Source organism: Dromiciops gliroides, chromosome 2 (genome assembly GCF_019393635.1).
Source record: "Dromiciops gliroides isolate mDroGli1 chromosome 2, mDroGli1.pri, whole genome shotgun sequence".
Taxonomy (NCBI): Eukaryota; Metazoa; Chordata; class Mammalia; order Microbiotheria; family Microbiotheriidae; genus Dromiciops; species Dromiciops gliroides.
The window spans coordinates 639,102,541-639,544,553 of NC_057862.1; the positions used below are offsets into that span (position 1 = coordinate 639,102,541).

The 442,013-nt window shown below is 42.3% G+C and overlaps 4 protein-coding genes and 1 non-coding gene across 9 annotated transcripts; 3 read left to right on the forward strand and 2 right to left on the reverse strand.

The window, feature by feature from the left end:
* Positions 1-27,037: 27,037 nt before the first annotated feature.
* SLC7A6 (solute carrier family 7 member 6) lies at positions 27,038-53,020 on the forward strand. 2 transcript variants are annotated; one of them, XM_043989825.1, is made up of 10 exons: positions 27,038-27,376; positions 35,161-35,717; positions 45,982-46,107; positions 48,097-48,241; positions 49,093-49,216; positions 49,447-49,550; positions 49,999-50,095; positions 51,094-51,243; positions 51,586-51,769; positions 52,540-53,020. In XM_043989825.1, the coding sequence occupies exons 2-10, from the start codon at positions 35,198-35,200 to the stop codon at positions 52,632-52,634; spliced, it is 1,545 nt and encodes a 514-aa protein (XP_043845760.1). In that variant the 5' UTR covers positions 27,038-27,376; positions 35,161-35,197; the 3' UTR covers positions 52,635-53,020. The 2 variants fall into 2 exon arrangements, with proteins under 2 accessions (XP_043845760.1, XP_043845759.1); XM_043989824.1 differs by lacking the exon at positions 27,038-27,376 and adding an exon at positions 27,766-27,881.
* A 7,966-nt stretch (positions 53,021-60,986) lies between these two features.
* SLC7A6OS (solute carrier family 7 member 6 opposite strand) lies at positions 60,987-69,344 on the reverse strand. Its single transcript, XM_043983895.1, has 5 exons — positions 69,065-69,344; positions 66,574-66,960; positions 63,856-64,050; positions 62,521-62,647; positions 60,987-61,970 (listed from the first exon to the last, which is right to left on the reverse strand). The coding sequence occupies exons 1-5, from the start codon at positions 69,251-69,253 to the stop codon at positions 61,837-61,839; spliced, it is 1,032 nt and encodes a 343-aa protein (XP_043839830.1). The 5' UTR covers positions 69,254-69,344; the 3' UTR covers positions 60,987-61,836.
* PRMT7 (protein arginine methyltransferase 7) lies at positions 69,338-141,991 on the forward strand. 3 transcript variants are annotated; one of them, XM_043983892.1, is made up of 18 exons: positions 69,338-69,493; positions 78,720-78,831; positions 81,905-81,941; positions 98,949-99,098; positions 101,296-101,404; positions 108,161-108,273; positions 110,643-110,884; positions 112,897-113,077; positions 121,711-121,838; positions 125,964-126,102; positions 130,513-130,596; positions 131,423-131,470; positions 132,127-132,216; positions 132,786-132,947; positions 134,482-134,556; positions 135,536-135,696; positions 138,938-139,034; positions 141,778-141,991. In XM_043983892.1, the coding sequence occupies exons 1-18, from the start codon at positions 69,454-69,456 to the stop codon at positions 141,934-141,936; spliced, it is 2,127 nt and encodes a 708-aa protein (XP_043839827.1). In that variant the 5' UTR covers positions 69,338-69,453; the 3' UTR covers positions 141,937-141,991. The 3 variants fall into 3 exon arrangements, with proteins under 3 accessions (XP_043839827.1, XP_043839829.1, XP_043839828.1); XM_043983893.1 differs by having other exon boundaries at positions 69,436-69,493; positions 78,639-78,831; XM_043983894.1 differs by lacking the exon at positions 78,720-78,831 and having other exon boundaries at positions 69,418-69,493.
* On the forward strand, positions 133,005-133,111 carry LOC122744880. The gene has a single exon (XR_006355217.1). It is a non-coding gene; the product is annotated as a U6 spliceosomal RNA (small nuclear RNA).
* Positions 141,992-147,411: 5,420 nt separating the features above from the next.
* On the reverse strand, positions 147,412-425,320 carry SMPD3 (sphingomyelin phosphodiesterase 3). Of its 2 annotated transcripts, none has more exons than XM_043983989.1 (10): positions 425,125-425,320; positions 310,924-311,002; positions 232,059-232,127; positions 179,344-181,012; positions 166,821-166,896; positions 159,220-159,375; positions 158,420-158,509; positions 157,775-157,838; positions 153,017-153,170; positions 147,412-152,006 (listed from the first exon to the last, which is right to left on the reverse strand). In XM_043983989.1, exons 4-10 carry the CDS (start codon positions 180,733-180,735, stop codon positions 151,905-151,907), a joined length of 2,034 nt encoding a protein of 677 aa, XP_043839924.1. In that variant the 5' UTR covers positions 180,736-181,012; positions 232,059-232,127; positions 310,924-311,002; positions 425,125-425,320; the 3' UTR covers positions 147,412-151,904. The 2 variants fall into 2 exon arrangements, with proteins under 2 accessions (XP_043839924.1, XP_043839922.1); XM_043983987.1 differs by having other exon boundaries at positions 159,220-159,414.
* Positions 425,321-442,013: the final 16,693 nt, after the last annotated feature.

Sequence of the window (442,013 nt, forward strand, 5' to 3'; positions counted from 1 at the left end):
TATATATATAGGAAAGCTCTCCTTTTTTTGGTGTTTTAAGTTCAGAATTAAAAAAAATAAATTAAGAAAAAAGCCAGGACAGCTAGGTGGTGCAGTGGATAAAGCACCAGCCCTGGATTCAGGAGGACCTGAGTTCAAATCCGGCCTCAAACACTTGACACTTACTAGCTGTGTGACCCTGGGCAAGTCACTTAACCCTCATTGCCCCACAAAAAAAAAGAAAGAAAGAAAAAGGAAAAAGCCAGTTAATATGGTCCTCACCCCCTAGGGTTCTGTAATGACAGCATAGGTTCACCATGAAGCAATCAGAGTTAGTCAATAACAAGGCAGCTAGGAATGCAGATGGTGGATGGAGGAGGAAGGGAATTCTTTTGGGGCACTTGGATCTGTAAATAACTGGTGCTATTTAGCTTCCCAGTAAAAGGAAATCAAATGGGAGCAGCTAGGTGGTGCAGTGGATAGAGCACCAGCTCTGGATTCAGGAGGATCTGAGTTCAAATCTGGCCTCAGACATTTAACACTTACTAGCTGTGTGACCCTGGGCAAGTCACTTAACCCCAACTGCCTCACCAAAAAAAAAAAAAGTCAAATGGTTATCTTCAAGCTGTCAATCAAAAGAAAGAACAATCCTAGCCTGAAGACATTTGTTATTTTTTCTCTGGCTGTCTTAGTTCCTGGGGCTATTATTCCTTCCTAGCAAGGGAGGAGTTTACCAGCAGCTGCACCCCAGATGATGGTAATGGAGAACAGCCAATGTCATAATAAATCTGAATAGCTGAAGACCATCCCTCATACAGCTGCCAAAGACCAGTGGAGGGCCACCAGAGCCCAGAACTGCCCACAGAAGAGAGGAGATCATGGTGCCCAGCAGATGGCAACAGAGAGCAACACAACACCATCAGAGGCTATTGGCACTTCTGAGGCCAGAATTGAGTTATTCCAGCTGTGGTGTTCCTTGCTATGTATAAATCCCTATGTATGGAAGGTATTCTATCTATATATGCTCAGGCCACACAGGTTTCCTACATGTGCCCCTATCAGTGTTTCCCAGACCTGTGTGCTCTTTTTTTTTTTTTTTTAGTGAGGCAATTGGGGTTAAGTGACTTGCCCAGGGTCACACAGCTAGTAAGTGTTAAGTGTCTGAGGTCGGATTTGAACTCAGGTCCTCCTGAATCCAGGGCCGGTGCTCTATCCACTGTGCCACCTAGCTGCCCCTGTGTGCTCTTTTTGTTTGAGCTACCCCCACTGGTGGTTCAGTAACCTGAGAGAGTATGCTCCAGTGAATATGGGAAATCTTATCTCATCACTTAAATTTCCGGGACTGTTTCATTAGATTTTTTTTTTGTTTTTGCTTTGAACTCATGTGTCCTTGCTGATGAGTTTAGTAAAAGTAATCTTATCAACATGTGGGCTTCTTCAGTTGTACTTTTGAATGGGTTCTGACTCACAGAGTACCTCTGACCTGAGGCATTTTTTCTGGTATAGCACAATATTAGACAAAGAATTTGATGTTTGAAGCCTTTGGACCTAGTTGTCTGAGGTCAGAAAGGAAGAGGCATTACTAAGGCCAATCAGGGCACAGGGAGATAGATAGATAGACAGACAGACAGACAGACAGATAGATAGACAGACAGACAGACAGACAGATAGATAGATAGATAATAGATGATAGATAGATGTGGATTGCTTATTGATGAAAGTTATCAGAGCTCTTATATCTTCCTTGCAAACATAGGGAAGGCATGTTAAGAACATGGGCGTGGGGGCAGCTAGGTGGTGCAGTGGATAAAGCAGCGGCCCTGGATTCAGGAGTACCTGAGTTCAAATTTGACCTCAGACACTTAACACTTACTAGCTGTGTGACCCTGGGCAAGTCACTTAACCCCAATTGCCTCACTAAAAAAAAAAAAAAAGGAACATGGGTGATATAAATGACCAGAAGAAGTGTCTGGAGGGAGTAAGGGGAAGGGAACAGAATTTCACAAGGACTACATTTGAACTAAGAAATAGAATTGCAACTTCTAGAGGGACAGGGATGTCACTGAGCCTGGAGTTCTTAGGATTAGGGTGAGTCTTTCTCTCACTTCCAACTCCCTGCCTCAGGACCTAGTCTTCTGGGACTATGCTGTGCTTCGTTTGAGGACTCTGGATGTTCTCTGACTCTTTGTTCTTCAGCTCAGAGAGACTGTTGGATGAATCAGTTAGGCAATTTGAGAGCAGAGTGGGCAGGAACAAGTTCTGGACACAGACACTGAGAGGAAAGTCCAGGCTATGTCATTCCAGAGGACCTCTTAGTCTGGACTGGCCAGACTTTCTAATTCCTTCCCCTCAATGAAAAGGATAGGGGTGAGAGCGGGCTGGACTGAATCAGATCCTGACCTTATATCTGGTGCTGGCTCTGCCGTTCAGTTGTGTGGCTTTGGATCTTTCTTGGCTTCAGCTGAACCTTTCAGCTTTGATGTTCTTTGTTCTAAGTTTATTCTGGTTTTTAACATTCTATCCTTCTGTCCTGTGTTCTAAAGTCCTTCCAGATCTAACATTTTCTATTCTAAGATCCCTTCCAGCTATAACATTCTGTGGTCCATTCAAGTTCTGACATTTGATATCTGTTTTAAGGTTTTCCAGCTTTTAACAGTTTATGAAGGATTTGAAGAAGAGCATCATATTCATAGGTGAAAAAGGGATATGGTATGCAGCAGATGGCAGCAGAGAACAGTGCAATGACATCACCAGAGCATCAAGGGAGAGCTTCCACACCACCATTTCCTTCCTCCCAGCTCCCCCATCTAGCCCAAACTTTGTCCTCAAATCCTGGAAGACAAATCAATCCACATTATAGAATATGTTCCCAGCCTGGGGCTGAAGGCAGGATGGGGTGAGGATTAATGGATCTTACTGGTCTTGAAGGCTTTGGACAAGTCAGAAAAACACCCAGTTTGGGGGGGGGGGGCGCACAGTGGAACAAAACTTGAAGAACAATAATGATCCGTCAAGGGGACAAAATATGAGCTCAATGGAAAAAACGATTGACCTATGAATCCAGGGAGACATGGATTCCAGGATCATAAATTTAGAGGTAGAAGGAACTACAGAGATTGTCTAGTTCAATGCCCCCATTTTCTTATCGTACATGCTAATGACCTACTTTTTCTACCCCCATTTATACTGGCTGATCAAGTCCCCAGAGCAGAGCTGGTTACATATCCCCTCAGGTTTTTAGGAGTAATACCTCAGAGGGTGAAAGATGTCTTCTCTACTTGAACAGCTCACAAGCCCCTACCAGTGTGCTTCATTTCATGATTATCAGTCTGCTGTCAATTAGCCAACCAGACTTAATTAGTTTTTTTGTTTGGTTGGGTTTTTTGCTTTTTTTTTTTTTTTAGTGAGGCAATTGGGGTTAAGTGACTTGCCCAGGGTCACACAGCTAGTAAGTGTTAAGTGTCTGAGGCCGGATTTGAACTCAGGTACTCCTGAGTCCAGGGCTAGTGCTCTATCCACTGCACCACCTAGCTGCCCCTTCATTAGTTTTTAAAAACATGTATTTATCAAGGAGGCATAATAGTTGATACAAAACAAGCCCTACCCCCAAGTCTATTACACCATCTTCCATCAATACAAAGTTCAAGAAAGAGGGCTCAATCTGGAAGTCTTCTACTTGGAGTCCTCAATGTGTCCCCCTTTCCCTGCTTAAGTATACAATAGGTTTTCTGCTGGCCTCCTCATAAAGGCTTGAAACTGCCTCTCCTCATCTTGTCCACTTCATCCTCAGCAACCAATGCAAAGACTGCTGCTTGCTGCTGCTGTCTCAGGGATGGTATTATGATGTCTCTGAAGTTCACAAGGTCTTCCTTTGGTTAGTTTGTTTGTCTCCCCCCGGGCAATGAGGGTTAAGTGACTTGCCCAAGGCCACACAGCTAGTAAGTGTCAAGTGTCTGAGGCTGGATTTGAACTCAGGTCCTCCTGAATCCAGTGCCAGTGCTTTATCCACAGCGCCACCTAGCTGCCTCCCCCCTCTCTGGTTAAAGTAAGGGTATCAAGGCAAAGGTTGAGGCATTCTCATCTCCCTCCTCCTTCTTATTTACACCTCTGATTGATTGATTGAATTGAGATGTCTTTTCACCTGGTAAAGATATCAGAAAATAGCTTCTTGTCAGTTACTTCAAGGGTGGTGGCTGATTTATCTGATTTACTTCATTGACCCCCATCTTTTCATACTGATGGGGAAACTGAGGCCCAGAGAGGTTTAGAGATTTTACTGAAGTCACACAGTTGTTAAGTGGCAAAACCAGGATTTTTTACTCCAAATTCAGCAGGTTTGGGTTTTTTTTACTCTCCACTAACTGTGAGTTTCCTTATCTGTTCAATAAGCACAAGAGTACTACCCTTCATATCTCACAGGGTCATCGTGAGGATCAAATGAGTTAATGAACATACAATCCTTCCTCCAATCCTACACAAATATAAGGTTTTAATACAAAGGGTCCTCTGATGTGGGTAGCACAAGGATTATTGTGTCCTTTTTATAAACGAGGAGATAAGCCTCAGGTTGAGTGACTGACTTGCCCAGATTTCACACAGCTAGTCAATATAAGAACTAGACCTCAATTCCTCAGGATGAGTCCTCTTTCTACCTTACCACTTTTTTTTTCAGGGCCATGAGGGTTAAGTGACTTGCCCAGGGTCACACAGCTAGTAAGTATCAAGTGTCTGAGGTCAGATTTGAACTCCTGAATCCACTGCACTACCTAGCTGCCCCCCTTACCACATTTTTTACTTTCCCTGCTGGAGACACATACTAACCAAGAGCCTACTGCTTAAATTTTCAATTTGAGCATTTACACCTTGGAAACTGTCAAATGCCACAAATCATTGATTTATTGTTTTGTTGACTGTTGGACTTAAGAAAGTGATGGAGGAAATGTGAATAATAAAGATTAAACTTTAAAGTGTGTCACAAATGCATTTCCCACCCCACCCCCCAAGTAGGTTGTTAAAAATATTTGTCGGTATACCCCTCCACCTGTGTAATAGACCAGCTCTTGGGCCTAATGTTTCTAGATCACCTATTGGGTCCTAAGGGTGGCAGAGTCACAAGTAGTCTTTTAGATGAGAAAGCTGTGAGTGAGACTTTTAAAGACTGCTTTGGGGGTAAGAACCATGGAAGAGAGCCATGTAGCATCACAAATTCTACCATTGATCTCCTGTCTTATTTCTCCTATGTTAGTCACTGTGGGAAGGTAGAACTAACAGAAACCTACCTCTCCTTGATATGATTTAATCATTAATTAAATAAATGTATATCAGCTGCTTACTGTATACCCAGCTTAATTCTAGGCATTGTTAGAGAATATAAGAATCTTCCTCTTAGCCTCATAAGACAGAACTTGGGACAATTGGTAATACCCCATGGGCTTCCTGACAACTCCCCTCCCCACAAAAAACTGCAAAGAAAATCAGGTTCTCTCTTTGGTACTACTCCCATTAAGGGGTAAAACTACAGGGAAATCTTTTAAATAAAACTTAGCTGTAGGCTTCCTAAATATGGGCACCAGCGTCCCCCCCACTCCTGCAGAGGGGCTATTCCATCAGGTACGGTTTTTTATTTCATCATAGAAAATGCATTAGATACAAACGATTCAGCTGTTCATGGACGAATGCAGGGACCACGAAATGCTGAAATAACCCATTGTACTTATCAGACTTCCCTGAAAGATAAAGAAGCTTTACACTGAACAAATATTCCCTACTCACCATGTACCACTGGAACAACCCACAGCAATATCATGAAGGATTAGCAAGGTCCAGATCTTGTGGCCCCTCAAGGACACAAGGCTTTACTTTGCCTACTTTGTCTGTAGGAAACCCCTGTTGGCTTTCCCCTTCTTCACTGAGAAGTGAACTATTAAGGAAATTGTCCTTAATAATAATGTTGTTACTACTACTACTACTACTACTACTACTACTACTACTACTACTACTACTACTACTACTACTATTACCACCACCACCACCATTACCACTACTATTACTGCTGCTGCTGCTACAGCTACTGCTACTACTACTACTGCTACCATGACTAGTATCTGACTCAGGAACTCTGAAATTTAGGATTATCCATGAGTTAATCCTCATGGTTGAAAATGTTCATTCTCAGGATTGTTTTTTTTTTCTTTTAGAGTTGGATTTTCTTTTTTTCTTTTTAAATAATAAACATTTTTCATGTATAAGTTTTGACTTCCAAATTTTATCCCTCCTTTCTTCCCCCCTCCCTGAGGCAGTAAGCACTCAGATGTGGGTTATGGATGTGCAATTAAGTAAAACATTACCATATTAGTCATTTTGTATAAGAAAACTTGAATAAAAGACAAAATGAAAGTAAAAAATAGCATTCTCCAGTCTGTGTTCAATCAATACCATTTCTTTCTCTGGAGGTGGATAATGTGCTTCATCATTAGTCCTTTGGGATTGTCTTGGATCATTGTATTTATTGCTGAGAATAGTTAAATTATTCACAGTTCTTCATCAAACAATATTGCTATCACTCTGCACAACATTCTCTTGGTTCTTCTCACTTCACTGTACATCAGTTCATACAAGTCTTTCCGGGCCTTTCTGAAATCACATTCTCAGGACTGTTGAGGTCAGACCCCTGTCCAGAAAACATACAGAAAGGCAAAAGACAGCCAGGATTGGGGAAGTCCAGGAATTAGGAAATCCTGGAATTGTTCCTTTCAGGCCATGTGTTTCTTCTTCTTCTTCTTCTTTTTTGAAATAGTTTTTTTTTTTAGTTTTTTCCAATTACATGTAAAGATAGTTTTCAACATTCATTATTGTAAGATTTTGAGTTCCAAATTTTTCTCCCTCCCTCCCTTACCTCTCTCTCCCTTCCCAAAGGTAGCAAGCAATCTGATATAGTTTATACATTACAGTCATGTTAAACATATTTCTACGTTAGTCATGTTGTGAGAGAAGAATAAGAACAAAAGGAAAAAAAACACAAGAAAGAAGAAACAACAACAAAAAAAACAAAAGTGAAAATAGCATGCTTCAACCTGCATTCAGACTCCATAGTTATTGTCTGGATGTGGGGAGTATTTTCTATCATGAGTCCTTTGGTATTATCTTGGATCATTGTATTGCTGAGAAGAGCTAAGTCTATCACAGTTGATCATCACATGTTGTTGATACTGTATACAATGTTCTCCTGGTTCTGCTCACTTCATTTAACATCAGTCCACTTAAGTGTTTCCAGGTTTTTCTGAAATCTTCCCACTCATCATTTCTTACAGCACAGTAGTATTCCATTACATTCATATACCACAACTTGTTCAGCCATTCCCTAATTGATGGGCATCCCCTCAATTTCCAATTCTTTGCCACCACAAAAAGAACAGCTATAAATATTTTTGTACATGTGGGTCCTTTTCCCTTTTTTATGATCTCTTTGGAATATAGACCTAGTAGTTGTATTACTGGGTCAAAGAGTATGCACAGTTTTACAGCATTTTGTGCATGGTTCCAAATTGCTCTCCAGAATGGTTGGATCAATTCACAACTCCACCAACAATGTATTAGTGTGCCAGTTTTCCCACATCTAATCCACCATATATCATTTTCCTTTTTTCATGTGCTTCAATAAAATGCCATTGCTCCTTCTGGTGTGTGTGTGTGGGGCATATACATATATGGAGAAATCTGGTTTAGAACAAAGTGGGTCATGACCCAATTTGGGGTCTCGTAACTGAATGTGGGGGGTCTAAATATTTTTGACAGTAAATATTTGATTTGTATACCTATTTTATGTGCCTATATACCCAGGGTTGCATAAAAATTTCTCAGGTGAAGAGGGGTGGTGAGTGGAAAAAATTTAAGGAACCCTGGAAAGAAAGGAAAAGAAAGTTCTAAAACAAGGGAGGTATTTCACAGCTCACTCAAGAAGCCCACAGGTGTCTGATAAAAGTCCCTCCTCTTTAATGACAGTTTATGCTGAATCATTAGGAAGCAGCTTGAGTTGACTGTAAAGAATTAATTGTTATTTGAGGTTTTTATGCCTTGGTGCGCACTGGCCTGGGGCTCCGCAAACCACATGGTGCTCCATCCACTGGTTGTAGCCATTGCCATGGCACTGGCATCTTACATCATCACCACTCGCCGATGCCTACATGGGCCTGGCAAAATTATAATGATTGGAAGCCTAGTGAGGGCAGTCATGTGACTGTCAGAGTGGCCAGACAATTGCTTGGGGGCTGTGTGGGGTTTCAGGGATGGGGAGAAGTTGCCATTCTAGCTGGAAGCTGGAAGGCAACAGGAGAGGGGCTGTGTATTCTCAGCTGATTCCTGGTCGGTGGTATTTTTTCAGGTTGTATAATTTCCCTTTCCCCATTTTATTTCCTTTCCCTTGATCCTACTGATCCTGTTTGTGTTTTGTTTTTTTTTAAGTTCGTTCTTGTTAAAATAAATCCTGTTCTGTTTTGAGAGAGGTTGCTGGTCTCTTTCTTTGCCCCAATATTGCGGTGAGCCATTTAGCTAACACTCCCCAATTAAAAATTGGTCCCCACATGACCAAATAGAGAAATAGGTGTATACATAGGGTACATGTGTAGTGTAAGGGACAAATTTTAGTTGGGCAGCTTGCCATAATATTGGGGTTCAGAAAATAATGAGAGACCTCTAGGTCCAAAATTTCCTCCCTTCCAAACTGCCTTTTTCAGTTATTTCTCCCAGACTAATAAAAAAGGAGATTAATAGCCTCTTTTCTACAAACAAACCAGGTTTTATTAAAGGGAACAAAATTTACAACACAGGTGAAGTTAATAAAGCCAGGGACAATGAGGAAGGGAATAGGGGAAGAGAAAATGAATAAGCTCCCTGGCTCTAGCAAAGACTGACTCAAACCCCAAACTTGCTTCCAGCTCAGCTAGCTCAAAGAGCTGGCCTCACTTTCACTCACCACCTGGGGTCCGTAGTTTTTTCAATGAGAGTCAACTGTGCAGTCCCTCTCTGGTTCCCTCCAAAGCTCTCTCACACAGCTCTTCTCTCCCCCCTTTTTGCCTCTTCCACAGGAAGGGGAGGTTATTAGCCATGCTGAGTCTCCAACTGGTTCAACATAACCCCTGGGCTGCCCCCATTATAATTTGGCCAGGCCCATGTGGATGTAGGGGAACTGCTAGAGGAGGCTTAGAGACTTAGTTATTCTTTTCTATAATCCCTTCAAGTACACACTCATCTTCTCTTAGGCTTTTTCAAGGTGACATCTTTTCAGTCTGACCACAATGAAGCAAAGATGGAGTGATGGAAACCCCAAATCACAACTAATTTCTTTCTTTCTTTTTTTTTAAAATCACAATTAATTTCTTACAGTAGCCTCATGGGAGATGCCTCCTATGAAAAAAGTTCATGCCCCATAATTTTATTCAGGTAATTGGGGGGACTCATCAAATTGATCAAATGTGCTACTGATCAACCTTCCCTATTCCCCAGTTACAATAGAAATTACAAATAGACAAATAGCTTTAATATTAAAAAAGCAAAACAACAGAAAAACCTGAAAAGTCTTATACAAATGGATGCAGATGAGAAGAGCTGAACCAGAAGAACATTGTACACAGTATGGGCAGCATTGTGTGATGATCAGCTCAGCTCTTCTCAGCAACACATTGAACCAAGACAAGGTCAAAGGACTCAAGAAGGAAAGTGCTATCTGCATCTGGTTAAAGAATGGATGCATTCTGAATGCAGATTGAAGCATATTTTTCCCACTTTATTCTTTTTCATGATTTTTTCTCTTTTGATCTCTTTCTTCTTTCACAATTGTGACTAATATGGAAATGTTTTATATGATAGCACATGTATAACATATCAAATTACCTACCGTTTTCAGAAGAGGGAAGCAAATTTGGAACTCAAAATCTTGTAAACATGAATGCTAAAATATGTCTTGACACATAATTGGGAAAAATACTATTTTTTTAAAAAGCAAAACAAAACACCTTATTAATAAGAATTTTCCAAAACCAGAATTAGATGTCTTTGGTAGCAATGGGTGAAAGTTCTATGACCACTCATATCTCACCTGCCTGTACTACTCTGAGACTTCTCTAACTTCTCTGCCATGCTTCAGGAAGCTCATTATTGGGAAAATCTCATCATTCTGCAAGATAAGAATAATAGCTAACATTTATGTAATGCCTAATATGTTCCTTTTGTTTTGAATTCCATTTTATTTCAATTAGCTCCCTTACCCCATTTAAAAAGAAAGAAAAAAAATCCTTTTTAAAAATTTACATAGTCAGGGGGTAGCTAGATGGCGCAGTGGTTGAAGCATTGGCCCTGGATTCAGGAGGACCTGAGTTCAAATCCGGCCTCAGACACTTAACACTTACTAGCTGTGTGACCCTGGGCAAGTCACTTAACCCCCATTGACTAAAAAAATAAAATAAAATAAAATCAATTTACATAGTCAAGAAAAACAAATTCCAGAATTGGACCTGTTCAAAAAAAATATATCTCACTCCAGCACTGAGTCTATCGTCTCTGTCAGAAGGTTGGTAGCATGTTTCATCATAAGTTTTCTAGAATCCTAGTTAGTTGTTGCATACTTCAGAGCTCTTAAGCTATTCAAAGTTGTTTGCCTTTACAGTATTGTTAGTGTGAAGTTGAAAATTAATAATCCCCTCTATTTTTTTTTTTTTAGTGAGGCAATCGGGGTTAAGTGACTTGCCCAGGGTCACACAGCTAGTAAGTGTTAAGTGTCTGAGGCGGGATTTGAACTCGGGTACTCCTGACTCCAGGGCTGGTGCTCTATCCACTGCACCACCTAGCTGCCCCCCCTCTATTTTTTTTAAAGGCTTAATTAAGTTATTATATATCTGTTATTCACCCTCACCCTTGGACCCCATTTATTGACAACCACTATCTTTGCTAATAAAGTGATCATGCTAAGAACTCTGTTGCTTCAGTTTACCATTATTTCAATCATGACAATTGGCAAGCCAGTCAGGAGTTGAGATGGGATCCCAACTCTTGTGGGACTGCCTCTGGGGATGACTCCCTAGAGTGCTCTGGTGGAGAATTTTTACTGAGGTATTCTTCCGTAGAGGGATGTTTTGAGGAGCAAACTCCCAAATTATCCAAGTCCCTATTGGTGAGGCAATTGGGGTTAAGCGACTTGCCCAGGGTCACACAACTAGTAATCTTTAAGTGTCTGAGGCTGGTTTTGAACTCAGGTCCTCCTGAACCCAGAGTTAGTGCTCTATCCACTGTGCCACCTAGCTGCCCCAAGTCCCTTTTCTTTTGATCTTAGTGAGACCAGGATGGCAAGAAAATAAAATATTCCCCACAGTGTTGGGGATCTGTTAAAATCTCTTCCCAAACTACTGTCCAGTTTAGAAGATCAGTCAATTCCCTTTATAGGATAAAGAGAGTAGTGTCTGATTGTAAAAGGATCAGAGCTCTTTGGGGGTCTGACAATAGTGCACACTATAAAAAAATCAGGGGGGCAGCTAGGTGGCGCAGTGGATAAAGCACTGGCCCTGGATTCAGGAGTTCCTGAGTTCAAATCTGGCCTCAGACACTTGACACTTACTGGCTGTGTGACCCTGGGCAAATCACTTAACCCCCATTGCCCTGCAAAAAAAAAAAATCAGGGAGTTCTTAAAAATCCAGACAAGTCCTAAATTTGTCCAGGGAAAGGGACCATGTCATTCTAAAATCCACCCCCTCTCCAAAAAAAAAAAAAAAGACATATAAGGGTAGACTTTTAAAACAGCTCTCAGGGACTTAACACTTATGAGTGGGAATTAGGGAGGAAAAACTTCTAGTACTTTTATTTGTTTGTTTTGCGTGCTGTCTGTCCAATTTGTTACCAGTGAGCATTTGTTTTTCTGCTTACTGTCTCTAAGCCTGCTTTTATGCCAATATCCTTAGGCATAAATTGGCCCCTCATCCTGAACTATGAGTGATAGCAGCCACCCCCAAGACTGTCTTGGACATGGTGCTGTTAGTAGTCTGGAAAGCAAGGGTTACCAAGCCTTGGAATGCTGTGGACCACCAGGAGGGACTCTCTGTTAGGTCCCCCCCTCCCCCTCCCCGGGCTTCTTTTAGACTCATAAACTGAGGGAGGACCAGGTTTGTGACTAAACTCCCAAGGCAGCTGCACCTACTTGGCTGGTTTAAACAGAGCTATAATAAGAAAGGGAGAGAAGAGGAACTTAGCCAAACCATGTGACCCCTTGGACAGGGACCTCTGAGAAAGGATAGAACAACGGAAGGAAAATTACTCCTCTCACATATAAAAGAAACCCCATGCCAGCAGACCAATTTCCTTGCAGGTGGAAAAGAATCAAGGTGGCATCTTAAATAGAAAAGGAAATTATCAGCAAAGCCTTGAAATTGGCTCTTTAACAATTGGGTACATGAACTTTTGACTAAATTTTTAAAAAGAAAATATAAATTCTCAAAGGAGTGAATAAGGTTTGAAGCAAAATTTGTACTATCAGTAAATTCCTTTTTTTCTTTTTCTCTTTTTTTGGGGTTACAAACATTTATTTTATTTTTTCCAGTTACACATAAAGGTAGTTTTCAACATTCATTTTCATAAGATTTAGAGTTCCAAATTTTTCTCCCTCCCTCCCTTTCCTCCCCCCTCCACAAGAGAGCAACCAATTTGATATAGGTTATATATGTACAATCCAGGGGGCAGCTAGGTGGTGCAGTGGATAAAGCACCGGCCCTGGATTCAGGAAGACCTGAGTTCAAATCCAGCCTCAGACACTTGACACTTACTAGCTGTGTGACCCTGGGCAAGTCACTTAACCCTCATTGCCTCACCAAAACCACCACCAACAAAAAACATAAAAAAAAAAAAAATACAATCCACAAGTACTCTTTTTTTTTTAGTCTGTGTTCAATCAATATCAGTTCTTTCTCTTTAAGTGGATAGTATGCTTCATCATTAGCCTTTTGGGATTCTTTTGGAACTTCCCTTTTTTCTAAAGGATTCTAAAGACTTTATAGTTAGTACTAAATCTTAATTAAATTCTAAAGTATTGTAGCTTATGATCAATTTTACACATTGTAAAGTTATGAAGAATTTGGTCTAAAACTGGAAAAGATGCATCTGACAAATTATTTTGGCCTAAATTTGGCACTTTTAAAATGAAAATTAGCCATCGAATAAACTCACCCATATCAAATGAATTATTGGTTCAACCATTAAGTAAATTCTGAAGGGGATGACTAAAAATAGAGCTCTTAAATTGTGTAAAGAATGGTCTAAAATATATAAAACTCTTGATATGGTCCAAAAAAAGGACATTAAATTATCTGAAATTGCTGAAAATATAAAAGTTAACATTACCTCTAGATTCTACTGTATGAGTTCAACTCAATTTATGCTGTATTAATTTTATAATTGAGCCAGTTTTTCCTCTGAGTGAATTTAAAGTTACACATTGATTTCTTATTATCCCCAAAATGTATATTGTCTATCCTTGCCTGTCTTTGTACAATTATGGAGTGTCTTATCTCCCTAACAAACCCCTCTCAGTGCCAGGGGGTCTGTTAACTCAGGTCTACTAACAAAACCTGCAAGATGCTGATGGGTCCCCTAAAACTATTAACATTTCTTAATTGTCAGAGAGGGGCAGTCACTAGCCCCCACATGGATATGCTAGCTCAATTTCTTTAAAATAAACAATCATGGTGTCCCCACCACTATTTTTTTTTTTGGTGAGGCAATTGGGGCTAAGTGACTTGCCTAGGGTCACACAGCTAGTAAGTGTCAAGTGTCTGAGACTGGATTTGAACTCAGGTCCTCCTGACTCCAGAGCCAGTGCTCTATCCACTGCACCACCTAGCTGCCCCATCCCCACCACTATTAAGGAGGATTCTGGCAAGAATATTGTCAGCAATGACTAAGAGAGAGATATCACTCTCTCCCCCCCACCCCAACTCCTGATTGTCACAAGACAATCTATTTCCTTTACCATTATAGGGATGGAGTTATTCTTGAACTCCTAAGGGATAACTTCCTCTTGCCATATAACCCAGAAAATTTCAGTTAGTTTTGTTTGAACAGTGGACTTCCTTCCTTGTAAATCACAGCTGGAATAGAATTAGCACTAGGCACTTTGCCACAGGAGAGGAGGTTAATGGCATTCAAAATCTCTTCTTCAGTTGGAAATTTGTCTAGAGAGGGATTGACTTCAACCTGAGGTAAATGGTCAATAGTTTCATCATTGACTGATGATGGTCTGTTGAGAACACTTATGAAAGTGTTTAGCCCATCTCTCCAGAATCATGTCCATATCACTAATCAACATGGCTTCATCAGCTCTGAGTAATTGAGATGCACCATATGTCTTTGACACATAAATAGCCTTTAGGGCATCATAAAAGCACTTTGGATTGGTACTATCAGCATAAAACTGAATTTCATCTGCCTTCTTTACTGAGCCAAGTATCCTGTATCTCTCTAAGCTTCATTTGTAATTTCCCTTTTTTAGAAAAAACAAAACAAAACCTAGAATTTATTTTCATTTATGGGGCAATGAGGGTTAAGTGAGTTGCCCAGGGTCACACAGCTAGTAAGTGTCAAGTGTCTGAGGTCGGATTTAAACTCAGGTTCTCTTGAACCTTGAGTTGGTGCTTTATCCACTGTGCCACCTAGCTTCCCCCGTACTTACTTTTGATGGAGTTAAATGCTACCTTCTTAGAAATGGATGAACTATCCTCCTGGTAAACCTTGTGGAGTTCTTGTTTTTCATTTAGCAGCTTCTGAATTTCCCCATCATTTTCATCAAACCAGTCTTGAGCAAATGAGCAAATGCAGTGCTATACACCAAATCTCTGAAAGCTGCCCATTCCTTTTCTGCTCCACAGTTCCCAGCTGTGTGTTAGCTCAATTGTTTCTCCAAGTTAGCAACAAACTGTTCTCTCTCAGAGAAGTGCTCTAATCTGTTGATATTAAGTTTTCTGGTAGTCATTTTGCCTTGGGGCTACCACTTTTGTGAAATGCAAATATTTATCTTGGAGAGGATAAGTCTATGATCAGTCCAGTACTCTGCATATTGCCCTCTTCACTCTTATAAACTGTCTGTCTCTTCTCCTTACAATCACATATCTATTAAATGCCTGTGTTTGCTGTATGGGTGCATCCAGAAAGTTTTATTGCATTTAGGTAAACAGAAGGCAGTATTGGTGCACAAGTGTTCAGTAGTAAGTGACCATTGCTGTTGCTGTTTCCAACTCTGTTCCCCCCAAGGACTCCCTGCCATGTCTGATATAGTCTGAGCCTACTCTAGCATTGAAGTTACCCAGAATTATAAGCTTACCTTCATTTGGCACTTTGATAAAGGTCTCCAGGTCTTCCTAAATTTTTTCTTTGATCTCTTCAGGGTTTGTCATGGTGGGAACATAGGCACTGATGATGGTGGCATGGTGTTTTCCTGCAAGTGGCAATTATATTGTCATGAGTCTGTCATTCACTCCTTTTGGTAGGCATATACATTTGTTGACTAGATTAGTTCTTTTTTTTTTTTTTTTAGTGAGGCAATTGGGGTTAAGTGATTTGCCCAGAGTCACACAGCTAGTAAGTGTTAAGTGTCTGAGGGTGGATTTGAACCCAGGTACTCCTGACTCCAGGGCCAGTGCTCTATCCACTGCACCACCTAGCTGCCCCTAGATTAGTTCTGATTGCAAAACCCACACCAGATTCACAGTATTTTCCAAAGAGACATTTTATCCAGCCTTTCCACTTCTGTGATTATTGCTTTGGGCTACAGAATGCAAAATGATTCTTTATGTATTAGAGATTTAAGTTTATGCCTGATAGTTTTGAGCCATGTTGTCATCCTCCCCTTAAGGAAGGCTATATAAGCTAATGCTATGGTAATGACAAAATTTATTGGTGATCCACTGAAGCACCACAGTTCCTCAAAATATCCAAGGAGGGAATCTTAAAATTGAAAACTGATCATCCTTTCCATTTTGTTCAGGATTAATCAAATTAGTACATAGCTGTTATTTACCCTCAGTGTGAGTTCAAATTCCTTACTCATGTAGTTTTCATTGCCCTTCAGTTGTCCTGTTCTGTTCTTGTAATTTCACTCACCATCCATTTTTTGGACAAACATGCTTGAGAGAAAGGTAAAGCCTATTTTATGAAATGCTGATGACATGTCATTCCATGAAAATCAAGTTGGTGTTTTCCAAAGTTGTGCAAACAGCACAATTCTTCCCATTATAACTGGATAACTCCCACAGACCTTGTGGCTACGGATCTTGAACATCAATCATACCCTTTGTGACCTGACTGGACCCAGGTTGCTACAGATCTGACCTTTCGACTTATGATTCTGAGGGACCTTTTTGACTCTCTTTGCCCTTCTGATGTTCCTATTTTATGACTATAAATGAATGTCTGTCAGGGGTGTCTTTGGTTACTGAGGAGGCTCGGACTCCATTTATTGACAACTGCTAGCCTTGCTGATAGATCCATCATGCTCAGAACTTTGTTGCCTCAGTTAACCATTATTTAAATTGTGACACATCATATAATGTGTTCTCTTGGTTCTTCTTGCATCACTCTGATCAGTTCATATAAATCTTCCCAGATTTCTCTGAAATCATCCCTTTCATCATTTCTTACAATACAGTAGTATTTCATACATTTATATACCATAATTTGTTAAGCCATTTCTTAAGTGATGGGTGCCCCCTAATTTTCTCTCTTTGCCACTACAGAAAAGAATTGTTATACATATTTGGGTACATATGGGCCCTTTATTAGGGTTATTGTTGGGTCAAGGGTATGCCCAGCTGAGTATAGTCCAAATCCAAATTTCTTTTCAAAATGGGTTCCACTTTCAAATCTCTGGGCTTTCTATACCATGTCACCCAGGTCACGCCTCAGACTGGGATTTCTCTCTAACCCTGGACTTCTCGCACTGTAAGCATACTTTGCCCCTTCTGTTTTTTCCTTGGATTGGCTGGTTCCTCCCTGAACCTCCATTTTAAGGAAAGCACACAGACAGACCAAATCTTCATTCCTCTGGGAGTACAGATCTTGACTCTCTGGATTTTCTCTACCATGCTCTTGCATGAGTACCTTCTCTGTCCCCCAACTTCTCAGGATCCTTTTGTGTGTTCTCTTTTCCCCATTAGAATGTAAGCTCCAGGGGGCAGCTAGGTGGCACAGTGGATAAAGCACTGGCCCTGGAATCTGGACTACCTGAGTTCAAATCCAGCCTCAGACACTTGACACTTACTAGCTCTGTGACCCTGGGCAAGTCACTTAACCCCCATTGCCCCGCCAAAAAAAAAAAAAGAGAGAATGTAAGCTCCTTGAGGGCAGAGGCTGTCTTTTTTTTTCTGGTTGTACTTGTATTGCCAGCACTTAGCACAGTGCTTGACCAATAGTAAGTGCTTAATTAATACTTGTTTACTTGCCTAGAATAGCTGAATGAAAGCTTCCTTTTGAAAGCAGCCATGAGGAAGGAGAAACCAGCTGGAGAGAGTCACTATTTTGAAAGCCCCAGGGCCAAGTCAGGAGCTGAAGGAGTTGCAACATGAGAACAGAGATGGAGAGAGGTTGTTGGGTTTCATTCTCTCCTCTTTTGTTCCCAACTGGATGATGCAAAGAGTGACCTAAGAACTCTGTTTCAATTCAATTTAGCCAATATTTACTAAGCATCTACTATATGCAAGACACTGTGCTAGACAAAGCATTTATTAGGCACCTACTATGCGCAAGACACAGAGACAAAAATGAAACAGTCCTTCAGACAGCTCCCCCCTCCTGGGGTGGGGGGAATACAACTTTTACACAGATAACTATAATTTCAAGATAGAGATAGCACTAACAAATGGGAAGATCAGGAAAAGTTTTTCTTTGAAGAAAGCTAGGAATTCTAAGAGGTGGAAGTGAGAAGGAGTTGAACCCCGTGGCACTTGATCTGAACACCCTCTCTAGCTATTGTCCTACTCAAGTTCTCTTCTTCTTGGCTAAAATCCTTGAGAAAACAGTCTAGAATCCATACTTCCCATTCTTTTCCTCCTCCTTGCTTCTAAACCCTCTGCCATCTGGATTCCAGCTTCATTGTTCAATGGAACTTCTCTCTCCAAAGTTACCAAAGATCTCTTAATTGCCAAATCTAGAGTTACCTTGTTTCAGTCCTCATCTTTCTGCACCAATTTGCAATCTTTGACACAGATGATCACCCTTGTCTTCTGTATTCTCTTTTCTCTGACTTTTTGTAAGACTGCTCTCTCTTGGTTCGCCTCCTTCTTGTGCAAATCACACTTCAATCTTTGATTTTTGTTTGTTTGGTTTTTTTGCGGGGCCATGGGGGTTAAGTAATTTACCCAGGGTCACACAGCTAGTGTCAAGTGTCGGAGGTCATATTTGAACTTAGGCCCTCCTGAATCCAGGGCTGGTGCTTTATCTACTGCACCACCTAGTTGCCCCCTCAATCTCTGATGGATCTTCATCCAGGTCCACTAGTTGTGAAGTGCCCAAGGCTCTGACTTGGGCCTTCTTTTCTTCTTCCTCTATACTGTCCTGCTTGGTGATTTCACCAGTTCCCATGAGTTTAATGTTAATTATCCATCTATCCATCCATCCATCCATCTCTCTCTCTCTCTCTCTTTCTTTCTTTCAGCCTGAATCTCCTTCCCGACCCCAGTAATGCATCTCAAACTGCCTTTTGGACATCTCAAACTGGATTATTCATAGGTGTCTCAAATGTAGCATACTCAAAATAGAACTCATTACCCTTCCCCTCAAATCCCCCCTTTTCCAACTTCCCTATTACTGTTTGGGATGCTGCCATCCTCCCTGTCACCCAGGCTTGAAATGTAGGACTCATATCTTACTTCTCATTCTTACCTCTCACATCCTCTAGCAAACACCTGCCACTTCCTGTTGATTTTTATCTCAGTATCATCTTCAACTTCTTACTTGCACTCACCCTACTTATTCACTGTTGTCACAGCCTGTTTCTACTTCACAATAGCTCTCATATGCCTCCTCTCCAGTAACACTAATATCAACCAGTAACACTGTGATGTTCATCACACCTAAACTGTTGCAATAGCCTTTGGTTGTTCTCCCTTCCTCAAGTCCCTCCCCGCTCTAGTCCATCCTCAACTTGGTTGCCAAAGTTCTTTTCCCAAAGTGCAGGTCTAACTGTCACCACACCCCTCTTCCCTCCCTCTCCAGCAATTAAAAAAACTCCACCCCCCCTTTTTTTATCCTAGAGACATTAGGGAGCCAGTGAGGATTTTTGAATAGAGGAGTGATATAGCTGGACCTGTGTTTTAGGGACATTAATTTGGCAACTGTTTGGAAGATGGATTGTAGAAAGGAGGAACTGGAATTAAGTTCATCTAGGGAGCTATTGCAATGGTGATGAGGGCCAGAATGGGGATGGTGGCCTTGTGAGTAGAGAGGAAAGGACAGAGAGGAGAGATATTGTGGGGGTATTACCAGCTGATGGGATGTGGAGGGAGGGGAGAATTAAAGATGACTTCAGAATTCTAATTTTGGGGCAGTTAGGTGGCGTAGTGGATAGAGCACTGGCCCTGGAGTCAGGAGGACGTGAGTTCAAATCTGGCCTCAGACACTTAACACTTACTAGCTGTGTGACCCTGGGCAAGTCACTTAACCCCAATTGCCTCACTAAAAAAAAAAAAAGAATTCTAATCTTAGTCTGGTGGAAAGATGGCGGTGCCTTCAATAATCAATTAATCAATCAACAAACATTAAGCACCTTCTATGTGCTGGGCAGTGTTAGGCTTTGGGATATAAATATAAAGAATGGAACAGTCCCTATTTGCAGTGAACTTATGTCCTGATGGGGGAGACAATATGTGTGTGTGTGTGTGTATACACACATACATATACACATAATATATATGTATATATATACTATATACATACACATATGTGAGAAATCAATATTTCTCTCATACTTTATAACTAGTTATTGTACTAGGACCAAAGTTTTTCCCGTTTTCTATTTCCTATCCAGAAACCAACCAACGTGGGAAATCTCTCTTAGAGATTGCCCCCGACAAGATCTAACCAGATAGTTAAAAAATTCTAAGTATGGGCTAATGGGTGTATTCCTGCTCACTGTGTTTGCTCAGATAGGCCTGGGGAAAGGTTGATTCTCCCCATTATCAAGATGGGAGATATGAAAATTGATTTCTTTTTGACCAAGATTTGAGTGACCTAAGTCAAATACCCCAAGACCTTCATTTTAATTTAGCCCACACCAATCCTAGCTGATTGCCACTCCTCTGGAATACCTCATCTTCAAAGGGTATATAAACAGTGACCCTACCATTAGGGCTTTTCTGAGAGAGATGCCAAATAACCACTCTTTTATTACATAACTTGCTGGTGTTATTAGTAAAATTATTAAATAACCCAGAAACTATGTCTTTCAACTTTTTAATCATCACACATATATGGGGAGAGAGAGAGAGACATAGAGACAGAGAGAGAGTGAGTTTTGTTTTTATGATCCTATTTGTGGTTTTCTTGACAAAGATACTAGAGTGGTTTTCCATGTCTTTCTCCAGCTCATTTTACAGATGAGGAAACTGAGGCAAACAGGGTGATGTGACTTGCCCCAGGTCACAGAGCTAGTAAAGTGTCTGAGGCCAGATTTGAACTCAGGTCTTCCTGACTTCAGGCCCAGTGCCACCTAGCTGTACACACACATAAATGCATATATAAGCACACACGTAGCATAAATATAAAGATAACAACCACAAATTATACAAGGTAGCTAAATATAAGGTAGATTGTGGGGCACTCCCAGTTGGGCAGAATCAGGAAAGGCTTCCTGCAGAAGATGGTGCTTGATGGTGTCTTTATGAAGGAGAGGGACTCTGTGAGGCAGAGGTAAGTGGAGAGAGCATTGTAGGTAGTGAGGCCAGTGCAGACGCACAGGAATGGGAGGTAAGTATTATGTGGGAGGAACAGAGAAGGTTAGTTTGGCCAAAACCCAGAGTACAAGGAGGAGAAAGTAATGTCCAATGAGGCTGGAAGGAGAGATTGGGGCTGAGTTGTACAGGGCTTTACCTCTAAACCGAGGAGTTTGTCCTTGATCCCAGAGCCAATAGGAGACCACCAGAATTAATTGACTGTAGGAGTGACATCATATCTGTGTTTCATAAACATTCCTTTGGCAGCAGAATATAGGATAGTCCTGGGTAGTGAGAGACCAAAGAGGAGGCTGTGGTAATAATCTAGGCCAGAGGTGATTAGAGTCTGAAGTAAGGTGGTGGCTATTCAAGTGGAGAGAAGGGGTTGGATGGTAGAGATGTGAGGGCAGAAATGGCAAGATTTGACAACTTGAGGGAAGACTAGAAAGATGAAGGTATCTTGGACAGAAATATGGAAGTTTGGAAGAGGGGAGGGTTGAGAAGGAAAGACAACAAGTTCATCTTTGGATGAGTTGAGTTTAAGATATCTCTGGGACATCCATCTTGAAGAGGAGAAATTCAACTCACCAAACATTTTTCTTTCTTTCTTTCTTTCTTTCTTTCTTTCTTTCTTTCTTTCTTTCTTTCTTTCTTTCTTTCTTTCTTTCTTTCTTTCTTTCTTTCTTTCTTTCTTTCTTCCTTCCTTCCTTCCTTCCTTCCTTCCTTCCTTCCTTCCTTCCTTCCTTCCTTCCTTTCTTTCTTTTTTGGTGAGGCAAGTGGGGTTAAGTGACTTGCCCAGGGTCACACAGCTAGTGAGTGTCAAGGGTCTGATGTTGGATTTGAGCTCAGGTCCTCCTGACTCCAGGGCCAGTGCTCTATCCACTGCGCCACCTAGCTGCCCCTCAAACATTTATCAATGTGCTGGGTGTGGGGAAAATAAAGGCAAAAATGAAATAATCCTTGTTTTTCATGAGTTTGTGTTCTCCTTGGGAATTTGACACGTGTGCATAAAAGTAAATAAAAAGGAAATGACAAATAATTTCCACTGTGTCAGGAGCGCTAACACCCAGGGGAGTAGGGGTATGGGTCAGGAAACATGCATGAAGGATATGGCTGTTTTCTGAGGTTTTAAGCTAATTAGGGATTTCCTAATTCTGGGCACGAGGCATTACCTATTCAAAATCATGGAGGCTGGAGATTCAATGACATGTTTGGGAATGACAAGCAGGACAGTTTAGCTTCAACAGAAAATACATTGGAGGGGGGAGGAGGGGAAATGTGAACTCATTTATTTCTTACCTGGCTGTACTACTTTGAGATTTTTTTTTTTTACTTCATCGTGACCCAGGAAGCTCATTATTTGAAATATCTCAGTATCCTTCAAGATCCAATCAGCCTTGGGACTCCATCTGATCCCAGCCCTCTCATTAGAGGATGTAGCCATGAACTCCCAAACCTCCGTTTAAGGACGGTGCTCAGCTCAGAACATCTTTCTTAGGGAGCTGAAACTACACTGAAATGTCTCTAACTTCACCATGCTCTTGCCTCAGGCTTTTCACTTTCCTTTTGTGTGTTGTCTCCCCCAATTAGGACTATCTTTTGTGCTTACCACACCACCTGGTGCAAAGTAGGCCCTTCATAAAAATTTATTGACTAGGTCGAAGCCAGATTGTGAAAGTCATTAAATGTGTTTTGGTAAATGTTTAACAACCTGTTCTCCTTTTAAAACAACATACACAGAACATGCTCTTAAGGATATTCGGCATTATTTACATTTTCATCATTTTCTCCAATTTAGGAAAATCAACACTATAATAGAGTCCTGATTTGTAGTATTTGCTGATTTCTGAGGTGTGAATGCTCTTGAAAATTTAACAATCTGCTCCTGAAAGCTGATAGGAGCTGGCTCAAGCACAGGTGAATGTTTACTCAATCAATCAATCAACATTTATTATACACCTATTAGTCCAAGCAAGAGGTAATGGAAGCTTGAGCTAAGGTACTGACTATATAAATGGAAAGAATGAGATAGGTGTCATGCAGGTAGGACAAGACTTGGCAATGGATTGGCTATGGGCCATGAGGGGGACTGAAGAGTGGAGGATGACTTTCGGGTTGAATACCTGGGTGGATTGAAGGAAGGTGGTATAATAGGCAGAAATAGGGACACTAGGAAGAGGTTTCATTTTGTTTTAAGCTAATGAATTCTATTTTGGACATGTTGAGTTTGATACACATCCGGGTGGAACTGCCCATCAGGTAAAGTTGATGAGGGACTGGTGATCAAAAGACAGATGAGAGCTAGCTAGGCAGGTTTGGGAGTCTTAAGCCTAAGTGTATAAAGAGGTAGCCTCAGAGTCAGGAAGACCTGGGCTAAAGTCTTGTTTCTGATACATGCTAGTTGTGTGACCCTGGGCAAGTCACTTAACACATTACTACCCTAGGCAATGGTCCAGGAAGTTTTTTTTTTTAATAGAATTTTATTTTCCAAAATATATGTAAAAACAAAATTTTAACATCAATTTTTAAAAAACTTTGTGTTCCAACTTCTCTTCCCCCCCTCCACTTGCACCCCCCACCCACAAGAACTCAAGCAATTCAAAATAAGTTATACATGAATAGTCATGGAAAAATTCCCATATTAGCTAGTTGTGAGAGAAAACAGTTAAAAAAAAAACAAAACTGGGGCAGCTAGGTGGCGCAGTGGATAGAGCACTGGCCCTGGAGTCAGGAGTACCTGAGTTCAAATCCGGCCTCAGACACTTAACACTTACTAGCTGCGTGACCCTGGGCAAGTCACTTAACCCCAATTGCCTCTAAAAAACAAAACAAAACTTCAGATTAAGGAATTGTCAAAGAGGAAATGAAAAAAAAAATTTTTAATGTGTTTCCATCTGTTTTCAGATACTATCAGTTCTTTCTCTGCAGATGGGCTGCAATCTTCATAAGTCTTTCAGGGTTATATTGGATCATTGCTTTGCTGAAAATAACCACATTCTTCCCAGCAGATCATCCCCCACTATTGCTGTTATTTTGTATACAGTACATTTCACTCTGCTTCAGTTCATGTAGGTCTTTCCAGGTTTTTCTGATAGTATCCTGTTCATCATAACCTTTATATAGTACCTCCAAGAAGTTTTCTTGCTGGGAGTTCCTTATATTGATGGAATCAGAAGTCAGCTTCCCCCTGTATCCTATGTCATCCTCTAGAGATGATTATTAACTCTATCTATGTGTGCTGATGAGATCCACTTAGAAAATAGAGAAATAGAATAGAATAGAATAGGGGCCAGGATGGAGCTCTGGGAGTAATATACATACTGGAGCAGGTTATGGATGATGGTTCCCCAAAGGAGACTCAGAAATAGTCAGACAGGTAGAAAAACAAGTAGGAGAGAGCAGTGTTCTGAAAACCCAGGTGGGAGGGAATAGCCTGGAGGGCAGGGCAGGTTTGTAGTGTCTAATGCTGCAGAGAGGTCAAGAAAGAAGGGCTTGGATTCCAGATGTTGTGAAGGTAGAAATGACAAGATCTGACAGCTGGATATTGGAGGATGAGGAGGGGTTGGAAGGATGGTAGTGCTTTCAGGATTAGGGATCTAAATTCCTAATTTAGAAATGAGACTGTTGGTAACCTTGGAAAGGGCAGTTTCGTGGGGGGAGGGTATGTGTGTGAAAACCTAATTCCAAAAGGAATGACTGGGAGGTGAGGCAGTGGAGATGTGTGGGATTTTTCCTAAGAATTTGGTTGTCAAAAGGAGAAATAGAGGAAAATGGCTTAAGGGAATAGCAGTCAAGTGAATTTTTTTGTTTGTTTGTTTAAGAAGGGGTATGTTTGTTGGCAGTAGGGAAGGAGGGGATGAGATCAAGGGCACAAGTAGAGGTCCTGCACTGACAAGGGGGAGCCCCTGCGGCTTTCTCTGAGTTTGGAGAGGAGAATGGAGAATAATGTTGAGGGGATTTGAAGTACAGAATTGGGGAGAAGGTAAGGTAAGGCTAAGGGAGCCTTCTGAGTGTTACTAAGACTTGTCCTTAGCAATAGTACATTCTCTACAAAGGCTCCCTGCCCTAAAGGCTGCTTTTCCTAATGTATCAAGATTTAGGACTTTAGCAACCCAAAGGACAGCTAGGTGGCACACTGGATAGATTGTCAGCCCTGGAGTCAGGAAGACTCATCTTCTGGAGTTCAAATCTGACCTCAGATACTTAGTAGCTGTGTGACCCATGGCAAATCACTGAACCCTGTTTGCCTCAGTTTCCCCATCTGTAAAACGAACTGGAGGAGGAAATGGCAAACCACTCCAGTATCTCTGCCAAGAAAACCTTAAATGGGGTCACGAAGGGTTGGACATAACTGAACAACTACCAGCCCACATGTGCACTAAGAGGTCGGGTCCCCAGAGCATGGCTGGCTAAATCTCTACATCAGAGTTGTAGGTGTATCCCTGGGGCTGGGGGAGTGGGATTCTTCTGATGTTCCAGGTTTTAACCCTCATCTGGTGTGACTAGTGATTAGTACATCAATATCATTTGACCCACTGATATTTCCTCAATACAATAAATTTGCATCAATTAGTTTTTACAAAGGGGTGTGTACTGGAAGGATATACTGAGAATTAAAGTATGGACACCTTTGAAACCTCTAAAATACATCCAACAGTGTTTTAGATCAAAGCTTCTTAAAATGGTGGGTCATGATAAGGCAGCTAGGTGGAGCAGTGGATAGAGCACCGGTCCTGGATTCAGGAGGACCTGAGTTCAAATCCAACATCGGACCCTTGACACTCACTAGCTGTGTGACCCTGGGCAAGTCACTGAACCCCAGTTGCCTCACACACACAAAAAATATGGTTCATGACCCCCTATGGGGTCTCAGGAAAAATTTGGCAACAGTAAAAGTTTATGTATACTTATTTTATATACCTATATACCCAGGGCTGTGCTAAAAAATTTCTCTGCTGAAAAAGGGTTGGGGTGGAAAAAGTTTTAAGAAGCCCTGTTCTAGATCCAGTTTGAAGGCATCTCTTGAGAACATGTTAAATGTTCAATGCAAGCATGTATTCAGAAAACATCAAACAACATAAATCAGGGCTTGATTCATTATTTTGTTGGTTGTCTATACTTAATAATGTGATGGATAAAGTGTTGATGACTCAAATTAAACTTAAAATCAGGTCCTGTATATTCCTCCATATTCCTACTCCCCAGAGAGCTGGTTATTAAACTTTTTTAAAAGTGAGGCAATTGGGGTTAAGTGACTCGCCCAGGGTCACACAGCTAGTAAGTGTTAAAGTATCTGAGGCCGGATTTGAACTCAGGTACTCCTGACTCCAGGGTGGGTGCTTTATCCACTGCGACACCTAGCTGTCTCCTGGTTATTAAACATTGACCAGCAGTACGGTGCAGCCCTCCCCTCTTTATACAATCCTCAGTTCCCGGGAACTTAAAGTGGTGCCCACACCATGGAGTTCACTTCCAGAGTGGCCAGGTTGAAGCCTCTGGACTTCTGGGTTCAGCCACTACTGGGCTGGGTCAAACAGGCTGGCTTCTTCAGGGACTGGACTGCTGTCCCTCTGACGGTTTTTCTGCTCTTTAAAACCTCTTCTAATGCTCATTCACCTGAGAGCAAAAAAAAAAAAAAAAAGGAAAGAAAGAAAGAAACCGCACGGACAGGCAAAACAAGAGTAGTGTATCCAAGGCCAAGCGCTTCAGGTACTACCTCTTTTCCCACTTGGAAGCTTGCTTAAGGTTTTGCCTCATCTCCAACTAGGGAAGAGATAAATTTAAGCATGCGGGCTCAGTTCCTTTTCAGGAACCAGTTAAAAGGTTTTCCTTCACTACACTGGACGGGTAACAATCATAGAATACATCCTTCAGATCATCTATCTGAAGGGTGTCGGGTGGGGTATCAGACAGGGACCCTCCCCTGCACACCCTCGAGAACTTCCAGAAGCAGACCGCCCCCCCCCCCCCCCCCCGCAGCTTCGGGGTGGGGATTGGCTGCAAGACTGAACCTCCCATGGCCACTCCGGCTCTCAACCCTATCCCCTGCACTCAGATGAATCGCTCTTTCAGTCCCAGCATCCTGTGATCCCCCAGACTCTGGTTGGGGGGCGGGGTCTGGGGGCTGAAGCGGCGTCCCTGGGTAGCCCAGTGGCCCACGTCAGAGAACACAAAGTCGCAGAAAGGAGCCCTAGTATTTGTATTTGAATCCGGGCGTGGCCAACCAGACCTGGGCGACCTTGGTCCAGGGACTTCTCTCCGGGGTCTGTTTCAGCAAGGACGAGGTGTGGGGGCTGGAGCCCACGCTGAGCCCTACGATCTCGGGGCCAGGCTGTTGTCGGACTGGGTTACCTGGTGCCCCTCGCCCCGGCGCGCACACACTTCCCCCCACCCCTCCTTCCCGGGGGCGGCCTAAGTCGATGGGGAATCGCGGCACGTGGAGGTTGGCACCCTCGAGGGGCTTTGGAGGGAGGCTGCGAGCGGGGGGCACCACTCCGCGGGGGCAGGCGATTGGGGCCGGGGCCGGGCGGGCGGAGATCAGCCGCGGGGGAAGGTTTCTGGTTCCTCTGGCAGGACAGGAGGCATTTTCAGCCCACCCGAGATGCGCGTGGGGATTTCTTGAATTCGGTTTGAGGCGGTCAGCGGGGCTGGGGAGGTTGGAGGGAGGCGTCCGCGGAGGAGCGCAGATCGGGGCTCCGAGAGCGGCGGCGCAGTGCGCCCGGCTCCAGGGGAGGGGGGAGCGCTGACGACGTGCTCCCCGGCGCTCCGCCCCGCCCCCTCCCCGGGCCTCTGGCGGTCACGTGACCGCGCCGCCTTGGGGGGGGGGGCGAGCGGGGGTGTTGGTTGGTGCGAGAGGAAAAGGAGGGGCTAGAGGGGGGTGGGTGCTGGTGGCGCCCGCTGAGTCGGCGGCGGCTTGAGCATCCTGCGGCCGGCGGGGCCATGCGGAGGTAACGGGCCGGGGCCGGGCCGGGGTCGTGGAGGCAGCGGGAAGGGCGGGGGTTCCCGCAGGAGGGAAGGAGCCGGGCCCCGGGTCGGGGCTGAGAAGGAGCCGGGAAGTGTGGGGGGGGCTGAGGGGAACCGGACGGGCCGGGGCCCGGGAGGAGCCGGGGGCTGAGCAGAAGCGGGGCAGGTGAGAATCTGAGGGTCCGGAGGGGGGGGGGGACGAGGAGGAGCCGGAGGAGGGGCAGAGGAGAATCTGAGGGCTCGGGAGGGGGGGGGCGCTGAGGAGAATTGGAGGGACGGGGGTGGGCTACTGAGGAGAGTTGGAGGGACCGAGGAGCTGAGGAGAAGGGGGTGTAAGGAGAATTGGAGAGGCCCGGGGGGCTGAAGAGAAATGGGGGGGGGCCGAGGAGACCCTGAGGGCACGGCGGGGGTGGGCTGAGGAGAAGTCGGAGGTCTGGGAGGGCCTCTGAGGAGGCTCCTGAATCAATCAGCAAGCTTTTATGAACACCTACCATGTGTCAGATACGACTGAGTTCTGGGGATACAAAGGCAGAAGCAGGGGCCTGTCTTCAGGGGGCTGCCAGTCGCGTGGGGGGAGAGCGTGTCCAGACTAGACTTGGGAGGGATCGCAGAGAACCCTCGGAGCGAAGCTTTAGTTTTAGGGGGATCAGGTCGGAGGGGGACCTGAGAGCCAGGGCTCAGAGGGGTGATCGAGGGGAACCAGAACCGAGCCTGGGCACGGGGTGGGGGCGGGCAGCGAGGGAGGCCGCCGGGGCTGGGGGTCACACCGAAGCAGGACCCCTGGGATGTTTCTCTGGGACAAAGGGATACTGTGTTATACAGTTGCAACCAGGCAGCGTGACTGGGGCTTGGTCCGGAGAACGAAATTTAGAGGCTGCGGATAGGACTGGGAGTTCTCCCTTCAACTTTGTTGGAGAAAACAACAGAACTTATTAGCCCCAGACTGCTAGTTGGGCAGAGCTTGTGTGCGCCCTCTTCCCCCCCCCCCTTCGGTATTTGGAGGTCTTTTCCCCCGTAGACTAACGTCTGCTCCCCACCTTTTTTTTTTCCTTTTCTTTTTTCGCTAAGTGCAAGACTGCCTAGTTAAGGCTCCACTGTGTGTCCCAAGCACCTTGTAAGAGATCTCTTTGCTGTTTTTCCAGGGAATGGGTACAGTGTGTTTTAAAAGGGGGAGGAAGAAAGAAAGACTGTGATAGGGTAGAAGGATCATTAGAGATTATCTAAGTCTCACCCTCCCACCCCCCACAATTTTAGGGTTGAGGAAACTGAGGCCCAGAGAAAAGTAGCTTGCTTTAGATGACACAGTGGTAGTACCGCTCTGCTACTAGGGTCTTTTCACTACATAATGTTGGCTGTTGAATTCCTTCTTCTTACCCCCTCTGTAGTGACATGCTATTGGATTTGAGGTGGTAGCTGGAGAAATGTACCCACAGCTTAGGGAAGCCTTGGTCGGAGCAGCAGTCCACTAGGGTACAAAATCTATCATTTGGAAATCTGTTAACTGCTGTGCCTTTGGGAAGGAAAAAAGCGAGTTTTTAAAAACTGAAGTCTAGACTTCTGGAGCCATAAATATTGTAATAATAATGATACCTAACAGTCACAAAACAATTTTCAGGGTTCTTTTATAACTAGCATTTCATCTGATTTTTACAGGTTTTTTAATTCTAGAGAGGTATTTGTATACCCATATTTATGATTCTTTTCCAAAATAATTTCAAACACTTCATTTTCCCATAAATGTAATAGACTAATATTAATTCTATTTTGTTTCCTCAGTTCTTTTTCTCCTAGAGTCTCGTGGGACAGATCACTAGCTTTTTTTATTATGGTGTTCCCATTACACATTCTTAATTTTTATGCTTTATAACATATCTATTTGTGTAGATTTAATTAGTTATGAACTGATCAAGAGACATCTGTGAAGAAAGGGCTGCTTGGAGTATGGAAGACCTGAATTTAAGTCCTGTCTCTGAAACAAACTGAATGTTGGACTCTGGGCAGATCACTTAACCTCTCAGTACTCTCTCCAAGCAACCTTTTAAGGGTGTAAGTTATAGAATACTTGCATCTCTGTATTTGTAAAGGGAGTTTCCTCATTAGGAATTCCCAGTACCAATGTAATCACAGGTCTGGTTAAAACAAAATTAAACTCCTTTAACATACTATGTATCTCTTTTTCCTGTCATTGGGAGAACATTCTATTTTATACTTAAATTAAATGCTGCAAATAATCACTTAGGTACAATTTAGCACCTGCCTTAGATGTCTTGACCCTAGTTAATTTCGATTGAACTCAAAGTATTTTTTGGTTATCTTTATTTTTAATTTTTACTTCTATCTTTTGTTTTTATATCACCTTCATATCCAAATATCTCTTTCCCCTCTTTTCCCACCAAGAGGTTCATTTCATATAGCAAAGAATGAAAAAAAAATAAGAGGAGAAAAAAAGCAGTTCAGGAGAATTAACAAGTAGAACTCAAGTCTGATGAAAATATGCAATTCAACATACATTTAAAAAACACAGTTTATTGCTATTTTTGTTAATGGTCCCTGAATTATCCTCTGTATTTTCTCCCCTTCCCAGAGTGCCATCACTTTTTGGTATAAATTTATTTTTTAAATTAAAAATTTGGGGCAGCTAGGTGGCAGAGTGGATAGAGTACCAGCCCTGGAGTCAGGAGGACCTGAGTTCAAATATGGCCTCAGACACTTGACACTTATTAGCTGTGTGATCCTGGGCAAGTCACTTAAACCTAATTGCCTCACCCAAAAAACAAACAAAAAAAAGAAAAAAATTAAAATTTTGCTTTTTCTCCCTTATATCTCCTTCTCTCTGATAGAGATAAAGAGAAAACTTGTAACAAGTGTTCATGTAATGGCCATGCCAAAAAAATATGTCTCATTGGGTAGACCAAGTCAATCACCTCTCTGTCGCAAAGTAAGCTTTATTATCAGCCTTCTGGGATCATGGTTGAGCATTACCTTGACCAGAGGGCTTAACTTGTTCATAGTTGTTTATCTTTACGGGGTTGTTATTGTATAAGTTCTGGTTCTGCTCACAGAGAGAGATACTCATTTTCCATCAGTTCATATAAGTCTTCTCAGGTTTTCTGAAACTATCCCTTTCATCTTTTCTTACAGCACAATTATTCCATTATATGCATATACTATATTGTTTAGTCATTTCCCAGTTGATGGGCACCCCCTTAGTTTCCAGTTATTTGCTACCACAGAAAGAGCTAGAACCATACCTTACCTTAAAAACTAAAAAGAAGAGGAAACCCCCCTCCAGTTTAGTAAAATCAACTAATAAATTGTCAAGTCTGACACTGCACTGTTGAAAATAAGGTACCTATTTTGTATTTGGCCTTTGGCCAGTGCTTTTTCTGTTATAACTAGCTGACTGTTAGTTTTGGAACTATTTGGCCCAGGGGTTTCAATCAGGAATACTTGAGTGATGAAAAATGGGGCTAAATTATACTTCAGAAGGATGATGGAATGCCTTCAGATGGGGAAGTGGTTGAATAGGGAATAATCGATTCATAGTTTAGTTTTACTTTATATTTTTACTCAGATTTTTCTCTTCCTTAGTCCTAAACACCAAGCAGTACTTACTTCCTCTTTCTCATCTATCTCCGTTTGACTTCCTTACCTTCGGGCTGCAGTCCTGGTCTAGGTTGGCTTTCCTGCTTTATTGTCAGACCATTACTGTTTTCTTCACTTAAAATGGTGTGAAGCCATACAACTGACTTGACATGCTGGTTCTCCCCCCCTCCCCCATGCCACCCCCCTTTCCAGTAGGTGTGGCAGAGAAGCTCTGAAAGTACCTATCAATCATGTCACCATGACTGTCCCTAGAGGATACATCCTTAGGCTGAACTAATTGTGTTTCCTTCTCTATAGGGCCGGGGGTATCTCTGAAAAAAATCATGTAAATAAATGTTTGTGCCTAATGGTTAGAGTAAATGTGCTACAGTTTCTGAATAAACAGTCAAGCAGATTAGGTTGGACTGCGGTAGAACCACTTAGACTCGTTTTTCCCCTTGTACGTCTTAGGCAAGAAATTCAAGTTAGATTATAAGTGGTGGAACTTAGCAGTGACAACCTTCTCTACTCCAGCCCTTACACCCACACTCATAGCTTTCACCACTGTGAATGCTAGTAGTCACTTCTTGTATTCTCATTTCCTTCTGTGGCTTCTTTCAGACAGCAGTCTTCTCACCCTCCATTTCAGAGACTTAATAGAATCTGGAATAAATTGACTCTTGTCAATTTACATCAAGATGATTATTTTTGTTTCGTACCTGTAATTTCATTGGCATAAGGAAGTGTCCGGTTGAAATTCCTTCCACGAATGCAGATCTGCAACTTATCTGTAATTTGTAGAGTTGTCTGGTTCATTGAAAAGTCAAGTGACTTTTGCTCATGGACACACAGCTAGTGTGTATTGTCACGCTAGACCTGAATCTGGATCTTGCTGACTCCAAACCCACACTCTGCACACTATACCATGCTCCCTCTATTACTGCTAATGAGGATTTTATCTCACTTGATATTTACAACAGCTTGGTAAGGTAGGTAATGTTAGATTTATCTATTTAATTAATTAAATTAATTAATTTTTGGTGGGGCAGTGAGGGCTAAGTGACTTGCCCAGGGTCCCACTGCTATTAAGTGTCACGTGTCTGAGACAGGATTTGAACTTAGGTCCTCCTGAATCCAGGGCCAGTGCTTTATCCACTGTGCCACTTAGCTGCCTCCTTAGATTTATTTTGAAGAAGAAAGACACAATAATGATTAGACACTTTTTTAGTTTTTGTTCACTTATTTCTCCCTATTAGGTGGATGTTACCACTTTATTATCTTAATCTTTGTTGCCTGGAGAAGGTATGTGATTTGTGTGAAGTCTTGTATTGTTAGTTTGTATTATTAAGAAAGTGCTGAATTTGCTTTTTGCCCAGTGTTTGGGAGAAGGAAAGTTGATAATTAAAAGTGCCTCTTGTAACTGGCTTATGTTATTGACCCTTTTAAGCTATGCTTCTCTTTAAGATCTTATGTTGAGGTGAAATATCCTTCACTTCACTGCACTTCCTTATCTCAGCTCTGTCTTCTTTCACCTTTGTCAGAGTTAATCCCCAGGTAGAAGGATGTGTGTGTGTGTGTGTGTGTGTGTGTGTGTGTGTGTGTGTGTGTGTGTGTGTGTGTAGTGCTGGCACTTGGTCTGATTTGGAGAACTCTATTGTGGTAACCACATTAGGCTCAGTGGAATGGGGTGGGGTACGGAGTAGGGATGGCACTGTAGTAGAAAAATCACAGTTTGGAGTCAGAAGACTTTGATTAAAATCTCACTGCTCCTTTTTTTTTTTTAAACCTTTGTGACCATGAGCAAGCAAGTCACAATCTCTGTGTTTTAGTTTCCTCATCTTTAAAATTAGCTGTTATTCCAGATCCTATGGACCTATTCCCTATGACTTGGTTGGCTTTGACTCCTACATTGGTCTGATTGAGCCATCTGCGTCTGAGAAAGGTTGGCTAAGACAACTTTCACAGAGTATTTCTGCAAGTAAGAAGTGCAGATGTTAATTATTTTGGACAATGAAAGGGCATTGGTGCCTGAATATATTTTCTTTTCATTTGTTCTTTCTACTAATATTCTGTGTATGCCATTGTGTGTGACTTTTTTTGCTTGCCACCTGGGTAAGAAGGAAATGCTCATGAGGATCTTTTCTCATATTTCTTCTTTTTTAAGACTGTATAATTATTTTTTTATTCAGCACTGGAATTAGGATACAGGGTAAGGTTTTATATATGGTTGTGACTGTTCTACACTCCAGGGATCCTGGTGTTAAGAAGGTCAAGGGAACAGTTAGACCAGTGCTGGCCTTGCTGTCAGCTTTTTTGGCTGCTTTGGTGAGTTGGGGGTGAGGGAAGCAGTGATGACAATTTTGACACAACCGTGTATTGTTTCCCTCATTTGGATCATTACCTTCCTAAGGGCAGGGGTCCCGTCATTTCTTTCCTTTGCATCCATAATAGGATATATTTGGGCACATTGGTTGGCATATAGGTTGGGCACATTGGCAACATTTATAGATGTTTTTGACAGACAACAATGCATGTTCTTTGTACAAAGAACACAGGCATACACACACGGGCATCACCATAGGCACATGCATACATTTGCCATCATGTGTGCACACACAGCTTGGCTTGAGAAGCAAAGGATGAAATGGTGCTGTCCCAAAGCTGAGCAAGTAAGTTCCATTCCCCTGGAGTGAGGTGGGGAATTCTTCGCACCCAGGTAGAATTGTTGCCTTTTTTTTGAGAACACATTCCTGGTTAGCTGAGGTCTTGGGTTATTGCAGGTGAGGTCTGTTGACTTGTCAGCTTGCTTAGAACCTGTTTTCCCTTTTTTCTCTTAAATTATTCTTGTTTTTCATCGTAATTTCTGCTGAATGTCATCAGGTCTGGTTTACTTGTAGCTCTAAGGACTGGCAGTCAGCTGTGGTGGCTCTTAGACCTTTGCTCATCAGTCCCCATGATGCAGGGGCTGATCAGAGCCTTATGTTTTGTAGGAAGGGATCTCATTTATTCATGTATTCCTTACTTTCTGCGGGGTCTCTTTTCAGCCTCTCCCCCACCCCAGTTTATTTTATTCTCTACCCTTGATGAGCGTTTTGGTACCTTTGGGGTTGTCCTGTGCCCTAAGTCTAGAGCAGGGGTTCTTAACCTGGGATCTGTGAACTTGGTATTGTTTTTATAAAAACATATTTTGATAATAGAATTCCAATGTAATTGTTTTCATTTGTAATCCTGCACTTTTTATGAATTTAAAAACAATGTTCTGAGGAAGGGTCCATAGCACCAGATTCCCAGAGGGTTCAGTGACACAAAAAAGGTTAAGATATCTTACTCTAGGAGTGTCCTTCTCACCAGCCCCACTCTTGGGCTCAAACCCAGGGTTCTCAGTGTCATAACACCTTGAGTTTACGTGGGACTTCTGTGACGGTTGTTCATCTCCCAGTGTCCTTGGCAGGAATCAGGGAAAGCTTGTTGCAAAGATAGAGGGCTTAAAACTCCCATGGACTTTGTGTCTTGCTTATGTTCCCTTAAGTTAATGCTGAGCATGAGTATGGTTAGAATCTGTGGGGGAAGAGGTAGGCTGGGGAAAGTGCCTGTGTAGCCTCCCTGTATCCCTCTTCAGTCAGACCTAGACTAGCACCATTTACAGCAGCAAACTCATTTACATTGGTTTGGTTTCAGGTCCCAATAGCTGAAGCTGTAAAGAATCCAACACACCATGGAAGAAAGGGAAAATGTGAGTCGCATACCTGAATACCGCCCCATCCACCAAGAAGGTCATCTTGGTGCTGGCGACAGCAACGTGTCACCTGAGGGGCCGAACGAAACTCTTCAACTGAAGAAAGAAATCTCTTTGTTAAATGGGGTTAGCCTTGTAATAGGCAATATGATTGGATCAGGGATCTTTGTGTCTCCAAAGGGGGTCCTGATCCACAGTGCCTCCTATGGGTTGTCACTTGTGGTGTGGGCCATTGGGGGTGTCTTCTCTGTGATTGGTGCCCTCTGTTATGCAGAGCTGGGAACCACCATCACCAAATCTGGAGCCAGCTATGCTTACATTCTGGAAGCCTTTGGGGGCTTCATCGCCTTTATCCGCCTGTGGACCTCACTATTAATCATTGAGCCCACCAGCCAGGCCATCATTGCCATCACTTTTGCTAACTACATTGTCCAGCCCGTGTTTCCCTCTTGCGAGCCACCATACGTAGCTTCTCGTCTTCTCGCTGCTGCTTGTGTATGTAAGTATGAGGGCACAATTTGAGTATGATGTATGTGTAATAAGAGTTCCTTATAATGGTGTCATGTTTTATACTTGAAATACTTTCCTGCTTTCTCATTTGATCCATATACCTAATCCAGGTAAATGCGTAGGCTGTCGTGAGTTCCTCTGTATAATGGGATGGGCGTTTTAGGAAGGGCAAAGAAAGGTGCAGGTATGTCTAAGAGGTATATTGTTGTCCAAGACCATTCACGCTCCCCACTTCTTACACACTCGACTCTGTACAGTTGTGTTTTGTGGTAGGATTTAGTTTTGGAGGAGAACCTTGGTCTTATGTTCAGCCTGATTGGGACTTTTTTAGATGGATTGGGGCAAGGGGAGCTCCGCATATCCATGATGAGATGATAGGATGATTGGGGCCTAACAAAAATAATGGGAACTTAAGTCCTTGTCTCAAAACGAGGTTTGTTTTGTTTTTCGAAGGCTTGCTTGGAGATAGTTTATAGAACGGCACCTTCCTGTTTTGATGGCCAAGGGCCTTCCCCCTTCCTTCCCAATCCCTCACAGGTAAATTTTCCCCTTTAGTATTTCAGTCTTTCTGGATGTGTGAATAAATCTTGAATGAAATCTCTCTTGGGGAGGTTGCATTGTTCCCCTTCCCCAGGGCCCTCTTGGGTTATTATTGTTTGTGCTGTGAGGCTGAAGGAGGTCAGAGATCTCTGGGGTAAAATTACCAAGGGCCAGGCCAGAAGATTGTTGAAAGTCCACTGAGCCCTGAGTAATCAACCATTCTAATGGAGAAATGGTGCTGATGTTCCTTTTGGGTACTACTGGAAGCATTTAATTATCATTAGTTCTTTCCTTAACTCATTTCAAAAGGTACAGTGATATTTCTGGTTTATTCATTATTAAAAATAAGCTCGAAGTATTTTAGCCAAGAGGCAGTGTAGTGTAGTGGATAGAGAGCTGTGTTCAAAGCCAAGTCCCACCTCTGATGGTTAACTGGCTCTATGTCACTACCCCCTTCAGCCTCTGGGTAACGTGCTAAGATTGTAAGGTGCCGAGAAGGTGCTGCTGATCTGCATTGGTTGAGGTAGATTCCTCACCTAAGATTTATTCCTGTGGAATCACAGGTCTATTCCCTATCCTTAAATGGGATAGAATTTTTTTTTTTTTTTTTAGTGAGGCAATTGGGGTTAAGTGACTTGCCCAGGGTCACACAGCTAGTAAGTGTTAAGTGTCCGAGGCTGGATTTGAACTCAGGTACCCCTGACTCCAGGGCCAGTGCTCTATCCACTTCGCCATCTAGCTGTCCCAGAATTAATTTTTTTTAAAAAAGTTGTACTATTTTTTTTAATCTTAAAGATAGTTTTTTAGTCTTTTTTTGGGGGGTGGGGTGGGGCAATGAGGGTTAAGTGACTTGCCCAGGGTCACACAGTAAGTGTCAAGTGTCTGAGTCTGGGTTTGAACTCAGGTCCTCCTGAATCCAGGGCTGGGGCTTTATCTACTGAACCACCTAGCTGCCCCCTAGTTTTTAAATCTTAAAGATAGTTTTCAAAATTTCTTTTTAATAAGATTTTGAGTTCCAAATTTTTTCTCCCTCCTTCCATTCCCTCCTCTTTCCCCAAAACAGAAAACAATCTGATATGTGTTATATATGTACAATCACATTAAACGTTTCTATGTTAATCATCTTGTGAAAGAAGAATCAGAACAAAAGGGAAAAAACAACAAAAAAAAACTAAACCCCAAATTCCTCCAAAAGTACAAACAGTATGGGTTCAATCTGCATTCAGATTCCACAGTTATTTTTTCTGCATGTGGAGAACATTTTCCATCATGAATCCTTTGGCATTGTCTTGGATCATTATATTACTGAGAAAAACTAAGTCTGTCACAGTTGATTGTCATACAGTGTTGCTGATACTGTGTACAGTATTCTCCTGGTTCTGCTCACTTCACTCAGCATCAGTCCACTTAAGTCTTTCCAGGTTTTTCTGAAATCTGACTGCTCATAATTTCTTTCTTTCTTTTCTTTTTTTTTTTTGATGATGCACTTCGGGTTAAGTGACTTGCCCAGGGTCACACAGCTAGTGTCAAGTTTTTGATACTGGATTTGAACTCAGGTCCTCCTGAATCCAGGGCCGGTGCTCTATCCACTGTGCCACCTAGCTGCCCCTCTCATCATTTCTTATAGCACAATAGTATTCCATTACATTCATATACTACAACTTGTTCAACCATTCCTCAATTTATGGACATTCCCTTGATTTCCAATTCTTTGCCATCACAAAGAGAGCTGCTATAAATATTTTTGTACATGTGGGTCCTTTCCCCTTTTTTATGATCTTTTTGGGATATAGACCTAGTATCTTGGTATTACTATGTATTTACTGGGTCAAAGGGTATGTACAGTGCCATAGCCCTTTGATCATAGTTCCAAATTGCTCTCCAGAATGGTTGGATCAGTTCACAACTCTACCAATAATGCATCGGTGTTCACATTTTTCCACAGCTTCACCAACATTTTATTATTTTCCTTTTTTGCATAGAATTAATTTTAAGAAAGTACACAATCCCTTTACGGTTTTAGGCAGCTTGTAAATGACAGATAGCAAAGCTCCTTTGAATCCCATGAAATACTAACAGGGGTCTGCCCTTGGCTCTGTGAGGGAGTTGATTTGGGGCGGGGGGCGGGGCAATGCAGGTTAAGTGACTTGCCCAGGGTCACACAGCTAGTAAGTGTCAAGTGTCTTAAGGCTGGATTTGAACTCAGGTCCTCCTGAATCCAGGGCCAGTGCTCTATCCACTGTGCCACCTAGCTGCCCCATTGATTTTTTAATTTGCCTTTGAGTTGAGGAGAAGCTAGGCCTATTAGAAGTGTGACTAGGTCACTGGGACACTTGGTATTTATTGCTCAGCTGATGTGTCCTTTTTCCCAGATCACTTAGCCAAATATGGGATCGCCTTTTGCCCCAGAAATCCTCTCTCAAGTCTGTGATTGGATTAAAGGATAGAAGTGTCTGCTAGGGCTGAGACCAGGCAGTAAGACCATATTCAGCATAGTTCATAGTCAGCATTAAGGGTTCAGCTCATTTCTTTGTTTTAAGAAACAAAATTTTTTTTAATTCAAATTTTTGCAATCAGTAAGAATTTTTCATTATCTTTCTTCCATCCCTCCCTCCCCCCAATTGAGATAGAAAGAACCCACCATCTCTAGTCTGATAAATTTACACATTGGCTGTGTTCAGAAAAAGAATTTCTTATCTGCACTCTTGAGTCCTTCCCCTCTCTATCAGGAGGTAGCATGTTTCATCTAATGAATCCTCTGGAATTGTGGTCAGGAGCAGAGTTCCCAAGTTTTTCAACTTGTTTGTCTTTTGCAAGGGAACTGTCATTGTATAAATCGTTCTCCTGATTCTGCTTACTTTACTCTGCATCAGTCCATACAAGTCTTCTCAGGTTTCTATGAAACCATTCCTTGTATCGTTTCTTGTAGCTCACTAGTATTCTATTGAATTTATATGCCAAAACATGTTCAGACATTTCCCATTTGATGGGTACCTGCCCAATTTCTAAATCTTTGCCACTTCCCAAAGAATTGTAAATATTTCTGTTCTACTTAGAATTAAACTGTCCCTTAATCTCCTTTTTTCCCCCATTCTCCCTCCTTACCTTCCCCACCTATTTCCCTGTTGAATGAAATGTATTTCTGTACGTGTATGTATTCTTCAATTCCTTGACCAGTCCAGGTGAGAGTGAAGTTCAAGTGTTGGCTACATCCTCACTTCTTCCTACTTGTTTCTATCAACTTCTATTTGTGCACCCTGATTATGTAAGATAATTTTCTCAAACTTCCTTTTCCTTGCCCTCACCTGTCCCTCTTTGTCTGCCTTCCCATTTTTCTTTTAGAATCATCAAGATATAAAAGGCTTCTCAGGCTTTCTGTCTAATTAGGGTCCCTCTGTGACCCCTGATGATGACAGATTTCAGAGGGGACACAGGCAGGAGTGTGCTGGTAAGTGTTTAACTGTCACTTCTCTGAAAGCATGACACGCTTTTAAGTCTTATCTGCATTATTATCATTTTAGCCTTTATTTCCTTAAGTTCAGACGATCAGTTTCTGAGGTGGAAATACTCACACTGAAAATTTAACTGATTCTTCAGAGCCATTTTTAAAGCCGGCTCTAGCACACACCCGGACACAGATATCATCTCCTCATATGAGAATATAAACAATTTAGACTTGTTTAGTCTTTTATGATCTTTTGTGTTTATCTTTTTATGTTTTTCTTAACTCCTATGTTTGCACTTCAAAGTTTCTATGTATCTCTGGTCTTGTCTTTCTTTTTTTTTGTGGGGCAATGAGGGTTAAGTGACTTGCCCAGGGTCACACAGCTAGTAAGTGTCAAGTGTCTGAGGCCGGATTTGAATTCAGGTCCTCCTGAATCCAGGGCCAGTGCTTTATCCACTGTGCCACCTAGCTGCTCTCTAGTTCAGTGATTCTTAAATGATTTCTCCTCAGTCTGTGTTCCAGGTCAGTTGTTTTTGTTTATGAGATACCTTACCTTTTCTTTGATGTTTTCAGTCTTGATAATTTCTTCTTGTCTCATGGAATTGCTATCTTCCATTTGCCCCATTCTAATCTTCAGGGAGTTTTTTTTTTCCTTGGGCATGGTTTTGTACCTTTTGTGCCAAGCTACTAACTCTCATCAAATTCTTCTTGCATAGCTCTCATTTCTTTTCCAGCTCATTGGTCACTCTCATTTCATTTATAAAAGCATTTTAAAGTCTTGTATAAAAGTCTTACTTTATTTTTTCTAGTAACTGTAGTTGAATACATGTATTCACATTTGAGGGATTTGATTATAGATAGTTTGGAATATTCTTCTGGGTTTGTGTTTTATGTGTGCCTAATAGTATAACAGCTTTTTTTGGTGAAATTCCCCCCTCCCCTCCCCCGCCCCCAATTCTTCTAGCCCTTTTCCTAACTTTATTCTTTATGTCAGGGCTGGCTTAGGGTTTTGGGTTTTTTATTTGTTTTTTTGTTTTTTGGTAATAAACATTTTTATTTAGAGTTTTGACTTCCAGTTTTTATTCCTCCTCTCCCTCCCCTCCCCCTCCCTGAGGTGGCAAACAATCAGATATAGGTTATACAGGTACAATTATGTAAAACATTATCATATTAGTAATTTTGTGTAAGAAAACTTAAATAAAAGAAAAAAATCAAAGAAAGTGAAAAATAGCTTGCTTCAGTCTGTGTCCAATCAATATCAGTTCTTTCTTTGGAGGTGGATAGTTTGATTCATCATTAGCCCTTTGGGATTGTCTTGGATCATTGTCTTGATGAGAATAGTTAAGTCATTCACAGTTCTTCATCAAGCCATATTGCTGTCGCTGCACAATGTTCTCTTGGTTCTGCTCACTTCACTATCCATCAGTTCTTACAAGTCTTTTCAGGCCTTTCTGAAATCATCTTGCTTGTCATTTCTTACAGCACAATAATATTCCATCACCATCACGTATATCACAGCTTGTTTAGCCATTCCCCAATTGATGGGAATTCCCCTTGATTTTCAATTTTTAGTCCCCATAAAAAGGGCTGCTATTAATATTTTTGTACAAATAGATGTTTTTATCTTTTTTGGAATGTCTTTGGGATATAAACCTAGCAGTGGTATTGCTGGATCAAAGGGTATGCAAAATTATTTAGCCCAGGGCTGTGCTTTGCACAATTTTGGAGGGAAGGTCCTATTACTTGCTGTTTTTTGGGGGGTTTGAGTGTTTTGTTATCATCCCAGGCTGTCAGGGACAGACAGCTCAGTCTGGGGACCTGCAAGCTTTCAGTGTTTCCAAAGTGGTCTGATCCAGGGCAAAGTCTGAGTGTTGCCCTCCTGGTCTGAGTTCCTCAAGTTTCTTGCCTGGGTATGTTTCTGAGCAACATAGTTGTGGACTTGCCCCATTTGTAATTCCAACAAATTGCTGCTGGATTTAGCCAGTATCAGCCAGCTGGAAATCTTGCTGTTTCAGTGTGACAGAGCTCTATAGGCTTCCATTTGATCTGAGATTCCCAATCTGGTTAGTGCTCTGCAAACTGCAGACAAGGCTGGTAGCTGGAACTGACATCCGGCTTTGGGGTGTGCTGAAATCAGTTTGAACTGGTTTCAGAGATCTGGTTTTAAAATTTTCAGTGTGAGCATTTACACCTCAGAAATAGGCAAATACTACAAATCAGGACTTGATTTATTTTTTTTTATAGATTGCCTAGACTTAAAGTGATAAGAGAAAATAATAATGCAGATTACATACATTTCTTTAGAAAAGTTGGTTGTTAAACATTTACCAGCACACCCAGCTGAGGATCCCAACTCATACCTTACAGAGAAAATGGAATCTATTCAGTTTGAGCTTCCTCTTCTCTTCATCACAAAATCCCTTGCCATCATCCTCTACTATCTCTTTTTTTCTCTAGCCTTTGATATTGAGGTGGCCCCTTCATCAATGCCAACCCTTCTGCATGTGTATTCATTCAATTCCCTCCTGTCTTTTCTAGGAGAATTCTCACTCAATTATCTTCCCTCCCATCCCCTAGGTAATCTCTTCCTGTTTGCTGGTTACTTAATTGTGGCCTATAAACCTGTACAAGTCTTCTTATCCTTAAAAAATTTTGACTAGACCTTACCATCCCCTTAAACTATCGTCATGCTTTTTTCACCCGCCTTCCTCAGCAATTCTCATAGAACAAACTCTCCAAAAAAAAAATGCTTATTTCATTAACTCATTAGCATTTTCTAGTCTGGCTTCTGTTCTTACCACTAATCTGCTCTTTCCAATTATCAAATGATCTCTTAATTGCCAAATCTAATAGTCTTTTTTCCCCTCTCATTCTTATTGACTTTCCCCCTTTATTTGAAACTATTGACCATTCTTTCTCTTCTGTGGGCTTTCATGACAGTACTCTCCCATGGTTCTACCATTTGTAGCATGTACCCTAATTATGAGTGTACCCTAAAACTCTGTCCTGGGCTCTTTTCTCTCTCTCTACTCCTTCTCTTGCCAATCTTATCAACTCCCATCGGTTTAATTATTATCTCTGCACGTGACTCCCAGATCTGTATATCCAGCCCTGATCTCACTCCTGAACTTCAGTCCCACAGTACTGTGCCTGGAGCACATTTCAGACTAGATTTTCTGCAAACGTGTGAGACTCATCGTGTCCAAAATAAACTTATTTTCTTGTCCCCCCCAAACTCATTCCCTTCTTAACTTTACTTCACCTACACTCTTTGCACTAAGTCCACCTTCTCTAATCCATTGCCAAATCTTCCCTTTCAACCTCCACAATATCACTATTCAAACAGCCACCACTTAGTCAAGGTCCTCATCACTTTTCTTAAAATGGCTTCTTTGAGTTTCTTGTCTCAGATCTCTCTCTCCTCTAATAGTTGGAAAAACAGATTTCCTTAAGTGAATATCTGAACATGTCACTCCCCTCAGTAAGCACTAGTGGCTCCTTTTTTTTTTGTTGTTAGTGAGGCAATTGGGGTTAAGTGACTTGCCCAGGGTCACACAGCTAGTAAGTGTTAAGTGTCTGAGGCCAGATTTGAACTCAGGTACTCCTGACTCCAGGGCCGGTGCTCTATCCACTGCGCCACCTAGCTGCCCCTCACTAGTGGCTCCTTGATGTCTACGGGATGAAATAAACTCCTGTGCTTGACTTTTCAAGCCCTTTAGCACCGGGCCCAAACCTACTTTTCCAGATTAATTATGCATTCCATTCCATTCCATCCCATGTGCCAGTTTAGCCAAACTGGCCTTCTTGGTGTTCTTCCCACATAACACCCCATCTCTTGTGTCTGGGTCTTTGTAGTGACCAGGGCCCATGTGTGGCATGCACCCCCTTTTTATGTTTAAGCTCAGCTCAAACACTGCTTTCTACTTGAGGCCTTTCCTGATCCTTCTCTCCCCTCTTCCTGTTCCTCTGCCCCCAGCCATTATCACCCTTTCTCTCTTAACTACCTTGTGTTTACTGTTTTTAGTCTGTATTTACATACACACATATGCAGACACAGACATATATACATACATGTTGTGTCCTCCAGTAAGAATGAAAGCCTTTGGAAAGCCAGGATTGTTTCATTTTTTGTTTTTGTATCCTTAGCCTAGCACAGTGCCTAAGAAATGCCCATTAATGGATTCAGGGTCTTACTGGGGGGCGAGGGGGAAAGCCGTGAATTGTAGGGCCAGAGATGTGGCAATCAGGAGCAGGGGATAGACACGGAGATGGAGTTAGGTAACAGTGTCAGAGCTGGGAGCAGCTTTTGCTTACTTGGAGTATATCAGTGTTTTTTGGTCTTCATCTGTCCTTGGGTTAGTTAATCCTTATACTTAGCAGTCTTAGTCCAGTAGTTTCTTGACCTGATAGGTAACATACATTCTTTTGGATCCTTTCTCTACTGCCTTATCCTTGCCCCACTTCATTGTCTAATCATCTGTGAAAACCTTGTTTTTGTCTTGCTTTTAATGAAGTGAAACCTTTGATGTATGACCAGAGGCTGCCTACCTCCTGATCTGTTAATGTCCATGAGCTGGTCCGGAGATCTCTCTTGCCATATGACCCAGAGGAAGAATTGGCTTTTTGACAGTTGCTCTAGCCTTTTTATCCCCTGCTACTTGGCAAATTGGAGACTAAAGTTCCAACTGTAGTTACTTAGAAGGAAGAAAGGAATACTTCAGTTTGGTTCAGTTCAGAAGGGATTTATTGAGTCTTCTGGGTGTCTAGTACTGTGTAAAACTCTGTAACAGACAGAAAAGATGACACCTTTTCTGAGCTGCCCGAGGAGCAATATGAAACAGAGCGTAGAGGAAGGCTTAGGTAAAGAATTGGTATTAGTTGGCATGGTGCTGATGATAAATGCAGTAAATAAATGCAGTAAAAGGAGATGTTAATGTTCTGCCACAGGTGAAAACGATTTCTGGGGTGGAGGTTGGGCTTGGATGTATGGAGAAGATGGCAGGATGGCCTTTCTGATGGAGTAATTAGCATGGCCTGTATGCACACTGAGGATGCTGGCCTTGGGACCACAGAACCAAGCTCTTTGGTAGTAGCTTTTCGGGTTTGTTGGGAGTCACGGATATAAAGATCACTATATTTCTGTCTGAACCAGCTTTGTAGTAAATGGCATGTCTTCTGATGCCCTTGTCCTTTCCTCCTTGCCCTTGGCACAACTTCTTGTTGTTTAGAAAAGGAAGACATTCTTGGACCCTGAGGATAATACCTACTTCTGATTCACGTTCAGTGCAAATAGACTGTGGTTGTAGTGAATGAGAGTTGTTTGGAGAGTCAGAGGTCTTGAAATTCAGTTAAGGAAAAATCAGAGCTTTTCCCCATGGGTCTCAGTGATACTGGAAAGTTAGAGAGTTCATAGATTTAGGACTGGAAGGGACTTGAGAGGTCTTTTAGTCCACCTCTCTCTCCATCTTACAGATGAGTAAACTGAGGCCCAAAGAAATAGGTGGTGGTGAAGGGGGACTTGTGTAGGATTGCGGGGAGAGGAGGAAGGGTTGTATTTGTCTAAGTGTTGTTGAGGTTGTATAAGACAATAGGCTAGGTGCCTGTCTCCCTAATATTGGGATCACAGACTTCCCCAGGTTCAGCTAGTTTGCTTCCTTCCTGCCCCCTCCTCATTGAACTCTCTTTACTTGCTTCATTGAGGGATTTCTCAAGCTAGTCGGAAGTAAGAATGGATGGCATAAAGGTTGGGCTGGGTACTTGTGGAAGGGGAGGGAGGTGGGCAGGTGTCCCAGGAATCTGCCAGGCCCAGCATCTCACATTCATCATTCCTTAATTTGGTCATTAACCTTGTTCCTGTCTGAGACCTTTCCTTGTAGAGAGAGGAGGGTATGGTTGTATTAGCATTATTTGGAGCAGGAAGTGCGTAGGTAACGGGAGTTATTTAAAGGAGGGAATTCTCTAGTTGAGAAGGGGTAGTGATGTGGTGCATGCCTGTATTTCTTAGGTGAGGGGCAAGTGTTGGTGTGGTCCTCACAAGTATAGTCAGACCTGGGTGGGGGTGGCTTCATTTCATTGACCCAATTATGTAGTGTTTTATGTTTGATCTATCATAATTCTAAGTCCTGAATCTGAGCTGTATGACTATGTCAGTAAGTAGCAGTTAGGGACAGAAATGGAACATTACTGATGGCTTTTGGTACAGGGGGGCAGGAATTCTTTGCCCAAGCCTGCTTGTGACCTGCTACCCCACGTGGATTTTCTCTCCTAGGTCTGCTGACATTTGTGAACTGTGCATATGTGAAGTGGGGGACGCGTGTTCAGGATGTGTTCACCTATGCCAAGGTTCTTGCCCTTGTTGCTATCATCATCACAGGCCTTGTAAAACTGTGCCAGGGTAAGTTGGTTCTGGGAGGGAGAGAGGATATTAAGTCTAGCTGTCCTGTTGGCTTCTCTGGCATGTGTGAGAGGACCTGGGTCCACCTGTTTCATCTCACTAATGAAATAGTGACTGTTTCATGTTATCTCACTTTGAGACTCCTTCTTTCCTTGGAGCGTGGTCTTAAGGATTGCTAAGATACCGGGTCCCTTGATAGGCTGGCCAGAGTCAGCTGGCCATGAGGCTATACCCTTTTCTTCTCCAGGACTATTCTCCCATCGAGGATGAGCATTGGACACTGTCTGGTCTCTGGGATCTCTTAAAATACAGGATCCCAAAGCTGTGTTGGGAGTTATCGAGTCATAGTGCAGTTGGTCTCAGTAGAGAAGGCTTTGCTAGAGATGGTTATGGAGCAGTGGGGTAGGGAACCAGTTTCACAACCTTTATCTGATTGTGTCTTTCTCTAGTCAGGCCTCTCTTAGTAAGTAGGTCAGTTTGTAAACTTGTGAAGCCTTGCTACATCTCAACATTCTTCTCCCCTTATCTCGGATCAGTCCTGCTCTGTTCCTTGATCTTTTCTAAATTTCATGGATACCCACTAAGTTGTTAGCTAATGAGAGTTTAAAGGTGTTCTCCCCTCTCAGAGGTTTTTGGGTTCTTAGAGACCAAATGTCTTTAGAACTTAAAAAGAGTGAATTTCCATACATGGAATCTCCAATTCTATAATATGTAATAAGGAAGATTACTTAGGGGCAGAGAAGCCTGCTTATTTCTCTTCAAATCCTACCAAATAGGTGTCTGCTGACATCAAAGGGAGAGTGGAGTTTGGAGTTTCTCATTGCAATATTCTGTTTACAAGCAGAACACTGGGCTCTGAGGAAGCAGAACCAAAGCCATGAGAACTGGGGGGCTGTGCTTGCTGTGGGGGGCTAACCATGACTTCCTAGGGCTTTTTATTTGCAGGTCCAGGGGGAAGTGTGGTGTATCGGAAGGAGCAATGGCTTTGGTACAGTGGAAGGATCTGTTTTTGATTCCAAGTTCTGTTACTACCCATGTAAGCTTGCCCAAGAAATTTGACCTCTCTGGGCCTTGGTTTCCTCGTATGTAAAATGAAGGGTTTGGATCCCTTTAAAGGTTCCTTTTCATTTATGTCTGAGTGTGTTGACCCACTGCGTAGGATTGCTGTGTATACCCAGGAATCAGTGTCATTTCCCAATACGTTCATACTTAGCCCTGCTCTAAGGACTCTGGGCTATTTGGACCATCACCTACTGAATGCAGGGTTAACTGGGCCCACTGTTTCCCTAATTCTGGGAGAAAACTGTGTGTCACAGCCTGTGCTACTCCTAGGAATAACGTCCACGGAGGGCGAGTGGTGATTGGGCAACAGGTTTTTGAGCTGAAGGTTCTAATGATTATCTCAGTGCTGGTCTGGGCTGTGGGTAAAGATAGGGAGGCTTTGTGGTTGGTGCAGCCTGTGATTTCTTAACATAGGACAGTTTTAATTGAACAGAGCAGAATGGTGGGATTCTTAGTCACGGACCTGATAAACTTAAGGCAAGTTGCTCTGTTTCCAAGGTAAGGTTGATGATGTCAAGCGTTAGTGCTGGGTTACGTATGGCCAACATTCTCAGTATATATAGAGGGAAACTCTGCTCTTATTGTTTAAAAAAAAAAAAAAGCGGTCAGATATCACTGCCTTGGGCTTTTGGCAGGAAATGGTAATTGCTGCTTTAAAAGGATGTCATGATAAAAGGTAACTTTATTTTTGCTTTCCTGGGCTTCTTTCTTTTAGTTTCAAGAACAGTGAATGTTCTGGGGGATCGGTAGTTTTGGTTTTGTTTGCATTTAAAACTTTGGTTATTCTTTTTTCTCTTCCTCTCTTCTCTGCCCTTACCCCCCCCATCTGTTTGTCCTTCTTTCTGCTTCTCTTTTATTCTCTATGTTTCTGTTTTGTTGTCTCTCTCTGCTGCTTTTCTTTTCTCCCCACCCCTCCCCCCTTTGCAGGACATTCTGAGCACTTTCAGGATGCGTTTGAAGGCACTTCCTGGGATATGGGACACCTCTCTCTCGCCCTGTATTCTGCCCTCTTCTCATACTCAGGTTGGGACACCCTTAATTTTGTAACAGAGGAAATCAAAAACCCAGAAAGGTAAAGTTGAAATCATATTGCACTACCAGACTCATTTATGTGTGGGGAATCCCATTGGTGGTGGGTACCTTTAAATGAGTGATTATTTTTCCTCACCCCCCCCAACATCTGCACCCTCTACCTCTGATTTTTCTCTTCCTGCTTCATTTCTCCATCCTCTTCCTCCTACCTTCTACTGTTCTGAGCAGGAGAAAGGAGGGAAAGGAGGGGAGAGTGATTTGGGAGGGAAGGTCATGACTTCACCTTATCAAATACATACCACTGGAGTACCAGTGTCCTACCTAGAGGAAGTATGACCTTGATAGTCAGATCTAAACCCTGGGCTGACCAATAGCAATAGCCTGTATCCTGAAGAGAAGTCTAAGCCAGTCTGGTCAAATATTCCTATTCTTGCCCTGGGCTGGGAATCCTAGAAAGGCTAGAGACCTTGGCTCCCAAGTATGCCGGCTAGGTTTCCTGTATGACCTTCCAGCAAGCCTCCTGTGGTCACTGAATTCTTCAGTCATTTTTCACTGATTGAAACATTTGTGTCATGCCTTTAAAGAAAAAAACCAACCCCACGTCCAAGTGGATGGTTTGAGGAGACAGCATGGTGTAGCGGGCTCCGGGGTCAGAGGTCAGGTGTGACCTAGATTCTGTCCGTTAGTACCTCTAGGGGCTTTGGCCAGACACTTAATCCTCAGTTTCCTCATCCGTAGAGTGGAGCCAGACTAAATAATTAAAAGGTGTTGGGGGTAACACCTTGCTGAGGAGATTCAGGAGGCCCTTCCCAAAGGGACTCAGTGAATGTTGTTGGCCTGAAGGAAGGAGGTACAGGGCCCTAGTGGATGTTGGGATATTCTTTTCCACAGGAACTTGCCTCTGGCTATTGCGATTTCTATGCCTGTTGTGACACTCATCTATATCCTGACCAACGTGGCCTACTACACAGTGTTGGATATGCAGGCTGTGCTGGGGAGCGACGCTGTGGCTGTGGTGAGGCCTCTGGCGCTGTAGCCATTTCTGTTCTGAGGCTGTCTGGGGAATAGTGTCACAAAATGCCTTCCTTACAAACAGTAAGGTTGTGCTGTGTGACCTACCTGTGTCTCTTCTGTTCTGGGGACAGTGAATTGCTCACCTGGTCTGGGAGCAGAGATCAGTCTTTGTGAGATGCTTGCCATCTCTGGTCTTTGTGTTTAACTTCTCTTCTTTTCTTCATTTACCAGACATTTGCTGACAAGGTCTTTGGCATATTTAGCTGGACGATTCCTATTGCTGTTGCCTTTTCCTGCTTTGGGGGCCTCAATGCATCGATCTTTGCTTCATCAAGGTAATATGACTCTCATGCTGCCTAATTTGTGTCTCATTTGTGTTAATGGCAGATAATACAAACTGGCTAACTTTGTTAACCTGTGAAGTGACCTTTAAAGTCCTTTTCCCTCTGTACTCCCCCCAATCCTAGGGGTATATATCGTCTTATAGCTTGCCTTCCTACTGACTGAAGGCAAGGCTATAGATATGAATAAGCACCATCTTAATAGTTATCATTGGGGCTAAAGGGAACAGGTTGAACTGGAACTCTGACCAGCCCTTTGGCTAGAGTAATCCATGTCAGGAGCCTGGTTGCCATTCATTCGGCCCTTTATAGTATAGGGCTTAGAATTTAGATAATGTTGTGTATATGTATGTATGGGTGTGTGTATGTATATACGTGTGAGGGCCAAATGAGTGTTGGATGTGGGTGAGCCCTATTTAACCTTAACTTTTATCCGTTCTAGGTTGTTCTTTGTGGGTTCCCGGGAAGGTCATCTCCCCCATCTCCTATCCATGATTCACATTGAGCGCTTCACACCTGTTCCTGCTTTGCTTTTCAATGTGAGCTCTCTTGCACTAGAAGGGAAAGGGGCTTAAGGGGAGGAAAGGTTTGGAACCTGGTCACTGCACTATTTGCTTTCTGGAGGTAATGGGGGCGTGGTCCCGAAGGAGAACAGGGTGGTGATGTTGAAGGAGTTGGTGTTGGGGGCATTAGAACAGCTGAGAACTTGTTGTTGGAGCAGTGGCCCTGATTCTGTTCTGGAAAGGGAAAAGTGGGCTATATGTTATTAAAGTGGTTGCAGTGATGAAAAGAGCAGGAACCTTAGGTGCAAAGGGCTTGTGGAGCTGATGGGACTGTACAGGAATGTGGGGGCAGTGTCAGAGAGTGTAGAGGATGGGCCACCTCGGGCAGTGTGGCACAGTGGAGGAAGAACATCATTAGGAGGCAGAAGAACTGGGTTCCAGTCCTGACACTGTCACTTACTACCCATCTTACCATTTGCAACCTAACCCCCATGAGCCCCGATTTCCTCATCTGTAAAATGGGTGTGATAATGAGACTATACACTTTGAAAAGTGATTGTGAGACAAGGGCTGTAAGCCTTAAAGTGATACATAAATGGGAGTTGCTATTAGAGTATTGTTGCTCATTCGTTTCATTCGTGTCTGACTCTTCGTGATTCTATTTGGGATTTTCTTGGAAAAGATATGGAAGTGTTTGTCATTTCCTTCTCCAGTTTATTTCACAGATGAGGAAACTGAGGCAAACAGGGAGAAGTGACTTGCCCAGGGTCACACAGCCAGTAAGGGTCTGAGGCCAGATTTGAACTTCCCGACTCTGGGCCTGGCGCTCTAGGTACTGTGGCGCCACCTGGCTGCCCTGCCTGTTAAGATTATAAGAATAAGTAATAACTGGCCTATTTGCTCTCAGAGGGTTTTTGGGGAGGTTCAGATTGGAGAATTGATGTGAAAGTGTTTTGTACCCATCAAGCACCATGCAAATGTAAGGTGTGGATATGAAGCAGTGAATGTCATACATGCTGCCCTTTCCTTCCCAGTGCACCATGACGATCGTCTACCTCGTTGTGAAGGATGTCTTCCTACTTATCAACTACTTTAGCTTCAGTTACTGGTTCTTTGTGGGCTTGTCCGTCGTAGGGCAGCTCTACCTGCGGTTTAAGGAGCCAGAGAGGCCTAGGCCCCTGAAGGTGAGGTCACTGCTCTTGGCTGAAGGGAGAGGCTAGGGGCGCAGGAGAGGGAACAGGGCTTAGTTCTTCAAAAGGCCCCTATAACGAAAGGACTTGGGTCCCATTAACGGTCCTTTGGTCACGGCACGTCTGCTCTGTCCTCGTGTGAGAATCTGGCCATGCCTCCTTTCATATCTGATGGCTTAGAGGCAAAGACTCTCCCATCTTGCCTGAAACTATGGTTGGAAAGCTGGAGGCAGGGTGGTGGCGCCGGAAGGAATGATGGGCCCCACATAGAGGATCTTCTGAGCCTTAGGTCTAAGCATTGAATATTCACATGCTTCATTCTCCTTTCTCTTCCAGCTGAGCCTGTTTTTCCCTATTGTTTTCTGCGCGTGTTCTGTTTTCCTGTTGGTTGTACCGCTTTACAGTGACACTATCAACTCCCTCATTGGCATTGCGATTGCTTTTTCTGGGATCCCAGTCTACTTTGTGGGTATCTACTTGCCTGCATCCAAGAAACCACTCTTCATTGGGAAGATTCTGGGTGAGTATCTTTCCTACTTGGGGTGGGGTGCAGTAAGGTAAGGGATAGAGAGATGAATTCCATAGCTGGCCCAACATGGTAGGTACCAGAGTGGGTAGTCACTTGTTATGTGGGACATGCAAAAGCTTTGTCCAGCAAGGCTTCTGAAGTTCCCACTCTTAGTCATTGCTTTAGGTTAAGACCTTCTACAAGAGCCCACACTTTTTTCTTCTTCTTTTTTTTGGTGGGGCAATGGGGGTTAAGTGACTTGCCCAGGGTCACACAGCTAGTAAGTGTCAAGTGTCTGAGGTCAGATTTGAACTCAGGTACTCCTAAATCCAGGGCTGGTGCTTTATCCACTGCGCCACCTAGCTGCCCCAAAGAACCCACTCTTAAAGTTGCAGATTCTCTGGGAGGAAGAACACAGCACAGGGTTAATTTTTCAGATTAGCTTCTTGTTATTTGGAAAGGCACTGACTATTAGCAAGGACCTTCTGGGGAAAGGGGATGGAGACTTTTTTTTTAATGGTGGTTTGGAGATAGGTGGGGGAGGAAAGGTCTAGAGTAGTAGAGGCTGATGAAGAGCAAGGAGGCACTGGGCACTAAACCAGCCAAAGAACCCCCCAAAACCAAAGAGGCGGGTGGAGAGAGAACATCTCCCAGGCTGCCTCAGGCTGGCTCTGCTGCTCAGGGGCTCTGGGTACAATTGTTCTTAAGAGGACTGATTCATCAGTGTTAATGTAGGAGCTAGTTTGTGAGGATGTTTTTTGTCTTTATCTTGTTCTGTTTAGCTGCTGTCACTAAGGCCACACAGTTACTCTGCCACTGTGTCCTGACTGAGCTGGACTTAAGTGAAGACAGAAGAACTGACAGAAAATCCAACTAGGGGTCAGAGGCTTCAGGAAGACCAGCTGGGTGTGGGTCGCCAAGGCCCAGGTGACTGTGTATCTAGGAAATAGGACGGCAGAACCTCTCCCACCTGGCAGTCCTCTTGTGGAGTGAACGCTCCAAACCCCTGTGTTGCTATCTGACAGACTTAGGGGGGAGTCTGTGGAATGACGGTAGAGGAAAAGAGTCAATGTTGGGGACACCATACTGGTTAAGAAACAAGTTTGACAGGAGGGGAGGGCATGCTTTCGAGGAGAGAGAGACCATTGAGTCTCAAGAGAGCATATGACCTTCTCCCCTTGGAGCAAGACAGTAATAAGCTGGAGTCCTGCAGAAGAAATGGGTCACATCTTCCGTCTCCTAAGTCAGAAGTGTGGATTTGGTCAGAGGAAAACCATTTTAAAACCCAGAATCCTTCCCCACTCCGCCTTCCCTCCCTCCCTGAAAACTCCTGCCCTCAGCTCTCCACCAAACCTGGAGACCATTAATAGTAAATCGAAGCCAGAACTCCCTATTGATGCTCTCTACGTTTTGGGGGCTGAGGGCAGGAGTTCTCAGGGAGGGAGGGAGAGGAGGGAAGGCGGAGTGGGGAAGGATTCTGGGTTTTAAAATGGTTTTCCTCTGACCAAATCCACACTTCTGACTTAGGAGACGGAAGATGTGACCCATTTCTTCTGCAGGACTCTCTTTTATTACTTACTGCCTTTGGAGGTGGAGGGGAGGGGAAGGGGAAAGGGTTATGTGCCTTTTAAAAATTGAGATTATTTATCCAGAGTAATTGGACTGAAATTGAAATGTCAGGTGTTCACATGTTCAGAAGCTGTGTTAGGCTGGGGGCATTTATAATTTCCCAGATAGCACAGCTGATTCCCTTTGGCCTGGTTAGTTTCTGCTCCTGATGTTTCAGAATCTAACAGTTGGGATTGTGGCTAGTCTAGCTCTGTACATTGGTGGTGTTTTGAGTTGCTGTTGAGTAAAAGTCAACTAAAGTTTCTCACACTCCTCGACTTAGAACATGTAGGTGTGCAGTACACAAGGGTATATGTTACAAGTTCTGGCTAATGTCTCTTCAGGGAAAAAAGATGAGCAAATTCTCGAGTGAGGGCTGTCATGGTCCTCTTGTGAAGAGGAGTCACTTCAGTGAGGCCCTGTGTCTATTTGAGACGTTAGCTCATGGTTGGTTGACCCTGGGCTCAGGTATGGAGATTCAAAAACATTGCCTGCTGATTGCTTTGACAGCTTATTGAAAACCAATGTGTTTAACCCTGACAGTGAAAAGTCTAAATCAGCCCCGAGTCATGAATTATCTCACTCTTTTCTGATGAAGACAGTGGACAGGTCCTTTTTCACACACATGCACACATCCTGTTGATGTGTTATGTGATAGTGATTGTGGTTTGCTGAAAGACGGCACTGGCCTTCTCCCGTTTTGGTCTTGTGGCTGGATTGCCAGGGTCTATATACCTCACAAGCCCTATTGCCTCAATGTGCGTCCCTTAAGGGGGAAGCACACTCCCTTCTCTCCTCACTTACCTGACTTCCAGGAGTTGGGCTACAGGAGGGGACTTGGCCCAAGTCTGGGTGGGCCTAGATCTCTTACTAGTGGTTTGGTTGCTTGTGGAAGGTTTTAGATAGGGGTCTTTTTTGGGGGGGGGAGTTGGAGCTTCTATGGGAAGAGCTGAATCACCTTTGAGGACAGTAAGGACCTTTACTAAAGTCCTTCAGAACTCCTTCCAAAGCTTAGAGCCTGAGACCTTCCTTTGGTAGAAGTTTCCTTCTCCTGTGCACCTGTTTCTTGGCACCTGCCATCCAAGCTTCTTGTGGAGAGCCTTGAAGCAGACAACAATGGGGTACAGGGGAGAAGGGAGAAAAACTAGTCCTAGTGCACATATGGGTAGCAAAGACTAGAGAGGTCTTTGCCTGGCATGTGTTCCTCTGTGTGCAACTTGGTTGTATGTAATAATAATACTGTCTAATGCTGGACAGAGTGTTCTGGCCTGCAGGCCAGGCAGTGCTCATCCCAGGGCCAGAGGTGATCAGGGATAATAATACCTCACCGTTTTCTGTTGGTCCTTGTCCTTTGGCCTCAGAATGAATAAAGATTGAAGATGAGAATGGATTCAGCCTGTTTCTGTCCACACTTCATTTGCATTGGCAGCAGTGATTTGGGTGGGAATATTTTGCATAAACAATCTTTGCAAAACAACACTGTTGGGAAGTTCCCAATAAGCAGAGCCAGAAGCTTACTTCCATCTCATCCTTGGTTCCAGTAGGCACATCATTCAGAGGAATACACAAACATTACCCCAGGCTATTCAGTCTCTTCCTGCCTTGATGGCATGGAGGCTGATCAGCATGGCCACTGCCACCACTTTATCTCAGACTTAGATCCCATGTTAGGAGGCTTCTTGAACTAATGATTTGTTTTGAGTATAGTTTCAGGGGATAGCAAGAATATGCCCTTCCTAATGACCTCTCACAGTCAGGTGTTTGGAATGAGAAGTGTGGGATAGGGACAGCACCTAAGACTTCATTGGTCATAGAAAACTCCCTTTATCAATGCAGTTAGGTAACTTCTTTGCTACTTATGGTCTTAGTGCACTGACAAGGTAAGTGACTTGCCTAGGGTCACACACCTGGTGTGTGTGTGTGTGTGTGTGTGTGTGTGTGTGTGTGTGTGTGTGTGTGTGTGTGTGTGTGTAAAAGTAAGAGGTGGGTCTTGAACCTAGGCCTTATAGTTTCCAGGTCAGATCTCTGTGTCATGCTGCACCATACAAATAACTTGACAGGTAGGTAATGCTTCAGTTTATATTCTTTGAGCCGCACAACAACTTTCTGAGGTAGTACTGGTATTATCCCCATCTTACAGATGAGGAAATTGAGTTTGAGGTTCAGTGGCTTCACCAGGGTCACACATTATATATCAGAGTGGGATTCAAACCCAGGAAGCTTATATTTATATTTGTAGACTCATAAGTCTACTTAAAGCATCAAATGAATCATTCCAAAGTTGAAATCAGCACAGCTAGCTGGGGCATGGTTGTGGCATATTACCCTGAGGGAGGGCAGCAGCTACATCCCTTTGTCTTTCAGTACCTCTGCAAGCAATTGTGAGCTTTGCGACTGGTGAAGGGCCTCTAAGACATGACTGTTTTTAGTGGCTTAAGATTAAATTAAAAAAAAAATTAAATTCTTTTGCAGTAATTTCCTTCTCACTTCCTGCCTGACCTCCTGGAAGGCTTGCCACTTTAATGCACAAATTAGTTCAAATCTGTGCCAGTCTGGTGCCTTGCACTTTCCCTCATGTGAGGTAATTCCTTAAATCTCAAATCTCATTGAGCTCTTTCTTGTCTGCAGGGAATTGAAAGTCCCTGATCCTCTGCTACTCTGCACACAGGATATTCTTCTGGGCTGACAGTTTTTTTCCAGTGGTTTTAGGATGTAGTAAATTGGTGATTAATTCACAAGTTTCATTACAAAACACATCTTTGTTATTTGAGCCGTTTTGATGAAGATAAACATTTTTTTCCCATTGCCTATCTGGGAGAGTTTAGCCATTTGCATGCTTTGTGAATGACATCACTTTATATGACATCTGGTTCTCAATGGTATTACACCAGAGCTGGTAGCTCCTTGGATGTATTGACACAGCAACAGATCTCATCTAGGGGGCATATTCTGTTGGTAATCCCAGTAGGGTACCCTACCCTTATTAGCTCCCCTGGTTCAAACCTTACCCACACTGTTAATATAGGGAAGGCAAACTGCTACCAGAAGACTGGATATTAATATCTTGAAGGACTGTGAATTGACCTTACTTTTGAACTCTGGGGGAACAAGATCCCAGGAGGTTCATAGTAATGTCTGAAATTATTGACTTGTGGTTTTAATTCCTACTTGAGTAGAAACTTATGAAGTTATGAAGTAAGCCCTTTACAAGATAGGAAAAAACAATCTAATGAATGCCTAAGCACAGCAGGCTGTGTCCATGGGACTAACCCACTGAGTGCTTTGTCTAATCCTTTTAGTTTCTATACCAACTGAAGGGTACTAAGCTACAGTTTGAAGGGGGCTGACTCCAGCATTAAGTACTTAACCTATGTTGTCTGACAACAGATTATAATTATAAACACGCTTGTAGATTCTGCCTTTAACTTGCTTGGAAAGGCTTTTTGACCTTGCTGTTTTCCTTTGTTCTTTCAGTAACTGCTAATCTTCAAGAAAGAGTAGCTTTACTTGATACCCGTGGTTCCATATCACCCATTTCACCCTGAAACACTATATGGTGATTCAAGTCTCCAATATAGTAGGGACATTTTTTGCTCCAGGGTCACCCTTGGCCATCCAATAACCAAGTAAGATGGTTATTTCACAGTCTTTGCTGTCCTTCACCTTTCTTTGTCATGTAAGCATGATTCATTCCCGTCTGGATTTCTCTGCTTCCTTGGTTTTAATAGTTCTTCTATCTATCTGACTATTCCTTGACCCATTTGCTGTTTAATTGTTCTCCCACATCCTAAGGCTGGGTGTTCCCTAAAACTCTAATTTTAGTTATATCTATACCTGAAGATCACTCCCAAATCTATGTTTCTAACTGCTCCACTCCATCCCTGTAACTGCATCTTAGAAATCTCCCCTGGTAGGTATCACCACTCTGCCACTGCCACCAACCATCACCTTTCCTAACTTCCCGATCAACACTACGATTCTGTGTTACCCATTTTTGATATCTGGGAGTCATTCTTGATATCCAGTCAGTTGCTAAATACTGTTTTCACCTCTACAATGTTTCTCGTCCTACATTCTCCATTTACCACTTCTATTACTGTAAATTAGGCCCACATCACCCATTTCCTGAACTACTGTAATAACTTCCTCTAACCCATTCTTTGCAGATTAGCCATGTCATTCCCCTGCTTGATTTGGACTTGGCTGCCTTTGGCTTCTTTCTTTTTTTCCCCCTTTTTTTTCTCCAGGGCAATGAGGGTCAAGTGACTTGCCTAGGGTCACACAGCTAGTAAGTGTCAAGTGTCAGGCTGGATTTGAACTCAGGTCCTCCTGAATCCAAAGCCGGTGCTTTATCCACTGTGCCACTTAGCTGCCCCTGCTACCTTTGACTTCTATCTCAGCTTTATGTTTATGATCCAGCCATTCTGTGGTCTGGTGGTGCAGCAGCCACGTCTGAGGCAATATCTAGTTCTCTGCACATCTCTGAAGTGAGAAGCAGTGCACTGCAGTGGTTGGAAAGCTGACCCTGGAGCTAGGAGGACTTGGGTTCCAGTCCAGCCTGACCCTATGGATCAATCACTCAACCTCTTAGTGTTCTTAGGCAACTGCATTGGTAGAAGGAATTTTCCTTAACCAGAAGTTAGTTCCTGTGCCCATGAAATCACAAATCCGTCCCTTTCCTTTCTTGGACCCAAGATAGGTCATTACGGCTATGCAGAGCCTAACTTCATGTTAATGTTCATTTAATCTTTGTGCTCATGCAAATCATCTTCCTGCTTCTAGTCATTCTAATTTCATTGACATCTTCCCGGTTCTTTTGAATTCTTCCTGTTTGTCCTTTCTCTCCAGGCATGCTGTAATATTCCATTATACTCATTAACCGCAGCCTGTTTAGCCATTCTTCAGCCTCTGGCATCTGCACGCATGACTGCAAGGGGCTCCTTTCTCATCTCAGCTTTCACCTCTGCTGTGAAGCCTTCCCTGATCTCCCGGCTGACAGTGACATCTGCCCCAAATTCTGGACCTCTGCTTGGTCCCTATCTAACACCAGACTGTGTTCTCTGTATTGATGTAGCTGTCGTCTGTTCTCCTTTGCAGTAAAATCTAAATTCCAGCCTGGCAAGGACTTGTTTTTCTTTTCTGTATTCTCAGAGCCTTCCTTGCATGTCGTCTGTTCTCCTTTGCAGTAAAATCTAAATTCCAGCCTGGCAAGGACTTGTTTTTCTTTTCTGTATTCTCAGAGCCTTCCTTGCATGTCGTCTGTTCTCCTTTGCAGTAAAATCTAAATTCCAGCCTGGCAAGGACTTGTTTTTCTTTTCTGTATTCTCAGAGCCTTCCTTGCATGATAGGCACTCAGTAGATGTTGCATTGGTCCAGCGTAAGTGAGAGAAAAGGTCCCTGGAAGAAGGCTTGCAAAATGCTTTCTTTGTGACAGCCCAGTGAGGAGGTTAGAGAGCATCACCAGCACTTTGCAAATGAGGGAACAGGCTCCAAGATTTGCTCAGTCACAACAGTGTGAGAGGCTAATTAGAAGCCAAATCTTTTGACTCTCCAGTTTGATGTTCTATGTAACTGGGAGAAGAATAGTTAGGGAAGGTAATAGCACTTTATAGCTCCAAGAATTTAAAAGGAAAACATACTCTCCTTACCACAGTGCCATATGTATATCCACAAACTCTGGTTACCACTTGTCAAAGACTGTAGGATAAGCACTAGGTTGTATAAATACAATTTTAACTCCTCTAGGGAAACAGAAGGGAACATCAGAAGCCCGAAAGGCCAAAATTCCTTCAATGCAGGGCTTAGAATTAGGGTTAGGTTTTCCAGAAAACCTATCAAAACCAGAGTCTAATTACCTTTTGTTCTTGCTGACACAGCTGTTCTAATTCAGCCTTAAACTGATGGCTGAGGGGCAGCTAGGTGGCGCAGTGGATAGAGTACTGGCTTTGGAGTCAGGAAGACCTGAGTTCAAATCTGGCCTCAGACACTTGACACTTACTAGCTGTGTGACCCTGGGCAAGTCACTTAACCCCAATTGCCTCACCAGAAAAAAAAAAATAAATAAATGGATGGCCGAAGTGGGGTGAGGGGCAGCAACTATCACAATATAGTAAAAACTCACCTTGATATAGCATTGCCTTTTCCCATTACTCAATTATTGCTTTAAGGGACTCGTTCTCAACTGTGTGGCCTCTTCCTTTACCAGTACCACTAGAGACCCATCCATGCCCTTTCATACTGTGCAGTCTGTGTATAACACTACACATCCTTCAACAAGGACCTATCCAATATGCTGGAGTCCTGCCTCTTTGTCTTTCAATCTTTTTGGGGTAATGGTTCAGCACTTGGCTTCTTTCTCTTAGTCTTTTTAAGTTTAATAGCTTTATCCCGTATTTATAACAATATAATAAACTATCGGTACAGAAAATTTCTTATACAATCAGGAAATACTCACTTAAAAGTTCCTCTCTAGAAAAATAGCCCTCTACCTCTGTATTATCCTTCAGCTTTATCTTGACCTTAAATTTTTTAATACAGGAGCAGTTTGACCCCACCCAAAAAACCCCAAAACAAAAATCCCAAGCTTACGATAAAGGCATTAGTCATAAGCAAGGATTCACAATGGTGTTCTAATTGATATTTGCTTTTTAAAATCAGTAAAATGGGTAAATATAAAGTGTGTTTTAGAACCCTCTCAGGTTCTTACAATGTCTTTTTTTTTTAGGGCAAAACTATACTATAACTATATTATAACTAATTACAGAAGTGTTATGACACAAAACTTTAACCAGGGAATGCAGTTCATCTTTATAAAAGGTTTATTTTCTGCTCTTAATATTTGTGAGGAATTGAGATATTGTCACTATCTAAATCCTCTAATAAAAAGTAGCAGTAATTGCCATCAATCAATTTCAGCTCCTTTTTAGGGCTTTTTACAGTAGATTCTTAGGTATGATTCTTTTTTTTTGTTTGTGGGTTTTTTTTTTGTGGGGCAATAAGGGTTAGGTGACTTGCCCAGGGTCACACAGCTAGTGTCAAGTGTCTGAGGCTGGATTTGAACTCAGATCCTCCTGAATTCAGGGCCAGTGCTCTATCCACTGTGCCACCTAGCTGCCCCCACGAGTATTTCTTTAGCTACACGATTTGTATGTCATGTCTAGGGGGCAATGGATTAGAATCCAGGCTCTGATAGGACATTACCCTGTGTGATCTGGTTGTCGTGTGCATCATTATTGTAGGGTCTGCTTGTTGAAACTCTTCTTTGCAGAATGAAGTTGGATTAGAGAAGTCCCTATGGCTCCTTCCAATTCTAACATTTGATGGTGCTTTGACTCAAACTGGAGTAAAGGCAGCTGTTGTTTTTAAGTGGGGATTTGAGTAAGTTTACTTGTAATATACACTTGTAGTTACACAACTTCTGGTTATAAAACCATTGTTTCTGTTAAGATTCTCCCTTTGGTGAGAGTTCCCCAGTAATCTTTCTCAAGGGAAAGCAATACAGACCATAGCATCATCATTGCCATTCCACTCAAAAGTAAATAAAGTTAATTTTGCTAACTTTAGGAAAGGAGAGCTTGTGGCATGAGCCACACTGAAGAGCCTAAAAAACATCAAGAAAGCATTTTTTTCATGTTTGAAAATAATTTTTAATACAATCAGTGCATCAAATTCACATATATATAAACATCTATACAACTTCCTCGGTATTTCTGCCAAAGGACTCCCAACTCAACAAGGATCAAAGTAAGGCCACAGATGGGAAGTGGGGAGAAAGGACGAACATGGATTCTTTTTTTTTTAAATACTTGCAGATTTTTACAACTAGAAACCACCTTAGTGAACATGCATTGTCTTTGTGTTGATAAAGTGCAGCCTTTCGTAGTGTTTGTGCCTCTAACACCAGAGGCTCACAAAGAAATGCCTCACTCAGCAGCATGGATCAGGAGCCACCTCCAGTGGGGAGGACAGAGGTTGGGGAAGATCATCCCTGTCATGAGAAACTTGGTAGTGACATCTCTTTATTCACTGGCTTTAAAAGTTAACTTTTCTCACCAAGATTCGATCTTAGGAATGCTGTAGATCTGAACAAGTCAAGTCAATTCTTTACATGGAAGGGGAACATCTTTCAGATTAAGGGTCAAAGTAAAGGGCAGGGAAGGGAGAATATTTTCTGGCAGTGTCAGGTCAAAGAAGATTTTCTTCCCATATCAGTGTGTGATACTGCAGTTAGAGGCAAAGGAGCTCTGATTTATCTTAGGGGTTTCCGGTCCCTAGTAACACAAAATTGCCAGGAGGCCACGATTTGACCTGAGCCAAATATCCCCAGAGGCTTATTTTTTCCTCCCCTTTCCCAGTTCCAAGTAAGTTACAGCACTCTGAGGCAGAGTCAGCAGCAAAGAGGATGAGGCCTAGGGCCAAAGCCACCAAAGGGCTTCTTGTCCTTAGGCAACTGGCGAATACTTGAGCAGTTCTCAGTCTGAATCTAGGTCCTGGGAGCTGTCATACTCAAACTCCTTTAGCACATCATAGGGATATTTACTGTATCTTCTTGGTCTGATGACACTGCTTTCCCCGTCACTGAAGCTGCCATATTCTTCATCAGACCCTAGAAGAAGAAGAACAGGTGAACCAGGACCTTGTGACGCCCTCTCTGGGTGTCCATTCATGACCAGGCTGTGAGGGTGCCCATGATACACACATCTCTTCCTCTTTACTATAGGAATCGAAGCCGGGACTTTTCCTCACAAAGTTCAAGGATTTATAATTCAATACAATTCAAAAACATGGTTTTACAGCTTCAGAAACACGTTACACATCTCACTGAAAGCAGGAACGCATTTTCAAGAGGGTCTAAGTGAGGCTCGACTGACTCCTCATTTCTGATCTGGCTGCACTATGGGCCTGACTTCTCCACTGTGCCCCCAGGAATCTTTATTAGGAGAACCTAACCATCCTGTAAAATCCCACCAGCCCTTGTCTTCTGCCTCATTACCATCCTCTGCCTCTCAGCTGGGGCCATGAACATAGTCGGCGTTTAATAAATATTGCCTGTGGTCAGTCAGTAGTACTCTAACAACCATACCCCACTGTCTAGTCCCAGTGCCGGGCACACAGGAGGCAATGAATACAGAAACAAGAACTCCTATTATGATTACCTCTGGTGCTCTCTCCATCACTGCTTCCTTCTTCCTCATCAGGGTATTCATTACGCCAGTGGTTCTCACTGTTCTCATCTTCATCTTCATCATCATCAATTTCCTCTGCTTGATGTTCATCAGCTACCTGCACGTCTCAATACAAATAGTAATCAAAGTCAAAGGATCCCAAGAAATCACAAACCACCATCGATTTTGGAAAAGCAGTTCGTACAATTCAAACACAGTGGCCCAGCAGAACCAGCACTATTGCACGGAGGACTTGGATTTTAATCCTACTACTTCTTAGTTATTAGCTATGTTACCTTGGGCAAGCCATTTCCCCCAGGGCCTGTTCCCTTATCTGTGGGACCAGAAGGTTGGGCCAGACCAGGGGGTCCTTAGCCTTTTTCATGTCATGGACCCATCTGGCAATAAAGTCTATGGATCCCTTCTCAGAATAATGTGCTTAAATCTATAGAATTGCGGTGGAATTCAATTATACTGAAAGATTGTTGTCAAAACATTTAAAAACAGGAAAACAAAAATGCCCCCATTCCAGGTTAAGAATCCTTGTACTAGACACTATTTAGGGTACTCTCCACGACAGAATCTTATGATACATATTTCTACTGTCCCAAGTGCAAGAAAGACAAAAACATTAAAGGTCTGAACTGCAAAAAGGCTTCTCTTCTCAAGTCTTTTCCAAACGATCCAACAAAATAAAGACTTATTACAAAGCTAGGGAAAGGTCTTGAGTAAAATGAAAATATTTAAGGGTGCAAATCGTCACTGGAGGAACCAAATATAATAGCTAGCAATTACACATTGATTTAGTGTGTGCAAAGGACTTGGCAAATATCTCTTTTTATCCTTACGACAAGCCTGGGAGCTAGGTGCCACTACTACATCCATTTTGTGGATGGGGTAACTGAGGCAGAATGACTTGCCTGGAGTGTTTGGGGATGCATCTAAACTTGGGTCTGACTCCAGGCCCAGCGCTCCATTCACTATGTCACCTAGCTGCCTCAACATATACCGACTACAAAACAGAACCCATCTTCTACAGGTTCCTTTTCTATGGAGATAGGGTGAAGGAACCAGGCACATTAAACCTGAAGAAAAAGATTCAGGGCAAACATCACAATGTCTTCGAGCATTTTGGAAGAAGGTGGTCACCGGGGGAAGGATTAGATTTGTTTTGAGATGGCAAAGTGGCAAATTTAGGATGAAGGGCCCAGCAAGTCAAGCTGCCCCAGGAGGATGCAGAGACGCCCCTCAACCCTCCCATTCTGTGATTCTGGCAACCCTGCTCTGAGGGCCTACCTAAGCCTACACCCACTGCGCCCTCCTTACCAGATCCCACTCCGGATTGTAGGGCTGCACAGACAGGATGTTTTCAATCCATTTTGGCGTCTCCATGTAGTAAATATCATAGACATAATCATCTTCCTTCTCTCGGTGCTCCGTTCCTTTTCCATCCTTGGAGATGGCTAGCCGCTCACGGATCATCTTCACTGAATTACAAAGTATCACATCTGGATCAGATTTCTGTTAGGAAAACACAAAGGAAAGACTATGGGGAACATGTGACTTGCTGAGAATCTCAACAGACAAAAGACAACCAGCTAGAATTTACTATCTCACCCCAGAAATATAAAGGATTCAGACAGCATTATAACTTTTGGTTCTATTATCTTCCCCATGGTTCTAATTTCCACAGACGACTATACATTCCTATTTTTTTTTTAAATCAAGTTTTATTGCTACCTCATGCCATCTACATTTCCTCACTGTATCCCTTACTCCACCCCCTCCAAGAGATCATCCCTTATAACAATGGATTTTTTTTAAAAAGGAAGAAAGCCTTTATGACCCAATGGAAAGCAAAGTAAGCAGAATTAGAACAATTTTATATACCAATAACATGATAGAGACTTTAGAACTCTGATCAATGAAATGATAAAACGAGTCCAAAAGAATTAAAATGAAACATGCCACTTGCCCCCTGCAAACATGAGCTTAAGATAAAGGGACGCACATTTTCAGATACGGCCAATATAAGAATTTATTTTATCAGACTGTATTGAGGGATAAATGTGGATAAATGGTGCCTGCTATACCTTGGAAGCAGCTAATCGGCTCACTGGATAGAATGCAGGGCCTGAAGTCAGGAAAACCCGAGTTCAAATCCTGCCTCAAAGAAAATTTTGCTTAATTGGGGGAGGGGTTAGGAGGGGACAGAGCAATAACAAATAGTTGTTACTTAAAGGAAAAAAAGAAATTCTGTAAAACTAACGACTTAACAACATGTTCTGACATATAGGCAGCATTCCACACTCGTGCTCCTGCCATTTCTGTCCCTAGTTCTGAGGTGTCTTCTCCCATCTCCTTTTTTGGGGCCAAGCCGGGTTAGTGATGACTACTCATTTCACAATGAAGGGAGGACCCCGAAGTTTCAGATCAAGTTGGAAAAGTCACCGCACAGATTTCTATGTTGATGCATTTGGTTCTTTCTGCTCATGACAATGACGACTGCAGTCACACACTGGGTTTATCAGAATGCTGTTCCACACACCTTGAAATGGCCACAGCCCAAGACAAGGTCAAAATGCACAGGAGGAGTAACTCCAGACCCACAAAGTGGCTTTCTCTTCAGAACTCTGTGCTGAACCTCCCCCCCATCCCAATTGTTAAGGAGGGCTTGTTCTGCCTATCAGCAAGAGCCAACCATGCCAATATCCCCAGAATATTGTCTCCCTTTCTTCAACCCCAGCCTTCAGTGGCTTCTGCACCACTGGGGCAGGAGGGCAGTGCAGACAATGAAAAGCCAGCCTGGCCCTGTTGCAGCCTCTGAGCAGTAGGAACATCAATCCCGGCCGTCATCTAGCTTAACCTCTAGCTGAGAGGATTCCAGCTTTTAACTCTGTGGATAAATGGTGCCTGCTATACCTTGGAAGCAGCTAATCGGCTCACTGGATAGAATGCAGGGCCTGAAGTCAGGAAAACCCGAGTTCAAATCCTGCCTCAAACACTCACTAGTGGTATGACCATGGCAAGTTGACAACCTATTTGCCTTGAAAGCACCTAGGTGGCTCGGTGGAGAGAATGCTGGGATTGGGGTCAGGAAGACCTGAGTTCAAATCTTTTCTCAAATACTCATTAGCTGTGTGACCCTGAGCAAGTCACTTAGCCTTTGTTTAACCTTAATCTACTGAAGAAGGAAATGGCAAACCACTCCAATATCTTTGCCAAGAAAACCCCATATAGGGTCATAAAGAGTTGACAGGACTGAACAACATCATCTTTTGGAGCATAATCAAACAGCAAGAAGATAGAATGAGGAGGAAGGGCAAGAAATAAGACCAATATGCATAAGAACAAAGCTTCATTCATTCATTGAATCAGAATTTTGGAGCTAGACCTCTTAAGTCTGTCTCTGAGTTGTAAAACGGCAGGTCAGTGCTCAGAGCACCTAATTCTCAAGGTGTTTTGAAGTACAAAATGTAAAAGGCGACATAAGTGTTACTACTAGAACTGTAGTTACTCAAACTCTGTGCACAGTGGTAACTTCTCTCCAGGCAGGGATCTGGCCACTGAGCCCTCAACACAGTATCAGTTCTCACACCAATGCTACCTCTAATGTGCTCTGGAAGCCTTGTCCTGCCCCCCCCCCCCATTCCAGTTCTAACACTGATGGCCTGTATGACTAGTGCAATTCATTTGTTGTTACCTTATCTGTGGGGTGGGGGGGAGGAAGGTCCTTTGTAAACTTTCAAACACCCCCTACAAAATGGGCAGCTGGGCAGTGCTGTAGTGCATAGAGTTCAGGGCCTAGAATCAGGAGGTTCTGAGCTTCAATCTGCCCTCAGACACTTACTAGCTGGGGGACCCTGGGCAAGCCACTTCCCTGTTTGCCTCAGTTTCCTCATTGGTACAATGGGCTGGAGAAGTCAGGGACAAACCACTCCAGTATGAATCTTTGCCAAGAAACCCCCCAAACGGGCTCACAAAGAGTGGGACAGGAGTAAAAGGCTCCCAACAAACGCAACAGTGTAGTCTCAAAGCACCTACCTCAGAGCAGGTGGCAGGAATGGAGAGGGTCTCTTTCTCAGCAGCTTTCTCATGAATGATGTCAAACAGCTGGAATTCTCCTGCAGAGGACGAACTGACATCTGTTGTGTTGCCTTCTCTTTGTGAGCTTGGTTTGGTACCATCAGGGTCTAGCTCACCTTGCTCAGTCCTGCTGGTATCCTGCACAGCAGGCAGGGCTGCTTCTCCCTCCATACAAGGGGCTCGGTGTTTGGATACCAGGTGGTAGCGGTCATTCTGCCGGGTCACCTGCTTTGTCGCAAGGAGATCCTGACGGATTCTCTGCTGGCTTTCCAGTGAAGGAATCAGGGCTCTGGTGGCTCTCTCTCTGGTGATGGCTTCTCTGACATACTTCTGAACAGGTTCATCCTAAGAGGAAAGAAATGGAGACAGAAGCAGGAGCCAGGACAGAAAGCATCATAGAGCTGGGAGGACCCCCAACATGCTCTCTAGTTCAACCTTCTTTGTAGAGATGACATAAGGGAGGGAGGCAGGCAAGGAACAGGGGTAGCGAGAATCCTGGCCTGGGGAACTGGGAGCTTGGCATTCTAGCCTTAGCTTTGCTTCTTAGTGGCCATGTAACAACTGGACAGGTCATTGCCCTTTCCTGCTTACTACTATTACCCAGAATAGTTCTGAAGTGCTTTCTTTAAAGAAAAATAAAATAAAATAGAAATGCCACATTAATGTATACCACTGACGTTGTCTAGGGTCCTACAGCTAGTTGTGGTTACTCATGGTTCTGGGATCTCTATTTTCCACAGACATAAGGCACTTCAGGATTTCAGTACACTTTCAACATACAGTGTTTCATTTGATTCCTTATAAGAACCCAACATAGGTAGGTTGCATAAGTCCATTTTACAGGTGAAGACTGAGGCTTACTTGATTAAGTGATAGTCATGACTTCAATTGGGGCTTTTAGACTCCCAAATTCATTGTTCCTTTTTCCTTGAAAGTGCTGTTATTTTTCATGTTTGCTTCAGTTGTTTCTGGATATGCCCTTCCTCACATAGCAGGCTTAGCCCTCTTTTTTTTCCCCCTGGGGCAATGAAGATTAAGTAACTTGCCCAGGGTCACACAGCTAGTAAGTGTTAAGTGCCCGAGATTAAATTTGAACTCGGGTCCTCCTGAATCCTGGGCCAGTGCTTTATCCACTGCACCACCTAGCTGTGCCTCCCATGCCCTCCTTCTAACAAAAATCTGCTGATCCATCATCTGAGTCTGACAGTACAGACTCCCTCACTATCCACTGAAAGGAAAGAGTCTCTTTCTTTCCTTCTTGGACATCCGGATCAGCTCTCCTAATTGTACCGTGTTCAGTTCAGTTTGCAGCTTTCTCATTTCAGCTCACTTCACTTTGCATCCAGTTTTCCTATGTTTTCCTGAATCCCTTATGGTGCAATAACATTCCTAATGGAATCCTTTTTTCTTGATGGGTTCCAATTCTGTTTCCAGTTTTCCAGGCTGTGCCTGACACACATTAGGTGATTAATAAATGACTGTTAATTGAATGATTTTCCAAGCCACTTGTTTACTGCCCTAAAAAAGTACTACTACAAATATTTGTTACATAAGCCTTTTCTTATCCTCCTTGGAGTATATGCCCAGCACTGGGATATTTACCTGGGTCAAAGGGTGGGCCCACTCTGGTTACTTTTAAAACGTAATCCATTCCTAACTGCTCACAATAGTGGCCGGCGGATCTGCGGGTGCATCCAATTGTGTTCCTTTCCTCCCGCAGATCCTCCAACACCTGGCTTCTGACTTTGGTCATCTTTGGGTGGTCTTTTAATTTGGGTTTCTCTTACCGGGATGCCTGCCATCTTTCCTACAGCTGTTAATAGTCTGCAACCAGCCCTCCTGAGAGCTGTCCATACCCCGGACCACTTACCTAATGAGGAGTGGTCCTAGGTCTGCTTATCTTTGTGTAAGTTTCCCCACCTGCCAAGGATGACACCTTTATTTCAGATACCTGACTTCCGGCCTGTCTCTCCCTCCTTCTCCTGGCGGTGTTGATTCTGTCCGTGCAAAATCACCTCCATTTCACGGCCTTAAGTCGCCCCTTCCCTGCGGCTCTGCCCCCTCACCCCCGCCCCCAATGCACTACGGGCTGGGGCAGGGCCTGTTATTAAGGGGGCTAGACTCGCGCCCTGCTTATCCACTGATATGATTCCTTTTCCTCTCCGGTCCCTAGTTTTCTCATGTGTAAAACGAGGGGCTTTGCCTGAAAACCCGCAGCTTCCATTTCTGGAAGGCTTTTCTCGGAGCTCCCCAGTGGGGTAGGCATGATCGCCCCCATTTTCCAGACGAGGTTAACCGAGGCTCAGACCTAAGAAGGCGGTGGTGGCAGGAGCTGAACCCAGGCCTCCGGACTTTGGCGGCTACCTGCTACTCGGCTTCCGGGGCCGGAGACTGGAGGATGGCCGCCCTGACCCGCCCGGGGCTCCGCTCCCTGGCCCAGAGCCGCTACCTGGGAACTCACGGTCGCCGCCAGCTTGAAGACATTCTCCTCCACGGGCCCCGGCCTCGCGGCCACCGCCGCCTCCTCCTCGGGGGCCCCGCTCCGTGGTCGTTTACAAGCTAGGACGAGCGCCTCCGCGGGATCCGCGCCGCGCTTCCGCCTCACCCGCAGCACGGCGGGCGCCGCACCAGCCTCCATCGTCGTTGGCCTACTCGCCTTCCCCGGGGCATGCCGGGACTTCCCTTTAGCTCCGTCTTCGCCGACGCAACGTACGTGCTTCCTCCCCGCCCCCGGGACCCTGGTGGGCGTGGCCTCACGGGGCAGGGGGCGGAACCTCTAGGAAGCCTTGCCCCGCCCCCCAGACACGTGCTTCTCTGCTGGCCGGTTGCTGGGAGAAGATGGCGCTGGCGGCGGTGGCGGCGGCGGGCCGCGAGGACGGTGAGACGCTTAGCCGGCCAACCGACAGTTACGGTTCTAAAGCGGGGGCGGGGTGGGGGTGATGGGGGGAGCGCGAAATGGAAGCAGTGCGCGTGCGCGACGGCAGGCGCGGGCCATGCGTGCATGACGGGTCTCCGGAGCGGCCCGGGGATTGAGGGAGCAGGGCTTATGTGGCGGAGGGCCGAGGGGTCCCCAAAAGATGGAGAAGCTTGAAATGCGCCCTATCAGCTTCCCCCCTACCCCCGCCCCGCAGCCTCCCCTCTCCGGGGGGGGGGGCGGAGCCCTGGTCTTGTCCATCTCGCTCCCCAGAGGGTCGGCGGGGAGTCGAGGGGAGTCCTTGCCCGTGGGGCCGGAGGCGCGTCACGTGTTCTGGCCGTCCGCGGGAAAGAGGCGCCCCTGGCGGGCCGGCTGCTCCCCCGACCCCCCCCCCCGCGGAGGGGGCGTGTCCGCCCCTCCTACCAAGACCCCTGGGCCTTGCTCTGGGGCCCTGTTCTAGGTTTGAGGGGTGGTTCTAGGCCTGTGGAGAAAAAATCCCGGAGTCTGAAGACAGACCTAGCCTGCTTTTCCCCCAGCCCGACCGTCCCAAAGTGGCGTCCCTTCTCCGAACCCCATTTCCTAATCTAGAAAATGGGCCCATTACCCTCTCGGGCCCTGCCGCCTCCAGCTCCATGGTTCTCAGCGCCACTTGAGACTTGACTTGCTCTAAAAATGAGGGTCGCCCGTTGTTGCCCCCGAGCAATTTAGAACACACTTTGTAGCCTTGGTTAGTGATGCAGTGTAGGTGCCCCCAAAACGCTTCAGGAGTCGGGGGGAGCAGAAAAGACTGGCCCCCCCCATTTGAATATGCACAATGCTTTTCCTTTGCTTTGAATCCCGGCCCCTAGCCTGGTGCCGGGTACTTAAATCTATGCTGGTTGACCGAGGTCAGAGAGCCATTAGAGGGAAATAGAGCGAGGTCGGGGCTGCTTTAGTAGAGATTTCAACCAAGTGATGCCCTGTTAGCACGTTCCTGTGCCTCCTGAGCCGAAGAAGAGAAAGCCTCATTTATAGACACTATTGGAACTCTGAAATCTGTGCTGAGTGGACCCATGACAGACTTGAGGCATGGATCTGGGTGGTTATTCATTGATTCACCCAACCTTTGTAGCTGTGGACGGAAGGTGGAATTTGCATCAAGTCTAGGCTCAGCTCCTACCTGATGCACAGGATCAGAATAAGAGTTAGACATTAGCTGCCAGAAGGTCCAGTCTCCCCCATTTACAGATGAGGAAAATGAGGCCCACAGGTGTTAAATCACTTGCCCAAAGTCCCCTAGGTAATAAATATTACAGCCAGGATCACGTAGGTGGAATGCTTTTGCAAAGTTTAAATCACTTTTAGTCTGCCAATAAAGCTTACTGTGTGTGTAGTACTGTGCTAAATGCCGTGGATACAAAGCCAAAAGGGAAACTTAGTTGCTAACTCCAGGAGCTTTCTTATAAGTATCATTTATTTTTATATTGCAAGCTGATGGGAGGAGGGGGAGGCACACAATGGAGAATAAAAGCATGGTTCTCAAGAAGAACATCCCTATTGTTCCCATGTATCCTCAGCTGGTATTTATGGACTCATATGTACTCAAGCCTTTGGCTCCATGCTATTTTTGTTTTGTTTTGTTTTGTTTTGCTCCATGTTATTTGGCAACAGCACTTTATTCTTACCAAAGCTTCTATCCCTGAGAAATCCTCAATGATTATCCATTGCCTACAGTCCTTTTAAGCTTTTAGGCTTTCTACAATCTGAATCCTGCCTGTTTTTTCCTGTCTTTCTACTCTTCTACATAAATCAAACTTTTACTCATTGTGCCCCAAACATGTCATATTCTTCTCCTTCCTTCTATCTTCTATCTGGGTTCTGCCCACCCTTTAGTATTCAGCTCAGATCCCATTTCCTTTCTCAAACCTTTCTTTAGAAGCTTAGAAACTCTCAATGTTCTATTGCTGTCTTCAATTTACTGGCTGTCTTGAACTTTTATTTAAAAATTTTTTTATTACTCTTTAACTTTTCACCATCTAAAGTTTAGTCTCCCTAACAAAAGTGTTGTTTTTCCAATTAGATTGTGAATTCCTTGAGGGCAGAGATTTTTTTTTTTTATTTGTAGTTTCTCTTGGTGCCTTGTACACAGGAGCCTCTAAGTAAAAATTGATTTGATCTGTGCAGTAAAACCTTTAGAGCTTGGAGTGCTTGAAAAAGTGTAGCCACCCCATCTTTTGAAGATCTCATTCCTGTTGTAAAGGCCACAAGGAATGACAGTACTCCAAGATAACTGACATTTCCAGTGAAATCTTTCCTCATGGTGGGAAGGTGCTGCTTAGAATTTCTGCATCCACTGATTGTTTCTTAACATAATTCTCAGGATTCCTACAAGTTCTTCAAGAAGAAAGGTGAGAGAGCTGGCTGTGACAAATACAGAGCGATATCTCTGATTTCTATCTGTGGCAAGAGCCTAAAGAGAGCTCTTATTGGCAGGGAGACTTAGATGTTCCCTAAACAACCAGATGCTTGACCATGTTTGTTAGTATCACCTATGAGCCATCTTGAACACAGAATCACAGCAAGGGCCTGGATCATATGGTCAGTCTATCAACAATAAATCAATGCTTATTGCCCCATACCATAAGTAATAATAATTCACTAGTCGTAACTGTGTCTTAAGATTTGTGAGAATGCTTTACACCTCCTAACAGCAACTCTCTGAGGTGAGCCCTGCTTACATATCAAAGAGGAATGGACCTCTGATGTCAATGGGATAGAGTACTTTTGGTGAAGAATTCCTCTACCATTGTAGGTTGGCACCATCTCAGCAATGTAGAGTCTTAGTGGCCTCCAACACTGCCCTCCTGTAATTGCCATAGATAGTGGCCTTTTCTTAAACCTCATTCTCCTTGGCATCTCTGCAGCTTTTGACAGTGTTGGATCACCCTCCTCTTCTCCATACTCTCTCCACTCTAGGTTTTCAGGACATCATTTTCTGGTTCTGCTCCTTCTCTGTCTCCTTTGCAGGATCCTCATCTAGATCACATCTACTAACTGTGGATGTCCCACAGGCCTCTGCCCTGGGCCATCTTCTGTTTCACTTGGTGATCTTATCAGCTTCCATGGTTTTAATTACCATCTCTTCACTGATGACCCTCAAATCTACCTTTCCTGCTCCAACCTCTCTGCTGACCTCCAATCTTGCATCTTTAGCTGCCTTTCAGACATTGTCCAGTACACATCTTTTTTTTTTTCGGGGGTGGGGGGGGCAGTGAGGGTTAAGTGACTTGCCCAGGGTCACTCAGCTAGTAAATGTCAAGTGTCTGAGGCTGTGTTTGAACTCAGATCTTCCTGAATCCAGGGCCGGTACTTTATAACTAGTAGATGTCTTAAATTCAATATTTCCAAAACAACTCAGTAGCTTTCCCCCTAACTTTCCCCTCTTCCAAACTTCCCTTTTACTGAGGCTACCATGTATCATTGATTCCTCACTATCTCTTGCCTCCCACCCCCATCTCTGGATTGTTGGCAAGCTTGTCGATCTCACCTCTGCAACATCCCTCCAACACTCCCCCTTTTCTCCTCTAACATTTTGATCACTCTAGTATAGGCCTCATGCCTAGATTATTGCAGAAGCCTGCTGGTGGTGGATCTGTCTGCCTCAAGTCTTTCCTTCAGTCCATCATTCCGCTGACAAAGTGCTTTTCCTAAAGTGGAGGTCCAATCATGTCACTTTCCTACTCACTAAACTACAGTGGCTCCCTGTCACCTCTTGGTTGAAATACAAAATTCTCTGCTTAGCATTCAAGGCCTTTGGTAACCTAGGCTCCGTCTTCTCCCTCTTTATATCCTGATATTTACTCTTTGAATTGGTAACACTGGGCTTTGTTACACCTTACTGCTCTCGACATACTCTGATTCACTGACCCCAACCTCCTTGCTATTTCACAAACAAGACCTTCCATCTCTCAGCTCCAGCTGTTTTCTCTTTCTGTCCCTTATGCCTAGATTGCTCTCTCTCCCCATCACTACCTATTGGCTTCCTTTAAGTCTCAACTAAAATCCCACCTTCTACAGGAATCCTCTCCCAAGCCCTTTTAATTCCAATGCCTCCCCTCTCATTTCCTATTTATCCTATCTAAAGCTTGTTTGTACATGTTGGTTTGCTTGCTGTCTCTTATTAAATTGGAAGCTCCTCCAGGAGCTCCCCAGAGACTGATTTTTTCCCTTCTTTTACTGTCCAGTGCTTAGCACACAATGCCTAGCACATAGTTAGCTCATAGCAAATGTTGACTCTCTGACCGAGAGTTTGCGATCGTGAGAGGTTAAGTGACTTGCCCAGGATCATGTAGCCAGGAGGTGTCAGAATCAGGATTGGAACCCAGCCTTTCTGCTTGTCGGGCCAACAGTCTTAGCAGCTCTGCCATTTGACTTCTCACTCCAAGTAATACATATTAATTTTACAGATGAGAAAGCTGAAGCTTATGTTAAATGACTTGTCAGGGGTTGGTCAGTTAGTGTGGGTTAGAGGTAGGCTTTGAACCCAGGTCTTTCCTGACCCTGACTTCAGCAGAGATCTTATGACCGTGCTGGCTGATTAAATAAGAAAAAAGCATGATAGCAAATATAAAGCCCAAACAGTTAATGTGTTGAACCAAAGAGAAGACAAAGCTATATGGCACAGTGGAGAGAGCATCGGACATGGAGTCAGGAAGACCTGAGTTCAAATTTGGCCTTAGATATTTAGTAGTTATGTGATGCTGGGCGAGTCAGTTAACTTCTGCATCACTTTACTCATCTGTAAAATGGGGATAAAAATAGCATTTGTCCCCAAGGGTTGTTGTGAGGATCAAGAGAGATAATATTTGTAAAGTGCTTTGCCAACCTTAAAGCATCATATAAATGCTAGCTATTACAAGAAATACTTTAAGGATTCAGGTAACAAAAAGTAAATGTTCATTGCTAGTGGTGGAACAAACTAAAAATGAGAGACTTTTTTTATAGGCATCTCATCTGGTTGTTCCTCTCATGATAGTCAAAAACACAGTACTATCCAGGGCTAGAAGACTTCCTTGGATGAAGGATAGGCAGGCTTTCTTCTGTTCATTCATCTTTCCCTATGGCAATTTTAAGCTTGAGAAGACCTCTGGTTTTCCACTTTTTGAAACAGTGGGATATAAGGAAGAAGGGGCAAGTATGGGAGAAGGCTTTGAGCTGATGAAGAAGAGAAGCAGTCATGAAGATTATTTGGAGGACTTTGGAACTGTGGAGGGCAGATTGAATTGGAGGAAAGGAAAAATGGGAGGACTTGAGAATCTGGAGGAAGAGAAGAGTTGGAGCTTTAAGGATGTAAGGAAGACACGAGGAAGGAACAGAAGAAGATGAAAGAAGAAACAGCGGGAGGAGAAGGGGAGGAGGACTCTAGTCAAAGGAAAAGGTAGTTGGTGAGATAAGGTAAAGAAGAGGTTAGTGACATGAGGGATGTGAGTTTGGCCTTCAGGGTGTTTAGAGGGAGTGCAAAAAAAGACCCACATGAAGAGACATCTCTGGAGCTGCAATTACTAACAAGTGGTTTGTCACAGCAGTTCCTGGGAGCACCATGAGCAAGCAAAGGCTGAGAATTCCATTTCCAGTTTGTCTGACAAGCAGGCAGAATTCTGTTACCTGCCCGGAGGATGTGCTGCCTTCTACAGAATCCTAGGGAGATTTGCCACAGCACCTGTTCCAGACTCTCCATTTCCTTACATTTACAGCGTATGACCCAGACCTCTACTTCCTGAGTATTATTTAGCCCATCTGGCCTGAACTCCCTCAGCTGCCTTTCCCCACTCTGTAAAAACCTTTCAACTTTATCACAAGATCTTTTTTTTCCTCCTTCTCTGGTCACAGAAGGAAGATCCTTGGTCATCCCCAAGATTTGAACCCTTTAGCCTATTCTCTTCTTTTTTTCTCTAGGATCTAGCTTTGACTCTCATTGCATCTTCAGCTTCTCCTTTTCTCTGGTTTTGCTGCTTGCACACTGCACATGGATAGGTTTTCTCAATCCTAAAAAAAAGAGCTTCTTTTGATTCTTCTAATTTCTCTAGGTACTGTGCTATTTCTACCCCTTCACTGCTAATGTCCTTTCAGATGATTTCCAATACTTCCATTTCCTCACGCATGTTGCCTTCCACACTGATCATTGCACTGAGATTGCTTCTCCAAAGGTCACCAATAAGTTCCTGTTTGCCAAAACTAGTGGACTCTTTTAAGTCCTCCTCCTCCTCCTCAAACTGATTTTGACTTATCCATTTTTTTAACTATTGCACATTTCTGTTGGCTTCATAGTGTGTAATTTAAGATTCTAAATGTGGATTCTAATCTGTTCCCCCAGTTTTGGGGGAAACTGACTAAAATCACTGATAAAACGAGTTTAGGTTTTTAAGGGTTTATTGGAAAATAGAAAGAAAAAGATTGGGAACAGAATTCATACAGCCTGGCATTCCTATCTTTCCTCAAATTTCCTGTGAAGTCCTCTGCCGCCGCCACCACCATCCAGTCAGGAACCCAAAAAGCGCAAGAGCTCTCTGCGCAGGCTCCCTCTCCTCCTTCCTGTCTCCTCCCAGAAAATAGGAGGCTCCTCAAGTTGATTGGCTGGTAGCCTTGATAGACAGCACCCATGAGCAAACATCATTTCCTGACGCCAAGGAAAAGCCACAATGTCTCTGAGGCATTTTCCTCATGGTGGAGCTTTCCCACAGCAAGTCTCCAGTAGGTGGCATCATTCCAATCATTACAATAGATTCCACACTCCCTCTGTCAGTAAGTCAATGAGTTAACATAGCTCTTAACAAGTACCTATTATGTGCCAGGAATTATGCTAAGTTCTGGAATAGAAGAGAGGCAAAAGAAACTTCCTTCAAGGAGCTTACAATCTAATGGGGGAGACAACATGCAAACAAATATGTACAAACAAGCTATATAAGGGACAAATAAGAAATAAGCACTAGAATTAAGAGGGCTCGGGAAAGGCTTCCTGTAGAAGATGGGATTTTAGTTGGCACTTAGCAGCCAGCAGGTATAGAGGAGGGAGAATGTTCCAGGCATGGGGCTAGCCAGGGAAAATGCCAAGAGGAAGAGATGGAGTATCTTGTATGTGGAACAGCCAGAGGCCAGTGCCACTGAATTGAAGAGTGTGTGTCAGGGTCATAAGGTATAAGAAGAGTGGAAAGGGAGGAGGGGGCTAGGTTTTGAAGGGCTTTGAATGCCAAGCACAGCATTTGTATGTACTCCTGGAAGCAATAGGGAGCCCCTGGAGTTTATTGAGGAGCAAGGTGGCATGATCATACCTGTGCTTTGGGAAAATCACTTTTGTGGCTGAAAGGAGGGTGGCGTGGATGGGGGAGAGACTTGAGGCAGCAGACCCACCAGCAGGCTATTGGCAGTAATCCAGGCATGAGATGATGAAGACCTGCTCTAGAATGGTCAGAAGGGGGTGTGTTTGAGGAGTGTTGCAGAGGTGAAATAGACAGGCTTTGGCAACAGATTGGATATGGGGGTGAGAGATAGTGAAGATGACACCTGGGTTGTGAACCTGAGGGGCTGGCTCCCCATCCTACCTTTATAATCCTTTCTCATGCTCTAATGACCCCTTAGCCTGGGTGATCCTCAGAGTTTGGCTTTTGTCTCCTCTTTTCCATGTTTTTCCCCTCTGTGATCTCATTTGCTTCTTGGCTTCAACTATTAACTCTGGCACATGACTTCTGAATCCCTATCTCTAGCCTGCATTTCATCTTTAAACTCTGGATCTATCTATTTAACTCTCCATGGTATTTCTCAAATGGTGTGTTCCATTAGCACCTCAAATCAGTACAGCTAAAACTTAGATTGTAAGCTCCTTGAAGGAAGGGGCCATCTTTTGCCTCTTTTATCCCAGAACATAGCACAATTCCTGGCACATAGTAGGCACTTAGTATTTTCCCTTATCATGGCTGTGGTAGCACATCCTTCTCAATTTAAATTAGAGGAAGAGGATAATAATCAGATGGTTGTGAAAAGCCATTGTAAACAACAAAAATTTGTCCAAAGGCAAAGCGGACCTTGTGGTGAATCATCAAAAAGATGTTTTTAAGATCCCAGGAATGCTACACAAAACTGCCAGTGAGACAAATGCTCATAGAGAGAGGAAGAAGTCCATATAGAAATTCAGGTAAACTGGGGAGTCATTGAAGATTGTGGACCAAGGGTGTGACCAGCTGTGATTTAGCCAAAGAATTGCAGCACAACTATGAAATGCTGTGTATCCTGTGGACTGGAGGTGGGGAGACCAGGTAGGAAGCTATTGTGACAAAAGGACTTGAATTCACATAGTACTAGTGGGCATAGAAAGGAGGTGGTGGATTATGGGAGGCATTATAGAGGCAGAACGTACAAACCTTGACAACTGATTGTGACTTCACATGGACTAAGTGTGGAGAAGATTGCCGACCTTGTTTTGTTTGCTTTAGGTCCAGCTGCATGGACAGGCTCATTGTCAAGTGAGTTTACTTCTGACAATGAGAGAAAATAATGGATGTGACTGTTCATGTAATAGAGCTGTCCATCTTTGGATTTCATATGTGTAAACAAGTCTTCCTTGGTAGACAATTAGCCAGCCTGTTTGAACGATTTGGATCTTTGTATTTCTGAGGGCAAAGGGAGGCCATTATTGGTGGCATTTCTTTCCTTCTACCATGTATATTTTCCTCTTTTCCTTTCCTTCACTCTTTTTTTTTTTTGTTTTCTCATTTCTTCCTCCATTCTTTTTTTCTCTTGTCCTTTTCCCCTTTTTATGCCCACCCTGGTTGTACTATATGTTGAGCTTTGCTTCTTTCTTTTTGGGTCTACTAAAGTGGTTGACCCTTGGGCTAAGCCTTTATTCCTGTAGACCTTTCTATACAGTGTTTTTTTTAATTGTATTTAAGCTACAGTGAACATATGTTTAACAATCTTGCAAATAATCAGACTTCTTTAAAGCTCAAGAGACAGCTAACTGAATCATGTTGATTAGCCATTCTTGGTTGGGATTCTTTGAAGAAAGGATGGCTTGTGCTCTGTTGGCATATTGATATATTTCTCTTTGCTTTATTTTGGGGGTGTTATATGTGAATAGGTTTCTGATAAGTGGTCCAAAGCACAAGTCCATCTGCTAAAATCAACTCAAGGGAGCTTTCTTTTCTGCACTAAAAACCAGATGGCCTAATTGGCACCATGAAGGTCTTCTGTGGGCGGGCGAACCCAACGACAGGCTCAGTGGAGTGGCTGGAGGAGGACGAGCACTATGATTATCACCAAGAGATTGCCAGGTAGGATAACTCTGAACTTTGGTTGAAGTTGAATAGTTATAGTGCCATCCACTTACCTGCCATGGAATTGATGTGATGAGGCTGAAGAGAGCGCACACCAACCATGGAACAGAGGCTGGCTGTTCTGTTGTCTGCATTGTGTCCATGCTAAATGTTAATCTAGGGTTAACTAGATAGTGCTAAATCTCATCCCATGAATATTTGCCTTTGAGCAGCAGGTGACTGAGCTGGGTGATGTAGGTGCTTCTTTGGATTGTCAGTTCTCCTTACTTTTTAGGCTGACCCACAGAATTTTCAACCCCTTTTGAGCCAGCCTTTGCTTCATGGCGTCGTAGTAATAATCACATTATAGGTGTTCAGAGAGGAAACCAATGTACAGCTCTGGGGCATGTATTAATGGAAAAATGTGGAGTCTAGTGTATTGGCAAAGGTCCTGGCTTTGGAGTCAGGTCTCATTCTGGTCCTACTCTTAACCAATGATGTAATGCTAGGCAAGCCTTCGGACCCCTTGGACCTTAGTTTTTCCATCCATACAATGAGATTAAATTAGATAATATCTTAAGATCTCTACCAGCTCTAAAGCCTATGAATCCATGTAAATAGATATACATTTTGTATTAGTTCTAACATTCATCGTCTTGTAGACTACAGCAAAAAGGAAACGAGAGTTTATGGTGGTGATGTTTATGAACGTTAAAGATCTACATGGTTCAGCTGAAATTAGAACCCATTTATCACCTGGGTTAGAATGACTGGAATGGAACTTTGCCTTGCTTTCTCCCTGCTTCCAATCCCTGAGCTATTTCAAAATGAACATAATATAATATTTGAAATTGCCATACTGTAGACCAAAGAAATATGCAGGAATAGTGCATATAAATACCTTAAATATTGGGAAAAGAAGAGGAGAATTTCTAGCTGGAGCCTATGCATCCCCCAAAACGCTAGTAGGTGTGGTCTAGGGTTAAACATTTAACAGCCGACAAGGTGGAAGTATTCAAGTAAGAAATATTTCTTTCGAAAACCTTGGTGTGTCTGGGATTAAAACACAGCCCTGTTCTTTTTTGGGAAAGAGTATGGAGATGAAGGCTTCCTAGAGTTTGGTGTAAGAAATCCAGCCTTTTTCCAAGCTCTGAAAAACAGTGTGACTTCATATAAGTAACACTTGCCTGGGAATGAGGTTATAGGAATGCTGTCCAATTTTGGGCCTCAGTTTACTTTTTTGTCAAGTGGGAGAATGAGAATGGAAGGTGTTTTAACTTCCCTTCAGCTTAAAATTCTGTGATTCTGGGGCGGCTAGGTGGCGCAGTGGATAGAGCACCGGCCCTGGAGTCAGGAGTACCTGAGTTCAAATCCGGCCTCAGACACTTAACACTTACTAGCTGTGTGACCCTGGGCAAGTCACTTAACCCCAATTGCCTCACTAAAAAAAAAAAAAATTCTGTGATTCTATAAATCCTTCATGTGCCCTTATTTGTGTTCCCTAGAGTGAGTTATTCTAGAGTTCAAAGCCCTTGCTGGAAGCTAAGCTTTTAGATTATATGAGTCATGATAATTTAGGCTGATTTTTCCCTGGGGAAAATACACTTAAATCATTCTACAGTGATGCCAAATAGGATCAGTGTGTCACTCTTCATGGGAAGAGCTTTTTATTAGCCTGCGGTTTCATCACCGAGAACGAACATCCTTATGGAACCTTAATGTTTATCCTCAGTGTCCTCTGACAGTAAAACATGGAAAGAGCAGGTCAAATGAGATCAGAAAATCTGAGTCCGACACATATGAGCCTTGTGACTGTTGGCAAGTCACTGGATGTCTTAGGACCTTGATTTCCTCATCTTTGAAATGGGGATTGTAGTACACTACTTACCTTATAGAGTTGGGAGCAAAGCACTTTGTACGTGGTAGATTGCTGTGTAAATGTAAACTCATATCATTATGTTTTCCTCTAGTTATGTGGAGTCCCAGCTTCTAAATAAATGTAATTTAATAGGTATGTATCATGGTCTCCACTAAAGTCCACCTCCATTGCCTTACTGTGGTATGGACATGATTCTGACTTCTCACGTGGTATGCCCCTGGTACAGAAGTTCTGGCGGGCCTGCCTATACCGAGAGGGCTTTGAACATAGGTTTTGCAACATTAGTCAATCAGTCAACATTCATGTACTGCGCTAAGCAACACAGATCTATAGGTGAGCCTCGCTCAGTGTTTGGAGACTTCTCAGCAGTGTGATGACATTTATAGCCACAGTAACTCTCAGAGACTGTCAAGTGTTAAAAGGGATGGGTCTGCTTCAGTAGAAGAAATGCCCACCTCGGCAACATCATTAACTCTTGGAATGTTGTAGGAGATGGTGGCATAATTATGGAATGGACCCACAGACACATGAGAACACACACCGATGTATGTGTCACTGCTGCGGCTTCACTGCCGAGGGTTCATCTTTCATTGGGGACTATCACAGCCTTCTTGTATGTGGCTTCATTAATTACTGTGTCACAAGTGGAGTAAGCAGAACAAGGAGAACAATTTATGTAGACAAACAGTTTTGAAAGACTTAGGAACTCTGATCAATATAATGGCCACCTGGGATTTGAGAGGACTCCCGATGAAACATACTGCTCATTTTGTGATGGAGAGGTGAAGGACTCAGTGCAGATTGAGACATATTTTTGGACATGGTTGTGTGGAAATTTATTTTGCTTGACTATATGTGTTTTTAGTGGATTTTATTTTGTTTTCTTACCCCATTGAGAAATTGAAGGGTGTGGGAGGCAGAGAAGGTACATTTTTGCTGATTAAAAAAAAGGGGAAATTTAATAAAAAGAAATAAATTTGTCATCTGTTTGCAAAATCTCTGGCTCTTAATGAGGCTTGTCCTGCAATAAGAAGCAAGGCTTGACTTTTATTGGATCCATCCATACTCCAAGCATGACTGCTGACATAGCTTTTGAGAAGTGTTCATTGTTCTTCTCTGAGTCATAATTGGGTGTCAGAGCAGGGTATAAGTGTATTTTTTTTTAAACCAGAGGTTTCTAATATCTTTTTTTCTTTTTTCTTTTTTTTTTAGATCATCATATGCAGACATGCTGCATGATAAAGACAGAGTGAGTATTAGAAAACTGTATCTTACTAGTATGTTCAAATTATGCCGACTAGAGAGAAATAAGCAAAACTATGCTGTGTAATATGATATAATTTTACCATGTACAGTGTATATATATATTTCAAAATAAGTTTGTAGTTTTCACTCAGACCTTTGGAATCACTTTAGACTGAAGTAGCCAGTTTGGCTTTTAATTATATTTTAAGTTTTTATGCATATTTTTGTTTTCACCTTAGTGTTTCTTTTGTTCTTAGTAGAGTTACAGAGGAATACAGAATGGAGGATTATACTGACCAGATATGCATCAATAAATATCCAGACTTGATTAGCCCATAAAACTATTTTGGGAGTTGGTCCATCCTAGGTGTTGTCTGGGTCATATTGGGATACGTTTTTGGATCTGTGATCCCGTCGATATGGGTACTTCCACCAGAGCCCTCTCACACATATCCCTCCCGCAAATCCCCCACAGAGGGGCTGTCAGCTGCTCTGCTGACCCCTTATAGCTCTCTCTACCTTATATGAATTCTAAGATTCACATGTTTTCAACAATCATAATATACTAATAAAGCCACATAATGATAAGGACTTTCCTTTCCTTTTTTTTTTTTTTTAATTTTTTTAGTGAGGCAATTGGGGTTAAGTGACTTGGCCAGGGTCACACAGCTAGTAAGTGTTAAGTGTCTGAGGCTGGATTTGAACTCAGGTACTCCTGACTCCAGGGCCGGTGCTCTATCCACTGCGTCACCTAGCTGCCCCTTTCCTTTCCTTTTGCTACATGACTGCCTTCCCTTCTCTCTGGTAACGTCCTTTAATTCTCCTGCATTGTTCTTGGTCAGTTTGTTAAGTACTATGACAAACCCATCATACTTCTCTCCATTGAGTTTTGGGTGACCAACAATTTTAATTTTTTGAGATGGTGTCTTTCTATGACTCATATCCTACAGCATCAACAGAAAAATATTGATGTTAAAAAAACAGAGATGCTCTGGGTCATTAAATGTACTACTGCATAGTTTCCAAAAGGCAATCCAGCCTACTCCTCTAATATTCGATTCTGAGACCATATCCATCCATGCTCTGTGTAGTGATGGGCCTACTTTATGACTTGTCCATCCAACTGCAAGACAATAGGCATTCTTCATCCACTGCTATTTTCTTGGACACCTTTTTTGGGGACTAATAAGGTCTCTGATTTTTACCAAGTGTTCTCTCCTCTCTTCTTAAATTATGTTAAAAACGGATCTGTCATTGCCCTTGAAATTGTGTGCCTGCCCCCGCCCCATGGACGGCCTGTGTGTTACTTGGGTGTGGTCTGATGGTTTTTCCCATACCCTGAGAGCTTGGCTACCATTTGTTATGTGGTTACTTCACCGTCACTAATGGAGAAAAGGGTTTGCTATAGAAATACTGAGGGGCCTTTTCCAGTTTTCCTTTCTTCATTGTCATCCTTCCAGGTCCATCCTTAAACACTCGTGTGGTAATCTTGCTTGAAAGGGGTCTCTTGCCAAACCTCTGATGAACTTGTTTCAAAAGGACCAGAGATCCTAATGGAAGGCCCTTGGGGGCAGTATACTCCAACACCCTCCTTTTATAGATGAGGAAATTGAGGTCTGGGGAGGTTAAAAGTGACCTGCTCAGCTTCTTTCATGGTGTTTCATTGTTTTATGAGGTGGTACTTTTGAGAACCTTCCACCATCTTCCTCTTTAATATTTTACAGCCTGCTCTGTCTAGTTGTACTTGATGATATTGTCTCTGCTTTACTGGGCTTGGCCTTGTAGACTCAGTCTCCTTCTCTGCAGCGTCACTACAGAAGACTGACAATGCTGTTAGTTGTGAAGGCCGTCCTAAAAGGCCTTGGTCCTCAGTGTTATCAGATACTTGAGTACTGACTGTCTGAACGGTACTGGAGATGGCAGGGTTTAAAGACTATGGCAGCCAGTCAGGCTGCTCTGTGCTTGTGGTCCCTTCTGCAGGGCAGCTTGGGGTGTCTGCATTAACTGGCACTAATATGGTGAGCCCCTGGGGCTGAGGGGATGGGGTGGGCCCCAGGCTGCCCAAGTAGAGGAGAACTGCCCAGGGGAGAGACAGAGCAGGTCAAAGCTTCCTTGCCAGTCGTCAGCAGCGTTGGGCCCATGAGAGGCCACTATACTTGCAACCTGGGTGAGAGACGGAAACGCATCCTCCTCTCCAAGACTGTAGAGAAGACACACCTCTCCATTTGTCGGTAAGTTCGTAGAGGTCAGGGACTGTTACATTTGTTTTTGTGTTGCCAGTGCCGAGCATAGTGTTGTGTACAGAGTAGACACCTACTAAATGTTGAATTTAATCGACTTATGAGGAGTAGAAGAATGTCAGAGTGCTTGGGGTGATAAAGAAACCCAAACTTGAGGATGCACATGCAGGCCCCTGAGCATCTTAGTAGACACACCTCATAGGAGCTGAGAAGAGTTGTGCAAAGAGGAGATGAGGCCAGGCCTGGCCCACAGACCCATCTGCACATCCCTGGCCTGAAGTCGAGCATGTGCTTTCAACATCCCAAGTTATTCTTCGCTATAGAACAGCATCCTTTTAATAGAAGTTGTCAGAAGAGGAATCGCAGGTGATCTAGGAGAGTGTCAACTTCTCTAGTAGAAGAATATCAGTTCCTTGAGGGCAGAAGTTGTTTTTCAGTTTGTCTTCACATCCTGCACAACTGGCACCGTACTTTGTACACTGGAAGTTCTTGCTAAACGAAGGAATGAACCCCAATAGCATTGGAGAGAAATGATGGCAGATGACGTGAATGCCAGAAATTGCAGGGATATGTGCTTTGGGGAAAGGAGGTGGTCAGAGAGTTGAAGAACCCAGACGCTGCACGGGCTGTATCCACAGAATGTTAAAGGACGAAGAGCAAGGACTACGAGCAGGTGTGGAAGAGGTGGGCTGTGATGCGTGGCGTGCAGCAAATGAATGCACACGTGAATTGATAGATTTATTGAAGTAAAAGAGTGCAAGTAGGGGGGCAGCTAGGTGGCACAGGAGATAAAGCACCGGCCCTGGATTCAGGAGGACCTGAGCTCAAATCCGGCCTCAGACACTTGACACTTACAAGCTGTGTGACCCTGGGCAAGTCACTTAACCCTCATTGCCCCACAAAAAAGAAAAGAAGGAGAAAAAAAAAGAGCTCAAGTAATGAGCACTGTGGTGGAGACCTGTCCTGAGTGGTGGAGCTTGGACGAGAATGTGGGTCCTAACTCCCATCCCAGTGAGCTTTCCACCTGATGACCCTGACTTTGGTGGGTATCAACTCTCTGAAGTTTACTGTGCCTCAAAAACACCACATTTTCTAGTATATCCGTCTTTATTCTAACTGTTTTTGGTTCTTGTAACTAAAGGAGGCACCAGTCCTGGGAGGAATCAGGCTTGTGGAGAAGGCCAGGCTTGAGCTCTGCCACCAAGGAGCAGCTTTGCTGCTTACTCCCGGAGAGGGTCACTGAATCTTGCCGGGCCTCAGTTTCCTCAGCTTTAAGGGGTGTTGGATATAATCTTTAGGGTACTTCCTCTGGCGCTGGTGGTGCTTCTGCTTCTTGTTCATGCAGTCCTTCCAAGTGGCCAGGAGATGTCCTTTCATACTTTACTAAATTGCCAGGACAGAGTGAGCCTTAGAATGAATACTCTTGAAGCCACATGGTCAGTGATGTGGAGCACATAGCAGAGAGCTGTACTTCTTTTTAACTCCATTCAGAATATAGGTAGGTCACTTGCTCCCCTATATCAGGGTATTTGTGTGTATTTTTATGGTAGGAAATTTATAAATGTTTTTGGACTTAATGGTTCAAAATTAAATATAAAGTTATTTCATGTAATTCTCTGGAAAAATGAGACTGCCCCTTCTTTCTAGAAAGCCACATCCTAGTTGTGTGTGTTTAGGGAGACAGAAAAGGACCAGTAGTCCTTGGTCTGCTGTGGCAGGGCAGTGTCATTTGTAGTGACAGAATTATACCCATCCCTCATTTTGGACATTGCCAAGGACTTTGGCCCAAGACCCTCCTTTGCTGGATTGTCAGAAGCTGTGGCTGCTGAGGATGTGATAGGTCCCAGCAGGGGCTGGGCTGGAAACAGGTCCCAGAGGTTGCTGCTGCTCAGGATCTGGGAGGGACTGGAAGTTGATGTGGGGGCTCATCCAGCATGTGGTTTGGCTCAGTCAGCACATGTGACCCCCTTTTCTCCCTCATTACACATTCATATTTTTTTTAAATCATAAAAGTATTTTAGTATTTTCTAGTTACATGTAGAGATAGTTTTCAACATTTGTTTTTATAAGATTCCTAGTTTCAAATTTTTCTCCCTCCCTCTCCTCCCTCCCCAAGACTGCAATCAATCTAATTTAGGTTATATATGTACAATCACATTAAACATATTGCTGCATTAGTCATGCAGTGAAAGAAGAATCAGAGCAAAACGGGAAAACCTCAAAAAGGAAAAACAAAAAAAAGTAGAGTATGGTTCAATCTGTATCTAGATTCCATAGTTGTGTGTTTTTTTTTTTTCTGGATTTGGAGAGTATTTTCCATCCTGAGTCCTTTGGATATATCTTGGACCATTATATTGCTGAGAAGAGTCAAGTCTATCACAGCTGATCAACACACAATGTTGTTGATACTGATCACACATTCATCTAAAGCAATTACTATTGGCCAGTGTGAGATTCAGGTTATAATGCTTATTATGAAACCATGGACCTGTAGCATTCAATAATGATAATACTAATGACAACTAGCTCTTATTCAGCACTTTAAGGTTTGCATAGCATTATATGTTAGCTCATTTAATCCTCACTCTATAAGGTAGGTGCTATATGATCCCCATTTTACAGGTGAGAAACTGAGGCCAACTGAGGTTGTGACTAGCCCAGGGTCACACAGCTAGGAAGTGTCTGAGGTCAGATTTGAACTCAGGTTTTCCTGACTGCGTCCAGAGGCTTTGTTCACTGCATCATCAGCTGCTTTGGATTCCATAGATAGTTCTCATAATAATGATAATAACAGTTAGAACAAGGATATTTTAAAGAATACCTATAGTATTATTAGGGGTGGGCATTACCCCTTGTATTATCAACACATTCATGACACCTAAGATCTCTCAGAATCTTTGGCATTGGCGTGTATGGACATTTGCGTCCAGTTCAGCAGTTATAGAATTCTTTAAACTCCCTCCTCATTCATTGGCTTTCTCATTTTCTATTCTTCTCTCTACTTGCCTTCACCAGTATTCTGATGTTATGGATAACTCTGGGGGAAAGGACAAACCCTCTTAACTCAGGGTTATCTTCTGAATCATGTGAGGAACAGGATTCTGGACAAGGTAGGGACAACTTTTTCTCCAGTTCAGGGGCCTCCACCCTCAGCTTCTCTGTTTTCAGATTTCTTGTGTCATTTAAAAACTTTTTTTTTTTGACTCTGAAAAGTTGATTTTATTTTTTGGCATGCCTCCTTCCTTGTACAGTCACTAATAAACAACACCAAATAGATGACTTTTTCTAGAACTTTTAGAAAATATCAAGTGAATTTTCAAGTGAAGTTTGTTGTTAAAAACTTCTTTTTCTTAAAATGATCACAGCAGGATTTAGTCACTTCTAGATGAAGTCATGTTATAGACAGTTTCACTTTTGTGTTTGATTTTCTTTGGTGTCCCAGTTCTGGGGGGCATTTAGGCCAGGGGTGGTTCTTAACCCTTTGTGTGTGTCCTGGACACCTGAGGTGGCAGCATGATAAAGCCTATGGTTAGAACCCTTCTCTGAATTATGTTTCTAAGAGCTTAAAATAAAGTACAGAAGATTGCAAAGGAAAGCAATTATATTGATAAATAGTTATCAAAATATTTTAAGAATCAAGCTCACAGGTTAAGCACAGGCTAGGAACCCCTGATTTTGAAGAACTGCCATACTGATTTTATGGTGAAATTTTCCTTGTATACATTGTATTTGTGATAATGCCATGAGTGAGCCTGTGAAAGCAAATAAATAGACACAGAGCTATTATGCACTACCAGATTTTTTTGTTTTTTGCAACTATTCCTTGTCATTTGAGTAGTTTCGGTAAGTGCTTGTTCACCAGCAGGCCCTCTGCTCTGTTATACAGTGAAACTCACATTATGATTCACCCAAGTCCTGGTTTCACCATAATTTGGGGAAATTATATTGATTTCTTCAAGTTGTGTTGGTTTTGCTGTACTGGAAACTATAGTTTGTTTCCTTGGAAACTTGAGAACTAGAAATAACTGTCATATGTTTGTGTAAAAGCCATCCTTGGGTTCTTGACATCATTTGAAGAAATGGGGCAGCACTGTAGCATGCCCTGGCAAATCCTTGCATGCTTAAAGCCTCTGGGACAGTGTACTGACTTCAGCACTTTATCAGTGCTTGCTTTTAAGCTGTAACCTGGTTTTTACAGCACCAGTCATAGTTTTTCTGCTGCTTCTAAAAGAAATCATGGCTTTTGTGGATTCTGTAACAGTAGTGCCTGGAGAATTTCAGTTCTTATGCTCAGAATGTGGAATTGTCTTGCATCATTGTATGAATTAGAGTAACCAAGTCTTTCACAGTTGATCATCATTGCAATATTACTATTACTGCACACAATGATCTCCTGATTTTTCTCACTTCACTTTGCATCAGTTCATACAACATTGCCATAGCTTTCCTGAAACCACCTGCCTCATCATTTCTTAATTAGTATTCCAGCACAATCATATGCCACAGCTTGTTCAGCCATTCCCCAATTGATGAGTATCCCCATAATTTCCAATTCTTTGCCACCACAAAAAGAGCTGTTATAAATATTTTTGTACATATAGGTCCTTTACCTTTTTAAAAAAAATTTATTTACAAATTTTTATTATTATTATTATTATTATTATTTTTTTGTGGGGCAATGAGGGTTAACTCAGGTCCTCCTGAATCCAGGGCTGGTGCTTTATCCACTATGCCACCTAGCTGCCCCTCTTATTTTTATAAATTTGACTCAGTTCCTATATATTTGATTTATGAGATCTTTTTTTTTTAAATTTTTTTTTTTAGTGAGGCAATTGGGGTTAAGTGACTTGCTCAGGGTCACACAGCTGGTAAGTGCTAAGTGTCTGAGGCCAGATTTGAACTCAGGTACTCCTGGGCCGGTGCTCTATCCACTGCACCACCTAGCTGCCCCAGATTTATGAGATCTTTATCAGAGAAATGTGCTATAAAATTTTTTTGATATTCATTATCTCTGGCTTTTTTTAGCAAAATGTAGTTTCCCTGATTATTCCTTTTAATTAGGTCTTTTTTGCTTTTCCTTGTCTGACATCATGATTGCTACTCTTGCCTTTTTTACTTCCAGTAAAGCCTAATAGATTTTGCTCCACCTCTTTAACTCTGTGTGTGTTTTTCTGTTTCAAGTCTATGTCTTGTAAACAACATATTGTTGGATTCTGGTTTAATCCATTCTGCTGTCTGCTTCTTTTTTTTTTTCCAGGGCAGTTGGGGTTAAGTGACTTGCCCAGGGTCACACAGCTAGTAAGTGTCAAGTGTCTGAGGCCAGATTTGAATTCAGGTCCTCCTGAATCCAGGGCTGGTGCTCTATCCACTGCACCATCTAGCTGCCCCCTGTCTGCTTCTGTTTTATGGGTGAAATCATCCCATTCACATTCACAGTTATGGTTACTAACTGTGTATTTCCTTTCATCCTATTTTCTTCTGTTTATCCTTCTCTCTCTTTTTATCCTGTTCCTCCTCAAAAGTCTATTTTGCTTCTAACCAATGCCTCCCTTAATCCACCCTTCTTTTTCTCTCTGCCAAATATATCTTATCCCCATCCCCTCCTATTTCCCTACTAGTCAAGATAGATTTCTATACCCAATTGAGAGTATATGTATATTCTCTTTGAACCAATTTCAATGAGAGTGAGGTTCAAACATTGCATTCCTTCTGCTCCTCCCTTCATTTTCCCTTCACTATGAAAGCTCTTCCTTGCATTCCTCTTTTGTGTGAGGACGTTTTCCCTATTCTACTTTCCCCTTCCCCCCTTCCCATTGCATTCCTTTTTCATCCCTTCATTTTTTTGGGAGATCATCCCAACATAATTGACACACTCATGCCCTCTGTCTTTGTAGATGCCTTCTACCTGTCCTAATAATAATGATTTTAGGTGTTGCATGTATCTTCTTCCCATACAGGAATGTAAACAGTTTAACTTTATTGAGCCTCTCATGATTACTCTTTCATGTTTAGCATATTATGCTTTTCTTGAGTTTTGTGTTTGAATATCAGATTTTCTGTTCAGCTCAGGTTTTTTCATAAGGAATGCTTGAAAGTTCTCTGTTTCATTAAATATTCTTTTTTTTCCCCCCTGAAGTATTATACTCAGTTTTGCTGGGTAGGTGATTCTTAGTTTTAATCTTAACTCCTTTGCTTTCTGGACTATAATATTCCATGCCCTCCACTCCTTTTACATGAAAGCTGCTAAAATATGTGTCATCCTGACTGACAATGATATTCGAGTCATTTCTTTCTAGCTGTTTGTAATATTTTCTCCTTGACATGGGATCTCTGGAATTATCTATAATATTCCCAGGAGTTTTCATTTTGGGATCTCTTTTAGGAGGTGATCAGCTGTTTCTTTTCATTCCTATTTTACTCTCTTGGTAATTTCTTGAAATACAATGTCTAGCCTCTTTTTTGATCTTGACTTTCTGGTAGTTCAGTAATTCTTAAATTATTTCTCTTCCATCTCTTTTCCAGATCACTTGTTTTTCCAGTGAGATATTTCACATTTTTCCCTATTTTTTCACTTGTTTGATTTTGTTTTATTGTTTATTGCTGTTTCATGGATTTTTTAACTTCCAGTTGTCCAATACTAATTTTTAAGGAATTATTTTCTTCAGTGAGCTTTTCCCTTTTTTTTCCTATTTGGCCAATTGTACTTTTTTTTTTCATATAAGGTATTTTATTTTTCCGTTACATGTAAAGATAGTTCTCAACTTTCGTTTATACAAGCTTTACAATTTCAGATTTTTCTCCCTCCCTCCCCTCCCTCCCCCCTCCCCTAGACAGCAGGCAATCTGATATAGGTTATATCTATATATATATATATATATACATACATACATATATATATATATATATATATATATATATACACACACACACACATATATATCCAATTGTACTTTTGAAGGAGTTCTTTTCTTCAGTGAATTTTTGTACCTCTGTTTCCATTTGGCCTACTCTACCAATCTTTTTTTTTTTTTTTAGTGAGGTAATTGGAGTTAAGTGACTTGCCCAGGGTCATACAGCTAATAAGTGTTAAGTGTCTGAGGCCAGATTTGAATTCAGATACTCCTGAATCCAAGGCCGGTGCTCTATCCACTGCACCACCTAGCTGTACCTACTCTATCAATCTTATCTCTTCCTTTAACTTCTAGGAATTCATGTTGAGTTTGGGTCCAATTAGCATTCCTCTTTAAAGCTTTGGTTGTAGGGATTTTCACACTGTTATCTTTTGAGTTTATGTCTTGGTCTTCACTGCCACCATAGTATCTTTTTATGGGCAAGTTATTTTTTCATTGTTTGCTTATTTTTGTAGCCTATTTCTTGAATTTGAATTCTCTCCACTGGAACTGTGACCCACAGCTGTATATTGGTAATAGAGTTTCCAATCAGTGCCTGCATGGGGTTCTCTGTAATCTCTTTCTTTCTTTCTTTTTATTATTATTATTTTTTATTTGTCATTTATTTTACTTTTTCCAGTTACATGTAAGGGTAGTTTTCAACATTCATTTTCATAAAATTTAGAGTTCCAAATTTTTCTCCTTCCCTCCCTCCCTTTCCTCCCCCCTCCACAAGATTGCAACCAGGTTATATGTGTACAACCACAAGTGTTCTTTTTATCAGTTCTTTCTATGGGGGTGTATAGTAAGCTTCCTCATTAGTTCCTTGGGATTGTCTTGGATCATTGCATTGCTGAGAGTAGTTAAGTCATTCACAATTGCTCATTGAACAATACTGCTATCACTATGCACAATGTCCTCCCATCTCTGCTCACTTCACTATACATCGATGTTCATTAGTCTTTCCAGGTTTTTCTGGGATCATCCTGTTTGTCATTTCCTATAGCACAAGACCATTCCACCATAACTATGTAGCACAGCTTCTTCCATCATTCCCCAATTGATGGACATTTCCTTGATTCTCAATTCTTAGCCTCCAGAAAGAGTTGCTTTAAATAATTTTTGTACAATTTTTTCCCCTTTTCTCTTTTTCATGATTACTCTCGGCTGGCAGCTCACCTCAGCAAAGCTCGGCTTAGTGGGGAGCTCCTCAGCATAGGTCGGCTCATTGGGCAGCTCAACACTGTTGCAACTCGACACAGCTGAGAGTGGGGCAGCTGAGAGCAGTAAGAAGCTTGCAATCGTGAACCCTGTGCCCCAGGAGCAGACTTCAACTTGATAAGTTTAAAAATAGCCTACAACATGAGCAAGAAACAAAAAAGGACCCTTACCATTGACAACTTCTATGGTGAAAGGGAAGACCAAAACTCAAACGCAGATGAGTTGGTCAATATGCCCACAAGTCAAGACTTAAGAGGGAAGATGATCTTGTCTCAAGACCAAAAAGCCTTCTTTGAAGAGCTCAAAAAGGCTTTTAAAAACCAAATAAGAGAGGTAGAAGAAAAAATGGAAAAAGAAATGAGAAATGAGATTTATACTGCAAAAAGAAGCACAAAAAATGACTGAGGAAAACAATTCCTTAAAAAATACAATTGGCCAAATGAGAGAAAAAATTAGCCAACCAGAAAAAGAAGTGCAAAAGCTTACTGTGGAAAATAAGGCCTTAAAAATTAAAATTGAGGGGTGGCTAGGTGGCACAGTGGATAGAGCACCGGCCCTGGAGTCAGGAGTACCTGAGTTCAAATCCGGCCTCAGACACTTAACACTTACTAGCTGTGTGACTCCGGGCAAGTCACTTAACCCCAATTGCCTCACTAAAAAAAAAAAAAATTAAAATTGAGCAGATGGAAGCAGATAACTCCATGAGACAACAAGAATCTGATGAGCAGAATCAAAAGACTGAAAAAAAAAGAAGAAAATGTGAAATACCTCATTGGAAAAACAACTGACCTGGAAAATAGGTCCAGGAGAGATAATCTGAGAATTAGTGGACTACCTAAAAGCCATGATCAAGAAAAGAGTCTAGACACCATATTCCAGGAAATTATTAAGGAGAACTGCCCTGAAATTGCAGAATCAGGATAAAATCATCATTGAAAGAATCCCCGAACACCTCCTGAAAGAGACCCCAAAAGGAATACTTCAAGGAATATTGCTGCCACATTCCAGAATTATCAGGTGAAGGAGAAAATACTCCAAGCAGCCAGAAAGAAACCATTTAAATACCACGGAGCCACAGTCAGGATTGCACAGGACCTGGCAGCTTCAGCATTAAAGGATCACAGGGCTTGGAATATGATATACAGGAATGCAAAAGAGCTTGGATTACAACCCAGGATCAACTACCCAGCAAAATTGATCATTCTCTTTCAGAGGAAAAGATGCACATTTAATGAACTAGGGTACTTCCAAGGCTTCCTGAGAAAAAGACCAGAAATGAACAGAAAATTTGATTTCCAAATACAAGACTCTAGAGAAATATAAAGAGGCAAACAAGGGGGAGAAAAGGATTGTTCAGTGATGTTAAATAGATTGAGTCTATATGAGGGAGGATAATACTTTTAACTCTTGAGATCTGTATCTCTGTAAAGGTATTGTTATTAAATCAACTTTGACGTGATGATGTAAAGAAACTTAAGGGGCAGAATAAAAGAAGACTAGGGGGAGGAGAGGAAGGGAGAGGTGGAATGGGGTTAATTATATCATAGGAAGAGGCACAAAAAGAACCCATTACAACAGAGGGAAAAAAGGGAGGGGTGGGCATTTTTGCAACCTTACTCTCATCAGACTTGGTTCAGGGAGGGAATAGAATACACACCCATTTATATAAAGAAACTTATCTTACTCTGTAAGGAAACAAAAGGGGAAGGGGGAAAAGGGTGGTATTGATAGAAGGGAGGGCACAAGTCAGGGGAAAAGGGGCAAGAAAAAGAAGGGCAGCTGATTAAAGGGAGGGCAGATTGAGGGAGGCAGTGGTCAGAAGCAAAACAGTGGTCAAGTGGAATAGGGGGAAAGAAGGGGGAAAAGAGTATAAGGGGGGGGGCAGCTAGGTGGCACAGTGGATAAAGCACTGGCCCTGAATTCAGGAGTACCCGAGTTCAAATCCAGCCTCAGACACTTGACACTTAACTAGCTGTGTGACCCTGGGCAAGTCACTTAAGCCCCATTGCCTGCAAAAAACCAAAATAAACCAAAACAAAAAACCAATAATGAGACAACATACCAAAATATATGGGATATAGCCAAAGCAGTGCTTAGGGGAAATTTTATAGCTCTAAGAGCTTACATGAATAAAAAAGAGTAAGAGGAGATCAATGAATTGGGCATGCAACTTAAAAAGCTAGAAAAAGAACAAATCAGAAATCCCCAATTAAATACTAAATTAGAAATCCTGAAAATTAAAGGAGAAATTAATAAAATTGAAAGCAAAGAAAACTATAGAATTAATCAATAAAACTAAGAGCTGGTTTTATTAAAAAAAACCAATAAAATAGATAAACCACTGGTTAATTTGATTAACAAAAAGAAAGAAGAAAACCAAATTACCAGTATCAAAAATGAAAAGGGTGATGTTACCACCAATGAAGTGGAAATTAAAGCAATAATTAGGAATTATTTTGCCCAACTGTATGCCAATAAATTTGACAATCTAAATGAAATGGATAAATATTTACAAAAATACAAACTGCCTAGGTTAACTGAAGAGGAAATAAAATCCTTAAATAAGCCCATATTAGAAATTGAACAAGCCATTAATGAACTCCCTAAGAAAAAATCCCCAGGGCCAGATGGGTTTACAGGTGAATTCTACCAAACATTTAAAGAACAACTAATTCCAATATTATACAGATTATTTGGAAAAATAGGTGAAGGAGTTCTACCAAATTTGTTTTATGACACAAATGTGGTGATACCAAAACCAAGCAGAGCAAAAACAGAGAAAGACAATTATAGACCAATTTCCCTAATGAATATTGATGCTAAAATCTTAAATAAGATATTATTAGCAAGGAGATTACAGCAAGTGATCACCAGGATAATATACTATGACCAGGTGGGATTTATACCAGGAATGCAGGGCTGGTTCAACATTAGGAAAACTATTAACATAGTCGACCACACCAATAAGAAAACCTAACCAAAATCATATGATTATCTCAATAGATGCAGAGAAAGCTTTTGACAAAATACAGCACCCATTCCTAATAACACTAGAGAGCTTAGGAATAGGTGGAGCTTTCCTTAAAATAATAAGCAGTATCTACCTAAAACCATAAGCAAGAATTATATGTAATGGAGATAAGTTAGAGGCCTTTCCAGTAAGATCAGGGGTGAAACAGGGATGTCCATTATCACATCTGTTATTTAATATTGTACTAGAAATGTTAGCTTTAGCAATCAGAGAAGAAAAAGGAATTAAAGGAATTAGAATAGGCAAGGAGGAAACAAAACTATCACTCTATGCAGATGATATGATGGTATACTTAAAGAATCCTAGAGAATCAACTCAAAAATTACTTGAAACAATTAACAACTTTAGCAGAGTAGCAGGATATAAATCCACATAAATCATCAGCATTTCTATACATGACCAACAAAGTCCAGCAGCAAGAAATAGAAAGAAATTCAATTTAAAATAATGGTAGATAATATAAAATACTTAGGAGTCTACTTGCCAAGACAAACCCAGGAACTTTATGAACACAATTACAAAACACTTTTCACACAAATCAAATCAGATCTAAAAAACTGGAAAGAGATCAATTTCTCATGGATAGGCTGAGCTAATATAATAAAAATGACAATTCTACTTAAATTAACGTACTTATTCAGTGCCATACCAATCAGACTACCTAAAAATTATTTTATAGAGCTAGAAAAAATAATAACAAAATTCATCTGGAAAAACAAAAAGTCAAGAATAGCAAGGGAAATAATGAAAAAAAATGCACAGAAAGGTGGGTTAGCTGTACCAAATCTGGAGCTCTACTATAAAGCGGCAGTCATCAAAACTATCTGGTACTGGCTAAGAAATAGAGTGGAGGACCAATGGAATAGGCTAGGCACAGGAGACAGTAGTAAATGACATTAGTAATGTACTGTTTCATAAACCCAAAGACCCCAGCTCCTGGGATAGGAATTCAGTATTTGACAAAAACTGCTGGGAAAACCAGAAGATAGTATGTCAGAAATTAGGCATAGACCAACATCTGACACCTTATACTAAAATAAGGTCAAAATGGGTACATGATTTAGACATAAGAGGTGATACCATAGGTAAATTAGGAGAAAAGGGAATAGTCTCCCTTTCAGATCTTTGGAAAGGAGAGCAGTTTATGACCAAACAAGAGATAGAGAATATTATGAAATGCAAAATGGATGATTTTGATTACATTAAATTAAAAAGGTTTTGTACAAACAGAAGCAATGCATCCAAAATTAGAAGGGATGCAGAAAACTAGGAAACAATTTTTATGGCCAGTACTTCTGATAAAGGCCTCATTTCTAAAATATATAGGGAACTAAATCAAATTTATATGAATCCAAGTCATTCCCCAATTGAGAAATGGTCAAAGGATAGCAATAGGCAGTTTTCTGATGAAGAAATCAAAGCTATCTATTGGCATATGAAAAAAATGCTTTAAATCACTATTGATTAGAGAAATGCAAATTAAAACAACTCTGAGGTACCACCTGAAACCTATCAGATTGGCTAATATGACAAAAAAGGAAATAAATATTGGAGAAACTGTGGAAAAATTGGAACACTAATGCATTGTTGGTGGAGTTGTGAACTGGTCCAGCCATTCTGGAGAGCAATTTGGAATTATGCCCAAAGGGCTATAAAGCTGTGCATACCCTTTGACCCAGCAATACCACTTTTGGGTCTTTTTCTGAAAGAGATCATAAAAAAGGGAAAAGGACCCACATGTACAGAAATATTTATAGCTGCTCTTTTTGTGGTGGCAAGGAATTGGAAATTGAGGGGATGTCCATCAATTGGGGAATAGCTGAACAAGTTGTGGTATATGAATGTAGTGGAACTCTATTGTGGTGTAAGGAACGATGAGCAGGTGGAGTTCAGAGAAACTTGGAAGGACTTGCATGAACTGATGATGAGTGAGATAAGCAGAACCAGAAGAACATTATACACAGTATCATCAACATTATGTGTTGATCAACTGTGATAGACTAGATTCTTTTCACCAATCCAATGGAACAAGAAAGGTCCAAAGGACTCATGATGGAAAAGACTCTCCAAATCCAGGGGAAAAAAAGGAACTGTGGAATATGGATGCTGAATGGACCATACTATTTCTTTTGTTTTTGGTGCCATTGGTTTTCTGATTTGAGGTTTTTCCTTTGTGTTCTGATTCTTCTTGTATAACATGACTAATGGAGAAATATGTTTAATGTTATTATGTATATATAACCTATATCAGATTGCCTGCTGTCTAGGGGAGGGGGGGACATAGGGAGGGAGGGAAAAAATTTGAAATTGGAAATCTTATATAAACAAATGTTGAAAACTATTTCTATGTGTAACTGGAAAATAATAAAATACTTTTATTTAAAAACAAAAAAAACAAATAAAAAAAAGAAAGTTAGGAATTTTGTTACACTCAGTTTCTGACACAAGCTAAGTGTTTAACAAATGCTATTGACTGACTAAACTAGAGATTATAATTTCTGTAAAACAAAGTTTAATAGTATTTTTACCTTAATGAAATTTTGTGAAATGGAGCAATAATACAATTTAATAAAAATTAAACTTTCTGGGGCAGCTCGGTGGCGCAGTGGATAAAGCACTGGCCCTGGATTCAGGAGTACCTGAGTTCAAATCCGGCCTCAGACACTTGACACTTATTAGCTGTGTGACCCTGGTCAAGTCACTTAACCCCCATTGCCCCGCAAAAACCAAAAAAAAATTAAACTTTCTTTAATAAAAAAACCCAACCAAACAAAAACAAGTTGCTGCTTGGGGCGGGGGGGGGGGGGCTAGGTGGCGCAGTGAATAAAGCACTGGCCTTGGATTCAGGAGTACCTGAGATCAAATCTGGCCTCAGACACTTGACACTTATTAGCTGTGTGACCCTGGGCAAGTTACTTAACCCCCATTGCCCCGCAAAAAACCCCCAACCAAACAAAGAAACAAGAAGTTGCTGCTCAAGGCATGATAGTTTGGGTTAAATGACTGTGGAGGTCTTGTCTTCTGTCACTATGAGGTTCTTGGATTCTGCCTTCTCAGTTAGGGGCTGGGCTGTAGGGAAGCTTCAGAGAAGGCTGTCTCTAACCCTGGCTGTGGGCTCTTTGGAGTACAGAGGGCTGAGGCCCTGGCTGCCCTTGACTGAGGGAGATGAAAGTCAGTCTGTGGTCTCCCAGGCTTTGGCTGCTTGGGGCCTGTGAGGCTTGGGCTCAGGCCTGGAGGCCGGAGAGCCAGGAGATTGGCTCAGCCTTTTCTTGTCCCTCTCCCGCCTCCCCCCTTCATTCTTTGTTAAAAGCATGTTTGCCTTTTAATAAGGATTTCTCTAAGATGCAATACAAGAGATCTCTGATGGAGGGGCTTCAGAAATTGAAGATGGGGGGTGTGCTTTGGATGAGGTTGTAGAGAGACTCCTTTGGGACTTGGAGTTTACCTGTTACCTCCTCAAAGCACTTGTTCCCCTCCTTACCCTGATTTGGACATCAGGAATGTTGGCTTGCCGACGTCCTTCAGGGTGAAGGACTTCATTAGGTGAAGGTCTTAACAAAATTGAGACTGGATTCTAGTTATTTGAAGACAGTACTTGAAATAACGAATCTCTCTTTCTTTTTTCTCAGAATGTAAAGTATTATCAGGGCATTCGGGCCGCCGTGAGGAGGGTGAAAGAAAGAGGACAGCCGGCAATAGTTCTGGATATCGGCACTGGCACAGGACTTCTGTCAATGATGGCAGTCAGCGCCGGGGCTGATTTCTGCTACGCTATTGAGGTGAGCCTCATTTAGCCACATGCGTCTGCTCCCCTGTAGGCAGCGGTGGTGGAGCCATTGCTCGGGAAAGACGTAGGTGAGTCACTTGTCCAGGGCCGTTGGGCTCTGGGTCTCTTTTCCACTGCATGGTGGTCTTGCTGTTCCTCACACAAGACCCTCCATCCCCTGACTCTGGGCCTTTTCTCTGGCTGGCCACAGTGCCTGGAGTCCTCTCCCTCCTGGCTTCCCTGGCAATCCCCCTTCATGCTGGGGTCTTTCCTGTAAGACCACCTCCACTTTGTATCCCCACTCTTAGCACAGTGCCTGGCCCTGCTGGTGCTTAAGGAATGCATGTGGACTTGGCAACAACAAGGAAGATCATCACCATTTGTGACCAGCACAAATGCTTTTAGACTTGAAAAAATAAGCTGGAGAGATGAGGGCCATAGTTTAAAATTTAATTTCTCCAATGATTGAGTTACTGATTAAACACATTTGGTTCTAGAAAAAAAGCACATTCTTTTTCAGCCCTTTCCTGTCCTATTTGACAACATCCTTTTTTAGGTTTGTGTAGCATTTTATTGTTTATAAAATGCATTCCCACAGACCAGGAGCTCCTTTAGAGCTGGATCTGTTTGGTTTTTGCCTTTCTTTGTCTCCTCAGTGCTTAGCACAGTGCCTGGAGCACACAATGGGTGCTTAATAAATGTTTATTGACTGATATCGTTTGTTCCTTACAAGTGTCATGTGATATAAAAAGATTTAGGACCTGAGAGTCAGCAGAGACCTGGGTTCAAATTCCACCTCTTATATATACTGTGTGCCTATAGTCAAGTTACTTTAACTGTCTGAGTTCATTTAGCATCTTCCTCCATAAAGTGGAGATAATTGTACCTGGGTAACCTGCCCCAAAGGGCACTTCAAGGAGCTTACAAAATATTGTATGATAAGGCATCTTTATGGGCCTTTATCAAGAACTGTTTTGCTTTGTTAGTTTTTACTATCTCCTTTCTGTTATAATATACATCATCTGTAACATGTACCCTCTGCAGAGGCCCTCCCTTTGCAAGACTAATGTCAAAAGCGTCGGTTCATGAGGACAAAAAAAAAAAATCGCCCCTCTGGACAAAACTTTTCTCTCTTCCTTTTCTATATTATTGTTCACATATTAATAAGTTAGCAATAGTTATTATATTCTTTTTACTGTTCCGTCAAGGAAACATTTTGTTTCTTGAGGAACAACAGGGGGGACTGTAATGATTGGAATGACGCCACCTACTGGAGACTTGCTGTGGAGAGCTCCACCATGAGGAAAATGCCTCAGAGGCATTGTGGCTTTTCCTTGGCGTCAGGAAATGACGCTTGCTCATGGGTGCTGTCTATCAAGTCTACCAGCCAATCAACTGGAGGAGCCTCCTATGGTCTGGGAGGAGACAGGAAGGAGGAAAGGGAGCCTGCGCAGAGAGCGCGGGGCCTTTTTGGCTTCCGGACTTGATGGTGGTGGCGGCAGAGGACTTCACAGGAGATTTGAGGAAAGATAGGAATGCCAGACTGTTAGAATTCTGTTCTCAATCTTTTTCTTTCTATTTTCCAATAAACCCTTAAAAACCTAAACTCGTTTTATCAGTGATTTTTAGTCAGTTTCCCCCAAACTGGGGGAACACATTAGAATCCACATTTAGAATCTTAAATTACACACATCAGTGGCTTTATTCTCAGGTAGATCTTGAGCGGTTGGGACATTTGCCTCATCTGTAACATTGAAGTTAATTTCAAGAATCATCCTGTGAAGATTAACTCACCTTTCTCTTTGAATCTGGAGTTTACTTGGCTTGTTACTATTGCTTTACTATTATTTTTATTACAATCACAAATGATAATGATGAATACAGTAACACTTTAGATTCCATCTTTTCTCTGAGTTTCTTTTTTTCCTACAACTCTGAATTTCTACAAAAGAAATTCTTTTTTATACTTTAAATGAGATAGTTGGATTCTTACTTATTTGGTTAAGATAAGCCTAAAATACATTTTTATATAATAAAAAATGGAAACATGGGCACACTACTGAATCAGAGGAATAAATTAATTCTGTTACAGCCTTGTCTTCAGCTCCCTAAATTCAAGCCCAGGGATCATTATCTGGAGGCAATTTCAGTTGTTTCAAGAGTATGTAGTAATCTCTGATTTCAGCTTTGATTTTGGCTTCTTATTTCAGGTTTTCAAACCTATGGCTGATGCTGCTGTGAAGATTGTGGAAAAAAATGGCTTCAGTGATAAAATTAAGATCATTAATAAACATTCTACTGAAGTCACTGTGGGGCCAGGTAAGGGTTATGGATTCCTTTCTCAAACGTCTCACTGGCTTATTTCTGCATGAGGGGGCATGTAATATCAAAACTTAGAAATCATGGAATCTTAGAGATAATTTAGAAGTTATCCACTAACTTAACCACATCATGAATCCCTGACAAGTGATCATTCTAACCTTTGCATGAAGACTTTATTTCTTTATTAGGCAGTTCTAATTGACAGGAAATTTTGCTCTATATTGAGTCAAAATCTTATCTTTTTATAACTTTCCCCTTTGCTTCTCGATCTGCTCTGGGGCCAAAAGAAACAAATATGATCCCTGGTCTCTCATGATATGCATTCAAGTACTTGAAAGACAGCTGCCATAGTTCACCTGTGCCTTCCTTTCTCTGTGGAAATGCATATGTGAAATTGAAAGGAAGGGTAGATTTCAGAGGGGTGGTAATTATTAAAGGAAGTCTATGGCTAATTCTGATATTTTTTCATTAGCTAGAATTGAATAAAATAATACTAATGGAATACCAAAGGCAAAAGAGAGTGGAGATCACTGATGGAAGTTGGAGATCATGTCAGTGGGTAGAGAGGTTATCCTCGATAAGGAGAAGGCTCACCCCCACATTTGAGGCAGGCAGAGAAGCATCACTTATATTAAAACCATATTGCTTATTCATTTTAATTTCTCTTTAAGATAACACATAAGTTATAATTCATGAATGGAGAGAGGCTGCGAGATGTGTACCTGTAAAGAGCTAGGCCCGAAAGGCTTGAGCTAAAAGAATATCATCTCCACGTGCCTTTTTGCTTCCCGGTTTTAGGCAAAAGTACACCCAACAAATGATCAGAACGGAACATTGACATAGTCTGGGTAGCCTCGCCGATTACAAGCAATAGCAAACATCCCACAGCAAAGTGTGATGTCGTGAACTTTCCAGAATGGTTTCCAAATAGAGATGTTTAAGATCAGCTTTTACAAATTCTACTCCGAGCTTGTAATTCTTTTAAAGTAACCGCCTCAGGACCTCTGCTCTCTAGAGGGCACAGTAGGAAGAAAGGTTTATGTTAGAAAATAGTACAGTGAATTCTCTTAAGATCATTTATGTGAGCACAAAGTACAGTGTATTAGGAAGTAGAATCAACAAGACTGAGCAGCTGGTTAAATAGGGGAGATGAGGGAAAGGAAAGAGTAATAGATGACTCTTGAGATCATAAAGCTGGGGGTCTGGAGGGGTGATGGTATTCTCAGCAGAGACAGGGAATTTTGGAGAGAAGGGATGGCTTTGGTGGGTGGAGGGAAAGAAATAAGTCTCATTTTTCACATGTTGAGTTTGAGGTGCCTTAGAGCAGTGGAATCAAATTCAGATAGAAATGAGGGCCATTGAACTATATGTAAGGAATTCCCACAGGCTCCTATTGACTTAGAAAACTCCATATTAATATTATCTATGTTCTGTTGTATTTTTATTTATTTTGTAAAATATTTCCCAATTACATGTTATTGTAGTTCGGGTTGCATTTGGTGAGAGTGGCTCTTATACACACTCACGTTTCTGTTTATCTCTATCTTGCAACGAGCTGCATAAAATGATAATGAGCCATGGGAGTTGATATTACTAAGAGAGAGGATATAACGAGAAAAGAAGGTCTAAATCAAAACTTTGGGTTAGGAGGAGAACGAAGAAGTCAGATGGTTGGAAGGTAAACCTGGTGAGAGCAGTGTCACAACAACTGAGGGAAGAGAGCGTGTCCAGGAGCCAGGAGAGTGGTCAGTCCTGTAAAAGGTCACAGAGAGGGTGAGAAGGGTGAGGACCGAGCACAGGCCATTAATTAGATTTAGCAATTAGTGGATTATTTGTAACCTCAGAGAGAGCAATTTAAGTCATTTAGATTCAGGATCCAGGTTGTAAGAGGCTGAGAGGACAGGGAGACAATTCGTGGAGACTTTTTTCCTAGGAGTTTGGCAGTGAAAGGGAGGGGACAGGTCAAAGGAAGGTTTTTAAATGAACAGAGGAATCCTGGGAATGCTTGTTGGCAGCGGGAAGGAGCCAGTAGACAGGAAGAGATTGGAGAAGGGAGAAGCAGGGCGGTGGCAAAGGGCTGAAGTGTTGGTGGCTGCTGTTCAGTAGCTTCCTGGGGAACTGGAAGTGTTTGTCACGCCACTGCCAGGGTGGTGTCTTGGCTCTAATGCTGCAGATAATAAAGCTGGTTAGCAAAAACTCTTTATTTTTAAAATTTATTATTTGGTTGTTTTTATTTTTGGTGAGGCAATTGGGGTTAAGTTAAGTGACTTGCCCAGGGTTACACAGCTAATAAGTGTCAAGTGTCTGAGGCCAGATTTAAACTCAGGTACTCCTGACTCCAGGGCCGGTGCTTTATCCTTAAATTGATTGTTAATAGTAGAGAATGGGAAAATGGAGTTTTACTTCCTTTCATGAGATTTTGCTTTTCTTACGGAAATTGTCAGTCTTTAGACAGTTTTTCAGTACTTTAAATCCATCATGTTGATCAGCAATTGAATTTGTCATTTGAGTTTTTACCCTCTAAATACTGTCCTCAGGAGTGTTCATAGCTTGAGACATATTACACGTAGGCCAATGATGGCTATAAGCGTAACAAAAATGATAGATACTAATCTAACCTTATAAACATTTATTAAGCATCTACTATGTATGCCAGGCACTGAGCTAAGTGCTGGGGATACAGTTAATAAAAAGAAAGACAGTCCCTGCCCTCAAGAAGCTTATAATCTAATGGTAGATGACACCCAAAAGGAGGCATGAAGACGGTGGGGAATGGAACAGTAGGGGGAATCTTGTCCTGTAGAGTGGAAACTAGGCAGGGTAACAGGTGCAGAGTGAACGGAGGGTCCAGTCTCTGCCCTCTCTAGAGGAAGGCGTCAGGAGGAGTTGGGTCCTCTGCTCTCCAGCACTCCAGTCAGAGGGGAGAAGAGGCTGAGGAAGATAGGCTGGTGATGAATTAGCAGCAGGATGATGAGCTTAACCTGGGAGAGTCTTCTTGTTCCTTGAGTGGAAACCAGGCAGGGCAGCAGGTGGAGAGCGGTGGCTAAAGACAGGGCTCAGGTAGAGATAGGGCAGAGCTTGTCATTTCTTGGGGGCCAGAGCCATTGTGGTCTGGCCAGGGGAAGGGCTCGTTTCAGGCCCTGTCGCTTTGTCGTGCTTGGTGTTACTGGTGCAGCGTGGCTCGGTGGAGTGACTGCTGGACCTGGATCTTGATCCCAGATGTGCCACTTTCTTCCCTTTCTCATCTTGTGGGCATCCCTTCCCCTCTGGTGCTCCTGATGCTCTCCATGCCCCTTCCATTTGTACTGTTAGATGGTCTTCCCTCTCCACTCCCTCAAGGCTTCCCCATTGGATCCCTGCCCTTCTTCGGTCTTGTCCTTCCTCTCTAGGCTCTTATTATCATGGGCATGAACTGTTATAAGAGCTTCCTGACTAGTCTTGCTTTTGGTCTTCATGCACCCTGGGCCATTTTGCATGTTGTATTTATTAAACTCCTTTTATACAAGCATTTATAAAGTCCTGCTCAGTGCCAGGCATCAGAATGATCTTCCTGAGACACTCTCCTTGGCATAGCAATTGAAACCTCATTGCCATAGGATATAGTGCAAACTGTTCCCCTTTTGTTCTTAGTACCTACCTTAACCTGTGAGGTAGGCACTATTATCCCCATTTCACAGATGAATAAACTATGGCTAAGAGTTTCAGTCCCCTTGCCCAGAGTTTGTGTTGTTTTCTTCTCATACATCCTCCTTACACGTCGCCCTCCTCTCTACCATTTTAAAATCCTATCAATCCCGAAATCCTGGCCCTTTTCCTGCTTCTTCCACAAAGCCTTCCTCTCTGTGCCTTAGCCCAAAGGGATCTCTTCCTCTTCAGCCACTTTGGCAGTATAACGTATTGCTTTGTACGCATGTTCAATAAAGACTAGATTGTGTGAGTCTTTCCTTTGCACACAGCATAGACACTCCTTGTAGTGTGGGCATGTTCTATGGCCCCTAGTAGAGTGCTTTGTATGTTACTCATCAGGACCAGTTTTTCTCCCAACTTTGGCTGTGTGAAAATGGATGAGCCCAGCAGGCTTTTTATGCTTGTTTGCACTCAAAATGCACCAAAGCCACAGGAGGAACAAGCTATTGATAGGAAAGCTGCTAAAGACCTGGCCTCCATGCAGCTCTGCCTTTCTCTTGATCACTGCTCCCTACATTTCATCCAAGTCTGTAAAGCTCTAAGGATCTTCCTGGGCTACAAGTGGGGTCATTTCTCAAATATGGCTGCCAGGAAGGCTAAGGGCCCATGGGAGAGGCTTACTTTCAGGAAAAACAGGGAGGGTAGTCCTGGTGTTCTTAGCCCTGCTCACTCTTCCTGCAGTGTTGCATTTGTTTGGGTGCGGAGTGGAGTGGTACATCTTATTCATTTATCTATCTATCTATCTATTTATTTTTGCGGGGCAGTGAGGGTTAAGTGACTTGTCCAGGGTCATACAGCTAGTAAGTGTCAAGTGTCTGACACCGGATTTGAACTCAGGTCCTCCTGAATCCAGGGCCAGTGCTTTATCTACTGTGCTACCTACCTGCCTCCTGGGGTGGTACATTTTAGAAAGGATGTGGATAAGCTGGCTTGAACCTTCAGTGTCAGAGTAGGTTATCCAAGATGGTAAAGAGCTCTCAGTTTATTTGACAGGAAGAGCCATTGAAGGAATAGGCACATCTGGCTTGGAGAAGAGAGACTTGGGGGAGGTCTTCAAGTACGTGAAAGGCTGTATTGTGTGAGAAGGCTTTTGGAGAGATGTTCAACTTGTTTTTCTTGGTTCCAGGGGCCAGAGTTAGATGTCTAGGGTCAAAGTGGGGCTTGATATAAAAAACAACCATCACGGAATGGAGGTAGTGAATTTCCCCCTCACTGGACATCTTCAGGCAAAAGCTAGATCACTACTTTTCCAGTAATGTTAATAACAATAATAACAATGATAATAATAACTAAAATTTCTATTACACTTGAAGATTTGCAACATGCTTTATGTCTGTTAACTCATCAACCTTCACCATTTTACAGTGGTTTCTCCAGGGTCACACAGACAGTTAAGTGTCTTAGGTAGGATTTGAATTCGTGTCTTCCTGACTCCCATTTCTCTCCACTTCTTGAGCCATCTCCCTTTGTATGCTTGGGGGGAATCCTTGTCCAGATATATGTTGTACTGAGTAGCTACTGAGGTCCATTTCACTAAAACAGAAATACTGTGACCCTAATATTTGGACCAGAAGTTGGGAAGACATGACATTGAATCTGGCCTGAGACACTTCCTAGCTTTGTGACCATGCACAGGTAACTGAACCAATGCCTCAGTTTGCTCATCTGTAAAATGGGCATATTAATATCTATAGTACTTATCTTTATAGGGGATGAGATAGCATATGGAAAGTACTTTGGAAGCCTTAAAGCCCTGTATAAGTTTAGTTTAGATGATGATGAGTCTATAACGTCATTAGGGTGGTTACTTGCTCCCCTGGTACAGATTGAAATTATTTTCTATCTTTTCATCTTTTATGGTTTTAATCCATGCCCTCCTGTAAATCCTTCTCGGGGTATTCATTCAACATGCAGAGTCTTCCTCCATTCTTTTGATGTCTGGAGGCTATCGTTGTAGCACTTGGGCTGCTCATGTACTGTCTTCCATTGTCCCAACATGACTGGCCCTCTTCCATTTTGGGGCAGCTGTGTCCTCATGGATGTATCTTATAGTTCTTCTCATTAGAATGCCATGGCTGGTGATATGCTGCCTTTTACCCAACCATGCATTTTCCCAGTGCCCTTTGGGTCACTTCCAATTTTACTTCTTCTTTTGCTCTGGTCTTTCATGACTCATGACCATGCAGCATTAGCAGAAGATTCTTGGTGCTGACAAGTAGGACTTTGGTAGACATCACTGTGGAGTTTTGCCCATGCACATACATGCCCAATACTCCTGGTTCATCCTTGTCATCATCGCCAAGCTTGCTTGTTGCCCATCCGTAGCACTTGTCTGAGACAGATGGACTTGTTCAGTGAGCCATCCATCAAGTTGCATGTTATCATCTGGTCAATGTGTGTTTCTCATCATTTTTTTTCCATGTGCACACACATTTTTACTAATTGTGGATTTCCCTAAGGAGGCTACAGAAATTTGTTTTTAAAACTGAAGCTTCCCAAACAACTAAATTTTCATGTATAGGTAACTGATGGTTTTTAGTATAACCATGCAGGGCTTAAACCCATTTTTCATTTAGAATGCTTTTTAGCCGATCTCGTGTTGATTATATTTGGGAGATCCAGCTCCTTTGTGCTGTGCTGCCTTGGAAATTATAGTAGTGCATGGCTAAACAGTGGAGTCTAGAGAAGTCTCTTGTCCCCTTTGTCTGGCCTCGGAAAGCTGCCTAATAGGGAAAGTGATTTCTATTCCTCTGCATTCCTTTCATTTGTGACATTATTGAACGTAAGACTGATATTAGGAAAAATACCATAATAAGTGGAAAGTTAAGTCTTTACATGAATCCAAGGAGAACCATTATCATTTTTTGCTGTCTTTGTGTTTTATAGTTTGATGGGCATTAAGAATGAGGTCAGAGTCATATAAACAAGCTTTCTTTAGCTCTAACTTTCTTTTTGCTCAGTGACTTCAAAGACAGGATGGAATCTAATGAGCTGTTGGGAATGGGATCTTACAGTCCTGTGATCAGTAAATAACCTATTTCTTACATCTTCCCTTGTGATTTTTAGATGGTGACATGCAGTGCTATGCAAATATCCTGGTCACTGAGCTGTTCGATACAGAGCTGATAGGGGAAGGTGCCTTGCCCTCGTATGAGCACGCCCATAAAAATCTTGTAGAGGTAGGAAGAAGTTTGAAGTTTGCAATTTAAAGCTTGTCTGTACAGATGGAAACATTGAGTCATGGTTTTTAGTATAACCATGCAGGGCTTAAACCCATTTTCATTTAGAATGCTTTTTAGCCGATCTCGTGTTGGTTATATTTGGGAGATCCAACTCCTTTGTGCCGTGCTGCCTTGGAAATTATAGTAGTGCATGGCCAAACAGTGGAGTCTAGGGAAGTCTCTTGTCCCCTTTGATTGATGCATCACTTCTTTCTTGGGAATCAAGAAAGACTTAGTGTAGAACTTGAACTGCATCTTGAAGAGGTGAGAGATTGAAGTGGCGTCGAGGAGGTAATTCATTCCAGGCATGGGGGACAACCTGTGCGAAGGCATGGAAATGGACAGAGAGATGTCCCGTTTGATACAACTGTGGAGGGTCTGAAGAAGAGTCTTATGGAGTGAGACTCAGAGCTGAGGTTGGGGCCAAGTTGTAAAGGGCTTTAAGAATCCAATAGAGAAATTTATATTTAATCCTGGGCTACGTTTCCGAAGTTAGTGAAGTGACATCCTCGGGCCTATTCTTTAGGAAAATCACTTTGGCCATGCTGAGGATGAACTGGAGAGGGGGCTTGTAGGAAAGTCAATTAGGGGCCGTTATAATAGCCCACAGAAGAGTTGATGAAAACCAGGACTAAGGTTGTGACTATGTGAATAAAGAGAACAGGTGGATATAAGGGAGGTAATGGAGATGGGAGATGGAGAAATCTAGCAACTGATTAGACATATGAGCTGAGGAAAGGTGAGTTTAAAATAATACTAGTCTACAGACCTGGGAAACAGAAGGCATGGTGCTATCCTCAACAGAAATAGGGAAATTTGGTAGAAGGGGAAGACAACAAGTTCAGTTTTTAGACATGTTGAATTTGAGATTTCTGTAGGACATCCAGTTCAACATATCCATGTCATTTAGTGATGTGGGACTAGAATTCAGGGGTGGAGCCATAGATCTTGGAGTTGTCTGCATAGAGATGATAATTGAAATTGAGGTCTGATGAGATCATAGAGAGACAGACAGACACACACACACACATAGTAAAAGCAAGTGCACGTATAGAGGAGACAAGAAGTCCCAGGACAGAGCTTTGGGACAGATCATGGATGATCAGGCAGCCAAGGAGACTGAGAAGGAGTCATCAGACAGAGAGCAGGAGAACCAGGAGAGAGTATTAGTGGGAAAACTAGAGAGTGGAGAGTTTCCAAGAGAAGAGCATGGTTGGCCGTGTCACGCAGCAGAGAGGTCAAGAAGGATGGATAAGAAGAGATCATTAAGGGGCAGCTAGGTGGCACAGTGGATAGAGCACTGGACCTGGAGTCAGGAGGACCTGAGTTCAAATCCGGCCTCAGACACTTAACACTTACTAGCTGTGTGATCCTAGGCAAGTCACTTAACCCCAATTGCCTCACCCCCCCCCCCAAAAAAAAATAAATAAAGAAGAAGAGATCATCAGATTTGGCCATTAAGTGATCATCCGTAACTTTGGGGAGAGCAGTTTCAGAGAAATGATGAGGTCAGAGGCTGGACTGGACGGGATTGATGAATGAGTGAGAGGAAATGGAGCAGAGGCTTTTATAAGATGATGACTTGGGGAGGGGGGTAGTGGGTCCAGTGAAAGTTTTTTCCTGATGAGTTAGACTTGTACATGTCTGAAGGTGTTTGGAAAGCAATATGGAGATAAGGAGAGACTGAAGCACACCGAAAGAGGAAATGATTGAGGTTTCATCTGCTGGGGAAGATAAGATAAGATTGTAGAGTGGAGGGAGGGAAGTGGGGGGATCCCATCCTGGGGTTTTGCAATGAAGAGAAGAGGCAGCTTAATGGCCTCACTTTTCTTGGTGAAGTAATAGGTAAGGTCCTTAATGGAGAGGCAAATTAATGTACAAGGGCTGAGGATTTCACAAACTTGAAAAGCACCGCTTTAAATATTTTCCTTTCAAAATGCCAAGTCAGTTTTGCTACATGCTGTGTTTTGCCAGAGGTAGAGCTTAGAAGCTATGGTTTAGGTGTATGTCTTTAGTATTCAGGGTGAATGAGGGAATGAATCTGCATGACCACAGTTAAGAGCCTCTTTTTAAAAGTATTTAAGAAGGGAGCAGAACTTTAAAGTGAGGATCTCTCAAGTCTGTGACTCTACCAATACCTTGTCTTGTGATATAGGGCAGATTATATGGGCCTTTTCTTTAATTCAGGTTACTTAAATCACATTACATGGTATTAGAAGTTACCACAAATGTTTACTATTAAAAAATAATTGACTTTTCCTTGCATGGAAATAATGAGCATAAGAGTAACTGAATTCATTGCTTTTTTCTTTTTTATGAACCTTTAGGAAAACTGTGAGGCAGTGCCTCACAAGGCAACTGTATATGCTCAGCTGGTGGAGTCCAGAAGAATGTGGTCCTGGAATAAGTTGTTTCCTCTTCATATCCAGACAGACAATGCTGAGAAAATTATTGTTGCCCCCTCAGAAATGGAGAATTGCCCAGGGGCTCCATCAGTCTATGATATTCAGCTGAACCAGATGCCGTGGGGTGACTTCACTGTCCTGAGTAATGTACTGACAATGTTTAGGTAAGAAAGGAAAAAACCCCAAACCAATCCTTTTGTTACAATGTGCTGTCCAAAAAGTAAAGTACACAGGCAAAGATACATAATAGAATTGGGTGCTTGAAAGGGAAAGCAGCACACGGCCTTTGGGGTGAAGAGACTTGTTGATTGATCATGGAGTCCAGTTTAATTGTTGATAGGCACATCATGTATTCTTTTTTTGGCCACGCAGTAAGGGTTAAGTGACTTGCCCAGGGTCACACAGCTAGTAGGTGTCAAGTATCTGAGACCAGATTTGAACTCAGGTCCTCCTGAATCCAGGATCAGTGCTTTATCTACTGTGCCACCTAGCTGACCCCGCATGTATTCTTTTTTTTTTTTTTTTTGCGGGGCAATGGGGGTTAAGTGACTTGCCCAGGGTCACACAGCTAGTAAGTGTTAAGTGTCTGAGGCCAGATTTGAACTCAGGTACTCCTGACTCCAGGGCTGGCGCTCTATCCACTGCACCACCTAACTGCCCCTTAAAAAAATTTTTTTTAATAAATATTTTTATTTAAGGTTTTGAGTTCCAAATTCTATCCCTCCTTGTCTTCCTCTCCTTACTCCTCCCTGAGGCAGTAAGCATTCAGATTAGGTTATACATGTGCAACCACGTAAAACATTACCATATTAGTCATTTTGTATAAGAAAACTTGAATAAAAGAAAAAAAATGAAAGAGTGAAAAATAGCACTCTTCAGTCTGTGTTCCATCAATATCAGTTCTTTCTTTGGAGGTGGATAGTAGGCTTCATCATTAGCTCTTTGGCATTGTCTAGGATCATTGTTTGGTTGAGAATAGTTAAGTCATTCACAGTTCTTCATCAAACAGTACTTCAGCCACTGTGTACAGTGTTCTCCTAGTTTTGTTCACTTCACTATATATCGGTTCATGCAAGTCTTTCCAGGCCTTTCTGAAATCATCCTGCTTGTCATTTCTTTCTTTTTTTTTAAGTGAGGCAATTGGGGTTAAGTGACTTGCCCAGGGTCACACAGTTAGTAAGTGTTAAGTGTCTGAGGCCAAATTTGAACTCAGGTCCTCCTGAATCCAGGGCTGGTGCTCTATCCATTGTGCCACTTAGCTGCCCCTTGTCATTTCTTTATAGCATGACAATATTCCATTACAATCATATACCATAGCTTGTTTGGTCATTCCCCAATTGATGGACATCCCTTTGATTTTTTTTTTTTTTTGCAGGGCAGTGAGGGTTAAGTGACTTGCCCAGGGTCACACAGCTAGTAAGTGTCAAGTGTCTGAGGCCGTATTTGAACTCAGGTTCTCCTGAATCCAGGGCCGGTGCTTTATCCACTGCACCACCTAGCTGTCCCTCCATCCCTTTGATTTCTAATTCTTAGCCACTACAAAAATTATTGCAAGAAATATTTTTGTACAAATAGGTCTTTTTATCTACTGGGGGGATGTCTTTGGGATCATGTATTTTAAAAAATGTTGTGTTGTTGTTCTTCTATTTAAAATATCACGGGGCAGCTAGGTGGCTCAGTGGATAGAGCACTGGCCCTGGAGTCAGGAGTACCTGAGTTCAAATCTGGCCTCAGACACTTGACACTTACTAGCTGTGTCACCCTGGGCAAGTCACTTAACCCCAATTGCCTCACTTCAAAAAAAAAATATATCACTATCTCTTTCTCTTGGCCATTAGAACCCTCCCTAGCAAACAAAACAATTGAACATGTTGGCCATATCTGAAACTGTATATCTCCTTCTATACCTTTTGTTTACATTGTCTAGATTTCCCCCTATATCATGTCATATATTCTTTTGTTTTTGTTTTTGCAGGGCAATGAGGGTTAAGTGACTTGCCCAGGGTCACACAGCTAGTAAGTGTCAAGTGTCTAAGACTGAATTTGCACTCAGGTCTTCCTGAATCCAGGGTTGGTGCTTTATCTATTGTGCCACCTAGCTGCCCCTGTATGTTCTTAAAATGTGAAGATCCCTGACATTAAAAAGTTCTCAAGTTTCTTGAATATTTTTTTACAGTGTGGACTTCAGCAAGCAAGTGAATAGCTCACCAACCTATCACACGATGCAGTTTGAGCCTCTAGTGTCTGGCAGAGCACAGGTGGTCCTGTCATGGTGGGATATTGATATGGATCCTGATGGGAAAATAAAGTGCAGTATGGCACCTTACTGGGTGCATTCTGACCCTAAAAATATTCAGGTAAGAGACCTGTGTAGCATATTGAATCTTGGAATCAGATTGGTGTTGGAAGAAACCTTAGGAATTTTCTTGGCCAAATCTCTTATTTTACACAGGGAAATAGAACCATAGAGTTATGGTCACACTTCAAGTAAGTGACTGAGCAAGGAAGGAAACCATCCATTTTGTTCCAGGCACTGTGCTAAATGTCCTACAGTAATATTTGTTTTACATTGACATATCACAGTTTGTTTAGCTATTCCCTAGTCAGTGGGGTCCATTTGTTTCTAGTTCTTTGCTACCACAAAAATGCTGTAATAAATATTCTGGTGTATATGAAGCCTTTCTTTTTATCAGTGACCCATTAGTTCAATGACCTTTAGACTCAATGACCTTTTTATCAATGACTGGGTGAGCGCCCTGCGATGGAGGACTCTTGTTGTTTTTTTGGCCTTTCTGTGTGTCCCTAGTGCTTCATATGCCTGTGTTCAAATGCTTGTTGACTTGACCTCTTTGAGTCAAGAGGTATGGACATTTTAATCAGTTTTTTGGATAATTTCAAATTGTTTTCCAGCGTGGTTATACTAATTCTCAGCTGTGCTCACAGTGCATTAGGATGCCTATGTTTACACAGTCCCTTTAGCATTGACTATTACTATCTTTGTCAACTTTGCCAATTTGCTGGTAGTAGGGTGAGACTTCAGGGCTCTGTTTTCTTTTGTGCAAAGTGAGGGCATTAGAGTAGAGGACCTCAAAGCCTTGCTAGTTCTAACATTGTTGAGCTTTGTTGGATAGTGGTTTCATGAGCTTCAAAATCTCAGGCCAAATTGATGTGTCTCATTCAACACACACACACACACACACACACACACACACACACACACACACGGAATAAAAGCCTTCTGACACTTTTAGATAAACTTAGGAAGCTAAACAAAACTTGTTCTAGGATAAATTGTGCTTCCTTTCAGTTTTCAGCTGGTCCCAGTGAAGGTACCCCACAAATCAATTCTGTGTCATGGTTTTATTAATGATGGACACCCCCAGGAGCTAATCTGCATACTTTTTTGTTTGTTTGTTTGTTTTTTGGGCGGGGCAATGAGGGTTAAGTGACTTGCCCAAGGTCACACAGTTAGTGCCAAGTGTCTGAAGCTGGATTTGAACTCAGGACCTCCTGAAATCAGGGCCGGTGCTTTATCCACTGCGCCACTTAGCTGCTCCAATCTGTACACTTTTTAATGGGTTAATTTCTTCCACTGATAATGTCACAAGCATCAGTAATACCAGTGAACTTTGAACTTTTGAATTCATCTCATGTAATGGGACATTTAGTGTATTCTGGTCTCATTGATCCTCAGAATTTGTACATTTTTGAGTGTTTCTTAGGTCACAAAATAAAATTTGAACAGAAAAAATGGAGATTTTCTAAATGATATGGACTGGAGAACATGCAGTAAGGTTAGATTGAATACTGTTGCTTGAGAAGCAGCCTCCTATTGCCCAAAAGAACCAGCTTAGTCTGTAAGACATTTTGGCATAGATTGTCAGCTGTAGAAGGAAATGTATTGCTGTTTCCATCGTCACAGGAATCATATGAGGAAAACTTCCTCTTTGCTTCATGCATTATAATTGTAGCTTTACATCACTGAATTCACTCAAGGTGATTAGGTGGCACACTGGAAAAATCTGGGCTTTGAGTCAGGAAGATCAGAGTTCAAATATAGCCATAGATACTTACTGTGTGGCCTTGGGCAAGTCACTTAACCTCTAAGTGCTCAGTTTCTTCAACTGTAAAATGGGGATATCAGCAGCACCTATCTTCTACTATAGTTTTAAAGCTCACATGAAGATTTCTAAAGCCCTTATCATCATGCCCATCATATCGTTAGGTGCCCAGTCAACATTTGTTTCCCTCCTACTGCCTGAAAGTTCAACATCACATGAGTTGGTTGGGGTATTTCTTATTAGTTCTAAAATGTGTTCAAGAGAGTCTGTTGGACATTTTATCAGTAAGGATGTAAGTAATGCTATATTTTTGCTACAACCAAAATACAAAGTCTACAAATCTGAAAGAACAGAATTAAAAAAAAATTAGCAAAATAGTTGAAACTAGATGCAAATTTTTATGTATTATTCCCAAAGTTTTATAAATGTTTGATGAAAACTAATACAAGTAAAGAAATGACCCAGCAGAAATAAATGTAGGAACATTTCCTTTTATTTATAGCATAAGTATCATGTTTAAATATAGGCATTATTTGATGCATCTGGGCCATATAGGCAGAACTACCTGCTTTTTTCCTTGTTATTTGAAAAGTCTTTAGAATCCTAAGGAATGCTGATAACGATAAAGTCACAAATTATGTAACCTAAGCCTTTTTTAATTTCAGGTGACTAAATTTTTTTTTTTTTGCATTGCTTGGAATGCCTGGTCCTTTTAGTGTTAAAAACAGTTGGAGATCTCCTAGGGTTTTGAGGACCAGTGCTGCAGTTAATGGTATAAACTCAGAATCTCAGGGGTGGAAGAAATCTCAAGGACCTCTAATCTACCTGGTCTGTTATGATGTGTTTAGTTCCTGACTGTTTTTTAAAAAATTTATTTTATTGTTTTTTGTAAATAGTCTATTATTTTTTCTAATGACATGTAAAGATAGTTTTCAACATTCGTTATAAGATTTTGAGTTGCACATTTTTCTCCCTCCCTCTTCTTTCCCCTCCCCAAGATGTCAAGCAATCTGATATAGGTTATACATGTGCAATCATGTTAAACATATTTCCACATTAGTCATGTTGTGAAAGAAGAAACAGAACAAAAGGGAAAATCCATGGAAAAAAAGTGAAAATAGTATGCTTCGATCTGCATTCAGAGTCTTATCAGTTCTTTCTCTGAATGTGAATAATAGCCTTTTCCATCATGAGTCTTTTGGAATTGTCTTGGATGATTGCATTGCTGAAAAGAGCTAAGTCTGTCTAAGTTGATCATCATGCAGTGTTGCTATTACTGTGTACAATGTTCTCTTGGTTCTGCTTACTTCACTCAGCATCAGTTCATGTAAGTCTTTCCAGGCCTTTTTGAAATCTGCCTGCTCATCATTTTTTACCACACAGTAGTATTCCATTACATTCATGTACCACAACTTGTTCAGCCATTCCCCAGTTGATGGCATCCCCTCAATGTCGAATTCCTTGTCCCCACAAAAAGCTGACTCCCTGTTCCAATGAGTTAGCTATCCCTCTTGGCTTTGTGTAATACACAAGTATAATAAGCATACTATCAATACGTTTATGCAAGGTATGGATAAAAATATTTAAAAACATAGGACCGAGCAGAAATCTCTGGGGAACTCTACTAGAGTTTTCCTTCTAAGTTGAAAGGATATATACAAACCAATTATCTAATCAACAAATATGTATTATGTGCTTTCTGTGTGCTAAGAATACATGTACAAAGGTGAAAAAACACCTGCTCTCAGAGCTTAAAGTCTAATGAGGCCCCAAACAAGTACATATATATTTACATGCAGGGTAGTTTGGACAGGAGAACACAAGCAACTGTGGGGTTCAGGAAGGGCTTCAAAAGGCAAAAGAGAGCGCTTGAGCTATGTCTTAAAGGAAGAGAGGGACTGAATGTGGTGGATGTCAGGAAGGGAATGTATTTTAGGCATGGGGAGCTAGCCAGAGTCAAAGCACAGAGGAGATGGAGGGTCAGTCAGGAACAGACCGGTTTGGTTTGATCATAAAGGGCTAGAGGAGGAATAATGGCCTTTGAGGCTGGAAGGAGATTGGGATCCGGTTGTGTTGATAGCTCAACAGAAGAGTTTATATTTGATCCTAGAGGCAATAGGTATGGAATTTATTGAAGAAGGGAGTCAGTGTATAGGATAGACGGAGGGAGGAGAGGCTTAAGGACCTGACACAACTTAGGAGACTGTTGTAATCACCTAGATGAGAGGTGATTAGGGCCTGACTGTGGTGATAGCTTGTGAGCGTGGAGAGAAACAGGGTCAGATGTGACAGATGGGAAGATAGAAATGGTGAGATCTGGCAACCAATGGTATGTGTGGGGTGAGGGAGAGTAAGTATTCCAGGATCATATCGAGGCTACAAACCTAAGAGATTGGGAAGATGGTGGAGCCCTTGAGAGAAACAGGGTAGGGTTTGTGGGGAAAAACAAGGAGTTCAAATTTGGGCTTGATGAGTTTAAGATGTCTTCCGGACATCTTCTATCATTAATGAATGATTATTCTGTTTGGCCATTCAGCCAATTCTGAACACACCTAATTATATGGTGTTCAGCCCAGTTCTCTCTATTTTTGTCCACGAATGAGATATTTTGTCATATGCTTTGATAAAATCTTGGTAAACTATCTACAGAACTCCCCCTTTCAATGACGCTAGTAACTCTATAAGAAAATTAAATGAGGTTAGTCTGACATTTCCTCTTTTTGTTGAGGCCATGCTGGCCTCTCTCTTTCCCCTTCTAAATGTTCACTAGCCATATCTCATAATATGGTGTTTTTTTTTTTAACTTCATAATATGTTACAAAATTTTGTTAGGAATTTGAAGTCAAATCTCACTGCTCTATATTGTGAAGAATTTGTTCTTTTTGCTCTTTTCCGTTCCTGTAGTACTTCTATTCTCTGTGGTCTTTCAGAGACGTCAGTGTCTGTCAGTGGCTCAGTGATAACATCTGCCAGGTTTTTAGTATCTGAAAACATCATTCACCCGGACCCGATTGAACTCTCTGTGGTCATTTACGTTCTGTCTGTGTCCCTAGTCCTCCGGGGCATGATTCCCTGTTGGTCACATTTGTTCTGCGTTTTTAGTCCAAGACACTGTTCTACCCGGATGAGGAAACAAAGTAAGAGTTGGCTAAATCCTCCCTCTTGTCAGGCGTTGTCCCACCCACCCTGAGGGGTGCTCTTGTCCCTTTCTAAACCCTCATCTTTCTCCTACTGTACCTAAGTATATGTATATACTTTACTGACCTTACCTCTCCACGGCTTCCTCAGCTTGTTCTGTGCGTTAGCTGTCCTGAGACTAGTACTGGGCTTTTGTACTCATCTTCTTTTACCTGCCCATGCTTCATTGTAAACATGCTTTTAAAAAATATTTAACTTTTTTTTTCAGGGTGGGGGACAATGAGGGTTAAGTGACTTGCTCAGGGTCACACAGCTAGTAAGTGTCAAGTGTCTGAGGCTGGACTTGAACTCAAGTCCTCCTGAATCCAGGGCCGGTGTTTTATTCACTGTGCCACCTAGCTGCCCCCCAAAATATTTAACTTTTTTTTTTTTCGGTGAGGCAATTGGGGTTAAGTGACTTGCCCAGAGTCACACAGCTAGTAAAGTGTCAAGTGTTTGAGGCCGAATTTGAACTCAGATCCTCCTGAATCCAGGGCTGATGCTCTATCCACTACGTCACCTAGCTGCCCTCCAAATATTTAACTTTTAAAATTAATTAAAACATGTTTCTCCACCTCACTCCACCCCCTAATTGGGGAAAAAAGAAAGAACCATTATAATAAATATGTATAATTAGACAAAACAAATTCCTTCATCAAGGATGTCCCCAAAAATGAGTTTCAATCTGTATCCTTGTGTAGCATGTTTTCTCATTGGTCTTCTGGAATCATAGTTGGTCATTTTGTTGTTGATCATTTTGTTGTTCGTGTTTACTATATTGTTGTTACTGTATTCTATAAGTTGCTTTCCTGGTTCTGCTCATTTTGCCTTCCATCAATTTTCTGTACATGTATTTTAATCTTATCCATTCATCTATCTATCTATCATCTATCTGTGTGTGTACATGCATTTTAGTCTTATCCATTCATTTATCTATCTATCTATCTATCTATCTATCTATCTATCTATCTATCTATCTATCTATCTATCTATCAACTATCTATGTGTGTGTGTGTACATGTATTTTAATCTTATCCATTCATTTATCTATCTATCATCTATCTGTGTGTGTGTTTGTACATGTATTTTAAAAAGCTTAGTTGATTCATGAATTCTAGGTCTATCCACATTGGTTTCTTTAGACAACTTACTTTCCTCCTGTCCTCTTCTTTGTCTCTTCAGAATTTCATTTTTGTCGCCTCCCCATCAGTTTGGGGCTGATTTCCACTGTAGAATCCACGGCATCCCATTTACCTGTTTTCCTCAAATCTAGGGTATTTGCTTAGTTTTCATTCCCTTCTTTATCTGTTTTAAGAGGGATTGGCCATTGCAAGGTTCCCACCATTTCTAGCCTCAGCTTTTCTTATTCATGAGAATCACTTCTGGAATAGATTTTACCTTTGTTGGTTTATCTACCATTTGAAGCATGAAAGCATCATTAAGGCAAACCAAGATAATAATAATGACTCAGTTTTTGTTAGAGAGAGAGCTTCGGCACATTGCCAGGTTTTCCCTTCACTATTACATCATCCTCTGTGTCTCTGTTTCCAAATTCTCATGTATTTCATCTTTCTGGCCAGATGGTCAATAGTATACTTTAAAGACTATATTTTTCTGTTTCTTTCTATATAGATATTAACCCAAATGCTTTCCTTTCTTCAAGAATGCTTGAGTTCAAATATGACCTGCAACACTCACTAGTTTTGTGACTCTGGACAAGTCATTTACCTTCTATAGGTCTCAGTTTCCTCAACTGTAAAATGAAGATAAAACAGCACCCACCTTGTAGGGTTGTTGTGAAGATCAAATGTGATAATATATGTAAAAGCACTTAGCATGGTGCCGGCACATAGTAGGCAGTATAAATACATATTTACTTTTTCTCTCACTTCTCTCCCTTCCCCTCTGCCATGCTTCTCCTCTCTGATTCTTAGATTTCCTCACATTAATTTTATCTTCATTGTATAGTGCCTTTAAAATTTTACCTAATCAAAATCGTCCATTTTAGCTTGTGTGATCCTCTCTATCCCTTGTCTGGTCAAGAACTCTTCTCATTTCCATAGATCTGAAAAGCATCTTCTTCTTTGAGCTTCTCTAATTGGCTTATGATGTTAACCTTTATGTTTAAATCATTTACTCATATGAAGCTTATTTTAGTCTATAAAGTGAGATGTTGATACGTAACTAGTTTTGGTCAGACTATTTTCTATTTTTCCCAGAAGCTTTTATTGAATTGTGAGTTTTTATTAGTAGCTTGGGGCAGCTAGGTGATACAGTGGATGGAGTGCTAGTCCTGGAGTTAGGAAGATTCATTTTCCTGTTTTCAGATCTAGCCTCAGACACTTACTAGCTGTGTGACTTCCTGGGCAGGTCACTTGACTCTGTTTGCCTCAGTTTCTTCATCTGTCAAAAGAACTGGAGAAGCAATGGCAAACCACTCTAGTCTCTTTGCCAAGAAAACCTCAAAAGGGGTCTTAAAGAGTTGGACATGACTGAAAAATGACTAAACAACAATAATTGAACTGAACCCCAATAGCTGGTTTCTTTGAATTTACCAAACACAAGACTGCTGTGTATATTATGTAACTAATTTATTATACTGATTGACTTCTCTATTTCTTTCTTTCTTTCTTTTTTTTTTTTTAGTGAGGCAATTGGGGTTAAGTGACTTGCCCAGGGTCACACAGCTAGTTAAGTATTAAGTGTGGGAGGCCGCATTTGAACTCAGGTACTCCTGACTCCAGGGCTGGTGCTCTATCCACTGTGCCATCTAGCTGCCCCGACTTCTCTATTTCTTAACCAGAAATGGTTTTAGGGTTGGGATATGATTTACCAAGGTCAAACATGGGAAGTAGCAGAATCAGAATTTGAAAACAGGTCCTTTAATTCCAAATCCAGAGCATTTCCTACAACACTGCTGCCTCTGATTTTATATATAAGGAAACTGAGGCCCAGAAAGGTGAGGTCACCCAAATCACAAAGAATTTAATAGCAAAACCAAGTTTCGAATCTAGGTTTCCTAACTCCTTGTCCAGTTCTCTTTTCACAATCCAGTTCATTTTGAAGACAAAATCTTGATCTCTGTAAACTTAATTTAATATAATAGTAGTTGAAAAATAGCATTTAATGGGAAAAAACCCTGCTCTGTCCTTTTGAAATTACTGGGCTGACAAATATAATTTGAATATATTAAAACCTTATAAAATTGTGCTTGGGATCCATGCTATGGACCTCTTAATTAAGTCCTTCATGTTGAATCTTTCCGGTAAAGAATCATGTTATAGCAGAGGTTCAATGCTTATATCTTTAAATTTAGCAGACCAAGTTTTAGAATTTTCTTTTTCTTTGGTTCAACCAAAAATAAAGAGATCTTAGGCCATTGTAATATTTTGGGAGGGAGGAGGGCTATGCTGTCCTTTTTAGTACAGTTACTGTCAAAGAAACACCCTGTGCTCCTCCAAGACAATGTGGGTTGATTAGTATTTACAGCCTCCAATAACTAACTTCCATGACCTCCATTTTGAAAACTTCATTGTGATCCTGAAATAGAATATTGCTATTATGGCTCATTGTGGGGAAGTGTTGGGGGTCAGGTGAGTAGAGAAAAGTGTTCTACAAATCTGGGCAGTTTCTGATCATTTTGAATAATTTCTATTCATTACTGATCACTTTTATTGTTTCTTACTCCCTATTTTGATTTTCTCAAAACATTTTTTCCCTATTTGTTCTATTCTTATGTAAAATCCTTTTAGTGGCGGGATCATTGGATGCAGTGTGTTTATTTTCTGCCAAATGAAGAGCCAGTGGTCCAGGGTGAATCCCTCTATCTGACTGCTCACCGTGATGATTATTGTGTGTGGTACAGCCTTCATAAAACCAGGTAATAAGCCCGAAGAAATAGATGGGCAAAATGCATAGTCATTGAAAATGTGGGAATCTTGTCCCCAGTAACATTTCTGCATTTATTTAGATTTAGTATTTATGAGGTCCTCCAAAATCCTGTTTGATGCCTCATCATGTGGAGGAGACCCTGCAATTCTCTAAGACTATGTGCAAACAGAGAGGTGTAAGTGGTTTGAAAGATACCAAAGATGGGAAAAACAACTTACCAAGTATCTGTGACCACAGTTTGACCAGGTGTATATGAAAAGAGATTTGATGGAAATGTTGGTGTGGAGGGATTTAGTCATCAGGTATCTGAAAGAGGGTGAGATGCTGAAAGTGTCCCAAAAAATCTTGGGCTTTATAAATACCAAGAAAAGATGACAGCTGACACCATTAGCTCTTGACCTATATGCCTATTTTCCCATTTATATAAAAATTTTTTTGGGAAGCCTTCACAGATACATTGAAGGTATTCTTTTTTTTTTTTTTTAGTGAGGCAGTTGGGGTTAAGTGACTTGCCCAGGGTCACACAGCTAGTAAGTGTTAAGTGTCTGAGGCCGGATTTGAACTCAGGTCCTCCTGACTCCAGGGCCGGTGCTCTATCCACTGCACCACCTAGCTGCCCCTCATTGAGGGCATTCTTGATGAGGGTTTTAGTAGGAAACTGACTGACCTTTGCAAAGGATATTCCACAGTGGATTATTTGCCATCACATAACTGACTGAAAGATGTAAACAATATGAGATACTACTGTGTTTTTTATTTGTTGGCTACAAAAAACCATTTGATTTAGTAGAGCCGAGTGCCTCCATTGAGGCGTCTTCCGTGCATGCATCAAAATTATTTAAGTTTTAAGCAAAGGGAACAACAGAGACAACATTCCTCAAAGATCTCTCTGATCATTAACGTCACCACTGTCATGGAGGAGGCCCAGTGTACAGTTCTGGTTGAAGAGGGGCTCCCTATAGATGTTCAGGCTCCCCTGATGCCCCTCTTTGTGGATGACCTTGTGCTTGTTGCTTTAAGTTCTGGAGCATTCGGAGTCTTCTAGATGAGTTCCGTACTCAAAAGAGGTTGGCCTAATTATCTACCCAGGAAAAGCCCAGGAGATGTTTAATAAATATTTGTTGAATTTAAAGTGGGTAGAAAGAAAGAATATAATTTCTTTTGTAGAATCACAGAATTTCACAGAAGGGAGCTTGGTAGTCACCAATTCCAAATCATTCTTGAAAAAAGCCAATCATTTCTGTAAGATGTCAGATCAATGGTCACCTAGCCTTTGCTTGAGACCCTTCAGTGACAGGAGCAGCTGATTTTACTTTGGAAAGCTTTGTCTTTCCCCCCTTCCCAATTTATTTATTTATTTTTTGTGCTTAATAGTATTTGATTTTTTTCCCAATTACAGGTAAATGTAGTTTTCAACTTTCATTTTTATAAGATTTTGAGTTTCAAATTTGTCTCCCCTTCCCTCTCTCCTCCCCAAGACAGCAAGCAATCTAATATAGGTTATATAGTACAGTCATGTTAAACATATTTCCACATTTGCCATGTTGTGAAAGAAAAATCAGAACAAAAGGGAAAAATCATGAGAAAGAAAAGCAAAAAACAAAAGTGAAAATAGTATGGTTCAGTCCACATTCAGACTCCATAGTTGTTTTTCTGGCTGTGGAGAGCATTTTCCATCATGAGTCTTTTATCATTATATTGCTGAGAAGAGCTAAGTCTATCACAACTGATCATCGCACAGTGCTATTGTAATTGTGTGCAATGTTTTCCTGGTTCTGCTCACTTCACTCAGCATCAGTTCATCTAAGTGAAAGCTCTTGTTCTTAGGAAGCGTTTTCTTAGACTGAGCTTTGTCTCTTAGTAGCTTTCAGTCATTGCTTGTTTTGCATTTGAGAACAAGCAAAACAAGTCTACTCCCTCTTTCTTGTTACCCTCCTTCAAATTCCTGAAGATAATAACTACTGTCATTTCCCACTTAGTTCTTCTCTTCTCCAGAATAAATGCCCTAGTTCCTTAATGTGACTGGAGGCAAGACTGTGCTGGTTTCTCTATTTTGGACTCATTTCCAGCCTTCCCTAATGCCAGGCCTCTACATAGGCTCGGGTGATGAAGACAGAGTAGGAGGGGCCTCTCACCGGGATGCTTTGTTTCTCTTATGGAGAGAAGTTGATCGGTCTGTTTTCTCTGTATCCACTTTGGTCTCTAAAGGCAACTTCCCCTTTTCCTCACTGAAATGACTCCTCTTTATGTCTCTTCAGGTAAGTATTTGAGTCTTGATAACTTTCTGGCCTTCTGCATTAGGAGAGAGAGAAGAAAGGATAGAACCCTAATTAAAATAATTTCATATAGAAGTGTAGCCAATGTAAATCAATTGCTGTCTTTCTTTTGAAGATTTTGAAATCAGCCTTTCCTGAATATGCTTTTCTGTATCAGTTTACTTCCACTTTCTTCTGCTTTTCTGTTACAAATTCCTAGATAGAACGGTCATTTGGTCCCAAGGTGCTCATCATAAGATCATTGATTTAGATTTGGAATGGACCTTGGAGGCCACTGAGTTCATCCCCCTCATTTTACAGACGAGAAAGCTGAGGCCCAAGGAAGTTAAATGACTTGCCAGGAGTCACACAGGTAGCCAATGTCTGAGGCAGAATCTGAACCCAGCCAGGTCTTACTGACTTCAAGTCCAGCACACCCTCTGCTACATCATATTTCCTCTCCCTTACAGCTAGTTCTTTCATATTGGTGAGAATTGGATCCAAAACAGAATTTTCCCTTTTGAAGAATGAAATGGTCCTTCCTTTTCATTCATCATGATTTTGACTAGACTTGTGAACTCTTCCATGTCTTCTCTTTTTAACTTGGTGATCTTTACTCTGTGACAATGGCCATATGGATTTTGTTTTTGCTTTGATTGATCTTTGCACAAATGCTCTCCATGATTTCACATTTACTTGTTTCCTCATGAGTGAATCTTCTTCATATGCAGTGCTTATCTTTCCCCTCTTTTCTAACATCTTCCGTCTGAACAAAGTCTGTCTTTCTTGCCAGAGATACCTTCTAGCCATAGCTCTCATCTCACCAAGGTCAAACTTGTTTACTCTTAGGAGAATCTCTACTCCATTTTCCTTGCTAGCCCTACTTTGTACTTTTGTCTGGAGAATTTGAGGCCACAGGTTTTATTTCTGGCTTCTCTTGTGAACTCTTGGGTCACTTTCCTGCTGTTCTTTTCCCCACCTTGTATTACAGCCATTTTCTCTGGCAACCTTTCTCAAAGTGTGATCTGGGGGAAGCCTAAGAGTTTCTGAGACCCTTTTAAAGAGTCTTCAAGGTAAAAATTATTTTCATAATATTATTAATGTTTTAATTCCTAATACAGTAAATATAAGTTCTTGGCGGTTCTCAATAACTTTAAAAGTGTAAAAGAGGCTTGAGACAAGAGTCTGCAAACCACTGTTGTGTTGTTTTCAGCTTGTTGTATGTAGAGAGTTTTCTCTCTTCCCCTTCCTTTTCAGTTTAGAAGCACTTTCAATTTGCCTGAGCTCTTAGGAAAACATTCCTGGTAGGTCTTGTTAGGTGCCCAGAAGCATATCATTTCTATTTAAGCTGTGGCCTGCAGTCTAAATACCCTACTGAGACACCATCTTCTTAACCAGTTGTTCATTTCCCTCTTCTGATTTTCTTTTTGAATCCCTTGTTTTCAATAAACACCATTTGTGATTTTTTTCATGGTGAAGCCCTTCTAGCTTTTTAAAGAACACCGCATTGTTGTTGATGATCTGGAAATTGGAGAGTTGTTCTTCAGACTTTCTTTCCCTTCACCTTGTGGAGGGAAAACATCCTGCACTTAGAGTACATAGAGACCCAGGACTTGCAGAAATCCAAAGCTAGGCATGCAGTTCAGTAAATGGAAGACTTTCCCATGCTCTCCTTACTTAGTGTGAGTGAGATTCTCAGGCCTTATCCTTTTCTTGCCAGGCTGCATTTTGTGAATGATTTCAATCCCAGAAGAGTGAACTTTTCACTCTTTATTGCCCCATCAGCCCCATGACAGCCTCTTTGGCATCTCCTGATATCTTGTCAGTCACCTTACGTTCTAGTTTATGGTGTTCCCTAGGAATGAAAAAAGCAAGAGTAACTTCCATGGAGAACGTCCAGTTTGTGAATGCCAAGCTCATTTACTCTGGAACCGACCACGATTTGGAGAACTAAATGACCAGACCAGAACAGAACAGTACATCCAAGCACTGAAGAAGGTAGGTCTCTGGTCTTTCTGAACTATTATAACCAGAGTTCTTTTCTTTCCCTTAAGGTTTTTCTATCTAGAATTCACTGGCTTCGTTTTCCTTGCTTGATGCTTGAATGTTAGACTAGATTGCCTTGAGGGCCCCTTCTAGCTGTAAGGGGCTAAAATTCTAGCTATGCTGTCTAAAATTATCTAATGAATGGTCGCCAATAAATGAGAAACTTTAGCAAGAGTTTAGACTTTTAAATATTTATTAAAGAGCATTAGGATCTAATGATCAGAGAGAAAGGTAAAAATCTAACTATTTCTAAGAGACCCCATCATCTGACCTGCCATGACGAGGTCAGGAACACATACTTCCATTGTCCTCCCAGAAGCCTCCTGTGAAACTGGGAACATCCCATCCACATGCACACACAGCTTCAAGCTAATTGATTGGTAGCTTTGATAGACAGTACCCACGAGCAACCGTCACTTCCTGACGCCAAGGAACTGACCACATGGCTTGCCCTCAGATGCCTTCTCCTCATGGCAGAGCTTTCCTACAGTAACTCTCCAGCAGGTGGCTTCACTCCAGTCGTTACATAGCTCTTAAGTTGGTGATCTAGGAACCTGTGAATTAGAGATCTCAAGCACAGAATTAGTAGATATTGGCTCTTCCTTTCAAGGAGGCTTGCCAATGAGGTGCACATTCTCCTGAATTATTGCCCTTGCCAGATAGCTGTAATGATTTGCTGATACGTTTCCTTACAATAAACCTATGAAGTTGATTATTACCACAACAATAATATCCAAAATCTATATAGTACCTTATACCCGACAAAGAATTTTCTTCACAATAGTCCAGCAAAGAAAGTATCATCATCATCCTCATCCTCATCTTATATTGTTCTTGCCTCTGCTTCAAATTCTTTTCCCAGTTACTATTGCTAACTGTGTTTCCCTTCATCCTATTCGCTCCCCATAATATTCATTCTGTTTTCTATCTTTTACCCTATCCCTCCTCAAAAGTGTTTTGCTTTCAATGCCCCTCCCCCAATCTGCCCTCTCTTCCTTCACCCCTCCCCCTTCCTTCCATTCCCCTTCCACTTTCCCAAAGGGCAAGTGCTATACCCACTTGAGTGTGTATATTGTTCCCTCTTTGAGCCAGTTCTGATGTTTAAGGCTCATTCACTTCCCTGCTCCTCCCCCAAATTTCCCTCCACTCCATACGCTTTTTCTTGCTTCTTTTATGTGAGATATTTTACCCCATTTCACCTTTCCCTATACCTTTCTCCTCATGCAATCCTTTCACCCCTTAATTTTATTTTAAAGATGTCATCATGGGCAGCTAGGTGACACAGTGGACAAAGCATCCACCCTGGACCCAGGAGAACCAGAGTCCAAATTTGGCCTCAGACACAAGACATTTACCAGCTGCATGACCCTGGTCATGCTGCCACCCACCTCTGCCCCAGAAAAAAAACCAAAACAATAAACAAAAGATAGATACTTTACAGATATTATCCCTTCATGATCAATTTCTACCTCTGTCTAAATTTATTCTTATCATAACCCTAATACTGGGAAAGTTCTTCTGAGTTAGATGTATTATCTTCCCATGTAGGAATGTAAACAGTTTGACCTTTTAACATCTCTCATGATTTCTTTTTCCTGTTTACCTTTTTATGCTTCTCTAGGATCTTGTATTTGAAAGTCAAATTTTCTATTCAGTTCAGGTCTTTTCATTACGAATGCCTGAAAGTCCTCTTTTTCATTGAAGTCTCATTTTTCCCTTTGAAAGATTATACACAGTTTTGCTGGGTAGGTGATTCTTGGTTGTAATCCCAATTCCTTTGCCCTCCAGAATATCATATTCCATGCCCTCTGATCTTTTAATGTAGAAGTTGATAGATCTTGTGCTATCCTGACTGTGGCTCCACAGTACTTGAATTGTTTCTTCCTGGCTGCTTGCAATATTTTCTCCTTGACCTGGGAACTCTGGAATTTGGCTATGATATTCCTGGAAGTTTTCATTTTGGGATCTCTTTCAGGAGGTGATTGGTGGATTCTTTCAATTTCTATTTTACCTTCTGCTTCTAGAATATCAGGGCAATTTTCCCTGACAATCTCTTGGAAGATGATGTCTAAGCTCTTTTTTTTTTTTTTAATCATGGTTTTCAGGTAGTCCAATAATTTTCAAATGATCTCTCCTGCATCTATTTTCCAGGTCAGCTGTTTTTCCAAAGAGATATTTCACATTGCCCTCTATTTTAAAAATTCATTTGGATTTGCTTTATTGTCTTGATTTCTCATAAAGTCATTAGCTTCCATTTGTTCAATCCTGATTCTTAAGCGATTATTTTCTTCAGAGAGCTTTTGTATCTCCTTTTCCATTTGGCTTTTCAAGCTGTTGACTTTTTTTCATGACTTTCCTGCATCACTCTCATTTCTCTTTCCTTTTTTTCCTCTACCTTTCTTACCTTATCTTCAAAGTTCTTTTTGAGTCTTTCTATGGCATGAGACCAATTTATATTTTTCCTGGAAGCTTTGGATGTAGGAACCCTGATGTTGCTATCTTCTTCTGAGGGTACACCTTGATCTTCCTTGTCACCAAAGAAACTTTCTATGGTTTGCATCTTTTTCTGCCTGTTCCTCTTGCCACCAGCCTATTTCTTGACTTTTAACTCCTTCTTAAAGTGGGGCACTGCTTCCAGGATGTGCTGTCCCAAGCTTCAAGGGGTCTAAGGTGTTAAGATTTAAGGAGAGGTAGGTTCTTCACTCGCCTGGCCTGTTCTCTGGTCTGTAAATAATCCCAGGTCTACTTGTTCTTCCAAAATTTGGTTTGGCTAAGGGTGAGAGTTCAGGTGAGCCTGTGCCCCTCCCCCACCTGGGCTTCCACCACCACTCAAGACTGCTTCCTGTTTTCCTGCATGGGTCAGTGCCAGCAGACACACCTGCAATGTCCCCCTGGCCAACTGCTTAGCCCTCTCACTAGATTGTGAGCTTAGTTCCAGAAGATGCCTGCGCTGCAGCCTATTCAGAGGCTCCGGGGTGGGGGTGGGGTGGGGCTGGGAGCGGGGGAGGGTCTTTTTCTCTGGTGTGGTCTGCATGGAGCTGGATCTGTGTCAGTGTGGCTGGGTCTGGGTGGCCAGCCTGGGTCTGGATCTGTGTCGGTTCAACTGCGGGGTTTGGCTCCACTCCCACCCCTGCACAGCAGACCCCTTCTGTCGACCTTCTAAGTTGTCTTTGGCTGGAAAATAATCTCACCCTGTCCTTTTATGGGTTCTGCTCCTCCAGGAATTGTCCTATGGAATTATTTGGAGGTTTTTGCCTTGATCATGTTGGGAGGTCTGAGAGGTTACTGCCTTTCCTCTGCCATCTTGGCTCTGCCCCCCCAAAATTAATCTTATACTAGAATTAGAAGCTAATTTCCCTTTGAAACATCTCTGCAAGCTAGAACTTCTCTCTACACACATGCATTATGTATAGGAATCATTTTTAAGCATAGCATGAATGATTTAGGTTAGATGTTCTGATGATAAGGTTTGAGACAGTTAGATTATGAGATTTTAAAGACTGACTTCATTCCTTTCCAGGATACTTTAAGGGAAGGCTTGCAGTATATTTCATATAAGTGGGTGACAGTTTTTTCCCCCCCCCCACTCAGAAGTCAATAAGAACATGCTTTCTGTGTACTCAATGTGCTGGGTATTGTGGGGATAGGAGAAGCAGGTAAGAAGGAAGAGAAGACTCTTCCTGTGGTTAGGGAGCTCAGAGTTTAGCTGGGGAAACAAGAAGTAAACATATGAAAACAACTAGGGAAAAATAGAAGGTAGAATACAGTTATCCAGGATTGGCTGGTATAGATGTTCTGTGCTATGAGAATTCTTAGAAGGGAGAAAGATCATTAGGAAATTAAGGAAGGCTTCATGGAGAAGGTAGTGCTTGAGAGAAGTGAAGGGGTTGAATTGACCAAGAGAAATGAGAAGGGCCCCCAGCCTGTGGGTACAAAGGGAGCACCAAGGTTGGTTGGAATGAGTATGATGTGTGTAGGGGACAGTTTGTACTGGGGAGTCATGAGACTCAGGGTTGCTTGGGTGGTGAGCTGTGCAGTTCCCCAGGGACACCTGTGCAGAGTCATGAGTAGTAGTGTGCATTTTGTTAAAGTGCTGAATTCTTTACAGACCCCTCTCCTGAAGAGGTTAAGCCCACCCTGTCAGTCCTGTTTACAGACTTTGTTTGCTTAATAGTCTGTTTGTCCTAATTTCTGTAGTTGTTAAGGTTAGTTTAGACTGTATTTAATTATTGCTGATTCTGAAATGTCAGATTAATGATTTTTTTCTGTATTTAAACTGGCAAGGATTTTTTGACAAATAATATCTGAAAATCTTTTCATCTGGAACAAAAGCAGATACTGACAGTTGTTTCCTTCTTTTAGGTGTTGAAAACAGACAGTGTTTGTCTCTGCATCAGTGATGGCAGCCTGCTTCCAATACTGGCTCACTGTATAGGGGCAGAACAGGTAATGGCCCATTTCTGCTTTCTTCTTTGATCAGTTTTTGAGGTTAACCACTTCTAGCACTTGTATCTCATTTTTGTTTATAGTTTTTAGTTTTTGCTTTATCCATATGCTGAACAGTTTTGGTGCGTTGTTCATGTGGTGGCTGTGGATGCCTTCATCTGTGAAATGGGGATGGTGGGACTTGCCCTCCCTGCATTCCAGTGTGGTGTGAGGGAAGTGCTTCAGGAAGGTGAGGAGGTGTCCTGGGAGGCAGTGCTGAGGGAGTGTAGTCTCCCCTGGCTGGGAGGGCTCTGAAGGACAGCAGCCCAGGAGCCCCCTAAATTCAGTGCCAAGAAGTCGGTCACCAGGGGCCTGCAGCCAGGTGATGAATAGGTTTGGGTCATGGCAACCTAGGGAAATGTCTACTAAGGTGTGGAAGGGTTGCAATTTGTGGGGCACAGGAGGTGCTCACACCAATTAAATTATCTTTTAAAAGATCTTTAGAGTATTATTATTTGTTTGGCCAGATATGCTGCTCATGCCATTTACATACACGTGTTAGAAGCTAGGGGCCTATGGCTGGCTCATGGGGATAGCCCAGTCGAGTCATCATTAGAACTCAGAGCTTGAGGCTTTGAGACTTTCAGGGCCTATTGTCCTGACCCACATTAATGATTGATGTTCCTGGATAACATGGACAGTTATTGGGATGGATAAGTATCTGTCACCTAGATGGCACTTCGTAATCTCTCATTTTATTATGTTCTTATAAAGTTTTAGCATTTACAGCTTTCTAATGATATTAAGAATCCAAACCAGTTGTGACTAATGGCACGATTTCCTTTAGGTATTCACAGTAGAGAACTCAGCAGTGTCACATCGACTGATGAAAAAAGTGAGTGGATAAATCTTCAGGGGACATGACAGATTTGGCTAGAATGGTGATATGGGGGGATTAAGCATTTGGCATGGAGCTTCGGTTTTTGATTCTGTTTCTTTGAAATGTAGAACAAAGTGGAGAAACAGGTGACCTGTAGATTATCCTGTTTTCTGCTTGAGTATAAAGCTCACACATGGTGCTATATTTTAATTTGTTCTTGGTGAAAAACCCGAGGCTACCCTTTCCCCTCATTTCACAGACAAGGAAAAAGACTTCAAGGAGGACTTTGCAGTAATAATTCTGTATTGTTTGTCTTAGGAACAATCCCGCTTGAGGCATAAAGTTAATCACATCCATGTCCTGATGAGTTGATGTCTTTGTCCTTATCCTGTGGATGTGGGGGAAGGTGGTAAAATGTTTCAGGAAATGAAATGGGCAAATCTGAAATTCTTCTCAGAAAGTTGTGCTGTCCTAAAGAAATTGGATTTGCTTATGTGCTTACAAGAGCCTTTGGCTTGTGAATCATGCTAGTTATTTGGCATCATGGTGTTTTTGTGCTGAAGACACATAAAAGAGAAGTTAGTGCCTGGGACGCAAAGACTGCATCAGGCAGACCAGTAGATGGAAGTCGTTTACAAAATAATAACGCAATTTATTTTTTTCTTTTAAAGATTTTTAAGGCTAATGGCCTAGAGGATAAAATTAGCATAATAGAGAAACGTCCTGAATTACTCACCTCTGCAGATTTGGGTGATAGAAAGGTGAGTGACAGGTGCCATGTGTTTGCATTAGTAACACATGCCTGCTGAAGGCAACACTCCAAACCAATTTTTGTTTGTTTTTACATTTCACTTACGTAAGATTAGTTTATTTCAGTTCCTAATCCAATTTGTTATATTTCTTCACAAAAGAATAAAGACTGGAACCTGGATGGCATGTGCTTATGCAAGACTGTTTTAATGAAAAAGTTCCCATATTGACTAGTCTCATTGCAACCTTCCAGGTGTAATTTTTGTTTCCTTGCCTCTTGTCTTCTGGTGACAGAGCCTGCTGTGTTACTTATCCTACTAATAAATACTCTAGAGATTTTTAGATGAACGTATTAACATTTGCAAAGGTACTAAAGTGATAAATAGTAGAAACTGTTATAATTTCAGTTTTTTGCCTTTGGATTGCAGAGATGGCAGGATTGATCCTATCAGTCAGTCATGTCTATTCCCTTAAAATCAGAAAGTCCTCTTTCCTTCCCATGTGCTTAGGATTTGTGGCTTACACTTGACTCCAGGTCAGATCGGGCTGATGGTTTCATCTTCCTTTTCTGGTTGTTCAGATCTCTGTTCTTCTTGGGGAGCCTTTTTTCACAACAAGTCTGTTGCCATGGCACAACCTGTACTTCTGGTATGCAAGGACATCCGTGACTGAACACCTTGCTAACAACATCACTGTATTGCCACAGGCCGCCTCCTTGCACATGGTGGTTGTGGAGTTCAGGGTAAGCTGCATGTGACAATTTTATTTAAAATAATTTGGGTCAAGATGAGGTGTTTGGGTGCTCGCTTTGGCAGCACATATACTAAAATTGGAACGATACAGAGAAGATTAGCATGGCCTCTGTGCAAGGAGGACACGCAAATTCATGAAGCGTTCCAAGGTGAAGGGTTTGGAATTATGAGTATTGCATAGTTCAGTATAATAGAATCTTGTTTTTAAAGAGTCATTTTCCTTATTTGTCAGTATGGTGGTTATGAGGTAGAGCCTGAGTTGTCTTACTTTGCATTTCTTTAATCATTAGGGATTTAGAGTTGGTTTTTCTTCTTATATGACTACTGATAGTTTTGATTTCTTCTTCTAAAAACTGCCTCTTCATAGCCTTTGACCATTTATCAACCGGGGAATGCTACTTATTTTTTAACATTTGGTTCAATTTCCTATATATTTGAGAAGTGAGATCTTTATTAGAGAAACTTCCTATAACATTTCCCCCCCAGTTTCCTGCTTTCCTTCTAATTTTGACTACATTGGTTTTGTTTGTCAACCCTTTTTTAATTTAATAAAAATTATCCATTTTACCTCTTGTGATCCTCTCTGTCACCTGTCCAGTCATGAACTCTTCCTTTGTCCAGATGTATCATGTAATTTTTTTCCACATTTCCCTAATTTGCTTATGATGTTACTTTTTATGACCAAATCATATACTCACTTTGAGGTTATCTTAGTATATATACATATATACACACACTCATACATACATATCTATTTATATGTATGTATATATGGTATGTGCATGCATGCACATGTGGTGTATATATGTGAGATATATGTGTGTTGTGTATATCTATGGATGTATACATGCATGCATGCATGTATGCATGCGGCATGGTGTCTGTATGGTAAGATGTTGGTCTGTGCCTAGTTTCTGCCAGATTGCTTTCCATTTCCTCAGTTGTTTCTGTAAGCTAGTGAATTCTTGCCCCAGTGGTTTGAATCTTTGGGTTTTTATCCTTAGGTTATAATGCTCATTTGCTTCTGTATATTGTGTGCGTAATCTGTGCCATTGATCTACCACTGTTTCTTATCTTGTGCCACATTGTTTTGATGTTTACAACTTTGTGGCATCATTTGAGATCTGGTACTGCTAATCCCTCTAACTTCCCATTTTTTTCATTGATTCCCTTGATATCTTGATTTTTCTCTCCCTTCAGATGAATTTTGTTATTATTTTTTTCAAGCCTATAAAATCATTCTTTGGTACTTTGGTTGGTGTGGCACTAAATAAGTAAATTAATGTAGGTAGTGTTGTCATTTTTATTATATTGATGAGGGGAGTAATTTATATTTCTCCAGTTGTCTAGATTTATCTTAATGAACTTTTTAGGGATGTACATTTTAGGAGATTCAGTTGTGGGTCTACTTATGGATATATGCTTTTTTTCCTTGCAGTTAGTTCTCTTTTGGTTTCCTAGTGAAATTTACAGATGTGTTTCTGATCAGCTCAGTTGAAGATGTGAATGTTTTGTTGTTCACAGGACCTGTGGCGGATCCGAAGCCCATGTGGTAACTGTGAAGGCTTTGATGTTCACATTATGGACGAGATGATTAAGGTGGGCACAGTCTCTTGTCTTTAAGTAGTCCACACTGAGAGCGTTAGTGGGGATATCCTGCACCCTCAGGTATTGAGATGATGGTATGGCCCTGTGCACACGGCATTTCTCCTTTGCTCTCCCAACCCTTCAGGGTGGGCTGGGGAGATAAGCAGGGTATGGAGTTCATATCCCTCAGCCCCACTTGGTTGAGCAGCCCTGGCTCATCTGGGCATCTCTCATCCCCCAGCACATTTCTTACCACTGGAGGAAGGGGATAGGAGGTGCAGCCTCTACAGTGCCAGGTGGCAGGAAGCAACTCCTTAGTCAAACAGAAATAACTGTTTGAGAAAGCACCCACTCCCGGGCTATCCTGGAACAACACTGCGATGGTGGGGAGTTGGGGCAGAATTTTCACTGCATTAAAAATAATCATTGACTGAAGGACAGAAGATGTGGGTTTCAGGCCTTAGCCTCCCTGTCAAATAAGCAGAGCCTTGAGGCAGCTGTAATGCAGCTAAATGACCATCAGATGTCAAGAAGCCCATGGAGAGACTGACGGGGTAGCAAGGAATACTAATCAAGTCTTGGGTTCTGGGAGACCCAAGATTGTACAGAGGTAACCCTCAAAGGACTCTAAAGCACTGTATAAATGGGAACTGTGTCATCCAGGCATCCCGGGTGAGGCTCCTGCACAGCAAAGTCTGCATGCTGTTGTCTGTGTTGTCTGCTAGGGCTGAGTCCTCCTTTGTGTCTCTGCTGGGGCTTGTCCTGCTGAGCCTGTCATTTGTGAATCACTGTAGTGCCAAGTAAGGAGGGTCAGGGTGCATGTCTAAATGCCCACCCTTACCATGTGGAAGATGGGGGTAAGGAAGGCACTTTACCTGTGAAAGAGAGAAGACAACCAGTGCTCCCTTATCTCCTACTTATGGTTGGCACGAGACTGTCGGCAAACCTTTGGGTGCTGCAGATGTCATCGTTGCTGTTCTTTTCTCCCCAGCACTCTCTGGACTTCAGGGAAGCCCGGGAGGCAGAACCTCACCCTCTCTGGGAGTACTCCAGCAGATGCTTGTCGGAGCCCCAGCAGGTGCTGACCTTTGACTTCTGCAAGCCGGTCCCTCAGCAGCCACTTAGTGCCAAAGGCACCATCACCCCGAGAAGGTGAGCCACTGCTTGGTACCCAGCCTGGCCAGGGCATCACAAGAGATGGTTCCACTCCCTCCCCACCCCCCCACCCTCACCCTGGGCTTAGCTTCAGCTTTCAGTGCAGAGAGTCTAGTGTGGGGATAGACCCTAACAACTTAGACAAGGCCAGCGTCATTGCCCCACCTTCGTGGTCTTTATTAGGGATGCTGGCTCCTCAGTCACAGAGGAATCCCACTCCGAGGGCTTTTCTTTTCGCTTTTTCCACTTATACCTATTCTGTCCCTGACAGGAGGCCACAAGTTTGTGTGAATTGAGTGCAGGATGATCTTAGTTTGTGTCTGACCCATAATTTCTATGACTTTCTTTTTTTTTTTTTTTAGTTTTTTCTTTTATTTATTTATTATCATTATTATAATTTTTTTGCAAGGCAATGAGGGTTAAGTGACTTGCCCAGGGTCACACAGTTAGTAAGTGTCAAGTGTCTGAGGTTGGATTTGAACTCAGGTCCTCCTGACTCCAGGGCCAGTGCTTTATCCACTGCACCACCTAGCTGCCCCCTGACCCATAATTTCTATTAGAGATTTGGGAACTCTCCTCCCCAGTCACTTGGCCCATGTTTTTTACAGCTGCAGAGACATTTTGTTTTTGTTTATGTGGTTATGCTTTTCAACTTAACCATTTCTTCCACTCTCTAGAGATACCACAGAGCACTGCTGTTTTGGTTAGCAAGTCGTCCTCGTGAGATAGTCAAGTGCTTTCAATCCCTCTCTATAGAAGAATGACAAGTCTGGCTTTTCCCTGATGGATGTTGCCACCCTAGCAATGGTTTGATCAGCTGTTGGCAGATGGCCAGGTTCTGAGGTGTCATTAGGTGGGCTCTCCTGCAGGCAGAGTCCTTGGTATAGCAGAGTCTTCCTACCCTAAGGGCTCCTATCACTATTATAGAGTATTTAGGGACTTCTTATCAAAGGCCTCTTTACAGTATAAGTCCAGTAATGGAGTCTCTGCTTCAAAGGCTATGGGCATTTTAGTCACTTCATTTGTATAATCTGCAATATTGTTAGTATGAATACATGTCTTAAAGCTCTGAAAATTACCTTGAAGATCAGAGAGTCTGGACGATGGAAAACACTGAGTATTTGAGGAAATAACATTGGGTATTTTATCTTCTCAGATACTTTCCTTGTGGATGTTGAATCAAAGGGGAAGCCAAAGAAAAGGGAAGCTGTTGCAGGAAGAGGCCGAGGTGGGGTAGAGGAGGATGGGTTCTACAGGATGACTTCTTCCATGGGCACCACCAAAGTCAGAATACTTTTTTGTACAGGTTTTGTTTAGTGTCAGTTTTTAGGAAACATGAATGTGGGGGGAGGTTGCCTTCCCTAATGGATCGATGGCTTTCTGTTACTAAGCATCATCTCTTTTCATTTATGGTTAGGCTCAGATTTGTGGGGTAGGTCACCTTGGTCTCCTACCTCCATTGCTCTTTGGAGCTGCTGAATAGTTCTGTATTATTCAAATTTTCTATATTTTTAAATTTGAAGATCTTTCTCCTAGTTGCTTATAGAATTTGTTGTTTCCCAGTGGAATTGTTAAATTTAATCACCATGTGTTTTAGAATTTTTAGTCTTGTTTTTTTTTCCTGGAGATGATCTATGGATTTTGGAAAAATTAGTACATTGTTTTCTGTGTTTAGAAATTCTGGGCAGTTTCTTATATTAATTTGTGCATTATGGTGTTCAAGTTTTTTTATTTGTTGTATTCTTCTGGGAGATCTATAGTATAAGTTGGCTTTACTCATCTTGTCTTTAAAATCAATTTGTTTTGCCTTTATGGAAAGTATGCTTTTAAGAAAGAGACCAATAGGGGCAGCTAGATAGCACACTGGATAAAGCATTAGCCCTGAATTCAGGAGGACTTGAGTTCAAATTCAGCCTCAGACACTTGACACTTACTAGCTGTGTGACCCTGGGCAAGTCACTTAACCCTCTTTGCCCTGCAAAAACAAACAAAGAGACCAATAGAAGGCTATTCTGATTGAGAAGTGATGAACAATGGTGTTAGTGACATGGGGAGAGAGATGGAAGCTGACAAGAGAGTTTTTGGGGAGGTAGAATTAGCCAGACGTGGCCACCCACTCACCGGCCATGGGAGTTGAGGGAACCTGAAAAGTTGAGGATGATTCCTAGAATATAGACCTGGGTAACTATAATGATGGTGATGTCTTCAACAGAAATAAGGACGTTTGGAGGAGGGGCAGGTTATGGGGAAAGATAATTCATTTATTTTTTGACTCCAGTTTGAAGTGGTAATGGAACACCCAGAAGACAACTGTTGATGTGGACTAGGTAAAAAGTCCATAGTAAGTATTTGAAAAGAAATGCAGTTATAGGGCAGAATCAGAGCATCTCAAGAGTGAGAAGGGATTGGAGATCATCCGGTACAGCCTTGTACCAATAATAGCAACACCTGGAATCTGTACAGCTTTTTGAAGTCAACAAAGCACAAGGCCCCTAGGACTTCCTGTAATGGTGTCCAGACCCCTCTGCCTTCCCCTGGAAAGGTCACTGAGTGCATAGAAAAGCAGGTCTTTCCCAAGGATAATGACATTCCCCTGCCTGTTTTTCTGGTGTGAAGGATGTCCAGTGCACCATCATCCCCAGGCAGCCTCCTCAGTCAAGGGAACCCTCTTACTAAGCTCCAGCTGTCAGTTCGCATTGGCAGGGAGGCAGCCTCTCTTTTCAGAGCAAGGTGAAGGAGTCTTAAGTCATGACTTCCAGAAAGACTGGCAGTAAAGCCTCAAGGACTGTCACAGTTTAGTTGGATGAAATGAGTTTCAGTCCGGCTTTCTCTGTAGTGGTTTCTGCTTCAGGATGTCCCAAGTACTCATCACAGCTGGGGACAGCAAGTGGAAAGGACCCAGAAGGCCTGTCGGATGCCCTTCTAATTCTTCTTTTGGGGAATGACTTTACCAGGAGAACCTGCCCGTCTCAGCTTTTCAGGTTGTGGGCATGGCTATCACGGGCCCCCTATGGCTGCCCCTGCCCTCCCCTTCCCAGTCCGAGCCTCTATGACAGCTTCTTTGCCGCTCTGGAAGAGCTGGAGCCCGAGCTCTCTGAAGAAGAACTTTCCCCCTGGCAGGTCCAGAAGTGACAGGACAAACCAACCTTGGGAAATGGGTGGGGGAACTGCCATTTTGGTTTTCTGAGGATCTTCTCAGGCAGTGACTCATGCCACTCTTCACTGCCTTTTCTTCCAGGCCTGGAAGGAGCCATGGCGTGGTCCTTTGGATGGAGTACCACCTGACTGCCGAGAGCTCGGTCAGCACGGGACTCATTCAGATCCCTGAAGCCCAGGTACCTCTAGGGGGTGTAGAGCGTGGCTGGGACAGGGCAGGCCTGTGCTCATCTCTATAAAGCCATCACATCTAAAGCGAAGGCTGCTGTGTACGTGTTCTGCCGAGGGTTTTTCCCAGGACAGGTGCGCTACACCTGCCCAGTCAAGAACTGGCCTGGGAGGAGGAAAGAAATGAGGTCTCTTCCAAAACTCTTCTCAGTGCCACTTTGTACATGCAGTTTCTCCTGATCCGATCACCCGGATTCTTCCATCCCTGCCCCCGAGTCTACTTTGTCTTCATTTTGTAAATGTTTAGAACATGTACATGTACTTGATGTTTCCTCTGGTGGGACTCGTGCTCCTCGTCTGCATCTCTAGCCCCTGCTGTGGAAGAGGCTCTTAATTAATAGCTGTGGGTTCAGGGATTGAGTTACATACCAGAATACACTTAGCAGAAGTAGGCTGGGGGGATGTTTGTTTTGTTTGTTTGTTTACCTGGTGGTCATGCCTATAACTTCATCAGTCACTTTGGCTATTTACGTGTCTCTCGTCACCCCCTCGCCAGATTACCTTCTTGAGGGTTATTTATTGTCTTATTTTTCTGTGGCCGTGGAACTCAGATGACTGGCCAGGAGAGGTGGCACAGGATTTGTCCTAGAGGGATAACTAGTGTGACATTCCAGGTGAATGTAATTTTGGACAGAATACTTTGATGAGCCTCTGAGTTTGATGATGACGATGACAACAATAGAATTTGTATCGCACCAAAAAGCTTCACAAATATTGTCTCATTTGATCCCCATGACAGCCCTGGGAGGGAGGTACTATTATTATCCCTATTTTCCAGATGAGGAAATGGGGCAGACAAGTGAAATGACTTATCCAGGGTCACAACCTGTGAGTGTTTGAGGCAGGATCTGAACTCAGTTCTTCCTGACTCCCAAGCTGAGCGCTCTGTTGCTTCTTTCATTTATTTGATGTGGGTGCTGCCTTCACTGACAGGTCCCAGCCCATGTATGGCTCTTCTCCTGGGCGGCTCCTTCATGGAGGATCTGCCCAGTGTGCCAGTCTCCTCGGGTTCTTCTCATGTCTTCTGATAGCTTGTAGGACTGTCCATCTCCTACCCCGCATGCTCCCTGTCCTAGGCACATGTGCCCTTGGTCTCTTCCAGCCCAAGTCATTACTGGCTCGTGCTCTGTGGAGCCTGCACTGTGCCCTCTTGTCCTTTGGACCACCTGCAGTTTGATTGTTATTATAATGAATAGTGACAACAGCTAGCAGTTACTTGGTGCTTTAAAGTTTGCGAAGCCTTTTATAAATGTTATGTTGTCTGACTTATAAAACAATGCTGGGAAGGAGCATGTGCTGTTATTATCTCTTTTGTACAGTCAAGGAAACTGAGGTGGACAGAGTTGAAGGGACTTGCCCAGGGTCACACAGCTAGTAAGTGCCTTAGAGTGAATTTGAACTCAGGCCTTCCTGATGGTGGGTTCAGCACTCTCTCCTCTGCCCCTGCTGCCAGTTCTTCTGAACTTCTGGTGTTTCATGATTGCAGATGTTCAGCATTGCCAGGGGAATATTCTTATTTACATGCTTAAGGGGAGCATGACATTGTTGGCATGTTCCCCTGGTATGGATGGTGGAGCTTTTATGACTAAGCAGATGGTGTTCAAAGAGAGGCTCTGGCCAAGAGCTCTGGTGGTAGTTGGACAGCAGATGCACCTTCCAGCTAGGAAGGGCCTGGTCAGAATTGGTGCTGTTGTTAACCCGCGCTCATCTGCACCTCTCCACCGTGGGGCTTGATGGACTTGGGATCTCAGTGTTAAAAAGAAAATGGACTTGTGGGTCAGGTAGCAGCCTGCATTCACTAAAGGGCTGCCCGGCTTCTCTGGGCTCTCTGGTGTTCAGTTCTGTGCTCGGGTCATTGGTTTATCTGCAGCGACTGGGAGAGCCCATCATTCCTCATTCCTCATGCTGGCCAAACTCTAGGGCCTAGCACAAGGAGTGGAAGCACTGACCCTTCAGCCCCACTGGTCTTCCTTGTGAGGAAAAGGAAGTAGCCAGGTCCTCAGAGAGCTTACATTTTGGGAGTACACACACATGTAGACAAGTGCACGCTAAGTAATGCAGACCCAGGAGGGAGGCACGATGGGGAGATCAGGAAGGCAGAGGGAAGGAGGGAAAATGGTCCAGACGTGCCGGGGGATGTTGGCAAAGGCCCCAAGGGAGGAGAAAGAGTGTTCTGTCTGGGAAACAGCCAGTAGCTCATTGTTTAGGAATGGAGAACCTGGGATTGTGGGAGCAATGAGCAAGAACATGGGGAGGGGAAGGGAGGGGAGCCAGACTGGAGGCTGAGCAGCCTGCATTTTAACCCACCGAGTCTTCGGGAGCCCTCCAAGAATCCAGAGCAGGGCATGCCCATGTCTCACGGGGGCCGGGGTGGGGGGGGGGCGGTGCAGGGCGCAGCAGGAATGATTGGCATGGGGAGAGCAAGGACACGGGATCAGGTTCCACCAGGAGCTTGACAGGGTGCTGCTGTTGGCTGAATCTAATGGGGGAACTTAGTAGGGGTCAGTCAGGAGGGGTAATAATTAACCTCCATTAAGTGTAAAAGGGATTAATGGAAAGTCTTTCTCTTTAATTGAAAAAACAATCTGCATCTTAGGGTATACTCCCCTCCTGGCCTTGCTGTCTGGGTTGGGGAAAGGGCCCCGGTCACTGAAAAGCTTCAGGACTCATCAAGTTTCTCTGTTTTCTCCACAGGGTGAGTGTTCTTGGAATCCCCACTGTAAGCAGGCTGTCTATTTCCTTAATTCTGCTTTGGAAGCAAAAGCTCAAGACAGTCCCCAGACTGTCACCTATGCCCTTGAGTTTGACCCAAAGGTGGGTGATATTGCCATGGAGTTCAGGCTCGGAAGCTGAATTCCTCTGCCCTCCTGGGCTTTTCCAGTTCTACAGAAATAAAGCTGCATGAGAGCTGCTGTCATGTGATCTGTGGGCTTTCCTGGAGGGGGAGTTAAAAGCCTCCCCTGTCTGTTCTTGGGGCACCCTGATTAACAAGGAGAGGCCATCACAGGGCGGAGGGGCTGATGCCAGGAATCAATAAGGTGGCGCGGTGTCCTCCCGGCAAGCTCAGGGTCTGAAGGAGGGCCGGGGGCTGAGTCTCCAAAGGCTCTGGCCCAGCCTCCCTTCTTTGTGGTGTAGGAAATGAAGTTCATTATAAGCATGCAGAAGTCAATTGCTCTTTAAGACCAGGGCAGCCCAACAAACTGGGACCCTTTCAAGTAGGAACTGGCTGTTTGACCCCTGGCAAATCACTGTCCTCCGGGATCTGGGGTGGGGTTAGATTTGAATGATCTTTCTCCCGTGTTCTGTGTCCCTGTTCAGTGGTCCTTTCCAGCTCTGGTGTTCTAGATCAAGCATTCAGTAAACACAATTAAATGTCTTTTAGGGGCCATAGCTGGAGTCACAAAGAAAGGCCAAAGGCAGGCCCTGTTTTCCCGGAGCTCACAGTCTAGGGAGGGAGACTGTGTGCCAACAGCCATGGACAAACAGGATACAGACGGGATAAATTAGAAATAATCAACAGAGAGAGAACACGAGAATTAAGCAGAGTTGGGAAAGGTTTCCTGTAGAAGGTGGGATTTTAATTTGGCCTTAAAGAAACCCAGGAGGTAGGTTTGAGGAGGGTGCGTTCCGGGCCCAAGGGGAATGCCCAGAGCCAAGAGACAGCATATCCTGTGTGAGAAGCAGCCAGGAGGCCAGTGTCCCTGGATCCCAGAGTATGTGTGTGTGAGGTGGGGTGTAAGGCGTGGGGAGACTGAAAAAGGGGGTGGGGGTGAGACAGGGCCAGGCAGAGGGCTTTCTTTTGTGTCATGGACCCTGTGGAAGGACTCGTTTTCAGAATGATGTCTTTAAATTCATAAAGTAGAATATAAAAGATAACAAAGAAAACCATTTATACTGAAATACAGTCCTAAAAGTATTTAAAAACAAGCTCACAGACCCCAGCTTAAGAATCCCAGTTCTAGATGCTCACTGTTCTTAGCAAAATCAGCACAGTGACCAGTTGTTGCCTCTAGAGCAGCATTTCTTTTTGTTTGGTTGGTTGTTTTTGTTTGTTTTGTTTTGGCGGGGGATCAGGGTTAAGTGACTTTTTCAGGGTCACACAGCTAGTAAGTGTCAAGTGTCTGAAGTCGGATTTGAACTCAGGTTCTCCTGAATCCAGGGCCTGTGCTGCTTTATCCACTGTGCCACCTAGAAGAGCAGCATTTCTTTTTTTTTTTTTTTAACATATAAGGTATTTTATTTTTTCCGTTACATGTAAAGATAGTTCTCAACTTTTGTTTATACAAGCTTTACAATTTCAGATTTTTCTCCCTCCCCCCTCCCCCCCTCCCCTAGACAGCAGGTTATCTGATATAGGTTTTATCTATATATCTATATACATACATATATATATACACATACACACATATATATACACACACATATATATACACACATAATAACATTAATCCTATTTCTGCATTAATCCTGTTACAAGAGAAAAAATCAGAGCAGTGATGCAAAACCTCAAAATAGAAAAAAAAAACAGCACCCAAAACAAAAGAAACAGTATGGTTCAATCAGCATCTATACTCCACAGTTCTTTCTTTCTTTTTTTTTCTTGGATTTGGAGATCCTCTTCCATCATGAGTTCCCTGGAACTCTTCTGTACCATTGCATTGGTGAGAAGAATATAGTCCATCACAGTAGGTCAACACTCAATGTTGATGATACTGTGTACAATGTTCTTCTGGTTCTGCTCATCTCACTCATCATCAGCTCACGTAAGACCTTCCAGGTTTCTCTGAACTCCAGAGCAGCATTTCTTAATGAGCAATCTCCAGTGGGTCCATGGACATTTTTAAGGATCTATGAACTTGGATGGGGAAAAAATTTAGTCTTTATTTTTACTAATTTATGACTGGAATTTAGTATTTCCTTCCATTTAAAGCAGTGTCCTGTGAAGGGCTGCACAGTGTTCACCAGACTCTCAGAGTGTTCTGTGACCCACAGAGGTTTTGGACCTCTGGTTTGAAGCTTTTCTGGAGGCTTTTCTGGAGGTAACCTGCAACAGGTGGGGGATTGAAACCATTTGGGCCAGTAACAGACTGCAGCCTGGGTCAGGAGAATGAGTCTAATCCCCCCTAGGATTGGAGGAGGGAGAAACACCCTCTCACAGGCATGATGAGAGGTTAGGGAAAGTATTAAAAGGAATGTGAAAATTGCTTCTAGTAGTTTCTTGTAGGACAAGAGCATTAACCAGAACCTTCCCTGTTCTTTTGGAACCTTATCAAATCCAACCGATCTCTATCTAATTTGAGAGGGTTGAAATTCCATTTGAGGTGAAACATCACGGCGGCTGAAGACTCGGGTGTGCCGAAAGGCCGAGGACAGGTGCCTCCCAAGAGCGGGTGACGGCTGCCTTTTAGCCGCCGGGTGCAGGTGACCTCATTCCAAAGATGGAGCTTTGCTGGGCTCCCTGCTCTCAGTTAACAGGGCTCCTCTAACAAGGCAGCATAGACTCTGTCACTGGGAGGGACTTCGAGAGTTATTCCCCACCCCTGCCCCTCCCCCAGAGGAAGCAGGATCCCACTGAAGGACTTGCTCAGGATCATATGCGTGTATTGGCAGACGTGGCTAGGAGGCTGGAGCTTCTGCTCCACAGGCTGCCCCCATGGGCAGTTCATCAGTGTGCTGGAAGGTAGTCGCCCTGTCCCCAGCACGCTGGGGGTGCCCTGTCCTGGTCCTCTAGCCATGATTGCAACATCACGATTTCATAGATTTCGAGCTGGAGGGACCGGGAGGTCAGGAGGTCCAGCCTCATTTTTAGATGAGGAAAGGGGTGCCCAGGAAAGTTAGATGACTTGCCAAGGATCACACAGCTCATGTGTGTCTGAGGTCAGATTTGAATCCAGCACCCTATCCTTTACAGCACGTGGCCTCTTTTTCCTGTTTCGTCTCTTGCACAGATTTTATCATCCACGTCACAAGAGCCAAACCAGGAGGCTTTTATCAAGTGACCAAGTGCCCCGAGGTGGTCACAGCTGGCTCAGGAAAGAGCTTTGGAAGGAGATCCTAACCTTGATGGAAAAGCGCCTTACTCAGCCATGCTAATGGTAGCATAGCTTGGGTTTCCTCCAACTCTGCCTCCCGGTACCACTTCGTTTTTAGTGGCTGATAGTGTACAGTTGCCTGAACTGGCTCAGCTCGGGATTCCATGAAGGTATCCTCAGTGGCTCCATAGACGGGGAGAATCTTTGGCCAGGGGAGAGACCGTATTAGCGCTGGTCTCTTCTTGCTGGAGATGCATTAATCGCAATACTTTGTAGCTGGTGGGGCTGTTGCTGCTTGTTGCCCATGGTCAGTTTCCAGGGGGCGGGGGGGGGGGGTAGTTATTGGTTATAGATGGAGATGATCCGGGAACTTCTCATTTCAGATGGTGAAGGAAATGCCTTTGGCAGGTTTCCAATAACACTGAAAACAGTCTAATGGCAGATGTTTTAATCATGTGGTTTACCCCAGTGGTGTCAAACTCAAATAGAAATCGGGGGGAAGGGCTACTAAACTTTACAGAATGATCCCTATGAGCCTCATATTGACTTAGAAAATCATGTTAATAATGTCATTTCTGTTTTGTTGCATTTTTACTTATTTTGTTAAGTGTTTCCCTATTTCCCAATTACTTTTTGTTGTTGTTGTTGTTTTTGTTTGTTTGCTTTTTTAGTGAGGCAATTGGGGTTAAGTGACTTGCCCAGGGTCATACAGCTAGTAAGTGTTAAGTGTCTGAGGCCGGATTTGAACTCAGGTACTCCTGACTCCAGGGCTGGTGCTCTATCCACTGCACCACCTAGCTGCCCCTCCCAATTACATTTTAATCTGGTTCAGGCACATTTGGGAGGACTGTGGGCTGCATGTCTGATAGCTCTGATTTAAGCCATTATCATTAAGTTCCCTGAGAGGACCTCCCAACTTTGCATTCAGAGGAGGAGAGACTTATCCACATCAAGGGGCAAAAGCTGGGCCCCAGCTGGGCCTTGCAGGGGCCTGAAGCTATACAGGGGATTGGGATGAGGCCCTTCTGAGTAGACCAAGGGGCTGGCCACCTCCCCTTTTGAATTGAATGTTGATGGCTTTTCTCTGGAGGGTTGGGATGGGCCATCATCTAAGAGACTTGGTTTTCCTTTGTACACTATAAAGGGAGTTGAGTCAAAAGAGGGAAAACTGGTGAAAGCTCATGTATTCCACACTGGGGAGAAGAAGAGTTGTACTGGATGGATAATGAGCTGATCCCATGGAGCTAAGGGAATGTCATTTGAGGTTGGAGATGAGGAGATGGGGTCACTGAAATCAAGAGCCAATGCCCTGCTTCACATTCCAGTTCCTCACCATCAGCATCTTTTACCTCTTAATTTCTCACTGTCACTCATCTAAGCCAAGACGAAAGCCACAAGACAAGAAAATCAAAACCACCCGAGCTCCAAAAACTGGTGCCCAGGAGATATGGGGAGCCAGTAATTCAGTTAGCAGCGATGGCACCGGAGCTCCCCGGCCTTCATGCTATCCACCACGTCTGCAGGGGCAGGAAAGTATGATGGAGGCAGTATTGGAGGCCAGCTGGGGAACAGCCTGTCTTCTTAAGTGGAAGTAAGGTTCACCTGATTAAGGACAGTTGTGTTTGTTTGGGACAACTCTCCATTCGTGCCCTCCTTTGATAACTCATCAGAGGGGAGTGGGCCTCAGGGGACTGGCTTTGCCATGCAGCCAGTAATGGCAGATCCTAACCAAACTGGAAAGGCCTCAAGTATGGGTCTGCACTGGACTCTGTGTCTGTTGTCCGGCCCAGTTAGCTACAGAGAGGCTCCTTAGTGTAGCTTAGAGATTTCTTTCAAGCACAGCTAAGTGTGAAACGGTTTACTGTGGCACAGAGCAAGGGCTTTTGGGCTGCCTCGTTGGTGGGATTTCCTATAAGAGGAAATGACAGGTATTTTGAAGAGTTGAAGCCCTTTGTTAACGGCAGCTCCATGAACCAGGTAGGGCAAAGCAGCATATCCCCACTTTGGAGGGAAGCTTAGGGCACTTGGTCGTGGTTTCACGTAGTGGCAGAGCAAGGCCTAGAATGGGGGCCTTGCAGTGGGTCCTCTTTCCATAATCATAAACAGCATCTTTAGGAGGTACGTGAGGAATATGATAGAAATTTGTTAGTTACCACAGTGGGTTCTCTCAAAGATCAGGAATGGATGGATCTTCTTTGGTTTTTAAAGCCCTGAAAAGTGGCTTGCTTATACTCTGGAGTCAGAGCAAAATGAATTCCCCCAATAAATCATTCAAATAAATAGGAAACAGAAGCTTTGACTTTTAATGTTTTATTTTCTCCTTCACATCAACTATTCATTCCTTTCAGCACCAATAAATGAAAAAAAAAACCCTTCAAAATATTTTATTAGGTGTAAGACTTGTTTTCTTACAGGGAAGAAACAGATGGATATATATCAGATACAGTTTTACCAAAACTTTAGGTGTGCTTACCGTATAAAACCCCTTCAGTTCCCAGAAGGATACAATACAGAAAAATTATTGAAATTAAAAAAGTTTGTTTAAAACAGTAATTTCTAAACCTTAGCAGTAATACAATATTTAAAAAGCATCAAGATTAATATTCATACTTAAAACTCAAGATGGTTTTGGACACATGAAAAAGCTTCCTTCGTAAGCCGTCTGACTGAACTGGGTCCCAGTGCATGGCTTATCTTGGGGCTGGTCAGAGGCATCTTTCCCTTCCCCAGCCCTGGAGCAGGAGCAGAAGCAGGGTATCATTTATAAGCTGGGAGCAAGACCACGACTAGCCCATGCTCTCCCTCCCAGCTTGGACATTACTTGATTTGATTGAATCTAAGTCACAGGGAAATTTTTTTTAAAAAATCACAATTGTAAAAATTTAGTTCATGGACAAGCCCCCTTAGAATAATCTACAGCCTTCATAAAACCAATGACCAAGCAAATACTCTGGGCAGGTTGCCAAGGATTTAGGGGTGGGAAGTTGTGATCTCTGAGCACTACTTTACATCTCTATCAGACAGGATATGATAGGGCTAGGTGCTCAAGGGAAAGAGGTGGTGAACAAGCTGCTCCAATCAGCCAAAGGCTGCCAGAGGTTTGCCGAACTTTATCCTCATTTCACAGAGGACAAAATGGAGGCACAGGGAGATTGAAAGACTTGCCTAAGGCCGTGTAGTCAGTAAGGAGGGGAGTGTGTGACCCAGCCATCACGTTGTTCCAGGTGGAACAGTCCCTTCAAGTGAGTGAATACAGTTCCCAGCAGACGGTCCCGCTTGGCAGAACAATGCTAACTTTCCCATGTTCTAGCTCCAGCCTTTGAGAGAGGCAGCAGTCCCTCCCTGGTTTACAGAGACTGGCCCTCAATCTGCCCAGGTTCCCTGGCTGCATCCAGCCAGGGAAAACTGATCTCTGGCCCTGGCCCTGGACTCGGGCCGTCTGCAAGGCTCTGTGTGGGTGGGAATGTGAGTACACGATTGGCTGTGGACGTCGATTGTGTTTGTGGGCAGGGGTGTGTTGCTTCATAGCCAGAACCATCATAACCTGATGAGTCCTGTTGCATGTGTTCAATCATACAATCACATGATTCATGCGCACTGACAAACCAGAATAAGTGAATATTAAAAAATCCCAGAGTCTAAAGGCTTCTCTCCTACAAGAGATCAGGATTCTCTAGCTCTGTGAAAACCCTTTCTAAAGGGAGGATGATTCCAAAGAGATGTCAGTCTTGTTCTGAGAATCAGCGAGTGAACAGGCAGGCAGGCAGGCAGAGCCTGGAGTTTAACATTCCTCAAAGTACTTGCCTTGGGAATGTAGAGATGCTGCAACCCCGATTTCTGGATGAAAGAAACTCCTTGGGAAAGACGGCAGGACGCAGGGAAGGCCCCTTTGGAGTAGGGCCAGCTCTCTCCCTAGAACGGCTAGGAGCCTCTGCTTTCTGTGGTGGTAATCACTCCCATGGTGACCCTGGGCCATGGGATCAGGAATAGGTAGGATTCACTAAGCAAGGGGAATGATTTGATCAGACACTGTCAGCTACAGCCTGTACTCTCATCCTTTCACAGCTTGAAACTGGTTCACTTTAGAAAATAGCATTTCTTGATTGAGTGGCCCCAGGGAGCACTGCTCCCCATCAGACTTGCAGTGGGTTGGTGGCCCTGGGTCCTATTCTTTGCCCTTGGTCTCTGTGAATTTGAGCCTAACCTTGGGTTAGACCTATGGCCGAATCCTACCTAGAGCTGCCTGACTCGGGCGGGAGAGTCGTTCCCACAAGCAGAAGCAGTATCTCATGGCTGTGAAGGGCTAAGGCCTTTGGATGGGTCACACACAGGTCACCTGTCCATAGCCAGTCTTGCCTCCTGGCTGCGTTGGGCTGAGGGCTGGTGATTGGCTGGATCGGGGTGAGGGAGAATCGTTTCTCCCCACCCTTGCTCCTGCCCATCAGCTTCACTCTGCCTGTCCTGCAGATGAAGGCATCAGAAGGCACAGGGTCAATGTACTAAGACAAGGAGAATTTGTACCGTGGGGTTCTAGTGCTGTCATCACCCTGTTCTTACTGTGGCCTATGCTAGGCTATACGACAGGTGTGAGTAAGAGCTCAGGGTATGGTTGGGTGAACAATCCGTAACAACATTCTGTTTAAAATGAGAGATCACCAAAAAACCAAGCTCAGAATCTAAGAAATAGTTTAGCATAAAGTTAAAAAAATTCCATGGATTAGAGGGAGAGGAAAATGCCTGATTGCTCTTATTTAAAGAGGCTGCAAAGAATTAAAGCTGAAGGTGCTTAAGACAGGATGCTCCTACAGGGAATCAGCAGAGCATGTCGGAGGAGGTCTGGCTGGGCCTCGGGCTCCCGGACAGGTGGTTCTCAAATCTGGGCTCCAACTGGGTCCCATGGTAGTGAGAGGGGAGAGGATGTAACTTTTCCCATGGAGCGGTGATGCCCGGGACCAGATCGGCTGAAGACGGGCCAAAGAGGGGACCCGAAGAAAGCACAACTGAGGAAAAGCAGGCGGTGCTCGAGGGCGTCGGAGGACACGAGATGCTCATTGTCTCTTGTGTGGACGTGGCAGGAGGCAATAATGATCAGTCTCACCAAATGGAGGAGGTTGCTCTGGCCATTTTCTTTCTTGACATCCCCTTCCTCATATTCATGTTTGGTTAACTAGGAATCTCTCTTTGGGAGAGCCCAGTGGGAAGGCTCAGCCTTCAGAGGACCCTTAATTGTGCCCCTCCCCTTCCCACTGCTATGGCTTGCTGTCCAGGGGCCCTCAGCCATGGGCCAAAAAGAAAAGATAGCTGTGCTGAGCAACTGGGAATGAGATCCCAGGAGATCTGGGGTGGCTACTGGAGGAGGAGATAGAAATAGACAGGCCAAGGCAGACTTCATCCTGGAGATACCCATGACTCAGAAGCTGACCATGGACAGCCAGTCATCTGTCAGCAACAATGCAGCCAACTCCCTTGGGGCTCAGCTGGGCCAGTGAGGTAGGGACCAGTAGTCCACTGGACCAGTGGGTAAACTGAGGCACAAAGGGAATTTTTTTTTTTTACTTCCCCAAATCACAAAATGATGCCACACAATGGAGAAGAACCCTGAAGTCCTTACTTTGTCATCTGGTCAAAGTCACTGGGGTCTGAAGCTAAGAAAGGTCATGCAATAGAAACAGAACTGTGAGTTTGGAGACAGGAAAGAACAGCACTACAAAAATAGTCTTTTAAAATGCAGACTGCTCCTTCCCACTTGTGTGGCGACATTTTCCCTCCCTCCAACAAGACCACAGGTCCCATCTTTTGAGTTTTCCCTTTCACAGACACATTCCTGTCCTAATTTTTCACCCTTGACAAGCCTCTCCTAGGAACACTGGGTGCCTTTAGCCTAGAGTTGGGTGGGGACTGACACCCATCTGTTCCCCATGAGCTTTCCCTTCCCGGGAACCACAAAGTCAATTTTTTTTTCCTTGCTAAAGCATAATCCCCCTCAAATGTAGGCCTTTGGAAAGAAACCCAGCATTTTCCCTGCCCCTGGGGACAGATCATTATTGTTGGTTTGGGAAAGCCCCACTTGTGCTGGTTAAAAAGGAAATAAAAGGCCACCCAGCACTCTGTAATGGGCTTCTTGGACTATTTCCTGATTGCTTTTGGAATTCTTTCCCCCTGTTTTTACCCTATGGCTATCATAATGGCTGTTTCATCTCGAGTGTGTAGCATGCAGTTAGAGGGCATGCTAGGGCACAGGCATGCTATGACGACATTGGCAGGCTTTAAAAAAAAAAAAAAGAAAATCCAAAACCAAGCCTTCAGCTTTATAAGAGCTATACAAAGAAATTCTGCAAAACCCATTAAGAGCACTACCCCACAGATTACAAACTAAGTTGTGCTGTATAATTGATAGAAAACCATGTTTTGTAAGAATGGCACTGATTAAAAGGAATTCGGGCTCGGCTCTCCCCGCCCTCCCCACCCGCCTGGCCACTGGCGTTCCTTGGTCCACAGTGAACATGTAGAAATTCAGGCTGACCCTGCTGCCCGAAGGGCTCCAGACAGTGGGCTCAGCCCTCGTCCCTCACCTCCCACCTTCCTTGTCCCCTCCCCTCCCCGGCTCCAGCGAGGAACGGGGCAGGGACCTGGCCCACCTGGGGAGGTGTTGGGAGAGGCGACCGGAGGCCAGGTGTTTGCATCTGGCTCACGTGGCACTGGAAAAAAAAAAGTCCTTTGTATCCCAGGAACAGAGACCAGGTGGTCTTAGGCTGGCCTGGGGCCTGACCGACCTTGTGGCTGGCGCAGCTACACCTCTTCTTCGCCGGTGTTGACCATCAGGCGCATGGCCACAGGGAGGTGGTCAGTCAGACCTGCTAACTGGGTGATGAAACTGAATTCCTCCACCTCCTACAGGAAAAGAATGGGGTAAAGAGCAAGGAGGAGTGAGGACAAGATGCAACAGGAGGCATTGCGCTTAAGCACAGCAAAGAGCGTTCTGGCGATGAGGTGAGGGGCCGGGGGAGGTGGGCGAACAAGGAGGCTGGCACAGCAGCGGAGCACAGACGGGGTGGCGGCCGCCATGCTCCTTTTAGGAAATCGGGGTCTCCGGCTGCAGGCTCCTCTCGTTGAGGCCATCCTTCCCCCTCTCCCCCACCCCCTCCCGCCGTCCCCCACCGCCAGCCTTAGGCTGGGCCCTCTGAGACATGGGATGATTGTCACCGTCCTGGCTGCCGCCCATGAAGCCATTATTGGGTTTGTAAAGCGCGTTACATACACCCACACATCCGATCCTCACAACCATGGGAGGTGGGTGCTCTCCTCACACCTGCTTTTACAGATGAGGTCACAGGGTCTAGAGCTGAAAGAGCCCTCAGACATCATTTGGTAAGTCCTTAACCTGGGCTCTGGGAGCTTGTTTAAAAAAAAAAACAACAAACCAAACCACACCACTTTGATAATTGTGTTTCGAGCCAGTTGGTTTCCTTTGCAGCTATGTCTTTGCCAATAGGATTCTGAGGAGGGGTCCCTAGGCGCCATCACACTACCACGGGGGCCCATGACACAAATGGGATGAAGAGCCCCTGATCTGGCTCAGTCAGGTCCTTTTACACTTAAGGAAATGGGTCAAGAGGCAGGACTTGCCCAGCTTCACATGGGTCTTTTCTTGGTAGCAGAGCTATTGTTGGACAGACCCTCAGATCCCAAATACAGAACTCTTTGACTTGTACCATGCTGTCTCCACTGAGATATTTCACCCCAACTCAAAACTTCGTGCCCACACCCAGTCTACCAAGTTGGTGCTCTGTGCTCAGCTCCACAGAAGTCCTGCTGAGCCTGGCAAGTGGGCTGCAGGGCTGCCTGTTGCCCAGAGTGTCCTTCCCCGCTGCCCCACACACATTTTTTCCTGGAAAACTCACCACTTTCCACTCCAGGTAGAGCCCCTCCTCAGAATAGAGCATGTAGTCAATCCTTCTGCCATTGCCCTTCACCAAGACCTTCTGGTTGTTCGGATGGCTCTTGCTGGTAGGATGGGCAATGTATTCTCTTCTCCCTTCTTCACTTTCCAAGGCCCTAGTCCACACAAACAGACAAGTTGTGAGTAGAAAGTCTCACCATTTCAGGGGTGGGATGCTTCTGAAGGATGACTCTGACTATCCCACCCCACCCCCTTCCCCAAACCCCAACACAGGATTCAGGCATGTTCATCTACACTCCCGGCCAGTGGAGCTGCCATTAGGTTGGAAAAAGGAAAATAATCTTGAATGTGCTAATTTCATTAACCATGCAAAAACTCAGCTCTCTCCTGTTGTGACTCAAGTAAACTCTGCTCTTTGGAAACAAAAGATTTGTGGGAGAAGAAACCAGTATCTCCAAACTGGAGAGCCTAGATGCTCAGATAAGCACTCCCGGAGCTCAGCACCTACAGGCTCAGCTCCACCAGCCCCTTTACAAAAGGTGGAAGTGTCATTCTTGGCCTCCCGTTGGTTAATCTACTAAGGGCCAATCTGGGCTCTCCCAGTGCTCTTCTGATGCTTTAGAAATGTGGGCTTTTATTCTTTTTGTGTGTGTGTGTGAGGCAATTGGGGTTAAGTGACTTGCCCAGGGTCACACAGCTAGTAAGTGTCAAGGGTCTGAGGCTGGATTTGAACTCAGGTCCTCCTGAATCCAGGGCCAGTGCTCTATCCACTGTGCCACCTAGCTGCCCCTGGGCTTTTATTCTTAATTTTGTTTTTAGTGGCTCGAAGATGGTGATTTCCAGAGGCCATTTGAGTGCAATGTGAGAGTCAGAAGTAGTAGTCTATTTCTCTCTTCCTCCCTCTTGCTGGGGTAGCCTGAGAAAAATGAATGCTTGAAACAGCCTGTGGCACTGTGATGGGTGTGGGCCCTCTAGGGCCCTTCTCTAGAAGCTGGTTTCTTGCTCCATAACAGAGGTATGTTATTGTTGGCACGCTCGTCTCCATGGGGCAGAGAGCCAGTTTTCTTCTTCCCAAAGAGTTCATAGGTTTATTTTCACATGTTCGCATGTATTATCTCACTGCATCTCACAGTAGAAGGCAATGGATCCAGGAAAGAGCATTGAGCTTTGTAGTTAGAGGACTTGGATTCCAATCCCATTGGTGTTACTGCTTGTGTGACCTTGGACCTGTCACAGCCTTTCTGGATCTCAGTTTCCTCAACTGTAACATGAGGGGGTTGGGGGGCAGCCAGGTGGTGCAATGGATAGAGCACCGGCCCTGGATTCAGGAGGACCTCAGACACTTGACACTTACTAGCTACTCACTCTTGGCAAGTCACTTAACCTCCATTGCCCCACAAAACAAACAAACAAACAAAAAACATGAGGGGGTTGGGTTAGAGGACTCCTAAGGTCCCTTCTGGTTCCAAGCATATAATACTACAACTAGGCAACAGTTATTCATTCCATGTATAAAGTTGGGCAGATTGAGGTACAAAGTAGTTAGGTGATCTTTCAGAGCCAGAGTGAATTAGTGTTGAACACTAAGGAACCCCAGTTCTCATGACTCCATGACTAGAACTATTTCCGTGAAACTAATTCTCAACCTGAGTCTATGAGTTTTGCTATGACTCAACTAAGAGCACTTGGAGCAGCCTGATGTCCTTCCTGGAAAGACCAACGGCCTGTAAGTCAGGAGATCTGGATTCTAGACCTTGCGGGTTAGCAATGTGACATTCACTTCTTAGGGAAGTTAGTTTTCTTCTTCTTTTTTTTTTTTGGTAGGGGCAATGAGGATTAAGTGACTTGCCCAGGGTCACACAGCTAGTAAATGTCAAGTGTCTGAGGTCAGATTTGAACTCAGGTCTTCCTGAATCCAGGGCTGGTGCTCTATCCACTGCTCCACCTGGCTGCCCCGTATAGCATCATTCTTTTCTTCTTTTTTTTTTTTTAAGTGAGGCAATTGGGGTTAAGTGACTTGCCCAGGGTCACACAGCTAGTAAATGTCAAGTGTCTGAGGCCAGATTTGAACTCAGGTCCTCCTGAATCCAGGGCTGGTGCTCTATCCACTGCTCCACCTAGTTGCCCCGATACTGCTTAGTTTTAAAATGATGTCCTGGATGGGAGTCAGTTAAACTGTAGACAAATTGGAAATAAGAGCATGAAAATGGTTCAGTGAGTGAACACGGGTTCCTACAAGAAGTAATTTATCAGCATTAACGATAAATACTCGAATAGCATCCAGAACATCATTAAATCTCAGAAATGGAATCCATTACCATCCATTTGCCTTCCCTAATTAATTCCAGCATCAGTGATCTAAGAGTTACTGATAAGCAAAGGATAGGAGTCATTTTTTAATCATCACCTCATAAAAGATAATTTTCTTGGCATAGGATGGTGTTTTGGCTTTAGACTGTAATCTAATTAATTGATCCAAATTAGCCATAAGAAGAGACAGCCCTGAGTTCATGTAATTTTGGACTATGAATTAGAAATTGCTTCGACTGTTGGTCTTGCAAATGTATGTCCTCTCTGAAAGTCTCATTTAGAGTCCAGAATGCGATCTGCCCATGATGGAATTCTCTTTGCTTTGAAGGTTATCAGCTTGTATTAGATTTGCTCAGTGCCGTTATCTAATTGGTGACTACCAGCAAGTGGCTCTGCTTTACTGGAAGTCAGTTTAATGCAAAGTCGCTATGTCATGGGGGAGAGGGAGGTTCCACACATAGTCTGATGGAGCCTCTTTATCTAGGTGGGCAAATCATTATCTCTCACTTTCCTCTGCAAAATGGGGACAATAATTCTAACAGCACTTAACTCAGCATTACTCTGAGGAAAACTATGCAAATCTCAGAGCACTGTATATAAACCCAATTTGTTTTTATTCCATTTCCAAATCAGGACCAAGGAGTTAGGCATCCGAAGGAGGCACGTCCAGAGCACTGGGCAGCCTTAGGCTCGGTGGAACTCTTAAGAAAGTAACTAGGTTTTACTAATTTTTTTTTTTTTGGTGGGACAATGAGGGTTAAGTGACTTGCCCAAGGTCACACAGCTAGTATGTGTCAAGTGTCTGAGGCTGGATTTGAACTCAGGTCCTCCTGAATCCAGGGCCGGTGCTTTATCTATTGTGTCATGTAGCTGCCCCACTAATGGTTTTTTGAATGAGAGACCAAACTCTGGGGGATCTATCTGAATCACATAACCCAATAGCCCCATTTTATTAATAGGCCCAAGGAAATTGATGCCTGGGCTGCATCTAGCACAGTTCTTGCCAATACAAAGGCTAGGATATCTTGGCTTCTCTGCCAAGTCTTATGATTGAAGATTTCCCTTCCATTAGGAGGCATTTGAGCCCTAGGCTTGTTTTCTGCTGTAGGTAGCAGTGTTCTCTTTCAGCTGATGGGGTGTTTTTCCCGCTTTGTTCCATGCACATGCCATAGCTAGAGAGAGAATGAAGCACTTTAGCTTGCTCAGTTTCCCTGAGGGCCCTGCATTTGCTCACATTGTGAATTCCAGCAACTAGCACAAGGCCTTCCACACTGTTGGGACCATGATCTCAGCTGTTGGTCCAATGGCTAATCCCTTTGTTGTGCCCTGGGGAGGGGAATATTGGGAACCACACCTTTCTGTGTCTCCACTTCTGTTGGACTGTGGGCTCCATCAGAGTAGAAGCCATGTTTTATCTTAGCTTTATATTTCTCCCAGCATGGAGCCCAGGGCTGTAGAAACAGCAGGTCTTTAATAAATGTTGGCCCCTGTCTCTTCCTGAATCTCTCTCTTCTGAGTTTTGTGACTCTGCCCTTCCCTGGTTCTCCTAGCTGCCCAACTGTTCCTTTCCAGTCTCTCTGGCTGACTCTTCACACACTGAGTGTCCCCCAAGGCTCTATCCTGGTCCCCTCTTCTCCCTTCCTCCTCCTCTCTTTCCCCCGCCCCTCCTCTCCTCTTCCCATTCTCTCCTTTCCACTCTCTTTGTCTCTCTGTCTCTTTCATTGGCTTCTATGGGTTCAAGGATCATCTCTACACAGATGATTACTAGATTTGCATATCCAGTCCTAGTCTCCTCCTCGGTCTTCAGTTCTGTGTTACCACTTCTCTATCGGACATTTTTAGACGTCTCAAACTTAACAAATCCACATCTCTCTCCCCTACCCTCACCCCTCCTTTCTTCTGAGCTGCTTTTTTTCCTGTACAGGGCAACACAATCCTCTTCGTTCAGGTTCCCAGGTGGCTCAGGTAACCCTTCACTCCTCTTTTGCTCACTCCACATACCTAATCAGTTACCAAATCTTGTCATTTCTTTCTCCCCAACATCTCTTGAATGCATCCCCTTTTCTTCACTCACCCTAGCCACCGACCTCATCACCACACACCTGGATTACTGTACTAGCTAGTTGGGCTCCCTACCTTTAGTCTCATATAGCTCCCATTCACCTTCCCTTTAGCTGTCAGGGAGATTTTCTTACAGCATCGGTATGACCACATAATCCCTTTACTCAACAAACTGAAGAAACTGAGGCCCAGAACTGGGAAGTGACTTTCCCAAGGTCACACAGGTCACAGTGACAGACAGGACTTGACTCCAGGTCCTCTGGCCCCAAAGCTGGCTCTCTCCATCTTGCCGTGATGCCTCCCTCTCTGACTGATACTTCCTTAGGGTCATGACCCAGATCAGGTTTTCTATCCGCTGAAGGGAAAATGGCAGGGTGAGGCAGCTTACTTTTGCAGATTGTCTGGGGTGCACACCTCCTCGTCATGCAGGTGATCTTGTTTTAGAAAAGTACCTGAGAACCAAGAGGACACAAGGATGAGAACCGGAGAGAAGCAGTGGCCGTAGATCACACAGCACTGCCTGGGCTAAACTGCCTCCCTGAGAGGACACCCCCCTTCCTAGCAGCCCAGCAGGGGAGGCTCCTGCTGCAGCTGCCCCCTACTCCTGAGAGAAAGGAAGGCAGGGCACTGTGGGAGGAGGGCAGTGTGGGACAGCCTCTCCCTCTGCCTTCTCCCCTAACACTTCTGCTCTCCCCTCTGCCGTCCTTACCTAGGCTCGTCTGCTTCTTTCCCAGGGGAAGTGGGTGAAGGGAGCGGCAAGGGAGGGGCCCTTCGGCTAGTAGTGGAAGGTGGGCATTCTGTATTCCACGTCTCCTAATTCTATGGGTCTGGCCTCTCCTGGAAAACTCCCAGCAGCCTGTACATGCACTGGCCTCCAAGCCAGGGACGCTTGTGGTTCACTTGGTAAGAAGCCACACCAACGGGCACCTGCCTGGCTACACCTCCCGTGGCCAGAGCCCCTGGCTCTGCAGGGGCCACCTCGATCATGCAGCAGAGACAGTGGGGTCCCCTGTGAGGCTGGGGGGATGCTTACCGATTGCCCACGGCTTATCCTCTCCTGGACCAACGCGGCAGGGGTCCTTGTAGTGTGTAAACAGGGAGTGCTGTTGTGCCAGCTTGTCATCTGAACAGAGAAGAAGAAATCAGGCAGGCCTGTCCCCAGGCCACATGGAAGCCCAGCCGTGCTAAGTAAGGGCCCTCGGCTCCCCCTGCCTTGGCCCTGCCCAACAGAGACTCTGAAAGGCTCTCCAGAGAAGTGTCCCTTGTACAAGGGCAGAGACAGGAATGCAGGGGGAAGGGCTTTCTGGGGGAGGGGCGGGGAGGTGGGGAAACCCCCACTGTCTGGGCTGCTCAAGCAGGCTGCAGCATCGTTCCTGAGAGATGCCTTTTAACCCTGGATGAGCCAGACTGAAGCATTGGCAGCTCTCTAACAGTGCCCGGTATAAGAGGTTTTGGACCCTATGAATATACACAGAAGACTCATCTCACGCAAATGTTGTTAAGTCTGTGCCTGGCAGTCTGTCACTGAGGGAGAGAACAAGGTCACAGATGAGACCCTGGCCCTGAGAGAGAGAGATCGGAACACCCAATAAACGGTGTTTGTAATGTTCAGAGAGGGCAGGTTCCTTTCCCCCTTGGCCTCTAGTTCTCCCGGCCCACGGTCAAGGCATCCTCACAGACCTGAGACCATATTGTCCAACCTCTTCATGTTTCGGCCCGGGGGGCAAGAATATGATGTACCCAGAGTCCCCTGAGAAGTCCCCTGCCAAGAGACAGGACCCAGGTTCAGCCTCACAGCATTAGAGGAGGGAGAGGGAGCAAAAGCCGCCTCACCAGAAGAGCAGTTGTCAAAGTTGAAGTCTCCGCAAAGCACGTCGAACGCCACCAGCTCCTCGGGATTGGCTGTGCTGGAGGAGGAGGTAGATTTTCGGAAATCAGCCAGCCAATCCTGCAGCTGATTCAGTTGTTCACATCGAATGGTGCTGTCGTCTATATGGGGAAAACAGATGCAAGGAGAACATGGGATGCCTGTGAAAGATTCATATATGGGTTAGTGTAAGATTATCCAGGCATAGGCCTAGCTGAAAGGACCGCCAGTTCACCCTTACGTGACTGAAATTTCATGACCTCCAAATTATCTCTAGTGTGACTCGACTCTCATCTAAAGTATGTTTATGTCAGGAGGAGCCTGAGAAAGTGAAGGATAACAACCCTGATAGACCCTGGCCAGGCCCTCAAGGCCACACTTAATTAAACTGCCCTTGAATTCCCAGAACTAGCCATTGCTGGGAATCAACATCAGTTCTTCTGGGGTCCTTGCAGGGTTGGCCCCCTCCTGGGACTTTATGTAAGGATTGACATTATTCCAATATCCTTGGCAGTAAGCCTTCTTTGTTCTCAGACTCTTGCAGGGATGCATTGCCCGGGACCTTCCCAGTCAGGACTCTGGAAGCTGTGAACCTGGAGTCCCCAGCTAGAAATCCAGATGTTGGTGCTCTCCTGACTTGGTGATGTTTTCTTTGTTTATATATATATATATATATATAAAATAGATGTATTATATATATATTTGCAGGATTTACTTTATGTGTGATCATATTAGGCTGTATTGGCTATTTTCTTTGTAAAACTGATCTGCTTTTGCCTTTAATTATTATATTCTATTAAAAATAATTTTAATCTCTATTTGAGAGAGTGTCATTTTGTAGGAGCGAATCGAAACCAAATCTCCTTAACTAAACAGCCTGTCTCACCGTCAGGTAGCTGGTACCTGCCCCAGAGCACACAGAGCCCAGCCCCTGTGCCCAGAACTTCCCTTGGGGTTTCCATCTTTGGTGTGACTTGGGGCTCTTCCATGCCCCCCCAGCCCCCCACTTACAGATCCCGGATCTTTCCTTCAGAGATTACTCCAGAAAAGATTGATACACCTGTGAGGCTTTTTAAAAAGGGAAACCAGAGGAACAGAGATACTAGCCCTAAGAGATGCAGATCAAAGAGGGTCAGTGGGGACCCAAATTTTGTTCCCTGGAAGGGACTCTGCATATCTGCAAGGCTCCTCTAGAGAAAGAGCCCCATTGCCCAAGGAGAGGAGATAAGGACACAGAGGAGGAGTTCTTGGACCAAACATCTCGGAGAGAGGCCTTGTGGGGAACACTGAGTTCGGAGGCCAAGCACGATCAGAAGTAACAAGGGACAGAACCACAGTATGGAGGTCCAGGTATGGACTTTGGCCTCATTTATTTCTGTGAGCTCTGTGGATTGTGAAGGTCCTGTAGAAAGGGGTTGATTCTCTAGTAATTCCCTAGTGATTTCCCATAGAGGTTCTTGGCCTCCAGTTAGTTTTATGAGTAGGGAGGACTGTTTGTGTCCTCAGGGGAAGATGAGATTGGCCAGAAGAACAGCTAGTTATTCCTAGTTCATCTCCCCTTTTTTGGCGTCTGCTCCTAGAACTATGAATATAAAGGAGGTCCTGAGGAAAGGCCGGAGTCCACCTGAGAGAGAAAGATGCTGTTCTTGACAAATTATAGGATGAGGTATGAGACCTTTGTGTTTGTTGTGAGGTTTTAATTAGGTTCGATAGAGTCTGCCCCACAGTTGATACATTGTTAGCCTGAGAGTAAGCATGGGAACTGAGGGTCCTTTCGTCTTTTCTGTAGGGACCTAGACATGACGTGCGTTCTGATATTTTCAGGAAACTCTGGGTTTGGGTCTGCGAATAATTGGTGAGATGCTGCCAAGATCAAACCCGGCCTGTATAAACCGAGGGCTTCAGTTCTGGTCCCTAGATAAGCTTCCTCGTTTATGAAACGAAGCCAAAATTGGATGCTTTTGTGAGTATTAACAACCAGGCTGGGGAGGAGGATTACTACAGTTAAAATGGACGGGGAATGATACCATTGAGATACTGGGAGCAATTTCTGATTTTGTCCTGCATGTCACCTTTTCTTTACTGGGCCTCATGCATCAACAGCAACACTTGAGGTTATCTTTCTAAGTGTAAAAAGCAGGTCTAAAAACAGACCTTCGCTGCCTCAGACAAAATGAATGTAAGTATGTTCCGTGAAATGGTTTGTAGCTTTATAAGATGACAAAAATCTTGCCTCTAGGAGGGCAGCTGTGATGCCGAGACCAGTGGTACCAGTGCTGGGCGATCTCTTTGTGCTCCTGGGAGGGTTCAGGGGCTGCCATCACTCCCACAAGATCCCACCAGATGGCTACAGATGATTTTTTTTTTTTTTTTAGTGAGGCAATTGGGGTTAAGTGACTTGCCCAGGGTCACACAGCTAGTGAGTGTTGTGTCTGAGGCTGGATTTGAAATCAGGTACTCCTGACTCCAGGGCCGGTGCTCTATCCACTGCACCATCTAGATGCCCCTTACAGATGAATTTTGAAAGTGAGTCTGTGTCTTGCTCCAAATGGGCAAGGCCCATGTTTGCCAAACTAGTGATGTTTTGTATAATTTATATTGAATTGCTTGTGTTCTTAAGGGGGGGTGGTAGGTGGGTAGGAAGGGAGGAAGAGAATTTGGAGCACAAAGTTTTAAAAATAGATGTCAAACTTGTTATTACATGTAATTGGGGGAAAATAAAATTCTAAATAAATCTTTAAAAAAGATTAAAAAAACCAGCCTAATGATGTTTTAGAAGCTGCTCAAAATCTAGTTTTTGCCAATAAATTAATGACTTCACTGCCCAAGTGCTCTGGTAGTCATAAGTACATCAGAGTGAGTGATGATTTGAGAACTAAATCCACTGGAAAAAAACAAAAAACGACAACCTTGCATCTTCACAGGCAGCACAAGTCAACCTCATATCAGTCTAACTCTTGGTCCTTGTGCCTCACACTGTAGGAACTTTTACCATAGTTTATTTAACTTACCTACACATTAAACTGAAAGTTGTCTCTGGGAGTGTATAATTTCCCCAAACAAAGCCCAGCACATTATCTGGCTTTGCATTGACTAGTAGCTGAAGTAGTGGAAATATTTTTAAACAGAGCAAACAATATTTTTAAACAGAGCAGAAGCTTGCTAACAATTTATGCTACAATTGGCAGCCAGAAACCAGGCCAAGAATTTGGACTGGCTCCAGGGGCTGGTTCTTCTCGCAGGCTCACTCTGAGCAAGGGCTTTTTCACCAAGCTCCAGAGAGCAAGGCCACTCTGAGCTATTCCCCATCATAGTGGCATTTGTTACAGATCCTCATTAGGCTCAGAGGACTTAGAATAGAAGGGCCTATGGAGACCAGCTACTCCAACACCCTTCATTTTAGAGGGGGAGGGAATAGAGATAGAAAGTGCCTGTTAGTAAGGTAAGCCAGGTAGTAAGTAGCAGAGGACGGATTCTATCTTAGGTCCTCTGATGTTCTCTATAAAGGGGATTTTTCTTTTCAGGGTGAAATTCCGTGAAATCTGTATTTATAACTGCTTGTATACAGGGTCTTCAAGTTATTACATAGGCATAACTGATTTTTTGGAACACATCTAAAGTGTTTTAAGGATTTAAATTTTAAATGGAAAAAATTTGGAACTCAGAATCTTATAAAAACATGTTGAAAACTATCTTTCCATGTAACTGGAAAAAATACTATTAAGATTGAAAATTAAAATTAAATTAATTTTAAATGACAAAATTTAAGGGAAGAATGTGGGTGACACTTTCATTTGTTTATTTATTTTTACAGGGCAATGAGGTTTAAGTGACTTGCCCAGGGTCACACAGCTAGTAAGTGTCAAGTGTTTGAGGCTGGATTTGAATTCAGGTCCTCCTGACTCCAGGGCTGGTGCTCTATCCACTGTGCCACCTAGCTGCCCCCAGGTGATACTTTTTATGACTGCAGCATGGCACAATGGACTGAAGGCCAGATTTAGAATCAGAAGCCCTGGCTCTTTTAAGGGATGCTGGTTCCATCTTCCAATATATTCAACATCCTCCCAACTTCTTACACAAATATTCAGTTAGGTAGCTTCGTGGTCTTGGGCAAGTCATTTAACTCCTCTGGAGTCAGTTTCCTCATCTTTGTAAAGCGGCGGTAACAATTCTTATATTACTTAGCAGGGTTGTTGTGAGAAAAGTGCTTTGTGAATTGCAGAGTACCACAGAAAATGGACTTTTAAACTTTGAGCCTAGGTTTCCTGATTTGTAAAATGAGGACATTGGATTAAACCAATTGTCCCCAACCAAGGATCCAGAGATTTCCAAGGCACCCATAGATAGATTTCAGGAGGTCTGTAAACATGGATGGGAAACTTACATCTCTGTTACTGCTAATGTAGAACTGAATTTTATAATTTCTTTCAATTACAAATGTAGAGAACCAAGCACTATTCTGAGAAGGGCCCCGTAGGGTCCAGCAGGCTGCCAAAGGAGTCTGTGACAAATCGTTAAGAATCTCTCCCTGAATGACAAGATCTTTAAGATTTCTTCCAGCTGTAACAATATGAATTGAGGGAGGAAAGGAAATACATAGAGATGTTACTGAGATTTGGGGTAACTGAGGTTCAAACATATATAAATTCCACCTTCTCAAATCTTGTATCTCTGTCACTAGGGGCTTTTCTCCATGCTCAAAAAGCCCTGTCATTTCCCTGTTAGTTGTTTTCTCTCCAGATCCAGGGGCTGTTGAATTGCTCTGGGGGCACTAAGGGGTTCTTCCATTCAGGAGGCCCACCTGTGGCCGCAGGGCTTAGACTCAGGAAGGGAAAGGTGGGGATGAGACGTGCTAATCTGGGGCCTTATTCTGTACAACACCTTGATCAATGACAGATGAAGCTATGTTACGGCTATCAACTTTGGGGCTGACATGGATCTAGAGACACCATGGTGTTAAGGGCTAAAATTCTAGCTAGTCTGTCTAAAATATCCAATGAGTGGTCGCCAATAAATTATAAGCTTTAGCAAGAGTTAGACTTTTAAGCATTTATTAGGGAGAATAAGAACTTGATAAAGAGAGAAAGAAAGACCTAGATTCCTATCTATTAAAGGGAGAGCGCATTTCTAGCTCCCTTCTCTGCCGGAGTCCTCAGGAAAGAGCGCGAGACCGAGCGCCAGTCCCTTCCTCCTCCCACTAGCCAACGTCACTTCCTGACGCCAAAGAAAAGACTCCTGGTCTTGCCCTCAAAGACCTTCGCTTCATGGGCAGAACTCTTCTACAGTAAGTCTCCAGCAGGTGGTGTCATTCCAATTGTTACAATAGTACAATAGACAGAGGGCAGCCATGGAGTCAGGAAGACCCGAGTTCAAATACTGGGTCTGATACTGTGTGACCCTGGGCAAATCACTTAACCTCTCTACATTTCAGGCAACTCCCTAGGATTTCTCTTTTAAGACATGGATGGTTTGTAATCTGTGTTGGTGGGAGGAATTACCGTACTGGAATGATGAAATCAGAGTTTCTTTGTGTAGGCAGCTAGGGAGGATTTTGAATATGTTGGAAGACAGAATCTGTATTCCAAAAGATCTTTACAGGCTAGAATGTTGGGCTAAAATAAATAGGATGAAATTTAATATTTATAAATGTGCAGTCTTTTACTTGGGTTCAGCGAGTCAACGACATAACCGTAAGAACAGTTCATATGAAGAAGACCTGGGAGATTGATTAGACTGAAACTGGACAACAAGAGGGTTGCCAGAAAAGCTCCTGTGATCTTGGGTTACTTTACTAGAAATAGGGTGTCTGGAATGAGGGTGGTAATAGTATTCTTTTTTTTTTTTAGTGAGGCAATTGGGGTTAAGTGACTTGCCCAGGGTCACACAGTTAGTAAGTGTTAAGTGTCTGAGGCCGAATTTGAACCCAGGTACTCCTGACTCCAGGGCTGGTGCTCTATCCACTGCTCCACCTACCCGGTAATAGCATTCTTGTACTTAGCCTTGGTCAGATCCTATCTGGAGAAAGGCTAAACTGGATGGTTCCTGCAGTCCCTTCCATCTTTTTTTTTTTTTTTTTGTGGGGCAATGGGGATTAAGTGACTTGCCCAGGGTCACACAGCTAGTAAGTGTCAAGTGTCTGAGGCCGGATTTGAACTCAGGTCCTCCTGAATCCAAGGCCGGTGCTTTATCTACTGCGCCACCTAGCTGCCCCTAGTCCCTTCCATCTTAAAGACTCTCTGATTTTGTGAAGGGACTGATTAGTGCCAAGGGCTAGGCCCTGAAAGAAATGAGAGCTTCTTCTATTCTCTCTTGGGCTTGGGAAAGAAGAGAGAAATCTTCTGAGAAGTAGGAATCAGAGATCCTGGGTTCAAATCCTGATTCTGCTGTTGACTACATGTGTGACCTTAATTGAATTATCTAATTCTTCTTGGACTTCATCTGCAAAATGAAGGGTTTAGACCAGATGACCTCTGAAGTCCCTTCTGGATCTAAATCTGTGAACCAAGAGAAAGGAGCCTCTAAAATGAAGTTTATTAGATGCCATCTTCCATCTCAGTAAATTCTGGAGTAAAGAGAGACACGTCACTTTGCCCCCAAGTAGCTGCTCTCTTTCCCCGTTACTGGTATGTTCAGTGCCACTTAAGAATATTCTTGAGGGGGCAGCTAGATGGCGCAGTGGATAAAGCACTGGCCTTGGATTCAGGAGGACCTGAGTTCAAATCCAGACTCAGACACTTGACACTTAACTAGCTGTGTGACCCTGGGCAAGTCACTTAACCCTCATTGCCCTGCAAAAAAAAAAAACAACCCAAAAAACCCCAATATTCTTGAAGCCAGGATCAATCCATGGCTTTTTGTCGGGGGAATGAAAGCCAAGGAGAAAGTGGAGCTGTCTTGACTGAGAATGGAGACAGAGCTTTGTGTATAAGGTGGGTAATGCTTCCTGCATTAGCACTGGAAATGCGAATTCTCTGGTTGACCCTTTCAGCTCTATCCCTCTGCCCCAGAGACTTTTGACCGGAGAATCATATACCATATACCAAGTGCCGCCATGCCTGTATCATGGAATCCCTGCAAATTCTGCCTTCTCCAAGGAAGAGCAACATTTGCAGGGTAACCTCTGAATCGTGACAGCTGTCTCTCCTGGAACAATGGGCAGACGTGCGTGGGAAGTGAAAGCTTCCTTGTCTGCCTTGTTCCTTGGGGTGGAGAGCTTTTAGGGAGCTACTTTGATAATGTACGTAGGCACTACCATGTTCTTTGCAGTTTGAGACACTGTGCAACCTCTTGCTTTGCCCATGTTCTGATTAGCTGGGGAGCTGGGAGGAGGGAGGGCAGTGTATGTAAGTGCTTGATTACATGACAAGGTACGATTGTCTTGCTTCCAACAAGCTGGGAGGGTATTTTTCAAAGCTATTTTTGTGTGTGTGAGTGCATGAGTTATTTTGCTCTTGTTCCCTGATCCCTGATGCAAGCAGGTGGGGTAGTCTTTTCTCTCTCTCTCTCTATTCAGTAAAGTGTTGCCTGCATTACAAACCTGAGAATTAAGGGATAAGTAATTCCATACCTCCTTCAGCTTGCAAGTGGGTGCAGGAAATATATCCCACGATTCTTTGGTCCTGAGGTGTACTTCCCACTTGTACCTGAGAAGAAAGGAAGGGGAAGGGGACACAATTAATTAGGTGGTAGGAACAGTGAGTTGCCACATATTTCCTGGGTCATAGATGTTCAGCATAGAATTGTTAAAATGCCAAATCAGCGGAAACCCTGAGACATTCCTCTAACCAGATTTGCTTGTGTGTTGGGGGAGGAGGAAAGAATCAATAGCAATAATTATTGCTCTCTGGCTCCCAATACCCACTTCACAAAATGGGAAATATCTCATCAATAGGGCCCAAAGGACAGGGTAGGCTAGAAATATCTGAAAAGATGCATCTTAGAAATGGAAGGGGTCTTGGACGTCCACTAATACGATGTCTGTGTGATTGATGAATTACCTCTATATTTCTGACAAGTGGTCATCTAACCTATAATAAAAACCTCAAGTGACAAGGAACTCAAGACTTCCCGAGACTGTCTGTTCCACATCTGAACCACTGTTAGAAAGTTTTCCCTTATACCTGAACTGAAATCTGCCTTCTTGCATTTTCTATTCATTAATCCTGATTCTTTTTTCTGGGACCAAACAACATAAACCTTTCTCCCATATTAGTCCTTCAGATATCTGAAGGTCCCTAACAAGTTTTCTCTTTCTTAGAGCAGATTCCCTCCCACCTCCTCAGTTTCTCCCATGAACACGGCATAATGTCAACTCTCCTCACCATCTTGGTTGCTTTGGATGCTTTCCATGAATTGATTTCCTTCCTAAAATGTGGTGCCCAGAACACGATACTCCAGCTATGGTCTGACCGGAGGAGAGGGTGGGCAGACTCTTGGGTCTGGGCATTGCGCTCTTTCTAAGGAAGCCAAAGGTAGCCTTTGTTTTGTTGGTTACCATTTATACCCAGTGACTGATATTGACCTTGTACTATGCTAAAACTCCTGGGTGCTTTCCACCCACACTGTCGTCTTTGCTCCATCTCCTCATAAATGGTGTTCTGAAGCACAGCAGAGTGCTCACAGCTCTGGTACCAGGCATCTAGGACACCACCTGTGTAATGAGTTTTCCAGCTGTAGTGTGAAGGCACCACACATCTTTATGTACAAGGTGAAGTATGATGTCACCTCAGTATGAGAAGCTGTGGAATGGTGAGATGCTTTCTAATGGAATTCCATAGGAATAAGCAACCAACATTATATACTTTGCTTATTGTATTGTCTTGAGAAATGATGACATCGAGAAATGGGGCCACACATGGATAGTATAAGTGGTCATTTACTTGTCATGGTGTGCCAGTAGAAACTCTTCACCTTTTGGGAGGCAAATCAGAATCATGGAATCTCAGAGCTGGAATGCATCAGTCAACAAGCATTTATTAAATGCCTACTATGTGCTGGCACTGTGCTAGCACCAGAGGGAGACATAACTGACTGTAAGTACTTAAAAGTCTGTCATGTGGAAGGAAGGACAAGACTCGTTCCACTTGGCCATCGAGGGTGAAACTGAGAAATGTAGGTGGGTGTCACATGTCAGGAAAACCTTCCTAACAATTAGTGCTGTTAACAAAATGGGAAGAGGCTACTTTGGGAGGTAGAGGGCCACCTTTAGAGAGAGCTATTGTGTACCTCCTAAGTACTTTTCTCTAGGCTACGCATCCCTACTTTCTTTCTTTCTTTTTTTGCAGGGCAATGAGGGTTAAGTGACTTGCCCAGGGTCACACAGCTAGTAAGTGTCAAGTGTCTGAGGCTGGATTTGAACACAGGTCCTCCTGAATCCAGGGCCGGTGCTTTATCTACTGCACCACCTACTTTCTTTAATTGATCCTCATTTATAGCATGATCCGAGGTCCTCACTAGCCTGGCTACCTTCCCTCTGAATATCTTCTCCATAATGTGAGGCCCAGATGGTCAGGAGGCAGAAGACAGTAGAACAAACTCCCAAGTCCTGGATGCTCTGCCTCTCCTAATGTGATTCAGGAGCACATGGCCAGCAAGTTTGGTCATCTCCAGGCCCTACTTCCTACCCTCTACTCCTCCTGATTCTTGGCACCTTCTCCCTCAGACTCTCACTGATTTCTCCTTGGAGTTTTCCTTCTGAAAAAATTCTCCCTGATGACATTTTGAGTGAATGAGAAAATGATCCCCACCCATGCATAAGAAAAGATCCAGGGGCAGCTAGGTGGCACAGTGGATAAAGCACTGGCCCTGGATTCAGGAGGACCTGAGTTCAAATCTAGCCTTACTAGCTGTGTGACCCTGGGCAAGTCACTTAACCCTCATTGCCCCGCAAAAAAGGAAAAGAAAAAAGAAAAGATCCAGGCAGGTTGGTGACAGTACTAGAAGTCATTTGAATGAGCCTGGCCTTCAGAGCCCATCACACCTTTCCCATGTGCTTAGGCTTTTGCTCCCTCCATAGATGCCACATTTCAGAGATGCTGGCCTGCTAGTGACTCTTTGCACAAGACCATCCATCTTCTGACTCAGGGTATTTTCACTGCTTGTCTCATGCCTGGAGCGCTCTCTCTCTCCTCATCTCACCTCCTGGCTTGCCTGGTTTCCTTCACCTCTCACATAAAACCCCACCTTCATTTCTTGGTCACCCTTGATGCTAGTGCCTTCCCTCTGAGATGCTACCCCCAATTTATGCTGATTCTACCCCCAATTATGCCTCGTTTGTACAGATGTTTGCAGGTTGTCTCCTCCATGACGTGGTGAGCTACTTTAGGGGTGGGGACTGGTTTTTGCCTTTCTTTGTATCCTTGGTGGTTAGCAGCACGCTTGGCATGTAGTAGGTAGAAACTTAATAAATGCTTGTTGACTCGACAGCCAGATGTCATCATGGTTAGAGAGAGTGAATTTGAGTTACTACAGAAATTGGATCAGTTTATTTGGGATTCAGTTTGCAAATATTCCAGGAAATTTTCCATCCACAGTATAGCTGATAATTGGGCATCCTGCACAGTAGCCAAATTGTAAGTGATTTGCTTAAGATTGTTTTGCTAATCTTCCTAATTCTCTTCCAGCTGCAAAAGAACGCTGCTGAAACTATGCTGAATGTCATCTTTTTCCCCCAACAGGATTTTGCTTTCATTTACCCTCATCCTTTATCGGTCCTTGCTCCTCATCTGTCTTTTTTTTTTTTTTTGGTGACGCAATTGGGGTTAAGTGACTTGCCCAGGGTCACACAGCTCATAAGTGTTAAGTGTCTGAGGCCGGATTTGAACTCAGGTCCTCCTGATTCCAGGACCATTGCTCTATCCACTGCGCCACCTAGCTGCCCCTCCTCATCTGTCTTTAATGCAGACACACATGAGTGATGGGCACTAAGGAATTGACATGGGGAACATGCATGGATTAGCATGAACAATTTACTCTCCATATCAGGATTGTAGAAACTCTGGTTTGAAGGTTAGATCTGACCTTCAGCTTAATTCCATGGACCCGTGGAACTATCATATGCTTTTGTCTATAGTTGTAAGAACAACACAGTTAAAAAAAAAAAATCCTCTGCAGTAGTACCAGAAAGACCACAAGATGGAGATATTGCTTCACCAAAGTTTCTCTATTATTTCTTGCTGTTGCTTTTCCTCTCTCTGTGGAGACCTTTGCCTTCCTTCTGGCTTTTTCTACCTTCCATCTCCATCTCTTTATACTAACTGGCTATCATTATATTATGTTATGTTATGTTATATTATATATTATATAGGTGTCCATTGTTTTGCATTGAAAAAGTAAACGAGCTGGATGTTAGTATATTTCTGTCTCAAACTGTCTCTCCCCTCAAAAAACACCAAAATACAAAATGGAATGATTTTTTTTAACTTAATGTGGCTATTTATGGATTTTCTTCCATGGCTCAGGGACCCTCCCTCAGTGGAAAAATAGTTCTCTGTGCTTGCATCAAGTATAATAGTAAAAGTCCTGGGTTATGAAAATGAATTTCAGTATCTTCATATGACAAAGGAGAATATATTTTCCATTATGGACTTAAAACATGATTAAATAAAAGCCAATTATCATACTTATGAGTTTCACTGGAAATGATCAGACTGAGTCAGTTTAAAGCTAACTTTTAACCAAAATACAGCTATAAAATCTTTCTTTCTTTGTCATTTTTTAACCCATGATATGCAGAGACCTGTGCTGGGCATGGCGGGGGGTGGTGATTGAAATCTTAAACAAGGCACCATTTTTCCTCTTGAATCTTATAGACTGGTAGGGGATAAACGCAGATAAATGTAACACACATCATGGGATAAGCTTAGAATGTTATAAAACCAATGCCTTGCTCCCTCTTCTTTCCCAGTTCAATCCCTCAAATCCCTCTCTCCATCATCTTCTCCTCCTTCCTCTTTTTTTTTTGCAGGGCAATGAGGGTTAAGTGACTTGTCCAGGGTCACACAGCTAGCAAATGTCAAGTGTCTGAGGCTGGATTTGAACTCAGGTCCTCCTGAATCTGGGGCCTGTGCTTTATCCACTGTACCACCTAGCTGCCCCTCCTCTTTCCTCTTTTGACTCAACTTCAGAGTTTCCTTGCCAACAGCAATCCTGTGTGCTCCTTCCCATCTGCTCTAGGAGCCTGGGCCTTTAATCATCCCTCTCTCCCACTAATTTTAAAATTCTCTTTCCACTGGCGCCTTCCCTGCTGCCTACAAACATCCTCAGATGGTTTCCATCCTTAATCACCCATCAGCAGACACTACCATGTCTCCCTCTTAAAGCTGTTTTCCTGTCTCTTTCCTCTTTACAGCCAACCCCCTAGAAGAACTGTCTACTCTAGTGGCCTCCCCTTCCTACCTCCCATTCACTTTTCTTTCTGTTAGTAATCTAATTTAAATACTTTAATGGAAAAACCTCTGATTCTCAGAATTCTTGTGGACATTCCTAGTTATTCTTGTCCTTACGGTCACAAAACCTCAGGATTTTAGTGGATTCAGGGATGAACCTTGAGTTGTTTAATGGCCCTCATTCCTGACCAGCCCTCATTTATCCTGGTGCCTTTGCTCGGGTGGTCCCCTGTGTCTGGTGTGGATATTTTGCCCTTGGCTTCATATTCTTGGCATTTCTCCCATCCTGCTGTCCATCAAATCTCCCCAGTCACATTGTAAGTCCCTAAAGGGCAGAGCCCACCTTATTTCACCTTTGTCCCCATAGCTGCCAGCACAGTGCCTTGCATAGAATTGGTGCCAGCCAATGCTTGTTATATTGAATTGAAGCCCTAAATCACTGCTTTTAAACTGGGGACATTGGCAATTAGAGTATCTGCTCTATGTAATGATGGTTGTTATGAGCTGGACTTTTACTGGCAGATTAATTTGGACCAAACCACAATTTCAGGTGTCCTCCATGTGCCTGCCTCACATACCCAGGCCTTCTCACCAACAGTTCAACCAGTGCTTTGCCTCTAAATGCTAGAGCTTCAGGGTCCCCAGATGACCTTAAATCTGGAATGTTCTAGTCAAGGGAAGGGGAGCTGATCCCAAGCACCCCGCAATGAAGCAGCTCTCTTGTTTTTGTTTTGTTTTGTTTTTTTAAATTTTTGCAGGGCAGTGAGGGTTAAGTGACTTACCCAGGGTCACGCAGCTAGTAAGTGTCAAGTGTCTGAGGCCGGATTTGATCTCAGGTCCTCCTGAATCCAGAGCCGATGCTTCATCCACTGCACCACCTAGCTGCCCCCTGAAGCATCTCTTAAAACACGTCTGAGGGGGCAGCTAGGTGGTGCAGTGGATGAAGCATCGGCTCTGGATTCAGGAGGACCTGAGATCAAATCCGGCCTCAGACACTTGACACTTACTAGCTGCGTGACCCTGGGCAAGTCACTTAACCCTCACTGCCTTCCAAATAAAACAACACCCCCCCCCCCAAAACCCACCCACATATGGGTCCCACAGTCTAGTCTTTTATAGTGACTGAACTTACCATAGTTAATTAGACACAACCACAAATTTCAATGGAAATCCAGTATGAAAGAGAGGGCAGTGAATGGGATTACCATCAGACAGCCTCACACTCTGAGTGTTACCACTGAAATAGATTTTTTTTAAACCAAAGGAGAAAGCCTTTAGCATGCAAGGCAGATGGATGATTTGTGGAAGGCCGTGGACAATACTCACATAGAAGGGAATGGGGAGGGTGTGATAGACATGAGCTGAGAACAGTGCCCACATTGATGAGATCACAGACCCACTGATGGGTACAAGTATGTATGCCTACAGGTAAATCAGCTCATGGAAGGTGACTAATGTTTCCTGTCAAGAGGAATTCCTGGAAGAGAACAGTGTTTCAGAGGTGCTCTGAGATAGCACAGATGGGGGGTGGGGAGAGGCTAACAATGACACAACACAGGTTTTCCTACTAGGGGTCCAATGTGTTAGATGAGGGCCAGTCCCACAGCTTATGCACTCCAGCATCAAGGCTACCAGACCATTCAACACACATGGTACCTACAAGTGACTCTATGTCTCCCAGGTGGCCTAAAAGAAATGCAATAAACACCTGTCCCTTTCCCCTACAGGATTACTTTTCTACTAGATTTTCCACAGAAAGGCCAATTCTAATGAAAACTCAGATTGAATAGCACCTCATTTATGTGGCCTTGTGGTACACCATTCACCTGCAGAGATGATCACAGTCCTGAGGACCAAAGTAGAATGGATCTAAAGACCATCCAGGGCACTAATGAGGAGAGGTGCTGGTGACTCTTCACGCACATTCACTTCTGAGCATGTGGTAAGTCCAATTTCACAGCAAGTGTGAGGGCATTTTGAATGGAATTTAAGATTAGGGTGGTGTGAGAAAATCCCCTTTTGGGAACTGTCTCACTCCTACTGTACGTTTAGAGCATATTTGATATTTAGAACTTTAGTTGGATTTAAGTCAGCAAAAATTCATTCATTCATTCATTTATTTATTTAGCCTTTCTTTTGGGCAGGGCAATGAGGGTTAAGTGACTTGCCCAGGGTCACACAGAGCAAACATTTATTAAGTGCCTCCTGTGTGCAGAATATTCTACAAGCAGTCGGAAGAGGTGCTAAGATTGTATAAGACATCATCTCTGCCTTTGCCATTCTTTTGAAGCAACTAGGTGGCATAGGGGATAGAGTGGTGGACCTGGAGTCAGGAAGACCTGAGTTCAAATCCATCCTCAGACACTTACTACCTGTGTGACCTTGTGCAAGTCACTTAACCTCTGTCTGCCTCAATTTCCTTAACTGTAAAAATGGGGATCATAATAGGGAGGTTGTGAAGATCAAATTAGATAATATCTGTAAAGCACTTAGCAAAATGCCTAGCACATATTAGGCACTTAATTAATATTGTTCCCTTCCCCTTTCCATTTATTTCCCTTCCTTTTCCTTGGAAAGACCAGGATTGTGGAAGATGAAGACCAGCCATATTCGTCTACTTAGTGGTCCTACCCATGATATTCCGTCAGTTAACTCTGTGCCTTTGTCTTGGTTGTTCCCCCTGCCTGACATGCTTTCTCTCCTCATGTTCATCTCTTAGAATAAATGGCTTCCTTCAAGACTCAGCTCAAATGCTGACTTCTGCAAGAGACCTTTTCCAGCCCCACCCCACCCTGCCCCCAGGCTAGTGCCTTCCACTCTCACATTCTCTTCCTTCTACTCTGCATATGTCTTATATGCACCTATTTATGTACATGTTGTCTCTTCCATTAGAATGGATGCTTCATGAGGATGGGGGCTTTTGTACTTTTTCTTTGAATCCCCAAGTCTTGGCATGTAATAAGCACTTATTGAATGCTTGCTGATTGATGGATTGATTCTCTTTCCTTCTCCCTTGGCAATTTCATTCACTTTCATGGCTTCAAATACCACACCTAGGGGCAGCTCGGTGGTGAAGTGGATAGAGCACTGGCCCTGGAGTCAGGAAGACCTGAGTTCAAATCTGGCCTCAGACACTTAACACTTACTAGTTGTGTGACCCTGGGCAAGTCACTTAACTCCAATTGCCCCCCCCCCACATACACATACACACAACCCAAAACAAATACCACACCTATATAAATGACTCCCAAATCATTATCTCTTAACCTGTTCTTTCTTCTGAGTTCTAGACTCACCTCTCCAACTGCCTTGAGGACATTTCTGCCTGGTCAACTCTTTAAATGTATCACATCTATAAATGAACTTAGCATTTTTTTTTCATGAAGGCAGGTGCTTCTCCTCATGAGTATTTCGTTTCTAAACAACGATCAAATCCTGTCAATTTTGCCTTTCAAACATATCTTCAGTTTCCTCCATTCTGTTCCCATTGCCTCTGTCCTAGTGCGGGCCCTTGTTAAATATGCAGGTGACCACACAGTTGGGATTGATGCCCAAGATGTTAGAAAGCAGGACTGATTCCAACAGTCTAGAATACTGGGCTGATCTAGAGTGATGAAATGCAATCGACATGAATGGAAAGTCCTACTTCTGGGTTATAACACAACTGCATGAATACCAGATGGTGGAAGCATGGGTAGAATTGCACTGGACCTGCAAGGTCAAGATGAACCAATCATGTATCATAGCAGCCAGAAGAGCCATCATGAACTTAGGCTGCATTTATGGAGGAAAATTAACCAGAAATGAGGGAGGAATAGTCCTGTATCCTGCCCTGGCCAGGCCACATCTGGGACATTGTGCTCAGCTGAAGAAACTGGGGCTGCTTATGCAGTAAAGATGTGGCAAGTATCTGAAGGGTTGTCTTGGGGAAGAAGGATGGAGTGTTTTCTACTTGGCCCCAGAGGGCAGAACCAATGATGATGAAGGGAATAATTAAAGAGGGAAGGGGATTGCTGAGAGGCAGATTCTAACTGCAAATAAGGACCATGAGATTCCCATCACTGGAGGTCTTCCAGTAGAGGCTGAATGAACCCTCATCTCCTAGAAAAGAGTTTCCTGTTCAGATAGAAGTTGGCCAAGATGACTTCAGAAATCCTTTCCAACTCTGGGATTCTGTGAAAATGGTGAAAGTTTAATGTTTCTGAATAATTATATTTCACATTTTCTAGGGGAGTTGGCTGTGAAAAGGAATTCTGGGGATGTGGAACTATTGTTTTTCTTTAATTAAACTGTAAACTCTCTGAGGGCAGGGACAGTTTTGCTCTTGTCTTTGTATCTCTGGCACCTAGCACAGTGCTTGGCACATAGTAGGAATTTAATTAATGTCTGTTGAATAAATATAGCAGGTCAGGTTTGGGGTGAGGCAGTAGGAACCACAGACAATTTCTCGGTAAGAGTTACCAAAATAAATACCAGAGAGTTGAGGAATTAGTCCCAGGTGGGTAGAGGATAAAATGCTTTTCAAATTATTACTGACATTGACTGTGCTCTGACCTGGTGATATTGAAGTGAAGTGACAAACTCTTGGATCTCTGGGCCTTCCAGTCCCTGAAAGCTCCCTTTTTAATGGAATGCAAGTTAATGGGGCACTATCCATTCTAAGCCTTACATAAGAAATGCTGCTTTTATGGGAAAGTAATTCTGGCAGCCACGACCAAAATATAATCTGTTAAATGCTGACAAATGGTGGGCAGAAATAGATGGAGTAGATCTTGTTATAACAGGAATTAATTTCGTTTCACCACATTACACTGGGTGTGAAAAGCTCAGGACCTCATAATAGAGAATACACAAATTCAGAGGGATCATCAGCTCTCCCAAAGAAGAGCTCCCATTTCCCCGCTATTGCCGGTCCCCGGCTGTCATGTGTCCAGGGCTTCCGCACAGTTATTGGGCTAATGAAGAGGAGCCCTGAGACACCCAGTCCCTCTGTGAATCAGTAGGGGCCACACACGTAGTGCTGAACCCTAGGCTTTAATGGGAAGAGTGAGGAAATGTTTCGGCTGGCTGGTGAGTGTCCTGAAGGGAAGGGGGAAGGCCATTGTTGTGAGTTAGGTATTTGAGGAGTATGTGTGCGTGTGTGTACACATGCGCATACATCATGTTCTCCTCTCCCTCTAGTGACAATTTTTTTCGGGAGCGGGGCAATGGGGGTTAAGTGACTTACCCAGGGTCACACAACTATTAAGTGTTAAAGTGTCTGAGGCCGGATTTGAACTCAGGTCCTCCTGAATCTAGGGCTGGTGCTTTATCCACTGCACCACCTAACTGCCCCCTCTAGTGACAATTTTTTTTCGTGGGGCAGGGCAATGAGGGTTAAGTGACTTGCCCAAGGTCACACAGCTAGTAGGTGTCAAGTGTCTGAATCCGGATTTGAACTCAGGTCTTCCTGAATCCAGGGCTGGTGCTTTATCCACTGTACCACCTAGCTGCCCCCTCTAGTGACAATTTGTAACCCTGACCTCAAGCACAGCTAAAAGACTGATTTGCAATGAGAAAACAAAAGCCTTGTTAGCATTATCTCTGTCATTATGTGACATCAAACATAGCTTCGCAGAGCTAGACGTGACATTCTCTTCATTTATTCAACAAACGTTTACTTAGTGCAGCCCTGTGCTGGGCTCTGAGGTAAATTGTTTGGTCTGTATCTGTGATGAGGGAACTCCTGGTGTGGAGATGTCCTCCACCAACACAGATGGGCCATTCATCTATAAATCACAGTCTTAAAGAGTTGCCTGGGACACTAAGAGCCTAACTGACTAGCTGAAAGTCATGCAGCCAAGATTCGAACCCAAGTCTTCCTGATTCCAAGGCCAGTCTTCTAGCCATCTGCCATGCTGCTTTTCCCTGCTATCCACAGATGGCAATGGAGCAATCCTTGCCTTCAGGCAGGTAAGCTAGCCTATGCTAATTTTACAGATGAAGAAACAAAGATATAGAGAAGCCAATGACCCATCCAAGGTCACACATCCAGTTCTCTGAAGAGCTGGCCTACAGCCCCAATCCTTTGATTGCTACTCCAGTGCTCTGGCCAGGGTCCTTCTCTCTCTATGGTCCATAGATTGGTATCTGTCCCTTTCCTGCTTTACATCAATGTGTAAGGAGTTGAAACTAGCAGAGTCCTCGTGGAGAATACATGTGATGGAAAGCGGGAACATCTGGAGTCAGGAGATGCCTAGGCTCAAATCCCACCTCAAATGTGTGTCAGCTGCAGGGTCCTGATCAATGGCTGAGTGTCAGGTTTCTCGTTGTAAATGGAGAAGAATGAATTCCCCAGGACCTGACTGTAAAGGTTGTTGTGAAGATCAAATGAGATAATGTGCACAAAGGGCTACCTTACGTAAAGCACTATATGAATGACAACCCTCACTGTTGTTGTTGTTATTGTTGGTATTGTTATGATAGCAAGGATCAGCAACAGAGGGGAAGCCTGTGGATTGGCATCAGAGGACCTGGGTTACAGTCCGGACTCTGCTATTTACTAATCAGTGTGACAGTGGGCAGGCCATCTTACCTGTCAGCCTCGGTTTCCTCACCTGTAAAATGGCAGTAACACTCCTTGCTCTATTAGCAGTGCTATTTTGAGGACTGAATGAGAAAATGTGGGCAAACTGCTTTATAACCATAAATAGACCTTTTTAATAATGAAAATTTAAATGATAAATAATAATAATAATAATAAAGCCACCCCTTCTAGCCTCTGACAAAAAAAATCTGACTACTCAATAGAAAGCAAAAATATTTCTTTGAGAAATAGGAAAACTTGAATTTAACTTTGAGAAAGTATTGGGGGAGTGTGTGTGTGTGTGTGTGTGTGTGTGTGTGTGTGTGTGTAAACAAACTTCTCGTTCAGTGAGAAGACAATATGTAATGGCCAAATTATCGTGATCTAAAAACTTCCCCAACTGCATTTAAATGAAAAGAAACAATTATTAATTTCAATTAATTACTGCTGAAATGAAGCCACACTGTAGTAGGCAGAACCTCCCCCAAAGCAGCCACATAATGATGTGTGTGCCTGTTTTAGAAAGCAGTTGGGGAAGTACAAGCCTAATGAAACACATCAATTAAGGACCAAATTAATGGGGAAATTTTAATGGACTTTAAGGCCTTTGAAATTCCAATCTGTCAAATTTACCACCTTTAATCTGCATTAGCTCTCCATATCAATCTTCATTTAAACTAAGTCTCGAGCTGTGGGAGAGTGTTTTCCATGCACACGAGCTAGCTTGCTTGTCCCCTTTTGGCTAAAGCTTCCCCCGTCATAGTATCTTCTGCATTACATCCTCAGCATCACGTAGAACACAGACATAGACTCTTTTTTTTGTTTTGTTTTTGCGGGGCAATGGGGGTTAAGTGACTTGCCCGGGGTCACACAGCTAGTAAGCGTCAAGTGTCTGAGGCCGGATTTGAACTCAGGTCCTCCTGAATCCAGGGCCAGTGCTTTATCCACTGCGCCACCTAGCCGCCCCGCTAGCCATAGACTCTTCTACTGTTGGACACTGTTGGTCCTTTATAGAGCCAGCGGGTTAGTGCGGTGCTATACCATGCCGATCCCCTAGGAAGGAGGGAAGAACAGGGCAACATCCTCCCCAAAGGGATACACTAGAAGAGGACAAAGCCGCAGAGAGGAGAGATTCTTACCTTAACAAACAAGGCTCCCTTTGAAGAAAAGGCATCCGTCCCTCCTCCGTTGGGGTAACAGTGATAGACAGCATCTATAACTGGGTAGCGGCTGGCAAAAAGGAGGCCGCTATTCAGGATCTTACAGGGGCAGCAGCTGCTCAGGCTCTGGCAGGAGCAGCAGCTGCTCAGGCTCTGGCAGTGGCGGCAACTATACTCGATCTTACAGGGGCAGCAGCAGCCGTAGATCCCAACATCATACAGGATGTATTCAAAATATTGGTGGAGCTGGTCTTTCAATTTCCCCGCGGCTCTTTTGTCAAACACTTCCTGCAAGCACAGGAAGTCCAAGTTGGCAGGGAAGAAGGCAGAGATCTCATGGTCAAAGATCTCGTCCGTATGCTTCTTTTTTCTCAGAGAGGTCTTCTTGAGCATGGACGTCTTGTGGAGAAGCTTGTTGTTAACAGCACTTTGGTCCGTGGGGCTCTCCCCAATGCGGACCTTCACCAGGGACTCTCTAGAAGCCGTGTAGCTGTCTAAGCTTCCGGCGTCCCCTTCCTTCGCCTTATGGTTGGGTGTTTGGCCTTTCTGACCCTCTGCTTTATTCTCGGGAGGTGTCTCCATCTGGCAGTCACCAGTACCATCCGCTTCTGGGTCGGACAGCTGGCCGCCATCCTCTCCACCAATCCGGATGATGCAGGCGTTGTCTTCAACTTCCTGAAAGTCACCACCAGTTTTGGGGTTCCGGTTCTCTTCGCTGCTGTTTGGACTCCCGTTATCGCCCTTGTATTCCATGGATGTTGTTCTCTTGATGCCCACGTTGACGGCTTTGTTGGGACCATCGCTGCCCTGGGGCGAAGCCAGACTGCTGAAGCTTGCGGCACTGATGGATGTGTTTGTTGGGGAGTCTATGTATATTTTGATCTGGGGCCTACTTGCCCCATTTCGGATTCTCTGCCCAATTTCTTTGGCCCGGTCTTGCGTGTTGGAAAGATTGTTCACCCTTGCCATGCATTCAGGGAGGAGACAGACATTGGCGGTGCCAAAACAGAAACTTTTCCCAGGGCCCGTGGCCTTCCATTCGTTGAGAAGCAGAGCAGCACTGGCCTGGCTCTTGTCTTCTAGTCTAGAATAGATGTATGGTTGCCTACATAGCTGGAGAGGGTTCCACAAGAGAAAACCGAATATGGCGCTGGGGATGGACAGAGTACAGAGAGCCAAGTAAATGGGCGTGGTGAAGATGAAGCGGAGGACCCAGCACAGAGAGCCTCTTTGGCACTTTTCATTGGTCGTCGGTATCCAGGAGGCTACTAGTCTGTCCACAAGCCAATAAAATGGGCAGATCAGGGCCCAGGAAAAGCGATGCAGAATGGACAGACAGCAGCAGGGAAATGGGGAAGTGTGTAAAACCATTGCAACTCAGTTGTCACGACCCGTCGAAGCCCCTACTACATGGTGTCCAGGACGATGAGTGGTCAGAGCTAGTGTCGAGGGGGAGAGGGGAGGCAGGGAAGGGTTGACAGTACTGCGTTTGCTAAGGAAAGGCGTCACCTCCGAAAGAGAAGATGGGCAACCAGACCACAGAAAAGGGGTCTATTGCTCTGTTCTTTGGGCCTCCACAATCCTCCAAGGTCACTCATTGTTCATTGCAGGGGGCCATACTGTGCTGCAGAGATGGCCTGGGGGAAAGCTGTGGAGATAAAAAATAATTTTTGTCCTTAATGTTTATTAAGTAGCTGTATGAAAAGCCACATAGAAAAGCAGCGTGCTTTTAAAAATGTAGTTTTAAAAGTCTGCATTTAATCAATTCCCCGAGCATTTCTTAATGGACTTGGGCTTATCAAGGCCCCTCTTTAATTTCTGTTCATTCATTGGACCACTCAAAAGAGGGGGAAAAAATCCCCACCAAGTCCCATGTGCTAAAAATATCCTGACTGATGAGATGAGGGCTCTCGGGATGACATTTGTGAGTTCTGTGGTTTCTGTGGGCCTAAAAACCTGATTGAAATGTCACAGTTAAATCATTTATTTTCCATTCTCTCCATTCGCAGCATAAACAGCTTAACAATGTGACATCTGCTAGGTTTCTGGTTTGCTTTAAAGCAACATTACACATATCCTATCACTTAAATGAGGATCATTGGATTGAGAAGGAACCTTAGAGGTTCACCTAGTATAATTCCCTTGCTTCATAGAGGAAGAATCTGAGGTCTGGAGGCAGGAAATAACTTGCTGAAAGTCACACAGGGAATAAGAAGCAAAATCAGGATTTGAACTCAGATCTTCGCTTCAAAGCCATCAATATCTTTCTACTCTATTGTACCACCTCCCTAAGTTGTTGTTGTTGTTTTTTGGTGAGGCAATTGGGGTTAAGTGACTTGCCCAGGGTCACACAGCTAGTAAGTGTTAAGTGTCTGAGGTCGGATTTGAACTCACATCCTCCTGAATCCAGGGCCGGTGCTCTACCCACTGGGCCACCTAGCTGCTTCCAATGGCTTTTTCTAAAGGAATCATGAGCAGAACGAGTGAAGATATTGGACAGCCCGTGAGTTTCCTTTCCCTTCACTCCCCACCTCACCAAAGAGCACAGCTTTGCTTCAGAAAGCCAAAGCTTGAATCCTGCCTATTTTACGTGCCTTTGGGTGAGTCACACCTCCATTCTGGGCCTCAGTTTCCTCCTCTGTAAAATGAAGGCTCAGACCAGATTATCTCCACCATCCCTTCCAATTTTTAATTCTAGGACAGAGGTTGTAGATAGCCTTTGTGCTCCCTTCCAACTCAGCCACTCGTACTGGGTGTCTCAAAAGTCTTAGTGCAGGCAGTGCCTTATACATTTGTGCAAATGCATAATCCGGAGTCACTACTTTATCCACTGCACCACCTAGCTGCCCCCAGAAGGGGAATTTGAACCCAAGTCCTCTGACTCTGGAGCCAGTGCTCTTTTTACCACTTCCTGGGTGGCTATTCTACACCACAGCCCTTCAAAGACTTGTTCCCCCTCCCTGAGCCTCTCTCTACTAGGCTAAACATCTTCCATTTTTCCAACTTATCCACATGACATGGATTCAAAGCCCTTTTCCATTCTGGCTTTTCACCCTTGCCTGCTCTCCTGTATGCCCTTCTCAGACTGGGGGCTCAGAGCTAAATAGAATATGCCAGAAGTGGTCTGATCCAAGAACCATCTCCTCCTTCTTCCTAGAAGCTAAGCCTCTCTTGATGTAGCCCGAGACCATGTTAGCTTTCTTGGTTGTCTGTCACATCAGACTCCTGATTTGTATGCAGCCTGCTGTCCACTAAACCCCCAAGATCATTTTCAGACAAACTTCTGCCCAGTCATGCCTCCCCCATTCTGGATCTATGGTTTCTGAGTCATCAGTGATTCTTAGAAAGATCTTATAGAATGAGAGGTGCTGCAGAATTGGAGAAAGGCCAATTTTTTTCTGATTTTCCAAAAAAGGAAGAGGGTGATACAATCTATAGGCCAAATTTTCCTGGCAGAATTCAAAGATATGCTATTCAAGGGCTGGTTTGTAAGCACTTGGAAAGGGAAGTAGTTGTCACTGAATACTAGATGGCTTCATGCAGAGTAGTCTATGACAGAACAATTTCATTTCATTCTTTGACAGGGCAACTGGGGAATGTTGTAGAGTCAGCACAGCACGGTGGCAAGAGGGTTGGACTTGGAATTAGGAGAGACCTGCGGGGCAGCTAGGTGGGGCAGTGGCTAAAGCACTGGCTCTGGATTCAGGAGGACCTGAGTTCAAGTCCGGCCTTAGACACTTGACACTTACTAGCTGTGTGACCCTGGGAAAGTCACTTAAGCCTTCAGAGCCTCAGTTTTCTCTTCTGTAAAACAGGTGTAACACCATCTGTAGACTGTCCCTCATGGGGTTTAAAGGAGATAAAAATGTAAAGTTCTTTGCAAAACTTAAAGCAAGAAATGTGTCTGGCTGTTATGACATGATACAATATACCTGGATTTTAGCATCTGGTAGAGTGTCTCACACGACTTTTTTCTTTGGGGGGGGGGTGGTTCTGGATTCCATTGAGGCAGCTGGATAGAGCACTGGGCTTGGAATCAGGAAGACTCATATTTATGAATACAAATCCTGCCTCAGATACTTAGTAACTGTGTGACCCAGTTCTACTTGATGCCAAGCCCAGCATTCTAACCATTGTACAACACTGCCTCTCTCTGATAATCAGATCTGTCCAATGGGTAGCCTAAGGAGGTAGTGGCTTCTCCCCCTCTCTAATCAGAGACCAGACACGCTGGACTTGATGGCCTCTGAGATCTCTTCCAACTCACAAATTTCTTTATTTTGTGACCCTCATTTTCATTTCATCCCTTAACACTCATGTGAGCTCCCTAATATTTATATGCAAAAGCAAAAAAAAAAAAAAAGAATTACATTTACCACTCAGTCTGTGGGTAATATTTGTAATGTTTTGTTAGACATTCAGATGAAAGAAGACTATTCTAAGTGCTAGGATCACAAAGGTGTAAGGGAAGAATCACATTTTTAGGTTTCATATTCATATTGGACCCTGAAATTGCATATTCTGGGTGGATTTACATGATGCGAGAAGTTGCTTAGAATATCTTAAAACTCTCAGGTATTTGGGGGTCAAAGAACAAAGAGGAAAGAAGACCCTTTGTCCCAAGCACCATTCACATGGAATAGGAGATTAGGCTGACCCAGTGACCACACACCACCTTTTTAAGGAATGCCGCCTCTCAGGGGAAGACATGATGCTATAAATGGATCATGGGATCTGCATCCTGGATCCAGAGCTGAGAGAGAACTCAGGGGCCATCTCGCTGGCTCATAGCTAGAGTGCTGAACTTGGATTTAGGAAGACCTCAGGCCCTTCCTAGCTATATTAACTATTATTGTTGTTTTCTAGCCCAACCCCCACATTTTACAAATGAGGATGGCTTGCTATGGAAAAGAATGTTCATTTCCTCCTCCCTGTCCCACAAAGAGGCAGTCTACCACAACTCAATCATATCAGCTCGGTAGGGAATTCCAGATAACTTAATTACCTATTTTCTTATCCCTCTAAACATATGGAAGCATCTGACACAGTGGTCCTTGGCTAATCTAGAAAACCCGGCATGACTAGGCTTTCTTCCAACTGCAATCTCAGGTTTAGACTTGCTGAGACCTGGAGGGAAGCTCTCCTGAGCCAAGGCTGGGTAATTATCTTCTTTTAGGACCACGTGTGTCCTTAACGTTGTCATTTGGAAGAGAGACTTGGAGAGCAGGGGCTGTGTTATTCATTTTTGTATAACGGTGCCTCGTTTGGTGTTTTGCACCTAGTAGGTGCTCAGTAAATATTTGAGTGGCTTTAATCTTTGAAAAATCTTGAGATTTATATGGGCTGCTGGAAGGACTATCACTAGGGATTGTATCTTAGCTATGCTATCATGAGAACAAGGTGTCTGCAGATGGATAAAAGGTTTTACGCCAATATCCAGATAGATTCTGCTTTAAAAATTAGGGGTTTTTTTTGGGTTGTTTTTAGTTCTGGCATTTTCCAATGGGAGTTGATTATATTCTAATGGGTGTTACAAGTCATTTTAGTAAGTGAATGACCAACCTAACCAGCTCAGAGAGTTGTTTCTTTTCTTAATCATCTCCATGCAGTTTTTATCCATTTTGCTGGAAAAAACCCAAAGAATTTACACAGAAATAAATATGGAGTGGGAGTTAGAGTTGTTCTTCTTGGTTCCAGAGGACTGAATGAGGATAAATGGGTAGACGTTTTTGGGACAAAGATTTTGGATCAAGGGCAGCTAGGCGGCACAGTGGATAAAGCAATGGCCCTGGATTCAGGAGGACCTGAGTTCAAATTTGACCTCAGACGCTTGACACTTACTAGCTGTGTGACCCTGGGCAAGTCACTTAACCCTCATTGCCCCGCCCCCCCCCCCAAAGATTTTGGATCAAAATAGGAAGAATTAGGAATAGGAAATAATAGGAAAAGAGGAAGCCCTCAAGAATGAGAGCTCTCCAACAATGGAATGGACTGCCTCAAGACAGAGTGTCTTCCCTATCATTGAAGGTCTTCAATCCGAGGCTGGGAGCACCTGGCAGGTACTCATGTCACAGAACATCATGATTTAGATGGAGCTGGGACCATATACTGCTAAGGAGCCTTCCAACAAAGGGTACGTGAAAAAGAAATAAGGGGAGTAAGTGTTATTTCTTTGTTGACATTCTTTCTGGAGAAATTGTTTTTTTCAGTAAAAGGGCTAAAAACTACATGGAGATGATTAAGAAAAGAAATGACCCTCTGAGCTGGATAGGTTGGTCATTTACCTGAGGAAGGGGAAGGTTGAATCAGGGGACATCTTATGAATCTTTCCAGCTCTAGGATTCTGTCCTTCTACCACAGAACCTGAAGGCCGCATCATTGAGTTTGGTGTTTATTTAGCTCAGGGTGCAATAGATTAAGCGAGTGGCCATGATGATGAGAGGTGAGGTCCACTGTCCTGTGAGGACTAGTAGGAGGGATGTCACTAGAGATGACATATATCAATATCTGTCATAGGGAGGGAGTGTTAGGACTGCAGCACATGACTCCAAGAGGATCCAAGTAGGACTGACTATACAAAGTACAGTGACATAGATTTTATCTCAATATAAAGAAGAACTTCATAACAATTGTTGCTCTTCAGTCACTTTTAGTTGTGTCTTACTCTGTGTCCCCATCTGGGGTTTTGTTGGCAAAGATCATGGAGTAGTTTTTCCATTTCCTTCTCTAGCTGATTTGACAGATGAGGAAACTGAAGCAAACAGGGTGAAGTGACTTGTTCAGGGTCACATGGCTTACAAGTGTCTGAACCGGGATTTGAACTCAGGAGGACGAGTCTTCCTGACTCCAGGCCAGGCGCTCTATCCACTGTGCTGCCTGGCTGTCCTGCGTAACAATTAGAGCTATGGAAATATGAGGAATACCTTTTGTGGTCTGCTCGTGGTGAGTTAAGGCCTGGTGTCTGGTCCCAGCCCTGATGCCTTTAGCTGAGTGTCTTTTGTGACTTGAGCCCATTTTACTGTGTCCTCAAAAATCTTACCCCAGATTTTGTTTAGCTGAGTATACAAGAAAGTCACAAAAGCCTTCAGGTTCCCCCTGCCCCAAATCCCTATAACAACTATAGGTTGCATTATTGCACCATTGCTTCCTTTGGAAACTCTCCTATGTCCTCTCCTCATCTGTGTCAGATCCTCCCATCTCCATGCCCTGAGCCCTTCCTGGCCAACGTTATCTGCATTTTATCAGTGTGAAGAAGCTTCAGTGTCCTGACTCGGCTTCTTCTTCTGTTTGCGGCTTGCCTGAAGCCTCTATGTTTTTCAGTGACTAGTCTTTGTCGTCTCCACCGGGCCTGGATCCCACTTACCTACTTGGATTCAGGCCGGGGGGCAGGGGTGAGCTGTCCTGCAACTAGGATGTTCTAGGTAACAATGATGACGAAGCCCACTTTTAGAAAGGGCTTTATTACTCCAGAGGCTTCTGCCTCCGTTGTCTCATAGCCATGCTATGCTGTAGCTAGAGCAAATCTCCACTAAATGATATGCCCATTCATTTGAGGCGATTGCTGCCCATCAGGATGAGAACAAAGCTCTATGGAATACCAGAATGAAGTGTATTTCCTCTCACTGTTTGCACCTGCACAACCAAGCCACTGTCCCATCCCACTGAGTTTTTGCCCTCGCAGTGGACAGTTTGTAGTTCCTGGGATGATGATGATGATGAAAAGAATTAATTGTTATTTGAGGTTTTTATGACCCCATCTTTTGACTAGAATTGAAAAAAAACCTTGGCGCTCGCACTGGCCTCTGGGGCTCCACAAACTGCACGGTGCTCCACCCACTGGTTGTAGCTGTCGCCATGGCACTGGCACCTCACATCATCACCACTCAACAACGCCTACATGAGCCTGGCAAAATTATAATGATTGGAAGTCTAGTGAAGGCAGTCATATGATTGTCAGAGTGGCCAGTCAATGGGCTGGGGGCTGCCTGGCATTTGCTGGGAAGAGGGAGGAGATTTTCGCCATTCTAGCTGGAAGCTGGAAAGCGAGAGGACGCTGCTGTGTATTCTCAGATGATTCCTGGGCGGTGGTGTTATTCAGGTTGTATAATTTCCCTTTCCCCATTTTATTTCCTATCCCTTGATCCTACTGATCCTATTTGTGTTTTTTTAAAGTTCGTTCTTGTTAAATAAATCCTGCTCTGTTTTGAGGGAGGCTGCCGGTCTCCTTCCTTGCTCCAATATTGCAGCGATCCACTTAGCTAACACTCCCCAATTAAAAATTGGTCCCCACAATGATGATAACTGGCATTTAAATTGTTCCTTACATATACTAACTCATTTAATCCTCACAACAAACCTGGGAGGTAGGTGCTGTTATTATCCTCATTTTACAGGTGAGGAAACTGAGGCTGGGAGAGTTTAAGTGATATGCCCAGGGTCACACAGTATCTGAGGCAGGATCTGAACTCACACCTTCCTGATTGCAGTTCCTGCCCTCTATCCACTGGGCCATGTTATCCTTGTAGCTTCACTTTGAGAAATAAGATATATTCTTTTTTTTTTTTTTGGCGGGCTGATGAGGATTAAGTGACTTGCCCAAGGTCACACAGCTAGTACGTGTCAAGTGGCTGAGGCCGGATTTGAACTCAGGTCCTCCTGAATCCAGGGCCTGGTGCTTTATCCACTGCGCCACCTAGCTGCCCCCAAATAAGATGGTCCATCTTTGGTACTTTTGATATGCATGTTGTTGGGCAGGTTATTGAACCTCCCTGGGGCTCAGTTTCCTCACTGGTAAAATGAAGTAGCTTAGATGATCATTCCCTTTCTAGCCCTAAAGCCTGTGATCTGCTATCCCGTTTTATTCAGAGTACTTAGTTAATCAGGTGATCACTCGCCATCCATATTATTCGCCCCTTTCACAGAGGACACAACCGAGGCTGAGAGGGTAAGGCACCCAGCCCATCAGTGGCAGACCCCTGAGTGCTCTGACTGGCTTCCCCACACACCAGGAGCTAGTGCTTGCATTTGGCTGGAGGGGAGAGACCCGGAGCCTGGGAGAGCAGACCCTAGCAGGGGCAGGACCCAAGAGAGTTGAGATGATAGTGAGAGCCTAGCACCCCATCTCTCTTTACTCTCCTGAGTGCCTTCTTGGCTCCTGAAATGATGATGAAAAGAAAAACTCCTGCCTCATCCCTCGTTCTGTCAAGGGTCAGGCCCAGGCTGTCCATTTTTATCCTTCGGGTCTGCTCCTGCCTTCTCTTAGCCATCTTGCTTGCAGTGAGTGCCCACAGAGCCTGCCTTCTCCCTCTGACCTCCCCCGTCCTCTCCTGGGCTTGGGCGATTTTGGCTACGGGCTCTAATCCCAGCAATTTCATCACAAGCCACTGCTGCCTTCACTGTAAATATTTACAAAAAATGCCAAGTGTTTCTGTGCCACCTGTCTTTTATTCTGACCTTTGCCAGCCCCGAAATTAAAATAGCATCTTTGTCCGTTAGCATATAACTTGTTGTTCAGTCATTTTTCTTTTTTTTTTCAGGGAAATGGGGGTTAAGTGACTTGCCCAGCATCACACAGCTAGTATGTGTCAAGTGTCTGAGGTCGGATTTGAACTCAGGTCCTCCTGAATCCAGGACCAGTGCTTTATCCACTGCACCACCTAGCTGCCCCTGTTCAGTAATTTTTCAATTGTGTCCCACTCCCTGTGACCCCATTTGGGTCTGACATTGTACCCCTTGTGGGAGGAATAACGCTCTCTCCCCTCCTCTCCTAGATGTCTGCATGTGGGCAGAGGCCTAGCTGCCCCACGCTGGTGCCTGCTATGACCGCCACCTTCCTGGCATTTCCACGGTACACCTCCTTCCTTCTCCTTCACTCTTCGATGTTCAGAACTAAGATATAAAAGGCAAGCTCTGACTGCAAGACCCCAGCAATGCTCTATGACCTGCATATGCTAGGGATTCCCCAAGCAGGCTTGGGAACACAGCAGACTGCACCCATTCTAGTGATTACATAACCCTACTGTGATGGAAGGACACCTGCATACAAATTAATCTGAAATGGTTTTATTTTTAGCAAAGAGAGAACTGTGAACAAAAGGAAAATTATGTCAATTATGAAAAAAATCCAACCATCCCCCCAAACACTTCATATTTCAGCGAGATTAAAAACTGACGTACTGCCAAAAGGAGGACATTTGGAGTTTTGAAAACCATTTCTGGAAAGTCACAACTTTATTTCTGCTCCAGTACAAGTTTAACCCTCACACGTGAATGACATTGCAGAGCAGTTATCTAGCTTTGAGGGTAGGGTCAACCTAGCCAGTGATTTTCAAACTCAGGGTTCAGTATAAGACCATAGAGGATGATAGGAATGAGAGCCAGAAGGGGCCTAAGGGATCATCTCCTCTGACCCTCATTTTATTTTATTTTTCTTTCTGCCATATATTAATAAACTATTTTCATCAAGCCACAGTCTGCCCCTTGTTGTTCAACCTCTGAACATAATTTTTGTTTGTTTGTTTATTTATTTGGTGGGGCAATGAGGGTTAAGTGATTGCCCAGGGTCACGCAGCTAGTAAGTGTCAAGTGTCTGAGTCTGGATTTGAACTCAGGTCCTCCTGAATCCAGGGCCGGTGCTTTATGCACTGCACCACCTAGCTGCCTCCTATCATTATTATTTCTTTTTTTAAAAAAAAAAATTTATTTATTTAGAATTTTCCCCCACCTTATGTATAAAAACAAATTGTAACATTGATTTTTAAAATTGTGTTTCAAATTCTCTTCCTCTCTCCCTATCCCCCCTTAAGAACTCAAGCAATTCAATACAAGTTATACATGTGCGGTTGTGCAAAACCTAGTAGACAAAAAACTTTAGAAAAAGGAACTAACAACAACAACAAAATATACTTCTATCTGTATTCAGATACCATCAGCCCTCATTTGATTTTGCTCAGAGAGAAAATAACTTGTCCAAGGGGAGTGGCAACATTGGGTTTCAAACTCACACCTCTTGTCCCTTCAGATTTACTGCTTGTTTCACTTGCCCCTCCAGAAGTGAACAGACACTTACCCTTTGATGAGCAAGGGTTGGAAAGAGTCTGTTTTCCTCGCCTGCACTAAATGGGTTTATGGAGAGCAGAGGCTTAAGGCACAGTGTGCATCTCCCAGTTCTGACTGTGTACATATGTATCAGCACTGTTGGGGTTCATATGTTTATTACGGCTCTGAGGAATCCTATAGGGGAGAGAAGCATTAACAGTGAGGAGTCAGGGCTTGCAAAAGGCACAGTTCTCTGCATAACTGTGATCTGGTGTGGACGGAGCCCAGGGATAAATTCTGGGTGGGAAAATGGAATGTTTCGGTGAGGGAGACTTTGACTATGTCACCAGACAGGGTTATTCCCCCCCCCTCCCCCCATCAAGTCTATTTTTTAGGGGAGGCTTTTTGATTCAAAACCATCGTCTTGGAAAATTATAACGATGGACCATATGTTCGTTTTTCTCCTTAATGAACAATGCTGCCGATGCTTTGGAAACTCTGACATTGTTTGTGGTATTTTGAGGACGTTTGTGAGACAGGAATCCTGCTTTTGCAGATTTCACGTGCAGCAAGGCAGTGTCTCCTTTCTGGAGAGGATATTTGTGGATGCAGCAGGAGTTATTGCAAAGTCCCACTGTTAGAAATTCTCCTCTGCAACAGCCTCTGGAGCAGAGTGGTTCATTCTGGGTACCACGTTTTAGGAAGGACATTGACCAATTTGAGGGTTTCCAGAGGGAAGCAATCAGGAGGGGGACCATGTTCTGTAAGGGGCTGGGGGGTGTTGAGCCTAAGAAAAGACTTAGTGGGGACATGATCACAGTCTTCAAGTATTTGAAGGGCTACTTTCTAGAAGGATTTTATTTATTCCGCTTGACCCTGGAGGGCAGAAGTAGGGGCAATGGGGAGATTGAAGAGAGGCAGGTTCCTTAGAAGACCTGTTCAGAAATGGAGTAGGCTGGGGCAGCTAGGTGGCATGGTGGATAGAGCACTGGCCCTGGCCCTGGAGTCAGGAGGACCTGAGTTCAAATTCGGCCTCAGACACTTGACACTTAACTAGCTGTGTGACCTTGGGCAAGTCACTTAACCCCAGTTGCCTCACTAAAAAAAACCCTACAAACAAACAAAAAAAGAAATGGAGTGGGCTGCCCTGGGAGGTTCTCAGAGCATAACTTTAGCGCTGAAGGGTGACTTAGAGGTTAAATATTCCAACAAAGATAAGGAAAAGAGGGACTAGCAAGGTTAAGGCACTTGGCCAAGTCAATAGCAGAGCTAGGATTTTGAACCCAGGCCCTTGGAGTCCAAATCCAGGGTCCTTTCCTCTGAACCATGTTGCCTCCCTATGCTTAGCTAAGACTTACCTGGAGGTTGAGTTCTATGTCACTGGGGGTTTTCAAGTGGTGACTGAATGGCCCTCCTGTTGGGGGTGTTACAGAGGGGTTGACGTTTGTGGGTTAGACTGGATGATTCTGAGGGCCCTTCCCAGTCTGGGAGGCTCTGATTTGGAAAGCTGACGGAGAGAGAGATGCCCATCTTTTAAACCAAGATCGGTGGTTCAGGACCCCAGTCCATCATCCTCACTGCATAAAGAACCCCACATTTACACACCCTTAACCTAAGAAGGCACACAGATATACTTCACCACTGACACTTTCATCTACCGAATAAATGCCTCCTGTTTTTTCTTCCATGAGAAGGACTGCTCTAAATCACACCTTGTCTCAGGAAGGCTCATCTAAGGGTTTGGCAGTCAGACCAAGCAAAAGAAATGCAACTAGCCATCCCATTAAAGGAAGACTGCTAGCTTTCCTTTCCTTTCCTTCGCTCTCAAAGTCAGGTTCATTCACTCATCAATCCGACAAGCATTTATTAAGCACCAAGTCCAGGCCTCAGTCTCTTCATCTTTAAAATTCAGGCGTGTGTGTGATCTCTAGCGTCCCACCCAGCTCTGAATCTACGAGCCTGCGATCCACGTATATAGGCCATCATTCCAGATGCTGAGGAATGTGCAGAATTTGTGCTTTGGTTAACCCAGAAGAACGCATTTCTAATTTCCATATGAGAAAGAGAAGTTTATTTGTCTGATGTGATCGGGAGATTCCAGCATTCTCTGACAACACCTGCTGTGTTATTTTGTCTGCTTTGTGTGATCAGCCATTCAAAGAACCAAGTAAGTATTGCTTGTGTCGGAGAAGCAGGTCGTGGTGGGAATATCCTCTAGATACTAAAGGGAACAGGAGCAGGGAAGGGAGCGGTAGCTGGAGATAAAGGACACAGGCCCACACTCATGGAGGGGAGGACAGCAGTAATAACATGATGGGTTTTCCTATGGACTTCCCAGGACTCTCTTTTTTCTTTTTTCCTTTTTTTTGGCGGGGCAATGAGGGTTAAGTGACTTGCCCAGGGTCACACAGCTAGTAAGTGTCATGTGTCTGAGACTGAATTTGAACTCGGGTCCTCCTGAATCCAGGGTTCGTGCTTTATCTAATGCACCACCTAGCTGCCCCCTAACTTCCCAGGAGTCTCGTCTTATTGGGTAGGTTGGGTGAGTATTCTCACTTTCCACATGGACAAAGGGACTCAGAGGTGAAATCACTTAACACAAGAATCCTGGCAAAGCAACATATTGATAAATGCCAGATAGCCTAGTGATCAGCAAAGAGAAGCAGAGAGGCAGCAGCAGGAGCCTCCTAGAAGGCCTTTTCCTCCATAGTGGGTCTACTCAAGAGGGGTAAACTGAGATGACCAAATAACTTAAGGTCAGAACAGATTTCTCTTACAGCCAATGTTTGCAAATGCTGGTGAGAAATGAATTGCTTGGAGCCGAAGGCTAGTTCTGGGTCTGTCATCGTCTTGCTTGTGTGATCTTGGGTAAGTCATCTCATTTCTATGGGCTACAGTTTTTCTGTCTGTAAAATGAAGGACTTGGGCCAGATGATTCCTGTGGCTCCTCCTACCTCAGCTTCCCCAGTGCTGTGGCCTATGCGCTCATCAGCCTCCAGATTTCCCACGTTTGCTTCCTGTGTAGTAGTGGTGGGGATGGGGTGCTCCCTTGCACTGGCAAGGACAGGTCGGCATAAGTGTGTGTCAGCTTCAGGCAAGCTCTGCTCAGGGACACAATCCTGAGAAATGCTATGTCTTTGAGGCACCACAATTCCTTCCCAATTCCCTTTTCTCATTACTTGGATTTTCATATTCAAATATCAATTGAAACATCCAGTAGCTCACCTATTCCAGTTGTCAGACTGTTTTTAGAGGGGTTTGGAAGAATGGAGTTTCCTGATAAGTACTGGGGTCTGAAAATGTCAGTGGAAAGAAAGCAAACTCAGGAGCTCCAGAACAACAACAACAACAGCTACTACTACTACTACTACTACTACTACTACTACTACTACTACTACTATTGGCATTACTACTATACTGCTACTACTATGGCAATGACTATGATTACCAAGACAACTATGACCACTCTAATGACTACTACTACTACTACCAGCACCACCACCACTACTACTACTACTACAACCACTTATATGGTGCCTAATATATGCCAGGTACTGTGCTAAGCACTTTATAATTATTATCTAATTTTATTCTCACAATAACTCTGAGAAGTAGGTGGTGTTATCATTCTCATTTTACAGATGAAGAAACTGAGACAAGCAGATTAAGTGACTTGCCCAGGGTCACACAGCTAGTAAGTGTCTGAGACTGGATTTGAACTCAGGTCTTCCTGACTAGAGGCCTAGTGCTTCACTTCCTGTGCAACCTCTAGTAAGTACTTTCTTTCTTTCTTTTTTTTGGGTGGGGCAATGGGGGTTAAGTGACTTGCCCAGGGTCACACAGCTAGTAAGTGTTAAGTGTCTGAGGTTGGATTTGAACTCAGGTCCTCTTGAATCCTGGTGCTTTATCTACTGTGCCACCTAGCTGCCCCCTAGCACGTACTTTCTAAAAAAAAAAATAACAACCCCAAATTTTGTTGCTATCTTTAATTCCCAATGTATCCTTCCCTTTCCCATATATAGAGAGCCATCTATTATAACAAAGAATAAAAAAAGAAAGGCAGAAAAAACAATTTGGCAAAACTAACAAGCATGTCACACCCCTGGGCCCGCACCTCTGCAGAGGAGGAAGATAGGAGTGAGCACCTTCTTACACTAAGAATATCAGGTGATGAAAAATTCAGCAGCATTAGTTCCTATCGTTCCCCACTTTCCTCTATGACCCTGCCTGGAAATATTTTAACACATGTTGAAGCCTAGGTAGACCAATGCAGAGGGCAATAGGGACATTTGCTTGTTGGCTTATTGAAGAGTCAGAAAACCCTCCAAATTTTTGTGTCATGAGGGTTTCTGACACAAGGGTTATGGATGTATATTCATATACATACCGGCCCCTTCGTGTCTACTGGTCCTATCTCTCTGTGCCTAGATTTTAAGCTTTCTGAGGTCAGGAACTCTGTCTTTTCTTCTGTATCTCTTCAGCGACTCTGTAATATATTGCTTAGATAGTAAATGAAATAGTTCCTATATTATAGAAAGAGCCAGAAAAGGTAGATTTCTGATCCTCTGGTGATCTGTTAATTTTACAATGTTAAAAAATGGTCAGGGAGCTCCTTCTGACATGTTTGCTTAGTAGTTGAGACCTTACATTTACACACATGGGTTAATCACTTTAAATACTGGAAACATTACTGTAAGATGTAGGGCACAACCGGTGTGAGATTTGACAACAACATTAAGTCTGCACAAATTCAGAACCAGCCCCTTGATTAGGCTTCTTTCTTGGTGCCTTTGACCCTAGAAATGAAATCCCAGATTGAATTTGGGTTGATTTCTAGCAGTGGGTATATGACCTCTCATCTGAGAGTATCTGAGAAAACTTAGTTCTGCTTCTATAGTCAAACAGAATGAGCTATGTTTACAAATCAACTCTCTGCTGATTTAGGATCTTGCTTTGTGGGAGCTCATGTAACTAAATAATCATCAAATAAATCTTACCCTGGTAGACAGGTTGTTTAATGAAACTCAATGAGGCAGGAGCCAAAATCGGCTTTAGGACTAGAATTTAGATGGAAAACTTTCTATTAGGTTAACATCATTTGAGTGGGTAATTAGCCAAGGGCCATCGGGGTTTTGCTTCAGGGCAAAAGAGGACTAACATTTAACATATATAATACTTGAATAGTATAGAAGGGTTGAGGGGAAAGCCTGTTGGTCCTCCATTTCATCAGAAAGAATAGAATTGTTGCCATCTATGTCATTCAAAACCCCTGTGAGCAGTCAAGTAGCCCAGGTGAGAGGGAAGACAAGGTGGGGAGGGAACCCCTAGTGGCAGTGTTCTTCTTGCCTGGAGATCCTGGGTGGATTCTGGGACAGTCAAGGCCAGGGGATGGGGGAACAAAAAGGGGTTGTCCACCCCCAACACTCAGCCAGAGACCAAGAGAGGGATATAGTGGAGAAAAGAACTCTGGGCTTCAGTTCAGAAGATCTGAATTTGAGTTGCAGACCACTTTTAATATTGTGTAACCCCAGGCAAATAACTCATCTGAGCCTCAGTTTCTTCAACTGTAAAGGAGAGCACAATATACTCCCTACCACACAGGGTTGTTATAAAAGATGCAAACCTTCAAGTTCTATATAAACCTGAATGATGGTTATTGTAGTTCTCCCATTCTACGGCCAATTTCCTGCTATGTCAGTTTCTCTCCCTATAAAATAATATGCAATCTTTCTAATAGGAAGATTTATGACCTGTCAGAAATAAAAATGTTTAATACTCACCAAGGGCTTATAGATTTGTTGGCCACGATCTTTGAACCCCTCTAGGCGAGGGACCAGGGAGTACCAAATGACCCTGTTACTACTTGCTCAGTTTTCCCTAAACCAGGATATTTTCTGAAGTAGATAAGATTAGGAAGTGTGCCCATGGCTTTTAGCCCGCTTACACATTATAGGTGACTATTTGTGGGTGCCTTGTGGATGGCTGTTTGGGTCCACTAATTGACTAGAATGAAGGGGTAGCAGAGAAGCCGGGTGCTTCCTCTGGCTAGGCTGGCCCAGGCTCAGTTAAACAAAAGATGAGAGACACTTAGGGAACTTGGAGGGGGTGCATTTGTGTGCATGCACATGTGTACCAGCACACATTTGTGTCATGCCCATGTGTATGTACATGTGTGTGCATCACATGTGCATCTATGCACATGTGTGATGTGTGAGTTTATTTTGTGCGTGAGTACGTGCATGTGTGTGTGTAAAAAGAACAGGGCAGGAATTAGTGAATGTGACCATGGGTATCAAGAGAAAGAAATCAGAAGTGAGGAGGAAAAGAGCAATACCTTCTGAGGCTTGGAGGCTCCAAAGGGCTGGACCCAGGATGCCATTCTGCCTGAAGGGAGGGGCAGGGCATGATGGAAGCCAGACACCCAGACAGAAGGGACCTGCTTTCTCGTGACTGGGAGAGTTTAGAGAAGGAATTCTATTTTAGGCTGGATAGGAAAGCCAGGTGAGCTAAGAAGAGACACAGACTTCCCTGATAGCCAGGCCCTAGGCCAGGATGGTGCTGGACCTGGGGAGGGGGCCCCCCAAAGGCTCATTTCTGAAGTCTGACACAGTTGGACTGTAATGGCTTGTCGCTGTGATGCTCCATCTGCATTTGGCTTGTAATAACAATAGCATACACTTGGCCTACAAAGCACGTCCTATCCATTAGTTCAGGGTCAGGCATTTCCCCTGCTTTACAGATGAGAAAACCTGGCCTTGGAAAGGTTACACGCCCAGCCTGTGGACCTGTAACTTTGCACCCTACTCTCCACTAAGGCCAGAGCACTCTCTAGCCACTCTATTCTGTGTGCGTGCAAGTACACACAATATACACATGTAACACGCAAGTAAAGACAGGTATATATGGTGTTTTGCCACATACATGTGTGCGTGTAGTTTATCATCAAGCATTTATTAAATTAAAGGGTAACTTCTTTCCTTAAGGAGCTTACATTCAGATGGGAACAACATGTGTGTGTGTGTACACACACATATATGTAGATAGGCACACATACATGTACATATATGCTTGGTAATGAACTGATGGATGCACACCTGAAGAATTCTAAGCAACCATATTGTGCTCACGACTGCTGTTGAACCCTTCCCCAGTGAGGAGCAATATGAGGGAGATAAAAGGAACAGAGACGTGTCCCTCAGGGCCTCAGGAAGAGATCTTCTGGTCCCAAAGTGGTGGTAGCAGAAGGGATCGTCAGGAGGCCGCAGCCTGAAGCACATAGAGAGTCACTCGCTATGACCCAGAAATCACTTTCCACCAAACAGGCTTCCTCTTAACTCATCACGCCACAAGCTCTTACTGGCTGGTCTTCAGAGGGACCAAATGATTGTGTGAGAAAATTATTCATAATAGGGTGTTTTGGGGACTCAGAGACCCCCCCACCCCGTCACCCCCGCCCCCAACAGGAGCTCTGGCTGGTTTTGCAGGAGAATTTCTAAGGAAATGTAGATCAACCTTCCAAACTAACTAAAGGAAGTTAACTAACTTAAGACCACCTTCAAGTCGAGTCAATCAATGGACTTGAATGTTACCGGCCAATTAGCTCGGATCTAGGTGGAATGACTCACCTCTAACTGAGGCAGGTTAAAAACCTGGAGAGGGGGTCTCTCGCCCTCTTGGCACGCTCTTCCCTCTCTTTCTCTCTCTCTCTCTCTCTCTCTCTCTCTCTCTCTCTCTCTCTCTCTCTCTTCTCTATCCTAGGTATGTAGGACTTCTTAACTTTCTGAGCCATGTGCTCTCTTTATTAATATTTAATATGCTTTAATAAATGCTTAATGACCCCAAACTTTTGCAGGAGCCTCTAATTTCGAAGTAACAAATATATTAGAACCCCAGCTAATTTCCCCTAAACTTGGGACAGTGATAGGGAGACCACATAAATTTTTATTTGCCACAATTGGATCACAGGATCTAGAGCTGAAAGAAGGGCAGCTAGGTGATGCTAGATGCCTAGAGCGCCAGGCCTCGGGGAAGACCTGAGTTCAAATTTCAGACACTTACTAGCTATGTGATCCTGGGCAAGCCACTTCACCCTGTTTGCCTCAGTTTCCTCATCTGTAAAATGTGAATCATAACACCTACCTCACCTGCCTCATGGTGGGGTATGGGCCATGTCACCAGGCCCATAGGGGACAGCCTATGTAAAGTGCTTTGTAAATAAGGTGCCGTGTAAATAGCGACTCTCTTTATGGTTAGGTGCTGTAACGTTGTCACCTCAGGAAAACTACATGGCTCTTTTCAGGTTGTGGGCCCACAAAGATCATCTAATCATTGAATGAAGAATGATATCAGGGGTTTGGAGTTTCAACTATTCAGGCAGTTGTACAAATGGGAGACAGAGGGGAGAGGAGAGCTTCAGGTACCCGTTTGGGAGGTGGGATATCATTTAGGAGCTGGCCAGAAGGGAGCCTACCTACAAAAGCCCCTTTCCCATAGGAGATCTCTGCGTTTGACATTTCCCAAGGGGCCGAGAAAAGGGGATGACCGACATCAGCCTCCTGCTGCCAACATTCAGTCCTGTCTGTTGGGGAGGTAAACATAGGAGCAACCCAGCCCCTCTGTCACCAGGCCCAGACTGACCCCCACCACACCGAGCCTGCCCAGGGCATCCACAAGGCACCATGCCCCCTATATACAAGTATTGGCTCTGGAATGCCTTCCCATTCTAAAACACTAAGCTTTCAAGTCTGAGCCAAACCCCTGTGGGCAAACACACCAGAGAGAATGTTGAAGAACCATTCCAGGAACTCTAAGAATCCATAAAAGGAAGAAAGCAAAAATGAAAGAAGAAAGCCAAAAACAAACAAACAAACAAACAAACAAACAAACAAACAAAAAAGAAACCCAACTATTATAGACTTTCTCCTTTTTTATACAAAGGGATGTTTCTTAGTTCTCTATATCATTCATCTGAGATACATTGGCTCGCCAGAGAAAGGAGGTGATTGATTGGTACAAACACATCTGAATTATATCTCCACTCCCCCCAACTATAATGATAGAATAAAGACCATTAAAATAGAAAAAAAAAATCACCTCCTCCAGATCCCTATCAATGGCCATTTAAAGTTATTTAAAATTACATAGTTCTGATTTTAGGAAAGTCTTTTTTTTTTTTTTTTTTGCAGGGCAATGAGGGTTAAGTGACTTGCCCAGGGTCACACAGCTAAGGATAATCTTCTAAAGATGTTGAACACAACCTCGATTGCATATTTAAACCTCTTTCTGTACCTAATGGGGGAAGAAATTAAAATTTTACTTTGAATACAGCTATCTCTCAGAAATGTCTGGTCAAAACCCAAGGAAGCTCATAAACTCATTAGATTCCTGTTGACAAACATCAGTTTATTTGGCATCAGCTGTTGGCTCTCTAACTGCCTGTTCCAACTCAACCCCGTCCAATCCAATCTAATAGCAAGCATTTGTTAAAGCACCCACTATGTGCTAGGCACTGTGCAGGGTGCTACGGATACAAAAATAATCCTTAATTATCAATAGGCAGCTGTTTCTTCCCAATGGGGCCCCCACATGAGCTGATGTTGGCTCCAGGTATTTTCTAATTTTCAGCTTCTCGGAGCATGTATAGCCATGTGTGTAGGGTCCCTGTGAATCTTTTTTCCAATTTGAAATCTTCACAGAGAAAAATACTGAGGCCTGGAGGAGCCATTCACTGGTATCCCCATTATATGTTACTGAATGAACCCTTGGGGTCCATTTAAATCCTTCTTTAATGAAAATAGGCTCCATATTTCTTCATTCAGAGTAAAATAGTCTCATGGCACCCCTAGTTCTGTGGGTGAGTACTTTCTGGTTGCTAGGGCTTTTCATCCAGGCCTAATTCTAATCCTGGTAGCCAAAGTCTGGGGAAGATTTGGTAGCACATGAGGAATGGAAATAGTCTTGGAGCAAAGGCTTTGACTGAGCACCTTTGGGCTGTTAGCATCACTAATCAAAGGAGTCTGCCCAGACTCCAGTGTAGACAGGGCTGATGGTTCCGGCATGACCCTTTCCCCAGTCAGTCACACCAGCAACCGCAGAGAAGAACCCACTGCCAAGCAGGGGTGCCCAGAGAACACAAGGGCAGCACGTGTTCACCGGTTCACTGCCGACAACCGTCTGGGCTTCCCATAAGTGCTCCTCACAGCCCCAGAACAGCGTGTCTCTTGTAGCTTTGTCTCAGCCACAACAGTGTTAGCCACGCCAATGGAAAGACAAGGGAAAGGCATCACCACACACTCTGCAATGCTCTGCTTGGCTGTTTGCTTTATGGTCTCACAGCTCGACACAGTCGCAATCTGTTTCTTGCAACTGAAAGCAAAATGTTTAATTGAAAGGGTAATTGTTACCATAAATCACCAGCCCCAGCTGTGTGCATAAATGGACTTCTTTTTAAAATATTTATATGAACAGCATTGTAGAGTTCTTGGCATATACAAGATAACTTTTCAGCTTTGGAATTTTTTTTTTCTGCTCAAGGCTGGACTGTATTGCATCCGTGTATGTATAACATACACATGTAGGTATATTCATGTGAGAAGAGAATCTCGAAGATTAAGAAGGGTAAAAAAAAAATGGGTGAAAATAGCACTTTACAAAAAAAAACAATAAAAAAGAGAAAATAGCACTTTACTTTGGGAAAATTATTAGGTTCAGAGTAGGAAGGAGACCTCAAGGTCATTTAGTTCAACTCCCTCATTCTGTGAAGAAACCGAGGGCTGGGAAGATGAAATCATTTGTTAAGGTCATACATGTAGTAAGGAAAATGGCTGAATTTTGATCTCAGGTTTTCTGACTCCAAATCCATTGCTCTTTCCACAATACCACACTACTTCCTCTTCTGAGACATTTTAGAAATGTCTCTCATTGCTATTGTGGGGCAGATATTAAATAATTTTCCCAGCATCTGAGTCAGGCTGAATGGAGAACATGGTATCTCTTACTCTTTATGGAATAGATGTTATTTCCTTAGTTTGTAGTGGGCTTAAATTACTTATTTGCTGCCTTTTATTTTATTTATTCATTTATTTATTTATCAATCTATCTGTCATCTATACATCTATCATCTATCTATCTATCTATCTATCTATCTATCTATCTATCTATCTATCTATCTATCTACCTATCTATCTATCATCTGTTTATTTATTGTGGGGCAATGAGGGCTAAGTGACTTGCCCAGGGTCACACAAGTGTCTGAGGTCAAATTTGAACTCAGGTCCTCCTGAATCCAGGGCCGGTGCTTTATCCACTGCACCACCTAGCTGCCCTCTATTTGCTGTCTTTTAAATAATATTCATCACAACTTTTTCAAGTAGAGCCCTACATCTTTTAGCTTCATAAATTTGGGTAAGTAACCTCCTTGGGGCCTAGTTTTCTTACTTGAAAAACAGAAGAACTGGACCAGGCTTAGAGGATCATGATATTTAGAATGGGAAAAGATTTTAAATCTTAAAGATTTTTTAGTCTATTGTCCTAATTTTTTTTTTGTTTAAAGAGTTTTTTGCATCTTTTGCTTTTATTCTACTATTGTTTCCGGATTATGCTTCAATCTCCATGGAACTCTCTCATAACCAAAACCCACAAGCCCCAAATCCAAAATTCAAAACTCCATTTAATCAAAACCAAGCAACACAGTATCTGACAGATTTGCAACATTCCACACCTGTAGTGTTCCCTCCTTCCCTAGGGGAGGTGAAGTGCATTTTATGAAATGTTCTCTGGAACCCAGACTGGTCATTATGATGATAAACTGGCTGACTTTTGTTTAACATTAGCATGATCTTGGTGTATATTCTTCCCCTGATTCTGCCTCTTCACTCTGTGTCAGTTCATGAGTCTTCCTATGTTTCTCTGAACGTCTTATTCTTGACTTATAATAATAAGAGCTTTATGTATATTATCTCATTTGATCCTCACAATAACTGTGTGAGGTAGGTGCTGTTATAATTTCATTTTTTAAAAACTTTTTTTAATGAGGCAATTGGGGTTAAGTGACTTGCCCAGGGTCACACAGCTAGTAAGTGTTAAGTGTCTGAGGCCGGATTTGAACTCAAGTCCTCCTGACTCCAGGACCAGTGCTCTATCCACTGCGCCACCTAGCTGCCCCTATCATTTCCACTTTACAGATGAGGAAACTGAGTCTGAGAAAAGTTTGGTGAGTTTCCTAGGATCACACAAATGGCAAAATTGCATTCCATTCCATTCATATATTATAATTTGTTCAGCCATTCAACTAATTGATGTGATCTTACTTGATTTCCAATTTTTTGCTTCCATAAGAATGCTACTAGAAATATATGAGACTTTTTTTTCTTTCACTTTCTTGCTGTATATATGCCCAGTATTGGGACTGATGGAGTCAAAGAGTAGACTTGATTTTATATTTTTTCCCCAGAATGGTTGGACCAATTCAGAGCTCGACCAACAGTGTATTAGGGTGTCTTTTTTCCTTACAATTCATTCAACATGGATTATTTCCATCTTTTGTCATCTTTGCCATTTCAAATTTCTGCACCTTCATTTTACAGATGAGGAAGTAGTCAGTCAGCTAGCATTTGTGCCAGCCACTATGATAAGTGCTGGAGAAACAAAAAAGAGGCAAAATACAGTCCTCGCTCTGAAGATGTTCACAGTCTAACGAGGGAGACACCATACAGACAATGATATATAAATAATATGTACAGACACAACATGCACATGTAGTAAATTGGGTTTAGGAGAAAAGGTACTAAGATCAGAGGATGGGAAAGGGTTTTGGTAGAAGGTGGGACTTTAGCTGAGACTTAAAGAAATCTGGTCAAATCCAATAAACATTTATTAAATGTCTCTTATTCGGCAGGCACTGTGCTAAGAGCTAAGGATACAATTAATTAAAAAACAAAACAAAACAAAACAGTACTTGCCCTCAAGGAGTTTACAATCTAATGTGGGTGGGGCTTGTGTATGTGGAGACCACACACAAAACAAGGAAGTAAGGGGGGGGAGGAGATGCAGAGAAGCCGGTGCAGAGTGGTGTGAACCCCAAAATCCGGTTTCTGCCCTCTATGAAGTATTGGGAGGAATTTGGACCTCTAGCCTTCGGCTCTCTGATCAGAGGGGAGAAGAAGCTGAAGGAGGTTCTGTGGGTCTAGGTTTGGGTGAGCTGTGTGGTGATGAGCTTAACGTGAGAGGGGCAGCTTGTTCTGGGACAGAAGGTGGAGATGAGGAGGGAGAAATTTCCAGAGGTGGAGAGTTATTGAGAACACCCAGTCAGGAGATGGAGGGTCTTGTGTAAAGGAGATGGCCAGGAGGCCAGTGTCTGCCACCATATGGCAGAATACTTGGTGGGAAGTAAGGCATGAGAAGACTGGAAAGATAGAGGAGGTTATGAAGGGTTTTTAAGAGCCAAACTGAGGATTTTATATTGGATCCTAGGGGCAATAGAGAGCCACTGGTGTCGAGTGACTAAGGAGGTGACAACGTCAAAACTGGGATTTGGGAAGATCAGCTTCCCAGATGAATGGAGGATAGGCCAGAGTGGGAGAAGCCTTGAGGCAGAGACCAACCAATAGTCCAGGATGATGAGAGTCTGCACCACGGTGGTAGCAGGGTCAGAGAAGAAAAGGGACATATAAAAAAGATGTGGTAAAAGTTGAATTGACAGGACTTATCAACAGACTGGCTATGGGGCAGGAGATTGAGGATTTAGGGATGACAGCTTGTGAGCCTGGGTGATTGAGAGGACATTCATCCCCTCAACAGAAATAGGGAAATTAGAAAGAGGTGAGAGGTATTTTTGGGGGGAAGGATGAGTTCCATTTTGGACATGTTGAGTTGAAGATTTGTGCAACACATCCAGTTAGAGATATACAATAGGCATTTGGAGATGTGAGACTGAAGGTGGGCAGAGAGGGTAGAGCTAGAGAAATAGATCAGAGGATCATCAGTACAGAGACGATCATGGAATCCGTGGTGGCTGATGAGATCACTAAGTGAAATAGTATAGAGGGCCCAGGACAGAGCCTTTGTGGCATAACCCATCCTTGGCCAATGTGACCTGGATGAAGATCCAGCAAAGGAGACAGAGAAGGAGCGGTCAGTTAGCTAGGAGGAGAACCAGGAAAGCGATGTTGTGAACACCTGGAGAGAAGAGAATGATTGACATTGTCAGAGGATGCAGAGAAGTCAAGAAGGACTGGGACTGAGAAAAGACCATTGAGTGGTTTGGCAATCGAGATCATTGGTAACGTTGGAGAGAATGGTTTTGATTAAAAGATGAGGTTGGAAGCAGGTGTGTCTGAAATACTGTGATACTGAGGGAAAAAGGGAAAAAAGAAGGGAAGGTATTAAGGAAGTAGATGGATTTATTTTCTCTGCTTGGCTTTGTACTTTGCCCAAAGCAAGTATTCTAAGCTCCAAGTGATAATTCTAAGCTTCTTTATCTGAGGTCAGGATTCAACTAAAGCCATTGGAAATATTTTAACTTTGCCTTTCTATCTGGCCTTCCCTAATCTGATTGCTTTACCAAGTACATTATCCCTACTTCCCGCAGGCCCTTCTGTTCTATTTCAGGATCACAGAGCTGGAAGGGACCTTTAGCCATCACCTTAGTCCAAAGCCCCTCATTTTATTGATTAGGAAATTAAGGCCCATAGAGCGGAAGTCACCTGCCAGGGGCCATATAGATGACAAACTAGAGTTTGAATTTGGATCTTCTGCCTTCAGTGCTAGGTGGCGCCATTTTGTAGGGTATTGTACGGTAGAGATATTTGTATTTGTGTTGGATATTATTTACTGTCACCATAATGAGACCCCATAAAGCTAGGAAGTCATCCCTTATTTGCCTTTGATCTTCTAATGCTTGGGCAGCTAGATGGTACAGTAGATAAAGTGCCAGGCTTGGAGTCAAGAAGACTCAGCTTCCTGAGACCAAATTTGGTCTCAGACACTTCCTAGATGTGTGACCCTGGACAAGTCACTTCACCCTGTTTTCCTCAGTTTCCTCATCTGTAAAATGAGTGGAGAAGGAAATGGCAAACCACCCTGATATCTTTGGCAAGAAAATCCCAAATGGGACCACGAAGAGTTGGACACAATTGAAATGACTTGATAACCACAAAATTCCAATGGCCGTATAGTATGTACATTGCTCATTGTACAAACTTAAATATTTTTTGAATTGAATAAATACTTTTCAGCTATATCATTGCGTTTTTCTTATTCCATAACCACCTTTTGCTGCTAATATTTCAGTGTGTATTGATCCTTTTTTTTTTGTAGGGCAATGAGGGTTAAGTGACTTGCCCAGGGTCATACAGCTAGTAAGTGTCAAGTGTCTGAGGCTGGATTTGAACTCAGGTCGTCCTGAATCTAGAGCTGGTGCTTTATCCACTGAGCCACCTAGCTGCCCCCTTGCTGCTGCTGCTGCTTCTTCTTCTTCTTCGAAGGGCAATGAAAGTTAAGTGACTTGCCCAGGGTCACACAGCTAGTAAGTATCAAGTGTCTGAGGCTGGATTTGAACTCAGGTCCTCCTGAATCCAGGGCTGGTGCTTTATCCACTGTGCCACCTAGCTGCCCCCTATAACCTTATACTTGGGAAGGGCTACTGCACACAAAAGTTCCATTGTACTTATTTGTGACTTTCTAATCATTTTTACTGGGCCAGTGACCTTTGGAAGAAATTAGGTTTCCCACTCCTATACCCCTCAATTGTCATATGTTTCTAAGTTTCTTATAGTAATTGATAGTGCCAGGCATGCCATTCCCTCCCCTCCACCCCCTTATCTCTTCCTCCTTCCCTCCTTCTCTTTTGCTTTTTAAAAGCTATTTGTCAGGCCATGTATTAGGCATTAGGGATACAAATTGAACTTAACACAGATGATGGTAATAATGATAGCTAGCACTATTTATATAGTTATATATTTATATATTATATAATATGCATATTATAGAATATAGTTATAAATGCTAGCACATTTATGTAGCACTTGAAAGTACTTTGCATATGTTAACTCCTGCGAACCTCACAACAACCTCCCGAGGTAGGTGTTATTATTAATCGTACTCATTTAAATCGTACTCAAATGAAGAAACTGAGACAGAGATTGAGTGACTTGCCCAAGGTCACACAGCTAGTAAGTGAGGCAGGATTTAAACTCAAGTCTCTAACTCTGGAGGCAGCTAGGTGGTTCAGTGGATAAAGTGCTAGGCCTGCAGTCCAGAAGACTTAAGTTCAAATCTAGCCTCAAACACTTAATGGCTGTGTGACCCTGGGCAAGTCACTTAACGTCTCTTTGCCTTAAGAAAATGTCAAACCACTTCAGTATGTTTGCCAAGGAGACCCTTTGGACAGTATTGGTGTGCTATGTTCCATGGGATCTCGCAGAGTTGGACATGGCTGAACAATAAATTTCCAATTCCAAGCTCCATACTCTATCCACTGCCACCACTTAGCTGCCTTTCTAATAAGGGTATATCAATAAATAAGCCTCTTATACAAGGAAGCATGCTAGACACTGACAAAAACAAAACAAAACAAAAAACAACCCAACAATAATTCTTGCCCTCAGGAAGCTTTATATCTAATGAGATACCAGAGGTAATTTGTTTTATCAGTCCTGACAGTCTCTCTGTGACCCCATTGGAGGTTTTCTTGGCAAAGATACTGCAGTGGTTTGCCATTTCCTGCTCTCGCTCCTTTTACAGATGAGGAAACTGAGGCAAACAGGGTGAAGTGACTTGATTAGGATCACACAACTAGCTAGTAAGTGTCTTAGGTCAGATTTGAACTCAGGAAGATGTTCTGGCCCTGAGCTCTATCCACTGCACCCCCTAGCTGCCCTGTAAGTAAACACACTATTAAATACGAGGTAATTTGAGAAGGGGCAGAGCTCTAGCAATTGTTGTTCCTTCATTCTCAAAAGAGGGCCAGTGATGGGTGATGTCTTGACTTGAATTGGATTGAAGCAAGGCAGAACTGCACGAAATCATTTAGAGTGGGCGGGTGGGAGACAGGAAAGCCTTTGTCTAGGAGGTGACAGCTGAGCTGATCCTGGAGAGAAGCCAAGAATGCTAAGAGGGGCCCTATCCCAGCCCTAAAGGAGTTTATCATCTTCTGGGGGAATTGGACGAGTTCACATATGATGTGATTGGGACGATGGAAATGCGTGCTCCAGCCCCACCCAACTCTGTCAGTCCACCCCGCCATTGCCTCATGGGAACAGAAGTGAGAGAGGTGGGACCTAGGAAATGTGGGAGAGGTGGGGAGACGAGTTTTGTAACCTGTGCTGCTCCTATTTATCCTCTTTACCATATCTGACATAGCACAAGAGTATTTCATCCCATACACAGACCATAACTCATCCAGCCATTCCCCAGGCGATGGACACCAGTTCATTGCCAGCACCAAAAGAGCAGCTATCAATGTTTTTGTAGATTTGTACATTTTGTATCTTTTTCTCTTTTGTGGATCTTTTTGGGATATAGGCCTAGTAGTGGTAACACTAGGTCAAAAGGTCTGCACAGTTTAGTAATTTGGGGCGTCATACTTCCAATGCTTTCCAGGATGGCTGCACCAATTTGCATTTTCATCAATAGTGCACCAATGTGCCCATTTTCTCAAAGTCCGCTCCAATATTTGTCATTTTCCTTTTTTTTGGCCAACTTTTAAATTCTTCTTCATAATTCTCCATTTTAAAAAAGAGGAAATCAATGCCCAGATTGGTCAAGATTTAGGGTTATACAGAAATAGGTGTATAGTGTCTGTAGCTAGTCTTCTCAGTTTTTATTTGGGGAGGGGTGAGGATGTTATTATTACTGTTATTTTTCCCATTTTTAAAATGATCTTCCCTGGAGAAATCTTGAAAATTTATCCCCAACTACCCTTAAAATTATGATGTTGCTTTCAACACAGCTTTCCTCTGTATTTATCTGCTCAGTTCCATCTGCTTTTCTCAACTTTATTTTCTAGAGTGCCATTTCCTCTTCCTCATAGAGTACATTGGGTATTGAGGTGTTAAAGAGTCCAAATGTAGTACTTATGATAAGAAGAGCTTGCTCGAGACACACTGAAAGATCTATTCCATTTAATTTCTTTTTGTTGTCATTACAGTTCCATTTATACATACTCTTGGGATGCTCTGTCTTGTTGGTTCTCCTGCCAAGCTTTCTGCAATCTCTCCTCCACAGATTTTTTTTGGTGGTGTTAATGAGGCAATATTGGTCATAAAGTCTTCCATTTTCCTACTCCATGATGATTTGCAAAGGAGTTTTTTTTCCTAACCTGGTGCTGCCCTTGGCTAGCATGTCCCTTCTTGACAAGGAAATCAAGTGTTAGAAAAGTGGTCTCTGGGCTCTCTTAGCCTCCCTGTCATGGCAGTTGTTTACAGTGGTTACACTTCTCTAAGAAATGGCAGTAATTAAAGTCAATGTTCTATTCTCATTTTTTGGGAAAGTCAACAGTATGTTTAAATAGTCTAGGCTGGAGCTGTTGTAATTGTACACAGTATTTCCCCCCATCTCTATCTTTTAATTTATTGCTTTGACCTTTGTTTTAACAATTTGATGGTTTGAATGCATACAGCAGATTCTGAAATGCCTCCCACATCAGTAACTAGCCATTTTTGCTTTTAAAACATAGTTAATTTCTTTTTCCTTCCTTCCTTCCTTCCTTCCTTCCTTCCTTCCTTCCTTCCTTCCTTCCTTCCTTCCTTCCTTCCTTCCTTCCTTCCTTCCTTCCTTCCTTCCTTCCTTCCTTCCTTCCTTCCTTCCTTCCTTCCTTCCTTCCTTCCTTCCTTCCTTCCTTCCTCCTTCCATTTGTGATGTTGTTTGGAGCTTATCAGTTTTATATCTTCTGACTTTCTCTTTGAGGAAAGTGTTCATGATACAAAGGTACAAGATTTTGGAATAACCTACAAATAATTGACTTCTTTTATTTCTCAATCCTGAGCCATATTTTCTTTTTTCTTTTCTTTTTTTTTTTGCAGGGCAATGAGGGTTAAGTGACTTGCCCAGGGTCACACAGCTAGTAAATGTCAAGTGTCTAAGACCAGATTTGAACTCAGGTCCTCCTGAATCCAGGGCCAGTGCTTTATCCACTGTGCCACCTAGCTGCCCCCCTGAGCCATATTTTCAAATATTTCCCCCCATCTTTCTCTGTGCCTCTTTTTTTTTTCATTTTAGTCACCTAATATCATATTGACTTGCTTTTCAGGACCCTGCCCAGTTGTAAGAATCTCTCTCTCTACTCTTTTTAATACTACCCAGCTTTTTTTTTTCTTTTCTCTCTCTCTCTCTCTCTCTCTCTCTCTCTCTCTCTCTCTCTCTCTCTCTCTCTCTCTTTCTCTCTCTCTCTCTCTCTCTCTCTTTCTCTCTCTCTTCCTTCCTTCCTTCCTTTTCTTTCTTTGTTTCTTTTTTTTTCTTTTGCTGTGCAATGAGGGTTAAGTGACTTGCCCAGAGTCACACAGCTAGTAAGTGTCAAGTGTCTGAGGCTGTATTTGAACTCAGGTCCTCCTGAATCCAGGACCAGTTCTCTATCTACCATGCCACCTAGCTGCCCCTACCTAGCTTTTTAAAAGCACTTTTATTACCTACTATCTTTTTTGAGCATCACAACAACTTTATTGTCATTTTACAGATGATAAAACTGAGACATAGCGGGGTTAAGTGACTTACCTAATACTGGGAAGCATTAAGGTGGGATCTGAATTCAGATTTTCCTGCTACCAAGCCTCTGTCATTCCATGATGCTTCCCTACATTCACTGATCTTCGTGGTCATCCTTTTCCCTTTACTCACTATGAGCAACATAAGGAAAGATGACCAGGGGTCCCATGGAATGAAGTTTCTTGTTGCTTTGGGGCACACAATGAAACCAACATCACTAATTCCATCATTAGCCTCTCCAAACAGAACCTCTAAGCTCCTTCATTTAGCTGCAAATTCTTTGTGTCTTCTGGTTTCATTTATATAAAAAGTGTCTATATGCAGTTTTTCTAGTACATATCAGCTGTGGACAAAGATCCTAGAATCTCAACAGCTAAATTAATATTTAGGAGCAGCTAGGTGGCTAAATGAATAGAGTCTGGGCCTAGAGTCAGGAAGACCTGAGTTCAAATCCATCCCCAGACACTTATTAGCTGTGTGACCTTGGACACACCTTTTTGCCTTAGTTTCCTCCTCTGTCAAATGATTTGGAGAAGGAAATGACAAGTCACTGGCACCTTTGCCAAGAAAACTCCAAATGGGGTCACAAAGAGTCAGACACAACTGAAAATGACTGAACAAAAAAATTAATCTTTGTAAATATTCTAAAAATGATGTGATTCTTAGAACCTACCCTTTGCTTCCCCCTGCTTTTTGCCACCATGCTATTATCAGTTGGAAATGGACTATTTAGCACTTTTAAAAATGTTTCAGGAGTTACCATGGCCAAAGACTTAATTAATTACCTAATGACCAACTTGCTGGTGATCAAGGCATGATAAACTATATTGATCATTTCTATTTCTCCTATTTAAAATCAATTTCATATTGCTCACATCAACAAAGAGGTTTGAATTTTCCAGGGGAAAGAAAAAAAACATAGTTTGATATAAATCAATCTTCTAGTCTTTCTACCCACACACATACTTAAACATTTTTCTCATGGGTTCTTTCAGGCAACTCATCTTTGTAATTGAGATAACTTATTATATAATAAGATTTTTAAGCTCCAGTTTTAATGTGCACTACTGTTAGAGATAGCTTCCAAATAAATATCTGGCCATAGGTTTTAGGAATGCTAGATTTGAAGTATAGTCACATCCCCATTAGTGCGGAATAATGAATCCCCACCCCCAACTGGTCTCATTATTTGGATTCTCTCTGCATATTGCATGTTTCTGTTGGACTGAAGTCAGTCACCATATTTTATAATAATATTATAACCTTCGCACTAACCAGGAATTCTAGCTGTACACAAGGCAATTCCATGGTAAGGTGCTGAAATGTTGGAATGGAGAGAATGCCAGTGTTTATTGCAAAAAACTCAAAGGATTTTTTTTTTTTAGTGAGGCAATTGGGGTTAAGTGACTTGCCCAGGGTCACACAGCTAGTGTTAAGTGTCTGAGGCCGGATTTGAACTCAGGTACTCCTGATTCCAGGGCTGGTGCTCTATCCACTGCCACCTAGCTGCCCCAGGATTTTTTTTTTTAACCATAGCTTTGTAAAGATTTGGAAATAGTACATAATCCTGGCATTTTAGGAAATGAATTAAGATATTTACAAGTACATAGCTGGAGGGAATGACAAAACTACTACCAATACCACCACCACCACCAAACAATAACAAAATCAGATGTAGGGATTAAAGGTGACCATATAATCAGAAGTGATCAGCTTGCTTCTGGGCTTCCTGGTTTAAGAGAGACATGGAAAGCAGGCCAAGGATACCTTTGCTGGCCATACCCTTGTAATCTTCCTATACCAGCGTATAGAGCACTAGATTTGGAGTCAAGAAGACATGAGTTCAAATCCAGTCTCAGATCCTTAATAGCTGTGTAACCCTGGGGAAGTCACTTAACTTCTATATACCTCAGTTTCCTCATATGTAAAATGGGGATGATATACCTCCTAGGGTTGTTATGAAGATCAAATGAGATCATATTTGTAAAGCACTTTTCAAACCTCAAAGTGCTTTGTACATGTTGGCTATTATAATAATCACATTATTATTATTGTCACCCCTTTTATTTTTAAAGGGAAAAATCACACAAAGAAGTTTCACATATTACATCCGTGGCACATGGGGTGGTTTGTTTCACAGCATTTGTTTGTCTTTGTGGTCCTCCTATTTTCCTCTCTGAACCCCTCTCCATATCCTGCTGCTGCCCCTGGCCCTTGAAACTTTATCCAGGCTTCTTTTCCCAGGAAGTGCTCTATTCTTTAGAATTACCTTTCCTTTAATCTATGTACTCCTCCCTATCAAAACTGATTTTCCTGCTTCCAAAGATCAGAGCTTTGCAGAAAGAAATCTGGTTATCTGAAGATAGGAATTCAGGGACAAGGATGAATGAAGATGGGTTTATGCTTCCAGAGATCTATATTTCGAAAGGAAGGCTTTGTAACCTCAATAGATCTCTAATTGAAGTTCCGAATAGGATCCTGAAGAACTCAGGGCACAGATGCTGTTTTTATTATAGAATGACACCTTCCTGGTGGGATGGAATAGTAACAGAAGCATTTATCTCATTCAGAAAAAACAGAAATAAAAAGGGAAGGGAGTAGTATTGTATGTTATGAAGCTCTACATACTTCTGGACCAAGAGCCATGAACACTGATGTAGAAACACTGGCGAGAGCATTTGGGGGGGTCGAAAGAGAGAAACGAGTATACTACAGATGGCCTGGCCAGATGGAAGATTGGGATGATGCTTTCCTAACACAGATTACAAAACTGGAAAAGAGGCAAAATCTAGTGGTGATGGCAGGTTTTGACTATCTGGGCATCTGGTGGAGGTCTCACATCGTTTAAAGCAGAGGATCTGATAAATTCCTGCCTTGCTGACAATTTCATTGCTCATAAGGTGGAGGAAGCAAGAATGGGGAACTATTGCTCTGGGCTTTATTCCGACCATCAGAGAAGAAGTGGCTGGTGATGTGGAAGTGACAGGAAATGTGGGGAAGTGACCGACCGTGTCATCTGGTTAATTGAAAGAATGAAGGGAATGGTGGCCCTAATCTGACATGCCTCTGAGCCGCTAAGTGGAGACAGTCATTGCTTACCAAGAACAGTAGCAGTGAGAGCTGTTCCCCAGGGGAAAACTGAGAGGAAGCTCTAGGGCAAAGAGAAACTGGGTATGAACACACACACACACACACACACACACACACACACACACTCACACACTCACACACTCACACACAGCCAAAGGTAGCTGAGAGCAGCAAATTGAGGAAGTGCAGCAAACTTCAATGAGGTTGTAGTCCGGTCTAGTGGGAAAGAATGCTGGGTGTGGACTCAGGATATCTGGGTTTGACTCTTATTGACTGTGTGACAATGGATAAATTACTGAACCTCTCAAAACCTCAGTTTTCTCATCTATAAGATGGAGGAAATGATACTTGCATTCCCCACCTTTTAATGTTGTTGTGAGGAAAGAACCTTAAAGTACCTTAGTACTTAAAAGAATACCTTAAAGAGGTAGGTACTAGATTGAAAGGATCCCAAAGTACATTTAGGGGCTGCTAGGTGGTACAATGGATAGAGCACTGGGCCTCGAGTCAGGAAGATCTGAGTTCAGATCCAGCCTTAAAAACTTACTAGCTGTGTTACTCTGGGCAAGTCACAACCCCTATTTGCCTCAGTTCCACATCTGTGAAATGGAGACATACTGGGGAAGGAAATGGCAAACCTCCCCACTATCTTTGCCAAGAACAACCTATAGACAATTTCATGGGGTCATAAAGAGTTGGACACGACTGAACAGCTGAACGACAATAAAGTACCCTTACTACCTTAAAGAGATAGATGCTATATCTGTGATTTCATTGGCATAGAGAACTCGCAGGTGAGGAAACTTTCTCTACAATGCAGATACCTCCTCTGCAATGTGCAGTCTTAGCTGAGAAGTTAAGTGACTTGCCCAAGGTCACACAGTCTATACCTAGTAATGTGTGTGTGCTTTGGAACTTGAACCCAAATCTTCCTGGATTTGAGTCTAGTTCCATCCACCAGGCCATGTTGCCCCCTTGATATACACATTAAACCACTATATAAATGTGAATTGTTGCTACTGAACTCCTATCTCTATTTATTTCAGGATTGAGCCCCTGGACCAGGTGTCTTTGCAGACTCCTCAGGATGCTGTTCTTCGTCTTAGTGTTGTTGTTGAGTCATGTCCAACTCTTCATGAGACTATTTGGGGTTTTCTTGGTGGAGATACTGTAATGGTTTGCCATTTCCTTCTCCAGCTCCTTTTACAGATGAGGAAACTGAGGCAAACAGCCATCACACTGATCAGAGTTCTAATGTATTTCAATGTTGCTTTGCTTTATGTCATTGTGTCCTGAACACTCATCCAGAATGGCTATATGTCTTTTCCCCCTATATTTGCAAACATTTAAAAATGTACACATTCAGGCAGCCCTGTAAGCATGTTATAATTTATTACAAGCAGTTAGGTGGCAAATGGATAGTGTCTTGGGCCTGGAATCAGGAAGACCTGGGTTTGTATCTGGCCTCAGACTTACTAGATGTGTGACCCTGAGCAAGTCACTTAGATGCTGCCTGCCTCAGTTTCCTCAACTGTCCAATGGGGACAATAATCTACCCATTTCATAGGGTTGTTGTAAAGATAAAATGAGATAATAGTTGTAAAGCATATTGCAAATCATTTTTTTGGGGGGGTGGCGGGGCAATGAGGGTTAAGTGACTTGCCCAGGGTCACATAGCTAGTAAGTGTCAAGTGTCTGAGGCTGGATTTGAACTCAGGTCCTCCTGAATCCAGGACCGGTGCTTTATCCACTGCACCACCTAGCTGCCCCCGCACATTGCAAATCTTAATCACCACCACCACCATTATTTTTACTATTATCATTTTACTTCAATAGTAAAAGAGCCAGATGTGGCTTAAGCTGCTGTTTGACCATTCCTGATCCGTACGGGTCTAAAATCTCTTCCAACAAAGACATTATGACTGAAATCTCTATAGAAAGAATTTCCAGGTCTAGCCTTTGGTTAATTTATTTCGAGGTAACACAATTTGAGTATAATCAAGTTACTTGAGCAGTCCCAAGGAGTGAGTGAGTTGTAACGGCATTTGAGCTGTACATATGTGTGTTGTAACTCATCTGGGCTGCATCTGTCTTTGGTATCCTGCCATGTGGAGCAGTGGCCAAGACATGACCTTGGGCCCCACTGTCCTTGGGAAGTGATGCAGAAGCTGGGGAGGACTTTCCCTCCATAAACCTGCCTAGCTCCACTCCCCAAATGAGCTGATAACTGGAGGGGCTGCTCTGGGGGCCAGGCTGGATTCCACAAACAAGTGCAAGTGTGGCAGTGGGTGGGTTGGGCTCCCCAGATGCCTTTCTTATCCGATGTTTGAGAACAATAGAAAAGATTGCTTGAATTATTAACCCAATCTCCAGAGAGCTGCACAGAGTAATTCTTCAGTAGGCATAATCCAGATCTTTTATTACTAAATTCAATATATTTCTCATTTAATTAAATCCTCAGCTGGAATATTAATTTATCCATTCACATGTCATTGATCCAATATAAATTTATTATCTTTGATGTAACTACAGATTTTGTAGCAACATTGATTTTCAAAGGGGTTATTACTCAACTCTAGTTTTTTATAAAGGTCTAGATATGACGAACTCATAGGCAAAGAATCTCTACCAAAACTGATTGGCAACTTGTCTGTAACTGATCTTGGAGAGTTGCTTGGGGGCACTTAGAGTATCATAAGATCATAGACTTACCCAAGATCACACAGTGAGTATGTGGAAAAGGCAGCAGCTTCCTCAGTCCAAGACTGATACTGTCTCCTCTCTGATGGGCTGCCTTTCACCATGATAAGGTCCAAATCTTCTCCCAGAGATCTCGATCTCTTAAAATGTTGTTTTGAAGTAATATTTGGCATTTTTGTGTGTTGCGTATTATATACTGCAAAATAGCACGGTGGATAGAGCACTGGACTTGGTGTCAGGAAGACCTGAGTTCAAATCTGGTCTCAGATGCATACTACCTTGTGTGACCCTGGGAAAGTCACTTGACTTGTTTGCCTCAGTTTCTCATCTGTAAAATGGGTGTAATAATAGCACCAACTTCCTAGGGTTTTTGTGAGCATCAAGTGCTTAACACAGTGCCTGATACATAGTAAGTGCTATAGAGATGTTAGCTATTATAGTTATTATTATTTCCCTGTTTATATGGGGTTTTTTGGTGCATAAATTCTCTGCAATAATTTTTGGCCACAGAGCAGACATAATTGTTGTCTTCAATTATTTGAAGAGCTGTCCTGTGGAAGATGGATGGAATTCATTTTGTGTAGCTCCAAGGAGTAGAATTCAGACCAATGGGCAGAAATTACAGGGGAGTAGGGTTTGGCTCAATATAAGAAATACTTTTTGAGAAATTAGAGCTATTTGAAATTAAAAAGGTCTATACCTGAAAGCAATGACTTCCCATTATTGAAGTGTTCACGTAGAAAGTGGAGAATGAAACATATAGTTGTAGACATAACCAATGCAGGAGTTTGCTTTGCTTGACAGTGCCTATTTGTTATGAGGATTTTCCCTTCCCTCCTTCTTTCTTTCCCTCCCTCTTTCCTCCCTCCCTGCCTCTCTTCAAATCCATTCCTCTTTTCCCCATTTTTGCTTACATTTGTAGTCTCAGAGCTTAGCACAGTAACCAGCATGTAGTAAGTTCTTAACAAAAGCCTATTTCTTTCCTTCCTTCCTTCCGGGGGAGATAGAGAAGAGAGAGAAATCAATGCTTATTAATGAAAAAATAAATAAAATTTCAAAATGGAAGATGGAAGACCACTTTTCAAGGATCTTGTAAAAGTTATTCTGGGGGTAGCTAGATGGTGCAGTAGATAAAGCACCAGCCCTGGATTCAGGAGAACCTGAGTTCAAATTCAGCCTCACATACTTGACACTTACTAGCTGTGTGACCTTGGGCAAGTCACTTAACCTTTTTTGCCCCACAGATACAAAACAAAACAAAATTAAAAAAAAAGGTTATTCTATGCTGGAAGCAAAGTATTGGATTAGATAACCTTCAAAATCTCTTCTACTTTGAGAGTCTATTTCTTTTGAAACTAGGAGACAGATTTCGAAGAGCAATCTAGCCTGTCAAATTCTAGCTGATGGTGGGGACTTAAATCTAAATGGAATTCACTTTTTTTTAATGGGTCCAGATGGAAGATTAAGATTTCAAGAATTAGGTAGCAGTTGCCCATGCTCTGGCAATCATTCAGTGAGAATAATCAATGCATAATGGAACAATGATTATCTCCCAGAAATGAATTATGCACAGATAGCCTTGATCCATATTTTAATGAAATATAATTAAATATCAGAACATTCCATGTACGTGGATCCTGAGATTATTAGGAATAAACATTAGCCTCTGTTCTAATCATTTACATGACTCACACTGGTCCATAAATGGCTTCTTTGAATTGGATTCTGAAGCTCAAAGGGAAAAGGCAAAGAGGTGAATCAGATGGAACAGTTGGGGTTCCCACTGTTCTCTCATTCCCTCCCCAAGCAAAAGTCAGAGTGCTGTAGGACCTTAGGTTATACCTACAGAGAAAAGACCCCTCCCCCTTTTTTTTTGGTCATCACTGGTACCTGGTGTATTGCCTGCCAAGGAAGGTGTGTGTGTTTTAAGAAAGTCCTCTCTTGGGCACATCTGTACTGAATTTCAATAGTGTAATATTTTCAATAAACTATTACAACCTTACCAATTAGGAAGGGAATACAAATGAGAGCCCTTAGGCAGCCTGCTGGCACAGGGCCAGTGAAAACTGGACTTGCAGGGAGTCCCTAGACATTCTGGAGTTCAAAGATACCTAGTTACCATAAGAGCATGGCTGACCACCAGTCCAGCACGCACAGGCCTTCTTGTCACCTAGCCCACATTCTTGGAGTTTGGGTTAGTCCTGTTGTCCAGGGATGTGTCCTCGGAAGCCTAGTTTGCAGCTCTGAGCCCCATCCAAATCCTCTGAATAAGAGACGAAGGGAGAGGACCAACCTAAGTCTTGTGGGAACTGGTGGAACCAGTAATCCTAGACAAGACCCCTACCTCTGGGCTGGCTCTGGAACATAGAGTCTTGTCACTTGGCTGACTAGGCTATATGTGACTTGTGTTAAAAATAACTGCCTGACTATAATATGCTGTGCCTGAAATGCAGAAAAAGTACAGTATTGTCATTGTGGGGAGGAAATGAAGGAGAGCGTGCATCAGTGAAGAGATGAACCACAAACCACACAAACCAGGGAAGAAGACGGATGTTGTAGGAGGAAGAGCATTGGATAAGAGTCAGAAGAGGGCCAAGGTCTGTCTTGGCTATTGCATAACTGTGGGACCTTAGACAAGTCACTTCTCTCTGGGCCTCAGTTTCTTCCTTTTGTAAAATGAAAGAGTTGGGCTAGATCACCTAGAATCCGTGAACTTGCCTTTAAAAATCTTTTTATAACTTTTTTGGTATACTGATTAATTATGTTTATTTTTTCTCTTTTTCTTTTATATATATATATGGTTTTTTTTTTTTCAGGGCAATGAGGGTTAAGGGACTTGCCCAGGGTCACACAGCTAGTTAAGTGTCAAGTGTCTGAGGCTGGATTTGAACTCAGGTCCTCCTGAATCCAAGGCCAGTGCTTTATCCACGGCGCCATCTAGCTGCCCCTTTTTAAATATATTTTTTTGGGGGGGACTGGGTAATGCCCAGGGTCACACAGCTAATAACTGTCAAGTGTCTGAGTCTGGATTTGAACTCAGGTCCTCCTGAATCCAGGGCCAGTGCTTTATCCACTGCACCACCTAGCTGCCCCTGGATAACTTTTTCAATCCAATTAGTTTCCTTTATCACCCCCTGTATTTTATTTTATGAATTTAACCACATGATTCTGAGGAGGCTTTCCATGACAGAGGCATCCATGACACAAAAAATGTTAAGAATCCCTAGCAGATGAGCTCTATGAACCCAGGAGAGAATTTCCTTCTGCCTTTCGCTGGCTGGAGATTTACCAAATTTTCCCTGTTCTTCCCAGAGGGAAAGTGCAGTGCTGTGCCACATGCCCGATGCCATCCCCATGGGTGGGCTAAGGTACTTTCTCGGGTGTTCGTTCATGCCACAAAAACATGTACAGGACCCAAAGTGTTCCCTGGAAGGGTTTATTGCTGGAGCTAGTGAGGTGTGAGTGGCGGAAGGCTGTTTAGTCTGTGCTATCGTATATCATTGGCTATGTCAGGCACTAGCACGAGCCTGGGAGGGCCTGACAGGCTCTGTGTGGGCTGTGGCAATGCCAAAGCGGGTTAGGTCGATCAAGCCTATCTTCAGACATGGGTTTTAGGTACATAGTTCCTATCCTCCAATAGAAAGCAGGAACAGCACCCACAGATATCTTCTCTGCCAACCACCGCTGCCTCTAATCTCTCCCTGTACATGGTGTTGCCCGTGAATGCCAATGCTCTTGGGGAATCCAGTGGACAGAGCCCAACAAGAGACATTTTCTAATCCTCCTTCCCACATGAGAATGTTGACCCCACCAAAAGGTTTTGTTTTCAGAGGAATTCCAAGGCTCCTCATCAGCGAGATTAGAAATGGCCATGCATGGAGATTGACGCCTTCCTTCGGTTCATTAGGGATCTGATGTTTTAATGGTGTTGCTCAGGTGCTGAATGAACAAGTGCAACCTCCCCTCCCCCCAAACCAACAACCCAGGATCTCATATTCCCAAGCAGCTGTACAGCTCGGAGCCTTTTCATTTATAGCTCAATTTGGATGTTCCACTCGCACCTCTGGAATTGATGTTATATTATCGGATCATAGATCTAGAGTTAGAATGGATCTTGGGGGCCATGTAGTCCAATCCCCTCACAGGGTAAGAGACTTGTTAAAGATCACACAGATAATTAAGTATCAGAGCGAAAATTTGAACCCATGTCCTCAAACTCCAAATACGGTGCTCTTTTCACTGTATGATGCTGCCACGTTTTACCCTTGAACAAGCTCTTCTGTGGCTGCTATATCTGTCACTGGCACTACAGTTCACCCAGTTTCCCACATTTATAGAATGATGGTGTTATTTATGACTCTTGTCCCATTTTTCTAATTAGTTACCTGATCCTGTCAATTCTATCTTTGTAATGTCTCTGGTGCTTATCCCTTCCTCTTTATTCCCACAACCAGCCAACTAGGGGTCCTCATTACCACCATTTTCCTGGACTACTACAACAGTCTCCTAACAGGTCTTCCTGCCTCCATTGTCTCTTTCTTCCAGTTCATTCTATACATGGCTGTTAGATGAAATCTTCTTTATGCTTCCATCTTATTACATCGCTCCTTTGCTCAAAATCCTTCAATGGCTCCCTGTAGCCCAGCATTTAAGGTCTTCTACAGTCTTGGTGCCATCTTACATATCCACCTTATCCCATACTGTTTTCCTCCATATATTATATGTCCCAGCTAACTTGGACACTTTTTTAAACATCTCTATGTCTTGGCTCACATAGACCCTTGTGCCTGGAATAGCATGACTATTATTTTTACTTCTCCATCAACCCTCTTCACATATTGAATTCTTATTATCTTCCAAAGCCCAATTCAAAGACCATTTCTACTAGGAAGTCTTCCCTGAACCCTCTCCTTCCTTATAGCTGACAGTAAACTTTCCATTCTCAGAGCCTCACAAGGCACTTGGTTTTTCACCTCTGCTATATGTAATTTTGTATTATAATTATGTCAGTGTGTGACATCAACTAGGTTGCAAATTCCACAAAACAGGACCATATCTTATATTATGTAGGTCTTGTATTCTTTCCCCTCTTCCCCATCCCATACATAGTGAGACCACTGGCACAGTGTTCTGCATTTAATGCTATGCATTGAATACATTTTGGTGAATTGAATTTTCACTGAAAATTGTGCATTTCCTTATTTATGAAGCAATGCCATAAATTTAACTAATTGTTAAATAGATAGCATATACTCACAAATAATTAGTGGGTCAATTTTATAGTAATACAAATAGGGATTTAAATAGAGTCTAACCTGACCTTTGAACATGTCAGTTTACCTGACACGGAACTGCTTGGATCCTTTACCTTGTGGGTGGGGTGGCTTCCTTTACTTGGCTACCTACATCTTTAAAACTGGTGAGACTAAGCTGGCCTCTTTCTTTCCATCATCTTTTTGTATACTGCTAGCTGCTGCACCCAGCTGAACCCCTGACAGGGGAAGGATTTCCTTTTACCCTGCCGGGAGAAATGGCCCTGGGGTGTTTGTGTTCTTTGTGGTTTGTTCTCAGTTCTAGGGGCCAGAAACTGTGATGACTTTGGATCCTGGAATGCAGGTGGCACTGGGGGAAGGGGATTGTGCGTCCCACTAGTTGGGGGGAGGCAACTTTAGATATTTGCAGTCAAATTTTTCTGAAGTAAATGTTATAAAAGGACATTTTATAAAAATGTTTCCCCCCCCTTTTTTTGCAGGGCAACAAGGGTTAAATGACTTGCCCAGGGTCACACAGCTAGTAAGTGTCAAGTGTTTGAGGCCAGATTTGAACTCAGGTCCTCCTGAATCCAGGGCCGGTGCTTTATCCACTAAGCCACATAGTTGGCCTGGTAATGCACCATTTCACACACACACACACACACACACACACACACACACACACACACACACACACACATCCATATTTATGGTAAAAGTCTCAAGGCCCTCACATGGGAACTAGCCCATTTTTATGTATACTTTGGCAGGTCCATCTGCCTAAGAATCCTGAAAGGTTTAAATCTGATTAAAACCAAAGTAAATTAAAACAAAACAAGACCAAAAAACTCCCTCCAACACACAGAGATAAAACACTTGAAGTACATTTTTAGACAGTGAGCTAAAAAAAACCTCATGACCTTTAAAAATTTCATTGAGCTAAAAGCAGGGAGACTTATATGAACTAACTAGTAAGTAAAGGTGTTTAACAAACAGCCAAATTCAAATTTGGTTTTTGAAATCTCCTTTTAGAGTCTCTCTGCTCTTGGTCAGGCCTATGGCCTAGAAGCAGAGACTCATCTGGAGGAAAAAATGACTGGGAAGCAATTTCCAGGCTTTGCATAGCAATTTGCATCTGTTCAGAGGCAGCGAGACCAAATCAAAGAGAGCGCTGACTGAGAGAGCCCAGGCTGCTGTCTTCTTTCTTCCTTCTCACCCTCTCAAGATCAGACACTGGAGGACACTCATTAGAAAACCTTCTTCCCAATGTGCTCCAACACCTGCTTCTCTGGATCACAATGCACAAATCCTTCCTTTTCTCAGTCCCACAGCTGTCTCAATAACCTGCTCTTGCCTCCTATTTCATATGAGGTGCTGTGAAGCAAAATAATTGGCTTTTGTATTGAAGGGATTTTCTCTAGAGAAATCTATCACTTCTTTTCTTCCTCTTTGGGGGTGTGGGCTTGATTTGATTTGCTTTTTAAAGTTGAAAGACATTTCCTCTCCAGTTAAAAAAATAAAGGCTGCCTGGGCTATAAGAAATGACAAGGGGCAGCTAGGTGGCACAGTGGATAGAGCACTGACCCTGGAGTCAGGAGTACCTGAGTTCAAATCTGGCCTCAGACACTTAACACTTACTAGCTGTGTGACCCTGGACAAGTCACTTAACCCCAATTGCCTCACTTAAAAAAAAGAAATGACAAGGGTGGTGGTTTCAGAAAAATATGGCAAGACCTCTATGAACTGATGCAAAGTGAAGGGATAAGAATCAGGAGATCATTGTGCACAGTAACAGCAATGTTATAATGATGATCAGCTGTGAAAGACTTGGTTACTCTGATCAATACAACGAAACAAGATAATTCCAAAAGACTCATGAGGAAAAATGCTATCCACCTCCAGAGAGAGAAATGATGAACTCTGAGTGCAAATTGAAGCATACTTTTCCATTTTCTTGATTTTTCTTGCTTTTTTTGCAACATAGTTAACGTGGAGATATGTTTTGCATGACTTTACATATATAGCTGATATCATATTGCTTGCCTTCTCAGTGGATGGGGTGGGGGTGGGTGAGAGGGAGGGAGAGGATCTGGAACTCAAAATTTAAAAAGAAAAGAATGCTCCCTAAAAATAATAAATTAAAATGTAAAATAAAGGCTCACTCAGTGATTTCTCCCCAGATTTGTTGACTTTAAAGAATTTAATGATACGATGCACTTGCAACAGAGGGACTTAAGATGGTCTGGTTTTAAGATTTCTCCTGCCCTTGTAGCAGATCTCAGCCATCTCCAATGTGAAAGACCCACTTCCTTGGTCTCTCAAAAGCCCAAGGATCTGTCCTTGATCTCCTTCTCCTCTTCTCATTAATATAGGCTAATTTAGACCCTTTTGTGGATTGTGGGTCTAGCTTCAAGAATCAGAGAACACTCACAGTGATTGGTTCCATAGGGCCTCCTCATCAAACACTTCTGTTCACAAAGTCTCATAAAGGATATTTGGCCAATAATACAATCTAAACCTTTTCTATACTCTTTCTGTACTCAGTTTTTTCTATTCTAGTAGACAACATTATCTTATCACTGGTCTCCCAGTGGAAGAAAAATACTTGTATTATCTTGCCCTTTAGTCTATACTTTCAATCTCTTGGCACAGCACGAGATCATGGGAAGAGTGATGGGATTAGAGTTGAGAGACATAGGTTCAAAACTTGGTCCTAATTCTATCTCTGACTGTGGGCAGGTCCCTTAACTTCTGAGCCTTAGTTTTGTCATCTGCAAAATGGGGAATAATATTACTTGTGCTCCTGATCTCCCAGAGTTGTGAGGTGAAGGTTTAACCATAAGAATGAGCTTGGGAGCTCTCTTGGTATCTGCCCTTTCCTTTCTGCTCATGTATCATTTTAGTTTCTTCTCCACCTCCAGCATTGCCAGTGCTGACATGTTGTTGGGGCTAGTTTTCCCCTCTATTGATTGATTTGAACATGATTTTCATGGATGGTTGTATATGTCAGGCCTTGCCTGCCAGGAGTTGTTGCTTCTTCCCTTACACATGCTTTTGGCCTCACCTAAATTTTCTCAGTGATCTGATCACACTTGCAAACCTCAGTCTGGCTGTATTGAGATTGGTTCTTGCCCCAGTAGAAACCAGCCAAAAGACCTGAGGAAGAGAATTCCTCAGGTATTAGGTTCTTTTGGTTCTGGTATCTTCTTTTCCTCCTTGGTTTATCTTTTCCCTTCAGTTTCTTAGGATTTCCTGGCTCCTGACTATTATCTTGAACTTGATTTACTCTGTATACCCTCCAGTGTTTGTGCCCTCTCCAGGTCCTAGCTGTCTACCTAATCTGACTGATTGCTTGTTCCAACCATCAATATTTGTTGATAGTTCTACAAACTACTTGGGTTAATTTTCAGCTCAATCTTGTCCTTCAATCTATACTTCCAATCCTGGGTTGTTGACATTGTTGACAATGTTGTTATACCCAGCAGCATGACATCATGGGAAGAATGATGGGATTAGAGTTGGGAGATATGGTTTCAAAAACTGGTTCTGATACTACTTGTCAGTATGGGCAAGTCACTGGGCTTCTGACCCATAGCTTCACTCTGACCTTTTTGAAAACTGAACTCATCTACCTTTATCTTCAGAACTGTCTCCTGCTCCTAGACTCAAGTCTACTGCCTGATCTGCACTCTGAGATCTACTGTTATCCATAATCCTGGTGCTGACATACTGTTTGTGGGAAACTTTCATTATTTGGTTTAGGCAGGTACTTGCATTCTGGTAGTCAAGTCATGGTGGGGACAGTGGGGAGAGGTGCTGGGATTAGATATGTAAAGGGATAGGCAGGAGGTAAAGAGATGACATTAGGAAATGTAGGTAGAGCCAGTATTAATTCTGAGTTTTGAAAATAATTTTCAAGGCTGCTCTTGCACATGGCTGACATCTCTATGACTCCCACACAGTACTTTGCTGGGATTAAAACTACTGGCTGACACTTCGAACACATGCCCACATGACTGCTTTGATGCTTCTCTACCATTTTGAGAAGAGATGCTCCTTCTACTCCTGCAGTTCCTGTAGCCAAAGATCAGCTGCTCACAGATTCCCCTTAGCTGCCCCCCTATGTCCAGGACAATAATCCTTTTGGGGGTTTGTACTAATTTACAATGCTGTGAAAGTTGTTTGTTTTCTGAATGAATATTTAGATGTCAGGAAGACTTGGTTTTGTGCCACAGGAACTTAAGAGCTTATCTCTCCAAAAGTCACGTAAGCTCTTGGATCTTTGGTTTCCTCATTTGCAAAATGGAGATACTAAAAACACCCACCTCACAGGGCCATTGTGGGGATCAAAGGAGAAAATATGTACAAAGTGTTTTTTAAACCTTCAAGCAATATATAAAAGGGTAGTTATTATTATTATTACTTCTCCCATCATCTAGACCAAGGATTCTTAGCTTTTTTTTTGTATCATAGATATTTTAGGTAATGGAAAGCCTATGGACCCTTTCTTAGAATTATGTTACTAAATGCAGAGATTAAAAGACATAGGATTATAAAGGAAATCAATTACATTGAAATAAATATGTAAATTTTTTCCTATCCAAATTCACAGATCCCCTAAATTCTATTTTGTGGACCCTAAGTTAACACCCCCTGGTCTAGAGAGTTTGGGAAGTTTTAATACCACCATTTGTAACACTAGCCCAGTGGAGAAAGCATACAATTTATTGGCAAAATGTGACCTTCCAAAGGTCTGTTTCTAGAGCATCAGCATGGGAGCTAGAGAAAGAAGGCAGCTGTTCTAATTTTAATTTCAAGGCTTTTTTCCTCTTGGCATGTGGCACTCTGGATCAGCACCAGGGACAGCACCATTGTCTTCTAACACAAGCTTGTCTGAAGACTGAGTCTATTCCCCACAGCCTTACTCCAGAAGGGCAGTATCTAAATGGGTTCCCTTCAAGGACTGACCTTTTGCCTTGGGTGGTAGTTAGGGAATGAGCACAGGTTTTTCCAGTAGACCCAAAGACAGAATCCTCAGGGTCAACACAGAAAGGTAACCCACTACTCCAGAGTCAAAGCCAAGGCTTTTTGAAAAGAGACCTACTGTTTCCAAACATCATGTGCTGGAATCATCAGCATGGGACTTCACGGATTCTCTGACAAAAGAAATAGGACCTTAACGATGGTATGGTTCAGCTGCCTCATTTTTACAAATGATGAAACCGAGGCCCAAACAGAGTAAATGATTTGCCCAAGGTCCCATGGCTAGCAAAGAGTAGGCACTTAATAAATGTTTACTGACTGAATAAATGGTAGAGTTGGACCTAGACAGCCTGACTCACAATGTAATGTGTGCTCTATTTATCTTGAGCAGTCATTCTGTAGGCTGCACAGGTGTGAACCAATGATCATGGAAGAGTGCTATTACCAGAACTCCTATTAGCTTCATCCCTGGATGAGAGAGCAGGACATCCCAATCATCATAAACCTGGCATAGATTATGTGAAGTAAACCGGGTTCCATATCTATGTCCTGCATACTAAGGAAGTTAGGATTTGTCTTATTAGGCTTGGCCACTTTCCATCTCTTTTTTTCCATTAAAAAATTTTTTTGGTGAGGCTATTGGGGTTAAGTGACTTGCCCAGGGTCACACAAGTGTCGGAGGCCGAATTTGAACTCAGGTCCTCCTGACTCCAGGGCCGGTGCTCTATTCACTGTGCCACCTAGCTGCCCCCACTTTCCATCTCTATCCCACTTTCCACCTGCTTTCCTTTTTCTCATCTCCTAGTTGTCAATTTATCCATTTTCTTTGCTTTACTGATCCCTATTTCCATCTCTGGCAGCTCTGTATCTCTATTCTTCCTTATTAGGAGAGGAATCAGCTTCTCTAGGAAACTTCTCAGCCTTTGAATCCATCATTATCTGCTACTGTCCTCAATTTCCTTATGTTTCCCCTCCTTGTCACTACTATGACTCCCCTGGGAGGTGGCAGGAAGTTAAATTATGCTAATAATTTATCCCAATCCTAAATCTTCTGTTCTGATATTGCAGAAATGTGCAAGAAGTTGAGCTTGAGTACCACCCACTCTAAATCTCTTCAGCAGAAATAGTTTGGTGAGGCTCAGAACAATTAGGAGAAAGTCTTAGGGTAGAAGGAACAGAGAGGTTAGGGAGGCACAACTTGCTCTTTCAAAATTGACTCCAGTTAGTCTTTCTTCCTTCAATGGATATCGACATTGTAGGCTTGGACAAGTCATTCTCAACTTCCAATCTGGAGAGACAGATGTGTCTAAGACAGGGTTGTTACCTGTCTTTTCCTTCTTCCCCTCAAGCATTCTACAGGAAGGCTGGAATATATTCTACAAATAGGAGGAGCCTGTATTCACCACCTCTTTTTATAACTGAAAGCCCTACAAATGAGGCAAAAACAGGGAAGTGACTTGCCCAGGGCCAAGGGTAGAAAATCCTCTGAGAGTTAGGATTCATTAGCTCTCTGGTTCTTCCATGGCTTGCAAAAGGGAAATTGTTTTAAGAGGAAAACAATTCCTACAGGCAATGTAGCAGCAGACTTAGAATCTAGGGATGACCTAGATTCTAGTATTACGTCTGTCACTTACAAGATGTTTGGCCTTTGGTAATTCACTTAACCTCTTGGGCCATGGTTTCCCCCTTTGTAAAATGAGAAAATAGACCTAGATTATCTTGAAGACCTCTAGACTTTGAGCTTTGGTGTCTACTTAGTAACATGGGATTTAGAGCTGGAAGGGACCTTGAAGGTCGTCTGGTTTAAGTCATTCCCTTAACTGATGAAGAAACCATGGACAGTCAGTGACCTGGCCAAGGTCAAATGTTTCCCTTCTGGAAGTGCTTCTGATTCTTCCAGATGTTACCAACATACTCCCAAGTGCATATAACTTCTTCCCTTTTCCCACCTATTCCAACTCCTTTTATGTGTTGTCTTCCCCATTCATAATGGAAGTTCCTTGAAGGCAGGAACTAACTTTCTTTTTGCTTTCATTTGTTTTATTTTGTTTGTTTGTTTTTTGGTGGGGCAATGAAGGTTAAGTGACTTGCCCAGGGTGTCAAGTGTCTGAGGCCACATTTAAACTCAGGTCCTCCTGAATTCAGGGTTGGTGCTTTATCCACTGCTCCACCTAGCTGCCCCCTTGCTTTCATTTGTATCTCCAGTGCTTAGGGGACATAGTAAGCACTCAATACATGCTTGTTGCCTGCCTGCCATATAGTAAGTAGCAGAGCCAGGATTTGAACTCTGGCCTTTTGGCTCCAAATCCAGTGCTCTTTCATTAAATTATGCTGCTTCTCTGTATCTTATAAGAGGCAGTATGGTGTAGTGGATAGAGCCAGACTTGAAGTCAGAAGGACCTAAGTTCAAATTCCATCTTTGACATATACTGGCTGTGTGACCCTGGACAAGTCACTTAACCTTTGTCTGCCTCAGTTTTCTCATTGTAAATGGGGATACAGCTAGCATCTACCTGCCTGGGCTATTTATTTATTTATTTATTTATTTTTGCGGGGCAATGGGGGTTAAGTGACTTGCCCAGGGTCACACAGCTAGTAAGTGTCAAGTGTCTGAGGCCGGATTTTAACTCAGGTACTCCTGAATCCAGGGCCAGTGCTTTATCCACTGCACCACCTAGCCGCCCCCTGGGGTATTTTTAAGGATAAAAATAAGACAACATTTGTAAAATATTTTGCAAACCTCAAACACTAGCTATTATCAGTACCACCACTATTATCATTCCAATCAGAAATGGATTTATGGCTCAGCAAGAGAACAACACACTGTCACATTGTGCATTTTAGAATGTCTGTTCCATGAAGACACAGGCTAAGTTTGTTTTCCAAATGATCCAAAGCTACTGGATATGGAAATTAGTATGATGCTACATAGCAGGAGAATGTTGATAAGAAGATCCCTTTAGGAGATATTAAAGTCTGACAGTTGATGGGGGAATTCAGGATGATAATGAGAGCTGTTCTGGATTCATCACTTGTCACTTTAAGATTCACAAAGCACTTCCTCCCAACCACCTTGTTCATCCTTTTGATGGAGAAGGCAAAAAGGGGTTAACAGAGAAACTGAGGTTTGAGTCTTTATCAATAGTAGCTAAAAGGGTTAACAGAGAAACTGAGGTTTGAGTCTTTATCAATAGTAGCTAAAAGGGTTAACAGAGAAACTGAGGTTTGTGTTCTTACAGTAACCAAGAGGATTTGCCCCTATCAACCAATACTATCAAAAGAAGCTTAGACATTAACTAGGGACCATTAACCATTAATAGCCATTGATATTCCTAGAGGACAGGACCCCTAGAAACTAGATCTTAAGTAAAGAGATATCAAAAACACAGAGACCCTCTGGGTCTGATAAGTTTAAGCATGTTTTTAGGAACATGCGCAGAAAGGGCCAAATATGTCCTTAGGTTCACCTTATGATGTGTAAACCCCAAAAACACATCAAGGAAAAAGGTACCCGCCTCGTGGGTTATCTTAGGACCCCAGGAAGTCCAAATTAGGCTAAGACCTCCCATGAACCTCCCACAAGGAGGAGATTAGGGTAATGAGGAGATAACTTAGTTTTTCTCTCTATAAATATAACCTGTTTCCTTTGGCTGATTCTCCCTGTGGTCATCACAGTATTTCAATAAAACTTGAGAAACTGAGTCACTGAGTCTTGTAATTTTTTGGGATGCCTCACGATCCATCTGATCAATCAAATCTACCCACCCCCCACTACACTTTGTTAATGACCAAGAAAATGAGGTTGGGGGTGGTGGTGGTCACTAGAATTTCCTGGAGAACAAAGCAGTTCAGAATAACAGTGGCTGACATTTCTATAGCACCAGATATTCAGTAACTCATTTCATTTGCACCCTCTCTCACCTAAGGCAAATAGTGCAGCATTATGACTCCATTTCACAAGTAAAAAAACTGAGGCAAAGAGAAGTGATTTGCTTAAGGTGATGTTTTTTTCTAAGTCAACAAGCATTGGGGGCAGGTAGGTGGTGCAGTGGATAAAGCACCGGCCCTGGATTCAGAAGGACCTGAGTTCAAATCTGACCTCAGACACTTGACACTTACTAGCTGTGTGACCCTGGGCAAGTCACTTAACCCTCATTGCCCTGCAAAACAAACAAACAAAAAAAACAAACACAAAAAACCCCCCAATGACAACAACAACAAAAAAACCACCTCAAGTTAGCAAGCATTTATTAAGTGCCTACTATTTGCCAGGCACTATGCTAAGATCTGGGGCATGAAGAAAGGCAAAGATAGTCCTTTGCTTTGAAGGAACTTGTGGTCTAATGGGGAAGAAGACAAAGTGCAAATAGTTAACTACAGACTTAGAAGAATAGTTGAATATTCAAAGAGACACAAAAGGAACAACAGAGGCCCCAGAGACAGGCAGAGACTTTCCTATGGTCACAGAAAGTTTGTGCTGGAATCAGGAACTTTTGACTCCTGGAATCACACTCGTTTCACTGTGGGAAGGTGACAGCTAAGAAGCAGAGGTAAGAGCCCAGGCTTTCTAGACCCAAGGATCAGATTCTTTCCATGACACCATTCTGTCTCCAATCTGCTTTGAGGATTCATTCATTTAGTCATCAAGCATTTATCAAGCACCTACTCTGTTCTAAGCACTCTCTTGGTTGCTGAGGATACAAAACCAAAGAAGGAGTGCAGCTGTCCTCAAGGATCTTACATTTTGTTTGAGGGCAGGGGACACAACACACACTCAGAATAGTAACCATAAATAGAGACGGTGGGCCTGAACTAAACTCCTTATGTGAGTGGAGAGAAGGGAATAGATGAAAAGATGCAAGAGGTGATAAGATTCGGTAATTGCATTTGAGGGGTGAGGGAGACAAAAAAGTCTGGGTTGACTTTGAGCTAGCAAACCTAGGTGACTTCTTGAAAGAAATAGCAAAGAGTAGGAAGATAATGGGGTCTGTTCTGGACATGTTGAGTTTCAAATGCCAATGGAATGTCCATTCAAAAATGTCCAATAAGCTTGTTTATTGGTTGAGCTCAGGAGAGAGACTAGAGCTAGATATATCTGTCTGGGAGTCAGTCACCTGCATCGAGGTGATAATTAAATTCATCTGAGCTGATATGGTCCCCAAGAGAAAGATTACCTTTATTTAAGGATAGGGACAATCACTAAAGTTGGAATCATTTCACTGATGAGAGATTATCCTCCTCAATTTGCAGCTACGATAGTCCCCTTGAAGAGCAGTAACAGGTAGATTCTGAGAACATCCTACCCTGAGGAAAAATGAGTAAATTCTATTCCTGACATCCATTCTCCCTTAGGCTAGATCCACACTAGGTGACAATAGTCCAAATATAATAGAATTAAATTCCCTCCCATTACCTGGCCCCAAAAGTAAGCTATGTGGAGCATTGAACTTGAGAGTCAGGAAGTACTGAGTTCAAATTCTACTTCAGACATTTATTATCTGGGCATATCACTTAATCTCTCTGTACCTCAGTTTCCTTATCTGGGGATAATAATAGCACTGACCTCACAGGGTTGATGTGAGAATAAAAAAAAGATAATATTTATAAAGTGCTTAGCAAACCTTAAAGTGTCAGTATTCAACTGCTAGCTATTATTATTTGAAGCATGTGGGTATTATTGTGACATTTCCTACAAAGAATGCCTTTTTGGGGCCAAAGACAAAGACCAGACAGATTGTTCCTTCTATTGAAGTGATGGGCACACTGAGAGGAAATTCTTTTCTACCTGCTTCCTGTAGTGAACTCAGATTCCACCCCCCCCCCCCCCCCCCCCCCCGCCATTTACTCGTCCTCATACTCTGCTGCATTCTCTTTCACTAATTGTCAAGCATTACAATATCTCAACAAGGAGAAAGCAAACCTTTTGTAACATACCGAAAATTGTCATGTAGCAATCTTCTTTGAAAGGAGTGAGGCTCCACTCAGTGCTGCTCCACACGAATCCTGCAAGATACAAAACACAGGTGGAATGTGCTTATTCACGTAGGAAAGTAGTTCTTGCATTTATATAGGACCTGACAGTTTGCAAAACATTTTCCTTGCAAACTCCCCTGGTTATAAAGGTAATGTGATTTGGTAGAAAAAATACTGGCTTTGATGTCAGAGGCCCAGTCACTTCAGTCGTGTCCAACTCTTTATGACTTCATCTGGGGCTTTCTTGGTTAAGATTACTGGAATGGTTTGCCATTTCCTTCTCCAGCTCATTTTATAAATGAGGAAACTAAGGCAAATAGAGTTAAGCGACTTACTCAGATGCTAGTAAGCACCTGAGGCCAGATTTGAACTCAGGAAGATGCATTTTTCTGAATTTAGGCACCACCTAAATGCCTTTGATGTTACCTGTGTGACCTTGGGTAAGTCACAACTTCTCTGGGCCTCAGTTTCCTTATCTTTACAATGAAGGAATTGGACTAGATCATTTTAGCTAAATTATTAAAAAGCACACTCTCTAAGGACCCTTTTTGCTTAATATGATCTTTCAGGGAACCTGCAGTTGAGGTAGTTTGTGTGTAATATTATCTCCAATTGGGGCAGCGAGGTGGCGCAGTGCGTAAAGCACTGGCCCTGGATTCAGGAAGACCTGAGTTCAAATCCGACCTCAGACACTTGACACTAGCTGTGTGACCCTCGGCAAGTCACTTAACCCTCATTGCACCTCAAAAAAATATTACCTCCAATCTACAGATGAAGAAACTGAGGACCAAAGAAGTTAAATAAGGCCATAGTGACACAGCTTAATAATTAGGAGAGCCAGTGCCAACTCAAAGCCAGGTCTTCTGACTCTAAGCCTGTTGCTCTATTGTATCACACTGCTTCCTTTTTGGCTAGTGAATGTGTGTTTTCCCTGGGATTTGATATAGAGTATCCCTTCACCTTTTCTTTTATAAATCTGATTGCTGATATTTCCTTGAGCTCGATTTTAAATATCAGAAAAAGGGAAACATCAATGTCTCATTGTTCATTTGCTTTATAATCTCTCTCTCTTTTTTTTTTTTTTAGTGAGGCAATTGGGGTTAAGTGACTTGCCCAGGGTCTCACAGCTAGTAAGTGTTAAGTGTCTGAGGCTGGATTTGAACTCAGGTACTCCTGACTCCAGGGCTGGTACACTATCCACTGCGCCATCTAGCTGCCCTCTAATCTCTTCTTTAGGTGAAATGATACTAAGTTCTTTACCTTTCTGCCTAGGGCTAACTTTCTGACTTTTTCATCAATAGTGAAACACAGAATAGAGGCTTATGTGTTTGTTGAATTCATCTATGACTCTTCTGAAAGCTCCAAACTCAGTCAATAAACATTTTACACAATGCATTAGGCACTGTGCTAAGCTCTGGGAATACAAGAAAGGTAAAAGACAGCCAGCCCCTGCTCTCAAGGACTTCGCAGTCTAATGAGGAAGACAACATGTAAATGACTATATACAAACCAAGCTATATATAGGGTAAACTGGAGCCACTCAACAGAGGGAAGGCATTAGAATTAAAATGAATTGGGAAAAGCTTCCTGTGGGAGGTGGAATTTTACCTGGGACCTGAAGGAAGCCAGAGAAACCACCTGGGGAAGCCCCAAGTGGAGTACACTAGTAAGGATTTGACTGAGGTTGAATGTAAAGGCAACAATGGTCTAATGAAGGAGACAATATATAAACAACCACATACAAAACAAAGTATATATGGCATAAATAGGGAATGATTAAAAGAAAGAAAGTGCTAGATTTAAGAGGGGGTAACATAGTATAGTGACCAAACATCTGGATTTGGACTCAGATGATCTGGGTTTGAATTCTGACTCTGATTCTTATTATCTCTGTAATTTTGGGAACATCATTTCCCATCTCAAAGACTATTTCCTCAATAACAAAATGAGGATATTGAAGTAGTTTATCTTTAAAGTCCCCTTCTAACTCCAAATTATATGATTAGGAGATCCCTTCTGTGATCAGGAGTTTATGACTGGTACTTTCTATACTGCAGAATAAATTAGTAGAGGCTTGACAAGGAAATCTGTCACTCAGAGCAAATTTAGTTGAACAGGAGAGGAGAGGGGTAGACAGAGATTGAGGCCAGGAAATGTAGCCATTGCTATGATCTTCAGAGTCCCATGTGGAATGGATTCCTGGGAGATGAGCAAGAAGTTTGCCCCAGTTCTGTGGCATCTTGTTGGTTTAGTGGTGGGGACAGACAGCACTTGGACAGGGGCATGACAAGCCATTGGTTGGTAGTTCTCACCTCAGAGTGCTTTTTTCTCATGGCGGTCCCCTGTGCATTTCAAAGAGGAGGAATACAACCTCCTCCCAATGTAGCTACCCTGGGACAAAGTGCCAGTGGTCCTGTCCTAGTTTTAGCTCTGTAAAATGAACTAGAATCTAGCTGGCCCTCATGAAGAAAGACTCAGTGACTTGCTAAACAAATTGTATGTTCTCATTTCTTTACCTTACCTCTCCAAAAAGCTAACAGTTAAGGATAAAATTAAGCAGCTTGGTCCTTCCGCTTACTATTTGTGTGACCTTGGGCAAATCACTTAACTTTTTTAGGGGCCTAGGTTTCCTAATTTGAAAAATGAGGGGATTGGACTAGATCTTAGCTTTTTTTTCTGGTGGGGCAATGAGGGTTAAGTGACTTGCCCAGGGTCACACAGGTAGTAAGTGTCAAGTGTCTGAAGCTGCATTTGAACTCAGGTCCTTCTGAATCGAGGGTTGGTGCTTTATCTACTATACCACCTAGCTGCCCCTTAGATCCTAGCTTTTTAAACTGTGGGTTTCGACCCCACAGGGAGTCACGTAAAATCGAATGTGGGGGTTGTGAATAATTTGGCAACTGTAAGAGGTTATGGATACCTGTTTTACAGACTTAGATACTGGGAGCTGTGTAAAAATTTCTTGGGCCTAAAAGGGGTCTTGAGTGGGAAAAGCTTAAGAAATCCCTGGCCTAGATGACCTCCAGCATTCCTTCTGGCTCTAAATCTGGTGATCCTATGCCAGCGATAGAGGGCCTCTGCTTGCTACCATTGCACCAAGAGCTCCTGCAGGTGCTGCCATATGTCCTTCCTGACCCCTGACACAGCCTGGCACGTTTGCTATTACTTTGAGGATGCAGAGACCTCATGGCAGCTGCCAGGACTCATCAGTGGGCAGCACCAGCTGGTACACGCAATCTTTGCAACTTTTCAAATTCTGTCTCTCTTGAGGCTTTTCTAAGATTGTAGAGAAAATATGGCCCAGTTAACTTGACCTAACCCCTCCATCTTCCACACAACAAGTCAGACGAGCCAGCAGATTTGAAAGATAAATTGATCATTAAAAAACACCACCACCAAAATGCATCTCAAGCACAACTGTTTGGGTCACCTGATACAAATAAGAAGCTAGACAAATTGCTTCCTCAGCTTGCCTTCTTGCAAAGATGTTCAGAGGAGGACTTTTCTTTTGTTCAAAGCACCAATGATGAGGAGCCTAATGTGTAACACATCTCTTTCCCTTTTCTCCCAGTCTGATTTCTGGGGCTACCGGGCAGGTCCCCTGAATAGTCTGTGGCAGCCCATTTTAAAGAATTAGTGTGAGGCCATCTCATTCACTTCCTACCTTATTTTCAATTTGGAGAGAATACTTTATGTCTACTAAAGCTAAGGGAATATGCTAAAAAGGATTAGGAAAGTTAGTGACCCTGTTTGAGGTTTTCTTGGCAAAGATACTGGGGTGGCTTGCCATTTATTTCTCCAGCTCATTTTACATAGGAGAAAACTGAGACAAACAGGGTTAAATGACTTGGGCAGGGTCACACAGCTAGTAAGTGTCTGAGGCCAGACTTGAATTCAGGGAGATGAGTCTTTCTGACTCCAGCGCTCTATCCATTGTGTCACTTAGCTGTCTATCTTTAGTATCGAGCACAATGCTAACTGAATTGAATGGAATCAGCCTGTCCTCTCAGTGAACACTGGTCCCTTTCCCTTGCTGAACTACTTGCTGTTCCCTCATCTGCTCTCCCTTTTCCCAATTCCCTCTTCCATCATGATAGTGTTCACAGCTCCATGCCAGATTCCTTTTAATTTTTTAAGATTAAAAATTTTAATTCTGAGCTTAACACTCTATGCCCCAAATGCATATTTCTGGATACAAAGCAGAAAATAAAAGAAGATTATGAATCTCTGTTATGTACATCTTGCTTTTAAAAATTTATTTAAATTTAACGCGGTACTTTCAAAACTGTCATACTTGTCTGTGCTTCCTTCTGTTCTCTTCTGTGCATTTTAAAAAAAAAGAAGCAGTAAATCTCTCTCTCTCTCTCTCTCTCTCTCTCTCTCTCTCTCTCTCTCTCTCTCTCTTGCATTATTGTTGCCAATTCCTCTCTTCTCCTTCTAACCCTGCCCCCCTCCCCCTCTTCCCCTTCATAAGGAACAGTCAAGCAAACCAAATCTTTACAATAGCCATCTGTGAAAATGTATATTGTTCTGTAACTTGAGTCTATCAAGTTTCTTGATATTTCCTATCAAAAGTTTGGTAATGTCTTATCATTCTCTTCCCCTTTTGAAAGCTTTTACTTCTCCCAAGGCTCTGCTAGGGATCCATCTTATTGGTGAAGTCTTCTCTATTCCCTCTACTTGAAAATGATATCTCATTATGTGGCTCTCTCTCTCTTAGGCACTTACTACACTTTAATTTGTGTGTTCATGGTATTTGTGGAGCTGCCTTTTCTCCCCTATTCATTCACCCTGAAGACACGAATTTTGTCTTATTTTTTCTTTGTATCTCTCAGTGCCTAGCAGGGGATCTGGCACACAGTAGGCATTTTAATGGTTTTGAATGAACTCGACTCACGTGATGAACCCTTACGATATGCCCACAGCTTTCTGTGGTTTGGTTGACAGAGGACAACAATAATAAACCTACTTTAATTGTCTACTGTAGAGATGATACAAAGTTGAGATAACTTCATGGCTGTGGTTCTCAAAGAGCTTCGAGTTTAACAAGTTGCTTCTGGTCTAGACACATCTACCCAATTCTGCCCTTGCCCCTTGGGAGATGATTTCTAAAGATTAAGTGATGTGGAGGCATGGCAGTCTTTCTTTAATCTGCGGATTTATAGCCCCATGGTTTGTTTTCATGTCAGTTGGTGCTAATGGTCTAGTTAGTGGGAGAGAGCTCTCCGGAGAAACTGAAGAATGCTATCTTCCTTTCACCCTAGCCCTTTAGAAAAACAAAACTGTAAAAACATCTGAGACAGAGGAGGCCAGATGAGAAAATGGAAAATCTATAGCTACATTTCTTTTTTTTTTCCATTTTATTCCTTCTTCCCTTCCCCAGCCCACAAGGTGCCCTGCTCAAAGAGGTTTCAGAGCAACTTTAGAAGCTATAGGGGGTCAGTCTCTTGGATTCTGAGCTCAGGAGGGAGGAAAGCAATTTTTCAGAAAAAAGAACATTCTGCTCAGGATGGGCCACACATTCTTTTTCTTCTGAAGTTACATGAAAGGAGACATCAAAATAGGCAATTAAATCTCTCTCCCCCCATTTTTTTTTAAAAAAAGAATTAGCTGAAAGGTTAATCTAACTGGGAATAATCGAATGGCTGTTTTTTTCATTTCTTGAACAAAAGAATAAAATAAAAAGTCAAATGCATTCTGGACAGCCTTACTCCAAGAGAAGAAAGCGGCACATGGTACCTTGCATTTATGGTCTCTGTACTAACAGAAGAGTCTGTGTGCAAATGAGTGTGTAGGTGGTTAAGGGAATTTATGCTCTAAAATGAGACATCCCTTGTAATTTGCAATGGCTGAGAGGTGCACTTCTGAACAGCACCACGCATCGGCAATCCATCAATCCTATCTAAATTGGCAGCGGTTTCTAATCAACTGACATGCCAGCTAGTTACATATTATTGCTTTCAGAAACAGATGGCTGCTGTGGGGGAAAAAGTAAATTGTAAAATTTCTCAAAAAAAAAAAAAACCAAAGCCAAAACGTGCTGAAGCCCTTTGCTTAGAAAACCCAATTCTTTCCCAAACAGTACAATGCCCCAGCCTGGCTTTCTGCCACACAAAGAAAGTCATGCATAATCTACTCTCATTTTGATTTTCCATTTGAAATAAGGAAAATATGATGAAAGCCAAAACATGGGATACCCAGGTGCTTATCACAGGATTTAGAGCTGAAAAGGAACCTTCGAGATAATAATTTAATATAACCCTTTCATTTTTCGGCTGAGGAAACTGAGGCTCAGAAAGAATAAATGACCTTCCCAAGGTGGAAGAGAGCAAAGGGGCCTCTGAATTCCAATTCAATGTGTTTCCTCTGCTCCATGCTGCCTCTCACCTGACTGCCAAGTCAGGCTCCTAGGTGAATTCTGATTCGGTCAATTGCTCCCTGTGCTGTGACCCTAACCCTTCCCACCCAATTTCTTCTAGAGAAGGGGGTTCTCACCTCTCTGTTATGGACCCCTTTGGCAGTCTGGTGAAGCCTATTGATCTTTTCTCGGAATAATATTGTTAAATGCATAAAATAAAGCATAGGATTACAAAGGAAGCTAGTTATATTGAAATAATTATCCAAATGTTAAAAAAAATAGTTCAGAGAACCCAGGTTAAGAGCTGCTCTATATTTTCCTATCTCAACTGCTAAGCTATGTTGTTGCATACCCATCCATCCATCCATCCATCCATCAACAGAAATTCATTAAGCCTCTATTATGTGCAGGCTCTGTGTTAAGGATGATACAAATATAATAAATAAAACAATCCCTACTCCTCTTATGGGTGAGGGGGAGATAACAAGGGCAGATATAAGTATTTGTTATGAAATTGGCTTACTTCATTCTGAACTAAGTTTCCCTTCAGCACAATCTTAATCCTTCCACAATTTGCACAGGGTCTTTAGGATGCAAAATGCCACAGGAGCCCCAGAGACAAAAAAGTGTAGAAGCAGTAATGTACTTCTTTCCCATAATGCTCTTCCAAGCTCTCTTGCACTTTTATAGCATTGATATTTCTTGTTGCTATGAGTTACCAGAGGTTGTAAAGCCTTTTCAATTGGATCCATGTGCTAATACAGCCAGTCCCTAGACTGTCTTCTTGGGAACAGCCACCTCTTTAGCAAAAATGCTACAACTGGGGCTAAGCAAAGCTTACAGGTGGCAGTGATAGGTGTGAAGAGTAAAGAGGGAGGAGAAAAATGAAATGAAGGGAGGGAGGAGAGAGGAAAACAACGATAAAATGATCAGCTGACCATAATTCCATCAGAAATTGCTTTTATTGCCATCCATTGACACACAATCATTTAAACACATTAATTAATTGCCTACTATGTGTTTTGTAATGCATGTATTATGTACTAAGAGGGATACAAAAATAAATAAGGCATGACCCCTGCCCTCAAAAAGTTTATAGTCTACTATGGATGATAAGATAGACATTCTGATAAATATAATGTACATTATTAGTATGTGGTAAATTCTGAAGAAGAAAACAAAGTGCCTAAAACAACTCATTATATTTCTCCCTAATCCCACCCCTCTTCTGGATTTCCCTATTTCTATCGAGGGATCCTGGGCCATTGCCAGTTATCTTGATTTTTGTCCTGTCACTGTATTCCGACAACTATGGAGGAGAGACTGAGGCCGATGATTTTGTGCATCCCTGCCTTACTTAGATCTAATTCATGAGCAAGTCAAGACATCACCCTTATGTCATTGGTCCCTTTTGAGAAAAAAGGATGAACGATAATTTCTATTGAAAGCATCACTATCCTTCTGGTCACCCAGGACTGCAAACTTGGCATCATCTTTTTGACTTCTCATTCTCATTAAGTTGCCAATCAGTTACCAAGTCTTATTGATCCTGTCTTCACAACTCTCTTTTTAGCCATCTCATAGTCAGTGGCTTCCTCTTAACTCTAGGATCTAATACAAACTTCTCTGATTTGGCATTTAAGGCCTTTCACTTTATGAACTCCATAGTTCCATAGCACTACCCTACCCTCACACAACAACATTCCATTACCCTGCTCTGAGGCAAGACATTCTTTTTTTTCTGGAAGAAATTTGGAGAGCTGAAAGTTCTCTAATCTACTCTGCTATTTTCTCAGAATAAGAGCAATCCAAGAAAATCATGAAAAGAAAGTCAACCAACTTGAAATAGAGAACCCCAAACTTAAGGAACAAAATAATTCTTTGAAAACCAGAATTTGGCAAGAGGAAGCTAATGACATTCCTAGACACCAAGAAATCACAAAACAAAACCAAAAGAATGAAAAAAAAATAGAAGAGAAAGTGAAACATCTCACCAGAAAAACAACTGATCTGGAAAACAGATAGAGGAGAAATAATATAAGAATAGTTGGACTACCCAAAAATTATGATGAAAAAAAATCTTGATACAGTATTACCAGAAATTATTAAGGAAAATCTCCCTGAAGTTCTGGAACAAGAAGGTAAAACGGAAATAGAAAAAAAATCCACTGATCACCAGATTCCAGGAGAAAAACCCACAGGAATGTCATAGCCAAGTTTCAAAACTCCCAGGTTAAGGAGAAAATATTGGAAGAAAAAAGAAAAGAAAACAATTGAAATATCACGGAGCTACAATAAGGATTACATAAGACCTAGCAGCTATTACACCAAATGATCCTAAGTTGTGGAATACTATATTCCATAGAGCAAAAGACCTGGGGTTACAACCAAGAGTACCTTAGTCAGCAAAGTTAAGTAAAATCCTGAATAAAAAAAATGGACATTTAATGAATTTCAAAGACTTTTAGATTTCTGTGACCAAAACACCAGAACTTAAGGGAAAATTCAGCATATGTAACATGCAGGAAAAATATAAGGTAAACATCAAAGACCAATTATAAGGGACACAACAAGGACAAAGTGTTTACTTCTTATATGAGAAAATATTATCAGTACTCTTATGACTGTCATTATTATTTGGGTAGTTTCAAAAAAGACTGTGGATTATAATTGTGTATATATAATCCTGCAGGTTATCATCAAAGTTAGATTTGGAAAAATGGACTACCAAAGATATTTCATATCCAATGTGGTAAAAATATAGTTTCTTGATGTGTAAAAATCTTTCAAACTCAATGCCAAATTATTTACAACAAATGATTATGACCCCAAGGAAAACATTTTGCTTATTAAAAGCTTAAAGATGTAGAAAGTTGTAAGGTTTGTTATGTTAAAAAATGAAAAACCATAAGCTCCTTGTTTTTTTACTTTGTATCCTGAGCACCTTGCATGGTGCCAAGCAAATAATAGGCACTTATAAATGTTTGATTAAAGCAACTAAATAAAGCAAATTCCATTGTATCTTCACACTGATTAACATTGAGAGAGTTAACAGTGTTCTGGGATGTGATTTTAGAAGTGCAGTTCCTCTATAACTTTTAAGTTAATATAATAAAATCCAAGGAAAATTCTGTCAAGTCAAATCCTAGAAACCACTCTTGGAGGCAGTGAGTCAGTCAGTCAATAAGCATTAAGTAATTGTTTACTGTGTGCCAATCACAGTGTTAATCACTGGTCACTGTTCTAGGTGATGGGTCACTCTTTACTCAGGGCAGGCCCAGAGACTGTATCCTAAACCTGTTGTTTCAGGGGAGGCTCCCAAGTAGTGACAGAGAGCATAACCAGTAGCTTAAGTTGTTAATTTGCCCAATGTGCTTTTTTTTTTCATTTGTGCAATTTGCAAATGAGAATCATAAAGATGAGGGTTAGGGCTTATCTTTCTAATTTCACACTTTGTTTGTCTGTGTTTTGCTTGGCCCTGCACTTTCAACCTGATAAAGCTGGAGAATAAGACAGCTGGTAGCAGGTTTTGTCTCCATTAAATTATTTATCACCAGTGATAGCTTCGAAGACACCAATACAGCAGGATGCTAAGTGCCATCATCTGCCTGCAAATGATCATTCTATAATGAAGCAGTTCCCAAACTCTGGGAGGGATTTACAATAAGTTCTGATGGCCCTCAGGGGTCAATTGAGACTTGGATGTGGCAATCCCCCGAGCTGCTCTTAGTCTAAGTTTTGAGAGTCCAGAAGCTGAAATGGTTCCAAGGGCCATGCTCAATTGTGCAGCTGTGGAACCAGTCACAGTTGAGTGTTTGGGTTGGTATAGGAAGAGAGGGCAGATGCATCTGATTCTTTGTATGCAGTACTGTATCTGTTACCCTGCTCAATCATTCTCCTTTCTCTGCCTGAAAACTCTCCGGGGAGTCTTGCTATGTCTCCTACTTGCCTTGAATCTCCTAACCTTGAGTTTGATCATGGACTACCTGGCTTTTCACTTAATGTTTCCTATAGCAGTACTTCCTTATCTTCCTCACCTTCCAGTAGGTTCTGATGTCTCTACTTTCTGTTTTTATTTGAATGCTTTATCTCAGTTCTCTACAACCCATTTGGTGTTGTTCCTCACCCACAACATTGGCTATTTGTGCCCAACCTGTGGTCTAATCAGCTATAGTCAGACATACTGCACCTTAACTCCAACATAATGATGTCATTTTGGTCCTTAGAGCATAAAGGATACCAGCCAACCAACCAACCAACCAACCATCCCCTATTTCTGGAATGTTCTCCCTTTTTTACCTCTTACTCCTAATTTTCCTAGTTGACTTGAAGGCTTAGCTAAAATCTTCCCCCAGTTTCTTCCCTATGCCTTCTCTCTAAGATTGCCTTTTGTTTCTAAAATAGATATTTTGTATGTGCCTAGTTCTTTGAATGTTGCCTCCTCTATTGGAATCTGCGCTTCTTGAGGACAGGGACCGTGATTTTGTCATTCTTTTCCTTCTCAGTTCTTAGCACAGTGTTTGGTGCATAGTAAGCTCTTTGAAAAAATGTTTGTTGACTGACTGGCTTGCTACTGACTTCCTAGTCTGGATCTTAAGCCATGCTCTTTGATCTGAACTCAGCAAGTGTTTATTAAGCACATGCTATACCACATGTAAGGAGGCAGCTAAGTGGCACAATGGACAGAGTGCTGGGTCTGGAGTCAGGAAGACCAGAATTCAAATTTGGCCTTACATACTTACTAGCCTTGTGACCCTGGGTAAGTCACTTAACCTCTATTTGCCTTAATCTACCAGAGAAGGAAATGGTAAACCACTCCAGTATCTTTTCTAAGAAAGCCCCACAGGGTCATGAAGAGTCAAACACAACTAAATAATTGAATGACAACAAAATACTACATGTTAAGCATTGGAATGACAAATTAAGGAAAGCTGCCAGGTAGAGGGATAAAAACAGTAGATTTTGAATCAAAGGGCCTGGATTCTAATCTTGACTCTATGGACAAGTTGTATGATACAACTTTGGTGCTCCCCTCTATAAAATGAGGGGCTAGTCTAGATGACTCCAAAGTCCCTTCCAGATCAAAATTCTATCACAAGACATAATCAAATAGCAAAGGGTGTGGTACAAGCAGTATGGGCTAAAGATGACCGGGAAAGGGAGGGATCAGAATGGGCCAAAACAGGAAATTGGATGGGATTTGAGAAGGACCCTTAAAGATGGTGGGCACTTTGATACATAGAGGAGGGTAGAGAGGGCTTGGAGTTGGTGGTTTCTTGATGTCTTGGGGCTGAAGCTGCAAGTGCTAATTATTCCAAATGATTTCAAAGACTTGTTAGAAATGAGAAGATCCAGAATGACTCCCCCAACCTTTAATTCCTTCTGTCACTACATTGTAACCAGCAGGGGGTGCCAGAGGATAAGTGTTTCCTTATGAACCTCAAAAACTCTGTAAATGGAGCCCTGGCAAGTCTCTTGGATCACTATAGCAAGCTCAAAAGTCGAGCTGTTCACCTTTCCTCCCTTCTAGTACTTTGAGTCTAACATAATCCGTTTTTGATGCAATTTCAAAAACAGTTCGATTGTGTTCCTGCGGTCATTCACCACCTACAACCATCTGAGAGTCTCTGACACTCTAGTAGAGCTGAATGGGAAATGAGGGCATGAGAAAGGTTCCTTATGGAAATATTTTTCAATCAGCAAGAAGGTTGAGAAAGTGTCCTAGGATTCCACTGCACAGGGCCCATTTCAACGGGGAAGGAGCATATTTTTAACCCTAATCACTATTCACTCTTCTCAATCAGGAGGATGTTTTTGAAAACATAGGAAACTTGGCTACTGTATTCTTTTGGGAGGTCTGGGTCAAGGCAGAACATAAATGACAGAGATCAACCTCCCCACTGAAGTACCCAGAGGATCTCCCGATTCAGCTTTTGGGGAAGGGTGCTCATCTCTTCAGACGAGTTGATATAAACCAATGACTGGAGAACCATCCTCTACTCCGAAAATGAGGAATTCTTAAGCTGGACCACATGAACTCTAAGGTGCCTTCTAACTCTAAATCCCATGGAATTTAAGAAACAAAATATATGCCAAATTCCCAGTGGCCCTGCCTCCAGTCCATCTGTTCATCAACCAATCAAATGACAAATATTTATGATGTGCTTATTCTATGCTAGGCACTCTACTTGTCTCTGGGAAAACAAAAGCCAATCATGAAATAACTTCTTCTCTACAGGAGCTGACATTCTATCCAAGAAAGACAGCATGCTTGTATAGGTTCATATTAAATACTTACAAAAGAGATAATATAATCTTGCAGGGAAGACTCTACAGTATGGGTGGACAAGGAGAGCCTGCATGTAGAAGGTGGTGTTTAAGCTGAGTCTTGAAGGAAACTAGAGATTCCAAGAGGTGTGGGCGAGTTCCAGGCATGGGATACAGCCAGTACAAATGCATGGAGATGGGAGATGGAGCATGTGAAAAATAGTAAGAAGGCCCATTTGACCTTAGAGAGAATGAAGTGGAATAATGCATAATGAGGCTGGAAAGGGATGTTGGAAGTAGGGCTCTAAAAGTCAAATTTAGGAGTTTATATTTGATCCTAGAAGTAATAGGGGAATAGCTGGAATTTATTGAAGAGAGAAGTGACATGGTCAGACCTCCACAATAGGAAAATCACTTTGGCAGCTGAGGGGAGGATGAATTGGAGTGAGGAGAGGTAGGGCAAATTAGGACGTCGTTGTGTTAGTCTAGTCCAGGGGAGATGAAATAGGGCCTGGATTAGCATAGTGGCTATGAGAGTTTGCATGTGACTGATGTCATGGAAGAAAAGATGACAGAATTTGGCAATTGGTTACATATGTGGAAGGAAGAGTGAGGAGTCAAGCATGACAGCGAATGTCGAAATACACTTTTCCCATTATAGAGCAACAGGATAGCACTCATTCATAACTGTTGAAGTTATAGTCATTGAACTGTAATTTCAGAGATTTTTGGAGTCAGAAGGTACCTTAGAGACAGTTTGAAGAACAGAGAAATTGAGTGATTAGCCCAAAGTCCCCTAAGTATTTTATATAAGACAGAAGAGGAAAGCATAGCTCCAGATTCTTATTCCTTTGTTTCCCAAAGACATCATTCATTCAAAGGCTAAACACTGTTCATGTATGGAAATTGTGTGTGTGTGTGAGTGAGACAGACAGAAAGAGACAGAGGCAGAGAAAGACTCAGAGAGACAGAGACCAAGAGACCAGAGACTAAGAGACAGAGAGAAGACTTCTTGGAATTTGTCGTCGTTCAGTTCAGTCCTGTCTAATTCTTCGTGACCCCATTTGGGACCTTCTTGACGGAGATAGTGGAGTGGTTTGCCATTTCTTTCTCTAGCTCATTTGACAGATGAGGAAATGGAGGTAAACAGAGTTAAGTGACTTGCCCAGGGTCATACATCTCTGGTGGTCTATCTACTGTGTCACCTAGCTGCCCCCAAGCATTTATATAGCTCCAACTATGTGCCAGGACTGCTAGGTGGCAAAGTAGAGAGAGTTTCAGCCCTGGAGTCATCACAGGGTCGTTGTGAGGATCAAATGAGATAGTATCTGCAAAGCACTTAACACAGTTCCTGGCACACAGTAGGTGCTTAATAAATCCTTATTCCCTTCCCTTTCCCCCTTGGGGAAAATATAAAGTAGAGGAGGGAAGCCATAATTTGGAAGTTAGTAGGGTTGCAGAAGACAGCTAAGTGGCACAGAAGATAGATTGCTCGGCCTGGAGTCAGAAAGACTCATCCTCTTGAGTTCAAATCTAGCCTCAGACACTTACTGGCTGTGTGACTCTGGGCAAGTCACTTGACCCTATTTGTCTCAGTTTCCTCATCTGTAAAATGAGCTGGAGAAGGAAGTGGCAAACCACTCCAGTGTCTCTGACAGGCAAATCCCAAAAGGGGTCAGTAAGAGTCAGGCATGACTCTTCAACAACAAAGGGCTGCAGAGAAATCTTAGGGAGACTGCATGATGCTCAACCACCAACCAGCTGTGTGACACTGAACAAGCTCTTTTTCTCTGGGTCTCAGTTTCCTCATCTGTAAAGTAAAGGGATTAGACAAGAGAAGTTCTAAGATTCCTTTTAGCTCTAACATCCCATGACTTCTATGAACCCAGTGGTCTTTCCGTTGTACATGTCCTCCTCAATGAAATGGGATATGCTTCTTTCTGTAATTTTCAGTTCATTTGGACTAGCGAAGATTATGTTAGTGACTTTTTTTATCCCCTACCCAAGAGAGTCCTTCCCCCTTTTAAAGGCATCTACACAGGTCGATTTCTTAAAGCCACACTGATTTTTAGTCCAATTTTGTATGGTCTTTGTCTTTATTGGCTTCAGTCTGTTGGGGCTTTGATGTTGCTGCCCAACAATGTCCCCTTCCTTTCAAATGTACTCCTCCTCCTCTTCCTCTTCCTCCTCTTCCTTCTCCTCCTCCTCTTCTTCCTCTTCCTCTTCCTCCTTCCTCATCACAAGTGCCAAGGTAGCCTTTCTTTCTGGGAGAACCATTCCAGGGGTCAATGGCTCTTAGTGATGCTCCCACTTATAGCCATATAAGATATACTCCCGGAGACTGGCACCAACTGAAACCTTGAACCCCTTCTGGAGACGGGGATTGGATCTCAGCTCTTTTCCTCTCATTCTATCTTTGTAGTTTGGCCAGAGGCTGATTTAGGAAGTCCACAGCTTCCTCTCTATTAAGATTTGTCAATACTGGTTGGTCTGGTTTCTGCTTCCACTGGGGAAGATGACAGCCCCTCTGTACCTTCATACTTGGCCCTTAAGAGTTTCTGTGGTGGGAAAAGCCTCTGATGAGCTGCTCTACACTGAGCTAGGCTGCTCCTTGGAGCACAGACACACGGGCTCTCCCTGCGCCCTTACCTCAAGCCTTTACAGCTTGCGAGTAGCTTAGCTGCTAGAACTTGTCTTCTGCTGCCATAGAATGCAGGGTCACCTCCTTGTCTCAATAAAATATTGGAGGAAGACTTTAGTGGAACATGAATGCAGAGAAAGTATGAGAATATGCTGAAGCAGAAGGAAGCTAGACTGGACCCAAAGGAGCGCCAGGTGACATGGAGAAAAAAACGTTGAACAAGGCAGTATAATCCTAAGACTGTACAAGATAGGAGGGCAGGGTCTTTAATTTTTCTGTATTCTCCAGAGCAGTCGTGTCAAACTCAGATAGAAATGGTCATGAGGCCCAACATAAAGATCCCCATAGACCACATATGGACTTAGATTACATATTGACATTACCTATATTTTATTGTATTTTTATTTATTTTGTTAAGATTTTCCCAATAACATTTTTCTTTTTTTCCTTTTTTTGTTTTGTTTTGTTTTTTTGGGGTGAGGCAAAAGTGACTTGCTCAGGGTCACGCAGCTAGTCTGTGTCAAGTGTCTGAGGTCAGATTTGAACTCAGGTCTTCCTGACTCTAGGGCCGGTGCTCTATCTGCTGCACCACCTAGCTGCCCCTCCCAATAACATTTTAATCTGATTCAGGCTTCTCTGGGAAGTGTTGTGGCCACAAGTGGCCAGGTGGCACGTTTGACAACATCTCTACTTCAGAGTACCTAGCATGATGCTGGGCACGAAGCACTCAAATGAATGTTGACCAACAGGTGAAATGCCTAGGGGGACAAGAACATTAAACCACCTGTGTAATAAGCTCCTTACCCAATTGTAAACCTCGTGAGGGCAGGAACCATGCCTCATAGAACTCTGCATCCACCACTTTGTGTAGCATCGCAACTTCTACGTAAGGATGTGTTGATTGAATCCCTTTAATGGGTTAGGTGCAGTCCTGACTGGAAATGAACTCTGGACGTCCCTGATAGCTTCCCCGATGTTTCTATAACTATTGTGGCAATGTCCTAGTGGAGAGTCAAGCATTGCTCAGCAGGAAGGCAGGTAAACATTAGTACAATCACCTCTCAGGAGGTAATCAAATAGTCCCCTTTTATTCTGTCTTATAGTTTATGTAACTCATTTAAAATTCTCTCTGTGCGGTTGTGGTTTTCCTGCAGAGCTATAACAACACTGGGGTTCCTTACAAGGTGGGGAAAAGAGACTTAAACATGCAGAAAATATGCTTATTTTTTTTTAAATCACTTTCTTAACAAACTCTACACTATTGTTCCTACTCAAATTCTGGGAGACAGATGACCAAAATGTTATTTGAGTCAGCTTTGAGCAATGGACAAATCATCTTTTAATTATTACCTGCCTAATCAGCTTTCTTCAAATTGTTCCTTTCCTCATTTCTTTAGCAAAACACCATCTATGTTCTAGTGTGGTCCTATCAGAATGCCATATGATGGGCATCCATTGTCTCTCCCTCATTTCCAGCTTATTCAATCAATCAATCAATCAATCAATCAATCAATCAATCAGTCATTCAATCTCCTGTGCTGAGGCACAGTGATAGGCACCACAGTTTCTGAGAAAAAAATCAAATAGTTCCCAAACTCAAAGAGATGACTATTTAGGGGAGGGGTCACAAGCTGTACCTATCGAAGTATATCCAAAATATATACTTGGTCATTTTTTTTCAATGGGAAAGCTGTATTTAATCAACAAGCAATTATTTTGTTTTGTTTTGTTTTGTTTTTGCAGGGCAATGAGGGTTAAGTGACTTGCCCAGGGCCACACAGCTAGTAAGGGTCAAGTGTCTGAAGCCAAATTTGAACTCAGGTACTCCTGAATCTAGGGCTGGTGCTTTATACACTGCACCACCTAGCTGCCCCCTCAACAAGCAATTATTAAGCACTCACTCTGATCTAGGCATCTGGAGGAACAAGAAGAACGATGACAAAACAAAACAAAAAAATCCCGGCCCCCAAGACGCTGCCACTCTACTGATTTACATTCTTCTGGCTCTACTTGTCCTCCATAGTGGTGACTGTTTATTAGACTCTTCTTACTGGCATTAAAATTTCTAATACCCATCAGCGCCTGAGATGTTTCTTAACCAGTCTTTATCAAGAGTCTCATATTAGCGTTTTATCCTGACTTGAAGGTCAGGTTTGTTTCCACAATACTTTCTTAATGCACTTCCCCCGTTATTCTATCAAAATGAAATAATCCTTTTGTAGTTAGACAGGAGGCATATTTCATTTTTCCCCTGAAGATGTTCGTGTTTTACAAACAGAAATTCCAAACTCATAAGCTGGCTACATTATAGTAATTCAGTTTTGCAGCATTTTGGAGCGAGCTCTGACCTCCAACAAAGTCGCCCTTCAATGCCTCATTGTGATGGGGAGGGGACCCAGGGTTCTCAAAATCTATGCTGGTCCAGCAGGAGCTCTGGCACCTCCCCTGTGTCAATCAACTTTGAGGATGGAGTCTGTGATGGATTCTGTGTCTGTCTTCTGAGGACAGGCCACACTAAGTCTGGGGACACAGTCACCCAGGGATCTTTTAACCACAGCAGTTGTTAAAGTCCATCTATTAAGTCACTAGGCAGATGGGGGTGGGGTGGGGGTGTTGCAATTTACATGGTGGAAGGAGTTTCCACACCTGGAAAATGACAGAACCCTGAAGTATTGGAATGCCATTTGTATTTTCCGATAGATAATTGGAACCGAAAGGGATTTAAGCATCATGAAGTCCAGCAATGTTATACATGGTGGTTAGATTCCTAGGCTGGCTCAACAAAGGTATTGAGTAGGCAAGATGACTTTTCTTTGCAATTGGACACCATTTCAATTACTCTGTAGGTCAAATAGGCATTTGCAGTCTATCACTTGTGATAGGTGATTCCTAACATGGTTTTCTTTCTTTCTTTTTTCTTTTTCTTTTCCTTTTTAGGCAGGGCAATGACAGTTAAATGACTTGTCCAGGGTCACACTGCTAGCAAGTGTCAAGTGTCTGAGGCTGGATTTGAACTCAGGTCCTCCTGACTCCAGGACCAGTGCTTTATCTACTGTACCACCTAGCTGCCCCCCCCAATGTGGTTTTCATGAGGAAATTCCTTCCATAGAACAATAGGGAACATATATCTCTCATCCCGATGATAGCCATAAGAGGGCTGATGGGATTGTAGAGTGGGTGGAGTTCCAAAGAAGCTTGGTGGAAAGGTACAGCCAACTCTGCCCTTATTCCTTACTTCCCTGGGACTAGGAGATTGCCCTTTCATAGACAGAAATAAGGTGACACAAGGTCTTATTTTCTGGGACTTTTGGGACAACTGCCCCAGGGATTGCATGGTGGATTACTTCTATGCATAAGAAATTTGCAAATTGGGCATTTGTTTGCTGAAAAATATCTTAATTTTAATTAATTTGGGGTGGTGGTTGTTTTTGTTTTTATTGTGCCTTTGAGGCAATAGTGTCAGAGGTTATGCAGTTGGAACAAGCCAAATATCTATCTATCTATCCATCTATCCATCTATCCATCTATCCATCTATCCATCTATCCATCTATCCATCTATCCATCATCTATCTATCTATCTATCTATCTATCTATCTATCTATCTATCTATCTATCTATCTATCTATCTATCTATCTATCTATCTATCTATCTATCTATCTGTCTATCCGTCTGTCTGTCTGCCTGCCTGCTTGCCTGCCTGCCTGCCTGTCTGTCTGTCTGTCTGTCTGTCTGTCTGTCTGTCTGTCTGTCTGTCTGTCTGTCTGTCTATCTATCTATCTATCTATCTATCTATCTATCTATCTATCTATCTATCTATCTATCTATCTATCTATTCAGGACTAATCTTAAATTCTTAACAATTTTCTTCATTTTACCAATTCCTGTTATCCAACATCTCATGTAAGCTCTAGAGCATAAAATCTGGGTTCTCATCTCGGTTCTGCCACAAAGTAGCCATGAAACACTGAGTAAGCTGTTCAACATCTTTGTGACCTTAGGTCATGAGGATCAAATGGGAATATATTTGAAGATGCTTTGGAAAGTAAAAAAAAAAACCCCAAACCAAAAACCAACAACCCAATATCCAAGCACAAGATTATGCTTTTAAAAAATCCAGAAGTAGCAAATTTAGCAGATTTATGCCATCTTAATAAGAGAAGACATTTATAGGCCAGCTGGTGGCCATCTCATTTGATTTTCACGAGTGAGTGGTGCAGGTAGGTAGTTTAATCTGCCTTAGAGGTGATGAAGTGACTTGGGTTAGGTCATTGTACTTGGTAGAGCTGTAATTCTGACTCCAAATTCAATGCTCGTTCTTCTTGGAGTCAAAAGACTTAGATCCATTTGAACCACATCTCTGATATTCATTAGCGGAGGACGAGGCACTATGTAACAATGAGCAGTCTCAGTTTTCTCATCTGCAAAATGGGGATGATAGTACTTGTACTCATTAGAGAATGGAGAGGAAAGTGCTTCATCAGTTGTGATGTGTTATAGAAAATGTGACTTATTATATAGCATGTGACTTATTATATAGCATGTAGCCCCTCCCTTTCACTGTCCATAAATTGTAGCTATCTTAAAGTCAAACTAATACATATAAGTGTTCTCCAGATGGAGAATTCAGACCTTAAACACAGTAAGTGCTTGATAAAAGTTTGTTAATTGAATTATGTCACTAATTATGCATGGAATGATCCATTCTGTTGCAATTTCAAGAGCACATGATGCCCCTAATTAGCTGTGTGGCCTTGGGCAATTGATTTCACCTCTTCTGGCCTTGATTTCCCCATCTATGAAATGAGACTTGGCCTTCCCTAAGGTCTCTTCTACTTCTTACCTTCTCTTCCTCTGTGACAGGCACTCAAGTGCTATGTTTTTAGATCCCAACAATCTCTGGAGAATTTATTTGATTCCCTTTTATTTCTGAAAATTTCTACCTTTCCTTCAACACGCAAATATTGTCTAAAAGAGAACATGTACACCTTGAAAAGATCTGGCTAATTAAATGCAATAGGAATTAAATGGATTTCTATTAAGGCAGACAACCATGTGATTTTTGAAAGATCGCCCCTCTCCTTCCCCCCCACCACAGAGCAGTGTGGTTAATTATTTTGTTTCAACTTAATGAGGAAGAGAAAATAAACAGCACAGCACTAATTGTTTTGATCAGCTGTGCCTATAAAGGAGAAAGTTAAGGTTAAAAATTATAGTGTAAGGATGTTGCAGAAAGATCAGAGAATAAAAATGTGGGAAGGGACCTCCTGAGGCTGCCAGCGTACACACACACACACACACACACACACACACACACACACACACACACACACACACACACACACACACACACACACAGGTTGCAAGGCATCCTGGCTTAGCTGGGCACTGGCCAAGTGAATCAGTGCAGCAGAAAGGACATTGCATCAGGAGTCAAAAGACTTGGGTTCCTGTGTGACTGTTGCTAAATGGTGCCTCTATTTCCTTGTCTGTAAAATGGGGTAGTAAAGAAATTCCAGGGTGAGTTGGGTAGCACAGTACATAGAATGCTAGGCTTGGAATAAAAAAGACCTAAGTTCAAATCCGGCCTTAGACTCTAGCTGTGTGACCCCGGGCAAGTCACTTCACCCTGTTTGCCTCAGTTTCCTCATCTGTCAAATGAGCTGGAGAAGGAAAGGGCAAACCCCAAGGAAACTCTAAATGGGGACACGGAGAATCCAACATGACTAAAATGACTGAACAACTGAACAATGACTGTGCTAGGTGCTGGAGATACAATGACAAAGAATGAAATGATGCCTACTGCAATGAGCTTATGTTCTGATTGGGGAGATGAGTACCTATAAGATACATATGCTACAAATAGAAAGTAAATAAACACATGTGTGTCGTGTATGTACAAAGTAGGTACTATGGGAGGGAGGGCTCCAGCAATTGGGGTGGGGCTTAAGAAATGCTTCAGGGGGCAGCTAGGTGGCGCAGTGGATAGAGCACCGGCCCTGGAATCAGGAGTACCTGAGTTCAGATCCGTCCTCAGACACTTTACACTTACTAGCTGTGTGACCCTGGGCAAGTCACTTAACCCCAATTGCCTCACTAAAAAAAAAAAGAAAAAAAAAAGAAATGCTTCAGGCAGAAGATGGTGTGTCAGTTGCATTGTAAAGGGAAAGAAGGGCTCCATGAGGTGGTCGGGGAGGGAGTGTGTTCCAGGTGGAAGGTACTGCCAATGCAAAGGCATAGAGATGGGAGATAGAGTATGGTAAGTGAAGAACAAGAACAAAGAGATTGCAATGTATGGGAGGAGGGACTAATGTCCATTGAGTCTGGAAAGGGAAGTTGGGACCAGGTTGTGTAGGGAGCCAACAACCAGAGGACTTGTTCAAGAGGCAATAGGAAGGCAATGAAGTGGTAAGTTGATATTTGTACTATTTACTGCACTGGGTGGTTCTGATCATCAAGGGAGTTCCTGTATGTATATAAGGACTGTTTAAATAATGTAAGCCAGTCTTTGGAAATTAGAATTAGAATTACAGCACCATTCTCTCCCTTTTCTCCTCAGCATTAAGCACCTCCACTTTCATAGGACTAGAAACATCGAAGTGTCTCCTTCAGAGACATCGTATTGTGTTCACTGGACACTATGTATTCCTCAAAAGCTGTAAGGAATGAGACTTGCCCTGATCCAACCATCTCCCTCCCTCCTTTTTCCCCTCTCTCAGCCAATTGTCCCAATCCCTCCCTGCTCCCCTTTCCCAGCTCTGAGGCTACAATGTCTTTCAAAAGCTCTTCTTGATCTTCATTACTACCTCACCTCCCCGTGATAAGTCTTTCTGCCCTGGCACAGTGATTATCCATACCTTCAGTCTTCTAGTTAAGTTCACAAGAACTTTAAAAACCTCTTTTAACCTGCCATCATTTAATTACAGTTCAATTCCTTTGTTGTTTACCAATTTCTCTGCCCCCTCGCCCCCATCACACCATGATGTTGAGGAGGTGTTTATTTGATCTTGCAAATCTGAAAATCTCTTTAGTATTTACTTATATTTATGATTGATTTCTTTTTTCTTTTCTTTTTCTTTTTTTGCATTACCAAAATGTAGATTTTTGGAACACCTATCTTTTGTTAACATAGTATATAATTTACCACCAAGTAGCTTGGTCTTTGCCAGAATAGCAAGTAAACCAATGATGGTGAGGCATGGACAGTAGGTCTGAAAGGAACCAACACAGAGAGAAAGCCTCAGTAAATCTACCTTGTTTTCTACTTGCTATGCAACTGTGGACCAATCACAAAGCCTCTGTGGAGGCAGTGTAGTAGAGTGGACAGGTGACTGGCATTGAAATCAGGAAGACCTGGGTTCAAATCCTACCTCAGACCCTTGTTAGCTATGTGACCTTGGGCAAGTCTCTTAACTTGTCTGCCTCAGTTTCCTCATCTGTTGTTGCTGTTGTTCAGTTGTGTCTGACTCTTCAGGACCCCATTTTGGGGTTTTCTTTGCAAAGATACTGGAGTATTTTGCCATTTCCTTCTTTTGCTCATTTGACAGATGAAGAAGCAGGTAAACAAGGTTAAGTGACTTGCCCAGGGTCACACATCTAGTAAGTATCTGAGGCCAGATTTGAACTCAAGAAGATGAGTCTTCCGAACTCCAGGCCCAGCATTCAATCCACTTCACTATATAGCCGCCTTCATCTTTTCAGTTGAAGTCATTAAACATTTAAAAACAACCTCTCCCCTCTTTCACCCCCTTTCCTGATGATTTATAGTTGCTCCATCCTCATGTGAAAAATGGAGATAATAATAACATCTACCTCACAGGGTTGCTATGAGGATCAAATGAGGTGGTTAGAACCAATGTTTTTTTTTTAATTAAAATTTTTTAAAAATTATTTAATTAAAATTTTTTTCTTTTTTCTTTCTTTTCTTTCTTTCTTTTTTACCAATGTGTTTTAAGGTTTCAGCTCAGCCTGTGAGGCTCAGGTCTCTTGATGCTATTGTGAGGAAAGTACTTTTAACACAGTAAAATGTTATACAATATAAAAATGTGAGCTACGTTTAATGTTCCATAATAGGAAAATGTCTTATAATAAAAGAGTTGGTGGAAAACTGAAAAATCTTGCAAAAATAAGCAAAGCTCTACCTAGGGAAGGTAACTGGAATTTTGCCCTGGGGAGCAAATGTAGAAGATGCCAACATGCCATCCCCTCCCCCACTCCTCTAACAGAATAGGAGGAGGTAAGAGAATGCAGGCCAAAGAATTTTAGGGGTAGGGTGGGAATGACAGATGACGTATGGATTCTGGGCCGGCAACTATAGCTGTTTCCTTCCTTCCTTCTTCCTCCAACCCTAAAAGAAATATCCACTCCACCTTATCCCATCCCATCCCTTCCCCAGGGATTTCTTTTCCTTCTACTTTTTCTAGGAGTACCAGCCCCTCTCCTGCCTTCCCCATCCTCCCCTTCCCCCAAGCACTGACCCTTCCTTTCAGGGATGGGGAATAATACTGGTGCTTCCCTTATTCCCATGGATGTATGGGAAAGTCTCATTGAGGTCTGCCTGGTAGAGTAGAGATTAAGGGTTGGGACCTCAAATCCCTTGGGTTCAACTAGATTCCTTTCAGGTGCCTTCCCACTCATTTCCTTAAGCTTCTATCCTAGCCAAATTCTCCCTTCCACTCAAGTAAATTTGTCTTAATTACTTCTTGTATTTTTTTCTTCACATCACAAATTACAAAGCTGATTTGAGGGTGTTATTTCCTCCTGCCTGCCCCAGGCAGTGCCTATTCCAGGTAGTGGGGACCATTGGTTACAACTCTAAAACTAGTAGTCACCCAAATGAAGGGAACTCAAGCAAAAACACTAAAAGACCAGGCTGTGAAAACAGGAGACAAAGAAAGTGGAATCTCAGGACAATAAATTAGGGGCCATGGGTTTTTCAGATTTTCTTTGAAGCTGGGTGAGGACCTGGTTCCTCTACAGACTTCCTGTATTCACTCACACAGGTGGAAAACAAATAGTTTTGGCATGGCAGGTCATTTCTGTCACAATGCTTAGATTTCTGCTCATCTTTTTAATTGTTCTTCAGTCATACCCAACCCTCTGTGTGACCCATTTTGGGTTTTTTTTGGGCAGAGATAATGGAGTGGTTTGCCATTTCCTTCTCCAGCTCATTTTACAAATGAGGAAACTGAGGCCAGCAGGGTTAAGTGACTTGCTCAGGGTCACACAGCTAGTAAGTGTCTGAGGCCAGGCTTGAACTCACAAAGATGAGTCTTCTTGTCTCCAGGCCCAGTGCTCTATCCACTGAGCTACCTAGCTGCCCATACCTTTTCAATAGACATCATTAAATGTTTAAAAACAAGCCCTCCCCAACTTCCACCTCTTTTCCTGATGATCTGTAGATGAATTTGGATTGTCAAGCCTAGGTGGGGTTGGCAAGAACAAAGAGGCCTTTAATCTGGAGATTGTTACTTCCAGACAAAATGGGGGGGAATAAGCTCTTGATATAACCTCTCTGCTGTTGAATGAGTAAGTAGGGTCAGGATAAGGATAGGGAAGCTACACCACTAAGAAGTTCTTTGAGTATTTAATGCTTAAGAAAAAAACAACAAAACTTTCCGTCTGAAAAGAAGTCACATGAATATGCGAACATGGGCTGATGCTGCCTTCTTGCAGGAAGAACCCACTCATTTAGTGGTACTACTACATGACACTCACGACCTTGACCCTGAAACCCCACTGCTCAGGGTTAACAAAATGAAAGAATGAGCAGATCAATGTTCTGTGTAGTTTACATATTTATACCTAAGAGATACCACCGGTTAACTAATCTGATTGAACAGGCCAACATTTACTAAGTTTTATTTACTTTGTACAAGGAAGGCATTGTGTGCTAGGTACTAGGGCACAGAGATAACAAATGGTACAATCTGCTCTCACAAGACCTCCATCTACCTAGGGAGATAATGAGCTATTCCACAGGTACAGTGATAGGGACAAAGGAGAGCCAGGGAAAGGCTTCTAAGAAAACTTCAGGAGGAAGAGGTCACTTTCAGCAGGGGGTATCTGGGAAGATTTCATGGGGGAAGTAGCATTTAGGCTGAGCCTTAAAGGAAGAGAAGGATTTTTAACAGGTGGAGATGGCTATTAATCTAAGAGTTATGGTGGGAGTGAGGTTTTCAGATCAATCTGGAAAGGCTTAGATGAACTGACACAGTGAAGTGAGCCAAGGCAGGAGAAGAATTTATAACAGCATTGTAGAGACAAACAATTTGAAAGACTTAAGAACTTTGATCAATGCAATGACCAAGCATGATTCCAGGGGGAACAACAGTGAACCATGCTGCCTGCTTCCTGACAGAGAAGTGTGGGGCCCAAGATGCAGAAAGAGACACATTTTTGGATACACTTAGTGAAGGAATTTGTTTTGCTCGACTATGTGTATTTATCACAAGAGTTTGGTTCTCCTCCTCCTCCTTCTTTTCAATGGGAGGGGCAGGTATGAGAGAGAGAAACTACATGCTTATTAAATTAGAAGAGGTGCCAATGGGCAGGGAATATATTCCATTCTGGTATATAGCAATTCACTAACAAAGGCATTTTGAGTTTAGAATCCAGTTTAGAATATTATGAAGCTGATGGAAAATGTTCTCCACATCCGAAAAAAAAAAAAAAAAAGAACTATGGATTCTGAATGCACATTGAATCATACTGTTTCTTTTTGTATTTTTTTTCTTTTTTGAGGTTTCCCCTTTTGTCCTGATTTTTCTTTCACAATATGACTAATGCAGAAATATGTTTAATGTGATTGTACATATATAACCTATATCAGATTGTTTTCTGTCTTGGGCAGGGGGGAGGAAAGGGAAGGAGGGAGAAAAATTTGGAACTAAAAATCTTGTGAAAACAAATGTTGAAAACTATCTTTACATGTAACTGGAAAATAATAGAGTTTATGAAGGGCAGCAATGGGAAATAAAACTGGAAAGGTAGATTGGAGTCAGTCAGGTTGCTGAGAGTCTTAAATACCACCAGGCCAAGGAGTCTGCATTTTATCCTTTTTTCCCCCCCACAGCAATGAGGGTTAAGTGACTTGACCAGGGTCACACAGGTAGTTAAGTGTCAAGAGTCTGAGGCTGGATTGGAACTCAGGTCCTCCTGAATCCAAGGCCAGTGCTTTATCCACTGTGCCCCCTAGCTGCCCCCTGCATTTTATCCTAAGAGTAGTAGGGGGTCATTGAAGATCTTTGAGCAGGGGAGTGACAGGGGCTTTAGCTAGTTTTGACCCAAAAGTCTTTAGCAAGGCTTTTCTATGCATTTCCACAAGCTCCTTGAGAGGAGGGAGTTTTTCATTCTTGGATTTGTATCTCTACTTGCACACTACTGCTACTTAATACTTGTTGATGGATTGATTCCTAGAGTACTTTGCAGCTTCCAGAATGCTTTCCTGGCAAACAACCCTTTGAGGCAGACAGTTCAAGTATTATTATTCCCGTTGTATAGGGTCGACACTGTAGTTTGGAGTGGAGAAATGTCCCAGGTTAGCTGAGGAATTGGTGGGGGGTTTTTCATTATGTCACAGCTGTCTCCAAGCTGTCCCCAGACATTTTGCTATAATAGAGTATTTGCTACCTTAAAAGCTGCTGCTGTAGAGAAATACTGGGGGTGGGGGACAAATGATTTCCATAGGATCAGGGGATCTTAGAATCAGCACTGAGAAAGGACCTCAGAGGCTAGGGAGTCCACCATTCTAATTTTACAGATGAGGAAACTGAGTCACAGAACAGTTAAATGATTTGCCCAGGGTCACACAGCTGGCAAGAATTTGAGGCAGGATTTGAACTCAAATCTTTCTGACTCCAGGTTACTACACAATGCTGTATCTATAATAATAATAACAACAACTAGTATTTATATAGCATTTTAAGCTTTAACCATATGTAAAGTGCTTTACATATTCTCTCATTTGATCTTCACAAAAACTCTGGGAGGTAGGGTGTGTTACACCTATTTTACAGATGACAAAAATGAGGCACACAGAGAGGTTAAGTGATTTGCCCAGGGTCACACAGAGCTGAGGTAGGATTTGAACTCAGGTCTTCCAGACTCCCAAGTCAGCCTTCTATGTACTGCTTTACCTAGGTGCCTAAGCAGAGCGGTTCCCTTCTATTCTGCTAGAAAAGTATGAAAATATACATTTCAAGAGAGAGCAGGAATCTGGTTTCAGGTCCTATACAGGCTTAGCTACAGCTTGAATGTTCGAAAGAAACTTCTCTCATTTAAAAAAAAAATTGGCGGGGCAATGAGGGTTAAGTGACTTGGCCAGGGTCACACAAGTTAGTAAGTGTCAAGTATCTGAGACCGGATTTGAACTCAGGTCCTCCTGAATCCAGGGCTGGTACTTTATCCACTGTGCCACCTAGCTGCCCCCTCTCATGGGGGTTTAATTCAACTTTAATTTAACAAGTAAATATTTAGTGAGTGCTAGCTCTGTCCTACCAAAAAGGATCCTAGAACACATTTCTGACCTTAGGAGACACATTAAGCCCAAGGATGGGCATTTGCCAGTAGTGTGTTAGTGGAAGCAAGGTTAGGTTAAGTGGGTTTTGACATGTGCAAAGCTCTCCTTCTATACATCTGCCTCTTGGAAATCCAGTTCCTTTCAAGCTTCAGCTCAAACAGGGGCCCCTGTAAGAGTCCTTTCCTCATTGGCCCACTTGTTTTGACTCTCTCAGAAAATGGGCTGTGCTTATTTGGGGCATTTTAAAGAAGAATCTTATTGATCTGTTCATGTGTTTTCCCCCCTCATAGGATGTTCTCTTTCAGAGAGCAAAGAGGGGTTTCCATTTTCCTCTTTGTATGACCAGCTCCTAGCACAGGGGCCTGACAAATAGTAAATACATGTTGGTTGACTAGAATGGAATTTGTATGACCTGACATTCAACTAAACTCTTCCTGTATGAAGGCTCATCCTTGAATCATTTTAGATTTTCAACTAAAGGAAAATGTGAGAATGTGGTTCCAAGTCCCAGATCTCTGGAATGATGAACACAATCCAATATTCAGCTATAACTCTATGACTGATTTTGGAGGCATCTCTATGTTAGCTGTCCCCATTGAAAAGCTAGATGTGAGCCTGTTCTCCTTTCTACTTAGGTCGGAAAACAGGAAATGGGGGCATCATTCATCATTCCCTTCAAGAATGTTATCAGAAACTGACGCATACTCATCGATAAAAACAAATGAGTGTTCGGGTCAACCACCTTCAACACACAATGGCTTTGATGGAGAATATTATGTGAATCGTGCTATAGAGGTGAGAATTTTGTATAATTTTCATGCCTTTTAAGGTGACCAATGGTTAAGGTGACTAGGAAAAGTCAGAATGTAGCATTTTTGCCAAGTTGCTGGCATAGAATCTTATACATAGGAGATACTTAATAAATATTGAAAGATGAAGAATAACATAGAAAAGCTGACTAGACTCTTCTTTGCAGTAATTACTCACTACTGTTCCCTTTTTCCTGTTCCTGTGGGCAAGATACTGAGTGAAACAAACAGAGGACAGGACAGTAAGGGCTCGGACCATCACAAATTCCTGCTGACTTCAACTTCACCCTTGATTCTGCTCAGAAGTTCTCTTATTCATCTCTCCGAGATTCCTGCAGATTTTCTACTTTTTATCTCCTCTTACATCAAGGTCACAGTTGCTTACATTTAGATAACAACCTCATTTTCTACTTTACTCAGGAGATGGACTCCCCAAATATGAGCCTTCTCATCTATTCCTTTATTACCCACCCCCCCCCGAGTCTTAGTGGAAGAAGCCCTCTATACAACTAATCCCCTAAAGCCATTATGGAGAGCAATCTGTAACTATATGCAAAAAATCACTAAACTCTGCACGACCCAGAAATATCTACTGTATTATTGTAGTAGTACCTACTCTGTTACTGTGATACCCCCAAAAAATCAAAGAAAAAGAGAAAGGACCTATATGTCCAAGTATATTTACAGAAACATTTTTGTTATAGCAAAGAACTAGAAATTGAGGTGGTGAAGGGTTCATCAATTGGCAAATAGCTGAACAAATTATAGCATATCAATATAATGGAATATTTTTGCAATGTAAGAAATGACAAAAAGGATGAATTTAGAGAAAACTAGGAAGACTTGTATGAATTGATGCATAGTGAAGTGAACCAGGAGAACAATTTTCTGTATAGTACAACAATATTGTTATGCTATGGTTCATGGGGTCACAAAGAATCAGACACAACTGAGTAACAGCAACATAATAGCATTGTAAAGAACAAATGATCAGGCTAAGAGAACTTAGATCAACATAATAACTAACCATGACTCCAGAGGACCAACATTTAAGTATGCTATTCACTACCTGATAGATGACAGTTTTGAAAGAAGCATGCTGATTTTACATACTTTAAAAAAAGTGATTTGTGTGTAATAAATTGATGGCTTCATTTTCAATCCTTTCTGTTCTTTGCTTATGAAAATACTCATGTATGTTTTTAAAATTTCAGAATAAGAAAAAATTAAAGTTATTTTGAAAACTCTTGCAAAGTGAAGAAAAGCTATAAGAAAAAAAATCCTCTAACTTGTGCTCCAGATTCCATCTTTTCTAGTTTCCTGAAAGGCTTTGCTCTGAAACTTATCCCTTCTCTCTTTCATTTTCAGTCTATCCCTCTAAACTGGCTTTTTCCTTCTACCAGAAGATTTAACACTCAAAGGGACCTTAGGGAGCATCAGGCCCAAGTCCCTCATTTTGCAGATCTAGAAAGTTAGTGTCTGAAGCAGAAACCCCCAGTCCTTCCTCACCCAAACTTAGCGGATTTTTTTTTTAACTCTATCACTCTATCTTTTGGCAACCTTTGCTAGTGCTGCTGACCCTATTAAAATGCCCTCTACTGTCTCCTTCTTATTTACATCCAATCTTTAAAAACTAGCTCAACTCCACCAGAGATATATTCAGGGATCTCTTCCTTTTGATGACTCAGTTTGATCTTTTGCAGCCCAGTGTCCTACCTAATATGTAATGCTATTAAGGGCAGATAGGTAGTGGAGTGGATAGAGCATTAAACCTGGAGTCAGGAGAACCTGATTTCAAATGTAGCCTCAGATGCTTACTAGCTGTGTGACCCTGGGAAAGCCACTTACCCTGTTTGCCTCAGTTTCCTCATCTGGAAAATGAACCAAAGAAGGAAATGGCAAATCACTTCAGTATCCCTACCAAGAAAACCCCAAAGAGGTCTTGAAGATTTGGACAACTAAATGAAAAACAACTAAATGACAACACAAAATATAATGCTATTAAGAAAGATGGGGGTGGGGGTGGGGGGGACGGCTAGGTGCCACAGTGGATAAAGCACCGGCCCTGGATTCAGGAGTTCCTGAGTTCAAATCTGGCCTCAGACACTTGGCACTTACTAGCTGTGTGACCCTGGGCAAGTCACTTAACCCTCATTGCCCTGCAAAACAACAACGACGACGACGACGAAAGGCATGGCATAGTGAATGAATGGCCAACCTTGGACTGAAGAAGGTTTGGATTTGAGTTCTGCCCAGGACACATCCTGACTGGGGAGTTGTGGGCCAAGCTCTTGTGGTTGTGCAGCTTCTGGGTCCTCTTAGTGTTCGAGGACCAGAAGAGACAGGGGAATAGCTAATCTACATTAGTGGAGTATGTTTCCATGCTGGAAGTACCCCTCATAAACATGAATCAGGTCCTGGGTCGGGCCCCTACAAAAATAAAGCCAGTCGACACAATACTGTTTTGTGCAGGCATTGCATATGTATGTCTTGTCTCCCCAAACAGACTGGAAGCACCTTATGCTCAGGGACCATACCTTATACTTATACCTTATACTTTTGTACCCCACACATGCTTGACTCAGTGCTAGACTTTCCATATACGCTCAATAAATGTTTGTTGGTTGGTTCTTCACTGAGTCAGGCAGGGCTGGGACTAGATTTTACACAGACTCAAATCATTCTAGCAAGGATACAAAATAGGTATAAAGCCCGATGGTGCATCCTACCCCCCACCCCCTAGGTATGTGTTGGCCTTTCTAAAATGGAATGAAGGTTCTGATTCTCTTTTGAGCTGTTTAGCAATGCTGATGTGTGTCACAGACACCCTCTTTCATCCAGTCCTCTTGGTTATACTTTCTGCATTCTACTGGCTTTTAGTTTCTTCTCTCATCTCCCCCCTCCACTTTCAAATGCACATTATTTCTAGCATGTCATATTCAGTCAGAGCCCTAAGTCATTCTTGAAGGATTTAAATTTCGAAAGCAGCTCAATGACGCCGGATTAGTGCCCAGGCACATTCATGGTTCCAGCTGTAAATTCCTGACTCTGTTCTCAGTCAACAAATTAATCCACAGAGAATGAGGTCAAATGACAAGTTTTTCTTATGCTCCCTCAGCAGAGGATGATGTAGATGAAGAACAGCTAGCAGGAAGGCAAGCCCAGCTGTTTATTAGGGAGATGCCTTAATGTGCCTATTTTTAGGTGGTCTTTAGAGTTTGAGTTAATTCCGAAGGTATATTTTCAATCAGTTGGTTAATTTCTACATTGAAGCAAATTTGTGCATTTAGATTCAAAGCCAGTTTACCATAGTTCATTTCCTGTTTTGAGAGAGGCAAATGAAATAAATATTGTTACTGTTTAAATTGAGTTTAGACCATTTGGCCCGAGCAACATCTGCTGTTAGAACGAGTGAATGGGCTTAGGCTTGGCTTGCTCTAGTGTAGTGGTTTTCAAACATGGGGTGAATTCATGACAGAGATTCAACAGGGTCAAATCCTTCTTCCTGGCAGTCAAGGCTAACAAGAATCACTGGACTGCAGCAGTTGGGAGCAGTGGTATTCTTTTTGTCCCATAACTCTCTCCAACTTTGGTCTTCCTCCTTTTTGGCCAGCTCTCTCCACAAGTCCCAGTGGCCTGCACCAGCTGTCCTTGCCCCCCCTCCCCCTGCGTCCTATCCCTCTGTACCTCCCCTGCTTCAAGAGAGGCCATACAATCTCCTCTGAGCAGGCTGGTGAATGTTTCCTGACAACAAGAGCTAGGTGGAAATTGGGATGCAAAGAAAAGAAGGCTGCAGGTAGCTCATCCTGGGTGGTGCACCAAATAGCCTTTGAAGCACGCTGCTCCTTTTCCTAATCATGCACTTAACCCAGGATCAGGTGCCTGTAGTCAGCCAATTTACTGGAAAGTTCCTCCCAAAACAGATTCCTAAGCAAGTCAAAGGAAAGAAGCTGAAGTGGGAAGCTCACCGGTCCCTCAGGGACAGGACTTAAATGCCTGGGAGTCTAGCTAAGGCAAAGTAGAGCTCTTGCCTTGAAAAAATTGGAGCAAGATGGGAGCCCATTCATCAGAAATAGGAATGCACCCAGACTCTATTTCTTTGGCCTAGGGTTAAGATTAGAGCCTGGGGTAAGGTTAAGTCATTTCAGCTATGAGTGACTAGACTAGTGTGGGAAGGCTCCAGAGTTGAAGGCAGGGGAAGCAGGCAGTCCAGTCACTGAAATTTTGAAAGAGAAAAGAGCCCAATGGAGGCCACATTTGGGAACAGGGATAGATAGATAGATAGTGGCTTTTCCATTTTGTTAAAGGAAGAAGAGAGAACTCATTAAAGCAACAGTATGCTTTAACTCCACATAATTCAAATAGTCACCTGGAGACAGCACCTCTCATGCAGCTGCTAGACTGTGGTAAGAGTCTGGGGGGTGGATCGGGAGAGGCACCAGCCTGGGCAAAGAGCCCATTTACCCTCCTCTACCATATGCCATTTGGAATAGATCCAGAAGCAGGAGAAAAAGGTTCCATCCCCACCTAACAGAAGTGAGGCAAAAGGAGATTGCGACTCAAATTATTTCTTGTAGCAAACAATCTCTGATATGTGAGCAATATGGAGGGGGAGGGGGTTATGATATTATATGTGAGAGATTTTCCTACTTTTTATATCATTGAGTAATTCACAAATGAACCTCTTTTCAGTTAGTGGCCTTAACTTCACTCTGAGTTATAGTAAAAAAAAAAATCCCTTAAACTCTAGTGAGCTCCAGCTCTTTATAAAACTTTCCATCTCCATGGAAAACTTACTAAGTAGGTTTTGTAGAACCCAGTCATGTTTTCTAGAAAGACTCAAAAGAACATTAGTCAAACACAGGCGTCCTAACTTTTCCAGGAAAGATAAAATAAATAAACTTGCTTTTATTCGATGAACAGAAAATATTCTGAGAGGCTCTTAACTACCCCACCCAGAGCAAAATTCCTTTTTCCTCTTTCTTTGTATAATTATTATTAGTCATTTCTTTTTTTAAGTAAGCCTTGTTAGAATAGGGATAAGTGGGGCATAAAGTACCAGATAGGTTAGTCTCTCTTAAAGTTAGGAAGACCTGGTTCAAATTCTGTCTTATAGCTGTACCGCCATGGAGAAATCAAATCGCTTATTCTCTTTCCGTGACTCAGTCAGCTCTCTATGACCATGAGTTACAGAGTAGTTGAGGTGCTTATCTGTTTCAGTGAAGGGATTTTCCAAATTAGTAAGTCCTCCTCTCTAAATGCCACAATATACTGGATGTGCCCACCTAATGGGCATTGTACAAATGTTAGGGTAGGGAGGTAGGGGCTGGACCTCTGCGAGCTCCAAGACCCCTGCGAGCTCCAAGACCTTTGCGCCCTATATTGAAGATCCAGGTGGAGGCACACTAACATTCCCATTTTATGAATGGGCCAACTGGCCATTTCTTTTCTGACTTACCCAAACTGGATGTGGGCCTGAAAATGTGAGTGTGCACAATTTGCCTTGGGTCATCTGAGCAGGCCCCAAGCAGTGAACCATGTTTCTTGCTCCTTGCCATATGCCTAGAGTGGTTAGTAGATGGTGAGCAGCCAGCAGCGATGAATTGCATTCCACCAAGCCTTACTGTTGGAGAATTAACTGCCCATTTGCTAATATTCTCTTTTGCCATATGTGAACTCACAGGGCTTCTTGGCAGTGTTGCCTCAAGGCACTTTCAACCAATGGCCTGCAAAGCCAGTAGTCTTTCTTAGAGACAGTAGTAAGTCATTGTGTAAAGTGTGAAAATATAATTTCCTAAAGGCAGTGCAGAGCAGTCGCTAGCATTTCTCTGAGGGTGAATAGGGCAAAAGAATCTAGAAAGAGGGTCCTGGAACCAAAAGTATTTTGGATATACAATATCTGGGCAAGAGGAAAGCAAATGTCTATGCTGGGTTGGTGGTCCTAGCTGAATTTTTGATCTGGAAGAAGTCATATGGTTCAATTTATCCAATCCCCTCATTTTGTTGAATAGGAAACCAAGAGCCAGAGAAGCAAAAAGAAAAGTGACTTGTCCAAGTTTGCTAGTGGCCAAGGCAGGAGCAAAACTCAGGCCCCTCATCCTCTTCTCCCAGAATCTTCCTGTAAGATTTTTCCAGCTGGGTGATTTTTTTGTTTTGTTTTGTTTTGTTTGTTTTTAACAAAGTTAAGCTAGAAATCACATGCCTGCATTGCCCATCATGCAGATGACCAGTTAACAGATAAGATTAGGGCAAATTAAAGAATTTCCTCTCCGATACAAATAGCCTGAGAGCCTTCATCATTCTTAGTATCCTGAAGGCCCTTGTCTTAAGTAAAGCTTTAAAGTTTCATGTCGGAAAAAAAAATAAAAATTCAGGGTGCATTTCTGCCTGGAACACCCAAGAAGTTTGCAGTACAATCCAATTACCTGTAGTGACGTCCTAACCTTCCACCAACGGCAGGGCTTCATTTCAAAGAATTGGTTCCCTTCGCTTGGCTAGGCTCCAGGGACTAGCGTTGGCATGGCAACACTCAGCTCTACACTTACGGGTTGGGTTTTTATTTTTTTTAAATAACAGCTAGATAACTTCTTTCTGTTTGCTTTGGGTTCAGGTAAATTCAGACTGATCCCAGTCAGCAAGGATGTTATCTCAAAAGCAATAGCGGATATGGCAGGACATAGCTAGCTGCTTTAGCGATGGAGGGCCCCAAAGCTGGCTCACTGCTCCTTCTTCCCACAAAAACTCCTTTGATGGAACCAATCCCCCCTCGACTGGCCTTAGAATGCTTGGTTCACTAGGTTAGGCACTTATGATATCAGGGTGGTGGGATGCTGGTCTGGGGCTCAGAAGACATGGGGCCTGAATCCCAGCTGTAATACTTGGTATGGGGAACTTTCTGGAGAACAGCTTAATCTTCCCGAGCCTTTGTTTCTTCATCTATAAAATGGGGATTAAGAGTAAAATAAAATAAAATGGAATTTTTTTTAACACTTGCACGATTTACCAGGATGATTGTGAGAAAGTTTTGACAGACAGGAGTCATTCAAGATTTTCCTTCCTATCTACAGGTCTTGCACACAGTAGGTGATTAAGAAATGATTGTTGAATTGGACTTATCTCTATACATGTTTATTCTTCTTTACTGGACAAAGCTTCTGAGGAGGTAGGTATCACTCATTTATTTTTCTTATCTCCTCCTTGTGCAAAGCTTCGTACCAAATGGATACTTAATATCTGTCAATGGACAACTCAACAACTATTAAAAGACTACGATGTGCCCCAGTAATGGAGGTCCAAAGCCAAAAAAAGAAATTCCCTGCCCTCAAGGAAGTTACATTCTATGGGGTGGGGAATGATACATACACATCTAGGCATATGCAAAGTAAATACATAAATGCACCATTTTTGGTGGAAGGCATGTCAAAAGCTGAAGGTGAGGGAGATCAGGAAAGGTGACTTTTAAGCTGAACTTTAAAAGAGACTAGGGAATTGATGAGGTAGAGGTCAGGAGGGTATGCATTCCAGGTCTGTGCAAAGGAACAGAGATGGGTGATGAGGAACAGCAGGAAGGCCACTTTGGCTGGGTCATATAGGACAAACGAGAAGGAGAATAAGGTATTAGTAAGGCTAGAAAGGGTGTCTGGAACCAACTTGTAAAGAAAGAAGTTCCACAGATTTAATAGGTGGCCTGCCCTTGATTCTAAGGCCTCTGGATTGCTATGGGCTCTTTGTTGAGTCTGGCATTAGCTTATACAGAATGGAGAATCACAATAGAACTCTACCCATCGGCCCTCTCTAGGACCACAAGACTCTTTGTGAGTAGACTGTGACAGAGGAGAGTGAGAACAGAGGCTTTAGACTTTGCAACCTCCCTGTCCCATATGGAATCACAGATGCCCTACTAAGAGTACCCATAGAATCATCTTCCAGCCTGTTCCAGAGACAGGATCCTCCTGTTTTCTCCGTGGTGTGAAATCGTGGGAGGCGGTAGCCCTGAACAATTTGGGAAGGCTTGAGATTCTTGGTTCTAACCTTAGCTTTGAAAAGAACAGAAAGGAAAATTTGGACCCACTTAGCTGTGAGATGGATAAAAGATTCTGCATAGAGAACAATAAAATCTCAATTGTTAGGATAATTAGAAATTTGTAATCATTAAGAAATGTACTCCTCAATTGAAGTCCCACATCAGTGACTTATTGTGATTTGGAGGTGATTCTAGGATCTGAAAGTATTGGTTTAGCTGGACACAATCTATGGCTGATCTTACTGCCAAATTGTAAAGATTTCCAAATCAGCCCCCAGTGGATTGTAAGGATAATCTCAGCTAGGTGTAAAGAAACTCATTACTAGAAGGTTGGCCATCAAAGCCAACCTGTGAAATCCATGGCCATCAAGGTATGAATTTCACTCAAACCTGTGAAATCAATGGACCATCACAGAATCTGTGAGTCAGAAGGGATCTCAGTGGACATAAAAGGAAGGAATCCCCACTGTATTTTTAAATTTTTTTAAGGCAATTGGGGTTAAGTGACTTGCCCAGGGTCACACAGCTAGTAAGTGTCAAGTGTCTGAGGCTGGATTTGAACTCAGGTCCTTCTGACTCCAGTGCTGGTGCTTTATTCACTGCAGTGCCACCTAGCTGTCCCTGAATCCCCACTGTAAAATAGCCAACAAATGGTCCTCCAGCCTCAACTCCATGACCTCTAAGGAAGAGGATGCTGCCACCTCTCTAGGCATCTTAGTAAGATGTGGAAGAATGGCTAACTTAATTGAAACAGGAGGTATTTACAGTAGTAAAGTCACCGCGACTCGAGTGTTGGATTTGGAGTTGGGAGACCTGGTTTCAAATGCTGATTGACCTTGGACAAATCATTGAACTTCTCTGGGCCTCAGCGTCCCCCATCTGTAAAACGAGGAACTGGAATTCACTGCTGGGCACAAAGGTACCAACATTTAGAAAGTTTTAACAATGGACCTATATAGGCAGTCACAGGAAAGAAATCAGTAGTAGAACAAAGACAGAATTTGTGGGCTTCTGGCTCCCATTGCTTATGAATATAATTAGGAGGAGAAAAAAGAAACCAACTTAAAACACCTGCATGAGAGGGAAAAAATACATCTCTTTGACAAAATATGCAGATTATTTGCCAAGAGTGGCTCACATTTCCATAGTGCTTCGAGGTTTACCAAGCACTCCTTTTACAACAGTCTCAGTAGTGAGTAGGTGTCATGATCTTTGTTTTACAGCTAAGGGAACTGATGTGCAGAGTGTTGAAGTGGTTTGCTGTTGGTCACACAGCTATTCAGTGACTAGAATAGGACTTGAATCTACGTTGTCTTATATCCAATGTTCTTTTCACTGCATTGTAAAACACTTTGCTTCCGTCCTATTTTGGCCCATTAAATAACTAGCATTAGGATGACCAACTACCCCCTTCTTCCCTCAGGAGTTTCTTCTTCCCAATTTTCTTATTTCCTCAGAGTCATCTCTGACTTCTCTTACCTCCTTAATTCTCGAACTCCATCAAGTCCTTCAAGATGCCCCTTAGACCCTTTGGCACCCTGGGTATAAGCCCCATCACCTCATGCTATTTCCCCCCTTTTTTGAAGTCTTACACAGATTAAAAACTAGATGAAATCTCAGAGGCCTGTAAGATCCAACCCCCTCATTTCACTGTAGAGGAATCAGTCTGTCAATAAACATTTTTTTCTTATAAAATAAAAAAAAAGATTCATTTTTTTTTTTAAATTTTTCGGTAAGGCAATTAGGGTTAAGTGACTTGCCCAGGGTCACACAGCTAGTAAGTGTTAAGTGTCTGAGGCTGGATTTGAACTCAGGTACTCCTGAATCCAGGGCCGGTGCTTTATCCACTGCGCCACCTAGCTGCCCCCCCAAAAAGATTTATTAGGAGAGAGGGATATATGGCTGGGGAACAGATCACTTTGGTGACTTTCTCCTCAATAAACATTTCTTAAGGGCCTATTATCTTCCAGGCACGGTGCTAAGCACTGGGGTTACAAAGAAAGGCAAAATAAAGGCCCTGTCATCAAGGAACTTACAATCTTTTTTTGTAGCTCATAGTCTAATGGGGGAGAGAGTTTACAAGCAACTATATACAGACAAGATGCATACCAATTAAATTGGAGATAATCAATGGAGGGAAGGTGCTAGCATGAAGGGGGGTTAGGGAAAGGCTTTCTGTAGAAGGTAGGATTTAGATGGGACTTAAAGGAAGCCAGAAAAGTCAGGAGGCAGAGAAAATACCCAGAGCTGAGAGATAGAGGGTCATGTTCAAAGGGTGGCAAGCAAGCTAGTGTCCCTGGCTTGCAGACTTCAAGGGGAGGGTGGTATGTAAGGTGGAAGAAGACTGGAAAGGGAGGTAGGGGCCTTACCTTCAGGTCATGAAGGGCTTTGAATGAGGTAGCAGGGAGCATCTGAGTTACTTTAATAAAGCGTTCAGTCATCTCCATGCCTTCAGGTGCTACCTTTAATTCATTCTAATGATACAATTGTTCAGTGATCTTCCTAAAATCAGCTCATAGAATCATAGCACTTCAGAAAACTGAGAAGAACCTTAGAGATCACAGGATCATGAGTTGGAAGGAACCTTAGAACTCACCTAGTACAAAGTACCTCATTTTACCTATGAGAAAACCTAGACCCAGAGAAATGAAATGACTTGTCTAAGGTCACATAGCACGCTGGGGCCTGACCTGGAGTACAGTCTGGGTCCCTCAATTCTCATCTTAGTACTACACCAAATTTAGTCAGTATTCATGGAATTGGGTTGTTGTTGTTTGTCCTTCATTCTTGAAGGGGACCAATGATAACAGGGATGTGATGTCTTGACTTGCAAATGAATTGGACTTCAGTGAAGTGTAGAGCTGTGCAAAGTCATCAGCCTTACTCCTCCAGAGTCATCTGAGTCCAGTGCCAAGACATAGGTCAGAACTACTAGTGGTGATTGCCCCAGATGCAGTAGGAGACCCTGGGCTTTTTAACCCGAGATCTTTCCCAAATCTCAGTCTGTCTGAGGCAATATCCAGTCAGTAGTTACAAAGGACGGGTAAGAATTGGGTAGGTCCTTGTTGGAGGATTCATGGAAGGACATGATTGAAAATGTCATAAAATGGGAAGGTAGGGATAAGTTACAATCTGTAGCAGCAGGTTCGGTGCCCATAGCAACCACCTCATAGATCCATTGAAATGTAAGCACTAATAAGCATAATTGCTTCATTTTCAAGACTCTATTTACAAGTAAAATGTGATGTGTCTTCAAATATTGTTTGTTTTTTTCACTGTTGCTAAAAAAAAGGAACAGAAGTTTTATACTCTTTGTGGTTTTTAGAAAACAAGTTAATAAAATACATGACATATTAAAAAAAAACCCAAAGGAATATAAGAATCATCTGTCCCAGAGAGTTTTGTTTTAGGCACTGCTGTGAAGGACACAAAAGAAGTAAGAGATCTGTCTTGCCTTTAGGGAGTTTACAATCCAGTTGAAGAGAGGAAATGTATAAACACATACTAATTAGAGGCCAGTATTTGAGAGAATGTAAGAAAATGCTTCTCACAAATAGTCCTGTTTTTTAGTCAGACTTTTCATGGAGGCTTCATGGAAAAGATGGGACTGGAGCTGGGCTTTAAGAACTAGGCAGGATTAAGACTGGCATGAGGGAAATGAGGGGACTACAGGAGGGCCAAGCAATAAGGTAATTCCCCACTCTCTTTCCCTCTCCTTCCCTTTTCTGTCCCCCTACCCCCCTCCAGCCTTTGGTCAAGCAGCTTTTCTCAAGTATAATCCTCTCCACTCCTCTCAGTCTATCAATCAGTCTATCTCAATCAATCAATCAATCAGTCATTATTTGTTAAGCACCTACTGTGTGCATGGGATAAAAAGACAAAAGTGGAACAATCCTTGTCCCTGAGATGCTTACAGTCTAGCCAGGAAAGACAACACACACACACACACACACATATATAATATACACAAGGTGATTTGGGGAAAGGCTTGGCACTTGAACTGAGCCCTGAAAGAAGCTGGGGCTTTCACATCCATGTGGTTTAGAGTCTCCCTCCTCCACGAAGCCTTATCTAATTGCTCCTCACTGATCTTTGCCATCTTCAAACTCTCTTAGTACTTTTAATCTCTGTCACATAATATAACAGTTAATGAATTGCTTCATGTGGGTTGGTCTTATCCACCCCAACCAGTTTCTCAGCCATGTTGAGGGGGATATAGAATCATGGATCCCAGGAGCTGGATGGGACCTTAGAAGACATCTAGTTCCCAATAGAACTTACCTTCTCCCCATAAAAGACCACCACTAACGATAATAGCACCAATCGCAGCAGTATCAACACAAAACCTTATCCCTCTGATTTACCTAAATTTGTCAGTGAGCTTGGCCCATAGCCATTGATTCAAGGAGATTTCCATTCACTCAATCATCCAAGCCTGAAACCTCAGTTGTTTTATCTTAGCCTTTCCCTCTTTCTCCCCTCTTACCCTGTTAGTCAACTCCTTCAGGAATTAGTCAATTCCTAAATCCTATCCATTCTGTTTTTTTTTTTTTTTTTAGTGAGGCAATTAGGGTTAAGTGACTTGCCCAGGTCACACAGCTAGTAAGTGTTAAGTGTCTGAGGCCGGATTTGCTATCCATTCTGTTTTGACGATATTCCTCTATCGAACCCTCCTTTCTCTTCAAATGGTGACTGAACTGGCACAGACTGCCATCCAATACAATCAAGCCTTTCTGTATAGCTTTTCCTTATTCCAATTGCTCTCCCATTTAATCTATCCTTTACAGGACCAGAGTAATCTTCCTCATGGGCAGAGCTGATCAGGCCACTCTGCTCAAGACCTTGAGTTATATAGCTCAATCGCTAGCCTGGTATTTCAGACCCCCGCTTCTAGAGTATTGTGATCCACATACATCGAATGACTAGTTATCCTGGACACTAGACATACCTCCTATGTCTTTTGGTCACTTCATTCTGTGTGTCTGGAAGTTCCGACCTCTCCCATCTCTGCTGTTTGAAAGCTTGCTTACCCAGCCTTCAAAGTCCAGTTCAAAAGCTGCTTCTTCTCCCAAGCTTTTACTCAGCCCTCCAACTCCCTCACTGGAAGAAATCTTTCTTGTCATAGGATCTAATGCAGAACTTTGAACCTCTTCTGTTCCTACGGTCTATTCTGCACACACTCTACTTATTGCATAGCAATATTTATTTGTGTTATGTGTATTCTGTTACCTCTGCAGGACTGTGATCTCTACAGGGCAATAACCTATCTTAATTACCCTTATCTCTCCCTTCTCTTTGCCTTTGCCCTAGAACCCTGGGATTTGTGCTTAGTAGGTGTATAAAATTGTTTTTGAATGAAATCCCATTCTCGTGTATTAATTTACTTTACAATATGTATCCCTCTTAGACTCCAGCACAGTGTTTGGTTTATTGCAGATACTGAATAAAAACTTGTTGAAAGACTGGCTAATGAAAATATTTCATGGGATTTTTTTCCTTTAAAACTCTGACCCTTGAACAAAGCACCAGACCTAGATTCAGGAGGACCAGAGTTCAAATCCGGCCTCAGACACTTGACACTATCTGTGTGACGCTGGGCAAGTCAGTTAACCCTTATTGCCCTGCAAAAAACCAAAACCAACCAAACAAAACCCTGACCCTTTGAAGTTATGATTTCATCATATGGATGCTTACTCTACTAAGCCACAGAGGATTGAATAGGCTTGAAGAAGTTTCTGTGGCCAAAAGACACTATGCCATTGGTGATGGTCTGGTATGCCATCGGTGACTCTCTCAACTGGGCTAAATGCGTCATTGACTGATGTTAATTAATCAATCAGTCAATCAACCAGCAAACATTTATTAAGGGCTTACTATGTGTCAAGCACTGTGCTAAGTGCTGGGGATACAAATTAAGCGAAACCAGTTCCTGTCCCAAGGAGCTGCCTTCGAACTTCCCCAAGGGGAGAGAGACAAAGTCTATTGCCAGGGAAGTACCAGAAGTCTTTCCAGCTTGGTAAGGAATTTGTCCTGCAGAGATTTTTCTCTAGGGATGGGCAAATCCATAGAGCCAATACGAATTCTTTTAATTTTATGTATTTATATATGCACACATACATATATACACATATGTACTTACATGTCTAACACACACACACACACACATATATATATGTATGAAAGCTGATTAGGATTACAGGGTCAAAGGCCTGGCTTTTGAGAAACTAGGGACTCTTCCATGCCATGAAGAAGCATTAGCACAGGGCTTTAGTGGAAGATTCCTGATATTCACCTTGTAAGATGCAAATTCCCCAAATAACTTGCTGAGAGCAGAGAAAGATTTACTTCAAAAAGACCAATTCCCAGCATCAAGCAAGCATTACAATCCTAGAGAATTAAACACGCACACAAAAGAAGTTGTATAAAATGAGAGCAATGATCCTTTTCTTGCTTTTTAATATTTTTTTCCCCTTTGATCCTTAAAGCGTGATTTGACTTCTAAGAAGTTTCTAGGCTACAATGCCTGGACTGATGAGAGAAAAATCCTTGAGTTGTGACAGCTGAATGGCTTGTGTTACCTAGGATTTAATTGTACTGATCTTGCTTCTAGCACTGGTCAGTCAAATACATCAAGGACAGGAAGAGAGATCAGGAAACAACGTAGGTTATGCATGTAATGTGGGAAAAAGGATCAGAGAGAGCTACAAAATTCATTAGGTTTAGAGAGAGTGTCTCTGTCATTGGCTATGGTAGACTTTCCTTTTCAAAAGTTAGTTAGTAGTTCATTCAAAAACAGCTCAATTGTAGAAGTTTTACTTGTGAATTACATTCATTTTTATTAGGAAAGGATAAGACAGTGGAACTGGACATAGAGCACACTTGAATCATCCTTTCATAAGGTGCTTTCTGGGGTTTGAAACACAACTTAATTTGGTCCTAAAGCTGCAATATCTTCACTTCATGTTCGATAATTTTCATTTTCCATTTAGAAGAATCTCATTGATGAGAAAATAAACACCCCACGGGGCTAGTAATAATTGTCTTTTATTATATGTATTTATATATGCACATATTTTTGTTTAGTGATTTCAGTTGTGTCCAACTCTTCATGATCCCATGTGGGGTTTTCTTGGCAGAGATATTGGAGTGGTTTATCATTTCCTTCTCTAGCTCATTTTTTTATATGGATGAGGAAACTGAGGCAAATAGGGTTAAGCGACTTTCCTGGGGTCACACAGCCAGTAGTGTCTGAGGACAAATTTGAACTCAGGAAGATGAGTCTTCCTGACTCCAGGCCTGGCGCTCCATCCACTGTACCACCACCTAGATTCCCTATCTGCATGTTTGTACGTATGAACATATATAGATATATATGTATATATATCTATATATGTATACCTTCACATATACATGAATATAATGTGTGTGTGTGTGTGCGCGCGCGCGCGCGTGTGCGTGCAAAGGTTCATTTGGATCACAGAGTTTAGAGCTGGCTGTGTATAAAACATTGTGCCAGGAGGGCAGCTAGATGGCGCAGTGGATAGAGCACTGGCCTTGGAGTCAGGAGTACCTGAGTTCAAATCCGGCCTCAGACACTTAACACATGCTAGCTGTGTGACCCTGGGCAAGTCACTTAACCCCAATTGCCTCACTAAAAAATAATAATAATAATAATAAAAAAAAAACAAAAAAAACATTGTGCCAGGGATGTGAAAATTAAATGATTCCTCTCTTCAAGAAATTTCAAGTTATTCAAAGGCACATTTAGATATGAGGATGAGACACCCTAACATAGCAAAAAGAACACTGGATTTGGAGTCTAGGGGCTTGCTACATTTTACCTGCCTAGACCTCAGTGTCCTTTTCTATGAAATGAAAATTTTCCACTAGAAACACGGCCAATGTTTAACATTTGTGGACATAGACAAATGTTGAATACCTTCTTATTTAAATAGGTACCTTACTCTAGAAGAGAAACCAAACACTCAGTATCTCAACTGTCTAAAAGGCCACACTATTCCCCAAACCCTTTTTTCCCCTTTCTTTCTTTCTTTCTTTCTTTTTTTTTTTTTTGCAGGGCAATGAGGGTTAAGCGACTTGCCCAGGGTCACACAGCTATTCAGTGTCAAGTGTCTGAGGCCAGATTTGAACTCAGATCCTCCTAAATCCAGGGCTGGTGCTCTATCCACTGCACCACCTAGTTGCCCCACCCTTTCCTATTTTTACAAAGTGACTGTGTGAGGGTTTATTCTTATTAAGTAATCTCACTCTTATTGATGACCAATTCAGTATGGAAGGCAAGGAAGAGGGATTGGGTTCCGTTAATCCACTTCCAGACTTTGCTGCCAACATATAGATAGACAATTGACTGCCTTGTGGCTGTCCTTCTCATCCCCAGGACGCTGGAGATTTTTCTTAGGCTTGTCACCTGATTGTCAACTGCCTTTAAAGTTCAATTTCTCTCCCCTAGTGTGTTTAGCATGTGTCAGCTACCTCTGGGTGTCTAAAAAGCTTTCGCTGTCAGAGGCTGGGGAAACGAGTTCTCTCTAATGAGATGCCAACATTAGGTCCTGCTGTGGGCAGGAATCACAGCTTGGAAGGGGATGCTGGTTCTCTGAGCATGAGGGACATCCATTTTCTAATGAAAGCCAAAGAGATCCTTTAAAAAAGGTTTTTACAGACCAAGAAGAGGAAAGCAACCAGAGTAACTGGTTACCTTTCTATTCCTTTTTATTTTTTAATTTTTTGGTGAGGTAATTGGGGTTAAGTGACTTGCCTACTCACACAGCTAGTAAGCGTTAAGTGTCTGAGGTTGCATTTGAACTCAGGTCCTCCTGACTCCAGGGCTGGTGCTCTATCCACTGCGCCACCTAGCTGCCCCCTTTCTATTCCTTTGTGAGCTGCAGTAGTCATGTACTCTGATTTGAAACAAAAATCAAGATGTCCAACGTGTGTGAGCCTCTTGATGTTGTGGTTTGGGCAAGAAAGAGAACTTCTCATTCATTTATGTGTGAATGCATTAAGTGATTCATTTGACAAACATTTATTAAGTGTCTACTGCATGCACAACACTGTGCTAGGTGCTGAGGGAAATCCAAAGTTGAGCTAAGACACAGTTCCTGTTCTATTGGGTAAAACAGAAACACAGATCACTACATACGGGCATTTGCTGAAAAGATCCACGCCAAAAGGATTTGATTAACTCAAACCCTCAAACTGTAAAGATGCTCCCACATCCCGATATGGGATGGGAGCACACCAGAGGCTTGCGCACAATAGAAAGAAGAGGATGGAGCTTTTGGGTGAGGGTGACTCCAAGGAAGGCAAAGATGGCTGAGGGAGGTAAACACATTTGAGGGGAAGATCCTGCGATAGGCCAATAGCTTCAGCAGTCATGATTACTGCTAGTTTTGTGTGGGACTGAGAAGAGATGGGAGTGATGGAATGTGATGGAGGGAGGGGAGGAGAATCCAGAGAGAAGGCAGCAAGTAGTGAGATGTAGCTTCTGTTCCTTCACTGAAGCTTGATTCTCGCCACATTATAGGGATATCATTAAGTACTAGACTGTGAGGTTTTTCAGGGACCAAGGAGTTGGGTTGGAGAGATAAGAAAAGAAATGGCCTAATGGGTGTTGTAACTATTGTCTTGCTAATGTGGCTTGGAAGAGAGTCTTTTTTTGTTCTTTCTAGACCTATTTTATATTTAAAGCTTTTGTTAGCCTGAATGCTTGCAGGGGACTGTCATTTTTGAGAGGTATAAGCTAGAATCTGTTATTCCCTGGGGCAATTGTGGGTCAGGGCAAAATGAATGAGAGATTATTATTAAAGGGAGGCTCCCAAGATAGAACCTGGACCATCTTTCTGACAGTCAGGCTTCAACTATAATGCATACTGTTACATGACAAACACATCAGAGAGGTGAAAAACAAAGTACATTATGCTCATATTGTCCTGGATAAGCCACTCATATTACTGGTCCAGATCCATTAACATTTTTAGGCCATTTAGATAATATTGAAGATGGGTATTTAAAGAACTGAAAGATTTCATGTACCCCTGAATTTAGCTAGCCTTTAGGAAGCAATTTAATCCCTTGGCAAAACTGGATTTGAGATATATCATATTATTATTGATAAATATGAATGTGATACAGGGCGGCTCTTTGGGAGACCTGTTTGGTTATGTTCAAATGGAGCTTTCCAAAGAACAAAAAGAACCACACCCTTTCTGCCAACAAAAAGCAGATGGTCAAACTATGGGCTTGGCAAAGAAGCTATTGAATGAAGGCTGTGTATTATTAGCTCAGAGGACATTGGGAGTTCCACGGGATCTTGGATCTCCCGTAGGCCACACCTTTGTTTTTACAGACTAGAAACTGCACTAATACAGAGGAAACTTCAAAATACTAGGGTGGGGGAAAATTCCTAGTGTAGGAGCCCATGCAGGGGCTTCCCTTTGTCGACATCTGACAGGTGATTAAAGACAGCAGTGGGTGCTGAATCCTCTCTGACTACTGCAGGAGATAGAAGGCTTCGCTGAATGAAAATGTTCACATTTTTCACCTCATCCTTATGGTTCTCTGAGTGATCAAGTTTTTTCTGGAGTAAGACATGTCTTGTCTACTGGTTTGTAGTTGGGACTGTTTTTCCACATGGATCATAAAGCAGTTATTTATGAAACAACAAATAACCTTTTGTCTTTAGCGAGTAGATTGTAAACTGCTCGAGGGCAGGGATTGCTTTGTCTTTGTACCCCCAGCACTTAGCACAGTATCTTACACATAGTAGGTGTTTACAAATGTTGTTAAAGATCATATAATAAACATTTATTAAACACCTCGGGGAGGGGGATAAGCATTTATATAGTGTCTACCATGTGTCAAGTGGTTTACAAATATTATCTCATCTGATCATCATGACAGCCCTGTGAGACAGATGTAAAATCCCCATTTTATAGGTAAGGAAAATGAGTCAAACAGAGGTTAAGGGACTTGCCGTGACAGAAGGCATGCACAGTTAAATGGCGGAGACAACATGCAGACAACTGTGTACAAGCAAGCTATATAGAGGATAAATTAGAAGTACTGTATCTAGTGGTGAGCTAAGAGATCCTATAGGGGCAGCTAGGTGGAGCAGTGGATAGAGTACTCAGCCTGGAGTAAGAAAGACCTGAATTAAAATTTAGCCTGAGACTTGTACTAGCTGTGTGACCCTGGGCAAGTCACTTAACCCTGTCCACTACTATCATCATCATCAACAACAGTTAATTATTGTCGATCTCAAATAAAAACAGCTCTACAGGCTGCCTGTTGGCCTTGAAAACTACAAGTTGACATTATCTATGTTGTATTACATTTTTGTTTACTTTGTTAAACATTTCCCAAATACATTTTTAACCTCGTTCAGGTTATACTAGGGAGCATTGCAACCACAGGACAGTAAATTCAACCCCTCTGCTTTAGCCCAAACCCCTTATTTTATGTGTGAGGGAGACGAGGCCAATGAAGTAACTTGCCTGAGGTAACACAGGACAGACACTTGAACCCAGAGTCTCTGGCTTTAAAGGAAGGCCCCTTTACCTGCACAACACTGACAACCAGATCAGTTGGTGCCACAAGGATGCACAATGAGTGGGCGTGCTTCTAGTCTAAGTCATGCCATTGCTTGGGTACAGAAATACTACAAATCCTGGGAAGTTTCTAACTCAAGAGGAACAACTATTTTGGTTTAGAAAGCAAAGCTAGGGGGGCAGCTAGGTGGCGCAGTGGATAGAGCACCGGCCCTGGAGTCAGGAGGACCTGAGTTCAAATGCGGCCTCAGACACTTAACACACACTTACTAGCTGTGTGACCCTGGGCAAGTCACTTAACCCCAATTGTCTCACTAAAAAAAACAAAAACAAAAACAAAACAAAACAAAAAAAGAAAGCAAAGCTAGAATTAAGTAGTGAATGGTAAAAGTTGATGCCTAATAAAAGAAGGTGCCATATTGTACTTAGGTGATATATCTTGGAACCTACTCCATGGGGTATCTTTCTTTAATGTCACATAAAACAACAGTAGCCAAGTTTCTTAATCATTGATGTTAGCATTTCCCAAACTAATTTGGCATCAAATACTTTGGGGCTTGAAACATATTGGTGGGGTCCAAAATAATCTAGGATTAAGAAATGGGCATTATGGGGGACAGCTAGATGGCTCAGTGGATAGAGCACTGGCCCTGGAGTCAGGAGTACCTGAGTTCAAATCTGGCCTCAGACACTTAACACTTACTAGCTGTGTGACCCTGGGCAAGTCACTTAACCCCAATTGCCTCACTAAAAAAAAATTAAAAAAAAAAAGAAATGGGCATTATGAAAATTTAGTAGCAGAACAGAGGAAACAAAGATTATGTTCATATTGGAAAACTGCTGGGGCAGCTAGGTGGTGCAGTGGATAGAGCACCGGCTCTGAATTCAAATCTGACCTCAGACCTTTGACACTAGCTGTGTGACCCTGGGCAAGTCACTTAACCCCAATTGCCTCACCAAAAAAAAAAAAATCTAAATAAATAAATAAATAAACATATTGGAAAACTGCTGCTCATAATTCATATTTTGAATACATGAATAATTTTAGAAGAAATGCATCAGCAACATTGAAGTTCTCTCACAAACCCCCTTTTCCTCTTGCTTAGAGCATCAGGTTTCTGTGGAATTGTTTGGGAATTGCTGATATTTTAATAATTTTTTTTTTTTGCAGGGCCATGGGGGTTAAGGGACTTGCCCAGGGTCACACAGCTAGTAAGTGTCAAGTGTCTGAGGCTGGATTTGAACTCAGGTACTCCTGAATCCAGGGCTGGTGCTTTATCCTTAATAATTTTATTTACTAAAATCCTGGTATTTTTTTTTTTTTTTTGGTGAGGCAGTTGGGGTTAAGTGACTTGCCCAGGGTCACACAGCTAATAAGTGTCAAGTGTCTGAGGCTGGATTTGAACTCAGGTCCTCCTGAATCCAGGGCCGATGCTCTATCCACTGCGCCACCTAGCTGCCCCTAAAATTCTGGTATTTTAATAAAGAATTCTGATTGTAAAATCAATATGGATTGGCCATATTATCTATGCCTTATGTAATTCTAACTGTTGGGTCTAGATCACCTCTTGGTCCTAGAATTGCAAGGCACAGTGCCTGGGGGGCAGGCAATCTGAGCTCTAGTCAAAGCTCTGACACCAACTATTCAACCTATGGTGGGTCATTTCACCTCTCTTGTCCTCAGTTTCTTCTTCTATAAAATGAGCACGTGTGTGTGTGTGTGCACATGTGCATGTGTGTGTATGTATGTGAGATGTCTTTTGGCACTAATATGCTTTGATTTCAAGATTCTTATCAGACTCCACAGAGCTCACCAAGCCAAATGCAACCTATTAAGTGGCTCCAAATGTCACCATATTCAGTGTCTTTTCTCCAGATGTCCTGTAGCTGTCTAATGAGGCACAGACATGTCTCGAATAAACAGAAGACATGTCTCGTTAATACATTTGTAAGTTATCTTCCTTATAATTGGAAAAAGCATGTCTGGGAGAGAGGGTGACTGACAGTCTACATGCCATGTTCAAATGTCAAACTGCCTTCCTATGTGACACTTGACAAGTAAAGTCCTAGAAAGTGTACCCACTGATTGTGGATCTACAACAGGAACACTGCAAAGACTTATTTGTGAATACCTTGTATTCCTTTTGCACCAGCTTATGTAGGTGCACGTTATCGCCCCTTCCTAGCAGGAAGGAAACAAGCCTTTATTAAACCCTATGTGCCTCAAACTGTGCTGAACACTGGGGGTACAATACATGTAAAATTCAGAATGAAAGCTTCTTGAGGGCAGGGGCTGTTTCATTTTTGACTTTGTATCTTCAGTTCCTTGCATAGCACACAGTAGGTGCTTAATGAATGTTTATTTACTGGTTGATTAATAAATGCTTATTGCTTGACCTAGACAGGTTGAGAGGGGTGTGGAAGATAGCGTAAGAGCCAGAACATAGTTAAGAACTGTTGGAACCACAGGGGAGACACTGGGGCTAATCAATCTAACTGAAACTCAAGGACGGGGAATGGAGAAAGAAAACTAGACGACAATACTTATTCAACACCAAAGGGTGCTCAACTAAGGCTAATAAAGGCCAGTTGGAGAGCCCAAGGTACAGAGATTACTTTACTGGAAAGGAGGGTCGCCAACACAACAGTTTCAAGCAGATGATTAAAGGATTGAACCTGAGTGAGGCCCAGAGAAGGAAAAGACTTGGGTCGAGAAGATTCAGATTAGAAGAAGAATACACTAGCGTGCACTGACAAGAACATGGTGGAAGTCCAACGATTGGGGCTTACACGAGGGGTCTGAAGACTGGAAAGGGGAATCACCACCAGGAATTCCTGGAGGAGAATGTCTAACATTTTCAACCCTTGCCAAACTGACTGACTAATGAGACTGCTTGTAATTCATCCCAACTGTAAAGTGTTTGTAGTTCAGAATTCTTTCGTGCTGTTGTGCATGTGGATTGCTTGGAGATTACAACCTTTTAGGGGATTGTGACTAAGAAGAGGGGAGATGGGTAAGGAGGGAGCACACCTGCAGAAGAGAAAGTAGGAAAACAATGGACCCAAGTGGATTGCAGCAGGAACTCAGCTTTTCTATTTGTTACATTTGTTTAAACTTTCTTTTCAAAATTGGCTGTGTTAGTAGGGGGAGAAAGGAAGCAAGAGGTTGCAAGTCAATACAAGAAATCATTATTTTAAAAAATAAAATGCATTATTTTAAATAATTGAAATAAATACTTATTATTTTTAAACAGGGAGAGGCTGGAAACACCTCATTGGAGTTTATATGTGCTTCCCCCCAAAATGGAAAATAAATGAATGTGAAACAAAATATTCATGAACAACAGAGCCCTTAAAACACCGCCCCCCACACACGCAGCCATCAATAAGACAACCCGATTTAAGCAACTCCATCTTTGATTTGGTCACAACAGAAGATGTCTGGGCGTCACTTTCAGTCTGATAATTCATTACTCATTTATACATGTTGGAACCAGACAGGAAATGCAAAGCTAGAATAACACAACCATGGTGAGGGGGCAATTATATTTGAATTTACATATTTTCCAAATGAGGGATGTTACCAGACATGTTGAGTTTTTTGCCAATGGTGGTGGGGTGGGAGTGGAGTTAAAAACTTTTTGCACTGAGCTCCACATTCACATTTTGAAACTGGTTTTGCTCATAATCTTTTTCTGGGCTCAACTGTTGAATTTTTATCAGACCACCTGTCAAAGTTAAATATATTTCATTTGGGCTAGATTTGCTACACAACGTACCCAGTCCAGATTTCTGCAAAGTTCTACCAATTTTGCAAAGCTCTCCTTTTTCCTTATCTAAATTCTTATCACCCTCACTCAACTCAGTGTGCTGAGTTTATATGGTGTTATATCTGGATACGAATAACAGAATGCTGAACAAATATAGTAAAACGAAGAGGAGAATGATTATTGATGACCTTTAACAACTTGGCTTTCTGATGGAAACTTGTCATTTTAACATTCATTTCATTTTTCTTTTTTCTCTTCATTGTCCTTTCATTCCTCTCAGATATTTAACATACTAATATTATTCCAATAGGTTAGAAAAAGTCAAAGTTTTTCCATCAAAAATATGAAATTCATGGGCAGCTAGGTGACGCAGTGGATAGAGCACTGGCCCTGGATTCAGGAGTACCTGAGTTCAAATCCGGCCTCGGACACTTGACACTTACTAGCTGTGTGACCTTGGAAAAGTCACTTAACCCTCATTGCCCCGCTTCCCCCCAAAATATGAAATTCATTCATTTAATAATGGGATTGAAGGGCTCTAGTGATAATGGGCTGTGCCCTTTTGGTCTTTGCCAAGTTTAACTCCATGCGAGATGTAGTCATATCCAGGTGAGTGTCTTAACAACCACCATTCTCAATAGGAAAGGGGAAAATGCGTACCAGGAAAAGCAATTTAGCAACCTCTGCTCCGCTTCCCTTCCGCCTCTTCCTTCTCCAAGCCAGTATAAGAAGCAGGAGGACATGTAGTCTAGTAGAAAGTGGACTTGTACTTAGAAGACCTGAGCGTGAATCATGACACTGCTCCTAGCTACCTGTGTTACCTGGGACAAGTCAGTTTACCTGTCTGGGTTTCAAAGTTTTTCATCTGCAAAGGGATAGGCTTACATTAGATACTTTTAATTTAAATTTTTTTTGGGGGGGGCGGGGAAATGAGAGTTAAGTGACTTGCCCAGAGTCACACAGCTAGTGTCAAGTGTCTGAGGTTAAATTTGTACTCAGGTCATCCTGAATCCAGGGAAGGTGCTTTATCCACTGTGCCACCTAGCTGCTCCCTTTAGATAATCTTTAAGGCCCTTCTAGTTCTACAATCCTAGATCAAGAAAGGCACTTGAAAGGACTTGTTTTCAGCATTGTAAATGGAAAGAACAACCACCACAAAATAATTGAAAATGGACATTGCAAAATTAGAAAGAACAATCATGACCCTAAGAAACAGACATAAGACAGTTCCTCTTTCCATGACCTCTCTGTCTATTCCTTTGCAGAGAAGAGAGGTCCATGGGTGTGTAACATTGCATATGTTTTTAGATTTTTTTCTATGTATGAATCAGTTTTATTAGTTATTTTTTCTCTTTCTTTTAAAAATATTCTTTGTTATATGGAATAGTTTTCTGGGATGAGGAAGGGGAACATTTAGGAGATGTAGAAACAAAAGATATCAATAAAAATTTATTTTTATAAAAGAAATTACTTGCTTCGTAGGCCAGTGGATTCTCTAATGTAATGATTTCCCATCCCAGGCCAAATCTAACATGCTAACAAAATCAAATGTTTTTCCCAAGCTGCTTCATATACAGACATACTTTTTCTCCTCATATGTGTCAATACAATATTGTAACTTCTAACAATTTCTTCCTAAGCTGGAAAAGATAATTTGGGTAAAACAGATTGGTAGTTTGGGAATTCAGAATGACTTTACAATAAATGCTAAGCGCTCTCACTAATAGGTGGTATGCTTCTGGGCAGCCCACTTTCCTTCTCTGGGCCACAATTTACTTATCTTAAATATGAGTCAGGCTACATATTTTTTCCATCTAGGCTGTTCTTTATTTAAAATAAAATTTTATTGATATTTTTGTTTTCACACCACATATATTTCTCAATGCATCATCCTTTCTTCCCTCCCCTCCCAGAGGGCCATTCCTTACAATGAAGAGTATAAAAAAGAAAAAGATTCAGTAAAATTGACCAATATGTTGAAAAAGTCTGACATTATGTATACAGTGTTTCATACCCATAGTCCTCCACCCCTGACAGGAGGGAGAAAGGGTCTCTAGGCTATTCTTTCAGAGTTAGAGAAATCTTAAGGCAGCTAGGTAGTGCATTGGAAAGAGCACTGGCCTTAAAGTTGGGAGGATCTTAGTTCAAATCTCACCTCAGACACTTACTAGCTGTGCAACCCTGGGCAAGTCACTTAACCCCAATTGCCTTAAAGATCCAGAGCCATCTCCAGTTGTCCTGTACATCTTGCCAATGGATCCAGAAGGCTCTGGGGGAGAAAGTGAGGTTGGTGACCTTACACAGCTCTCCCTCACTTAAATACAATTCACTGGAAGTCATGACAGCATCCTTTGAGAATGAAAGACAAATAAGAGAAAAATCTATCATTAAAATTCTGTAAAGAGCTATTTTGGAGAAGGGAATAATTGAGGACAAATGCAATTGAAAGAGAGCAAATGATTGAGCAAGAGAAACAGTAGTTTGGATGCTCAGCTAAGGCAGCCATTCATTTCAAGTCAACAAACATTTGTTAAAGAATGAACAACTTAAATCGTTGAGGCTGACTGAAGAGCAAGTTTAGATCTGGCCCATTCATCACTGAGAATGATGAATGATGGCTAAATGTGGGATAGCCAAGAGAAAACTATTCCTGCTTATAGAACTTCCTAGTTAGTCATTCTAGAGTCTTTCACTGCTAATGAATAGCTTGTGCTCTCACTCCTTACCTAGCCTTTAACTCCTTACTGAATGGGTGTTACCTCAGACAAACTGAGACCTGGGAAAGCCCTTAGCTTAAAAAGGCCAACTTCTCTCCCTGCATCTGGGGTCGTCGCCGATAATCTTGATCTATGTCTTGCCATTGGATTCCTATGACTCTGGAGGAGACAGTGAGGCTGATGTCTTTGCACAGCTCTGCCTCACTTAAATTCAATTCACTTGCAAGTCATCACCCTCCTAATATCATTGGTCCTTTTCCATAATGACGGATGAACAACTGCAACAACAAATAACAGGTTTGCCCTAAGGAGTTCTGTCTAGGGTTAGGACAAGGTCTTAATGTTCACAGCCTTTATTTTAAGAAGTAGCTTGGCTCACTGAATAGATGCATAGTTTCATTTTTTTTTTTTTTTGGTCACCATGTAAAACAGCAATACTTATAAGGTCCTGAGTTTGAATCCTGACTCCCTTATTTCTCTATGACCTTGGGCAAATCGCTTAATCATCCTGGGGTCTCAGTTTCCTCCTCTGTGACATGTAGAAGGTGGACAAGGTCACCTCTAACAGCCTTCTGACAGTATAGATGATGATCATACGATAAATATATCCCTCTTTATCTATAGATATCTATCTATCTACCTTGAGGACAGAAGGATTTTGGAAATTCAGACCAACAAGTCCAACAAGGGAAAGGTTTCTTTGAAAGAGCCAAGTGATTCTGCTCCTGTCATCAATGTATAAAATATGGAGCAGAAAATGCTTCACAAATATAGTAATATGGGAAAAAAAGTAGAAACACAGAATCTCATTAGAAGCCTGTTATAAATGAAATCTTTGAAATAGAATTTAAAGTGAAAGACAGACAATAAGGCATCTGCTCATTAGGGTATAGTGATCACCAACAGACACAGGGCTAAACTCTTGCATTTTTTTTATAGTCGCCTCAACCCCAGGGAATATAGACTAGCTAATTTTACATGACTAATGCCCGGATTTCTGCAGGTTTTAGACCTGGACACTTCATATTTTGCCCCTGGAGATGACAATACTCTGGCTTTCACATGGAGCTTGTAGGATTTCCATAGGTTTTAAATCCTCCATAGAGCACCATAAGCGCTAGCTTTCCTTACCTATTGCTTCTTCTTCTTCTTTTAAAAAAATTTTGTTTGCAGGGCAATGAGGGTTAAGTGACTTGCCCAGGGTCACACAGCTAGTAAGTGTCAAGTGTCTGAGACCAGATTTGAACTCGGCTACTCCTGAATCCAAGGCTGGTGCTTTATCCACTACACCACCTAGCTGCCCCTACCTATTGCCTCTTAAAGAGCACAAGGAAGACCCCATATTATTGTAAGTTCCATTGTTGAAGGGGAGAGGCAGCATGAAATGTTGAAAGAGCCTCTCAATCTAGAGTCTGAGATCTTGGGTTCAAATTTCGGCCCTTTTGTTTCCTTAACCTGGATGACACTGGTCAAGTCATTTAATCTGAGTGTCAGAATCTTCATCCGAAAATCAAGTGGGTTGGATTAGAGTCCATTCATAAGATCCTTTCAAGCTCTACATCCATGATCTTATCCCTTGGCCTCTAGCTTCTGACCTCACCACTCAACTGAGACTATTTTCTCCAGTGTTACCAAGTGTCTAGATGACTAAATCCACAGGCTTTCTCTCAATCTTCCCTCTAGGATCTTTAACTTTTGACCCTATCAACCAGTCTTTCCTCCTGCATGTTGTCTCTTTTCTTGGCTTCTATGATGTGGGTTTGTCTTGGTTCCCCGACCCATCGGGCTGATCCTTCTTAAACTCGTTTGCTGGGTAATCATTTGTCTCCCTGAATGAATTATCCCCAAATCTTCTATCCTAGGGTCTCTTCTCTTTACTCTCCTTGTGGCTTAGAAGACGAGCAGATCACTTGAGAATACAGAGTGAAAATTGATAGTGAGCTAAGTGACATCTCTAATGATATGGATGTGAATATCAGAAAGGTTCTTTATTCCTAATGCTTCATAAACAGAAAGCAAAGTTGAAAAAATACTTCTAGGCTAAGAAGGGGAGTGGATAGCTGGAAGAAAAAAATGTTTGTATTATATTTCTTGGATAAGGGTTTGGCATCTGAGATATAGAAACAACTAACAGAGATGTATAAGATGAAAAGCCATTCCCAATAGCCGAGAGGTCTAAGGATATCAACCATCACTACAAACTATTATCAACTATGTGAAAAAAAAGTCATTCAAGCAATCAACATCTATTATGTGCCAGGCACTATGCTAGAGACTGGGGATATAATTACTAAGAATGGACAACCCCGGCTCATAAGGAGCTTACATTCTGAGGGAGGTAACAAATAAATATGAAAATAAATACAGTCACTCCTCAAAAGATAAGTGACCAAAGGATATGAATAAATCTTTCTCAACAGAAGAACTGGAAACGATTAATAACCGCATGAAAGAACCTTCCAATTTATTAATAATAAGAGAAATGCGAATCAAAACAATGCTGTGGTTTCACTGCACATCCTACACACAATTTACACAATGGTGACAACAAAATAAATGGAAAGGAGCTTGGTGGATGGCCAGTGCAAAAGATGGAGGTAGGAGATGGAATGTAATGAGTGGGGAACAGAAAGAAGACCAGTTTGGCTGGAGAGAAGAGTACAGGAGGGAGAACTAATATCTAGTGAGGATGGAAAGGTAGGTTGGGGCTGTGTTATGTAGGACTTTGTATTATTACTATGCTACAAGAAATGATGAGTATGATGAAACCATAGAAGCTTGGAGAGACTTCCATGAGCTAATGTAAAGTGAAATAGCAAGAGCTAAGAGAAAACCACAGGGACAATGGAAAGAAGAACCACCACAAACTAATCACAAATGAATGCTATGAAATTACAAAGAACAAACGTGGCCCCAAAGAAGAAACAAGACACATGAGAAGTTATTTCTTTGCATACATGGAGGGTCATTGGTGTGAAACATTGCATATAATATCAGATTTTGTTAATGTATTGATATGTTTTGCTGATTTTTTCCTCTTCTCCCCCTTTTTATTTTTTATTTTATTCTATTTTATTTTTTTTGTGGGGCCATGTGGGTGAAGTGACTTGCTCAGGGTCACACAGCTAATAAATGCCAAGTGTCTGTGGCCGGATTTGAACTCAGGTCCTCCTGAATCCAGGGCCAGTGCTTTATCCACCGAGCCACCCAGCTGCCCCCTTCTCCCTCTCTTTTTAAAAAATTCTGTTATAAAGGTTGACTCTCTAGGAAGGGGTAGGGGAAGTGATACAGGGGGGAATCTAGGCTATGCAAAACTAAAAAGAAATCAATAAAACTATTTTTAAAAAGGATAGAGCTTAGCGTGGTAGTGCACATTAGTAATCTGTAACAATTGGAATAACGCCACCTGCTGGATACTTACTGTAGAAGAGTTCTGCCCATGAAGCGAAGGTCTTTGAGGGCAAGACCAGGAGTCTTTTCTTTGGCATCAGGAAGTGACGCGGACTAGTGAGAGGAGGAAGGAAGAGACTGGCGCTCAGTCTCGCGCTCTTTCCTGAGGACGCTGGTGGAGAGTGGAGCTAGAAATGCTCTCTCCCTTTGATAGAAATCTAGGCCCTTTTCTTCTCTCTTTACCAAATTCTTATTCTCCTTAATAAATGCTTAAAAGTCTAACTCTTGCTAAAGCTTATAATTCATTGGCGACCACTCATTAGATATTTTAGACAGACTAGCTAGAATTTTAGCCCTTAACAGATGGCTGACCACGAAGAGGAAAGCTAAACCTCAGTCTTTTTCTGATCTTCTGGTTGGGTAAGAAATTTTCTCTACCCTCTCCCTTTAACTGCTAAGTACTGGCGTACTGGCTGTGTTTTCCCTTTAAATTTTTTTCGAATGGACCTTTTAAACTCCCTAATTACCCTATTTTTGATTTTAGTCTGTTTAACCAGACAAATGGGAGATAAGATCATGTTAATGCTTTGTTTTTGTGGATTTTCTATTTTTCTTTTTCTTTTTGTTAAAAGAGCCAGCAACTTACTCACACAAGGAAATATCTCTCCCTCTCCCAACCATGCTTTTTCAGAGAAAGCTGAAGAGATTCCCGCAGCTTTTCCCAGTTCTAATACTAATTGTTGCTCTAATTTTGCATGCCTGGAGGCAATGACCCACCCTCTTGAAGCTTTTAATCTCCTAGCACCTAGAGGCAAAGTCGGGGAAGAGGAATCCAGGCCTGAGTTCAAAATCAAGTCTGATTCAAATTGCTCTGGTCCCTCCCCTCCTCCCCAGACCCCACCCTCTACTCCTCCCATGGCCAAGCCCATTGCTTCCCCTGCCTGGGAAGTCCGGAGATCTGATGCGCATGCTCAACTTTCTCTAACTACATTTGCAGCTTCAGGCTCAGCTCTTCCCCAGCCTGGCTGTGCTTCTGAGACAACCTTAGAAAGCCCTTTAAATTCCAGATATGCTTGTTTTGTTCATAATTTTGCTAACCTGCTTTTGTCTTTAATTAGTAATCTTATAAAGCATTTGTATGGTGAAAAGACTGACAGACAATATAGAGGGGTTAAAGAAGAAAAACTTAAGCTGAATAAGAATGACAATCATCACCATAGTTCAAGACTCCGCTTCTTTTGCCATGGAAGGGTATATATTTTTACAGAAATGTAGAAGTAAGCAGCAAGGTATTGATATGAGTATTGGGGATTTTAGATACCGGAATCAAAAGTGTTCTGAATTCACTCAGAGTAATAGTATCAGTTCAGAGGTTACATAGGATTTCTATGCTATTACATATACATTTTGAAATTAATGGTATGGGTTTATTTTCATAGAGATTTTCATGCTTTTGAGATTGTGTCATACTTAGTTTTTAAAACAAGGAGAATATTTGTAAAAGCTTTTTATAGTCATGTGATCAAGTTTATATTTTATAATACTCTTATTAATATTAAATTCATGCTCATTTAGATTTCCTTAGTTTGAATTTCACTGTTTTTTATTGTTCCATGTGTATTTTCTTCTATTCATTTATCTAATTTTAAAAAATTGAGAGATGGTTTTGATTTCATAATACAATGTTAATTCTAGGAGTATTGTGCTCCCATATTCTGAGTTGTTTGTTTTTGTTATTTTTTCTCAACTGATCATTTGATCAAACTCTTTAAAGCATTTCCCTGGCAAATTGGTTGCCATGGCAAGTGTAAATTGATTCTAGAAGTATTATTTTTGATAAGCATATTCCAAAAAAAAAAAAAGAGGGGAACATTTGTAAAAGTTTTCTTTTTTCAAAAAAAAAGTTTTCTTTGAGATTCTGTTGTGCTTTAACTTATATTTAAATATGTTCTGATTTTTCACAAAAGTGATTGTATACTAAGTAAAAAAAAAGGGGTATTATTTGAAATTGTTGCATAAATATATATTGTGTCAAGTCAAGTCAAGATGTGTCAAGATGTATTCACATTTTTTGCAATCATTTATTATCCTCAATTTTTAAATCCATATGAGACTTGGATTATGGGAACTTATCATTTAAGACACTAATTGCCTTTATTCTGAGTTATCAGATGCCAGTTGGCCAAGATGCCATCCAATCACAAGAGGAATACATGCAAGAGCAGACATTGAACTGTCACATGAGGGGAGACATGCATGAAGTCAAGGTATGGCCGAGGGAACGGCTTTTGACTAATGTTGAGGTTGGATTCTCTTGGTTTAATATTTTATTTTATTTTTCCCCACAATATTGTACAGATGGCTGGAAGTATTCATCCCACCCATCTCACTTCTACACCTGGCTTCTATGCTCCCTCCTATATGCCTGATGCCATGGACATCTCAATCCCATGCATCTGATTAAGTCTGACTCAGTTTCCTCCAATATGTTCGGTGGCATGGACATATATTCCATCCACCTATTTTAAGCCTGGCATACTGCATGGACAGTACATATTGCTCAAGTGTGGGAATGCTCATATCCCATCATTTCTCTGTTCTTTTATGGTAACCCCCATAATTATCTCAGGTGTCATGATAAATAACAGTGTTGAATTTGGCCTTGACACCTGTTACCAATTATATTAGATTTTCTAATTTCTCATAATGGCATGAGGATAATTAGGCAGATGATGCAAAAAGTGATGAAACAAAGATAAAAATTATTTTTAAAAATTAATATCGCAGCAATTGTCTTCTCAATTACTCTCCATAAGGGGGGACTATAATAATATTATAATTTTAAAGAACGGTTCAATTTTTGTTTTATTGTATGTTTCACGTGTTAACAACTAAGATTCTGTATTCCCTTAGACATGTTTTTGAGAACTTTCATTGTTTGATTTGATTGTTGACAAAGCTATTTTAAAGTTGTGTTAAGCTCAATTTTGTAGGAAATTTTCCTGGCTGACTACCAGCATCCACACCTCAACCCCTGAAAAGACTTCCATTCCACGACTACACCTAGAGGACATCTGAGAAAAGACTTTCAGAGACTTTAAATGAACAGTTTTGTTTTGTTTTTTTCTCTTTTCTTTTTCGGTTATAATATACACCATCTGTAATATGTACTCTCTGCAGAGGCCCTCCCTTTGCAAGACGAATGTCAAAGCGTCGGTTCATGAGGACAAAAAAATCGCCCCTCTGGACAAAACTTTCCTCTCTTCCTTTTCTATATTGTTGTTCACATATTATTAGTTAGCAATAGTTATTATATTCTTTTTACTGTTCCGTCAAGGAAACATTTTGTTTCTTGAGGAACAACAGGGGGGACTGTAACGATTGGAATAACGCCACCTGCTGGATACTTACTGTAGAAGAGTTCTGCCCATGAAGCGAAGGTCTTTGAGGGCAAGACCAGGAGTCTTTTCTTTGGCATCAGGAAGTGACGCGGACTAGTGGGAGGAGGAAGGAAGAGACTGGCGCTCAGTCTCGCGCTCTTTCCTGAGGACGCTGGTGGAGAGTGGAGCTAGAAATGCTCTCTCCCTTTAATAGATAGAAATCTAGGCCCTTTTCTTCTCTCTTTACCAAATTCTTATTCTCCTTAATAAATGCTTAAAAGTCTAACTCTTGCTAAAGCTTATAATTCATTGGCGACCACTCATTAGATATTTTAGACAGACTAGCTAGAATTTTAGCCCTTAACAAATCCCTGTTCCCAGAGAGGCAGGGGGTAGGAGTTCACTTGAGTTTGGGAGTTCTAAGCTAGAGTGGGCTAAGCCAGATGGGCGTCTGGCACAGTATGGTAAGCCCATGGGTGTGTGAGGGTTTGAGGGTTCAAGGGGTTCTCCAGGATGCTTGAGGAGAGGAAACCTGTCTCTGGTAAAAAAAATGGAGCAGGTCAAAGGTTTCATGTTGATCAGTACTGAGATTGGGTTCATGAGCAGCTACTGAACTTCTAGCCTGGATGTAATAGAGAGACCCAGGCATCTGCCATCTGCCACCAAGACAAGAATAAAAAAAAAATTAAAATTGTTAAAAGATGAAAAGGAGACTATTATCATTAGTTGGTGAAGCTGCTGATGGTGATGTCAAGAAAGGAAAAAAAAAATCAGTCAAAACAAGCATTTAAAAATGTCGCGCAATCAAGGACTGAGGAGGCTTGATAAACTTAGCCCATCAGTGTCTGGCCCTAAGCTACTCTGTATTTTATGATGAGATCCTAAACTCCCCACTGAATATTTTTCCTCTTGCAAAGCCAGCGTCAGACAAAGCTACCGCCAGCCTTGATATATTAAGTGAAGATTCACAAAAAAGACAGCAAGCTAATCATGGAATCATTGCCCCAACTTGACGTCATGGAGAGTGGACAATGCTCAAGGGGCTGAAGGTGAAACAGGAGGAGGGGAGGATTACGCAACCATCTCATTCTTCTCTGCCTCATTCCAATATTGGCACAGAAGACCATTTGTTATCCATGCTCTCCCTCAAAGAGTTTTTCTTTCTGATTTGACAGGTTTATGCTACTTTTATATTTCATATTAGGGGACAAGAGCCAGTTAATAGCTGGGGAATGATCTATTTTTATCTGAGGTGGCCAATATGGGGGTATGGAATTTTCAAACAAGTTTTACATGTTTGCTATGTAGGTTGGGTACACTGTGGTTTCACAAGGCCAGCGTTAAAACACCTTCTTTGTCTGAGCAAAGAAAATGGTTCACACATTGGCCTTTCATGGTGTGTGTGTGTGTGTGTGTGTGTGTAGGGGAGTGGGTGGCATTGTGGTGGTTCCAGCCAGAGGTAGAGTTATTTTGGCACAGTCTTGCCAAGTCCCTCTTTATGTAGAAGGATTTCCAATTGTGAAATAAATAATTTGGATTTTCAATTTTTCTCCCCAATCCAAACACTTATTAAATATCTAATAATGCACAGGATTATATAATCTAATCTAAGGGCTAACCTTTTTTGTGTCATGGACCTAGGAAAGCCAAGGGACCATTTTGCAGAATCATATTTTAAAATGCAGAAAATCCATAGGGTTACAAAAGAAACCAATTAAATGAAAATATAGTCATCAAAATATGAATAATAGCTAGCATTTATATAGTCCTCATATGTTTGCAAAGTACTTTACACAGATTCTCTCACTGGCTCCTCACAACAACCTTGGGAGGTAGGTGCTACATTAAAAAAATCAGGGTGCAACTAGGTGGCACAGTGGATAAAGCACCGGCCCTGAATTCAGGAGGACCTGAGTTCAAATCCGGCCTCAGACACTTGACACTTACTAGCTGTGTGACCCTGGGCAAGTCACTTAACCCCAATTGCCTCACCCCCCAATCAGGTTCTTGGACCTCAGGTTGAAAAACCCTGATCAAATAGGAAAGATAAGGCCTATACATGCACACGGGAGAGTGTGATACAGGCAAAGGAGAGAGCTGGTATTGAATATATTCTTCAATATTCAGCTTCTTCAGATATTGGGAACAGTTCGCCTTCTCTGGTGCAGGATTTACAAAACACCTTTCTCACAATAATTGAGGGGAGGGAGAGAGATTTAAGTCTTTCTAGCCCATGAACCCCATCTTCTCCATCTACAAAGCTAACTGGCTTGGCTTCATTCATTTGTTCATTCTCTGGCTCACGCCTTCATTCTGAGATTCATTTGTCCTCTCATATCCAGCAGAGCTAAGTTGCCTCATCAAATGAACCTCTAGCCGGGAGAATCTCTCTGATTGAGTGGTCACAATCAGAGTCCTGGATTTTTCCCCACTCAGATTGGTTAGCACATAATAGTGATGAAGCTAAACAAATCCAGATGGAACCAACGCTTAAATAAATCAACTCCTATTCTAGTCTTTAGGCCCTGACCTGGGTTAATGGCCATTTGGTATTAGTTTAATCAGTGGGTAAACTCGGGATGTGGTTTATTATCTGAAACAGGTTTACAGGATCCCATGCTCCCATCTAAGGCTGACCTTCAGGTCGAAGAATGAGGACCAATATTAGCTGTATTAGTCAATTGCAAGAAGTTAGCAAACTGAAGACCCAGACAGTCCTGACCAACTTTGACTTGTTGGCTCCCTACCTAGTAAGCCTTTTGATTTACAGTTTTTCCCCACTCTGTACTCTTAGATTTATGTATTAGGAGAGACAGCATAGCCCTCCTTATCAAGTCTCCTGCTTCTGAACACTCAAAACCCCAACCCTGTGATCAGAATTAGTAAGGATTAGGCCAGGAAGTAAAGTTGATTTGCTCTAGGTCTCAAATTGAGGCAGTGACAAAATCAGAGTCTCAGCCACCCCTTTCTTGTACACTCCAAAACCCCATCAAGAACTCAAGGCAAAAAACGATCCTGCTTCTGTTGTGCTGGTTAAGGAGACTGCGCCCTGGAAAGAACCCTTGGAAGAAGTACGGAACCGTGAGGAGTGCCCATAAAATTGTCAATAAGGAAATTTTTCAAGCCCCCCTGTTAATGTATCACAGGGTTTCTGAGTGTAGGAACATTCTGTAAATAGCTCTCCAGCTTGCATCCACTACACTTTGGAGGTTGGAGAGACTATATAAAGCAGGTTTTTGTGTGCCTGGCTAAAAGCATGGCCCGCAGCTCTGGCTGGCTCATGAGCTAAAGAAAATTTGGAATGTGTTTTTACTTAAGGAGAAAAGCAACTTTGTGGAATTGGAGCAAGCTGTAGATTTAGAGCCTGAAGACATGGATAAAAAGCCCTACTCTGCTCCTTTCTATCTGTGTGACCTTGGGCAAATCACTTTCTGTGTGTGGGTTTCAATTTCTTCTTCAGTAAAAGAAGCAGATTGGATGGGGAAGATGTAGACGGGAAGGTCATTCTATTCTATTTTATTTTTTTGGTGGAGAAATGAGGGTTAAGTGACTTGCCCAGGGTCACACAGCTAGTAAATGTCAAGTGTCTGAGACCGCATTTGAACTCAAGTCCTCCTGAATCCAGGGCTGATGCTTTATCCACTGCGCCACCTAGCTGCCCCAGGAAGGTCATTCTAGATGCGCTCTAGTCCTAGTCTCTGTACCTCGACTCCAACATAGTGTTGCCATTTTGGTTGTCTTCCAGAACAAGGATGACAACTGTCATACTTAGTCCTTAGGGTCCGGGAGAGCATAAATTCCCTATCTTTGCATTCCCAGTGTCTGGCACAGAGCCTGGTACACAGTAGGCATTTAATAAATGAATTGAATATGTAGCAACATGCTTTCTGTGGGAGTTCCATTTTAGATAAAATGGAACATGGTGGCCCTAATGAAGACCTGTGGACCGTATAGTCACAATATACCGGGTGGAATGTCTGATTTTTCCAAGCACCCCAAAATAGAAATTAAGACAGCACAGAAGAGACAAGTCCCCATTTCGAGAGAACAGATGAGCACTAGTCTTGTACTTAAATTCTTCGGAAAGGGAATAAGGCCAAGTTCCGCAGGCTGTCTTTTATGAATATAAAATTTAACAAGCCAACAGAGGAATCTTTATAGAGATGTAATATCAACTGAGTAAAAATAGATAAATAAACTCATTTCTCATAATTGAATAGGTTCACTTTTGGTACAGCTTTCTTAGTCATTCTAGATTTTCGAAGCTTGTGCAAGTTGGGGTTTTGCGTCACTTCTGGTAGACACAATATAGCAAGGCCAGGCCTATGACGCTGCCTGTATGTCCTACAATCAGGACTTTTCCAAGGCAGTGGATGTCTGGATAAAAGAGTACAGATGTTTCAGTCGCTTCATTTGTATCATTAGTGGGCCTATCTTTCCACAGCTTCTCCAACAGCTACCATCCCCATTTTAGCCAGTTTATTGGGTGGGAAGTGAAACCTCAGGGTTGTTTTGATTTGTGAGCTATTTGGAGCATTCTCAGTCTTTTTTAATGGCTCATCATTCAGTCAGTCAAACCCTCCCCCCATTAAGCACCTACTATGTGCTAGGTACTATGCTAAGTACCGAGGATACAAAGAAAACAATATAAAAAATGATCGCTACTCTCAAGGAGAGCACAAATGAATGAGGGAGACAACGTGCAAACAATGATGTCTAATTAAGCTGTAAAACAGAAGGAGGACACTAGAATTAAGAGGGCTAAGAGAAGGCTTCCAGTAGAATGGGAAATTTTAGCTGTCACTTGTTTCCTTGTGTAAGTGATTTGGAGAATTCTCAGTCTCCATCAGTAGTTCATTATTCATGTCAAGCCCCCTAATTGTGGGAGCTCCCAAGGTTCCATCCTGGGCTCTTTTCTCTCTCTCTCTACTCTGTCTCTTCAGTTGTTCTCTATTTTCCTCTCAGATTCCCCAAGTTCCTGAATAATTTGTATTCTTTCCTGACTGAACTCAGCTCTAACAGGGATATGGTAGGCAGAGCATGTCTTAACAGAAGTCCCAAGTCTGCCATTTATTAGCAGAGTAAGCTAGGGTTTGTCATTTTTCCTTTTTGGTCTTCAGTGCCTTGTCAGTAAAATGAGGTGGCTAGATGATCTCAAAGATCCTTTCTAGTTCTTACAACTTGGGAGTTGACCAGAAGACTTGTCCAGAATAGTGGAATATGAAGTCCTGAGTTTCTGTCTGGGCTTTCTCACTAACTGACTGGGTGGGTGGTCCTGGGCAAGACTCTTCCCATCTCATGGCTGCAGTTTGCTCTTCTATAAGATGAGAGGATTGGATAAGATGATAGCTAAGGTTTATCCCAGTTCTAAATCCTATGATCCATAGATGAGATTTTTCTCTCCTAAAAGAGAACGTGGATTGACTGACTGTGGTCAGTCAAGTTCTCTCTAAAGAGAGAATAGCTCAGGGTCTGGGCTTGTTGGTAAGCTACAAGCATTAAAGGACTCGATTCTGGAACCATTTGAACCTAAGTGGGTATAACCCTATTAACTCTCCCCTCTCCTTACCCAGGCCCAGAGAAATTTGAGTGGCTTTATCAACACCAACCCCTGGCTCTATTCTCCTATCCACCTGCTTTTCTGAAGGATTTTTGGGACTGTAACATACCCAGTGCTCCACAGTTTGATTAATGCCTGCTGTCTTTTACATTCTTGAGTGAAGAGTGAGAGTCTTTCACTAGCTTCTCATCCTGCACAGTTCATTGTGGCCCATTTGTGATTGTGAAGCTCAGGGTAGATTGCTCTCCCCTAATGGTTTTCACTCTCTCTGTTAAGTGGAATTGCTTTAAAGGGTGTTTTCTTACATAAGTAACATTTTTGTCAGGTCTCCATCCAAGGGTACAGAGGCTACACAATCCCCATTCAACCTTCCATGAGCTCCTCAGGCACAAGTGACCTTTCTTCCTCTGGGATCTCATAGTCCCTTGAATATCTCCTTTTTAAGCACTTTCATAGGATGCTATAATTTAGAGTTGGAAAGGTCATCTAACTCACTCCCTCTCTCTCTCTCTCTCTCTCTCCCTCAGACAGATAAGGAGACAGAAACCTAGAAAAGTTTAACGTTCTTAGTACTGTTTTTGCTTGTAGGCTTACTTGATTGTCTCTTTTCCCCTCTACCCTCCTCCATTATGAACTCCTCAAGAGCAGGGCCTATGTCTTCTTCTTCATCTTCATATCCCCATTGACATCTAGCTAATAGTAGGCACTCAAATGAATGTTTGCCAAATTGAATTGAAACCTTTCCAACTGCAGGCCAACCAACTCCTTCCAAAGTCTTCCTGCCCTTGGAGTTAAGCAGTGGCATCACCTGTAGTGTCCTATGTGACAGCCAGCTGTTGTAACTACATTTTATTTCCCTTTCCTGGATGGACACCGCTCGCTTCCCTCAGTAGAATTGCTAGCGGTTGGCTTCTGATTTAAGGTTCAATCAGCCAATTCAAATTAGAGATGTCAAATATATACAGACAATAGAAATGAAGATTATCTACTGTCTCCTATTCCCCAAGGGACTTACCTCCATCTTTCTTGCTGATATAACTCTCTTTAGAATAATTTAGGAAAACATATTCTGCAAAATTGTTTTCCCACCATCTATATGGAAATCCCTATTTATAGTGGTTTGCTCTTAGGAGCAGAGATGATAATGTTTTAATTTTTAATGTTAACAGCTACCTTTCTGAAATGCTTTTCAACATAGTACCTTAAATGAGGCAGGTAAAGTGGTAGAAAGAATACTGTATTTAGAGTCAGAAGACTTATTTACTTAACCTCTGTGACCTTGGGGAAACCATATCGCCATACTGAGACTCAGTGTCCCCATCTGCCAAATGAAGGAGTCAGATGAGATCCTGATCTTCCAGCTGCCAGTGACCTCCCTCTCAAACTACCTTGTGATTACTCTATTGTACATATTCATATTTCTTAACTTTTTAGTCATAGAGCACTTAGCACAGTGGATTATCTATCATGAGAGATCTTAAAGGAAACTGAATGATGACTTGTCAGGATTATTATCATAGAAGGAATGCCAGTGTAGGTTCTAATTGGATTAAATAACTTATTTTTTTTTCTTTTTGTGGGGCAATGAGGGTTAATTGACTTGTCCAGGGTCACACAGCTAGTAAGTGTCAAGTGTCTGAGGCCGGATTTGAACTCAGGTCCTCCTGAATCCAGGGCTGGTGCTTTATCCACTGTGCCACCTTGCTGCCCCAATTTTATTTTTAAAAATTCAATTTTATTTTGTTTTCAGTTCCAAATTCTCCCCCTCTCCTGATCCTGTCCCCTACTCACTGGGAAGGCAAGAAATACAAAATCCATTATATATATAAAGTCACACAAAACAGATTTTTACATTAGCCACTTTCCAAAAAAAAAAAAAAAAGAAAAAAGAAAGAAACAAAGAAATAAAGAAGAAAAAAAGCTTCCATCTGCACTCTGAGTCCATCAGTTCTCTACCTGGAGGTGGATTGCATTTCCCATCATGAGTCCTTGAGAATTGTGGTGGGTCATTGTGATGATTAGTTACTGAGTCTTTCACAATTGATTATCTTTACAGTATTGTTGCTACTGTGTAAATTGTAATCCTGGCTCTACTCACTTCACTTTGCATCATGTCATATAAGTCTTCCCAGGTTTTTCTGAAACCTTTCCATTCACAATTTATTACAACACAATAGTATCACATTCATATAATATGACTTTGTTTAGCCATTCCCCAGTTGATGGGCATCCCCTCAGTTTCCAGTTCTTTGCTATCACAAAAAAAGAATTGTAAAAATATTCTTGTATACATGGGCACCTTTTCTTCTTTCTTTGATCTCTTTGGACTATAGAACTAGTAACAGTCTTATTGGATTTAAGAGTATGCATAGTTTAATAGCTCTTTTGGGAAAAGTTCCAAATTGTTTTTCAGAATGGTTGGACCAGTTCATAGTTCCACCAATAGTGTGTCAGTGTACCTATTTCCTTATATCCCCTCCAGCATTTGACATTTTTCTTTTCTCTCACATTAGGAAATCTGATGGGTAGAAGGTGGTATCTCAGAATTGTTATAATTTGCATTCCTCTAATCATTAGTGATTTAAAACATTTTTTTCATATGACTATGGATAGCTTTAATTTCTTCCTCTGAATCCTTCCTGTTCATATCTCGACCATTTATCAATTGGGAAATAACTTTTTAAATATAAATTTTGCTCAGTTCCCTACATATTTGAGGAATTAGACCTTTTTCAGAGAAACTTGCTATGGCAATCCCCCCTTCCTCCCCATATCCCCATAAAACTCCAGCTTCCTGCTTTCTTCTTAATTTTGGCTGCATTGGTTTTGTTTGTACAAAAACTTTTAAATTTTATATTACCAAAACTTTCATTTTACCTCCTGTGAACCTCTCTGTATCTTGTTTGGTCATGAACTCTTTCTCTATCCATAAATCTGATATATAATTTCTTCCCCTCTCTACTACTTTGTTTATGATATCACCCTATTTGAAATCCTGTACCCATTTTGAGCTTATCTTGGTACACAGTGTGAGATGTTGGTCTATGCCTAGTTTCTGCCAGACTTTCTAGTTTTTTCTAGTTTTTCCCAGCAGTTTTTTTGTAAAATAGTGAGTTCTTGGCCCAATAACTGGAATCTTTGTGTTTATCAGATACTCAGTTACTGTGTTCCTTTTATTCTGTATTTCGTGTACATAATCTATTCCACCGATCAACTTCTCTCCTTATCCAGTATTAAATTGCTTTGATATTTACTGCTTTGTAATATAGTTTGACATCTGGTACTCCTAGTTCCTCTTCCTTTCCATTTTTTCATTGATTTCCTTGATATTCTTGACCTTTTGTTCCTCCATTTGAATTCTGTCATTATATTTTTCTAGCTCTGTAGAGTATTTCTTTGGTAGTTTGATTGCTATGGCCCTGAATAAGTAAATTAATGTAAGTAATGTTTGGTAGTTTGATTATGTAGTAAACAATTTCTGAGGTTCCTTCCAAATCCATGATACTGTGGTTCCTAAGACATAGCATTGTTGGGTAGCTAGATTTTTTGGGGAAATTTTTCTATATATACTCAAATCTCTCTCCTGTAATTTCTGTTTATTGCTGCTAATTGTACCCTGTTGAACTCAAACAGGCTAAGTTGAGTCCCCCATCTACATGACAGTCCTCAAATATTTGAAGACAGCTATCATGTCTCTACAAAATCTTTTTTTTCTCTTTACTAAACACTACTAGGTACCCAGGCCATTTCATAGAATTGGAGACCTTTCTTTGCCATTAAAGTATTGGACCTTTTCTGAGAATAGTAATTCCACTCTGTAAACAGGAACCAGGGAGACAACATCACAAGAAATGACCTCTCTCTGGATCTTTGTGTCAGAACGTCAAGTGATTTTTGAGCAAACAGCTTTTGCCCCAAATCTCCTTCTCATTACATGCAGTCAGGTTCTTCTTATTAGCCATAAATAAAAATCACACAAGAGGAAAGGTCAGTCGAGCCAATCATTTTCTTGACTTCCCAACAAACAGATCTCTTACTGTGTAAAAAGCAGCTTCTCCCCAGGACCTGGATGAGAGCTCTCTGAAAGAGGAAATCTAATGAAGCAGGGACAAAACCGGCAGCCTTGCTGAACCAGCTGCCTGGAGGAATTTGGACCTCTCTCTTTCCTTTCTGAATGGTGAAGGGAAAGGGATCTTTACCTCACTTCCTATCTCTCTGAGAACTCTGAGAAGGAGAGAACTGCAAAATGTAAAATGATGGGACTTTTTAGACAATTCATTGAGTATTTATGACACACTTGCTATCTGTAAAGACTGTATTAAGACTTAGGAATATTAAAACCAAGACAAAAACAAAACAGTCCCTGGCTTCAAAGAGCTTACATTCTATTGGAATATACATACTAGAGAAATTTGGGGCATAACCCAGTGCTGCAAGGAACTGCCCAAAGGTACTCCTTTCTCTTATGCAGATGTCACTGCTTTATGCCCTTAGTTTGCATGAGTTACTGTGGTCAAAGAATTCCTACCTTGCAGTCAACAAGATGATGAGCCTGCCTGGAGTTACCTATGCTGGTCTGCAAGTGATAGCATGTTGTCTCTCCCTGGGCTCCATACTCAAAGCCTATACAGTTTAGGAAACCATTCCAGAGCTTTTACTCTATTGGTATAGCTTTCAAGAACCCAAGGTCGCTTCCAACCATTTTGCAGAATAGGGCAGGACATTAGGAGAGGTGTTTAATAAACTTATCGAAAGAATACTCTATACAACATTATAACTATGTCAATAGGTTAAGGATCTGTGATATTGATGGTATGGGAACATAGATTACTGAAGCTGAGACTTTAGAAAGTATTATCTCAGAGACGATGGTCAAAATACTTTATTTACATTCATGCAATCTTTGTAGTTTATGAAGAGATTCCCTGTATGTGAGGGGTTCTTAACCTGGGGTCTGTGGATTCCTTAATAGTTTTCAGTTAGTCTATGAACTTTGATGGGAAAAAATTACCTCTTTATTTTCCCTACCCTCTAACTGAAATTTAGCATTTCCTTGAGTCTATTGATTATGTTGAACATGGCTGTACAATGAATACAGTGTGCTCATGGGACAGAAATGGAAACTGAGGCTCAGGCTAAGTGAAGCGGAAGGGCTATGGCTTTCTCATTTCCAGTTAAGTATTCTTTCCTCTCTATACGGAGTTTATATTTGGACTTGGAATCATGGGATTTTTTAACCAGATGGGACCATCTTCCAGATGGAGATACTGAAGCCCACAGAAGAAGTGGCTTGCCAAGGTCACAGGCAGAGGCAGGAGTTAGAAGCTAGGTCTTCTGATCAAGTATTTTTCTGATAGCATCAAGACTGAGAGTGACCTCTGCAAAAAGAAACTGGTATGTTCATTCCCATCTAGTCTACAGGAGAAGACACAAGTCCAAAGACTTTGCTCATAATATAGTTTATACAATATATTCTGAGGCATTTGAGATTTATTAAGGTTTTTAAAAAAAGTTCTATTTGCTCCTTTGGTTTTCATACCACAGTCATTTCTGGAGGCACTAGAGTATGTCCCTCTGTCTAATTACCACACACCAATCCCCAGGCAGCCCTCCCTTGTAACAAATAACAGGTAAGTAAAACCAAACAACATGGCAGCCATATTTGACAGCATTTACAGCGTTCTGTAACTATAGTCTCCTACCCCCTCAACAAATGGGAAAAGGTGAATTACTTCTTTCTCCAGAAGCCCATTAGTTTACTTTTTTTTGGTGGTACAATGAGGGTTAAGTGACTTATCCAGGGTTACACAGCTAGTAAGTGTCAAGTGTCTGAGATCAGATTTGAACTTAGGTCCTCCTGAATCCAGGGCCAGGGCTTTATACACTGTGCCACCTAGCTGCCCCTAAGAGATTAGTTTAAATGGGGATTCGAGGGGGCTAGGACAGCGCCAGGGGAACAAGTCAAGGGATTTAGAGTCAAAAGACCTGGAATTTAAGTCAGAGTTCTACCTCTTCATATCTGAATAACCTTGGGGCCAGTCACCTGCCTCTCTGGACATTAGTTCCATCCTATGTAAAGTTAGGGCATTAGCCTAGCAGATCTCTAAGGTCCTTCCGGCTCTAAACCCTATGATCCTTTAAGCAAATCAGGAAGAGGACAAATCCTTTCTGAAGTGGTAACCATTTCAGTGTAAACATTCCAACCACAAAGTGCCAAATACAAAAACAAAACGTTTGCTTCTGTTAGGCAACGATCAACCACAGGCTTGGCACTTCTTCAAATGAGTACAGATGTATTACAGCATTACCAGTTCATCTGCGGAAGTCCTAGCCCCTAATGATATGGACACATGATGGGAAAAGTCACTTTAGAGAAAAAAACAAGACACGGGCGGGCCAGGTACAGTCCGGATAGATAGTTCTTTGATAAGTTACCGAGGAAATTCTGCATTTTTGTTGTAGATGTAAATTAGAAATTCAGCTCCATTTTAGCTTGTATTTTTTAGTAAGTAGGATTTTTTTTGGGGGGGGGTCCAGATCTGGTTTTATCAGTATAAGGAACTTCCTGATGGAAAACCCCCTCCTCTGATGCAGACTCACATGTAACTTAGAGTCTTAGTGAGTTGTCAGAAACTTTGAGTAATTCAGTGACTTGCCCATGGTCATGTAGCTGTTATATGTCAGAGGCAAGATTTGAACCCAAGTCTTTCTGTCTCCAGGACCAGTCCTCTAGTATTCATGCTGCAGATCATGGCAGAAAAGGAATAGTGGTGGAGACGGAGGTCAAAACATCAGTAACTGAATTGAATTTTATTTGGCTTAATAGTTACGCAGGGCCTTCCATGAACAAGGCAACCCTGCTAGGTTTGAGGAATTCAAAGATAAACAGTGATCCAGGTGTACTCTAGGGGATACCATGGGATAAAGGAACCTCTTATGTGAAGATGGCACTTTAGGAATTAAGATACACCCCAGGACCAATAATAGGATGCATTAGGGGTGGGAGAGACCCTAAAAGTCATCTAGTTTAACCTATCCCTGAATAGGAATTCTGAATATTACACATTCAAAGCACAAAATAAAACAATTGAAACCACTAAATAAATAAATAATAAAATAAAACAACAAGAATAATGAAAACTTAAAGAGAGAGAGAGAGATAAAAGAGATAAGGAAGGAAACTACCACTTGCTAAAAGGTACCACAGACAATGAAGTAATATCAATATTAAACATGTATGCATCAAGTGGTATAGCATTCAAATTCTTAGAGAAGTTAAGTGAGTTACAGGAAGAAATGGATAGCAAAACTATATTAGTGGGGGACCTCAATCTCCCCCTCTCAGAACTAGATAAACCTAACCACAAAATTAATAAGAAGGAAGTTGAGGCAGTGAATAGAATGTTTTAAAAAAATTAAATATGATACGGAGAAAACTGAATGGGGATAGAAAAAATATATACCTTTTTTCTCCATGGTACATGGCACACGCACACACATGCACACGCGCACACACACACACACACAGAGGGAGAGAGAGAAAATATACATGAGCACTTTCTTTGGGATAAATGGAAAGAAATGGAAAATTCAGAGATGAGCCAGTAAAGCCTTGCTCTATGAGAAAGGTGTGAGCAGAAGAATACATGAAGGAATATAGATGAAAGCAGAAAGTCATCTGTGGATATCAATGCACATTTACTGAATAATAATATACATGGTGTTATGCTAGGCAACCCAAGGGATGTGGAAGAAATGTGAGACAACTCCTGATTATAAGGAGCCTACTGTCTTACAGCATTTACAAAAACTGAAGAGAGGTAGAGTAGGATAGTGGGTAGATAGAAGGTTGGCTTTGGAGTCACAAAGCTTTGGGTTCAAAATGGTTCAGTGGAAAAATAATTGGACTTTTGAGTCTCAGTCCTTGGGTTCATTTCCCAGCTTTATGAACTTGGGCAAGTCACTTAACTCCTCTTGGCCTCAGTTTCCTCAATCTGTAAAATGAGTCTTAGCTGGACTAAATGACATCTAAAGTCCCTTTCAGCTCTAAATCCAGGGTCCCCTGTGGCAGTGATACACACTACCTGCCCCAGACAGCTCTCTTTAATAAATTACAAATTGCTAGTTTGTATCAGTGAAGGGAGTTTCCATATTGAGAGGTGCCCAAACTGATAAAATCAAAGGCCTGGACTCTTGTCTCCCCCCCCATCCCATCTCCTGTGAAAAAAAGAATTATATATAGATTTTTTTTCTTTGCTTTTTGGTCTCCACCTATCATTTCAGCAGTCTTTCTACTGGTTAATATTGGCAGATCATCTGTAATTTATATTCTTGGAGTAATGTCTCAGGCAAGAGAGAGTTTAAGGTCCTTGTTCATGGTCACAAAGCTAGTTTAGGTCCAAGACAAAACGTGAAACCATCTGCTTTACTGAAGAGAAGCAGCAGGACTTTCTCCGGTTCTCCGGTTCTGGGGCTGACCCCCTAACATGAGTATCTTTAGTTCATAGGGTCCTGCCTAGGCCAGTGGCCCCTGGCAGATATGTGGGGAGGGGGTTTGCTGTTAATATATTTTCCTAATTTTATCCTACATTTCTATCTTAAATAAATTCTTATTTTTCTTCACTACAACGTGATATCATGTGACTGTGAGTAGTTATTGGCTGTCTGTTGTGGTGGAATTAAAAAAAAAAGACTTGAACCCAGGTCTTTCTGCCTCCAAGGCCAGGCCTCTAGCCATCACATCATACTTCCTCTCATATACACACACAGAGATGAAAAATACTGAGCTGAGTTGTTAAAATTCTTTGGTAAGACTGCACCATTTTAATCTCTTATGATAAGCAGCAGCTATTTCTGAGATAGCTGAACAGGGTGAGGGACTCAATCTCATGCTTGCTGAGTTAGGAGGAGCTGCCTGAATCATAGAACAGCCCTTTTAAATTTTGGGTAAAGAAACAAATGCCCCGAGAAGTTGAGAGATTTGGCTAAGGTCACACAGGTACAAGTGCCACAGCCAGATTTGAACTCAGATTTGCTGGTTCTAAATTCAGTGCTCTTTCTCCCACAAGCTTTGAGCTAATTGGCCTAGCAGAAAATAACCTAAGTGAGCAAATTTCCTGATAATGATGATAATAATAATAATAATAATAATAATAATTTTGTGTGGTAGTTATGGTCTTAGAGAGTTATCCTAGGCATTGAAAGGTTAAGCGATTTGCCTACAATCACACAACCAGGATTTGTTAGAGGCAGGATTCGAACTCAGGTTTTCCTGGAGTCAAAGCCAACTTTCTATTGGAGACTTGACAACACTGTGAGGTAGACATGCTAGTATTTTCCCCAAATTAAAAGACTGGCCCATGGTCACATGTTTTTGTTGTTGTTTGTCCTTCATTTTTGAAGAGAACCAATGTCATTATGGGTGACATCTTGAGTTGCCCATGAATAGGATTTAAGTGAGGCAGAGTTCACAAAGTCATCAGTCTCACTCTCTCTTCCATAGTCATCAAAGTTCAGTGGCAGGACAAAAGTCAAGATGATTGGTGATGACCCAGGATGCAATGGATAACTGACAGGATGCAGACATCTTTGATGTCTGACCAAGGTCTCATGGTCACATAGCTGGTGTCTGAGGCAAGATTTGAACTCAGGTCTTCCTGACTCTAGGTACAGTGCCCTCTCACTTGTATCACTTAGTTACCTTCTAAAGAGCCCTTCATATTTGGGGTCTTGTGTGACTTTGAGAGAGTAAGCTATTTCATAAATTTAGTTGACCAATAAAATTAAAGTCCTGAGCCAGATTTTCCTATAGGCCATAAAAACATGAGATTTAGCTGTTAGGGCTAGGATGGCTGTTAATCAATCAATCAATATTCATTAAGTGCTAACTTGGGGCATCTCTGACCTCATGATTTCCTTGTCCTTCAATAAGCACATTTGTAGCTGCGTGGAAAGGGGGCTCTCAGTAAGCAATGGGAAGGCAAAATCTCTTTTGGACATGATTTTGGAATAAGACTAATCCTGGTGAATTAAAAAAAAAAGATTTCGTGCCATCTGGATAAAAGGACAAGGGATGAGAATGGAGGGCTCGCGAAGAGACTTAGAAACAGATGTTGGGAGGAGCTCTTTCTAATTCTTTCTGAGTGTTATGTTAGCATTTGATGAAAATTCTCTGGGCTAGCTAGGTGGCACTACAGATAAAGTGCCAGACCCAGAATCAAGAAGACTCATCTTCCCCAAATTCAGACACTTACTAGCTGTGTGACCCTGGGCAAGTCACTTTACTCTATTTGCCTCAGTTTCCTCATCTGTCAAATGAGCTGGAGAAGGAGATGGTAAAATATTTCTAGGCAATATCTTTGCCTAGAAAACCCCAAATGGGGTCACCAAGAGTCAGACACGACCAAATAATAAGAACAACAAGAAGAAGATTCTAGAAGGTGTTTTGGAAAGGCAAGATGCTGTATCAAAGCCAAGTAATAGGAACTATTCAAAGGGAATGAGGGAAAGTCAATCCCTGCTAGAGTGAAAATCAAGACAGAAACTTTCAGGAAAGTGCTTAGAAACAAGAATAAAGCTTTATAAAATCTCTGGGAGCCAACAGCAAAAAATACATATGCAAAATGTATAGAAATATGGATTCTACCTTTCCAACCTTGTCTTTTTTTGGGGGGGGGGCGGGGCAATGAGGGTTAAGTGACTTGCCCAGGGTCACACAGCTGGTAAGTGTCAAGTGTCTGAGGCTGGATTTGAACTCAGGTCCTCCTGAATCCAGGGCCGGTGCTTTATCCACTGCACCACCTAGCTGCCCCTCCAGCCTCGTCTTGAGGTATGCTCTTTCACACGTCCTTTGCTCCAGCCAAACTAGGCTACTCACTGCCCCATCTCTGTGTTTTTGCTCAAGTTTTCTAAGCTTGGAAGGCCCTCCCCCATTTATCCAGAAATTCTGACCATCTTTTGAGGCCCAGTTCCAATGGCACCTCCTCCAGGTGGGCTTCCTTGATTCCTCCTGACCAGAAATATTCTCTTCTTTCCGTGAACTCTTGTAAGCACTCAGTCCATGTCATGGAATTTTCACCTTCCACTTTGTATTATATTTGTATGCCTGTTGTGTCCCCTCCCCCTACTGGATCCTTAGCTCCTTAAAGACAGGGACTCTGTCCTATTCAGTTTTGTATTTCTCCCAACATCTTGCCGCTAGAGAATTGAACCTTTTAGCCGCACACGGAGGCTCACGGAATAATGCTTTATAAATGGTTATCGAATCAAATTATATACAATTCAAACCCCCAGCTTTCTCCTCTCTCCTACTAAGAATAGAATTAGAAATCGTTCTTGTCCAGCCCTCTCATTTTTCAGACGAGGATACTTGAGGTCAGAGAAGGGAAGTGACCCAGGTCACTCAAATGGGTTCTTTGATGGCTCTTCCCACTAGACCCATTTGCCTCTTGAGTGGCTTGAGAGAGAAACGTAAGAAAGTGAAGACCCCATTCTTTGGAAGGCCCAGATTCCCTGGGAGTGACTAAACTCGTGAGAATAGCAGAAGAGGTATCGTGCTTTCATGAAAACGAAGCTGGGGAATCCTTTGAAGAACCAATTTCATGGTTCTGGTTCAGGCCAATCTCTCAGAAAGGTCTGTCCCTTTGCATCCTATTAAATTAGGAGAACAGCAGTCATGGGCATTCCTAGTACAGTGATTTCTACTGGATATTCTTAGGGTTCTTCCGCCAAAGAAACACCCAACTAAGTGAGCAGCAGTCATACCTCTGTTTGGTTCTTTGCAGTTTGACAACTTGGGAATTGTTCTTAAAGGATAGGTAACTTACCTGAAGGAGAATTCCTTGTCTGCTCCGATGTTTGGAAGTCTTTCCTTCTTCAGAATGGGAATCACTGACAATTCCTTATCTGAAATGAGAAAAGTCTTGCTGTAGTTTTAAGTAATAGGGCCTTCTGTACATAAACCCCTCCCCCTCCCTTTTTGTGTGTGTCAACTTTCAAGGCCTCTATGGATGTTTATTTGTTATTCTGGTGAACACATCCCTGAAGGCCACAGCAGGCTTCATGAGAGGCAGTATGAATGAGGGAATGGAGAGCCAGAAAGAATGCCTCAGGAGGAACAGATTCCCTGGGAATGAAAGAGCTCATGAGAAGAGCAGACCAGGAATCCGGGGCTGAAGCTGGGGCTCTGGCTCTCTCTCCTGGGCACAGCACTAAAACCTCTGGGACTTCAGCTTCCTTATTTGGCAAAGAAGAAGGTTGGACTAGCTGACCTCAGAGGTTACTCTCATCTCTAAATCTATGATCCTTTGAAGATAAACAAAATCCTGTCTCTGCCTCTAACTCCCAGTTGTCACTTAACCTCTCTCTGGGCTTAAAGGAACTCATTGGGTTTCTTTATCTACGAAATGAGAGGGGTGAACTGGATTTTTAAAAAGGTTCTTTCCTGCTCTGAATTCTATGAATGTCACCAAATCCTGCTAGAATTCTTCTATAGTTTCTCTAAGGTTCAAACCTCCCCCCACTGCCCGTTTTCTGTGGTCAAGCCCTATGCCAAGACCTCAGTACATCATCTCTGTATTACCAACCACCCAGGTATCTTAAGATGGTCTCCCTACCCCCTATGGGGCAGTTAGGTGGTGAAGTGGATAGAAAGCTGGCCCTGAAGTCAGGGAGACTCATTCTTGCAAGCTAAATTCTGACCTCAGGTGCTTCCTAGCTGTATGACCCTAGCCAAGTCACTTCACCCTGTTTGCCTCAGTTTCCTTATCTGTCAAATGAGCTGGAGAAGGAAATTACAAACTAGTATCTTTGGCAAGAAAATGCCAAATGGGGTCCTGAAGAGTCAGATATGACTGAAATGACTGAACAACAACTACCTCCTATCCCACTGTACACTGCTATTAGACTGGACTTTCTCACACATTCAGTCAATCAGTCAACAAACATTTATCACACACCTATTGTATCCTAGGCACATTGTGCTAAGCACAATGGGGACAACAAGGAACACAAAGAAAGGCAAAACCAGTCCCCAACCTCGAGGACCTTACAATAGAGTGGGGGAGATGACATATAAATAGCTAGGTACATACAAGTTATATAGAAAGTAGAGGGAAGGTAAACAGAGAGGGGAAGGATTTAGCAGCTGCAGAAGGTGGGAGTTGAGCTGACTTCCAAAGGAGCCTGGGGAAGCCAGGAGACAGAGGGGTGGGGACCCGGTGTAGCATTTGTTCTGATTATCTTACTCTCTTGGTTAAGAATTTACAGATGGAAGCAGCTAGGTGCTTCAGCCCTGGATTCAGGAGGACCTGAGTTTAAATCTGACCTCAGACACTTGGCACTGTGTGACCCTGGGCAAGTCACTTAACCCTCATCACCCTGCCAAAAACAAAACAAAACAAAAAACCAAAAAAAGAATTTACAGAGGCCTCTTACTGCCTACCAAGTCAATTATAGGCATACTCCAAGAAAGGTTACACTGACCAATGTCATTCAGCATTAATGTCGTTAATTCAGTCTAAGCAAAGCCCACTGTGTCATGGGATAGGACTGGAGCAGTGTTCAGCATTGTCCCTATGGAATGATGTCATTTCATCTGACATATTTTGGGCAGAAGAAAATGAATAATGTTAGGTGGAGTGGGCCTGTCTTCTTCACAAATACTGGAGGCCCTCCCTACCTCAAGTAGATCCTTCCCCTCCCTTACTTAAGCCTCTCCCATCACTCCTTGGCCCTCTGCTCCAGACTGACTGGCATCCTGATGTTCTCTCTCTTTCTTTCCCTTTGCCTACCCTGAACTGCCCTGGTGTTTATTCTTCATTGATCTGTCTATGTATGCATATGGAGTAATCAAGAATGAGGAGTTGAGGTTGACTAAGATGGGGTGGAGATAGGAGAGACTAGAAGCAAGGAGACTAAATCAGGAAGCTGATTTATTATTGTAGTTTTTATTAGAAATGATGAAGGGGGCAGCTAGGTGGCGCAGTGGATAAAGTACTGGCCCTGTATTCAGGAGGACCTGAGTTCAAAGCCAGCCTCAGACACTTAACACTTACTAGCTGTGTGACCCTGGGCAAGTCACTTAACCCCTATTGCCTCTCAAGGAAAAAAAAAAAGAAGTGATGAGGACCTGTACTATAACTGAACTGAACTACTAAAACCTGGTGGTTATGGTAGTAGAATTGATTTTTCAGTCTTTTTTTTTTTCTGTTATGTCTGACTCTTCATGACCCTATTTGGGGTTTTCTTGGCAAAGATACTGGAGAAATCTGCCATTTCCTTCTCTAGTTCACTAGACTGATGAGGAAACTGAGGCAAACAGGGTGAAGTGACTTGCCCAGGGTCTCCTAGCTAGTAAGTGTCTGAGGCTGGACTGGAACTCAAGAAGATGAGTCTTCCTGACTCCAAGCCCAGTGCTCTAATCACGTCACTACCTAGCTGCCAGCGGAATTGATAAGATGGCAATAAATTGTATATGGGGGTGAGAGAGGGAGAAATATCAAGGATGATTCTGAGGTCTGATCTGGGAGTATGGCAGTGTTCTTAACACAAATGGGGAAATTAGTAGGAAGGGCAGGTCCAAGAAGGAGAGAGAATGTTGGAAGAATTGTAGCATTTAGGCCTGGATGGGATCTTGGAACATGGAATTCTAGAGTTAGAGGATCATTTAGCTCAGCTCCTCATTTTATATTTAAGGATACTGAGGCCCAGGGAAGGGAAGCAACTTGTCCAAGGTCACCTGGCTGGTAAATGGCTAAAATCCAAATTTTATGACTCTGGGGTTGAACATTCAAGCTTTAAGGGATACCCCTTCGTCCTAATATTCTAGCATTTGTTCATCAAGTCCATATTTTTTCAGTTCGTGATTTTGTAGAATCCACTTCTATCCATTTTCAGCTTTTGTCTTTCCTGACTGAGGAATCATAAGATTTTTAGCCTTTTTTGTACTTTGCTAGGTTGGTATAAGGTAGCTTGATGGCTTGGGGGATAGAGTGCTGGGCCTGGAATCAGGAAGACTTGAGTTCAAATCTGGTCTACAATGCTTACTAGCTGTTGTGACCCTGGGTAAGTCACTTAACCTCTCTTTGCTTTAATCTACTGGAGAAGAAAATGGCAAACCCCTCTAGTATATTTGCCAAGAATACCCCATGGACAGTATTGATGTGTTATGGTCCATGGGGTCATGAAGAGTCAAACACGACTGAACAATAACAAAGGTTGGGATAAGAATAACAGGTAGAGGACATGATTCAATAAAGAGATAGAATTGAAGATTTCATGTTGTTTTCCACGACTTCCCCTAGCAGTTGCCCACCGTTTTCTTGGCTTCTCTGGCCCTAGCCACCCACTCCCTTTAGCAGAGACAACAATAACTCCCTCCTGCTCTACCTACATAACGGTTTGGGGCCCATCATTAGAAGTAGAGCTAGCATTGTTTCCCCCAAATGAATCCCATCACAGTTGTCCATGGTGAAACTCATCTACCATTCATCTCATTCACAAAACTACTCAGCGTCATCTATAAACATGGAGGTTACTACAGCCTAACAGGAGGATGGCCCTGGGGCCCTGAACAAAGATGAAATTGTTTCTGGCCTCAGGGAGCTTATATTCTCCTGGTCCAATTACCCAAGCTTCATTTTCTGTCTTCAGGTCTTTTACTTATCTGTGACACTCTTGCTTAATCTGAAGGTGACTGACTGTTTACACAATAGGCTTTAATGTAGAATCCAGTGAAAACTTTGTGAAAGCCTGTACAAATTCAATCCACTTGTCTCTCCTTGTTCACACGCTTAATTTACCTCTTTGAAAATCTTTCCCAGATTAGTCAGGCATGATTTTCCTTTACAGAAACAAGGCTGTCTTTGCAATGATCTGTTTCCTTAAGTGTTCCGTGACGTAAACTTTTACCATCGATTTCCCCATCTTCTGATATGGACCTTCACTAAAGTCCTCTGATGCCTGATCATGACATGGGAGTGATAACAAGTGATAACAAGGGTTCAAAGCCTTTGCCGGGACAATGAGAGCACTGCTGGTACAGTCAGGCCTGTGCTTTAGGAAGAGCAATTTGACCCCTCAGTGGAGGGCAGATTGCAGTGGGGAGAGACTGGAGACCCACCCACAGGCTATTGCAATAGTCCAGGCTCAAGGTGATAAAGGGCTACACCAGGGGGTGGCAATGGTGGGGGAGAGCAGGGAGTGTATAGAAGAGGTGATAGGAAGGGAGAAACAAGCACTTGGCACTTGATTTGCTATGGGGAGTGAGGCTGAGGTTGAGGAGCTGAGAATGAGCCCTGGGTTGAGGGTCCAGGTGAATAAGAGGGTGGAGGTGTCCTTGACAGTAATAGGGAAGTTAGGAAGAGAGGGGATTGTAGTTGACTTCAGTTTTATGCATGTTGGGCTTAAGATGTCTATAAGACATCCCGTTCAAAATGCCCGAAAGTCAGGAGGAAATGTGAGACTGGGGGAGAGAGGTTAAGGCTGGATATATTGATCTGGGAATCAACTGACTAGAGATGATAGTTGAATCTATGGGAGATGGGGAAATCACCAAGTGAAATACTATGGAGGGACAGAGCATTGGGGGACGACCATGGTTAACTGAGGAGTGGTCAGACAAGTGGGAGGAGAATGGGAAGAGAACAGTCATTAATTTAAGATTGTCAACTTCTCTGAAACTTAGAGTCCTAGAGAGTTGCCTGGGGGCATTGAGGTAAAGTGACTTGCCCAGGGTCACACAGTCATGATGGTTCAAAGGCAGTACTGGAACTCAGGTCTTCTGATTTCAAGGTGAGCTATCTATTCACTATGTCACTAGGGCAGCTAGGTGGCACAGTGGATAGAGTGCCAGGCCTGGAGTCAGGAAGACCTGAGTTCAAATATGACCTCAGACACTTATTAGGTATGTGACCCTGGGCAAGTCACTTCACCCTGTTTGCCTCAGTTTCCTCATCCATAAAATGAGCTGGAGAAGGAAATGGCAAACCTCTCCAGTATTTTTGCCAAGAAAACCCCAAAAGAGTTGGACATTTCTGAAATGACTGAACCATCACATAGCTCCCTCTCTCCCTGTAGATGATTTACAGAGGTGCTGAAGAATGGGGAAGTAATTTCAGGCAGGAAGAACTAGCCTGATAGTTCTACTTCAAAGACCAAATACTTTCCCAAGAACGTCATTTGTGTGCCATTTAACTGTGGTGATCAGCAGGAGGGGTCAGAGGTCAGGATGCTGGTAAACACTAGCAGCCATATAGAACATGCTCTCCTTACCCCCTGGCCCTGCTCCCCACTCGCCCCTGTGACACACTGAATGGCTACAAGGATGAAAAATTGTAGGAGAAATATTCATTGTTTATAATCTATTAATATTGTTTGAACCTAGCTTTACGTGGCCAAAGATCGTCTAACCCCAAGATTTTCCCCACGAAGTCAGAAACCTTGCCCGTCACCAGCTGCTGCCCAGTCTTTATGCCAGGTCAGGTACTTCCAGTTGTAATGGTCTGGAAGTTGGGAGAGTGTAATTTCTAAGCTGCAGATCTTACAATCTTTGCTAGAGGGCTGGTAGGGACCTTAGAAGCCATAAACCCCAATCCTTGATTTTGCAGATTAGGAACTGAGGCACAGACAGGTTAGTGATTTTCCCAAAGTCATTCACATAGGAAGTATGGGAGAGAGCATTTGAACCCAGGTCTTTTAGATTCCAAGCCCAGTACTCTATCAGCCATACCTAGTGTCCAGCCATAATCTCCATCCTCCTATCTGGAAACTGATTTGGGGTCTCCTGATTGTGTACCTAGATGTCTAACCCTTACCTTCTTCTCTTACGTCAGGCATACATTCTGGCGAGCCCTGCATGAAGGGTGAGGAACTGGGGCCAGGCACTAGATTCACCTGAGATCCTAAAGGGTGGCACCCCTAGCTGCACATTACCATTTCTTTCTAAGTCATCGAGGCAATGGAAACATCTTTGGTAGGACTGGTTAAACATGAGAAGTTTACTACATAATAATTGGCTCTAACCAGTAACAATTCCCCAGCCTCCAAGTCTCAATCCCCCAAATATGTCTTATGAATAAAATTGTACCTTTGTTCAAAACAGAGTTAAGTGAACAGAAACTAGCATTTAGGTTGTGAGTAGGAATAAAGCAGACTTCCTTGAAGGAATGTACTCTGAGTGTCTCAAACCTTAAAATTTCAGGAAACTTTTTAATATCATTTTTTTAAACAGTAAAAACTTGTTTGGAAAGGTATCATTTCCTCACCTCTCCTATGCTATAAACTTCTCTTTCTCTCTTAAAAAGCAGCAGCAACAGTAACAAGAGCAACACAATTCAACTAGCCATGGATTAGAAATTTTAAGAGAGAGAGAAAGAGAGAGAGAGAGAGAGAGAGAGAGAGAGAGAGAGAGAGAGAGAGAGAGAGAGGGAGAGAGAGAGAGAGAGAGAGAGAGAGAGAGAGAGAGAGAGAGAGAGAGAGAGAGATTGATTGATTTCATTTGTCAGTGAAACGTAGCTGAATATAATCTTAGGTAGCTCTTAGCCTATTCCCACTACATTTACACTCATCCTCATTATCCCTCTTCCTCCCCCAAGTAGAAAATGCTCAGAAATAAGAACCTGCTGTCTTTAGAGAAGGAGTTGGAATCCAGCGGTCTCCCCCTTACTCTTCTCTTCGGGTAACAGAGCAGTAGAGATAGAGAGGCACTTGCTTAAATAGCAGATCCAAGCTTGGCAGAGGCTGTCATTCATGGTTGAGATGTTGCGTGATTCCCGCAGGGAGACGACTACACAGATGGCCATTTACAGAGCACAAGAGGGCAGTGTCTCAAAAGCTAACTGTGGCTCAGACCCCAGAGCCAATTCGTTTTTTACTGAATTCACTGAACTCCTTGAACACATTCCACTGAGAAGCCTTATGCAAATGTTAGCAACATTATATATAGCATCCCGGAGAGTAAAATACTCCAGCTCATTTTGCCAAGGTCTCCACCTCAGATTAACCCCCCCCCCCAAATGAACCAATTACTCATAGGGTAACTAACTCCAAGTAATACCTGACATGGGAAGAGAGCTTTCAACTTTTCCAAAGTATTTTTATATTCATGATCTCATTTTATCCTCATAATAATCTGGTTTGCCAATTAACCCCTCTGTGCCTCAGTTTCCTTATCTGTAAAATGAAAGTTGTCATCCAGTTTACCCATTTAGGAGAGGTATTATTTTTCTAATAGATACATAATCATTTTAAGTATTTGGGTTTGTGAGGAATAATATCTGCCATACATAGGTATCTGGATTGAGATCTTCATTTCATAGATGAGGAACCTGAAGCACAGAGAGGTTAGGTGACCTCCTCAGAGTCACACAGCTAGCTCCTTAATCTTCCCTGAAGTTCCTTACGTCATATCATACTGCAGGGGTGCGACAATCTGCTCATTCAAGTCAATTCTATTCAGTTCAATTCGATTCAACTGCTATTTATTGGGTGCTTACAGTGCCTGGTCCTATTAACAATACAAAAGGAGCATATGAGCCTAATTCCCTCAGTTTCCAGGGTGGCTGGAAATGAAGAATACTCCTTCAAAGTGAGAAGATCTGAGTTCTGGTCCTGATTCTCTGACTTATTAATTTGGCCAAGCCACTAAATCTTTCTGTCTAGATCTCCTTTTCTGTAAAATGGGGATGAGTAGAAATAATAATTACTTCACAGGGCTTCTATGAGGAAAATGCTTTGCAAACTGGAAAGTGCTGTATAAAAATTATGGCTTTTTAAAGTGTTGAAACAGAAATAATATAATCTCTCTCTCTCTCCTCTGTCTGTCTCTCCCTGTCTCTGTCTCTCTGTCTCTGTCGCTCTCCTTCTCTGTCTGTCTCTCCCGGTCTCTCTGTCTCTCTTCTCTCTCTCTCTCACTTCTCTGTCTCTTTCTCTCTGTCTCTCTCTCAGCACTTTGTATTCCTTTACCTACATATCCTGTTCTAGCTGGCATTAGACTTATTTATCTTCATGATTTACCAGCCTGGGAGTTCCTGGAGGTCAGAGACCCCTGCCTCCTCTCCCCCACAACTCAGTTATCTTTTTTTCTCCCTTCATTTTCTAGCAGAGTATTTTATAAATAGTAGATGCTCAATACTTACTAGCTGTGTGATCCTGGGCAAGTCACTTAACTCTGTTTGCCTCAGTTTCCTCCTCTGTCAAATGAGCTGGAGAAGGAAATGGCAAACCGCTCCAATAGCCTTGCCAAGAAAACCCCAAATGGGGTTATGAAGAGTCAGACATGACTGAAAAAACCACTGAACAGCAACAAGGTGCTTAATACAAGTTTCATTGAATTGTTTGTTGAATGGAGAGATGAACTATGCCCAGGAGACAGGAAATCATTTATGATAAATGGCGAAGTTTGTGGGAGCAGAAAGTGCTAAAATTCCTGAGTTGGACGTCAGAAGACTCAGGTTCTAGTGCAGCTTTGTCACTAACTAGCTGTGTGACCTTGAGGAAGTCACTGGGCCTCTCTGGGCCTCAGTTGTCCCATATTTAAAAGGAAGAGGTTGGAGATTTTGCTGAACTCAGAATTCCATCCTATACTAACATTTTATTCTATGCTGTTTCTCACCATGCTGTACACCTTTGGACCCCTACACCATGTTCCTCACGTGTCCCTTCCCCTCCCCCAATCCTTTCCAGCTTCCTTTTGTGTGTTGTCTTCTCCCATTAGATTGTAAGCTCCTTGAGGGCAGGGACTGTCTTTCTTTTCTATAATTGTATAGTACTTATATATGCTATCTTATGTCCTATTGTGCTGGGCACATAGTAGGTGCTTAATAAATGTTTATTGACCTAGTTTAAGCTAGTCTAGTCTAGTCTTGTCTTGTCTTGTCTTGTCTTAGTAGATCAGAATAAAAGCCAAACTCTAAGGGTAAAGAAAGCATGAGAAATCATGGCTGGAAACATCTATTACCCATGATTCTTCCAGGTAGTTTCCTGGCTGCCCCAAACCCCAATGTCTGAAGCTCAAGGCCCACCCAAAGTCTGCAATGAAGTGTGTTAAGTTTGTGATTATCACTTCATGATGGGAACTCAGTCCTTGTCAGCATAGCCAGAAGACGATGTTCTGACTCAGAGGGGGGCAAATGGCATAAAAGTTAACTACTAACATTAGAGGTCTTCATTAACAACAACAATGATTTAAAGGCCACTTGCATTTTCACTTATTAGTTTGCCTTTGAGGCTTATGGGATTCTGGCAGAAACAGTACAGTAATGATGGTGCCAGTCTGTCCCTTCCTGTGAGCAGGCGAGTCCCTGATTGGGTTGAGCATCTTGGGGTTGTTTTTTATTTAAATCCTTTGAGGAATGAGTATTTTCATCTCTCCCAACACCCTCTCTGCTGCCAAGCAAGGGACAGGCAAAGCAGACAAGCAGCATAATTTGTATCTACTTCTATGCGATAGTGTAGACAACAAGACCAGAGACTCAATAAGATGATATAACCAGCCTGATGGAAAAATGATGAGCAATAGAATCTGAGACAGAGACAGAGATAGAAAGGGTAAGAGAAAAAGGGAAGGGAGGACTGTTGGAGACAGGAGGGATAAGTGTGTTGTGTTCTGGGAGAAAGACCAAGAGACCATGAGCTAGTGAGAGGGAAGAGAAAGAAGAGGAAAGGAGGGGGTGGGGAGGTAGGGAAAGACAGAGACAGGGGGAGGGAGAGAATGAGAGGGAAAGGAGGAGAGAGAAAGAGAGACAGAGACAGAGGCAGTGAAAAAAGAGAGACAGGGAGAGAGACAGAGGGAGACAGAGAAAAAGAGAGAGACAGGGAAAGAGACAAAGACAGGGAGAGAGAGACAGGCAGAGAGACAGAGAGAGACAGGCAAAGATAGAGACAGAGAGACAAGATAGACAGGGAGACAGACAGAGACAGACAGACAGAGATGGGGGGAGAGAGAGAGAGAGAGAGATCCATAGACATACAGAGACAGGGAGAGAGACAGAGATAGACAGAGACAGACAGACAGACAGACAGAGACAGGGAGAGACAGAGACAGGGAGAGAGACAGAGAGAGACAGGTAGAGAGAGGCAGACAGAGATAGACAGAGAGAGACAGAGACAGGGAGAGACAGAGAGAGAGAGACACACACACACACAGAGAGGAAAAGGAGGAAGAGAGGCAGGAGAAGAAAAGAGAGAATAAGAATGAAGGCATAAGCCAATATACCACTGTGGAGTCCTCCTTCAGACCCTGGCTGGGGTTGCCACTTGGATGGAAGGTCACCAGAGTTGAAAACGCAAGCTGAAAAAGCAGCGAACTGTCTGCTGTGGCGGAAATAATGAAACCCCTTTTCAGGCACTTGCACAGTTATTTCTGTGGTCTCTTTGAGCTCAGCCAACAACCAGGCCTAGAGGAACCAGGAAGAATCCCAGCCTGTAAAGGAGCCTCAGGAGGAGGGTGAGGCGGCCTCAGAACGAATGGATGTTTCTGTTGGCCGGGGCCTCTCTGGGCTAGGGACACTTGTGGGTGGTACCTTCAGAACACGCTTCCCAAATGTGTCTACAAATGCCAGATTTTGAGGGCATTTTAAATATATTTCATTTCTTCCCAGATGCTCATTTTTAACTAGTGTCAGAGAGCTCAATCATAGGAGATACTTCCTGTGAATGGTTCCCTTGGCTTCTTGGGGTAGAACAAGGGTTATTTTTATCTGTGTAGCCCTCTCAAGAGACATGAGTGAGGTCCCACCATTAGTTTGAAGCCTGGGGGTCAGGGCATGAATCTATCGATTATGAATTAGGTATCTTACAGATGGGGAAACTGAGGCACAGAAAGATGTGACTTGCCTGAAGTCATGCAGTGAGTCAGCCGCAGAATTGGGAGTCAATCCCAGCTCTCCTAATTCCTAGCCACTTTCCACCACATGGAATTGACTGGAAAGACTTACAATTACCCCACACTGAATTGATTTTTAGATAAGTTGGGACCTTAAGTCATACACTAAAACAGGGCTTCTTAAACTTTTTCCACTTGCAAACCCTTTTTGCCTCAGAAATTTTTACCTGACCCCCGGTATCTAGGAATATATAATAGGTATACATAATCTTTTACTGGTACCAAATTTTTCGCGACCCCCACAATCAGTTATGCAATCCCATATGGGGTTGCCATCCACAGTTTAAGTTTTGCACTAAAATATAGCCTCTTCTGATTCTTTTCTTGCTTAGATGTCCTGTACCCTGAATTTTGGGTGTCACTCACTGCTCCACTGGCAGATGAGTAGGGACTTAAGGAAGCACACAGTTATGGAAGTAGCACTATAAAGTTGTTTAAAAAAATTTTGTGGTTGTAACACTGGCCCTGGAGTCAGGAGGACCTGAGTTCAAATATGACCTCAGACACTTCATACTTACTAGCTGTGTGACCCTAGACAACTCACTTAATCCCATCTGCTTCTAAAAAAAATGATTGTAAAAGGTTACAGCAACAACAACAATAAGTAACAATGAAGATGATCATAGTTACAAATTACATTTCTGATCTGCTTTAAGGTTTCCAATGGTGCTTTCTTTACCAATATCCTGGGAGGTAGGTAGTCCAAGTGATATTACCTCCAATTTATAGATGAGGAAACTGAGTCTCATAGAGAAATGACTTTCCGAAGTTAGTCAGGACAAGTATTATTCTTTTCATTTTCAGATAATTAGTTGCTGATAAACTTTTCCTTATATTCTCACCTCTCCAGGCCCCTCTTCACCTACAACCCACATACTTTTTTGGGGGGGGGGCAGGGCAATGAAGGTTAAGTGACTTGCCCAGGGTCACACAACTAGTAAGTGTTAAGTGTCTGAGGCCAGATTTGAACTCAGGTACTCCTGACTCCAGGGCCAGTGCTCTATCCACTGCGCCACCTACCTGCCCCTCCTTATTGTCTTTTTTTTTTTTTTGCAGGGCAATGAAGGTTAAGTGACTTGCCCAAGGTCACACAGCTAGTTAAGTGTCAAATGTCTGAGCCTGGATTTGAACTCAGGTCCTCCTGAATCCAAGGCCAGTGCTCTATCCACTGGGCCACCTAGCTGTGCCCCCCCTTATTGTCTTTTAAAATGTCTATGGGTTGGGGCAGCTAGGTGGCACAGTAGATAAAGCACCTGCCCTGGAGTCAGGAGGACCAGAGTTCAAATCCAACCTCAGACACTTAACACTTACTAGCTGTGTGACCCCGGGCAAGTCACTTAACTCCAATCGCCTCACTAAAAAAAATAAAAATAAAAAAAAAAAAGACAATAAGGAAACCGAGGTTTTAGTGAGGGAAATTGAATGACTCAGGGTCTGTATGAAGTTAATGAAAAAATTAAGACCAGAACTCAGGCTTCTAGAACATACCATAAGGTGAAAAAAGCAGTGGAAGTGATCCTACACCTCTTTCAACAGCAGCCCTGGGGTGGGCGGGGTGAGGGGGCGGGCTTTCATTCTGCATGATCGTTTTCAGTAGGTTTCACCTAGATATGGGTGTGTGGGCACAGGCACATGTGCAGTGTGATTTGGCCTAGGCCTCAGCCCCTTCAGGGATGGGCCTGATGGAGCAGCCTAGGTTCTATAACACCCTGGGATATCAGAAGTGGAAGAGACCAAAGAGACGATCCAGGACAAACCTTTTCAATGTCAGAGGAAGAAGCTAAAGCCCAGAGAGACACTTCCCTAAAGTTATACTGGTCATCAATAGTATAGGATTAGGATTGAAACTCCCGTCTAGCTCCAAAGTCCACAGCCCTTCCAGGATACAGGAATATCAAAGATGAGCACGGGTGGTTTCTTTTCTCCTGATCATTGCTTAAGGCTTTAGGCCAAGAGGACAGTCATGATTCCCATTTGATCTGCCCACTGAGTTCTTGGCAGCTGACACCCTCCTTCCTCACCAGGGTCACATCTCCCAGTGGTTGGCCGATTAGCAGGTTGGGGTGTTCCCTACCTTAGAGTACACTCCAGTGCCAATTAGGTCAACGACTTTTTTTTTTGGGGGGGGGCAATGAAGGTTAAGTGATTTGCCCAGGGTCACACAGCTAGTAAGTGTCAAGCGTCTGAAGTCAGATTTGAACTCAGGTCCTCCTGAATCCAGGGCCAGTGCTTTATCCACTTCGCTACCTAGCTTCCACCTAGCTGCCCCCTAGGTCAACAACTTTTGCAAGCAGCTGGTTGTCTGTGAGGAATCCACCAATTTATTGGAATTTGAGTATTTGCATATTTGTGCTCTGGCTAAAGGAAGTGCAAATCTCGTCTGCCAAGAAAGAAGCTAGGGTAACAGCGACCCATTCTTAGAGAAGAGGGCTGGCCCAAATACTGTACTGGTGTGCACAAATGGCTGCAAGCAGAGAGGGAGTCAACCAGAATTTTGGGTGGAACCTCTCTTCTTGGGAGGCCACTCATCAGAATTGCACAAGAGGAGATGTGATGATCAGTGGAAGGAGTAGGTATGCTGTGTCATCTTAACAATGGAAATGACACATCCTCATCCACCAAAAGGGAGGGAGATACGCATTTTTGCAGAGCCTACCATGTACCAGGCACTGTGCTAGATGCTTTTTTATAAATATCATCTCATTTGATCCTCATAACAATCCTGGGAGGTAGGTTCTATTATTATTCCCCATTTTACAGTTGAGGAAACTGAGACAAACAGAGATTAAATGACTTGCCCAGGGTCACGCTGTTAGAAAGTGTCAGAGGTTGTATTTGAACTCAGGTCTTCCTGATCCCAGGCCCAGCTGCCTCAAAAGAAGCTGAATACGACACAAAAGTTAAACCACCTATTGTTAGAATGTTAGGCATAGGGACCAGACCTCTGATTTCATTAGAAAAGGAATTTAAGGTAAGGAAACTCCCTCTACCCACGGAGGTTGGCACATTCTCTGCAATTTATAGTTAATGAGAGTTGCCTAGAGCAGAGGTGTCAAACATGAAGCCTGCTACAGCATCCCCACCAGCCTAATTGGGGAATCTTTAACAAAATAAATAAGAAGAGAATAAAACATGGAGAAGAGTCCATTTTAAAACAGTCAAGATGCTGCCCTCAGGGATCCCTATGTATGGTTTAGTGGCTGCTGTTTCTATTGGAGTTTGACACCACACACATGGGGCACCGAGGTTAAATCAGGATCATAGAATCAGAATGTGGCAGGATCAGAATTTGAACTCAGATCCAAGGCTAGCTCTTTATCTTGTGTGACAAACTGCCTTTTAACTAAACCCAAGAGTCTATCTACAAACAAACTGTTGCTGTTGTTTTGGTAGAGTGAAGGTTACTAGTGAATTTCTCCCCTTCCCCCACTCCCATCCCATGTGTAGATACACTTTATTTTTGCGGGGCAATGAGGGTTAAGTGACTTGCCCAGGGTCACACAGCTAGTAAGTGTCATGTGTCTGAGGCCAGATTTGAACTCAGGTCTTCCTGAATCCAGGGCCAGTGCTTTATCCACTATGCCACCTAGCTACCCTCTGTAGATACACTTTAAATAGATTCACAAAAGTTCTTCATAAATTATTAACTCACAACTGCTTTACATAAAAGATTTCTTGATGACTTTAGGAAGACGGCAAGGTATTATATGATTATCTCCATCTGAGGATTCACAGATAAGGAAACTGAGGCTTGGGGAGATTTGTCAGAGCCCACACAGTTATTGGACAGCTAAGTGGAGCAGTGGGGGCTTGGAGTCTGGAAGACTCATCTTCCTGAGTTCAATTCTGGCCTCAGACACTTGCCAGTTGAGCCTTGGTACCTTCACCCTGTTTGCCTCAGTTTCCTCATTTATAAAATGAGCTGAATAAGGAAATGACAAACCACTCCAGCATCTTTACCAAGATAACCCCATATGGAGGTCATGGAGAGTCAGATATAACTGAACAACAACACACAGTTACTGAGCTGGGGAGATAGACATAGGGTCTTGATTCCATGTTCAGGGAGTTTTTCATTGCCATTCTAACCCATCTTCCCAGGCCTCAAATTGGAATTATGTCTCCATCCATAACAATGGCTGATATGTACATGGCCCTTTAAGGCCTGCAAAGTCCTCTACACGTGCCAGTTCATGGAAGCCTCACAACAACACTGGGAGGTTGGTTCTATAAGCCTTATTATGTCTCTTTTATAGACGAGAAAACTGAGACACACATCGGTTAGTCGCCAGGCAGTGACTTCTCTGGCCATGCCAACCCATTGAGGTTATGTGATTTGTCAGAGGAGGATTTCAAAGCTGAGTCGTGCTAACTCCAAGTCCATCAGCATCTCCTCAACATCACACGGCTCTTACTCGAACTCACCCTTGAATGGGACTCTCCACTAAAGCATAGCTGACGGATGCTCGTCTAGCCTTTGCTTGAGGACCTCTAGCGAGGGGGAACTCAGTCTCCCGAGGAAGCCCATTCCCCATGGGTATTTCTTTCTTCTTCTTTTTTTTTTGGTGAGGCAATTGGGGTTAAGTGACTTGCCCAGGGTCACGCAGCTAGTAAGTGTTAAGTGTCTGAGGCTGGATCCAAACTCAGGTCCTCCTGACTCCAGGGCCGGTGCTCTATCCACTGCGCCACCTAGCTGCCCCTCCCCATGGGTATTTCTAAATGTTAAGAAGCTTTATCTTTAGGAAACCTAAATTTGTCTCTTCGCGGCTTCCCTCGATAGCTCCTTGCTCTCTGGGGGCAAGCTGAATAGGCCTACTCTCTCTTCCACATGAAGACAGCCCTTTAAGTAAGTCCTAAAGCAAGCTACCACTTTCTGTACAGGACTTCTTTTCCTTCTCCATGCTAAGTATCTCTACTTCTTTCATCTGATCTTCAAATGGCAGGAAATGGAGGCTCATCTCCATGTTGGGTTCCTTCTCTCTGGATTCTCTAGGTAGTCCACATCCTTCTCACAGTGTGGTGGCCAGAGATGAGCTTAATGCTACAGATGGAGACTGGCCAAGTCCAGTTGGGCCATCACCTTTTCATCCCTGGACACCATGCCTCTTGGAGTCTGACCATTGGCCAAGTCCGGTGAGACCATCAACTTCTCAGTCCTGAACACTATGCCTTTTTTATGTGGTATTAGATCACATTAGTTTCTTGGCTACCATGTCCTAGTGTTGATTCATTTTGAACTCAAAGTCTACTGAAGGCCCCCAGATCTTTTTCAGATGAGCTGCTGTCTAGCTATGACTGTCTCCCTCCTTGCCCCCACCCCCATCTTGTACTTTTGAAGTCAATTTTTGGAATTCAAGTGTACTTTATTCTCATTAGATTTCTCCTTAGATTCAACCCAATGTTTTAACCTTGCAAGATTTTTTGGAGCCTTATCCTGTCATCCGATGCCCATGATGATCCTTCAGCTTTGTGTTAGCTTCTAATCCAATGAACATGCCATCCATGGCATATGCAACAATCTGTCAAAATATTAGTTAAATCCATTATTTCCCCAAATCACACCCATAGAAAAGTCTTACTCCAGTGCCTCACTGTGGTATGGACATGATTCCCCAGACCACATTATGAATCTTCCATAGTTCCATGATTATGAATCATAACCATAGAAAAATCCTAATCCGGCATTTCATTCTAGTTAGGAGGTGACCCTGCATTCTCCAAGACTCTATATACAGTGGGATAGAAACTCTGGTAAGGTCTACAGAGCTGGCGAAGGTCTTGTATTTGCTGTCTGAGGACCAGCACAACTAATGACAACAGAGACGACAATTGGTTTGGACACCAGGTGATGCCTTCATGGGTCATGGCAAATAGAGTTTATGCTCACCGAATAATTTAGGTGGTAAATAAATATCATCATGATCTAAAGCATTCAGGATGGTGTTTGGGGAGTGTAAACCATAGAATCAGACTTCATTTACTAACTGTTGTGCTGATCAAGATGATTTAAAAAATATTTACTTTTTTAGGAGGGGGATTTTTTTTTCTGTTATAAAAACTACATTGCGGTAGTTTTAAATACATTTGAAAGCTAAAAATATTATAATGGAGTAGGGATCATAAATTCCAATGATATATTCCTGGGACCTTTTTAGAAAAAAAATGTTATAAATAGAAGTAGGTCACAGTAGGCCCCCTACTATCTCTAGCTAATTTTCTTATTATTTGGTACCAGGGCCAGTTCTTAACTGCTAAAGAAGAGTTGGTTATGACATAAGTATCTAGCAATTATCTCTCCTTAATACTCTTTATAATACATTTCAGGGCTAAAGGGGAAACATCCAAGAAAAATATTTGCTGATGACGTTTTTAAAAAAGGTCACATCAGTGAACTGTACATTTGGATTTCTCAGAAACTATTTCATGTGATGGTAAGCCAGATTTTAACAACAGTACACTCTTTTGTGCCCACATCTTTTTCTTTTGGGGTAATTCATCCCATAATGCTAGAAAAGTACTTCTCTGGGACTCAATTTCCTTCTCTGTAAAATGAGGAGACTGGACTAGATACTTTTTACAATCCCTCCCAGCTCTCTGTGAGGTCAGCTGGGAAATTAAAAAAAAAAACAACCAGAAAAGATGATCTTTCCTTTTTAAAATTAGGAGTTAACAGAAAAGGGAAGGTGAAGACTCAGCTATTTGCCTAATGCCACATTGAAAGTTCCTGGGGGTGGGGGGTGGGGGGACGGGGCATCTAGGTGGCCCAGTGGATAGAGTACTGGCCCTGGATTCAGGAGGACCTGAGTTCAAATCTGGCCTCAGACACTTAACACTTACTAGCTGTGTGACCCTGGGCAAGTCACTTAACCCTCATTACCCCACAAAAAATAAAATAAAATAAATTATATAAAAAAGAAAGTTCCTCACAGTTGCCCTCCTTGCCGCAACAGTCTGTTTAATTTTTGTTTCGAAAGAAACCCACATTTAATTAAAGAAAAACTGTTAAATATCCATGCTTATTTTGTTAGCATAATTGTTATAATTATATAAACTTCCAGGAAACATAAACATAAACATAATTTTATGTGAATAAAACAATTTAAATGTCTGTTGTTTCCTTAACATGGTAGATAAAACAAAACAAAACAAAGCAAAACAAAGTAGTTTAATTAATTTTAGCTTTTTTTCCCTCCACTGAAGTCAGCTATCAGTTTGTCAATAAGGAGCTACTATGTGCTAGGCACTGTGCTAAGCACTGGGGATACAAAGAAAAGTAAAAACCAATCCCTTCCCTTAAAGTATCTTCTTCAACTAGCTTTGGTAAAGACAAAAAAGCCAAATCACCAAAGTATTCCCAAGTGACTGCAAAATGATTTTGGGAAAAGGCAAAAATAAATTTTTGACTTTTAATAAGTTGACCTCCCAGAAACAAAACCTACCTTTATCTGTGAAGGCAACAGATTATGATTATAACAAACCAATGGGACTTGAGTGGGTGGGATTGTGGTAGGCCTTCCTTGTTGTATGATTGACAGAGAGGGATGACAGAGGTGAATCTGCCCTGGTGCTGAATAATGAAATCTTTTCATCTGGAATGGTTCAGATTCTCACCTCAAGGTCTCAGTGATGAGGACAGTAGCTACCTCTCTGCTGGGAATTCAGGGTTTGGAAACATTTCTCTGCACTATCTAGTCTGCCCCTCCTGACAGGGGAGGCGTTCTGGTGCTGTGGAAAGCCTGGCTGTTGGATTTAGGGTTTTGGGTTGAACCCCTGCTCCCTGTATGACTTAGAGTGAGGGATGGAACCTCTGTGGGCCTCAGTTTCCTTATCTTCAGAGTGAGGAGGTTGGCATATATGACCTCAAAGGTCCTGTAAGATGCTGAATCTATGAGCCTGTAACAACCTTGTCAGGTAGGTGCTATGGTCATTATCACCCCCATTTTACAGATGAAGATATTGAAGTTCAGTGCTTGGTGGCTTGCCCAGGGTCATACCTCTAGTACGAGAGCTAAGGAGAACAATTTGTTACAATGACCATGAAGGAGGCTGAAGCAAGCCTCTGGAGGACGTAGAGCTTGGTCAAGCATCAAAGTCACTGAGGTTATCTACTACATCCTGGGCCATCTCCAGGGGCCCCGACTTCTTTTTTTTGGGTCCTGACTTTTGTCTTGACACTGGACCTCGATGACTAGGGATGAGAGTCAATGACTTCGTGTAACTTCTTCACTTAAATCTAATTCACTGGCAAGTCAAGGCATCATTTATGATGTCATTGTTGTTCCTCTGAAAATGAAGGATGAACAGCAACCTCTAGTAAGTGTATGAAGCATGATTTGAACCCAGGTCTTCTTGAATCAAAACCCAGAACTCTAAGATGATCTCTAATATCTCTTCTGGATTTAAATCCTATAAATTCATGATCACAGAGGCATATTCTGCTGTTTGCCCTGGGAGTAATTTTGGTGTTTTGCAAATTGTAGAAATCCTTTCAGGACATGCCTACACGAAGCAGTAATTTCTAAGATGGCATATCACTAGCTCTATAAATGTCAGCTGTTATTATGGACACAAGGATGTTATCCCGATCTGAGGCCTTCCAAGGAAAGGTGCTTTATTTCCTTGCAGGATGTGGCTTGCATCTGGGAGAATCTGGTTCGTTAATTAATATCTACTGAGCATTTCCTGGGCCCATAACGCTGTCCTTCTTTTAAAAAATGAAAGCCATTAAGTAAATACAAGACTAATCAAACTCCTGCCTGTTCTAATGAATATTAACTTAATTGAAATGAATTTGTGTGAATAATAAAAATGGCAGATAAAAGATGATATATTTTGACTTTGGAATGCTTTAGAAGATGGGGGTACCAGAGAGGGTGTCACAGAAGAGGTAGCATTTGGTCTGGACTTGGGAAAAAATAATTTCAGTAGTTACCACAGTAGGTGTTAACGTTTCTAAACCTCAAAAGATTCAAGCCTGTGCTTCATACCTTGCCTAGATTATGGGAGAGGAATAGTTTAGTTTTAAGGCTTGATGTCAGCCTGGATGAGGGAGTTAAGTATAAATAAAAGGTGAAGGGTTGTGTCAACTGGGACGTCATCACATACACAGCTCAATTACATTAGTAAGAAAATGGAAAAAAAAAACCCACAAGTTCCCAGACAATCTGCCCCATCATGAGGAGACAATTGCATTATTGGCTGAACTCTGATGAAGGATTTCTAAAGGCATCCAAAAGAAAAGGCTTGACTCCTGTTTCTATGGAGGGGGATAGGGAGAGAGAACGTTGACTTCATAAGAATTTTCACTGAGACCGATCATGCATTTAGGCCTTCAAGCAAATTTATGGATGCCCCTGATGATGACGAATGAGTCATGACAATCACCACATGTGTAACAATGAAAAATGTCAATAGTGATAATATTTTGCAGAACATCCACTTCGACTCAAGTTTCTGAGACTGTACAAGAGCTAAATAGCTACACCTCAGAGAGCCTTGAGACTTTACATGCTGATCTTGGCACCTCCTGTTGTCTCCAAGCTGTACCCTGGTCCAATTTCACTCATTCTCCCCCAGGGTCTGGCTGACTTCTCCATTACCACCCCAGAGGTGGTGCTATCTATCATCCCCTCCTACTATCACTGCCTACTCCTACTAGCCCCTCAATTAGCACTTACAGCTGCTCCCCAGAGCTACAGTGTTTGCTGCAGGGAGAAGACAGGAATGAAGGAACAAGCATTTATGTAGTGCCTACTATGTGCCCGGAACTGTGTTAAGCACTTTACAAATATTATCTCAATTGATTCTCACATCAACCCTGGAAGGTAGATGCTATTAACATCTGCATTTTACAGCTGAGGAAACTAAGGTAGAGGTTAAGCCCAGGATCACACAGCTAGTAAGAGTCTGCGGCAGGATGGGAACTCAGGTCTTCCTGACTCCAGGCTCCAGCCAGTGTTCTGTCTACTGTGCTACCAGCTGATTAAGCGGAACAAAGGTGGATTGATGGGTAGGAAGGAGAGGTCATTGGAAAAGCAGAAGAGGCCAAGGGAGGAGGGCAGAGAAAGCTGGCAGATTGGCGAGTGGCCTAGTACAGGCTTAGTGTTAGAAGATCTGGGTGTGAGTTTTGGCTCTGATGCTCGCTGTGTGGCCATGACGTAGTCACAACCTCTTAGCGCCTCGGTTTTCTTACTCCTAAAGAAGGGGATCAGAAATATTTGTACCACTTCATAGAGTTGTACTTTGCAAACCCTATGATACTTTGGAGATCATTCCACCAAAGATGTTATTTAACCCCTGCAAGTGTCATCTCATTTTGTGGCCCACTGCCATTTTGCAGATGAGGACAGTGAGACCTAGAGAAATGAAATGATTTGCCCAGGGTCAAACAGTGAATCAGTAGCAGAAGCCAGGTTCCAAAGCAGGTCTTCTGACGCCAATGCTTTGGCCCCAACATGAAGGCTACCTCTGCTCCAAGGCTTTGTCAACATGATGCACCACAGCTGTAAACTTCACCAGAGACATGGCAGTAAATGCCAGGCTGCATTTATGTTTTATAAGAGGGGAGCTATTGGCAAAGATGAAACCCTCTGACTTCAGGATGCACCAGTCATTTCCTTTAATGGGCTTTAACTGCATCCCCGAGAGACCTGTGAGCAGGAGGTAAGTGGTTAAAGCCAGTCAAGCTTAACCCATTTGGGGCTGAGGTCACACTCAGAGCCCACAGAGGGCAAATTAGAATTCTCTCAGGTTGACAAGGAGGCCCAATTTCTCAGTCAGTGCTTGTTGAGTTGTCATGATCTGACATGATCTTAGTCCCAGACAAAGAATAAGAGGCAGGATACCTTATTCCAAGTGGCCAAAGTTTGACTATTTTAATATACCATATCAACTTATATTAAATGATCAAAGACAATGATAGTGAGAAAAGAAGGAAGGGCTTAATAGGACTTCTCCTGAAAGCATCCCTCTTTCTTTCTTTCTTTCTTTCTTTCTTTCTTTCTTTCTTTCTTTCTTTCTTTCTTTCTTTCTTTCTTTCTTTCTTTCTTTCTTTCTTTCTTTCTTTCTTTCTTTCTTCCTTCCTTTCTTTCTTTCTTTCTTTCTTTCTTCCTTTCTTCCTTCCTTCCTTTCTTTCTTTCTTTCTTCCTTTCTTCCTTTCTTCCTTCCTTCCTTTCTTTCTTTCTTCCTTCCTTCCTTCCTTCCTTCCTTCCTTCCTTCCTTCCTTCCTTCCTTCCTTCCTTCCTTCCTTCCTTTCTCTCTCTCTCTCTCTCTCTCTGGTGAGGCAACCAGGGTTAAGTGACTTGTCCAGGGTCACACAGCTAGTAAGTGTTAAGTGTCTGAGGCCAGATTTGAACTCAGGTCCTCCTGACTCCAGGGCAGGTACTCTATCCACTGTGCCACCTAGCTGCTCCCAAGCATTCCACTTTCTAAGGGGAAAGAGTTCCAAGGAACAGGAAATATAAGCACATGTGATGTTGTGGGGGAAGCTGTGGGCATAAAGGTAGACCCATTTACTGCTTACTAGATAAGTCTTAGAGAGTCATCAGAGAAAATCAATGACTTCCCCACAGTCACACAGCTAGCAAGTGTCGGACATGGGATTTAGAGTTTGGGATCTAGTGCTCTGACTCTAAGCCTTGCATCCTGTCCCTGACTGTACACTGACTTTCCTAAGCTATAAGAGGCACGTATATTTGAATTCAATTCAGTAAATGTTTATTAACACTAAAAGGATGAGATGCAACAATTCGTGCAAACATTTTATTATCATTTTACTTGGAAATAAAAATTTTAATCTCATCTCTATTTTCTTTGTCTTATGGATAAAAAAAAATGTATTGCGGCAATTGATGCAGCTCAGTGCTTTGAAGCATCCTTAAATTGTAAGTGAGGCAGGCGTTAACAGAGAGGCATCAGAGAGTAATGGATGGTGGCCTAATCTTGGTGTTAGGAAGATCTGGGCTTGGTTCAGTCTCTGGCACAGACTAACTATATAACCATGGGAAAGTCACTTACCCTTTCAGTGACCCCCAAACAACTTTCTAAGGCTATGAATTATGGGCAGATCTGCATTAGTATAGGGAGTTTCCAAACCAGGGAGATCTCTAAGCCAATAAAATCAGACACCCAGGGAAAAACCTCAAACAGAAAAAAAAGAAGACACCCTTGTTAAGTGCTACCACTATAAAGATGGAGAAAACCACCAGCAACAAACCACACAGTCTCTGCTCTCAAATAATGGACAGTCTATTGGAGAAACATGACATAAGCATGATCTATGGCAGACGTGATGGAAGGAAAGGCGAGACCTAGACAAGGTGATGGGGAAGGAGAAAACAATTTCAAAATGGAGGATCAGGGGCAGCTAGGTGGTGCAGTGTATAAAGCACCAGCCTTGGATTCAGGAGGATGTGAGTTCAAATCTGGCCTCAGACACTTGACATTTACTAGCTGTGTGACCCTGGGCAAGTCACTTAACCCTCATTGCCCAACAAAAACAAAACCAAAAACAAACAAACAAAAATCAAAATGGAGGATCAGGAAAGGATTCCCTGAGATCAGGGGCTGGCCCCTGAGCTGATCCTTGAAGGAAGAAGAGCGAGATTCTGAGATGGGAGCTCATACCAGACTCCTGTGAAAGAAAGCATGGAGGCATTCAATACTATGCCAAGTTCCAGGAACTCAATAGTAGTCCAATTTGGTTAGAACATAATTGTGAAGGGTTAATACATTTATGTTTCAAGGATCTGTGATTTCATGTGTGAGAACTCCCTTCACCCAAAGCAGATCAAGACCTGTTTATCATTTATAGTCTAATAGAGTTGCCCGAGACACAGAGATTAAGTGACTTTCCCATGTGTAACTACAGTTAGTGTCCAGCAGGATTGGAATCCAGGTCTCCCGGCACTCTATCCACTATTCTATTTTATGTGATGTGAAACTGAAAGGTAGGTTGTGGAGGGGCCTAAATGCCAAGCTAAGGAATTTGGATTTTATCTGATAGGAAATAGAGAGTCATTTCAATGACTTTGGAGCAGGGGAGTGGCCTGTTCTCTGAAAAGCAATATTCATCCAAGTAAATGGATGCTTCCTTTGTTCCAAATCTGATAATTGCTTTGTTTCTAGGGGGTGCATGCTAAGTATTATGGCAACCTTGTATTTTCATGGAACTCTTGGTTCAAGTAGAGACATAGACTATGTACTTAACTTCACATATCTTGGGAAAATATTTTTCTTCTGACAGTTTGATACATGTATGGGTGAGTGTCAAGTTTGTAGAAAATCTGTTTTTATGAATGATTTGCCTTGAACAGTGAAATAATGTTTGTTTTTTTGTTTTTGGTGAGGCAATTGGGGTTAAGTGACTTGCCTAGGATCACACAGCTAGTAAGTGTCAAGTGTCTGAGTTCAGATTTGAACTCAGGTCCTCCTGACTCCAGGGCTGGTGCTCTATCCACTGTGTCACCTAGCTGCCCCCAAAATAATGGTTTTTTGAAAGGCTAGCCATGATTCTTAAAATGTTACCTTCACAACTGTGAAATTGTTCTAGGAAAGGCCTCTAGTTCCCAACAGGAAAAAGAAACTATCTCTATGTAAATAGGAATAGTTTTAAAACAATTATTTGTGGAGTTGTTTTCAGTCATATCTCACTTGTCATAACCCCATTTGGGGTTTTCTTGGCAAAGATACTGGAGTGGTTGACCATTTCCCTCTCCAAAATCAATTATAGGGGGGCAGCTAAGTGGAACAGTGGATAGAGCACTGGCCCTGGAGTCAGGAGTACCTGAGTTCAAATCTGGCCTCAGACACTTAACACTTAACTAGCTGTGTGACCCTAGGCAAGTCACTTAACCCCAGTTGCCTCACTAAAAAAACCAAAAACCAAAAAACAACCCCCCCCAATCAATTATAGGAAAATATAAACTATCAGACAGGTTCAGGGTCCATCCATCCTGTGAGCATCTCTGTTTGTGGTATCAAACAGAGGTATCTTTTGGGAAGACAGAATCCTGGAGGCAGAAGATGAAGGTTCAAATCCTTGCTCTAATATGTGCTCCCTAGGATTCTGGAAATGTCACTTTTCATTTTTTGGATCTCTCCAGATATTTGTAGAACTCGTTTAGCTGCATCATGACTTTGTGTCTGCCACATTCTACCCTTCATCATACTTATCTGTGAACCAAGGCAAGTTCTATCAGCTGTACCACCTAGTAGCATTTGGGTTCAAATCCTGCCTCAGATGCTCTGTGACCCTGGGCAAATCACTTGATGTCTCTAAGCCTTACTTTGCTCATCTGTAATTTTTATTGCATCATGATCTGAGAAGGATGCATTCACTATTTCTGCCTTTCTACATTTGACTATGAGGTTTATGTGCCCTAATACGTGGTCAATTTTTGAATATGCGCCATGTACCACTGAGAAAAAGGTATATTCCTTTCTATCTCCATTCAATTTTTTCCGGATATCTATCATATCTAACATTTCTAACCTTCTATTCACCTCTTTAACTTCTTTCTTATTTATTTTGTGGTTAGATTTATCTAATTCTGAGAGGGGAAGGTTCAGATCCCCCACTTGCTCATTTGTAAAATGAGCACAGTAATAGCACTGCTCCACAGTGTTGTGAGGATCAAATGAGAGACTTTATGTAAAGTGCTTTGCAAATCTTAAAATGTAAGCCTAGTTAGTATAGCTGTTATCAGAACTAATGTTCCTTCAGGATCATCCTATTTTGTTTATGCCACTTAATTTTTGGGGGGTGGGGTGGGGCAATGAGGGTTAAGTGACTTGCCCAGGGTTACACAGCTAGTAAGTGTCAAGTGTCTGAGGCTGGATTTGAACTCAGGTCTTCCTGAATCCAGGGATGGTACTTTATCCACCGAGCCACCTAGCTGCCCTGTGCCACTTAATTTTAAGAAGGTCCTAATTAGCTTAATAATAGTGCTTTCCCCCCATCCATCTTTCTATCCATTCATCCATCTGTTATCCAGCCCTCACTTCAGTACAACAAACATGTATTCTACATGACCAGAAGTCACTGCACTAGTTACAGGTGGATATAGACAATAACAACAGTCCCTCTCTCAAGCAGTTTACATTCTGTCGAGATGATATGTGCCCGAGATGCCAATAGATCTGTGATCTCACTGATTTGAATATTCCTTCCAAGAAGGGGGAGCTAGGTTTCTCTATGGATACAGCATGAGACTTGGAGTCAGGAAGACCCAAGTCTGAATCTGGCCTCAGATACTTACTAGCATTCATAACTAGGTGGATGGGAATTGGGAAGGCTTTATGGAGAAGGAGCCTTGAAGGCAGATAAAGACTGGGAGAGGTGGAGATGAGGGCCATCCCCCTTCTTCAGGTTTTCTAATGGCCAGAGATGAAAGGGTTGTCAAAAACCCAGGCCAAGTGTATCTGGGTCATTGGCAGTGAGCACCCATTAAAGAACACTTATGTACAAGGATCAGAATCACAAGTCAAATATAAGTCAAGGCTGGGAAGCTCGTTTTCTCATCCCCTTGGGTGAATGGAGAGAGTTATATGGGCAGGAAAACAGCAGGGTCCAAAGGGCTTATTCTGACTTGATGAATCAGGAAGCCCTTTCCCTGTGCTAGATTTTATCCAGATCATCCTTGGATAAAATGGGAATCCAGAGGAAGACAGAAGGGACTGTATGGAATTAAGTTTGTTTCACAGGGACAGCTGGCCAGCTTCCTTTTTGGGGGGTGGCGGGGCAATGAGGGTTAAGTGACTTGCCCAAGGTCACACAGCTGGTAAGTGTCAAGTGCCTGAAGTTGGATTTGAACTCAGGTCCTCCTGAATCCAGGGCTGGTGCTTTATTCACTGTCCCACCTAGCTCCCCCCTAGTTGATATACTCCACTTCAAGAGCTGGAGTGAGGATAGATGAGGCAATAATAATAATAGCTAGCATTTATAAAGCATCTACTATGTGCCAGCCAGTTTACAGCTAAGCTACAGTGTAGCCCTAGAAAATCATGCAACATTTTGGTAGCTCAGATGTGTCCATATAATTCAGACCACCCAGCTAATTACTTATTACTATTCTTACCCCTGAAAAGGGGGTATGGATCCAGGTCTCCAAAAAAGGGGCACCAAATTGTACCTTCTCCAGGAATTATTTCCCACCCAAAATACTTGGAAGGTCAGCAGTGCGGGCAGTTTCAGAAGAGATCTGAAAATGGAACCAGATGGCTTGTACTGGAATTCTGGCCCTTATTCTCTATGTGATCCAGGACAAATCACTCCTGGGGCCTCAGTTTTCTCCTCTATAGAATGGGTCTAGCAGTATCCCTCTCGATCTCAGAGGGTTGTTGCTAGGTCAGCACGTTGTAAAGCTTAGAGCACCTGGTCATTACTATGACTAATTCCTTATCTCTTTTAGCTCCAACCAGACTAGAAAGATGGTCCTGAAAGTCCCTTCCAGCTCTAAATCTCATGGGCCTAGAAGCGTGAGACTGTTCTGGATACGTCTACCATGAGAGCAAGTGCTGGCAAAGGAATGAGCTTTAGGGCGAGGGAGACTTTTTTGAGAAAAAGGTTTGGGACAAAAGAGTGTGTTACAAAAGGAGAGCCAAAACTCTCTCCTCATCTGTACCAGGCCTTTTAGAAGACTGTCTCCGAATAAATCAATGACTTTCACAACCAGGCAGGACAGAAGCAATGATCAGTGTCATGAGCTGCCAATGATGGGTTAAGTGGGTTCCTCGTTGGGAGGAGAGTTGACAAGGCAGGATTTTCATTAGTTCTATGATTGTCTTAGGTTTTGTTCTTCATTTCAACGACTCAAGAAGCAGCCAGGCTGAGCTGAATTGCCCAACTCTATTTCTGCTTTGATTATAGGGGGCATCTTGTGCTCGCCAAGTAGGAGTCTTGAGAGTTACCTTAAGGGAAAGCAGATGCCACCCCACCTGGTTTAGGAGTCACACAAACTCCTGAAAAAGTCAGGATCACAAGTCAACCTGTGACCCTCTACCCTTCCCAACAAGTAAATGTCCAGCTTCTGTTCGAAGGCTCCAGTGAGGGCAGCTAGGTGGCCTAGAAGTTGGCCCTGAAGGTGGGAAGACCTGAGTTCAAATCTCACCTCAGATACTAGTTGTATGACCCTGGGCAAGTCATTTAACCCCAATTGCCTTAAAATATCAGGTGCCTGGGGCAGCTGGGTGGTGCAGTAGATAGAGAGCACCTGCCCTGGATTCAGGAGGACTTGAGTTCAAATCCAGCCCTAGACACTTGACACTTACTAGCTGTGTGACCCTGGGCAAGTCACTTAACCCTTATTGCCCCATGCAAAATATATATATATATATATATATATATATATATATATATATATATATATATATATATATATCTCCAGTCGTCCTGGTGTAAATCTTGCCACTGGACCCAGGTGGCACTGGAAGAGAGAGTGAGGTTGGTGACCTTACACAGCCCTCCTTCACTTAAATCCAATTCAGTGCAAGTCATGATGGCACCCTGATGTCATGGTCCTCTTTGAGAATCAAGGACAAACAACAACATCCAGTGAGGGGGAACCCACCCTGCCTCCTGGGTCAGCCCCTTCCACAGGGGTACAGCTCAAAATTTTTAGGAAGTATTTCCCATTAAGCCTAGATGTGCCTCTCTGCAATTCTCTCCCGCTGCTCTTACTTCTGCCCTGCGAGTCCAGCAGACTGAGTCTAATCCCTTCTCAATATTATAGCCTTTCAAATATGTGAAGACAGCTCTTATGTCCCCCAATCATCCTCTTCTGCAGGGTAAAGATCAGCTCTTGTATGACACCATCTTCAGTTCCCTCACGATCCTGGCTGCCCTCCACAAGATATCATTCCGGCTTGTCACCATCTTTCCTAAAATATGGCCCATGAATGCAACACCCTTGATATGGCAGAATGCAGTGGAATGAACCTTCACTTCCTTCATTCTGTATCATTTTCTCTCTTAATATAGCCTTGTTAACTATTAAAGGTTCTTAGCTACCCTGGGCAAGTCACTAAATGGCTCTCAGCCTCAGTTTTCTCCTCTGTAAAATTGGGAGAAGAATAGTACCCACCTAATAGTTTGACATGAGGATGAAATGAGTTAGCATATGGATGGTGCTTTGCAAACTTTAAAGAGATATAGAAATGCTGGTTATTATTAGCCAGAAATGAACACATTAAAAAACCATAACCCTGCCAGTTACTTTTGAATGAGGATGTAAGAAAATCCCTGTTTCCTTCTTTAAATGTCTTCTATTCAATTAAAATTACTATCATTAAAAGGGAACATTAATTAATGCTCTTAAAATAGAGCATCCGTGTTCTCAAGTTATGGGGGAGAAAACAACAACTGCTTCATGGGTGAAAACAATGTCAACGTCTGAAAATGCCGTTCTGTTAGCCACATAAAATTTTCACCCACTTCAGTGGTGAGGATAACCATGAATGCTATTCACATCATGGTCAAAGGGAAAGGAGAAGTCATTCCTGTGGTCACTTATCTGCGCCTCCATTTCAGGTCAACAAAGTCATTGAAATCAACAGATCAGAAAGTAAATAGCTAAAGAGAAACGTTTGCCAGTCTCTAATTATGTTTCTTTTCTTTTTTTTTTTTTTCTAAATTGCTAAGGGAGAAAATTTCCCCACTACTTTTTTTGGGGGGGAGGGGGCAATGAGGGTTAAGTGACTTGCCCAGGGTCACACAGTAAGTATCAAGTGTCTGGATCCAGATTTGAACTCAGGTCCTCCTGAATCCAGGGCCAGTGCTTTATCCACTGCACCACCTAGCTGCCCCCCCCCACTACTCTTTCAATCTTAAATGCCTTCATAATGAAAAGTTTGCATTTTCTTCAATCTATATTTGATTTCTTTAGTGATCTTTTGCCCACAAACATTCTCTAATCCCCTAACAGGTTGGGAAGTGGCCCAGAGTTCTCTTAGGCAGCTCTGATAAAGCCCTATCAAGCTGAGAAGGGCCGAGCAGTGCTTGGTCTATTTGCACTCTGGGGATCTGTATAGCTAAGGTCAGAGTTGCCAGGTTGGTCAAAGGGCCAGGAGTCATTTGGCAACAGCAATTCAGAAGATGAGCCACATTCTGGCTGTAATTGGGTTGCAGTATATTACCTGCTACCTTTGACTTATCATTAAGAAGTGGTATAAGGGGCATCACGAAGAAAAGAGGTGGACCAGACAGAATGGATGTCCTCAGGGATAGGGAAGGAGGAAATCCCTAGCATAAGTCATGTGGAGGAGAATGGAAGAATTCTGGAATCATAGTCAAGTTCAAAACCCAACTTCTAAGAGGTATTTAGGTGGCACAGTGGGTAGAGTGCTGGGCCTTGAGCCAGGAAGAACTGAGTTCAAACATTTACTATTTGGTATTTAGAAATCTCAGTGACCCTGGGCAAGTCACTTAACCCAGGCAAGAGACTTAAAGTATCTCTGCCTCAATTTTCTCACAGTGACCCTGGGCAAGTCACTTAACCCAGGCAAGAGACTTAAAGTATCTCTGCCTCAATTTTCTAAAATGGGAATAGTAATAGCACCTCCCTTCCAGGGAGTATTGTGAGGATGAAATGAGGTAATATTGGTAAAGTGCTTTGCAAACCTTAAACTGCTATATAAATGTTAGCTATTATTATTTCCCTATGTTTGTAATGTTTTCCTTCTTCACTACCCCCTCCTAGAATCCATTGCTTTCTTCAAAGTATAAATCACCTGTGACTTCCTGGTACACAGAAGGCATTTAATAAATGCATGTTTCCTTGCTTCCTTCTATAAACATTCATTTAAGTTAGAGAGAATGGAAAGGAAACTTTCAAACTGGCCCTCCCCATGACCAGCCACATTTCAGAGAGAAACAAACAGAAAAACTCAGTGGGCATTTTCTTTCTAACCTCAGACTTGTACTTAACTGCTGTCTGCCTCAGTTTCCTCAACTGTAAAATGAAGGTAGTAAAATCAACTATTTCTCATGGTCATTGTTAAGATCAATATATGTAAAACACTTAGGACAGAGCTTGACACATAGAAGGTGCTTAATAAATGCTTATTGCCTTCCCCTTCCCTTTCATGCCTCCTCCCCCAAATTCAGATAAATATGGTAACAATTGTAATAAGAAGAGTTTTTCATGGACTCCTTTATTCCTTGCCTCATTTTTCCCTTTCTAATGAATCTTCCAGATCCCCTTATGACTTTATTGATCTCTTAACATTTTAGGAGACAGTTATGGATTAGCATGATGGCTATTAGGCTTTTCTATTACATCATGGGAAATTGATAACCCTGTTACTGTTTAAATCAAATATAATTAGGTATTTAATTGAATCTGGTACTTCTAAATAATGTTTATCTCATTGCAGAAGCTAGTTTGGTTCAAAGCTTGACCAACGTATTCGCAGTATGTTGGGTAATAGTGGGAGTAGTTGGGTCAGGGACAAACAGGAAGATGATCAGCTTTGGTCAAACTGTGGACAGCTTTTGTTGAGTCTCTACTTTGGTCTTGAGTATGGGGTCAATGATGACTTGTGAACAAGAAGCTGTATTCAAAGACGTTATAAAGGATGTGGAGAAATGGAGAAAGAGGAGAGCTGGTCACTTGGGAGAACATGAAGGATGAGAACTGGATCGCCTCAGTGTCACACTGACATCCCTCAAATATTAAAAAGGCCCAGAGGAAGGTCTTCATTTCAGTGGGCACATCCTCTATGGAGGATTTATGGAGGATCAGGAACAAGAAAGGCATAGGATGAGAAGGCTTACATTGTTGGGTGCTACCAACACGGATCAGGCAGCTAGATGGTGTGGTTGATAGAGCGCTGGGCCTGGAGTCAGTAAGATCTGACTTCAAATCCCGCCTCAGACACTTATTAACTGTGTGACCCTAGGCAAATGTCTGCCTCAGATTCCTTATCTATAAAATGGCTATAATAATAGCACCTACCTCCCAGGGTTATTGGGAGGTGAAAATGAGATGTTTTGTAAAGTGCTTTGCAAACCTTTGAGCTTTTAAAGGCTAGCTATTATTGTTATTATTATTAAATATATCATATAACCATAAATTTATAGAGGTCAAAAACACTAGAACATATAACTGTATTGAGGAGAGTATGTTAGACATTATACTATACATATTACCTTTACTAATGATATACCATCTATAGTAACTATAATATTTGACTTGTTACTTGATAAGTAACAAGGTACAATGGAAAGAATGCTGGACCCCAACTAGGATAATCTGTTTTTTGTTTTTGGTTTTGGTTTTTTGGTGAGGCAATTGGGGTTAAGTGACTTGCCCAGGGTCACACAGCTAGTAAGTGTCAAGTGTCTGAGGCTGGATTGGAGCTCAGGTCCTCCTGACTCCAGGGAGGGTGTTCTATCAACTGCACCACCTAGCTGTCACAACTAGGATAATCTGGAAAGGAATAGCTGGGAAGGGAAGGGCATAAGAATTTATTTAGTGCCTATTATATGTCAGTAACTGTTCTAGCTGGAGAACTCCCCCCACCAATGCAGATGGACTTAGATGAGTCCTTAGGGACAAGGGGCTAGCGTGGAAGTAAGAGACTTGCCAGGTCACCATCTCCTGAAGCCCAAGCCCAAGAATTTTTTTTTTTGTAGTTTATCCTGGTTATAATAGGGAGCCACTGGAAACCATTTTGAAAGGTGACTTGGTCAGACCTAACTTTAGAAAAAACCCTTTGAAGCAGACAACCCAGGGAAGTAGATGCTATCATTATCACCATTTTACAGATATGGAAACTGAGGCTGACAACTTGCCCAGGGTCATGCAGTTAGAACTGAGTAAAATCAAGAAAGCCCTCTTAGGGACTGCTAGGTGGCTCAGTGGGGTCAGGAGGGCATGAGATTAAATCTAGCCTCAGACCTTTATTAGTTGTATGACCCTGGGCAAGTCACTTAACCATGATTGCCTCAAAAAAAAAAAGCCCCTTGAGGGGAAGTAGAACCTCTTTGCCAAGTAAAGAATGGAATTAAGAGATGAAAAGTCATAAATGAGTGACAGAGACTAAGCCAGTTTGGCTGTAGTGTAGAATATGTGAATTTGAAATAATGTGTCTGCAAGGATAGGCTGGTGCCACAGTGTGAAACGTTGCAACTTTCAAATAGAGGCATTCCTTTTTAATCCTATAGGCCATAGGTGGCCATTTAAATTCCTGGATCAGTCGAGTCACATGGTCAGACTTGTGCTTTAGGGGTATCTTTTTGGAAGCAGTGGGAACGATGGACTGGAGGAAAGGACAGCCAGAAAGCCAGGAGGCAAATTAGGAAGCTCTTCTAGTATTCAGTGTGAAAGGGGAATCAAGGGGATGAGGGCCTACACCAAGGTGGTTCTGCTAGGAAGAGAGAGAAGGGGCCAGGTGTGAATGATTTTATATCTGGCTGTAACTGACAGCTGTGGGTGAGTGAGAGTGAAGAGTGGAGGATGGGGTGGAGTCTGTGAGCCTGAGTGGAGAGTTGGAGAATTAGGACCCTTGATTGAGAGAAGTGATCAGGAGGGATGGTTTTAGGGGGAAAGGTGAGAGAGGTTGAGATATCTGCAGAACAAAAAAAAAGAACTTGGGGCAGCTAGGTGGTACAGTGGATAGAGCAGTGGCCCTGGAGTCAGAAGGACATGAGTTCAAATCCGGCCTCAGTCACTTGACACTAGCTGTATGACCCTGGGCAAGTCACTTAACCCCAATTGCCTCACAAAAAGAAAAAAAAAGAGAGAGAGAGATATCTGCGGAACATCCAGGTAGGGGCATCTGCCAACTGGCCATTGGAAATTCCGGACTGGAGTTTGGGAGAGAGATGAGACCTGGATGCAAGTTGTGATAGTAGATAAGAGTTAAGAAGATCTGGGTTTGAATCCTACCTCGGACACTTACTGCTTTTGTGATCCTGGGCAAATAAACTTAGTTTCCTTATTTGTTAAATGAGGATAATAATAACCCCTATCTCATAGGGTTGATGTGAGGATTAAATCACATGATATAGGCAAAGCACTTTGAAAATCTTAAATCTTCATATAAATCTTTTTTTTTAATTAATGAAGTATTTTATTTTTTTTCCATTACATGTAAAGATAGTTCTCAACCTTTGTTTATACAAGCTTTCCAATTTCAGATTTTTCTCCCTCCCTCCCCTCCCTCCCCCCCTCCCCTAGACAGCAGGTAATCTGATATAGGTTATATATATATCTATATCTATAGATATCTATATATATATCTTCATATAAATCTTAGCTTAATTATCATATGTAGATTTGGGAGCCATGTGCATAGACACGACAGCAGAGTCTATAGGAGAGGATGAGTTCACCTAAGGGAGAAGAGCAGAGGGCCCAGAACACTTCTTTTTTTTTTTTTTTTTTTTGGTGAGGCAATTGGGATTAAGTGACTTGCCCAGGGTCACACAGCTAGTAATTATTAAGTGTCTGAGGCCAGATTTGAACTCAGGTCCTCCTGAATCCAGGGCCAGTGCTCTATCCACTGTGCCACCTAGCTGCCCCCAGAACACTTTTCAGAGGTACATCCAAGGGTACCTATATAGATGAGATCCTACCAAGAGACTTAGGAGTCATGACCAAGAAGTCTTAGGAAAGCCCAGGGAGGGGAGAGCATTGAGAAGGAGATAAGGGAGATGATTAATACTGGTTCATTTGGCCAGAGGACAAGAACAATGAGAGCTGAGGAGAGCTCATTGGATTTAACAACAAAGAAATCATTTGTGACCCTGAAGACAGTAGTTTTCAGTCAAGTGGGAGGAACCAAAGCCAGATTATCAGGGGTTAAGAAATGAGTGTGAGGTGAGAAAACTATAGACCACAAGGGTAGCTACCTTTTTCTAGGAGTTTGGCTGGTAAAGGAAGGAGAGATATAGGCTGATAACTTGAGGGGAAGGGAGAGGTAAGGGGAAATTATTTTGAAAGGATGGGAGATTTTGGCATGTTTATAGGGTAAATGCAAGGAGCCAGTGGGAGAGATTAAGATTAAGATTGAGAGAGAGGGGGCAGGGAGGGAGAGAGACAGAGACAGAGAAAGAAAAAGAGAGAGACAGAGAGAGAAAAAAGAGAGAGAGAGACAGAGACAGAGATAGAAAGACAGAGACAAAGACACAGAGACAGAGACAGGCAGAGACAGAGAGACACAGAGAGAGATGGGGTGAGGGAGAGAATGAAGGAAGGGGTAAACTTCTGGGGAAGAGAGAAGGGGAGGTAGCGAATATAAAATGCTTTATGAACGTGAAAGCATTATATAAATGTCAGCTGCTATAGTTTTTTTTTTCTGTGGAGGCAAAGAATGTTAAGAGCTAAAATAGACATTTGAGATCGTCTTGAAAACCTTCCTCACTTTACTGAGGAGGACTGTGGAATGGAGAGAGGGGAAAGAACAAGTTGCCCAAAGCCACATGGCTGCTGTTGTTAGTGGTGAAGCTAAAACTGGGGACCAGGATTCCTGATTCCCCGCCTATTACACCAGCATTTCTTGAACTGGTACAGACACATTTTGCCCATTTGCCTTCAAACAACACTTTACATGTCTATGGAATCACTAGAGATCTTTAACTAGAGATTTGACTTATCCGTGAAATAGAAAAAGGGGGAATGAGGAAAAAAAAAATCAGCATTGAACATCTCCAGCCCTGGAAACGGTTTTCAAAATGCTTTTATTAGTTGTGGATGGTTTAGACTGGCACGAAGACAAGTTGACCTCTCTGGGTCCCTTCCAGTTCTAGGATTATATGTGTGCTGAGAAAACCTTGACCTCTGTAGTAACAGCAAGCATAGAAATGATACTACCAGAGGCCAAAACAACTACTGTACCCATTCATTAGACTTTGCCTAATTGTGCATCTGCCCCTGGGCCATCCCAGATGTTCTCCATTGTAAAAACATTGTCATAATTGATGTTTTCATTGAGAGCTCCATGAGCCACTCTGTGCTGGAGAAACCTATTTTTAATTTTATTAAACTTCGACCTCCCTGTTCACAGCTTGTGAGCAACATCTGAATCCCTATTGTTTGCCTGATATACAAGGGACCAGAGGAGTGACAAAAGAAGTACTGATAATTAAAAGAAAACAATAACCCAGAATCTATGTCATCAGGAAATTTATTTTGTACTTGGAGAAATAGATCAAACTTATTTATAGAACACATCAAGGAGAGCAAATTAACATAATATCAATTCTGTATCGATCAGAATTTAAGGTGCATTTAGAGAGAGGAGTAATAAATACACTGCAGCAGCTAAAGTATACTACTTAGAACCAAAAGAGCCCTGGGTTTGATGTTTGGCTTCATATGCATTAGCTGGCGGCCTTGGGCAAGTGGCTTTACTTTGTCTCAGCCTCATCTGTAAAATGGGGAAATAATTACAGACCTATGTAGGGTAGCTGAGGGTAGCTGAAAGGAAATGACTTTGTGGACTTTAATCCAAATGGGGTTGGTAGAAAACCTTAGTGAGGCCTATAATTAGGTTTCAAGTGGCCTCTGATAGCTGGTCTTTGCCAGCCTTTTCTTCATCCCCTCATCTCCCACCAGGGCAGGTCTGAGAAGTTTCCTCAGTAACCTGTTTGCTGTCACTGCAGGGCCTGGAGCACCTCAGCCTGGCCTGCAGCTTCCCAGTCTATCTTCTCAGGTCTGACTTGCTATATTTTTAATCTTATATCAGACCCATGGAGGGGAAGTTGCTGGAGGGCACACCCTTGCCTCTCCCCATTGGCTATGAGGCTTTCCAGTATATGACAGTATACAGAAAAGAACATGTTCCATGTCCTCTGACTCCATGTAATCACATGATATGGGCTCATGGGCTCATGCCCCAGTTTTGGTCACTACTTTTTGTTTACTCCCTATGGCCTCTTGGATAATTCCTGGTAGGCCAAGGAGCCCCGGAAATGGCAGAATCATCTAGACCACATAGCCTGCTTCCAGCCCAGCTCTTACAGGCATCATCCAGGAAGGAAGCTTTGCTGGAGAAGGGGCCAGCCATCCCCACCAACTGACTGTCACCCGCTACCCCCAGGGCAGTCAAGCCAATCTCACTGAAGCAACAGGGCACCGTGAGGGAGGGTTGGGAGAGACCATGGACTAGCTAAATCAAGCCGCCACCAACACCTCCTTGATCACCAGCCCAGGACCCTGAGCCCACGAGCCTTGGGAATATCAGGGCTTCCAGCCCAGAGCCCCCAGCTCTCATCCCGGGCAGCCACCCTAGAGGAGATAGAGCCTGGCAGATGCTCCCGCAGGGGCTGCAGCCAGAGCTGCTGAGGACCCAGAAGGGACAGTGATTGCTACCAATGACCTTGGCTCGACATCAACATCGGCAAATGCTTCAGCAAAAGCAACTGACGTGATGATTCAGTGGGAATGACATCAGTAGGTTGCCACGACGATGACATATTGCCATCGGCTTTGTACCTCAAGGACTTTACCATCCAACTTGCAGTGAAACCGGGCCTAGGTGTTGTCTCCCCACTAGAATGTGAACTCCTTGAGGGCAGGGACCGGCTGACTTTCTGTTTGTGCTTTGTACATGGTAAGCACTGAACAGATGCTTCCTTTGTTCCTTCATTTCACCTTGCTGGACCTCAGTTTCCCCCTCTCTAAAATGCGAGTGGAGAATTTGAGGAAGATCATTTCCAGCTCTGATTGTGACTCCCCCACCCCCTTTTCCTGTCCCTTTCAACGACATCTCATTTATCACTGGCAGGTGAAAGACATTATTTCAGCTGAGCCTTAAAGCAACCCTGTGAGGTAGCTACTGCAGGCATGACCATCAAGAGAAGAAGCACATGGTCCCGCACCTGGTATGCCTCAAAATTAAGCTTTGAATCCAGTCGACCTGACTCCAGGTCCGGCACTCAAACTACTGCCTTATGCTAACTCTCAGTGAACCTAGTAATAGCAACAATAGCCTAGGAAGATTGGTGATAATTATCTAGGGATGACGCAGTTGGGCGTAGAGGGAAAGGGTAGTAGCACAAATAGGGAAAACTGACTTTTACTGTGCTTTCCTAGAGGAAATTCTTAGAAATGAGTTATAGGTGAGCATGCCTAGGCATTAATGCTCCCTCTGGATTCCCACTGGTAGGCAGGAAAAGGGGGTCCTTGGAAGGTGAGAAGGAGGTCTCAGTGAGCACCAAATTAAGAAGTCCAAGGCCTTAAAGGAGGACAAATCTTACTGGATCTGAAACCTGAGCTTTATTTCACATCCATTTGAATTATTGCTTAACATTAAATACAACTTTGCACAATGCATTAATACGTTCAAGAGCTGGCTGCTGGTACTTTGAGAGAGAAACCCAGACAATGCAAAATATTCCCATTGGTTCTCAAAATGCATGACTACAGTATATTTATAGACCTGCAAAGAGTGAACATCTGCAACATCTGCTCACCTTGCCTTACAGGGATAAAAAGAAATATTACTATGCTTGGGAAAAAATCTGATTTTATATCATAAATTAAATAAAATATTTAATTTTATGATTATTCAGAACAAGAAGGGTGAGAAAACAATCTATTGCTTTGATTCTCAACAATTAGATAGTAACTCATTAGAAAGCCCCGAAATTTATGCACAAATGACATCTTTCCTTCCATCTGATGTGCTTCATTATTAATAAAATTATTCATTATTAATAAAATATACATATGGTATTAAATAGATCTTTTATTTATTTATTTATTTAGTGAGGCAATTGGGGTTAAGTGACTTGCCCAGGGTCACACAGCTACTAAGTGTTATGAGTTCAAATCTGAGGCCGGATTTGAACTCAGGTACTCCTGACTCCAGGGCTGCTGCTCTATCCACTGCACCACCTAGCTGCCCCTAAATAGATCTTTTAACACTAGAAAATTGATACAAAATAATATAATTTTATTTTGAAATAAAAATAATTTTATACTAGTATCTCTCTTTTCTTTGCTTTATGGAGAAGAGAATGCATTGTAGCAATGGACCCATCTAAGTCCTTTGAAATATACTTAAATTGGCTCTGCTGCTGTTAATTTCACAATATCCAATTCTTTTGCAAGTCTGGTAAATATTATTACCAGTGAAGTTGTAGTGCAAGGTGTTAACCAAACTTGAATTTTGTCTTTAATTTTTTAAAAAGTAGGTATTTGAAAAGTATTTGGAGAGCAAAGGAAAAATGGATTTTAGGCATTTTAAGAGGAGGTAAAATTGGGGCGTATGATAACTGCAATTTTCCTTAGTTCCTGGAGGGAAAAACTCAATATTTACCTATCACCTGACTCATGGTTTACTTAGCTATGAAAGGAAAAGAATATAAACTAGGAGCCAAGATTAATCTTTCCCTTTTTTGTAAAGGTGAGCATCAGATGAAATATGGGAGAGTCTGGATGCATGAATGAGAATCAAACAGGCAGAGCTGGGGTATATTCCTGGGAGGTGGCAGCCAGGTGGCACAGTGGATAGAGTGTGGTACCTGGAGTAAGGAAGACCTAAGTTCAAATGCAGCATTAGACACTTCCTAGCTGTGTGACCCTGGGCAAGTCACTTAACCCTGTTTGCCCCAGTTTCCTCATCTGTCAAATGAGCTGGAGAAGGAAATGGCAAACCACTCCAGTATCTTTGCCAATAAAACCCCAAAGGGGTCACAGAGAGTCAGATATAACTGAAAAACGATTAGACAATAACATATGTGCAGGAAGTATTAGTGAGAAGGGAGAAGGCGTTCTGGGTAAAGGGAACAAAGGCATGGTGGTAGGAAATGTTGTGCAATGATATAATTGGAGTAGAAAGACTGGTAGGAAGGTTGTAGCCAAGTTGTGGAGGACTTTGAAAACCAGGCTGCAGAGTTCAGACTTTCTTGGGTAGACAGTGGGGAGCTGTTGAAGATTTCTGAGCAAGGGAGAGATGTCAGAATTATTGCATTAGAAAGATTAACCTGTGACTAATATGGTAATGTTTTACATAATCGCACATGTATAACCTATACTGATTGCTTGCAACCTTGGGGAGGGAGGGAGGGAATGAGAGAGGGATAGAATTTGTAATTCAAAACTTTAAATTTAAAAATAAATAAAGAAATAATAAGAAAGATTAACCTGGCAGAGATATGGAGGAAGGAAATAGTGGAGACAGGGAGACTTTTTTAGAAGACATAGTACTAGTCCATGGTAGAAGTCATTGAGTCCTGAGCGATGGTTGTAACTGTCGGAAAAGAAAAGAGCCCACATTGTAAAGGTGGAATCACTAGGACTTGATGGCTGGTTATGGGAAAAAGGGAAGAGGAAGTATCAAAGATGACACTGAGGTTTTAAACATGAAGGACTGGGAGGCTGGTGGTATCCTGAGCTGAAACAGAGGATCCTGGGCAAATCTCCTAGCTCCTTTAAACCTATTTCCTCATCTGTAAAAACAAAGGAGAGGGTTGGATTAGATGACCTTTGAGGTTCATTCTAGCTCTAAATCTCTGCTCCTGTGAGGGTAAGTCAGAGGGAGGAGGTGACTTGTGTGGGAAGAAGATAAATTCTGTTTTCTAAAGATTGACTTGAGGGCTTCCAAAGGTTAAGTGGGCAGGGACTTTCAGCAGGCAATTGGAAATGTTGATTTAGAATGCAAAGAAAGCTAGACGCATAGATCTGGGAGTCATTGAAGGGCTGTAACAGCTGAAGTCGTGGGAACAGATGAGATTGTCAGGGAAGAGAAAGGGGAGGGCTGAGGACACAACCTTGGGAAAAGAGTTAGGGCATAAGGAGAGGCAGGGAGGCAGAAAGACAAGGGAGCTGTCACAACAGAACCCAGGAGAAGAGGAAGGGATGGGATGGTCAACAGAGTTGAAGAATTGTAGAAAGGTTAAATGACATCAGAACCAAGAAAATGGTGTTGGATCTGGTGATCATGTCACTGCTGCCCCTCCTTGAGTTATGTCAGTAGAATAGCAGGAGCAGAGGCCAAATTCTAAGGGTAAAAGGTAGGAGAGATGGTGAGAAAGTAGAGGAACAACAGCGATAACTACCAAGACACCAGCAAAACATTTTGTTAGAAAACATGTATGAGGAAACATAATTATGAGTACTTCGAGGAACCAGGTTCTGGTGTTGGCTGACTGCCCACAAAAACAGGATGAGTTTCCATTCTTGGTTGCATTTATAGAACACCTTGTGAGTGGGCAGGGGAGGAAACACAGAGAAAAACTAATGGCTCCCAATGGCCTCCGAATGATAAAATCCCACAGCAGGAAACCACTGAAAACCACTGTAAGGCATTGAATTACAAGGACTTTTTCCTCTCTAAACTTACTCTAATGGACAGCTCCTCTAAGTAATCAAAAGGCCCATCACTGGGCTGATGTATGAACTTTATGTTGAGGAATGCTCCTCAGAATCTCACTCAGAGTCTATTTACTCTTACTTTATATACAGTTTGAAGAAGCTTGGTGATCTGGTTTCCTAGACCATAGAAGGCTAGAATAATAATAATGAAGACAGGAAATGAAATTAGGATCCTTGCATACCTCTTTAGACTTTACAAGTAGCATGATATAGCATAATATACTCATTAAGCTTTTAGTGACTTCATTTGCAAATGAAGGGGATGAATGAAATGATCTCTGTGGCCCCTTCCAACATTAAAATTTGGGGGTTATAAAAATGCCCATGTTCATAATGATAACTATCATCAGTAAAGGATCCTAGATGTAGAGCCAAAAGGGATAGTAGAAGCTATCTAGTTCAACCTTCTCATTTTAAAGACAAGGAAACAGAGGGTCAGAGGGACTTAATGACTTCCCAAGACCACATGGGTAGTGACAAAGTCTGGATTTGAATCCAGGGATTCTGATGCCAGATTCAGCGCTGTTTTTAACTGCAGGATCAAAGAGTTAGACTGATGCTCAGTATGCTTGGTTTGAAAAGGCGGAGAAAGCTTTCTACTAAAAATGGTTGAAATAAAAAGATTTTGCTATGTGAAAGAGGAAGGGGGATGACAGGGTGTTAGAGACAGCAGCAGCTCAAATTGGCTTCCAGAGCCGGTCGTTAAATTTTCAGGGTGGGCAGTTACATCTTGGACATTGATAAATGCTTTACTGTTTTGCTGATCATCTGACTTAAGAAAGTGATGGGGAAATGTTAATAACCCATTAAACTTAAAAGTGTGTCATGTGTATATTTCTCTTGCCCCCTCAACCAGGAGAGCTGATTGTTAAGCATTTATCAGCACGTAGCTGGATAGAAGAGACCTTACAGATCATTTAGTCAAACCTCTTTATCTTACAGATCAATAAACTGGAGGCTTGGAAAACTCAGGCTTTCCGACTCCACACCCACTGCTCTTTTAATTGAATAATTATAGAGAAATGATTGGATTCTGTTCCTACTGCTTTCCTCCTTGCCAACCCGTGAAGCTTAAGATTTTTGTTTTTGGATCCAAAGGCTACCTGCCTGATAGTTTAGCTGTGATTTTCCAAAGAGGGGTAGTGACAAATAGATGAAATTTTCACCTGTTCTCCAAGCCTGACATTCAGGAGGGCAGAGCTACTACGAAAAGTGGGCTCTGAGTGTCTTGTCTAAATTCACTGAAGTGAGTTTGGAGATGGTTAAGAGACAAATTATCTGTGTGGTACCAGCAGGAGGCCCTTTGCCAGCTACTTCAGCTAAGTAATGGTTTCTCCAGAGCATCTCTGACAATGGTACCGAGTCCCAAGTACTGACAAGACCCATTAGAGCTATTATGGTCAAAAGATAAACAAATAGATAAGAGAAGCCAGGCATTAGAAGATTTAAAGGGGACATTGAGCAATTAAACCACTTTGGCCTGACTGGTTATTAATAACTGAGAAGTTGTAGTGGGAAAGAAGCCTGAATTTGGAGGGAGAAGACCTACTTTTGAATCTTGGTTCTGCTATGTACTATACAACCTGTGTCATCTGGAGGATGTAACTTAAACTTCTTGTGCCCTATTTGCCCATTAGGTCTCTTCTAGCTCTAAATCCTGTGATCCCAATTAGTAATAGACTGAAAACCTCCAGTGGAATAAAAAATACCCATTCATAATAGTGTATTTATATAGCACGTAAGGGTTGTAAACCACTATTTTTGTTTGTTTTTGTTTTTAGTGAGGCAGTTGGGATTAAGTGACTTGCCCAGGGTCACACAGCTAGTAAGCATTAAGTGTCTGAGGTCGGATTTGAACTCAGGTACTTCTGACTCCAGGGCCGGTGCTCTATCTACTGCGCCACCTAGCTGCCCCAAAACACTATTTCTTTTGAGCCTCACAACAACCCTATGAGGTTAAGTGCTATTATTTCCCCTATTTTACAGGTGAGGAAACTGAGGCAGATAGTGGTTAAAGTGACTTGGCTAGGGTAACATAGCTAGAAAGTACCTGAAACCAGATTTGAACTCTAGTCTTCCTGACTCCAGGCCCAATGCTCTATCCTCCAAGCTAACAACCTGGCTGCTTCATAGAGCCAATAGCTGAAAAGGCCCTTCAAGCTACAAGTACAGTGTGGTTTGGTGATGAGCCCCAGACCTTGCAGCTGGAAGATCTGGTGAGAGTCTTGGCTCCCCCACTGAAGATCTTAGTGATCCGGGGCAAGCTCCATATGCCTGCACAGCAGTCATTTGTAAAATGGGATAATAATTCTTGCCCTCCCAAACTCACCCACTGGGCGAAAGGACCCAAAGAGATTAAGTGTAGGGGTGCTTTGGAAGCAAACACACAGCGCTATCTACAGAAATGCATATACTACTATTAACCAACGGGGTTTCGTGGGGTTTTTTTTCCTTGAAGAAAATGAGACGTAACACAAAACAACTTGGCCAAAATCACAAAACTCTGCAGGGATGAAACTATAAAACTATCATCTGGGACAAGAATCCAGATGTCCTGAACAGCAGCTCTCCTCTCTTGTCCATGGCCTATGATATGTATTGTGCAATTTTCCTCATGAGGGGAGAGGGAGAGAGATAGAGATAGACATGGGAGAGAGAGAGGCAGACAGAGATACTGAAACAGACAGAGAGAAACGCATCAAATATTTATCCCATGTCTACTGTGTGCACTGTGCTAAGTGCTGGGAATCCAAAGATAAACAAACAACAAAAACAATAACAAAAATCCTCAACCCAATCCCTGCCTCCAAAAGCATAAAGAAATTATGATGGTAAGACTATAATGAAATCTTTCAGATCAAATTTTCCTTAAGGGAAAGGAAAGGGAAGAAAAGGAAAGGGAAGGAAGAGAATTTTGGAAACAAGACAAATGGAAAGGAGAGGTGACAGTTACATGACACAATTTACTTCACCGTTTTGTCTAAGATCGGCTTTGCTAATCAGATATTCTGGATCACCAACAGTTATCTTTCTGGTCACTTTTACCTGCTAAAATTACACATTTCGACTAGTTAAGTATAATAAGATGAGGAACATTAAGTATGGGTATGCGTATACTGTTTAAGTTGCGGTTGTTCAGTTGTGTCCGACTCGTCATGACCTCATGGATCATAACAACCACTACTGTCCCTGAGGTTTTCTTGGCAAAGATATTGGAGTGGTTGCCCATTTCCTTCTCCAGTGGATTGAGGCAAATCAGAGGTTAAATGACTTGCCCAGGGTCACACAATTAATGAGTGTCTGAGGTGGATTTGAACTTAGGTCTTCCTGACTCTAGGCCCAGCACTCTCCACTAAGCCACCAACTCCCTCCATATATACTGTTTTTGTACACTGTATTAAACTCTTTCCCAGTGCATTATAGTGTAAATGACATTCATAGCTTTTCAGGGCTCTTTTTGTCCTTTTGTAATTCTTGTTTTGGTCACTTGAGGTTATCAAAGCTCAATTGTTTCATGAATATTGCTTAATTTGGGCCTGGAAACACAATGAATGTACCAGATGCACCACAGAAGAGGAAATGGACAGTCCATAAACATTCAACAGAGACTTATTAAGGGCCTACTCTGAGCAAAGTATTGGGCCTGGTACCAAGAATACAACGATAAAAGGAAAAATGGTCCCCATTCTCAAGGAGCTTACATCCTACAGGGTGGATATAACATAGATTATTGTTGTTCAGTCGTGTCTGACTCTTCATGACCCCATTTGGGGTTTTCTTGGCAGAGATACTGGGGTGGTTTGCCATTTCCTTTTCCAGCTCATTTTATAGATGAGGAAACTGAGGCAAACAGGGCTAAGTGACTTGCCCAGGGTCACACAGCTAGTAAATGTCTGAGGTTGGATTTGAACTGAGGTCTTCCTAAATCTAGGTCTGGTGCTCCATCCTATATAGTGCCACCTAGCTGCCCCCAACACACACACACACACACACACACACACACACACACACACACACACACACACACGCTAATTTGAGGAGGGAAGGAGCTCTAATGACTAGGAGGGTTCAAAAAAGGCTTCCCATAGGAGTTGGCCCCTTAGTTGAGGAATTCTAAGAATCAGAGATGAGGAGGAAGGGCATTCTGAGCATGTGGTACAACCTGTGCAAAGGCATGGTCATGGGAGGGAACAGCAGGAAGTGCAGTTTGGTTAGAGTATGTGAAAAGGAATGATGTGAAATAAGACGAGAAAGGGAGGCTAGAGGCAAACTGCAAAGGGCTTAAGATGTCAAGCTAAGGAATTTGTATTTTTACTTAGAGGCTAGGTGGCTGCTGAAGATTTTGAGCAGTGGAGAGACATGAGGAGAGAAGCCACCCACGTATGTTAGGAAGCTCATTTTGGTAGCTGTGAGGGAGATGGGTGGAGAAAAAAGAGACTGGAAGCAGGAAGACCAATGAGGAAACTATTACAATAGTCTGGGTGAGAGGTGAAGAGGGGCTGAATTAGGGTGGAAGCCATATGAGCAGAGAGAAGAGGACAGTGGTGAAAGATGTTGTAGATGTGGAATAGACAAGACTTGGCAACTGACTGGGTATGAGGGGTGAGAGAGAGGAAAGAGGTGAAGATGACTCTGAGTTCATGAAAGAGTGACAGGATGGTGGTCTCCTCAATGGAAAAAAGAAACTTTGGAGGAAGGATGTGTGTGTGTATAGACAATGAGTTCTATTTTTGACATATTGAAACATTCTTTAGAACATCCATGAAGAGATTTTAGGAGGTGGTTGATGATGAGAGACTGGCACTTAGGAGAGAGGTGAGGGCTGGATATATTGTTGATGTAGCCTGTATATAAATGGTAATTGATCCCATGGGAGCTGATGAGATCATCAAGAGAGAGGCTTTGTAGAAAAAAGAGAAGGTAACTTAGGGCAGGGCTTTAGGGAGAGAAGATGGATCCAGCTAAGGAGACTGGGAAGACATGGCCAGTCAAGTAGGGGCAGTACCAGGAATGAACAGTGTTTCACTAAAGTTATGGAAGGAAAGAGTATTTATAAGAAGCAGATGGTTAAGGGGGTAGCTAGGTGGTACAGTGGATAAAGCACGGGCCCTGGATTCAGGAGGACCTGAGTTCAAATTTGGCCCCAGACACTTGACACTAGCTGTGTGACCCTGGACCAGTCACTTAACCCTCATTGCCCCACAAAAAAAAAGAAAAAAGAAAAAAAAGAAGGGGGTGGTTAACAATATCACAAGCTACAGAGAGGTCAAGAAAAGTGAAGACTAAGAAAAGGGCATCAGATTTAGCAATTAAGAAACTCTTAGTAAGTTTAGAGAAAGCATCAAATCTAGAACTCCATTTCTGTCAGTCTAAATCTTAATTTCTCTTTTTTTCTGGGGCAATGAGGGTTAAGTGACTTGCCCAGGGTCATACAGCTAGTAAGTGTCAAGTGTCTGAGGCCAGATTGGAACTCAGGTCCTCCTGAATCCAGGGCTGGAACTTTATTCACTGTGTCCCCTAGCTGCCCCCAAACCTTAATTTCTCTTACACCCAGAGACTCACTTTTGCCATCCAACTATTTATTTAATTAATTGGATTTTAGTATGTGCTTAATAAATACTCAGAATAGTATTTTCACTTAAAACAGAACAGATTATGCCAAGATGTCAGACCAAGATATTTTTGATTGATATTGAGTCTACTACCTTCTCAGCACTGTTCTAGGAATTTTGAGTGATGATAATAATAATGATGATTATTTCATGCTTTAAAGTTTACAAAATATTTTCCCCAACAATGTTATGTGGAAGGTAGTACAAACACTATTATCCATCATCATCAGCATTGTTGGCATCGTCATCATCATCATCAACAACAACAGCAACATCAGGAAACTGAGGCTCCAAGAGATTAAGTGGCTTGCTTGAGGTCCCTCAGCTAGTTAAAGGTTGGGAACAGACATCAGACCCAGATTTCACAACTCCATGGCCAGTCCTTTTTCTCATGACACTCTTTCAGAGTTTTAAAGCTTCTGGTAGGATTCTTAAAGGCCCATGACACACATTTGGGTGTGTCATCCATTTCCTTCCCTTGCTTTCATCTTTTGGGCATATCTTTTTAAAAAAATTTAAATTGGTCAGTAGATTCCTAGTATGTCCATCTCTTTCTCTTTAGACAATTCCCACCTTTCTTCCCAATTGGAATTCTTTCTCTTTCAGGATTTCATTCTGGGGAGCTCCTCATTCATCCTGGGCTTACTGCCTTCCTAGGAGTTTAGCCTATTGATTCCTGTCATTTTTTTCTGGATCATTTGAAATTTGCTCTCTACAAATCCATGATGCATATAGGGCTATGGATGTCCCTTCTTGCCTTTTCTCTTACAAATTCTAAAATGGTGTGGTCACTTCTTCCCAAGGTTCCTATAATTTTCCCCAGAGACCAATGCTTTGGTCTCTTCAATGTTGGTGAGAATCAGGTCCAGAATTTTGTTGGAGAGAACAAATGACATGTGGGGCAATTAGAGAGTAATTACATGCTCAAGTGTATGCTACTCTGTGCCAAGAGAGTGCAAAGAAGAGGAAAATCAGTATGGGTTGAAGTAGTTAGGAATGAGGAAATGAGTAGAAGGAAATACAGTAAGAGGAAGTGAGATTCGATCTGGGCATTGAAAGATGGAGAAGACAGGAAATGTTCTGGGTCAGTAAAAGCATGGAGGTATGAATCATATTGGCTGATGAAAAGAGTAGTTCAAAGACCAGCCTGAGAAGAATACAAAGTTTATATTATAGAGAGGTAGCAAATGAGGTTGGGAGGGTGGTTAGGTCAGAGGGCCATGCAAGGCAGGCAGAAGAATTTAGACAGCACATTAAGAAATAGGGAGTTGTAAAAAAAAAGAAAAAAGAAAAAAAAGAAATAGGGAGTCACTGATAAAAAGGTTTGTTTAGGAAAAGATCTATCAGATAGCTTGAAGGAGGAGAGAAGAACAGAGAAATACAGAATTGAGGTGAAGGTCTGGATTTCTCTGGTGGCAGGAAGAACAAAGAACAAGGGATAGATACAAGAAAGACTTCTAGGAAAGAAATTTAAGATTTTGTTGACAGGGAATGAAGGAGAGAGAACAGTTGAAGAAGACTAGGATATTTCCAGCCTGGTAGCCAGAAGGTCATGAACAAAGATGGTAAGCAAAGTCAATTGAAGGGAAATGGAAAGGTGATGCATTTGAGTTTGAATGTTACATTTATGGTGATAATGGGACACTCAAGTGGAGATGTTCCATAGGCAGTTATAAATACATAACTGGAGAGCTTGTGAGAGGGGAGGGTGGACAGAGATCTAGATTTGGGAATTGTTTGACTAAAGGAGATAGTTGGAACTTTGTGAATAAATAAGAACTTTAGGGGAAAGCAAACCAATGGGAAAATGAATAAAGTTCCATTTGGATGTGCAGAAGCCCACTCCTTCCTAGAAGACACTGTGCCCTTAGTTAGTAGAACCAACATTTATCAAAAATAAAATTATTGGTATGCAGAACCAACATTTTATCTGTGTTCTGAGTTAACTCTGCAGCTTGACAGATGGTCTTATCTTTCCCAAATACAAGTAATAAATGTGCTTTGTTCTAGTCCATCACTAGGTGGGCAAATTCAAATGGGAATTTTCCTTGCAAAGTTAATACCTTAACATTTACTTCCAGTTACAATTACAGAAAGGTCCAGCTCTGCCAGTTCTGTCCTTTTCACCTATATTATGCTAATCAAATAATATTTTTGTTTAGTCATCTTATTCATGTCCAGCTCTTCACGACTCCTTTTGGGGTTTTCTTGGTAAAGATGGTAGAGTGCTTTGCCATTTCCTTCTCCAGCACATTTTACAGGTGAGGAAACTGAGGCAAATAGGGTTTAAGTGACTTGCCCAAGATCACAAAGCTACTAAGTGTCTGAGGCTGAATTTGAACTCAGGTCCTCCTGACCCCAGGCCTGGAGCTCTATCCACTGTGCCACCTAGCTGCTCCAAGCAAATAATAGAACTATTGTTTTTGTACCTAAAATAGTTCAAAATTATTTTTTTTTATCATTGCAGAATCTGGTTACTTTAAATTTTGAAAGAGCTGCTAGATTTTATTATATTTGTAACTTTATACTGCTCAAATGAGGGTATTTAAAAAAAACTTAACAAATTACATTAGTTCATTTCTTAGGGAACCTCCTTATTTCAAGTTTTTCCTCCCCTATATCTTTGGTGTCACAGATGACCTGTCATAGGCCATTAGATAGATAACATGTCCTACTTTGCCAGGGAAAACTGAAAGGTCAATTTCAGGCTTAGATACACGTGGCTACCATTAATTTACCCCCAAATGCTCCCAACGGCAAAGGTTGCATTGAATGCCCTGATACAATTGATTATCCATTAGGGTAGCTATTTAAAGAGCATCCCACATCAAATTTCAACTCAAGTCTGCTGTAAAAGGGCAGATCAACACTGACGTAGTATAAACTAATATCTTGAAACTTAAAGCTAAAAAATTCCAGTTCCCTTTGGTTGTGTTCTCTCCATCTTCAATATAGCTTTTTTGGCATTGTGACCAGAGTTTTATTTTTTAAAAAGTAACAGATCTCTTTTAACCACATACCAGATAAAGAAGCATCTTTCTGTTTGATTCAATTCAATTCAATTCAACAAATGGAATATCAAGCAATGACTATGTTGTGACAGGGATTAGGCTAAACATTGGGATACAGAGACAAAATAATCCCTTCCCTCCAGAAGCTTACATTCTACTGGAAACCATCCCAGATTCCTTAAAAGACAAATCAATTTTGTTTGCTGATCCTCTGATTAATAACATTAAGTGAAATATAAAACAGGGAGACATGCTTGCCAAAGGTGTTTACTACCATCATGGAGGATGGTCAGAGCAGAGTCCAAATGGAAGACTGGTTCTCTATGGTTGGCGAATTTATCCAACTGTTTCTGTTGGCATATGCTATCATGCTCTTTGCATTAAGCCCTTAAGCACCGCAGAGCCTTTTAAATAAGATCCATGATCAATCAAAAGAATTTAGCCAAACTACCCCGACAGGAGAAACCCAGGGGAAGAAGGATGCTTATTCACAATGGGCAATTGGATGGACAGCCTGTAGAGCTAGCTATTGCTCCCTGTACCCTACAGTGGATAGACTGAAACCCTTCTTGATTTACTCCCTCCCTGAAGTAGTAAGTGGGAGTAAGGTTATTTCTCAGTCCTCTCTCCAAATCCCAATCAGTGAACAGTAGATATGCACTGTGAATAGATGAATAAATATTTATTAAGCAGCACTTACTATATGTTAAGCACTGTGCTAATGATACAAATAGAAAAGAGAGATTGTGGAGGGATTAGCAGCAGGGCAGATGGCAAGGTCTGGTGGTCTCTAAGGTATAGTGGCAGGGCTATTCATAGCACAATGTTTTTCACTTACTGAGTACAAGTCCCTACATATTCCAAAATCCCCTAGGTGACCCAAAAGGAATAAGAAGAGTCTGTCATATAATGACTGAGGAGTCTTCTAATGATCATGACATTTATTTCTTGATGGAATCTTGGAGACCATTAAATCCAGTTTAGCCTAATGAGTTTATGCTTCCAACTTGGCACCTATAGTTAAAGCACTAGACCTAGAATCAGGAAGACCCAAGTTCAAGTCCAATCCCAGATATTCATGAAGCCAGGAATTCTTCTAAGTGGGGGAAGGAGGAAATGCATGTCGTATATGGGGACAGTCTGTGTGCAAAGGTGCAGGGGCCAGAGATAGGACATATAGTTGGGAGGACATTTGGCTGGAACATGGAATGTATAAAAGGGAATAAGGTGAAAAAAGTATGGAAGAATAGAAAATAAATATGTGAAATAAGGCTGGACCAGATTGTGATAGCCTTTAAATGCCAACATGAGGAATTTGTATTTTATCATTGAGGTAATAGGGAGCAACTGAAAATCTAACTCACTTTAGAGATGAAGAAACTGATGGGCATGGGGACCTATTGGTGATCAGTTTTCTCCAGTTTTTATATGTTATCCCTGAGTTAGGGACTCAAGGATCATAGGATCATAGAGTTCAAACTGGAGGGTCATTGAGAAGACAAATTATCTAGCACCCTCATCATACTGAGGAGTAAACTGAAGTCCAGAAAAGTTAACTGAGTTGTTCATGGTCACACAACTAGTCAGAATGTGGCAGAGCCAAGACTGACTTCAGATCTGGGATATTCTCTGCTTCCTCCTAAAGTGAGGGAACAATGCGGGGGGTGGGGGTGCTGAGAAGAAGAGAGTTCCTTTTCTCAATTTAGTATCCCTTATTGAAGCCCAGGGGAGTGAAAAGCACTAGGGTGAAGGAACTCCTTGTTGGGGTTACTTTCCCTTTTGAGAGAGCATGATTGAGACCCCAAATTATTAAAATCAGTTCCTAATTAATAATATCAAAACACACATTTATATTGTGCTCTACAGTTACAAAATGCCTTCCACATATCATTTCATGTCATCTTCACAACAACCCTCTAAGGTCAATAGTGTAGGTATTATCATCTCCTCTTTAAAGAAAAAATGAGAGCCAGCAGCTAGGTGGTGCAATGGATAAAGCACCAGCGCTGGATTCAGGAGGAACTGAGTTCAAATCCCACCTCAGACACTTGACACTCACTAGCTGTGTGACCCTGGGCAAGTCACAATCCTCATTGCCCTGCAAAAAAAAAAAAAATGAGGAAACAGTCTTAAACAGGGCAAATGACTTATTTTACCGAAGGCCAATGAGTTAGCAAATGGCAAGGCTGGGACCCCAGCCTGCCTCCAGGCCTAGTTCTCTTTTATGCACTGTGTTGGGCCACCCCATTTTGAGCACATGCCTTTTCTCAGCTTAGCTTAGGCATGGCTTTAATCTGAAATTGTTATCATCTTCCTACTATATGGTATAAAGAGCTGAGGACCACAGGATCCTAGTTTGAATGCTGGAAGGAATCTTAGAAGCCACTGAGTCCTGTTCCTTTATTTTATAGATGAGAAAAGTGAGGCCCTGAACATGCCAGTGATTTGCCCATGGTCTTCCAGAGTAAGGAGCAGAGTCCTCTGATTCCAAATGCAGCATACCGTCTGCTCCTTGACCATGTGCTTAAGGTATTTTCAGTACTAGCACAGTTTATAGCATCTGGCCAAGCCGACGTTCCTCAGTGACTGAATAGAGACTTTTGCCTCCAAGGATTGGACAGTTTTTTTGCCATTATGCACAGACCTGAAGACTCCTGCTGGTTTTTAATCTTGCTAAACTGATGACTTATGATGCCATCCTGGATACACAGTACAAATAAAGTCTGAACAGAATGAGAAGCAATGACTTTGCCTCAGGGAGGAATCAAGCTCTTTATCTAAAACAGACCTTCACCAAAAGAGAGGAGAATGCAGATGACAGATGAGTTATTTGCTAATTAAGGTAATTAATGAAAAATCTAGGATACCTAATATTTTAAATATAACCTCTTGATAGAAATAGAAATCTATTAGATTGATTTTTTTTTAACTTTTTGGGGTAGGGCAATGAGGGTTAAGTGACTTGCCCAGGGTCACACAGCTAGTAAGTGTCAAGTGTCTGAGGCTAGATTTGAACTCAGGTCCTCCTGAATCCAGGACCGGTGCTCTATCCACTGCGCCACCTAGCTGCCTCTATTAGATTGATTTTTAACTGGACTAATAATCGAGATGAAGGAGACATGAAATCTCAGAATTGTAAGAAACATCAGAGGTCATCTTGTAGAGCCTCTACCTAAAGCACCAATTTTCTCTGCCATTTAGTCACTGACTCTTCCCTGGAAGGGGTCTCAGATGACATCCAATCCAATCCTCACCCATGTAGTAATCCCCTTTACAAATTACCCCCCCCCAATGCTCATCCAGCCTCTACTTGACATCCAGTGTGGGGGAACTCACTTCCCACTGACAATAGCCTATTCCATTTTTGTATAGCTCTCATCATTAGGAAATTTCCCTTTATCTTGAGCCACAATTTGCCTTTCAACACTGCTCTCAGTTCTCTAAGAAGTGGTTGTCTAATCTCCAGTTGAAAATCTTCAGCTCCAGGATATGTACCGTCACAGGAGGTAGCCCATTCCATCTTTGAATAGCTAATTATTAGGGATTTCTTCCTTTTTTATTAAGCTCAGACCTGCTTACCTTACACAGTTATATTCTTCAGTGGGCAAAGAGGAGAAATCAAATGGATGAGGAATGTCTGTTGTTCAGATTGTGATACACAATCAGAAGGACAACCTGTAGGGTCTGACCAGATGTATTTATTTGGATCTCTATCAGTCTGCCGGCGACTCTCTGTGTTTCTGTCTGTCTCTTGTCTCTATCCCTCCCTCCTTCTCTCCTTCCCCACTGTATCCCTCTGTTCTCTATTCTTTCCCTCTCCTCTCTTTTTCTTTCCTTTTCTCTCTGTCTCTATCTCTGTCTTTTAATACCATTATATATCAACCAGTGCTGTTACATGGCCAAGAGTCACGGAACTCAAAATAGTCTCTGAAGAATCAAAAATGACTCCATTACTGAATATTCAGAGAGATTAGAGCCCACACAAGCTCAGTGTTATGGTCTCAACCCATAGAGCAAGTCTGAGAAGAGTTAAGAGCAGGACCCAACCAACCTGCAAAACCCTGTGCTCTGAGGGATGACTAGACTTTGTCCAAGTAGCTCTGTGTGTTAGATGGTAGATAAATGTAAGGATGGGCCTTTAAAAAACACCATTTAAGAGCAAAGCTGCAGGGGCAGCTAGGTGGCGCAGTGGATAGAGCACCGGCCCTGGAGTCAGGAGGACCTGAGTTCAAATCTGGCCTCAGACACTTAACACTTACTAGCTGTGTGATCCCGGGCAAGTCACTTAACCCAATTGTCTCACCAAAAAACAAAAACAAAACAAAACAAAACAAAGAGTGAAGCTGCCTTCATTGTTCTTTTAGGTAGAAAATAGTCCTGCTCACCCTCTAGGCCTGCCCTGCTTCTAACTCCTGTGATTAATAATGGCAGTGTGAATTCATATTATGTGTTCTTTCCAAGGGCCTCAAAGCACTGTGTTGGCATTAATTAAGTTTCACCATGTCAGGTAGGTGAGTATTGCTGTACCCACTTACATAAGGTTTAACTGAAGCAGCAGATTAAATCTCTTTAATTAAGAAATGCTTGCTGGAATTGAATCCGATTGAACTTCTCTAATATGAACCCTGAAAGAGGCAGGTGTAGCACTAGGGGGAACAGGTTGCCTTGGAGTCAGGAAGACCTTGGTGCAAGACCTCTTTCTGATGCATCCTGGCTGTGTGACCCTGAGCTAGTCACGGTGCCCTATGTGGCAGCTCTCGAAGTCTATGGTACAGGAGAGCTGATGATGTGCATGGTGGGAGGGAGTTTCTCTACTTCACATCAATGAAATCCCAGGGTTTAGACCAAAGAAAAAAACCCAACTCATTAGCCCTACCTAAGAGGCCCATTTATAGGCCCAGGATGTCCCATTTATTGGAATTCTGTCAAAGATTTTTTTCCTTGCATATTCTTAACATTGGAATAATGACCAAAGTAATAGAAACAATTTCCCTGGAAATTATGCTCTTTTGACAGATTAAATCTGAATTCAACAAACAGTTATTAAATGCCCACTGTGCCAGGTACAGGGTAGATCCCTCTAAGTTCTAAGAATAATGTGACAGCAGCAGCAGCAGCAGCAGTAGCAGCACCACTAGGAGAACTCAACCCTCCAAGGTCAGAGTGATTAGTGCCTGAAGGAGGCTTTGCTATTATTTCATCTTTTGCCTTCATTTTAGAGAGGAAAAAGCAGAGGTTCAGAGATGTGAATGGACTTGCCCAAAGTCACATAGCCAGTCAACAATAGTACAGCCAGTCCTGGAAATTAGGGTTTCCTGACTTAACTATGTTAGGTTTAAAGTACAACCAGTTCTGGAATGAGGCCTCTAAGTCACTGTCTCAAGGAACCTTTTGGAGTCCATCCCCAAAAAACAAAAACAAAAATAAAGACTACCGGCAGTTAGGTGACACCATATAAATAGAGCAATGGACCTGGAGTCAGGAAGTCCTGGGTTCAATATGACTTTAGACACTTATTAGCTGTGTGACTGGTCGGGTCATTAAACTCTATCTGCCTCAGTTTTCTCATCTATAAAATGGGGAAAATAATAGCACCTACTTCTCAGGGTTGTTGTGAAGATCAAAGTAGATAATATTTGTTTTTTATAGTGCTTAGTACCTCTCCAGTATCTTTGCCAAGAAAGAGCCCCACTTGGGCTCACAAAGAGTCAGACATGACTGAAACAATGGCACAACAACATCATTTGTTGGTTTCATTTTTCTTTTTCCTATTAAGACAGAAAAATGACTTTCCCAAACCCTAACCATTCAAAGGCATCATCTGTCATTGGATTACGCAGTTAAACTAATCTTGGACATGATGTGGTCTAGTGGTACCATCATTCTTTTGCTCCATCCCATCTCTTCTGTGCTCTTCCAATCTCATTGCCACACGAATCCTGGTCTTCATAACTTATTACTTGGTTTTCTACAATAGCCTCCCTTCTAGGTGGACTCCCAGTTACCAGTTCCTCCATCCCATCCTGCATTCCCTGCTTCAAGATGGGAGAATGCCCACCTCTCGTCTATTACATTAAGTCTATATCCCTCTGCTTTGAGTCTGCACCTACTCAGTCTTTTCTCTCACTTCATGCTGGTTGCCTCAGTTTCCTCTTCTGTAAAATGAGCTGAAGAGAGAAATGGCCAGTATCTTTGCCAAGGGAACACCAAATGGGGTCACAAAGAGTCAGACATGACTGAAATGACTGAACAACAACAAGAATTGGGAAAAGCCCATCACCAAAAAGTTGGCTGTAGCAACTCATGAAAATCATCACCTAAAGCATGGAAGGATTATGCTTTGTGAATAAAATAGTAGATCTTTTGAAGTATTGAATTATGATCAGTCACGATAATTGGGTTTGATTACACTTCTTGAGAGCAGGCCCTTACTCCATTGATTACCAGCTTCCTCAAGAGGATAATTCTTTAATATCTTACCCCTTGAAATAAGACATAATGCCCAATGGGATACAGACCATTTGCTTCGTGGAGAGAAGGCATCTGGTAGTTTGGAGTCTGATACTTTACCCTCCACTTCAGACCTCCGATGTGGTAAAGTATGAATTGCTTTTCAGCAGCTCAGCCTTAATGCCTTCATTTGCATCCTTCAAAACCCACTCAAAGCAAATCTTATCTTATCCAGGATCCCCATTTATGATCCCAGAATGACGTAAATATTATATATATATGTATATAATATATGTGTGTATGTATATATATAAACATATATACACATATACACACATATATACATGTATATATGTGTGTGTATTTATTCATCCCCTGAGAAATGAGGGATGGGGTCAGGAGAAAAGGGGATGCTGCTTTTGAGAAAAGTCAGCTTCAGAAAAGAGATGACAGGAGTCCAGGGAGAAAGAGAACCCACCGGATGCTTAACCAACTAGAAGACAGCATCCATGGCTCACCAGTAATATTTCAGCTTGTGGGCGCTTCCCTCGGAGTAATTACATGTTGTTTACTAAGTGGAGCTGTTCATTTATAAGGCACAATCCAAATGGAGTTACAACATGTGATTGCACTCTTTGGAGCCCCAGCCCTTTATTTTCAATCAGCAGAATAATTGGGTCATATCATTAGTGAGTCCATGGAGACCTCACCTTGAAACACTCTACCTTTTAAGAAAATGTAGTCATGCAATAAATATTGTGGTTTCCATGTAGCCATCAGCCAGTGATACTTATTGTATTTCTGTGGTTTTCAGGGTGCTAGAGTGGAAGCATTAAATTGTTTAAGAAAAAAAAGACCGCTACCATGTTGTGCTAAGAGACAAAGAAAATGTCAGTGGTGTTGGAGTAGCAGGGTGCTAGAATAGATAGAAGAATGGACCTGCAGGTTGAACCCTGGCTTTGAGCCTTAGCCCCAGTACTTTCAAACAGTGTTGCCAAAGATAAGTTGCTTACCCTCAGTTTCCTCAACTGTAAAATGGATATAATAATAAATGTACTATCTATCTCATAGGGCCATTATGAAGAAAGTGCCTTGTGTGAATTAAAATGCTATGAAACTATGATGTTCTGCTCTCTTCCTCCTCCTCCTCTGTGGCCATCACCATTATTGCCATCATACAGTGGACAGAGAGTTATCCTCAGAGCCTAAAAGACCTGGGTTCAAGTCGTGCCTCTTATACATTCTGACTGTGTGACCCTAGCCAGGCTCCTTAATCTCTCAGCATTCTAGGCATTTCTCTAAGATTACATACATTATGGAGAAGGTGCTACCCTGTATGGGGAGAAGGAGTTTCCTCATCTGAGAATTCCCTATATTGGTGAAAGCACAGGTTCAGAGCCCTATTCCCCCTGTTATTAGAGTTATACAAATCATTTGGAACATTCTTAGTTTAGTTGGTTTACTATTTTTGATTAAAGATTAGCTAGAAATTGAGTGTGAATGCTGCCATTTGATAACCTGAAACCAACTTTTTTTTTGAGGGGGCAATTGCCCAGGGTCACAGAGCTAATAAGTGTCAAGTATCTGAGGTCAGATTTGAACTCAGGTACTCCTGACTTCAGGGCCGGTGCTCTATCCACTGCGCCACCTAGCCGCCCCCCTGAGGATATTTTTAATACTCGAAAGAAATGTAAATGTCTCTTTGATTCCTGTATTGTAAAATGCTCAAGATTTTCCTGATTAAGACCTCTCTGCTCCGATCCTCAGCCCTTATATATTCAGTCAGAGCTATATTCTTCTCTGCTTATTAATAATAAATTTATTTGTAATTGTTCTTAAGTCTTTTCAGAATGTGTCTATTATTGCTAGACCTGGAGTCGGGAAGACCTGAGTTCAAATCTTACATCAGACACTTACCAGTTGTTTAACATGGGGGCAAGTCAAGGAGCTGGGACTCATCTAGTTCATTTCCCTCATCTTACAGCTAAGGAAACTGACTCAGAGGAAGACCTAAAGAATGTTGGCCAGGTGTTCTACTGAGAGATGTCTAGAAAGGCAAAAATCAGATACAATAGGAAGACTTACAATATGCATTATTGGACGGTGCTACCCACATGGATAAGATCACAGATCCATAGAAACATTCTCTCACAGCTATAAATGTGAATTTACATGGTTGTAAATCACACAGAACACCACTATCTGAAAATGTCTGGTGACTCAAAGAGCCATGGGAGACATGGGAGGTGTAAGAAGGTAGACACACATTATCAATGATGGCTTGATGATAGGCCCACTAAGTCATCAGGGTTACTCCCTCCCCCTTCAATATAGGTTAGGCTGTTTTTTCCTTGAACTCTCTCAGGCACGTGACTGGCCCAGGGGCTAAAACTCAAGCTTTGCCTTCTGGTAGTGTCTGGCCATATTGATGTCATTTTCTGGTCATCTAATGGCAAAAAGAAAAAAAAATGTCTACCCCCATGGAGTTGAGGCTGTTCAGATTTGGCAGATGGTGTCCTAAGACCTTGGGAGTTGTCACACCCTGCCATGCTCACTGTACATTGAGGGAGAGGCAGGTCTACCCAAACTAAGGAATATCCTCTAAATATTTCTCTACTATGGCTGATTAACTGAATGACCTATAAGTTCCTTTATTTTCTAACATTGAACTTGAACTACTAGGGTACCAGCCTGGGTCAGACCTGTTCATTAGAACTTACATGTGAGGGGCAGCTAGGTGGCACAGTGGATAAAGTACCCACCCTGGATTCAGGAGGACCTGAGTTCAAATCTGGCCTCAGACATTTGACACTTACTAGTTGTGTGACTCTGAGCAAGTCACTTAACCATCATTGCCCTGCAAAAAAAAAAAAAAAAAGAACTTACATGTGAAAAGTGATGCAAAAGATATTGTCAAGGATATTTAGGCCTGGAAAAGGAGGTGTCAGTAAGGTACTGAATATGGTTAATCATGGATAGATATCCAGAATGTTGTTATCCAGTCGTTTTTCAGTCATGTCCAACTCTTTGTGATTCCAATTGGTGTTTTTCTGGCAAAGATACTTCAGTGATTTACCATTTCCTTCTCCAACTCATTTGATAGATGAGGAAACTGAAGCAAACAGGGTTAAGTGACTTTTCCAGGGTCACCCAGCAATAAGTGTCAGATCAGCTTTGAATTCAGGTCTTCCTGATTTCAGGCCTAATGTTCTATACACTGCACCCCTAGATGCCCAGAGAGCAAAAATATTGCACTGCTAACACCATCTTGATGCCAGTGGAAGTTGAAAAAAAAAAACAGAGGAAGCCTTCTAAATACATTGGGTATATCCCTTATGGAAGAATTATAGAAAAGTATAGAGAAGACCTACCCAGACAGGATGAGAAGGCATGGTGTGTGTGTGTGTGTGTGTGTGTGTATGTGTATGTACTTTCAATCTGATCTGGAAGATAGAGGGTACATGCCAGTGAAATCACAGATCCATTTTTAGCATCCAACTAGAATGAATTCCAGTATTTCTATTAAACATAGATGATAGATACTTTTACATTTATACTCTAGGACACATGAATTAAAGAATGATGGGGGCAGCTAGGTGGCACAGTGGATAAAGCACTGGCCTTGGATTCAGGAGGACCTGAGTTCAAATCTGGCCTCAGACACTTGACACTTACTAGCTGTGTGACCCTGGGCAAGTCACTTAACCCTCATTGCCCTGTGGGGAAAAAAAAGAATGATAAAGCATTTATTAAGGTCTTACTATGTTTCAGGGACTGTGCTAAGTGCTGGAGCTATGAATATCAAGCAAGATAGACCCTTCTCTCAAGGAGCTTACATTCTTCTTCTTCTTTGGGGGGGGCGGGGCGATGAGGGTTAAGTGACTAGCCCAGGTTCACACAGCTAGTAAGTATCAAGTGTCTGAGGTCAGATTTGAACTCAGGTCCTCCTGAATCCAGGACTGGTGCTTTATCCACTCTGTCACCTACCTGCCCCCAAATCTTTTTTGGGTTAAGTGACTTGCCCAGGGTCACACAGCTAGTAAGTGTCAAGCGTCTGAGGCTAGATTTGAACTCAGGTCCTCCTGAATCCAGGGTCAGTGCTTTATCCACTGCGCCACCGGGCTGCCCCAAGGAGCTTACATTCTAATAGGGGAAGACAACGCAAAAAAAGGGAGCTAGAAGGGGGGAAGGTAGCCGGGGTGATATTGTTTGGAAATAGCCAGCATGGGATGCTAAAGCCCAGCTCTAGGCAAGATAAGGCTTTCAAAAGCTCACCTATCAGAGCCCACGGGTTCCAGGATCAGAGTCCAAAGTGCTGCTGGGAAGAGGGTGATGTGAAAGAGGAGAAGGATGGCTGCAGTATAGGTGGCATGATTCTGAAATGGCTGGGAAATGAATGGGAGGCAGAGCGCCTTTTGTCACTCTATCTCATTCTCTCCCACTGAGCTCATACTTCAATGGAGGGGAGAATGCCAAGAGTGCAATGCAGTCTCTGTGCTCACTGTCTTACTGTAATGATGCAACAGCAGCATTTCCAGCTAGCAGAGATGTCTGGGGGAAGTCTCATTGCTGCTCTTATGAGCAACAACTCCATCCCACCCTCACCCCACTTGAGACTCCGTACTTTGGTCTCCGGCACCATAACTGTGCATAACTCTGGGAGTTATACCCATACCAGGGGCATGGGGATGGCAAGGATTTCCTACTCCATGGGGCCCTGAGAATGCTCAGCCTGTGTGTGGGGGCACAATGAGGGCTTGGCTGAAGAGAAACCTGAGTCCGAATCGAGACGTTTCTTCTCTTGCCAGAATAAGCCATTTTTTCTCTTCTGTTTCTCATCCATCAAATACTTCCATTGTATCAAGAAACAAACATCCAGATGCAGAACTCTTTCTTTTCTTTACTTTTCCAGGGACTTAGATTTTAGGCTTCTGCACCTGCATGCTTTCAATGACTGCTGGAATTCCACTAGGAACACCCCAGTGGCCTCTGATATTAACAGATTCTGAGATTAGCACGGAATGAAATCAGATCCGATAGGAGCTGCAGCTTCAGTCTCTAGTGAATCAGGGTTCCTTAAGAACAAAGCCTATATATTCTGTCTATCAACTAACTGCCCCTTATCCTGGCTCAGTGCCCAGGATCCAATTACTGTATAGGACTTGGCATGCAAGAGGCAGAAATGAATGGTTCTAGGTGAAGATCGGCAGGGCTGCTCCTCTAACTTCTAGCTTCTAACTCTAGGATACGCTTTTCCTATATTAATTTTTGTATTTTTGTTATCTGTGTACTAGAACCTCATCTCCTTGAGGGCAGAGACTGTTTTATTTGCTTTCTTAATCACCCCCCCGCCCCCCAGGCTAGGCTCCATACTGGAGAAATGCTGGATAAATGTCTGTCAGGATGGAGTTTCAGGTTGGTAGAAGATGCTTTGCGTGGTCTCTGGCTGATTCTCTGCTCCTCACCCCCTCCTAAAAGCAGCATACATCTTAACCTCAACACACCCACCAAAACAAACACACACACAAACCCACAAGACACAGAACCTCATAGGATCTTTAAAGCATCCTTCTCCAAACAAACTCAAACCCTAAATGAGCTCGATTCCTCTCACCTAGAAATAGGAACAGCCACTTGGGCCCCTGGGCTGGCTTTGCCCTCCGCCTTTGAGGACATCTTGTGAAATACATAAGAAAACTTGAGGAGGGGGGTGGAGCATTTACTCCCTGAGATGTGGTTTTGACAAATTTAGAGGAGACAGATTTAGGCATGGTTAGAAAAATAAAAACAAGACAGGCAGCCGCATGCATTTGGCTGCAGTTCTGAGTGAGACAAAAGAAAGCATTTTCTTGAGATTCACTGGTTAGGACACTGTAAGATCATACAAAGATGAGACAGTGGTCTGTGTGGAATTTTACCTTCTCTAGGGACAACAGTTTGACTAAGGTGAGAGGAGCAGGGGAGAAATAGAGGGAGGGGATGAGGGGAGGGGGGAGAAAAGAAGGGTGGAGGGGAGAAAAACGAGCAGAGAGATAGAGAAAGACAGATAGAGACAGAGATGGAGAAAGCTAAAAGATAGAGACAGTAGAGAGGGAGAGAAGTGAGAGACTGAGAAAAGAGAGAGAAGAAAGAAAGAGAAGGAGAGAAAGGAGAGGGAAAGGGAAGAGAAAAGAGGGAGGACGAGGGAGCAAGAAAGAGCAGAGAGAGACAAAAGAGAGAAGAGAGAGGCAGAGAGGAAAGAAGAGAAAAAGGGGAGAGAGAAGAGAAAGGAGAAAGAGAAGAGAGAGGAGGGAAAGAAATGAATTATACATGCAGATGCGTGAAGTGCAGAGTGATTTAGCCAGGGATCTAAAATGACTGACCAATTCTTCCTCACCACAGAGGAGAAAGCTGACTGAAGTCAGATTCTTCAACTCTGTAATTCAGAGATGATACCATTAAACTGGTGGCAGTCTGTTCTAGGTAGGTTGGGGACCTTGGTTGCCCTTCCACCTAATCCATCAGTCAAATGGACAGCAGATGTTTAGGGTGCACACCATTGTTAGGTGTTTTGGGAGATATGAAGGGGGATTGTGTGTATGGTAAAAAGAACACTGGCTCTTACGTCAGAAAAAATGAGTTTAAATCTTAATTCTGTTACTTGTGATGGGGGACAAGTTGCTTTACCCTCTCTGGTTGTCTATTTCTTTCTCTATAAAGTGTGGCGTTTGGATTAGAAGAAATGACATTAAGTCAGGGGTACTGCCCTCTAACACAGTGAACAGTGTGGCTCAGTGCCTCATCCTAGAACACCCCTCTGCCATGTTGGTCCCTTCCTTCCATTGGTGAGTTCCAGCTGGGGACCGCCATTTTGGAGATAGGCCCCAGGCCAGCCATGCCTCATTCCCTCACAGTTGTGCTTCTGGCTGTGAACCTTGCCACTATTCCCATGAGTGGGTAGCTTCCTGCCCTCATCTGTCCCCTTTGACATTTTAGCTTCCCCTTTCCCTTTTAAAATCAGTAAATAAACATTTTTAAAGCACCTACTATGGGACAGGCATTGTGCTAAGCCTTGGGTTTACAAAGAAAGCTAAAAGACAGTCCCTGCTCCCAAGGAGCTCACAGTGTGAGGGGAAGACAACATGCAGACGATTGCGTACAAAATAAGATACAGATAAGAGGAAGTGGAGGTAGATAATTGACAAAGGGAAGGCACTAACTTCAAGGGAGAGTGGGAGAGTCTTCTTGTAGATGGTAGGATTTTAGCTGGGACCTGAAGGAGGCCAGGGGAATCAGGAGGTGGAGATGAGGAAGGAGAGAAGCCCAGCCTTGGGGGCCAGCCAGTGAAAATGCTCGAGGTTGGGAGATGGACTATCTTGTGTAGGAACAGCCAGGAAGCCAGTGCCACTGGGGCTCAATAGTGAGGGTAAGGTGCAAGAAGTCTGGAAAGGAGGCAGGGGGTTAGGGTGTGGGGTCAGGCAGGTCATGAAGGGTTTTGAAGGTCCAACAGAAGATTTTCTTTTCTTTTTTTTCTTTTTGCAGGGCAATGAGGGTTAAGTGACTTGCCCAAGGTCACATAACTAGTAAGTGTCAAGTGTCTGATGACAGATTTGAACTCAGGTCCTCCTGAATCCAGGGCTGGTGCTTTATTCACTGCACTACGTAGCTGCCCCAAAGATTTTCTATTTGATCCTGGATGTGACAGGGAGGTAGGAAGAGACATGGCCAGAACTATACTCTATACGTTGTCTTCTTTTATTAGAATGTAAGTTCCTTGAGGGAAGGGACTAATTTCTTTTTGCTTATATTTGCATCCCCAGTCTTAGCACAGTGCTTGACACCGTGTTAAGTAACTGCTTAATAGATGGGGTTTTCCTTGCCTCGTGGGTTTTCTCATGTAAAGGTTTACTTCAGTGATTGCTACAAAATGTGGAAATTGCAGGGAGGCAGTTTTCCCATCTATGTAAGAAAGGACATCCTTATGATCAGAAGTCTCTAAAAGTGGGGCTGGATAGCTTCAGGAGGCAGTGTTTCCCTGCATGTGAGTTCCTCAAGCAAAAACTCATTGAATAGTTGTTGGGGACATCGTAGATGGGCTTTGAGGTCCCTGCCAAGGCAGAGACTCTATGATCTTGTAATCGGATGAAGAGAGGCTTTCTAACAACTGTGCCCAGTCCAATAAGGCATGTCTGTCATGGTCTTAGTTCTCATAATTCATACAATCCCCTTTTGCTTCTTTTCAGGAGGTTAGAATCCAAACCAACAGCCCAGACCCCACCCTGTGTGGACACCCAAATCCCATTTGTTGCCTTTGTGCTAGTAAATGTCTCTTGGCAAGGGAACAAGAGCCTTGTTTCTGAGTCATGCACAGTTACAGTAGCTGCTCCTTCTTCCCTACATAAAGGCATTTTCTCCTCTGATGTCATGTCATAATGGTATAAAGCCTGTATCACATGAAATATAGTGACTTAAGGTGGGGGAATAATAGAAGAGGAGACAGCCTTGTAAAGAACAGAGCACCCATTTCCAGGTGGCCTTGGTCACAATGAGTCTTAGATTAATTTAGGTATAAGGAAATTTAAAAAAAGTCTTAATCATAATGGGAGAAGAGCATTTTGGTAATTTGTTCCCATAGTTGTGTGACTGTGTGTGTGTGTGTGTGTGTGTGTGTGTGTGTGAGGGGGTGGGGGAGGGAGGGTAGGAAAGAGGGAGGGAGAGGGAGAGGGAGGGGGAGGGGAAGAAAGGGTGGGGGGGAGTTTATCTGGACACCTCTCATTAATTCATTTCTCTCCCCAGTGAGCCTAGTGGATGAAATTACAGAATGTAAGGGGCAGGTAACAGAATCAAGGAGGTGTTAAGGTGTTAAACAAAGTGTAAAGAAGTGTTTATACTTTGTTATCCTTTTACAAGGTGCAAAGATATTCCTAGGTCAAGTTTAATGGAATTTGAAGGCAGCTAGCCACTGGATAACCAAAGGCTCAGCCAAGCTCTTCTCTTGGTTGCCCTTCATAAAGCAAGACATGCTCTTTAGGAAGTCAATGAAATTCAGACAAAGGACAACTCTTGGGAGGGTGCACTCTGATAGGTGTGAAGAGAGGAAGAAGAACCTGGCTCTTGAGAATCACTCTTCACTAGGCCCCTAAAGGGTCTCGAAGCACTTTTGTAATCTAACTCTGTTCACTTCAGAATGACAACCATTTGTGGAATAAACATTCAAATGACAGCTATATAACACTCCTCCTAAAACACTTTTGTGGAAAGGTCTTCGATTCATAGGTTTCATAGAACTTAGAATTTTAAAAGGATGTAGAGACGATCTTGTCCAACCCCCCCATTTCACAGATGAGGAAACTGAGGTGAAGAGAAGTTAAGGAACTCAGCCAAAGTCACACAAGTAATTAGCAGAACCAGGATGTAGGCCCAATTTTTCTGACATCAAATCTAGTGTTTTTTTTCCATTATGCCAAGATCCCTTTTAAGTTTCTGCCCAATTATTCTTCAGACTATCTCTTAGGTCAGGAAAGAAAGAGCAAGAATTAATATTCCCTTTTGTGTGGTCACACAAAAAACCAGGAACAGAAGTGCAAACAAAAATCACATCTCTTGAGCCCCACTACCTTGGGTCACATGACAAATGAAATGTAAATTAGTTGACTTTCTTATGCTTTTTCATACTTTATTATAAATAATATCTCAAACTTACACATTATTTTATTAAATTTCCAAGTACATTAACACTGAAAATCAACCAATAATCAAGACATTTGTGTTCTAGGTAGTATCAACTCTATTAATAGTCAAGAAATAACCAATTAGGGGCAGCTAGGTGGCGCAGTGGATGGAGCACCGGCCCTGGAGTCAGGAGGACCTGAGTTCAAATCCGGCCTCAGACACTTAATACTTACTAGCTGTGTGACCCTGGGCAAGTCACTTAACCCCAATTGCCTCACTAAAAAAAAAAAAGAAAAGAAATAACCAATTAACAAACACTAAGAAGACATAATCAACACATGTTTTTGTTGAGCCCCTGCTATGTGCTTATCTCTGTGCTGGGAAGCGATTCCATTTTAGTAAAGACAACCCCTGTCCGCTCTTTCCCCCTTCCAGAGGATTTGACATTCTCCAATGCTGAATGCTCAGAAATTTGTAACCTGCCTTCAATCGAGAAAGAACAAGTACCGGATACAGATTCAGTCCCTTCCCAGAAAAAAACTGAAGTTACTGACAACAAAGGACTCCCTGATGCAGCCCCTTTGAAAATCTGCTTTGTGCTTAGAAAAAATCCATCAAGAGGTTTTTAAATAAATGTTTCTCTAAATAATTAGCACCCCCCCAAAACCCAAACCCAAACCCAAACCAAAAAAAACAAACACCTCCCAACAACTTGAAAGGACTTTGTTCTTTTCCGTGCAAATGAAAGATCAGGAGGAAGGCCAAGGAATGCTTTAAGAACCTAACAATCTGAAGGAGATGGATGTTACTTATCAAATATACTTCCCTTAAAGAGTCTTTCTTTTTCTTTCTTTCTTTCTTTTTTTTTTTTTTTTTGGTGAGGCAGTTGGGGTTAAGTGACTTGCCCAGGGTCACACAGCAAGTAAATGTTAAGTGTCTATGGCTGGATTTGAACTCAGATCCTCCTGAATCCAGGGATGGTGCTTTATCCATTGCACCACCTAGCTGCCCCCACTGCCCATCCTTTGAAGACTAACTCCAATGCCTTCTCTTCTATAAAACCTTTACTGATTTCCCTTGTAGATGTTACATTAGCTTCTTTCTAAATGCACTTATCATGTAATTTCATGTAATAAGAGGCAGCTATGGGTTCAGTGGATAGCATGCTGGGCTTGGAGCCAGGAATACCTAAGTTCAAATCCAGCCTTATACACTAACCAGGTGTGTGAATCTTAGCAGGTCACTTAACATCTGTTTGCCTCAGTTTCCTCACCTGTAAAATGGGGATAATAACAGTACCTCCCATGTAGGGTGATTGTGAGAATCAAATGAGAGAATATTTGCAAAAAGCACTTGGCACAGTGCCTGTCATATAGTAAGTACTATATAAATTCTTCTTGCCTTCCCTTCCCCTATTATCTATTAGAGATCTGTGTTTGTGTCTTATCCTGTCCCAGTCTGTAAACTCCATTAGGGCAGGGGCTATATGTCATTTGTATACCCCTCCACCCCAGCACCTAACACAGCAGTCTGCATACAATAGACATCTAATAAATTGTTGAACATGTTTTAAACAGGAGTCAAAATGAACATTCAATATCTATTAGCATATAGATACAAACTCAAACATATCAACTTTTAACATCTGATTGTCAGATTCTTTAATAAAAATCCTTTAATAAAATCTTTGGCAGAAAAAAAAATTGGGCTTCTTTTTTTTTTCTGCTTTATTTCTCCTTTAATTAAAGCCTTTGTCAGACCAGGATTCATCCCTGTCAGCAGTTCTACTGACCCATCATGCTCAAGTTCAAGAAGAACAGATCTCAGGGCACTGGTGGAAGATCATTGTAACTGACAGGGATTGTAGAAAGACTTGGTGTTTGGCACCAAGACCACAGCTTGGTGCTATCCACAGGAGGAGGTCAAAGCAAAGGGTGGGATGGTGCCGGGCTAATAAGGCACTTGGGGTAATCCTCATCCTGCTGTTTCCATCTCATTGTCCAGACCCTTAAAGGCTTTCATTAGACCAATGGAGACAGTGGAATGACACACTTTCCCATGGATCAGAGCCCCGTTTCTCAAAAATGTCTCTTACTTGTTGGGACAAACAACACAGGCAGCCAGCAGAGAGCCCAAAGAAGAATCACCAGTGAGATGAACACAGCTCCAGCTACCTGGGAAAGTAACATACCAAGAACCACTTATTTCCCAGCCAGGCCAGCTACGTGAGGCAGGGAGTGGAGTGTGATGAGTCTGCACTTAGAGTCAGGAGGGCCAAATTTCAATCCCAACTGATGCTACTAGCCATGGGAGCCTCTTGTTTGTTTTTTTGTGGGGCAATGAGGGTTAAGTGACTTGCCCAGGGTCACACAGCTAGTAAGTGTCAAGTGTCTGAGGTCAGATTTGAACTCAGGTCCTCCTGACTCCACAGCTGGTGCTCTATCCACTGTGCCAATGGAAGCCTCTTAATCTCCAGGTTCCGCTGCAGCAAATGGGGAATGATAACACTTATGGTAACTGTCAGAGTTGTTAGGAGGAAAGTGCTTTGTAAACCTTAAAGCACTATAAATGTATAAGTTATTGTTATTATGTAAAATGCAACTGAAACTATGTATAAGCTCAATAATAGTTAACACTTTATGGAGAGCTACATATAAATCTTTATAACAACCCTGTGATGTAGGTGCTTTTTTATGCCCATTTTATGGATGAGGAAACTGAAAAAAAACCACCAACAACAAAACAAAACAACAACAAAAAAAGGAAACTGAAGCTGAGGGAAGTTGTTTGACTTTTTCTGGATTATGTCACTAGTGAATGTCTGAACTCAGGCCCTCCTTACTCTAGATTCAGTGTTTTAATCTGTGATGGTACTTCCCAAATGCCACCATCCCATATCACTTTCCTTCAAGAATTTTCTGCTTCAGACTGATAGCCATTCTCCACATATGGCCAGCTGCTATCTTCTCCCACAATTGGTACCCAAATCTTGTACATACTCTGCCCTTACTTCTTTGTTTGTTTTTGTTTTTTGGTGAGGCAATTGGGGTTAAGTGACTTGCCCAAGGTCACACAGCTAGTAAGTTTTAAGGGTCTGAGGCCGGATTTGAACTCAGGTACTCCTGAATCCAGGGCCGGTGCTTTATCCACTGCGCCATCTAGCTGCCCCTGCCCTCACTTCTTCCTGACAGAGTTTCTAGTTTCCTTCAGCTCAGGTACCACCTCCTTTACAGGGACTTTTCCAGATGCCCTCAGCTATGATCACTCTCTTCCTTTTGAAATTACTTGGTATTCATTTGTATGTACTTTGTGTTAATGTGGCTTCAATTCAATTCAATAAACCTCTTTTTAAGTCTTTTTCAGTTGTATCTGATTCTTTGTGATCCCATTTGGGATTTTCTTGGCAAAGATACCAGAGTGGTTTGCCATTTCCTTCTCCAACCCATTTTACAGATGAGGAAATGGTGGCAGATAGGGTTAAATGACTTGCCCAGGGTCACATAGCTAGTACATATCTGAGGCTAGATTTGAACTCGGGAAGATGAATCTCCTGACTCTAGGACTGGCACTGTGCCACCTAGCTACCCCAAACATTTATTAAGGGCCTACTATGTGCCAGGCACTGCGCTAAGCCCTGGGGATGCAACTAAGAAAAAGAAAGCCAGTTCCTGCCCTCCACGAGTTTACCATCTAATGGGGGAAGATGAAACCCAAAAGGAATCAGGAAGGAGGTACCTGGTGCAGAGTTCAAACCAAGTATGGCTTAATTACATTCAGTTAGAATTTTAGGGTAAGGATTGTTTTGTTTTTACTTTTACATACTAAGTGCCTAGCATACTGAATGTCTTACACTGAGTAGATATTTAATAAATGTTGAATCAAATTGAATGTGATCTAAGCATTAGTTATGGGGGTGCAGAGGCAATCAGGTTGCTTTACTTACTATGAGAAAGAATGTTTTACCAGCCATGGTATCTGGATTCATAGCTAAGAGGCAGCTGTTTTTCAAAACTAGATTTATTGGAGTAAATGGTACATTTTATACACAATAACATATTTTATACTCATCAATTTTTCAAAGAATTATGAATAAATGGTTCCTACCTCATATTGAGTAAAATCTGCCAACCTTAAGCAAAGTATTGCTTCCCTAGAAATCAGTACTTAAAAAGACTTCTCTCCCTTGCTTCTCTCCCTCACTTTTCTTTTATCTGGTTTCCACCCCCTCATTCCCCTGCAGTTCCTTAGTATGTAAATTCCCAAGTCAAGGTCGGCTTCCTTGTATATTCAACAAAGCCACTAACAAATGAGGCTATTTTAAAATGTTAAATCATAGGAAAAAAGCGAAGGCAGACAACGAAGGAGAAAGGTAGGGGGGACTAGAGGGGATATACGCTATGGATCCCTAGATCATAGCTTTAGAAGAAGGGATCTTACAAGTTATTGACTCCACACCCAAAGAGAGTAATTTTTTGGGGGGGAGGAGGTAGGGCATTGAGGGTTAAGTGACTTGCCCAGGGTCACACAGCTAGTAAGTTCAAAGAGAGTGATTTGCCAAAGGCCACAGAGGGACTGAGGAGCAGAGACAGGAATTCCAACCCAGGCCCTTTGACCACAGATTCAGCACTCTTTCCACTATACCATGATATATGAATTGGGATTTTTAACTTGTTTCCTAAAATACTGATGAAGATGGTACTTTACAATTTGCAAAGCACATTTTATAATGATAACTCTCGGGGCGGCTAGGTGGCGCAGTGGATAAAGCACCAGCCCTGGAGTCAGGAGGACCTGAGTTCAAATCCAGTCTCAGACACTTAACACTTACTAGCTGTGTGACCCTGGGCAAGTCACTTAACCCCCATTGCCCCGCAAAAAAAAAAAAAAAAAGATAACTCTGTGAGGGAGGTGATGGTACAGTATTACCATGACCACTTTATAGATGAAGAAATTGAGGCTCAGAGAGGCTCGATGACTTACTTGCCTATGGTGGTTACATTGCTAGTGAGTATTGGAGGTGGGCAGGAGTGTGCTAGAGCCAGCTCACACAGGCTACTAAAAGAAGACAAGCATTTAAATTTCAGAAATCATGGGGGCAGCTAGGTGGCACAGTCGATAAAGCACCGGCCCTGGATTCAGGAGGACCTGAGTTCAAGTCTGGCCTCAGACATTTGACACTTACTAGCTGTGTGACCCTGGGCAATTCACTTAACCCTCATTGCCCCACAAATAAAAATGAATAAATAGATAGATAGATAAATAATCAAACAAATAAATAAATCAGCAAATGCTACAAATTAGAGCTTGGTTTATTGTTTTGTTGATTGTCCAGATTTAAGAAAGTAATAGAGAAAATTTTAATTCAGATTAAATCTAAAAGTGACATTTTCTCATATATAACCCACATCTGATTGCTTGCTACCTTGGGGAGTGGGGGGGGAGAGGGAGGGAAAGAGGGATAAAATTTGGATCTCAAATCTCAAAACTATAAATAAAAATGTTCATTATTTAAAAAAATTCAAATACAGTTCTAATAAAAATAAAAAATAAAAATAGAAGGAACCTCTTTATTGGTTTAAAAAAGCGTCATGCTAGGGGCAGCTAGATGGCGCAGTGGATAGAGCACCCACCCTGGAGTCAGGAGGACCTGAGTTCAAATCCGGCCTTAGACACTTAACACTTACTAGCTGTGTGACCCTGGGCAAGTCACTTAACCCCAATTGCCTCACTAAAAAAAAAAAAAAGTGTCATGCTTTCTGGAAAGCTGGTTATTAGTCATTTACAAGTACATCCCTGGAGGTAGGACTCAAAACCTGAATAATCTGACACCAAGCCCTCCTCCCATGACACAAGTCTTCTTCTCTTTTAATAAACCTAGGCTGGAGCAGGGAGAAAGGAAGCGATATGGTGCCAGTTCTGGAAAGATCCATGGACTTGGAATAAGAAGCCTTGAGTTTAACTCTTGGATCTATTATTACTACCTGGGGGACCTTGGACAATCTCTCTGAATACTGGTTCTTTTTTCCTTTGTAAAATGAAGAGATTAGAATAGATCAGGGCTTCTTAAATTTTTTCCACCCCTTTTTGCCCAAGAAATTCTTATGCGACTCTGGGTATATAGGTTTATAAAATAGGTATACAAATCAAATATTTACTGCCAAATTGACCCCACGTTCAGTTACTCAATCCAATATGGGGTCACAATGCATAGTTTAAGAAGCTTTGGACTACATGATGCTTAAGATTCTTTCCTTTGTTTCTTTTCTTTGAAATCTTGGACATGAGTAGTAATCTAGTGACACCTTCGCTTGCTATCATTACCATTACTATTACCATCACCATCACCACTACTAGCATTTATATAATACTTGTTTTTGTTTTTTTTGCAGGGCAATGAGGGTTAAGTGACTTGCCCAGGGTCACACAGCTAGTAAGTATCACGTGTCTGAGGCTGGATTTGAACTCAGGTCCTCCTGAATACAGGGCCCGCACTTTATCCACTGGGCCACCTAGCAGCCCCTATATATAATACTTTAAGATTTACAAAATAATTTATATATGTTTTCTAATTTGATCTTCACAATAAGCTTGTAGGGCAGGTGTTATCTTTGCCCCCATTTTATAGAGAAGGGAACTGAGGCTGAGAAAGGTTAAGCGACTTACTAGTAAATTATAAAATTAATGGAGATGGATTAGAGGTTAACAAAGGATCTAAAGCTTAAAAGAGACCTAAAAGACCTTTCAATCATCTAAGAAAACCAAGTTGCAGAGAGGAAGTGATTTGTTCAAGGTCACACAGCTAGTAGTTGCAAAGAAAGGTATTCAAACCTAGGCTTTTCTAACTCCAGATCCAGCAATCTTTCCAATATATCCCATAGCCTCTCAGATTTTTTTGTTTTGTTTTGTTTGTTTTTTGTGGGGTTATGGGGGTTAAGTGACTTGCCCAGGGTCACACAGCTAGTAAGTGTCAAGTGTCTGAGGCCGGATTTGAACTCAGGTCCTCCTGAATCCACCAGGGCCGGTGCGTTATCCACTGTGCTACCTAGCTGCCCCACCTCTCAGAATTTTTAGGTTCTTTCCAGTTCAAAATCTTATGATTCTTGTGCTCTGTCTAGTTAATAAGGAACTAATATGGATGGACTCAAAGGGTAGATAAAATGATGAAGAACTCTTTACGTGATTTATGCCTCTCATTTTTCTATTATCTGACACCTCCCTCCCCCTGCAATGCACTTGACTTTGTATATTCTTTTTTTCATATAAATATTTTATTATTTTCCAGTTACCTTTAGAGATAGTTTTCAGCATTTGTTCTATAAGATTTCTAGTTTCAAATTTTTCTCCCTCCCTCCCCTCCTTCCCCCCTCCCCAAGACAGCAAGTAATCTGATGACTATGTATATTCTAAAGCTAGAATCATCCCAGCATTCAAATTTCTTGGTCCATCCACATTTCTCATCTGCTGCAGAGCTTCCCAGGAGTCTCAGGAGAACAGCAGTATACCACAGTTGTTCTTCCATTTGTCAGTGCCGCACACCATCTCTGTTTGCTTTTGTTGCATAACAAAAGTAAAACCCTTAGTACCAGAATATGGTAGCAACAGATGGGTCTGAGGTTATAAAGCACTTGGCTTTATTGAGAGCACGGAACAGCCTACCACCCCGTTGTTTATTACCTCATCTGCTTCCCACCCGCCCCCACCCCCTGCCTCCCCTTTGAATGTCCATCCCATAAGTCAACTCAGCCATGCAGAAGTACACACAGAGCTTAGAGAAGTAAAATTGAGTTTGGGTAAAGCGGAGTTTGAGCAAATGCCTTAGAAATGACCATATGAAGAAACACAGGAAATTGAAAAACTCCTCTAACTGGTTTATTACCCAGAATCAGAAAATATCTAGAGGTGGAAGAAATTTTGAAGATCATCCCATTCAACCATTTCACATTACCAAGGAGGGAACGGAGATCCTGAATGAGGAAATGAATTGCCTAAAGTCACACAGCTGGTAAATGGAAGAGCCTTCTCCTCAAACCCAGTTCTCATGACTCCAAGTCAAATTTTAGGAAAAGAACCAAAAGATTGGAGAGCACTCAGAGGAGAAAAAAGAGATGAGGAGGGGACCAGAGAATATGACACAGGATGCGGAGGTGAAAGAACGTGGAATGTTTGCCTGAGGGGAAAAAGATTTGGAGGGTGACGAGATATCTTGGCTTCAAGCAGAGTAGGAATGGTTATGAGAAGTAGCCAAGACTTTATTTCCCATGGTGCTGGAATTGAGAAAGTATCACTAGGACAAATTTGCAGAATTTGTTTGTTTGTTTGTTTTTGTGGGGTAATGAGGGTTAAGTGACTTGCCTGGGGTCACACAGCTAGTAAATTAGGGTAAATGTCAAGTTTTTGATGTTGAATTTGAACTCAGGTCCTCCTGAATCCAGGGCTGGTGCTCTATCCACTGCGCCCCCTAGCTGCCCCCTAGAATTTTATTTTTTAAAAAATATTTTCATTCTGGACTTAACCAAACACCACAGGGAATGGGCATTTTGTCCCTGTTTTGAAAAATGGAAACAATATTTATCCTTCTCAGCCCTGTAGCACCTCTCCCCTTCAAAAATCATGGGCAATGGCTTAAGCATCACCCCCCCACCCCAAACCCCCCCACCCCCACCCCCACTGCCCCACACACCAGTTCTTGTAGTAATTGGAATATTTGGCCAGGCCTAAGCCTTGAATTCATTAACAGCAGAGGGGTATTCTCTTACTATCTTATTTATCTTGAATCTAGGGAGGTTTCTGTCCCCAGATCTGATGTTTTTTCCACCTTACTATGGGACATTAAATGAGGTCATTGTGCTTCAGGTGACAGAGAAAGTACAGTGGTCAACTAAGGCCTCTATCTTTTTTTCTAATTAAACATGAACCACTCTCAGGGATCTAGTTATGTATAAACAAAGACTAGGGAAGATGATCGATTCAGTCTGGGTAGACTAGGCCCTTTTCCCCAGGGGAAGAGGAAGGACATGCAAACAGAAGGAGCCAGAATGACTGATGAACTGATAAGTGCTCTCACCAGCCACCAAAGGATTTGACCAGCCCCTGTGTTCATCTTTTCTTGGGCCTAGAGTATTAAAAAGGGCTGAGAGTTTGCTCATCCTAGAGAGGTACGTTTATACAATGTGCCAGGTCTCTTTGTCTTCCTAGTCAGAAGCTGTGTGAGCCCTCCCTACAGGTCACTCAGCATTGGCCTACAGTTCTTAGCAGAGCTGATTTCTTGGAGCATTTTGTATCTGAGGATCCAAATGAAAATTCTTGATTTTGCTTGACTTAGGAGACCCAGGGTGGCAATGAAGTAGATTAACATATGTCTCAATGTGTCTTATTGTCACTACAGGTAGGTTTATGTACTATTAATAAACTGTAAAAGTTAGATTAACTGTGTTTAGGATTGTGTTTTCATGCCTTGAAATCCCAGATTGAACTGATGGAACAGTTGATGGCAATTCAGAAGAGCCTTATGGGTGTTTCCCACCTGGTTAATATTTGATGCTCATATTTCATGTTGCATATGAATGATACTAGCTTTATTGGATTGGTAGATCTGCCATGTCTCTGTGGAGAGAATTGATTTCATGGATGTCAAAAAACCAAGAGGTGAAATTAATTCAGACACTAAAGCCAGAGCATTAGAAATATTCTTGGCTTGGGTCCATATTTCCATCCCTAAATGGGCACTAGTGAATTGAAACTTCAAAATGCAAATAGAATAGTTTTTATCTTTACTGGTCAGCTTATACCCACTGTCTTATGGCTTCCTTCCAATTCCTGTATCTTTACGTACCAAGAAGAGCTGGTTACAAAACGTCATTTAAGGAAACAGAACCATAGGGTTTCTGATGAAGACCCCAATCAATTTTTTCCCCCAATCAATTCTTTACCACCTGGCCTCTGGCAAATTTCCTGTGAATATTTTTTTTTATTTTTTTATTTTTTAGTGAGGCAATTGGGGTTAAGTGACTTGCCCAGGGTCACACAGCTAGTAAGTATTAAGTGTCTGAGGCCGGATTTGAACTCAGGTACTCCTTACTCCAGGGCCGGTGCTCTATCCACTGTGCCACCTAGCTGCCCCACCTGTGAATATTTTTGATGAAACCTAAGCCAAGTTCAGGTCATCTGAACTAATGTATGTGAACAGTGTACATGTACAGTTCCCAAAGCAGTTGAAACTCACAAGTAAGGACAGAATTTCTTCTGGGGGGTAGTTTAGAACTTATTCATTCATAACATGTTTATTGAAGGATTACCCTGTATTAAGTCCTGTATGGAGTTCAAAGTAATAAAAGACATGACCCTTGACCTCTAGGAGCCAATCAAGTTGGGGAGATAATAGGGAAAGAAATAATTATGTCACATGACCCTGGGCAATTGACAACTTCTCTTGATGAAAGTTTCCTCATCTGTAAAATGAGAGGGGTTGGAATAGATGAACTTTAAGGTATCATTCATCTCTAAATCTGTGTTCTGATGATCCTTTCCTATCAATCATAAAGAAAAGAATGTCTTTATAATGTTATCGATCAAAATACTATGAGAGCGGTATTAATAATAAGAGTTTTAGAAGGGAAAGGAAAGGCTAAGGTGATCAGCAGAAATTTCAACAAGGAAGTAAGTAACTAGCCCTTAAAGGATTGGTTTGATCAATAGAGATGAATATGGAGAACTCCTGCTGTAATACTAGATATTTATAGGTAATTAACACAAATGATCTGAAATTACACTTTTTTCACTCTGTTCTTTGGGCTACTTATAAATAACACCAACACCGATAGTAATAACCAGCATTTATATAGCACTTTGAGGTTATCTTATTTGATCCCCACAACAACCTCACGAAGTAGGTTCCATTATTATCATATCACCATTTTATAGATAAGGAAACTGAGGTTAAGGAAGATTAAGTGACTTGCTCAGGGGCACACGGCTGGTAAGTATATGAGAAAGGATTTGAATTCAGGTCTTCTTGTCTCCAAGCCTGCTCTCTATCCATCATGCCACCAGCTGCTCTATAACCCAACAAACTCCTCTTTTCTTGATCCTGGGATACTACAAATAGTAACTTCCAAGCTTCTTCATGGCAAAATTCTTCCTTGTAATAAGGCACATCGTTTCCAAGTCACTGGCATCTGTCTTTTAGATAATACCACTTTTCTCAAAACAGCTAAGTCAGCAAAGAAAATAAGATAAGTGATGTTTGATAAAGAACTTGGCAAGGAGTTTTCCATGCAAAGTTTCCTTTCAAAATGATAGAAAACAGTAACTGAGTAGGAACTTAGATATAGAAATCCAAGGAAAATTATAACCATCCTAATTTTAGAAAGTTTTCTGAAAGCAATTCACTTTCCAACTACGGTATAGACTTACAGCTGTAGTTTGCCGATGCATATGTGAAGAATCCTATACTTAAGTTTATTTTTTGCCAATTCCAAAGGAGTCCATGCTTTCTAGTTAGAAAGACCCTGAAATTAATGTACCACATCAGATGCAAAGAATTCAGATCTTCTCCTCCCTCACGCTGTCAGTAGATTAAAGACTCTAAGGCTGTATAACTCTCTTCCACAAAAAAAAAAGACAAGAATTCGAAAGCCACACCAGAAGTCACTTAATAACACATCTGAGCTGTGAAGCAGGCCCTTTACACTCAGCTGCGATCTGGACATAAGTGACATGCGGAGGAGTTCAAGATGTCAAAAGTAAGACAATCCAAGTGGCAGTGGTAGGCTGAATTTGATGGAAATCAAATTGGTTAAATCACTAGCCCGGAAACTCTATTTAATCTATTTGGTTTTCTAGCCAAAGTGCATTCTTGTCACTTGATAGAAACTTAATACATCTTCTTTCCAATCTGTGAGAGAGAAACAGGCTTAGTTTTCAGAGAGTATGCTCTCTATAGTGTGAAGCAGTGATTCATTTTTATTTCTCTCTCCCCCCCACCGCTACCCTGCCCCCAGATGAATTTTGTAGCTACATAAAACACAGAATGCTGATTTGGCATGTAGAGACATGCCTTTGTCCCCTTCAAAGCAGCTTTCACCAGAAAATTGGAGTGAAGCCTTGGTTTGCCTTGAGAATAAGAACACAGCCAGTAATAAAGATGAATTCTCATGCTACTCGTTTCATTCGGTCACCGTGGCTCCACAATTCTTGGTTGTATTTTTGGAATTTTGCATGTTTGCATGCATGACTGTCTTGGTCATTTTATAAACCTTAAAGTGATATAGAAAGGTGTCATTATCACAATTAGAATGATTTCACCAAAATATTCCAGATTCTGTTCTGCAGTCTGTTGTTCAATAGGTTTCTCTTCTACTACCCCCTGCCCTCATTGGCTTTCAAACAACTCACAAGGACCCCTCAAGTCATCAGAAATATTATAGTAAAAGTTTCTTTCATTTCTCCTAACTTTCCCCCTTTGCATTTGTCTCTAGACCTCCCTCTCTGACTTGGTCTGTTCTATCTAGTCATCTATTATTAAACTTGACACAGAAAGAGAGGTAAGGGCTTGTTGGTGTATGCCGACTTTTTATGTACAATAATGCTAATCAATTTTGTAATGTCTCAGTTCCATAGTGTCCTGTTAACAAAGATTTTTTTTCTAGAAAAAAAAAAACAAATCTATACTTAAAATACTCACCTTAAGCATCTCTTTGGTGCTTAATGGGATTTATAATGCCCGGGCATTGACCTGAAGTCTGAATATCGGAATTTGATTACTAGCTTTGCTTCTCTCTCTCTCTGTCTCTCTCCAACCCTGTGAGATAAATAGTGCAAGTATAATGATCCTTTCATTTTACAGAAGAGGAAAGGAAGGCTCCGAGGGGTCAGATGACTTGCCCCACTAAGTATTGGAACCAAGGTTCCCAAGTCTGTCTGTCTGTCTCTCTGGTGTGTGTGTGTGTGTGTGTGTGTGTGTGTGTGTGTGTGTGTGTGTGTGTGTGTGTGTATGTTTGAGACCTTGGGTGAGTCAGCTCCACTCTTTGGTCTTCAATTTATAATCTAGGATGGGAGGGGCTTGGACTAGCTGATCTCTAATGTATCTTTCAGCTTTTGATTCTATGGTCATTAATATTTATCTATCCTGACAAACAGGGAGGGGCATAGTTCAAGGGAAAGGATGTTCATAAACAAGTTGGCTGTGTCACAGTTGTGGCGATAAGCCAAAAGGGGTGGAAGTTAACAGATATTCTCCAAATTGACAATCTGGGATAGACAAATTAGTGGCAGGTACACCTGAAGGGCTTTCAAAATAAAAGTAATTTTGAGTCTAGCAATGACAATTCCTTAGAGAAAAAGAATCATGGAACAGGATTACAGGCCTGAGAGGGAACCGGATGGGGCTACACAAAACTAGGAATAGGGGCAGACAAGCTGGGCAGCCATCTAGGCCCCAACACCAAGCGGGGTCCCCAGGAGAGACGCTAAGACTTTTTTTTAAGCCTTTTTAAAAAGACTTTTTTTAAATGCATAAGACAGTAATGTGAGAAATTTTAGCTCTCAGTGACATGATATCAAGCAATTACAGTTCTGTGGGTATGTTGTTTTCAATAGCATTTATTATGGAATCTATGTCTACAAATCTTATGTCATTAAAATTCAGTGCAACAAACGTCAGGTGACTGGTATATATAAATGCACTGAGAATGGGAAGACAAGCACAAAATAGTTCCTCCACTCAAAGATCTTTGTCTCTTGGGCAAGAGTAGTGGTGGGGGAGGGACGGAAGAAGGAATGTACATAAAAAGTATAAAATGAGAAAAATGGAAGAGGGAGAGAATACTAGGAACTTGGGGAAAGCAGGAAAAGCTTTGTGGAGAAGGAGGCACCTGAACTGAGTGTTGAGGGAAGACAAGGTTTCAGATAGGTGAAGATGGAGAGGGGGTTATCTCATTTGATCCTCACAACAACCCCATGTGGTAGGTGCTGGTACTAGTCCCCTTCTAGAGATAAAGAAACCGAGGCTGAGAGGTGTTGAAGGACTTTTGCCCATTGGCATGAAGCTAGTAAGTATCTGAGGCAGGATTTGAACTCAGGTGTTCTTGACTCCATGTCCAGGCCTAGCTGCCTCCTAAATACATGTCTCTCCGGGCTTGCTCCATCGATTTTCCCAAAGGCAGCACAAAATCAGAAGCAGGTCTAGACCCAAATCTTTGTCAGATGGTTCCTAGCTTTGATGTTCTCCCTTAGTCTCTGGGAAGGACACTACACCCCTTGCAATCTACGTTCATCATTAATGGCAGTGGGATAAACACAATTAGGCTAGTAACACCTTGGTTCCTGATGCACTTACTATATGAGGCAGTAGAAGTGACAAACAAGTCAAGAAATCAGGAAGGGCAACTGGACCAGAACAATCATACAGAGAGGAAGTCCCAGAGTCTTAAAAGCATTGTGGGATTGTTCTAGAAGCTCTCTCAGTACCAAAAGAATGGGGAAAGTCAGAGATGATGTCACTTTGAGGACATCAGTAACTACCCACTTTCTCAGCTTTACAGAATTCTTATGAGAAAAAGTTACATGTGTATTGATGATGTTCTTGAAGAAAATGTGAGAAAGAAACAGACAAGCTTTTGCAAATGATCTTCTACAGTAGACCCTACCTTTGCAGTCACACATTTGATCGAAAATTGTAGGGAATGTGAAATCCTGCTGTGTTTGATGTTGAAGTAAAATGCAATCTCAAAGATTCCTCTCCAGCAAAAAGCTGCCCTCCAGCAAATGTTAAGATCTTAGAAGATTCCTGGGTAAATGCAGCCACAGAGAGAACTCTGTTCAACCATCTCTGATTATTGGTTGCTGAGAGAAGCATGCAAGAGGGAGATGTATGCCTGCCAGTGGAGTCTGTCACTGTCACAAACAGTATCTTGCACAGGGTCCAAATGGAAGAGAGATTCCATATAGACAGTGGTGTCCCTACCATGTGCTCCTTTTGGTAGGTGATATCATGCCAATCATGTCAAGCCCCAGACATGACATATCAGGGCTCCTCAATGAGAACATTGCAAAAAGGAAAAAAAAGATATTAACCTGAAAATCCTTGTAGGAAAAACCAAGTGGATGAAAAATGCCTTATTGTTCACTTTATGGAAGACACATGGAAGGCTAGTTCATTGAGTTGTTGTTCAGTTGTTTTAGTCATGTCCAACCCTTCATGACCCTATTTGGGATTTTCTTTTTCTTCTCTCTCTCTCTCTCTCTCTCTCTCTCTCTCTCTCTCTCTCTCTCTCTCTCTCTCTTTCTCTATCTCTCTTTTTATGGGGCAATGAGTTAAGTGACTTGCCCAGGGTCACACAGCTAGTAAGTGTCAAGAGTCTGAGGCCAGATTTTGAACTCAGGTCCTACTGAATCCAGGGCGGATGCTTTATCCACTGCACCACCTAGCTGCCTCTGGAATTTTCTTGACAAAGATACTGGAGTGGTTTGCCATTTCCTTCTCCAGCTCATTTTATAGTGGAAAAAATTGAGGCAAACAGGATTAAGTGACTTGGCCAGGGTCACACAGTAAGTGTCAAGTGTCTTTGGCCAAATTTGAACTCAGGTCCTCCTGAATCCAGGGCCAATGCTTTATCTACTGTACCATCTACCTCCCCCCAAAATTCATCTTTTTAACAACACTATTCACCAGGTAACATATACATAGTTGTGATTTTTTTTTAGGATACCATGATCTCTCAAGAATCAAAGTTGCAGGTTATTTGACTGTAAGACAATGGTGAGCATAAGTAGATAGCATCATATTTCCAGGGATTGATCCCTTATGTTCAGGAATTGATATAAGGTATATAATTTAGGAAATGTTTAAGGGGGAAGGGATAAAGGCAGGTTATGTAGTTATGTGGGATAATAGATGGCCATCCCAAGTGTTGAAGCCGTATCCAAGAAATTAAAACAAAAAGACCTAGAGGAAGATGACTGGCCACTATGTTGGGCAGATCCTTCTGAGATCAATGAATCACATGGGATGAGAAGGCACAGAAAAATGACACTCAGGACTGAGGGTGGGAATACCCATGTAAGTGAGATCATGGATCCATCCTAGTATTCAAATGGATCCGAATCTCAGCTGTGTCTGTATCACCCTTGATATTTACAGAGCATACTCTCGGCACATGTAATTGTCCAAAATGGTGAGTTGAATTCACACATGCATATATTTAAATGCAGTAGAGGAAATCCTGTTCTCCCTTCCCTCCCTTACAAATTGGAAAACTAATTTTTAATTGCTTTTTCATGGAACTTAGATCTTAGAAACTTAGATCTAACCCAACTCCCTCACTTTACTGATGAGCAGGACTAGACTGGTACAGATGAAGAGACACTTCCAAAGTCAAGCAGATAATAAGCGATGGAGCTTGAGTTTGAACTCTTGCCAGGCCCCAAGGCCCGGGTTCTTTCCACTAGGCCAAGCTGTCATCTCCAATCAGTTTGGGATCCCCCTGAAAATAGCTACAAAGGAACATCTCTGGCTACTCCAGTTCTGTCCTGCAGAATGCTAATATTATGGTTTCATATCTCACCCACATGATCATTTCTTCATTCCTATAATATTGCAGAAGCCTCCTAATTGTCTTCCCTTCCTTAAGTCTCTTTGAATTTCCAGTCCATCCTGTGTGCCACTCCCTGACTGAACTTCCTAAAACACCCCTTTCATCATAGGAGCATGGATTCAGAAATGGAAGACACCTTAGATGTCACGTCATAAAGGGAGAAACTGAAGCCAGAAGGTTAAGTGACTTTTCTAAGGTCTGATAGGTAGAATGTGATAGAACTAGAATTTGAACCTGTTTCCCTCTGATACCAAATCCAGTTCTCCTCCTCCATTCCTCTTCTTCCTCCTCTTCCCCATTCCTCCTCCTCCTTCATGCTGTTTCCTTCGATGCCCCCCCCTTTTATTCATAGGATGAAACCCCAACTTTTGCCTGTTATTCAAGGCCTTTCAAAATCAAATTCTAAGCTAATGACAAGTCAGGAGTTCTGTATTCTAGCTCTGTTTCCTCATCTGTAAAATAAGGGACTTAGATTAGATGATGTCTAAATGAGATAATATTTGTAAAGTGCTTAGCACAGTGAATGGTACATACTAGCATTTAATAAAGACTCCTTCCCCTTTCCCCACTTCTCCCTCTTCCAAATGTCATCTAAACGAGGACTTCTAACAATAAATTTCAATTACTCTATACCATCCCAAATATATCTTCTGTAACTTCTTACAGAACCCCCCCCCCATTCCAACCATACTAATTCATTCCTTGTCCCCAATAAGACCTGAATTCAAATCTTCAGACACTTACTAGTTGTATAATCTTGGGTAAGTCACTTAACCTCTGTCTGTCTTGGCTTTTGCATCTGTGAAACGGGGGTAGTAATCTCACCTTCTTCCCAGGGTTGTGAGTATCAAATGAGTTAACATATATAAAGGGATTTGTAAACCTTAAAGCATTATATCAATTTTAATTATTATCATGATTATTATTATTCTCAGGGCTACACCTTTGTGTGTACCATTTCTCTTCCTTAGAATATGCCCCCACTTCCTCTCTACATATCCCAGTCCTTAAGGCTCAGCTCTTTCTCTCTAAGGCCCACCCCGACCACTCCTGCCCACAAATAATTTCTTCCTCCTCTGACGCTATTGTCTTCCCTCTCATTTGACACTTAGTCGTAGACAGCTTTTGTGCAGTCTTGTAAAAGAAGGGAGTTGGACTAAATGATCTGTAAAGTTCCTTTCTGCTCTCCATTGGCAGAATCCCTTTTCCTTTGGATTTGTCATTTAGGAAGCGCTCAAATTACGATCTAGTTTTTCACATGTGTATTTCCTAGTTCTCCTAACTAGACTGCAAATTTCAAAAGGCAGCAGGGGATCCCCATATCACTGGAGTTCAAAATAGTTTTGAGTGGATGAAAAAATACATTTTAACATTTTTTTTTGTGGGGCAATGAGGGTTAAGTGACTTGCCCAGGGTCACACAGCTAGTAAGTGTCAAGTATCTGAGGTCAAATTTGAACTCAGGTCTTCCTGAATACAGGGCTGGTGCTTTATCCACTGTGCCACCTAGCTGCCCCCTTAACTTTTTTTTAAAGCCATACCCTATTTTAAAAGAGTAAGGTACATATATATATAGAAGTGAATGGATTTCAGGCATGGAGCCAGATGCCAGAAACTGCTGCTACAATACGAGCCCTGGAAGCTGAGTTCAGAAGTAGAGATGAGATTTCCCTGTTGAAACCATTGATGAGACAAAGTGAGCCATCAGTGGTGGAGCCTATGGATGGTCCTGATCACTACCAAAGGCATTCTGGTGGAGTGCAGAGTGCTGGGCTTAGACTTGGGAACCTTGGCTACAATACTTAGTAGGGGGAGTAGAGGCAAGTCACTTGACCCTTCAGAGCCTTCCTTTCCTCTTCTGCAAAATGAAAGGATGAGTATACTTGCACTACCTATCTCACAGGGTTGTAGTATAAAGGGCTTTGTGAATCTCCTTCAAGAACTTTCAGTGGCTCCCTATTGCCCCTAGGATGAAATCTAAGTTGTTTAACTTGGCATTCAAAGGCCTTTCCAGTCTGACTCAAGGTTAACTCTTTAGGCTTATTAAATGGTATTCCTCTTAAAACCCTTACCTTCCAAACTGATCTACTTGCTGTTCCTTGAGCTTAGCCCTCTTTCTCTTACCTATATGCCTTTGCCTACAGTGCAATCAATTTTCATTTCATCTCTTAGAAGCCTGAGTTTTCTTCTAGGATATGCTCATGCATCTTCTTCCTACAGAAAGCCTTTCTTAGACCCCACTACTCATTGGGACATGCTTCCTTCCTTCAAGTTATCTTTACTCACAGGCTATAATCTCTTAGTGCTTTATAAGCTTTTAAATTCCTTGAGGGCAGGGATTCTTTGGGGTTTTGTCTCCTATACCTAGTGCCTAGCACATAGTAGGCATGTGAGAAATTCTTATTGCATTAGCATAGATTTATAGGAATGTTGAGTTATTATTGTTTCAAGCATTTAAATGATGCTTTAAGGTTTACAAATATCTCATGTGAGCCTCATAATAATCTTGGGAGATGGGACCTATTATTTCCCATGAGGAAACTGAGGAAAACAGAGAGTAAGCAATTTGCCCAAGGTCCTACAGTTAGGAAGTATCTAAGGCAGGATTTGAACCCAGGTCTTCCTGTCTCCTGATCTAACTCTTATTCATTGCACCACTTAGCCGTTATCATGATATACTCTATTACCAGAGATGCATTTTATGAGCAAAACATTGGTTCTTGGAAAACTGATGAATTAACAATAATTCATAGTTCTGTAGTGCTTCAAGAGTTAACTAAACCTTTTCTTTCCAACAATGAGATTAAAAAAACCCAAACAGTTCCATTTTATAGATGGAGAAACCAAGGCCCAAGTCCAAGGATCACATATATAGGAAACGTCTGGGGCCATGATTGAAATGCAAGTCCCCGGCCTGTAAGACTAGTGTTTGTTACAGTCTGCTAGGCTACCTCTCTGTCAAAGGAGACATTCCCTTTCCCATGATCTGTAATGGCCATGATTCATGGCGAATTATCTCCAGTCCCCTACAGAGAAAAGGCAGATAGCTACTTGGTGTCATTGAGCTTTTTGTAGGTCACTCCCAACAATTGTGCATGAAGAAAGCTGCTTTTCTTAACTGCAGAAAACAAGATTAACCCTGTGACTGCAGAAGCCTGCCTTCTGCTGCTTTTCACAGAAAGGAGAGTGACTAGAATTTATTAAGGAAATGAGGAGTGCGCAAAAATATTAAAATATGTTTCAGAAATACCTTAACTAGGACTGTAAAAGGGAAACAGGTAGAGGTGATTTTGAGCAGCAAAGGAGACACTAATTTGCTCGTGGCTCATCTGTAAATATTCTAATTCTCCTCAGTCCCCCCCATCACAATATACAAAAGCAGACACACCTTCACCAGCCATGATAGCTGCCATTCATAATAGTAGTTTAAAGTTGGCCAAATGCTTTTGTAGATATCATCTCATTTGAGCTTTAGAATAACCCTTGGAGGGGGACACTATCATTCTCTTCTCCCACCCCCATTTTACACATGAGGAAACTGAGGCTCCATAGAGTTGGTGATTTGCCTAGGATCACATGGTTAGAATCTACAGCAGAATTGGAACCCAAGTCCTCTTGATGCCAAGCTTAGTGCTTCCTCCATTATAGCACACTGTGAGATTAGATTACACTATTAGATTACATTATGGATGTAGAGATGATGGAAAGGCCATTGTTCCCTATGCCCAAGATATCTCCCCTTTGCCTGTTGTATTTTCTGTCCATCCATGAAAGTCCAACTCCAATGCCACCTCCTCTAGTGGACCTTCCCTGATAGCTTCCTACCCTCGCCCATTCATGTGTGATTGATGATGAGAGAAAAATGCTGTCACCAAGTCTCAGAGTCTGTGTGGCCCAAGAGGGTCAATGGTCCACCTTTTTGGAGGCCATGAAATGAAAGTCGAGTCCCTGGAACTGGGTTTGAATCTAGACTCTCCTACTTTCTACTGTGTGACCTTTGGGTGAGTGACTTTACCTCTCATGGTCTCAGTATCTTCCTCTGTAAAATGCGGGGATTGGACTAAGGGACTTTTAAGAGCCATTTTAGCTCTAAATCTGTGTTACTCAATCATTGTAGAACCCTTTCCTTCCATGTCTACTTAGAAGCCTAGCAACTCTGAGCTGGAAGGAACCTCAGAAATCATCTAGCCTGATAAGGAAACCAGGGAGTGAAGCACATAAAGAGATGGACCAGAAGGTAGGGAGACTTGAGTTCAAATCCCATGTCAGACACTTACTAGGTGTGTGACCCCCAGAAAGTCACTTAACCTCTGCCCACCTCAGTTTCCCTAACTGTAAAATGGATCATAATAGCACCCCTACTTTCTCAGGTTATTGTGAAGATTGAGACAAGATTTGCAAAGTTATGTAAATGTTAACCATTTACATGGGAACCCTACTTATTTCCTTCCTAAATTAAAGTGAATGAAACTATATATTATTTTTAGTTCTAAGGATTCTGTGACACTTCCAAAGATAGTTGGGGAAAACCTATGGGGCAGAGGTGAAGGGTTGCCAAATTAAGGACTGGAAATCACTATTCAAGAATGTGCTATTGTCTGTCCGTGTTAGACCCTAATATTGTAGGAGGGCAATGGCCATGAACTGATTTCCATGCTTCTTACAGAGTCCAGGAAACATAGGCTACTTTTTTTTTGCAGGGCAATGAGGGTTAAGTGACTTGCCTAGGGTCACACAGCTAATAAGTGTCAAGTGTCTGAGGTCCTTCTGAATCCAGGGCTGGTACTCTATCCACTGCACCACCCAACTGCCCCCAAACATAGGCTACTTTAAAAAAGACCAGATGATACACACACACACGCATACACACATATACATGCACGGGGATGGCTAGGTGGCACAGTGGATAAAGGACTGGACTTGGATTCAGGAGGTCCTAAGTTAAAATCCGGCCTCAGACACTTGACACTTACAAGCTGTGTGACCTTGGGCAAGTCACTTAACCCTCCTTGCCCCAGGGGGAAAAAAAAGACAGGATGGCCTAGCTCCTAGGCCTTCAACTTGAAGAGGTCATGCACAACAGGGAAGGGAGGCCAGATCTGGAGTCTGAGGACCTGGTTTGTATGTCAGCTGGGCTGCTTCCTCCCCACAGGACCTTGGTTGGCCATGGAGTTCTTTTGGTTGGCTTGCTCTTTGGTAGAATGAAGGCTTTGGGCTATGATAAGTTCCAAGGGCTCCATAGTTCTAAGTCCTACTTGGCCAGGGGTGGTAGGCCTAACTCTGGGCTGGGGCCTGCCTCATAGTTTGAGTTTTAAACAAAATTACCTAATTAGCTGGTGTATCTAATTACCTGCCAGCCAATGCAAGTGTGTAACTGTCACCAAATATCCCACTAGCAGGTTTCGATCAATTAGTAATTGTAAGTGAAGCAGAATGTCATTAATTATAATAATTAGATTTGTATGGCTCCTACACATGGATTTATGATGACGTGGGCTACCACCGAAAAACTTCTATGCCTCCTGGCATAATGAAAAAATGCTGGACTGGGGCGTCATTTCTCGGTACTTGTATTCCCAGTATTAGCATAGTGCCTGGCACATGATGATGGTGATGATGGCAAAGGTGGTGGGGATGATTTATGATGGCTAGCCCTTACATAGCACTTTAGGTTTGCAAAGTGCTTTATAACCATTATCCCATTTGATCCTCATGACAGCTCCTGGAGGTAGATGCTATTATTATCTTCATTTTAATTTTTTTTTGAGGCAATTGGGGTTAAGTGACTTGCCCAGGGTCACACAGCTAGTAAGTGTCAAGTGTCTGAGGCTGGATTTGAACTCAGGTCCTCCTGAATCCAGGGCCGGCGCATTATCCACTGTACTACCTAGCTGCCCCTTATGGCTTTTTAATATTGACTTGATGATGACAATCGTCACATGACATATGACATCATATGATATCATCATAATTCAATTTGTATAATGCTTTAACATTTACAAAGCATGTTGCTTGTAACAGACCTGCTGCTTCCATTTTACGGATAAGGAAACTGACACCCACAGAAGTTGTGACTAGTTCATATAAACAGTTAGTATTATATGGAAGGTAGGATTTGAACTGAGGCCTCTCGATTCCAGGTCCGCTGAACTTTACACAACATTCCACTTCCTCTCACGACAGTGACCTTTCTCTATTTCCATAGTGTTTTCCTACAAAATTGGTCCAAGAGGTTTCTAGGCACACTCATTTTGTTAACTAGACAGCTAGGTGACACGGCGGATAGAGCGCAGGGCTTGGAGGTAGGAAGACCTGTGGGACCTTGGACATGTCACTTAACTTCTGCCTGACTCACTTTCTTCTGCATCTTCATCATAATATAGTACCCACTATGTGCTAGGCCCTGTGCTCAGCAGTAGTAGGAGGCTTCCGCCAGTCGAGGATGACCCTGGATCGGCGCCTTGAAGAGCCACAGGCCACGGTGTGGCTGTGCAGTCCGATACGGGAGCCGCAGCTCCTGCCGCAAGGAGGACATCAGAAAACCGCGCTCTCTGTTGCCGGTTGGTTCCTGTGTCTCATTTCTTCCTCCAGAGCTTGGAGGCTGTGCTAAGCACTTTGTAATTATTATCTCATTTGATCTTCACAACAATGCTGCCTTCAGATTTATATGCATTTCTCTCTGAAAGATAGAACTGATAAATCCCCCAGCCTTTCAACCACAATTAGCACCACAGTTTCCCTAAATGAAAATGGGCTAAGCCCTTTTCCCATCTAGCTGCATGTTTTTGGCCTTCTCCATCGTGCAGCCAGGAACCTTATCAGCCCTGGAATTCACATCTCATCACTACCAGGATCTCACTGATTGGATGGCTGAGGAGGGAAGTCCTCCCCAAACTTCCATTTAAGGAGGGTGCCCAGGCCAGCCATCTCTTATCTCTCACCTGGTTATACTACTTTGGAATTCATGTCCCACTTGCCTTCCTCCCTCCTTTTCAGCTTCCTTTTGTGTGTTATCTGCCCCCATTAGACTGTAAGTTCCTTGAGGGCAGGGACTGTCCTTTTTTTTGTATTGGGTTTTTTTTTTTTTATGTGAGGCAATTGGGGTTAAGTGACTTGCCCAGGGTCACAGGGCTAGTAAGTGTCAAATGTCTGAGGCTGCATTTGAACTCAGGTCCTCCTGACTGCAAGGCCAGTGCTCTATCCAGTGCGTCACCTAGTTGCCCCTGACTGTCCTTTTTTATATTTGTATTCTCAAAGCTTAGCACAGAGTGGGGACTTAAAATGTTTATTGACTGATTGAACCCTGATATTTCCAGATAGATGCATTATGGATACTACAGGATACCAAGTTTTTTCTATTGGAAACCCCTTTCCTGGAAGTAAAAGATGTCTTTCTAATATTGTGACCAGTGTCGGCTGATAATTGGCAACATTCCCTTGTCTGAGTGCACAAGATTGGCTGAAGATGAAAAAAGTGAGTGGAATGGATTTGATCAAGAGATTTAATTAGTCATGGTCCATATTATAAATTAATCAAAGGCATCATGATCCGTTGCAAAGATGCCAGCTGATCTTCTCCGCTGACAGAGAATTGAACTCTGTCATGAAAGGCTTTTGGCTTTTAGGCCAAATTGGCAGCATCTGTCATGGAAGCTCAAATCTCCTCTGACAAGCCATCTGGGTCCTAGTTCCTGAGTAGTACAGGTCCAAATTGTGGACCAACCAAGACACTTGTGAGCTTCTGACTGTCCTCCCTGGATGTGCAACAGTCACTGACACACAGAGTGCTACAATGTGCCTGGCACATAGTAGGTGCTTAATAAATGTTTGTTGATTATTGATTGATTGACTTTCAGAGACTTATCTGCTGCCCACTTTCTCAAACCCACTCATACACCAAACTGTAGCTCTTGAAAGGACAGACTGTTCTAAGTAGCATAGACCAACACTATAAAGGCATTACAGAGATGGCTCAGATCCCTGTCCCTTCCCTATTTGGTGAGGGTGGAGCTCTAGCTCTGAAGTTTTGAATGCTTCCATACTGGTCCCACCCTTTGCAAACAAAAGGCTTCCAGCCAGGAGAGAAAATATATCTATTTTTTTATTCATACATATGCATAGTTTTAAAATCTATCAGTAGCAACATAAACATTAGATAGTAAAGAAAAGTTTGGATGACCAAATTAAATTCATGGTATTTATTGAATATTAACTTTTGAGAACAGAGCAGGGCATTATGCTGGGGTTATGGAGGGAGGGGAAGATGTGATGTAGATGAACAAGAGTCCCTTTCTTTAAGGAACTTATACGCAAATAGAGGGGATAAAAGAAGTACCTGCATATTCATGGTTGGAAGTAGGATGTAGCCCATACCATAAAAGAGAAAGAAATACAACACACCTTTGACTTAGAGGAGGGAGAGATGATCCATTGGGGTGGGATGGGGAAGACTTTCCAAAGGAAGAAATATTGAGTGTAGACTGCTTCATGGTTATTTTCTACAAGGCAATGATCCAATATAACTCTGAGGGACTTATGAAAATTGCAATCCATCTACAGAGAAAGAACTGATGGTATCTGAAAACAGATTGAAACACAGTGGTTTTTTTTTTGGACAATTCCTTAATCTGAAGTTTTGTTTTTATCTGTTTTCTCTCACAACCTAGCTAATGTGGAGATGTTTTCCATGACTACTCATGTATAACTTATATTGAATTGCTTGAGTTCTTGGGGTTAGGGGGTGGGAAGGGAGGGAGGAAGAGAAGTTGGAATACAAAGCTTTAAAAAACTGATGTCAAAATTTGTTTTTACTTGTAATTTGGAAAATAAAATTCTAAACTAAAAAAAAGAGTTCGGACTGCTTGTGGAAGAGAGAAAACAAGCAAATGCAGGAAATTTGGAAAACTTGGGGTTTATTTGGAGAACAGTTTGGCTGGAGTTTGGCTTATTCACAGGAAAGTAACTATGTCTTCCATTTCCATTCTACTGTAGCCACTCACAAGGCTCACCACCATCAAAAATTGCTCTTCCTGGGGCAGCTAGGTGGCATAGTGGATAAAGCACTGGCCCTGGATTCAGAAGTACCTGAGTTCAAATCTGGCCTCAGACACTTGATACTTACTAGCTGTGTGACCCTGGGCAAGTCACTTAACCCTCATTGCCCTGCAAAAAATAAAAAAAAAATTGCTCTTCCTTTAAGATCTTAGACTCTTAAATTTCCCACACTGATCACAATCTCCTGAACTTCCACTTTTCCCATTGTACCACTCCCCTTAAACCTATTCCTTGTCCTCACCCAGATGTCCAAGTCCCTTGATTTTTTGTGTTTTCCTAGTTCACAAGTATTCTTCTAGCTTTACTTTCCTCCCGTCAGTCTTGATCTTTAACCATTTCATGAAACAATTGTTTTCTATCCTTGAAAATCCTTTGCCCCCTCGTCCTTCTGCTAATGCTCAACCCTGAATCACCGCCACCATTATCCTTATTTCCTTCTACTCATGAATTGCCTCTCTTGGGGAAAGCCAGGAAAGTTTATTGAGTGGGCCCACTACCAAGTCACGCTTTCTAAATTCAATGGGCTTGTCCCTAACTCAACTCCCAACTTCACAATGATTCTTTTATTGCTCTTTGATTGGCTCCCTATCACCCACCCCACATTGCCAACTGCCAGTATTACCCAATCTGGGTGCTTTTTTCTCAAGGACACAGATCCACCTCTAGCCTTCCCTTTCTCAGCAGATGTCCTTGTCTCCTAATTTATTGAGGCCATGGGGGAATCTATCAGGAGCTCCTTCATTGTCATCCTCCATGTCTCAAAACCTCTCTGCAACATGACTAATCCTCTTCTTTGCTTCATCTCAGAGGATTATGTGGCTCTCCTCCTTGCCAAGTTTAATGTCTCCAAGTATACCCTTGATCAAACATTTTCCCATTTCCATAGGGAACTTGCTTCCCCTTTTCTTTTTTCTTTTCAATCTTTCCTTTTCCATTGAATTCTTCCATGTTGCTTACAAATATTCTCAGGTCTCTCCTATCCTACACACACACACACACACACACACACACACACACACACACACACACACACACACACACAATCCATTTCCTTGACCTTGTCATTTCCATAAACCAGCTTCCATCTCTCTTCCTGTTCACTGCTCAACTTCAAAAAGAGCAGCTAACACTTGCTGTCTCTACTTCCTTTTCGTTCACTCACTTCTCAACCCTTTGCAACCTCCCCATGTTTCCAGCCTCACTTTCCCCCCTAAACTCTAGTCCTGTATTTATAGTTACTGATAGATACCCCTATCTCAATATTCCTGTTGAAAACTCAGACTTAATTTTTGTTCATTTGAACTCGTTATTTTCCTTCTCTCTATCTTCTTCCCCAAACTTGCCTCTCCTTCCAACTTGCCTATTGCTGTTGATGGCATCACCATCCTTCTAGTCACCAACACTAGAAATCCTGTAGTCATGTTTGGCTTTCCTATTCCTTTAGTACCTTCTTAGGGTCGTAAATTTATTGTTGTTTGGACAGCTAGATAGCGCAGTGGATAGAGCACTGGACTTGGAATTAGGACGACTCATCTTCATGAGTTTAAATCTGGCCTCAGACATTTACTAGCTGCATGACCTTGGGTAAGTCACTTAACCCCATTTGCCTCAGCTCCTCATCTGTAAACTGAGTTGAAGAAGGAAATAGCAAACCACTCCAGTAACTTTGCCAAGAGAACCCCAAAATGGGAGTTGGACATGACTGAACAACAACAAAGAAAAAACCTTAGAAAATTTTTGAGGAATGGAGCACTGTGATGAAAGCTTTGTTTTAGGAAGCATAATCTGGCAGCATTGCATATAATGAATTGGCCTGGGAAGAAACTAGAGATGGAGAGACCAGTTTGGGAGTTATTGCTATAGTCAAGGAGAAGGGCAATGAGAGCCTGAATTAGAGGGAATGATAGGGCTGGAAAAGAGGGGACATGTTTTATATAATTGCACATGGATAACATCTGATTGTTTACCACCTCAGGAAGGGGGCAGGGGAGGGAGGGATAGAATTTGGAAGTCAAAACTTTAGAGTCTTTTTTTTTTTTTTAGTGAGGCAACTGGGGTTAAGTGACTTGCCCAGGGTCACACAGCTAGGAAGTGTCAAGCGTCTGAGGTCGAATTTGAACTCAGGTATTCCTGACTCCAGGGCCGGTGCTCTATCCACTGTGCCATCTAGCTGCCCTGAAGTCAAAACTTTAAATAAAAATGTTTCAAATTTTAAAAAAGGAAAAAAAAAAAGAAAAGAGGGGACAGAAGTGGAAGACTTTGTGAAGTTATAGCATCTCATATGTGAAGGTATATCCTCACAACAATCCTGTGAGGTAATTATTAGAATTATTCCCATTATATACAAATGGGGAAATTGGGGCTCATAGAGGTTAAGTGACTTTCCTAGGGTGAGCAAATATATGAGGCAAGATTCAAACCCAGGTGTTCCTGATGCCAATTCCAGTACTCTCTTCTCTCTTCTATGCTGCCAGGTATAGTAAAGAGGAGGAGGAGGAAGAAAAAGAAGAACAATGGTAGAAGATTGCAAAGCTGGAACTGACTTCTCAAGTCCAGTTCTCATTCCATCATACTATTCTATTTGAATTGATATGTAATATTAACCAAGGAGCCAAATCCTTAGACTATGTTTTTCAACATTTCAACAGCTCAAGGTCTTTCCTTCCCCTACCACCCTGCACTTATCTATATGTGTAATATTTTGCGGAAAAATTCCAAGAGCAAATGAGGTTCTCATACTCAATCTGTGCAGTATTTATTCTCTTTGCCTAGGATATCAAGAGACTGGTCATGTTTATACAGCCACAGTGAACTATAGAATTATTTGGTCACAATCTAGGGGTTTCTACTCAGTTATTTAGTGTTGAAGGGTCCATATGGAATGCTTGGCAAAGCCCAAAGTCATTGGGCACAGCTCAAAGTCATTGGGTTGGGCACAGCCCTCCATTTTTCATGGACTGAACAGACAAGTCCTTTTGGGGGGATGGTTTCCTAGAAATGCATCATCATCATTATTATACAAGTCTTCTCTTAGTGCTTCTCTCTTCAGCATGTTAGAAGTAAACAAAGAATTTTCATTCATTTTAACTTGGCTCCCTATTGTGATTTTTTTTTATAGCAGTCTTGCTAGTGGGAGCAAAACCTGAGGCCAGAAATGAAAACACTAAGGCTAGGAAGTAATTGGAATGTGAAAGTGCTAAAACAATATAAAACTGTAATAGGTAGACTTAAATATAGTAATCTGCCCAAGGCAAAATAGACTCCTTTGGGGGTGTGGTGGTGTGAGGAAAGAGCAATCACCACCTGGGGTAGAGGGACAGGGTCCAAATTAAAAGGAAAGCAAGTTTATAGCAAAAAGTCAGACCAGATTGATACCAGACTTTCAGGGGCAGTACTAAATCCCAAGGGGTTGAAGAAAGTGGGGAGGCAGATTGGTTACCCAAATAAAAGTTCAGTCTAGGAAGACCATACTACAATTAGGAAGCTGACTGCATGGATTGCTAAGGAGCCAACTATTTGTCTGACTCAACCTGTCTTCCCCCAACACTTTTATGACCATGACAGGAAGTCCCTCTTCTTGTTTCTCATGCTGAAATATCCAAGTGGTAAGGGTGAACTTTGCCATTTCCCATCCTAACTACTGGGTCCATCAGATTATGGATCCCTCACCTGCCATGACCTTCTCAATCCTTTGAAGATTTCTTCTGACCCTACCAGTCAATTGGAATTGCTCGGAAGGCCTTCTCTAATCTTCATCCTATTTGACCTCTGCAGGTTTTGGCACTATCAAGTATCCCCTGCTTCTAGATACTCTCTTCTCTGGTTCTTATATCATAGCTTACTCCTTGTTGGCCTCCTTGCTCCATGACTATTCCTCAGTGCCCCTTGTTAGATTATCATCCATCTGTTACCCCCTAAGCATGAGGCTCCCTAAAATCCCTTTACATTTTTTCTTTTTTTCCTTGTTTGCTCCCATGGATTCATTCATCATCTCCACAGATGATTGCCAGAGATGTAGCTAGCTAGCTAGCTAGCTGTGTGTATAGATACATATATACATATATATATATATATATATATATATATATATATATATATGTGTGTGTGTGTGTGTGTGTGTATACGAATAAAATATATATACACATACACATACATACATCTTGTTCAGAAATCTGCCTGAGTTTACCCTTTTGTTAAAATCTCAAATGTGACATAAGATTGGGGTTCAGGAGAGACATTAAGAATATATATATATATATATACACACACACACATTTAGGATATATATTATGTATATAAGGATACATATCTATGTATATACATAGATATGTATCCTTAATCTCTCTCCTGAATCCCAATCTTGTGTCACATTTGAGATTTTAACAAAAGAGTAAACTCAGGCAGATCTCTGAAAAAGCTAACATTTATCAGCAGGGTCATGCTACCTGTCAATAAATGGGTCAATGGATTGACTCCATTAATGCAAAAGACCTCCAGCAAAAGGACAATTCCCCTTTTATAGGTTTTGAGGAGTACAGAACAAAAGACAAGGTAGATGGCACCATAGGATTAAGGGTGACATGATTGCTCCAAAGCTGAGGCACAGGGAACAACAGGATTGGTTGGAAGTTTGGTAATGGGGGACTAGCAACAATCCCTCTTCTTCTCTCATTAGATTAAGAAGTGTTTATTATTTGAGTCCAGGTGCAAGATAGCACCACAGGCCTTTGGATAGCAAATCAGACATCCTCGAAAGATATCTCTGTGGAGTAAAAATAACAGCCCCAAATCCCTTTCTTTCATACACTTTTCCAAGGCTAGCAAAATTCCTTGAGGCAAGAACAGATCAGTGATTAGCAGGAGAATTGGATTTCTAAATTTAACCCATTACAGGACAACTGAATTCTGAATTAAGTTCAGAGACAAAGAATCATGACTTAAGAAGTTACAGGACAAAATCAATTACTTTTAAGTAGGATCAATAAGAAAATGATACAGGATCAACCTTAGTCTTCTTGGTTTCCAGCTGCCTGATAGACATCTCTTTCTAAATGTCCTCTCAGGATTAAACACTCAATGTTCCTAAAATTTAACTCACAACCTTATCCCTACCAAACCTTCTCCTCCCGCGGCTTTCCTTATTTATATCAAGAACACCATTCTCCTTCCACTCACTTGTGCTTCCAACCTTAGTCATCCTTGACTCTTCCTGTTCCTTCAACCCCTATATGCAATCAGTTACCCAGTCCTGATACTAATACTAGAACATCTCTAACATGTCTCTTTTCTCTCTCCATATGTGACCACTCCTCTGGTTCCATCCCTCATCGCCTCTCAGCTGGGCTGTATGCTAGATAGTCTTGATTGCTTTCCCATTTCTAGTCTCTCCCCCTCCAATTCCCATTTCACACAGCTGGCAGATAGATTTTAAGGCATAAGTCCCATCCTGTCATTCTTCTGATCCAAAAGCCTTTTCAATGGCTCCCTCTAGACCTCCTTTCACTTTAAGCCTTGTTTTTGGCATTTAAAAATCTTTTGTTGTCTGGCTCCCAGATACCTTTCCATACTTATTTCATATTATTCTCCTATACACACTCTATATTCCAGGCAAAAAATGCCCTGTTGGCTCTTCTCTTAAACTCAGCATTCTATCTAGGGATGTGTTGGAGCTGGCTTGTCCTGGCTCAGGAGAGGTGATTGTTAAATTTTCAGAGTGAGACACCTCAGAAATTGGCAAATCCTATAAATCAGGGCTTGATTGATTGTTTTGTTGATTGCCTGATCAACAATGTTAATAATGCAGATTAAATTTAAACGGGTGTCATGTTTTGGTTTTTTTTTTTTTTTGGTGAGGGGGATGGTGATAGGGATCTGGTTGTTAAATATTTACCAGATTGGCTCTGACTCTGTCTCTTCTCCATTCCTTTATACAGGCTGTTCTTTATACCTAAAATACTCTCTCCTCATCTCTCTCTTAAAATCTCTAGTTTTCTCTTGGGTGCCACCTCCACCATAAAGCTGTCCTTGATCCCCCACCCCCGTAGTTATTAGTATTCTCTCCTTACTCAAATGACTTTGTGTTGAGCTTCTCTTTGCAATTGCTAGATTCTCATAGTAGTATAAAAACTCCTTGAGGACAGGAATTTGTGTTCCTGTTTCCAGCACCTACCATAGTGTTTTTGAATATCAAAGGTGTTTCATAACTGCTCATTGAATTGAATCGGTTCTTTATTTATGTGAGCCCAGATTGTACACCCCCAGTTGAATGTTAGCTCTTTGAAGGCTGTTTCGTTTCATTTTTGCTTTTATGCACTGAGGACAATGTCCTGTACATAGTAGGTGATAAATTAATGTTTGGTGAATTGGACTGACTTTGACATGAGAACCATTAGGGCATAGAGAACTGGTCTCAGAGATAAATAACCTCAGGATTCAAGTTCGGTAAAAGTGTGTGCCCCTGGCCAAATCACCGAACCTCTCTAGGCCAGTAGTATCAAATCCAAATAAAAATGATTGGGCAGCTCTCTCAAACTAAAAGTACAGAGGCATCGCCCTCATTGGTAGATGGTTTCCTCTTTTTTTTGTGGGGGGGTCCTTATACCAATTAAATCATGGATCCCCAAATATATGATTAGGTTTCATGCCTATACTTCCACTTTCTGATTCTCTATCATGATATGGAGTTAATTCTGGATTCTAGAATGTTCTTAACCTCAAGTATGAGCTCCAGCAAGTTGGTTTTTTTTGTTTTGTTTTGTTTTTGTTTTTGTTTTTTTAGTGAGGCAATTGCGGTAAGTAACTTGCCCAGGGTCACACAGCTAATAAGTGTTAAGTGTCTGAGACCGGATTTGAACTCAGGTACTCCTGACTCCAGGGCCGGTGCTTTATCTATCCACTGCGCCACATAGCCGCCCCCCTCCAGCAAGTCTTAACAAGCTACAAGGACCTTATTGATGGATTAGATGTCTATTTTTCAAGGACTAGCCTAGAGAAGTGTAGGGAGGCTCAGCATCAGAAAGTGGACCACCTGGTGATAATTTTTTTGGCTACAGTAACTACATAGACAGGAATCTATGAAGGAATGGAGAGGCTACGATCTGCCTTGGGGAGAGAAATAGCTACACTGATGAAATCAGATCTTTTGAAGTATAGAAGTAAGGGTCCAGGGTTTAAGGGATGTTTCTGTGGTCTGAAAGGGGAAGATAAAACAGACTATGCTTGATCCACTACTAATCTGACCCAAATAGGCACTGTTTGAAATATCTACTGCATCTACTTCCCTGTTCATGTCCCCCTTAATTTAGTGTGATGTCTGATGTGAAAGAATTTGGATTCCTTGGAAGGAGGGTCACCATTTCAGTATAAACACAATTGAGAACAATGTATATTTTCTTTTTTCCTAGATCATCCCATGGAAAAAGCTACACCTGTTTTTAAATGAAAATGAAATGGGGAAAATTGTACAATGCATCAAAAGCCTTTAGAAATTTCCACTAAGAGCTCCCTTTAAGGCTGGGTTGTTATTCAAGTAGACACTCCCAGGGAAAGCAGTCTCTCTCTCTCTCTCTCTCTCTCTCTCTCTCTCTCTCTCTCTCTCTCTCTCTCTCTCTCTCTCTCTCTCTCACACACACACACACACACACACACACACACACACACACACAAAGGCAAATGAAGCAAAATTATTCTCTAAAACCACCCAGAATCAATGTCCTCAAAGGCTAAGGGAAGAAGACTGGGTAATAAATTCAAACAGAGGCACCATAAAAATATAACAGGTTAATGGTAATATATTACATAGCTCTTGAAATCCCACCTCCTCTAGAAAATCTCCTTTAAGTAACTGAACAGGGCAATGTACCAGTCCATAATATAGTGTAGTCTGATGCAAGTCCACAGGTTTGGAGACAGAAACAAAACAAAAACCCAAAGCAAAATAAAACAAAACCTGTGTTCAGGTTCTGGCTCCCCCCAACCATCCCTCTAAGACTCTGGGCAAGGTCACTTCAAATCTGTGCCTCAGTTTGCTCATTTGTAGATCCTTAGTACATAATAGAATTGAATTTTCATTGGCATGGGTACCATTTCCATAGATACAGAACATAGCCCTCTGACTTAGTCCTTAAGAGTTGCTTTGGACAAAAGCAAACAAACAAACAAAACCCTCATTACTCTGTGCATCTGGTGAGAAGAGCCTTCTCTGCATTTAAATAAGTCAGTCTTTGGATAACAGAGATGTAGTCCTCTATAGCCTACATTCAAAGCCTTTAAAGCTTAGTAGGCCCTGAAAGAGCTTGGGCACTAGTGGTAAATTCCTTGAGAATTCAGTATATATGCATATATATATATGTATATATATATGTATATGCATACACATACCTCATACCTCAGTATATATATACATACATATATATATACATACTTCACACAAATTCATAAAGCACAAATTCCCTTTTCCTTTAGCCAACAGTAAAACACTAAAGAGGAGGCAGCTAGGTGGCGCAGTGGATAAAGCACCGGCTCTGGATTCAGGAGGACCTGAGTTCAAATCTGGTCTCAGACACTTGACACTTGCTAGCTGGGTGACCCTGGGCAAGTCACTTAACCCTCACTGCCCTGCCAAAAAAAACCACTAAAGAATAAATTTATATATGCTATTGTTAACAATCATTCTTTGGTTCATTTTTGCTTGAATCTTTTCTAAGATGGTACTTTATGGAGGATTTGATTGTTCATTGGGGTTTGTATAATGTATTAAAACTATTAAAATATATGATCTACTGACAAAAAATAACTCAGTGCCTTTCACTAATTGTGGAATCATAGAGCAAATTGGGATATTTGAATGTAAGGGGATATTATTCTGCCCTAAGACACAATGGAATTGATGTATTAGAGAAACATAGGAAGACTGATATGAACTAAGTGAAGAAAGCAGAATGACAATGATAAATGCAATAACTATAATAGAGTAAATCAAAACAACACTAAAAAAACAAGCTAAAAAATGGTCCTAAAGGATAGATGATGAAATACATTTAGCTCTTCTAACAGAGAGGTAGAGGACTACAGATGCAGAATATTGCATACACCATCAGACAATGTAATTTGGTTGGTAGGTTTTTAAAACTGTTTTTCTTTACAAAAGAGAGTTCAATGGGGAGCAGATATAAGTGGTTTAAAATAAAAGGCATTCATCAAGTAAACAGAAAACCCCAAGCTAGGATACCTCCATGCCACAATGAAGAACTGGAGGAATTTTGTTGACTAAGGAAAGCACTTTATAAATAAATGTGAGCTCATATTTGTATACTTACCTATGTGGTGAAATAATGGGATTTAGCAGATACTTGAAGACCCACCTGGAGATTAATCTAGACTGGTTGAATCAAGTGAGAGTGATTGACTGCTGATTAGCCTACTTCAAGTTAACTGGATTGTAATCACACCTGGCTAGCCCTTAAGAAGGTATTGTTCTCAGAAGGTAGACTGTGAACTCAACTTGAGAACACCTTCAAAACCAATGGATTTGGATGACACCAACCAATCAGCTTGAAGCAGTGTGTAAGGACCGCCTCTGTTCCAGACCTATAAAAAGCTTCCACAATCAGCTTGCTGAGGGTTCCTGATTACAGCAGGCTCTTGGCGGAGGACTTGAGGAAGAACCCAACCAGGCTGGAACTCTAGGCTAGATAGGCCTTTTCTTAACTTTCTGAACTCCATGTTAATACCTGTATGCTTTAATAAATGTTTAATGCCCAAAGACTGGTGCTGAAGCTTCTAATTTAAGGCGATCACACAATATAGATTTCAAACATCACACCTAACTTGCATATTCATTTAATTTATGTTTATTTAAATTATATTTTAATATCTATCCATCACATCTGCTAGAGATTGAGGGTCATATGTACTTAACTCACCTGGCATAGAAACTTGCATAACACCACATACAGATAAGTATTTAATAAATGCTTTTAATGATGTTTCCAATTAAGTAACTCCACTCTGGGCCTCATTGTGTCTTGGATGTGACCCTGGGTTCTCAAAGACTATGGGAGTGAAATGCAAATTCTGGCAGGTCACCGAACAAGCTGGAAAGGTTCTGATTATGGGCCCAGTGATGGGTGGTATATCTATTCTAAGAAGCCCAGCTTAGCTAACCCTGGGGACTACCAGGCAATGACTTTGGTGACCACAGAAGCTCATGAAGGCCATCTACTAAGATGCAGATAGCTTATACTCTCCAGCACCCCCACTGATGAAATGGCATCTCCCTGAAATATTGATGCTTGTTAAGTGATAGAACTTGGAAGACTGCAGTTGGATTGGTGCCAGCCTCAGTTTTCCACCTCACTTTGCCTGTATATATCTAGCCTTCCAACAATGTGGCTGGTTCACAGTCCCACGGAGGCTGAAGCCTGCGCAGACCACATCTGCTAAATGGGAGCATGATGCCCTGTTTTCCATTTAGTCACCTAACTTTAAAATCTCTTTTCGTGTTCCTTCCCTTCCCTTTGGTTTTGACTTAAATGCAAATTAAAGAAAAAAATTGAATGGAAACCAACCTTGTAAATAACTGTAGTCAGAGAATAGTAGAATGGCACAGTGAAAATTGTTTTTAATGGCTTGGAAGTCTGGAGGCCCGGACTCTAATTTGGCCTAGTGGACTCTAGTGGACTCTAGACTTCTGTGGCCTAGTGGTTTTAGTGGCCTAGCGGACTCTAGTTTAGATTTTAGTGTATATAGATCATTTCTTCTCTCTGGGAATCAGCTACTTCACCTGCAAAACGATGCAACTGGACAAGCTCAGAGCTGTCATATGTGTGGCTCATTTCTTTCAAGTACGCCAACAGGGATCCTTATGCCCCATTTTGACTTGAGTTTGAAATCGCTGACTAACTGATCTCTACCATCCTTTCCAGTTCTCAACGTTTATGATTTTTATCGTAAGGACTCCTCCTTGGTTCAGCAATGGGGATTCCTGTACCTTAGTTCTCCCTGCAGTTATGAACCCAGTACCCTCTCTGAATGGTTTGCAGGTCTGATGGGCACATGATTATAAAGAACTTCCAAATCAATTAGACTTGTGTTTGCTTCCTCCCATTGCACTAAAAATACTGAAAATAAAACAACTTTCCTAAAGCTAAGATGTGGTTAAACCACTTTTCAGGAGCCTGTCTCTATTAAGAAGACAGAAGCTTAGTCCTGTGCCAAGCTAGGAGGTCTTCAACAAATGCCATTGATCCAAATCTTAATAAATGCAATTCTGTGTCTGCTAAGTTTATTAATTGTTAGAAAGAAGAAATAATTCAAGTCTTTTTGAGATCCCCTGAATCAGGGTGAAATGTTGGTCAGAAGCCAGCTCCTGGTTCCTTTGATGATATACAAAAAAATAGTGGATGGAAGAAGAGATCTTTCAAATCATTTCCTGAAGAGTCTGTGCCCTTTTTTCTTATCATGTTTTAGAGATGGAGGAAATTAAAGTTTTGATTGCTGACGAGACCTGTCGCACAAGGTTGATATTCAAACCCAGGTGCTGGGACTCCTGGATAGAGGATGGGACTCAGAGTCAGTAAGAGACCTGGGTTCAAATCCTACCTCAGACATTTTAGCTGAGTGACCATAGGCAAGAGGTGACCATAGTTTCCTAATCTAGAAAATGAGAGAGTTGGATTTGATGGTCTCTAAAATCTCTTCCAGCTTTAAATCTAGGATTCTTTGCTTCCAAACATGGGGCTCTTTCCATTATTTCACATCACCTCTCTTTGCTGTCTTCTCCCTTTCCCAGTTTCCACTCAGACCTGGAGAAATATCTCTCTAGAGACAGAGGCTGCATTGACTGTCCATCCCTCACACACCCTTCACTTTCTTGGCTAAAACTGCCAATTGTGATAGAGATTTCTGTCTCATAAATGTATTGTTGTCCAAAGAGCAGGGCAAATAAAACTACTGGCCCAGGTTAGAGTGGGTTAGGTGGCCTATGGGTTCATAACCATAGACAATTTCTATTTAAAAAAATTAATTTAATTTTAATTTTTTTCTCAATTACATGTAAAGATATATATATTTTTTTGCGGGGCAATGGGGGTTAAGTGACTTGCCCAGGGTCACACAGCCAGTAAGTATCAAGTGTCTGAGGCCGGATTTGAACTCAGGTACTCCTGAATCCAGGGCCGGTGCTTTATCCACTGTGCCACCTAGCTGCCACCCATGTAAAGATATTTTATGAGTTTTAAATTTTTTTCCCACCCTCCCTTCCCTCCCTGCTCCTGAGGCCAGCAAGCAATTTGATGTAGGTTATACATTACAATCATGTTAAACATATTTCCACATCAGTCATGTTGTAAAAGAAGAATCAAAACAAAAGGAAAAAAATGCAAGAAAGGATAATCAAGAACAATAACAAAAAAGCAACAACAAAAGTGAAAATAAGGCTGCTTCAATCTGCATTCAGACTCCATAGTTCTTTTTCTGAATGTGGAGAGCATTTTCCACCATAAGTCTTTTGGCATTGTCTTGCATCATTGCATTGCTAAGAAGAGTTATAGACTTTATTTCTTTTTTTTTTAATAATTTTTTTGGGGGTGAGGCAATCGGGGTTAAGTGACTTTCCCAGGGTCACACAGCTAGTGAGCGTCAAGTGTCTGAGGCTGTATTTGAACTCAGGTCTTCCTGACTCCAAGCCAGTACTCTATCCACTGCGCCACCTAGCTGCCCCTAGACTTTATTTCTTAACCAACCAAAGCACACATTGTGTAACATGCCTAGGTCAAGTCAAGTTAACATGCATTTATTAAGTGCTTACTATATGTCAGGCACTGTGCTAAGGGAAGATCTGAGGATGTGCCCTTCCAATCATTAGCAATAGATTGGTTATTTTTTTTTTTTAGCTTTCAACACTCATTTTTATTAGATTTTGAGTTCCAAATTTTTCTCCCTTCCTCCCTTCCCTCGCTTTTCCCCAAGCAATCTGATATAGGTTATATACGTACTATGACATTAAACAATGGGGTAAGTTATAAGTACCATCATAAAGAAGTCCAGAATTGGAAGGGATCTCAGTGCCAACTAGTCCAACCTTACTGGAAAAGGGATCCCCTCTATAACACTGCCAACAAATAATCATCCATCTACTACCTGGAGACCTCTAGTGAAGGGGAATTCATGACATGCCAAGGCATAATTGTTAGGGAGTTTAAAAAATATTCAGGCAAAATCAGCATTGTATCAACTTCTCCTCTTTGTGCTTAGTTCTTGTGTTAGGCCAAGCTTAAAGAGGATAATATTTAAGGAAAGCAAAAATAACCTCCCCAAGTCTTCTCTTCTCCAGCCTAAATATCTCCTAATTCCTTCAATCAGTTCTTATATATATATATATATATATATATATATATATATATATATATATATATATTTATTTATTCTAATCCCCAAATTAACTAACTCCATAACCACCAGTACCACCACCACCACCACTATCATCTCCAATTGAAAGAATGAACCAAGTTTCATTTCTCTCACTTGGTAACCAAGGAAAATACAGTTTTGTAGTCAGATACCAAATTTTTATGACAAGTCAAATAGGATCATGGATTCAGAGTTGAAGGGGACCATACAAGTCATCTAGTACAACACCCTCATTTTACCAATGAAACTGAAGTCCATGGATATTGTGGTTTGTCCAAAGATACAGAGGCTTGGTGGATCAGAAGTAATATTTGAACCCGGGTTTTCTAATGCCAAGGCTGGGGCTCTTTCCATTGTAGCATGTTACCATCATGTTTTGAAATGTGTGTCTGTGTGTACACTGATGATGTCCAAGCTCTTGGACCTTGAAGCTGCCTTGTTAATTTGGTGTTATCTCCATGAATGCCTCCATTTAGAGTTGAGTCAATGGTCCAGCTATTTTGGCCAAGTTGGGAAGAACCATCAAGGGATTGATTCTGTTGTTCAATGGATCTATGCTCCTATCACAATGATGATTGATTTCAATATGAATAAGAATCCATGAAAAAAGCTTATTGTGGTACAATAGAAAGAATCCTGGCTTCCAAGGTGAAAGAATTGGGTTCAAATCCTAGTTCTGCTACTGACTAGATTGTGACCTTGGGTATTTGTCACTTCACCTGTCTGTAAAAGGGGGTTGGAATAGATGGTCTCTATGGGCCTTTCCAGTTCAAAATCTCTGATCCCAGGATTCTTCTTATCCTCTTTAATTGAATTTATAATATTATACTGCATTTGACCAGATAAAGAATGCTGGGGAAATCTTGGCATCCTTAATTCTTATTTCTTTTCTCTGCTATCAGAGGCTTACCCTCTTCCACTTCAGTATAATTGAATTTACTTCAGTATTCCATCATCAGCCTTTTGAAGAGAGGATTCTCTCACCTTATTTCAGCATGTTTCTAAAGAATGAAAGACCTATATTTTGAAGTGCAATATTGGAGGGTGGGTAACATGAAATAATTTCCTTTAAAAGGTCTTAGGTCAAAAGGGAACAAGAAATTAAAAGAGAGTTGAGGTTGGTAAGCCCTTGGCTAGGAAAGGAAAGGGTCATTAGGAAATGAAAGAGATGATTCACATTTTAAGTTAAGCTCAGAAACAAGAACTCTTGGCCTCCAAGAAGGTTAGAGGCTTGAATGACACAGTAAATTTCAGGCAGAAATATAAACCTCTCCCCAACCCCCTCAACCAATGATGCAACTTCTACACATTTATGCTTACTGAATGCTAATGCTTGAATCTCATAGTAGGGTTAGGGGAAATTCCCTTTTATCTGGTCAGAGTTCATACTGATAGACCAGGTCAACTAATCTGTAGAATGTTTATGGAAAAACAAGTGATTGGAATGAAATTTGCATTAATGGAGTGTAGACTATGGACCTAGAAGAAATCAGATCTATAAATTGGATTCGGGACATCTCCAGACTGCCCACTGGCTGTTGGGTTGAATCATTCCTGTGCCCACAGGGAAGCATAGGGAACATTTCAAGAAATGTGAAGATGTTCTTCAACTTGCTAAATAAGCCTGCATTAAAGAACAGAATATAAAGTCCAAGAGATTATACTGTATTATGTTCATCCTGCTGCCTTTGATTCCAACTCTCGAAAACTACTGGTCTCTCCCAGGAAGTTTGGAAAGCGACCTCCCTCCAAAAACAAACAAATAAACCCCAAGCCAGGACAAACAAACCCAAAGCCAGGAGTAAATGCTAAGTTGATCAGTTCTGTCTGACCAACAGTCTGCTTTATGATTTGGCTAATCTTTTTCATCCAGGCTTATAACACAAACGTGCTACTTGATACAGCCAGTAGCAATGAATAGTTTTTAATGTGTGGCATTTGCCTAGGTCTTCTGGTATTTCATTTTGTTGTTTTCGTTCCAATGTTTACAAGTGCCTACTTAAGTCCTTGGGTGAAACTGGCACAGTAAGAAGATCAAATAAGATTAGGAAAGACATAGTATAATTCTGGTGTGAATATAAGGAAAATTAAGTGTTGCAGTTTTCATGCAGGTAAGAGAGAGAGAGAGCGAGCAACAATCTCTGCTTGGTGTAAGCAGGTGGCTCATTTTATGAGATAATTTAGCTCCTCTCTCTTTGATACTGAACACTCCACATATGCAACCATAAGGCAAAGGAGAGATTACGCCCTATCTTTTACCTTGCAATACTAGTCACAGAGTTCGATGAAAATCACATGGATATCAAAGGAAGATTAATACTTGATATTTGTGATCTCTCTTCTTTTAAGAAGCTCTCAAGTCTTCACAACTGCATGAATTCTTGTACTCAGAGCATGCTTTAACAGGGCAGTTTTCACTGAGTCACAATTGAGGCTCCCCCAAATATCCAAGGATTAATAAAAACTCCCATCATAACTTATGGCAGAGCTAAGAGTAGAACCTGGGTCTCCTAGGTCAGTATTTCCTAGCCTTTCAATTTGGGAAGATGCTTTTAGAAAAATCAAAGAAGAGAATAACAAAGAGGAAAGTCTGTGTGAGTTCCTATTAACTTGGTAATAGTTTATTATTGGTTTCTGTGTGAATGGATTCGAATGCGACCCCATCATTTACAAGGGAGGAGAGAACTAGAAAGTAGGCGCTCTGTCTGTCTGTCTGTCTGTCTGTCTCTGTCTGTCTCTGTCTCTCTGTCTGTCTGTCTCTCTCCCTCTCTGTGTCTGTCTCTCTCCCTCTCTCTGTCTCCATGTGCCTCTGTCTCTGTTGGTCTGTCTCTCTATTTTCACTATTAGAATGGAAAAGTGGAGAGGAATTTGGACTGATTATAGTACAATTATAATACATTCACCTCCTCCCTGTCCCACCCCAACCTCCCAAACATTGTTAGCCTAGTATTGATCAACAAAGTTAATTTCTTGCATGTGAACACAATTTTCACAAAGACCACCTTTTCGCATTTTCAGTTGCAAATTAAACATCTCCAACTTTTCAGTAACTTATGGGCTACTTGGACAGAACTTAGTTTACAGTAGAAATTTCTGTAAACACAGGCATAGTTATGTCTCTCCATAACATAACATAAATGTTCTCCAGTAGCCCCCACCTTGCAGGGGTTCTGGAGGTTTGTTCATTTGAAAGCAGATAGAGGGTAACGTTAATCAACATAATTTGCTTGGTAGCTGAAAACAGCCCCCAAATACTGGGTACACGTGGTTATTTGAGGAACACTCAGGATCTCTCTTAAGCCATAAATAAGTCTTGTCATGGCACCGAAGCACAGAGACAGCTGCCAATGATGTCCAGGAACTGCTCTAGAACTTTGGAGCTGATGATCTTTTGGACGGGTCTGCTGTGCTTTATTTCTTAGCCCAGGCTCAGTTACATAGGATAGGGTCAGCATGAATCATTGCTTCCCATAGAGGAGATCTACCTAAACTTCATTTCAGCCAGTTTTTGAACCATCTCTCCAAATTCAGCAAGAAATAACTTCAGTCATTCTTTCCTAAAACCAACCTCCAGTCAGAGGGGCTAATGAGAGATGAAATAATTGACAGGCAAACAGGAGGAAGAGGGGAAACAAAGCACAATAAATAATCCTTGAGCTGGATAAGTCCTTGGACAGTCATGATATAATTGTCTGTTAACTTAGCTCTCATTTTTTTCTTTCTAGCATAACCTGGCACTGGATGGCTCGGGTTTAACTCCCATCCAGCAGAGGTCACTGCAAATGTTAAGTAGTAGGGACTTTTAAAAGACCAACACAGGTGCTCTGCCTGATTTCAAAATATTTTGCAGTTACCTTTTCTATTCATAGGTCATAAATGAAGAGCAGGAAAGAAATGTAGAGATCTTCTAGTCTAAACTCCTTATTTGACAGGTGAAGAAACTGAGGCTCAGAGGTGAAGTTGCCCAAGGTCACATGGCTAGCCGGTGTATAAGCTGGACTATAATAATAGCTAGAATTTACATAACCCTTTAAAGTTCGCAAAATGCTTTGCATATGTTGTCTCATTTTTTACCCTTACAACATCCCTGGATGATAGGTGCTATTATTACCCCCATATTATAGATGAAGAAACTGAGCCTGAGAGAGGTCAAGTGACTTGCCCTGGGTCACACAGTTAGTAAAGGTCTGAGGCAGGATTTTCACTCAGGTCTTCCTGACTCCAAGTCTAATGCTGTGTCAACTAGCAACCTATGGAGGATGGAGGAGGGAAGTTAAAACTAAAAGCATAGTCAGTGGACATATTGCAAAGTTATATTATTATTTTGCTATATGTTTTACTGTTAGAAATCAAATTAATAACCAGGTACAGTACTATTCTGGGGTTTTAATTTCCAGCAACAATGTGCTAAAGTAGAAAGTATAATTATGGAATCTTGGCACTTCAGACATCATCTGGCTTAATCCCTCCTCAAGGCAGAATTTCCCTTAAAACATCTCTTATAGTGATGATCTAGTTTCTGTTTGAAAATCTCCAGTGTCAGAAATGATAAGCTAGTTGATTTTAGAGAAACATGGAAAGACTTGCAATAATGAAATAACTTGAAAGACTTGAAATAATGAAGGGTGAAATGAACAGAAGAAAGAGAACATTCTATACAGTAACAGCAACATTGTTCCAAGAACAACTGTGCAAAGAAACCCCCAAACAAACAAACAAACAAACAAAAAGAACAACTGTGAAGGACTAAGTTATGCTGAGTATTTATAAATATTCAAATCAACTACAAAGGACCTAAGAAGGAAGATGCTATCCACCTTCAGAGAAAGAACTGATAAATAGAAGTATGCATGCATGTATACATGTATGCATGTATACACGTATACATATATGCATGTTTGATATAGATATGTGAACACGTGTGCATGTATGTACTTCTCTAGTGATGGGTGCAGAGGGAGATAGTTTGGAACTTAAAATATAACAAAAAATGAAATAAATTAAAATTTTAAAAATTTACAGTGATAGAAATTGACTCTTTCCTAGGCATTCCAGTCCATTTAGGGGCAGCTCTAATTGTTAGTAAATTCTTTACTACACTGAACTGAAAACTTTCCCCCTAAAATTATGCTTTTTCATTCCTTACTTCTAGTTTCCCCTCTGGAACAAAAGAGAATTAAGTAGAATTCCCCTTTCCTTGCTATAGTTCCTCAAACATTTGAAGACAAAGGTCAGGCCATGTCCCTGCTGAGTTTTCTTTTCTCCAGGCTGAACCTTCCCCTATTATTTTTCACCATATCCTCCTATGTTTCAAGTCTTCTCATGATCCTAGTCAGCCTCCTCTTGATGTGCTCCAGTTGATTAGTCTTTCTAAAATGAGGAATCCAGAAGTGAACATAATACTTCAGATGCAATCTGACCAAGTTAGGCTACAGTGAGTGGTAAGGTATCCTTCCTCATTCCAGAGACCACCACTAACTTTTTGGTGGCCACATCACACCATTGACTCATATTGTTTGCAGTTACCAACTTCATTCAGACAAAATTTCTTCATTCTTTCACCTGTAACAGAATCCCAATGATTGAATTCACAATTTACTCCTAATGAATTCGCATGAGAAAACAATTCAATGGCCAAGCTGAATGATCATCTATGATTAACCACTGTCCCTAGTGCTGCCTTATTACTGTTGTGAAAAGTTTATTACTGAGGTAAGGAGTCAGGAGGGAAGTCCTGGGGTTATTACACCTGGAGGAGGCTGGATGGCTCTGCAGAATTTTAACAGCAACTTGAATTCCACTGTGATTCTCCTGGATCAATCCATTCCTCAGGAAAGATCCCCAATTAAGGATGTGGAAGTCAAACTAATATTTTACATCTATTGCACTGAAAGATGACATGGAAGGGGGCTTTGGGGTTCAGTTTTCTCCAAAGCACACCACTCATAGAGTCAAACAATAAGTCTTAACAAATTCAGCCACTGTTCAGAACATGAGAGAACTAAACGAGAGATTAAATAAATGGAAGGATATGGTATGATTGAGGTGTTGTTTTTTTAAATCTGAATGAGACTGATAACTAGAAAATTGTCATTTCAGCCTGAAAAAAAAAGAAAGGACACAAAGTTATCTCCTTAATTCCGTACAATAAACTGGGCTGCATAAACAGGAAATAAAAAGAGAAGCAACCCCAAGGTAGGAATTGTGCAATAAGTCTTAATGATATGCATCCAACCAAAAGCATTTCCTCCTTCCTATACTGACATAAATGCAAACCAAAAAAAAAAAATACAGAAAGAGGAATTTTTTAAAAAAGATCACTACTGGATCAAAAATGGCTGACAGAAGAAGAAACATTAAAAAGATCGGAGGGAGAACAGCTGCTAATCTAGAATTATCGGCTGCCTTAATAACGAAAATGTTTGATCTGCCTTCCCTTTTGCTTTAATGAGATTTGCAACAATTCATTACCCTAACAGTCCGGTATGGCTCCCTTCTGCAGAGATGTGTTGGTATAGTGAATGCTGGTGCAGCTCCCTCCTCTCCCCTAGCCTCCAAGGAAATATGAATGTATACCTTTGTTTCCAATTCACTTAGATAACATCTCCAAAAATCCACGTTTGGAAATGATCAAATAGGCTATCCCTTTGGATAAAGCAAGAGAGTTCAGGCCATATGTCAGTGGGTTAATTGGATTGTATTTGTATTTGAGCAAAGCAGCCCTCTCTCATTTCCCCTCTTTCTTCTGCAGGAGCCAGGAGGGGGAATGTGAGCCTGCTTTTGTCTCCTTTTGCTTCGCTTAAGGCACGTTTTAGGCTTCAACTTCATTTTCTTTCTGCAAGCCCTGCAGGCAGTTAGCCTGTTTCCGAGTTTCCTCAGGACCAGCGTTTCTTTGCCCAGCGCCTGAAATGCAGCAGAGCAAGCAAGATTCCCCAGGCACAGGGGAGAAAACAGAAAAACCTCAACCTCTTACACCTATTATGTCTGGACCGGCTTAGAAGCATATGGTTTGTTGATCATTTACCACCCACTTCAGCTCTCGGAAAGGAGAAACCCCAATTCAAATAAACACTGCAAGGCCTCAACTGGCTGCAACGTTTTTGTTAGCGTTCTTATCCCTGGGCTCTGATTTATGAAGCCCGAGGCATTAAAGCCTACAAGCCTAATGGGAAATCACTAAAAGGAATTCGGCATGGAAGTAACTCCCCACTTGGCCTTAGATACAGCCCCCCAAGTGGGAGGTTCCTGGCTCCTCTCTTCTCTCTCAAATGGACTGGGGGTGGTGGTGGATCCCAGTTTGTTTCAGAATGGATGGACACCAGCGGGGGGGGGGGCACGGATCAGCTTTGGTCTTCCTGATCAGGAGGCACCCACCCATTGCCGAAGCTGCGAGAGAAACGATTCCCCTTCCCGACATCCAGTAGGCTCCTACCTCAGGCACTTGACAACGAGAAAAGCCGTAGCTAAGGGGCCTGGGACACATGCTCCACAGCCCGGAGGAGGTGAGGGGGGTGAGAAGTAGGGGGTGGGATTGGAAAGACGGAGAAACAGACACAGAGAGAAGCCTGCACCTCTGCCCCGCCCACATGTGCCAGGCTCCTTCATCCCAAAGCGGATCTGGTCGGGGATTCGGGAGCTGAGTTGCCTGGGAGCTATGGGGGACTGGAGGTTGAAAAAGACCCTCCGAGACCAGGGGCGGAGTCTCATCAACCTCTCCTCCCTCCCACCCTGAGCATCTCTGACCTCGGACTGAGCAGATTTCAGGCGGGGGGCGGGTCCCCTCAGTCTTCCTCAGCCTTGTCCCCACCTCCAGCCCCAGCCCCAGCCCCTGGCTGAGAGCGAGCTCTGATGTAGGGAATGGAGGAACCCCTCTCCACCTCCAGCCCCACGCCCAGAAAGAGATGAAGATGGGGCGAGCTGGGTGTTCTTCAGCCCTCCCCACCCCTATACAAAGGCAACAGCATCTCTGATAACGGTGGTCCTCCTCTCTCTTCTCACAGCCTGAGTATCTCTGATGTGTGGGGGTCTCCCTCATCCCACCCACCACACAATTTACAGAGAACAAACAAAGCAACTCAGTCAGAGGGACGAGGTTCTCAGCCCCATATCTTACACATAGAGCAACTTAGACAAGGGGCAGGGGTGTGTGTCCCTCAGTCACACATCCAAAAACAGAAGCTTCGAGGTGGAAATGTGAGATCCCTTTCAACAGTCCTCCATACCTATTAACAGCCGGGAACAGCTCCCCATCCATAGCCGCACACAAAACAGTTGGGGGGGGGGTTGTGTTGTTCTTTATATCCCACCCACATTCCTCCCTGTTGACAGAGCAGCACTAAGTTGGGAGTTGGGCAAGGAGGGTGGGGGGGGTCCCTCAGCTTTCCCTTTCAGGACTGCTGAGTTGGTGGTCTCCTGTTCCCCCTCCATGAACGCAACCCGAGAGGTCTCTTGACTACTCCTACCCCCAGGAAAAGCAACCCCAGGTGGGGGCTGGGGTATTCCTCATCCCTGAATAGAGAAGGGGGCAGGGGAAAGTTTCGCAGCTCCTCCTCCCAGGTAGCCTGAGATGCGGGTTGGGGGGGGGTGTCTTCTGAGCCTCCTGGTCGTCCTTAGTCTCAGACAGAGAAGTCTTGAGGTGGGGTCTGGGGTACCCCTTATCCTTGTGCACAGAAGGGGGCTGGAGAGAGGGGAACTCTGCAGCTCCTCTGACCAGGTGGACTGAGGTGGAGGTTGGGGGGTCCTATGACTCCCCCTCCCCCCCAGCTAGGCTGGGAGGTCTCCTGGCCATCCTGCCTCAAGGTGGGGGGTCCCCTTGCGGGGGGCAGGGAGTCCGCAGGTCCCCCTCCCTGGCAGGATGAGGTGGGGGTACCTCCGGGCCACCTCCCACCCCAGGGGAGGCCGGCTTGCACTTGGCGAGGGCGGGATTGAGGTCTCGGGCTTCCGCTCCCCGGACCGCAGCTCAGCCCCGGGCAATGGCTCTCGGACCCGGCTCTTCACAAGCCTCGTCCCCGCCCGGCTCGCGAGGCTCGTGGGCAGGACACTCACCTGACAGGCGGCTGGGCGGGTGCCCCTCTCCCTGAAGCCGGTGGGCGGTCAGTTCGTAGACTGCGGAATAGCTCGGCTCGCTTCGGGTCCCATCCCTCCGAGGGTGACCGTGGCGGCGCGGCGGCCTCAGCTTCGGCTCCGCGCCCGGAGCCTCCCTCGGACTCAGCACCTCAGGTGCTCTGAACAGCTCCGCGCCTCGCCCCGCCGCCCCAGGCTCCTCCCATATCTCGTCCCCACAGCCAATCGCGGCCCTGGACCGGCCCCCCTTCCCCCCACCCCGTCTCCCCGTCGCTGTCGATTCGACAGCTTCGGCCCCACCTCCTCAGCCCCAGCCCGGGTCCCCAGCCTCGGGGGCGGCTGCGGTGGGCAAGGACCACAGCCCCCAGCGTGCCCCGGGGCTTCCCTCGGGACTTCTGGGACATGCAGTCCCCCCGCGGTACAGTGGGCTCACTGGGCAACATCACCCCCCTAGGGGTGTACTGCATTTCCCAGGATGCACTACGGGGATGGGAGCAAGGAGGTTTTGAGCGACTCTGTGGAGAAGGCCTGCACTTGGAGAGTGGAAAGTAGGCAGGCATGGCATGCCCACGGCGCCAGGACAGCCCTGGGGGTTGGGGGCCGGAGGGGGAGTAGAGCTAACATTTTTTGTCTCAGTAGAATCCAGGTTCACATAGCTAGATGGGGAAACTGAGGCACAGTCTGAAGGAAGGGGCCTGTCTTGGTCTGGTTTGCCCTGAGTAATGAAAGCTCCCATATTTTCCTTTTTAGTACCGGGATAGCTCCCCTCTCCCTGTTCTTTCTTGTTCTGGTCATTCTTCCCCAGGACAGGCCTTTTTCTTTGCATTAGATCTCTCTTGGACAGCTCCCTACCTCCATTTCTGTGGCTCTACCCCCACACCCCACCCCCCTTCTCTAAACTGGATCTCGACCCCCTTCTCTGAGGAAGATCTCCTTCCCTTTCCCAAATCAATTCTCCTCTCTTTGTCCGAGTCAGTTCTTTCTACATGTACCAGCACACTCCCCTTCCCTCCCCAAAGAAAGCCACCCCCACCCCCCACCCAGGGTAGTTGAAAGAGCAGTGGTTTTGAAGTCAGAGCACCCGAAGTAATAGTTCTGAGTTTGCTAGTGACTAGCTGTAGCCTGGAAACGTCACTTAACATTTCTCAGCCTCAGTTTCCTCACTTGTCAAATGAAAGACTTGGGTTAGGTAACCCCTAAGGTCCTTTTCAGCTTTAAATCCTGCAATCCTATAATGTGTGGACCAGGGTCCTATCTCTGGAGCTGTCTCTGCCTGTTGACACTGCCCCCCCCCCCCCCCCCCCGCCTCACCCCCCCATAGCTCCATTAGGAAGCCAAATTATTTCATTTCTCCACTTCCTTCTCTGGTCTTGGCAGTACCTGTCTGTATTACCTAAGGCAAGTTGCTTCACTCATTTGGCCCTATGAGCTAACATCATGTAGTAGTGGGAAGACCACTGGGTGTGTAGTCGTGTGACCTGGCTTTGAATTCTGACTGCAGCTGTGTAACCTTGGACATCAACAAACATTTATTAGGCACTTCCTATTTACAAGGAAAAAGTGCTCTAAGGAAAAACTGAGGGCAGGTCATTTCCTTTAGCTGAACCTATGTTTTCTTTACTGTAAAATGAAAAGACCCGCCTAGCCCATAATGCTGTGAAACTCTCATTCCTCATCTATTAAGTGAGGAGGGTGGACAGGATGATGGTTAATGTTCCTTCCAACTGTAATTTTCTATGGTTTTCTGTAAGTAAAATCTACCCTTCAAATAGGTATTAAAGAGAAAACCTTGTAACCATGCTGTTGATCTAGTTATAGTGAGTAATTCTGTGATACAGATGTTTGTTGCAATCCCACTTCATGCAGAAGACAACTTCTAAAACCCACAGTACCTGGTAGTCTACTTATATGCCCATTACAGTTTCTGCCTTCTTGTCATCCAGTAGTTTTTGACCTTCAACCTCTCCTCTCTTCTTACCTCAGAGATCTTAACCAATCTATTAGAAAAACAGAACCGAGGAGACTCTTTAGGAGATAGGAATTGAATTTATGATTTCATGGGTAGAAATAGCTTCCAGATGAGGAATCCCCTTTTATCAATGGTAGATTGACACCTTTTCAGCAACTTATCAAGTCTTAGGGAATAGCCTAGAGCACTGAGAGAGTCACAAAGGCGGCATTTGTCCGAGGTGGGAAAGTAGCCTTTTAGAGTCACAAGAACATAAGAGGTGGAAGCATGGACCCACAGGTCATCTAGTCCAGGGCTTCTTTTTCTACTCATGACCCCTTTTCACCTGAGAATTTTGTTACACAACCCCAGCTACATAAAATAGGTATTTATAAACTTTTACTGTTGCCAAATTCTTGTGACCCTCACATTTAGTTCTGGGACCCTATATGGGGTCATGACCCACAATTTAAGAAGTTAGGGTCTAGTCAGATTTCCTACCTGAAGCATGAAGCCTCTCCTAATTGGGGGACCTATAACATCCCTTACTAGTGATCACCAAATATGTGTTTGAATTCCTTCCGTGATGGGGCATTTACTATGAAAATTCATTCTCCCATTCTTTGATGTTGTTGAATCATTTTAGTCATGTCTGACTCTTCCCTTTTGGGGTTTTCTTGGAGTGGTTTGCCATTTCCTTCTCCAACTCATCTGACAGATCAGGAAACTGAGGCAAACAGGGTTAAGTGACTTGCCCAGGGTTACACAGCCAGTAAGTGTCTGAGGCCAGACTTGAACACAGAAAAGGTGAGTCTTCAGGACTCCAGTCCCCACTTGCTATCCACTGTGCCATCTAGCTGTCCCTATTCCATTCGACTTGGAAACAATTCTAGATGTCATTATTTTTTCCTAACAGATTGGAGTTGTAATCTGCTTTCCTATAACTTATACCTATTAATCCTATTTCTAACTGTAGGGCCAAGCAAAACACATTGTATTTCTATCTTTGGAAGGCATGTACCATAATCAAATGAACACTTGTCTTGGAATTGGGTGAAACCTGAACTCAAATAAATTTCAGCTATCATATTCCCATATAACTGGCATTCAAATACTTGAAAACAACTACTATGTTACCCTAAGACTTCTTCTTCCAACTAAACATCCCTGTTTACTAAAAGTGATCCTTATAGGTTTCAGGTTGCTTCACCCTCCCTTGGACATGCCCTAGCTTGTCATTCATTATCTTTCCTAAAATAAGGAGTCTTCAAAATTTCAACTTAGAGTACAACGAGATTATCATTTCCTTTGTTTTCTATTAATAAAGCCTAAGATGACATTAGTTGGGGTTTTTTCCACATCCCACATTTGACTCACACTGAGCTTGCAAAACTCACAAAACTTCTAGGAAGACACGCCGAAAGGAATTCGATATTGTGGCTAAATCATGACCAAGAGTAATTAGAAACAAGCTGTGTAGGTAGGCAAGTCTCTGGAGGTGGTAAAACAGAGAGAAATGAAACATCATGGAATCATCCCATAGACAGGAAGGTGGGAAAGACACAGCCTTGAAGGTGAGATAGAGGGAAGACTGTGGCTTTGAGACTAGGTCATGGAATTTAGCAAAATTGATGGGTAAAGAAAGGGAGGATCTATGGCTCAAATGAACAAGCAAGCATTTTAGCTGTTTGGGACTTTTTAGAAAGGAGTTTGTCAACAGAATAAGATGGAATTCCAGGATACAAATAGAGACCCAGGATTGACTTTAGAGATCATTTAGTTTAGAACTTTCATTTTTTTTCTGATCTATAAATATATGGATTGTGCTTGACAGTCAGCAAGCCCTTTTAAGAGTAGTTGCAACAGTTTATGATTCTTTAAGTCTAGTAGATATCAGTCCAGTATAGTGGAACCAGGAGGCCCGAGTTCTAGTCTGGGTTTTGCCAATGACCAGATCTGGTCTCAGGAAGATCACTTCATCTTTTTACAGCTTAGTTTATCAGGTTGGATTACAATGATCTTTACAGTCCCTTTCTGCTCTAAAATTTTGTGGTTCTGTGTTAAGATGCTACAGAAACTGACAACTAGATGACTTCACCTTTGGTGAATGAACACAGACACTTCTGGCACCATGCAAGGAAACTATTTCACCAGGCACCACATCACTACAAAACCACAAGGCAGTGTGGGTGAAGAACAATGTTTCATTGAAATGTTCTGGGCAAATCGGGTTAAATTAAGCTTGATTTAACCAAAACAGCAATGCTAAATTCTTTCTATTATAAAAAGTTCCAAGTACTGTTAGAACCCCCACTGTGGTATGCTGGTAAATGCTTAACAACTGTTTCTCAAAAAATAAAAAATATAAAGTACTGTGACACACTATTAAGTTTAATCTATATTAACATTGTCTCAATGGCTTTCTTAAGTCTAGACAATCAACAAAACAATAACTCAAGTCCTGATTTGTAGCAATTGCTAACTTCCAAGATATAAATACTCACATTGAAAATTTAACAATACACTTCATCAAGCAAGTTCGAGCTGGCTCCAGCATACCTCCTGATTAAAGGTCACTAATAATTATAGCTAACATTTACATTATACTTTATGGTTTGGAAATTGCTTTTCATGTTATCTTGTGGTTTCATCATTCACACAAATGCAACCCAGGTAGCAGCAAAATTAATAGGAATTTAAAAAATATTTCAGATATTCATAGTTCTATCATTTCACACAAATTTCAAAAGGAGAGTTTACTTTTTGGTGATTTCTGTAGTGTATTTCCTCCCTTCTTCCCTTCCTTCCTTCCTTCCTTCCTTCCTTCCTTCCTTCCTTCCTTCCTTCCTTCCTTCCTTCCTTCCTTCCTTCCTTCCTTCCTTCCTTCCTTCCTTCATTCCTTCCTTCTTTCCTCTTTCTTTCCCTCCTTTCCATCTGCCTGCCTTCTTATATTGATTAAGTATGTACTAGGTACAAAGCACTGTACAGAAAAATAAGAACACAGGTCATTATATTGTATTAGAGGAAGAGAAAGTATTAAAAATAGATCAGCAAATTTTGAAAATTTTATTCTTAGAAATGATCTGTGTTCCCAGGATAAAATATAAATAACATGTTTTTTGCTCAGTTTTTCAAGTGTACAATTTTATTTATGGTTTTTGACATGCTATCATTTTTCTTTTGTATCCTTTCAAAGACTTACTTTGTGCTTGGCACATTGTAAGCTCTTAAATGTTTGTTTATTTGACTAGTTGATATTTTTTTTTAAAAAGGTAATCTTACTTCTTTTGCAGGACATATACATTTGGGGCAGCTAGTTGATACAGTGGATAGAGCTCCAGGCCTGGAATCAGGAAAACTCATCTCCCTGAGTTCAATCTAGCCTCAGACACTTATAGCTGTGTGACCCTGGGCAAGTCATTTAATCCTGTTTGCCTCAGTTCTTCAGTTGTTCAATAAGCTCGAGAAGGAAATGGTAAACCATTCCATTATCTTTGCCAAGAAAATGCCAAATGGGGTCACCAAGAGTTGGAAATGACACAACAACATAGACTTCCCAAATGTTTCTTATATTTAGGATATTAAATTGTGGTATTGTAATTATGCATGAAAATTATTATGTGCCTAATATTTAGTTTAATTAAATTCTAGAAATATATATATGTATATATACATATATACATACATACATATATACATACATATATATATATATATATATAAAGCACCTCCTGTGCTAGGCATTATATATATAAAAGAAAAACAGAACAGTCCATGCCCGCAAGAGGCTTATATTCCACTGGAGGTTTACAACATACATGTTCAGTTGTTTCATTCATATCCAACTCTTCATGATGCCATTTGGGGTTTTCTTAGTAAAGATACTGGAGTATTTTGCCATTGCCTTCTCCAGTTCAATTTACAGATGAGGAAACTGAGGCAAACGGTGAAGTGACTTGCCCACGGTCACACAGCTAGTAAATGTCTGAAGACAGATTTGAACTCGGGTCTTCCTGACTCCAGGCCCATGCTCTATCCATTGCTCCATCTAGCTGCCCTTTACAACATATATACAGATAAATAAAGACAAGATATTTGGAGGAGGAGGAAGAAGAAAGCTTAACAAATAGAAGAATGGGGAGCAGCTTTCAGTTAGAGGTGGTACTTAGGGATGGGAAAGGCTTGAAGGAAAAATCAGGATTTTGAGAAGAAGAGTTGAGGAGGACTGTGTGTGCCAAGGCATGGAGGAAGGAGATGCCATCCTGAGTTCAGGAAGCAGCTGGTAGATCAGTTTGATGGGAACCAAACTGTAGAAGTGTCTGTACAAGATATTACTATAAAATCAGTCTAGAAAGGCAAGTAGGAACCAGATGGTGGAAGGCTTTCCTTTCCAGAACAGAGGCACAGGGAATCACTAAAGATTTTTGAACAGAGGAATATCACGGCAAGAACTATGTTTACAGAAGATGATTTTTAAAATTGTGTGGAAGATGTATGGAAAGGGGGAGAGACTGGAAGCAGCAGAGAGACCAATCAGGAGCCTATTGGAATAGTCCAGGGTGGAGGCAGTGAGGGCCTGAAATAGGGTGGTGGTTTTGGGAAGAGATGGAAATGAGATACACCATAGTGCTCAGATACCCAGATTTAAGAGTTTTAAAGAAACAGATCAGTTTTACAATTAGGTGACTGTGAGAGAATTTATGTAAGACTACATATAATAGGTAATATGAATCACAAATATTTTTTGAAACAATTATTTGGAATGACTTAGGGAAGACAAACAGGCAAACTAAATTATGGTTTATAGTAATTTCCATGATGTTATTCAAAATAATTTGGGGGAAAAGGGCCCTAATATTTGTTTATACTTGTTGGTAATCTGGACATGCTTATTTCCATGTTTAACTTTTATACATCCATACAGATATACATGTATATATGTGTGTGTGTGTGTATATTAAATGAATGAATGAATAAATGTTTTCATTCCATTTTGCTCTTTGCTTTGTTCAATTTTGTATTTGTGAAATGAATGAAGTTTTTAGGGAAACTCCTGGAAGGAAGGCACAGAGTCTGGAACATACTAAATGTTCATCAGAAGCTTATTGAGTTGAGTTTAGGCAGGATTCCTAAAGTCTTAGAAAAGTGCACTAAGACTTTTGGGACACCCTACTAAGACACAGACATAGACACAGACACAGACACAGACACAGACACAGACACAGACACAGACATATACATACACACATTGTCTGTGTATAATGTTTAACATGTAGTAGGGGCTTGAAAGGGACACGTATGTATATATCTACATAGACATACATGTACATATATATACACATATACAGACATATATATATGTATATCCTTATAAACATTATTTCATACAGAAAATTAAACATTTAGATGGAAGTGTCTCAAAATGCTTTGTGTTCCTGGAATATCATCTACCTTGTAAACTCAAAGTCTGGAAGGAATTCCTACTTTTAATTCAATTCAGTTCTATAAGAATTTAAGTGTGTCAGGCACTGTCCTATTTGGTATGGATAGAAAAACAAACATGAAATCATTCTACCCTCAAAGAGCTTACATTCCTTTGCAGTGCCTGTGTGTGTGTGTGTGTGTGTGGGGAGACAACATACATAGATAAATAAGTAAATACAAAATGGATTTGGGGAGGTGGCATTGAGTTTTTTAATTTATTATTTTTTTTGGCCAGACCTGTGATTTTATTGGTATAGAGAACTCCTAGTGTGAAAATTCTCTCTACCAATGTAAATGGACACCTGCTCTAGACCCACAGCCTTAAAGAGTTGCCTGGATTTCTGGGAGGTTAAATTACTGGACTGGGATGTGTTGGGAGGAGGACTTGCACCCTGCTGCACTTTTTTTTGACTCTGAGCTTATCTTGTCTATTAGCTAAAGCAGATAGCTTTATAATTATAAAATATACACAAGGCAAATGGAAAGTCATTTAGTTGGGGGTAGGGAAGTGCTAGCAACTCGGGAGTTAGGATGGGGGGAGACCAGGAAAAGCTTTGTATCACAAGTAGAACTTGAGGTAAGCCTTGAATGGAGTTAGGCATTTCAAGAGGTGGAGGTGCAGAGGCATGGGGGTACAGAAGTGGGAAGTGGGAGGTTGTGCATAGAGAACAGCGAGTAGAGTGGTTTGGCCAGAACATGGAGTATATGAGAGGGATACTCTGAAATGAGCTGGAAAGGAGGGATGGGGCCAGATTGCGAAGCACTTTAAATGCCTAAGGGAGCTATATGTATTTTTGTCCTAAAGGCAATAGGGAACCATTGAAGAATTTTGAGCAGGGGAGTGACATGACCAGATCTGTGCTTTAGGAATGAAGGTTGATTTGACCATTGTGTAAAGGATGACTCAGAGGGGAGGAGACGCCAGAGATATGGAGACAAATATGGAAGGAATCTAGATGAGAGGTGAAGAGGATTGGTTATGTGGATAGAGAAGGAAGACCTGGATATAAGATACTGTAGAGCTAGAAATGACAAGACCTGAGCAACTGATCAGATATGGGTCAGAGGAGACAAGGAAGAATGGATGATAACTCCATGTTTACAAACCTGGGTACCTGGAAGGATGTTTGTGATCTTTATAGACACAGGGAAATTAAGAAGAGGGGTAGATTTTAGGAGCAAGATGAGTTTTGTTTTGGACTTGGTGAACTTGAGATACCTATGAAACAAGTGGAGATGTCCACCAAGTGGTGATAATGGATGAGCACTCTGGAGAGAGACGAGGAATGGATATTTATATTCAGGTGTCATCTTTATGGGGGTAAGAGCGGTACCCCTGGGGGCTGATGGCATTAACAAGAGAAACATCGAGAGGTCCCAGGATGGAGCCCTTGGACGCACCCCTGCTTAGGGGGCTGGATCTAGATCAGGGCTTCTTAAACTTTTCCCACTCAAGACCCCTTTTCACCCAAGAAATTTTCATGCAACCCAGGGTATATAGGTATATAAAATAGGTATATGTAACATTTTACTTTTGTCAATTTTTTCAAGACCCCAACATTCAGATATGTGACCCCATATGGGGTCATGACTCACAGTTTAAGAAGCTCTGATCTAGACGATATTCTGACAACATGGATAGGTTGGATAATAAGGAAGACAAACAAGAGAGAGAGTAGTATGAAAGCCCAGGGTGAGAGGAGGAGCCTAGTAATAAAATGACAGAAACAGTTTAGAGAATAAAAGCCTCAAAGAGCAATAACTAGGTTATAGTGTGTATGTTGGAGGGGGGGGGGCGGCGCAGGGTGGGGCAGGGGTGGGGCCAGAAAGGCGACTTCCTGCCTGTCTGGTGCTCATCTCAAGCCCTTGTTCCTTCATGAAGCCTTTGTAAGCAACCATAGTTCAGCCCTTTGATCCTACTCCAATCTCCCTTTGATTTGAATTCTTATAGCATTTGTATCGTCCCAATTTAGCACTTTATTAATTATTTTCTATCATTTCAGTTCAAATGCTAACTTCTCTATAGTACTTTCTCTTATTCCCCTGATCAGTATATCGATACCCTTTGGGCCTAATATACTATGGCTCGCTGTTTCCACGGCTTAGAATGTGTGTAAATAACAGCTGTTTTCTGTTCTGGCCAGAAACTTTGAAGGCCTTCCTCTCCCAGACTGATATATATATATATATATATATATATATATATATATATATATGGTGGGGCAATGAAGGTTAAGTGACTTGCCCAAGGTCACACAGCTAGCAAGTGTCAAGTGTCTGAGGCTGGATTTGAACTCAGGTCCTCCTGAATCCAAGACTGGTGCTTTATCCACCGTGCTACCTAGCTAGCTGCCCCTAGACTGATATTTTTGTGACAATAAATTAGGCCAGCTTTTGTCTCAATTCTTACTTAGTCCTTAGTCATTGAAAAGGTGTGGCCTCAGACAAACTGAGGCCTGGGAAAGACTTTAATTTAGACTGGTCAAGTTCACCTACTGCATCCCAGGTCATTGTCAGTCGATTTGACCTATGTCTTGTCACTAGACTTTGATGACTCTGTAGAGGAGGGTGAGGCTGATGACTTTGCACAGCTCTGTCTCACTTAAATCCAATTCATGCACAAGTTAAGACATCACTTGTGATGTCACTGATCCTCTTCAAGAACAAAGAGTGAACAACAACAAAGTTGTCAGTTTCTTCCCAATAGATTTATAAGGTGAAGAGTGCATCCTTACTTTATAGATGGGAAAACTGAGGCTCAGAAAGGAGAACTTTACCCAGCTTAGAAGCTTTTTCCTACTTCCGGTGGGACACACTTTGTTTTACAGATCTCTAAAGCACTTACCATGTGATTTGGGGGAGGAGGAAGTATAGCATTGTATGCTCTGAAGCCCATGTAGGCTGGAGCCATGGCTTGTCTAAACCTGGTATCTCTCCTAGGCTCTGTTACAGTGCTCTGAATAATAATAAATGTTTCTTGAAAGAATTAATGTCAGTATTATCTTTCAATGAGGCTGTAACCTCTTTATGGGCAGGAACCTTATCTTCTATTTCTTTTGTATCTCCCCATAATGCCTCACACATAGCAGATGCTCAATCAGCACTCGTGGATGGATTGATTTGTGGCTTCATGGCATGAAGATTGTGTCATATTATGTGGAGTTTTAGGTGTTTCTTTACCAGAGAATATCAGTCATCCTCTTTTTGGGGGGGTGGGGTGGGGCAATGAGGGTTAAGTGACTTACCCAGGGTCACACAGCTAGTAAGTGTCAAGTGTCTGAGGCTGGATTTGAACTCAGGTCCTCCTGAATCCAGGGCCGGTGCTTTATCTACTGTGCCACCTAGCTGCCCCCATCCTTGGGGTAATTTTTGCTTTCCACTTTATCTTTTTTTAAGATTTGAAATCTCTTAGCATTTCTACAAGTCCTGGGGATGGCGGTGGGTTGGATTTTCATGTTTTGCTAATCGGAAACATGGTGGTTTCTGTCTCCTTTTTTTTTTTAAATGAGGATGTTTGTTTATTTTAACTCTGCACTTGTAGGGACAAAAAAGCCAGGAGTGGCAGAGAAGGAGAGGTATATAGTGGAAGGAATCAGATAATCCAGGTTTGAATTTAGCTCCACCACTTACTACCTTTATGTGACTTCAGGCAAGTCACTTAACCAGTCTGGGCCTCATCTGTCATATGAGGGATATGAATCATTAGACCATCAGAACCTTTCTTACCTTTCCAGCCATCTTACATTGACCCCCTTTCACATACTTTACAATCTAGCTCCTCTGACTCCCTGCTGTTCCCCTCACCCAACTCTCCATTTCCCATCTCTGGGCCTTTGCACTGGCTATCCCTCATGCCTAAAATGCTCTCCCTCTTCAAGTCCCAGGCTTTTTTCATTATTTAGCTCAAGAGACATTTTTATAGGAGGATCTTCAGATCTACTCCTCTGTTCCTGCCTTCCCTTCTCTGATTCCCTTTTTTGAATATTTTGATATCTATGAGATGTCTCCTCCTTCCTCATTTTTTTTTTTTTAGGGCAATGAGGGTTAAGTGACTTGCCCAGGGTCACCCAGCTAGTAAATGTCAAGTGTCTAAGGCCTGATTTGAACTCAGGTCCTCCTGAATCCAGGGCTGGTACTTTATCCAGTGTACCACCTAGCTGCCCCCTGATTCCCTTTTTATCTACTCATTATGAATCTCCCATGTGCCTATTCATATGTTTACTGCTCATTAGATAATAAGTTTTTTGAGGTTAGGGACCATGTTTTTTGCCTTTCTTTGTACTCTAGTACTTAGCACAATGCCTGGCATATAGGAAGGGCCTGTTGACTGATATGCTGCACCTACTTACACTCAGCATGGCTTTTTCCATACCTTTTTGATTACCTCCTGATATATACACACACACACACACACACACACACACACACACACACATACATATACACTCATAATATACATATATGTATGTATATTTGTGTGTGTATGTATATTTATGTATATACACACACATATATGGCTATGAAAATGTAGATATGAAAATTAGGGAAGAGGGAGAAGAACAATTTCAATGGGACATAACTTGGAAAGCTTCACAGGGAGGCAGGACCCGAGTTGAGTCTCAAGGGAGGGAGGACATTCCAGAAATAAGAGGAGGGCCGGTTGTTGTTGTTTGTCCTCCGTGCTAGAGGAGGATCCAAATGACTCCACGATGTGGGAGTCATTGTCCGGCTTATCCAGCCAGGAGAGGACGATCCATGTGAACACACACAGTGGGGAGACTGTCATGGAGGACCTTAGCGGTCCGATTTGGCTGGAATGTAGATTACATGAAGGAACTTGAAGTAGGGCTGGAAATGGAGGTTGGATCCAGATTGGGAAGAGCCTGAGATGCCAAACTAAGAAGTCTGCATTTGATCTTACATTAAACAGGGAGCCACTGGAAGTTTATGAGAAGGGGAAGGACCTGATCAAACATATGCATGAAGGAGGTTGTTTTGGCAGCCTTGTAAAGACTGGATCAGAGAAGGGAGCAACAAGTTAGGAGGCTATTATGTAGTCCAGGCTATGGGTGATGAGTTGGGTTTTTAAATTATTTATTTATTTATTTTTTGGTTTGTTTATTTACTTATTTTTGGTGAGACAATTGGGGTTAAGTGACTTGCCCAGGGTCATACAACTAGTAAGTGTCAAGTGTCTGAGGCCAGATTTGAACTCAGGTCCTCCTGAATCTAGGGCCGGTACTCTATCCACTGCACCACCTAGCTGCCCCAAAATTATCTTGCTCTTATTTTGTACATATGTACATGGTGATGAGGTCTTAAACTGGGTTGGTGGCAGTAGAATTGGGGAGGAATGTGCAGGTGCAAGAGATATAGTGTTGGTAAAATCCTAAGAATTTGGCAATGGGATGGATGTGGGGGAAGGGAAGAGGGAAAGTGTTGAATCAAAGTTGGTTGCTAGGTTTCCAAGCTGAGTAACTAGGAAGATGATGGTGCTACTAACAGAAATAAGGAGAGTAGAACTCTCAATATCTTAGCCTTGACTCAAATCAAGCTACTCAAATAATGGCTCTATGCTCCATTATTTCTGCCAAGAAAGCTCCAAATGGGGTCACAAAGAGTCAGACACAACTGAAATGATTCAACAATAATAATGCTTTAAAAAATTAAATTATAACAAAGAGAATATGGTTCCATACACCTTCAGCACCTATACCTCATCACCCTAGGTTGGCTTTAGAATTTCACTATCTGGAACTGGGGATGGGTAGGAAGGGGAAGATATCCTAAGGAGGAGATTTTGCTGAGTTGTTTTTTTTCTTGCCATGTATTTACTCAGCCTTTTGTTGTTGTTGTTCAGTCATTTCAGTTTTGTCTGATCTTTGTGATTCCATTTGAGATGTTCTTGGCAAAAATACTTGAGTGGTTTACCATTTCCTTCTCCAGCTCATTTTACAGATAAGGAACTGAGGCAAAAAAGGTTAAGTGACTTGCCCAAGGTCACACAGCTAGTAGGTGTTGGAAGTCAGATTTGAACTCAAGAAGATGACCTGACTCCAGGCCTGTAACATTATCCACTGCATCACCTAGCTGCTTCACTCAGCACTTAGTATGTGTCAAGCATTGTGCTGAGCCTAGGGATATAAAATAAAAAATGGAGGTATCTCCTGTCCTCATGGAGTTTACATTCTAATAGGGATAGAAAACATATGTAGAATGGTGGCAGGGGAGAGATGTTGTAGTTTGGAAAGTCACATGGATGGCGAATAGAGCTATGGGGGAAGAGATTGACATACTTTTCCCAGAAATAATGAGTGTTGACTTGATCCAGAACTGGAAATGAAGATGAGTGTGAGAAAAATGGGGAAGGTGATGGGGAACCATTGAACCTGAAGGCAGCTGACCTGGGATCAGTAGATCTAGGATTGAATGGTAAAGTTTAGAGAAGCATAGGATTTAGAGCAGGAAGAGACTTTCAGGGTTATTTAGTCTGACCCCTTTGTTTTATAAATGAAGAAAATGCAGCTAGGTGGCACCATCAGCTAGGTGGCACAGTGGATAAAGCACCAGCCCTGGATTCAGGAGGACCTGAGTTCAAATCCGACTTCAGATACTTGACACTTACTAACTGTATGACCCTGGGCAAGTCACTTAACCCTCATTGCCTTGAGGGAAAAAAAAAGCTGGCCAGACTGAAATAGATGAAGAAAATGGACCGTGACCAGGCCAACGGACTTACTCAAGGTCATCTAGTAAGAAAGAGGAAACCAGATTTTGACTCCACCATCAATGCTCTCTGTATCATACCACGTTGTTGGTTTGGATTGCCTCCTTATTAATGTCGTGACCTCAGGCAAATCACTTCCCCTGAGTTGGCCTCAACTTCCTTATCTGTCAAATGAAGGTGTCTGACTAGATGATCTGTGGGCACCTTTCTCTCTAACATTCTGTGGTTCTGGTTTGCCAGTCATTCCGGCAGCATGGGGAATAAAGGGGCAAGCCCATGAAATTCCCTTATCTCCTCGCCCCACCTGCCAGTTTGTAATATTTGGCAGCGATTGAAATTGACAGGAAGATAGCCACACTGCAGCACGTCTATTTAATAAATATTGCCACCTCTGAAGCTGTTACACAGGATTGTTTGACATAGTAACATGCACTTGGCCACATAAATTAGAATTCAGTCTGGCCTGAGAATGGATAAAGTGTTTACGTTGGATTTATATTCTCCTCTCCCTAGGTAAATGACATTGTGGTTTTCCTTTTTCTTTTTTCTTTTTTTTAGCATGATAACCCCAAAGTCAAAATGTAAAATCATGAGATATAGCCTATGTAGAGAGGTGGCATCTAGCATTCAACAAATAATAGAGGTTCTGGAATTTTTCTTTACCGAATTGCTATGAAGAAACAGATTAGCTGAGCCAGTTTTTTTATTTCTCTGTCACTATACACTCAGTATAGTGCTGTCCATGAGGGCATATTCCCCACCAATACAGAACACAACTCCTCCATGCCCTAGTAATCATAATAGCTAGCATTTATATTGCTATATATGGCTTTAAGATTAAAGCTATATTTAGCTTTACAGTTTACAAAATGCTTTATCTGTTATCTGATGCTCACCACAACCCTGGGAGGTAGATGCTATTATTATCCTCATTTTGGAGATAAGGGAACTAAGGGCCACACAGTAAATATCTGAGGAAGGATTTGAACTCAGGGCTTCCTAATTACAAATCCCATACTCTCTCTCTGGGGGGGGGCACCTCACTGCCTCATAGTGGAAGGTTTTCATAATTTCCTGTGGCCAAAATATCCATCACCTTGGGGCCCACATGCTTCTTATAAGCTTCTCTGAACTTAGCTAAGCTGATCGTCTAAAACCCAACATTCGTTCTATTGCCAGATCTGTACTCAAAGGCTTTCCACCTTCATAGGACTTGCCTCTTCTTATATTCTGCTGACACCTTCATAAGGGTGTCAGACATCAATGAAGTAGGACTGTAGTGGAAGCTCTGTCTGTATGTGGCACCTATGATTAACATCTCTTCACTGTCAGGGTTTGGGGGGAGGGTCCACGGGTATGGAACATTGCATATGTTGTCAGATTTTTTTCTTCAATGAACTGATTGTTTTGCTGATTTCTTTTCTCTTAAAAAAAATTCTTCAGGCTATGGGGTTGTTTCTTTGGGAGGAGAAATGAGGAGGAATACAGGGGGAAACAGGTGATATGAAAACAAGAGATACCAATAAAATTAATTTTGAAACATGACTGTACTGAAGGTGGCTAAATTTAGGAAAGGATCAGCATTTTATTCACAACTAAGTAAATTGTGGTGCTGCCCCTTATCTCCCCCCTCACTCTCCCTGTCCGAGGCTCAGTTCTGAGGGCCCTAAAACCAATACCCTCTTAGTTTATGTTCCATGTTAGGATGAAATGAGGAGCTCACAAGTCATCGGAGATTTAACTTGAGGAAGATTATTTTGCCCTAACCAAGCAAGGCACTTAGTGCCACTAATTAGTGACAATTGGAAGTCGTCTCTCCATCCCCCCCAACCCCATCTCCATATGGAAATGGAAGGCTAAGGTTACTTGGGAGGTATTCAGAAATCCATCAGTTCCTAGGGGCCTAAATTTCACATGGCTAGGACATTTTTTTGCCCTTACATGACTAGGAAACTGTGTCAGGGAATCTAGGGCTAATCAAGCCCTGGAGGCAGCTTCACCCTAGACCTATCCCATTTTGGTTGGGAGCTGCTGAGGTGGGGGAGGGGTGGGGAAGGAAGCTGTGTCAATCATGCAGGCCAGTCAGGTCCTAGGGGTAGCTTTGTCTTCTTTTAGGTAAAACCTTCCCATATTATGGATACAAATAAAGAGGCTTCGTTGGTGGAATACTGGTTCTATCACCCACTTACCCCTACTCCCGCTCCAGGTCTGATTCTGTGGGTCTGCCCATAAGTGGACACAAACATCGCAGGGAACTGTCCTGGAGTCACGGTTCTCTCTCCATTTCATGTATTGGATTCATAAAGACGTCACCACAGACATTCTGGGAAAGTGCCAATGAAATTCAAGTCAATGAGAATCTTTAAAATTCCTACTATGTGCAGAGCACACTGTGCGAAGTGTTGGAAGAAATAGAAAATTTAGATAAGAAACAGTTCCTGCTTTCATGGAGCTTGTAGCCTAGTCAAACACTTAAATGTTAGGTGGGCAGCTTTAGATTGGCTGATCAACCTGGACCCTGAACACTCAGCAAATTGACCTGGAGTCCCATTTTGTTTCTGAGTTTCTGTAGAAAATAAGAATAATATCCTTATAATGTGTCTTTAGACTTAGAGTCATCTTTAGTTTGGAAAGCTGGTCTCAAGTGAGGCCTTATAGATGTAGCTTGAGACTGTAGGCATTGCTCTGGGGCTATCTTCTTAGGTTGTGTTG

Coding starts and splice junctions, on each gene's coding strand:
- SLC7A6OS (XM_043983895.1), bottom strand. CDS start 69,253: ATGGAGGCTGGTGCGGCGCCCGCCGTGCTGCGGGTGAGGCGGAAGCGC. Junction 66,961..69,064: donor CGGCGACCGTGAGTTCCCAG/GTAGCGGCTCTG, acceptor CTTTCCTCTTAG/GATGAACCTGTTCAGAAGTA. Junction 64,051..66,573: donor TTCCTGCCACCTGCTCTGAG/GTAGGTGCTTTG, acceptor TTTTCCTAACAG/AAATCTGATCCAGATGTGAT.
- SLC7A6 (XM_043989825.1), top strand. CDS start 35,198: ATGGAAGAAAGGGAAAATGTGAGTCGCATACCTGAATACCGCCCCATC. Junction 49,217..49,446: donor GGAGCGACGCTGTGGCTGTG/GTGAGGCCTCTG, acceptor TTCATTTACCAG/ACATTTGCTGACAAGGTCTT. Junction 50,096..51,093: donor TTCCTGCTTTGCTTTTCAAT/GTGAGCTCTCTT, acceptor TTTCCTTCCCAG/TGCACCATGACGATCGTCTA.
- PRMT7 (XM_043983892.1), top strand. CDS start 69,454: ATGGCGCTGGCGGCGGTGGCGGCGGCGGGCCGCGAGGACG. Junction 78,832..81,904: donor TATCACCAAGAGATTGCCAG/GTAGGATAACTC, acceptor TTTTTTTTTTAG/ATCATCATATGCAGACATGC. Junction 110,885..112,896: donor AATGTACTGACAATGTTTAG/GTAAGAAAGGAA, acceptor ATTTTTTTACAG/TGTGGACTTCAGCAAGCAAG.
- SMPD3 (XM_043983987.1), bottom strand. CDS start 180,735: ATGGTTTTACACACTTCCCCATTTCCCTGCTGCTGTCTGTCCATTCTG. Junction 159,415..166,820: donor CCACTTGCAAGCTGAAGGAG/GTATGGAATTAC, acceptor AATCTTTCACAG/GCATCCCATGTTCTCCTTGC. Junction 152,007..153,016: donor TCTACCTGGAGTGGAAAGTG/GTGAGTTTTCCA, acceptor CTTTTCCTGTAG/GAGGTGGAGGAATTCAGTTT.